The sequence below is a fragment of the Podarcis raffonei genome, chromosome 10, assembly GCF_027172205.1.
Source record: "Podarcis raffonei isolate rPodRaf1 chromosome 10, rPodRaf1.pri, whole genome shotgun sequence".
NCBI classification, from domain to species: Eukaryota; Metazoa; Chordata; class Lepidosauria; order Squamata; family Lacertidae; genus Podarcis; species Podarcis raffonei.
The window spans coordinates 42,394,200-42,900,948 of record NC_070611.1 but is presented as its reverse complement, the minus strand read 5'-3'; the positions used below and the strand labels follow the sequence as shown (position 1 = coordinate 42,900,948).

At 40.4% G+C, this 506,749-nt stretch overlaps 7 protein-coding genes and 1 long non-coding RNA gene across 40 annotated transcripts; 2 read left to right on the top strand and 6 right to left on the bottom strand.

Moving 5' to 3' along the window:
* Positions 1-14,495: 14,495 nt before the first annotated feature.
* GAS2L3 (growth arrest specific 2 like 3) lies at positions 14,496-36,756 on the bottom strand. Of its 3 annotated transcripts, XM_053405289.1 has the most exons (10): positions 36,616-36,756; positions 31,281-32,969; positions 30,039-30,071; positions 29,330-29,498; positions 27,323-27,441; positions 25,019-25,160; positions 20,564-20,627; positions 19,484-19,622; positions 18,778-18,885; positions 14,496-18,300 (listed from the first exon to the last, which is right to left on the bottom strand). In XM_053405289.1, the coding sequence occupies exons 3-10, from the start codon at positions 30,054-30,056 to the stop codon at positions 16,897-16,899; spliced, it is 2,163 nt and encodes a 720-aa protein (XP_053261264.1). In that variant the 5' UTR covers positions 30,057-30,071; positions 31,281-32,969; positions 36,616-36,756; the 3' UTR covers positions 14,496-16,896. The 3 variants fall into 3 exon arrangements, with proteins under 3 accessions (XP_053261264.1, XP_053261262.1, XP_053261263.1); XM_053405287.1 differs by lacking the exon at positions 31,281-32,969; XM_053405288.1 differs by lacking the exon at positions 31,281-32,969 and having other exon boundaries at positions 36,620-36,756.
* A 2,484-nt stretch (positions 36,757-39,240) lies between these two features.
* NR1H4 (nuclear receptor subfamily 1 group H member 4) lies at positions 39,241-71,522 on the bottom strand. Of its 10 annotated transcripts, none has more exons than XM_053406075.1 (11): positions 71,372-71,522; positions 67,651-67,793; positions 67,153-67,290; positions 61,542-61,904; positions 59,211-59,351; positions 53,032-53,165; positions 51,754-51,852; positions 50,809-50,908; positions 49,297-49,443; positions 40,618-40,731; positions 39,241-39,940 (listed from the first exon to the last, which is right to left on the bottom strand). In XM_053406075.1, the coding sequence occupies exons 3-11, from the start codon at positions 67,235-67,237 to the stop codon at positions 39,702-39,704; spliced, it is 1,422 nt and encodes a 473-aa protein (XP_053262050.1). In that variant the 5' UTR covers positions 67,238-67,290; positions 67,651-67,793; positions 71,372-71,522; the 3' UTR covers positions 39,241-39,701. The 10 variants fall into 10 exon arrangements, with proteins under 10 accessions (XP_053262050.1, XP_053262051.1, XP_053262048.1 ...); XM_053406076.1 differs by lacking the exons at positions 67,651-67,793; positions 71,372-71,522 and adding exons at positions 70,018-70,088; positions 70,975-71,294; XM_053406073.1 differs by lacking the exon at positions 71,372-71,522 and adding an exon at positions 70,975-71,294.
* Positions 71,523-79,549: 8,027 nt separating this feature from the next.
* Positions 79,550-101,909, bottom strand: SLC17A8 (solute carrier family 17 member 8). The gene is made up of 12 exons (XM_053405257.1): positions 101,653-101,909; positions 96,012-96,258; positions 94,534-94,652; positions 91,758-91,872; positions 89,629-89,716; positions 87,699-87,785; positions 87,085-87,221; positions 85,534-85,683; positions 84,546-84,678; positions 82,854-82,964; positions 82,633-82,760; positions 79,550-81,418 (listed from the first exon to the last, which is right to left on the bottom strand). The coding sequence occupies exons 1-12, from the start codon at positions 101,751-101,753 to the stop codon at positions 81,083-81,085; spliced, it is 1,752 nt and encodes a 583-aa protein (XP_053261232.1). The 5' UTR covers positions 101,754-101,909; the 3' UTR covers positions 79,550-81,082.
* Positions 101,910-106,098: 4,189 nt separating this feature from the next.
* SCYL2 (SCY1 like pseudokinase 2) lies at positions 106,099-132,519 on the bottom strand. Of its 5 annotated transcripts, none has more exons than XM_053404596.1 (19): positions 132,346-132,519; positions 129,824-130,028; positions 128,509-128,666; positions 126,602-126,746; positions 124,897-125,046; positions 124,007-124,228; positions 123,208-123,324; positions 122,518-122,643; positions 121,863-122,039; positions 120,890-121,012; positions 120,001-120,114; positions 117,813-117,945; positions 117,266-117,384; positions 116,077-116,177; positions 114,535-114,601; positions 114,348-114,437; positions 112,447-112,566; positions 107,367-111,477; positions 106,099-107,332 (listed from the first exon to the last, which is right to left on the bottom strand). In XM_053404596.1, exons 2-18 carry the CDS (start codon positions 129,998-130,000, stop codon positions 110,854-110,856), a joined length of 2,763 nt encoding a protein of 920 aa, XP_053260571.1. In that variant the 5' UTR covers positions 130,001-130,028; positions 132,346-132,519; the 3' UTR covers positions 106,099-107,332; positions 107,367-110,853. The 5 variants fall into 5 exon arrangements, with proteins under 5 accessions (XP_053260571.1, XP_053260568.1, XP_053260570.1 ...); XM_053404593.1 differs by lacking the exon at positions 132,346-132,519 and adding an exon at positions 132,064-132,310; XM_053404595.1 differs by lacking the exon at positions 132,346-132,519 and adding an exon at positions 132,064-132,310 and having other exon boundaries at positions 107,371-111,477.
* A 1,656-nt stretch (positions 132,520-134,175) lies between these two features.
* On the bottom strand, positions 134,176-142,749 carry ACTR6 (actin related protein 6). The gene is made up of 11 exons (XM_053404598.1): positions 142,576-142,749; positions 141,794-141,911; positions 141,202-141,270; positions 139,849-139,972; positions 139,347-139,482; positions 139,200-139,256; positions 137,968-138,066; positions 136,910-136,988; positions 136,036-136,207; positions 134,806-134,944; positions 134,176-134,625 (listed from the first exon to the last, which is right to left on the bottom strand). Exons 1-11 carry the CDS (start codon positions 142,641-142,643, stop codon positions 134,496-134,498), a joined length of 1,191 nt encoding a protein of 396 aa, XP_053260573.1. The 5' UTR covers positions 142,644-142,749; the 3' UTR covers positions 134,176-134,495.
* Positions 142,750-144,167: 1,418 nt separating this feature from the next.
* On the top strand, positions 144,168-177,828 carry BLTP3B (bridge-like lipid transfer protein family member 3B). Of its 3 annotated transcripts, none has more exons than XM_053405024.1 (21): positions 144,168-144,517; positions 152,614-152,776; positions 153,840-153,878; positions 154,385-154,476; positions 155,503-155,692; positions 156,860-157,000; positions 158,305-158,475; positions 159,211-159,391; positions 159,731-159,814; positions 160,796-160,978; positions 161,506-161,624; positions 162,521-162,662; positions 164,197-164,390; positions 165,832-167,294; positions 168,180-168,355; positions 169,480-169,610; positions 171,428-171,578; positions 172,481-172,737; positions 173,298-173,406; positions 175,926-176,107; positions 176,792-177,828. In XM_053405024.1, exons 1-21 carry the CDS (start codon positions 144,474-144,476, stop codon positions 176,915-176,917), a joined length of 4,338 nt encoding a protein of 1,445 aa, XP_053260999.1. In that variant the 5' UTR covers positions 144,168-144,473; the 3' UTR covers positions 176,918-177,828. The 3 variants fall into 3 exon arrangements, with proteins under 3 accessions (XP_053260999.1, XP_053260998.1, XP_053261000.1); XM_053405023.1 differs by lacking the exon at positions 144,168-144,517 and adding an exon at positions 146,209-146,314; XM_053405025.1 differs by lacking the exon at positions 144,168-144,517 and adding an exon at positions 149,651-149,800.
* Positions 177,829-185,002: 7,174 nt separating this feature from the next.
* On the top strand, positions 185,003-506,128 carry ANKS1B (ankyrin repeat and sterile alpha motif domain containing 1B). 16 transcript variants are annotated; one of them, XM_053406677.1, is made up of 26 exons: positions 185,004-185,828; positions 202,209-202,289; positions 206,812-206,968; positions 217,443-217,739; positions 225,570-225,645; positions 226,197-226,298; positions 230,835-230,951; positions 235,075-235,250; positions 251,841-251,981; positions 273,917-274,082; positions 283,405-283,541; positions 287,228-287,408; positions 319,025-319,593; positions 320,967-321,039; positions 335,773-335,879; positions 361,998-362,096; positions 373,882-374,034; positions 472,895-473,002; positions 477,351-477,530; positions 486,106-486,177; positions 490,847-490,975; positions 493,656-493,727; positions 496,321-496,407; positions 498,847-498,984; positions 501,857-502,024; positions 504,228-506,128. In XM_053406677.1, the coding sequence occupies exons 1-26, from the start codon at positions 185,695-185,697 to the stop codon at positions 504,336-504,338; spliced, it is 3,831 nt and encodes a 1,276-aa protein (XP_053262652.1). In that variant the 5' UTR covers positions 185,004-185,694; the 3' UTR covers positions 504,339-506,128. The 16 variants fall into 16 exon arrangements, with proteins under 16 accessions (XP_053262654.1, XP_053262652.1, XP_053262651.1 ...); XM_053406676.1 differs by having other exon boundaries at positions 486,103-486,177; XM_053406688.1 differs by having other exon boundaries at positions 185,006-185,828; positions 504,231-506,128.
* On the bottom strand, positions 363,683-378,487 carry LOC128422565 (uncharacterized). Its single transcript, XR_008332524.1, has 3 exons — positions 378,260-378,487; positions 374,137-374,261; positions 363,683-364,680 (listed from the first exon to the last, which is right to left on the bottom strand). It is a non-coding gene; the product is annotated as an uncharacterized LOC128422565 (long non-coding RNA).
* Positions 506,129-506,749: the final 621 nt, after the last annotated feature.

The window sequence follows — 506,749 nt, the reverse complement described above, 5'->3', positions numbered from 1 at the left end:
AATGAAAGCTTCTCTCTTGAAGCTTATAAAAAGCTTCAGTGGTCAGTTTTGGGGGAACCACAGCATGTAGGGGAAGGGTTATGCCCCTCTCCTTATGAACCCGATCCTGCTTTCTCCATCACCTTACAAATCTCCTTTGCAAAGGCCCATTGTGATTCCTCACATATATTCTGAATACATGCAACTCCCTAATGATGGAAACATTTTCATATCCCTTTCATATCAATTATTTCGACATATATTGTCAAGATCACATTCGACTTCTATTTTCCAGCCTCAGTCCAGCATAAGACATAAAAGCCCCCTGAAATCAAAAGAGAAAGAACCGTGCTTTCTGCATTAGCTTATATACCATGTCTCTGCCAACCCATCACTATGTTTGGTTTCCCATCCTCCAGGTCACAGGATTAAAGCCATCATTTTGGAAAACAGTGGCTTGTTTCCCCCTCACCCATGCAAGGCACACCTACTTTAAATGTGGGGAAAGAGAAAAAACTATGTGACACCATTTACATAATTGCAGGAATTGTTTTTAAAGGAAAATGATGAGGGGGCGGACAAGGATTGGGATTTCGATGGGCGAGGTGCAGCCCCATCTCACTCTCCCACCCTTTCTGCCCCAAAATGGCTACTGCTAACCAGCAAAGCAAAACAATTAAGGAAATAAGAAAGGCAGCTATTCAGATAAGCAAACCTCCAGAGCATATAGTGAGGTTTGGACAGAATACTTTAAGTGCAAATAAGTGAATTTTCAGAGAACGAGTGTGCGGATAGCAACAACTGGTTGTATTTGTAATGGGTTATAATGGGTATATTACCCTATGCCTTGTGGGACAACTTCAGGAGAAGAAAAGGCTAAAGAATAAACCCTATACAAATCCGGACAGTTGGATAGCGTCTTGTACGCCCCCTTCCAGCAACTCCTGCAACCAAGCTGTTGCCAAATGTATTGCTCTGCTTTCCCACATCAGCAAGGCTGTGAGGGGGATCTTGTTGTCCGGGCAGCCCAGGACCTTCATACGCACTGCTTCACAGGCTTGCACCTTGGAGAGGTTACCTCGATGCCACTAACACAGCATAAACAATGCAGAAGGCATAAATTACACATTTATTTAAGAGCTGTAACTCTGTGCCCCCTGTGCCCCAATTCGGATTATGTGGCAGGGGGGCACATCACTTGCTATCTATATAGATAGGAAAGCTCCCATTCATACCAATGGAAGTGCTGCAGCAATTTCTGCAATAATTCCAACTGCTGAAGAATGCTTTTTGTAGAAAGCCCTTAGATAAAAGGAAAGATTTTAAATTGTAAAGGAAAAAATCAAAGGCATCACTGTAATTAATAGCCATTATACCTATGTGCAGACTTGTTTCAGCTATTATCTCATGCCTAAGAAATATATCAATATACGTTACTCTTAATCCATCAAACTGTGCCCATGTTCGTGTGTCAGTGCGATGGGCAATAAATAATCTAAATTTGTTAACCAAACAATGCTGCCTGTCCCAAGTTGATTTATGCACGCACACCTTCTGTATGTTCAGGTTGCTGACTAGCAGAATATCTAGCATGGCTGCTTATAAGCGCTTGCCTGAAATAATTGTTGTTGCTTCTTCTTCTTTTGAAATAACAAAATATTCTCCGTTTTACAAAAGTGACTAGCTTCTTAAAAACAAAACAAAACCATGCTTTGTGCAGTCTCCATCTCTTAATATGCTGCAGAGTGATTTAAAGCTCTCTTTCCAACACACAATCAGCACCCCAGCAGATCTCCTTGCAGTTATGAATGTTCCTCAGTCTATATTCACTAATAAATTATTAACAATCAGAAATGCAAAATAATAGGGCAAGTAACCCTATCCTAAACCGTAGACAGCAAAGCAAAATACAATGACAAAGGTGAGTGATATACGTTGCACGTTTAAAAATTAACTTTTAACTATGCTGCCAGAGATGTAAAGAAAATAAGGAGTCCCCAGACATATATGTCCAGAGCAATTCTGCACATATTTACTCAGAAGCACTACTCTATTCAATGGGCTTACTCCTAGGTAAGTGCACAGAATGCTGCTCATTGTCACTATGAAATTCCCATGATTCTTGCATCTCACTGTATCCCTCTGAAACCCCCACATGTGGATGCAAAACTATAATTAATTCTTCCCACCTCAGTTAACTGAAGCGAGTCTATCTGTCATACCCATTCACAGAGACCCTCACGCTGAGGGGGTTTCAGAAAGGCACTCAATCAAGATGAGTTCCTACAAGTGGAGAGAGGTGGGGATCTTTCTTCCCACCGAAGCATGAAATACAACCTATCTAGCACAAAATTCCCCTAGGAAATATGTCCACAACGACCACACATCCACACAGGACTCATTTTCAGTAGCAAAGAGCTCCCTTTGCTTCTCCCAGTCGCAACGAGTAAAGTGAGCAGAGCACATTTCAAACGCAGTAAGCTTGTTTCTATTTGTTTGCTTGTTTGTTTACCATATTCAGCTAGCGAAGCCATTCTGCTGACTTTCTTGGCGGGGCTGTTGCCAGGGCTACAGAACATCGCCAGGTCTCTCTGAGATGTCTGCAGGTCATCCCCCTTTGCTGCCTTCCGGATAGGTCCCATTTTGCAGCACCTCTGGTCCCCTGGACATCTACCTGGTTGGAGTTTCCTTGGTAGGTTCCAGTCTCTTTCTCCAAGTGGCAAAGTACACAGGGGCCACATATTAAACAAAGAGCCTCTCCATTGAAAGTTCTTTTTTTCTCTCTCTCTCTTTCGCTCAGAACTGCTTGGAACAACTGGAGGTATTTTCCTCTTTCAGCAAGCAAGGTAACGTGTGCCCTGCTTTCCTTTCACGTGATGCACTTGACTGCTGTTGCTGCTGCTGCTTCTCTGAGTCAGATCTTTTACAGCTCTCGGTAAGGTGCTCTGTTCTGGATTGGAGGGGACAGGAAAGCAAGCGGCTTAAATTGACAGGTAGATAAATAGATACAGATATATCTTTAAAAAGAACAAGAATCCTCAAGCAAGATCCTCACTGCAAAATATCTTCCTCAGAACAAGGGACTTTAAGCAAACATGATCGTACTGACATGGGGTTCCTCCAGATGACATGTTTACTAACCATTCATCCTGATTTGCTTGTGCAAATTTTACATGGATTTGCTTGTCTGGAGATTGTAAAACAATCAGCGTTCAATTCTGATTATGTCCTTCTGATCTGTGCGGAGGTTATGCATTTTGCTGTCAATTGATTGCTACCCACACATTCCAGTACATTTCCCCCATAACTTTCCTAACTGCAAAAAGTGGAAGTTTTGCACCAGAATGTTTTAATCTACTTCAATTGCACAAACCTAAATTCCCAGTATGTAACTGAATCCTTCCTGGAAAATGGTGACAATCTAGATGTGACCCCCCTCCCACACCCCTACACCTAAAGAACAAATACAGAACACAGGCTTAACAATAAGCCATGCAAGCTGAATTTTTTTATAGATGCACAAGCTACATACACACTGTCGTTTACTTTGCATCTGTTCCACTCTTACCACTCTTTTGGGAAGTGGTATACACACGACGTCAGCTACAATCCATATCTGCCCTATTTTTATCCTGTCATTTCTTAGGAAACATTGTCTCTTTTCCCCAAAGCAATCATTTGCAGATGTGAAATAGCTTTCACAGCATCCATGCTTTCACATCAGACATTATCCCAAACAAAATGGTTTTCAATGGAAGAGCTTTATGTAGTCAAGTTAAGAGATATGGTAAGAGCAGAAAAGGAGCCAATGGCTGATCTAGGCCAGCATCCTGTTCTTACAGTGGCCAACCAGAAATTTGCAAGCAGGACCTGAGCACAAGAACACTCTCAACTCCAGCAGTTTCAGGTAACTGGTGGTATTCAGAAGCATACTGCCTATGACTGTAGAGGCAAAGCATAGCTTCTATCATGGCTAGTAGTCATTGACAGACATTATCCTCCATGAAGTTGTCTATCCATGTTTTAAAGCCATCCAAGTAGAATCACAGAGTTGAACCTTGTAGTCTAACCCTCTCTGCTCAATGCAAGGAATACAGAGCTAGCACATCCCCAACTGAAATTACCCTCTAGAGACTTGGTCCCATTGTTGAGTTATGCCAAGGAATCTGTGATGTAATGCAATGGAAATGTGAAAAGTGCATTTCCTTCGTCATACACCAAGCAAATTAAAAATTATCTTATATGGTTCTCATTTAAACTTTCCTTTCATTGCACACATAAACACTCATCACCAAGTACATAAATTTCCAAAGCAGTAAAGCTGTTATTCTATTACAGTTAGCAAAACACTGCATTCTCCATTTATATTGTTTGCTTCCATTTTTAAAAGATCTATTTTTGCAAAACATCTATTTGAAAGCTTCTGTTCTTTTATTGGCTAGGAAGCAGCTGCTAAGTGACCTGATTAGAGAAAACAATTGGGTTTTATGAGAATTTTTTCAAGCAAGTCAGTAAGATTAATTCTGTTTCTTCCCCGTATGACATTCCAACTGACTTTTTCTTACTGCTTTTAATGAATAAATAGTTTACAGGTGCACATCCATATACCTGATGAAACACATCTGCCATTGCATTCTATTATGAACATGGGAAGTTCTAGAAAATATCTCAAGACCTTATGGATACATACATTCAACACAGTAAGGTAACATATTTTCAGATCATTCCCCTACAAAATATAGCACAGTTCTACACATCCAGAATGCAGTTTCATTTCATCCAGGAATGTGAAACCTGCGGCTCTTTATATGTTATTAGATTACAACTCTCATCATCCCCAATCATTCACTGTGCTGCCTGGGGCTGACGCGAGTTACAGGCCAACTATGAAGGGAAGTAGGTCTGCTGCGAAGAGACTATTGGAAGACAGAGAAAGCAAAGAGAAAGCAATAAAAAGGGTCTGGTCCCCAACTCCAGAGATGAGTCAGTAAGAGGGAAAAGAAGAAAGGGCAAGTAGAAGCTGTTGCTCAGGTAGTAGGAAAAAAAAGAGTGAGAAACTGAACTGCCCCGAGATGCTAAGTAAAAACAAACAAGAAGTACAGTGGTACCACGGGTTAAGTACTTAATTCGTTCCGGAGGTCCGTTCTTAACCTGAAACTGTTCTTAACCTGAAGCACCACTTTAGCTAATGAGGCCTCCCGCTGCTGCCGCACCGCCAGGGCACGATTTCTGTTCTCATCCTGAAGCAAAGTTCTTAACCTGAAGCACTATTTCTGGGTTAGTGGAGTCTGTAACCTGAAGCGTATGTAACGTGAGGTACCACTGTACAAGCCTCCACACCAGCTGATTCTCTGAAGGTAAGAGACCACCAGAGGGCTCCAGGCAGTGCTTCTTTTCTTTAAAAAAATGATTAAGGGTACTCTCATTTTGACTCAAGAAAATCACCATTTTTTAGTTCAAATGGGGGAAAATAAATACAGTAAATGGACAAAAGTACAATGATTCACAAAATGTTTAGGGGTATGTGTACCCCTGTGTACCCCCAGAAAAAAAGCACTGGCTCCAGTTTCTGAGGACTCCAGGCACCTTAGGAGCTGGCAGCGATATTCACCAAAGCCAACAGGAGGAAGACTATAGTCAGAGGGCTCCATCATAAACAAAGATACCTTCGTGCCCTGCTTGTGACGTTGCCAGAGGCATCTGCCTGGCTACTGTCAGAAACAGAATGCTGATCTGGATAGATCGTGGATGGGTTTGGGTAAAAATGAGTGAGATTTACACTTGCAAGAAGGTTCCTTTTGACATTTAGTAGTATTGCTTCATTGGACTCCACACTTTTACATACAGTGTTTTCATTCCATCCAAAACAGTCTGAATACAAGTAATGGCAGGTGGTGGCACAGAAGTATCAGTGAATGGGAGACACTGGAAGGCTCTGGTTTTGACAAATCTTTTGAGGACAGGAGCTCTGCATCTGCCACAGCCACCAAGGATTCCCCGTGTAAGAGGCAAGGAATCTCAAACTGGAATGCTAGCAACAGGACCCGGACATCTCAGACTATGTACACATTAGTGGCTTGAAATTCAGCAAGGCCCTTTCCCCTCAATGCATTTCAAGTTGTATTTGCACCTTGCTAATACCGTATTGGCCTGAATATAAGCCTCACTTTTTTTTCCAAATTCTGACCGTGGAAAGGTAAAGTGCGGCTTAAATTCACCTTACAAAAATTTGCTTTTACTATATCGCTGCTGAAACAGACATATGGTAAAATGGAATTGGTGTGAGTGCCTGCAGAATTTTAAGGGAGCTGTTTATATACAGGCATTGTCTCCCCCCCCCCTTTGAATTTTAAAGGTGTGGCTTATATTTGGGTCCAGCTTATATTCGGGCCAATATGGTAGGTAAAAGGTAAAGGACCCCTGGACGGTTAAATCCAGTCAAAGGTGACTTGGAGTTGCAGCGCTCATCTCGTTTCAGGTTGAGGGAGCCAGCATTTGTCCACAGACAGTTTTCCAGGTCTTGTGGCCAGCATGACTAAACCGCTTCTGGTGCAACGGGACAGTGACGGAAGCCAGAGCGTACGGAAACACTGTTTACCTTCCCGCCACAGCGGTACCTATTTATCTACTTGCACTGGCGTGTTTTTGAACTGCTAGGTTGGCAAGACCAGAGAAATCGGAGCTCACCCCATTGCGGGGATTCGAACCACTGACCTTGTGATCGGCAAGCCCAAGAGGCTCAGTGGTTTAGACCACAGCGCCATCCACGTCCCATGGTGCACCTTGCTAACACCAGAGATAAGGCAGTGATGTCTTCTTCCAACATCTATTATCTGCTTGGTTTCCCTGTACCTGCCCCGCCACCCAAAAAACCCTCCTATTCATGAAGCTGTCATCTGCACATGCACAAGGCTGTCTCAAATGTACCTACCTCAGTTTAAGTGCAAAGTGAATGTGGATTGTGTTTTCAAATAAGAGGAAACTGGTTTAAGGGGAAACACATCAGACAGCAGAAACTACAGGATAGATATGGATTGTGGCTATCCTCATGTGAACATGGTTTCAAACACCAGCCATGAGGGCAGGGGAGCCAGAGTAAATGGTAATATGTGCACAGCAAAACTTCCCAAGACAATTTTCTGCTGTCTGCTATGCTGCAGCGACACCATTGCAGAGAGCCAGAAGGTGGTATTGCAACAGTCAGCTTATCAGAGGACAAGAAGAGACAGATATAGTTCCACTTTGACCTATAATGCTGCTGCCAGATCTAGAATGGCCCCGCAGGCTAAGCAACTATTATCATGACTGTTTATTATTATTTACTCTATTTATATAGGCAACTCAATTAACATAGGCTCTCTTGGCTGAAAGAAATATAAGATGCTGATATTAATGCAAGTCCCCAAAAATAAAGAGCAACATGAAAACTGCTATTGTTATGCCACAGAAAGGAAGAGGCAAAACCAGTTAAGAATCTGTATTTGAAGGTCACAATTTTTTTTCCAAAAGCCTAAATGGATAAAAAGCTGTTCATTCACCCAGCATAAAAAGACAGGGTGACTTTTCTGCTGGGGTGCTCATCTGACAGGCACAAAAAAACAAGCCCTTAGTATCATTGCCCGCTCATGTGGAATACTCTGCCAATACAGATTCAACAGGTGCCTTCTGTTTCAACTTTTAAATGCCTGCTGAAAACTATCCTATTCCCTCAGGCTTATTAAGGCAAATAAAAAAAACGCCTTTCCTTAATTTTTAACCAAATTCAGAGTTTAACCTTGAAATATGGATTTTATTGGATGGTTGTAAATTGCTCTGATTTTTGTAATGAATAAATATAAATAATAAATAAAGAACCTCTCTCTTGTCCCCTCTTCACCTCTTGTTGTTCAGGCAGAAGCGGAGCTGCAATCTCCCCAGCTTGACCACTTGTCTTTCTCCAGATCATAATTCCTGGCAGTGAGAACACACCAGTCTCTACCAAACTCACATCATGCTCTTGCGCATTTGAAAAGCAGTGGCTCTATTGCTAGCAGTGGCCAATTTGAGAAGAATTAAAAGGCTGGCCCCACATGCCTGATATCAGGTGCACTTAAAGCACAAAGGTCTACATCCTACCCAAATCAATGCAAAATCCCCACTTTCTTTAAGATTGCACCCAGGTCTCATATCAGGAGACAATGAGGAAGCCAAAACTGCTTAGCATGCTTTCTAAAAACTTGCTGCGCTCGTTGCTCAGTTTTGACAGCAGCAATAAATACTTTCAAGGTACTTCAAAGGCTCAGTTTCATAGTGCGTACACAAATACACATAATTTATTATGGTCCTGTTTCACGGGTTCTTGTAGAATGCTGGACTCAGCAGAACTGAGCTGCTATTAGACATACTATTCATCAGAATGACACTTCACAGTAATTAGGTTTTTGCAGCTGCAATCACGTTGGCCCATACAATGGACTTCACAGCATCTGTATTTTTGAAGGGTAAACAACAACGACCACAATTCTTGCAACCTACAATCCATAAATAGTTATTTAAAACCAAACACTTTATGCACAATGTAATATTGAATCAATACTTTTATTGGCATTTCTAAAGCAACTAGTGGCACCCGCCCTGTGGAACGCCCTCCCACCAGATGTCAAAGACAACAACAACTGCGAGACTTTTAGAAGACATCTGAAGGCAGCCCTGTTTAGGGAAGCTTTTAATGTTTGATGCATTACTGTATTTTAATGTTTTGTTGGAAGCTGCCCAGAGTGGCTGGGGAAGCCCAGCCAGATGGACAGGGTAAAAAAATATTATTATTATTATTATTATTATTATTATTATTATTATTATTAACCACTTTTAAAACTATGAAATCATAGAAGGGTCATCTAGTCCAACCCTCTGCAATGCAGGAGTTTCAGCACACAGTCACACATCCAATTTGAAACAATACTGGACCCTGCTTGGCTTTATAAATGTGCTATCCATTTTGTTGCAAATAACACAAAATGAATGCCTTGTATTGTACAAAAAAGCCAAATGAATATAAGGATCACAGCCCAAACAACAATGATTTGTTATTATTGGAGAAGCTCCAAAAACGCAGCACCTTCAACTGGGGTCAGGAACTAATGATCTGCATGGAGCTTGCCTCTCATTGGACATTCTGAGCTACAAATGGTGGCCTTCGCTGTGGAAAAACCTTCAGGTCCTGGACTGACTCCCGTACTTCATGAAGTGGGTGACAAACAAAACTAGGATTTCAAAGAGGATGTTAAAAATACACATTGTGGTTGTCAAGAGTGGATGTAATTAAGGTATGAACTGGTGTGCTAAGATTGCTAGCCCTTTTCTCTGGAATTGCCATCCTTTGTTCATATATGAAGTACCGTATTTTTTGCACCATAACACTCACTTTTTTCCTCCTAGAAAGTAAGGGGAAATGTCTGTGCGTGTTATGGAGGGAATGCCTATGGGTGGCATGCCTACGGATTTTCCTCCTCTAAAAACTACGTGCGTGTTATGGTCGGGTGCGTGTTATAGAGCGAAAAATACGGTACATCCAGATGATGCCATTGTCAAGTTGTTGCAGACTAATCTGCAACAATTGAACCGTTTAGCTGTCCCTTGTTTTTTTCAGACTTTGCATGGCAGGGTGAGCGGACTGGGGATTAGTTTTGCAAAATACCTGTATTGCAACATCAGCTTGCAGGGACACTGTTACTTTAACTAAAGCACTTCCTGACTACAGATTAAATTCATTTTATTGTTTCCAGTTGCTCTGCTATTTGCCCTTTAGACTGGCCTCTCTGAATTGCCCCCAAATTAGTTTCTGAGCGACTGGAGGGGGAGGGGCTTTAACTACCAACTATTACTCCTCCTACTAGCAAAACAGCTATTTGTATTTATAATAGTCAAGTTAAATAGGAAGTGTTTAATTACTAAGCCAGGATGAATTTTAACTTCCTATACTGTATTGTGAAAGGCAATCAGTCTCACAATCACAAATCTCTATTTCTCCATCTCCATACTTTGTGGTCTATACTTCAGATGAATAAAAGGATATAAAGCATATAGGAAAGAGGAAAGTAGGGTGTGCACTTTCATGTTGCAAAGGACTTAACATTGAAGCCAGTTATTTATTTATTTTCTCTACCAAACAAATTTCCTAAAATAGGAATATGACAATACAGTGGTACGTCAGGTTAAGAACTTAATTCGTTCTGGAGGTCTGTTCTTAACCTGAAACTGTTCTTAACCTGAAGCACCACTTTAGCTAATGGGGCCTCCCGCTGCCGCCGGAGCATGATTTCTGTTCTCATCCTGAAGCAAAGTTCTTAACCTGAGGTAATATTTCTGGGTTAGTGGAGTCTGTAACCTGAAGCGTATGTAACCTGAAGCATATGTAACCTGCAGTACCACTGTAATAGTTTAGCATAAAGGATATATTTAACCTGCAATCCAGCCACTTGGGCATAAGTACCATTGAAATCCAAAGGATTTCCTGCCAAGTAGACATGTATAGGATTGCAGTGTCCACACACTGATTTCTGAAGACAATAAAGATGTAGGAAAATCATATTACTTCAGTGACATATTTCTAAGTTTACCACTAGAGGTCCCCAAAGTACTGATCAACTTTCAAAAGGGAGAAGTAAAAGCGTAAGCTCATTGCACATACCAGTTCCTTACTTTAAGGTAAAGGTAAAGGTACCCCTGCCCGTACGGGCCAGTCGTGTCCGACTCTGAGGTTGCGCGCCCATCTCGCTTAAGAGGCCGGGGGCCAGCGCTGTCCGAAGACACTTCCGGGTCACGTGGCCAGCGTGACAAGCTGCATCTGGCGAGCCAGCACAGCACACGGAAACGCCGTTTACCTTCCCGCTAGTAAGCGGTCCCTATTTATCTACTTGCACCCGGGGGTGCTTTCGAACTGCTAGGTTGGCAGGAGTTCCTTACTTTACCTCATGCAAAAATCCACAGGCAGGGAGGCCTAAGTGCTGAAAAGCTTATGGTGCAAAGCAGGGCTGGGGAGAGGGGAGCATGACAAGGCAATAAGAGGACCCAGGTGACCACATTTAGCCCTAATGCTCCCCACACATAAAAGGTCCCGATTACTTCTCCCAGACTCCACCCCTTCCTTAAGGATTGGAAGACCTTAAAGTGGCAGTAGTTTTTCCTTGGCCAAGCATTCCGCCTCTTCTCAGATACAGCAGTACCTTGGTTCTCGAATTTAATCAATTCCAGGAGTCCGTTCGACTCCCGAAACCGTTTGAAAACCAAGATGCGGCTTCCGATTGGCTGCAGGGGCTTCCTGCACTCAATCGGAAGCCGCATCAGATGTTTGGTTTCCGAAAAACGTTTGCAGACCAGAACACTTACTTCCAGGTTTCGGCGTTTGGGAGCCAATTCGTTCGGCAACTAAGCCGTTTGAGAACCAAGGTACCACTGTACTTAAATAGAAAATAATAATAATCCAAATTAGGCTAAGGTCACAGACTAAATGCCCAGCACTAAACACAATATATGAAACAGCTGGTTTCCATGTATATCAGGGTATTTGTTGTAAACAAAAATTGCCCTTTTCCCTTATGGGGTATCCAAGAGCCCATATAGAGTCCTTACATAGGTTCCCTATTGGTAGGAGAGAATAACAGAGGCCAACCAGAGAATATTGAGAAGCAAAGCAGCTAGTAAGCTTGATCTTTATTGATCTGTTGCAACAGGGTGCTCCCCTCACCCGCAGGAAAGGAGGAGGAACCCAGAACAATGGCGCGCAAGGCCTTATAAAGACTTTTGAAATTGCCACCCTGTAGATCAAGACTACCCCCAGAAACATCATACATACATCACAGAAGGGGTGTAACCTAAGACCACCCCTCAGATACATCATACCTACATCACAGAAAAGGCGGTCTAAAACAGAAATTTGAATGTTGTTTTTCTCCTGTCGTTGTTTATCTCCTGTCTGGCAGGTTACTTGATTGGATTGCCTGGGGAGCCTGGCCAGTCTTTTGTAATGATAAATACTTAGTTCCTGGGCCAGGTCACAGGCTCACACCCTATTCATATCTTAAATGTGCCCTTAAGACAGGATTTGTGAGGAAAGAGACAATGGGGAGATTTCCCACTTTGACCTTGCAGAGAAAACATTTGCTCAGTTTAGGAATCAAAATGGTTCCAGGTTGGTCTTCCTGTGATCTATGTACGTGCTAGGTTGGTAACTTATGAACATTACCATATATCTAAGACCTCAAAATTCCTATCACAATTTAAGGTGGGAATACAAGGCTACTTCCAGATCAACTGTCTTGTAATATTTCAGAATCTCTTGACCGATTGTGATCTAATTCTGAAGGGTTTGGGTGGGTCTGGGGGAAAAATCAGGAGAAAAACTTCTGTTTTGGGGGGGGGGTCAGATGACATGGTATACATGTTTAGCCCATTTCAGTGGCTGGCATGGCTAAATATTCCATCCTAAAGTACTGGGGTTATTGGCATCCATTCTCTCCCCACCCCCATGGCCTTTCTTTTTCACCATGAAAAACATGATTTCTTTCATTGTTTCTTACATACTTTAATCATATTATACAAGTATACTGTAAAATTCAGCAGTTCCTTGAGTACAGCAAAACATAGGAAGCTTTTTAGTGTGTCCATGACCATATAATGAATTATTTGATTGGAAGCTGCCTTATATGTAGTCAGACCATCAGTTCACCTAGTTTGGTGACTGAATGGCAGAGACTCATCAGGATTTCGAACAGTGCTCTTTCCCAGCCTTACCTGGAGATGTCAGGATTTGAATCAGGGACCTTCTTCAAAGAAAGCAGATGCTCTGCTGAGCTAAAACCCTTCCCCTTAGCTATACAAGGAGATGTTCCCATTGTCTTTGGTAGTGGCAAAGCGTGTTCTCCTTCATGGAGAGCACGTGTTGCGGTGGGGGCCGCCAGGACACTCCAAAGTTGGGGGCGGGCTAATTGATCGTTGGCCACTGATGCGATTGGGGCTTCCCTTGTGGTTGGGAAGAAGTTAATGTTGCCATTTGTTGATTGACAGCCAGAAATGCTAAAACTCCTTGCACGAGGCTAGGGCTTCCTCTTTTCGCCCATGCATCGGATTGCCCGTCCCCCCCTCCCTAGAATTAGGGTTGTTCGCTTTGACCTTGCTATGCCTGTCATGCGGTCATCTGCTCTTGGGGCAGGGGCCCGGTAGGAATTTTGTCCATCTGGCTGATTGGCTGGGGCCATTTGGTTTTTGCCTTCTGCGTAGCAAATTGTCACAACTTGTAAGGTTGCGGTTAGGCATTGGTTTATGGTTTGGTTGGTTGAGGGGCATGGATTGGCTGTGCCTGCCCCTCTAATACTGCTGCTGCAAGGGATTCCGTTAAAGGAATCAGGGGCTAACTATTGCTTGTCCACTCTGTCAAGGGGCTCGGGCCATAGCAATGAGCTCCTGGTTGCATTTGGGGAGGGCTGAGGGCAGCTTCCCTGCTCCGTCACTACCCCCAAGTGTATTCCCCTTTTCTGACTTTCACATCCAATGCCTAAGCAACCACTCACATTTTTGTATTTTAATAAAGTTGTGGCCAAAATTATGCCAAAAACCTTAAACAAAAATTCTGTGTGATATGTGAGTTATTGGGGTGGCCCTGGGGACCTTGACACGCAAATATATCTACATACACAAAGGGATGAAGGTGACCCAACTAGGCAGCCAGTATGACATAGTGGCAAGTGTTAAACAGGGAGATCCAGGTTCAAATCCGCACTCAGCCATGACAGTCACCACATGATGATGGAACAGTCACCTCCTTTCAGCTTTATCTATCTTACGGGGCTGCGGTGAAGATAAAATGGGGTAGGCGACTTTGTAGCCAATGCGAATTCCTCAGGAGAAGGGAAAAATAAAAATGTAAAAAGACATTTGTTAAAGGCCATTTCTGGACGAGCCCCCCCCCCCCACACACACATTAGAACTCGCATGGATCGTGGAATTGTAGAGTTGGAAGGGACCACGAGGGTCATCTAGGTCAACCCTCCTTGAAATGCAGGAATCTTTCTGCCCAATGTGGGGCTTGAACCCATGACTGAAATTAAGAGTCTCATGTTCTGCCAGCTGAGCTGTCACATGAGCTTTCCATCTTTCCCAGACTTTCAGAGGCAGCTCCATAGAGCATACACAAGCCTCAAACACTGTTGCTCAGACTTAGTAGCCCCCAGTTGCCTATAGAGAGATGTTTCATGGACATACCATTTAAATACTAGTTGGGTAACTACAACACTCTTCAAATTACATATAATCCCATTCCATGCTACCTGGCACATACGCATCATTATAGCATCGAACAGGGGAAGGTTCACTTCATTATTATTTTTTAAAATCAGGCTATCAGGCTGATGTGCATACTATTCAGTAACAGAGACTTTTTTCTCTTTTTTTGGTGACTAAATAGCTGTAAAGACTTCCATACTTGAGCCTTAACTAAGCACCCAAAAGCAAAAAAAAAAAAACTTGACAACATTGCCACATTTCTCATAGATTGCAGCAGTTTATTGACTTACAAAAATCCATAAATAATAGAAACTGATAGTGCAGAAATGAATATTCATGTTATGGCCAGTAAAGATCGGACACTGACTTGTGTGAATACCTCTTCACTGCTGTTTTCCAATAAATAAAAAGTAGTTTTCAGGCACAACCGTTACTTTGTCTCCCAACCACTGCCGTATATGTAAGAGCTATATAGGTGCCATATATAACTAGTCACTCCAAAGCAGCTAAGGGGAATGGTGCGTATAGACACATTCCTGTGGAATTATCATGTACAGAATCAAGGAGGAGTGTAAACTGGCAGTGCACTATTAGAATGTAAAGCTAACTGTGGATATATTTTGTCTACACAGCATTGTTTTCAATGGGACATGCATTCTGCCTCATCTAGTCAGGCGTTTCTTTTTTAAGTGCAGCTACAGCAGATGTGAAGAGCCGGGGGGGGTGCATGGCTGCTTATTTCCACATCAGTCAATAATGGTTTACTAATTTGTGATTTTGGGCAGAATCCATTATCTCAAGATCAATTTCACCTGGGTTCGCAATGTACGTTGCAATTAAAGACATTATTTGATATTCAGTAGTGCAACATGCAGACAGTTTTGTGAGAAAGTGCTTTTCCTGACTTCTACATTTGAAGAAAAAAAAAGTCTACGGAGAAGGAACTGTGAAGTTTTTTTTTTGAAAAATGGTAAATTTCTAAAAAATACTGCTTTAGGAAGTACAGGTGTATACAAGCTGGTATACACATGCAGTTAATACTATCTTGCTTGAGAATGTACAGCTTTGTACTGAAGACACTTAGATGGAGCTACTTCCGCTCCAAAGTTTGCTGCATATGGCAGGTTATGCTGTATTAAATGCAACAAGGAATGAATTATGTAGCTAGCATGAAGTAATGTGCAATATAAATATTAAAAAACGACGTAGGCAGCTTATTTGAAAGGCATTTGAATTGTGCTTACAAATGTAAATCATATTATCTGAAGGTTGCTGGCCCACTTCTGCAGACACAAGCATATTTCCTAGAATTCTATGGGGTGTTCTCCCTCCCATAGGGAGGTTTGGCTAATGCATTTTAAGCATGCAATCCATTACGCACTGTGGCTGCACAAGCTCCACTCGCCTCAGAAAGACTGACACGCAGAAGAGTTACAAAGCACCAGCGTTCATTAAATTGTTCCTGTGCAATCAGACCCAGAGTTTCATTTGCTTAAGCCCTGCTGAGATCAGCACAGGCTTGAACTCAGCCCACATGAATAAACTAGGGCACACGTCTGAACCCAGATATTTAAAATATCTTGTGATACAACTGAGCGCATCATGTGCTAAGGCACTGAAGTTATGTTTTAAGGCAGAAATTTTTAGTGTTCTTAGGGATCTGTATTGAACGCTTAAATGGGACTTACATAAGAGCTTTTAAATTAGAATAAATACCCCTTAAAAATAAAGGGTTGTATCCAGTGCTTCACACGTGTAGTTCCACTGCCCCAGCAGAACTTCTGTTTCTTCTGTTCCTGCCATCCCCACCCCCAGAAAAATACCCCGCTGCTCTGGACACTCTCCCAACCCACCAGAGTAGATTTTGAGAGGGGAGCTGGAGGGGACAGGAGAGGAGGGAGAAAGTCTGTTGTGCGTATGGAAGTCCATCGCAGAACAGAGCTGTAGCGTGGGATATGCCCTAAAGCTAACCAACCATTTCTTTTCAGCATTCAAGATTAGCCAAACTACTACTAATAATAACTCTGATCTCTCCCCAATATAAAGCTACTCACACGTTGGCTACTTCTACCTTGTTTGTTTGGTTTTTTTAAAAAAACTTACATCTTATTCTTACTGAAATTAGTGTTTAGATACAAGGCTCAATTTCACAATGCCACTTTTGACAAAAAGCATCTTCAGACAAAGTTCTGAATCAATGCACAAGAGCGTCTCCTAAAAGGGCTAATGTCATCAGGAGATTGTACACATTCCTGATAAATGTACCTTCCTGTGCCCACTAATACAGGCGCCTATAAAGAATCCTGCTCCTTACTGTTTTTCCCTGGTAAGAAAAATACTAGGTGGCACATGGGATCCATTCAGAAATATCTGTCATGAGAAACGAACACTTTGTCACATCAAACATGAATGCCAGAATTCTACCAAAGATGCATAGAATACAGACTAAAGTAAGATGCCCTATAGAGATCAATGTATTAGAGAAGACTGGTATAAGTTCTGGTGAACACTCTTAGCTGATTAGCAGAGCTTATCAAACAACATCATTTATAGACAAGGGAGTTAATATCTTGATTACCATATTGTTATTTAAACATTTTACACTTGAATGAAGTAGCTACCGGAAAAGCAGGCAACATCAATAGTTAATATCCTTAGTTATTTTAACTTTTTGAGTTTCTTATTTCCACTCATAACAAAATAATTATCATCTTGCTTAGTCTTCAGTGTTGGGTCCTTTAAGCTTCCAGGTGTCCCCTTAGTAGTTACAGCGGTAGTCTTAACTTTTGAAAGAGGATTCTTAGTGGATGGATAAAGGTTTTTCTCATTCTGAGAAGATTTAACTGCTGATTGACCTCTGTTAGCACTTTGCATAGCCTTTTTCCTGGTTTCAACTTTGGTTGATTTTTGGGGAAGGCGCACCACGGACAGTGGGGTACGCTCTGGATGTTTTGACACACTGGATCCTACCAGAGTTCTCGCCGTGCTATTTTGGACCTGAACATTTTTGACAGATGTCTGGTTGTTAACAGATGAGGCTGCATTTTTACCCCTCGGTCCCAATGAAGACATCAGCTGTGTTGATTTACCATCTGTAACCAAAGCAGGGCTAACAGCAGGTTTGATGTTTTTGGCCTGGCTAATTTCTGGCATGCCTCTGGGTGACTGGGATTGTGCGGGTAATGTTTGGGTGGTGACTTTGGGAACTGGTTTTGCAGAAGGCTGTTGAGACAATGTTGGCTTCGGGACATGCGGATTTCTGTCAGCTGGCCTTGCAGGTCTTGCTAAGGTTTTTGAAAGAGGCTTAGCTTTGGCTGCAGCATCAAGTCGAGCTCTGCTGTTAGGAGAATCAAAATCTTGTTCTACAGCCACTCTTTTAGCTTTTGTTCCAGGTAGCTCAGAAAGCTTACTCGCTGAACAAAAAAGGGCAGGATCCGAAACAGCTGGAGAATTCTGGGAATGTGCGAGTTTGGCTGGTGACAAGACACGCTTCTGAAGCGAATTTGAAGTTACAGCAGTTCTCAACAAGGAAGAAGAGGAGGAACCTTTATTTACAGGTTGCCGAACTTTTGAAACCAAAGTTGATTTATGAGGAGGAGGTGCTGATTTTTTTGACGCAGCTGCTGAAGATTTGGAAGATGGCATATTGTTATTCACTACTAAGCCTTTTGACTTGGTGTGCCCTGGTCCAAGCTGGCTTGTAGGAGACGTACACGTTGTTACTTTGGGAGAAGAAAGACCACCTGATTGTGGAAACTTGGCTACTGCCTGTTTTCTGTTAGTTACATGTGGAGTTTTTGGATCTGAAACAGGAGTACAGGGCTTTGAATTCTGTTTCTGATACGTATCCACTGCAGATATGGGATTCATGAGTGGAGGCTGTGGCGCTCTAGCAGATGAATCGGGAACAGTCTCATTGGAAGCACCTTTTTGAAACGCCAAGATTTTCTGTTCCAACGTCGCAAACTGCAGCACCCGGCAAGGGTCGTACTTGAGTAGAAAACCTTGAAGAGTATCCCAACCTCCACCAACACGTACCATCACATGCTTGCCGTGTAACATCTAGCAGAAGAAGGGAGAAAGAGTAGAGAATAGGATATCTGCCCCTTTGTACTGCAGTATATTAGGCTTAGAAGGATATCTGAGGGGCCTTAATCCACCCTCTGGGACTCTATCATAGTTTCCCATTTACCAGCTTTCCTCATATATTACAGAATGATCTCCAGCTGTCCCTGAAGACCACTCCACAAATCCTAAAAACATTAAACAAGTGCAGACCAAGAGGACAGAGGAATGCAGGCTGCCAACAACCACAGCAGAGAGCAGAGGGACTTATTGATCAAGCATTCCCTAGCCTCACTCAGCCAGGCATTCAGGCTGAATATGAAAAATACTGCATGGAAGATGGAGCAAGCTTGTTTTCTGCTGCTCCAGAGTGCAGAACCCAAACCAATGGATTCAATTTACTAGAAAAGAGATTCCAACAAAGTCTGTGGAATAACTTTTTGATCAGAAACCATTTTGAGAAATTGAACTTACACGTATGAAGAGTATTTTGTCTCCCAACCTGTAGCGTCCTTCAGACAGGTACTCAATTGAAAACCTGTGGGAGCAGCTGCAAGGAGGATCTTCAGCAATGTGCTTAACCTATTTTGTACAAATATTTCTTGTTAATTTCTCCCTGTTATCTTTAAAAAATAATAATGTATGTGAACTTCCTGTTTTGCTACAAGAATGACATCACTGAAAGCCAATGCGAAGATCTCACCCTTCTTCCTCAAAACTGCCAAGCTGATAATAAGCTCACAAAATTTCAGAGGAAATAATGAGCACTTTTAGTTGTTGCAACAGATGGATTTTCTTCTTCCTGCATTGTGATCAAATTTCCTTTCCTACTTTGCTGGATGTTTATTATGAAGATTGCGGCCAGTCTTACCTGGAAAAGAGCTCCACTGAAGCTATGTGGGACTTACTTCTCAGCAAAGAATCACAGGATTGCACTTATCAGATGGCAATCCTGTGCAGAGTTAGGCTGCTTAAATCCTACTAGGTGGGGGACATCAAGCAAATTTTTATGGCTCTACTGAGTACGACTTAAATTAGATACAACTTGGTGAGATTACACAGATGAAGCTCATTTTCAAATGGAGCTCCTTTTAAATGCTCATTCAGAGGAGCACACAATACAAGGTAACTCACCGAAGCAAGCTAAAACTTCATTGGACAAAATGCAAGCGATACTTACCGCTTCGTGTAGTTCTCCATGTTGACAACACGACTTGGGAGTGACGGCAGGAGCAACAGGATCAGAGGACATTAATAAGGTCTCTTCCAATTCAATTTCCTTCTCCAGTTTTACTAATACAGGCGGTTCAACTCCATATCTAGAAAAAGGAAAGGAGGGGTGGGAGGAAAAGGTACTGCATTTAGGTTAAATAAAATTCTGAAACAAGGAAATGAAAAATAGTGTATAGCTATTACATGTCTCTAGCATGTCTAAGTGCATATACAGCAGGCTGTGAAGTATCTAAAATATAGGTTTGACTTCCTGAGAAATGTAGAAAGTGCTCTCCAAAGGTTCAATCATATAAGCTGCAGAGCCAGACTCTCAGAACATGTATTTGCCTGGAAACAATTTTCTACATCAGGCATAGGCAAACTCGAGCCTCCAGATGTTTTGGGACTACAACTCCCATTATCCCTAGCTAACAGGACCAGTGGTCAGGGATGATAGGAACTGTAGTCTCAAAACATCTGGAGGGCCAAGTTTGCCTATACCTGTTCCACATGAACACATCAGAGCTTGAAAGCAGGAGAACTGGAAGCTGGGAGAGTGGGACTGAGGAATCAAACTGGGATGTCAGTGTTATCCTTGATGGTGTGCCCCCTTTGCTGGGACTTGACAACAATGCCATCTTTGATTTCAAAACCAAAAAACCTTCTACTGCCTACAGTATCTAATTCTGCCATTTTGATTTATGCTGCCCAATCCAATGAGAGAACACTGCCCCTTCTAGCCATGACTTGCTGAACTACTCATACTGAATTAAAATTTGGTAGGCTTTCTTTCCCTGAGTGTCAAGGAGGCATAAAGAGGCTGTATCTCTGAAGAAAACCTTGAGAAACCATTTAAATGAAGGGTAAACAACATAGTTGTAGCTGGCCTACAATTCCTATCATCCATAACAAGTGGCCACACTGGATGGGGCTTATGGGAGTTGTAGTTCAACAACATCTGGAAAGCACCACATTGGCTACTCTTAAGGTTTCTCAAGGTTTGCTCTACGTTACATACTCTATCTAGAAAACTCCAATGAATACACACCTTGATACGATGCGTCCGATTTCCAGTAGACAAAGGTACACTTGTCTGGGATCCTTATGAAGAACTGTGAAGAGAATTTTGAAAACTTAATGTTTTGCCTTATTTCATCTTAAGTTAATTTTTATTTAAGGGTAAAAAATCAACTGCAGACTAGAAATAACTTGCATGCAAGACGAAAGAAGAATAAGTAACTCAGAGAACGACTTCTTTTTTGTGCAACAGAAGACAAGTTATAATATGAAAGGCACCCACCATTTGCACTTTCCAGAAACAATTGAATATATTTTTGTTTCAATAGGCTTTCTCAGCTGGATGAATAGGTCTCTGCCGTGGGCATCTATTTGGTATTGTTTTAAAACTAACTTGCTGTTATCTTCTGTGTTTTTAGCTGTTTCTATTGTATTTTGTAGGATGCGGGTGGCGCTGTGGTCTAAACCACAGAGCCTAGGGATTGCCGATCAGAAGGTCGGCGGTTCGAATACCCACGACGGGGTGAGCTCCCGTTGTTCGGTCCCTACTCCTGCCAACCTAGCAGTTCGAAAGCACATCAAAAGTGCAAGTAGATAAATAGGTACTGCTCTGGCGGGAAGGTAAACATCGTTTCCGTGCACTGCTCTGGTTCGCCAGAAGTGGCTTAGTCATGCTGGCCACATGACCCGGAATCTGTACACCGGCTCCCTCGGCCAATAAAGCGAAATGAGCGCCGCAACCCCAGAGTCGTCCACGACTGGACCTAACGGTCAGGGGTCCCTTTACCCTTTACCTTTATTGTATTTTGTACATAACCTTCAGACATGAATGTGGAAGGAGATGATGCTGATGATTAATCTAATATCCAAATTCTGAATTATTACTCCTATAAGCTTTGTTCTCCATGGCATCAATAACAGCTGTGCCAATATAACACTTTCTGGACTTACTTCTCAATGAAAATCCGCCCCCCCCGCCCCCCAAAAAGAAATTTGAACTGTAGGAATTTGTCAAGAGATTTGGAAAGATGCCAGATACAGATGTGTGAAGAAAAAAACAGACATCAACAAAAGACACACACCACAATTCAAGTTTCCTAGGGTTCTATATCAGATATAGACTCTCTTCTCATTTTGTATTTTCCTGTTGTGAACCATTCTGGGATCTTCAGATGAAGGGCAGTATACAAATTTAGTATCATTATCATCATGTTGTGATCCTTGGATGGAGTGGCAGTATAAAAATTATTAAGGTTCCTGCATTGTTCAAATGCAAAGGAAATTGGGTGGCAAGCCAGAGCTGTATGCTTGCGCAAGGGAATCCAGTGTCCAAACAAAACAGCCACTCCTTATTTCCAAATATGCTTGAATGTAAAAGGGCACAGCAGGCTAAGAGGAATTTCGCCCCTCCAAGGAGGCTCTTTGCCAAGAGCATACAAAGCACGCATTTATGCTGCGAAGCCAGCTACTGTGTTAACTAGTCAGCAGCCTCCCCAATACTCTGAGCTACATACACGATGCAATATGGTGTGACTGATTCCAATTATAAATGTTGCCAACTCCATTCTACCTAGATGAAAATGAAATTATTTTTTATTAGACATATTATTTCATTATTTATGAAGTCATCTTACCCAATACGATCTCTGATTTTGCTACTGAGAGATGCTTGACAGAGGAGGGGGGGGATTAAATGGTGACTCTGAAAGTATGGTTAACCACTGTGGTGCCCCCAAACTTCTATCAGGCCCAGACCAATGGTCAGGGATGATGGGCGCTTAGTCTAATAGTATCTGGAGGGCTCCACTTTGGCCACACCTGGAACAAAGATATACAGTTTCCTAGAAGTATGCTTCACCTAAAGTTGGTGGGATTCAAAAAACAGAACACTTGCCATTGTCAATTAAGTTGCCCGAAATGCAAAATCAGCATTTATAAACTAAAATTACTAAGCATATCGCAACCAGTCGGTCCTAGGTGGTGGTGAAGTTTGGTTTCTAAATGTATGCAGCAAACATATTTAAAGGTTGTGTTTCAACAAGCACAAGCAATTTCACAACAACTTAAGTAGCACTTCTTCTGCAGGGCTGGGACTCAGGCGGGTGTGCATCTATTTTAAAAGAACAATACCAAAACCTTAATTAACCAATTCTGTTTTGAGCTACTCTTCTTTATGAGCAGTCAGAGATTTTGCTCCATCAGGTTAAACCTGGTCTGGCAGCTGCTGGTTACAAAGTCTGGTCTGAAACTAGAGGCAGATAGTGTCATCCTCCAGGTACAAAACCAGCGCAAGATCTGATTTTAAGTTGGAAGTGTTTTGAAGGTGGCAATCCTGAACTTGCCTGAAAGTTTACATTTTCTTATCCATCTAGTTAGAATGAGGAGCGTAGGGCGGTAAAATCCAAAGCTCTTGCTTCTAATGCAAAATGTCAATTACTGACAAATTGTTGACGCTGCAGAGTCCTTAAACTGGCTGACGAATTTTAGCAGTCATGTACTTGAAGCACTTTATAAAGAAAACTGAAACAGAGACTGGCTCCTAGCTGGCATTTAGGGCATATCTGCCTTTGAGAGAGGAACTTAACTGCATCCAGTTATTTGCATCCAATTCCTGAAAAATCACATCTGCACTAATCACAGATCCATCAGTAAAATAGGTACAGTATGCATGGAAAGAGAAGAAGTAAAAAATCCTGGCATGGCAACATGCTACCTTCTTTTTCCCCAGATGTTAGAATCAGGAACATAGAAAGCTCCTAAACATGAAATTATATCACCCTGTACTACCTGCAGCATCCCCCTTAACTACCAATCTCCATTACTAAGAATAAAATTTGTTACCAGGAGGGAAAGCATAGATTCTTGAACTACAACTCACTGGCCATGCTAGCTTAGGCTAATGGGCGCTGAAGTCCAACAACAGCAGTATGACCACAGGTTCCTAAATCCTGGGTGAAGATCATTCATATTTATGATCATACTTACTTATGCACACCCAGAGAGCTGATGCATGTGACCCAGGGGCCAGAGTGGCTATGGGAAGCTTTGGGAAAGAGGAAGATTTTCCTTGGACAAACAGGTACTGCTAACTCCTGTTACAGCTGCCCCTTTCTCTGTAAGTCTCTTTGCATCAAAGGCCTGGGCCTGCATTCTGCACGACTTCCGAAGACATTAAGAAATGCTGGAGTTTGACAGTGGGAATCCCTGCCTTTTTAGAGAAAGTCTTTGCTCGGCACTAATAGGCAGCGGCGGCAGGGGGGAGTTATGGAAGCCTTGGACATCTTGACCAGTTGTGTCCATTCTTACTACCTCATGTCCCTGTCACTTTGTAACACCTTCTATAGCCATTCTGTGGAGTTTTTATAGAGCAATATCAGCCCCTCTGGGGACTTCTCCTACCACTGTTGTTAGAACACCAGCCTTCTATATCACCTTTTCTCTTTCTAGATGGGACTGGAGTCCAACAGAGCCCCCAAATCTCATGCATGCTCTGCTGGTACTTTGCATGTTGATGTTGATGTGGGGTGGGTAGGTTTGAGTGGTCAAGCCCCAGTGCAGGATTCCAAGGTAAAAACAAAAAAAAGCAAACTGAAAGAGAAAACCAACCTACCTACCAACCAACCAACCATTGAGCCTTATTGACTTAGAAAAAGCTAACTTCCCATTTCCAAGTATAGTTATCTTTAAAAACACCCCAAAATGCAAACAAAGCACACCCAGATTTCCACACACACCCAAAAAATGTTTCTTAGCACCATCCAATGTCACCAGTGATAGCAGAGTCACATGTAGTAGTTTATAAGAAGAGCTGCCACAGTTGCTGGCATGGTGAATGTGGCAAAAGACCTCAGCATCACAACTCACTGCTTGCTGACTCCACCCAGAATCTGAAAGTGTTCCAGGATATGGTGAACCACAATCAATGCATATCAGAGCATTAACAAGGCAAAGAAGTCCCCCGAACAAGTCAGAATATGGAGCAAAGGGGGAAGGAAATCCCAACATCTTGAGCAAATGAGTCCTGATTCCATTGAGGAGCATGATACAACACCCTCAGTAAATCTGTACAGCTTAGTTTTAAAACAATTAATAGATTTTTGTTCTGCAACTGGCTTGAAAGCTATTCTAGGATCCCCTCTGTTATCCCCAAAAGCAACAATCAAGAAAGTCCTCCTCTTTTTCTCCATGATATACTTGGTACCCTGGCTCTCTTTCCATCAGGTTATTTTGCTCTGTATTCAAGCCTGCATTGGTTACACCTTAACTCTGTCTTTTATAGAAGAATATGCACCACCTGTTTCATAATCAAGAAACTCTGGAACACACTCATAGGAACCAGTTCTTATGAACAGTTCTACCCCTTATGAACAGTTCTACCCCTTATGAACAGTTCTACCCCTTTTAACTAGTAGCCACAGCAACAACCTGCCTGAGAAATTAATGGCCATGTCATTTCATGGGACTGACCTCATTAGGCAATATTTACCTAAGCCTTCAGATTCGAAAAGGTAAGTCTCATCCACGCCAATGCAGCGACACCATTTGAGAAAGTTGGCAGTGTTATCTCTAGCAAAAAAGGATCCCGAAGGCGCATCTTTCTTACAGGGCACTTTTCTCAAAGGGAAATCCTGGAAAGAGGAAAACGGTTGTGTAAATCAGTTGTACACATCTTAATCTGTAACCATCAGAAGGCTTGGGGGGGGAAATATTTTTTATACTATCGCAAAATCCTTACATCTACATACACAGCGGGTTAGATCCAGATTAATTTTGGCAGCAAGGCTACAGGACGATTCACAGAGATGAGCAGGGTTAGGATCCAGCAGATCTCTGGCTTTGCTGACACATCCAGCTAAACCAGCTTAACCCCCTCATCCTCGGTTCAGCTGCAGATACACCAGCTTATCCCTCAGCTGGCTGAACCAAGTCTGGTGGTTCTTAAGCTGCTGTAAACCCAAAAAAGAGGATATTCTGGGGGAAGGACAAAATCTTGCACTACACAAGCTTCTGGTGTATAGGATTGCTCTTTTAGTCGCTCCTTTAGTCTAATTGAAATCAGTGCTACTGGATAGAAGCCCTGTTGATTTCAGTGAAATGAAAGCACAACTAAAGTAACCTGGATCCAACACAATGTATCACATCTGGGTGGTGGTCACAGGAAGAGAGGTTTTGTGAGCACATGGAAAGCACTTTTAGATTGCTTTCCAAGGAAGAGAACTGCAATGGAAACAAATCTTGTTGGGTACGTATTACCAGTGATGGAAATGGTTTTGACTGGCACTGTTGAGGACTTGGCTGAAACAGGATTAAATAGACCATGTATCAAGATTTGTGGAGGTTAGCCTTTAGTTGTCAGAAACACTTTCCTCACAAAAGTGGAGCCCACCCATACCTAACTGACTTGCTACTTGCTCTGCTGAAAATAGGATTTGAAAGATGGTTTAAAAATATCTTATCAGCAAAATGCAGAAGAATGGAGTATCACATGAAAAGAAATCAGGACAAAGCCCCAAGGGTATACAAAATAATGCTCCAGTAATCTAAATGTAGAAGAAGGTTGTCAGACGACTTAACATATGATTCACTAATATTTCTAAGGAATTCCAATGCATAAACAATTTCAGAGCACTATGATCGGAAAGGTTGTGGGTTGTTTTTTTTAATATTCAAAATTATCTTTTCCCTTTCACAGCAGAATAAAAATCGAACGAAGTCTCACCTTTTATCTGTTCCGAAGCATCATAAATAATCAAACCGATAACCAAATCGGGGGCTGATCATTTCCACCCCCTTATAATCTGGTGCCCCACTGGTGTGGCCACCTTCCAGCACTGCCCTGGGCTGCTCAGTACTGCCCTCATCTCACACCCATCCCTTCTCCTCCCACATACTTATGAGGAATCGCCTGCCTCTCCAGTTACAGGCGGCTTACATGCATTTTGGCATGTATCACCTGTAGCACTTTTGTTTCCAGAGCTTCTTGCCACTGTACTTCACCCTACAGCTTTTATGCCACACATCCCATAACTAAACCACCACCTGTCTTCCTACACTCCTGCATCTGCACCTTTGAACAGCCCATTGCACCTGTACTGCTCAAGAGGAAAGGAGGTGCACCTGAAATGTGTCAATATTTGTTTACTTATTTGTTAGATTTATATACCACCCTTCCCCCTGAAAGGAGCCCAAGGTGGGAAGTGATTCAAACTGTCTCTGTGTATCCTGTGCTTCATAAACAACCCCTCCCTTCCCCCCACTCCTCAGTGGACAAGGGTTCCTGCAATACCCTTGTCTTGTCTCCAGTGTCATTTTCTGTAAGGAGCTATGACATACATGCTTGCCATGACATGTTGCCAAGGCAACAACACGATGCTGATTCTCCTGGGCGGAGCATAAAAGACAGACTCCAGGGGCCCATGTCCCGAATGCATTACCTGAAAATGAGATCTCATCAGAAGTATAATAGCCTTAAACTTTGGATTCAAAGATGCAACCATGTTACCAAAGTTCCATACATGAGAACACTCTTGGGCTTGCACTTGCCCACATTCATGTGGAAAAAGCAACATCTGAACCAGGAGCACAAGCACATCTGGCTACATGCTATCATTGCTAATGCAAAAGAACCTTCTGGTGCTACCACAGCTGCATCTTAACAAGGTAAATGTATACTTTCAGTTTGCATGCTACATCCTTCATGTGAACCTGAGCAGAAATAATCCCAGTGAAATTAGTTTGTAGAAAATCTCACTTCTGTGTTTTTATAAGCTGTGATGAATGCTGTACTTACCCTTAAACTATTTGGGTCACAAATTTCCTTTACTGTGCTTTGAATGACTCCAACCAACAAGCATAGCAGCACACCGTTATCAAGATCTTCCAACAATTGGTCAGCTGTAAGTTCTACCCCTGTAAAAGAGCCACTTTTTCATTAGAGTAGTGAATAATAAACTTGAACGGACAACTCAGACATGCATAGCATAGACATAAACGCAGCCCATTTTCACAGGAGAATAATGTCCAAATGCTCCTTTTGTGTGTGTATTTCATCAGCTTTTGACCAATTCCAGCTGAACTTTCAAACCCACTTCAAACATTTCACGCCAGCCTTGCCCAGCAGCTGGGGATGATGGGAGTTGTAGTACAAAACATATGGAAGACACCAAGTTGAGGAAGTCGGATGCACACAGCTAGCCAGGAAGATGTTATATGTGGCAGAGCCAGCACAATAACAGAAGGAGCTGTGGAAGGTTGCAGAAGAACCATGTGGCATCCTAAACCGAGCGATAAATTACCTCATACTCAACACGTTAGAAATCACAGCATCGTAGACTTCATTCATATTCTTCATTTTATTGCATATGATTGTGTTCCTGCATTTTAAAGCAATCATTGCAGCCTATATTATGGGCTACAGGTTGCAAAATGGTAATTCACCGACTTGTTCAACTAGTCCGTGCTTTTTGAAACATGCGAACATTTAAAAAGATTGTGGCAAGGCATTATTATATGCTCTTAGCAAATGAAAGAGAAAAAGAGACCGGGGGGGGGGGGGAGTACCTTGAACAGGAAGAGGTGCCTGCAATTCCTTGGGTACGGTAATGGTTCTGACTTTTTTTGTGCTAAACTTTAGCCCAAAGCAGACATTCTTCTTCTCACACAAATCAAATCACATGAGAAGAGAGCAGGAATGTGCTTACTAAGATTGCTGCCTTCATTGCGTCCCCACTGCCTGCCAGGCATTGGAAGGCAATCATGTGCAGCAGGGGTTTTGCAGAGAGGCTCCAAGCATGCAGCAGGATCTGAAGTTCAGATGCTTGCCTTCCAGCATGTGGAAAGTGGGATGGGACTCAGGAGAGGGGGCTAGCACACCCGCACTCTCTTCTTCAACCCTCATTTACTTAGAGTCCATCTCTCACTGTGGCAGCGACTGTGCTCTGAAACTCCTGCCTATTTACATTAGGTAGGCACCCTCAATATACAGTGGTACCTCAGAAGTAAAATGGAATCCATTCTGGAAGTCCATTCGACTTCCAAAACGTCTGTAAACCAAGGCGTGGCTTCCAATTGGATGCAGGAAGCTCCTGCAGCCAGTCGGAAGCCGCGTCAGACATTCAGGTCCCAAAGAACGTTCGCAAACCGAAACACTCACTTTGGCATTCTGGAGCCAAAATGTTTGACTTGCAAGGTGTTTGGGATCCAAGGTACGACTGTATTTAGTTTTAGACTTCTGTTAAAAACATATTTTATTTCAGCAAGCCAACCCAGGCATTTGGTTACTTCTACAGTGGTACCTTGAGTTAAGAACTTAATTCGTTCTGGAGGTCCATTCTTAACCTGAAACTGTTCTTAACCTGAAGCACCATTTTAGCTAATGGGGCCTCCCGCTGCTGCCGCCACACGATTTCTGTTCTCATCCTGAAGCAAAGTTCTTAACCCGAGGTATTATTTCTGGGTTAGCAGAGTCTGTAACCTGAAGCGTCTGTAACCTGAAGTACCACTGTATTAGTTTTAAAATTTAGTTACCTTTATTAGTTTTATTTTAACTGTGTTTTAACGCTGATTATTTTACATATCTTTATACACAGAGAGGAGAGAGTTTTGAGCATTTTATCTGCAATTTTATTACATACAGCTCTTAATAGTTCTTAGGCAGAATAGGGAGCACTTTGATTAAGCAGTTTATACATATGCCTGAATGAATGAATGTAGGAGACAGATCCCTGAATGGGGTTCAAGGACAACAACAATTAGGGCAATGCCTCTTCCAAACAGACAAATATTCCCAGTACTGTACCCAACAAGCCAGAGAGCCAGATGGACAGGTCCTCCTGCATAGGAACCAGAGTTGCCTCATGTCGGACAGATATCCACTGGTCATAGAGCAAAACATCTGCCAAGCCTGGGCCATGCCTTGGAGTCAGCGGACTTCGTGGACTTAGAGGGGGATCCTCTCCAAACCACACCTAAGGGGAGACATCAACAGCTAAACAAGACACCTTGGCTACACTTTGAAATATACGGTAGGCTGCAACCTGCAGTACAGGTTGTGAGTTGCAACAGTTGAACATTATTGCTAAACATTATTAAGCCCTTTCCAAAAAAGAAGGTACAAAAGTAGTATTAAGTCAGTAATGACATTATCTAACCTATTGCCCAAACGCTTCACGTTTGTTTTAGAACAGCCTTACTGAACATCAGAGATGCTGGTTTTATGTATGTTCCACGACAGGCATGCAGCCTGGATTCTAAACTTTGAATTTTCATTTTAAAAGAACAGCGAGTAAAATAAACAGCGAGTTAGTACAACACATAAATTTGGCACATTTGGGTGGCAATTCTATTCCCAGTTTCCAGGAGCACTGAGCTCAATAGGACCTACTCCTGAGTAGGCATGCACAGGATTCTGCTGTAAATCGTCACAGGTCTTTCTTCAGAAGCATATTTTTTTACTTGGTTAAGGTAGGAAAATGATAATAAAGACGTCAGTAATTCACTGTGCCTACCTGAACTGCATGCTGCATGGCGATTGTACTTTCCTAGGAATGGAAAGAGGAGACACGTTAAATTGAAACTCATAGGCTATTTTATATTGGAGTCACACCTAGCACCTGCAAATGTAGTCCTATGAACGGCTATGAGAAAAGATGTTATGAGTCTCATATGATACATACATAGATCCTAAGATAAGTTAACCTAAAAATCCTTCATGGACAGAAAGTTTATCATCCATTCTCTCCCTGCAGCCAATTGCAATCCCTCACAGGCTCTCTGGGAGGTCAGAGATCCTCCAAGACATCGTCAGACAGAGTGCAAAAGAGGGGATAGGAAACTGGTTTGGAGCAATTCTCTCCTCCTACATGACTGCAAAAGTTTCAAAAGCCAATTGCAAAAATGGCAATAACTACAAACAAGGAAAACTAATAAAAAGACACAGAAACATTAATTATATTTATATAAGCCATCCAATTACATGCAATCGCTAGGCAGAAATAAATGAATAAGAAATTATATTAAACTACAGTCATAAAAAAACAAATTACAGTAACAGAAAATTGCAACAGAGGAAAAAATAAAATCAGTTTAGCAGCAAGGGTGTACATCAGCTTTGCTGAACCTGGCACTCTCCAGGCATTTTGGAGTCAAACTCCCATCAGCCCCAACAAGCATTGCTAATGGTAAGAGATGAAGGGAATTATAACCCAAGAACATCCGAAGGGTACCAGATTGGGGAAGGCTCGAGCACACATTCAAGGAATGCAGAAATGTTTTAAATGGCCCTGTCCGGTTTGGATGATCTTTCTAAATAATGGCTCAGGAACCCAGGAAAGATTGTCCAAACCAAGCCAGTAAGTCTCTTACAGGAAGTTGACAGAACTTTGCTCTTGAAACAGAGTTTAAGGCAACACGATTGAAATTACATGATTATTCAGCTTGCATAAAACTCTTGCACTGGGGGGCAAACCATAGTTCTTAGGATTGCCAATTGGATTATAATGTTTAGAACACAAACATGTTTCTATTCTAAATTTTCCTTCACATCAAGCTGCAGAATCATCATGTCATTTTATTTATTTCTCCTTCCTCAGAAGAGCCCGGGGGGATGTACATTAAGAATAAGAAAAGATAAAATAGTGCTAAAAACACATATACACTAAAAACCCTTGCTAGCAAATTCATTAAAACAAAAATCCATATACTATTGATGAGGAGTATCACCTCTTATTTTAATTCTTTGCAATACCAACCTTGCTTATACTCCAGATTTAGGACTAGGTCAGAGGTTGATTTGGGTTTCGAGCCATAGTCAGTCTGAGAGCACAGCTATATCCTGAACTAATCATATCTGTCAGTGCAGAAGTTCCACTACTTCTCTCCTGGATGTTAATAGCACATGCCCCTTTCCTGTTGATATTTCTCTTCTCTGCACCATACGAAAGAGGGCAGAATATAAAAAAGCAGAACATTACTAATGAATGTATTATGCTTCCCACAAGCTGGTCACAGGGAATAAATTTCATTCAGCATAAAAAGCCCTTTGTCCTAACTACAAGCCTGAGAGAGTTCATTGACTTTTTAGAAAGGGGAAAATATGGCAGGAGCAGCAAGCAAAGAGGCTTGCCCTCATTAAAATAAGGAGCCCCATACAATCAGACAAGGGCCTTAACATGCCAATCGCCAGAGTAAGAACAAAAGACAGCCTAATGTGGAGGGCACGCTCGGTGCCTGAATAAAATGAAATATTCACAAATGAACATTGGAAGAATGTCCAGAATCTTCATTTTTCAGGAATGCCTCACAAAACTAATCTTTGGAGGGGGGGCATGGGCATTTCAAAGAAAATGTCAAGTTCTTTCACAACAGTTCACTGGGTAACACCACGTCTGTCATAGAAGTCTATTAAAATGTCATCACTGAATTGGCCATATGTTGTCAACTAGAAGCAGGATTCCTGCTGCTCAGGCACTCTAGAGATATAATCAGAGCTTCTATTCAGACATCATATTCCTGATCCTCCAAACCATGGTTTAGCGGACTGGGAGCAAGCAATGAGCTTGCAGGCTACCTTCTGCCCTTCTGTCCTCCTCCCTTCTTCATATATATATATATCCTTGTTGCCTCAAATCACAGTTTGAATATGAATTGTGGCTTAAGGAAATGAGGAAACATTCTAATAAGGAACGAGAAAGAAAACACTGCCAGACGGAACCATCATCCTTCTCCATTCCCAGCGTGCTGTTGTGAGTTTTCTCTTGACACCCACGCACCACCCACAAATAGGGATCTTCACATCATAAATGGGACTGCAGATCTGAAAGGAAGCACATTCTGGCATCTCCCACCAGCAAGGGGACCAACAGCCATTGGGAGGTCAGACTGCCTTCCACCCCGGAAGAACATCATGGCAAAGGGAAGTGCAGCTTGGTCAAGTCCATTGGCCAAAGAAAGGCACTTGCTCTTCCCCTTTTTATTAGAAAGAACACACTCAACTCAAACTGCAGCTTGCCCTAGTACCAAAGAGAGGAAGAAAATTGCACACTGCCCTGGTCCACACTGTTAATACCTGTTTGTAATTCATCCCTTTCTTCTGGCGTCCTGAAGCTGATATTACTTCTCTACCTTTGTTGAGTATCTTTATACTCAACTATTTTTTTTTTTAAGTGTGCAAACTTAAGGACAAGCTTGGCCTCTCATTTTTGTTTAAAATGAATGTGAACCCATTTGGAAGAAAATCTTAAAAACTGAAATAAGGAGGTAAACAAAAAGAAAACAAAATTAACTAACTAAAGAAGTGGTCACTCCCAGGCCAGCTAAGTGCAATACGCCAGCCACAACTGCAGAATCCTAGCATGAACCATGATGCAATTGCATCAAGCCTATTGGAATTCTTTAAAGAAAGTGGGCAGGCTATGCTGAGCCCAGACATCTCCTCCTTCCTGTGTAAGAGAAGAAAAAATTCAAACAGTCATACTCTTCCTCAAAAGTGACCACAATTCAAGAAACTGGAGATTCAACTGATTTAGGCCTGAGGGAAGTATGTGGCCTGAGTCACTCACACAGGCCCATCTGACTCACATACATACTGCCACTACTACTTCAAATTCCTGCCTGAAGAAGTGATATGTGCAACTCAGAAGCTTGCTTCTCACCCACACATCTGGCCCAATGACAGGTATCAGCTGACCCACTTTGGATTATGTATGTCTTTCAAATGCTGACTCACCAAAAGCATTCAGTATCCATGTCCCTCATCCACTAGCACCATAAGTTATTAGCAGTTAAAGCCACCATTCGCTGCAGCTTATCATTCCAACACCACTTCTGAATTAGCAAGTAGCTCACAGTGAGTTTAGGCACTGGGTGTTAATTCAGTGGCTATTAGTTGGGCATTTTACCTCTGTTCTTAAGAGTGTTATGAAAGTTTCCAGAGAATACATAATCAAACAAATAAAATATTGTAAGCATTTTAATACCAGCCCAAAATTATATAGCAGGGAAGTTTAAAAAGGTAAAGGTAAAGGACCTCTGACAGTTAAGTCCAGTTGTGAATGACTCTGGGGTTGCGGCGCTCATCTCGCTTTACAGGCCGAGGGAACCGGCGTTTGTCCGCTTCTGCAGACAGTTTTTCCAGGTCATATGGACAGCATGACTAAGCTGCTTCTGGTGCAACGGAACACCAAAACCAGAGCAGCGCATGGAAACACCGTTTACCTTCCTGCCGGAGCGGTACCTATTTATCTACTTGCACTGGCGTGCTTTCAAACTGCTAAGTTGGCAGGAAGCAGGGCAGTTTACCAAATGAATAAAACAATTAAACACACACACACGCCACAAAAATCAAAAGCATGAAGCTGTTAGTAGGATTGAAACTGCATCCAAAAGACTCAGGAGAGGACAGGGAGGTAAGCACCAGGCAAAGCTCTTTGGAACATACCCCAATTGGAGCACAATCACTGAAAGAGTCTCTTCAGTGGTAGGCTGACAAGGGCTTCTGCTGGCAAGGGCATGAACAGGGCTTCAAATACCCACTAGGGGCTTTAAAGGTCAACACCAGCACTTCTTAATGTGCCCAGAAATGTACTACGGCCAATGCAGCTGGCATCATACAGATGTACTATGAGCTTAACATCTATTCCCAGTTAGCAATTCAGCTGCCATTTTCTGTATTAACTACAGTTTCCAAATGGCAGCCCCACAAACACAGTTCAACAGCAGATGGTCTGAATCCAGATACTCACTAGTTTCCTAACGCTAATAAATGCTGAGCTTTGATAAACTTCTGGAAATACATGCTCAGTTCTACTTAGCACATGGATGAAATATAACACAAAGCCCTCTGTTCTCAAATAACTGCAAAGACCACAATAGGAGATGGTACAAAAGCTTGTCTCTAACAGTGCAATACTATGCATGTTTACTCAGAAGTAAATTCCACTGTATCTAGCAGTAAGGAAGGATTGCAGCCTTAGATACTTAGAGTCCAAACCACTTCTGTTACTGAGCACAACTTGAGAGTCTTGTGTTACAACCCATGTAAGTAAACAATGCTTTGGACAAATCTGCAGTAGCAGCTTATCATGTTGCAATGATTTATCTTGTACAGTTTTACACAATACTTCAGATTCAAATGTGGAAGCCACCCATGCCTAAAGGTTAAATAGATATTTAGGGTATTTCATCACAGACAAAACTAGCAAAGTGTTTTTCCCTTCTCGTATACACCTAACCACCAGCATAACTCAGTCCAAATCCTATACACTTACCCCAACCAATTGCCAAGTGCTGCTCTTGATCCTCCTTATCATTTGCTGGTGTGAAAGTTTTCAGAAGTGCAAACGACACTTAAAACACACACTGTAGCCAGATATGCTGTAGTAATCCTTAGACCACATCAGATATCTTAACTGCAACATCAGATTGCCCATGGACAAGCCATGGAATATTAACTTTCCACAGTTTTTATGGAACGTCTCTGGATGCAAAATGTGTTTCCATTGGTTCCACTGGAATCTTACTTGGAAGTAAGCATGCTTATACATAGTTGCAAGGAGGAGGCAAGCTGGAGGAAGAGGAGAGGACATGGGTGAAGATAGAGCTGTGAGCTGAAGGGGGTCCTTTTCCTATCCTCTGGACTCCCTGGGAAACTTAACAAACCAGCTGTTTGAGGATAGGAATGGTACTTCCTCGGGCTGCCCACAAATGGGTGTGGAGAATGCAGCTGAATGGGACACAGTTGTGGGCAGCCTGAGGAAGTACTATCCACCTTAGGTCTGCCCTGCTATTTCCAGGAACCCTTCTCAATGTGAGACTTTTGTGGGTGAGCTGAGAGTTTGTTTTGACCTGATTCTGGGTGAGAACCCGGAGACTGAGAGGGAGGGTGCGTCAGAAGGAAAATGAATGGATATTGATATCAACCAATAGATTAGTAACTTTGTATAAATGTGCATTTTTGAAATATTTTGTTCAAATTGTGTATTATTGATTCCATTTTCTGTACACTGCTTAGAGATATTTTTAATATATTAAGCGGTATGGAAATTAATCAAATCAAACCTACACAGAATAACATGCTGTTTGGAAGGTATTACTCTGGAAATCAAACCTAACTCTACTGAACTCAAAACTGCTAATCGAGACTATTAAGGTCTGTTTTTCACGCTGGAAGACAAATGTTTGCAGCCATACAGCTGAAGAGCCCACTTTCAAAGATCCCTAAAGCTTCACTGGAAGGCTCATCATTCAAGTATTAGTATGCTTAGGAACTGTTCCATGTTGTGCAGATAGTTTGCTTTAAGACTCCCAAAGATATAGCCTTGATTTGAAAGACACCATTGGGTTTTGTGATCCTAAAAATCAGATTCATATTTTGGGAATTGCATGCGCTGCATACAATCACACATACAAAGCTACACATCAGCTACATACCTTGCAACTGTATGAACTTACTGCTACTTGAAGAAAAAAATTACACTTGGTCAAAAATCTTTAGTAAACTAACCTGCCACTAGGCCTGGCATTCTCCACTTAAAAACCTGAATGCTCCCAGGCCTGTTAGGACAGGAGGCAGGACAAAGGACAGACTGCCACAAACATTACTGAATTAAGAGGGCCTGTCCCACATGCATGCCAGTATTGTCTTCCAGCTCAGAGTTGGCCCTAAAACCTTTGGACTGCTCTGTATTACTCCCCCCCCCCATAATAACTATATTTCACGTTCTCCGTTCTACATTTTTGAAGACAAACTGCATCTGTAGGCACTGTAACGCCCATCCAAAGCGCTGGTGTTTTGTTTCCCTAACGCAATGTAAACAACCCAGCAGCCTTAGGTAGCCAGAGAAAGCAATCTTTTTTAAACCCTCGCTGTCTGAGGTGGAAAAGGGAAAGGCGCTCTCCTCAAGCTCATGCCTCAAAGGCAATGCCTGCGTGAGGAAGAGCAACCTAGTCACACAGCCTTGCCCGCAGCATGTGACCATTGCAACTGTCCACCGGCTGCTTGCGCACTCCCCGGGCAAAGGCTGAGCTTGCAGCCAGAAGGAAAGCACGAATCCCCTCGAAGGACAGGACACGGGGAAGGTTACTCACTCACACGGCAACAGCCCCCCGCGTCAAGCTCCCCCTACATCGTCTGCCAGGCACGCTGTGATTGCGGCGGCGGCGGCGACCCCTTCGCAGCTGCGGCGCGCGCTGATTCACTCGCCTCCGTCCGCCCGCACAGTTCGAAAGGCCCAATCAGGCGGCGCGAGGAGGAGCCGAGGGCCGCGATGAGGAAGCGCCGACGCCAGCCGGGCAGCTCCAGTCTGCGGCCTCCCGGGGGCGCCGCTGCGCGCTCTCCGGCCCAGCCCCGCAGCCGCCCCCTGCTCCTCCTCGGGCGGCGGTCGCGGCTGCCGAAGCCGCTGTGAAGCTTCCGCCGGGCCCAGCTGGGAGAGGAGAGTGGGGCGAGGAAAGACGCTTCGTCGCGAAGCTTTTCGCCTCCGGGTACGGGCCGCTCTGGACTCCGGAGCCAGAGAGGAGCTGCCTGGTGATGCCTTCTCTCCTAGGCTGCAGGCGAAACCAGGCAGGCGAAGCACATCGCAAGGAAGCGTGTGCGCAGGATTTTGCGCTGGAACTCGCTACCCTGATAGGAAACGAGCATCCGGACTGCCTACACGTGTAAGCGTTCTCCGCATAGTCCATTGGATGCTTTAGAATGCCAGTTGCATACCATCCAGGGCCATACCACCCACTGGGGTGGCAAGAACGCTAAATGATGATGATGATGTTGATATTGATATTACCGGTAATTTGTATCCCACCTTTTCCCCAGGCTGGGACTCGAGGCTGCTGACAGATAGAATAGAAAATGCTAAAAACATAGAAAAGATATCAATAGAAAGGAAACACTAATAGAATTAAAACAGTATATATCAAAAATCTATTAAAAGTACAGATAATAACAACATAGATGACCTGTATGGGCCAATATAAACGTGTCATGCAAGGAAATATGTTGCCCTCTTCACCCCGTTTACCTACAAGTAAGCCCCACTGAATTTAATAGAAGTTACTTCTAAGTACTGGGACGCGGGTGGCGCTGTGGGTTAAACCACAGAGCCTAGGATTTGCCAATCAGAAGGTTGGCGGTTCGAATCCCCGCAACAGGGTGAGCTCCCGTTGCTCAGTCCCTGCTCCTGCCCACCTAGCAGTTCGAAAGCATGTCAAAGTGCAAGTAGATAAATAGGTACTGCTCTGACGGGAAGGTAAACAGCATTTCTGTGCGCTGCTCTGGTTCGCCAGAAGCGGCTTAGTCATGCTGGCCACATGACCCGGAAGCTGTACGCCGGCTCCCTCGGCCAATAAAGCGAGATGAGCGCCGCAACCCCAGAGTCGGTCATGACTGGACCTAATGGTCAGGGGTCCCTTTACCTTTACCTTACTTCTGAGTACACATGGTTAGGATGTTTGTAGGCTGTTAACACCTATGCGACATGTTGCATGTCATGTGATAAATGTACATAGGTATGTTGTGCCACAGCTTCCCGATCTAGGAGGATGTGATCTGCCTCCATGTGTATCATCCAGGCAACAGGAGGTTTACCTGGTAGCTGTGCCACGTTAACCATACTTTGTGGTAAAGACTTGTTAAAGATAGAAAGTGTCTGTAACACTTTCCAGCCCTGCTCAGGATCAGGACTTAAGTTGACAACTATGGGAATTGGCTATTGGCACTCTGTGGCGTTTTGGGAATGCAATGCTTGCTTTCTGCTCAGACAACTTGGGTATTTGGGATATGTCCCAAACTTCAAGCTGGTTACATCTAGTGTTAGGGCTAAGATTTAGCCCAGCCAAATGATTCCTCATCTGCTTTGTAGGGTGTATTTCACCCTGAACCAATGTCACAGATGTCCTGGCTGGCCATTGTGCTAGGGTAGACTTTCTGTGATGGGCAGCTGGATTAGGACTCCATCTTTCAAGTCCACGATGTTGCACAAACATCAACAGCAGTCTTGGTCACCCGTTTTTCAGTCTTGCGAAGATCTGCCTCCCCAGTGTGTTCCCTGTGGGTAACATGCTGGCAAAGCAGAGCCAGATTGCACCATCCAGTCACCAGCTGGAAATAGCCCCTCACTGCTCTTTGCAGAGGTGCCATGCCTCTCTTCCCTCCTACTGCCCTGACCCCTAACAACTCCAGACTGCTGCAGGCAGCCCAAACCAGGCTGACCCAGGGCTGACTCCACCTCAATCAAAGCCCAGATCTGCTTGAATTGGCCCAACTTGGATATCGGGTGCAAAGTCCTATTAGTTTCCTGTCAAATTTGGTTAATATCATCAGTGCAGTTTTGAATGATTCAGTCTACCTTCTTGATTCAAAAACCACATCCAAAGTTATCCAAATATAGATCAAAACCTCTCCCTACATCTTAGCAACCAACACACCAAATTGTGCAGTGCTACCTTCATACATGTCCAAATCAGAAAAATTTGGAATGGTTTGGTCAGCTATCTTGATTCAACATGGCACCTGACAGTTTCAAATGTAGAGCAAAACACACTTTCAAAATCCTCTATCTCAGGATATGTCATACCAAATTGAGTGACAAAGAGGGGTCCAAATGCATAGAGAATGGACAGACAGACCGACAAACCACTTTCCAAAATATATAATAGATCACCACTTTTGTTAGAGTCATCCTCTGGAAAGGAGAAAAAAATAGCACTTAAAACCATAACTTAGTATTTTGACGTTTAAACCAAGACATGTTTGGGCAGAGTCATTTTTACTGAATTCTTACAACAGCTACAACATTGTATATTAATGAAACATTTAGAATAAGTATAATGTGATGAACAAGCTTGATAATCTTCTCAGGCATTTGAAATGAAGAAAGTGAGATACAATCAGTTTAATTTCGAAAGGTATAACAGGATGCCTGCTTCGGGCAGGAAGGAGTTCAGTTTTGTTCCAAGAGGTTTAGAGGCCAGGGCACTGAATCCATCTTCCCATGTGAAAGTCTTTTACATAATGCTTGGAAAATAACCTCTAACTCCCATAAGAAACACTTATTACATGTGCTTTTTTTGGTGCTTTAAAAAATGCAAAACAAGGAACTCTGTCCTGAACACATGTTTATGAAGTTCCATTGGTTCCAAGTAAATGTGTTTAGGATTACATTCAAACCCATTTTTCATTATCACTGTACATCCCATATTTCACAAAGAAGAGGTGTAAACTTGTGATCATTCACTCGCCAAGACATCAGCATATCTGCATGGTGGTGATTAAAAGTCCGCAGTTCTGTAAGACGACCCAGGAGACATGCAAAGTGCTGAGGACTATCTGTGTGATAAAGCTTGCAGAATTTTTGCAGAACTTCTAGCAGTGGCTCTTGAAGCTTTTCCACAGACTCTCTGTCCTGTATGTATTGCCGGTCTGGTTTCAAATTTACGGGGGGGCGGGATACATGGGAAAGGAGGGGGGAAACAATTATGAGGGTTAGTTCACATTTGTCAATTCATAAGATTACAGTGTTCATAACTGCAATTGAAATCCATGGGTTTTCTCTTTACAGGCTATGTTGTTCACATATAAACAATTGTGGTACCAGGTTGTGCACCAGTAAAAACTTGTCACAAGTTTCATTGACATTAATTCTGATTATGTATTTACAGGACCACTGATCAACAGCCCCCAGTGACTGCTGTTTAAAAACAAACAACTGTTGTAGTCAGTTAAGCTTCTGAAACATGAGGGACAACGTACATTGCTTCTCGGGATGAACTCAGTGATCAAGCTGGACTAAAAGGGCTCAGGCAATCCTTTGACCTTTGTATAATTCTAGACCTGGCATTATGAACCCATCTAAAATTGTAAGTTATAAAAATAAAAACTAAAGTGAAATCCTTGTAGCTCAATATTCTTACTCCTGCTCATGAGTAGCAAATGAAGTTCCCGTTCATTGTAATTATACCTTTTTATTATTAAACTGCATTAGCAAAATGGTTTTTCAATTACTTTTTAATATGAGACATCAAAATCACATCCTTCTGTCATTCACCTGAATTTTTATTCTTCTCACGTTGATCTAATAACAGAGAAACTGAAAGTACCTGGAGATAAGATAACTATTGCTGTGAGTAGAGCATATTCTTCTTGTCTCATCTTCAGTTCCCCAACACTTTTATAGAAATTGAACATGGGTATTATATATTCATCTGAGATGCCTATAATACAAAATATTGAGAAGTACTTAAACATCAATAAAAGATATAGTTACACCACTATGTAGTTGAGTAGCATGAAACTAGACAGAGTATCATGTATCATCTATTATGATATATTTAGCCCTTTTGGTATTTGAGGTACTTCATTTCATCTTTCACACAGTTATTCACATCTGGCTAATCAAGAAATGCAGCTAAGGCACATTGAAGCAGGGATGAGCACCTAAATCTCACCAGTGGGGGCACATCATTATCTCCCTGGCCCTCAAAGGTCTGGTGTGATAGATGGGCAGGGTTGTCAACCTGTCAGTCACCTATCACAATGATGTCAAGCAATCCATTTTCATTTGCCTACAATGGCAAATGTGTCAATGATCTTCTGATCAGTGAATGCTTGAAACTGTACAGGCAAACCTGCTTTCGACATCTGTCCACATGTATATTATATCAGGTGTAAGGCAGTAGGGGTGTGGCTTTGCCAAAGTAGCCCTGTGGGCCAAGATAGACCTGGGAAGCCTAATTAGGCCCATGGGCTAGAAATTTGCCACTGCAGAGAAGTCTCCCAAGGCTATCTTTGATTCCTTAGCTGAGAGAAATTTGCATTCACAATGGTCAGAGACAATGTAAACTGTATCCCAACAACACCCGGAGAGCCATACGTCCCTCACTCTGTTCTGATTTACTGGTGCTGGAGTTAGACCTTCTGGCAAGGCTATCAGTTGTGAGCTGATTCTTTCGCCTGCAGAGTTAAGCATCTTAGGGCCTCTGGCTGCAAAACATCAGATCATGAGTTCAGGTTCCAACACTTACATGCAGCTCCCCAGTAAATTTTGGTAAATTTTAAGAATGGAAAGAATCAGGCAGGAACATACAAATGCAATGAGCATCTATTTAAGAGCTTGGGAAAGGAAGACTTTAAAGTAGGGAGAAATTTGGTTTGGTTTGCAAAATGCAGCATTATTTTGAAGTTCACACTTCTTCAATTTTTGCAGCTGCGCTCCACCTTGCATCAAAATCAACTGACTTAGGTTCATGGTAGCTGCTACGGATTTCAATGTGACTGAAACTGACTTTATCTGTATTGGGGCCAAGATGGGGGGAATTTTGTTTCCGAAGCACATCAAGTTTCAAGTATGTGGTGATTTTCCAATTCATTTCAAGTCCAAAATAGATGCATTTTCTAATCATGAGTAATGTGCAGATATAGTCCTAAAACTGAAAGGCTTATAAGGAAGAGATCGTATTTCAGTTTAAGCGTCAATGAGGCCCATGACAATAAGGGGCCTCATAGGGCCTGTGTACGCCTTGGCAGTAACTATTAATCATTATCCTTATCAAGTGGAAAGGAGAATAAAGAGAGAAACAGAGTAAAGCACAAACAACATTAGAATTATGTTGCAATCCAACGTATGTAATAGAAACTCAGCATGATTCAACACCCAAATTGAGCAACAGCCTGAAACCTTAAGAAGAACAGGCAGTGGGAAAATTCATATGTATCAGGTGTACACACACAAACACACATACACATACAGAGAGAGAGAGAGAGTTCTATTCATCCTTATTAACAGACCTGTTCTGCTTTCATTGTACAGTACTCGTCTGCATAGCCTTTTTAAGCCACGAGAGGGGGCTATTATCCTTTGTAACCAGCTACTCCACTGCCTGTTCTGTGAGTCTCATAAATGGAGGGGAAATACGTTTGGATAATTTGGTTGTTTGAGAGTTCATTTTCCTCATCTCAGTGGACTCAGGTTGCAAAATTGAAAGCTCAAGCCACTATCTGTTAATATGTTTCTCCTGTTCCTGTCATTATAATATCATGCCCAGAAAACATCAGTTTATTATTGTAACAAGTTTATTTGAGTGTCTGATGATTGAGAGCTGTACTCTTACTGAAAGAGGGACTTTATTAGGGCCTCGTAAAAGGTCTGGGAACACCTGATGGCACAGCAGTTTTAAAGATAAGTGAGTGTGGATCACTTCCCTGACTGAGAGAACAAGGGAGGCCTCATGTACAAGCAGAGTCTAAGTACAGTAGGCCCACAACTTAATGCAGGGGTTGGTGTGCAAGGGCAAAATCACACAAAGTCAGGAAGACACACACACGCATGGAACCATTCCGTGTGATGATTTTGCCTTTGCACACCAGCTCCTACATTTGCAGAGCCTGGTAAGCGTGGTGGAGGGCTTAAAAACTCCCATTCACAGCAGGAAAACCCAGCACAGAAAGAACTTTTTAAGCCTTCCACCTTGCTTATTGGCCTCTGGGAAGGTCATCCGAGATCTTGTGGGGCCTTCAGGAGAGCTTGGATAACACTTTCTGACTTATACCCTGACCCTGCTGGCTCTCCATATTTCCCTGCCACTCATACAAAGCTGCCATTGCATAAGTAAATGAAAGGGAAGCTCTGGGCCTACTGTATAGAAAACGGCTATTTTTTTTTTTTTTAAAAAGGATGGCTTTTTCTTCTTTATTGTAGAAGAGAAATATACCACGTAAACAAATATTTCTGCTTCAGTTTGTTTCCAAAAGCATCGCACACAAACCACTTAAAACAATATACTAGGATTGAAGACCCGTTGGGACTTTCTCCCACTTCGTGAATGAATTACCGGTATATAGAATTCAAATGGTAGAGTTGGAAGGGACCCTAAGGGTCATCTAATTCAATCCCCCACAATGTGGGAATCTTTTGCCCAATGTGGGGCTCGAACCAACATCCCTGAGGTTAATTAGGCATATGGATATGCTCAAATCACTAGTCTGCACCATGAGCTTTGTGAATTTTCTCGCTTAGCTCATGCAGCATGCACAAGATGGCAGTTTGTCCTCCTGGTGGCCAGTTCACATGATGGTTGTGTTATGTGCACCCCTTCTGTCCATGAAGGGGAAAAGAGGAGAGTTGAAGGGTTGAAAACCTTGACCAAGGTGGGACTATAAGCTGAGTCTGAGTACTAGTCCACATGGTATCTGCCTCTCGATACCTGTCTCTTCTATGCCTCGCCAACATGCAGCACCACTGTCCACACGGCTTTGATACATTACTTGGAAAATTCCTGCACCAGAGCTGGAGCTGGTGAAGAAACTGTATCTCCCCATGTCAGGACTATTGTGGTGCTATGAGGTGGGAAGGTGAAACACTATACCCAGGCTGTTGCAGGTGATGTGTACACCCTTTAAAAAACTTGCTTCAACAGAAACAAGTGGCTGGAGTGGGGTGCACTGCCCGTTGTGCTACAGCAGCTTTAAAAAAAGCCACCCGGTATGTTATTGTGCTATTGTAAGCACTGGCAGAAATATTTTTAATCTGGGCTGGCAGCTGGCTTAAATCTGAATACTCTTGCCTTAATTCACTATATGCTGCCACTGTAAAATCAGTGCCTGTTTGTTCTGTTTCACAACTCTTCATATCTTTCTGATTATGAAGGACCATGTCCTGTTTTCTGCTCATTATTTTGTCTGGCTGCCTTTAGATGCATATTATCTAAAGAGACATTGTTTCTCACAGATCCATTCAATAATCGGATAAATAATCAAATACATGTATCGCTAAATGTATATAATTTTATTTCCTCTCCCAGACATTGTGAAGAGCCTATCAGCAGTAGGCTCTTGCTACTCATTTTGTATCTTTTGCTGTATTTTGAATGGACTTGGTCTTATGCTCCTTTGCCAAACAAGCCCTCGTCCTGTAGGATCTGTTCCCTTCCTATACAGCAGGGGTAGTAGACAGTCTGTTCCCTAGGGCCACCTATAACCCTCAGCCTGCTTTCACTTGGATGGGGAAACCTGGAAGGGAAAGAGAAAACAGGGGGCAGAAGCCAGATGGAAGGAGAAGCAGGGAAAAGCCCTCAGCAATGGGCTAGTTCAGGTCTCTGGTAAGAGCAATCTGTTCTTCCCCTGGTGACTCACTGGGCAGGCAGGGAGGGAAAGAGAGAATGAGGTGGCAGGGAGGGAAAGAAAAGAGTAGCAGAGAGAGGGTGTATCTCTACACACTTTGCTCTGGCCACTGCAAGCGCATTGCCAGCTGTGGACCTGCCCATTTCACTCCGCAGCCCTCAAAAGAAAACAAAAAAAAGGTTCTCCCCCATGCATAAAATAGTGCATGCAACGTAGTCAGGGAAATCTGTACTACTCCAAGTAATATATATTATTTCCATGATTATGCCCAATGAAAATACTGTCTCAGTGTTACTGTAGCGTCAGGTCTTAAATGAATGGTAGATTAAATTTTTATTTCTTCTATGGTACAAGTCAAATTTTATCTCCGCTTTCAGGCTTATGCTCTTTATTATACATGCTATTTTAATTTCCCTTCTTGGAGTAATAAGTTTTAGATTTATGTACTTGAAGACGGGGTGCTTATTACAGCTGGATGTTTAAATTAAAAGAAAAGAAGAAAAACAGCTGTGAGGAAGAATGTTTCACGCTAATTAATTATGACTAAGACTATTGTTAATATGGATGAAGAGATCTTTCATCTGGATAGGTTTGAAGCTGCCGGTGGATATTAAATCAAGGAATAAATGAGCTCTTGTTTTACTAGGAAATAAACATGTTAATTACTCATTATATTATAGTTTATTTCACAGTATTCATCTAACCAAAGTCGTTTCCCAATTCAAAGCCCTTCATTAGAAAATTTACTTCAGTTTTATTTAAATGTTATCGTGAGAAATATGTTTTTAAAAATCCTTATAAATCTTGCACAAAGCTCTGCCAAGCTTTCACTGACTGCTCAGGCAATGAGCCAAACTTTCCCCTTGGTCCTGATCAGCCCAGAAGCACATGTTTGACCCAGAGTCACATTCAGCATAAAACAAAATGATTCCTAAGCGACAGGTTCCAACACTTCTCAAGGCGACAGCTCTTCATCAGGAAACATTTGTTTTGAAATTTCTTTACAATCTACAAAGAGTAGCCTTATACAGTGGAACCTTGGTTTTCGAACGTAATCTGTTCTAGAAGACCGTTCGACTTCCGAAACGTTCAAAAACCGAAAACTGAAAGCTTAAACCTCAACACAATAGGGAAACTCAAAACGGAAGCTGCGTTTAAAAACCGGAGCAGTTATTTCAAGGTTTTCAGGAGCTGAAACATACGACAATGGAGGTGTTTGACGACTGAGGTTCCACTGTATCTGCTTCCAGGCCAATTCAAGATGCCAGTGCCTGCTTTGAAGACCTATGTGACTTGGGTTCCAAACTACTGAAGGCAGGTGCCCCCTCCCATATTCTCCTGCCAGTGCATGAAATGCTTCTCCAACTGAGACGCTTGATGACATGGGTTCTGTTTGTACAAAAGAGAAGGCCTTTTTGTGTGGCAGCGTCTCAACTTCGGCAGATCCTTTCAAGAGCAGCTCAACTAGAGCTGACATCATAATATTTTTGGTGCTGGGTTTTGAATGTTAAAGCCCACACTGCTTGAGACATGGGTATTTAACTGGCTGTTTGCTCCCATATGAAACTGTTGCTGGTTTGTCAGCATCATCTATTTACTCAGTCTCTCTGAGTATGCGCCCCCCCCCCCGCACCAGAGTTTCAGTAGGTGGTGATAAGAGAGAAGTCTTTTGTGTAAGAAACCATGTGCCCCACCAAAAAACCTCCATCAGGGCTGTCTACACAGGTGCCCCATTTGATTAGTTTTCAGTGCCAAACTAAGATTTTCATATTTACCCAGCCTTTTTGCAATCAAAACATTTTGGGTTTGATCCAGACCTAGTCATCCTTAGTGGACCCACTCAAATCCACAGGTTTACTTTTAAGTATGTCCTAGTCTGGATCCAATCCTATATACTGCCTCATCTGGAATGCATTTTTAAATTGCTATTTCTGGGTTTTTATGACTCTTGCTGCTATTTTGATATGCATTTTACTATCGTTTTTCTTTACTGAACTCATGTAATTTGTAATGGTAAGGCACAATGAAATATGTCATATATATAAAAAATGCAATCCCCTGCATGCGTGTTAGATTGTTTCCAGAATATATGCTTTGAAAAAGCTTTGATTTTTTAAAAAATTATTTGGTTTTTTTTCTTCTTGAATATATGCAAAGTGATAACATAGAGTTATTAAAAAATTAAAATTGGAATTAAACCACTGATATATTAAATATCACCCTCTCCCACACACAAAAAGATGATCTAGTCTGTTTTTCTAATTCTAGTGAAAATAGATACAAGCTTTTATTGGTGAAAATAAACACATGCTATAATTAGGTAACAAGAGTTGCTAGCGTAGGTGAGAGCCTTGATGTTAGATAGAAATATATTTTCTTAACAGTTTATGCAAAGGAACTCAGGGCTGTAGACAAGATAGAATTATATCTCACAAGCTATTAAGCCAGTAGCCTTGCATTAATAACAACACAAACAGAAGCAGCGTAGGCATAAATATGCAGAAAGGTTATCATTACTCTGCAACCATTCCAGTTTATCTATCACACACAAAATTGTCATGCAAAACAGTCACGACGGGAGGGAGAAGAGCTTTTGTAGCTGCATTTCTCAAAGCCTGACAATAAGACTGAGCCGACAGCTTGACACTCATATTCACATAAAAACCATCTTAACACAAACCAGTGAAGTATCCCTGTACATTTTTCCTTCAAAGTTTGGAAACAATTCATTTTAAATTGAAAGTAAATTCTACAGTTAAAGTATTTATGATTAGCATTAGCGCTTGCTAATAGATGGGGAACAGTCTGTTAAAGGTAAGGCATATTGAACCTCTAGTCATTCTTGGACATATATCTGTCATGAATTGCAACTGTTTTGTTTTGTTTGGGTATTTTTAATCCTAGAGACCAAGTTTCCCAGGTAGACAGTGCCTGCCACCTGTTGAACATCTATTATCACAAAAAGGCACATCACAAAAGGAATAGGGAGGGGGAGGGAAGAGGAAAACAGGCAAAATTAGGCCCCAATTGCTTATTTTTTAAAATATAAAAACCAGCTTGGGGTGGGGGTGGAACAGGTCGCTCACTCTTTAAAAACAGGCCACCAAATGAGAGCTGGTTCAAACATAAGATGCCTACATAATCACAGTTGCCCTGCAGAGTCTGCATGCTTCCTCTTGTTCAAAGATGGCCTGATAAGGACCAGAAAGGACCAGAGCCATTTAGCCAGAAAACAGCTGTCACACATTATATTCTGAAGAACATGAAAAAGCAAACAATCTAGAAATGTAAGCTACTGCGTACAGATTGAACTCATTGTATGTAGCTTGTACACTGTTACTTTTTACCTGCAAGCATCTCCCACTCCTCAAGAAGCACGATCCAATCAGTTATACCCCTGATCCAGTTAGAGGATTTAGGAGACATCTCCAGAAGCAAGAGATAGACCACAAAGAAGAGGTTATCAGATGTCCTTAAAGCTGTGCTTAGAAACGTTTTGGAGAGAAAATATCTCTATTTCTACAGATAAGCTATATAGGTCAGCCCAATGACAGGCAGCATGTCAATTCAGGCTGAGAAAATACAGCAGTCAAAATACATCAAAATAATTCTTTTTCAGTGTATTGGCTGTAACATGTTAGAAAGGGCAGCAGCTGAAAAACCCTCTAGAGATATAACAAAGTATGCAGTGCAATTCTCTGCATATTTACTCAGAAGTAGACCTCATTGTGTCCAAGGGGACCGACTTCTAGGTGGGTGTGCATAGGATTGCAGCATTAGAAGACACAGTTATGCCTGGTCCTGGTGGGGTTTGGTGGGATGGGAGACAGCAGCCAAGGAAGAGCAATTTTATCCTTGAAATCATGGCAGCAAAACAGGCAGCATATATGGCAGTGTGACTATCTGACCGACACACCTTAACACCTCATTACCCTCTCATTTATATATGAAAAGATGACGTCTTTTGCGTGTGTGTACCTAGTAATGATGCCATTACAGTGCAAGGGTTGGTGTGTTGAGGTTGGATATGAGTTCAGATCCCAACCCTGCTGTGACATTTACTGGGTGGCCTTGAGAAAATCAGTAACTCTGTGAGTTGAGTTGCTGCAGAACTGTTAGAATTAAAATGTATTTTGGGTACAGAAGCACACTGTAAAATAATAATAATCTGCACGCAGCATTAAACTCAAAATCTAACCATTCTTTCAGAGCCAAATATATAATGAATGTATTTACACATCCACTGTAATTCAGTGCAATTTATTCCAAATGAACCCTTTTACCTTACTAATCTAGGCTTCCCCTCCCAAAGGTACACATTAGCAATGGTAGACCTTGTACTATCTTTTTACATAGTAATAACTGAAATGGGTGAGATGGTTTTATTGGAATGAATGTGCAAGAAGTACATTTCATTGCCCTAATTTGTTTATGCATATCCTTGAACAAATATAGTTGGTTACAAAGAAACGGTTTTATTCTTGGGGCTTATATTTTTAGGATTAAACATTTACTTGATAACCTTTGGACTCCAAGCTGACTAAGTAAGCTTGCTACTCAACACTGAGATGTGTAACATTCGCAAAATGGGTGCTTTTTTTTTTTTTCCTGGCATTTCAAGGACTGGTGTAGTCCTTTTGCTATCCATTAGAGGCACCTACCACTGTTACGAATTCTTTCTTCCAGGAGGTCAGCATGTCCCACAGGAAGTTTCCTGTTGAAGATCTCAGCTGACCGAAGGAACATGGCTTCTACAGCTGAACCTTTCAGCAAAGCAATCTGATCCTCATGGTCCAGGGTCTGAAAACCTGGAATTAAAGTGCGTGACAATATCAAGCCAGTAGCCAGCATCTTTCTGCCAGCAAAGAATATTGTGCAGGGTGGCGGCACCTAAAGATGGTTGGCACATCTGCAGATTTGGCACAAGACCAGCTGACTATCTAATTACAGGCAGTTGTGTTTGAAGAGTGTATTCTGTTTTCTTTCTCAAGCCACCAGGCAAGAATCCATCCAAGTTTCTCACACGTGCACATGCTTGTAATCTTATTTAAGATTGCAAGGGTGATTACTTTCAACTTGATTAGCATATTATAAATTAAATTCTTGCTTCAGCTAAAGGAGAGCTGGTTGCATTATCCTCATTCAGGACTCAATTGAGTAGTTCTGAGCGCTTTCATTTGGCCACTGGCCTCGTTTCCCTCACTACCACCCTCACCCCCGGTTTTGTTTACATTACAAAAAGGAACTGGGGCTACAAAAAGGGATTTTAATATAACAATGAAAATATAAAGCAGCATGTAGATAAGAGAAACATGCACATTGCGATCAGTATATTTCTTTACTAATTATTTTGGAAGGAAGCATGATTGCCTTCAGCCAGCTGACATGGATCCCCAAAAGATAGAGGTCTGTGAATGTGTCCTAGCTTATCTATATATATTTTCCAAGCCAGGCAGAGGTATCAAAATAAAATAGAAGCATTTCAGCAGCAGACATTGAGCTGGGCTACCTAAAGCCAACTCATGTAAACATGGGTGATAACCAGTGTTCTTCAACCTTGGTCTTAGGTATCCAGATGTTGTCGGACTACCACTCCTATCATTCCCAGCCAACTTATCCAAAGGTCAGTGATGATGGAAGTTGTAGTCCAACAACATCTGGGGACTCAAGCCTGAAGAACACTGTGGCAAATGAGAGAGTACCAATACCTATCCAGTCCACTTGTACTGAGAGATCCATATGGAACCAAATGGTGGGAAATGGTCACTTAACAATAGGAATCTAGCAAAGCTGGCTTTTGAGGTTTATGGGCACAAACAAGTTGAAGGATATCACAAAACTATTTGTCAACAAGGGAGAAACAAAAAATAGACTGTACATTGCTGGGGCAAATACCTGTGCTCATGTACATTGCAAAGGAGTAGTGCAATGTATGTTGATGGTGAATTTATGGTAAAATGGAATTAATGTTGATAGGGCATTTGATCTTAAACTGCTCAAGTTTCTAAATTTTGAGGATAGTTTCCAGTTTTTGATTAAGTTTGGAGGTAGTTCCTTCCCCCCTTTTTTGGTGTGAATAAAACAAGTACACCAACACAGACATACAGCAGTGAAGCTGTCTAACCAAAACACAGAGAGGAAGTGTTAGGCCAAATGTATTTAACATATTATACCTGGTAATCTTTTGGTGAATTCCACAAGGACCTGTACGTGACTGGTGGCCATTTCCGTTAAGATAAGAAAATTTTCTTCAGCGCTGAATTCCTCTTGCAACTGAGCATTAAAATGGAATTGTGTTGTTATTAATAATAATACTAGTAATCATATCAATAGTAATAGTCAGCTTTATTTGTGATATGGTGCATAAAAAGACTTTAGAATTGGGTGGCTCCTTTCAACTGAATGACTCAAGATAATATGGGTTATGAAAGGTTGAGAAAACTGATTATGCTGGACTGACAGCATTTAACAAGTGTTTTTTTAAAGTTCTTTTTAAAGGAGCTGGAGGTCAAGTATTGCTGCGCAAGGTGAAGAAGAATAGCAGTCTTTCTTTCTGTGGGTGGAGTGTGGTGGCTCTTTCCACACCATACTACGTAGAGCAAATGCACCTCCTGTAAACTCATGTAACAACTCAGGGCCACGTAGGGAAAGAAGCAAAAGAGGCTGAACGTGGTAGAGCCCGAAACACCCTTGAATCCAGAGGAGAAGTGAAAACCATGAAGGGGGAGCTAGGGAAAAGAGCAGATTAGGTTGACCTATTCCTTTCTCCTCCCTACTTCTCCTGTATTTGCTGTTCAATGGCAGCGGCCTCTGTATGCTGCCATCACCATTAGGCTGCATTTGCTGAATGGGAGGTGAAAGGAAGTGGGGAAGTGAGAGAGATGAAGTGGCCCTTCTTTTCTTCTCCTACCTGCATGCATTTGTTTACCTGCATACAAAACTTCCACACTCGGCGCTCTGTATTTGGAAAGCAGGTTTGTGCCCAAAATCTATTAATCCTTACTATTTTACAAGGGGAGACGATTTCTAGAATTGCTAGAATTTAAACTGGAAATGCTTCAAGCAATTATTGGATTCGGAAACGCTTACGTATCTATTGTATTAAATGGGATACTTACAAGCTTTTTAGACACTTCGGGAGGGATTCGCTGTTTATTATATGAATCCATGATATAGTGAAGAAGATTCTGCTGTTCTGGGGTTAGTTCTACTTTCTCCTATACTGGCAATAAGAAACCATAAGCATCAGTAGCTGGATAAGATTCCCTGCCTCATATTTTAACTGTACTGTACAGATTTGAGCCGTTTGGTGCCAAGAACAGAAGCAGCTATTCCTAAATTATATATGCATGTAATTGCATTCTTAAATTATATATGCATGTAAACCTGAATATGATACAGATGCATTTTTCAGGGGATTCATACACTTGAAATGACAATTGTCTTTCCAAAACCAGCACTAGATATTCTATTCAATGATATAGGGGACGGGGATCCCATTATAGCCATAGTAAGACACCTTCCACCAATAAATGAATACTTCAGATGGACCACACCTACTGCTACATCACTGTCATGGCCCTCAAATGAGACCGGTGTCTCCAGCAGCAGAAGCTCAGAGAAGGAGTCAGACCCACTTCCCATCCTTCTAAAGCAGGACCCTCTACCTTGGACCCTGAATTCCTTGCACTAAAACTTCGAAAAGTACCACTGCCCACAAACTCTGAGAGGTTAAGCAGGAAGGCCCTGGAAAATGTTCCCCAATCAGGTAGGTCACTGAATTATACTCCTGAGAAGAAGTCAGGAACTGAAAAACTATATATGTTCCCTAAAGATACAGCACTAGAGCTTGCAGAAATATTCTCTTGGCCAGCTTATAAAACCCTGGTAGTTGCTGAGGTAGCCAACCTCTGACCAACAGATTTATGAGAACTGTAGAACTGTAGACTGAAACTTCCCTGATCCAGCTAACCAGCTGACTCGCTGTCCTCTTGCCTGAGCTGTCACCTCTCTGGGATGGCAGTGGTTTAGGACAATCACAAACCACAACATGAAACTGATGGAACATACTTAAAGAACATCTGACCATTAACAAGGCTTTTGGGGCACAATCACGCAAATTAAATGCAAGTAATGCACTTTACAAAGTATGAAAATAAGCCACAGCAGTACATCTTGCAATGCTTCTCCAGTGTGATCTTTAAGGCTGAACACAGAGACCAAACATCTTTAATGTCAAATAGCATATTTAACTATCTGCATGAATAATTAACAAACTCAGTGACTGATCTATAAAAAAATCAGGAAGTTACTAATAGGTAATTATTCTCATGCAATCTTCTATGCTTATTAGTTGTAGCCAACTACACAACAATATGTTACAATAATTTTATTACCTTGTAGAGTTTGGTTGTAGTTGACATTTGCTTCAGGTCAGGTCCCTCAGTATCTTCACCAGTTGTCTGATCTACTGGCTGTGATATATTCTTCCTAAGCCGTTTCGACTTGCACTGTATTTCTGTTAACAAACCTGAAACGTTGTGCATAAAGAATATATACACCAGACATTTCAGCATGTGTATGTGCCACATTACACATAAACATTGGTCCACATGTGTTTAATATATTCTTTGAGCATTCATTCATTTTACTAGCTCAGGCTTGCATTACAACTACATACAACCTCTCCTAGATAGTGATAGTCTAGCTATCCATGCTCTGGTCACCTCTTAGACAACTGAGATGTGTTGTTCACAGGACTGCCCTTCAAGACAGTTAAGACATCGCCACTAATACAAAAGACATACGGTATGCAAGGCTTTTAAATGAAACAACTTGCTGGGAACATACCTCGGTGGTATTAATATAACTTCATTTGCTGTCAGTTTAATTCTGAGACCAATTCAAGCTGCAAATGCTGACCTTTTAAAGCCCTAAACAGCTTAGATTCCAAGTACTGAAAGGAATGCCTATCAATTTGCCTGGAAGCTACATGCGTTTCTTCCCTGCTATTAGAAATAAGGCAGGAGATGATCAGGCAAATGGTACTTTTGATTGTTCTAGCTTGTGGGAGCCTATCTGGTGACACCTGTAACTAGCCTTCTAATGACATTTTTATTCTCCCTGCCCTTTGTATCTCAGTCTACTGTTTCAATCAGTGTTTTGTTCTTTTGTTCTAGTGTTGATTGCATTTTAGTTTTTTATTTTATGAGATTTTTTTAAAGGGTAATATTTAAAATTGCCTAAATAAATTAAAGCATTAAACTGTGTATGTATAGTGAACTGTCTTTCAACACTCCTAGGTACAGATTAAATATGAGGATGAGGAGCAATATCTGTAGGGGACCATTTTTGATTGGATTAAAAACGGGAACTATGGTTTAAGTTCTACATTTGCGAAGGTACCTCAGAGACTGCCTGAACTCTTAGATTCCAGCTCAGTCGCTGAGATCATTTGCAGAAGTGTTCTTAGTTGTTACCCAAGTTGGCGAGGCTCATTTGAAAACAACATGAAATCAAGCCTTTAGTGTAATTGGCCCATGTTCATACTCTACAAATTAGCAGGCGTCTTCTGCTTCAACTTTTAAAAGCCTTCTGAAAACTTTCCCATTCCATCTGGCTCTGCAGGAAATTAAGAATACATATTTTCATAATAGTTAGCTGATTTCTAATTTTAACTTTTTAATACGGTTTTTATTGTATTGTTTTTATGTACAATTGTTGTAAACTACTCTGATTGTTTATGAATAGCGGTATATGTGTATATGTGGTGTTTAATTCTCTCTATCTCTTTCGTATTAATAGAACACAAAAATTTGGTAGGAGTAGAAGGAGATAATCTGCATTTCACGTAGGGAACTAACACTGTTTACCAACCTTTCTTCTGGTTGGTAATTGTTTCAGCTGAAATAATCATTTCGTATCTACTCTACTTACTTTAAAATATTGGCATTCAGACTCAAAGAATAAAACACACAGCCTCTCAAATTGCCACAGAAGGTCTCCACAGTCTTTTGATCGGCTAAGGAGGTTGCAGAGCAAGTGATGATGCCCAGAAACTCCCTCCCTCCTCCCATTCCATTCATGGAAGATTCTTTTGTATGAAAGAGCCTTCCATAAAAATAACATTGGACACAACTCACTACTGTAGTGAAGCTGCATGAAAAGTATCTTTTTACTAGCACAACAGTAAGTCATCCATGCATTATATACCCAGATGATCATGTGAGTCAAGGTTGGCTATCCCCACAGACTGGATAAGGGAACATCCACAGACACAGTTAATATATGACAATATGTTTTTTACTGTTCAGAAATAATAAATGGTAAGAGAGGCTATGATTTCCTTAATATGGAATATTTCATCTTTTGCTACATTGTGTTAATAAGATCTACCTTAACTTCAGATGACATCCTACCACTACACAGAAGCAGGCAAATATTAATCCAAAGGCAGAATCATCATAACAATTTAAATTAAAGTAGTTTTTTTAAAAAACAGGGTCACCTTAGTTCCCTACTTTTGAGGCTAGAGAACAGGAAAATAGCCTCTTTCAGTGACTAGATATTGTTAAGGAAGATATCAATGAAAATACCTAATTCAGTGGTGAATGCTTTTAATATCCTGTATATTATAAAGTTATGCACCATAGAAAGCAAGCTTCCTCTATCACTGAAAGAAGAGGAAATTTAAAGGATTAAAATATCTTGAAGGAGCAAAACAGTATTTATGATAATGACGCAAGCGCTAGATTTGGCATTGACTTTCATCGTTTCACTACTGGCTGTGTGATGTGTGGAGTTTTTCACCATCTTTAACCGGTCCAAGCTGTTCCTATATGTCTATCACATGCCTCTGGAATGGTTTAGATAAAACATTGGAATGTTTTAGAAGCAAGTTATATCTCAAAACACATGCCACACACAAACACTGGAACCTCAGCACATTGTGTTTATGCGGGTTTGTTTGTTTGATGTGCATCTTCCTCCTTCCACATACTATAGTGACACATAGTAACACATGGTGAACAAACTCTTATTTGTTATATTAAAATGTGTATGCTACCATATAGGTGCCATTTAAGGCTGTTTAATAAAATATATAAAACAGTGGACAAAAATCATATGTAAATAACAACAACAATAATAATAATAGCAGTTAAGAAAACACCTAAGACAGAAGCAAACCCATTTTACCCACCAAAAGCCCAACAGATTTTGTGTAGTGCCTAAAGGATAGCAATAAAGTTGTCAAGAGGATCTCATTTCAAAACCATAATTGGGCTACAGGAGCAAGGGGAGTCTCTCCCAGAGCCACCTTCCTGGCCTCCACAGGTGAGGTTACTAAGAGAAGGCCTTCTAAGACAATCTTGTATTTTCTGTAATGCAAGGATAGAGAAACTGCAGCTCTCCAGATGGGAGTTGGAGTCCAACAATATATGGAGAGATGTAGGTTCCCCATTCCTTCTGTAGAGTGCAAAGTGGATCTGAGAGAAGATCGTTTTCAAATTCTGCTTCTTTGAATTAGGTATGCAGCTTTGGGTGAAAAACTGTATTTTACATAGATAGAATGACATTATTATACATTGAGTTGTCTGTGATACATGACTAATCAGGAGCACACAAGTAAAACCATAAACATTGCTAAGATTACTTCATCTCCCTCACTTTTTGCAATATAGCAAAATTGCGCAGGGATAACTGCAGGACTGTAGTCTGAGTCAATGAAGCAAAGTCCAAGGTGATGTGAATTTCAAATAAAACATTTCACTTGAAGTCAATTGACAAATAGGAATTTAAAGATTAAACACTCTGGCAGACCTTGAATTAAATATATATCTACTACCACTCCTTATTTCAGGGTTGTTAGGCAAGCGGTTTGCAAAATGTCCTCATTGCTGTACTTCACAAGAAGGTGCTTATGTTTAAGTTATGAGTTATATGAGCCTCGTCGTAACGAAGTACAGGTTTCCATTGCAGAGGATGATTCAGGTGGCAGCACCTATTGCTGGTCTTTGTTTCACACAAGACAATCTGAGAAAACGATCAGCTGCTTTAAAAGTTTCCATTTCCAGTATCCTTGGTCCGTATTGTTTACAATGGCCCATTTTCCCCAGTTTATTCTATTATTAGTCATCAGGACAATATGGTAGTCCTCCCTCCCAGCTCCATCTCTCTAAAACAGATAAAGCTGGTTCTGGATTCAGTACTGGGGGGGGGTTTATTTTTATGCAACACCTACAGATTCACTAAGTGTTCCTATCACATTGGCAGCACTTTTGTTTGTGTGTTTTATGCATTGGGTGGAAATAGGGCATCTCTCAAGATCTCTGTGGTTTGTTAAATTTGCAGAATGGAAGATTAATTATATTATAATTCTTGCATGAATTCCAAACGCTGACAGAGGCTGTTGTTTTCCACAAAGCCTAACAGTTAATATAGCATCTCACGATCAGATTGGAGGATAGAAGTATATTAAAAACTCAGAGTAGATTAATTTCCTGTAGGAACCTAAATTGGTTTGGCACTACAGTTGTGCCAAGATGATTGGAGCTATCAATAGGGAACACAAAATGCAGCCTTAATCCCATCCTTGCATTTTTACAAAAGGCAACATTGTGAAGTTTTAAGTGAAATATAGCTATAGCTCTCATGCCAAACTAATATGGAGGGTTTAAAGGACCAAACTACATATTATGTGGGAGATCTGCAACTGCACATCCAATTTCTTTCTCCTTTGCTGAGTTACAGCTAGAGGACTACTTGTCTCCATATTCCTCCTCCTCATCCCATCTACTCCACCAAGGAGCAAACAGCACTTGGGGGGGGCACCTATTTGGATCATGAAAATGCTTAAATGTCAGCATTTCTATATTGCAGAAACTTAACAAAGCCCAAAGCATTTATTAGAGCAGGTGCTGCCAACATTTTTGGACCAATGGGCACATTCAGAATTTTCAGAAAGTGCAATGGGCAGCCGTCAGAGAATGGCTGCTGTAGGAATGTGGCAGAATACAAAATGACTGCCGCATCTAGAAGAAAAGAAAAAGCCAGGAGCGCAGCATGGTGCTGCCATGCCCCACCCAATCAGAAAAAAATCCACCTACATCAGCCACCACCATGCTCACTCACAAAGAGACTCTTTGAACACCACTTCTGTTGAGAACAGATGGGAGGCTAGGTGTCCAATCTTGGCATTCAATAAAATGTTAGCATGTTGAACGGGACACAAGCAATGTAGGAAAGGCTCAGGGAGTGCAAATAGGAACTGATCAGGAAGAGAAAACAGTCTCTGGTGCATTGTTGAGTTTTGAAGAGATATTTACTGAGACCTGAGGATCCCTTTACTGGAGGCTTCCAGTGAGATTATCAAATTAGCCAGTCCTTAACAAACACTGAGGTCCAGCGTCGAGAGCCTTCTGGTGGTTCCCTCACTTCAAGAAGCAAAGTTACAGGGAACTAAGCACACGGCCTTCTAGGTAGTGGCTCCCGCCCTGTGGAATGCCCTCTCATCAGATGTCAAAGGAATAAACAACTATCTGATGTTTAGAAGACATCTGAAGGCAGCCCTGTTTAGGGAGGTTTTTTAATGACTGATGTTTTAATGTATTTTTAATCTCCTGTTGGAAGACGCCCAGAGTGGCTGGGGAAACTCAGCCAGATGGGCTGGGTATAAGTAATATATGATGGTGGTGGTGCAGATGTAAGTCCCCAAAACAGGGAAATAAAGACCAGGGTGCCCCTTTTGCTCCAAAAGCAATTGACTGCAACAAAACATGTCTCTCTCACATCAGTCTCTACAGCCACAGCAGGTGCTGCAACCTTCCAACAGTTTGACTTCACCCCTGAAGGCACACTCCTCCATTGTCCCCTGAGACAGACGGATGCCAAGAAGTTGACTACAGTTCAAGGTATTTCAGCCATTCCTGCTATTTCCCATTATATTATCCATTTTCCTTAAGTGCAGCTGTCAGTACCTATGTCCCTTTTCTGGCCTCATGATGTGCTATGCTCACTTAAGGAAGCTTCTGTGATATGCTCCTCAATAAATGCTGGCTTCTGTCACTGTTTTCTATATTATTTAAATATTGCTACCATATTACTCAGTTTTACTTCTCATATATGCAGTCCCCTTTGAAGAGAGACTGTAGCTCACCAGTAGAGTACCTGGCGTCTGCAGGTAGGGAAGTCTGAAATCCTGGAGCACTGCTGTCATCCAGGGTCAGCAGTGCTGAGTTAAAGGGGCCAATGATCTGACTTGGGCTTATGTTCAACTGTCCCATTTTTAGAAAAGACTGAATGGAATTGTTCACTTCACTAAATAAATCACATAGATTTTGCTTTCCCAGTTTGCCAAATTGTTTTTATTGCACTCTTTGAGGTCCCTGAGAGAGCACCTTGAGCACCTATGCAACCATAACCTGAAGACTATCTTGGGTTTTACCACCCTTTCCACAGCTCCTACAAAATGTGAATGCAAACTACACAGGGTGAGGCCCAGGCTTACTCACACTCAGAGGAGACACAATTGAATCAATGGACATTGATTATGCAATGCAAATATATTTATACATACACTCCGCCAGCATTCCTACTTCCTTGCACTTCTGAAGACGGCACTTCTGACACTTTCTCCTCATATACATGTCCATCTCACAGTTCCCTCCATTTTTGCACTTGTATGTAGCATTTTTGGTGATACTTCTTCTGAAGAAGCCTAGAGAAAGAACGAAACATGCAAAATAAGATCTCAAAATAATAATAATAATAATAATAATAATAATAATAATAATAATAATAATAATATTTATTTATATCCCACCCTCCCCAGCCGAAGCCGTGCTCAGGGCGGCTAACAACAATAAAATAATACAACATTCTAAAATCATTTCATTATAAAATTAATTCAAATCAAAAATATGAAACTAGTTTCTGTTTTGAAAGAATGAATTTATTAGTATCAACTCTTCAGTAACGCAAATACCTTTTAACCCAGTAGAACATATGTTCTGCTTAATGGATATTTATTTCTGTCCCTTATGATAAAGAGATGTAGCCGATCTTATATTCCCATTATCCAAGTACCTGGAGGCCTGGATCATGATGTGTGTGCAACAGAAATATATGTAAAAGCCTAGAAATCTGGAATGTGTTTATAAAAGGGATCAGTAAGTTCAGTGCTCTTTCTCCCAAGTAGGCAATTTGGTGCTTCCAAAAAGCAGGGCAGGATGAAGTCACTTGGCCCCAGCATCCTACTATTGGAAGTGCATTGTCTTCTGTGTGCACAAAAGGATTTCAGTTTCCTCTCCATCCTTTTCACACACACACACCATGTGTCCCCAATGGTTGGGGGACTTTCCAGAGCAGTTGGGTGGGGGGAAGTCCTGTTGCATAAGAAGCCCACTCATACAACACTGGATATCACTCCTTTGTAAAACAGAAATATACCACCTCTAAAGTGTATCTAGTTTATAATTCCCAGCTTAGACATGCCTCTCAGTAACCAGCCACCATTTTTATTGCAGAATAATAAAACTGCTTCTTTTATTTAAAAAGAAACAAAACAAAAACCTTGCACTTCACTGTCCATTTGACGTTGCATCTAAAATGTCTTGTGTACAGTCTCCATTGAAATATATTTGACTGACACTGACCACTTTTGAAATGCAAATTATGTGGTGCTTTCACTCAGAGCCACATAGTTGCTGTTTCATAATTCCCTAGAGTTTAGTACATTTCCATACGGAGATTAAGGAAGGGAAAGGTTAGATTTAAAGCTGAGTTCTTCGGTGCATGTTGAAAACATTTTCCTACTTTTAAAATAAATCATAATCTGCTTTTTTATCTTAAAGAGATTTTTAAAATCCATGTTTTATCAAAAATTCATCATCAATGCAAAAATGGTACCTGCAGACATTATTATTAGCAGCAAACAGGTTGATTTTATTAAGAGTTGATTGGATAAAGAGGTATCTTACATTCTATTGAAGTGAGAAATAAAATACAAAGCCCATAGAATATCTGTCTTACTGAAAACATTTGGTGATGCAAGTGCAATTAGCATTTATACACCAATTTATTTCAGATACGTAATGGTATCCCACTAGAAGTTTATAAGATATCCCACTGAAAAAAGTCCTGCTAACCAATATACTTTATCATCTGGTTTATTAAGCAAGGCTCCCATAAATCTCCTAGGAACCATGTGCAAATTTGTCTCTCAGTTAGGAATACTGTGTCACATGAAATTCCATTTTTAATAGATTACTAAGAGCTACCTCAAGCAGTGATGCTCTGCGCACACATAGATCTCTGTGAACAAAGGAATGGGCAGGCCAGTCCACTCACTTCACTGACATTATTGGGGCGGCCAATTCCAGGCAAAGAACTCCACCAACATTGGCAAGGGAATGCATTAGAAATCCAAGTAATTACAAGATCAAAATGTCTAACTTGCCATGGGGTGTATTCACTTCAATGTGCAGTCAGTCCTTGCCTCGCTTGCTAATCCTTTGCTAAATAACAAACGGCTCCACCACATAGTCCCTGCCTTCATTCACAAACTCTTCTTCTGATAAATACAGTGGTACCTCGGGTTAAGTACTTAATTCGTTCTGGAGGTCCGTTCTTTTTTTTCTTTTTTTATAGGAGGTCCGTTCTTAACCTGAAACTGTTCTTAACCTGAAACACCACTTTAGCTAATGGGGCCTCCCGCTGCCGCTGCGCCGCCAGAGCACGATTTCTGTAACCTGAAGCGTATGTAACCTGAAGTGTATGTAACCCGAGGTACCACTGTAAAAGCAAACAGAACTTCCTATTTAGACCAATTAAACTACTATTGGCCAATTACATGGTCACACAAAAATAACCTATATTGTTCTACTTGCAATAATTTTGTTCATCGCACCTTTGCATCCTTCACAAGTCAGGGCATTATAATGGTACCCAGAGGCCTTGTCGCCACAGACCACGCACAACTCCTCTCCTTTCGTTCTCCCCCCTGAAGGACCCATTCGAGTCTTCTTGGCTACAGGCATTCCCTCGAGGTCTGGCTCCTTTAGGGGAAAGTTATCAGAGGGTAGTTTTCTGAACTCATACATTACAGGCGAATACCATTCTTCAGGCTGTTGGGGATAGAAGCCAAAGCTGGAGTAATAAGGTGGCGAAGAAACAGGAGGCTGCACTGGAGAAAAGTGCACAGCGTTGTACTGTGAATAGGGTGACACATCGGAATCTTGCACTGGGGAAGTCATTGCCTCGGGAAGTAAACCTAGAAAACAACACAAAAGAACATTTTCTTTTATAAGGAACTTACTTCAACAGCTCTACAGTGGTACCTTGGGTTATGTACTTAATTTGTTCTGGAGGTCCATTCTTAACCTGAAACTGTTCTTAACCTGAAGCACCACTTTAGCTAATGGGGCCTCTTGCTGCCGCCGCGCCACTGGAGCATGATTTCTGTTCTCATCCTGAAGCAAAGTTCTTAACCCGAGGTACTATTTCTGGGTTAGCTGAATCTGTAACCTGAAGCGTATGTAACCCGAGGTACCACTGTATTCCCTAAAAGAAACCCATAAATCACATTATGTTCATTATAATTTATTTTTATTCTTTTGCTGCTTCCTCCTCAACCTGTATTTAATTTCAGTCAATGTGAATGAGATAAACTGCTTCCATGAATGGGTCCATGGCTGTGTACACACCACACATTTAAAGCACATCCCATCCCCAAAGGAATCCTGGAAACTGTAGCCTGTTAAGGGTGTAGTTAAGTAGGAGGAAACTACAATTCCCATTATTCTTTCTGTAGGAATGTGCTTTAAACGTATGGTGTCTGAGAGTATCTTTAAGCAATCCATTTCTTGTACTTCCTGGATGTCTCTCTCAATTAGCCAAGTTCTAAGCTATAATAAAGGTTTCTGTTCTGTTAAGACTTTGGCTTATCCACCTGATTCTTAAGATAGGCTGGATCTACACTGATCTGTAAAAACACTATTAAAGCCTATTAAAAACATTAGATAGTTCTCAGTGCGATTTCCTATTGCCGACAGATCGCTGCTCTGCAGCGCTGTCTGGTGTCACATTTTTATAATGAATTTTTAATGTTATAACCGACCAGTGTAGACACCAGGAGCCAAAGCTACAGCATTCTGACATATAAACAAAAAATATTATACTTTCAGTATCTTCCCCACCCTTTCCGCTCATGCATGCTTCTGTTCCTCCATGATTCCCCCATGAAAATGGCAGGAAAGATCTGTAGGCCACTATATGCCATTCCAAATTTTGTCATTTTACTCTCATGATTTTCTGGGCTAATGGGGCTGTAAACAGATTTTTTTCAGCAAGCAACTGACAAGGAAACGAACACTTCCACTAGATTTCCAGTACATAGTGGCTTGTACATCATGTGAAAGCTCAAATATAGTGCAGAAATCAACAGAATAAAATGCAATGTGAATGCAGCCAGAACTGGAAGGTACCTCAGATCACTTAGACCAACCCATGCTTACAGAAGTGCACACACACACACATAGATACAATTCTTTATAAAACACCCAGTAACAGTATCCTCAGGGCAACTTACAAAAAGAGTAAAAACAAAGTAAAAATGCATACAGTTTAATCTGATTTTATTGTTCTGAAAGCCACCTTGGGGTCCTTCTAGAATGTGGGATATAAATATTTTAAAATAAATACAAATTATGGAGCGGAAAATTGACAGGAAATAAATACATTCCACTTACACATCCTCTGTACACACAAGCAAAAAAAAAAAAAAAAAAGGTTCTATGGTAGGGTCAGGCAAAGGCAGAGTATGCTTTACAAATGATCCACAGGCCAAAATCTAGCTAGCAAATGCTGCTAGTTCCTGGTATTAATTAAAGGAATGCTGAACCAATCCTACAACAGACTTCTTGCATTCTTAAGCAAGGGTGCATATTCATAATAATTCAACACAGATTAGTTTTACCTAATTACAGGAGCTCTCTAGTATGTACTTTTGCTTTATAAGTTTTCCACACGGAGAACTGCTAGCATAGTCTATCAAACTGCTGGTAGTCTATCAAAAGAACAGAGCAAAAGAAACCAAAATAACCCATCTGAGGAAATAACATGCAGGGCAAGGAAAGTACGTAACAAACTAAAGCAAAATGCGCTGTGCAAGTGAGTTAGTTTCATTACATGACATAAAGATATCAGCTTCCTGAAAGCAACAGTGCAGGGAAACTTAGTTATACAGAGTCAGACTCTTGGTCTACCCACCTCAGTCTTATCTACAATGACTGACGGCTGCTCTCTAGGAAATCTGACAAGTGTCTCCCCTCCCCCCCCCATTCCTACCTGGAGATGACAGGGATTGAACCTGATATATTTCTAAGCAAAGCAGATGCTGTAGAATTTCTAAAATGTTGGGTGCTTCAGGTAACAAAGGTCAGTTTCTAGATACTGATTTATGTATAGCAAAAACAATGTTTTCTAGTACAGTATTTAGAACCACAAACTACAAGTCAGCTAGAAAAGCATCCTACCTTGAGGGACTGTTAATCTGACCATTTAAAAGACAAATCTAGTTCCTTCATCCAGTATGGCTTTCTCCCGCTTCCTTAACTTCCCAATACTTTACTCACAAGTGAAAATAAAAACTTCCTCTAAGACCAGCCAAGGAAACACTAGGCCAGAGGTTATATAGTTTACTGATTAACTTTATTATGAGGAGCCAGTTTGAAAAAGTCTGAGAAAATTGCTATATAACATTTCCAGCATAATTTGTTAAAATCTGGAAAAGTTGATCTCAGAACATCAAAAAGAGTGTGGATAATCCCATTAACTTGTACAACCATTCAGATTCACTTATTGGATTTTTTAAAAAAATTATGATATGTTCCATTACTTTATGCAACACCTATCTTACTGAAACAGCAGTCGGGTATTGTATAATTCACAATGGCAAGTCTTTGTCAGCTCTTTATCCCCACCACTGAGGCCAGGGCAGCTGAAACTGCCACTGACAGCAGGGGGGAAGGAGGGCAATGCCATCAGCTCCCCTGCCCTACACACACACACACACACACACACACTGCATACCTGTAAGGATTCTGCAAAAAATAACTAATGGATATATAACTAATGTTCTAGTCCTGTATTTAGTGTAGAGGGAATGTTGGGGGGTTGCTTCCAGATAGGGATTGCTCTTTATCTCATCGTCAGAACCAAAACATCCAGAATCAAAGAAGAAATCTTTGGGTGAGGAATTTGCCCCTTTTTTCTAGGGTGGAAGATCTACAGCTGGCAGCACATCCCTGTGGAGACTGGAAATAATGTTTCATTCAAACATGTTTGTAAACCATATTAAAGACCTAAAAATGGTGGGAAAGGAAGGAAATACATATCTCAGACAGATAATGTTTTAAGCACATTTCAAATTGCAAGTCAGATAATATGGAATGGTACTCTTCTCCCCTGCAGAAAGATTGTTGAGCCAGAGTATGAGCACTGGCATGTTAGGAGATCATGTCTAGGTAGCCTGCTGCTCCTGGCTACTTTGGAATTGGTGGGAATTCAACCCTTTTCTCACAAGTCATTTTATTTTCAATATTTAACTTTAATTTAATTGTTGATTTTTTTATGCCTTTGATCTTGCTGTCACTTTTGAGCCTGTTTATTATCTCTGCTATATAAAAAAGCAAAAGCCAGATGTTGAATTTTCTGCCAGAAGCAGCTTGATAAAAAAGCAGTTAGCTAACCCGCCTTATGATCTTCTTCTTGTTTAATCATTTTTGACCTTTGAGAAATTGCATTTCTTTCTCTCTCAACACAACGAACAAAAGGATTCAATCTTTCTCACCCCTCTCTGTAGAGCCAAGAATATTGTAGATTTTCAGGGGCTCTCCAAGTGTCAGCACAGTGTTCACACCGGTGGGAAGTAATATTACTTGCTAAATAGAAAACTTGCTAAACCTACAGTTCTGCTTCATTTCAGAGAAGACAGACAAGCATTGGCCTCAGTTTGTACCACATGTAAAGCCAGTCATTCGTAGAATGTGGCCATGGTGAGGCAATGCTTATCATGTCCTTGCTCCGGCCAGCCCAATATATATGGCAGGCATCGCCAAACTCGGCCCTCCAGCTGTTTTGGGACTACAACTCCCATCATCCCTGGCTAACAGGACCAGTGGTCAGGGATTATGGGAATTGTAGTCCCAAAACAGGTGGTGGGCCAAGTTTGGGGAAGCCTGATGTATGGAGTATAAAATTCTAATTGTCACCTCCCCCCATTCAAATATAGTAATAAAATTACAGAGCTTTCAGTTTCCTGCCTTTTAATGGCACCCAAGCTTGAAGCAGGCGGATTACTGTACTCTATCTGAGGCAGCTGTCTTACACTATCATCATTATCATCATCATCATCATCATCATTAAAGCGCTTTACTCATAGAAATGTTTCAAAGCCACTTTCACACACAACAGAAGTACAAAGGACCTGCAGGAAGTGGTGATGGTGAAGGAAACATTAAGTGTCTTAGGAGGCAGTGGGAGAAGAGCCTAAAATAATTTTAAAGTTAGTAGTACTGTTACATTTTGTTGCTCCTTTAAAAATTAAAAAGCCTTCTGTAATATTTGTGGCAGGGAGCAACAACGCTTCTGAAAGTAAAAACAAAACAGCAAAAGAATGCACAAATTTAGCAATATGTATTCTGATAAAATCCAGCAGCTGCTCATTAATATCCCAGGTTTGCCACAGGGTTTGTAGGGGAACACACTCATATTGCATATGGCTCTTAAATATAATGATGGGGAGGGAGGCATTGCAAGACCTTCATAGGAACACAAAACAAGTTATGATCAAGGTGGTGGAAAAAATCCAAAGCATTTAATGAAAATATATTTGATCATTGTCTTTCTCCTGTAGTAATGCAATGGAAATCTTGTAGCACCTTAATGACTAACACATTTAGTGTGGCACAAGTGTTTGTCACCTACAGTCCACTTGTCAAATGCATCCTGCTATAAGACATACAGTAATCATTGTTGCTGCAACAAATTAAACAGCTGCCCCTCTAGAAGTCTTATACAGTACTTATGAGTATAGGACTTTCTCTTTTGCTTTCAATTGTTAGATTTGCTTTATTAGCAACAACACCAACAGATATATCACAGCTGACCATCCAGTTCAGAACTCTGTATACTGAGCCTCTTCAGTGTTTGACAGGAGTGTTTCTTAGCCCTACCTTGAGATGCTGGGGAATCAACCTAGGAGCTTTTGCATGCAGATTATGCACTCTGTGGGTGATCTACAGACCTTTCTTTCCCATTATATTCTGATTTCATTATGCCATAATTTTTTCACAGTTGTGTTACAAATCATAACACAAAAATGTAAGAGATTAGCAAAACTGAGTACTTTGAACAAAAAAAATCACATGTAGCTCAAAGGAGTTTATCAGAAAATGTCAGCGTTACACCATTCTATGGACTGAATTAGCATTTTGCTTGTAATATATTTTTTTATTTACCAAATAAATGAGGAGCTTCGGAAAGAGAAAATCCATCTGCTGAAGGTAGGTGGGGATGCCCAATTAGGTTCATCTCTGATGCCATAGACTCTTGAATAGGCTGAGTTGCAGCAAATTAAGCTGAGTGTTGGAGGAAACCTTAAAAACATAAAGAAAACAAAATGCTACATTTGCTTGCAACAGCGGTCATTCTAAAGAGCCTGTCCAAATTTTCGGAAACATTCCATGTGGAGCATCTCCACGGATGCAGTTGTCTGGAGGGAGTAATGTGTGATTATTTCCATGTGGAGAGGCCTGTTTCTTAATTGTTATTCATGTGAGCAGAGCAGCCTTTTTTTTTTTTTTTTTGAGCTGGCACACCAAGAAAGGCCGCTATCAACTTGAAATGGTCACACATTCCCATGATGCATCTGAACTATTTTTACATATGTAAATCCATGGACGAGAGAGAGAGAGAGAGAGAGAGAAGGTGGGAATACTATGGGGCAGTATTCTAACCTAATAGTTGCTGTAGTGCATGAACCAGACCAGGATTGTCTATTTTCCCTTGCTCTGTTGTATGTTTCACAATATAATTATCGTGATAATTGTCAACATGTTGGGAATTCCAGCTGTTAATCGTAATCAGTGAGTTGTTTATGCTAGATAGGAGAAAAAGTAGAATGAGTCACTCGCTAGGATTAGGGGGGAGGTGCTCTTAATGAAACATCAGGCTCCCTAATTAAAATACAGTTGAGGTTATCCATGCATGGATAAAATAAACAATTTATTTTAAAAAAATCAAATGTGTTTGTTGAATGTCACATGTACTACATACCAATGGGACCTCTTATGGCTGGAAAACAAACTGTCAGATTAAATTTATGAGAAGCACCATCATACAATTCCCTTAGATGTCCCAGCACAACATACTAGCTTCCTGTCCAACACCTATGAAAATACTCTAGGATTCTACCCTGTGGAGTTATGTACTGGAATATGAGAGAAATCTTCTATTTTCCTACGGAAGGAGTAGGTCATGGCATGACACCTCACAGAAGAGAACAGGAACAACCATTTCATTATGAGCAGCTGGTTTCTGGCAGCTGGTTTTGGGCATCATTAAAGGGCTGCAAATTGTTATTTAATATATTATTATATTTTTACTGTCTGGAACGGAGGGGAGGGGCTTTTGAGATGTTTGCCAGGCCTTGGGTACTATGTACTACAATCTGGGGCACCACTACCTGCTCCACCTGAGGCAACAAAATATATTGGTCCAAACCCTGAAGAGAGGATAAGTTCTCAGTATGTATCAATAATGTTAACCAGAGGATAAAGCTGTAAAGAAGCGATTGGGTCTCTCAGACTATTTCTACACCCAGTTACACCTGTCCTTTTGCTGAATGTCAACTTATGTCAAGGTGCAAGTGGACTGGAGCTATCCAGCCAGCAGACCAGGGTAATTGCTGCTGGGATCAGTGATGGCCTAGAGATTTCTGCGTCTGAAATATTATGAATATTCAGAGGAAGTAAAAGGGTGCAATTAATTTAAACCTAAACTTAAAGCTTCTTATTAAAGAAAAAACAAAAGACAAAATAATTAGAATTCAATCAAGTCATTCAGTCCCCAATTCTATTAAAAGTTGGAGTCACTGATGTTTAGTGATTTATATTTTATTGAAGGATTATAGCAATAAGAACTCAATCCAGCTTTGCCAGTAACTGTAATGCTTGCTGAAATTCTTAATTAGCCAGTCACTTTAATGCTTATTTTGTATTGTTTTAAAGGTGTTTTATGTTTTATCATTGTACACTTCCCTGATGTTTTATGATACGACAGTATATAAATACTTTTATAAATAAATAAATAAATAAATAGAAACAGAATTTAATCGGGTGTGTATAGTGCATGTCAGTAACATCAGATTCTTGGCTGGGAAATTCAGATGCCACAGTAATATTAATAATACATTATTCCGCCATAGTTTTTAGGAAAAAATGGTACTTTGGTAAATCAGTACATTTTACTGACTGTTATAAAAGAGATAGGAAGCATGCACCGACATGCTTGTTATCTTTAACTGTAATTGAAAAAGTAATTATGATAAGTCAGTCAGAAAGTTTGGTATTTGTAAACTTTTAATTTCCATTGTAATACTTAATCAATATTTCTTCATGCTTTATTCTGACAATGGGGAAATAACAGTTGATCGCTACGACTGACATGGGCTGAAATGATAAAAGTGAAGTTCCAGGAAATGCTATGCTCACTCACCAGTGATTTCTTTTTCCTCACCTTGCTACATTCAATCCCACCAAAGTACTAACTTCTGAAGAGACTAATTATTATGAGACACCATATTATAGAAACTAACAGCACAATCCTAACAATGTTTAGTCAGAAGCGCTATTAAATTCAATGGCGCTTACTCCCTGTAAGGTGGGCTTAGGACTGCAGCCTAAGCTTCTTGATTATTTGTTTTTTAAGCTCTTTATGAAGCACACAAATTCCCGCACTTGTCAAAAAAAATATGATATGATGAATTTATTTAATTATAAAATTTCACGCTCAGTTTTAAATAGAAAATAATCCCCAAACAGGGTTCAAAACCAATAAAACAGAACAAAATTTACACACTTTTATAACAGTGTTTTCAAATGTTCCAAGCCAACTTGAATCCAACTTGGGAGAAAGGCAAGATATAAATAAAATAATAAATAATAGTAACAAAAACAAATTATTGATGAAAATCAATAAAGCAATAAAAACAGAGAAGAGTCACAAACAGTTGTATGTAACATATCAGAGAAATGATGCACTTATCACAGTATTATCCCCAAAACATTATCCACTAAACTTAACAACTAAAAGTAGTAGCTTACACTTGGTGTTTTCCTGAACTCTAGCAGTAGAGACACAGTCCACTCAGTAGTTCTGCATTCAGCTCAGAATCCTAATGATTTTCAAAGCAAGAACATTTTTGTGTTGCTTTTCTCACTTTTGCAGAAGGCTTCAACGATAACAGGCTGACTTTAGGTTTAGTCCTCTTTTCATTGGCTCAGCGCTGTCTTGGACAACGATTACTCATTAACAGTTCTTTCTTTGCTGAACTATCTAAACAGACTTGAAGTACTGGAACTTTATAAAAACTAGAGGGAGCAAATCCTGGGTAGGATATATGTCTTCTGGGATAGCAATTAAAAACCATATTGCTACGTTTGAACTTGCACGAGACAATTATTGTATGGATCCATTACAAAGTGGAGTTGCAGATACTGAAAGAAAGCAGAGACCTTTCAGATTTCACAGCTGCAGTCAGGAGTACCAGCTTGGCCCTATGACCGTGGGTGCCTGGGCAGCATGCATGGCACTGGCAATGAAATTTGTGGGTGCCCAGTCCCTGCATGGGGAATTTTGTGGGTGCTCAGGGAACTGGCACCTATGACTTCAGTGATGCATTTTTAACACTAGTCTTAACCTTCTGAAAACATAAATAAAGTCATCACAATATTGCTGAAAACAGACTGAACAGAGGTCAAATTACAACTAAAGATGATAATTGTCACTTCATATTTATATTTATATTTATATTTATATTTGTCTAACCAATATCCCCCACCCCCAAAGTGACAAATTGTGACTCTTGTCTTGGAAATCTCGCTTTCAAGTCCCACATCAGAGAGATAGGCAGTAAAAGACTACAGAATTAGGTTGCAATTCTAACCCCACTTCCTTGGGAGTAATAACCACGGAATTCAGTGGGAATTTCTTCTGAGTAAACTTGCCTAGGGGTGTGCAGCTTTGTAACCACCCTGTACGCCTGAGGCCTCCTGGCCTACCTGAATGCTTAAGCCTAGCAGCGAGGCTTGGACCTCTTCCTCCACCCAAGTGTTTTGTAGCTGGGAATTACCACTTCTTTGTCATGTCCTGCCCAATCCATGTTGTGCACCATCTTGATTCTTCAGCAGGTCAGCAGACTGGGACGCATGAGACTTCCATGGGTCACTTTTTGAGTCACACGACAGTCCTGTAGAAACAGCTCTCCGAATGACAGACAAAATGTCTTAAAATGCCAATAGGAAATGAGAATTTCTCCAGTTCAAGCCTGTTTACACATGGGGCATTTACTGAGGAGGAGCCTGGCTTTGCTTATTCACTTGTTTACAGGCAGAATCTAATACAGTACACAATATATTTTTCTCCTGTTCAGCTTCTGCTGTCTTGTTTTGTTCATACCTCAGAAACTGAACTTTTCCATTTAAGGGAACAAGAGTGCACTTCCTCCAGGTGTAAAGCAATCCATTTCCTGGCTAATTTGGTCAGATTATGGCCTGTCTAGGGCCATTTTTCCCCGACTGTGTCGAAACATTTCCTTCTCTATGGTTTGTCTGTCCTTTCTAGGAACTAATTGTATAACTTTAACCCTTCCTTTGCCCAAAGGCCCTGCCTTTATATCTCTTTTGCTCTTCTCTCCCTAAAAGGGAGCAGGGAGGGACTATTTAACCCTTTCCCCTCACAATAGCACTAGTGTAAATAAGTAATTCTGATAAAGGGGATACTTTGCTGTTTAATTATGATCACATTACATGGTGGCCATGCAGTTAAATTTTCTTTTAAAACGACCTTTCGGACATTCATCATGAAGCGCTGTGCTGTGCCTAGAGACATTGTGTATACTGCCTGTGTGAATACTAGCATAATGCCAAGATAGCAATGCTTATAGAGGGTACCCTGAGGATCATCTAGTTCAACCCCTACAATGCAGGAATATGCAGCTAGGGGATTGAACCTGCAACCTTTGCATTATCAGCACCGCGCTCTAACCAACTGAGCTGTCCAGCACATTAAATGTATAGTCATAGTCCAGTGAAATGAAGGTTATACTAGGCATGGGTAAAAATCAGTATGGGGATGGGGGTGGGCTGGATGGGGGTGAGATCACAGGTAGTTTAACCCTTCCATCCTGCTGTGGCTGCAAGATAAATCCCCTTTTCCAAATCCAATAATTGTATTGAGAGGGAAGCATCCATTGGATCAAAAGCCGAAACAAATATGCACACAAATGTGCAATACGTTTTTTCTTTGGCCCTGCTTCCCATTTCTAAGACACCCTGTGGGTCTTTTAACGCTGTACATAACAGTTTATATTATGCTCTGTCCTTCCCTTTCCCATAATATTGTTTGGGGCTCTATATTTTATTTCTTCATTGCTATGGATCCCATTATACTTTTCCTTTATTCATATTTTTACTTTGCCTGTTATATCTGCAACTGTTCAAGGTCTCTAGATAGTATTCAATGCTAGTCCTACTAAGGATAGATCCATTGAAGTTAATAAGTGTGACTAACTTAGGTTCATTAATTTCAGTGAGTCTGCTCAGAGTAGGACTTAGTTGAATACAGCTCTCTGAACTTCCCAATGCTATAAACATGACCAAATTGGAACCAAAAATTTATACAAAGAATTGTTAAGAGTTAATTAAATATGACAGTGGTAGCCTGGAAATATGCACTGAAATGTGTGTGCAGGGATAATTATGTTAAGTAGTAATTAGTGACTAGGTTGTTGTGGAGCAGAACATTTATGTGTTTTTAAAAAAGAGAATCAACAAAAAAATCTTTTAACGTCTTTACTGTATACCTGCTTATTTTATCAGTTTAATCATTGACTACATGTTGCTTCATCTCTCCGGTACTTAGGCTTTTAAAGTCAACAGATAATAATGTGAAAAATAAAACCTTTGTCACCCACTGCTGCATAAGATGTTACATAACTATCCTAAAAATGAGAAACCTTTGAACAGACTGCCAGTAATGCACACTGTATTAGAAAGAATTGAGTCAACTCTGATCTGGAAAGGTATTGCTAATTCCAGGAATTAATCACATATTAAACCTTCTACAAAGGACATGTTTCATGTCATGTCATGTCATGTCATGTCATGTCATGTTATTCTTCTCTGTTCTACCCAGGACCTTCCATGACTTCTTTCGATTTTGAAGGAAAATGCTGCTGTCTTTATTTCTTCCTATGTTGTTCTAACTAATTTCAGTTTTATACCTGTTGTATATTGCCTTGCTATCTCTGCTTGCATTTTACTTGGAGTACTCCAGTCCACTGCCTTGGTTGTATGTAATCCTTTCCTTCATGTGTTGCTTCGCAACGCATTTCTCCACACAACTGCTAATAAACTAATGGAATTCACTGCTGGAAGATGTAGTGATGACGACTAGGTTGGATAGCTTTCCAAAATGGTTGGGGTAGCCAGTATGGCAGAGCTTTCCAAACTGTGTGCCGCGACACATTAGTGTGTCAGCTGCAATATGTAGGTATGTCGTGCAAATGCTCCCAGCACTCCTTCCAGAGCTAGAAAGGGGTTAGTTTAACCTCCGGTTTGCTAGTAAAACTGAAATACTGTGTTGCGTGAAACGATGCACGTCTAAAAAGTGTGTCACCAACATAAAAAGTTTGGAAAGCTCTGCTGTATGGTGTATTGTTATTATTTATTAAAATTGTATACCGCCCTTCATGCGTAGATCACAGGGTGGTTTACAATATAAGAACACAAAAATATACACTATAATAACAGACAAAACCAGTACCCCCCCCCCTTTAAAAGGGCCTAGATGGTTTAATTAGCCAAAGGCCTAGGAGAAGAGGAATGTTTTTGCCTGGCACCTCAAGATATGTAACAAAGGCAACAGGCAAGCCTCCTGAGGCGATCATTCCACAAATGCGGAGCCACCACAGAAATGGCCCATTGTCATGTTGCCACCCTCCAGACTTCTCATGGAGGGGGCTCACGAAGCAGGGCGTCAGCTGATGATTGCAAGTGTAGTGGTTAGAAAGTCAGACCCAGGTTCAAATCCCCACTCAGTCATGAAGCTCACTAGGGTCACCTTGAGTCAGGTACTACGTACCTCTCCTTCTACCCTGCCTCACAGGGTTGTTGTTAGGAGAAAATGTGGAATATAAATGTAAGTATAAATTTTAAAAATCCTTCTTACAAAGACAGTATCCCTGTTACTTAGGAGCAAAGAACAGGACAGAATGCTCGCTTCCCAACTAGTGTGTCAGCTCCCAAAGGCTTCTGGGTGGCAATAACTGGAAACTGTATGCCTAACTACAATGCCTAACTGTTCTGAGGTTTTTTTTTTGTTGTTGTTCTTGTTCTTTTACAGTCAAGCTGTATATAAATTTTATGAAATAAATGGAATAACTAACTAACTAGATGGGCCTTGCTTTGATGCTGCTGGGTCATTTTTGCATTGTTTCATTCATAATTTTTATTGCCACCCAGAGCGGCTGGAGCAACCCAATCAGATGAGTGGGTTACATTTGTTGTTTGTTTGTTTGTTTGTTTGTTTGTTTCATCTTTCTTCCTGATACATTGATTTCATTCATCCAAGCTGTACAAATTTTCATATGATTTAAAATGATAGCATTGCAGAAAAAGGCCATCTTTCTTTCATCTTTAGATTATGCAAATGCTGTATATATTTCTATCCCAGCTGATTATTATAAGAATTTTGCAATGTTAGGGATTTGCTTACTGAGTTTGATTGTTTCCCTTTTCCCTCCTTTCCCTTTTTCCTTTTCTTTGGTTTCTGTAAGTCTGAGGGCAGGGATTGTGTCATTTTTATTTACACGTAAACTGCTTTGGGAGCCTTTTCAGGTGAAAAGCATCTCACTTCTCGCACCTTGGCTGCTCTGTTTTCTGCCTTACCACAAGACATGAGGTAGAAACACGTTCAGAAGTAAGTTAGAGGTCATCAGCAATGGTGGTTCAGGTGCCTTTAATAATATTCTGACTTTTCACTTACTGACTGATCACCAGGGCCAGTCCTGTCTTTTGGCATAGTGAGGCAGACACTGCAGGCAGCAGATTCTGTGCGTCATAAAAGGGGAGCAAAGTGTTAGTTACTCAATTCATTATTGCTGTATTTTTTTAACGAACAGAGAGGAAGAAAAGTGCTTGTGGGATTTACTACCTCAAATACCAAAATAACTTGGCTGGCCTTGCATACTACTTAATTTAACTTGGAGAAGAGGGTTGCTGCTTACTGTTCTGATTCAGGCAGCAAAACATCTTGAGCCAAGCTTGTTGATAAACCCTGATAAAATTTCCTAATCAAAGCATGTCTCACATTCACAGTGCAGCTTTATTAAGGCCCATATAACAATAAAGCCAAGATTGCTATCAGTCATTGTGCAGTGATAAGTGTCAGTACTTTAGATTGCCCAACTGATAAAAAGCATTCCTATTAGCTATTCCTATTAGCTATTCCTATTATGAGACTTGTCATTAAGCAATTGACCTTTTAAGATCAAATACATTTTGCACTCCTCACTCACTCTGGACATTTTAGTGGGATGATCAAATTTATTGCTCACATTTAAGGAGATCTGAGGGGCAATAACAGCCTAGCCTACCTCACAGAGCTGTTGTGACAGGGAATTTAGATTAACGTAGGTATGCCATTTTGGGCTCATTTGAGGGAGGGTGTAATATAATTACAAAATAAAAGTAATAGGGTCCCCACAAAAATAATAGTGGGGGGTGAATTCAGAGGGGATAGGAGAGTCCAGCTTCCCTTCCCCCAGAAACACCTGTTGGGTAGAAGGATTGCAGTTCCTTGTGTTGGTGGCACCTGCTTTTCTCAGCCATCACAACTCCTCATCCCTCCTCCTTTGTGCTGCCCTTCGCCCCCAGTGATGTTTCATAGCCAGTTTGAGGGGAAGGGGAAGTTATTCATGGCCAGAGCTAGTTTGAGAAGGAGAACTTAGAGGGTCATTTTGACTCCCAAATATTTCACCTGCTATTTACCTCCTATGCTTTCATGTCCCTCTTTTTGGTTCCTAGAACATCTGCATGGAGACTTGGATAGAAATAGATAACTGAGCTACTTTTGGATTGGTGCGCATCATCAGCCCAGTTCCATAGCTCTTGGCACTGGACTACCAGAACAATGGCAGCAGCCTAGCAAAGAGGCTCATAGGGTTGGGTCATAAATCTACCGTCAGCATCTGAAGCTAACAATCCATGTGACCTTGACTTTTCCCCAGTAAAGAAACAAACTCCTATGTGATCCATAAATGAAAGACAGAGCAAGTTTCAGAGTCCACTACTCATACAATAACAGGTAGTGTGTGCCTGATGCTGGATGCTTCTACCATTGTTGTAACTACCTGCTCTCTCAAAATCATTCCCATTTGCTGTTTCTCCCCTACCAAGATTGCCATTTCTCTTTCCTCTAGAACCTAGAAAAATCAGCCATGCCCCATTATCTTTTCCTCTCTTAACCCAATCAGCTACTGGCCCCCACTGAATTGGCCATTTAACTTTTCCCTTCACCAACACTTCCAACATTGGTGTTATTTCTTCTGGAAGTCTTACCTTCTTCTACACACCTTCTCCTGCAGGTGTTGATGCCCCATGGGTTTCTGGGTACAGTGGTACCTCGGGTTAAGAACTTAATTCGTTCTGGAGGTCCGTTCTTAACCTGAAACTGTTCTTAACCTGAGGTACCACTTTAGCTAATGGGGCCTCCTGCTGCCGCTGTGCGGCTGCCGTGCAATTTCATCCTGAGGTAAAGTTCTTAACCAGAGATACTATTTCCTGGTTAGCAGAGTCTGTAACCTGAAGCGTCTGTAACCCAAGGTACCACTGTATTAACCACGAACCACAGTTTGATGTATCAATTACTCAGTTGGGGGCGGTGCTGCAAAACGCAGGGGTTAGTGTGGGAAATCACTGCAAAACAACTGCAAAACTTTGGCACAGGTTTGGAGGGGATCCCAATTCTGGGGTTCATAGTTAATAACTGGAATTTACAATGGGGAATCTGTGGAGAATGAAAAGGTTAATTCCTCCTCTTCCTCCAGTCTTGATATAATTACCCATCCACCCCCACTGCACATGTGTGCACACACGCTGCTGCTTTTAAAATAAATTATAATAGAAAGCTAGAAATTTCCAACATCCTGGCTAGTTTGGTTCTTGGAGCAGCCAATCCCAGTCCAACAGGAAAATGGTGGTATGGAAGTATTTTCATATTAAAAAGGATTAATAAATCTGTATTACATTATCATTGGTGAAAACAAAGTATGTCATTTCAAAAGCATGCATGAATTCAAAAACTAGACAAAAAGTTATATTTATGTTTCTAATTATGCTGTTCCAATATTTTCTTGTGTTATCGGGAAGATAAGGAAAATTTCAGAACACCATATGCTGAATAATATAAACACTTCAAGGAAGAGGATGCAAAAATGTTATAAGTAATGAAGACCAGAGCATATTTCCTTGCCAGGATGAAGTCTTATCATAATCTAAAGCATGGAAAATATTTAGTTTTATTATATTATTCTAGTCTTTGTAAGAAAAGAGGAACATCAATTGAAACAAGTATTTATAAGACTCGCTGCACAGTCATTTTAAATATCTGAGGCGCACTCTGATCTCTTCTGTACTGGGCTAACTGCTATGCCATCTTTGTCTTGTTTAGCTTTGCAAAACTGGGCGGAGCTTACTCCAATTCTTATTTTACAGAAGACAAATTGAGGGTGAGCAATAGATACTTGCCAAAGACCACTCAAGATCAAGGCTAAAAGGATAGAGCAGGGACGTCCAACTTGCAAGAGACTGCGATCTACTCACACGATTAAAATCTGGCAGTGATCTACCTGGGGTTCAGGTCAAAGTTACTGAGCTTTTTTTAGTGAGGAACGTCCCTTGGGGGGGGGGTCAGGTCCAAGTTGTTGGGGGGGGTCCAGGTCTAATAAATGAAAAAAGGCGCTCAACAATAGGTCTCTAAGGAGACACTCAGCCTCACTGAGAAAACTCACATCTTCTGTTATAGCGATCTAGAGGAGGGGGGGCAGATGGAGGAGCCAGCGATCGACTGTGATCTACCAAAGCCTCCCAGGGATCGACCAGTAGATTCCAATTGACCTGTTGGACATCCCTGGGATAGATAACCTAAGTTCAAAAGCCAAGAGTCTGCTCACCTCAGGTGTGTTGTGCCATACCAATGTTGAAGTAAGACTCAACAATCAGTCCATTCAACTTCTGTATATGGAATAGGAAGCTCCATCTTGTTTCATTTTTTGCCTCAGGCAAAAGAATGCTTCTATATCTATCCGATATCCGCTAGTATCTTAAGCGTGGGTGGAAAATCCAGTTCAATAATGGCAACTGTAATATCAGACATATGTTGTGTACCACCCCCAATCTCTGCCAAGCAGGTAGCAAAGATTCCAGGGTGTTCTAGGTGGGAATCAAGACACAGCAGAGACTCCGTGTCTTTAAGAAATATGGTTTATTCTACACATATTTACACCAGAAGCTTTCGGTGGAGAGAGATTTCACAGCATTCACATCTCAGGAGAAGCCCTTCTTTCACAGCAGCCCAGTGCTGGATTCCCAGACATCCCAGTGCTTCTCTCCCTGCCTTCAGCCAGCCAGTTGTGATGTTTCTGCCCTGCATGGCCTCTGCCCAGCGTTCTGGCACCTCCTTTCTCCTCCCCAAAAATCTTTGCTGTGTGGCATCATGCCCTCCCCTAACCTTGGCACATGATTTATGTTTGCACAGACCCAAGGATTTCTCTCTGATGGGCCATCAACACCTTTTGTCATGTTAACAACCTCTATTCCAGGTGAGGCCCTGACTGGGAAAGGAAGCTTAGCCTGCATTTTTACATTGTCTTGGAATCTTCCCTTCAATACTCCAAATGTTATCTAAATTCTACCATTTTTATTAATTTCTAACTCTATATATGTAATGGGGAACGCGGGTGGCGCTGTGGGTTAAATCACAGAGCCTAGGACTTGCTGATCAGAAGGTAAGCGGTTCGAATCCCCACGACGGGGTGAGCTCCCGTTGCTCGGTCCCTGCTCCTGCCAACCTAGCAGTTCGAAAGCACTGCAAAGTGCAATTAGATAAATAGGTACTGCTCCAGCGGGAAGGTAAACGACGTTTCCGTGCGCTGCTCTGGTTCACCAGAAGCGGCTTAGTCATGCTGGACACATGACCCGGAAACTGTACGCTGGCTCCCTCGGCCAATAAAGCGAGATGAGCGCTGCAACCCCAAAGTCGGCCACGACTGGACCTAATGGTCAGGGGTCCCTTTACCTTTATATATGTAACAACATTTAAAGTTATAGGCAGATTTAATCACCCTTAATTTGACTATTTTCTGCCTCCCACTAAGAAGCTTGAAGGAATTATAGCAGCATTTCGATGGGATGGAAAGATTCGTCTTGCTTCCTGCTGTTACAAGTTTCTTGCAGATTAACTATTTCTGTTACAATGTCACAGCTGCACAACGTGACAGAGTCAATAAGAATCACAATGTGACAAAATGGTTTCACTTGAATTTTACTGAGAGAGTGATAACATGAAAACAAATGAATCCATCATTTACTGAAATTCTTCCATCAGAAAACACTGCGAGCCTTGGAAAAGCCAGTAGCGATTTGAGATACAGCATGCTTTCCATGTGGTTGTCAGAGTTGGTGGGAAAAGATTTAGGCCTTTCAGTAATATCAAACATACTACTTGGTGTAAAAATATTATTGTAAGAACTTTAATAACCAGCAGATCCCCTTTTAAATAATACATGTTTGCTTCCTCAAAATACATTGCATAACATACATAGGACCCAGCCTAAAGCGAACATCATGTATGCAAACTACACTGAAATAAATAAGAGTTAAAGAGGACAACTGTTCTCTTGCACAAAAGAATTGTACAAAAGGATTTCAGTGGGATCCCTGCCCCCACTCCAAGTTTCCATTAGCCTGGGCCTTTAGTTTACAAGCAAGTATATAACAGCAGATTTCAGAAGCAAAGAACTGCATTCGCCTCCCAAATTGCCTATCTCCTTTCCACCTTGTAGAGCCAATTGCTGGCCCTTCTGAACCTAAAGATAAGCTGGTCCCAGACTGTTAAGGACCTCCTCTGCCGATATGAAGACCTGATATATATTCATTCACCACCTGAAGTAGGGGGATGGGTACACAGCAGGACCTTTTCAGTCATGGCACCTGCCTGGCCCATCATTGCTCTCCTCTGAATTACACTATGTAGTAAAACCCTGACTTATTCTAGAGGGCTTTTGAATTGAACAGGGTTTTAGTATTGCTTGGAATGACTGTTACTGAAAAGATTGTTCTTGCTGTTGTATTGTTTCCTGTTTATTCTTTAGTTGCGTTTAAATATTGTTTTATCTGATTTCATATTTCCAGCTCTCTTGGAGACATTTTTTTAATAGAAAAACGGAGTATGACCATTTTAACAAGCAAGCAAACCTGTACATCCTTTGCTGTGGATCAATGACATAATACACATCAACATTTATAACACACATATACATTTTGGAGAGGCTAAAAAATAAATAAATCCCAGTCTTGGGGATCCATATGTTATCTCTGCCAGCAATTAAAAATTGAGAAGTAAAATAAGCTCTCCAGTGGGTTTCCCAAAACGGTCTCTAACAAATTGCCTTCGTTGTCAATGATTTAGTCTTTGGTTAAACATTTCATTTTCTCCTCTGCCATAATACATTCTCTGTTGCATACGGAAAGGGATGAACAGAGCAGGGCGGGGGGATCTGCTAAAGGACTGTGTAGTCATGGTGTTAAAAGCCAATAACATAATTATATTACTAAAGGGTGACATAGTACATCCAGAACTTTGTTGCCTTTAGTGAAAATTCATGTGATGTAAAGGACTGTGATCTTTACACAGAGATCTGAATCCATCAGTTTACCACAGGGACTTCTGGGAACCCAGTTTTGCTGTACTACAAGTTGAAAATGACAATATCTTACAGCTAGCCATTTGGCATGATTATCTACAAAAAGAACCCAACCAAATAAATATAGATACTGCTTTGTTTCGTACAGCGATTGTAACGATCACACAAATCATACACAGTTAGATTTATGATGAATCTTGATAAGTCCCATTTTCATACTGACACGAAGTCTCTTCTGCATCTTGCACCACTCCCTTTTGCTTTTGCAATGCTTTCCTTCGCCATTCATCATCTTGAACAGTAGCACCATATGTTTTCTTCGGGCTAACGAAGGTTTCATTGCTCAGATCAGTCTCTTCAGCCAGTTCATCTTGGTCAATTATTCCACATTTCTCTTCATTCAAGCTTTCTGGGTCAGCCCATTCCTGCTTCTCACCAGAAGCAAAGATGGCATAAAATATCACTCCACTATAGTGAACTAGGGCAGCTATTAGGAAGACATTTTGCCATTCTTCGCGGGTCTGGAGGAATGATATAGGACGTTACTTGCAACAGGTAGTAAGAATCCAAAATAAAGCCAGAAGTTAGAGAAATGAAGTGACTGTTATCCATTCTATTTTCTAACCTGAATTTTGAAAGAATGATTTTTTTCTGATACTATGGATTACCAAAATACACAGCAGAACTTGCTTTATTTCACAGAAATATGGATTGCTATAATGGCAGAGAAGCATTTGGTGCAGGTCCAGCATTCGAGTGGGGCTTTCAGCACAGGATTCGTGAGAAGTCCCCAGAGTGCTCGTATAGGCCTTCTTAGCATTGTGGCAGTTCTGTGGCCATGAGTGACTCACTCCTTCCCTGGACCAGAATTCCTGGTGTCCCTGGGACTGTTGGAATGTGAGCTGAGTGGTTGCTTGGGCAGTTATCATGTGATATGCTCCAATATTCAACCTCTGGTGTCCTTATTGGGAAATGCAGTGGTACCTCTGGTTACGAACTTAATTCGTTCCGGAGGTCCGTTCTTAATCTGAAACCGTTCTTAACCTGAGGTACTTTAGCTAATGGGGCCTCCCGCTGCCACCGTGCCACCACCATGCGATTTCTCTTCTCATCCTGAGGTAAAGTTCTTAACCCGAGGTACTACTTCTGCGTTAGCGGAGTCTGTAACCTGAAGTGTTTGTAACCCGAGGTGTTTGTAACCCGAGGTACCACTATATAACATGGCAACCACCAGGCCCATGCAGGGTGAGAAATGGGAGGCTGTGGCATGACCTGGGGCAGGGTTTGTGTTGGCAGGAAAACCTAGTTGGGGCAAGGGGCAGCAGCAATGCTGGCACAGGCTCCCAGAGCATAGATGTCAGTCCTTTGCTGGGGTGTGTGGACCTCAGTAGCTGGGCCTGGCCCCATGGAAGTCAAGTCTTTCTTGACATGTCCTGCTGTAACCTTTTATCACAGAGGCCTAACACAGGAAAGTTCATAGAATTTTCCATATTACTCTTGGGCTATTTTAACAGAACACATGAGTAAAAATCAGATAAAGGCATATTTCCTAATGTATTCACTAATGCTAAATTACACCTACTGAAGTGAAGGCTCAGCCCTTAAACATGTCAATAACATTTTTCAAAATGATTGGGGATGGTTTGGAGTAGGCAAGGGTATTGAACCTTTATGGTGATAATTGGCTGCAATGCATTTGAACATATTTCCAGGGAAAACAATCTAAACATCTTACCTTGTGTTTAGTCATTGCACCAACGATGAGGGGGCACACCATTCCTGACAGTGTCCCCACTCCATTAGAGATGCCCATGAGGATGCTGGCATACCGGGGCGCAATATCTAAATGGTTGACATTAAATCCTGTAACATAGAAAATTAGTCAACAATGCAGGGCTACTCTCTTCAGTCATAGAGAAAATGCCTTGAGCAGACCAAAAATATTTTTCATTTTACCTGAAATAGCAAATCCACTGAAGCCTACTGCTAAAACCAAGAAAGAGATTGCAACACCTCTTGTGTGAGAGAAGCCAACTACCAAAAGTAAAGTAGCTTCCATTCCAAAACCTGCAGAAAATAACAGAGGGGGGAAACAATTCACTGATAAATGCAATATATTACATTCTGTTCCCACAGTTATTTGTTCACTGTGATCCCTCTTCTCTGTTGCTAAACTCACAGTATACTATGTAAAAAGGTAAAGAGACCCCTGACCATTAGGTCCAGTCGTGACCGACTCTGGGGTTGCGGCGCTCATCTCGCTTTATTGGCCGAGGGAGCTCCCTCATGTGGCCAGCATGACTAAGCCGCTTCTGGTGAACCAGAGCAGCGCATGGAAACGCCGTTTACCTTCCCGCTGGAGTGGTACCCATTTATCTACTTGCACTTTGACGTGCTTTTGAACTGCTAGGTTGGCAGGAGCAGGGACCGAGCAATGGGAGCTCACTCCGTCACGGGGATTCGAACTGCCGACCTTCTGATCGGCAAGTCCTAGGCTCTGTGTTTTAACCCACAGTGCCACTCACGTCCCAGTATACTATGTAACTGTATGAATAATCACACCTTTTATTTGTACCGTTAGCACTTATCTATGTATTTATCAGCTCTTTCCCCCTCTTCACACAACTCCCATTTCCCATTCTTTTCTCCCATTTTGGTTTAGTTTTGATGCAATATATTCTTCAGCCAAACCTTCCCCCCCCATTCCATACTCTTTTAAAAAAGCATCTTAAGAAAGCTTTTATCTGAGTCTTCTCATTGATGTTTTCCATAGAAATGCCCCATATGTCTTTGCAAAGATGGTCCTGAAAAAGAGTAATATGCTGGGCAAGTATAGTTAACGATTTTGTATTTCACCCCAATAACATATCTTGACTGACACTGGTCAGTTTGCATGCAGCTCAAATGCTCCTCCACTGCTCCTGCTGCCACTGCAAAATTGCAGTCTGATTTGCTGTGTCATCTGAACGAGGGCTTGTAGTTTGTTTCCTTATAATAAACCATCAATGGTAATTAAAGATTGTTCAAACTATTTGCAGTAACCAAGCCTGGGCCCAGATGACTCTGACTTGTTGCATCTGTGGCATGGCAGGAATGAACGAGGTACACTTTTGCGCGTTGTGCACCAACACCCTGCTTGCTCATGTTAAACCACAATGCGTTTTAAACTTTTACTTATTGTGATGTATGAAGCAAGCCTCTGGAAGAGTGATGTGATCCTGTTTCACTATTGCAACAGTCCAATCAATTACTAAAAGGTGTAGGTAGCAAGATTGACATCTCACATATTCTGGGGCTCTGCATCAACCAGATCCAGATATATAAATCAAAGACAGTATTGGTGTTGCTTTATGCAACCCAGTTGTGCAGAAAGAAAGTTAATAGTGGTAAATTTGTTGGGTAAATGAGTCCCATTCTCCAATCCACTATCAGTAACCAAGAAAGCCGCTGAAAGGCTAGTGTTCTTTCACAGGAAATGCCCATCCATGTGGCACATTCAGTAATACCCAATTCATCTGTTCCAAGACACTGGCACTGGCAAGTGCCAAAGCTGATCTACAATTACACACAATAAGCTGCACACCATACATTTCTACATTAGGTAGTAACATATAATTAAAACATTTTATCTATAAAACGTAACCATACCTCCACAGTTCATTATTTTTCTTACTGCAGTTGTGCTTAAAATTCTTCTGCTGCGTAAAAGGTCAGCCAGCTGCCCTCCAATGGGCACAATAATGGTCATGACCATATGTGGAACAGCAGACAAAAGGCCAACCTGAAAGTAAATACACACAATTCTGTGGAAGTGTACTGTATGTATATGAATGCAATGGTGCCCATGTTTTGTCTGCTTTATCCAATCAAACCAGTGCAGTGAATGACCTGGGAGCACTTCATGCTAAAGCTGAGTTTGAATGGATGGATATAATCAGTACCTGGCTGGGACTCTACTGAGATACCCATATAAGTTACCAGATTATGAAACAATTATACAAATGGAGAAATCCAACATGGTTACTTCTGAGGATCCTCAACCTTACTGATTTTTTTTCTGGGAAATTGCAGTCAAACTAGCATGCATGAAGCGGTCAACCTAGCCCCATCTTCTCTGATGAAGTGAAGCTTTCTCTTCCTGATCTTTCTTTCTCGGCACCATGTAACTGAGCAAGAAAGATGTGTCTAAGCACTTAAAGCACATGCTTGAAGCTACATTTCTGTTTATTCTACTCAAGAGTATTCTGCCTGTGTTCTTCTTGCTGCTGCTTGGATAAATCCATAAATCTGACCTTTGAATCTGTAAGTAAAACATTTTTAACTTACTTAGCAGTGTGTGGCCTTAGCAGTTCATTGCAAGAAGAGTAGAAAGGAGCAACCGCTGTATGAAACTAAATGGGATAAAAGGGTCTAACTACCTATATTCCTAACACTACACTGCTGCTTGACTTTCGTTTGTTTAAACTCTGCTACTGGTGGCTCACTACTGTTGGAGAGTGTGTTATGCCCCATGTTTTGAATCCAGGCACCCAGCAGATTCTTTTGTTATTTACCCCACACATGTGGGTCACAGGGTCTCACATTTTTATCATCAGAGTCCTAAAAAAAACACCAGACCTTGGATTCATTCACATACCTTACTTATTGCAAATCCAAAGACCTCTTCAAAGTAAGCAGGCTGACTTATCAGCAGTAAGTAGAAAGTCCAGCTTCTGCAAAAGTTTGCCACAATGATTGCATAAACCGGCATTGAAGTGAAAAACTGTTTCCATGGCGTACTAAATCTCTAGAAGAGAGAATGTCCAATTTGAAGAATCATCTGCAGTGTGGCAGCAGTTACACCAGTTATATAACTATATTGATAAGAATGTCCCCTCTAATATCAATTGTACCACACAATCCTAATGTGTGTTTACTCAGTAAGAATGTTCCACTGTGCATTGTGGCTCAGTAGTAGTTCACCTTGTGGAGCACAGCCACAACAATAGTCTCCCAGTAGTAGCATCACTGCCACTTACTGGGGGGATGGGCAACGTGGGAGCTACACCAATGAACTGGCAGGAATGTAGTATTGGTTCCACTGGTGCATCCAGGCAACACAACCTTGCTGCCACTACAGGGAGATGACTGCTGTGGTTCTGCCCTACTGGGTGAGCCAATTCTGGTGGGGCTCATTTACTAGTATGTGTATTTAGGACTACATCTTTAACCATATTGAAAAACATCTGAATTCAGCAATAGAATGCAAACACTATGCAGTGGTTTTCCTAAGTAATGTAAGACTTACATACTCGTGTAATACTTAATACCGAGATATTCATTAAAAAAAAAAGTTTTCAGACCTTCATGTTCTGAGAAAAGTGAGGAATAGTCAGCCACTGTATGCTAAAAGCTTTGAAACTAAAATAGGGAGAAAGTTCTCCGGTCTATTACATTTACAAAACTTGTGTTATCCAAACCCACTTTTGATGTGTTTGCATTGCTGGAGCCCAGAAACTGGAAGGCTGACAATAAGTGATGCCACACTTCTAAGCATTCTCAGAGTTCCTTTGTACACACACCAGAAAACAGCAACATCATATATTATTGTAAAGTTTTTTTAATTTGTAGCACTATGGTTCTATAAGAAAACATAGCTTTAAAAATTTGAATTACCCATTTTGGGGCGGGGGAACCACTAAAAGCTTCAAGCTGGGTATATTATCAGCATAAAATATGACACAACATCAGTGATAAAGGGACATTACAATGATATCTGTGAAGACACATGGCCATAAAAGTTTAGGAGCGGGGTGTTAATCTGACATTAGAACTTGCAACCATGACCAGGGAAACCGTATACAAAATTATGAGGTAGGGTTGTAAAATGTTTGTACAGTAGTTTTGAAGAACGAACCATCTGCCAAGACTAAGCAGCTAAGAAATGACAAGGTGCACTACAGCCAGCATGGCATAGTGGTTAGAGTGATGGACTAGAACCCGGGTTCAGATCCCCAACTCAGCAATAAAACTCACAGAGTGACTTTAGGCCAGTCACAGTCTCTCAACCTAACCTACCTTACAGGATTGTTGAGAGGATAAAAATGGAGAGGAGGAGAACCAGGTACACAACCTTGAGCTCCTTGGAGGAAAGGTGGGATGAAAATGTAACAAAAAATAAAATGAATACTACAGTATTTTAACTTACACTGGCACTGACAAGATTGGCTCCTCCTATACTTGTTTCTATGTAAGTTCTTTCCTCGGTGGTTATTGTTGGGTGAACAGCTGGACTTTCATAGGCCTGCAACAGCCAGAACATGTACCAGATAATCCCAAACATTCCTGCAGAGGAATTCAAGGAAACATGAAATGGTCAACACTACTTCATGTTCAGCACAATATGTAAGAGTCAAGGCATCTAGCAATATTATTTCAATAATCATATTCTTCTTTGGCGATCACTCGTAGCCGAGTAAGATTGTCTTCCATAAACACAGTTTTAACAATGAGTCCATAAGTGATTGTGGAGGCCAATTCTGGATCCACACATCCTTCCACAGTGGGGACATTGGTTTCCAGGTGGGAGTTAATCACGGTGTGGATTTGCCACGCGTGCCTTCCTCTTAGCACGTTTCTCCCTTGCGTCCTGAGTTCGAGTGTCTTCAAAGTCCATGCAGCATAAAGCTAAACTAATAACCCCACCCCTTTAAAAAAAGAAAAAGGAGCCAAAAAAAGTCTGGAGTGCTGCTATATTTAAAATAGTTTAGAACTTTATTGTACAGTTTTAATTGCATTCATTTTTGCCACTAGACAACTTACCATATATATAAAAGACAGATGACCATCCTATGTACTGCACCAATACGCCAGCTAGTGGCATAGCAACCACAGCCCCCGCATAGGAGCCTGCAGATAAAAGGCATGTGTATATAGGTCAATAATTGTGTTCCAACACCTCCAACTCATTATCATTTATTAATTTAGGTAGCTCACAGCAGCAGGGTCTTCTGCTGAAAAACTGTACCATAGCCAGTTGACAAGAGGAGAGACTTACAATCGTCCTAAACAGTGCATGCCAGTGCATGTAATCACAGTGATGGCCAAACTTGGCCCTCCAGCTGTTTTTGGGACTACAACTCCCATCATGCCTAGCTAACAGGACCAGTGGTCAGAGATGATGGGAATTGTAGTCCCAAAACAGCTGGAGGGCCAAGTTTGGCCATGACTGACATAACAGAAACAAAAGATTCTGTCCCTTTAAGAAGGTTAGCAGCATTCAGCAGGTATAGCTCATTGCTGTAGCACTATGGGAAGAGAACTTAAACTTGTGGAATGTCATCCTGAGAGGACTTAAAAGGACAGAAGCCCTTTGGGGAGATGATTCTAAATGTACTGTAAAATGTAAGAAGTCAGGGGAAAAAACAATTCTAAGGAGTATGATTTAATAGACTTTGTTATTATAAGATGCCAGTGATGAATGGTTAAAAAAAATACATGTTATTTCAATCATATTGAGAACTCATATAGACAAGCCATGAAATTCTAGTTTGGCCTTTACTAGTGTTGCTAATGAATTATTCCAAGGGATGAACAGACTCAGGTGTTCTTCTTTTCCTCAATTGACATTGCTTCATACTTTGTTAATGAAGAGTTAACCTACATATGAACCACTGTTGGGCATGTTGAGAACACCTCACTAGGCACTGCCCTTGGAATAATTCATTACCAAACTCGTTTAACTTGTGATTATTCATGCTTGATGTGTGTAGTATAACCTAAAAGGTATTTTCCAACCACTTTTTTTCAAGCATTAACTAAATCAAACACAGCAAGTTGCCTAATGAAAGAAATAGATTTTAGCTTACTATATCTGCACACTCAGTCAAATATTCACACTGTATGCAAACAAACTGGAACTTAAAAGAGGGAAGCAGTTCAGACACTGAGGGAGAATGAATTATTCTAGCAGGATAATGCCAAAAGAGACAGAGAGAGGTATAAGTGAGAAGACCAGAGCTGAGAGACAGATTATTATCTATCAAATTTCTATACCACCCTTCATCTGAGGCTCACAGGGTGGTTTACAAAGTAAGAGCACAAAAACACATAACAACATAAATACACAGCAACAAACAAAGTAATAATAATACTGTTTAAAAGGCCATAGATTGTTTAATTAGCCTGAGGTCTGGAAGAAGAGGATTTATTTATTTATTTTGCCTAGCAGTTAAAGCTACGTAACGAAGTTGCCAGGTGACCCTCGCTGGGGAGAGCATTCCACAAACGGGGAGCCACTAGAAAAAGACAGGGCAGAAAAATAATGTCTGAAAATTAAGTATGTGGGTGAGTGGTAAACAGGCCAGCAAAAATCTGAATTAGCAAAGAAATGTGGAAAGGTAAAAAATTATAGGAATTTAAATGGAGAGAGAAGAACTAGGATATACTTCTATTTTTTTTTCACAATTGAAAGGGGGAATGGGAACAATTCCCCTTGAATGAGATATGGCAGATAAGACTTTTACCCTTGACTCCATTTTGAAAGAAACTGATGACAGGTTATGCATTCTTGGGATATTAAGAGATCTCCTCCAGGGAACTAGATTATGCCTTTCAACCCCTGAAATGGAAACAGTCAGAAGCCCTCAAATGAGGAGTGACCTGAGACCCTATTATTTATAATTAATGTTATGTTTTCTTTAAAGTCACGGTACACACAAACTTTTTCTCAAAAATTTATATGAAAACTTACCACAGAAAGATGTGGTTGCTAGCCTACTTCTTTCAAGTGGAGGTGCCCATTTACTCCACATTCCATGACACGCTGGGTAGGTCACTCCCTGGCAAACGTATCAGATAAAAAGCATTCAATTTCTATTTAATTCCATCACTTGTATACACAGTATTTATTCTCTTCAACTAACTATTTATTTTTTCTTTTATGGCAGTACAGTTGTACCTTGGAAGTCGACTGGAATCCGCTCTGGAAGTCTGTTCAACTTCCAAAACATTTGAAAACCAAATTGCGGCTTCTGATTGGTGCAAGAAGCTCCTGCAGCCAAGTGGAAGCTGCAGAAGCCCCGCTGAACGTTCGGCTTCCAAAAGAACGTTCGCAAACCGGAACAATCACTTCTGGGTTTGCGGTGTTCAGGAGCCAAAACGTCCGAGTTCCAGGGCGTTAGGGATCCAAGGTACGACTGTAATTCTATGCATACACAAGAAAATAAGCCTGACTTCACACAAAAGGACTTGCATCTTAGTAAGCAGGGGACTCCACACTACAATGAAGCAGAATCAAGAGGTTTGGCCAGGGCTGGATTACCATTAAGCAAAATAAGCACATGCTTAGGGCATCAAGGGAAAGGGGGCACCACATAAATTTTCCATTGCCAGATTTTTAACATTAACTATCACAAATTGCTCAGCTGAGTGTTCATTTACTCATTTGAAGTATATTAATAATCCCAACAGGACAACTATGCAACAAGGCAAGCTGGATGCCTTATCTCAACTAAGTATAGAAGCAGATGTGTTACATAACGTTAGTTTTGAGAATCTGGTTTGCCGTTAGAAAAGTAGCATAATTTTTTCAGGTATAAAGTGGAAGTATACAAAAATAAACATTTTCCATTTTACTGTAGGTTTTGTTTCATTTTGAAAAATAAAATGTTATTTTATGGTTTATTATTGTTTATATTTTGAATTATATATATATGGGGGGCACCAAAATCTTTTAAGTGTTTAGAACCTCTAAAGGTCTTAATCCAGCCCTGGGTTTGGTGGAGTGGGGAACATTCTCAGTTTAACCACCTAAAATTCGAAGAAGTGCAGGTTTCACTGGATAGCTATGTTTGAGCACTGTTAAAGTTTTGTGCATAGTGTGGCACTGAACATCAAATATAGTTTGGTTCTCACATAACCATTTTCACAAGGTACTGGTAGGTGCCACCACAAAATCAATCTTCCCTCAGTATTCCAGCAGCTAACAGGACTTTGAAATAGTGCCCACTTGTGGTAATGTTGAACGTCTGCTATATAATGATTACACCACATTGGTGTCAAGTACTAATTCAACCCAAAACACCCTTTGTAAGGAACAAGCTGCACTGTGCTCAACTGGGACTTACTTATAAGTAAACATGTAGAGGATTGCACAGTACAACCTACCATACAGAAACTTTAAAAACTATTGTGAACCATTCTAAATTAATCAACGTTCAGTGTGACCTCATACAAATCTCTGATGTGACTGTATTTGGAATGCTGCATCCAGTTCTGTTTGCTATACCTGAAAAGGGTAACCAAAATGATGCAGGGGCTGGGGCAACTCGCCTGTGAGAAAAGGTCACAAGATTGGGGGCTTCTTAATTGGGGGGGGGAGTGAGTGGGGCATGATGTACAAAATGGTGCATGACATGTAAGAGTGTTTAGAGAAAGGTTTTTCTCCCTCTCCTATACTAGAAGTTGGGACATCTAATGAAGTTGAGTATTGGAAGATTCAGGAAAGACAAAAGAAAGTACTTTTGTCATACGCTTCACAGAGAGCATGGTTACACTATGAAATTTTCTGCCATAGGATAGCGATGGCCACCGTTCTTAAAAGGGCTTCCAAGGGAGGGCTGGATAAGTTCATTGATAAGCCTATCAATGGCTACTAGTCATTACGGCTGTGTGCCATCTTCAGTATTGCAGACACTATGCCTCTGAGTACCAGTTGCTGGGAAACATGTGGGGCAAGGGTTGCTGCTGTAGGCTTCTCCTAGGCATTTGGTTGGCCACTGTGAGATTAAGATACTGAACGAGATGAACCTTTGGCCTGATCTATCTTGGCTCTTCATATGCCCTTAAGAAATATCTTAGACAAATATATTGGATACCTACCTCCACAAGACCTTGCAAAATTCTTACAAACATAACACAACCATAATGTACTCTGGCAGCTGCAGGAATGAACATATTTAGCATGGAAGTTAGGAAAATAGCTGCTCCAAATACCCTGTAAAGAAAGAACAATATTTTCCCCCTATTATCTTATAGAGAGATAATACTTCATCTTGTACATATATAACAATCTAAACAGCTGTTAATGCTATAAAGTCTTAAGAGGTGCATAGCTAAACCATGTCATCCATCAGAAACTAAAAGAAGGGGGATTACAGTCAGCCTTTTGTGATTTCTCTGTGTCTGGGTGAAGACCCTGCCCATAAATTATCACTTGATTTACCTTATATCAACACAATTATATAATATGTGAATTATGTTCATAAGCTTTCTGGGAAAATTCTCTTCTTTTAGACCTGATGTTCAGAAACAGTGACCCTGGATGACTTTGCCAATTTTTTACATGGACACATGTGCGTTACTTGACTTGCATTTGAATAAGACTTATCTTGCATTGATCCACATTCTTATGGTGGATAAAATGTTGTGATTAGTTCAATATATTAATCTGGCAAACTTCAGAATTAAGTAATCTTGTTCTAAAACCTGAACATGTCAAGCTCTTCAGAAGACTTTGTAGATGGCTCTTCACTGCGTCTCAGCAATAAAGTACATGGGGGCTGGTTTGCATGCTCAATATTCAAGTTTAAATCCCAGGAAATCTCAAGGATGGGTTAGCAGGTGACAGGAAAGGCGTATGTCTAAAGTACCAGAGACCCCACTGTCAGCCAGTCAGTAGAAGATGCTGGGATAAATGGACAAAGAGTCTGACCTAAGATGGCCGCTTCCTGTTTTCTTAAAATGAGTGCAAAAACCATAATCTCACAAAAAACGAACTATCTGCAAATCCACAGGAAACTGGGCATGTGCTTTAGTGATGTGAGGTGTCAGCAAGCCACACTGATGTTCTTTTCAAAAGCAATATTGCATAAAATGCAGTTAGAATTCTTAAGGAATAAGATTACAACAACTCATCGAAAAAGATGTTTCAACATCTATGATCTTTTTAACTATTACTCACTGAATATGGAGTTTTCAGCAGGATTAAATTAATTTATTTAGTTATGGCTTGTGAAAGGGTGTAGAAGGCAAGTTATTTTCTGTACAAAATTGTTAATGTTAAGTTTTGGAATATTAAATACAAAAAAAGGCTATTATTGCAATTATTTTTGCTTGGATTTTATTTGGCCATTGCTTCCTTGTACATGCAGAAGAACACACACTGAGTGACATTCAAGTTTTATTCAGAGTAGAAATTAATGGACCTAACTTAGTCATGATTAGCAATTTCAGTTGGCTCTACACTGAGCAAAATGTAGTTGAAAGCCACCCTTTGTACTTAACCATGTTCACACAGTTTACATATTAATTCCTACTTCAAAATGCCTTCCATGTAGGAATCAAATAGTGTGGGGAATCACCCTAAAAAAGCAACTTTTAATTTGTTCGTGAGGTGGCTTTCGACAATCCAGAAATGATGAGAAATTGCCAGCATGAAATCTGTTCTTAAATTATGTATGATGTTGATCCACAAGACTCTGTTCTTGAAAGACAATATTCACGTGTGTCACATTCCTTGTCCTTTTATTACCAAATACCAGACAATCAAAAGCCTTGTCAAATGTATACTAAACTACGATTTGAAATAGATTCTTAACCTTTTGCAATTGCCATAAGACAAAATAAGGTTTTTAACCTGAAGCCAAGTTGTTCTCAGAATATTATTTTTGAGTTGCAATACTTGGTGGCCAGCAGCGCTTGCCTGATCTCCTGTTGCTGAGGCTTACCAGGGGTATGGCTGGAGGATAAGGTTAGCACAGTGCGTAGGCACTGGCTGAATTGGCTCTGCTGGTGTGGTTGAACCATGACAACCTCACTGCCACCTCACCCTCCCAATAAGCTGCAAAGAAGCTGCCTATGAGAGACATTGACACCCTTGCTAACTGCTACTGTTAAGTTGTGCTTTGTTCAATGAGTACATGGGATAGATTAGCTTTTGCCAACCAACTGCCTTCCTAGTGTTTTGGATTACAACTCCCATTATCACCAGCCAGTGCAGGTAGATGGGGATTATAGTCCAAAACATCTGGAAGACAGCAGGTTGGCAAAGTGGCATAGGTGATTCAGTGCCAACTAGATATCTTGGTCACAAGATATTCCAACAGCCAGTATCTAGCCTTACTGGGTTCAGGATTCATCCTGAGCAATGGCCAAAATTGAGTGCTGGACAGTGGGAATCTGATTAGATATGTACAGTACAACTCTGCTCCACAAATGGCCATACATAAATACAGCCCCCAAGTCATTCTACCCCTCTGTGGATGAGTTTGTATCTTTTTATTTTGATAAGATTAACAGTAGGAAAATGTAGACCCTTTTATTTGTACAGATCACTGTGTATTTAGAATTATGTTCTCTAGTGAGATGAGCAACTGAAATGGCTTTCCTTTTATTAAGTTGACATCCAGGGCTTATTACACAAGGAGGAGAATACCTTCATCTTAAACACAATCATTAAAATTAAATAGAAACTAGTATACTTCTGCCTTTTAATGTCACAGATATTACACATTCATTGTGTAAGTTCACAAGCAGTTCCCAGTTGCTAAAACTACTGTGGAGTTCATGAAATATAACTTAGTTTTAAAAAATACGGCATTAGATAACATAGAAAATTGTAGTAATTACTTTATTACATCATATTATCTTATCATACCTGTTAGCTGCAAGTTTATTTGCAATGAAGCCTCCTGGAATTTGTGTTACAATGTAACCCCAGAAAAATGAGCCATGAATAAGTCCTACTGTTTCTGGATCCCAGTTGAATTGTGCTTTCTACAAATAAGACATATACATATGAAATTTGCACACCAATGTTTAGAAGATACATTTTGTCACATGATTGCCTGCACTCACTTTGGAGTTGCAATATCATGCAGAGCGCTGAACCAAAATTTGTGGAATTTTGTCTTGCCAAAAGCTATGAAAGTTACCTTGTCTGGTGAGAGTGTGACACTTTGCAACTGCCTTTTCATCAGTTAGTTGAGGTGCAGTTAAATTATCAAATATTATAAGGGCCATTATATAATTTCCCTTCTAAAGTTTTTTTTCATTTAGAAAGATATCATTAAATGCACAATACAAGTCCCATTTAACAAGAAGTGCTTTTGTTTATTTGAGGCATACCATGTGAAATACTTTTCACATGGGATGCGGGTGGCGCTGTGGGTAAAAGCCTCAGCGCCTAGGGCTTGCCGATCGAAAGGTCAGCGGTTCGAATCCCCGCGGCGGGGTGCGCTCCTGTTGCTCGGTCCCAGCGCCTGCCAACCTAGCAGTTCGAAAGCACCCCTGGGTGCAAGTAGATAAATAGGGACCGCTTACTGGCGGGAAGGTAAACGGCGTTTCTGTGTGCTGTGCTGGCTCGCCAGATGCAGCTTGTCACGCTGGCCACGTGACCCGGAAGTGTCTCCGGACAGCGCTGGCCCCCGGCCTCTTAAGTGAGATGGGTGCACAACCCTAGAGTCTGTCAAGACTGGCCCGTACGGGCAGGGGTACCTTTACCTTTATGTGAAATATTTTACTGACCATAACCATAGATTGGAGACAGAAGAGAAAAGCAAAATCTTAGCTATTTAAAAAGTTTTAACAAGGGTGGATCATCCACCTGAATAGGCAAGCTGGTTTAAAATGGGTTGCTTGTTCCACAACTCTGGCAAAGCACACACATCTCTGCCACCTAGAATTGTGGGCCCTATAATTATCATATTGATACATCAATCATATACTTCTTTACTTGGAAGTAGGTACCACTGTGTTCAGTGGTACTTACTTCTAGGTAAGTGTGCCAAGGATAGCAGCCTCACCTATTGGTAAACTCTTTGACGCTGAATTAAAACAATTGGTAATTGGGTATTTTCGCATATTGCATACTTGTTCCTATTTAGGACTAAAGTGTGGGTTTTCCAGTGGAAAGCCATGAGGCAAAGGCAAACCTTCTCCAACCCATGCTTTCTAGGTAGAAGACAAGCAGAAGCGTGGACGAGCCTTTATACTATCTGAATACCCATACAAAAATGAAAGCACTTAGCTATCATCTTTCAAACATCTGATCTGGCATAGGGACTTCTTACATAGTCTTCCCAGCTAAATGGGGATGTCATTTCTCTGTATCAAATAACATATGTCCCTACTCACCTCAATCTCTGGCTTTCCATTGACATAGATTGTGCTGTTGTTGACCATTTCCACTATGGCAACACCAAGATTGCATCGAATTCCAAAAGAAATGCAAAACCCCAAGCCACTCATGATGGCAATGATGTAACGTTTGGGAAGTCCACAGCAATAGCAGTCAAATAAAGGTTTCCTCACGGCCTGCACAGGCCTTCCTTCTTCATTCAGTTCAATGTTATCTTCTTCTTGGTTGGTTCCATCAATTTTTCTGAAGGTGTTAACAAAAGTAAAAGTAAAAAGATATTCTTAGGACAAGCTGTTGATGTGTAGTTGAAGTAATACGCTGATTAGCTGCTACAATTACATTCCCATGTTAGCTGTTCCCAATTAATTGTAACCGAAGCATGTGAAAGAAAGCAGCTGGGGTTTTTGCATAAGGCCTTGAAGATTTCAGAGAAATACTGGGGCAGCTGTCAGGTTTGTCTCAGGCCCATTCACACATCATGGTAACTATGGGTGGAAAACATCCAGCCCATAGGCCTAATTAAACTTCCCCATTTTGCCTGTGCAGCTGTTTTGGCCAAGCCATTCCCACTTGCTCTACACCTGATATCATTTGTGACATCACATGAGAGACAGGTAAAGGCAGGGCTTGGACCAAAGGCGGTGCTGATTCCCAGCATTTCCCAAGTGGATAGCAATCAGCTGATGGTTGGGAACTTGGGAAGTGTGTGTAAGAAACTTTGCAAACCTACTTTGGAAATAAAAAATGGTCTGCTTTTAAAAAGAATGGGTCCGTCCGTCCCCCCCGCTCCCAAAGGAGATTTTATGCCTCAGAAAAAGTCTGTATTAATTTATTTGAAACATTTCTTTCAAATAAAGAAACATGCATTCTTTCCTGCATTTCATTTAATAAATTCATGATGGCTAACAGCAATGTGTGTGTGTGTGTGTGTGTGTGTGTGTGTGTGTGCATAGGCAGCTATTAAAACAATGAGACACAATCCAGCAAGTTCTGTGCGTTTAGTTGTTTCTGTTATGAGACCTGCAATCTAACCTTCAAATATGCTAGTTTTGGATCTCACTACAGCCACTACCTTTTGGCCTGCTTTATTTCCAAAGGGATTTGATGAAATCCATTGTGTTGGTGCATAAACAGATAGACTTCAATTTGTGCAGTAGTTCCTCTTTCTCTTCTTTCCCTTGCAGTTCCTCCTTTCCCTGCCCCACTGACAAACCTGCTCCAGAGGTGTCCTCCAACCCTCCAAAGCAGCTTGCAAGTTGCACCAGAAGACCAGTTGCATGAGCAGAAGTCCATTTGTTTGTGCACCAACCCAACTGAATATTACCCATGGTTTCAAGAGAATGTTGGGGCCACCATTCTGACAGCATTATGCAGGTTCATAGACTTCTATTGCAAATGCACCTGGCATCAGAAATCAGATGAAAAAGTTTGCCTGGCATGGCAAACAGCTGAACATCTGTCACAAACCACAGTGCTCTTGGCCATAGAGGGTTTCTCCTAATTAGGTTCAAATCAGTTTATCTGTTCAGATACATTCTTCTTCATCTTGACTGGAGTAATTGCCTTCTCATAATTAATTCTGTAAGCAATAGCAGTTAGGTCAAGTGAGGAGAAGAACTGACAGGGATATTTAGATTGCCATCTGGGCTACCCTTGAGCTTTCTGGAACTCTCAAGTGATGTTTACCACCTCCTGTTTGCTCCTTTCCTGCAGTAATTCAGAACTTTTCTTATCTTGCTACACTGGTTTTGCATTTATTGAGCTAGACATGCCTTTGCCACCACAGCTGCAACTGGGAGGCATGTTTGGTGTGAGATGTCTCTGGGAAAAAGAACTGTGGACTTGCAGGGGCAATACCTTGTTGCCAAAGTGGTTTAACAATTCATGAAGCCCTTCTTCAAATAACCACTTACTCCTTTCCATGACCTCTTCCAGGAACAAGGTCACCAGTAGATAATACTTTGCTCACATGCTTTCAGTCTTATAATATGACATAATATAAATATGACACAATGCAAAAGGTAAAAAGGATGTGAAGAGAAGCAACATAACCTCCAAAGACAAGGCCAGATCTAATAACACCCCTAGATGGCAAACCTGAACATTTAGAAGGAGTGCAGTCCAGAAGGAACTGAAGATGGCTTCATTGACTTTGGAGGCCCTAATGGCTTCTGAGGGGGCTGAAACCCCCTCCCAGATCAAAAGAGCCACCCACTTACAATTTCCAGAGCAGCAAGTTGTGTTCTTATCAACAACTTTTTGAATGGCCACTGTAAATATCATAATTGTATTTGTGCATACTTTCTGCGTTATATTTCCCTCTTATCACACTGTATACAAACCACCCACCACGACCATGTGTATACATACCTTCTCAGGGTTGGCCCAAGATATTTTGTTCCTGAGGCAAAGGACAAGATGGTATCTAAACCATGTAAAATACCAACATTGCATTGTTTCTAGGCATAGCAGTTTGGGAAGCTATATACAGAACATAACCCATGTTTTCTAATGCCATTAAATGAGACTTTTCAGGAGGTAACCTGAATGTGATTTTCAGATTCAGGGACCAGTATTCAATCTAGCTGAAAACATGGTGATTTCTTGTCCATCAATTAGAAATGTGTAAAACATGTGCCCATCTGAGTTAACTCACAAAACCAAATTATAGTGCTAAAGTTGTCTTGCTCTAGGAAAGGGACAAGACATCTTAATCACCTTCCAATACACAACATGATGCTTCTCTCTTGTCTACCAGGGGCTCATGAGGAGGGTTCTTTTTAATTTATGCCTCCCCCCATGCATGATACTCAAATGGCAAGCGCTAAGCACCTATCTTCTCCAAAGATGCACTTCTGTCACACTTTTTTACTGTCTTGCGATGGGTTTTCTCCACCATGGATGGGTTTGAGTATACTTTGCCTTCATTTTTGGTTGCCTATGGAGACTCTGTTTGTTCCCTCCTGGGGTAGCCACCATGCTGCCTTCCAGATGTTGCTGGATGCTCATCAGTACTAACTAGCATTGCTAATGATCAGATATAATGGAAAGTGCAGTCAAAAACATCTGGAGGGCACCATGTTGGCTAATTCTGATTAGAGCTATAAGGATTTTAATGCAGTCATAAAATACAATACTTCTTTAAATAATTTTAAACTATTAAATGCACAATTGTCAACCAAAACAATCTGCCTCATTATTATTGAATTCAAATTAAACATTTTCTGCAGGGCCAGTCTTGCTCCCTGTTGATCCTAGGTGACTATCTAGAGCAGCACTTTATGGGACCAGTTTTGTTGCAGCATACGGGAGTGACTTTTCCTTTCTAGGTTGCTTTGATGCTTCTTGTTTGCTATGCAGAAATTAGAGCATTAAGGAAAATATATGGGTTTGATGCAATGTAGGGAGCAGTGCTTGAGGCAGAGACAATGAGAGGGCCTAAGCAGCAGAAATCTACTGGGACTTAAAAGTACACAGAATAGATGGGTTTATTGGTGCAAGGGTTATAGAAGAGAGACCCAACAACAGGTTTTCTGGCTGATTGGAAATGGAGCAGAAGTTTGAAAACCGTACAATGAGTTACTTTATACCTTCAAAGCAATGAATGAACCAATGCAGAGCTGAGTACCATTTAAATATTTTGCAAGGGTATCAAAATAGCCAAAGTATGACCTACTCATTCTATCTACTGGAGATACCTTTGTCAATAATTCATAGATATATATTAATTTACTGCCAGCTCACTTTTGACGTCAACATGTAATATGATAAAGCGGAAATCTGTAGGTGTATGAAGGTATATTGGTAGGTGTATGAAGGAAAACTGTAGGTGTATGAAGGTATATTGACCAAATGTCCTTGGCCAATGAAAAAATATCTTCCTCATAACATATCTTCCTAACAATATTTATGAAGAAAAACTGGGAAAGCTTCAAAATAATCCTAGGAACTCTAGCAGTTTTTACATTTAATAGCATATACTGTATTAATATATTTAACTGCTTATGATGTCTTTATAGTTTAACAGGTCTTATTTTAAAAGACAAACACCTTAACCAGATCAAAGCATGATTTTGAGTGATAAATGCTCCTTATTTCATCTTTCAATCTGAAATTTTCATCTACCTGTCCTAACATGTCACAGAAATATATTATCTGAGAAGAGGCATCTCTTAAAGATTTATTTGCTTAAAGCTTTGCATGTAATAAAATTCAAAAATGATATTGCAGTTTATTATATATCTACAGATGGTGGGTTGTTTGGCTCTTTTAAAATAGTTTACAAGAAAGTAAGATATGCGACAAGTTGGCTACCCAGGATGAAACAGAAAACTGCAAGTCCTATATCCGTACATTCAGAAAGTATGAATAAGTCATTATATATGAGCAGCATGAACCAATGCATGTTTCCTCAGAAGTACATCTGTTGTCTTTAGTGATGCTTCATCTCAGGTTTGCAACCTAGATAGCATTGCAAGCTACATAAATGATAATATAATAGTATATTATAATGTGTGTGTGTGTGTGTGTGTGTGTGTGTACACACACGCACGCACACACACACACACACACAAAGTGAGTCCTGTTAGTGGTTTTGTAAAATATTGGAAGCTGCCCAGAGACTTTATTGCTTGGGGATAGCATAGAAATGACATAAATAAATACATAAAGAAAATCTTTATTATTAACAAATAATTGTGCTGTTTTGCAAAAATGATATGCTCCCCATGACAATACAACAGTTGATTATTTGGCTGGTAAAATAAAAGTCTAACTGTCTGAATCTTTCAATTTTTTGGAAGATTAATGATAAACTTTTTAGTCTTTAAAGTGGCACAACACTCTGTTGTTTTTACTGTGACAAACTGAAACAGCCGCCCCTCAGGAAATTCATGTATTTGAAACAATGTGAATATTGTGAATTTCTGCACTTTCACCCCTATGGTTTTTCTCTTATAAACTTTTAAATGGCTGCCAATTTTTAACATATCCAAGCATATTATAAACAAACAGACAAAATGCAGTTAAGCTAAAAAGCTTGCATTTAAATTGATGCTGGTTACGATCCTAAGTACACCTGTACTGACAAAATCAAGTAAAGTTGGACTATCTAGCTGCATGCATCAGAAGATCAAAGAGTTTAATCAGATTCATGGTCACTTTTGCAATTTCAGTTTTACACAAGCTACAATTTTTGAATTGTGCTCTATGTTTCACCTCTATGTTTCTAAAACATGACATGGATATAAATTTAGATACATGGTATAGATATAAAATCGCATGAAATTTTCACATTTATTTTCAGTATATGTTTCTTTTATTTCAGTTCTTTTTATTGATATTTTATTTTCCTTTGGTTCTCTTTCTGGATATTATTTAGCATTAAATCAGCTTTGTCTAAGTTTTATCAACAATATTTAAAATGCTTAACACTAGGCCTATTTTGCAATTATTTCATATTTTAGCAGCTCATATTTTATAGTGGGGTTGTGTGTGTGTGTTTTATCCTATTACTTTGTTACTAAGGTACAGTTCCTTGCATATGCTGCTTATTCAATTATCCTTACAAATTTCCTTTCCAAATTTAAACCTAAACTTTATTTGCTTACATTTTTGAAGTTTACATTAAGTTTTTACCTTTGGAAGTGTCCCAGTGAATCACTCACAGTATTCTTCACCTCTTCTTTCCCAGGCTTTAAAAACCTCTCCCTTAATGAGTTAAACACTTCAAAAGGCATCTTGTCTTCCTTAAATAAATCCTTTAATGGAACATTTTGTTTGCTGTCATCGCCGTTTCCCCCAGACTTTAGTAGCCTGCCTCAGTGCTTTCCTCTATTATTTTTTTCTGTTATCCCTGGTACGACGACCGAATGATCCACACAATGTTAATACTCCAAAATATCCGTCAGAGTGAAAATTTCAGCAGAGTCTCCTCAGAACTGCCAATAGCTCAAGCAGAATTGTAGTGGCTCTGTTTTTCATCTATTGTTGTTCCGTGGCTGATCATCATTAAAGAACAAAGGGCTACACCTGGAGGTTAGAAACGCTGGACCTGGTGCTTCAAGCTGGTGCACCCGACTGAAACACACTATAACTTGCTCATCCTCTCTCCCAGCTTTCTTCCGCCGTCTCTCTCACACAGATCCTGTGCGAGGTGATGCTATAGTAACGAACACAATACCTGTCCCTCTGGCCACTCAAGCTTATTAATAGATCTCATCCACAGCAAACTTTATTAAACATTTATACATTCTCCCTGTCACAGGACATGGACTTGTAGTTCCATTTTACTCTCAAACTTCCTCTGCACCCCAACCCCCCAACAAACAGCTTTTGTTGGTCTCTTGGAAACGTAGCCACCCTAGGCATGTCATTTATGATTGACATCATTAGTAGCTCTGTCTTTAAAAAACCCACAGAAACAGAATTGCTTTAAAATGCTGCGTGAGTAGTCATTTGCATTAATCCAAACAAGAACACATGGGTCATTTATTTACTTATTTATCTGTTTATTATAATCATAAAAAATGGATCAGAAAGCGAGTTATATAAACAGAGATCTGCTTCTTTTTCTGAACTGGCCACATTGTGTGTTTACCTCTAATCTTATTATACTTATTATTGGAGTTACTACTCTTAACAAAAGTGCACCTTCTCTAGAATATACAGGGGTGGGTCAAAAGTTGAAGCACTAGCTCAACCAACTGTGCTCTCTTAAGGTCAGAGAAGGACCCATAGCTCTAGGTTCAATTAATTCAAGTTCTTAATATGCCAAACTCAACACTGGATTTAGGGCAGTGCTCCACTGCACAAAGCGCTGACCCAACGGGGCACAAAACAACAACAACAATAACAGCAACAGCAGCAACAACAAGAACAACAAGCCTATATTTATATGGAGGTCTGGAGGGGCACCAAATTTTGTCTTTACTCATGGTGCCATACAGTGGTACCTCTGGTTACAAACTTAATTCATTCTGGAGGTCCGTTCTTAACCTTTAAACTGTTCTTAACCTGAGGTACCACTTCAGCTAATGGGGCCTCCTGCTGCCGCTGCGCCACCAACACGCGATTTCTGTTCTCATCCCGAGGTAAAGTTCTTAACCTGAGGTACTACTTCCGGGTTAGCGGAGTCTGTAACCCAAAGTGTTTGTAACCCGAGGTACCACTGTATTACTAAAGTCCACCCCTAGGCCAAACTACAGCATGTTATTTATACAGCGCACAGCATATACTGTATTATAAAGCATATACAGTGGTACCTCGGGTTACAGACGCTTCAGGTTACAGACTCCACTAAACCAGAAATAATACCTCAGGTTAAGAACTTTGCTTCAGGATGAGAACAGAAATCGTGTGGCGGCGGCGCGGTGGCAGCAGGAGGCCCCATTAGCTAAAATAGTACCTCAGGTTAAGAACTGACCTCCGGAACGAATTAAGTTCTTAACCCGAGGTACCACTGTACAAGTAATTGGGGGTAGGAATCAAGAAATGGGGCCATAAGCAGGATAAACAAACTGACTGACAAGCTGCAGCTAAGAACAGCTGCTGCTGCTACATTACTGGCTGAGGGCAAGGAGGATTGAAGAGGTTCTTGCACTCTTACCTTATCATTATCATGGTGAGTCATGGCCCCTTCAAAGCACTTCAGGCCTACTTATATTCACTAGGGCTAAGCAATTTTCTTAACCAAGAAAAAGAAATGTTAAGGGAGTTGTAGTATTGGTAATATTGCATTACAATCTCTAAAATTAATTTGGGATTTGCTTCCACAAGAAACGGTGATGGGCATAAATTGAGAGTGATTTAAAAGGGAATTTGACAAATTCATGAGGGGGATAAGACATAGAATCAAAGAACTGTACAGGTGGAAGGTACACAAAGGCTCATCTAGTCCAATGCATGAATCTCAGCTAAAGCATCCATGATATGCTGGCCATACTGTCACCAGGATCAGAAGTAGCAAGCCACTGAATACTGGTTTCTGGGAAACAGTGGCAGAAGAGGGCTACTGCCCTCACTTCCTAGTTGTGGGCCAGTTTGGCTCTTATCCTTACTGACAATATGCTGACAGGGCGCCAGGTGTTCACAGAGAGGCCTTATAGGTGGCTTCTTCTGATCTGCTGTACATTCTGGGTATCCTCTTAAAACCTATCTAAGCCATCTTTATGAAGGTTGACTTTAAAGAAGAAGAGCGGGAGCGACAGACAGATGTGGTAATTTAATTTTCTTGTTGGAGAGTCAATGTGGGCTGGGGTACAGTATATATTGAATGAATAGGAAGTGTAGCATCCTGATGTTGACTTTTGCTCCTTCCCAACTTCAGTGATGTATGGTTTTTCAGCTTGGAAAGACATTATATAGCCATTCCTAGTTGTTCGCCTCATTCACCATGACATCAAGAGGATTATCTACCACAGCCTTTAAGATAGGACAGGTTCAGTAACAACATTTATGGTGTCTATATTGTTAGCATCTGTCTGTCTCGAGAGACAATGGCATGCGCCTCCAGGGGTGAAGTCAAACACTGCATTAGCAGCACTGAAGTGACCTTTCACGGTCCACAAGCCTGAGCAGTGTGTATGGAGGGCTGGCCAGACCACAAGACCCCCCTCTCGGCATCACTGATGTATTCCAAAGGAAAGCAGAGCAATACGTTTTGTACTAGCTTGGATTCAGGAGCTGCCAGAAGGAAGCGCACAGGCCCCATCCATCTCTGGATTTGTGTAGGGTTTACTCCTTAGCCTTGTCACATCCACTAGCACACCGTTGGAACTCATTAAGTCTTTACAGCCTGCTTCACTTCTCATTATAGGCACGATAGATCCATAATACAATCTTCTGGACCTACTCTAATTCGAAACCATTCGGCTCTGTTATACCAAATACTGCACCAAGAATTGTTCTTTCAGATGTATTGTATGAGGTACATGAAACTATATTTTGTATAATTCAATGCTTTTGCTATCACCCAGCACTTTTGCTCAGCTACCAGAGTATAAAAAGCTCCATCTTTAGAGCTCATGAGCATGAGACTTAATCTGAGGGTCATGGGCTCAAGTCCCTTGTCAGGCAAAAGATTCCTGCATTGTAGGGGGTTGGACTAGATGCCCCTCATGGTCCTTTCCAACTCTACAATTCTATGACAAAGACCAATAATATTAGATTCAGAAATACTGTAAGTTATCCTGGAGACTGAAAACTATGCAGTCTGTTAAGTACGTCAAACTCCTATATGGAATTAAAAACAAAACAGAACACACCCACACCAAGCCACATTGCTCTCAATTTTCCTACTTCCATACTTTTTGAAAATCCAACTCTGTATAGTTTCATAAGGTGAGCAATTAGCGGAACTGCTTGCTACTGAAAAAAATTAGGCTCACGGGACTAAACATTTGAAGGTTTTATAGTTATCCCTTTCAAAAATTCTTTAAAAAATTAAACATACACATGAATACATAGGTCTATGAGGATCACAAGTCACTGAAAACTTTCCTTCAAGTTGCTTTTGTCCAGCTCACATATATTTACTTAGAAGCAAGTTTAAACAATACGAAACTGAACATATATACCAAGCTCCTATGAAAGTGAATATGATGTTGTGACCCCAAGTATGCTTATTCATTCATTTAACTTGAGATTCATTTTTAATTGGGGGGGGGGCAAAAGTTCTTCAGTGGACTATGCTACACATAAATGAAGTTTGGCTGTTAATGTGACATGAAACTACATTTGACTTTTTAGAACCTCACACTTTTTATGCTATAGTGACATCTTATGGTCATTTTATTCCATTTAGTTTCCATGTATATTGGATGTGTGTTTTTTGGTTCATATGTTTTCTAAATTCATTGGACCTATGATGTACCGTATTCTTTGCTGTAGTTTCAGTTTAATACAAATATTACTGTATCATTTCAAGAGTGCTGAAATTTATGGTACTCAGAAATGCTGCAGTAACAATGTACATGCAGCGAAAACACCACCACAAGGATGAAATATTAGGTACATTTTTTAGTCCTTTAGATTGCTGTGGGAAACATTGAATTTTAACCATTTGGAAGGAATTACACTCTCACCTTAAAAGGTGAAAATATGAAAAGTTTATTATTTCAATAAAGCAACATCATTCAAGATTTGAAAACTACACAGTTATTCATTCACAGTACAAAGTTGTAGGAATTTCTTGTAACCATCACTGTACATTTTACATATTTTAAGTATTACCAGTTTTAAAAGTTGATATAAAGAATAGATTTATTTTGAAAAGCAGCAAAGTCCAATAAAACCAAAATAGAGTATCATGCTCCAACCATTCTGCTGATCACAAACCACAGCAACACTAGAGTAATATCATTACTTTACACACACAAAATTGAATGCCTTACAGTCTAAACATAAAATTTGCCACAACTAAGGAAGGACTGTACAATTAGACAGACATTGAATATTTTGAATCAGGCCTGAGTTCAATACATATAAAGCCATTTGAATATACAACTTCCAACTTGAGAGATATATACAACACTTAAAATTGCCTGAAATTTTAGTATTTCAAAGAGAACCTCTTTTTACAAATTTCTGTACAAAGGGAGCCATTGAAGATTTAGACTGGAAGCCAAAATTCAAAATCAGAACCTGCTTGGACTAATCCTAGCTTTCCCGTCAATTTCTATTTGAATGCAGATTGTCACAACAAATCTGGTGCATCCAAGTTCAGGTTAATTAAAATTGCAATCATATATTGTAACAGTCAGTATATATTACAATGCCAAAAAGGCAGACCCAGGTAAATTGTTCTTTTAAAAAATATATCTGGAACTGCACAAACCCGGCAAAATTCAGAAGATATCCACAAGACAATTTTGAAACATCATGTAACCAGGAACGAGAGAGCAGTTGTTTATTTAGAGTGAAATATCCATCTCATACCAATTAGGCTAGATCGATGAAACTATAGCATACAAAGATAGAAAAGTATTATTTGTATGTGAAACATACATGTGGAAAACTGCAGATCAATTCTCACAAGTTTACACTGAAATAATCCTCAACATTTTCTAATGTACAAACGACAATATTGCTTACTTGTTTTGTTTTATTGTTATGAGAGCCAAAAGCCTTGATATAGTTGAGGGGAAAGCAAGGCTACTGAAATATTAGCCTGCCTGTGAATTTCAGTGATTCGTGTTTTCCAAGAATTAAGACTTCTACCATAATATTGCTTTACAGACCCAGCTAAACTGATGTCAAGCTATAACTTTCATTCCTTCTGTTTATATGGGTGTATATTGGGTTATATCTAATTGGGGATCTGCTGACAATGACACACACACACACACACACACACACACACACACACACACACACACAAAAACACACACACACCATCTGCTCTGGAGTGTCCCCAACTCTCTGCAGCCAATTTTGAGACTGTGCAGGAAGCTGGAGGGGACAGGAGAGGAAGTTCCATTGTGCAAATGAAACCCTAGTTAGTAATTTTAATAAGGGACTATCATGAAAGTAACTGAATATAATAAGTGTTTTTTCATTAAATGAACTCCTAACTTCCTTTTGTTAGGAACTACTCCCATTTGAAAGAGGGAGGTTACTTCTAGTTACATCCCTTCCTTTCTATTTGTATAAATAGCACTATAGCAAAGGCGGTCCTCTTAACTGCCCAACTTGATGGCCCATTCAAACAAATTACATTTCAGCTCATGTTGAGTAAACAGGACTTGATCCCTATTAAATACAAACGGGGCATAAATAAGCAGGTTTATTATCTGCTGCATCTGCTTTCCAAATTACATTAAAAAAATTGTATTTCAAGTAATCTGAGAAGCTGAAACTAGGATTTACAGCTTGCTTGACTAATTAAGATCATACTTCAAGGTATTACAATTCATAAGGGTACAATAAATAAGAATAGCATTTGTCATCAAGCATTTACAATCATTGTGTCTTTCATACTCCTTCACCCTATATGTTTTTTCAACCATCACACTCTTGCTAGTGACACCTGTCAAGTGATCTAAAGGTGTTGACATATCATGTGTAGATTTCCCGTCATTATGAAAAGGTGAGAGTGCTGGTGTCACTAGCATTATCCAAACATCCTATTGAGCACATAGCAGCTCCTTTGTTTAGCTCACGGTAAAGGAAAAAGTCACCAGCTATAAAAGCATAAAAACAGGTCAGGGAGATTTTCATAAATGAACGCTACAAGGAATAGTCTATCTCCAAATTCACAACATCTTCCTGCGGAAATGGCAACTTCATGGAATTTGGAGAAGTTGAACAAACATCTCTGCTAGCAAATCAGTGAAAAAAATCCCTTCCTGACTCAAAAAATACATAAATTATCTTGAAAAAGAACTTTACTAGAGATTTATTTGATAATCACAGAAAGAACTATTCACATGTTATATTTAACAAGTGCCTTTCTCCTGTTGTCTTATGAAAGGTAATCACTATGCTTCTATAAGCAAAAACATAACATGCTGATTTTGTAAGAGACTTTAGTCATGTATCAAGGTGTTTCCTCATTACATGTTTTTTTCTGCTTGCAGCCTTAGCTCAAATATAATTGTCACTATTAAAAAAAAAAGTGGCCAACAAAATTGCCATTGATCCTTAGGCTCAAAGGTTTGTAAGGTAAAGTCTCCACAGTATTAGTACAAAATGATTTCCCTCCCCCTGCTCTCTCAAGCAGTCTCAATGGAATAATGAAATCTGAAAGGCTGAAAAATAAAAAGGTTAACAAGCAAGGCCAATCCCAAATGTAGGTATACATTATTATTATTTTTACAACAAATTGGGGCAGGGAGCTGTGGCTGGAATACAAAACTTTTAATGTTTCATCATGGGTCATGATGGGGAGTTGGAGTCCAGCAACATCAAGAGAGCCCAAATTTAGCCACCCCTGAAAGAAACCATCCCCAGCCTTGTGTCGTTAAAGAAACTTGTTTTCCACATATTATAGGGAAGCTTCATATTCTGTACTGTTTTGTTTTTTTAAAAGAAAAGCTTTACACAAAAATGTAAAGTTTGAGTCTTAAGAAACCTGGAGACCATACAAGGAACCTAACACATTTAATATTCATAAATTTACACACAGAGTTATGTAGCTAATTGAGCATATTCAGTGAGAGTATTAATATAACATAAATAACACAAGTGTTGTGTGTGTTTTTCTTTTTTAAAAACAACAACACAATTTTATCACTGGTCCCAGAGATACAAAAGTACTAAGGCAGCAGCTATAATACAAAGTTCTTAAGATACATTTAACAGTATTACAGCTTAAAATTGGAAATATAATTTAACAAAATACAGCTCACATTTACAGCATAAGGCCCTTTGGTTTCTTAAGCAGCAAATGAAAATGATTCAATCAGTGAAAGGCTTTGAAAAATAAAGTATGTAGGCTTTCTATAAAAACGGTAACTAATTCTTTCCTTCTCAAAATAGCCAGCTATAGTCCAAAGTATTATGTAAGAAAGATCTCAAAATTCCCAGGAAAGAAAGAGTTAAATGTACAGTAGAAATAGCAGACAGGGTAGAGACTGGTTCATCCCCCAACTAATTAACCACATAAACTGTTAATTAACCACATAAACTGTTGCTTCCATTTTGGGGGAAACTTGTATTTGAAAGAATCCTTTAAGGGAGATGCAAAATGGTTGTTCACTCCAAATCTGACTGCAGAAAATTTTATATTAGCCTTTCAAGTGAGACTGAACATTATGTATACAATGATTTGGCATACATTAAACAACCTGCCTTAGTCAACTGCTGCATCATCCAACTTTGTAATTTATTCAACTGAACTAAAACAATTCACTGAGGTCTCTTGAATGTGATCAAATTTAAATTCAAAAGAAGTATGTATCGGAGGGATGGCAACCTCTTACTTTTGTCTTAGAAGTAACCAGAAACTTGGAGTACAAATTGAAGCTCTTTTCCTACTAGCAAGCCAAATTTCAATGTGATCAAAGTGACTTCTAAATTCTGAGGTCATCCACCTTTGCTTCTAGGATGATCCAAAACAGATTAATTTGCACTTGTATTCCTTTAGTGCCTAGATTTTCAGTGTAGACATAAGCATGATTATTTACTTACTTTTTTAAAGACCTGACTTTAATATCACCATGCCAGCATAGCGGCTTCTATGGTAGGGACTGAAATTTTGGCATAATCAACTGGAGGCAGGTTATGTAGCATGGTTACCTAAGCAGCATTTTTCAGTGATAAGGAACACATCTCAACTGGGAAAATATCACTCCTACATACCTTATTTTCTGCTGGGAAGATTGTAAGTAGCAATCTAGTGTCTTCATGTTCAATCTTGTATGTTTATAGCAAGTTCCAGACTAATGTATGCACCCTACTATAAGGTATTATATTATACCAAGATGTATTTAGAACTCAGTATCATATCAAATTCAGAAAATACAAGATCAACAAGAGCCCAGGGTTTGAAGTCTTCCAACAGCTTATCAGCAATTACAACCTACTGCTAATTTTTATTGGTTAAGATGTTTATTTGTAAAATAACATGGTGGTCAGAAGACACATTTCTGAAGTTGTGAGGTATGTGGTTTTAATTTTTTTCTAACTCTGGGCACCTGGATTGACACAACCTGACCTCAAAACTTTGAAATTCGGGGCAAGAGAGATCACTTTGTGCCTAAGAAAATTAAATGCATAGGCAAATGAAAGTGTATTACTAAGTTGCATCCTGGAAATAGCTTTTCTCTTGTCCAGTTTGCTAGATGATGTTTCTTCAAATCAGGTTTTTACCATACATTAACTCGTTCACAATCAGAGCTATTACCCAAAGAGGTCTTTTAAGTCATTACTAGCTGAGCTGCTGCTTGTCATGCTGTTTGTTGGTTGTGTGAAGTTTTGAGGACTAAAGAAAGGATTTCCCTGCAAGCCAAAGCCAGATTGTCCCATCGCATTCATCTGTGTTCCTAAGGCAGTACTGTTGGAACCCTGAGGAGGTGCAAACTGATTAAGCCATGGGTTTGTTTTTTGTTGCGACAACTGATTCATACTAACTTTAGTTTTTTGAGCCCTAAATAGGCTATCTAAAGCTGACATATCTGGTGGTCTGCTTTGTTGTGCTGGTTGTGAAATTGCAGCTGTAGTGTTCATAGGACTATAGGGTGCCATGTTTGCTGCTGGCATCATATTCATGTTGGCCATTCCTGTGACACTAGCAGTACTGAAGTAATTCTGGCTTGTAGTACCAATTCCCATCCCAAATCCAGATGGCTGAAATCCCATATTAGCATTTAGTCCATTTCTCTTAGCGCTCTCAACAGGGGATGAAAACCCCATTCCAATACCCACTGAAGAAAAGCTATTTGAAGAGGGAACTTTAGGTTTGTTGATGGGCTGGCTGGTCAATGATGCCATGCTTTCTCTCAAAGTGTCAGTCAAGTCCTTGGTCTGAAAAAAAAAGCACCTATGGTTAAAATACTTTGCAATAGCACTCAACATAAGCAGCAGCTTTAAGGATGAAAATTAGATGGCAGCGCAGTAAGATCATTTTAGGAGGCTGGAATGCCATATTGTACAAGCAACTCAAAGATGAGTTTACAACAGGGGATGCTAACCTACGACCCACCAATAACCTTTTCACAGCTTTCCAAAATTTATCTTTCTTTTTTAAATTAACCATTCGGTTTGCTGCTGTGATGCTCAGTAGTTCTGTGGGCTTGGGGAGGATTCCAAAATGTCCTAACACCCGCCCTCAATCAGTACAGGTGATAGCAGAACTGTATCCAGTAAGTTGTCTCATGCTTCCTTAATTCACGGGTGCTTCTGCTTTACATAATTTCCTAGAGATTGTATCTCTTTGTTCAGCATCATTGAGGCCAGTGTGGTCAGTGCCAGCTGACAGAGAGTGAGTGACACCAGCAGTTAACAGCAAAAGAGAGACTGAGTACATACTGCTCCCTCCTTCCACTTACCAGATTATTCATTTGGAGAGAGTAAGCTGCAATCCATGTGTATGTTCCCTGGCATGTTTGTGAGACATACGTGCACACTCCGTTGTGTATGGGATGTGTGTACATGTGCATGCTTATTGTGGGGTGGACTTTTTATTGTGGGGGGGTCCCTTTTATGCCATGCCCACCATTGACATGTGCACCCATACAACAGGTTGGAAGGTGCCAGTGTAGCCCTCAAGTTGGAAAAGATTAACAACTCCTGGTTTACAAGTAAATGTATGTGGTTATGTTTTTGCCATTCACACATTTGCAGCCCAATCACTTTATTAAAACAATGACTTTGGATGCTTATATGCAATTGCAAATTGAGATTTGCAACTACTGCAAATTTTACAGGATAAAACTTATTTTTATTAGTTAGCTGCAATAGGACCAAAGATTACAACGAAGACTGAATACATACCTGCTTGACTGGGGCAGTAACTGTGTGAGGCTGAGGTTTAAGTGGCTGTTGGTTTTTCATTTTTTGTGCTTGTTCTTGCTCTTTTGCTAACTTTTGCTTCTCTTCAAGTGTAAGCGATCCCTTCAAAAGAATACATTGTTAGTGAGTGGCATGAACTTCAGAGACTTGGAATAGGCCCAACATCTATTCAGTATTAAAAATTATTCAGAAAGAGAAGAGCCTTGCTTATTTATGTTTGCAAAAGCATTTCTCAAGAACAAAAAAATAAATTCCTCAGTAGACACACATTATATTTCCTCCTAACAGGTGAGTTTATTATCAGTTTTAATAATAATAGTAATAATAAACTGACTTAGGTGGAATCTACACACATATAAAAACCGTTCTTAAAATGCTTATTTAAAGTGGTTTTTTTAAAAAATATACTGATTTTTCCGTAAGGCTCACCATCAACATCTAGTGTCACATTGTATATTGCACTTAAAACACACTAAAAACGTTTTATTTGCAGCTTTATAGCTGAGTCCGTGGTTGCATCCAGTTATAGTCCCCTCCACCTGCACTGTTTTTCCTTTCTTTTTCCTCACACCTTCCTCTATTCTGGCTTGTGCTGGAGAAGAACATATTTCCGGCTTCTCCCTTCCCAATGCACATCTTCTCAGTCCAGGCCTTCTTCAGCCTCCAACTGAGGATGGTGCTTGATCAAGATGAACAAGAAAACTGTCCATTTTAGCCTAGTACTGTCTACACACTGACTAACAGCAGCTCTCCTGGGTCTTAGGCTGAGGTTCTTTCCATCACCTTGCACCCGATACTTTTAGCTGAACGTATCAGGGATTGAATCTGAGACATGCAAAGCATGTTCGCTACTCACTGGGTTATGGTCATCTTCCTAAGGTGCAAGCTCTGATATTAGAGGTGGCTGAGAAACCCACAGGCACAACGAAAATCTGTTTGTACAATGGGACTTCTGGTTTCTCTTCTCCCCACTGCTTCCCCCATCCAAGCTTCCAGAGCTGATTTTAAGAACATAAGAAGAATCTGCTCGATCAGGCCAATGGCCTATCTAGTCCAGCATCCTGTTCTCACAGCAGCCAACCAGATGCCCGTGGGAAACCAGTAAGCTGAACATGAGCACAAGAGCATTCCCTTCCTGTGGTTTCCAGCAACTGGGATTCAGGATTGCTGCCTCCAACTGTGGAAGCAGAACACAATAACCATTGCTAGCAGCCATTAATAGCCCTCTCCTCCTTGTATTTCCCTTATCCTCTTTTATAGCCATCCAAGTTGGCGGCCATCACTGCATCCTGAGGAAGGGAGTTTCATGGTTTAACTGTGCTGGGTGAAGAAGTACTTTATCTGTCCTGAATCAGCTTCACTGGATGTCCATGGCTTCTATTTAACCCATTCTAGATTAAAAGTAATTCTAGCCAATATTTCAATCTGATTTAAAGATGCAAGAAATTCAACAAATAATTTGATCAGTCATTCTGATAAGTGCTTCAACTCTTTTGCTGTAAAAAAAACCAGTTTGGCAACAATCAGGACCACTATTTCATACAAGGCTCAGCATCATTTCATGAAGAAATGCTGATTATTTCTATCAGAAAAAACACAGGGGACACCATCTCTCTCCAGTGCCCCCTCTACATAAAGTTGAACAATTGAGTACTTCCTATTCCTGACCTCACAAATCTAGATTCTGAACTCATGAAACCCTGAACTAGCAACACCAAGAAGGAAGGAGTGCACATGGGTCAACCAGGATCCATTTAAACTGGGCTTATTGGGGAGCCTTGGTAGACCAAGATACATAGCTCAGGATATAGAACCCCTGATAAGCATACTGATGAAAAATTCCTTCTTATTTATACCTCGTACAATAATTTATAAAAGCTTACCTTTCTCTTATTTGTCAACATTCCATTCTCTTTACAATCAGGTCCACTAGTTAAGATATCTGTTCCTAGGCTGCTAAACACCTTGTCAATCTGTTCAAATTAAAAAAGATGGATGAAGATGCATTTATCTTTAAAACGAATTTGATTAAGCAAATACTGGAATGATCCAATAAAGACAGCTTCTTGCCTGATTGCCTGTATTATTGGCTTTTGTTTCTTCAGGTGGGCTCATTGGATTAGTTATATCGAAAGATCTACAATGCAAAAGTACAATTGTAACAAGGTGCTAGCAAATAGTTTCAGGATAAAACCAACCCCATAAAAATGCAAATTATATGTTCCATCTTTAACAAGACAAATGATAGACAATTTGCTGTAATGAACTTCTAATTCAGTGTAAGAGAATATGTGCTTTGATTCATCTATGGGTGAAGAATTTGCAAGCTACTTTACTTTGCATAAATCCAAAATGATTTCCAATATTAATTTGTATATGTACTTCATGAAGTAAAGCATATCAGATAATTAAAATATAAGCAACATTAACTACTATTTGATAGTTTAAAAAATCTCCTTAAAAAAAGATCTTCACCTCTTAGGCTTCACCTGTTAAATAGACAGCACCTTGCCCAAGAGTATCTATTTTACTTGATAATACCAAAAATGTCATTGCATACTTCTGAAAAATATATTTAGTTGTATCCAAACGTGTCATTCATTCCATGAATGGGACAGCTTCCCATGCTCCTCCTAAATCTGCTGCAGAGTGTTTCCCATTCCTCTGGAACAGACTTGGGGAGTTGCAGGGGCAGGATGAGAGCTGAAAAGTGCTGCCTTCTCTGTTTCACTCATGGAAGTCTTACGGTTTCATGTCATCCTTATTAAGAAAATCTATGTTGTAGGTGGGGAGTGTTTTTCAGCCTGAAAGCGGCATTCCCTTTTCGACAATGTTCCAATGTGGAGTGGTCTGGGAGCTGCATTTAGCTGGAGGGTTTCCATCCCTGCTGAAGAGCAATAACTTGTCTCCCAATTTTGTTTCCCTTTAATAATAGTTTATTTATGTGACAAAATAACAAAACCAATAAAAAGTATACTCAAAATATATATAGTATCGGCAGAGCTAGGACTGAAACAATTGTGCTAAGAAAGAGATTGCTATCTGATCTTAGATACTGCAATTTCATTTCTAAACAACATAGAAGGGTCATTTGGTTAGCATGGTTGATCTGCAACATAAAAATTAATATTTAAATTAGTGGGAGACATAGTGGTTTGATTCCTTGAACATGGAAAACTGGTGTTCCAAGTTCTGCTGTTGAAAATCATTGGTGACTAACCTACCTGACAGAGTTGTTGTGAAGCTAAAAACGTGCTCTGAACTTCTAGAAGAAAGATGAATACAAATAACTAACCAACCAAAGAGGGGTTCTTCAAAAATGGCATTTAAGGAAAGGTTGGTCCAATTTGTTAATTCCCAGTCTTTGCCAATACTGGGAACTGGATGGATATGCAAGAAATGCAGATACCAAGTTTAAAACTCATTTTTTATAAGGAAAACCACACTATACAGATTTGAACTAAAAATATAAAAAGGAAGCTTGAGTGGTATAACAAAGACACTTGAATCTTGAATGAACAGTAAAATTTTTCCAATTAGTTTGGAAACTATAAAAGAAGACTGTAAACTATCCTCTAATTCACTGTACGTACAAACAATATGCACACTTACTTTTGCTGTTCTTGCATAATATGGATCTGTTCAAGTTTGGTCTTATGCTCAGCTTCCAATTTACATAACATCTCTTTTATGACTGAAATGAAGGAATTAAACTAGAAAAGAAATACATGCATTTTTAATTATTATTTTAAAGGCTGTGTCACCATGAGCAGAATACAGTCACACCTCGGGTTGAAGTCGCTTCAGGTTGAGCGTTTTCAGGTTACGCTCTGCGGCGACCCGGAAGTAACGGAACACGTTACTTCTGGATTTCACCGCTTGTGCATGTGCAGACGCTCAAAATGACATGCGCAGAAGCGGCAAATCGCGACCTGTGCATGCGTGGATGTGGGTAGCGTTTGCATCCAGAGGTACCACTGTATGCAAACAATAAATATTCAAACTAGTTCCTAGATCTGTTTTCATTTATTAAATTCTTAAAAACTAAATGTTGCACAGCAACTATTGTGTCCCTCAGGTTTAAGTTGAGGTAAAAAGACAAAATTTTAAAAATATTTTAAAAGGCTTATGCTTTTATTTTTCTAAGAAAATAGATCAAAGTAGCTAACAATGGAATACAAACCCAGTAAAAAACATGAAACAAACAAGGCAGGGAAGTCAAAGATGATATAAAAAGCAGCCTATAAAATGAACGGTTATAAATATTTGTCCTCGTCCATGCATTTGATCCATATATCTTAATAGCTGACTTTAAGACAGAATATGAGACAGGAAACTAAATATTTATCCCTTGAACATTAGAACACCCACTAGCTAGAGAGGGGAGAAGTTCTGAGTACTGGGATCAGAGAGGGAAATACATTTCTATCAGCAAATGAAAGAGAGGGAAGAAACTGGGCAGTAGAATTAGCGTCCAAGTACATGTGAGAAGAAACGGTTTACCATGTTTATGTAGAACTGCAATGGATAGCAGTAGGATGTTTTCTGCTTTATAGTGGCGTACAAAATGAATAGCATTTTACAAAAGTGTTGCAATCTTATCTATAGCTGCCGTTTTCGGTAAAATATGATTCTCTCAGGGTGGTGGGTTCAAGCCCCACGTTGGGCAAAAGAATCCTGCATTGCAGAAGGTTGGACTAAATGACCCTTGCGGTTCCTTCCAACTCTTCAGTTCTATGATTCTAAGTCCCAATGAAATCAAGGATACTTACAAATAAACACAGGAGAAACATTATCCTACCTGATTTAGATTAAGATTGTTCTCAATGCTGAGAGGAATCAGATGGGGCAGAACCTTTCCTGCAAGTTGCTCTTTTGTAATTCCCAGTTTCTTATGACTAAACGTACATTTGTAGATACCTTTTATGAAACATTAAACACAATGATTTATCTAATAATCGTGCCTTCACAAAGTAACATCATTATATATTCCTTTGAACCAAAGGCTAGGTTAAATGTTTTTTTTTAAAAAAATATCACACACAAACTACAATTTACACCTTTCTTAAAAGGTGGTCTGCATTATTCCGAGGGCAAGGGAGTGGAGAAACGAAAAGATGCTATATTAATTATTTCTGTAACTGTGGGCATTAGTGTGAACTTTAGAAGTTAAACCAAGTCTTTACAGCATTTGACCAAATTAAAAGAAAACAAAAAATATGGGATATTATTTTTTAAAAGTTATAGACTTGCAATGCCTTGTGGTATTGTACATTTAACAGTACCACAAAGATTAATACCACAGACAGACTACTACAGACAGCACAAGAAACAAAATATCATGTTACCTAGAATTCCCATAAGGACTGCGGGTTCCTTGGAAGGAATTTGTTGCAAAAAAGGCAGAATATCATCAAGAACGAACCACTTATCCAAGTATTCCAAAATCTTTCCCAAACAGACTAAGGAATTTACACGTACCTAATGAATATAAAAACAAACCCTCTAAACTAAACTTTTATAAAAATAGAGAAAATGCTTGAAAATATCAATACAGGAGTTTTAAGATTTTTCAATAGCCATATGTTCACAGGATTTGAATTTTGAGTTAATTTCATATAAACAATTAATGCTTCAATCCTAAACTTACTTGCCTGAGGGGAAGCCCCATTGTAGTCAATGTGACTGACTTCTGAATAGACCTAATTTCCCAAAGTAAAGGATTTAGAAAGCAATGTGATTTATCTATTTTTACACACACAGGAGCATGCTGGTTGGGAACTACATGTTACAGTAAACATTCACTGCTGCCAGTAACAGTATCCATGTGCCAAGCTCTCCCACTCAAATGTGTACTATTGCTTAACCAGTGGTATAAGTCACAACACATTTTATTTAATATATCCCACCTTTCAACCCAATTTTGGTTGCCAACAGATAAAACACTATCCAACACATAATATATAATAGAAAAAGCACAACCCAATGTCCTTACTTCTTTGAATATTGTAAAACAACCAAACTATGGGTGACATCCAACAGTAGTCATACACAGAGTAGACCAAATGAACTTAATGATTTCACTGGGCCTATTCCAAGTAAGACTAACATTGGAAATTAACAAAATCTTAACTATGACTATGAACAACAAAAACAGAGAACGTATATAAATCTGGAAAGTACAATCCCTGACCATTGGGCAATGCTGCCCAGAAGTGATGGAAGTTGGAATTCAAGAACATCTGAGGGGAACCAAGTTGGGCGAAGGCTGGTGTATGAATGCGGAAGGGATGGAATGGAATGCTGGATGCCTCTAGGAAATAAAATCTCTCCAGTATCTACCCCACCTCAGTTCTGAAGATGGGGCATCTGGAATAAGGCTTCAATTGATTATTACATAATGTAAAGTACTACATAGTCATATGGAACTGTAAGTATCTCACTATATATCTGTTTCAATTATTTGTTTGTTTGTTTTCACACAAAATTCAATAATATTATCCAACTAATAAAACCTAAACATGTTAATAGATCGTTACTATCATCATAGTAGTGGTGTTTGATAAAAAAATCTCTTCATGGAAGGCTCCCAGACTCCAAGTAGATCTAAAGGTAACTCTGCATTCCACACCCTATTAAATTCTCTGCTACATTATTTTACTTTGGCACTGGCCTGTATAGTTCTCATTCTGCACAACCAGGGAAAACCAGATACATTCTAGTAACCAGTGATTTCAGCAGAGAAAAGTCTTTGGGTAAAGTAAGAACTCTTTTAATCACTGGAATGGTGCTGTTAATAATTCCTGCAAATCTAGCTGTTAGAAGTTGAAATGTAAAAATTGAGAGCAGCTTTTTTTAAAAAAAGACACATTTTGAGGGTCTTGAGGGTACCAAAACATATTTTGGCATCAGAGTAGGGAACCTGCAGGAGTAACCAGGTTTTTTTAAAAAAGTTCTTTTTAAAATAAACATGTTTTCAAGGGCTTGGGAGAGTTACAAAAAGTTTGGGCATTCATAGTATCATAGCAGGGACCCTCCCAGGAGAAATCTTTTGTTTAATAACAAATTAGGAGGGCTCTGACAGACCCCCTAAAACACTTCTGGGCACAATCTGTGGCCTACAGGTTAGTCTCCCCTACCTTAATCTGAAGAATGAAAATGCTCTATTATATAATTCTTGATTTGATGAATTCACCATATTCAGTACCACTTAGGAAAGGCAGGTCTATGGTCACACAATAGTGTAAGTCCAGTTTTTCACTATATGTATAAATCCTTCAAAACTGGAGTTCTCAATGGAATAGACAGCCTATGTGCATAGAGCTGTGTGTAAATAGGCCCCCACATCTGAAGTTGAATGCAGAGATGTTTGGAACTTCCCTCTCCATTTGTTCATGTGGGACGGAGGATTCATTTGAATCCCTTTATAATGAAGCATAACTTGCAATTGATCAGGATATTATTATTTTTTTAAAAGAAAATTAACAGCAAAAAAATTTCAATATGGTTTTAAAGACTTCTGAATTTTCAACTTACAGCAAGAGATGATGTTTGTAAACAGGCATTTTTAATTCTTGGTATCAGTGAATTTTTCATTGATGGATAGTCTATAAGGTTCGCAAACGTAGGAATTATGTTTAAGCAGAGTTCCTGAAAATAAAAGTATCACAATTAGTACATATGAACAATATGCAGTTTTTAAAAATAATACTAAGTCCACAGTTCTGTCTTTCTCTCTGTCTCTAAAACTAAATAAACCATAACATTTATTTATTTGAAACAAAATCTAGAATTCCATTTCCTTAAGAGTTCAGAGCCAATAATAATAATGAACAACAATGTTTGGCCCTCTTGCCACAGCAAGCACAGCCAATAGTTGGGGATAAAGGGAGTTGTAGTCCTACAACATCTGGAGGGCCACAACTTCCCCGTCACTGGTGTAGGAAAGCCTCCTTTATCAATATTATTAAAATATTCCTCTAGTAACAAAATGTCCAAAATAAGATGATTCAGCTTGAATGCTGCCTGTAAATGTTTTAGGAACTTTATACAATCACAGAGAGAGTGTAAACTTCCACGTGTTCCATGAATCATGACCAGAATTGTTTACTAGAGAAAATCCTTTTATCATTTCTAACTTTCCTAACTATTCTCTCAGAAAGGGCTTCTGATTTAGTGTTGGTACCACTGATGAAAGAGAAGTGATTTTTTGCCTATACTCCCTTCCCCCTGCTGTTCCCCCGCATCTATCTCCTAGAGCTTCTCTCAACTCCCTGGAACCATTTTCAGGGGTTACTGCAAGTGGAGTAAGCACAAATAGAAAAACAAATAAAAATGTGAGAAGAGGGAGTTCCTTTCAGTAAGCAAATCTCCAGCTAGATTTTCCAGCTAGAATGAAGCTGAACAAAAACTGAAATTACCAGACCTGAATCTGAATCGAAGGTGCTTCTAATGCTCGATAAACCATTGGAAGAACACTGTTCTTTATTTCTTCGGGAGGTGTTTTGGTTAGCAGCAAGTCCATTTTTTGAAGAAATATCAACAGAATCTGTTTTTAAGAAATGCAGTATTGACATGTGTCAAAGCTTTAATTTTTGTTAATCACTTCCAGGGTAACATTTGCTATTACCTTATATAATCAAATATTCATGTAAACATAGCAAATGCACACACTCACCATGTTGCTAGCCTGGAAGCATGGAAAATAAGAACATTCTGACATTATTCTCTATTTTAAAGATAGTAATCCAATAGCATACATTTGAACTTTCCAAGAGAATGAAGTACATATACAAAGTGCAATGTTTTAGATTGACAGACAATATATACCCGTTCACTAAAAGCCCAACTAGTACCTAACCATGCAACTAACCATTACACATACTGAAATATGTGGCTGCTTTGAAATATTACTGGCTGTTAAGCTTAACATCAACATCAACAACATCATCATCATTCCCTGCCTTTTCCCCTGACAGGAATTCAAGGTGACTTACAGATAAAATAAAAACATGGAAATAATAATGATTATAAATCAATTGAACATAAAAAGAATTAATATTAAAAACATACAAATAATTACAACAAAAACAGTATGACTCAAGCTCTTCCCTTGAAACAGTCAGTTCCCAAAAGCCTGTTGGAAAAAGAAGTTCTTCACTTGCCAGTAGAAGAACAAGGAGGGAGCCAGTCTAACTTCTCTAGGGTGGGAGTTAGTCTGGGAGCAGCCACTGAGAAGGCCCTCTCCCACATCCCTACCAAGTGTGTCTGCGAGGGTGGTGGGACCGAGAAAAGGGCCTCCCCCTAAGATTTAATAAACTGGTGTTCAAAACATAGCCCTAAACAACTGGGTAGATGGTTCATATGGGACCAGAATTATGTTTAAGACAGAAATGTACCTGAATTGGTTCCTGCTGTTTAAAGACAGGGTTGAGATCAGGTAGAATTAACTTTATATACTCTTCTTTGGAACATTCCTCTGCAATGAGCAGAACATTAGGCAGAACAAAAGGTACCATGTCTGGGTTCACAAATTCGGATGTCAAGGCAGGCAAAATCCTCTGCACTATAACACGCTGAAAGAAAACAGACATTATTTTGCAAGGAAATGAAGTTTCTTCAGAAACCTGCAAAAAGCATGCTATTCCTATGTATTGCAAGTAAAACAGAAATTTTGCAAAATTTTAACAATATTGGTATATATCAGTTTGCCTTATAGCACACTTTATAAAATGCCAATTTAAATGAGGAACTGTTAAGGCCTTTGCTTTGCTGTATTGTTTTTAACACTTGATTAGGAGCCACCCAGATGGGCGGGTTATAAATAATAAATTATTTATTATTATTATTATTATTATTATTATTATTATTATTATTATTATTATTATTATTTTATTATTATTATTATTATTATTATTATTATTATTATTATTATTATTATTATTTCTTACTCCAAGAACACTATAATAGAGCAGAAATGCATGCTTCAGCTACAAAAGACACAGAGTTCTGTGTCAGTACACATGTCTAGTAAAATAATCTGAGATTGCTGACCTTAGGCAATTTTGGTAGAACTTTTGGCAGCCCTTTAAAAAACTGTGACTTTTGAAGATTATCCCTTTGGAATAACGAATCGAAGTACTGTAGTGTCATTGCCCCAACATCATCAAAGAATGGTATCTAAAAATACAGATTTTTTTAAAAAAGAAAGTGATATTTGAGGTCATAAGCATGGTATATATTAAACTTTTTCAAAAGCAACATAACACTTGCAGCGCAATCTTTTATATGTCTACTTGGAAAAAAAGCCCCATTGAATTCACTGGGGTTTACTCCCCAGTAAGTAGGTATACAATTGCAGACTTAATACAGTTAAGTTAAACCTAAAAAAACATATATGAAAGAGAACAAATATAAAATCTCAACTAAATAACAAAGATGGGAATAACACTAAATGGAATTTTTTCTCTTTTTCATATATATAGAAAATACATATTTTCTAGTTTCGGCAAAACATCCTCCTCTAAAAGAAGAGAACATTTTGCAAAATAACAGTTCCAGTTAATCACTGAGTGCTTGTTATTGGGCAATAAAGTATAAGGTTTAATCTCCTGAATTGAAAATTTTGAACCAGAATGTTGTTTTTAAAAATGCTTCAAAATTTAGCAGTTAAATGCTGCTTATTAAAGCACTTTTAAAAAGGTTCTTCTTATATTCTACAGCTATTTTAAGTACTCTTTTTACCTTAGTCATTTGGTCAGCATCTGGTCTGACTGCAGGAGCTACGTTTAACAGTAGTTTTACATGCTCACGGACTTCTTCTGGAATGTCTTGAAGGTTATTGGCGCCCAAACGACTAAGCTGCATAAATAAAGCACATGCATTAGCATTAAAACAAAACCCTGCATACAACACTTGGAATGATCTAGTTCAGTTGAATGAATTCAATGATCTACTTTAAAAAATCATTAAAATACCCCTGAACTACATGGAAGGTAGTTCACTTAATTGCCAGATAAACGAAATATGTGTTAAGTTCATTTTTGGGGTAATATACCCCTGCTCAATTCATGAAAGACAAACAAAGAGCTTCCCCAGTGTGGCAAATATTCCCACTTCTGCACCCATTCTACATCCATTTTAGCTGGTTTCAGAGACACTAGAACAGGTCCTGTAGCTGATTTTCCTTATCTCAATGCAACACAACCAAACTTATAAAAATGGGAGTAAAACACATATTTCTACTTTGGTGATGTTCCTTATCAACAAGGATGAAAGAAACTTTAATGGGGTCTTCTCACACACAGGTGAACCCAGTACCCTGAAACTTGGTGATAACAGGCTCTAAAGCATGAGGCAAGAGTTTTATTTACCCCACATTATTGCTTTCCATGATGACAGACAAGCCACCTCCTTCAGTAAAGTTAAATGTTCTTTTCATTAACATAGAACCAAAATACTTACAACTTGTAGACATTTTAATACTTTTTATAAGTATTATTATTATTCAAAGGTGAATTTAACAAACAGACCCATAAAATACCTGATCCAGCTGTCTGCTGAAACTTTTATAAATATCCTGTTTGTTGACCTCAAAAATAGGTTTTCCATTATTAAACACAGCATACATAATTGCTCCTAGAGAGTACATGTCACTGGCTGTCTCACAGCTCACTGAGAGGATGTATTCAGGGGCCAAATACTCAGGATTTGGAAGACACAAAGATGGTAAGTTTGGGTCCCATTCTTTACAAGAGAACTTTGGCTGGGGGAAAAAAACAAAACAGCAAAGAGGTTACAGAAACATAATTTAAAGTGTAAGTTTAAAGAAACGTAGCTGGAGTGATTTTCTTTTACATTAATAATGACCTAAGGAGATCTAAATCACTCATGATACCTGAGAGACGTTATCCATTATATAAGGTAAGTAAATCCTGTGTTTGCTCTGAGTGCATCCATTTTTAAAGTTGAGTATATGAGGTCTTTACCATAACACATTAAGAAAATATAAACAGAACATACTTGTCTGTTTCACATTAGCTCTTGGCTAGGTAGCAAGATTATCTCCATTAGCAGTTAGGTAGCCTACCTTCAACATAAATTAAAAGCACTTAACTGGTATTGAAACACTCAATGGTGTTGTTGTTTTTTTTGCGTGAGGGAATTATTCTACTATAACAACTCATGACTTCACATATATTAATGGGCAATATGCTACTCCAAGAAAGACTGTATAATTTAGGAAGAGTAAGCTGCTTAATTCTTGACTGTGGTCGTATCCCTAAAGTTTAATCCTGAACTCAGCAGGCAAATGGGTTACATTATTAAATTTGTATATTGTTATGTAGCTAAACATTAAGAGCTTAATTAAGAGTCCCAATGTTTCCAGGTTATCCTTTACTGACAATGAAAAACAAATTGAAACCTTGTTACCTCTTGCTCAGATGGATTTAGAGATGAGATGCTGAAGTCAAATCCAGTAATTTTCCATGCTCCACTTTTATTCAAAATTATATTTTCAGGAGTAAGGTTGCCATGGACCATTTTCACACTGCTATGTAGAAATGACAAGCCTTCAGAAACCTGTTAGGAGGAAGATATTCTTGTCAGGGTGTTTGTTTTAGAGCATTTGAAATAAGCTTAGATATGATGGTATATGTTGTTTTCCTCTTTGAGAAACAAATAATCCACAGAAGTGAACTGGTCCTAGAAGTGCTGCGGCTGGGGTAAAAAAGAAAGGGGTAACAAAGTATGGAGATTCAAGTCCAAATCAATGACCAACACACTTTTACCTTCAATCCTTTGCCACAGCAGCAGCCATTAGGCACAGCTGTATCCATGGCAGCAGTGGTTTTGCAGCAGACCCGGATAACTTGCATAGCTGCTACCTAAATATTCCCACCTTTGTCTTGATAACACCACAGCGTACACCAGGATTTTTTTTTTTATAATTAATTTTTATTCAAATTTCCAATAACCAATCCAATTACAATTTAACATCCAATTTAACTTATACATTTTGTAGACTTCCTTCAGCCTATCTGACAATTTCCATAGTTTTCACAACTTTTCACATTTCTTAAATTTATGTTGCACTTTAACAAAAGGATTTGGCAGATCGTCATTTGGCATTTTACTTTTCCTCACTTGTGGTTAAGAAAGGGATCAGCCATGTGTTTTTATAGAATGGGGTGGAGAACCTTTTTGCATCCTAAGTGTCAGAGGGCATCAGTGGAACACTGTTGAGGACTGCATGTCAGTGTTTGGTCAGGGGAACATACAGGTCTTTTTAACCAGCCCCCTCCCCCCGTCCCATATCCAGCTTACCCATACAAAAATCGCTGCCCCCTACAGAATACACACACCCTTTACCTTCTGCTCAACCCCTCTCGCCAGCTAATCTTGGCAGATCAGCCTAGATTAGGGTCACTTGGAGGGTTATTTGAATCTTCATTGCAATGCTGGGATGGGGATGAAAATCACATTCTCCCTGTACATACCTTCTTCCTAATCTTCCCATCCTACACACTTGATCTCTTACTTTAGACAGAGGACATTCCTATCAGTGTCAACAATGTTTTCAGTGATTTACTGGAAACCACATTTCTGGGATCTCTGAATTTCTTGGGGAAGCTGCTGAGAGCTGTTGAGGACTTTTGAATGTTTCCATAACTATGTGCACAGATTCAAGCACTGCAGAGGATCCAAAAATTATGCAAGAGACAGTGACCACTAGAAAAAGGCTAAAACCACTGATAGAAAGGTGCTGCTCAGTCATATCTAAATAAATAACTGAAATAGGATGGGAATGTGGGAAAGTGGGCATGATATGGGGAGTGTAGGAGAGGTGAATCCAGCAGCCTAGAGGTTCCCCATTCCTATCCTAGAGCATATAAAGTGTGAGGAATAAAATATAAAGGTTTTCTGCTACAGCTAATTAGTTGCTGTGACTTTTTAACACTGCCTTCTAAACAGACAAGGGAAGAAAAAATGTTTCTGCGTTTTGTGAGAAAAGGCAGGTGGCTATAGTATAAATTTATTGCCTGGTTTATATAGGTTGATGGCTAGATATTGAGTGCATTATACCCACCCATGTGTAAGATTACCAGCACTACAGACCAGTCACCAATGTGCATACCTGAAGCAAGCCATATTTCATTTCTACATCAAAAAGTTTGTATTCTTTGATGTCAGATGGTAAAGGTGAGGGAAGATTGTCCCAGCTGCCAAGTATGTTAGCCAAACTTGCACAAACTGGTTCTGTACAAAATGCCAAACAGTCCCTAGAAGAAAACAAATATCCTTAGTAAACACCCCAAATATACTTCAGAATAAGAGATAAGTAGGTATATAGGTAGACTTTGACTTTGTGACACAGCAACAGTTAGGAAATAGACATTATGATGGTGCAGGATGTTCAAGACAAAGCACCAGGTGTTGGGCTTCTTAACAGCCTGAAAAATGAAACTCAATGACAGTGAAATCAGCATTCAACATACAGTGGTGCCTCGCAAGACGAAATTAATTCGTTCCGCGAGTCTTTTGGTCTTGCGATGTTTTTCGTCTTGCGAAGCACGGTCCGTCGCAGCTGCGCCTTTTTTTGTGTTTTCTTTTCTTTTTTTGGGGGGGGTTCACCGTCCGGGCGCTCGGCCCGGCCCGAGGCCCCGCCGGCGGGGAGCCTCGCGACCGCGGGGCACGGGGGGCTAAGGCGGAGCCCCCGCTTCCCCGGCCTCGTCCGCTGCGCGACAAGGCCGCTCGAGTCTTTGAACCGCCACCCCGGAGGGCGCCAGGTAGCTGGACCCTGGGCGGAGGGAAACATGGACTGCACGACCCCCCGACCACGGGGAGACGACGCGCGGCCGGCCGCAGCCGGCGGAAGGGACACGTCGAGGGAGACCCCCGCGCTTCCGCCGCCCTGCCCCCTGCGGGCCTCTGGGGTTTCCCTCCAGTCGGCCGGCACGCCCGAGGGGGTCTCGTACGGCGGACGGGCCCGCGTCTGGAGAGGTCCGAGGGGGCCGCCAGCGGCAGAGGCAGCGAGCGGAGCGCCTCGCGCGGCCGAGACGGGAGAGAGAGTGGTGGTGGCGGCGCCGCCGCGCGTTGGCCGAAGCCTTCCCCCCTGCCCGGCGCCCGTCTGCCCAGTGACGGGACGCCAGAGGAGAAAGACCTGACAGCGACGGCGCATCCCTCTTCCCGCTCGCTGGCCCAGACGCCCACTGCTGCCTGCCGGGCGGCCCCCGGCCAGCCACCCGCGCGCGCGCCCGGAGGGGCTCCCAGCGCGTCGATGGGCGGACACCGCCGCTGGCCGGAGGGGTCGCCCGCGCCCTGCCCTCCGCGGAGTTAGGGCCGGGCGTGGGTCCGCCGCGTGTACCCTGGCCGGCGCCCCTGTCGCGCCCGGCAGCGTCCCGCGTCGGCGGCCTGGGCTCGCTCGCTCGCGGCATCGGCATGACGTGGCGGGTCGGAGCCTCGCCTGGGCGCAACCGCCCGGGCCCTCGCGCTCTTGCGAAGCACGGTCCGTCGCAGCTGCGCCTCTTCAAGCGGCTTTAAGAAAAAAGTGCAAGACGTTTTCGTCTTGCGAAGCAAGCCCCTAGGGAAATTTGTCTAGCGAAGCAACGCAAAACCGAAAAACCCTTTCGTCTAGCGAGTTTTTCGTCTTGCGAGGCATTTGTCTTGCGGGGCACCACTGTAATATAAATTTCTACTGCACCAGAGCAGTGGAAGATTCACAAGGCCTTCAGGGAATCACGATGAGAGAGCGAAGAACAGGTATTCATTCAAATAAGGACTACGTGAACTTGGTGAGTTTTGCTCTGCCAAACAGCAGAAAGGAAAGCAGAATAAACCACATCAGCTGTATTTCTTAATCACTAAAATAATAACGAGGATGTGAATACTTGGCTACGGATACACATTAGACAATTACACAATTTCTTTTGGGAGAAGTGGATACAGTTTCCAGAAATTAGATTGTGTAGATTATTTAATTTTTGGAAACTTTTGAGCATGTATGAAAACTCAACCCTGTAATTGTTTTAGTAATAAACTTACCTGGATTCTTCCAATGGATGTTGCACAGTCAGCAGCCGAGGATGTCGCAGCCGTGTTAGCTGCTGAACTCCTCGTTTTAAGGAATCAATTATTTGATCCTTCTCAAATTTCTGATATTTGTCTATCAGTTTTTTATCAAAAACAAAAACCGCCACTTCCTAAAAATTAATCAAAAAATATTATTAGTGAACTATATGAGAAACTAAAATGCTACAAAATAAAAACATACTTTTCAATAATAATAAATAGCTTTTGTTGTCTTTCAATTTTAAAATAAATTGGCCACTGCTATCATAGTGTTTCCATCCTGTATTTACATTATTACAGTGGGCCACTTCAGAAGTTAGGTGTGTTTGTGTGTGTGTAAATACAGGGGGAACTCACAGGAACTCAATTCTGGCACCTCTCAGGTGGGTGCTATTGCCATTCTAAGAACTAAGGAAGTGTTAGTGGTGAGTTCCAGCACTTCTTTTTCTAGAAAAATAGCACTGTATTTTGTTTGGCGCTGGGCTCCTGAGGTTCGCGCAGAGCTGCACGGACCCCGGGAGGGCAGGCAGCTCTGCGCGACCCTCCGGAGGCCAGGGCGGCTTGGCGCCGGAGGGTCGCGCAGAGCTTGAGAGACAATGGAGTGTGCCTCTGGAGTGAATTCAAGAAGACACTGTGTTAGCAGTACTGAAGTGACCTCCCCAGGGTGCAAGCCTGGGCAGTGTGTCTGGAGGTCCTGGGTTGCCAAGGTGACAGAACCCCCCTCTTGGCCTCACTGATGTGGTCCAAAGGAAAGCAGAGCAATATGTTTGGCAACAGTTTGGCTGCAAGAGTTGCTGGAAGAGGCATAGAAGGCGACATCCAACTGGGACTCCACTCCAGATTTGTGTAGGGTTTACTCTTTAGCACGTTCTTCTCCCTATATATGTCCTATAAGTCAGATGAAGTCTGTCTTTGCATGCAGAGGAAGTCCCTAACTCACCGAGGGTTTGAAACCCAGCGGCTACCCTCACTTGGTTTAACTGTCCAGTCAAAGCCATTTCTGGCATGCTGACAGCTTCTAGGAGTTATGAGTGAGAGATGAGTGCTGAGTGGCAAGCAAAGGTGGACAAACTACGTCAGAAGGAGCATAATACATCCCCAGCAGACGTACTCCTCCTGCTTTAACACCCCATACAACTTATACAGTAGATAAATAAAAATGATAAGTTACACATACTGTGATTTCTTTTTCTACAGCTGTTAAACCATGTATTCTTAGGCAATTGTTCCTTAAAACATCATTGTAATGACATTAGAAGCAATATGTATTTCCCTCCCAAAACCTCACCTGTTTTGTTGATTTTTTAGTGCCATTAAAAATCTTCCAAGCAAGCCCATTGCCACCGCTAGCAATATGTCGTCCAACATCAAATTCCCTGGTAACTGGATTTCCCATGACTGCACTAGTGACATCTGCAGTCACTTTCGTAACCGTGCTCTTCAATTTGTTTAGCATGGACTCCATTGTTATGAATGTATGCTAGTACATTTACCTACAACAACAACAACAACAAAAAAGAAATCTCAGAATCCATCTTGGAAATTTTGCTAAGCAGAACATAGACTCTAAATGTTATTAAGTAAATGATATAAATATTTAAGTCTATGTTTTTCTAGCTGGCATTCAATCTCAGTACTTATATCAACTGAAATATGCTGTCCCAAATAAGAGCAAAAAGCAGCAGTTGAAAATCAGTTTCTATTCCTGTTTGAAACTGTCAGTATGAGAGATGAAAACTAAGTTGCTACATTTAACAAATTTTAACACAGTTAGCACTTTCTGTTATAATTTAGGTGTTAAAGATATCAGCTGTTTTTCTTTCACTTGCCCAAACTGTATCCAGAAAAGGATGAATCAACAGATCATGCACAGGAATAGGCAGACAAAGTTAATATGCCAGCTAGGTCCACCACAGAATTTATGAAAAAATAATTAACCACTAGAATTAACATCGCCTTGATTGCAAAACAATTGAAGAGAGTTCAGGGTGTGAATTAGTTTTCATATTTGACAAATACCTGGATGTTTAGAATGAGTTCATTTAAAAGATTAATTGCTGCAGTTGGATAGGCCAGCAAATATAACTTTTTAAGCTGAGCATTAAATGTCTGCTTAACAAATTTAGAAGTATGCCCAAGTGCCCTGAGACTACTTAAATAGTTTCTATCCATTACCTAACACAAACAAATCACTGGATCCAATACTCTTATCTTATCACCTATTGTAACTGTGTAGCAGAGTATACTTGTACAGCTTTTGGGGGTGAACAGGGGAGCTGCAGGGGTAGGTGAGAAATGCAACCCCCCCCCACTACACAAGTGAATTTCTGTCACACTTAGCAGGCTGACCTCATAATTGAATCTTACTCACATAAAACTGTTGGACGTCAGCTTTGCAATAAGCAGCAGATAAAATAGTACCAACATATCATTTAAACTGTAAAACATTCTTATTCCAATTGATTTCCTTATAAAAACCATGAATTACTTGCATAAGCAATTCAGAGCTTATAATGGATCATTTACTGCATTTTTTGTTTTCTTGTTTTTTCTTTAAATGTTGAGGATTTATGGTGAAATATCCCAGTATACATGTGCACACTTTGTCTTTCTCCCTCACACACAATATTATACTTTACAAAAGGTTAATGAATGCTACTTATCTATTAATATATAGTATCACCCATAAGACTGTAATGCCATCCTACTTTTAGCAGAAGGATAATTTTTAGTTTTCAAAGTTACTTATGATTTCGTCACAGTACGGGATCTACATTTTAAACTAGTAAGTCATTCAAGAAAACATACTCTGATGATATTGGGGCATTATTATAAGCATTACAGCACTGAATTTAGTGTTTCCTATGGGAATTCTTAGTAAAGAATTCAGACTACTGCCACTAGCAACTTTCCCCAGGTAGTGTTTTCAAAGGGTAAGTTTTCCATTTAACTGCTTACTGCTGCCAACATGCCTCCGAGGCTTGCTGACTATATTTAAACTGAATTGTCAGAAAAAAGTTTCAGAATGGACATTGAACACTCAGTGTAGGAGGCACCGGAAAGCAATTATTTCCTATACAGCAGTAGCCTAATGAAGGCGGTTCCATAAAATAAGAGGTGTGGCTTAGAAGAGACACCTGACAATCCTCACAAGGGCTTTGTCACATACAGTCCTGTAATAAGCCAGGGAAGTACACATAATATGCGCACAGATGCTCTCACGCCCCATTTGGAATCACAAAAGCTCCAATTAATGTTCTACATAAGTCACTCGTGTGTGCTTCTGTCAATACAAGCCTTCAAATATATTTTCACGGTAAAATCTACCGTTACTGGACACTTCAGCAATATTTGTGCGGGATACTTTGCATTTATCACAGCGAGACTGGTTTCATCTTATAATGAAGAAGATTTGTTGCTGAAATCAGAGCGACAGTGGAGTAAGAGCAGAAACCTTAAAGAGCAATTAGGGAATTTCAATACCTCGACCAGCCACCCTCAGCACGGCAGAGCAGCCCTCCCTCTTACCTGAGAAAGGGTTTGAGAGCTCCTGCCACACCGCAGGCAGATAGGCCCCTTGCCTTCCCTCTCCCCAAGCCGGCTGACAGCCACTCGGCAACTGCCTGCTCGTGGGCGGCGGCACAAAAGGGAAGCTCCCCCCACCCGCCAAGCCCTCTTGCCCCACTTTGTGAGCAGCCCAGGCCCAACCCTACGGTTCTGAGGAAGGAAGCGAGCAAGCCCTTCCCTTCTCCGCGGTCTCAAGGCCACGCTCGGCCCCCCGCCGCAGCAACAGCCCCGCGGGCTTCTCACCTCAACCTGAAGGGGGGAAAGCGCTGCCCCACCGCGGGGCGTGGTTGACCGTGCCGCGACCCCCGGCTCTGCTACGCCATGACGGCCACCTCAGCACAACCTAACCTGACCGGTTCGAACACAGTATATATATTTATTTCTCTCCCTCGCTTCCGCCTCCGCTGCTGTCACTGGGAGAGAAAACAGGGCACCGGAGCTGAGGCCGGAAGTCGAGCCCTAGGAAGCCCCGCCCCCTCCGCCTCGCGCCGCCAACGGTGGTTTCTGCGAGAGCGGCAAGTTTGATTGTCAGGGCGACGAAGCGCCGGCCTGGCCCTCCGTTGGGAAGCCCTCTGTGGAAGCAGCAATGCTGTTTTGTGTTTGTTTTGCCCCCCCCCTCACCGGGGTACTTTCGAGCCTCCGCGGTTGCCTTTCCGTTCTCTCACAGCGAAATAAAGCAGTGAAGTTGTGGGAAAAGAGGAAAAGGCGTAACAGATTTAATGCTGAGGAGGAGGAATATATACGGACTTGGTTCTCTCAGCGGAGTGGTCCATGCAAGCGGGGCAGGATAGCAGACCCATTGTTATTAAAATACATACTGAGTGAATGTACCACAAAAACGGCAAAAGGAATTCTGTGTAAGTATGTATGTGGACGGTGGTCAAACTTCACTGTTTGTTTGCTTTTTCTATGAGAGGACCAAGTATGCTGAGATATATTTTACTTCTAAGGCAAACATTCTCCCAAGGAGCTCCAAGGCATGATGTTGGCCCTCAGGCAATGTATGGTTTCCTGTGGAAATGTTAAGGCCTACAAACATGAAGGTTCTGTGGTAGGTCACCATAAGGAGTAATGAATACCCCAGACACCTTAGGGTTGTTTCATCCCATTTGTCAAGGTGTAGCTTTTTAGGAAGATGAATAGACAGGATTCATCCAAAGGGGTGGGATTCTTCCAATTTTCCCTGTTATTCTTTTATGCTGCAGCTATAGCTTGAATGAATCTTTATTTGCGTCAGCCATCGGCCATAGCAATAAAACAACAATATGATATACAAAGAATAGAAATAAAAAGTCAATTATATAAAATACATTTTAGGGTTTGGAATCAATAGTCATATATCTTCAAGGGCTCTGGGCTCTCTTCCAGCTTTAAGATTTAAAGTCTTTCAAGTCTTCCAACGAGCTGATGTTCCAAATAAAGGTCTTCCATAGAAAGCAATATCATAGGGTATATTTCATGATTAGTAACCTTTCCCACATCTTCTAATCCACTAGCATACGTCTTGAACAAGTTGGCGTTGTGGACAGGAGTTGCTTCCAAACTACTGTTTTGTGAGGTATAACTGTTTATGTGCACACACACAAATTGGATGCCTCTTCCTAAGTGTAGAACAGCTCAGGTAAACATAGCAATGGTGTCTGGTTGCTCTTCTCTGTCCAGATTGCACCACACCTATGAGCAATGGGTTGTCATTCTGCAATGGGGAAAACAAATTAGTCCTCGAACAAAATCCAAGGTGGGTTGAAGAGTTGCAGTTTTTTATTTAAAAAAGCAACACATGGCCTGTAGCTTATTTGAGCTGTTTCTCTAATAAAATACTTCATAATACTTTTTATTATAAAAATGTTTTAAATTGGTGACTTTTTGTTTGACTTGAGCATCTATTGTTGTTCTCTTTTTATTCCCTTTCACAGAAAATAAAAGCATTCCTGCTTAAATCCCTCTTTAATGTAATAGTAGATAGGAACTGGTTAAGCAGAGTGTTTGAAGAAATCTGGAACTAGCCTTCTAGATTTATGATCTAGTGTTCTTGTGTTCAGTTACAATACAACCACTATTTTCCAAATAAACTTTGGATTCAAATGTTTTATTTCATTTTCCTACTAGATATTCTAGCATATTGTTAATTGAAGAAATGTACTTTATGGATATATTTTCAGTTCAGCCATTTGCATCCAGATTTCAGTTTCTATCAGCATTTGAGTGGCAAAGAATATGAAGGAAAAACCCCAATAAGCTACATGTTTATAAAAATGAATAAAACCTTACAAATATATTAATTGACAGTACAGTTTCATTCTTTAAAAAAAAAACTACATCAGGGTTCCAATCTAAGAAAACTTCCCAGGTCTTTAACATATACAATATAATGTCCATATCTTGTGAACCATTTAAATATCAAATTTCTCTTCACATATACTATGTCCATTTTCTTCATAGTCTTCTCTGGTTACCACCATATCTTCAAAATCGTCATTTTCAGAAATCAGCTTTCCACCTTCCCAGGAATAAGTAATAGGGCTGGAAAGTAAATAAAATAATTGTGTAAACTGTAAAATACAGTTAGTTTACAAAGTTAGTTTAATATTGATTTTCAGTATCAGCTAGTACTACATTATATGACATTAGAATATGGAATATAAAAATAGAGTGGGTAAGTGTCAGTTGAGAATCCACATTTGTAACTGAAAGGTTACTTACTTCTCTGGCAGAACAACAGAAACATCGTAGTCAGTGGGAGTGAGGCATCGGACCTCAGAGTAAACACGTTCCCTGAAGCCGGGGAGATGTGTGTTTCCACCAGTTAAAACAATATTCTTAAAGAAATGTGGTTGCATTTCTATGAAGACCAGAAAGAAACAAGTTATAATTCTATAATAACTTGCTTGATTTTATATAAAGTCTGTAATGAAAAGCACTTGCATTGGAGGCAGTACCTCAGTCACATGCTTAAATATTCTTCTAATGCAAATTGCTTACTTCCAAGTTTATGAAGAGGGTGCTAAGTGTTCTGGCTCCCAATCAACTTTGGATGCATTAAACTACTTAATTTAGAAGTCTGGATATTGCCTAGGTAACTTCAGCAATTTTACAACAGTAACATGTCAAGAAATAGTGTTTATTACAATTTGTTACTGGAGAATTACTAGAACAGAGGTTTTCAGCCTTTTTGAGTCTGTGGCTCCCTTGACTAACTACAACAGTAACATGTCAAGAAATAGTGTTTATTACAATTTGTTACTGGAGAATTACTAGAACAGAGGTTTTCAGCCTTTTTGAGTCCGTGGCTCCCTTGACTAACTACATTCTTTCTGCAGCACCCCTGTGTGATTTAGGAGCCCAGCCTCTCACCATTTTTCAAACACTGCCTTGAGTGTTCCCTCAGCCTTCTCTCCTCTCCTCAGGGCAGCCACTACTGCCATCCCTGGTCTCTGAGCTGTCCCCCCCCCCGCCCACCTCAAAGAGATGTGCCTCCTCACATTGCCCCACAGGGACTGGAACTTGTCTGTCCATTCCCAACAGCAACGGCTGGTGGACTGGCGGGCTGGGCTCCCTCACCCGTTTGTTTGCTTACTCCAAGGGTGTCTCAGTTCCTGGCAACCAGCACCCCTTTACCAGCCCGAGGCACCATTCGCCTGCAGAGCTTGTAGCCATGACTGCTGCAACAAACAGCTGTACAAGCCTTTGGGAGGCAGAGATGCAAGAGGGCATCAGAGGAAGGAGGGAAGGAAAAAGGGACAGAAGTCAGTGTTGCCCATAATACTCCTGACCATCCTTCAAGGGTGCCATGGTACACTGGTTGAAAACCACTGTTCTAGACAACTGAGTTTTTGTCCTTGATATGGGAACTTTAGAAGCAAAACAAAAAGTCTAACTATGCAACATGTTCTACAGTTAATTTTGGTAGTTACATTGTTTAAATAAGAATACCTTCCGGCAAGTTCTGAATTGAATAAACAATGGCTTCAGGAATTCCCATTTCTTGAATACCAATATCTGAAGGATGGAAGAGTATCTCTGGAACAGCAAATCGCTCATTTGTAAGACGAAGTATTTGTTCACCAGTTTTGTATTTTCCACTTAACACCATTTCTTCCCTTGGCTAAATCAAACAGATGTGAATTAACACACATGTAATAATGAAACCAGCTTTTAATATCAACATTAATCAGTCACCTTATTTGCATGATTTTTCCCATGTAGTAGCTGGGATCCAAAACCTGTATGGGAATCTGAAACTTGTATATTTCTTCCATACAATTATACCTAGCTATATCAGCACATAATAACATAGAAATTGCAGCCAACATGCTATGACTGAACAGTAAGAGGATGAATCAACAAACGAAAAATGGCAATTCATTTCACCCCCCCTCAATAGAGACTTTATTTTTTTTCTAACTAGGTTGCATAAGTGTTGGAGAACCTTTCATCCTCCAGATGTGTTAATTACCTTGTTTTAAATTTGCATTTTACATCTGACTTCCTCTAATAATGTTTCCTTTTGAAACATTTAATATAATTTTTTATTATCTTTGCTGCATTAAATGTGCATTCTGTAGTTGACCTCCTTTGTAATGTTTTAGTTTCAAAATCTTAAAGGCAATATTTTAATTTCCTGTTAATTATGCTGCTTTGAATATATACTTTATATTGGACTTTCTTCTGTAATGTCTTCTTCTGGATTGTTTTATTTGATGTAGGTTGTAAATGCTTTGAGATCTTTTTCTTAAAAATACATGTAAGTATAGAAATGAAATGAAATGAAATGAAATGAAGAAGACGACTGATTTTATGCAATTACCTTACAAAACCCTTTTTTTATTGTGCTGAAGTCTGGTAAAACATAGTCCAACATTACTGTATTTTCTTCCCCCTTCAATCTGAAACAGGTTGGAATTCAGAATACATCCTAAGTTAATGATTCTTCAGAGCCACAAAAAAAAAGTATTTCATTGTAAATAAATAATTAACAATTTACCCTAATATGGGTCTAAGTCCAACTTTCTCCAATGTGGAGACCTCTCAAGAGGAGGCTTTGACGATAACTAAATAAGAAAGCTGCATAGGATAACCTCCTTTTGACTTTTAATCAGTAAGACAGCTCACCACCATGTAAAGCTATTTGGGGTATTCAGTGCATATAGATGTTGAACTTAATAGTGGGACAATCACACCTTGCATGGGGTTTATGTTCTGGGGATGGCAGGAATATGCAAAACTGTGTAAATTCAAACCACCCCCGCATAACTATCCTTGCCAAGCGAGCCTTACCATCATCCCCCACACCCCGGGAAGACAGCTGTTAAGCTCTGCCATGCCTACCGGGCAAGTCCCGCACACTGCATAGGCTTTGGGATGCTCTTGCAAGTTCCTGTGGGACTGTCTGAGTTCCTGTGAGATCTTGCAACAATATGCCAGAACTTGTGTGCGCTCTGCGTTGCATGCAATTTCAACCACATAAGTTAATTGCATATGTAGAGCTTGAGAATGATTTGGAACACTGCAGATGCTTCAGTAATGGAATCAAGACTATAAACCCAAGTCTGGCTGAAATGGGACCTCAAAGATCATTATCCCTGTTTCCAGATATGGGGACATGGGTCAGAACAGCACTCCCTACATGCTCAAAGGCAGTCTTCATAACAACATGTTTCAGAGCTAACCCTTAATGAACCCAAGCTTAAATTTAAGCCCCAGACACAAGATGCTTTCAGTAAAGGAATTTGATATTTAATGTATTCATAGACCACTGTCAACAGAATGGTGGTTTTTTTCACCACAAGGCAATACATAATAAATTCTTCAGGCCATAGACAAAATTACCATTAACTATATTTAGCAGTATAAAAAACCCCATACTTGGCAGTCTCCATATCCTTGAAAAAGTCTTGGGAAACATAACATACATCTTCTTTCACTTGGTTAATCACATGGGTTTCATCCATAACATGGAGTTGCCTATAATTTTTAAAGAAAATAATGCTACTTTATCTTGTTTTCATTGCTGGCCTGTTATGAGTATTCAATATGAGTATTTATTGAAGCTTAAATGTTATAGTAAAGCTGTTAGATTAATTGTGGAAAACTCACTTAAGCCTTTAATCCTCTGTGGAGTAGGGCATGCTATTAAACCAAAGAACAGTAAGAGGAGGATGAACGTTCTTAACACTGCACTTCTTTGAGTTCTCATTAAGTTGTGATTAGGAACTAATCTGTTAAACCCGATGAAGTTCATGGTTTTAAGTAGAAAAAGTTAATAATATTCTCATACCACCCTTTCTATACAAGAGGAACAAAATTACATATATAGGAAAGGTACTGTTTGATGGGGCTTTTTAAAAAAAGATTATACATATTGTAATCGTTCAGGAATCCCACCTTTACAGAAGACATTCAGAATTGGCACATGAGTAGTATCTAACACTAAACAGCCCTCTAAATAGAACCAGCAAGACCCAAGGATGCAGGGGGATCTTCAGAATAGAAAAGTTCTCACTACTGTTGAGATGGGGGATAGGGGATGGGAAACAAGTGGCCGTGAAATCTAGGTTGAGTAGCTTAACTCACTGTGAGGAAGCCAGCTGGTTTTGCCCATCTGTATATTCCCAATGAACTTTCTAGGGTGTAGCTTATGAAAGTTTGTGTATACAAAAAGAGGTAGCCCTCAAGTTCATGAACCTCGCCCCATTATAGTCTACTCATGTGGCCTAGCATACCCACAGATTCAGTCAGATTCTCCATGGAATCAGTGGCATTTGGAAACAACCAACAAGATATGCCAGTAAATTATGGTGCAGTTTCATTACCATACCTAAAACAATTCACATAATAATTTTACTGCTCATTTTCTGGAGTGTTCCATCTATTTTTCCGATTTAACTTCTGCAATTAATTTATTGCTGCAAAAAAACTAATTTTAAGTATCATTGCATACCTTGCACCATAATCTAGGCAAAGTAAGCCTTCACAGTCCTTCAGCAAACCATGATATCAAAATTTGGTTTCTCTTTTTGCCCTATAAAATAAAATAAACTATATTTTTATTACTGTGAACCAGATAAGATTGTAATAACTTCTAGTTAGTGCTTTACCTGTAAGAGATTATCTCCTTTAGATGATTGGTTAAGAGCTTTCCTCCCACGTTAATTCTAAGAACAAGAAAGATTTTCTTTAATATTTATATTTTAAAAACACGAATACATCTTTTTAAAAATATTTAAAAATATTGGTTTTTTTACCTTATAATGGCCTCCTTCTTCTTTTTACTCCTGCAGTAAGGTACAATGTGTGTAAAAGAATACCCACTGTCTACAATGATGCAACACAGTTCTGATGGGTTATCCCGGAAGTATCTATGGGCACTGAGAGCCCCAGCTGAAAAACAGAGCCATATCATAGTGTCAGATACATTTATTAACACGTGCTTCAGGCAGAGGGCCTTCTCAGCAGTGGCGCCGTCCTTGTAGAACACCCTCCCATCAGATGTTAAAGAGATAAAGAACTACACAACTTTTAGAAGACATCTGAAGGTAATCCTGTATTGGGAAGTTTTAAATGTTTGACATTATGTTTTTACATGTCTTGGAAGCTACCCAGAGTGGCTGGGAAACCCAGCCAGATGGGAAGTGTATAAATATTATTATTATTATTATTTTAAGCAAACAAAAAAAGTGTTGTAGCAATGCCAAACGAAAACATTTTCTCCCCCAAAAATAAACAGTAAGAGGACTTGCCATTCACCATTTACTCTGAGAACTGCTTGGAATTGGTATTCTTCAAACAATATTTCGTTCATGGACTCTTGTATTGAGCTGAAGTTGAAATAAGGTTCTGTGATGATGATATTGGTATCTACAAAATCTACCTATGTAGGAAAATATTTCAAGATTCAGAAGCAATCTTTTTTCTTAAAAAAACGAGTGTATGTAAAATTAGGGTCTGACTATTAATAAATATGTTCTTAATAATATGTACAGAGAATATTTCAAAACACTTCACATAAATTATCTTAATAGTATTTGGAACAGTCTTAGAAAGAAAGGCCAGTAATGCTCCTTTGCTGCACATGAGAGACTGGGTAAAAGTGGCTTGATGAAGGGTCATCAATGGCTAAGGTGAAATTTGAACTAGGGATTTTCTCCTAACTCACAGCTCACACTTCTTGCCACTGTAGTATAGTAGCTTTCTGTTGTGACAGCAGGAACGCCTACTTGAAAAAAAATTGTAGGTTATACAAAATTTAATAAACCCTACATATTCTTACAGAGGTAACTCTAGTGAGTAGGCAAGTGACCAATGGATGAAGTAATTCAAGCTACCCATACACCTGCAAGTAGGCTTCACTGAACTCAGAGGGACTTACTTTTGTGTATACAAGTACAGGAGGGATGTCCAACAGGTTGATCCCCGGGAGCTTTTGGTAGCTCATGGTCGATTGCTGGGTCCCTTTCCAGCCCCCTCTCACAGCCCTCCATTGTTGCAGGATGTGCATAATGTAAGACCTTAGTGTGAGCTTGAATTCTGGTTCAGCAATGTTTTTTTCCTTGTGTTCTATGGAATTCTTTAGAAAACTGAGTGGTAACTTGCAATAAAAAAACCCCCATCCTAAACTATATCCTGAACTCTATAAATGTACTTGCTAAAATGTATCATCCTGTATGCTAAAGACAGCAACCAATAAAAGTCTTGAGTAAACACTGGCTGAGATGGGTTTGCCATGATGCAGCTTGGGATGTAAAATCAGCAGGTGCATCGGGGTAGATCAAACTCCAATTCAGAAAAATACACAACACTGAGATAAAATACTCTTATGAAGGTTTGACAGATCCCACAAGCAGATATGGATTATTTTATCTGCTGATACATCATTCTTTAGAACACCTACACTGAACAAGCACATTTTTGTAAAAATAAAAACCCATGCTTTAAATGAAACAGTAAATGCCCTCATTTGTAGAAATCAAAACACTCACAGTTTAAATTAAAGCTGATGCACAAGCTTCAACTATTAGGTTATGCTGACTTCCTATAAGCAGCCTGCATTCTTATATTCTTCTGGTGCTACCTTCAAGATATAGGAAAGTGTTTAATTACCTGATACATTTCTTTTCCATAAAGATAGTCCCACACTTGTCTTTGAACATCCCAGTTTACCAAGTAGCCCTGTTATTTAAAAAGTAAAGTTACTGCTGTAACCATTTGATATTTGCATAATTTTATACTGTCCTTCAAACTTTCTTTAGCACCCTACTGGAAGAAACCTGATCTCTTGAAGGTGTTTGGATGATTTGACTCCAGTCCTAGAGTTGTATTTTACTCCATGTTATTTGTTTATGATCAGGTATAATAAATACATTATTTAAGACTTTATCCTGACCATTTCTATATATAAGTATATTCCTCTGAAGGCAGTGGGACTTACACCCAAATAAGTGTTAACAGATTTGCAAGTTTAATTTATTATTATTAAGATGCACAGCTAAATACAAACAATAATTTCCATCTAAGGCTTCGTTATATAGAAAGAAATGTTTCCCTCCTCTCTGATTTTAATTACATTAATATTCTTCATGACTATTGTTCAAAAACTACATCTACTCATGCATAAATCTGACTAAACCTTTACCTCTCTTACTGAACCTTAACTGATTCTTGTGTAAAAAGATTTCCATGCTATTTAAATTACCTTCTGGAACGGGAGTATATAAAAAAGTCCAGATGGATCTTTAATTTCATCCAGTTGGTTAGCTGTAAATGTTTTCAGACGAGCAGTCTTTGATCTGAACTGACAGTTCGGAATAACACTGTGGGGAGGGGAAAGAAACCCAGCAGCTTTATACACATTTTAAAAAGTCAATAATGTAAGTGACCAACTAATGCCTGTGGAAAACCCACAAGTGTGACCCAAGCACAAGAGCTCTCTCTCCTCCTGTGGTTTCCAGAAACTAATATTCAGAAACCTTACCTCCTCTCACTTCAGAGGCAGAGCATAGCCATCATAGCTAGAAGCCTTTGAAAACCCTCTCCATGAATTTTTCAAATCCTCCTTTAGGTTAGATTTCCTCCCACCATCTAGGTTGGTGGCCATCCTCCTGGGAGAGTGGGTTCCACAGTTAAACTACTTTAACATGTCAATTAGCTGGAAACACCTTTTGTAACCCAGATCTCTCAGAAGTTTGCACACTCCTACACTAGCTGTTTCCAAACAAAGCATACTGATTTCATTCTTTCGTTGGATTTAGTACCTGGATTATGTTTTCTGTAATAGCCACTTTTTCACTGGACGCTTGTTTGGACAATTCCTGCACATTTGGAATAATTCCTTAATTCATTCATAACTGTCAGTGAATTGATTACATTCTCACAGATGCCCGTATCAAAAAATGCGAGAAAACCCATAGAAGAACCGACTGCCTGTTCCAAAAGAATTTAACTCCATCCAGACCTCAAGCGAATGAGGCTTCTCACCTGACATGAGCGTGACTGTACCCGATCTTGGCATTGTAAGCGCCGTTATCTAACACGAGAGTCGCCATTTTTCTCCTTTGGTCCCTCAGCTCCGCCCCATCGGCAAGCCAGCGCTAAATAACCATGCGGCTGAAACGTCTTTAGTCACACCGGGCGGATCCTCTCTTTCTCGCCTTCTCATTGGTAAAAGGAACTTAGCCCCGTTGAATGATGGGATAGTGGAGGACTTTCCCGACTAAGAGAAAATACTGTAGGGGGAAAGTCATAGAGATAGGAAATAATAGCTCTAGATTCTTATGTTTGAATGTTAGGTGTAGACTTGTAATCTTAGACTAATAGAGTCAGTTTTAATATAAACTTAGACTGCTTCATCCCAGTTTCCAGTTTCAGTTAAGTCCATTCAGACAAGAAAGGGGGATGTCTGTTCTTTGAAAGTCGGCTCTTATGTGGTGTGAAAGGAACATTTTGTTTGGGAGATCTTTTAGGCATGTATCGGGTGAGATGCCCGGATAGCGTCAGCGTTCACTTACAATATCTGTATAGCCTTATATTTTCGCATCTATATAATATGCGAGTACTGTGTATAATTGTCGTGGAAACCTCTGTAAGGGAAAACTTCAGCCTCCAGCACTTCTGCAATGTAGGGAAAATTATGTCGCTCAGAGCCAGCTCTCGTCATCTGCAATATAGTCCAATATATAGATGTTTTATTTATTCGCTGATGATGAGCAGACTTTTCCCAGGACATTAAAAAAAAAGAAGCTTAAAGGAATGTGTGACGGTGTGTCTCATTTTTCACCCATACAAGGCAATCTGGAAAGATTACTCTGCTGCCAAATGTTGTGTCCTTTAAACACGTTTAAACATTTATTAAAGTGGAAGGTCAGAAATTGGATAGTCAAAACGCAGTATTTCACTTACACTAGTTATCCCACACTACATAAACAAAATCCTATCTTTTAGTTGAGGGGAGGTATTGTCTTCATACTTTTAAAAATTCTACTATGACTTTTCCCCTTCAGGCTTTTGGATAGTTTGCGGGCTTAAGGTGATTTTTATTTAGCTTCACACTTTGCAATTATTTCAGTAGTACTTATTATTCCCGAGTAATTGTAAACAGGATGTGTTCTTGGATTCTGATGGTAATTAGATGCTAAAATTGGTGAGGAGAAAAACAGTATAATGTGGGGAGGGGCAATAGGGAAGGAGTTCTAAATTGCTTTAAGGAGTCAGATCTTCTATGCGCATCACCATTCCCCTCATAGCGAATTTGGGTGACAGGGTTCATCGCGAAGAGAGAACTCAGGAAAATAAATCGTGTTTTTGTATTACGCTCCTGATAAACGTTGCAAGTGGACCTGGATAACAGGTAGTTAAGTGCTATTGTGTAAAAGCTGCCCCTCTTCGTTGCAACCCCCCCCCACCAACTCCTCGAGATATTTCTCTTTCCCAGTTTTGAAAACGGACTTTTGTGAGTGGGGCGGTGAGGCTTCCAGGCCGGCGTGCCCCGCTGCCGTGAAATTATTCAGCGGGCGTCATTCACCGGAGGCAAAAGGTGACATCGGCGTCAGGCAGCGGCGTCCCGGGGAGCCCTTGTGGCGGGATCCTCACCGACCTTGCCCGCCGAATCCCGGCCGAGAGCCGCCCGCTTCCCCCGTCCAGGTTCCAGGCGGGCGGCGCTCCTGGCGCTGGTGCCGCCCTTTCCCCGCCCGGCTCTGCTCAGCGAAAGCCTGTCAGCTGGCGATACTGCAATCAAGATGGCGGCGGAGCCGGAGAGCGGGTGAGCGGGGGCGCCTCCGCTCCCTGGCACAGGACGGCAGGAAGCGCCGGGATGGGTCGAGGAGCGCCGGCTTTCTTTCGGTTTCCCTGAAGCGGGCGGGGGGTGAGGCGCGCTGGCCATGGCGGGCATCATCAAGAAGCAGATCCTGAAGCACCTCTCCAGGTCAGTGAAGTGGGGCGTCGGAGGCGCCCTTGCCGGGGCCGCTCTCAACAGGCTTCTCTGAGGGAAGGGGGCGAAACTGAACCGCCTCGTAGTAGCGCCCCGTTTCCCTTTCGCCGTGGGGCTGTAGGCGAGGGGTGGGAAAGTCCCTGAGGTTGGGACCTGTTCGTCCCTCTTGTATATTTTGGAGGCGTTGGGCTACCAGAAGAAACGTATCCCTAACACGGAGGGTCACTGCGTGTCTGCACCTGAAACTGGGCAGGTGTGTGGGTGGGTGGAAACATTCGCCCTGCAGCAGCAAGAAAACTGAGGAGGGGGAGAGTCTTCCTTGGGGGAAAGGAGCGGGTTGGCCGCCCTATCTCACTCTCGCCCCATCCTGCTTCTTGCCGCAGTCGGGGAAGCCCGCACAGGAATCCCTTCCCCTCGCGGCGTTAGAGGAAAGCCGGGCAGAGCGTGGCGGCGCCTGAGCCCCTTCGCCCGTCCCCGCCGGTGCTAAGCGCGCGGCGGCGACAAGGCAACGGAGCCGTAGGTGTCTCGAGAAGGGAGCCGCGCAGGCAGGAGCCCGAGGCAGAAGTGGGTGGATTGTAAATTGTGTTTGACACGTTGCCTGTGGGAGGGGCGAGCGGCAGCTTGGCTGATGTCACCCTGCACATTGTCTGTTGCAGACGGGTCTGGAGACGCCAGATTTGTGTGGGAATGAATGACAAACCGGGGTTGGGGGAAGCTTGGCAAGTTGTGCATCACGCCGGGGCAAAAGAGATGTCTGTCCGGGGTTTTGATTCGGCAAGGCGCACAAAAACAATAAGAAGAAAAATGGTGATTGGAACTGGGTTATGCTGTTTTCGCTGGCCGCTTAAGCAAACCTTTTCATATATCTCTAATATTTGCTATGCATTTATAATCCATGATGATTTGATTGAGGGATGTGTATTCGCTGTTGCAGTCAAAGGTTGGCATGATAGGGTCACACACACAAATGAGGCATTGAGGAACACACACAAATGAGGGCATTGGCTTGTGGTGCCAAGAAATGAAGAACTGGGGAACAGTCAGAGCAGAATGTAAAACCAAAAGCCCTTCCTTACCACATTCAAGAGCATCTTATGGAATCTAAATATTGCATATTAAAGGCAACAGATCTGTGTCGTATGATTTGGTGTTTTTATTTTCTGCCATCGTCTTGAAGGATGCCCTGATTTTCTGGAAGAGTATTACTGAGCTTTGGTTTCCCAGAGTGTTTGCTGCATTCAGAAAACTCCAGTTTCAGTCCCTAGTATCTCTAGTTTAAAAAGGACTCAGTTGGTAAGTGATGGGAAAGAGACTTGGGAGGCTGCTGCCAATCAGAGCAAACAGTACTAGGCTAAATGTAGAACTAGTCTGATATAATGCAACCTGCTGTGTACTAACAAGGGATGTCAGCTTATTAAAAAAACTATGAAGTTGTCAAACTAATTAAACATATAATTACTTTAAAACCAAACCAAACCAAGCAGAGATATTTGGAAGTGCAATCCTGCACATGTCTACTCAGAAATAAGACAGACTGAACCAGGTAAATAATTAAATGATTGCAACCTAAAGAGGCCAAAATTTGATCAACTGGGATGGGGGTGGGAATGAGGTATTGTTTTTAAAATGTGTCACATATTCAAGCAAGTTTTGAGTGAGTTTTTTTAACCTTGGGCATTGTCTGAGGGCACATGATAAAGCAATGTTGTTGGACGCTAAGGAGGTGTACTTAGAGGAGAGACTGCCAGTGAGCACAGTGTATGCTGTTTTGAATTCTATAATGAAAACAAGGTGAAATATAGCTATCTTTCTGCTCCCTCATAGAACATAAGATGATAGTTCAACCTCTTCCTCCTGTGTGCAGTAACCTTTTTTGCTTTTGTGCGAGAGTATTAGGGGTAAGAATATAAACCACTGTTTATTCCTGTTGTAAGTAATAGGTAGACAAGTATCATCCTTGTAATGTGTAGCTTGGTTCCCTTGCTTTTTGGAGCTTCTGCAGACTCTATTCTGTAGTGCATCAATTGTCCTACTTTCATCTCTTCTCTGCACTCCCTAGTCTAGATTATAGGCTTGTGTCTGTATGATCTGGAGAGTTCTGCATGTTGACAAGGGATTGCAATTGATTGCCCCAGGCAGCTTTCACCTCTCCTTCTGTGAACCATGGTCTAAGATTCTTAAGTAATCAAGTGAACAGTGCACTAGAGCATTTTTGCCCTGATTTCATTTGATCTGCCTAAACAGGTGTTTGCTTGGACTGTTTATACAATACCATGTGCCCTATTTTTAGTTGGGATTAGTGTGCTTTTGTTTTTCATTTTTACTTGGGGATGAAGTAGTATAATATTTGTTATTAGTATATGCGAATGTCCTTTGAGATAACAGTGTGTTGCAGTCCCAGCAGTTTTTACATTGACTTCTCTCAGGGCATTCGCCATTTTCACAACCTACTTTGTTTCCTTCCCTACCTGTCAGCATGACACAGTCTGTACCTTTTCTATCTGGATGTTCTATGGACATTGGACTGTCACAAATAGGTGCATACTCAGATATAGTGAGAAATGTTTTTCAGATTCTGTGTGAAAATGTATACAGTGGTACCTCGGGTTACAGACGCTTCAGGTTACAGACTTCGCTAACCCAGAAATAGTACCTCGGGTTAAGAACTTTGCTTCAGGATGAGAACAGAAATCGCGCAGCAGTGGTGCGGCAGCAGCAGGAGGCCCCATTAGCTAAAGTGGTGCTTCAGGTTAAGAACAGTTTCAGGTTAAGAACGAACCTCCAGAATGAATTAAGTTCTTAACCCGAGGTACCACTGTACAGTGATGTGAATGTTAGTCCTAGTTCAAGGTGGGAACAAGTATGCTAACAACTGGTTGGGCATATCCTACCTGTTGTAGAATTCCTGATCAACTGCAAATGCAAGCCTTTCTATTTTTGTTGAACTCCTATAAATGGAGGGATGCAACAAGGAAATAAATGAGGAAGTGAAGGAGACTGGTGTAGAAAGAAGTTCTAATTGCTTTGGATTGAAAAACTGCAGTTAAGGATAGATCTACTCTGTGGCTGAGAATACACAATTACTTTCTTTTTAATTCTTTTGGTGTTCATTCATTTATTTAAAGCATTTTGGCCCAATCTTCAGCTCTCAGATCAGCTTACAGATCAATAAAAAGCCAAGACAAAATTGACTAGAATTATTCTTTTTGGTTTTTACTTTCATTAGATATTATGATCATATCTGAGGCAGGAAGTACTTTGACAAAGTACCTGCCAGAATTAATTTATTTCCTTTTGGTCAGCATAAAGGAAGCAAGACCAAATAATTCATGTTTTTTACTTCCTTTAGAATGTACTAATTCATATATATTTTATAGCATATGAGGTAAAAAACACGCTCAGTCTTATTTTCCCCTGTAACTCCTGAACTACATGGTAACAGCATAGCTGTTTGTTGGTGCTGTACTATTTATTTAAGCTTTATAGAATCTAAAATCAGGACTTGGCTTTATCTTCTCCCCACCCACAATTTGAAGGCTTCATTTTAAGCCATTGAGATGAAACTTCATTGTACATTATTACCCAGTGTTGCTTATTAATAATATTATTGTTAGTTATTAAATTTGTATATCGCCCTTCATCTGAAGACCTGCATATGATGAACGGAAAGGGCATTTTGACTGTGTTTACATGTCACTGTTGGAATCCATCCATCTTGGTAGTCAATGGAAAAGTGCACCTTTGGGGGGTCAAGTCAAACTGTTGGAAGGTTACAGTACCTGCTGTGGTTGTAGAGATTGATATGGGAGAGACATGTTTTGTTGCAGCTGGAGGTGTCCAGTTGCACTGCTGCAGATGCACCATGGCGTTTCTTCTCTCTGTGCTCCTCCCAGTGGTCGTTCCTCCTCTGGTCACGGCTATGGATGTACGACTTTACTGTCTGTTTCCAGGCACTGCAGTTGTCTGCAAGGGATTCCCACATAGCAGGGTTGATGTTGTCAGCCTTCATGCCACTTCTGCAGAAATCTTTGTAATGCAGAGTTGGTCTGCCAGTGGGCCTCGTGCCTGAAGCCAGCTACCCATAGAGCATGTCCTTGGGGATTCTCACATCTTCCATTCTGTGGACATGACCAAGCTAGCATGGACGTTGCTGAGACAGGAGTGTGAACATGTTGGGAATGTGGGCTTGGGAGAACACATCTTTGTTTGAGACTCTGACTTGCCCTGTGATGCCCTAAATCTTCCTGATGCAGCGCATGTGAAAGGCATTGTGGTGTTGCTGGTGGTGGTTGTAAGTTGCCCACAACTCACTTCCATAAACCAGTGTGCTCAACACGCAAGCCTGGTAGACCTTCATCTTGGTTTTGAACATTGGCATCATATTCTCCCATACCCTTTTGGAGAGATGAGCCATTGCTGTTGGTGCCTTGCCAATATGCTTGTCATTGTAATCCATTACTAAAAGTTTGCCATGAATGTGCAGATGGCTTCTGATTCGTCCCTCCATTAGGGAGAGCAGGAGCAACAAACCACGATCTCTGCCATATGACTATGGTAATCGGGGTTTGTAGATTGGGAAACTTGACAGTGGCGTGTTTGGAGGATTTAAATGAGTTCTCAGTAGAACAGAGTGTTGTTATCAGATTTGCTAGTGTGTCAGTGCACTCATGTACAAGAAACCATAAGGGAATTAGCAATACTATTCTTTGGATCTTTGCTGGAGATTGTACTCTACAGACTGGATTACATTGGTTGTGATCACTTTGCTTAGCTTGGGAAGTCTAGGATTGACCAATATTAGTGTAACTGCTCCAGAGAGTGAGCAATAAACAAAGTGAAGTTGCAGTTGTAAAACAATTATGATAATTCATGAAAGCACATTGAGTTTTACTAGAGGTTAATGGCTTTGCAGCTTGAAACACTAATACAGAGACTTAGAGTAGAAGGGGTTAATAATGTGGGAGTTTTGCAGTTAAACCTGTTAATGCATATCTATGCTGGTTAGTAAATGATCACAGAGCTGTAAATGTTTAGAGAAGGGACAGTTAATGCTCCCTCACCTTCATGGTGGGAGGTTGTGTTGTTTGTTTCTGTTCCTTTCTCTCTCTCTCTCCTCTTCCTTTTGAACCATGTAAACCCAGCAGACATCTGAGACTGGGATTTCAGATTCAGACCACATGTTTGAGACTAATTTATGTATTTTGAAACCAAGAATACCTTGCCTGTGTTGTTTCTGCTGTAGCATTGAAGGATGCATGAGTGAGTCCTGTGATTACTGTAAATAAAGCACTGAAACGTACTTAAGGTGGTATACTATTCACTCTGAGAGTGGTAGAGGCAGCCCCTCCCCCAATTTTAAGCACTTAATACTGGGACATTTAAAGGTCTAACAACTTATATTTCCTGTGCTTTGCAAATGCTGCATAGATCTGTGCTTTAAATTCTGCTGTGGGCTATTTTGGCTAAAGAGTAAGCCAATCCTCACATGCTTTTAAAATTCAGGCAGTCACTTTTTCTTTGTAGTTCCCCTCATGTGGGACTTCAGAATTAATTGGTATTCACCAGTTATTTATTTCCCAACAAATAATGCATTATACAGGCTAGCTAACCCCACCTTCTTGTTTAATTACTGTTGCACATGGGGCAGGGCAGAGGCCTACAGGTGGAAACTTGCCATAAACGTAAGTAGGAGGCTGAGCCTTTCAGACTTGGCTGCAAATGGAACTGGGAGGGACAATAAGGTTGCAACTTTCCCAAAGAGTAGCAAATTGGAAAAGAAAGAAAATAGGAAGAAGCAAAAGAATCAAGACATTAATATTTATCTGTCCCGTGCTTAAAGAAAACTGGAGAAATGAAAAACTTGAACTTCACTATAACTTAAGGGGAGAACTGTCAAATATAGGCTAGGAATCCATGTTTGATATCAGACATGGTTTATTTTGGGGCTATTGGGAGAGATCAGTATGTGGCTCTCTTTACATAAAGAATTTTAATAAGCAAGTCTTCTAGAATTATAGGATCCCCTAATCCACCACAGTTCTCAGCATGTTAGTGTACTTTACCCCCTTCATTAAGCTTTCCTCTGTTTAATTTTAATTTTGATTCCAGTTAAAATGTAGAAATCCTCTTCTAGGAAGATACTGGTGGATGCCTTTCCATTGAAGAATTTAGAGGCAAGGAAAGAACTGAGCTAATTTTTTTCTAGGAAAAGAGAGAAGGAAGACAGATGCTGTGGCCATCTACATGTGGGGGTGGTAGAGTGTCTGAAAAAGCACAGCATGGGGCAGCTTTCTAATGTAGCTCCCAAGGCCTGAAAAATGGGGGTGCAATGTGTACCCAGTTATAGGATAAACTTACTGGTGAACTGGCTGTGAATCTAAAAGGACTTAGTACAAAGATCCAGGCTTGGACATGAGTACTTGATGATGCAAAAGACACTTTTGCATGGACCATGTTTAGATAAATAAATGTGCTACCTCCATAAGATGTTGGCCATGTGATGAGACTTACATTCCAAGTTGACAGGATTACTGCATATCTGTACTTCCGGCAGGCTAATCAGCTTTTCTCCCATCTCCATTTGGTTCTTTGCATTCCTTCAATTTCTATTTGTGTGTTCTCCTTGTTTGCCTCTTATAATACTTAAGAGTTCAGGGCTGTGTTGCTTTTTTGGCTTTCCCTCATTCTAGTTTCAGAGCCATATCTTTACCCAAACATAGAATAGAGATGTTGTAGGTATGCCTTTGAACTACTGTTTTTTGAAGCTGTGTAGCATTCAAAAGGAAATTGTACTACTGAAAATTGGCACAGGATCCTTTTCAGTCAATGAATCTGTTTCCAATTCTCAATGCTTCATATTCCATCACTAGAATTCTGTCAGCCCTCTGTCTCTCTGCTTGTTCACTGTTTCTTCATTAATCAGGTGCTCATTGTTGGAACTTTTCTTTTGTTAGTCTACTTTCCCATTCCCCCCCCCCCCCCCGTTTCAGATCATTTCTTATTTCTGCTTTTGAGCTTCCTCTGTGAGGCAAACATTAATATTTTTCCTCCCCCCCCTTTCATTACCGCTCTGATTTATTTTGGGCTGTAGCTCTTTTCTCACTTGTGTTGGCATCAGCAGTCACTTGGGAGGGTAAAATCTCCTGGACCCCTATAGGTTCACTGGTACTTTCTGCTAATAGATTATCCTTCCATAAATAGCATCCTTGATATATCCTCTGTTAAAATCTATTCCTTCTCTCTTTTCAATTAGGGTAACTATTCCTGTAATCTTTCTTTTCCTTCCAAAGAAAACATCTCAGTGTTTGGCAGCACCTGAGGATGACAAAGCAGCCAGGCTTTAAATGAATTGCTATATACCTACTACAGTAATTGGAGATTGCTGGGAAAAGCTTTTTCAGAAAGGAGGAAAAGTCTGAGAGGAAGATGAATGATTTTTGGAGAGGTTGGCGAGGAAGAGAACTTAAGAGTTTTGAGAAGACAGGATGGAAAATTTATGTGAAAGTGTCAAATGTTGTAACTAAAAGTAATACACCCAGAGATCAGAATCTGACTAAAATTAGGTTTCAATAACAGAATTTAGATTTTGCTTTAGGGGTGGCATAGTAGTCAAATACTGTCAATAAGCTATTGAATATTTGACATAACTCCCATTTTTGCAGCAGTTGGAGGTAAATCTAACTGCCTAGGGGACATTCAGATATAGGCTACTTGCTATCACAGCAGACATCTCCAAGAGGAGCACAAGCCATTATCAGTGGCAAAGTCTTTGTCAGGCAAAGTCTGTTAATAGTCACTTAGCCTAGGTAAATGAACCATTTTAAACTGAAAGGGAAGAGCAGAGTTATATTCAAATATGAACTTCAGACTTGTTGTAGTCAAGAGACAAACCACGTTGGTGTCTTCTGATGTTTTGGTATTTAGTTGATTGTGCCCAAAGCTGCTTTGCACAAATAAAACCCCATTAGATATTGTTTTTTTTATTTTTTAATTTTGTATACTGTATGTTTAGATGTTTTATGTGTTCATCAATTGTAAGCTGAGTAATTGCTTTGTTCTGAAATAACTGCAGTGTTGATATTCTGTTTTAGGTTCACCAAAAACCTGTCACCTGACAAAATCAACTTGAGCACACTAAAAGGTGAAGGTCAGCTAACCAATTTAGAGCTTGATGAAGAAGTGCTTCAGAATATGCTGGATCTTCCCACTTGGCTTGCCATCAACAAAGTCTTTTGCAATAAAGCATCTATTAGGGTGAGTAAGTGATTTTCCTGGCACAGGAATAAAGACCAGTTTGCCACAGTTGATTGGAGGACATTTGGTTAATAGGACGACATCTCCCTCTGGATGGGATAGGCAGGGTCCTCAGAAGTCTTTTGCTTCCTCTTCCGGGGGCGGGGGGGGGAGCTGGATTGGTCCGGACTGAATCAGATCAGATCAGGATTTACAAATTGTTTTGTACAAATAAAAAATGGGATGGAGGGACTCGATAGCCCCAGTAGCTTCTTCTGCCCATATAGCTGTATGGTGTCTGTTTCCTCCCTTCTCTTTTGCAGGTGTTTATTCCGCCCCCCCTTGTTGCTTTTTTATTTGCTGTGTCCTTTTTCTAGAGCTATGGTGCTGGCAATGGACAGAATAGTACATAACATGGTCACCATCCATTAGAGGATGGAGGGTGCATGTGGGGATGTGAAAACCAAGATATATTATAATCTGTAGTAATTTGTGGATTAGGAAAATGTCTGTGTCAAAAAACGGAAGTGCATTCACTATCAAATATAGGTGAGATTATAAGCACCCTTGCTTCTAATAGTGGTGATTACTTGTTCTGTGAATTGAATTATAGGCATACAGCAGTTTTTTGTTTAGTTTGCATATCTCTGGATAAGATTAACACCATGTTAGCTTCAGAAGCTAGGTGAAGGGAATTCCTCCCCTCCACATGCATATATATTGCATACATGTATGTACACCTACATAGACACACAGTCTTTTGACATATGTAGTAAAGTGTATGGAACTGATCCTTACTGAATCAGATTTGTGTGTCCTTTTTGGTTTCCTTAATTTGAGTGTCACATTCATTTTGTTTTGACTTCATTTGGTAAGTTTGCAAACACTTCAGTCCTTATGAACAAGAAGAGGCAAGTTTGGTTTTAGGCTTGCAGAAAGGTATAAATGAGACATTTAATTTTTATGTGTAGTGTTATATGCAACATGAGATTTCACATTTGCTTTGAGCATTTTCAAAACAGATTGGTGATTGGTGATGATGCCATATTTTCTTTAATGATTTTGTTTTTATTTTATCTTGCAGATACCATGGACAAAATTGAAAACACATCCAATCTGTTTGGTGAGTATGGAATTCAGCTTCCCAAATTAACTATGTTAGAATGGTGATGCATTTGTAATTTCCTTGCAATCATACTGAAATCACTAAGCAATAGCTAGCGGAGAGAAGAACATTTTGCCATTACTGGCAATACAAATACAGGGTTGTATCCAATGAAGTTGTTCTGTTCAGCTGAGGACTTACTTCCTTGTCTTTTGTGCCAGGCCCCCCAAATCTTCCCCAGAGGGTTGAGGGAAAACCCAGAACAGATATAGGGAGCTTGTGGAAGGAGAAGAAATCCCATTGTGCACACCGAAGGCCTTGTACAAAGAGGACAATGTGATTGGATACAACCCATTGCATTTTACATGATTCTAAAGTGTTATAAAGCCAAATAGTTTCTGAAATGTTTTGTCATGTATTTTCATGTGCTCTCATTCTAAGTTTTAATTCTGCGAGATGGCTTTAAATTAGTCACTGAATGTAAAACATTTCAATTGTTCTAAATTTCTCTTGCATATCTAAAGTCACTGGATAAAGTAATAATGGAAATGAGTACATGTGAAGAACCACGCCCTCCTAATGGACCATCGCCTATAGCAACTGCATCAGGGCAAAGGTCAGTCATAATTTAAATGTTGCAATAGAATCAAGCATTACATATGTAGGCAGTGCTGAGGAAAACAAGCTGAATAGGCTTATATATAGTTGTTAATTAAAAGTGGGCTAAATGGCAGATCTGCTTGAGAAGGGCTGGGTTAGGTTAGCTAGATTTGTAGAATAAAGGTAATCAAAGCCCAGTTTATGCATGTGATCCTAGTGCTTGTCTTTTCCATGTGGTCCCCACTGTGTAAAGGATCACACGGAGAGCCCATGGTGTGAAGTGGGCTGCATGCAAGTATAGCCCACAGAGGCCAGTAGTGATTTCCATAACTGTGTTTGCATTTTTACAAGTCACTGTGATTACTGGAAAATGGCTGCTAGTCAGTAGTCCACATGTTATCTGTTTCATGCTCACATTTCTTGAAGCGACCCAAAGATTATATGTAGAAATAGGCACCTATTTCTCATGTGTGTCTTCTCTGTAAGTGATAAAAAGACCCGCCTCTTTCTTTATCAGCTCCACATTGCACTTACAAAGCTTTGGAGAGAATTAAATATAGCTTGTAACGTCATTTGTAGGAGGGGGAAACAGCCTTGCTATGACGCTACATACACAAAGGGGCCTTATTGGATCATAATAGTGTTTGGGGATTGTGGTGGTGAACAATAAAAGGCAAACCGGTATATGGCTCTTTCATATCTCTCCACCCACCCCTGCAAATGGCTCAGTGTGAAGGAATGTGGTTCATGGTGTTCTGTCCCAAATACTTAGGATGCATTGCAGTGTGGCAAAGAACATCATATCTATTATCACACCTACTTTTTCAAGGTGATCTTCCTGTAGTTCTAGTTTGGCACTCAATTGCAGAAGCTAAAACAGGGGTGTTGACTCTTGGTCTACATAGTCCCAGATTATGATCTGTTCTAAGTTTTTCTTTTATTGGTCTCTGAGCGATTTCAGTGCTAGTTTTATCTTCATTTGAAGTAGCTGTTAAATCTATGCTGAAATTCTGTTTTAAATGCTTGCATTTTATTTCACCAGCGGATATGGTTTTGCTGAAAAAGTTGTAGAAGGAATATCTGTTTCTGTAAACTCCATTATAATCCGAATTGGAGCAAAAGCATTCAATGCTTCATTTGAACTCTCCCAGTTGAGAATATATAGTGTAAATGCAAACTGGGAACATGGTGATCTAAGGTTTACTCGATTACAAGAATCTCAGCGTGGAGAGGTAAGGCTGACTTTAAATTTAGAACAAGCTATTTTATTCTCTTTTCTCTTTCTGTAACTAGTTTATTTTCTTTTATACAAAGAAAAAAACCACATTACAGAATCCACATTCCTATTGTAGCATTGTCTAATCAATAATATTAACCTGGCTATTTTGCTTTAATTTTACCATTAAACCTACATTATTTTAATAGCAACTTGCCATATTGAGACCCCTGTCACCATTATGGCATGGCCTTTAGCTGGCATAGTTGCTGCTGACTTTGTTTGCATACTTGGCATATGACACATTATTTCTGGCCCTTGCTAAACATGATAAGTGAAGTGTAAGTGGGGTGGAAGGCTTTTGTGGACCCTAGCCAGTCTATTGGGAACCATATCATGTCTAAAGAACAATTCCTATGCATGGTTTTAAAAGTTCATATACGTACAGTTGCAGGGATCATGGAGCAGGAAACAGCCAAGTATGAATGACAGTCCTTCAGCTATTAGTTATTTGCTACTGATGAACATAGATACCATAATATCTTCCTTTCTGCTTAACAAGGGCAACATGCTTATACAGTGAAAAAATGTGCTCAGGCGAGGATTTATCTATGAAACTAAAGAATAGTTACAATAGGCATGTCCCTGGCTTTGTGTCTGAAAGTGAAACCATGCCTTTGAATTAAATGTATATTTTGAAATGCATAATATGTGTTTAGTATAAACATTCAGAAATATACTGTGTTTCACCAAGCATAACTATAATGGTAAAAAGGGACTTTTTGGAACCAAAGGAAGCTGGTTCTGCCTGCCCTAGCTCCATTGACTTCAACAAGCCTTAGACATGATTAACTTGGCCCAACCTGCAAAATATAGGTTTAACTATTATATATCTGACCCATTTAAAGTTTATACAAACTTTTTCAAATAAAATAACGGAAGAAGTTTTGGATGCTTGATGTCAATTTCTTTTTCTTTGATTTATGAGATTATTCTTCCAGGTAAGTTGCAAATTTAAATAGAAACCTTTTTTTGTTCAACAATTAAAGTATGATGGGTAGAAAATTGAACCCAAGTTCAGATGTGACAAGTCAACAGGCCTGTGGGATCTAGGGAAGCAAGTCTGTCTTTTTACAGTTCTCAAATAGATATTTTAAATCAGGGTACGTGTGTTTTATTTTAGGTACTGACATTTAAAGAAATCAACTGGCAGATGATCAGAATAGAAGCAGATGCTATCCAAAGCTCTCAGCATGAAATCATGAGTGCTCCAGTTCGTCTGATTACTAACCAGTCCAAAATCCGGGTCACACTTAAAAGAAGGGTAATACTGCTTTGTGATGATTTTGTATATTCCTTAATGATGGCAAAGGTGATGGAGAGATTCTGCAAAAAATATGTATATTTATGTTCAGCATTAGATTTGTTTAACATTCTAATCCGTTTGACATGAAATGGGTAGAAATTTTAGTTAAAACATAGAAGATTATTGTACAAGCAGGATCCACAATTATGCTGACATGTTTGAGCTAGCACCATTTTCTTCTGGTGAGATATCCTGCCTTTCTCTGAGCTTGGAGAGGAAAAGAACCACCTCTAGATCGAGAGAGAGAGAGAGAGAGAGAGAGAGAGAGCGCACTTGCTGCTTTATGGATTTCCAAGGCTTATGTTGGAGGTTTTCCCCTAAGCACCTTGTTTGTAGTACCTCTCATACCCAACATGATTACAGGAATGAGGGGCAGGATTACTGATGAGCACAAGGTTTGATTAGCTAGTGGTCCAAGGCTTCCTAAAGCTTGTAGTCCTTTATTCACAGGTATACTCATTTGTGCTTGTTAAGTCATAGATAATGGAGGATGTTAATCTTCCATACTTGCAATAATTTTCTACTATCATGAGAAACAAAGTCTTGCAACAGGTGGGAGTCAGTTTGGCATCTTTGCTGCCAACATTGGATGTCATCAGAATGAGGAGGCTAGCTTTCAATTTTCAGATTATAATGTATCACAAGGTTTATTATATATATGTATTTTGTATTGTATTGTATGGTTCATTTTGTTAATTGCCTTGAGCATGCTAATGGTAGGCTTGTCATACGTAAATAAAATCTCTGACATGTCCTGGTTTTCGGCGTCGGAGGAATTTTGCCAGGAAACAGCTCTAAAAGCTTAAAAAGGGTTTGTTAAACAACTTTGCTGGTGTCAGGAATTTTACTTTTTAAATATGACAATCCTAGCTAATGGAAAGATGGGGTATAAATTTAATAATGAGAGGCATTGTTTTGCCTCTAACTCAAAAATATTTTTTCCTGAAATTTCTTGGGACAAATTGATTAGGTATATATTTGTTAAATTAAGCTCCTGAAAAATACTTGTATAAATTAATGATGCATATTCCAGCTTGCCTCTACTGTTACTTCACTGCTAATAAAAGGTTACTCTCAGCAGGAGTACGAAAGAACAAAAATAATTGAACAAAGATTCCTGCTCTGTGCTATGACTACTGTTAAGTCTTGCTTTGTGTTCTGCTTAAAAATCATTGACTGTAGTCCCAAATCTTGATATAAAATAGATTCTATCAAAATCAATGTTACCAATATTCCAATTTTACTTTTTCTCTTCACAACAGTTAAAGGATTGCAATGTGGTGTCATCTAAACTGATTCTAATACTAGATGACTTGCTGTGGGTTCTAACTGATTCCCAGTTGAAAGCTATGGTCCAATACGCTAAGTCTCTTAGTGAAGCTATTGAAAAATCAGCTGAGCAGAGACAAAGTCTAGCTTCTGAACCCACACAGGTAAGGAAAGCAAACATTATTGTGGCTTAATATTAGTAGGTATATTTTCAGGTAATGTTTGTCTTATCTAATGGGACTCAAACACATAATTTTAGCCTTAGAAATTTTGCCTGCATGGGGCTTCTGAGTGAATATGTACAGTACTGCACAGTTAAGATTGCGTTAGGATCTATTGGTAGCCCTAGGAGTAACAGTCTTGTATGTATTTGTAGTATTCTCTTTGCCTCTAAATTATATTATGCATAGAAAAGCTTTTATCCTGGGGGGAGGGATCAAATGCTGCTTTAAAAAATGATATTCCCTTTAATGAAATTTTGCACTTACAAATTACTCTCATGAAGTAATACAGTCATTACAAATGATTGGCCAGGCAAGTGAGGAAGGAGCTTCCGAAGAACAGGGTGATTGTGTGGGAGAAGTTTGGTGTGATGCATCAAGGTACAGTATTTTTGCAAAGCTATCCTCTGTCCCACATGTTTATCAGTATATGACTAAGAAACAAGTATGAAAAGAAATGCTTTTAGATTTGTTGAAAGCACCTAACTTTTTAGTTTGGATAGCAGTGAAATGTCATACACCCTTGATAATCAAAGGTGTGTTTCAGATGCTACATTTGAAAGCTTTCCTTAACATGAAAACATTAAGCATTTATGGGAATTCTTTTGACTCTGAGATTTTTCCCCCAGTGCTTTGTGGTGAGGCTCTTGCTAAAGTTATATATTTGAATGTTTCCAGAGTTCTGCTCCTGCATCCAGTTCTCAGCAGGTGAAAACACAGCAGTCCTCAGCCACTAGTGATCAAAATGATGCAATTGTGAAATTATTCAATGATTTTGATGTTAAGGAAACTTCTTATCATCTAGCAATTTCCCACTTGGACCTGCATATATGTGATGATATTCACGCTAAGGAAAAGGGTAAGTGTTTTGTGTGATTCCTTTATGCTGTTTAACATTGCTAGTCTTTTGTTATGGCTATCAGAAGATTGATTGCAGTATATTACTAGTCAATTGTGTTCATACACTTTCAGGTTTACGCAATATTTGTTGAATGCTAATTGGTCCTCAACAGCACATAGCATGAAATGTGCATTGATATAGCCACACTTCCCTATAGGTATTCATAGTAAAGCAGTTTGAGACTTCCCAAGAAGGGAAGCATGTTGTCTTAAAAGCTGCCATTAAAAGGCACTTCCTCACAGAACAAATAAGAAACACTACATGTGCAGTATTTTTAAGCTTTGTATTATTTTGCAGATGCAAACAGGCATGTTTCAGGAGGTGCTATGCAGCTTTCCTTTAGTCAACTAACTGTAGACTACTACCCTTTTCATAAAGCAGGTAAGAGTATATGCTGAGTGGTTGTTTTTATCAGTCATATTTGATCAAAATTAGTTCCCAGTATGATCCTGAAATAAATGTTTTTGTACTGTATACAACTTATTAAGCTACTTGCATGTAGTTTAATATAATAGGAAATGGAATGAGGATGCTGCAGGTTCAGTATCTTGTGCAAAAAGGTGTATTGCACTTTGCTTTCTGCCTGTTGAAAATATGCTTAGATATGTTTTAAAATTAGTGTTCTGAGCACTTCACTTGCATTCTCAGTAGTCTGTAAGATATATTATCTACTGGTTATTGACTGAAATTTTGTGTGTGTGTATGTGTGTAGTCTTAGCCCTGTAGGATTGCCAAGCAACACCATTGGGGTCTTTGATTCACAGCTCAAATTCTTACCTCTCAAAGCATATGTTAAAATTTGGGCTGCAGCATTAATCAGTTAATTGAACTGATCAAAGTGGCAGGTCTTGATTAAAATTATAGCATGATTAATGAAGCATTGCTCATACGTCATTTTAAGCCCTTTCAGCTCTCTTCTTGGTTGTGTGCTGCTTCTACCAGAAAATGGAAGATCACCCCAGAACCACCTGTGTTAGTGATGTGGAAGTCTCTGGGAGTGATCTTCCATTTCCACAGGGAGGAGCATCTGGAGGAAGGAGGTGGTAGTTTATGTGGCTTTGAAAAAGAGAGTTAGACAAATTAATGGAGAACACATTTACAGACCGAGAATATTTTTAAATGGCTTTAAACAGTGCTTCTTCTCTAGAAAAATAAGTGCCGGTATTCACCATGAAGTTGCTACAGTAGGTGCCACACTTTTTAACAACAAAAAAGAAGTGCCAGTACTGCATACCCCTGATTACTACCTGGGGAAAAAGCATATGCTTTAAATAAAAGAGTTAAAAGAGTTTTTAAAAATATACTTAATGGCATGTTTCTAAAATTATTTTTAATTATTGTCCAAATATGTCATACTTACAGATGAGAGCTGCAGCCATTGGATGCATTTTAGCGATGCTACCAAAGCCAGAAGTGGATGGGCAGAAGAATTATTACACGATTTCAAAGGCAATGTTGAATTGCTTAAGCAGGTTATGAAGGATCATAATATAGATTCTCCCAGTAAATCCCCACCCCAGGGGTCTCCACAGCTCATACAAACAGGTACCTTATGGCATACATTGTTAACTTATATGAGATGGTTTATATAAAGATATTTTACTGAAATCTTTACAATTGATTTCATGGGTATAGGCCCCAGTAGTTTCAGTACATCAGAAGGAATAGTGCACTTGCATTGTGATTAATTCCTTTGCGACTGTAAAATGATTTTTAGAAAGTGATGCTTAGACTCATTTGAGGAAAATAGCTGATTAGTTTCCAAAGCCTGCACAGATATGGCAAGTGTGCAACCCCCAAATTACAAGAATAATCATTTATATTTAGCAAATGAATGGGTTTTAATTTTGATACTGTTGATTTTTACTTAACATGCTTCTCTTTCATTTATCTTCCACTATTAGGTTATATTTTGACTCTCCAATAAAGGTTTTCTAGGCAGCTTACAAAGCAAAAATTACAACCAAAGGCAACAAATAATGCAGCAGTGAGATTTTATAAGTAGTGTTTTAGTACAAAGACAGAGAGAGAGTTAATGCTAAACTTGGTTTTATGCCTTCTGTTTCCTGCAGGCAAGGAACAGATACCTAAAGGAATCTCTAAGCCTTCCCCTGTGTCATCACAGCAACCAAAGGATAAACTGATGTCCAGCCCTGTGGTAGTTAGACTTGCAGATATTAATATTTATCAGGTATATTTCATTACTAATTGCTGATATCAGTTATTTTGTTTGTTGATATCTGCAACTATGTTGAAGTTTTCTTGATACAGAAGCTGACTTTAATGAAAGCTGACACAGGCTTTGCCAAGTGGGCATTAAAATGTTTATCTCTTGCAAATCTGGGCTTCCAGTTATGTTAATTTAGATGTTTCTCCTAACTCTGGTTCATCCTCACAATCGCAGGGTCTTTTAAATTATTTGGGTCCTGTAGAAATGTAGCCGGGAAACATAGCTGGATTTCACACTGAATTTTGTTTGTGAAATTGGCTGGGTATGGTACAAGTTTGTTAAAGGAACCCTTGCTCCTAGGTGTTAGGTTGTTCCTCTTCTATTTTAGAAAATATTTATATAGAAAATGTCAGTTCTTTTCTAAGTTTATTCTCCCTTATGTGACATAAATACCCTTTTTAAAAATGTACATATATTGATGAATGGGAATCTGAACCCAGGTCTTCCAGGCCCTAGTCTAGCATTATAATACTGGGTAATTTAGGCATTTGTTTGATCACTATAGTACATCAGTGAATTATCAAAACTATCACTGATCCCCCCCCAAAAAAAAGTCTATTGCCAAAATTGGGACAAAACAGGTTATAGTAGGGCAGCTGTAAGAAATCAGCACTCAGAATTTTAAGGCTGAGCATTTTAAGGCTGACAATGTCTGAACTGTTCTTGGTATAAATCCAGATATGTGGAAAAGTAGGATAGGTAACAAAACAATTTACAACCCTGCTCCCAAAGCAGTGAAAATACTTTCAAACGTTCGAATACCAGCACTATGATAAATAGAGAAGCAATTGTTCGTGTTTGGTACTTCACAAAATCTAAAATATTCTATTGCTAAATGCTGAACTTCCTAATTTCAGGTTTCTACAGCTGACCAGTGTCGTAGTTCTCCTAAAACGCTTATTTCATGCAATAAAAAGTCTTTGTACCTTCCATCAGAAATGCCAGCCATTCATATTGAATTCACTGAGTACTACTATCCGGATGGAAAAGATTTTCCTAGTAAGATGTTTTTAATTTCTTTTTCCTTCTTGTAAAGTGTTACAATTTTTTTATAATAGAACATTGGCCAAGGGCAGTTAGACTATTTTGCAAACTGTTACTCTCTTCATCCAAATGGGCTTCATTGTGAAAAATATGGGGGGAAATAGCCCAATGCTCAGAGTGCTCTTAACTTGGTGTGGTCCTTAAAGCCCCCCTGTTTTTCCATACCAGTGAAAGCCATGTGTAAGGATGTGAAATGTCCTCCAGATGTTGGACTCTCAAATCCTATCAGCCCTAGAGTGTTCAGGAATGAAGAGAGTGTTGTAGACCAACATCTGGAGAGCCACAGATTATTCATCCCTCACGTACAGAAGTGTGCTGTGTTCAGATTATGACAATTGGAGATGATACTGCACAGGGATTACTACCCATGCATTTTATTTCCAACATATTCTGTATCCAAAATGAGCTTTGCAATGTGTTGAATCAGTCTGTGAGTAAAATGTTATTTAAAAGTTGTATGTAAATAGAACAAAAATGTGTTGCTGAATTCAGCATAAGTTTTCTTCAGGCGTTCAGGTGACAACAATGGCAACAGGGGTGAGGCTAGTGCTTTCATCCTTATTGCCTCTCTTCACGTATTTACTTTAATACCTGAAGAGGTTACAGTTGTGATTATAGGAGGTTAACAAGTGAGAGGTGAAGCCTGTTACTTTATATGCAAGGGTTATCAGGTTACTGATGGTAGCCTGATAACTTTCAGTAAAGTTGGTACAGTTGCAAAGGAAGCTGTTGCAAGCCTAGTGATTCACAGTTAGTTCTGTCAGTTTATATACTGGACAGGAGAATAAAAAAGGTCAAGATTTTGATAGCTCAATTAGAGAACATTATATTGGTGTGTGATTGAGTTTATTCAGTCTTACTCTTCCATGGGACTTAGATGGGACTAGGAGAAGTAAGGTAACTTAGAATTACCTTACTTTTCCTGTGATAAGGCTGTGTCCCTCCATCATTCTCTCCTGCCCCCCCCCCATATATGGGATTGCCAACATGGTGCTATCTGAATTTTTTAGAGTACAGTTGCCATCATCCCTGACCATTGGCCATGATGGCTGGGGCTGATAAGAGTTGTAGTTCAAACATCTGGAGGGCACTACATTGGTTACCCACATTGACTATACACTTAGAATGGACTCGGGGACTAAGATATCACCACTGTGTGGCCAAATGAGGGAACTGGGGACAAGAGGGAGAAAGCATGTTCAGGAGAGCCCAGTTGTGGAAGTAGAAAAAATAAGTGGACAAAAAAAAATCTCAAAATAACCCATTAAGAACTTGGCATACTCAATAGCCACAGAATGCAGAGTTCAGAATGCAGTTGTTCAGAAATAGTACTCTGTATACAGCCAGAACATTGGTTTCCAAGATTGGCTTTTCCTGTGCCCGTAATAATGGATTTAGATTTCGTTAATGCTCTCAGCCAGTTGTTAGAGAGAATGATGCTACTTCTAAAAACGTTTTTAAGATAATAATTTTGTTTTTATTCCTTTAGTTCCAAGTCCAAACCTTTACATTCAGCTAAATGCTCTGCAATTCACACTGGATGAGAGGAGTGTTCTTTGGCTTAACCAGTTTGTGTTGGACTTGAAACAAAGTCTCAGCCAGTTCATGGCCATATACAAGTTAAATGACAATTCAAAGCCGGAAGAACATGTTGACGTTCGAGTTGATGGGTTAATGATAAAGGTAATGTTGTCAAAGATACAGCACAACATTGCTCAGTGTTGAATTCCTGCCATGAATGATGCATGGGAGCGGCCACTTTAGAGAGAAAATATGTATTGTCCAATAAAGGGCAACTTGTGAAATGCAAACCACACATGATATAAAAGGGGTAAGTTGTTGTTGGAGATTGAGGCTTCACTTACTTTAAAAGTTAATTTCTAGCTCATTTGGCTGAAAAAAATTATTTGGAGCAGGTTTTCAGAAGCACTTCCCAGTGTAACATTAGATACCACACAACTTTCCTAACTCTGTAATCATATAAGGGAAAGAGAGTATGGGGTAATACAGGTAGGTAGCCATGTTGGTCTGCTGCAGTTGAAACGAAATAAAAAAATTCCTTCCAGTAGCACCCTAGAGACCAAGTTTGTTATTGGTATGAGCTTTCTTGTGCATGCACACTTCTTCAGATACACTGAAACAGAAGTCACCAGACCCTTATATATAGTGAGAAGGTGGGGAGGGGTATTACCCTTCTGAGTAATAGTCTAGTAAACAAAGTTAAAGAGGAATAAACTCTGTGGAGTAGACAATTTAGACCTGAAAAGTATTTTAGTAACTTACAGTGTCCTAATTTAGCACATACGCAAGTGGAAAACGGCCCAGAATGGAATATATAATCCATTTAAATAATGGAATATATAACCTGCCAACTATAAGCAAAACCACTTGACATCTGATAAAGAAGATTCTAGTCCACAAAAGCCTTAACCACAATAAATCTGCTCATTTTTAAGGTGTCAGAAAACACCCTTTGTATTTTTATTTGCTATGCATATTTATCCTCCTATTTAGTTTTTATTAAGATAGCTTTTTATACTTTGTGGAATTATACCACTAAGGACATCAGCCTTTGTTCTACCCACATACAGCAATCCCACAATTTATGTGGGGGTTATGTTTCAGGGATTGTGTGTAAAGCCAAAATTGTGTTTGGTCAAAACCCCATGGGTTCTATGGTGGGTGGGATACCCCATGTCATTTTTAATGGAATCTGCCCCTTTCTGCCTCTTTTTAATTATTTTTAATTTTTTGCCACATGCGTAAAGCACAAGTTGAATGCGCTTAAGTTGTGGGCTTACTGTATTCCTTCACCCTACTTTTAGCTTATGTAGTCAGCCCAGTATCACTTCAGCTCCAGTGTGAAGTAGCCAAGAATGTAGCAGTCAGACACTCAACCTCACTCCAATTTCTCAGCAGTTCCAGTGGAATTGCAACCTGAATTTTGGGAAGCTATGATTCCTCAGAATTTTTATGTACTTTGATCAGTAGCGTAGGCACTCCCTACGGTAGATCACGTTTCTTTCTGGCATATATTCCTGTAGTTTGAGAAACACTTTTTCAAAAAATTCTGCACTTGAATCACTTCTGATTTTTAAATTAATATTTATGCTTTTTGTTGCAGTTCATCATACCTTCTGAAAGGAAACGAAACCATAAGGATGATCCACATGCAATTTCTATTCAGAGTTCTGAAATGATTTGTACAAACACAAGGCACTCACCAAACTGTAGGCACTCCGATTTGGAAGCAGTGTTCCAAAACTTCAAAGACTGTGAATTTTTCAGTAGAACATTCACAGGCTTTCCAAAATCCCCTGACTGTTTTAATCTTCTGCATCCAATTTTCCAGCGACATGCCCATGAACAAGATACTAAGATGCATGATGTCTATAAAGGTTTTATCACTCCCCAGCTGAATAAATCTGCACTTAAAACATCTGCTGCTTCTGATGTCTGGGCAATTCATTTTTCCCAATTTTGGATGGACTTTGAAGGAATGAAGAGTGGAAAAGGACGGCCAGTGAGCTTTGTGGAGTCATTTCCACTTACACTCTGGGTTTGTCAGCCCACAAGATTTGAGCAATTGCATAAAGAGCCCTCTTATCAGAAGCTCCACACCTCAAAACCTGACTCTAGTGACCTTGCAAACCGACTGCAGCGCAAAAAGCTTCTGAAAGAGTATTACAGCACTGAGACTGCAGCCTTGGCCAACGGTATTGAAAACCTGTGCACTATGAGATCCCAATCTACACATTTTATATCTGACGCTGATATTCATGTTCTTGTTCACGTCCAAAAACATGTGAGCATGCAAATCAATCATTACCAGTATCTTTTCTTACTCTCCCTCCAAGAATCTCTTGTGTTGCTCCTGGATAACTTAAGAAAAGATGTAGAGACTGTGACAGGCAAACCTGCAAAACAGGCAGATGTCTGCATTGGGATCTTACTGAAAAGTGCAGACATAGCTCTGTTGCTTCATCCACTGATGCAAGGAAGCATCTGTAAGTCTCCTGTTTTAAAAGGAGAAAGTCCAGTGGCATCAGACCTTTCACCCCTGGAGAACGGAGAAGCTTATGCATCGGAGAGCAAGCTAGTTCCTACTAATACTGCACAGATAAGCAGTTCAGATATGAATGCTGTAACTGACAGTAGGTCTGTGAATGCTGATTTTAGCAAAGCCATTCTGACAGACCCTCTTTTCAAATCAGATAGTGATTCGCGTAGGGGAAGTACGTTCTCTGATGATGCCTCAGAAAAACTCTGGGGGAAAATAAATGAAGAAAATAGTGGGCTTTTCAGTCGAAGTGATTCAGAAGAGATTTGTGAGTCACTCAGTGACAAGAGTAATACATATCCCAGGGATTTGGTTAATGTTTTGAATTGCAGAGAAGATTCTCTTGAGATGTTGATGGAGAAGGAGGATGACAAAAGTGTGTTTTCAAATAAGGAAAGTGGAGCAGGAGGTTCACCTCTTAAAGTCAGAGACTTCGAATCTGATGCTGCTTGGCAGTCTGAAGAGCTTGAAAGTGACAAAGAAAAGTTGGCTACAACCAAAACGCTTGCATTTCAGTCTTCATTAAGGTATAGAAAACTTCTAGAAAATTAACTTTGTTTAGATTCAGTAAAGTGGGGGGCCCATGCGGATAACCATATATTGAGACTTAAGGCTACTCTAACATGTTACCATCATTAGGAAGTTGGCAATGGGATTTCTATGGTAGCTTCTTCTGTGATAGCGGTACTGTGCAAGTGCCAGCTGCTGCCAGGAGAAATAAATGGGAGTCATGGCTTCAATGAATAAGATAGAGAACCAAGTAATGCATAGTATGGGAGGAGAGAAAACACAAACCATGAGGGAGGTGGAAAGGCAGGATGGAATCTGAAAGGGGTTCCTGGTATTTGAGAAAGGGTTAGACGTAAGCATATTTAGAAAAGGTTTAGAAGGCCTATACACCTAAGAAATATATGCCCTATAGCTGTGGCAGCAAAACATTTCGTAGATGCTGGTGGCCTTGCACATTATGCAGCCTTCCCAGAACAGTTGCTCTAGGAAACTTAGGAACATAGGAAGCTGCCTTTTACTGAGTCTCAGACCATTAGACCATCTAGCTCAGTATCAGTGGTTGTCCAGAGGTTCAGGCAGGAGTTGTTGCCCCCCCTGTCGCCGCCACCAACCTGCAAAGTAGGTGTTGTGCCATTGCCATAGCCCTGTGCCATCTTGGAACACTTTTCCTTTCTTGCTGCTCAATTGCCAGGTATTGTTTGTTTGTTTGTTTTTAGTTAAACAAATCTGTTTTGACAGAAGTAAGAGCAGGATAAATTTTTGTACTGGATTTAATTACTGACTTGTAGAAATACAAAATTCTCGCCAACATTTGCCTTAATTTAATGGTTTGGAACATTTTTATTTTCTTTGTTTTTTTGTTTTTTACCTTAATAATTTCCTAATATCTTTATATTAAAAAGTGGAAAGCCTAAGGAACGCTGCCAGTCCAATCTCCCTGCATTCTCTGTTTCTTATAAGAACATGAAGAAAAGTCCATCACAAGCCTCTTTGGATACCATGTCTATTGATAGCATGTTGTTGGAGGAACAGTATTTAGAGAGTGATGGAAGTGATAGCCACAGCTTTTTGGAGAAAGGTAAGTAAATGTCCAGTTTTTGGAGTTTAAAGTGACAGTGAATCAAATAATCTTCTGAGTTTTTCTCCTTGATTCCACTAGTGCTTAGTACTAGTTTTAGACTGTATGTAGAAAAAGAGAGAAAGATCTTATTTACATTTGTATATCTCAGTGGTATCGTTTTCAACCTCTTGTGAAACTGCCATTGTTGTGAAAATACTGTACATTACAGGCTGAGCCCATTGATTTGTAGGGTTGCTTTACCATATGGCTAATGAGTTTCCACTTGACATTAGTGCCAGCATATCTAATTCCAGCCAAGCAGACTGGATCCTTAGAGTATTCCTCATAGATAATTGTTAATTATGACTAAATGCTGTTGGTGATTGCATGACTAATTTTTCCTTATATAAATGAGGAATTTTATTATGAAGGACAGAGTTTGACTTGATCTTCAGTATATATTAGTTTTATTGAATTTACTTTGCCATGTATATGTTTAATTATTAGGAAAAATTCATTTGAGAGAAATGTATAAAGTGTAAGCAAGATTTCAAAAATTAGCTTTCTGAGTATTTTTCTGCTGGAGACAGTACCTTATTTCAATTTTATTGATTTCAGCAATTTGTATACTGCTTAATTAGACATTTCTAAATGGCATACAAGAGACTCAATACAATAAGATTAAAAATGAATTAAAACTATAAAATCAGAATTTAGTTTAAAAGCCTGTTGGATAAACAAATTCCTGGGTATTCCTTAGTGATGCACTTTGTGTGTTGTCTCATTGCATAACTAAGTTGGGTTCATTAATTTTAGTTCTACTCTGAGTAAAATTAGGTGGCTGCCACCCTGTGTTTGAGAGCTGCTTCCTGCAGTCTAAGATAAAAGACTATTCAAACGCTGGATGAATTGCTTAAGTTGTGCAGTATTTTTGGAAGAGGCTGTAGGTAGATAATGGTTAGATGAACTGAATTTGAGCTGGTCAGTATGCCACATCCATAAAAGCTAGATAACATACACAGCAGTATGTCTGTATCTGTAAATCCCCTTTTAAAATTTTGAAACCTAGTTACAATTGCATGAAGTAGCTTTATAAAAAAGTACAGCAAATGTAAACATCTGTCTTTTTATGAATATATAAGCTATCTTGTCAAATAAACCGTTGGAAAACACTCCTGATGAAAACACAGTGATGGAAAACTATGGTGGATCATCTCCGGATGTCCTCAGCGCAGCTTCAGAGAGTGCTCAAGATGCTAGCGAAGAAGAAATGGTAATGGTCTCCCAATAATGAGGATGTTTTCATAACGTTTCTACTGGATGGGGTTGTTTGAGCAGATCTTTGGTCATGAGAATTGAAGCGTTGCTGTTTTGAAAATAGTGGGATGGTGGGGAAAGTATGCAAATGAGGGTGGCACAGCCTGGACAAAAAAAATGGTCCTCGGTGAAATAGGGGAGAAGGCTACAGAGTTCACTCTGCTTTAGCAACTACATAAAAAGAAAGTACAGTCGTAACTTGGTAGTCGAACAGAATCCGTTCTGGAAGTCTGTTTGACTTCCAAAACGGAAGCTCCTGCAGCCAATCAGATGCTGCAGAAGCCCTGTTGGACATTTGGCTTCCAAAAATAGTTCACAAACTGGAACAGTCACTTCCGTGTTTGCGGTGTTCAGGAGCCAAAACGTTTGACAATGAAGCTGTTTGAAAACCAAGGTACAACTGTATATGTTGAATAATGTTTCCCCTAGCAATTTTGGAATTAGCAGACAGCCATGGAATCATACAAAAGGTTATGTAACTTTAACTTTTTGTGGCAGCCTCTTTAGTTTAACTACTCTATAGAGGGGCCAGTATTTCCTTAAAAAGTGAGAATGGGGCTTGTGGATTTAATTATCTACACCCCCCCCCAGAACAGTGCTTAGAGTTGGAAAATTCAATTGATATATTTATTTCTCATTATGCATAAATCATAAGCTTATGAACTAGCATAAGGTGAACAAATTGCTCCATATGTTTGAAAGCCAATAAATATATGAAGTCCTTCTTCTGCATGGATCTCATGAATGTGAATGGGCTTTTTGATGAGCTGCTGCCAAAATAGAGCTTCTGTGGGTTACATTCACAATTATTCTGTTCCAATTATTTATTTTAAAACTCATTCCCCTGCAAAATGCTCAGAGCCGCCCACAATAAAATGGCAATGATATTTCCTTTGAAAAGTGTTTAGAAACTCATTCTGGTTGAGAATACAGGTATCTGACTGGAGCCAGATAGTAGAGCAGGTGGTGCCCTTATTACAATTGCGCTGACATCCCATTAGAGTTCATGCCAGTTCAAAGTGCTGGTTATGACCTAAAATCCTAAAAGGATCAAGTTATTCGAAGGATTGTCTTATTCCAGTATAAACCAACCTGTACATTAAGATCTGTGTGAGACCCTTTCAGTGATCCACCATCTGAGAGAGAGCCTTCTTAGTACTGTGCCCATGCTCTAAAGCATTCTTCCTAAAGAAGGCTGTCTGTTCCCTTCTTGGGCCTTCCATTGCCATGCAAAGACCTTTTTGTTTCAGAGGCCTACTGAGTTGATTATGTTATTTGTCCTGCAAAATACATGTTTTATTAGCTCGTGGTTCTTTAGCTTCTCTTCTGTATTTTGACATGTGTGCTATTTCATTGTTTGATCTGTAATGTTGTGAGCTGCTTTGAGTATATCGTATGGAAAGGGAGGATATAAATTTCCCAAAATAACTAAAAATAATCAATCAGCCCAAATATTCAACCAGCATCCCCGAAATAAAACAACTGAAATTCATCCAAGCAACTATGACTAACAGATGTATCATATATCACTAACACACAATAGCTATGTTCAACTTGGAGCAGATGTAAGTAGTTTTATACTCAGTGCTATGAGTCAAAAGTTCCCAATGGGTTACAGAACCTACTCTAACTGAAATTGGTTTTTATTTCCCTTTTGTTACTTCGACTATGTGATTCTTTGAGTCTGCACATTTGTTGGGGTGGGGTGGGGAGGTCAACATAATATGAGCTTTCCCAGATGAGTTACTAATTGTATTTTCATTTTGTTGACAGATGTCTGTTGTGGTTTTTAAAATATTTGGTGTTAATGGTGAAATTGACATCAGAGGTAATGACACAGATGTATGCCTTCAGGTAAACCAGGTTGTACCAAATCAGTTGGGCAATATCAGTGTTCGACATTACCTTTGCAACCGAACAGCAGGTAAGAACTAATTTAATATAAAAAGGCATTTTTGGTGCTTTCACACTAGTGAAAATGTCTTAAGGATTCTGTTTTGTTGGTTTTAGTATGTTATGAAATAGCCTGCAGATTTGGACAACTAAAGACTTTAAAGGGGCTTGAAAATAGTTTACCTTTAGTGGATTTGTAGGTGTGTCTGTGTACTCTTCTGGAATTATCTGAAGAAAGGCCAGAACCTAGATTCCCCCCCCCCCCCACTCAGACTTCTCTAACCGCAATAAATGGTTATCTGTATTCAGTTAGGTACTAGCATACAGTGGAATCCCATGTGGCGCAGATGGGACTATCACCCATGCAATGGCACTTCAGCTTCCTGTACCTTCCCATCCTTCACATGCCCCCTAAATCTGCTTTGAAGTGTTCTGTACCTCTGCAGAGCAGATTTTGAAGGCATGCAGTGGGGCTGCAGGGGATAGAAAAAGTCTCGATCAGCAAGAATAAGTCTATTCCATTCATTCATGGACAACATTGGATACAGCCCATAGATTATACTGCAGGATTTATTTTATACTTTGTTGCTTATTCAGTACATCTGAAATATCATTAAAAGGAAGACATGCTATGAAGTTTGTGAAATTAATTTGTAAAATAGGCATTTGAGAGGAAATTATGAATACTTCCTTTATCTGATTACACTCCCTTTGACTGTAAAGATTATGGAAGCAGTTTCCATCCTTTTATAGATTTTTAAATCAAAATACCTAATACAAGTTAGCTGTCTAGTAGATGACATAGCCCCATTATATTTTGTGTTGTTTCAAAGTAGTCAGTGTTTACATCATGTTGGAGGATGGACTATAAAAAAGAGACATTTAATGTCATGTAAAACTGGTTTACCTGATTCTGTACTGGTTTTATAACAGGTTCAGATCCTAAGACTGTGACTGGGCCAGTTAAATCAACTCCTGAAATCAGACTGAGATGGGAAAGTGGACCCAGTGCTATAATACATTCATTGCTATCAGAAAAAAATGGGTTTCTACAATGTCATGTGGAAGGCTTGAGTGCTGATTTCCTAATGTCTTCACTTATGAACATTCAACGTTTTTTGGAAGATGAAATGGTTGCAGAAGTGATGCCTATGAATATAAAAATTTCTAATACAAGGATCAACTTAAAAGTATGTAATGTTTGGAGTCAGATTGATGTCAGTTCAGAGTAAATATTGATAATTCGGGATTGAGGGAAAGCATTGCTTAAAATAAATAAAGCTTAAATTAACAGCTCCTGTTAGGTACTAGTCAGTAGCTTTAAAGTTATTAAATGATGTGATGTTTTCAAACAAGCACTATTGAGTAAAATTTGGCTTCATAGAAAGCTATTCTAACATTAGTGCTCTATATTGTCTTCAGCTATACTGCCAGATTAGATGAAGTAAAATTCAACGTTCTGCCTTGTTTTAGAGATATTTAGTTGGATGTTTTGAAGCATATTCTCATGAACTCTTTGCAGTATAAAGAGTCTCAGAGTTCATCTGTCAGAAACTTGCTTGTGAAAGAGGAGAGTAGGGCATGCAGAAGCAGCCATTCCTCAGTGGTAAGCAAAGTCTCTCTGTCTGTCTCTGTTTGATGCTTTTGGGAGTTCCGACATTGACTCAAATATCACAGAGAACTTTACAGTCTGCTTGAATTTAATCTGATATATTTTAAAAAATATGCTCGTTTCACTTATATTTTCTAGGATGACAGCCCACGTGACAGTCTAACTGCTCCTGAACCAGCCCCCGTAACGCTGAATATTGACCTCCTTATGGTGGAGAGGAAAGATGATGGTTCATTTTGCATCAGAGGTCTGCCTGCCTGCCTTTATTTTACCAAATTATTATTCTTAGTGTTTTTACCCACCTTGGAAATATTTGTGTTGAAAGTGGGATAAAACTCATAAGAAAATAGAAATAAATACTATAGTCTAATATCGTCATGGGGAAAAATCATGTGTTGAGCAATCTAGTCCAAGCCTCTACCATTTTTGATGTTGGCATCTGTCTGTCTTGAGAGACAATGGAGCGCACCTCCAGGGGTGAAGTCAAACCATTGCATTAGCAACACTGAAGTGACCTCCCTGGGGCACAAGCCTCGGCAGTGTGTTTGGAGGTCCTGGGCTGCCCAGACAAGAAGACCCCCATCTCAGCTTCGCTGATGGTGGTCCAAAGGAAAGCAGAGCAATATGTTGGCACCAGCTTGGTTGCTGGAGTTGCTAGAAGGAGGCGTAAAAGGTGCCATCCAATCAACTTGGGGACTCCACTCTGGATTTGTGTAGGGTTTACTCCTTAGCCCTTTATTCTCCTGAAGGTATCTCGTAAGGCAGCGAAGGTTTAGATCAGAGTTTTCTTTCTCCTGGATGTGCCACCTTCCCAGGTTGACAAGGCCCATCTGCCCCTCCCATTTGGGCTATATAAGGGGGGCAGGAATGCAGGTAATTCAATAAAACATTTAAACTATAGAGAATGCTAAAATACTAAACTGTAAGTTCAACTGTTTAATGTTGAAGAACATCTGATTTTTCCAATTCATGGAATGAGGCAAGGATGATATTTATTCATAACAAAAATAAACATCATTTTTTATCATATAGATTGATATCATTGATGAATCATGACTAAGTTTTTACACTAATAGATTGAACCATATAGGTCAAAATCAGTCAAGCTTTACTAGTGGGTGAACAATCTTCAACAGTACAAGGAGGGTATTGAATTTTTTAAATTATTGTCCTGTTGTTGCTGCTTGCCTGATCATAAATATCAAATGCAGAATTTACTAGCTTTTGTAATTTTGGACACTGAAATAGCATTAAATCAAACAGAAAGAAACTTTTAAATTAAGATTTTGGAAAATGCAACATAGGTGTAGTTTTCACTATAGGTGATATTAGTAGCCTCATTTAAATTTATAAAGGATTTAAGATGAAGATGCAAAAAACGAGCTTGAAACTAACATATGAAAGGATAACTAGTTAAGCTTCCAAATATATCTCCAATGTCTGTTTGTAATGAGGGCCACAGATAATTTGGAAACTTATTCCTAGCCCCTATCTGGCTCAGAACTCGTAAGAAGTTGCTGATACTTAAGTGTCAAAGGATTAATTTAAATTCTGATATTTGATTTGGGAGTATGACATGTGAAGGAATAAATCTGTATTTAGCAAACTAACAGGAAGAAGTAAATGGTAAATCAAAGATGTGAACACTGACTCATTTCACTATCAATAATATTATGTGTTGGATGCAGTGAGATACTAAGGCAAAGGTTGTATTGAGTAGTAAGAGTTATACGTAATTTACTTCATAAACAATAGAACTCCCTCCAATCCAGATATTTTGGAAAGTAAAAAATGAATGCCCCAAAAGACTGATGGGGTAAAGTGGTTAGCTACATCTATTAACACTACTGTAATATCATAACAACCACTAGACCAGTCTAGCTTATCCTTTTAAGGGTATCTTGTGGCTACACACCTGCCATTAGAACCATAAAGTCTAGTATTATAATGGCATCTCAGTTTAAGATGTTTGCTGAGATATAGTTATGTGAAGGTGTGATTGTATAGGTATGCACATTTTGAAGGATTAGTTATTTACGAAAGCTCATGCTATACAGCTTTGTTTCATAGTACTTGATACTTTTTAGCTGTAGATCATTAACTATTCAATATTTTTTTATATTGACACTGTACAATTCAAGTTACTGAGATAAATTGCTGTTGAGGTACAATCATTGGATACTATCAAGTGATTTCAATGTTTCTACTCAGTATGACTGATATATATATATATATATATATTCTGCCTTTTTCCTGATTCAAGGCAGCTTACAGATAAGAATGAGAACTGCTAAAACACAGAGAAAACAATGATTAAATAACAATTAAACACTGATCGACTTAAAATTATATACATATATAAAATCTGTTGAAACCATATCAATAATTACAATAAAAACCAGCATGGCGCCATCCTTTTAATTAAGAGCAGCCAGTTCCCAAATGCCTGTTGGGGGGAAAAAAACCTCTTCACTAGCCAGTGGAAGAACGAGGGAGCCAGTCTAACTTTTCCAGGGAGGGAGTTTCAAATTCTGAGAGCAGCCACGGAGAAGGCTCCCTCCTGTGTTCCTACCAAGTGTCCCTCAGCAGGGGAAGGACGTCAAAACCTGGGCTGGAATGCAAGTCTTTCAGATAGCTTGGACTTAAGCTGTGTAGGACTTTATAGGTCATAACCAGCGCTTTGATTTGTGCCCCGAAATAGACTGGTAGTAGTGGAGCTGTTACTGTTGGGTATCACCCATTTTAATTATTATTTATTTTTAACAGATAACCGAACACCTTGCAGTGATGTTCCAAAGACTAAGACAAGTAATGATACAAGAGAACAAACTGCTGAAGTTGATGCGCACAAAAAACAGAATTGTCTGTCTCAAGCTACACAAACATCTCCAGAAATTAGCAGGTCTCTTAAACCTTTTAGGAATTTATCTCATTCGATCAAGGAACAGGTAACCATAAAACTACAGAACATTTCATTGTGCAGGTCTCTTGACAAAAATTGTATGTTTTAGCATGATTTTTTTCCTTCTGCTCAAGGCCATACCTTTTCAAACTATTCCCCCATCAAAATGAACTTTACAAAGCATTTTGAAAGAGGGACATGAAGTAATTCTAGATAACTAATACCTTTGGTTCAAACGCATGAAAATTTGTTCTTGTTTTTTGTTAAGAACGCATTATTTGGGGGGGAAATTGTTAAGAGGAGTCTAAAATTGTTAAGAGGAGGAGTTACACCTTAGATCAAATCTATGCTGCCAGGTGCCATAAGAAAGCCGCAGAGGTAGCGCAGGATAGTACGCACCCCGGAAATGATCTCTTTCAGCTTCTCCCTTCTGGAAGAAGGTATAGGGTTATAAAGGCCAGGACTAGCCGCCTGAGAAAGTTTCTACGCAAATGCAATTCTGGTTCTAAATGCAGCATAAGGGGTCTCTATAGTATAGTGTATTTTAAAATGGGGTTTCAGAGTTTTTAGGGGGTTTTGAATGTTTTATGTAGTTTTTCAATTTCATTGTTCTGCATGGGACAATGACAATAAAGATATCGTATAATATAGTATAGTATAGTATAGTATAGTATAGTATAGTATAGTATATAACACTATTAAATTCTTAATTTCTACTTTATTATTGCAGCTGATTGAAGAAAATGAATGTCTTAAACAAGAACTAGCCAAAGCTAAGACAGCTCTTGCTGAAGCTCACTTGGAAAAAGACACCCTGCTTCATCAAATGAAAATGATGAATACTGAAAATAAATGACAGAAGACTCTATAATGTTGCACTGGAACAAAAAGGGATACATTTTAGACTGTGTTTGGAACCTGAGCGCTGAACAAAATTTCTGCAGAATAATCAGTTCTGTCAACATCTTCAAAGAATTAGGATGTGCTTCTCTTTAGCCTGAATTTAAGATGCAGTGATGCAGGGAAAATCAATTTCTATTATATGTTACTAATTTGTTTAATAGGTGGTGGCATGAATAAAATGTACCATGTGTCATTGTTAGGCTATCTTCATTTGTGAAGATAAAGTTCTGTTATTGGTAGAAGAAAAGTACTATTCAAGGGAGATTAAATTTGCACTATTAACTGTAGGTGGGCACAACATGGTCCATCGTAGCTAACTAATACTGAAGTAATCATCCAGAGACTGGGCCTAACACCAACAGAACTTGCCTGGGACTGCGCACCCCCTTTATGCCTACATTATCAGCTGTGTTAATGTGTTGAAACCACTCTTGGAAAGGTGTGACCCAAGAAAATGAGGAAACACTCCCAACTGTGCTGGAACCATGCTAATGTTTGGTTTCTTTTTATCCAGTATTTGTGACCATTGTACAGTGAAGAATATTGGAGTGGTGCTTGGTCAGCTGATCTGTCACTAATTAATGATTAGACCATGGCTCTTCAGAGATGATCACTGGTCATTTGTAGGAACATTCCTTACTTAAACCTTTTAACAGATTGGGGGTTTTTTTTGTAAAAATGTAATCTAACTGTATATTAATGCACTTGGGAGGGAGAAAATCGAATAACTGCCCTCTTGGACTTGTGAAATTCCATTAAAAATGTAAAACTGCATTATAAACTATGGGCTACTTGTAAAAATTTAAATTCTAGTTTTCAGCTGAAAACTGCTGCAAATATATAAATAAAAAGCACAGACTTGTGCAGGAGGTTCTAAGTTTTTAAAATAATGAAGACTACACCCAATAGGAAAATTCACTTTGGGTAGACCTTTCTGAATCATTTTGTTGAAAACGTTGTCTGGTATGTTTTGTCTGAATTATACAATGTTTTACGGAATTGGGAAATACCTTGTTTTTAAAAGTGCAAACCAGAGTCCTAATATCTACAGTTCTGTGGTTGGAGTTTTATGTGTGTGGGAAAGTGAAGAACTGGCTTTGGTGGAAGTGTCTTTAATTAATTGTTTCTCCTGACAGCAAAAATGGGAGCGTGTATATATACTTTCCATTTTGCTGGTCCAGCTTCCAGCTTCCTCTCATAAGGTCAGCTGCAGTGATGATATTGTGGTTGAAATGAGATAACACTTTTCCAAAAAAGATCTTGTCATTTTTAATAATTTCTTATCTCTAACTTGAGGTGTCATATGTAGTATACTCTGGGATTGCATTTGTACTCAGTACACAACATCATCTCAGTCATCTGGTCAATTTTGAAGAACCCCAGCTCCCTTCTTGTGTCATTCCCAGTAGATGATTCTGCATTAAGTAGCAAAAGTCTTTAAACAGATGATCTTACAGTTTGTATTATTACATTTCATCCAGTTCCTGTAACTCCAGACAGTGAGATCATTTGGTCCATCCATGTTATCTTTCAGTATTTAATTTGTAAAAAAAAAAATTTATATTGACATCATCAGTGCATTATCTAAGTTCCAGTTAAACAAATTGATTTAGTTGAGGAGTTTCACTGCCTCCTAAATATGAAGCCTTGCTTTCTGGAAATACTTTGATGCCCTTCGAATTAGGCTTTAGCCATATGCTTTACTAAACATTTTTTTATAAAAAAGATTCCCAAGGAACATTCATTGTTGCTTCAATTACAGCAAGCTGAAGGACTTTGAGGGAGCACCAGCTCCATCTAGTGAGAACTCTGTGAACCTTCCTCTTGGGTTTGGAAATTGGAAATGCATTTTTAGTTTAGTTTCAAGGGTAAACTGTTATAGTTAGTATTTATGAGGGTTTTACGAATGTAAAACCTACATTGACCAGAATGTCAGCCTTATTACAAATTCTTTTTTATGTGAATAAGTGATCTGATATTAACATAAATAGCACAGGAGGCTCAAATGCAATTTAAATCTCACATATAAAAACAGTCCTTGGCTTTTGACCTATACAAAAACCATTCTGCTTCTCCCCTCACCCCAAATGAAATGTGAGATCAGCAGAGCCATTTTCGCAAGCAACTGTTAATGCTTCTTTTATTCCAGAATATAGAATACAGCCACTAGTCTTTCAGTTTATTTTGAAATGTAAAAACTGATTTCAATATCATTTGGAAAACGGCATGCATGTATTGTCTTTGTTAAGTACACATGTCAAAGATGGGAAGAGAGGCACCTTTGGCGAAAACTCCAAACCTAAACATAGTAACACTTTTTGAAAACCAGCTCCTCCTATTTAGCCAACCCAATCCTCAAAACACCTTCCCCCTTCCTTCTAAATCAACTTACCAGGCATGACAGAAGGAACAGCAGCATTGCAGCCAGGATTACAGAGGGAAGGACAAAAATCAGATTTCAGCCCTGCCCCCTCGTTTCAGCAATAGCAGTAACCCATGAAAACAGAACTCCCAAAGGTCATCTTGATCATGCTTGCAATGTGCCCGAGAGGAAGGAAAGGGAGATCAAGGGAAATGGAGGGTGCAAGAAGGTAAGGTAAGAATTGTGGGTCTTGTGTAGCATATGGTTTATTAGAGGTGAGCTTTACTAGTTCCCCAAAGGTCATATCACAGCCCAGCATGGTTCACTGGCAGCTTAACCTTTGTGCCTAGTATTTTACAATAGTCTTAATCTCTCATAGAATGTTGGAAAGGTTATGGTCATATAAAGTACCCATTATAGTACCTGCAAAAAACCCCAACTGATTTTATCTGAGCCACCTCGTTGGAAACACAAAACAAGCAAACAGAAAAATGTTGCTATCTTTGTGGACAGACAAGCCCTACAGGTGTACAACAAGAAGCTAAAAGTAGAGGAAGAGTCAGAGCATTGGTAGGTACTAATAACAGATTCAGCATCAAGAGTATGGTAATAGGCAGAAAGCAGGCTGCAAGGGAAGAATAGATAGCAAGGTCCAAAGAATGCTCTGCTAGACCATGGACAGCTCCAGGATAGCAGATGACACACTTTGCATTTTAAAGAAACAAACATGATACATGAAGTAGTGTTCATAATGTCACTTAAGCACTTAAGTCACACTTGTCTTTTCAGCTTGTTCACTCACGACTTCTCCTGGATGAAAAAACCTTGGAGATAAAATAGAAACAAAACCTTACCTAAGAAGAGTTAATAGAAAAGTCAGTGACAGATTTAATACAAGGTGCCACTGCTGTTGTTCTGTGAACTTGGAAACCAAAGAGTGTATTTGGAATGACCCCAAGGAATTCCTGATTCCAACTGATTGACAGAAATTGTAAACCTGTTGCCCAAATTATGTACAAGTTGTATTCTGGTTAACCTTTGGTTGAAGGAGATCAATCATACAGTCATCTAGGAAACTGTTCCCTAATAGTCTCTGAGGTGGGGAAAAGGAACTGGTATAATGAACCTAAAGACTCAGCTATACAGCTGCAAATATAAGGTTTTAAGTGTGTTTTAAGCGCATTATAGACACTAGACTGCATGTTGATAGTACACTTATGTCAAATTCAATGTATTTTTCAAAATGTTTGTTTAAAAAGCATTTTCACAGCGTTTTTTATATGTGTTGAGATTCTACCTAAGAGGGGCTATGGACAGAGGAAAATACACATCCTCAAGCAGGTTCTGAAACCTTGCTATTTGAAAAAACTTTCTTAGAAACTGCATGTAACCTATTTTTAGCATACCCTCACTGGGGGTCAGAGATTTAAAGTTAGAGGTCTAATGGTAGAATACACAGAAGTCATTCAAAGTTTCCCCAGTGAGTTGTAAAGCTTTTACACAAAATCTTTACAGAAAAATCTACTGGTTTATACCCAACTGTACAGAAATCATTCAAGGCACTATATTAAGACTGATAGTTTTCTATTCAATCTAAAGTTAGATCAAAATTCTGTTGAACCCTTATCAGTAATGTCTGATAAGTTTATCACCACAAATATAGAGAACTAAGTTGAATGTTTCCAAATACTTTTCACTGAAAACTCTAAAAGTAGTGGTAACCTATAGAATGAAGAGAGCTGCTTCAATTCTTCTTCTAGTTTTCAAATACATTTAAGCCTATTTGACATCAGAGGTTTTGCCAGTCATTACAGTGTTGAGATTTCTTGAGATGAAGCGTGAGAAAAGCTTTTTGCTGATGAAAAGGGAGGAACTTAAAGGGGCTCTTCATAAATTGCATATTACTGTTGTGGGATCATATATCAGTGGCTGAGTCACTACATTTTAAGTGCCAATCAGGAAGCAACATGGAAGGATTAAGGTACTTATATAACTCTCATGATTTTCTATGCCAGGAACTGCCAGCTGCTGCATGTTCAGCTGTTCTGAGAGGGAAGGAGGAGGTGCAATGAACCATGTTGTTTACAGTGGAAGAGTTTAAAAGGGTCATAGGCAAGAGTTGCCTTGACTTGTGGGACTTCTAATATGTCATTCTGCTGAGAAACAGAAAAAGAGCTTTCATATTTTAAACTTATTAATCTTTTTCTGGAATAGGTACGTTAGGGAAGTCATGGGGGTATAGATTTTGTTCTACGTGTATCTTTCATTTTACAAAAAGCAAGTGAATAGAACTTGGAAAATAATCTCAGAACATGTTACATCTTTTATGAATTGCCCTCTGAAACCTTAATATGCTCATTCTGCAATACTGTTTGGTAAACATGTAATTTAATTGGAGCTGATCCAGCATATTATGTAGACCATATTTCCAAGACAGCCTTGCTGTGCAAGGATAATTTCAAGGTTTTGACATGAGAATGGCAGCTCCTGAAAACCCAGATTTGAGGAGGCACATACTAATACTGGCATTGTGGTGTGTGTGTGTATAATCTGAGCAGATTCTAATAAAAACATGATGTGCCATTTCTGAGCAAAATAGATCAAAATAGAAGAGACCACTCATACATCCACGTCCTAAGCATTTTTTTAGTCTCAGTACAAGCTTGAAGCACAGTCCCCATTCCCCACACATAGTACTATCCCATCTCATACTTGCAATGCATGAGTCATGAAAGAAAATGTTCCAATTTCATTCTAAATTTACTTTTTCTACATTTTTAAAATTACACGGGACTTTTCTATCATCAGAGCTCAAGCATGGTATCTGCCCATCTCTGGGTCCTGGTACAATGCATCCTTCTCAGCCATCCACTTAGGTTGAGCATTGGAAACATCTAGCTGCAAAAACAACATATAGTAGAACGTTGGAAGTCTATTCACTCACAGCTCAGTTTATATCCTCTCCAGTATGTCATCTACTTCTGTAGAATGGGGGTACATTACCATTCACCTGCTTTCTGCACATCAGGCATAGCAGAAGAGACTTCAAATACTAGATAACCATCATATGCGCTCTCAGAAAGAAAAGGAGCTGCTGCTAGCCTACAGGTGAAACTCAAAAAATTAGAATATTGTGGAAAAGTTCGTTTATTTCAGTAATTCAACTTAAAAGGTAAAACTAATATATGAGATAGACTCATGACATGCAAAGCGAGATATGTCAAGCCTTTATTTGTTATAATTGTGATGTTTATGGCGTACAGCTGATGAAAACCCCAAATTAACAATCTCAGAAAATTAGAATGTTAAATGAAATCAGCAAAACGAGGACTGCAAATAGAGCAATATTGGACCTCTGAGAAGTAGAAGCATGCACATGTACTCAGTAGTTGGTTTGGGCCCCTTTTGCATCAATTAGTGCCTCAATGCGGCGTGGCATGTATGCTATCAGCCTGTGGCACTGCTGAGGTGTTATGGAAGACCAGGAAGCTTCAATAGCAGCCTTCAGCTCTTCTGCATTGCTTGGTCTCATGTCTGTATATATTGCTTGGTCTCATGTCTGTATATCAAGCTTAGCAGCTTAGCATCTTTTTGAGTAAGTCATTTGTCATTTGCTTCAGCAGCAACACCTTGTTTTACTATGGTATAATCAGTTATTGCTTTGGAAAACATTTTTAAGAAAGAAAAAGACATCTGCTAAACAGAGCAGGTTGATGTGGGATAGCAATACTTTTCGTTTGAGAAACCCTATGGTATGCCATTCCTTGATGTTCCTCATCCCTACTTTCTGTTCAGGTGCTGTTAGATGGTAATCCTGATTCCTTTTTAGAATTTAAAACTAGCAGAGGGCAACGCTCATCAATGCTGAACTAAACCTGAAAAAATGCAACAAATAGGGAACAGTACAATATTAAAGGCTGAGCTGAAAGTTCTGTACAGAATGCTTTATCTTGAGGTTTGTCAGGGCAGGGACAAAAGGCATATAAAAAACAAGGCTATTGGGGGAGAAATGAATACTTTCAAAGTGTTTTGTTGGGGGCTTACCATTGGTGGAATCTGAGACAGATATATTTTTTTAAAAAAAATCCTGCTAGAAACAGGAAGCTACATTACACTGAATCAGACTACAGATCTCCCTTACTCAATATTGTCTACTAGGGCTGTGCAACTGCTTCATCAGAATCCTGAGGTGACTGTGTTCAGACCCAAGTGGGGCCTGCTTAAAGTCATCCAAAATAAATACCCCCCACCAAAGCTCTTTGGAGATTGTTTTTTGTTTTTTTAAAGTCAGCCCATCTATAAAACGATAGGAAAAAATATGAACAACATAATGTTAGTGCCAGGATGGGCGAGAGGAAGGAAGGAAAGGAACTGGATCCTGATCATTGGGAGAATCTCACCCAACACACTCCAATCACAGTGCTTGGAGGGATGGATATAGCGTACTGGTAAGGTAAAGGCTCGTCTCTCCAAAAGGGTATGGAAGAATATGATGCTAATAACCAATACCAAGATGATGGTCTACCTACCAGGCTTGCATGATGGGCACGCTGCTTTAAGGTTGTGATACGTAGGCAACTTAAAAAATCTAGGAATGTTTTAGATGTTATTAACTAGGAAGGCTAAACCTTTACAGATTAAAACAAAAGAAAGATTAGGGGAAATTAAGAAGAATTTATAATAAATTTGATTTTAAAAGTTGTGTTAAATATTTAAAGATGTACTAAAATCTGACCCCATTGCAATAGCCTCAGATATACATAATGCAAGTTCCACTCTCCAGCATAATGACTCTACAGAGCGAAGCAAGAGATATAATTCAATTCAGACAATTAATTAAAAATATTAAGTTTCTTCCCTTTGAGGAGCCAATAAAAATGAAACGGAAGTACATAAGCTACCATACTACACAGATGTAGATAATTATTATATTATTACTGGCTGAGAAGAAACCACCTGCAGCAGGATAGCTAATTTTTTTTATTAAAATAACTCCTCCTCTAATACTCACCACGTTAGTGGACTTGGCTGTAGTAGTGGAAGTGCCCTGCGAACTTGCACCTCTTAAAAGGGACTGGGGAGGGGAACCAGGCAACCCGTATTTTAAGACTGGGAATCTCTGGATTCCATAATCCCACCGTGGATTCAAAGGTGCCATTTTCGTAACAGCCCTACCCAGTGGGTTTAGAGAGGCAAATCTGCTTTGATTAGCGGGTGAGGTGTGCGGTGTTTTAAAAAGTGTGGGCGCACCGACAGCAAACGGGAATACCGTGATTGCTGCTGCTGGAATGCTCTCTATGGGTCGCCTCCGCTCTGGAGAACCCCAAGTTCCCCTCCCTTTCCCAGCTCCCCTTCTCCCAATGGGCAATCCTGGCCTGCCTCGTCACTCCCGTCGCAATGTGGGGGGGGGGGAGAGGAAGCGGGCGGCCCAGCTTCCTCCTTCGAAATGTTGTTTTCCTACTTCTATTTCCCCACCCTGACGGGACTACACCGCGGTCTCACCCCACCACCTCACCCTCCCAGCTCCTCCCTTTTCCCCTCCCTCCGTCCCCTAACGCTATTCCTGCGTGAGGGTGGGTGAGCGCGCGCCACAGTCATGGCGCGCGCGCGCGCGCAGCTCCTAGTCCACCCTCCCTTTTCGGGCAGCCGTTATCGATCGAGTCGCGCGCGCGTATGTATATGTGTGCGCGCGCGACACCGCAGTGGAGCGCGAGACGAGCTCCTGTTACAGTTGCTGCCGCTATTTGGGCGGGCTGGACAGCTGAGGGAAGGGCAGCAGAATCCCTCAACGCAGCGGGAACCGGAGCAAGGGCACGCGACCGGGAGCCAGATAGGGGAGGGAGGGGGGAGACCCACATAGTCTGCCAGCCATTCAGAAGCGGAGAACTCTTGTCTCCTCAGCAACGGGCCTGGGTGGCCAAGACTGCGTCTCCCCTTATTTCGCGCCCTGCTGGTCGTTAAGATCTCCCTCACTCTTCACCCGCTTCAGCCTGGCACGAGAGCTCTGAGCACTCTCTTTCTCTCTTTCCCCGCTTCACCAAACTAGAATTTGGGCAGAGGGTGGGGGGAAGAGTCTTTCTTCCTCTGCGCCCCCCTCCTCCCTCTATTTTTCTTCCACACTCCACCCAGAAATGATCTGCTGAAAATAGGAGGTGGTTTTTCCCCTCCCAACCACTGCTCCTGCTGCTCCTTTTTCTGCTGAGTTCTCGTGAAGCCTTCAGGAATATCCCTAAATCGCTCAGTCTGACAGGCGAGCAGGGAAATTATTTTTTTGTGGAGAGTGTCCATTTTTGGGTGGGGAGGCGGGGATAACTTACACGGCGTTTTGGGGGTGGTCTCGTGTGAAGGTTCTCTGATGATTCCCGACCATGGGGAAGGACCAGGAACTGCTGGAAGCTGCTCGCACTGGGAATGTGGCTTTGGTGGAAAAACTCTTGGCTGGCAGGAAAGGAGGGCTCCTGGGCAGTGGATCTGGACCTATTCCTTTATCCAACTTGCTGAGGTAGGGATATGGTTTCCCAGCAGGTACTGGGGATAGTAACCACCTCCTCCTCCTCCTCCCCTTCATCATCATCATCACAACCACCGCCACCCTCATTCTTGCAGTATTATAGTAACTATAAAATGTGTCTTTCTTCTGAGTATGTACAGCTGAGGGAGAGGTGTGTGTCCTATATGAGTTTAAAAGCAACTGGCCATGATGTTATTGACATACAGTAGTAACATTTGCATTTATCTCCTTCAGTGAATCGGTAGGAACTTGCACTGGCTTCATTACTTGTACTGGGGCAGAACTTTGGAATATATTGGACAACTTGATGTGTACATGCACATTATTTCTCTCAGGTTTTCTTTTTTTCATCTGGATAATAAAAAATCAGTTCATTTGGTAATTAAAGGCATGCTTGCATATTTGTAACTATATAGCAAATAGGCTTCCTCCATTGCCTTATGCTTACTGCCCTAATTTGCAACAGAAATTAGCCATGTGTCTCATTAATAGGACTATACTGTTAAGAAATTTGAACTTCCTGGTGAGAGGTCAGCTACAAGCAATAGGTGCAAAATGTATGCAGCCAGTGATTAACATTTTCAGAACTATATGAGACTAGGTTATTAGGCATTTCCAGGTGGAAGGGGCCAATTTCTAATCCTGAAAGAGCTTATACAATGTGTGGGATAGCATTTAATGTAAAGCATGAATGGTACAGTATCAGTACAGTATCTGCAGGTGAGAAGAACATTTTTTTTTTACAGGTATTTGACTTTAGTCAAATAAAAGAAGGTCTGCAGCACACAGTTCTCTGTTACGGCAGACACAAGTGCAGCAAGGGAAAATGAATTGGCATGCTATTGACCTAAAACTTGAACTAATCATTAAATGTGTTCCACTGCAAGAACAGAAGCAGGCCTGAAGTAATGAAAATTGTTTCAGTGACAAGCAAAAAAAGGTCATGTAGTTTCCAGGATTCTCCATAGTAACAGGTTTAATATTTTGTCAGGCTGCCACATTATCTTTTTGCAAATGTAGTTGTTTTAAAGGTTATTAATTTTCACCCACTTATTTCTTATTTTTATATTTTGCAATGGTTCAATAAGAACAACATTTTTGTTAGTGTATTGGTTGGCATAGTGAATATATAGGATTGTTTTTAGTAGTATAATTATATAACTTGGGTCAAAAAGGAAATGTCAGTTAATTTGATGAATTTTAATGTAAGCATCATTAATTAAACATGATTTAAAAAACAACAACAATCCTACACGTACCAGAAATTCACTTTGATGCAATTAACATCCATCTCTTCTGTAATCAGTCTGTACAGTTCTTAAATGTTTACTTTCTTTGGATTCCTTTTAATAGAGCAGTGTATTCCTATACACATCTCTTTGAGAGAATTTGATGGCTCATTTTTAAAAATAGGGAATAGATTGAAGAGATGCATTTGTAATGTGGCTTGAAGGCTACAATGGTGGGTATTATAGAAAACTGTTGATTACTAAAAGTAGAAAGTTACATTAAGTGCTATCTGGCACTATTTTTAATAGAAAGCATATTAGTTTTGTAACGCATTACAGTTGCATATTGCTGCACTTTCCCACTCACTTAGCCCTGCTTTTGGAACCTATTTAAAACAAGACAAGACATATATGACAAGTGTCATTCAGGTTACTCAACAAAGCCAAAATTAAGGCCCTATCTTCAACAAGTACAAAATGTACATATTTATCAGTAAGGCTGGAAAAATATTTCTTTTTTTAAAAAGTCAGTTAACATCCAGGGTTGTATTCTACTAAGTTATAGAGCAGGCTCACTGAAATCAATTTGTCCATTGATTTCATTAGGTCTACCCTGACTTAATTAGATGCAGCACTAAACATTTGCATGGCAGTGTAGAAAACATAAATAAAGGCACCACCATCACATCAAGTACCTGTTGAGCTTCTTTTGATAACTTTGTTGATAACATAATAAATGATCAGATACATCATATTGCCCTGATACTGCATTAAATTGCTGTTGGATTTAATGGTTTCTTATGTTCCTAGACTTAACAGTATCACTGACATCATAGTCACTTATCTTGTCTGTTTTTCAAGATCAAATGCTGGTGGCAGTTGTGAATCCACTCACAGATGTAGTTTTCTCTGTACAATTCCAGTATTAATTAAAACTTCACTTGTGAAAACTGATGAACTTTCAAACTGGAATGCTTACTACAGTGAAATGAACAAAGTTTGCAGCTGTCTATTTGGATATTGGCATATGCAAGTGGGAATATTGTGGTATTATGACCCATTAGGAGAAGGATCATTCACAGGAACCCTGAACTTGTATGGTCCTGTACATATAAAGTTTGGAAGTGAAACAGGCCATTCAGAAATAAGCCAGAAGCTTTTGCATTCTAAGGTGGAATCTAGGTATACAAAATTAGTTTAGTTTGTATCTTAATAATTGTCAAAAATACCTACAAGCTTGTTGGGGCAGAGGTGGATTTAAGGGAGAGTGATTGGTTCTCCTGCACTGAGCCTTGAGCTGAGAAGGCACTGCAGCAATAACTTAGACCCTCTAAATAGAGATACTTGATCTCTATTTTCCAGGGATGTCCCTGATTTAGAGAAGCCATCCCAGCTTCTGATTTGATCCCAAAATGTCCTGCTTTTCCTTAGGACGTCCCTATTTTCATCGGTTAAATGTTAGAGGGTATGGAGTTATTCGACTCATGAGCTGTCTGAAAGCAATCCTGTATAGGGAAGTTTTATTTAATGTTTAATGTTTTAGAGTGGTACCTCGGGTTACATACGCTTCAGGTTACAGACTCCGCTAACCCAGAAATAGTGCTTCAGGTTAAGAACTTTGCTTCAGGATGAGAACAGAAATCATGCTCCAGCGGCGTGGCGGCAGCAGGAGGCCCCATTAGCTAAAGTGGTGCTTCAGGTTAAGAACAGTTTCAGGTTAAGAACGGACCTCTGTAACGAATTAAGTACTTGACCCGAGGCACCACTGTATTATGTTTTTATATATATTGGAAGCTGCCCAGCGGTGGCTGAGTCAACCCAGTAAGATGTGTGGGGTACAAATAGTAACATTATCATTATGGAATGAGATGTCCCTATTTCATCAGAGAAATGTTGGAGGGTATGGAATAGAAGGCAAGAGGCCAGGTTGAAATTACCAGAGCCTAGCAATCTAGAAGGGGTCCCAGGGCCTGACCATCTTGCATTTGTTTTATGTAATTTCTAATAAAATATATATTTCATATTCAGTGCACACACAATTCTAAATAACTAGCTTACAAACTTGTGCTGTAAACATTTGCGACTCTATCTGAACATTTGCTTCTGTGGTTTGACAGTATGACAGTGCAGTCTCATCTTATTACAAAGTCACATTTGTATGTTTTTTTAAGTGAATACTGCAAATACAACAAAGTTGTTGTGTTATACACATTGTGTTGTGTTACACATACAAGTGTAACATTTAAAGTACTGTATAGTTAGTTGAGCAATTATTATATGAGTGCTTATTGATATTAGTCATTAGGATCTTAACATTCTCAATAGGTACAAATATTATATTTATTATTAAAGTAAAAATGAGAACACACATTTATTTTAAATCCCATGTAAATATTTTTAGTTGGCCTGCCCTTGCTGGAGGGCACAATTTTTTTCCCCAGTGGGGCTCGAACCTGCTTTCAGTGGCTCTGGGAAGAGAAAGCTTTATAAAAAAGAGAGAGGTAGAGAGAGAGTGGCAGGAAGAGGAGGTCTCACCTTGTGATACTTTTAATCCCTATCATTGCAGTACTGAATTTTCAAATATGAAAAAGGGATATAGCTATAGCAAGGTTAGCTGTACACCTTTAAACTCTACAAGTCTGGATTAATGGGAAACCTGTGTTGTTGTTGTTGTTGCCGCCCACACCTCTCAGTTGGAGAAATCTTGATGTTTGCTCTACACTGCTTTGAGAGTTCAAGAATACAGCAAACCACTGATGTTTTAAAGCAGACTGTGGAAGTGGAGCAATGAACTGTCAATTCAGACATAAGCCCAGCCTGTGTATCTGACTCTCTATTTGGTCATCAGGTTGCAATTATAGCATTAGTTAGAAAGTCGTTTTATTAGCTAGGGAAGTGTAGTGTTAGGGAGGGAAGTGATACATAAAATCATTACATCTTTTTAAATGTAAGTGGGATTTCTTAGTGGTTTCTGTCTTCTGGTTCTACCACTATCAGTGATGATTCAGAATCATAGGGGACTATTCCTCTTCAGTCCTTACTGGATTGTTTTCAAAACATCATGCTTGGGATTAGTTTAAATACTTCCAGTGAAATGGCCTTCCTTTTCTTTTGTGGACATATTTGGAACAAGGCCACCTCCAGGTTTTGGAGGGTTTTTTGACAACATATTCTCACTGGGTCCAATTGCTTGCTGAACTCCCCACAATTTGCTCATGACAGCAAATTTGTGTCCAGCGTGGAGGTGCCAGGTGCCTCAGATTGACTGCAGTAATATACATTGTGAAGATGCTACAACTCCAGTTTCTCACCTTCTCCTCATTCTGTGCTAGGTTGTAAAAGCTACACAAGCTTAACAGAGAGGCTTGCCAATGATGTGTCTTTCCAACCATGGAGAGTTTGTTTCTTTTTCTTTTCTTTTTTAAAAAGAGTTCTGCAGAGATGGAGGAGAAGAAAATCAATTTCTTGTATCGCTGCTGAATTATGAAGTCCATTCCTTTCCTGGGAAGAATGAGCTCAAGATTCATGTCATTTATGAGCAACACAATGCCCTGGGGATAGCTAGGACTGACTCTGATTCTTCATGTGAGGAAATGACCTGTGCTGATGAGGAATTTTGAAGCTAGCAAGAATCTAGCTAAAGGAAGGAAGCATGTTTCTGATTCAAGAAGACTTCAGGGGAGAGCAGTGGTATCCCATTTGCAGAAGGAAGCTAATCAATAGGAAAGGACAGAAGAGAAATTATTATCTTTCATCTGCAAATGAGATACCATTGCTCTCCACTGAAGTCCTCTTGACTCAAGAGACATGCTTCCTTCTTACTGAATTGTTTGCTTGATTCATCCATTCATTTGCTACTGAAGGGGCAAAGATCAAACTATCCATATATTCTCCACCCATTGGGCAGAGGTTGTGAGTATGTCTAAAGTGCAATGAGCTCCTGGCTCTCTGTGAACAAGCTTGTTCCCTTAAGGAAAAGGTGGTAGACCTGGAAAAGGGAAGAGAGAGAAATAGTGGTAGATGCAGCTTTCAGGGGCATTGTAGCTGTTTCCTACTGCCACAATGACAGCTGATATGCTGTCAGGGAAAATGAGGGTCTCAAATAAGGAAAGTGAGGAAGACGGAAACGTTTCCTTAGAAGGGAAATGAGGGGGACATCTATCCTCTTCTGCTGAGAATACTTCTCCAGTGGGTGGAAGGATTGTGGTAGTAGGCGATTTGATCCTTAGATATATAATTGGGTGTGCAATGGACATACAGACCGCAGGGTGAATTGACTGCCTGGTGCTAAGGTTGAGGATGTTACCTGCCACCTAGATAGCCTGGTAGATGAGGAGGAGACAGTGGCTGTGATGCTTGTGGGCACCAACATCATCAGGAAATGCAGTCACGAGGTCCTGGAAGTCAAATTTGGGTTGTTAGGTAGGATGCTGAAAGCCAGGGCCTCCAAATGCTACTGGTCCCATGGAGGGTCAGCTAGCTAGGCACAGCTTTGTGGTCTCAATGCTTGGGTGAGACACTGGCTTTGGGAGGAGGAATTGGTTAAGTTGCAGGAAACAAAGAGTAGGAAGGAGTAGAAAGGGGTTTCTCCCAAGGACAGGTATTGGAACTTGTACTTTTTAAGATGTTCATAAACAATCTTGAATTAGGAGTAACTTGATGATGATACTAAATTGTTTAATGTGTGTGTGGGGGGGGGAGATTGTGAAGAGCTCTAAAAGGACCTCTTCAATTTGAGTGAATGGGTTGTAAAATGGCAAATGTAATTCACTGTAAAAAGTGTAAACTAAGTGATGAACGGGACGCAGGTGGCGCTGTGGGTTAAACCACAGAGCCTAGGGCTTGCCGATCAGAAGGTTGGCGGTTCGAATCCCCGCGACAGGGTGAGCTCCCATTGCTCGGTCCCTGCTCCTGCCAACCTAGCAGTTCAAAAGCACGTCAAAGTGCAAGTAGATAAATAGGTACCGCTCCGGCGGGAAGGTGAACAGCGTTTCCATGCGCTGCTCTGGTTCGCCAGAAGCGGCTTAGTCATGCTGGCCACATGACCCGGAAGCTGTATGCCAGCTCCTTCGGCCAATAAAGCGAGATGAGCACCGCAACTCCAGAGTTGGCCACGACAGAGACCAGCCTTGTACATACACCTGATTACATACTAGCCTACAAGTCCCCATAAGTTACTAGCCCATAAAGGCTGAATGAGATAGATGAATTTCTATAGTAAGCAGTGGAGGAAGCTCTCTCCTCTCCCATGTGCAACTGTGTGTGTGTGTATTGTACAGACTGGCACACTGTCTCTTGGATATCTTATATATTTGATTAAAGGATATCTGGCCCAGATATCTGGCCCAGTCAGCAATGTAAAAAGTTTGATTAATAAATTGCACATAATTTCAGCATTTGTATTATAAGCTGTGAAAGCTGCCCTCAGACAGGTTGCTATTACAGTCATGGTCATTGCAGCCAAGATCTATGAAGACACTTACATGTAGTAATTAAAGGCATAATAGCAATTAGACTTTTGAATAGGCATGTCTTTGCATTACACCTTGGAGCGATGTATGCAGTAATTATAAGCAGTTTGTAGTGCTGTTTATTCAGATGGATGCTGATTATTGCTGTGTAAATAAGATAATTTAACAATGAGTTTTTCTGAAGATACTAGTAGTTTGTTTTAATATGAAATATGAACTTAACGTCAGATATACACTGGTAGCAAACAATTCTTGGCTGTTATGCCTATATATGTTTTAAGAGCAGCTTAACTTTAGGCCAAAATGAATTTGAAGAAATTTGAAGAAAATTTTGAACATAAGCTCATGGTAAAACAGATTCTGATTGTTTCCATGTGGTGATTACAGTAGTGTTTTATTCGAGGGTTACGCAAAAACACATATACTTGAATCAGCCCCTTGGAACTGCCAGATTCACGAGTCTACATACACAGGAAGGGCATTAGCATCTAGTTGGTGGTTATCTATAACCTCTGGGTCCAGGTCTCTTAAGAAGGCTCTTTTTGGCCTACTCTTGAAGGGTCAAGAGAGCCTAAGTAGTTGGACAGACCTTTGTCCTTATATGTCCTCAAGCTGCAATAACTGGATCTCAAAAAAATCAACCTGACAGTGCTCTACACCAGGCATAGGCAAACTCGGTCCTCTAGATTTTTGGGACTACAACTCCCATCATCCCTAGCTAACAGGACCAGTGGTCAGGGATGATGGGAATTGTAGTCCCAAAACATCTGGAGGGCTGAGTTTGCCTATGCCTGCGCTACACACTTCTCCAAAATCTACATTAATGTGTTGTCAGTGTCAGCACAGATGTGATAGCTGTGTGGGACTGTCTTTCCTCATACAAACTGACCCAGACCCTGCAGTCATCATCTGTGGCTGTTCTTCATGTGCCTCCTCTATGAGAGGTCCCCAGAGGGTGGCAACACAAGAATGGTCCTTTTCTGTGGTAGCTCCCTGTTTGTAGAATGCTCACCCCATGGTGGCTCACCTGGTGCCTTCATTACATATATTTAGGTGTCAGGTAAAAACTTTTCTCTATAACAAGGCCTTAGGTTGATTAACTTTCTAAGGCCTTTAAAATGTCTTTGTGTGAGGGGAGTTATTGTTTAGTTTTTGTGTTCTCATTTTGTATTTTTATGTTGTGAATCACCCTGTGATCTTTGGGTGAAGGGTGATATACAAATTTAATTTTTTTAAAAAATGAAATAAAACATGAGCCAGTTTCATAGGGCCCCATCCCTTGGTTTAAAAATCTCTTTCAACTTTGGGGTTAAGGCAAGAGTGTTTTCTTATTCTATTTATGTTTGTCTTGCTTTAATGGTGTTACGTTTTATTTTCTATTTTCTATTGTCTTTATATTCATTTATTGTAGGCCACTCAGATAACTTTATGTTTTGTGGCAACATATAAATATCGTAAGTAAATAAAATTAGTTGATGCTAAGGGCCATGGTCCTATCTAATTTGCACAAATTCCTACACAAAATCTTGAATTACATAACTGGATTTTTAAATTATTAACCACTTGCAATGTACTGAGATCCAACCCGTGTAATGGCCACAGAGAAAGGAACAGAGAGTGAGAGCAGCCTTCCTGCTGTTAAATAAGGAGTTGGCTCTGTGTCACATGCAGCAGGTAGACTTCTGCTGAGACTGCTTGGCTGAATAGAATCTCTCTTGATTACTGCAAGTCCGCTCACGCCTTTTGGTGTGGCGGCGTTGCAGGACAGCCGAGGTTCCACAGGAGCCCCAACAATGGAGCCATGGCTTCAGTGTATTTCCTGGTAGGCAGCAGAGGCACAAATCCCTGTCACCTATCAGGAGCCAGATCCTAGCCTGCACCCTGCTTTGGAGAATGGGGATGCAGGCTGGGATCTGGACTGTGCCAGGGGCGGAGCTGACGGAGCAAGTAGGCTTCTCTCAGGTCCACCCCCTGGCCATTTAAGCAGCCTGCACCTGGGGCACTACCTGTTTGTTCTTTTGTCTGGTTTCCTTGCATACCCACCCTTGGTTTAGGCTGATAGTCAAGGACCTTGCTGTGGCTATGGTGGTTGCTGTTCTTTACGGGGCAGGGTAGGAATTTGTCCACTGGGCATATTGGCTCTGACTTGGTGGTTTTGCTTACCTCATAGCAATCATCACAACTGAGGTGGGGCATTGGGGCAATCCGTTGTTTTGGATGGAAGGGAGGTTGTAGTATCCACCTGCCCTTCCAGACACTTGGGTATCCCCTTAAAGGGATCTGGGGGGAATGGTCATGTCCACATGCCCAGGCAGGGCCAGGACCGAAGGCACTCCTCCAGATGGCGGTCCCTGCGGGGGTCACCCTATTTAATGTAAGTCCGCTGCCTGGATTGACCTACGTGTCATTTCCGGTGGGCAGGCTGGAAGTATTTTGATTGCCCCATGCCCAAGACAAACCTCTTTCATCTGTATTCAATAAAGTTGTGGCATGTTTTCATCCAAACAAATCTTACTGATCTCTTATTTATCTGGTTTGAGGATTGGGGAGCACAGCGCTTTGGCCTGCAAATGGGCCTATCAGGCAACTAATGGGTATTTGGGATCCAAGCAAAAAATATTAATATTCCTTGGCAACTGAGAATCTTGCTCCCCTTGCAAATGACACCTTTCATTAATGGGAAGAGTAGTTTTGAGGCAGAGAAAGTTGGAGAGCTAAGAGCTTGGATCTGTGAGTTTTAACTAGAATGGAAGTTATTTGGAGAACTGTAGGGGACCACACATATTTGTAGTTGGATTAATTGATTGTATGAACTACTCACATTTGCTTTTTTAGTTTTCTGAGTGTGTGGTCTTCAATACATTAATTATTTCATTTTATTTGCATTCTTATAAGGCTATATAAGATGACTGAATGTGGCAGGTTGATTTCTTTAGAATATAAATAATCCAATCCTTTAAAAATATACACACAAATATACAAATTCAGTGTAAGAGTTGCTATAGCAACTAACTGGTATTTTGATTGGGACATACTGATTGCTGTACAGGTTTCATTATAGAACAAAGAATATGCAAGCATTACAACTCTCAAATTCTGGGTTGAATTAAGATCCTCTCCTTTGTATCCTAAATTTCCAAAATGGCAGCTTTGCATAGCTGGAAAAAAACCTTTCAGAACATCTGACCATGGAAAGTCATAAAAGGTAACCAGGGCTTGAAGTGGCTTGTAAATCACCCATGATTCTGATTGACTATGGCAGCTTCACCTGGAAAAATACCTGGGAAGGAGAAGCCCAACTCTCACAGATGGAGAGAGGGTCCTCTGAGGAGAACGGACTACCTCTGCGAGGTGTTTATACAGGTTCAGCATAAGAATTTAAGAAGAGCCTGCTGGATCAGGCCAAAGGTCCATCTAGTCCAGCATCATGTTCTAACATTGGCCTACCAGATGCCTGTGGGAAACCCTGTTTTAATATCTTCATTCAATCTAATAGAGCTAAATTGCTCCCTTAGATTGGGCAGGGAGATTTAAGTAGTATTTACTTATGAAAAAGCTGGTGAACATTAGTTGCTTCTCCAAACTCAGAGAGCATCAGCTGAAGATGGGAAACAGAGTGGTAATGGTCTAATATTAAGGCATAGTAGAGATATTTTTAGCCAAGATGTTTCGCTACTGAACTTTGCTCATTGGTACCTGACTCCATTACTATTAGCAAAGATTATGGGCTATGTTCCCCATATTGTTGGAGAAAATGCAAAACTCTTGCATCCATAGGTAATAGGTATACCCATTGGTGCAGTTTTTTTGGCACTGTGTTCACGAGGAAATATATGCAATCTTCAGACAGAAGGTGCAGCTATTAACTCTGCTCAGCCTACTGCATATAGAGTTAATAGGGTTTTGCTTTGTTTTTTTATTAGTGGTTGCCAAAGTTGAAACACCAAAAATCTGGAAAAGTGCAGGAGAGTTATCAATCAAAAGGTATAGTTTTGTCTGAGGAGCTGACATGTACAGTTCATACTCTAGAGGAAATACTAACAATGTAATGTTACTAAAAATGTAATTCTACATTTCTTATGTAGAATTATTTATTTGAAATGTATACTACGTAATAAAATAAAAATTCCCATTTGGTTTATATAAAAATAATAACAGTACAAAAAGTCAATAAAATTTAATAACACTAAAATAAAATCACAACTATGGGACAGTTTTATAAAATATATAAGTCATCCAGATAGTCAAATGCACAGAGGTTTTTGGGAAAATGTATTGCAGCAAAATCAAAGACTGAAATATTATGAAAGTGAATGGAACTACATGTGTGTTGATTTATGTCATAACCTAAGTGGGATGTGATTTAAAGCACTTATTTTTGACTGTTGCTTAGTTTTTTTAAATGAAATTTTGGTTATTTCTTGATGGTATAATAGATTATTGCATAAGCACATTATTATTAGCTCATGATTAGAGAGGAATTTTATTCTTGTCCACTTTCACTTAAACTCATATATATTGTGGAATATTTCCCCAAATTAGCTTCCTGCCCTGGTATATTTTCCATACTTTCGAGTATACTGCATATTAATCCTGACAAACAGATTTTATTCTGTTGTTATAGATTTACAGCAGTGTTCAACTAACCCATCCATCAGTGCAATTATGCAGTGGGAATCATCCCTCTGTCCTTACCATGTACCCCATTCCCTCACCAAATCTGTTTCTAGAACAGGATTGTGTGCACATGGGGGAGGAGAGAGGTGGAAAGTACCATCGTGCAAGCAGAAATACTTGCAATGACTGAACATTCACTTAGTGATATGTTGGTTTCCACCCATATTATTTAACCCTAATTTTGGCTTAGAAATGTTTGTATCTGGTTGATACTTTGATTTTTGGGAATAGCATGATGATTGGACTCAGTTTGATAATTCTAAAATTGTTGCTCCATTTAAGGCAATTGATGTGTTTCTCAGTAATGTATTAGTGCTTTGTCTAACTAATGTAAACAAGGCCACCTGTGGATGAGTCTTCAGGTACTAACAGTTACAGCCTGGCTGAGCAATTATTTCACAATTTGCTTGTTTTGAACCTGAAGTGTTCTGACTACAATGAAAGAAGTATTCCTTCAAAAGTCTCTTTGGATGATGTAACTATGCACAAAGCTCAATAAGCTGCCTTGTGCTTCCTTTCAGAAGGAGGCTAATGAGAGAGATCCATTGTTGGACAACAGTTAACAAAGTTTTTATTCAGTGTAAGTTAGAAAGCTTTATTTTTTTGACGAATGGCAGAGTTTTTAAACTAACAACCTATAAAGTAATAGTAAGGCTGTAAATGTCATAAAAGTTTTCCCATATTTTATTGTAAATGTGGAATCATGTAAATGCAAACAATAGTAAACATAAGCAAATTAGGCGGCAGATACACAAACATTAATCCAAATCATTCTATTCTACTCATAGCTAAATATTATTTTCTAGAACTTGATTTCTGTTTTAATATGGGACACATTTCATTCACATTAGTATGCAGGACAGCTATTACATTATTATCCTACAGAGGTATTTGGCTTTTTCACTTAGGCCAAGTATGTTCCTTCAGCACTGGAAAATTAATTAATGTATTGTTTCTTCCTTAGAGATTAATTTTTTGGAGTTCTGTGGCATTTTTTTCAGCATGTTTAGACTATTCTCTTATCCCTGAAAAAAAAAAGTAACTTACACATTCTCATTTTAAAATGCTGTTTTAAAGCAAGAAATCCCTTCACAACACAACTATCTTTTTCAGAATGTAGCAGTACTACAAGTCGCTTTGAGTCCACATCAGGGAAAAAGCTGGGATATAAATATTGTGGACATCCATCTGTCTCAAGAGACAACGGAATGTGCCTCCAGGGGTGAAGTTAAACGGCCAGAGAATCACAGTGCCTGGTGTGGCTACAGAGACCAGTAACTCATAACTGCTGCCTTCCACTGTGCTGTTTTTGTTGTGTTAGCAGCACCAAATTATCTATCCAGGGTTCAAGACCCACTCCTCTCTCAGCCTCTCTGATGTGGTCCAAAGGAAATAATAGCAATACATTTGGTGCCAACTTGGCTGCAGGCGTTGCCAGAAGGGGGCGTACAAGACGTTGTCCAACCATCTTAGGGACTCGACTCTGGATTTGTGTAGGGTTTACTCCTTTGCATTTTCTTCTGAAGATACCGCAGGAGAGTGGGTCTAGATTTTTCCTTGGGATTTACTCCCAGAGCCTTTCTCATAAATGAGTATAGCTGCAAGGAATATAACAACAACAACAACAGGAGGAAGAAGACTATGAGTGGTGCTAAAAAGTAAACACCTTTTGTTATTAGTTTTGCTCATTTCTATCCATATCCTTGCTGCTGCCTAAGAATATAAAAGCAGTCTATTTGTTCATAGAATCATAGAACTGTAGCGTTGGAAGGGACTCTGAGGATCATCTAGTCTAAACCCTGCAACTTTGGTGTTATCAGCACCACGCTGTAACCAACTGAGTTATCCAGGAAAATTAATTCACTTCAGTACCCTATCCTGACAATGCAAAATCCAAATCCTTAGGGAGGCATTGGATGCACAGGAAAATAAAATTAAAAGCCAATCAAAGTGTTAAATTTCCCTAGGCGTATTTTGAAATTGCACACAGAAAAGTAGCAGAAAATGGTTTCTGCTTTGTCTCCTCAGCATATTCTTTGAATTTCAGCAACATCCTTGTATTTCATTTGCCAGGGTCATTTGAGAAAAGTTCCAATACTGATCCTTGGAGATTATTTCTAGTAATTTGTTCCTTGGTTAACAATATTGATTGAACCTGTTTTACAGTTCCTGTGATATTAGTCACCTTACTTAATAATTTATTGTGTGAAACTGTGTCCTTTAATGAAAGCCAAATACATTAAATCAGATGTGTTTTCCTTGCCCAGAAAATTTGTTACTATTGTCCAACTCCACCTTACCTCAAATGTATCTAATGCAGGGAAGCCAAGATTAACTTTTGATTATGTTGGTGTGTTGGTCACATTAAATTTCCTGACGGGGTAAATCCTTACAAAATCAGAAGGTCCATAAGCTAAATGGTTCACAAGAGCCTCATAGAGAACCAGCAGGAGAGGGGAAAGTGAGAAAGGAGGTTAAGGGCAAGAAAACAACAGCTGAGGCAAGAGGGAACTAAAGCCAGCATGAAGTCTTGGACAGCAAGGTTGTGCATGGAAACATGAAGCAAAGGGTGTGTAAAAGAAGAAGATTGGGAGTACATGCTGGAAAGTTCCAAGCAAAAATATAACACAAAGTCAGGTGGACTTATGCAGAGGCTAAGGCCTGTGTCTGGCTTTTATCCTCAGAAAGGTCACTTATGTACAGCTTATGGGTGGCAGTAGTGTGGCTTGACAGACAGATCTATAGAAAGAAAAACCCATCAAGCTGAACATTCTATTCTCTCAGTCTAGGAAGTTGTCATCTCATTGCATTAAAAAATGTTGGTTTACAACTTTGAGAACTAATAATCTGCTTGTTGAACCAGTCTTGAAAATTACATTGCTCTGATGTGTGTGGGTGGGTGGGGGGTACTTTTGTGGCCCCACACTTGTGGCAGAACACAGTCTGAATTAGATTAGACTAGTCTGGAAACCATCTGATGATTGCCTTATTGAAATACAGTGGTACCTCGGGTTAAGAACTTAATTCGTTCTGGAGGTGTGTTCTTAACCTGAAACTGTTCTTAACCTGAAGCACCACTTTAGCTAATGGGGCTTCCTGCTGCCGCCATGCTGCCGGAGCACGATTTCTGTTCTCATCCTGAAGCAAAGTTCTTAACCCGAGGTAATATTTCTGGGTTAGTGGAGTTGTAACCTGAAGCGTATGTAACCTGAAGCATATGTAACCCGAGGTACATAGCATGTCTGTATTTGCCAGCAGTTCCCACACAAGTGTCTCACAAATGTGTAGGGTGCAGGCAGGCCTGTGATCAGTCTGCACTCACCTTCATATATTGTTTGTAAGATGTGCTCATTTTTTTCCAGCTGCTGCAATTGTACATATCACTGGCCACAAGCTTGTCCCTCATTCTTCCAAGTTGCTGATATGGAGGTTGCTAGCAACTGTGAGGTAGCCCTTAGTTCAGCCTTTCTGTGCTCCTGTGAAGTTTTGGACCAGTGAAGCCATGTGGTGCAACCATCTCATTTTGAGCAGGATATCCTAGATTGACAGAAGCCACCCTAGTTTCTGATGCCAATCTTGGATGTCCTGTTTTGGCTCCCTCTGCCACCACCTCTACCGCAGCTGTTGACACACCTTTTTTGGTGCTGTGCTCCCCTAGTTCTCCAGTGCCACTTCTGGAAGTACTTGCATGTGTGGCATGTGTGTGAGTGCTGGCAGTGGGGGGTAAGGCTGGCTGGTGGCGAGATGGTGTGAATTGTGGGGAGGCAGTTGTGGTAGTGTATAAGGGTGGCCGGTAGTGGGATGATGCAGGGGGAGGCTGCGGCAGTGGTGCATAAGGGCGGCAAGGTGATGTTGAGGTGCATGGGGGAGGTTGTGTCCCAATTAGCCTCCCCCCCCCCCCAGGATTTTGGAGGGAATGCAGTTAGAATTTCTGCTCTTAGAGACTTGTGAAGCTTGCTGGATCCTAGAATTTTGGAGGGCTATACCTTGTAGCTTGAGTACTGTTCTGTTGATGGCCTGGTAAGTCTATGGCACATAAGGTTGATTTTGGCCACTTTTGATGGTTGGTTCCAGACATGTTTTCTCACAGTTTTGTTGGCATAAGTTTCCCTAGTTTATGAACAACCTGAAACTTATAAAATTGAAAGAGGGATTATTGAGAGAGCAGGTGGTGTTCAATTTATACCAAGCACAACAGGTTGCAGCATAGATCATTTTTATAAATTTCTCAGTAGAATGGGCAGTTGTAAAGAAATATTTTTATCAGTTGCAATTTTGCCTGAAAAGTCTCATTTGTTGAGCTCTTCCACCTAGTAAACTCAGATTGTTTCTACCATACTTTTCAAACAAGGACCCTGTGAATTGAAAAATGTAACATTATATGTACCTTTGTTATCCATGAAAATCTTTTAATAAAAACATTTTTATAAAAAAATTAATCACTTATATTTTGTTAAACTTGAACCAAAATTTTTAATGCAGCTCAAACACTGAGCTGTTGGAAGCTGGTTTACAGGAGAGTCCCAAGGGCCAGATGAAGAGACCCAGAGGGCTGCATTCAGCCCTAGACCTGAGGTTTCCCACATTGGCCCTAGTCATAAGAGGTGGGATGCATCACAGGCAGAATCAGTCTTTGAGCATCTGTACTTGAAAGAACAGCCCCACTTGTATGTTCTGCTGTGATACTTAAGATTGATTAAGAATGTGAAAGAAAATTATATTTTAGAGATAAGGCTTTTGGATATTGGTCATCTTTCTGAGGTAATAAACTTTTCACATTCAATTGCTTTAAAAGCTGACCAAAGTGGTATACTCCCCACCACAAGAATATTCTGCTTCTGATTTTCTTGCTTAAATTTACCTTTATTTGTTGGCCAGTGTTTACATTTCAGTGAGCCTCTGTCTGTATATAATGATTATGGCTAATGTATTTGAAATAAATAAACCTACCAAAGTATGTATTTATTATAATAGAGTTTGTGCTTTATTTTCAGCATCTGGCGAGGACCAAATATAAACTGCACAGATAGTTCGGGTTACACTGCTTTGCACCATGCAGCTTTAAACGGTCACAAGTAAGTGTCAAATGGCTATCAATATTATGCTGGTATTACTTTGTGTTAAAAATGTTGGTATTAACCTGCATTAAGTTTAGACATAGTCATATTTTTGTGTGCACCAAGCTTTAGTAAACTGCCCTACTTAAAACACCTGCTCCACTTCTGCTGTTGTAGCAGCCACCTCCATTTTCATGTGTACAAAATAATTTTGTTCTCCCTTTCTTTAGCGAGAAAATTCAATTTGGTTAACAGCAAGTATATTTAAAACACAGCTTAGAGCCCATTTTAGGTTCTAACCTGGGCAATGATAGTGGCGAAGAAATCACCACCATCATTGCATCCACTCAGTTTCAACCATGGAACTTTTCTACATAGGTAAAGGCCTTTTGCAATGTGACTAGGGTGAAGATGATTGGAATCCTCCTGCTCGCACCATAATAAAATGCAGCAAGGTAATTTTGTTGTTGCTGTGTTTCAAGTTGTCTGTATCAGTCTTAGAGTTTTCTTTCTTGAAGCTGCCTGTCAGCATGTAAGCAGATTTTCTGGCTGATTGCAGTGCCTGGTATTATTTGGTTGCTGGCTGAGTGGATACAGCTGGGGTGACAGTGTGGAGTCATATGCCACACTAGAGGAGTTCACTGCTTTGGGTTACCACTTCAGGGAGACACAGGGACAGGGGTGTCCCACAGTGTCAGCTGGGATATAGAATTGTAGGCCAGACACTGGAGGAGACAGGCCTGTGACCTTCACCCACGGTGACAGCCTGGTTGAGGGGAAGTTTTATTTGGTGGAGTTTCCCCCTGAGTGAGAGGCAGAGGGGACAGTTGTACCATCTTCCATCTGACATTGTAGGATGTCTTAGTTTACTGTCTGTAGGCCTAATCTCCCAGATGTTTATAGGGATGGAATAAAATAGTGATGAAATGTGTCTGGGTGGACAGCTAGCAGAAAGTGGCAAAGATGCTGCTCCAATTCCAGTGCAGGGGAAGGTAAAGTTGGAATGAAGGGACTGACTACCATCTGCAGTGGAGGCCTATATGTTTGGTTTCGGTTCCTTGTTCCAGCCATCCGACATCTCTGGAAGGTACTGGTAGCATTTCCGCTGAGCCCTCCAGTCTGCTGGTGCTGTTAGTGAATACCAAATCAGTCCTTAATAAGACCAAGGTCATCCTGGACTTGATTGTGAAATTTGGGTGAGTGAACTGGGTGGGCTTGACCTTATCCAGCTGTGCCCACCTGGGTACTCGGTTCAACACCAGCCTATACTAGTGCATTGAGAAGGAGGGTTTGCTGTTGTCCACAATAAATATACTTTATTACAATATCCTTGAACTTAAAACCTCTTGACCTTAATATAGATTTAGAGGGTCTGTACCTGGTGTTGGGCCAAAGAGACAGATTGGGGATGCCGCTGGTCTACTGACCACCCTGTTCCCCATCAGCACCCCTAATGGAGCTAGCTTTGGTAGTCTCTGGGGTATTGTTGAAGGACCCAGGGTGATAGTCCTGGGTGACTTCAATAGTCAGGTGGAGATTGTTACTGGGCTTGGGGCTTGATAGCCTCCATGACAACCATGGGTCTGTCTCAAATGATCATCTGTCCCACACATCAGGCAGGGCATGATGTAGTCTTTGCCCCAAGTGATATGAGGGATAGGTTGACAATAGGGGTAGTGAAATGCACTCAGTTGTCAGGGTTGGACCGTTAACTGTTATGTAGAGTGGTGGGCCCTTTTGCCCCAGAGACTGATGGAACCGGTGTGTTCCTGAATGCACTGGGGTATTTTTAAGTGGAGAAACTGTCAGTTCTATTGAAGCCCTGGTCTCACAATAGAACAGCAAGATGAAACAGGTGGTTGACATGATTGCTCCCGTGTCCTGTCTGGCATTGTGGAGCTCAAGTGTCCCCTTGATATTCTGGGAAACTTGGGGCTAGGAAGCAAGCTGGACAAAGATTTCAGTGCAAGTGACCCAAGTCTCACTCTGAAGCTGCCCAAACACTGGTTAAAGCATGTAATCATGGCTACTGTGTGGCTGTGAAGAAGGCTCATTTTGCAGCTTGCATTGCATCCTCTGGTAGCTAGCCGGTAGAATTATTTTGGATGGTCCAGAGGTCACTGACTCACACTGTATGTGAGGGACCTCTGAGTATACACAGAGTATAAAGTAACTTGACTTCAGAGTGATCTTGACTCTGCACTTATTGTAGCTCCAGCTGAAATACCCAGCGCCAGTAGTGTGTAGTGTGTATGGGGGCACTGTGGGGTGATTGCTCCAGGCATCTTTTTTTGGGGGGGGGGCTCCTCACACCACCTTCCCTGAGCCAGCCTTGCGGTGCTTTGCGAGGCTAGGATCTGATCAGATCCCAACCTTGCAGAGTGTGGTTGGCTCGGGAACGGCCAGTTTTGCCCTTGAGGAGCTGGGATCGAAGGGCACAGGGCGCCCTTCTCATGACGCCTTCCCCGAGCCACTTTGCAAGGCTGGGATCTGATCAGAAACATAACTAAGAACCTTAAAATTTGAATACCTTATTATTATATAGAAGAATAGTTCAGTTATGATTATAACATGGTTTTGAGTGATATATTTTATTATGACCACCAACCGATATAAGCTGATAAACAGAGAATAATTAGTTTACGTAATTAAGAAATAGATAATATTTATGGAAGAGCAAAAAGGAAGTTCTTTCTTCACCATCTGTTTATTGATGATAGAAAAATTTAACTACCTGTTTAAACAGTAATATAACAAGAATTTCAGTGAGTCTTCCTGGTAGAGTTCATAATAAAGGAAGAGTCAGCCTCTCTCTGGGCTTTCTATACAATGGTAGAATAAAAGAACATGACCCAAAGATGTTCATTAAATGGAATTGTCTTAAATTGGTCAGTTAACAGAGCAGAGGGCAGAACATTAAAGTGAGGGTGCATAAATTCTGACCTATATTTGTAAACAGTTAATGTCTGGAAGTATGAAGTTCTGGCAATTATAAAATATTACAATATGATCACATCATATATGCATTTAACTTGTACAATTTCAACTATATGTAATTGAAGGACACCAAGAAAACGCAACATGAAACCTGCTTTTAAGCTCTCTGCCTTGCTTAGGAAGCAAGGTCCTTGCCGTGTGAAGGCTCTAGAAACCCTGAGTGAGACTTTCTCAATGGAACAGCTTGACCATCTGGCAGTCCGTTGTGAAGAGAGTTTTTATTCAAAGTCTCTTATATTAGTTGACACAACTGGAGCTAAAATTGTGTCAAATGTTTTCACTCACCTTCCATTTTTCTTTCCCCCTTTTACAACCCTCTTTTCTCTCCTTATGCTAGAATATTCCATTACCTGCACTTGCAAAAATTGGCTAATGACCTCATGGTACTCTTGCATTATTTCTTCATCAGCTACCTGTGTGGTACAATACTATTATAACATATCTTTGGAAGTGTTTGGGTGAAAGAGGAAGTATCCACAAAAGATGGAACAAAGCCATGATTTTTACCCTACCATCCCAGTATCCATGACCATCCAGCTAGAATATCTCCCCATTGTTCAGTTGACCTAAAACTACACATGCTCAAAGTATTATTCTTTTTTTAATCTGGGTTGGTAAACTGGTTTTTGGTTGCCTCTGTACTGTACCAGGAATGTATAAGTACTTGTAAAGCACAGAATGGTGAAATAGGGGATGGAGGGGGTGGATAAGATAAGATAAATGCTAATAATAATAAGACTGTTAAGTCCAGCACCTAAATTACCTACCTGCACCACTGATTGTAGGGGAATTGAAATGTAAGCGTGGGATACAGAATAAAGGGGGAAAGAAGAGTTACGAGGGTTGATATTTAGTATTGTGGAGGAAAAGAGAAAGGACAGCCAAAGAGGTAGTAAAGCTGGTATCAGTGAACTGAAGGAAAAAACAGGAGACAAGATCAAAGAGCAAGCCAGAAGTCAAAACCAACCAAAGGATACAGAACCAACTAAAGGATAAAGCTCAGAAAGACTATGTTTCTCAGACAAGACTCAACTGTAACTAGAAACCTTCATATTCCTTCCTGTCCAGGAAGATGCAGTGGTCTTTCTGATGTCATTCAAGGAAACTTTGCAGCTAGTGGATTGCTGAGCAGAGTCAAGGCAAGTAAGGGACTGCTGATATTAAATTGTTAACCATCCAGAACTTTAGCTGCAAGCCTCGGGTATATCAAATGTTTATACTCCCTGTAATCTGTCTCTTAAAATATGGATATTATCTTTGCTCTTTTGATGTCATTATGAATATCTGTGGAATACCCAAGGAGAACAAACCTTCTGTGATTATGAAATATCTACTCTCTTATCCCGTGAGATATAATTCTTACAACCATTTGCAAATGTCTTAGCGATACTAGCTTCTTTGCTCTTGTGTTGCTGTCATTTGAGTAAAGACTGAATGCTGTGCTTGTTTGGTTCCAATATATCATGACAATATGTGCTCTGATAAACCAGCTTTACAAAGAAACCTTGTTGTCAATCCTTAGGCCATATTTTATGTTTTTCAGGGATGTAGTTATCAAATTACTTCAGTTTGAAGCATCAACTAATGTGGCAGATAATAAAGGGTATTTTCCTATACACTTGGCTGCTTGGAAAGGAGATGTAGAGATTGTGAAGATTCTTATCCATCATGGGCCATCACATTCCAGAGTGAATGAACAGGTGACGTTATTAAATATCTTTGTTTATGTCTTCAGAAAACACAAGTAAGTATAATTTTATTCTTACAGCTATATGGACGGATTCATGAAGCTTCTTCATGCTTAAAAAATTCTATGGTTGCGTATAAGGATCATTGTGTTTGTAGAGCTATATGGATAGGCCAGTTAATTTTAAAATAGCAGACATTAGCATTTAAACAGTTCTTATCATTATTATTACTATTGAATTGTATTCAGCATAGCCTTATTTGACAGCTCTCATGACTATTGAGGCATTGATACTGTTCAGCAGTGGATGGTGCAGGGGGGTAGTTCCTGGGAGTTTAGCATGGTGTATATGCACTAGCAGAGCCAATCTGGCACTCCTGCCAGTGTGTTCGCACAGCATCAACCTTCTCATCACCTTACCCTCCCTCTCTCCATCCCAATAAGCAGCAGCAACTCAACTGTTGGAAGGATAGGTGAACACTGCTGCCCTACCATGTCATCAACTACTGGTACTATTACTGTACTACTAAGCAGTAGTAGGGTCTGCTACTTTTGAATTCTTTACAGACAAGCAGTGTAGTCCCAAGGTTTTTTTAAAAAACAATTTTGTATTTCAGAATCACTGTGTGTTATAGGTTTTCAACCTAGGTGATGTGATGTTGTATGCCCATAATCTTTTTAAACCAAGAAATTAAAAATAAAGAATGCATCAGTGATTTCATACCATTTTTAAAGGCCTCTGAGCTCCGTTGTATATTGCAGACTTCTTCACATCCTAGCACTACACAACACTATACTGAATATCAAGGCTGCCTTTCTTAAAATGAGATAAGATGCCTCCCAAATCTTTATAATATTGTATATTTTTAGAAGATATTTCTTACCATGGCATGTGATACTCAAAACTGTTGCTATTGTCTATACTGTATGTACATGGATTCCTGATCAATATAATGAATCTACATGAATCTAATGGAAACGTACTGTACAGTGGTACCTCGCAGGACGAATGCCTCGGAAGACAAAAAACTCGCAAGAAGAAAGAGTTTTTCGTTTTTTGAGTTGCTTCACAAGACGATTTTCCCTATGGGCTTGCTTCGCAAGACGAAAACGTCTTGCGAGTTTGTTTCCTTTTTTAAAAAAACCACTTGAAGAGGTGCAGTTGCGACTGACCGTGCTTCACAAGATGAAAAACATCGCAAGACGAAAAGACTCGCGGAACGAATTAATTTCGTCTTGCGAGGCACCACTGTATATTGTATCCAATAAAATCCCACAATGTCTGAAAACAAAATTCGTACACCAGGAATTCTTATTAGCCTCTTCTTGTTCCATTACTTCCTCCTTAAAGAGGAATGCACAACATCAGCCATACTATTTTCAGATTTTTCAGAACAGCAGGAGTTGTGCTTTTAGGGAGAAGTTGCCAGACAGGATAGGATGGGGGAAATTAGGGTTCATTCACACACACACACACACACACACACACACACACACACACACCATAAGGAAGAGGGTAGTGTACACAGAAAACAGAAAGTGTCTGATGTAAGGTATTATTTTTATTATTATAATTATTTTAACACACTGATTTATAACTATGAGAGTTTTTTCTTTTACATTTGCATACTGTTACAGACAGTAAGTGTTTTGTTAAATCAACAAATATGAAAATGTTTTCAGTTTTGCTCAGAAGGGATATATATGAAAATAAAGAAGGAGTCTTAACTTCCCTCTCACATCAGGATCTATTCAGTAATAGCTGGTCAAAATGTAAAATAGATGAAAATGTGCTGAGTGCAGAGAGAAATAAAAATGGGCTGTATCCAGAGGTTTCTTCAATGATGGAAGGCACCTTAATCCAGCGAAGGCATCCACCAGTGGTACAGGGAGGGAGGTATCTTTTTTAGGTTCTCTTGTCCCTTTGGCTGAGAGGTAGCACAAATGGTTTCAACAAAGCAAGCAGAACTGGTAAAAATTGCCTCCCTATTCTGTCCTTAACTGAATCAAAGAGCTGTTCATCAGTGAAGGGCACCACTGAATACATCCCAATATGGTGAAATGAATACCCTTTTAAAAAAGGATTTTGCATATGGTTATGTCTTGTCCAGGTTTGTAGTTGATGAAAAGAACTTTACAAACAAAAAAGTGTGGAATGACATTGTTTTAAAACAATGAAATGGGTTATTTTAAATGAAAAAATAGTTGATATGGGAATTAATATTTTTAAAAATCTAGTCTTACCATATATTTCCTGAAATATTTATATTGGCTATATATTATCTTGGTGAACATGACTAAGAAACAGACTGAAAAATACTGACAGACAGTATTTTTAATTGAGTTCCCTCTTTAATTAAATGCTTAAAAATCACACATGGTTCTCTCTTACTCTTCTTGATTTAGAAGCATTTTCAAAACATAAGAACAAACTGATGATTTTAGACAAGCGAAACTGGGATTTGTTCATGGCTTTTGAAATCAGCTGTATGGAACTTAGATTTTAATAACATAAAAATCACAGTAAAATAGTTACATTAGCAGATAATTTTTATTTAGCTGAGACTGTTTGGAGTCTCTTAGCACATTGTTTTTAATGCTTCCTTTAGATGCTTTCTCCTATTGCTACATATTAAAAAATAAATAAAAGCGCAGTAATAAGATCATGATTTTCTGAGCTAGGAAAACCTAGGCAATAATTTCCTTTCCTTGGATTAAAAATAAGGAGAAATTTTGTGTGAATTGCTCCTGTAAGTGCTCATCTCTGAACAGTAGATTACTTTTGTCTTCTCATTCTTGTTACACCCTCTAGTGGTCCTTATTAGTCTCCTTCATAGTGATCTTAATGAGAAAGCTACAAGATTTTGGAGGCGTTTGACTCTTAAATCTGGAGTTTCAGAGTAATTAAAGCAGCTCCTATTCACAACAATGGCATGAGAACAATAAATCTGCTATCTTTGATTTTATGTAAATGACAATGGAGGCTTCTTCCCTTGCTGTTGAGCTTTTATCTGAGATTGCTGGATTGCAGATGCTAAGGTGCTACAATACGTAAACTAGGAGAGAGAGCAGAGGATAAACTGTGTAGAGGGGATGGTGTTTAATGATGGCTAGGAGTGTGAAACTAGGAAATAAATATAGAAATATGTTGAGGAGGAACAATCAGGGCAGTAACTGGGGAGGCGGAACCTTAGGCACGCTGTCGGAGTTATGATAAAAATAGTTAAGGGAAGAAATAGAGAAAATACAGAGCTGAAATACAGAGATGGCAGGTATTAGGAAGATTGTAACAGAAACAGAAACGTAATAGCTAATTGTATTGGTACTACCTTCATCCACTTTTAATAGGAAGGAAATGCCTTAATCATATATGTATAAGCCATGTGGGATGAACCTTCTGTCTAGCATATGTGATCATTATGTGTGTCATTACAGTGTATTTTGTTTCATCTTTTATTTCTTAAATTTAATTTAAGAAGTTGAGTAATTCTCTTCCTTATGCGATGACATCTTAAATATGTCTATTTGGTGACAGAGTTCAATAGTTTTAATTTATTGTGAGTTGCCTTGGAGGCCTGCTGTCAGGCAGAAAGGCTGGAAACAAATATTATGAGTAAATAATAAAATCGGGTTTTATTTTTTAAAATCTTGAAGTTATGTGACATCAGAATTAATGTAGCTAAAATATGTTTCATTAAAATCACCTGTCTGTTCTCTTAGTCTATATATTGATCAAGTGATCATTAATCTTAAGCAGAATACATTTTGCTTTGAAAAACTATCCAGTATTACATTAAAAGCAGTGTCACACTTTATAATTTATTTAGGCTCTTTTTTATTAGAGATAGTAAGATTTTAAAAAAATCAGAACATGTATATTTATTGTTCATTTTGGTACATTATATTTAACAAACAATATAAAACTCATTCAGGTTTTCCTTAAAGGAATTAATTCTTCCATTGGGGCTTCTATGGTTCACCTTTGGTCATTATATTTAATCAGTGCTTTTTTTCAGCTGGAGTGCATTGGAGCATAGTTCTGGCACCTCTCAAGTGGGCCCCATTGTGGACTGGCACTCCTCCGGCCTGCTTCTTGCCTTTACATACTTCTGAGAAGCCCAAAATGAAGATTTCAAGTCAAAACAGAAGCTGGCCAGTGTGTGCAAGTCTACACTTTTTTTTAGATCTATGACTTCACCTAGCTCCTAGCCACTCCTAGATGTGATTTGTCAAGCTATGGGGCAGTGCCAATTCATATAATCTTTAATTCAATCCATTTCCCATCTAGCGGTGGCAGGATTTAAGCTTTCCAGCCGGTCCTCAACCATTGCACATGCACCCGAGGGCATTTCTGAGCTGCCCTAGCCATCCATTTGAATCTAAGAGAACAAAGGAGTCGGGGTGCATTTATTTGGCCTTCACCAGAACCAGAGGTGACCCCAAACCAGCTAGGGAGAAAGGTTGCTGTAGTTCTTAGCACCTCTGTGGACAGCGAACACTGCTGTTGTCAAATTGGCATCAATTCAGGGCTGCCCTGAGTTGCCTGGCGACTTACTGGAACAACTTCATGGGGAGCTCCATCACCTGTTTTTCTTGAAAAAAAGCACTGTATTTAATATATTACAGAGTTAGTTTTTGTGGACATAACTCAGCACTTTAGTTAAAAAATCTTTATACAAGTTTAGGTTCTAACATGAAGGTGTATGCAGTCCCTATAGTATGCAAAGATGAAAGTGAACTGAATGCACACCACAGCAAACCTTTCTGAAATGATAACATATGTCTAGATTTTAAACTAGCTGATAAGAAAATGTAGAGGAGGTTTCAACAATTTCCCTGTTCTCCATCTTTTCTTATCCCTTGTGTGTCTTACTCTGTGCATCAGTTATTTCCTACCTTCCTTATTTCTCTCTCTCTCCCCCCCTCCTTGCTCTCTACTTTCCCTTCCTCTTTTTTTTTCTTTTTCTGTTTCTTAGGGTCAACTCAGCAGTTGCAGTAGAACTGCAACCAGAGGTGTTTTACCAATGACACTGACACTAGATTGAAATTGACTAGACATTCACAGTTTTAGTCAGTTTCAATCTGCATCTTGAGTCCCAGGTAATGTCCTTCACAATTTTCTTGCAACATGCTATTCCATTTCTTCTGCACTAGTTTTTTCATGTACATTGAATTGGGTAGAATATATTACCTAATCTCAATGTGTGCTTTTTCAAGTACATCTTTTGTCCCTCTAAATTACACACATCTTAGAACTCCCTGTATCAACACAAGGCCGTGGTATACCTCACTGCCTATTTGAAGCATATGGTTATGCATGCATGGCTTATGGTATACTCATTATGCTTGTGGCTGAAACTATGTTCCACTATGTTTTGGTTAGGTAGATAACGTGTTTGTTTGGTAAAGACCACTATGTTAAAAATATATTCATTTAAAATACAAATAACTTGAGAAATGTGGGGCCAAGTAAATTCCTGGTAATTCTTTTAGTGGTAATGCCTGTTTAGGTAAGTAACTGAGTAAGTTACAACCAGGTTGAAATGGCAAAACTGAAAAATAAGATTTGCTAGCATACAGTTTACTGGCATGTTTTTTGCCATAAATTTCCATTGACAAAGGAGAGCAAGGTAGGTTGGAATTTTTCTTCATAGAGCTGCTCCAAAGAACTAAAAAAAAAATGGCCCAAATATAGAACATGGCACAGGATTCAGCCATTCTCTGCAGCCATTAAGCTATTCTGTTCCTAGGAAGTAGTGACTGATTGCTTTGGCTGTCTATAACTCTATGTTCATTATTTCTCCCCCTGTTCAGTTTCACCATACTCTTCCTAGGCCACTGGTAGTATTGTCTTAGTGACAGACTTTATAGCAGGGAAAATTAAATCAACATATAAAGGGCATTGAATTTTCAATCCCACATACTTGCCACTGCCAATTCATGCCCATGTTCTTTTTTCAACAAAACTGATCAGCAAACAACAAAACATTTTATTGTACTTTGTCAGTTCATTCATCCAAATCTGTTTTAAAAATCTGATAATTTCCTCCTATTGTGTACTAAAAGGAAAGGGGCTACTGATTCCTCTTCTTTTGAAATTTTAGCCAAATTCACAATATGTACTTGATAAGATCAGCACTTACAATATTTTGTTTGAAACAAATATTATTTTATCCAAAAAAAACAACCAACAATTTTAAATAAATACTGTGAACAGTAACACAGTACTTGGAGAAAAAACATGCAGCTGCCAAACTTTATCATGCATGGCTAGTTCTTATAGCAGCTTTGTCTTAAATAAAAGTTACCTGTAGGTTAAATGTGCACATGTATGTTGGTACTATTTTGAATAAAACAAGTGTTTGGAACTTTCTTTTTCAACTTCTGGAAGGGGTTGTTTGTTGTTTAACTTGGTAATTCAAACTACAATAGCACTGTATAGAACATACCTGTTCAAATGTATTATGTCTACAGTATGCAGTGGTACCTCGGGTTAAGTACTTAATTCGTTCCAGAGCTCCGTTCTTAACCTGAAACTGTTCTTAACCTGAAGCACCACTTTAGCTAATGGGGCCTCCTGCTGCTGCCACGCTGCCAGAGCACGATTTCTGTTCTCATCCTGAAGCAAAGTTCTTAACCTGAGGTACAATTTCTGGGTTAGCGGAGTCTGTAACCTGAAGCGTATGTAACCTGAAGCATATGTAACCCGAGGTACCACTATATTTCCAATTTCTATGATATTTTACTATCAACATCAAATAAATATCTAGTGTTCCTTATTTCGAAACACATGCTTGCAGAGCAATACTGTTCCCCCCTCCCCCATATCCACAGTTCTGGAATGAGTTAGGATGAGGCAGAGGTGTCTCTTTATCATACCCTCCCAGCAGGGGTGCTATGCTGCTGCACAGGCCTTGCTGCAACCACCAAAAGCACAGTGGGTGCATATGGATGGTAATTCCTTTGGCACTAGCCTTTGGAAGACATAAAAATGAGATGCTAGGGGATGCTAGGTAGGGTCACTGGTGGATTGCATAGATCCAAAGATGGAGCAAAAAGTGAAAAATAGCCATCCACTAGGGATGTCATTTTGGGGGTGAAATTTTTTGCAAAATTCTTTAGTGAGATGACCTAAAAATATGATTTTGGGTGTAAGGAATTCAAATCTGTTATTATTTTTGTGACTGGACAACATTTAGCTTGGTAAATCTATGTTTGGTTACAAAACACATAAACTGCTCTTGAAAAAATCAAAGAATTTTAATTTTACCATCTGAAATGTCAGGTAATGCTATAAAAATAGAATTTTGGCATAAAACATATCCTACTTAACATACAGCATTACCTTGTAATCAAAAAAGAACATTAGAAAGTAATGTTAATAAGAAATTTAAGCAACAAGTTTCATCAAGTCTTGCATTGATTCGTTCTTGGACATCAGCTGCCATCTTGCTTCTTGGCCTCTGATGTAGCCCTCATGTTTCTTGTGTGTATACACCCTCCCTGCTGCCTCTGTGACTTGTTTCAAACACCTCTCTATAGACTGACCATAGCAGGGCCACTGTGGAACTTATTAAGTCCCCTTATTTTTGGAATTTGAAAGTTGAAAATTCAACATGCCCTAATCAACCACCTTTTGTTTTGACCATCAGGGCTTCAGATGCAGTGGTGGATCTGCCACACTGTTCTACCTTGCTGTCCAGGGCTTTGAACTGCTCCAGATACTCAATGAGGTTTACTTCTAAATAGACATGAATAAAGGGATACGGGTGGCACTGTGGTCTAAACCACATAGCCTAGGGCTTGCCGATCAAAAGGTTGGTGGTTCGAATCCCCGTGACGGGGTGAACTCCCATTGTTCGGTTGCAGCTCCTGCCAACCTAGTAGTTTGAAAGCACGTCAAGGTGCAAGTAGATAAATAGGTACTGCTCCGTCGGGAAGGTAAACGGCATTTCCATGCACTGCTCGGGTTCGCCAGAAGCGGCTTAGTCATGCTGGCCACATGACCCGGAAAAACTGTTTGTGGACAAACGTCGGCTCCCTCGGCCAGTAAAGCAAGATGAGTGCCGCAACCCCGGAGTCGTTCGCAACTGGACCTAATGGTCAGGGGTCCCTTTACCTTTACCTAGACATGAATAAACTTGTGTTGTCAAATGAGTATTTTATCACCATATGATATACTTAAAATATAAATGTGAATTGTAATAAATGTGTGTTATTACAAGTCTTTCAAACCTTTATATAAGCTACTGTGCCTAATTTTTAAACATATTTTTAAAATGATAACATTTCCTTATCTAATTGTGAAATATTTGTGTAGTGATTTTTTTTTTGCACTTGTGTATGCAAATAAATGTGAAGTTCTATTCTTATTTCTACATTCTATTAGGGTAATTATGTATATGAATTATGTGATGGTACAATACAAAATAGTTCTTATTACATAGAGAATTTTTAAATATATGAAGCCAAAATTCCACTGTGCAAGAGATGGAACTTGTATTTTTAAAAGTATTTGGAGCTACTCTTTTGGGCACAGCCCTTGCAAAGTAACCTACCATTTGAAGAACAAAAACCAATAATACAATTTTTAAAAACTTAAATCTATCACTCAGCAATGCTCCACTTTTTTTAAATGGAGCCAGGAATAAACTAATTCAGCCAGCACGTTGAATCTGGAAGAAAAATGAGGGATCTTTGGAGCTGTTGGAAAAGCCTCCAATTAAGAAATTTTATGCAATAGAAGGGAGTTCCATAGCAGTGGATCCATTATATAGAAGGGCCTCTCCTTCATGACCACCTATCTTACCGATCCAGGCAATGGGTTTCTAGACCATCTGAAGTTCTTAAAGAGTTTTTAAAGGCACCTCATTGTCTTTAAAGGCAGCCCCCTGTAGAGTGCATTATAGTAGTCCAATACAAATGTGACTCAAGCATTGATCACTATGGCAAAGTTAATCCTTTCTAGATAGTGGCACAGTTGGCATACTAGCTGAAACTGGTAAAAGGCACTCCTTGTCTCCAGTGCCACCTGGGCTTCCCCAGGCAGTGCTGAATCCAGGAGCATTCTCAGCCTGTGTACTTGGGAAGGGCTACCCCAAAGAGCTGGGGATCTCCCCATCCACAGCACCATATTACTTGATTCAACCTCAGTTTATTTGATTGCATCCATGTCAGTGCTGCCTCCAGTCAGCACTTTAGAATTTCCACAGTCTCCCTGAGTTCTGAGGATGGAAAGAAATGGTAGAGTTGTGTGTCCTCAGCATCCTGATGATATGCAACCCAAATTTTCACTTGACTTCTCCCAGCAGTTTCATGTAATGTTAAAATGTTAAAAAATGAGGAGGGGGCAAATTAGACCCCTGTGGAACCCCACTAGCCATTGGCCATGGGGCAGAGCAAAAATCCTTCAGCACTACCTTCTGAGTGGGACCATCCAAGAAGAACTAGAGTCACATTTCTGACCCTTAAGCAGCCTGACCCCAGACTAGAATGGACCTAAGTATTTACTAGATTCAGGTAGGTTGCCGTGTTGGTCTGAAGCAGTTGAAATATTAAATAATTGCCCAGTAGCACCTTATCTTCTTCAGGTATCTGAAGAAGTGTGCATGCACACAAAAGCTGGACAATTTTTTAAAAAAATTTCTAAGTATTTACTGTTATCCAAAACCACCTGGAGTTGATAGAGCAGGTGTCAGCCTATCACATTGCTCAAAAGGACAAATTGGTTGTCCATGGCCAAAGGATCTAAATTTGTTTTTATGTAAGAGAAGGGGTGTGATCAGTTTCCTCTTCATTTACCTGTCAAAGACTGGTGTCAAGGGGCTCGGTGATCCACCATAATGTCTTTTGGGGAATATATAGAAATTATTACCTTTTGCTCATACACTGAAATCCTAGGATCTCAGCTAAAGTTTTTGTAGTTTTAGGTAAATGCCATCAAAAACAGTGTAACCCAGGTTTTCATCAATTAGTAGGTCCTTAAGTCATATATACAAATAATTAACTCTGTATACAAAATTGAGTATTAGTTCCTATAGTTAAGACTAAAAGTATTTTGATTGTTCAAATATGTGCAAAATCCTACCCTCCTTTTAGCATTAAAACTGAGTTATTTGGCTGTGTTTCTGTACATTTTCATTTGTTGGCAGCTTTGGGAACTATTTAAAGAAAATGAGTTGGGCAAGAAAATGTTTGTGTCTGAATTAGCTTCAGTAAGCAATTAACATAATCTGCAGAGCTGCATTCAGATGAGACCACATATTTGCTGAGGTTTATGTTCCTCCTGTAGGGATGAGGCAGGCTTCCTGAACTGTAGTAGAGGGGGGAAACCAAGCCACCAGAACTTTCTGACTCAGACTATTGGCAAAATTGATTATGGAAATAGTATCTTGATCTATTTCAGTGTGCTCAAATCAGATACTTAGAAAGACTATGCCAAGCATCATACTGTTGTTGACAAGACTTTCCCCTTCCTCTTGTAACAGAACAATGAAAACGAAACAGCTTTACACTGTGCAGCCCAATATGGACACTCAGAAGTAGTAGCAGTTTTGCTTGAAGAACTTACAGACCCTACAATAAGAAACAGCAAGTTAGAGACTCCATTGGATTTGGCAGCCTTATATGGCCGTCTGCGAGTAGTGAAGATGATCATCAATGCATATCCAAACTTGATGAGCTGTAACACAAGAAAACACACGCCGTTGCACCTTGCTGCACGTAATGGTCACAAAGCAGTTGTACAGGTGCTGCTAGAAGCTGGAATGGATGTCAGCTGCCACGTTAGTATACAATTTCTAAAATTATTATTTAAACAAAGTTTTGTTTTGTTCCATTTAGATAAAGAGATGACATTGTTTTTCATTATGTTTCATTGTTACAAATACAAAGTACAACCTACACTTTGCAACTGGAGTGGCTCTGTACTTGACTGCCAGGAGCATATTATACCAGTGTTCAGTGTCTCCTTGGCATATTTCAAATATGTGTTTCTGACATATATATATCAGATGCTTCCTCCTTCTCTTCCATATTTTCTATGGTTTCAAAGCTCATTTGAAAACAGCTGTTTCAGTGCATCCAGCAATAGGTAAGAGCAAATAAACGTGTTCTGAGGGGGTGTTTCCCAGCTTTATGACTTCCTTCAAAGTTTTGCTCAGTTACTGATCCTCAGTAACTTTTGGAGACAACATGAAGTTAATTGGGGGGGGATTTATTTAGTGGCTATGAATAAATTGAGTTGTTTTCATTTATGGATTCGAAACGGGAAAATTTTGCTTCAGGTGATCATGTTCAATGCCACATCTTCTAATATCTGTGTAAAATTATTTGATGACAAGTAATAAATGACAAGTATACTTCTAAAGTGTTTAATTGTGGAATTTTGTTTACTTTTCTGGCAAATTAAAATAGGGAAAATGCTTCAGTGATGTTGCTTTGCAAAAGAAGCAGAATATTGAAAATTATCTGAATAATAGGTATATAGAGTGCTGCCTTATACTAAGTCAGGACATTGGTTCATCTAGCTCAGTATTGTCTGTTCTGACTGGCAGTGGCACTCCAGGGTTTAAGATTTCCCCCCAACTCACCTGGAGACCAGGGACTGAACCTGCAACATCTTGCATGCAAGGCAAATGCTCTACAAATTACTGTATTTTTCGCTCTATAGGACGCACTTTTCCCCCTCCAAAAATTAAGGGGAAAATGTGTGTGCGTCCTATGGAGCGAATGCAAGCTCCTTGGCTTCAGCAATAGCAACGCGAAGCCTCCAAAGCGCAGAGGGAGCACTCCCTCCACGCTCCGGAGACTTTGCGTTGCTTTTGCTGAAGACTGGAGAGCGAGATGGGTCCCCTGGAGAGCGAGAGCGACCCCTCTCGCTCTCCAGGCTTCAGGGATAGCCACCTGAAGGAGAGGGAGAGCTGCGCAGCGCCCCTTCAGCCAAGCAGGAGGAGAAATGGAAGGGGCTCTGTTTCTTATGCTGCTTCGCTGAAGGGGCGCTGAGCAGAGAGGGGGAGGTTTTTTTTTCTTGTTCTCCCCCTCTAAAACAAGGTGCGTCCTATGGTATTTCCCCCCACAAGCTATGGTTTGTTCATAGAAAGAACCATATCTCTCTCTATAAAGTACAAGAACTACAACTAGGAATGAATTCCATATTTCTACTCTGCCTGTAGAGCATATTGGGCATGCTTTACCTTATTGGGCGTGCTTGAGTGTCTCAAGCAGCAATATTAATAGTGTGGTACTAACATTTATTTAGAAGCTACAGTGTTCCAGACAGACAAAACACATCAAGTGTGAAAGGAAAAGGTCACATTTGACAAATTTGTAGGAGGGCTTTTTTTTAAAAATATAGCTCTGAAAGAGGATGAGTGAAGCAATAGCCGTAATATGACATTTACTGCTGTTGATGAATTGGTTTTCTATAAACATGTTGACATAAAGAATAAAAGCATTTTTTATTAAAGAGAAAGAAGTAAAAAGTAATATAATCATGTATCTACTAATAGTTATTGCACAGATGTTAATTTTTTAAGCCAAGTTACAATAATCACTCTTTTTATAATGCTTTATTTGTCAGTTACTCTTGATTATTAGTATTGCTTTAGCCATTAGTTTTCCCAGTTTTGTTTTCCCAGTTTTATGCTTTTCTTTTATTTTCTGTTTCAGGACAAGTTTTATTTCTACCATGTTCCCACAACACTTTATGGTGAAACATTTAACTTTATTTTCCAAGCAATATTCTGTTCTTCTATGTACATCATCACCTAGGCATTTCAGCCAGAACCACCATATATAGAGAACCCAGTCACTTGGCTTCAAGGTCATTTGCCGCTTCATTTTTGAAGCTCTCACAACCCAGGCTGAGCTCTATTTGTGGCCCTTCCTCTCCGGTAGGTCAAATATCAAACCTTCATTGTGGGCAGTAGTTAGTAATTTGTGCAGGATTATTTCTTTCATAGAAGAGCCAGCCGACGAAAAATTGAACCCAACTTGAGTTTCCAGGTGAGAACTCTCTCTGAATGATATGTAAGCACAGAGTTGTACTGCTGCATACCCCCCCAAACAAAGCCAGGATTGAAAACCTCACCCTTGATAGTAATAACATTTTCAGTTACCAAAACAGCTGAAGTTGACAAGTAGCCCAAGTCTACACTATGGTTTCTAGTATTTTCTCTCAGGCTCTGTACATTACCAGAGTGGTAATTTATTCCATCTAAGCTACTGCTCAGTCATTCTACCAGAATATGGCATACCTTCATTATTCAATAGAAAATGTTTTCCTTGTTGCAGAATAAGCATCATGAAATACATCCTCTGTTCACAAATGAACATAGGATATTGTTCAACATACAGTTGTTGATGTTAATTTTTAATATCTTTATTTTGAATCTTATGATTTATGTGGAAATTGTTAAATTTGGTTGTGTGCTTTTTGATGTTTTGTTTATTGTTTATGACTACTTTTGTTATGTTGGTAGTTATGTATTTTTATATGTTGTAAGTCACCTTTCACGTGGTTTTAACTTTGGGAAGGCAGCATACAAATAAAATGATTGATTGATAGATTGAAATTTCAAATGAATCTACTTTTAGTGACATGGCCATCCTAATAATTCCAAGAATTGTGACCTCAAAAATTAATTTATTACCTGATTGAACTACACAGACTGGGGCAATTCTGAACTTCCCTAAGAGTACACTAAGCTCCATTTACTAAGCATTTCACCCAAGGGTGGGGCTGTTTGTGAAGGAAAGCTTTGCCTCTGTCGGTTATTTCAACCCAACATGTTTGCTCTCATCTGACCAATGCATGGGGTGGATTGATAATGTTTATTTTATAATCCAAAACTTCATTCCACACCTGAATCCCTCCCTAATATTTTTGAAATCAAAGATCAAAGTGTTTGAGCCCATGGTCACCTTTTATTTAAGATGCATTTGATTAGCATTTTTTTTAGCTTACACAGAAAGTAGGTATAATTTCATCCAAATCTGAAGTTTTGCTGTAAGAAACTCTTTTCCTTTCACAAAAAATGACATGTTTCTACTTACTCATTTTCCTTGATCATAAATAGAAGTAAGTCCTGAATTTGCTTGATGTTCAGGATGCACTGTATTCTTATTTGCATAGAATGAAGCAATTCTGTCAACCGTAAAGGAAATACCATAATGGAAGCAGGCTTATGTATGTAGTATGTATGTAGTATGTATTTATTATTAATTTTCCATACCGCCTTTCATCCGAGGATAACAGGGCAGTTTACAATATAAAAACTCAAAAATACATAACATAGTAAGTTAACACACACACACACACACACACACACACACACACACAGTTTTAAAAAACCTGTAGATTATTTAATTAGCCAAACTGGGACAAGATGAATGTTTCTACCTGGCATCTAGAGATATGTAATGAAGACACCAGGTGAGCCAACCTGGGAAGAGCATTCCACAAGTGGGGAGCCACCGCAGAAAAGGCCTGTTCTCATGTTGCCACCCTCTGGACCTCTCACGGAGGAGGCACATGACTAAGGGCCTCGGATGATGATTGCAGTATCTGGGTTAGTTCATATGGGGAGATGTGGTCCTTGAGGTATTGCAGTTTGGAGCTGTTTAAGGCTTAATAGATCAAAACCAGCACTTTGAATTGGGCCCGGAAACTAATTGGCAACCAGTGCAGTCAAGCTAGGATGGACATTATATGCTCAAATCATCTTGCCCCAGTGAGCAACCTGGCTGCTTAATTCTGCACCAGCTGAAGTTTCCAAACTGTTTTCAGAGGCATCCCCTCATATAACACATATCAGTAATCTAATCCAGAGGTCACCAGAGCACAGATGACGGAAGTTAAGCAATCTAATCCAGAGGTCACCAGAGCACAGATGACAGAAGTTAAGCAATCTCTGTCCAGATAAGGGTGCAGTTGAACCACCAGCCAAAGCTCCATGCTACTAAGTCCACCTGAGCCTCAAGAGACAGCAGTGGACCTAGAAGTACCCCCCACTGTGTATCCACACCTTCAGAGGGAGTGTAACCCCCTCAGGAACAGCCAACCTCCCATCCATCTGGCCTAGGGAACCACTCACTTACAGTGCCTCAGTCTTATGTGGATTGAGCTTCAGTTTAATGGTTCTCATCCAGTCCATTACTGAGGTAAGACCATAGCCTTAGCAAAGACACCAGATGTTTGAAGGACAGTCTTATCTGTCTGTCTATCTGATCAACATATGTCCAAGAAGCTTACAATAAATCTAATAATAAACCACAGAATTCACTTTATGTATACAATTAAATATACAGGATCATGAACAACATGAAACAGCCTTTAAACAGCTGAGAAAAAATATTTTATTCAGGCCAGACTCCCAAATGCCTGCTGAAGTAAATCAAACTCGTCTAATGAATTTTCTGGGAAGAAATTTCTATTACTGAAGTGCCACCACTCCACCACTAAAAAGCTCTTGCTCTATGTCCCAGTCAGAGTATGGACACGTTGAACAAGATGCCTCTGAGAACTGTAGTCCAAGTTGCTGTCGTACATGACTGAATTTGTAGCAAATGTGGATACTGCTATTTTGTGACAGATTGCTGCCTGTCTAGCAAAAGAATGGGGGCAAATGGAAGACACCATTTTCTGGTTAACACAAGCCTGGAGGAGTGGAACAGAATGACAGAGGCAGATTTAGGGGAGTGCCCCTGGTTTACTCGCACTGGGCACCGAGCCAAGAGAGTGCCACAGGGGGTGCTGCAACAATGACAAACAATGGAAGGTGAGAGGCAGGGGTGTGCCGAATTTTGGTGTTGCACAGGGTGCCACTGAAATTTTAAAGCCCAAAGTCCGCCGCTGAAGAACAAGGAGATACATGGAATGGAGCAGAAGGTGAGTCTCTTATCACACAACAAATAGATTTAAAATGGGATATATGACCATGATTCCCTGTGGGATGGTTCCATGGGTTATGGCTGGGGTGATGGTTTGGGGGCTATATTGCTCGGCAGAGCATTTGAAAGCAGCTCTGATATGTTTTGTTTGCTGCTGTTTTTCTAAGTTGTGTGTGTGTTTGTTTGAAAGAACAAAGCCGTCAGAGTCATGAAGTGTGCTGGATCAGCAACCCAAAAGCATGAAGAATTTGTAGGTGGTTGGCTCTGTACCACATACAGTTCAGGCATACTACGTTTAAAGTGGGCAATATGGGGACCCCCCCCCATATACAATTATAGAGCTATATTAAGAGCTTTGCACCAGACTCATGACCAGATGTGTTGGGGATTTTAATTTTTTAAGCAGAACATGACCTGTGAATGGAATGGAACAAGCAACCCAGGCAAGTCCCAACCCTAACAGCACAGGAGTATCCCAACCCTAATAGGAAGATATTACAGACACCATTTCCGGAAGGAATAATACATCCACATACATGTGTTGAATGTATTTTGTGGTCACTGACTCTTAAATGGGTGTATGATTTCCATACTTCCCATTTATTGTGTTCTAAATGCTGTACTTTTCAAGATTGTAAGTGGACAGTGTCAGATTCATATGGAACTAAGGGGGACACATATGAAGATTTCTTTTAAGTCTGTTCATATATCACCATTGATTTGGGGAAAACAGTGAAATAATGTTGTTTCTTTGTTTTGGTGAATTGCAGAACATATGAAAGAAGTGATAGAAGTCATCAGGTGACAGATTGAAATGGACTTTCCTCCCACAATGCACAACTATGCTACTTGGGAGAGCATTTACAATGAGAAGATGTCTACTACCAAGCTCTGCATTAGCTTGGTTCTGCATTAGCTTTAGTTCATGAACTAAGCAACTGCCTGGATTTAATTTCTAATTCCTAAATGGAATTACTTCAGCCATGGAAACCATGGTACTACAGTACCAGAGAAGCATTCCTGACAGGAGTCATGGTTTTGTTTGCAGTTGTATTTGTTATCGTTTTGCTTCCCTTCTGATGTTAAAAAGCATGGGTACTATCCAATGTTAATCATACTGAAAGTTGACCCACAGAAAGCAAAGGACCTAAGTCCATTGTTTAATGTCTACTCTAAGTATGACTTAATTGCCTATTACACCATTCTTCTCACTTTTTATTTCAATTTTTTGTAAAAGTATTGTTATTGTTTAAATTATAGCGAAGTGTGTTTGTATTAATATTTATTTAATTAAATGTATATAATTACATTTTGCTACATTATTCTATATTATTATATGGAAATATTACAATATTTTCTGTTACACTATTCATATTTTAGGAAGCATTAATAAAAGGCGCATTTTTCTATCAAGTAAATTAAAAGCAACAATAATGCTCTGTTTTGGTTTCTCTTTGTGGGATGCTTTCACAAATGTGCATCTTAAAATCACAAGTTACCCTCGACATCATGGGTTGTTGTTTTTTTAATTCACACTACTTCCCTTTTTAAATCTCTCCTCCCCTAGTTACCAACTTCCCCCTTCAAATAATGACAACAAGCATTTACTACCAAACATTTATTGTACATGGTAATAGCAAGCTAATTCTGTAAATACCTATTTTGTCAAACAACCCACAAACGAGGAAGGTATCAGCAAAATCCTAAATTTTTCAGAATTCCTTTCACCAGTGGACACTGGAGGAGACCTTCTAGCATATATACTGGGATAAGGGATACTACTTAACACATTTGCAGAACAGTTAAAAACATGAGAATTCATCCCACTAGTACAACATCATGTTCCTTGGTGGGAGCTGCTAGCACATAAGTGGGCATAACAGCACTATTTGCATCTGGTTTGTGGAAGCAAATCAAAGAAGCCACAAATACACAAATATCCTAATACAGAAAGTACAGAAAATAATTGCTTGGCTAGGTGGTCCATCTACTAGTTAACAAGTTGCTTGCATGCACACTAATCTTCATTTTGAATTTGACTGACTCCCAATGCAGAACAATTAACTTGAAGTGAAACAGTCTTTAAGTTACAGGTTTTTAAAAGTATAAGCATGCAAAAAGTGATTAATTTATTTTAACCTGCCAAGATTGACCTTGTCCTTGAACCGCTTTGGATGTTTTTTTAAAAAATCATGTATACTTTTTCTTTTAGGATTTTCAACTGGGAATGGTGTACAAATGTGTGGTCATGAAAAACAGTCTTGTTTTATAAATCATGAGTTTCACAGCAGTAATTAAGAGTTTAAGGGGAGGGGGTTAAGAATAAACAGCTTCTTGCATGTGCCTAAAAAGCATCTCCTTTGGATGCTTAAACTACTAACATGACCATGCAGCACCTTGTTTACTATACTAAGTCAGAGGACCGTTTATGGAGAAATGGTGATCATATTCAGATATCAGTTAAGCATTACCAGCTGGCGCAGCTGGTATTTTGAACCATGTAATAATGATTGTTAGCATCATGTTTGTGTTCTGAGGACTGAGTCTCACTGAATTTATTGGAATGTACTCTTTGGTTAAGAAAAATGCATAATATTTTGTTATATTCACACACAATCAGTTTCCCGTTCTATACTTTATAGTGATAATTAATAAGTTAACAAGTTATGAGATAATTTCTAGTAAGTTAAACTATTTAATTATTGTATTTAATTTCTTTCCAGACAGAAAAAGGGAGTGCACTGCATGAAGCAGCTTTGTTTGGAAAAGTGGATGTGGTACGCATTCTGCTAGAAACAGGTAAATCATAATTATTCTCCAAATGAGTTGTAAATAATCTCACACTTTCCTAATTTCAAACCATGTTATTTAGTCTTATCTGGTTGCTATTTCTTGCTGAATACCAGTAGGGTTCTTGTGGAACAAACTGTGTTTCCAATTGCCATGTGTCCAGACAGACAATGTAGTTGAACTAAGAATGTTTAATGTCCTTGGAGTATGTCTACTGATGTTAAGGCAAATGAATAGCTACCTCTCCTCTCAGAGTAACCCATAAATGAAGCTGTTCTGCCAGGCATTCTGTAGCAAAGGCTATTTTGTTTTGTGGTGAAAAAATGAAAAAAAGAACAGTTTTCAGATTTCTGTAGCCATTTGACTTTTATGTAGTCCATAAACGTATATATGAGATTTAGGATACTAATTAGTACATTTTAACAGCTTGTATTGATATCCAACATGCCATCAAATAGCCTTACATTAAATTACTGGTCTTGATGTTTTGCATTTATGCTGAAAAATATTTTATCTAATAAGTTTAATCTTTAATTGTACATACACAATTTCTATTTTAGGAATTGATGCCAACATAAAAGACAGTTTAGGTAGAACTGTTTTAGATATTCTCAAAGAACACCCATCACAACAATCACTCCAAATCGCTGCATTACTTCAAGGTAAGTTCTGTATATATAATGTGTATAAGATATGATTAAATATATGCATTATATAGGAATGTATAAATATAAAATCTGTGTGTACAAAATATATGAGAATTTTTGCAAAGTCCTTTGGTGATATGTATTATAGTATATTCTAATATTTCATGTCTAATCATGCCTTTACCAAAATGTTCACTTACTGTAATATAAAAATGGGGTATCTTTATAGGCTTGGTTTCCAAAATTTGTACTTCCTATTTTAAGAGGCAATTCAATGGCACTTAATTTTTATCATTTTCAGATGCAATGCAGCACTCTTTGCACTCTTGTTTATCTTTGGGAGTGCTGATTGCTCATAGATGATACCAGTTGCGTGTTGAGATCCCGAAACCACCCCCTTGTCGATGAATGAGACACAAGGACACAGATATTAGGTTAATGTTATTGGGCAAATTTTGGCCACAACTTTATTGGTTACAGAATGTGAGCAGTATTGGCTTAGGCATTGGAATTGACCTGGCTATATCTGACTCCTGCCTGTCACACAGGGAGTCCGGTAAGGGTCAACCACTGATAGGAGGAGCCCCGTTGATGCAAACCAACTCGAGCTCCCCCAGGGTTCCCGACGGGGTCGTGGCATGCCCCTAGCCAAGCCCTGGACTTCGGACAAGATCTACACTCCCGGATTCCTTTAACGGAATACACTTAAGCTTGGAGGGGCAGGTGATGGCCATACCTCCCCTCCCCCATCATAAGATTAACCAATGCCTAAGATCAGTCTACATCCCAATCCCAAAGAAGGGCAGTGCCAAAGAATGCTCCAACTACCGCACAATTGCACTCATTTCACACGCTAGCAAGGTTATGCTTAAAATTCTACAAGGAAGGCTCAAACAGTATGTGGATCGAGAACTCCCAGAAGTGCAAGCTGGATTTAGAAGAGGCAGAGGAACCAGAGACCAAATTGCAAACATGCGCTGGATTATGGAGAAAGCTAGAGAGTTCCAGAAAGACATCTACTTCTGCTTCATTGACTATGCAAAAGCCTTTGACTGTGTCGACCACAGCAAACTATGGCAAGTTCTTAAAGAAATGGGAGTGCCTGATCACCTCATCTGTCTCCTGAGAAATCTCTATGTGGGACAAGAAGCTACAGTTAGATCTGGATATGGAACAACTGATTGGTTCAAAATTGGGAAAGGAGTACGACAAGGCTGTATTTTATCTCCCTGCTTATTTAATTTATATGCAGAATACATCATGCGAAAGGCTGGGCTGGATGAATCCCAAGCTGGAATTAAGATTGCCGGAAGAAATATCAACAACCTCAGATATGCAGATGACACAACCTTGATGGCAGAAAGTGAGGAGGAATTAAAGAACCTTTTAATGAGGGTGAAAGAGGAGAGCGCAAAATATGGTCTGAGGCTCAACATCAAAAAAACGAAGATCATGGCCACTGGTCCCATCACCTCCTGGCAAATAGAAGGGGAAGAAATGGAGGCAGTGAGAGATTTTACTTTCTTGGGCTCCATGATCACTGCAGATGGTGACAGCAGCCACGAAATTAAAAGACGCCTGCTTCTTGGGAGAAGGGCAATGACAGGCCTAGACAGCATCTTGAGAAGTAGAGACGTCACCTTGCCAACAAAGGTCCGTATAGTTAAAGCCATGGTTTTCCCAGTAGTGATGTATGGAAGTGAGAGCTGGACCATAAAGAAGGCTGATCGCCGAAGAATTGATGCTTTTGAATTATGGTGCTGGAGAAGACTCTTGAGAGTCCCATGGACTGCAAGAAGATCAAACGCATCCATTCTTAAGGAAATCAGCCCTGAGTGCTCACTGGAAGGACAGATCGTGAAGCTGAGGCTCCAGTACTTTGGCCACCTCATGAGAAGAGAAGACTCCCTGGAGAAGACACTGATGCTGGGAAAGATGGAGGGCACAAGGAGAAGGGGGCGACAGAGGACGAGATGGTTGGACAGTGTTCTCGAAGCTACAAACATGAGTCTGTCCAAACTGCGGGAGGCAGTGAAAGACAGAGGTGCCTGGCGTGCTCTGGTCCATGGGGTCACGAAGAGTCGGACACGACTAAACGACTAAACAACAACAACAACTGCCAAACCTTACAAAGTTGTGACGATTGCTACGAGGTAGGCGAAAACCAAATGGCCCATGCCAATCTGCCAAGTGGAAAAATTCCTACCAGGCCCCTCAGCGGCAACCAACCACGGTCCATAGCAAGGCCAAAGTAGAAACCTGCAAATTAGGGAGGGCAGGAGATTGAGGAAGCTCTCCGGCTCTTGCCTCTGTTTAAATGGGGCCCAGCCACGCCTCCCCAGCCAGTGGATTATCTGTGGGAGTGCTGATTGCCTGTAGATACTACCAGTTGATAAGCTGGTGTTGCATCGTATAATCAACTTTACATTTAAGAGATAATTTAACTGGATATATGTGTTACTGGGTATGATGAAATGTTTCTGTGTGACCATGCTCTTAAAAAGTGATATATATATAAGAAATGATGTAGATGATATTGTTGAAATGTGGCATCCTTTTATAAAATACTTCGCTGGTAACCCTGAAGAATGGATTTTGTTTTGTATCTTTTTACTTTTAAAAAATTGTTATATATTGAAAATTAATGAATATAGATATAATGAAGTATCTTACTGATATAATATTGGATTTAACAAAGTGAACCCAAATGCAGATGAGCATGGAACTTTCAAAATATAGAAGGACTTGGATGAGTAAGATTACATTGACATTTCTGCTCAGACTAAGAATGAGGCACAATATATTCTAAGTCTTTGGACTATGCTGCTGTAATCAGAACAGAAAATTGATGCTTTTGAATTTGCTTTGAAAGGGAGAAATAATTATTTATACAACTTTTGAATTATTGACTTTCAAATATTGAGCTGTTTTGCTCCACTGTTATGCTCCAATTAATTTGCCTTTCTTCTTTTTCCTTTGTATGTCATGATAGCAACTCATTCTTACCATTATTTATTTTAAAGCCTGGCACTCTGTCATATTCTTGCAAAATTTATAGAACTCCTAAGCTGATGTATTTACATATGTTGTATAAATGATTATATCATCTGCAACTATCCGTATAAGTTCCTTCTTCTGAATTACTATTCCTTTAATTCCATTTGGCTGTCAAATTGCTAGAAGGGTTTGAGTGATATTACAAATAGGCTGGCAGAGGACTCCCATGTCTTGTCCCTCTACTGAGTTGAAAATTCTTAGCTTTACTGTTAATGATCAGTGATGTGTTTTAACTCAAAATAAATTATATAAATCCATCTACCAAAATGCTTAGCTGGATGGGGGGCAGGGATTTATTATGCTGCTAAATTATTGACAACACTTAATTTTCAGAAAATGCATTATAAAAGTTTCCTTTTTTTACTAGATTTTTTACTGGTATTTTTATAGATGCTAAAACTGGCACGGGCCACATCATATTGGGCTCATTTTCTATCTTTTTATTTACATAGAGCTGCCACATATACAAAGCATCCACCCAATGCCAAATTAGATTTGAAGAACAGCTAAGTTAATATGTGAGAGATTTTCTAAAGCTGTCTCATTAGTCCCTTGAAATTCAGTAGCTCATTCCAGCTGAGCCTGCTTGTATGCCATCCATGGCTGCATTCCCTCGCATTTCCTGTCTTGAAAGGAGGCAGCTGTGTTTCACTAATCACAATGCCTGTGTTAAGTCTGCCCTTCATTTCTTGCATATTCTCTGATTGCCTTGTTTTACAGCTGAGTTTCTCACCATTTCAATGAACGTGTAATCTGGCAGATATACCACTCCTTCCAGAGCCTAATCTTTTAAATGAAGAGAAACTTATTAATTTGTGAAGAAAGAAGTGATTAAATGATCCTAGATAGTTTTAGTGGAAGCTCTATCCTACTCTCTGTACCTTGCTTCACACTGCTTGTGCTTAAATGCTATAACAAAGTCATGTATGTAGCACAGATAGTCACTTAGCTTTTTCTGTGTCTTGTGTGATACAAATTGTTAGGCCTTTGCCTAAGGATAAACATGAAAAAAATTATACAGTGTGACAAAAATGGGGCAAACTGGAACAGATACACCCACTCACACCACAGCTGTGTTTTCGCTGCCTAGGGCATTGCTGCCCATAACTTCCCCATAGGAAAACAAAGCCTCTTATTACCTTTTGGGAAAGGCCCTTTTTCTCTTTGGTGTGCCACCATTATTAGAAGGACTGAGACAGAAAACAGGAGACAGAAGGAATGCTTTTTTGTTTCCTGTGTCTCTTAAGATTTTCTAGTAACCGCACCATACTTCATTGGGAGTATGTTTCACTGATCTCAGTGGAATTTATACCTGAGTAAACATGCATAGGATTAGGTTGCATGTCTTAAGACATCCCATTTTAATATCCTATAATACTTCAAAACACACACACTCACGTGTTGCATTTGGATAAATGAGGGAAATTCAAAAATAAGTAAATTAGATTAATTTAAGTATGGTATATTTACTTACCTGTTTATTTTTTACTACAGAATACATAGAAACAGGAAATGCCACAGTTGCAGAGGAACCAATAGAGGAATGTCCAGTGACAAATCATCAATCCTGTGTTTTGTCTCCAGAGGTTTCTCCTACGCAAACAAATAAAAGTAAATACTCTCTAAGAATTATTCCATAATAAAGTATGTTACAGAACTACTGAGAAGCACAGTCATTGTGAAATTTTACTTCTCATCTAGATGAACAGTTCTGTAGTGTCAATGAAAGTCAAATATATTCTAACTAACTCGCTTACTTTGAATGTGTTAAAGCATGGAAATGTGATAATCAATATTTCTTTATGTCCTACCAGGAGCACTCCATATGTTGGAGGCTAGTGAAATAGCTGACTTGTACTGGTTGTTGTCTGGCAAGAATTCAGACCCATCTTTACTCTTTAGAAAGTCAGTCATCATTAGTGTGGTTATTTCCTTGGCTTCTTGCAGCCCTTTACCGTCAAACAATCCCATAACCTTTTGCTACAAGTTATCATTTGTAGCACTCAATTTCCCTTTCCACACCCTGCTTTACCTTAAACACCTCTTGCTGCCAATTGCCTTATTAGCGGGGGGAGGGCAGCTTGGTGAGGATCCAGGTTTGGTTTTGGTGTAGTGCATCAATCTCTTCCTGTGCAGCATCCTTCCACAGATGAGCACCAGTGGCTGGTATCTGCTCAGTCTCTTCCCAGGTGGAAGATTCTAGGGGTTGTATCTTGTGAGGAAGGACAGTCGTGGAGCTGGAATACCTTTGTTGGGTCTCATTGAGCACCTGACAATCTGGCTGTGAAACCTCATCCATCTCCTCATCACTCTTTAAGGCAGGGATCTTGTCATCAGTCTCCTCCCCTCTGGTTGCACTGCTTATTGGAATCTGCAGATGTGGACTACAGCCATAACTCTTGTTATGTCAGTCTCCAGTTACGTTTTTTCAGGATATGAACGCGGCAAACCCGGAAGTGTATACTTCCGGGATTTGCCGCACGCACATGCACAGAAGCACTCTGTGCACCTCGTGTGAGCGCAGAAGCACTCTATTGCGCTGCACCTGTGCGCAGAAGCGGCGCTCTAGTTGCGGACTTTTCGGGGTGCGAACGGCACTCCGGAACGGATCAAGTCCATAACTAGAGGTACCATACCATACAGAGGTATTATACATCAATTCATGGCTTGTTTTTCTTCCTCTGACTCATCTGAAAAGTCTGCCACCATTGCTTTCTTGTCAGCTTTCCTGTGTTCATCAAAATGAACCACATGTCTTGTGCTAACTTTCCCAGTACTCAATTCTATTACTTTGTATCCTTTGCTTCCTGGAGCATAGCCAATCTGGATGGTCTCTTTTGCTCTGGAATCTAACTTGTGGTACAGAGACATAGACAGTACTGCCAAATACACACATGTGTGTGACAGGTTAGGTACTCTTCAGTGCAAAAGTTCAAAAGGTGTATGTGTTGTTTCCTTGGTTGGCAGTTTGTTTTGGAGGTATGCTGCTGCATCTCCACATGTGCATTTGGTTTTGGTTTTTTTAATGATATTTATTGCTTTTAAAGATTACAGAAAAAGAAGAAAAGAGAAAATTTAAAGACAAACGAAGAAAGAGAAAAAAAAGTGAAAAAACACCACAATACAATACAGTATACAAATAATATAAACCCCAACCCAATCCCATTAAGCTAAACGCATAAATAAATCTAAACAAAACAGTTTAAAATACATCTCTCATTTTCCATATTCTATCCTTCATTTCCTTGTTTCCTCGACTTCCTCACATCTCCCGTTTTGTATTCCCATTCTTCTAATTATTTCAGCAAATCCTTTCCATCTTTCTCTGTTTTTTATCGTCTTGTAAATAACATATTTTTTAACCTTATTTCCCTTTAAAACTAAATTACTTATCTATTCTTAACTTCTTCTAACATTTCTACTAAATCCATATAATATCATTCCACGATTTTTCTAACAGTCATTAATTTTGCAAAATTTGTAAATAAAGCTTTAGCTTCCCAATCTTCCTCCACCCTCTCCTCTCCCTGGTTTCAGATTCTGCCAGTCCTTTCCGTCAAATCCATATATTCCATCAACCTGGAGATCTTATGTCCAAGGCTCTTAATTCTTTTCCAAGTCCCTTCTGCGGATCTTCTTCATATTCTTTGATGCTCAGGAGCAAATCTCGGGAAAACTCCAACCAAACAGAACTTTTGTTCCTTCTGAACAGTTCAGCCAAATTTCCACACTTGAAACTAAGGTCCATAGGGTATTTCAGAACGTATTTCAGGATTCCTCCAAGTCCATAGGCCCCCACAGCTTCAAGCTCCTCCAGGCCCCAACCCATGTCCCAGATGTCAGTTAATCCCTGGATGAAGGGGTCTTTCCAACTTTCGTTCTTCAGTCCAAGCCAGGGTCCCATCCTCAAGCTCTGGTTTTTGCTAAAATCAATCATGGAGGGGCTCCATTTGTAATCCTCGATTTGCCTCTGTAGAACTGAGGATCCTTCTTGAGTTACTTTAAGTTTCACAACGGCATCTTTCTCCTTTTCCTCCATCATTTGTCTTGCCAAGATATTTTCCTGTACCAAGTCCATGTTGTTGCTTGCTTTTTGATTCAAGTTAGTCACTTTCTGTTCCCGGCTGTCAAGTTTGAAGATCATGTCATCTACATTTCTGTGCAGCTGTTCAAGTGAATGATTTATTTTGAATAATGCAGTCACAATACCTTCTCCTATCAGCATTTTGAATAGTCCAAGGTCAATCTCTAATTCTCAGAAACTTTATCTTGCAGCCGGAGTTTACCCTGTTACACTCCTGTAACAGTTTCACATGCTCCCTCTAGAGGGAAGCAGTTTCAAATTGTATCAGTTCTTTCAGTCACAGAAACAGTTTCGATTTTCAGTTATTTTTCACCCTTTAATAAACTCAGAAGAGATCAATGGAAACAGTATCTTTCTAATTTTAAGTATCTGTCAAATCTGTTCTGTCAGTGAACCTTCCCCAAACGTCATCAGGCAGACCGTCCCCAGGTTCAGAGCAGTGGTAGTTTACTTTTCCCTCTCTCCTGCAGGTTCTCCCTAGGTCCACGGCTTCCCCCCTCTTCTCCTGCTTCCAAGGGGGGTTTGATATTTTTAACCAGTGGAATTTTAATCCTTTATCCAAAAACTTTCAGAGACTTTAGTTTGTAACGCCTTTGCTTCAATCTATTTACAAAAACGGGAGGCGGACTTCCTGTTTAGAGCCTTTCCGCTACTTTGCCAAATTAGAATATTTGAAGATCCAAGTTTTCCAGTCTACTCACGGGTAGTTGTTTAAAGTCCAATTGTCCACAGGAAAAAGTCAGCGCTCTCCGGCAACAGCAATGCGGCTTCACTCCGTGAAAGAAGCAGTCGATTCAAAGCACTGCGCCACTCACCCCACGTCGCTCTGGATCCCCAAAACAGGGTTTCCCCGCAAGTAGGGGAGGCGCAAGAGGTGCCAGCCGAATCCCAAGTTCACAGGCTTCTCCCGCCTGTGATTTCTGTGGGTCTCCGCCTTCGCCGTGGCGGTCAGACCCTGCTTTTCATGGAGCAAGTTCCTCCCGATCGGAGGAGCTCCGCCATTGCCGGAGGCGTCAACCCAGAAGTTCCACATGTGCATTTGGGAAGACCAGAGTCATTCAGCATGCACCTAGCAATTTCCAGATCTAAACTTTCTAACATGCCTCTCTTGTTTTATGCCTTCCTTACTCAGGAGAGTTTTAATGTGGTGCTAATTTCAAAAAAACAAAACTGAGTACATCTGAGTGATGGGAATGTACTTTTGATCTGGAGGTTATACTTGTGCTGGCTATGGAGTGAAAGTGTGGGAAGCAGAGTTCATCCACAGCTCAAAAACCTATTTCTGAAACCCAGTGAAAATCAATAAAAAGTATGGTGCTTCTGAACATGTGAAGTTTTCCAAAAGTGAAAATAACACAGCCAATCCTGTCTGAATGAGGGAAAGCGAGTCCTATGTTTAAATCAGGACAGAGAACAAATTTTCATGGTCTTTTGCTAAAGTCCTGACTTCTAGAAGAATGCCCAAGGAGAGTATTTAAATAAGAATTAACTTCTGAGCAGTTTACATGTTTACAGAGAGAGGCCATCAAGTTGCCAACTCTTAATCTATTTCTAAGGTTAGACCATGCTTAACACAACATATTTTATATTATATTTAGACTTGTTTTGCTTGGCTTACTACACTGACAGGTTGTTTTGCTTTCTGTAAAGGTGAAGCTGTGACTGGGGAGTTGTCAAAACTACTGGATGAAATCAAACTGTGCCAAGAAAAGGATTATTCTTTGGAAGAGCTTTGTCATACTGTATCTGACCACTATCTGGACAATGGTAGCAAAGTATCAGAAGAAGAACCAGTGATGAATGAAAGCCAATCCAAATCCAATATAGTAAGTAAGACAGAATATGGCTTAGTATCTGGCTATTAATAAATTGTCTAGTTTACACACACACATATGCACACACTTCAAATCCCACCACACTTGGCATAATCAAAAATTGTATACTAAATAAAGTAAATAAACTCGGCCCTACAGATGCTTTGAGACTACAATTCCCATCATCCCTGACCACTGGTCCTGTTAGCTAGGGATGATGGGAGTTGTATTCCAAAACATCTGGAGGGCTGAGTTTGCCTATGCCTGGGCTAGCCAATCTGTTAGGTGCCAAGTGCCTGTTGCCTTTCTTGAGATTCCTCAGTGCTTTCCAAGACTTTGAGCTTCAGAGATGATCCTGCCCTTTTCCATTTCAGGAGAAGAAAAGAGCTCTAGCAGTGGTGAACACATCTGTGGAAACAGGGGCTTGCTCACTGCTTTGTACAGTTTTCTGGATTGGAGCTAATATATATTAAAGGGGTATGTGGGTATGGATGTGGGTGAAGGCAAGTAGAGTTAAAGTTAGCTAATAGGTAATATTTTATATTATATTTCATTTTAAAAAATGTGTCCTAGTGCATGGCTCCTTAAAGACTTGGGGCAACTTACAATAAAACCTATAAACATTACCTAAATAGCAATGACACCAATTAAAACCACAATAAAACATATGAACTATGAATTAATAAAAACACTAGTAAATCTAAAACAGCAGCAGGTAACATAGCAACAGCATAGAAAATTGTCTGAAAAAGTAGCAAGTCATTTTAAATTCTGCTTATTGTCCAATGCCTGTTGAAAAAGGAAGATTTAAAAAAATAATTTTCCTAAAAGCAGAGATCCGCAGGAAAGTTCCACAGTACAGTTGCCACCATGGGAAAAACTACAGTGGTACCTCAGGTTACAGACATTTCAGGTTACAGACTCTGCTAAGCCAGAAATAGTACCTTGGGTTAAAAACTTTGCTTCAGGATGAGAACAAAAATTGCGCGGCGGCAGCGGGAGGCTCCATTAGCTAAAGTGGTACCTCAGGATAAGAACAGTTTCAGGTTAAGAATGGACCTCCAGAACAAATTAAGTTCTTGACCCGAGGTACCACTGTATTGCAGTAGAGGGGAATAGTGTTATCTAGTTCATTTTCTGGGATCTCTTCAGAATATCATTCTTGATTCCTGGAGTGTGGTGATCACACACAGGGCCCCCGGACGTTTGACGGTCTATTGACCCTGTGCCGCCACTGCGATTGCTTTTTCCGCTGCCACCATCCCGTATCTCACGGGGACACACGGAGCCCAGTCAGTTGTTAACATAAACAAATAATCAAGTTTATTTTTAAATGCAGGAACAAGCTTATAGTTTCAGTTATTTTTTCTCTTGTCAGTTTCTTATTCTTAGTTCCTAACAACTCCAAACTGATTATTCCAACTATCTATCTGACTCCACCTAACAATTCCTCTCACTCTCTCACAATACAACTCTATCAACCCACACCTAAACCTTCCTCTACCTTCTTCAACTCCCAAACCTCAACTCAACTCTACTGACTTTCAAAACCTCCCACTCTAACTTTTATTCCCCCCTTGCATTATCACTGGCCAATCACATCACACCCATTTTAACCCTTTCCTTATGAGCCATCCTAGGAGGCAAACGCCACATGGAGATAAGAGCAGAAGATCAGGGACTTCATGGGTACTTCACGGGTATTGTACTGTTTGGACATAGATCTACATATTTGTTCTTTTCAAAACCCAGGGTAGATGAAATGACAAAAGGAAGCACCTAGACAGAGCTTCAAAATTCACACAAACACACAAACCAGCAATACACACACACACACACACACACACACACACACACATACTTGGTTGTATCCAAGTGTATTCTACTCAGAGAAGACCCATAAAAAATAATAGAACCAAGTTAGTTGTGTCCATTAATTTTAGTGGGTCTACTCTGAATTGGATCCAACCTGTTTACTCCTCCTTTTTTATAAAAAGCACACAAAATAGAGATGTATATTTTTAGAACATCGTACTCGCCTTTGATATATTTTTAATCAAGTTTTGATCAAGATTGGATTTTCCCAGACTTCCGACTTCCATACACTATAAAGGGAAAGACATATTTCGAGTACAGTGGTACCTCGGGTTAAGAACTTAATTCGTTCTGGAGGTCCGTTCTTAACCTGAAACTGTTCTTAACCTGAGGTACCACTTTAGCTAATGGGGCCACCGTGCCACTGCCACACGATTTCTGTTCTCATCCTCAAGCAAAGTTCTTAACCCGAGGCACTATTTCTGGGTTAGTGGAGTCTGTAACCTGAAGCGTCTGTAACCCACTGTATCAGCACCATTTACTGTAGATTTTTTACTTCTTCTTAAGGAAGGTATAAGGTTAGTTTTCTTTTAAGGACATGTTTTAATTGGTTTCAGTTACCTTTCTGGCTGCCCTTATTCTTGTAAAAATATCTGTATCTACCCTTTGCTCCAGATTCTATGCTTTCTTCTTCCCTTCTGCTAAAATCTAGCAGGGTGGCTCTGGTACTGGCATCAGCATCATTGTAGCAGTCAAGAATGCAATGATTTTTGCTGCATGAGCCAACTGCAGCATTCTAACGGAGCTAGACATCTCTTTTCCATTACTGTAGTGTTCTATGCTCCCCAAGGAACCTGCAGTGCAGTATGTCCTGTATTGTCCACTATGACAAACACATTTATTTTAATTTCTCCTGGCACGTTCTACAACATTTTACAATTTTTAATTATTGTTTTTTTAGATCTTTACCCCACCTTTCAGCCCACAAGGGAACATCTAAATTAAAACATGGAATTACAATAAATATAACAATAATGCAAACAATGCAACAAAAACAAGACTAAAAAGCATACAATCACTTCTAAAGACAGCAATGTGAGAACATAAAACAGGTCCATTTCAAATGAGACAAAAACACAATAGGAGGTTAAAAATGCAAGGCATATTAAAAGCTTGACAAAATAAGAGATTATTTGTTACTCTTTTAAAACACAAAACAAAGGAAACAACTGAACCCAGCCGGATGGGTGAGGTATAAATAAATAAAATACTATAAAATATTATTAATTAATTAATTATTATTACTATCATCATCATCATTATGAGGTAGTTACATAATTAGTGCCTTGATTGAAAAGGGCACTCTCTTGTGCCCCAGCCATCCATACCTTAGAACAGAGCTTTCCAAATTTTTCATGTCGGTGACACACTTTTTAGGCAAACATCATTTTGCGACACAGTAATTCAGTTTTACAAGCAAGCCAGAGGTTAAACCCCTTTCAAGCCCCAGGAGTTTAGAAAGCTCTGCCTTAGAAAGTGATTCAGAGGAAGGCCTCAAATGAAGAGCAGAGACGGAAATTTATGCTTCAGTTTGAACAGAACACTAAGCCACAATATGCTTTAGGAAGAACATACAAGCATGTAGGCTTCTGGAGAGGACATTGTGGTCACTTTGCTTCTCTTCATGCTGATGTGAGCTGAGCAATGGGCTCATGGGTTGTCTGCTGCAAATCAAGAACAAATTACACCTCATGGTTTGTCTAGAGTGAGACAAATCGCAGGACTAGAGGAGGAGCTAAGTGGCTGAAATCTCCTCTCTGAGCCTGAGCATTCGTGCTAAGTCATGGTTTGACTTAGTGTTACTTGCAAACTGGATCTTTGTAGTTGGAAACAGTCCTTTAGGCAACTTGGTCCCAAGTTGATTAGGTACTCACCAGCACTTTGAATTTCATGTAAAAATAAACTGGAAGCCAGCACAGATGATAAACAATGCATGTTATAAAGTACAGATCTTCCAGGAAGTGTAGACAACTCTGGCTGTTGCATTTTGCACCAGCTGAAGTTTCCCAATTTTATTAAAAGGTAGTTATAAAATCTAAGTGTGACCAGGGCATGAGCATCAGTGACCAGATCTCCACGAACAAAGAGAAAATGCAGTAGACGTTTGCCACATGCTTATTGTACTGTGGCCTTGGTAAATCACTATGCATTCAGTGTGTGAAAATGTGGATCAAATTAAATAGAGCTATCTCATAACTAAACCTCTCTGTGTTTGCATATAATGTATCTTAATTAGAAAATTGGCCCGATGTGTTTTTTTTCTGTTTTTCTTGTAACATAGAAGGTCTAATAAATGCTATACTACTACTACTACTATTAAAATTTGTATACCACTCTTCATCCAAAGATCACAGGGTGGTTTGCAACATAAAAATACAAAATGAGAACAAAGTGCATAATAAAACAAAAACAAACCAACAAACCTCCCCCCTTCCCACAAATACATTTAAAAGGCCATAGAATGTTCATCTACCAATGGTCTGGTTATAGAGAAACATTTGCCTGCAATCTAAAGATCTGTAATGAAGGCCATTCTTGTGTTGCCACCCTCTGGACCTATTGCAGAGCAAGCACATAGTTGGTTGGTTCATATAGTAATAGATGGTCCTTGAGATATTGTGGGCTGTTTAAGTCTTTATAGGTCAAAACCAGCACTTTGAATTGGGCCTGGGAACTACTGTAATTGGCAGTCAGTGCATCTTGTCTCAGTGAGCAACCTGGTCAATGAATTCTGCACTAGCTAGAGTTTCTGAAGTGTCTTCAGACGTAGCCCTATGTATATACTGTGTTGCAATATTGTAACCTACGTAAAGGTTACAAGAGCATACACAGATGTTAGGCTCTCCCTTCCAGGTATAGGTGCAGCTGGGCCACCAGGCAAAGCTGATGAAAGGCACTCCGCGCCACTGAGGCCACTTGAGCCTCCATCGACCAAAATCCTAGCAGGAATCAATAGATTCTAACCTGTTCCTTTGTGTATGGAACTTTTCCATTCATAATCAAGGAACACTGTCAGAAGGTCACATGATACTGAAATACTTGTAGTTATAACCTTTATTCAGAAATATTTAATTAGGGGACAGTCCTACTAAATGTGCATAAAACTAGTGATGTGGAAAGAATAAAGCCCATGCCTACCTTTACAGTTCTTCCAAGTTCTATTAATATACTATTGATATATTATGTAGTATTGCTGTAGTATTTTATACTTGTTCTTGAGGTTAATGCAGGGTAAAAATACTGATCTTTTGTGAGAATATTTTTTTCTATGTCTGTGGATGATCAGTTGCTCTCTTAACATCGAATTTTGAAACTATAAATTTTATTTTCATCTGTCTAACACAGAAATCTAGTAAACCTGTTCTGTCTTTTTGCTCATAAATCATTCTCTCCAAAGTAGTTAGAGCTAAATTCAAAGCAATATTGTAAAATTTAATATTTATGAAAGAGCTTAATTGGTTTTCTTGCAACCAAAGTGGAGCCAGTTCTAACTTCTCATACAAACCTCATTTACTGGTTGAACTTGTAGACATTAAATGTGATCCAGTTTGAGATCTCACCAACTAATCCAAAAATGTTGTTAAGAAACAATAAAAGAAGGGCATTTGGAGAGAAAAAACATTCTTAAAATTGTCCCAAACTAACGTGGGATTGTAATTATGGATTGTAATTAGCTAATACCCACCCCTAAAGTGCTACCATTTTGAAACACGTGGCATAAATAATATGTCATCAACCTGGGTACTTTCAGTTCAAACTTCTCATAATATTTTCCCAAGGGGGTTGCTGCAGTCTTTGATCTCTTTCTGGTCCAGGATAGTTATATTTTACTGAAGCAGATTCCTAAAATCAATAAGGACTGATAACACCTGGAAGTAATAAACATGTACAAAAATAATAATATAGCATCAATAGAATGCTTAGCTAGTCAGATTATTTTTAAAGTATTTTCCAATAGGTGGCAGTCTGGTTCAATAATATAAAGAACAGCATCAGCCATTTTATAAAAGCCTTTAAAAATTATGTGGTTTTTTTGTTAGATTGTTATAGAATTAACAGCAAAATATTTTTAAAATAAATATTTGCTTTTTTAAAGAAGCAGCTATTCTGATAATACTAAACAAAATATAGACTAAAATGTTGGAAAGAAAATTACATGTTGTCAAGTTTTAAGATGAACCAAATGAGTTTAACGAAAGCTAAAAAGATACAAACCAGCACGACTAGTATGCCACAGGAAGAATTTTACAGGGAAATAGATTGCATGGCTTCTGTTGCAGTCTCTCTCAAGCCCTAAAAAAACAGATGGAACTCTGTTGTAGGTCCCTTTTCTTCTCTTTAATAGCAAAATGGGTGTATGTATTTGTCTAAATATTTTAGAAGTAGAGTGAGTTTTCTACAAACCTTTTTTAATTTGTCACATTTACATCCCAATTTCCTCTGTGGAGATAAGAGCACAAGCCCTACTGGATCAGGCCAAAGGTCCATCTAGTCCAGCATATTGTTATCCCAGTTGCCCACATGCATGCCCCCCAACATTTTGGGATGGTAGTTTGGGGCACCCCCACCACCCACTGACCCCGTCACTAGCTGTCTCCCTGCTGCTGCCCCTTCCTTGCCCACACACTCATACCCCTTCTCCCTCTTACCTTTGTCCAGTCCTCCTCCTCCTCTGCAGCCTCTGGGGGACATCAGGAGAAGCAGCATGGACTCGCATGGCTTGCCAGAAGGCTGCCCCAGTGCAGTGCAGACCCAAGCGGCCTGGGGAAGGCTGCCCAGCCTTCACCAAGTCTCACAGCGCTTAAATGCTAGGATATTGGGTTATTTGTGATATGAAGGGAGAATATAAGCTACAAGGGGATTCCTGGGCTGCCTTATGCAAACCAGTCTGGCTGACTGAGAGAAGAGCAGAGCTGTTAGCATTGCAATAGAGTACAGTTGAGGGTCAACAACTCCTTGTCCCAGGTGTGACAAGAGACTGGAGAGTTGGAAGGTTGCCAGGGTAACTGCTCTGGGGGAGGGCAAGGGCCTCTGGGAAGAAGAAAGTGGAAGAAAGGCAGAGATCCATCTTGGTGAGGGTGAAGAAAGGACTGCTTTCACTGCTGTGGACTATGCTGTAAGATCTGGGCCCCCTCCATGCAGATGGAAGGTGTAAATAGGCAAATAAACCCTATTTCTTAAAGCACGACGGCCTCTACTGTGTCTTCTATTCTCAAAAGGGACACAGACCCTGTGGGGGCACCTGAGATCCCATACACTCTTGCCACAGCTTGGCAGAGAGAATATTGAATATTGAAGGGAAAATACAAGCTGCAGAGGAATACCTGGGTTAGTCTAGGCCAGGGTTTCCCAAGCTTGGGTCTCCAGCTGCTTTTTGGACTGCAGTTCCCATCATTCCTGACCACTGGTCCTGCTAGCTAGGGATGATAGGAATTGTAGTCCAACAACAGCTGCAGACACAATTTTGGGAGTCCCCGGCCTAGGCAAACCAGCTGTCTAGCAAAGTGCAGAGACATTAAGAAACAATGGAGTTCCATTAAGGCCATTGTGAATGTAAAAGAACTATCCTTGCCCCTCTCTTCTGAGAGTGGACAGAGACAGGAGAAACAGAGCTGGGTGTAATCAGCTTGCTGCTGACAACATACTCCAAACCTCCAAAAAAACCCACCCAGCAGTTTCAGGTAGATGTCAAACAATGTAGCGGATAAGATTGAGCCCTGCAGAACCCCACACTGAAGGTTCCACAGGGCTGTAAAGCATTCCCCAAGCAACACCCTCAGGGAACGACCATCCAAGTAGGACTGGAACCAACATAAAGCGGTGCCACCTACCCCTAGCTAGAACAGTCGCTCCAGAAGGACACTATAGTCAATGATATCGAAAGCCATTGAGAGGTCAAGAAGAATTAACAGGGACATGTTTCACTTGTTTCTCTCTCCACAGAGGTCATCATACAGGGCGACCAAAGCAGTTTCTCTGTCAGAACCGGGCCTAAACCCCAATTGAAATGGATCCAGAAAATCAGTTTCTTCCAAAAGCGCTGGATCTGGTCTTTGACCACTTGCTCCAGAACCTTGCTCAGGAAAGGGAGATTAGCAACTCGCTGGTAGTTAGTTAGGTTTTCTGAATCCAGGAAAAGTCATATACAAACTGTTAATATACATAAATACAATACCTTAAGGTGCCCTTGCAAATATTTTAAAGTAGCTGTTGTACTGTATGAGTATTATTGTACTATTAATATCCTTTATTCCAGTAAGAGAAACAAGTGGATTAGAAAAGGACCAGTTGAGGGCAATGAAAATGATTATAGCCCATGTAGAGCTTATAAATGACAAAAGAGATTTTAAAAGCCAAAGATTATTCACTTTTGAAAGGGAAAGATTAAGAAGAGATAGGATAGAGGTGGATAATGTAATGAATCTAACATTGCTGCCAAAACAAATTGGTCACTTCTGTTCCTTCTGTTGTGTAATACCAGGGGTGCTGAATGAATTTATATGGCTACAGATGTAAAGTGCACAAAAGGAAAGCAATTCTTTCATTCATGTTATTCATCAAGCAGAAAATTTGCTTCAGTTTAATGTCATTGAATCAACAGGAAAAACTTGATCTTTCTGGTTTTTCTGTGCATTGCTCCAATTCAGCAGTAAATAGTGTGTTTTCACAGGAAAACACCAGTGGGGGGGGGGGGAGCACTCAGACAAGGACGTTTAAAGCACAGACCTGTGCCTGGTAACACAGCATAAAAGGAAGTCTGGATGAGCACTTAGTTTTTAGTATTTGTTCCAGTTATTTTCAGAGAGCAAGCAGGAGTGTAAGTATACTCTTTGTTTATCAACATACCAACAAATATGTATATTTAACACAAAGAATGGTATAGAGTCCTGTAAATAATGCAGAAATGTATTAAATTATTTTATTAATAATGATTACATTATTAAAGCTGATGACTCAAGGTAGCTGTTTTACTACAATAATTTTTTTTAAGTGGCTAGGGGTTTCCTTCTCCTCTCTGCCCCTTCTATTGTGAGTGGAGCCAAAGGCTCATCTGCCATGTTTTGATTGTACATTCAAGCTGTCACTGACAACCTGGAGGCAACAGCTGTGCCCGTGTATGCAACTGAAATATTTAGAGCCTTCTCCTCCTATGTCAAAATATACTAGATGGTGAGATGTGTATTGGCTCCAGTGTTACAAGGTTTTTGTTCGTGTCAGTTTCCTAAGAAGAGCGAGCAACTTGAATTATATGTTGGAAAAATGGTTCATGGGACCAGAATTGAGTTGTCAGGGTTAGGGCTGTAGAAATTAAGTTGGGATATTGGTAATGGTGGGCCAAGGGATCAGCTGGCAGGCAGCAATGCTAGTGAGGAGGCTCAGATAGCAGAGACATTGGGTCAGGAGCTGGAGGCAAGGCTAAGGGTAGCAAACCAGGCCTGCTCCAACACCAGTAAACCTTCTGAAGGCACATATGCTTTTGCAGGGACCTGTTTTTTGATCTGCTTCCTGAAGAACCAGCTTCCAATTAAAGAGGTGTTTTTCACTTTGGCAAAATTGGTAGATTGCCTGATAATCTCTAGGACTAGTGTGAGATTTCAGTAATTTTACAGTGTTTTCAGTATCTGTGTTTGGGGGCAAATTGGTAGTCTATCAGCTTTTAAGTAGCAACATAAGAGCCTTGCTAGACCAGACCAAAGGCCTGTCTACTAGCACAGCATCATATCTTCCACATCATATCTTCCAACCCAAAATTGGTGGGAGCTCATAAGCAGACATGATGGGGGGGAATGGCTGTCTTCACTGTTTTCCCACAGAATCCCATTTGCTGGTATTCCACTGAGTACCAGCAACTGATATTCAGAGGCATGTTTCTGCTGATCCTGGATAAAGTATACAGCTATCATGACTAGTTGACATTGATTATCCCCTGTGAATTTATGTAGTTATCTTGTTGTAAACCGCCCTGTGACTTCCAGGTATAGGGCGGTGTATAAGTTGAATTATTATCATTATCATTATTATTATTAAAGGTAAAGGACCCCTGACAGTTAAGTCCAGTTGCGAACGACTCTGGGGTTGTGGCTCTCATCTTTACTGGCCAAGGGAGCCGACGTTTGTCTGCAGACAGTTTTTCTGGGTCATGTGGCCAGCATGACTAAGCCGCTTCTGGTGAAACCAGAGTGGTGCACGGAAACGCCGTTTACCTTCCCGCCGGAGCGGTACCTATTTATCTACTTGCACTTTGACGTGCTTTCGAACTGTTAGGTTGGCTATCTTGGACTGAGCAATGGGAGCTCACCCGTCGCGGGGATTCGAACCGCCGACCTTCCGATTGGCAAGCCCTAGGCTCAGCGGTGTAGACCACAGCGCCACCCGCATCCCTACTATTTATTAATAGTTCCCTTTTAAAGCCATCTAGGTTGGTGGCTATCACAACATCTCGTGAAAGCAAATTCCACAGTTTAACTGTGCATTGTGCAAAAGAAGTATTTTATTTTGTCTGTCCTGATTCAAGTATTATGAGAGATGGGGAAAAACTTCTCTCTATCCACTTTTTTCATACCATGAATAATTTAATATACCTCTTAATCACCTTAAAGGCACATATTGAGACAATAATTTATCAGTAGCATATTTATCATATTTTAAAACTAATTTAAAATATGATACTTTGACAAAATAGCTCATTATCTGTTGTCTTAAAATCTCTTCTTCCCTGTCAGTTTCCATCCTGCCAACTGCCATATGTTGTCTATTGCAAAGTTCAACCTGTTCTCAAGGGACGATCAGAGGAAATAATGAAAAACAGCTGGTTGTTGTTCTCTTCAAAACTCTTTATCATTTTCTCTATTTCAATAGACTAACTTCCCACTCATGTGGCCCTTTCAGCATGCCAAGATATTGATTTAGAACTTTTTATTTGTTTCTTTAGTTAGTTAGTAAGTAGATAATAAAGTAGTGATGAATATATGATCCTGTATCTCTTTTATTCACAATTTAAATGGCGTTGAATCAAACAGTCTTGAACAGCTGGATATCTACTCCATTTGCAATTATCAATGTAGAGAAAGAATAGTGACACTGCTATAAAGTAGTCTTGCAGAGAATGTAATGTTTCTTGGGGAAAAATGATACAGTGAAAATAAATGTTCTTTATTTGTGATAACATCTTCAGCCTTTAACTCCAGATAATTAGATGATGGACATGTTGAGCATATTTTCAAAAAAATCAGTTTTTTATTTATTTATCTGAGCCATTTTGTAGGGCAAGGACATCTTCAGGAAGGAACTGACTGTACCCCCCCAATGCAAATTAGAAGAAAAAAGCTGGCAATAAGATAATAAAATTGTGACCATTGCCTACTCACTTGCCATGTTATTTCTCTCACTTGTTTAATTTATGTTTCCTGTTGCAGCATGAAGAATAATGCATTTTCTATACTCTACCACCCACTTATCCACCCTTACTTCCACAGTGGAAAGCAAAGAAGGGAAACTGTTTTTGAGCCAATTTGCTTTCATCTAGGTTGTATTTCAGATGTACTATTGTTTATATGAATAGAATTCCCACGGGGTCTGGCTGATAAAATGAGACAACAACTACATACTTACAAATAATTCAAAAAGAAGAGTTCTGAGGTTCTACTATAGGAATATTTTTGTTTGCTTTGAATTTATGCCTTTTAAAATCTCTGAAAGCCAAAAAGGCCTTTACGTGTACAATAATATAGAGCTGTTGTTGATGTTGTTGTTGTTGTCTTCCTCTGTTTCCCAGCTTCACAAGAAGACAGCACCTATGTAGAAGAAGCATATATCAGTAGATTAAAGGGAATCCTGAATTTTGCAGAAGTTGATGACAATTAAAAAGTTCTTCCCAATATGAGCAAAGATCCCCCAAATGAGTACCTGAAGTGTGGGAATGTGTGCAAAGAATGTATCCCTCACTCTGTTTGATAAACATTATTACTCATTCTGATCTTTACTCAGATGAGGAAGCTGTGAATAAGTTCTTTTTCCATTGAAGTACGGTTATAACAGCAGAGAGAAATAAAGATGCCGTTGCTGCTTACAGTTGAGGAAAGCCTGCCCCACCACACAGATTAATAAAAGAGGGGCTCACTTTTCACCTAGCCCTCCTCTCAGCCACAGGTGTGATGAAATAACCAGGACAAACAGTGCAGTGGCACTTGGGCAGGATGGTGAATGGGCATCTTGTCCTTGCTCAGCCAGAGGATGTGATACTGGGTTAGGCTATGGACTAGGCAGCTCCAGGTACTCCTGGAGGAAACTGATTTTCTAGCTCCATTTTAATCAGGATTTGGGCCCGGTTTTGGCACAGAAACCACTTTGGTTGCCCTGTGTGATGACCTGTTGGGAGAGAGACGGGAAAAGTGTCTCTGTTAATTCTCCTCGACCTCTCAGCGACTTTCAGTACCATTGACCATGGTTTACTTCTGGAGCGGCTGTCGGAGATAGGGGTGGGTGACACCGATTTGTGGTGGTTCTAGTCCTACTTTGATGGACATTTCCAGAGGGGGTTGCTTGGGGAGTGTTATTCAGCCCCCTGGAGGCTTCAGTGTGGGGTTCCTCAGGGTCTGATTTTATCCCCTATATTGTTTAACATCTACATGAAACCGCTGAGTGGACTGGTTAGCTGGGTAGTTGCCTACTCTAAGGACTGGATACATAGCTTGGGGGTACTTTTGGATCTTTTGCTGTCACTTGAGGCCCAGGTGGCCTTAGTGGTATGAAGTATTTATGTTCAAGGTAATCCACCAGAATTTGGGTCATGTTCCCAGCTTCCTGATTCTTCTTAGGCCTCTAATTGGTGTGGGTGTGGGTGTGGGTGTGTCCATTTCTGTCCAATTGTTCCTCAAGTTTCAGGGCAAGATCCTCTGTGGTAGTAGTGGCAAGACTTAGTGCTCTGTTTGCAGTTTGAGATATGTATTTTAGTTGATTAGAAAGGTTTTCAAATGGTGCCAAGAAGATGGTACAATCACCCATGAGGGCCTGGCGAAGTCTATCAATATAGGCACCCGAGTCTCTATCAGCCTCCATGACTGCTGCTGCTTTTGCACCTTTTGGAGGATGAGTGTTGCTTTTAGACATATTGGTATATGAGGCCTCACCTGAGTCCCCAGATAATGAGTCTTCAATTTGCTCTTGTATGTCAAGATGTGCGGACTTGCTTTTATAAGCCATAAAATCATCAAATCATTGCCAGTAAGGTTTTTGCTATTTCAAAACCCATGGTTGTCCCTCAGTATGATTTTAGCCCTGTTGTGATTATGCTGTGTTATGTTGCCATTTAGCTTTGCAGCTAGCCATGCCTCCTATGATTATTTTTAAAATTGTGAGCATTAAAGATCAGAACAACCCTAACTGCTTTACAGTGTAATTCTATACATGTATATTTAAAAGTAAGATTTTTAAAACTTATTTCCAGGTAAGTGTGCATCAAACTTCTATTTTAAATAAGGCCAAGCTAGAAATTCTCCATCCCCTGCCACACCAACTTTCAGAGAGAGGAAATTCACAGAATAGTTGGGTAGAAGTGGGATTTTTAAAAAATATCAAATGGCCACTTTTTGTTGTTGTAATCATACTGATACGAGAGAAAGATAACCTTTACCAATTTCATACATAATTCCCCCAATAATAATGCCACTGCTTTCATTAAATGAGTGTTTTGCATTCCTTTGGCATAGTATTTAAAATATCCTCTAAGATTAACTTTTTTAAAAGAAGAAAGATTGGATCTAATTATAAAAGTGTAGATAGATGGTGAATCTGACACACATCTCTAACTATCAGGGACATATAATCTTAATGTGCTTGTTTGTATGAACAATGTACTAAATCCTTCAAACTCCAGATCTGGCAAAGTTCACCCTGCCATTCTAATCATTTGTGCAAGAGTGCTTGTTTCTATGGCAACACATAATGTAGTACCATTTCACTGTCAAAATAATTTGATCAAGTAGCACATTAAGAAATACATTGAAATTTAATTTACAAATACATAGCAGATAAGCAAGTATTTTTAAAATGCAAAAATACAGTAAAATATATCCAGTGTATTTAAATGAGAAAGATAAATTGTACATTTAATCTTGTTCAGTCATATGGTATCGTATTTATTTAGTCACCTCAAGTTCCTAGGGGGAAAGGTAGGATAGTAATCTTTTCATTCATTCATTTATTTATTCATTCATTATCCATTTCTATTTCTGCCAAAACACTAAAGAGGGCTTAACAGTTTAAAATAATTGTGTGTAGCAAATTCAGATTCAAACTGTTACCTAATGAAGAGACCATTTTGGAAAGGAGAACCCAAAATGGCAGTTGATCCCAGCCAAACTGAAACTCATTGGCCTGGTTCAAAAGTAATGTTATACCTTGGTTTGTTTAGCTTAACTTGTTTGGGGACAACAAAACCATGGTCTAAAGTTGGTTGTGACTCTCAGTTTCTGTTAACTTGCTTGTTATATTTGAGCTCTGTATCCTGATTTATCCTAGTTTGTTGTGTCATTCCATTCTTGCCACTTTCCTGGCTACAGAGAGTCAGCTGAAACAAGTTCTGACTCTCATAAAAATGATTGCCCTAAACATGAAATTGTCTTAGGCATTTGTACATCTCGATATCACCATGGAGGAGATAGTGTCACAGTCTTCTATAAATAATTATTAATTAGGAATTAGGAGTGCTCAGAGGGCAGCCTAGGAAGCAGATCTGGGCAGATGAGTACAAGAAACAAAATGGGAGGTGATGTGGTCCAGGCAACCCATCAGGACCATGTTGGCTAGACTTTGTGGAACTAAACTCAAAATGTCATGGGAACAGTATTGAACTCGAACTAAATTAAACATAAGCACACATAAACAAACAAACAAACCCTCCCCATTGTAGTGGTTGAGCTGTCCCTGGCTTAGCATATTCTGGTCAGAGATCTTTGCTGAAATACCTGGAATTATACAACAATCAAAGGTGCCTGTGCTTGCTCTTGCCATTTTTTTTACTGTTTTCCCAGATATGCGTGGTAATCTAGTAGCATTTCACTAGGATTTGGAAATTGCCCATCAATGGAAGTCTCAGTTCTTGTTTACCAAGAGGGACTCATTAGTTAAAGTATCAGAAAAGTTGATGCAACAACATCGAGTTCTGTGGGGAGTGGTGCAGACTGACAATTTTGTTGACATCTGTTTTTGCAATATGTATAGATGAAGGTAAAGATGGTGGGAGACCACCTGAGTATCAGAGCTTTTTGGAAAAATCCTTTTCCACATTTATCCCAGGGCAACCCTTCATAGGAAGTAGAATATGCTTGCTGCATCTGGAAATTTTGCTGTAAGCAATTTGAATGGTTTGGAAATTATACACATGATTTCCTCTTCTTTTATCTGCCTTTTGGTGAAATAAAACTAAAGAAAAAAAGGAAAAAGGAGAGATGAAGGAAGATACTCTCCTTGGTGCTCTCAAATGTCTTCTTCCTCTGCTTGCAAGAGCCTCCTTTTTTCCACTTACCTTATTGCTGACAAACTCTCACACTCCACCCTGGTTGCCTAGATCCACAGCAGCCTTGCAGGGGGAGCAGGGAATTATAGGGACCGTGAGACTGCTGGCTATATCTAAGAAGGACATACTATATCAACTGATGCAATTACACATTTGACCTAAAAGCTTCCCCAACTGCCACCTTTTCACTTCCTGCTAAGCCCTTTCTGTGGCAATTCACCCAACTCCTTTTATATCCTTAAAACCCCAACTTACTGCTATTACATATCTCTCTGCTTATCAATAAAGCTGAAAAGTACTAGTATCCTTCTTGCGGCCACAGCAGGAATTACTTTCGTTTGGAATGGTTTGGAAGAAAGAGGACCAGCAAACCTTTATGGGGAGCATCTAAGAATGCGGGAAGGGAAGACAACTTAACACTGTTTTTTTCCTTAGGAATGTGCTGAGAGGATTTATCGTTAGCAATGACTTGACTTCTTTTTCTGAGTTATTTTTTATTACCCCTGCAAGCTAGAAAATGGTAACCTTGCTACTAATGTTGAGCTCCTTGAAAAGTGTTGGAGAATATTTATAAATTCCAGAATGGGTGGCAAATTGGGTGCCTGTAGACATTTTTGCTCAATTTATACAATGCTAATTTAGTTATGAAGTTATGTCACACAAGTGGCATCAAAATGTAGACGCAAAGTAAAAAAAATAAAGTTTCATCTCAGGCATTGTTTCAAGCTTTCTAAAGATAATGAAGGACACTGTTGCATAGTTTACTAATAAAATTAACAATAATCTACTGATAGTTTATTAACAAACACTTTGCTAACCATCAAGCACAGAACTAAGTGGCTTTAAGTCAATTACAATTGTTGATCAATTCTATGTTAGTCACATTTGAAGACTGAGTAAGAACTGTTGAATGCACTTTTCAACATGCCATTTGAAATTTAAGTAGACTGAACGTGAAAACAATTCCATACTTCACTCTGTGGAACAGGTTACAATATTTTAAAATCTGAATCATCAGAATGAATTCCAAATAATGTTTATGTCACAGTCATTTAAAGTATAACTTCCTGTAGTTCCATTTGAAGATTCATTCATGTTGGCACAGTATATACAAATTCAGCTGTTGTCTATTTCAGTAGATTTATTTATTTATTTATTTCATAAAATATACAATACACTTAATTTTTGAAATGCTACTCTTTCATCTTCAGAAATCACCCACAACAAACCTGTTACCAACAGAAGAGGATGAAGAAGATGGAGGTGAAAACAGTTGTGGGCCTACAGGTTTGTGGGAAGCACTGACACCTTGTAATGGATGCAGGAATCTTGGCTTTCCTAGTCTTACTCAGGTATTTCATTCAATTCTTTACTTCACAATAAAATAGTGGTTGAGTAATATTTTTTCTATTGTACTTTTTAGTGTTTATTTTTATACCTGAATTAAGAAAAAACAAAGGAGTACATTAAAGCACATTATGTCTTAAACATCAGAAGACTTGAACGTTCTGGGGGAAAAACATTCAGAACAAATTGATTCTGAAAGTTAACAAATTACAGCTTTTAAAAATACTTAAATACCTTCTTTGTTCCTGAAACAATACTTTAAAGGCAAAAGGAAATCCAGTCAGTGGAATCAGCGTCTTCTCATCCTTGCCAACTGTTTATTGGTTTACAGAATGACACTAATCCTAATCTGCAGAGGCAGACTTGGATCTACAGATGCAAGGCCTCTTTGTTCATTAGATGATTGAATAAGTGGCAAAGGGGTGTATATCTCTGACCTCATACTGTGCACCTTAGAGCTCACAAGCTGGGGGGGGGGCGAACTCTGGAAGTAGGAAACTATGGATGATATGAACTTTGCACACAAAGGGGAGACAAAACAAGTCATCTCCAGAACAGTTATAGGAATGTGAGCCCGTTGATAACACTCTTCTGCCTAGAACCTTACAGGTTCCTCATCTCAGGACTCCAGACACTGAACACCAAACTGCACCCCAACCACTGGAGAAGCATGGAGAAAGCACTCCACACAGGTAAGTAACAGAAGCGGAAACATGCTGTAATGTATAACTGCTTCAACTGTCTTCTTTCTCCCACCCACCACCTTTGCTACACATGAATATGGGGTCTTGTCTGAACTGCCATTCTCTCTCTGCTTCTCCCCCCACAACAGTAGCGAACGGTGTTTCCCACAAACAGGGAAACACTCAGTTAAGTTCTGCTTTGGCAGTGGTCTGGATCTCCAATCATAGCAATTGCTGGCCAAACACAAGCACTTTTACTTTGCAGAGTCACATCCCAAAGGCATGGAGGGAAACAAACAGCCACTAGTGTTTCCCAGTGCTATGGCAATGGCGCCCACCTAAGAGGTGCCAGAACTGAGTTCCTGTGAGTTCCAGTTGAAAAAGCCCTGGTGTTTCCCTGTAACCTCAAAGGGAGATGTATGCACTCAGTCACAGCAGTCTCCGTCAGTGGGTGAGAGGCTGAGAAATTAGCACTGTCAGAGTACTGAGGTAGCACCATGTCCAAACACTGGCATTACTACCTGGCCAGGGTCACAGCAAGGTTGGGGCTGTGTGGTTGCACCAGCAGAACCAGCCTTGTTCAGGTAAGCATCAGTGATGCCAGTGTCAGTAAGATGGCTCTTCTGAAGCCCCACCACATGCATTGTTATTGCCACTTCCTTGCTTCTCTCACTGCCTCACAAATATGGTATATTCAGTTTCAGGGACTTGGTGCTATAACCACTGACTTTTGCTTGTTACTTTATTTTTGTGTCTCTCCTTGCTCTCTACAGGTCACTTACTGGTACAGAATCCATCCCATACCCTGCTTCATTCTGGCCAGGAGGGAACTGCATCCCATGACCAGCAGCTGTGACAAGGATGTTTATGGCTATTCACCTGTGGGATTGTTAACATGCTAGGCTCCTGTACCATCACAGGAGGTGAACCACGGTGCTGGTGCCAAAAAGGACTCTGTACACACTACTTTGATGTATTTTGAGCTACTTTCCAAAGAGAAGGAGTCTTGCTGCAGTAACTGGTTGTCAACCCCACCCATGTACTTTTCCCTTTCTAGATCACCATCCCAGATGCTGTTCAGTAAATGCTATGTGGCTATAAAGGACACGTGTGTAGTTTCTATGCTGTTAGGGAGTAGTAGGTAAGGATTCCATGCACACACACAACTAGGATCTGGCCTCAGAATGAGACTGTGGGGGTGTGACATTTATTTGTTTTTATTTTATTGCCAGGCGTTCCAAAGGTAAATGGAGCCATATTCTTCCTGGAGGGATCTGAACTCCTATCTCCTGCTTCACAACTAGAGATGGTCAAATCTAATTCTTGGATCCAGCACAAATTCAATTCCTGGAATAGCCAGGCTACCTTCCTGATGAGGTAATGGCCCTCTGAATATGGGGCATTAAAGTAACAAAGGAAGTGGCTCTGTGCCAGAAAACAAATGGGTGGGCCTTTTTCCCTCAACTCCCTGATAGTTACAAAGTCGAGAGTTCTGTGTGTAAGCAAGAAACTGGAAGCAAGGCAGCAGGTTCGGAAGGCAGTCAGAGCCATGCCGGATTTCTGCAGGAATTGAAAGCTGTGGCTATGGAAGAAGCAAGACCCTCTTGGGGTATTAATGCTGTGAACCCCTCCATCATAAGCTCAGGTTGTGTATATGTATAAATAAACCATCTATCATAAAGATACCACTGTCTCTCTTGTCCAACATCATGAAGGAAACTGAATGCTGGGTAAGCGCCTGGAACCCCTGGAATCTCACACCACTCAGAGATTGGGGTGGTGTATGACACTGGTGTCAGTAGTAGGGTTCATGTTTCCTCAGAGAAGACCTGTGAGCAAGGTGTGCCCAAGTCATGATGGAGGGAGGAATAGCAACCCTCCTTGAACAGCTTGAGAGAATGGAGCAACAGTGGAGCAAGCGGCTTGACCAAATGAAGAAGTGACAAAGTCAGCAGCAGAGCCAGTGGCTTGATAAAATAGACCAGCTGCAAGCAGAGTGGGTGAGACGCCTCCTTGGAGGTGAGAGCCCTGGCTGATGTTCTCCACTACATGGGAGCCTGCTGTAGAAGAATGGGTGCAGGAGGAAAGGCCAGTGAAGGAGGAAAGTGCTCCACAGGAGAGTGAACTGCAAGATGGAGGTGAAGAGATGCTGCTTATGGATCTCTTCATTCCATGTGTGCCAGCAGTGATGCAGGAGGTGTGCATGCATGAGCAAGAAGAAAGAGTGCCTGAAGAGATGCCAGAAGAAGAAGTGCAACAGAAGGAATTGGGAGGTGTGTGTGAACAATGCAGAAGGCTCAGCAAGCGCCTGAGGAATGGCAGTAGAGAAAAATGTGTGGGAAAGTTGGAGACGTGTGTGCATGCACCAGAGTAGCATCTGGTGCCTACTGAATTGGACGAGATAAAACCGTCCAATGACATTGTCCCTTGGGTGCCCCAGAACCAGTCCTTATAATGGGTGCAGCCCTTACGTAGGCCCCAGCAGTGAGGGTCACCCAGGTTCCAATGAGTTTTGGGAGCAAGAGCCACTTGAAGGGTTGCCTGCCTTTGGGCCCATGAAGTGTTTGAGAGATGTTGGGAGTAAGCAGTGAGGGGAACTCCTGGCTGCCAACTTGACTGAACTGGGCCAACTGATTCTGAAGGTGGTGCTTCCAGATAAGGATTTGTGGCAGAACTTTGATTTGCAGTTTGGGACAGGGGATGAAGTGGACTTACCCAGAGGCAGCAAGAGGAAAAATAGATGGAGGGGACCCCCAGTGTGTCAGTGGGAAATCTGATCATGCAGTTGTGTCTTAAGGCCCAGTATGCAACCACAGAGACTGTTTTGGGACTGGAGTTTGAGTTTGGAGCCTCTGATCTACAACCAAGGGGAAGACCAAAGACAAATTGAAGAGTTCTACCTGTGATTTGAGCCCCAAAGCAGCTGTCAATCTACTTGAAATGAGAACTTTCTGAAACTCCAAGGCAAAGAACCATGCAAGCAACTGCAAGGGGTGGGGGCTTGTGATTTTTGGGACTGTTTGCTTATTTGCTGCAGGGATCCTTCCTGCAAGGTTTGGCATTATGTCTGTCTGTGTGTTTTGAAATGCTGTCAAGTTGTGCTTTTTACATGCTTGTGTTTGATAGGAACTTTTATATCATTTTAGGAATCATTCTGATAACTTTGTGAAAGCTGCTTTGTGCTGCAGTGGGACAAGGGAAAGCATGAGCAAGGCCCTTGGGTAATGTAGCTGTGGTACTGAGGCTTGCATCCTAGCTTAAACATGCTAGAAATTCATCATCTTTTAGCATGCCAAGGGTGGGGGACTGGGTAAGCTGCAGAACTGTTACTTGGAGCACCTCAGCTCTGCTTCCCTTTTATCACCTGAATCTTGATTGCAGCATCTGGGCTTAATGAGGCATGTGATCCTCATTTGTCCTGAGCCTACTCCAGCTGAGGAATCACACGCCCCCTCCCAGAGCTAACAAACCCCACCTGGCCAGCTAGAGTGCTGGGCTGTGGGCCCTTGATTGCTTCAGCCTCCTAGAGCATACCTTCCACAGGTCCCTACACCTCAGAGCCCACCGTGTTTGTGGAGATGGGGGGCCCTCTGGTGATGGGTCCTGCTCATTTGGTTCCTCTGCACTGACCCCCATCCCTTCGCCATCCTCTGTCACCCTGTGAGTACTTTATATGCCCCCATCCTTTCTTTCTCCATCCCCACCTTGCCCCGCTGTGTACTAGTTGTGGCTACATCCTCATCCCCATTGTCCTGCCGGGTCATGACAGGTAAGCACCTGGAACCCCTGGAATCCTGCAATGCTCAGAGATTGGGGTACCATGCAACAATATGTTTTTACCTTCTCTCCTGGGCTGAGAACACCTAGGATAGAGTGGCTGGTCTACCAGTATGGTGGCAGTGTATCCCTGGTCTAGGAGCAAGGTAAGTATTGCACTGCTCTCTTAAGCGTCTTGCCTTCATGCTATATTATGTTGTACAAGGACCACCTCTCTTCAAACGAACTAACCCAGACCCTGCAACCATCATCTGAGTGCTTCCTCCTAGAGTGCGGGTCTATTAGAATGGGCCTTTTCTGTGGTGTATCCCCATTTGTGGAATGCTCTCCCCAGGGAGGCTCGCTGGGCATCTTTGTTACTTATATTTAGGTACCAGGCAAAAATGTTTCTCTGTAACCAGGCCTTTGGCTAATTAACATTCTATGGCTTTTTTAATGTGCTTGTGGTAGGGGGGTGTTAATGATTTCTTTTTTCTTTTATTATATATTTTGTCTTTTCATTTTGTATTTTGCATTTTTATGTTGTGAACTGCTCTGTGATCTTCAGATGAAGGGCAGTATATAAATTCAGTTAATTATAATAATAATACAGTGGTAAAGGTAAAGGTAAAGGTACCCCTGACAGTTAAGTCCAGTCGCAAACAACTCTGGGGTTGCGGCGCTCACCTCGCTTTACTGGCTGAGGGAGCCGACATTTGTCTGCAGCCAGTTTTTCCAGGTCATGTGGCCAGCATGGCTAACCCACTTCTGGTGAAACCAGAGCGGCGCACAGAAACACCGTTTACCTTCCCGCCGGAACGGTACCTATTTATCTACTTGCACTTTGACGTGCTTTTGAACTGCTAGGTTGGCAAGAGCTGGGACCGAGCAATGGGAGCTTTTAGCAGATGACTAAAACGCTTCTTAAGGAGCACTTGACAATCCTTCCTCCAATCAATATTAATTAAAAAGGCACTTTTGGTTCATCGCCTTAGTGGATTTGTTGTTGATTGGTGGAGAAATAATAAATAAAACAAGCAAAGTATACAGTCTCTCTTATGACACCTTAGCCTACAGTAAGGGAGAGATTTTGGCTGGACTGTGAAATGCTAAAATAAAAGGCTAGGCAACAATGAGAAAGAGGATGGGGGAATCAAAATTATTCCTTGGTTGGATGCTTAGGTGATGGAGATGGTAAAAGGTATTTTTTCCTATGGATTGAAAGAAGATTTGAATTAAACTTAAGTTGTGCCTCACTGGGAAGTTTCCAGGCAGCAGATCTTCCAAAGCAAGAGGGTGGAATTCACTCAGCCTATACTAAAGCCAAGCCTTCACTTCCTTCCCCTAGACAATTTCCTAGAGAGAATGGCAAGAGTATCTGTTTGTCTAGTAGTCTAGTGCAAGAGAGCTGCTTGCATTAGAGCTAGATAATTCTGCCACACTTGTGTGGACTTGCTTTGGTGATGCTTGTGGTGGAGCAGCTATATTAGACAAAAACATAGGAGGAAGAGCTGTAGCTCAGTGGCAGAGCACTTGCCTTGCATGCAGAAGATTACAGGTTCAATCACCCTCATCTCCAGGTATGACTGGAGAGACTCATTTTTGTTACAAGACTTTAAAGAAAGAATCTACTAGTGAAAAGACACCATTTTATGTTGATTTTTTATTCTAGAGTTTTGTTCGACATCTCAGTTCACTGTAAATCTTCCTCTTATAATTTGTAACAAAGACACTTACAAAAATGTGCCTAGTGATTAAGTTAATGACCACATCAGGCATAAATGTCATAGCTTTATACCTTCTATACAAAACAGCACAGTTATTATTAAAATTATTATGCAATAACTTTTTGATTTCTGAAAAGTAAAGCCATAGGCAGTTGTCACAGTTGAGCCATGGGGAGTTGCCAAAGAGCATGCCAGAACCACTAAACAAACCAAGAACTAGAGGCAATGAAAAGAACACTAGCAACAATTGCCCTGGCAAAATCCAAGCCAGCACAGGAAGATTTTATAACCCTTCCTGGTGAGTAAAGCCAATGACCAGCTTGGATGTGTGGAGCCAATTCAGTATTCAGGAATATTTTATTGAATAGGAAAATAGTTTAGTGCATAGAACGATAGATTCTCAGTTCTATCTACAACAGTTCCTCACAGATATTTCATGCTCAAATTAATGCTAAAATCAAGTAAAATTAAATGCTGGGTTTATCCTACATCAGACTACAGCATTCAGTTCATTTCCTAATGTTAAGCACTGAGAGTTGTAGGAACAGTCCTGATCTAACAACTGAAGAGGACAGCAAAATATTTGGGTTGCAGGATTGGAACAAGTGAAGCTGTGTTCATTCTAATTGTCTTAAGCTGCTGGAACAGCAGCACCATACCTCTTTAAGATACATTTTTTGTGAACTGAACAAAATGCCTGTCTTCAAAAGAAGCAAATCTTCTGCACCTCCAGAATATATTTGGATTAGCATACGTATTTGAAAAGTATAGCACTGTATATGTTGCAAATTGTCCATTATGATGACAGTTCCATTTACATGGAATATAAGGAAACTAGGTCATTGACTGATATGTCTGCCATATGTCTGTCAAACTGGCAGGTGCAGATTATTTTTTACTCATAGGGAATACAGCCAAAGATAAATTTGTTGGTCATTGATTTGATTTAACAGCAGCACACATTTTTGATTGCGTTCTAACAACTGCCAAAAAGGCCAGGTTTGTGAGAATCAAGAGAACTAGATAGTGGATTCCTGGATGTTAACAAATACAAAATAGTGAATTTAATTATTTACTTTATAAGGTATCTTATTGCCTCAGAAACTGTCATTCACCTAATGATTACACATTCATTTTAATAGCAGAATCTTTAAACAAAATCTTTGAAATTGAAACAACCCTGCTTTATATCTTATATCTTCCAGTGAATGAACAGTTATCTGAAACACTTGTTAACTGGGAAATTTTTTGTAACTAAGGAAATAAAATGTTGGGCTCTGGGAGTTCTGTTGCTTTTTCACATACTATAATTAGGAATGCTCACAATATTGTACCAATTCAATTTTGTTCCTGGATTTGGGGTTTCAGCATTACCTGATCTTGTTAGAACAGCAATGATAAGTGAGATATCATCCATTCATCTGTTTCTTTATTTCTGGACTTTGTTCAGACAGTTGAGTATGCACTGGTTGGCATAGTTTGCCTCACCACTTACTGATGTGCATTGCTAAATAACAGCATAAAAAGGAATCGTAATGGGATTGTGTGATTGCATCATGATTCCTTTTTGCTCTGTGGTTTAATCAATGCATCTATGGGCTCCTGCACATCAGCATGGCGAAGGGCACATACACATGAACTGAAAACTACACCCAACCGCAGTTGTGCAATTAATTAAAAAAAAAATCCAAGTTAAACTAGAAGGCAACCAGGATGGAATGGAGGGCAGATTCGTACCAGAGAAAAATGGTTGCATATACAATGTACATTTAAAGCACATTGCTTCCACCAAAGAATCCTGGGAATTGTCATTTACTCCACACAGAGCTACAATTCCCAGAACTGTTTACAATTTAGAGTTCCCAGGATTATTTGGGGGTGGGTGAGAGTGGGCTTTAAATGTATGGTGTATATGCAGCCAACAATCCCTGGCAAGTCTTAGGGACATTGCCAGTATCTGCCAGATACACATTCTTATGCTTGCTGAATGAAACCTCAATTGCTTAGTATTAAAGAGTTGGGTCTCACTAACTTGCTCACTGTGGTACCAAATTGTCACAGTACTTCCCACATAACTTGGAAAGGTGTTGTTTTGCATGCATATATAGTACAAAACACAGCGATTCCAACAGAAATCTGAAAATAGCATATTTATAAACCCATTGAAATGGAAGATGTGAATATCCCCAAATGGATAAAAGTATTTCCATATGATTCAGAAAGCTGAAATTGCACTTGTAACCAAGAGAACCTGATTATTAGACGTTTCTGAAAGAATGCATTTGCATATGTCCCTACACAGATAGTTAATGCTAGCTAAGAAATGGAAATTTGGTACATGCACACACAAAACGAAACAAAACAACTTGATTACGTGAAAAGTCTGAAAAGGAGTCCCTCCCAATTGAACTCAAAGCCCAGCATGTAACTTATCATAGAAAGTAATGCTCCAGCACAGAACAAAAAAACACACATGAGACAAAATGTTGGGTTGTGGGATTGCTGGCAACAAACAGGAATGTGGAGCTGTGCCTGACTGCAGAAAATAGTGTTACACGTAGCCCCAATCTCTGAGCGGTGTGAGCTTCTAGAGGTTCTAGGCACTTACCCAGGGATTGGTTTCCTTGAAACAAGGGGCAGAGACTATGATGTCTTTATGATATAGGGTTTATTTACCATATATCCAACCTGAGCCTATGACGGAGCAACTGACAGTATTAACACCCCCAAGAAGATCTTGCTTCTCCCTTAGCCACAGCATTGGATTCTTGCAGAAATCAAGCATGTCTACCCCGCAGCCCACTTCTAGCCTTTAGCTCTCACAACCTCAGCTCTGGATTCTGTTTTTCTAATTACCAGCTAGTTGACAGAGGGGGCCCCACCCATTTGCCCTCTGGTGCAGAGCCACTTCATTTGTTACCTTAACTTAGGGCATAAGCAATAAGCTGGCCAACTATTCCAAGAATGAGATTCTCGCCAAGGTTTAATAGAAAGCCCCCCCCCCACTCTCACACACTATATTCCAAAAAAGCCCATACCAAATTTAGACTCACTAAGAAGTGGATTTTTCCACTGAAGATATGCATCTTCAGGATTCATAAGCTGTCAGGGGCTCAGTTAGATCATTTTTTCTGCCACCACCATGTCTACTGTTATTTACTTATTTGCAATTGTCCTCAACATTCCATGATTCCTGGAGAGTAAGGATCATATTCAATTCCTACCAAGCTTTCTTCTCTTTTTTGGGGGGGTGTGTGTGTGTGTGTGTGTGTGTGTGTCTTTTAAATTTAGAATTCTACAGAACAGATAGAAAATGCAACTTTATATGTGGTTTGCTTTGGGAACTTACAGTTGTACAAGAGTTCTGAGCTTTGGAACTCAGATGAGCAGAATCCTGCTTACCTGGCTCCACACCTTAGCTGTCTGGCACTGTAGAGCACTTGGTACATCCGAACTAGGAACTAGTTAGCAGGAAGCTGCTCAGCTAGCTCTGGCAATGAGTGGAAGCAGTATTTCAATGGAACTGGCTGGGGAATTGGGGTGAAGGAATATGTGCTTTACATCAGGAATGTCCAACTGTTAAATAAATCACAGACTGTACCAAATGAAAGAAAATGGTTGGCTTAATTTCTATGGAAAGTAACAATCAATATAAGGAAGCACTAAAATAAATTTCAGCTCTCTTTCACTATGCTGATTTTCCCTCAATCTTCAGCAGGGTATAATCATTGCCTGCTGATTCCTTCAGGGTAGAATACATAGTGCCCTTTTCAGTTGCTCAGTGGCTGCTTGAATGTGTGGGTGGTATACTCTTAAAGACTCCCAAACTTTCAGTTTACCTAGCAGTTAGAAATTCTACTGTAAAGTCAAGAATTCACAGTGTACACTTTGAAGTTTATATGGATATTATGGCTTGCCAATATAGTAGTCCATTTTAATCAATTTAAGGGAGAGTACCATGGCTTTCATTCTACTTCAGCATGTTTGCCAGATTTCAGACAAAGGATATGCTGGAAATAATGGAATCTGAAAACAGAGGTTACTTTTGTGCTTATCTCTCCTGCTGATTGGCTTCTGCATGAGGAGATGCTGCTGTTGGCAGAAACAGCAGATGAGCAAGTAATTCAACAAATGTAATTATCATAATAAATGCAGTAGCTAGCAATTTAACAGGGAAATAAGCTAGTAAGGGTTATCCTAAAATAAATGTAATTTTGTCTTGTATTTCTCTATGAAACAGGTAGCCCACGTTCTTTGCCTTGTAAAGTACATAAATTAGATCACGTACCACACAGAGAAAATTTCCTTAAAAATGCTTTAAAACTTTTATCATTGAGCAACATAAATGACAACCAATTTTCTCATTTATACCAACAAAAAAGATACTCCAACCAGTGATGTCTTATGACTGTTTTTCAGGATGGTTCACACAGTAAATTATTTAAGTCATGCAATATGATATTCATTTTAGAATCCCACCCCCCTAAACCCCCGCTACCGCTAGCATTCCATCTCCACTGTAGGATATTGTTGGACCAGTAAAGTGGTCTGTGTATTCTAGGTGAGTTCTAATCAGAGATGAAAAGTAATATATATATATATATATATATATATATATATATATATATATATATATAATTGATGCAGAAGTAGTACTGGGTTACTATGGTTGATCAGAGATAAAATTTTGCTTGCTAATTCATCTTGTGCTATGATTTTTTAAATACCTTCAAAATGCTGTCCAGGAATACTTTTAGTTGTGGGGGGGGGGGCAGGAATCCACTTAGCACACATAGCTCTTTGCTGTTCTTCAGGCTACTGGCTGTGCTTTGCTATATACCTGCTTTTGTTGTTCTGCTTGGCTATTATGTCATTTTATTACTTGGCTTTTGTTTATATTGATGGTTATAAAAAGGTTTATTGTGTGCCACCAGAGTCAATGAATTATTTAGAAAAATGGCTATTAAAGGTTTAAGTAAATAGTGAAACTAGTTTCCTACTAAATATAAAAAAAATGCTACAGCACTAGGGAGTTCAGCATTGTTTTTCTACCACATCATCTCCTGAGAGCCTTGTTTAAGCACATACGAGCCATGCTGATAAGGTGTGTCAAAGGTCCCATCAAATTCCAACTGTTGGCGATGTGAAAGTAGCTTGACTGTTTGGGGATACACTCAAATCATGCTTCTTCTTTTCAAGGGAGTATGTAAAAGCACTCAGTTGTCAGTACTTTTATAGGAAATGAGGTGTGCCCCTTTGGTTACTTAGAATGCAGTCTTAATCCCCCAATACTGATGGTAGGGCTGTGTGTTAGGGTGGTGAATGTTGGCACTGGTGGAGAGGTGTGCCTCTGGGTGAGGGGGCAGGCTCCACTGTGGTAGAAATCTCAAGTATCACATTCTTCCCCAAATGGTGGCCAACAGTCAGCACTGAAATCGGGTGTTTGGTGGTAGGTGTGTACTGCCATAGCCACATTAAATCCACTAGGGCAGCAGCACCAGACTGGAACTGATGTAGCAAAAAATAGGGGGGGGGGATCTCCCTATCCTGCCTGGCAGGAGCTGGCAAGGCTTCAAGTGTAGCAGTGAATCCACCTCTCTACATCTTCCTGGCCTTGGTTTGGATTGCTCTGCTTCCGAGCATCATTAATATGATTCAGCCATGGTTGAAACCCATTTTGCACAGAAAGGCTGCTGTGTGGAAGCCATTTAGAACTGTATCTGCATGGAGACTGCTCTATATGGCAAACTTGTTTTCTGCAGTACAGCCCTACAGATTGTTTCCATAGGATCACAAAACATTTTTATCATTTTGAAAAAACAGTGGTGGCAGCTGATCAATATGGTAAACCATATTATGGTATCATATTTCTGAAATACCAAAATTGAAGCTTTTGCCTTTTGCCTTATCTCTGTGTGTCTAATAATAGCAGATAATAAGCTTCAAAAAAAGTATCATGAAGTATAATCTTATTATCGACTCAAGGTTTATGATGCCCTAACATGATTATTTCTTTTTTCTTTTTTTAAACCTCTAATATGCTAATACTTTAACTGAATATTACTCTTTAATTATTTGCTAAGCTATGCACAGAGCTATTTATTATTTATGTTGCCATAGTAATAGAAATATTTTAATTACATTTTAAAGGAAGGAGACACATTTCTTTTTCTAAAAACATGCAGACTTTATAATGAATTTCATTTTAGTTTTTAGTTTTTTTAATTATGTCATTTTCTTAGAAGAAAAAATGATGCATTCCTTGCGATCATGAGAACACTGTTGTAAAAAGCGCACAAGGGAGATTCTCAGGCAAAGGGCAACCACAAATATCTGGTAGGAAAGCACCACAGCCAGGAAGCCTACCCTGCGTGGTAGCAAATATATGGAACTTCTTCCTTGCAATGGCTAAGCAAAGTAAATCCCTGCCTAGCAGTCTATGACACCACAATCCCCTCATGTTTTACAGTCACACATCAAGCTGCCTAGATATGCCTATCAAGCCTTCACATACATTCTATTCAGAGCTGGAAACTGAACGGAAAGGTTCTGCATGATCAACCGTCACCCCTCCTTAGTCAACACAAGGCAATGTTTGTTGGCAATGTTTCCATACCGTATAGTTGTGAGCATCACAGGGCTCATGCAATGGCTCCACGTCTCTGCTTCCTGCTATCCATGTGAGTGGGCAGTATCTTGGCTTAAAAAACAACAACCCACCTACACTATTCTGACATTACACGTTAATGCTGTTATCAGTTTAGTATTTCATTTGCTTTACTTTGTAATTATAAATAGGGATAGTTTTGCCAAAGTTGCTATCATCTAATGCAAGTTTACATGGATTTTGACCTGTGATGAGGAATGTATCTCACGAGGCATATCTGGATGTTTCCCAGCAGCTTGATAAACTTCCTGTGCTTTTTGCTTTCCTGAGACTGCAGACTGGTGTGCTGTGCATGACTGGTGGTCCACGTTCAGTCAGCATAATAGATCAGAAAACTTGCATAGCCCTGATACCTATTATTCATTCACAATTTAAATAAAGATTAAATCTTCTTATTACCCCTAAACTGAAAATCCAATAATAGGGAAATTGTTTTTCCCTAAAACAAATTAAGGCACAAATCCTTTCCTTCCAGATTGGAAAGTTGGTCCAGGTGGCTGCTGATATTGCAAAGGTTGTGGGTTCAATCCCCGTATGAGCCCGCTGCATATTCCTGCATTGCAGGGGGTTGGACTAGATGACCCTTGGAGTCCCTTCCAACTCTACAATTCTACAATTCTATGTGCATGAATAGTGCCTCAATTGGATGCACTCAAAATGGTCACCACCTGTATAGCATTTGACTACTAATGTGTCTATACTATATAACTCAAAGAAAAACAGAGGGTCAGAGTAGAGTTAGGTGGCCTTTGACTTTATGCAGCCATACATCACACATACTTCTGTGGAAAAGATGCATAATAGCCTATTGCATATAATAATTGGGCAGAGGGGAACTCAGCAGCCTGTCAGATGCAGTTATGTACAAACAGATGCAAGAGCAGATCACACACTTGCACCAGCATATGCAAAACACACTCTTATATTGCATCTCCCTCTCTCTTTTACACACATGCACAGATGTAGCAGCTCCCTCCCCCCATCTACTGTCTTCCACTACTAGAGCCTGGTGACGAAATTGCTATTTTTATTTTGGGGAGCGGGTTCCACCACAGAGGTTTCCGTCTGCCAAACAGACATGGGTGACAGTACTTGTCCTTAGCTAAATGACAGATTCAAATAGGAACTTAAAACCTTATAACAATTAATTTCCACTACGTCAACAGAAAGCATGCCCTGGCAATACCCTTGAATTTCTGCCATAATTTAAATTTCCCAAATGAAAAGGTGTAGATATGATTTGGTGCTGTAGAGATAGAGGGGGGATTGCAGATGTGGAATGACTGCTCTTCACCACCAAAAATTTAAACTGCTATGACTTTGCCAGTCTTTATTAGACTTTTTTGGAATGAAGTCAGAATATGCCAGCATTCATTAGGTTTTTTTTTGGAACTAGGTCCAAATATACCCCTTACTAGATAGATTCCTTGTTTCAAATATCATATTGATATGACAAATTGTCTTGATTTTATGAAGAACAGAATTCTCATGCATTAGGAAGATAAAATGCTGGAAAAGCCACCCTCCCTAACTTTAAAGCTCTTAGAGCCAGTGTGGTATAGTGGTTAAGAGCAGTAGATACGTAATCTGGGGAACCGGATTCGCGTCTCCGCTCCTCCACATGCAGCTGCTGGGTGACCTTGGGCTAGTCACATTTCTCTGAAGTCTCTCAGCCCCACTCACCTCACAGAGTGTTTGTTGTGGGGGAGGAAGGGAAAGGAGAATGTTAGCCGCTTTGAGACTCCTTCGGGTAGTGATAAAGCGGGATATCAAATCCAAATTCTTCCCCCCCCCTTCTTCTTATGGCTCGATAATTCAGCATCCCATTCTTCTCCAGCTCTGCTGCCCCCCCCCATTACATGCACAGGTTCTTTGCAGTAGAAGAAATGCTTATGCTGCTTATTCTTATTTTACTTCTAGCCATTTAATAATAGTTGTTTGTGTTTGTTGAGAAGCATAAAAGACTGATCAAAATATTCAGATGACTTGACTGAAAACTGCATTATGTTTCTCACACATATTTTTAAAATAAAAAAGCAGATGTGGAATGTATTCCCTAAATATGCACATAGAAATGATAGGATAACAAACCGAGCTGTAACATGCTGCTCATAACTATATGTAAGAGTTTAAGCAAATGTGCCTCTTCTTAATTTTAATAAGAACAAAATAGTGAGTGTTCCCCTTGTAGTTTTGTTTTCCTTTTCAGCCACCCATTTAAACTTGGCAATGTCAATATTCACTTTGCTTAGCAGAAAACTGATAAGAGCGAGAGAGCAGGGTGCAATCATGTCCCCAGTGCTGTTTGGTATCTATATTAAGCCATTGGGAGTGGTAATTAGGAGATTTGGAACATGGTGCTACAAGTATGCTATTGATACCCAGTTCTATTTCTCTGTTACATCTGAGTGTTGTGGATGAAGGTTATGTGGGAAGGTGGTTCAAGAACTGGGTAATTTGGTTGTTCTAGATGGGATTACAGTCCCCCAATGGAGCAGATACATATCTGTGATGCTTTTTTGTTCTCATTTGTTCCTGGAGGCTACAGTAGGTAAGAGTGTCTTTTACCATCTTCTGCTGATATGTCAACTATGACCATTTCTGGACAAGGCTTCTCCCTTCTCCCTTCTCCCTTCTCCCTTCTCCTTCTCCTCCTCCCCCTTACTTATGCGTGATTCTACATTCTTTATTGCATATAGTATACATGCAAAGGAGTTGGGAGTGGTGTTTAATTTCTAGGAAGAGCAGAGAATGTCAAAACTGGCAAGGGCAGCGATGGCACAAGGTCAGCAGGACTTCTGCAAGTACCTTATCCAAACCAGAACCAAGTCTCCGCAGCAATGTATTAATCCAAGTTTTTAGCCAGTAGAGAAAACAGCAAGTCATTCACATCAACAGGCTTCATCAGACATCCGTTGTTGCAATAGGACAGATTGAGCAGTAAAACAATAAAACAATAAACTAAAAGCAAAGAGAAGCGATGAGGTGATAAAGCAGCTGGTAAGACGTTAGAACTGTGAGTTTAAAACCAAGAAGTGGCTAAAAACTACTTAAAAGCTTAACTGAAAGCAGGAGAGTCTGACTAGGCTGCTGTCTCCATTGCCATCTTGGCTCCTCAAATTCATTCATTTTATTCATTCAAGTACCTTATCCACATTCTCAGGTCTCAAAAGCTGGAACCGATCCCACAAAACCAGACTAGATGGTGCAGTTTAATTTGCTGCCTCAGTGTGTCCTCAAATAGTTGTCCACTAGCATTATTTGGAGGGTTTAATCTCCTCACTGAATGAAGTTGCAGCAGCTTTCAGAAGCCTGCTGTGACAGGTTTGCTAGGCATTTTGATAATAAAATTGCTTGCCTCTGCAGTGACTTGGATGCCATTGACAGTCAGACACCAAATGTAACACTCTCTGCAATGAGGTTTGCTCAAAACGTCGAGAGGTACAGCTGAGAGGTACAAAATTATGTACCTCTTTATTCTGAAAGCAATAAAAGGCATGTGCTATGTCATTGTCCTCCCCAAAATGTGACAAACTGAAAAAGAGATTTGAAACGACAAGCATATCAGCACATATTACTTTACAAGCTGCATGACCCTCTCAGACTGGGAAGACCAACTGTTTATAACATACAATATTGCCTGGTTGTCACACTAGAATTGTATATTTTTGTTCCTAAATTCCCCACTTCCCTACCAGATACAGATAGCCGCTAGAACTGAATGGGAAACAAATAAATGAATGTAAGATCCCTAGTGATTTCTAGGCCACCTGCCAGAACACCAGCAGCCACATAAAAAGATTTTGAAGGCTAGACTTCCAGACACATTGTACTGGGCCTGTAGATCTGTTTCCACATTGAGTCAATCTTATCAGAAGAACACTGCTCCGAAATTTGGCAAGAAGGCAAGCCAGACCTTGAAGTCATCCTTTATGCCCTTGGTAACCCTAAAATGGTGGTGAGAAAATGTACAAATGATTCCTTCCAGGCCTTCATCTTCTTCTTTTGAAAATCTGGTTGTCTGCACTTGCACATGTATCTTGAAATGTGCTCTTTTTAAACAAAGTTTCATTTAGTATATATCTGGTTGTTTCAGCAACTTTAAAAATATGTTTCCAGAGGATTAAAAAGAACAATTGTCAAATGATAGAAACCTTGTACAGATTGTAGCCCAGCAGCCCCTCTTCTGTGGCATACGTAGCAATCCTGTGGATGTTTGTTCAATTAAACTTATGCCAGGAAAGTCTCTTCTGCCTTGTTCTTTGATGTCCTGGGGCTTGTAGCATTGCAGGCTCAAGGAACATTTTGCTATATTGGCGGTTTACCTGCTTATGTGAACAAAATGAGGTAACAACTATGAAGAAGTTTAGAAATTATATAACTTATAATGTTGTTGTTTTATTTTTACCCTGTCCATCTGACTGGGCTTCCCCAACCACTCTGGTGGCTTCCAACAAAAAATAAAAAAAACACAGTAAGACACCAAACATAAAAAACTTCCCTCAACAGGCCTGCCTTCAGATGTCTTCTAAAAGTCAGATAGTTGTTTATTTCCTTGACATCTGGGGGGAGGGCGTTCCATGGGGTGGGTGCCACCACCAAGAAGGCCCTCTGCCTGGTTCCCTGTAACCTCACTTCTCGCAGTGAGGTAACTGTCAGAAGGCCCTTGGAGCTGGATCTCAGTGTCTGGGTTGAATGATGGGGGTGGAGATGCTCCTTCAGATAATTTTTCACACAACCCTTTTATTATTACAAAACGGTATAAGTTTATTGTTCTAGCCAAACCTACAGCAACAGTACCAATAGAATAATAAAGATCACAAATCCATAATATGAACCAACATCCACGATGTGAGAGGTTTCAGGAGATACCAACAAACTTAAATCCAGCTTGATTTCAAATTAAACCTCTGAATTACCACAACAATTTATAGCACTTTAATTCCTTTTTCCTGAAATATTTTGTTGCAGTCAGTGCATAGAGGGCTGCTCTCTGTGTTACAAAGCTATTATTGTCACTCCCAAAAAACATACCTTCCCTGAACCTGCTTTTGGAAAATTGCCTTGGTGTCATAATCAGATTTATGCACATGACTTTACTTACTCCCAATTTTAATACCTAGCTATAGATAGCACTGTCAACCTGTCTGTTATCATGCAATCTTAAACTGCAAAATGTATTTATCATAAGAGCCTTCACAGGGGTATTGTGCAGACAAGTTAACTTTTCTGTCTCCCTCTCCTATATGTGTATTTGATGGTGGTGGGCTTGTATTTCTGTTCCATTATCTCAGAGTCGAAGTAGAGTGTCATGGTCACTTGGTGTTGCATAGGTGCTGGTGTGCACGGTTTTTCCTGCATTTTGTTCTAGAGATTATGAGACACTACAAAATAGATAAGAGAGCTCATCTTGTCCAGTTCTGATGGAAAAAAGAGTATGCAAATCTTTAAGCTGCAGAAAATACTTCCTTTGGGGAAAAGAATGATTTAAGTTGTCTTAAAGCTAGAATTCTCATAATAGCATGTTTATTTAAAAAAATAAAATAAAAGGCAAATTATGTTTAGTGGGCCTTACAAGCTAGTGTGTTTAGGACTGCAGCCTATGTTAACGAGCAGTGAAAATACTTTTGTCAATTTAGAAAATGTATATATATAAAGCAAGCTTTATTCTCTGAGTTTGCCACATTGCACTTCCAAATTTAGCTATTAAGTTACATTCCTTCACATTGGCTCATCTCTGCTTCCGGGTGAGTGCTTTCAGGAACCATATAGACTGAGTGCCCCAGGCCTTGGTGTAGCCTTAGTAATATGCTTGCTTATATCAACAGTCCAACAGGAATTCTTTTCAGGCATGGTTCAGTGATCCTCTGTAAAATAAAATCTGGGGGATGGCTAGCCAAAGAGTATGACTAATTCGGGCAGAGGGCAGACAGAGACAAAGGATCCCTTGCACACTTGAATATATTAGGTGTCAGCATACACGTTCTGGGTGATGTTTCTCATAAAAACTGAAAAGATGGGAAGATTCTTGAGTAGAAGCAGGAACTCATCCTGTTTGAGAGGTTGCTCTACGTCAGCAACCATATGAGCCCCCCATGTGCAGTTTTGTGATTAGTAATTGGCAAATCTCTTTCCGTTTCTTATTTTTCCAGTCTTTCAGTTCTCCACATTTCCTCATCAGTTTATGAATTTTTAAAAAATTCATCTCTCCTAATATACACATTTGTGGGCAATTTTGCCTTATATACATGTTTGCAACACAATTTCCCCCTAATATAATGCATATTTGTATGTTATTTTCACCAATATATGCATTTTTATGCACACTTCACCTGAGTGTAAGTATTTTTGTTCACTGGAGAACCGCATTGCAAAATTCAGAATGGTTTGTATTTTGAAGGATGGCAATGTTTCGATTTGCATATTGTTTCTGTTTGTTTGTTTGTTTGTTTGTTTGCATTTGACCATTCTAGCTGTAATACCATTTTACTTCACAGTGCCATTTTGGTAGCATTAGACAACTTTATTCTGAACCCAGAATAGGACTAGTTGTTTTTGCTAATTTCCCTTAGTAACTGAAATGTAGTGCCTCTTATCCATAGCGTGCTCTGACTCTGGGCAAATTTGTTTAAAGTATTATTGCTTTCCCAGAGCTTTGAGGTGTATTGTTTTTAAATAAGTTACTTCTAAACTTAGAGTTCCCTCCCAGTTTTGAAGGAGTTCTTCCTACTGTGCCTTGAATAGTGGGCTTGATCAGCAGCAATTAGCATGTGATCTTGCCTCTGCCTTGAAAAGCTTCACCCACTGATTTCTGTAGTAGGACGATTGCTATTTATCTGGAGTGGACGGCTGAGCAGTGAAGTGGTTGGGTTTGCAAATTAGAGCAAATTATTCAGAAAAGGGAAAACTGAAGCACACTGTAAAGAGCTCCAAAAGGATCTGTCAGAACAAGTGAATGGGCAAAAAATGGCAAATGCGTGTAAAGTGAAGTGATGCATATTTATTTTGAAAAATCTGCTTTGTATATATGTTGGAGTAATGTGTGTTGAGTGTCTGAAGTGCATAACCACAGACATGTACTGCAGAAAGGAGTCTGCAACACGTTTACTGAGAAATCTGCATATTGTGCATATTGCACACAGAATGTGCAAAAATAGTTGAGCATGCACATCCCTCAAGGCCCATTGGAAATTATCTAGAATGTCCCGAGAATGTATACAATCCTGTTGAGGTTTGCATATTCTTTAAGGCATGTTGGAACATATGTATATTGACTAAAAAATGTGCACAATTTCTTGCTCACGGACAGACCCTATGCACATTCTCTATGAAGTATGATGAATGTACACAGTGGTAGTTTTTTAAAAAAACACATTAGTTGCTCAATCACATCCATAACATATACATTGGATCTGAACTTATAACAGCTACGAAAGGTAGCTCAATGAAAATGTCAACCCAATATGTTGCAGCTATGAAAAATGCAAAGTCCATGCTAGAGATTATTTTTTTTGGGGGGGGATATGTTTGTATTGTAAAACACTTATATAAATCCATAATCTTGGAATACAATGTACAGTCCCAGGCATCTCAAAAAGAAAATAGAATTAGAAAAGCTATGAAAAGAACAACCACAATGATTGGGGTGTGGAGCACATTCCCCATGAAGGAAGTCTAAAGGTTTTTTTGGGATAGGCTATTTAAAAAAATGATGATTAATACTGTATGGTAATGATTGACACTTATGAATGGTGTGGAGAGACACTTTCTCTCCCTCCCTCCAACTAGAATGTGCATACCACAGTACTAGAACCCAATAAAACTGATCATCAGTAGGTTCAGAACAGAAAAAGGGACTAATTTTTCATACAATTCATAGTTATTTTAATACTTAGCATTTTTATGATTGTTGAGATCATATCCCATACATAATCTTTGCAACACTTCTGTAAGGCAAGCCAGTATCACTGTGCTCATATTGCAGATGGGGACTCAGAGAATGTTGTTTGGTTAAGGCCATCTAGTGATTTAAACATCTAGTGACCGGATTATACTAGGTCCATCCTAGTGGGGGACCCAAATTCTTACCCACTTCCCTAGAGCACTATTAATGGTAACACTTTCAATATTCAGGACACACTATACAGCTTTTTGCTATTGTTTCAACTGTTCAGTGCTAAGTAACTGATACAGTCATATGCACAGCTTTATTCTGCATGTAAACTTGGACAGCTCTGACATTTCAGATTAGTTTGTAGAGATTGAAGGCTGAATCATCTCTAATTGACTAAAATTAGACTCTAATGAAAGTCAGGATTTGATTTTAGGTATATTAATCATAAGACAACAGCTAACAGATTTCTTAAAAATGTGCTGTATCCACCCTGTTCTATCATTGTTGCCCAGAAGTCCTGTTTATATCAGCTGAGGAAATAACCTTTACAAACTGTCAATAATATTGGAAAAATATCACTTTTTACTTGGATGTAGGAATAACGAAACATGCTAAAAGATTTTAACATAGTTCCCCCCCCCTCCTCTCCCTCTGTTGTCTTCCATATGGTCAAAATCTACACTGCAAATTTAGCTTCTTGGGGGTAGGAACTTTTTGCATATGGAACTACATAAAGCATTGTGCACACTACTGTAAAAATAATATAGTATGATCTTTAATGTAATGTAGTATAATAATAATAATGTTCATGATAATGTTTGGATAGCTAGCTGGTTTTTCTATCCTTGTTATAAGAATTAACCATGAATTCCTTTTTGAGGGAAAATATTATTTTAACAATTGCTAGAAATTATTTCCAAAAGGAAAATAATATGCAGTATTTTTAAGCGGCAAACCTATGCACACTTATCTGAGAGTCAGAATTATCTCAATGAGACATACTTCTGGTTAGATATGCATAGGATTATATGAGATTAAGCCCTATTGAACTCAATGGGATTTACTTCTGACTTTGAATAGGCATGTATATAATTGCTTCCTTATCTGGTACTTTTAGAAGAACTTCCAATTATTAACATCACTCACTCACTCACTCACTCACTCACTCACTCATACACACACTCATTTACACACTTTTGCTGTCTTATTTCAGGAGTCCTTTCCAAAGAAGAGGAGTTATACACTGGAAGCAGTGCCATCTGCTGCTTCTGAGGCATTTCCTGTAGAAAATGAGAATGATCTCTGTGATTTTCTGGATACGACAGTTACAAAGAAGCCCTGTTCTTTAGAAATAGCAAGAGGACATTCCTCAAAGACAGGTAAATGCAGTAGTATTTTCTCTTACAATCAGTGCATTCTACCATTATGTGCTGCACACATTTTGATTAATAATGTGCTATGTACTTCTTTGACGGATGGATAGATACTATGTGCCCACAGTGGGAAGCAAATACAAATTCCCTTCTCTGCGCATGAGGAATCTTAGGGGATGCTGGCTTCATCTGATTGGTGGTTTCCTTTCCCCCCCGGCCAGCATTCCCCATTGAATGCCCAGAGTTAATGGAGTAAGTTTTCCACTGTTCGTGTTTATTGATTCCGTGATTCACTGGGGATGGCCCACACTATTTGCATGTCAGCTGGAAATAATCTGTAATTTGCTAAGACTACCTTTGTGAATATATGCTCTTCCCCCCACCAGCAATAGCTCAGTCTTAGAGCAACTGCTTTGCATGCAGAATGCCCCTGTTCCAATCCCCAGGCAGGCTAGAAAAGATTGACTTCCTGAAACCCCAGAGAACTGCTGCTAGTCAGTGTAGAAACTAGATGGACAATTGATCTGACTCGGTATGAGATAGCTTCCTGTTTTGTCCCCTCTCTTATCCTAATTAAGCCTCTCCTCCTTACAGAGGGGAGGTGTTGTGAGCAGGAGCCGCCGCATTGGCAGGGGGCGTTCCAGCCCCTGCCCAGCTGGCTTGGCTGTCGTGCCACGCCCCCTGGTAGCCAACCAATCAGGTGGAGGCTTGGGGTGGGGTTTAGCCGCTCAAATGTAGCCGCGGCAGCACTTCCCTTTCATTCCGCTGCTGGTTTTCATCGGATCATACATACTAATTATACTTACTTAAAGAAATCCCTTCTGTTGATTGAAATTCAGTAGTTGGTTAAATAGTTTCCTAGCCCCAGGCCATGGTCTTGCTTGCTTGCCTTGCCAGTTTGTCCCTGCTCTATACTTTCAAGGAGAGTTGGGGTAATGACAGATTGAACTCTAGCTTCCTGCAAGCAAAGCAGGAGCCTGAAAAATTTATCCAGCTCCCTTCAGACCACTATAAATACTGCAAGCCTGGCTCTCTTTCTCACCTGGACGTAGGTAGGCAAAAGGGAAAGTGATGGTGGCACTACCCAAGAGTAAATAACCAAAGATGCCACGGTGTCTTGGCCGGGGGTGGGTGGAGGCAGTGGTATTCTCCTGGTGGTGGTGCTGTGTTTGTGGGATGAGGATGGAATGAGGCAGCAGCAGCAAGTCTGGGACTGCTCTGGGGCAATCCTTTCTCATAGGATCAGTTTGAGTACCACCCTTTTTGTTACTGAGCTTGACATACAATGGTACCTCGGGTTACAGACGCTTCAGGTTACATACGCTTCAGGTTACAGAGTCCGCTAACCCAGAAATTGTACCTCGGGTTAAGAACTTTGCTTCAGGATGAGAACAGAAATCGCGCGGCGGCGGCAGTGGGAGGCCCCATTAGCTAAAGTGGTACCTCAGGTTAAGAACAGTTTCAGGTTAAGAACGGACCTCCAGAACAAATTAAGTTCTTAACCCGAGGTATCACTGTATTGGTATTTAATATGGTACTATATTTCAAAATGGTGGCTATCATTGCATTTACTGAGTTTCTTTCCAAGTTACCATGCCTGTTATATTACTGGAATTGCAAAATGTAATCTAGCCACAAATAGATGGAATGACTGTCCTCTGCTTCATAAGCCTTTTAATGGATTTAGATATGTATTACCTTATCACTGGATGCAGGCTTTATTTACCTGTGCTTCTGTTACTGGAGGTCTAAACACAAATGCCTCTTATTTCACAGAGATTAGTGTCATGGGGGTTGGGGTGCTTGACTTCCCTTGCATGTGCACGTGTGTTTTGGTCACAATTTAGGTAGAAGGTGATTGCATAGAGCAGTTACTTAGAAAATGAATTTTTGTTTTCACTTTTTTACTGTGTATTGAGGAGGCTTAAAGTAAGCCTTGCTTTTTTAAAAAACAAAGAACTCCTATTTTTCAGCAATTTGTCTCCCATACGACCCTTAAGTTAATAATTGAGTTGCCTTTCCTTCATGACAGATGTTGCCCTACTTACATTATTTTCCAGTTCCAGAGCAGCACCTGGAATAACCTCTTCTAGACACTTCTATTAGGCCTATTAATTTGCATGTTTTCACTTTGTGACAAATTAATTCTGGTAAATATATATATATATATATAACATAATGTATTCTTGCTTTGTGAGGTTGAGAAATCAATCATCCCTTGAAAAGTTACAGGATTTAATAAATCTGAGGTACCTTAGATGCAAAGTAATTGTATCACTAAAGTGATAAAGCGTGTTCTCCATAGCAGAGAGCATAACGTTGGGTGTCCTCTTGGCTGTTTTGCACCGGATCACCCGCCCACCCTCCCTTTAATAGGGTTTTTTTTTGTTCACTTGACCTTGCTGTGCCTGTCATGGGGTTGTCTGCCTTGGTGCAGGGGCCTGGTAGGAATTTTGCCATTTGGCTGATTGGCTGGTGCCATTTGGTTTTTGCCTACTGCGTAGCAAATTGTCACAACTTGTAAGGTTGGTGGTTAGGCATTGGTTAAAATTGGTTGGTGGAGGGGTAAGTGCCTACCCCTCCAATGGTGGTGCGGAAAGGGAATTTCGTTAAAGGAATCCAGGGGCTTGCCATTCTTTTCGTCCTTGTACCTGGCATCGGACTCGGGCCGTGCAAGCCCCACAGGAACATGAGGGTGAGAAGTGAGGGACTGATGCCCAGCTTCATTTCTCACCCAATAATTGTTTCCCACGCTGGCTTCCGCTGGAATACGGAAGTCAGTTCTGTTCCTGGGGCAAGGACAGATAGTCATAACCAATGCCTAAGCAACCACTCACATTTTTTGTATTTGAATAAAGTTGTGGCCAAAATTATGCCAAAAACCTAAACAAAAATTGTTGTGTGATGTGTGAATTTTTTGGGGGGTGGCATTGGGAGCCTCAACACGCAACTATCTGGCACCTGTAAAGAAGTAAAGCTTAATCATTTTGGGTGATGATAGGGAATAATTAGCTGGTGGATTTAGTGACTGAAAAGCAACCAAATATTTTGAAAACATACAAGATATGTGTGTGTTTGTTTTTTTAAACAAAATACAAGCCATAAAATGTTGCTTGATTTGCAGAAAATTTAGCTTGTGCATTAGTGCACACACACACATTCCTCGTCTAAGAAAAGCTATTTTCAATTTGTTCACACGTCAGTCTTTATTCCTGCCCACCAAAAGCACATACCTTTATTCTTTATATTACATAGAACAAAAGTTTGTAAAGAAATGGCCTCCTCTGCATTGACATTCTTCACTTGCCATGCATTTCTGGATTTTATAAATCCTTGCTGTGGGAAAGGGCCAAAGAATTTGGCAGTGACCACCGCAGACAAACTGGATGGCCTTCCATTGAGACATGCAGCAGACACAGCAGCAAACTTTACCATGGTCTGGTGCGCTAAGGAGTAAACCCTACACCAATCCAGAGTGGAGTCCCTAAGACAGTTGGATGGCCCCTTGCATGCCTCCTTCCAGCAGCTTCTGCAGCCAAGATGGTGCCAAATGTATTGCTCTGCTTTTCTTTGTACCATGTCAATGAGGCCAAGAGAGGGGTATTGTTGTCTGGGCAGCTTGGGACCTCAATGCAGCTTGCGCCCTGGGGAGGTCACTTCAGTCCTGCTAATGCAGCAGTTAGATTTCACCCCCAGAGGCATACTCATTGTCTCTCAAGACAGACAGATGCCAACAGATGAGCCATGTGCTCATGTGCTTCCTTAACACATTACGATTCAATGAGTTGCTTTCGCTTTGGCACAAACACACAAACTGAATTGCAAACCAGCTTCAAACCATGGTTTGCAATCTTGTTAGCTTGTTGTTACTGCTGAATTTGCAAGCTGAGTTTGGAGTCAGAGAGAAAGAATTAATTGAATCAGACTGAAAGAATGAAGGAAGAGCAGAAGAAGCACATGAGTACAAGTAATTGTACCAATGCTCCAGCTTTAAGATCTGCAAGGAAAACTCACTCAGGTCTTATGTGTGATCGTTCCTCTAACGCTCAAAGTAGGTCTTGTTTTATGGCTACAATAATTGAACACACTCAGTAATGGGGCCTACCAGATTGCCTTCTTGTATATTTTAGAAGCCATTAGGGAAGTTCTTTCTTCAGGCATTTTATTCCTTGGGTGCTTTATTAAATGTTTGTATGTGTTCTCTGCTGTTGTTCTTTAACCATATTTTAATATTGACGTTGTAGTGTCTGTTAAAGAGACATTTCTCCCCTTGCTTCTCTGGGTATGGTCCTCTCCTTATTTAAGTAGGAAAGTGAGAACCTTACTCTTTTCTGCAAGGCAAGTCCCATCTGCTATGCAGAATTGTTGATCATACACCCACCCACACCCACACAACCACTACTACTGTATTTTTCGAAGACAAAGTTTTTTGCTAAAAAATAAAAAGGCAAAAGTTGGGAGTCGTCTTGTACATGGATAGTGAATGCAGGGGGGGTTGGCTGCAGCAAGCAGGTGTGCGATTTGAGGCTGGAGTGAGGTTTGCGGGTGATCAGCAATGGGCGGGTGATTGGTGGTGGCAGCGACCTCCCCAATATATATGTTGATGTTATCCTGACTCCTACTGCTCCCTGGTATTAGGACAGACCTGTTGCAAGGTTTCCTTACACAGTGAGTACCCTTCCCAAACTCACGGAATACTTCGTTGTGTCAGAAGTGCAACTGCACCTTCCCAAACCCATTGAATGCTACAGATATTGTATTGTAGTCTTATTATTAATTGTATTTTAATCATTGTTGGGTGGTGTTTAACATCAACCATTCTTGGAGTAGACCTATTGAAAACAATGGTCCATTGGTTTCAGTTGGTCTCTATTCTGAGTATGATTAACAATCAACATCACCCATAGTTTCTACATGTATTCTACTTTGTGTTCCAAAGACTGTCTAGAATTTGAAATGAATATAGTGTAGCATTGTTTGGAATGCTCCACTGGGTATTTACAAATTACTCAGGAAATGAATTATTCCCCCTCATTAGTACGTAATGAGAATTGTTATTCCAGACAGTTGGCTGACATTACTAAGCAATTCCAGGATCTGTTTCTGCAGGTGAAAGATGAGGGGAAAGATGAGGTTGGTAATCCTCATGCTTATACTTTTTTATATGAGGAGAACAACAAACTGAGCAGACTCCCTCCTGCCGCCAGAATGCATTTCACTTGTAATTAATTCTAAGCACCACCCCAAATAACTTGCAGAGACAATATCAAGCTTGTTATAGCTATTCAGTTATGTATTTACATTCCTGTTCAGAACAACAGTAGGGATTCCATTTTGTACAGCACAACAAATAATTCAAAATAATAAATGCAATCTGTTTTCTATTTTCTGTTACCCTTTGGTTCCATCTTTGGATCTTCCATCTGCTCTTTCAGTTCTTTCTAGTAATATTTTTGCTGTCTGTCAGATCCAGAAATACCCATGTTTGCTACTCTGAATTGTGGCCATTGTAATTTTCTCCCCTTCAGCATATGAACTATGCAAAATTCTGCTCTACATTAAAGCTGCCAGCTTATTTCCCTTCCTCCCCCCTACTTTTTTATTTTTTACTTATAGACTAAAGCAGCACTGTGGTAGGAAGGCAGATCCTTGCTGCAACCAGCCCCTAGCACTTCTAGTCCTTGGCAACAGTCTGCAGTGTAGAATTTTAAAATGCACAGTCTATGTGCAAACCACCTTCCACCAACTCATCCTCCCTCTAGTATATAAGCAGCATGTGAAGGGAATCAAACATGTTTACAAAATGAACATAAATTATTTCATAGGGACAGGTTGATCAGGAGAGGAATGGACCTGCTCTTCAATAACAGGAAGATAAACTCTCTGTCTCTGTTTTTCTTTGGGAGAGGGGAGCGAGAGATGTGGTTGGTTCACTAGCCACTTCTGTGAAATGGATGGTGGAGGACCATTTTCACATTGGGGTTGGACTCTCTCAAGTTTCACACTGGAATTGGTCAGTTGACATTGCTCCCAGATTGACTGTGGTTTGGTTCAATATTAGTTTCGGAAATACCCACACAAATGGTTCAACAATTTGAAGACAGCTCATCAGCAGTGTACTGTATTGTCTGACAAGGAAGATAGAGAGAAGGAAATAGAAGAAAATGGCACCATAAAAAGAATTCAGTTTATGAGAGCTTAATATATTTTGAGTCCAACAACTCTTCCTCATGAGCACCTGAAATTGTTTTTTCAAGGGAACTGCTTGAGGTAATCAGGCACTTTTGAAATACGTTCCCCTTCTCTATTGTTTCTTGCCAGGTTATTGAAAACCTCCCACCTCTAGATTTTGCAGTTCCACAAAAACAGAAGCTTTATTGAGCTCCTGGTATGCCATTAAATATGGCTGGTGGGCTGTTTGACTTGTGGAGTCACAAGTTATGTGGTGTAATTTCTATCAATCCCAAATCATCAGGTACTGCCAACTACCGTTTTTAGACAGTGTGGTGTTTAGTGGGTTTTCTTAATCCTCAGTTATCACAATGACTGGTTTCTGTGACAGTAACCTGCTATATTGAAAAGATGGCAACCTTCTACCAACACTTTTGATTCTTTGATTGATGCCACAAAGGAAAAGTGTCAACAAAGAAGCTTGCATCTGCCTTGGTCCTCCCCACCCCTTTTCCCTACCATGCTGCATATCATCCAAACCAACATTCATGGTAACGTTGTCTGCTCACTAACCACAAGCTGTAGCCAGTGTGGGACTACTTCATCACAAGTCCCCATTCAGATGGCATGCTAAGCTAAGCATTGGCTTGGCTTAGCACAGTGCAGCAGTACATTCAGACATACATACATAACTTTATTTGCAGGCAACCTTTCCAGAGTTCAAACCATGCTCAAGCCAGCTTACAATGTGAAAAATACATAACTGCAACATGACAAAAGTAGTCATAAACAATAAATAAAACATAAAATATCTAAAATAAAGATACAAAAAGACTACCAGCAACAACCCCTCCACAACAAAACGGTCCCAACACCACCCGAGCTCAAGCAGTAAAAAGTACCAGGGAGGAAAAGTGGATTTGTGCTCCTTTTCAGGATCATCCATGCTCACATGGTTTTGCTAAGCCAGAGTTTGGCTTAGCATGTTGTAGAAACCAAGTCAGTTATCTGGCAACACTAATAATAATTCTGGGAGTCTATATGTTTACGCAGTTTCAATAAACCCAAGTTTGGCTTAGCATGTGTGTGAATCAGCTTAATATGTGGTTTACTTTTGGCACAACACTTTCACTTAGAAAGCTGTTTGCATATCCCTAATTGCATTGGCAGTCATTTTTTTTTAGTGCATGCCTTTGATCAAATTTAAACACCTATAATTATGCAGCATTTTCCCCTTTGATTTCTTCAAACCAATGTTCTGCTCTTTGGTTGAAATGTTGAAGTTTTTTATTCTTTTGAATTGCTTACAAAATTATAGAACATGTCAAGAAATGAAACCCTATCATGCTTGCAAAACATATTTTACTAATTTAATATTAGGGTCAACCTAGTCATATCATTTGTGATAAAAAAACAAACCAAGTGAGGTGTATATGAAAATTACTCCAGTTTGATATAAAATATGGAATTGTATTGAGGATGAATGTGTATTCTACAGAAGTACAACTATACAAGAAGCTTATCTGAGACCTTTAATGAACCTTGAAACTAATTTATATGAAGTCTCATAGCCCACCCATACCTTACTCATGCACTTTCCCCTTCAGTTAAAAACAGACATGAATGATTTTGTTGACATCTGTCTGTTTTGAGAGACAATGGAGTGTGCCTCCGGAGGTGAAGTCAAACCTCTGGAGAATCACATCACCTGCTATGGCTGCAGAGACGGGTAACTCATAACTGCTGCCTTCCACATTGTTTTTGTTGCATTAGCAGCAGCGAAGTGACCTCTCCAGGGTACATGCCTGGGCAGTGTGCATGGAAGTTCTGGGTTGCCCAGACTGCAGAACCCACCAGTCTTTTGACCTCATTGTTGTGGTCTAAAGGAAATACATTTGGCTGTAGCTTGACTACAGGCATTGCCAGAAGGAGGCATACAAGATGCCATCCAACAGTCTTAGGGACTCCAGGAATGGGTGTCTTTGTCCAGGAATCCAAGCGGGGACCGATGGGCCACAGCATCCTTCCCAGTGGTGGCCCTGCTGCAGTCATATCACCAGTCAGGGTCAACCCCCACCCTACTTATCCACCAGCAGTTGGGCTGTTTGATTCTAGATACATACCCAATGAGTTGGCCCAAACCTACCTAAATCTGTAATAAATAAAAGTTATTTATGGTTGGCCTCTCACTGGGCCATGGGCACAACGTGCCTGGATATGCAATGAAATATAAATGAGGAAACGTTTTTTATAGTTGCATTTATCAGAAGAAACAGATGTTCGCCAATGTATTTCCTATTGTATTGACCCAAACTTTTAGTGCCACTCAAATTTTTTAGGTCTGACCACTGAATAAGTATTCTTTTTGAGCTTAACATTGCCTTTCTGGATGTGAATAGAGCAATTTGGATGAAATAAATAAGAGATGTGCTAGCTATCTTATATAGTTACTGTGTATCTCTAGTCCATGCCATCTGTGTTTAGCTAGAGCTCTTCCTGCACAAATGTTTAATGTGCAGTATATTTTGAATATTGTGTAAGTAAAATTATCATTGCACACAATAGGAACAAACTGAGTACATTTTTATTGTTTGTGAAATCAATATTTCTAGAATCGGTATTGTAAATTGCACAGTTGCTGAATTAAGTATAGGAACCAAAGTAACTGACTTTTGACTGTGATCTGGAGATTGGTTTGCATAGCCACAAATTCTGCTCCCACCTAATAATGCTGTCAGTGATGATAGTACAGACCACCTACTGGAACTCAAAAGCTGTGTTTGAAATCAGCCTTTCCAAGCCAACTGGGGTGTCATGAATATATCCCTAGTGCCGAAATATATAGAATATAAATGAATATATCCCTAGTTACTATTTCGCAGCATTCTTTTGTATGCTTGAATAATGCCTTGAGGGATAATCTTCACACATAAGCTTGTTTCTGCAAGAGTTAGATTTGAATACTTGGCAAAACCTTTGATCAGTTCCATACTGCTCTTCAAAACCAGAAGTGAGCATATTTTAGTGAAAACAAACAATAATAATTTAGATGACAATAACTAACATATTCACATCCCCCCTTCAAATGCAATTTCCTGTTTCTAAATGTATTTTCCATAGAACATTGTATTCACTGTAATGCTATTTTTATTCACAGAGAATGCACCTCAAGTAGCAATTATTGCACCAGGTACCAGTAACCATAGAAACAGTTCAACAGGCCCAACACCTGACTGCTCTCCTCCGTCGCCAGATACTGCACTGAAAAATATAGTGAAAGTTATAAGACCTCAGGTGGGTGGTCGGAAATAATGTTCTTTGATTTTGTTAAAGATTTCAACGTTTTATCTTACATTCCTCTAATAATCTGCAGTGATATGAACTATTTTAAAATGTTGAAATGAAATCCCTCCACTGATAATGCTAAAATATCTTTATAAGCTTGATTTTAATTAGACCTGACCAGAAAGAGCATACCCAGATTTCTATTTGTGTTCTTTTTCAGCTGTTATGCTTGATTTTTGACATTTTATTGCAATCTTATATTGCATTGTTACACTAGTGTACTACACCTTCTCTTGCTTCTCAGCACCTGTTTTTTCCTCTAGGCTAGTTTTCTTCCTTTTGGACTTCACTGACCTCAGCCACATATGCCTTCACTGATGTTCATTCTGATTCAGTGTGGCAGCCCATGCAATTTTTTGTTGAAGAGGTCACAATGATGCATGAATGAGGATATTGGGAATGCCAGTCACAGCCAAACAGATTAAACAGCAGTGGGGGCACTGAGGGTAAAGAAGAAAAAGAAAAATGATGTTAAGATGAATGAGCAGCTAGCAAAACAAAAAGACACCAAATAGTATTGAAATGTCCAAGTTTTGGTGAGGTGACTTTTCTTGTGTGTAATTAGTTCAGCTCATTTAAACATGCCAATTTTGATGTAAATATAAAATTGGAGACTATGTGGTATAAACATAATTTTGATTGACTGTTATTGCTTGCAAACTCTCAGTTTCTATTTACCTCTTTTTAAAAATTTAATGTGTTTCATGAAATTTATTTTATTTCATCTAAAAGACTTTCCAAGCGTCAGAGCTGTTTTTACTTCATGCTGTCCACACATGCCTCTTTCCAGCTCTATAACTCCTTTTGAAGAGCACAGGGTTCTTCATTTCCTCTTTCTCCAGACACCGCTGTATTAGCCATTTATCACTTTCTGTCAAAGCTATTTTTTTCTGTTTGATGGCTTGCACACAAGAAAGCAGAGAGAAATTGGAATTATTGTTAGAACAAGCTGTTATGTGATAGTTAATTGGAAACAGCCTTTAAATGCTATTTTCATCATGAAATTGTCAACAGATGGACTCAGAACATTGAATAGCTGTGCTCTTGGATTAGTTCATTACTAATTCAATGTCGGGACTTAATTAAAGTCAGTGACTCGGTTCCCACTGAATTCAGTAGCATTGCATTCTTTGAGTGCAGAACACTCTATTCAATATTTTTGAATGAGTGAGTGAGTGAATGAATGAATGAAGTGGAGGCCATGCTTATCAACTTTGTAGATCAGGTAGGATTTAGAGTGGTAAAACATTTCATGCCTTTCTAAGCTTCCATACTGGTGATGTATTGAATGAAGTACCTCGGAGACTGTATCCTCCATAGGTATCCTCCCATATCCTCAGATTATCAGGAGTGCATTCCTCCATGTCCCATACACAGAGGAAAAGTAATGGTATCCAGGAGCCTGACTTCTCCACAATGGCATCCACTCTGTGGAATGCTCTGCTGGTAACATCCCTCTTGCATCCTATTTACAGCTGTCATTCTGACATCTGGAATATTTTGACACTGGTTAGTGGCCTGGGAGTTGGTTGCTGCTGCTTGGGTTTTCAGCAGTTGTTAATGCAGTTGTGTGTGATGTTGACTGTGATGGTGTCATATATTAATTTTATTATGATTTTAGAAGTACAGTTAAAATTATGGCTGTATATACATTTTAAATGCAGCATCTGCAGTTGAAATAAACATACATTTTGTTGGTACTATTCTTATTCAAAATGGCTTAGATACTGATATTCTGGAGCGTGAAAGAGCGTTGCAAAAAGGGATGAAATTATAGCCTTGTGCCAGAAACGGGAAGATTTGTTGCTAGACAGTGGCACTGCTAGAAAGAGCTAGAAATGATTGAGGATTTTAAAAACTGGAAATTGTTGTGAGTCTCCTGTTTGAGTGCTGTGAATGAGTCTGGGGAATGAGTCTGAGTCTTACTTATGGGTACCAATTGGCATATGGGTAGTCATTGTGGGATGAGCTTGCTGAATCAGATGGGCCTTTGGTCTGATCCAGTAGGGCTCTTATGTTCTTATTTTCTTTCAAGGTGTGGACATAAATGTATTTAATTGACCATCTCAGTGGTACAGAAGAGAATATAATACAACAATGAACCCTCTGGTTAAAAATAGGGGGCCTTCTTTTGTCTGTCCCTGATATCTCCCTTCATTACTATCATGCCTGTAGTGTACATTCAGGCAAAAGAAAAACCCTTTTTATATATTCTGTAATTGCCATCCACACACTTTTTGCTCAGTAATAAAAAGCAACCCATGATCTGCAAGCCTTAGGCAAAAGGTCTGGAGAAGTACTCTAAAGCACAGACTATATCAGGAAAGGCCAACTGATGTGAACCCAAGGCACTTCAAACCAAACTAACTCATTTTGTATTTTGAATGCGTCAAAAGCTTTGGATCAAATTACAGTGGATTTAAGACAAAGTTTAATTTTGGTCTAAAGCATATTATTGAGATTGTATCACAGAATATACTCACAATGTTTATTTTAATTTCTGTTCTATGCCTCATCTATCTAGATATTAATTTAATTTTGCCATTGAATCAACATTGAAATGCTGTCTCTCCAAACCCTCTTTGAAACCTACTGAAATGTCAATATTTTATTGGCATATAAGGTTTTCTATTGACCATATAATATGTTACCTCATACTGATATGTTTTTTGGTACTGTATCATAGCAGTTGGGATGTAGCGGCAGTAGATGATTGCTGTCAAATGCACATGGTACCCGCAGCATTGTGTGGACTGAACCATAGAAATAAACACAGGATATTTGTATTGGGTTGAAATAGGTCAGAATTTATTATTGATTACAGATGTAAGTAGGTTTTGCTAAGGCAATCTACTCACTTGCTGGTTGCGAAATGAGATGGGGTCAACCTGGAGCTGGGTAGTCGCCTCTGAGATGCACCAGGTGCTACGATCCTGCTTGGGCCGCCATTGAGGTGTCATGGCTTATTGGCCCGCCCATGTGGGTTCATGGACAGAGACACCTCTCCTTGAGCCCTTTAATCAGCTAAGGATCCATCCCAATGCCTTATCCACCAAAGTTGTGACTGTTGCTATGAGGTAGGCAAAAACCTGCAGACCAGCCAATTCGTCTGCAGGGGGAGGAATCCTCCCTGTCCCCAAATAGAGATCAACTAGCCATAGCAAGGTCTTCACGCTGGCCCACCTACTCAACTATCGGCAGGCCACTTACAGCCTGAGTGGGCAGGTGGTGAATCCCATTATGACCTCCCAAGAGGGTGAACTACACAATATCGCCCTCTTAAGTGCAGCGGGCACGGACTGGGCTCAGCCCCTTCCCCTGCAATCTGACTTTCCTGATCAATCAGGCCTTCCCTGTTGGGCTGCCACAGCTGGCAGGGGAGGTGCCAGGTGTCTCCCCCCACAATGGCCACATGGGAATAAGATGGCCTCCTGGATCGGGCTGTGGCCCTGCCAAGCGACAAACGAGAATGCAATAATTGTAGGAATTATGTATGGAAGATCAATCTACAGGGGGGAAATGCAATGGAATTTTTGAGCATCTGTTTTAACAAACCATTTTTTTTAAAAAGGTGATGAACCTTAGAGGCAGAAAATAAATTAAAATATTTACATTTCAATTCATTTTTTTTCCAGCCGAAGCAACGTACATCAATAGTATCAGCTTTTGAATTTCACCGATTAAATCACAGCCATGATTATTTTGAAATCAACTCTTCCCTTGGATATGCAAGCTTTACTTCCAGTCCTCCAATCAGTCCAGCTAATTATTCCATTGGATCCATTGAAGGGAGCATTGAAGATAATGACATTCCAGGTAAAATAAAAATAAGTTGCATATTAGCTATACATTTTGATGTTGCAATAAGCAACTGGCATCGCATCCTAGGCCACCTCTGCTCCCTCAGGGGGACATGGCTGCTTTCTCGGTGGCTTTCTTTCTGAATTCCATAATACTTTTTATTCATTTACATTCCCTTCTCTTCAGTTTTTCTAAAGGATTGTTTGAAGAATACCCTAAAGTGAAATACAGTCAAGGGGCGCTTGCATTTGGGCTTACTTTCACCCATGCATAAATGTGCAGTAGAAGCTAAGGTGTGGGATTAATATTTATCTTTTGCTCAGAGCAGACCTGGTATTTTTATCATGTCAGGTCACATCCTTGCTCTGAATAAATTGTATGATGTTTATATTTATTCAGTATTGCACACTCTGTAAAGTGTTTCTCCAACTCATGAATCAAACCACTTTAGAATTCGCTACCCAGGAAATCTAGCTTAATGAAATGAATAGAAGAGTTTTTCGTGCTTCGAAACAGAGTGCTCTGATAGCTGTTCTTGCCCTCGAAAGAAATAATAAAAAATATGAAGAAAAAAGTAGAAGGTGAAAAATTCATCATGCTAAAAAAATGAGTCTGTGAAAAACAGTGTAATACATATTGGCCCATCTAATCCAAACAACATTTTCAATTGCTTATATAGTTTGCAAAAAAAAGTCATATATTGCTAAATACCAATTTATCATATGCTTATGATAATGCAGCATTGCTTGTTGTGTTCTGTGGAAAGTAGGAAAGTAGGAAATCAGTGCTTGAACTGATACTCTACTTGTATAAGTCTCAGGTTCAGTATTTGCAATCTCCAGTTAAAGGATTGCTGGTATCAGAGCTGGTACAATGTATTTATTTATTAAATTTACATGCTGCCTGTACAGCATAGTTCTCTTAATGGACAAACCCACTTAAAGTACAATAATAAATAAAATGTTAGCAAAAACAATGCTAACACCATTATACATCACATAAACCCATTTTAGATGGGCCCCAAATCCCGTCACAGCTGAAAGTCTTATACAAGGTGACTCAGTAAAAAACCAGTTTCATTTATTTTTAAACAAGATAATTTACTTTGCTACTTTTGCATACATAATATTGCATAGCTACTACTCCAGATTTCTTCTTCCAGCTTCCTAGACTGGCTTGCCTTGCATGACAGCTAACTGAATGCATTTATTTTAACTTTAGGTCACCTTCATTATAAATTGCTTTATTTCCTGTTCACAGCTGCTAATTCTTCTATTTATACTTGTTCTTGTTGCTCATACTAACATCAGAGTTGTATCTACAGAATGTTTGCAGCCATAATAGTTCCTTAAGATTTGAAGAAATTGAATCATAAGCCATTTAATTTCTACAGAGAAACCAAGAGATTTGGCTAGAAATAATCTTTCAAATAATAGCCATAATAATCTCTAGCAAAACTTTAGCATGTTAGTCAGCTGGTTGTTGTTTATTATTTTTTCTAATATTGAACTTGGAAGGTTCCCATTCTATCAGTCTGGATGTGAGATGTGGCCAGCCAAAAATAAGGTGGTAGTTGCTGAATTCTCAAGAGACTTCCTAGGTGTGCAGATGTATATTTGTTCATAAATGTAAACAAATCCAGAAAATACTTACTGACGGCCAGTACAGGGGCCTACAAAATGCTGCAGGGAGTTGCGCTATGGAATGTTGAGGTATTGAGAGGGGGGAAGAAAATGGAGGAGTCAGAGGAAGAAACTGACTGGCTTGAACCTCGAACTACCTTTAGTATCCTGGAAGTGGTGATGAGAATCGGGCAATTGTGCATCGTGAAATTAAAAACCTCTTTCATGCTAAAGAGAAGGATCCACAGGGAAGCAAGATTGTACTTACTTTAGATCTGAAGTGATCAGCTGCACAGGGCTTTGGAATTAGGTCGAGTCACATGAAAAGGACTGCAGGTTGCCCCTCTCTGCTACAGAGGCAAAGGCAGATCTAGAAGAACATGACTGGTTTGGTTGCACTAAGTGCAGAGCTTCTAGGGTACCGCAGCAGGTGCCGCAGCAGTGACATCTCACAGAAGGCAAGAGGCTGGGGGGCTGCACCAGCTTTTGGTGTCACGCGGGATGCCACTGATATTTGAGACACCAAGGTTTGCCTTTGACAGAGGGAAGTCTCATAAGAGAATTGCCCAAAATCAAGTTGCGGCCCACCCAGTCTGGGGTCATTCTTTCCTCCCCAGGCCATTCTATGCCCCATCAGTTACTATAAACTGATGATTTTGAGAGTGAAAACAAAAAACAAAATTTCACAGTAGAAGTTTTTTAACCATTAACAAAACATAACTCCCAATTGCTCACTGTAATTACAATGCACATACTATTAAAGCCAGTGGCATAATTCCAATTAATTTTAATGGATGTGGATTGTCCCACCAGAATTAGTGACCAAGATATTTCTTCTTCTTCTTTCTAATGGATTTTTTTAATAAATAAAAAACCTTACTCTTGCTTGAAATATCTATGCAATTTACATTCAGTTTATGCTTTTTATTCTGCCTGTTTCATCTTTGGATCAGATAGATTTTCTTTTCATTTTTTCCTCTCAACAGATTGTTTATAACTTTGAAAATGCTTGCTGGTTATCAGATATATTTATATGACATATGGGCAGTAATTGGAGCTGAAGAAACTGGTTAAAAACCCGCTGCAGAGCCTGTAAAAATGAGAATTCTAACTATTGACCTCTTAAACAAACTGCTTCACACTGTAGACTATAAAGTGCACTTCATTTTATCATGTAGCTACAATCTCATATATCTACTCAGAAGCAAGTCCTATTGAGTTCAGTTGGACATTCTCCCAGATAAGGATTGCAGCCTTTGTTTATTCAGCTTTTGAAGAAGCAATAACATGCTTGTTTAATTTTCCAGTCTACATTCCCAAATTCTGGTTTGGTACTACTTAAAAATAGAATCTTACTTCCTTAGCTCGAGCTGGCACAAGACATTGTGGTGCCTAGGACTGTCCTAGCAGCATTTCTCCCACCATTCCTACAGTCTTCTCCTTCTCCCGCCCTCCTGACCCCACACTCCACTCTCCGCCGCCACCATATCTGCCTCACAGTCCTCTCCTCAGCCAGTCAGCTGTGGGTGCTCCCAGCTTTGCTCTGAGGAAAGGGTCCCTACTCAGAGTGAGGCATTGTGGATAAGGTCACCCAGAGAGCAACCAAACCAGCACTTAGTGACTGTTTGAAATACAGGTTAAAAATTTGGCATTCAATTTTATTTAAACTTTAGGAATTTTTAAACTGTGTTTTTAACCAGTATTTTAAAGTGTCACATATTAGTGGTGGTACAGGTGCTTTCTGGGCAACCTTGCCCACAGTGCCTCTCTCTCAGTGTGAGCAGGGAGGTGGGCAGGTAGAAAGGAAGGCCAGAAGCAGCAGGTGGGCAAGATGGAAGGAGTGGTGGCAGGCAGCAGTGTTGGCCGGTCAGCTTGTGGGGCAGGTGTTAAGCAACCTTGTGGGGCATGAATGGTGATAATTCACCGCCTGAGGCGAGTGCCTCTTTTCACCTCATGGAAGGCTGGGACTGTGCCCAGCCATTGTATTATGCTTTTGTGTGCTCATTGGCCTTGGTGGTTCTCAATTAATTTACTCATCCTTTGAGTCATTTATTGAAATTGTTGACAGGAGAGAAGACATTTCTTATACAATTTGGGGGAAGGGGGGGACAGCCACTGGCTTATCATATCTGCTTAAAGAAACAAACTCAGAATACTAAACATTTGCCTAAATAAAAAGATAATCCCTTACTTGCAAATGATAATGAGACTTGGGCTTTGCAAGAATCCTGGCAGGAGAAAAAAAATTCAAGCTACGGGGCATAACCTGCTAGTGCCTCAATGTTCCTTTTGCTGTTTATATCTGACACACATTAAGAGGCTGTTCTTGGCAGGCTACTTCCAGCCATAGGGAAAGTGACAATATGAATATATGAGAAATGGAACATCATGTTTTTAAAGGACGTTGAAGTAGTCTGAGCCTAATTTGAAGCCTTTTCTTTCAGCAGTTTGTGTGACAAGTCTTTGCATTCAGCTCTGCTTTGTGATTTTTACCTATTCTCCAATTGGACTTCTTTGTAGCTTAAAAGACAATCTAGGGCATGGGTTGTTCAAACCAGATCTCCCAGGTTATAATAGCCAAACATGCTATATTGGTCAGCAGCACCCAGGAAGAAAGTATACTCAGATCTTCCTCCAAGTTAATAGCTCTTGGACTGATGTCAAGCTAGCATTCTACTAATTTTTATGTCCAACAGAAATCTTACCTGTAGCCAAAGTGTTATATGTTTTCAGATATAGGCACTTAAAATGCTCTGTCTAAACTCTACACGTTTCTATATGGCAATTCTCTATCTCCAAACTACTAGCTAAATTTAGTATGGAATTATAAGCCTTCAAATCTCATCCTGTGCTCTCATTGACGTATAAACAGAACATAAAGCATTTGTTTCAACAAGCTGAAATAGGGAAAGCTGATTGCTTTTTTTTTTTTAAGTAACTGAAAATTGGAACAGAAATTTTTCCATGCTTTCAGTTTTGTTAGGAAATAATTTCATGGTAAAAAAATTGAAATGCACGTTTAACATTTTTACTTTTTGTAATTATTATTTTCCCCCGTTTGGACAATTACACAATTTTCTGTATTTCTTTCCCCACTCTGCCATAATCAGAGTTATGTAAAGTATACTTTTCTTTTCCAGTTTGTTCAGTGTAGCTTACAATGACTGCTCCCCACATCAAATTGGGGTCGTGCGCAGCCCCCTGGATCCCAGTACGGCTCCCGGTAGTTCGGGCTGGCTTCACCCTCCCCAGGCTGGATACCTGGAAGTCTCCGCCTACCTCAGCCAATTGCCCAATCCCGCCTGGGGAGGTGTTGCCAGGTGATCGGCCGGGTAAGGGGAGGGACCGTCCTGCCCAAACAACAGAAAGTGAATCTTACCTGTGAAGCTTCAGTTGGCTCCAGAGCTTCTCCCACCCTGCCCTCCCTCAATTAAGTCTTCTTTTGCAAGTTAACCTCTTCTCCACAGCTACGTCATGGTCGCTGTTGAAGGGCCGGAAAGGAATTTCCCTGCATTGGCAGGTTTTGCCTTTCCCGTAGCAAAACGTCACAACTTTGGTGGTTTCAGGCCTTGGGCGAAATCCTTTAGTCTATCTTCCTAAAGGGTGTGTGTGTGAAGCCCACGCCCCCCTTGCGGCGGTGATCCCAGGGTTCCCCTTTAAAGGGGTCTTGAGGGGAGGCATTGGCCATACGCCGAGAGGTTGTCATTGCTCTCCCCTCCAATGGTGGCGAAACGGGAGGCGGGCTCTCTGCTTGAAGATATGTTCTCCAGAGACAGCCCAATCCCCACACATTCTGGATAACCCTGATGTCTCCCAGATCCCCGGCTGGGGACTGGGAAGGATAAACGCCCAATGCCTGAGCCAAAGTCTCCCTACATTTGAAACTTAATAAAGTTGTGGCCAATTTTAATCCTATAGCACGTTGTCTTGAGTCATTATTCCGCTCGGGATGGAGGGGAGGCAGGCAAAGAAAACTACTACTGTTAGTATGGCTGGACTATTTCCTCTTTACCATCTATCACTTGCCCTTTGAGAAGGATTCCAGGTTAGAGAAGGAGGGAGGCAAATAAGGCACTGCTCTTTTTTGAGCTTTTGTTTTGTTTTATTTCAAGTATATGACTTTTAATGTATCACTTGTATTATACTTAATAATATGGGGACACTTTGAAGGTTTCAGCTGAAAACCAGCATACAGAGCCACTTACTTAAATAACAATTAAACATCCCAATCCAATCCTAATCAGCTGCCTTCACCTACCAATAAAATTAGGGCTGGTAGGAAACATACAGTCAGTTAAAACAAAACCCTGTAACCTGGGGAAGGTTCCAAGACTTAATAACATGAGCTAAGTATGGAGTGGGTAGTTACTATTAGTACACCTTGTCCTTCAGAAATCCAAGTAGATAGCAGAGGACGAAGAGGGAGGGTGACCTTCTCATACGGTCTCTTTGAATAGTCATTCCCAGAGGAAATAAAGCTGAGATCCCTCTTCTTCTTGGGTAGAATTAACTAAATGATCAAATTGCACATCTTCTTATAATAAAAGTGGTTACTTGAAAGGCAGGAGGAAATTTGATAGGAAATCTGATTATCTTGTGGTGAAGCATTTTGCACTATCATTATAGGAAATGCATTGTATGTGCTATCAAGGGGGAAACAGTACTAGGCTTTCTCAGCTATCATGGAGGTTCTTTCCCATAGCTGAACAAAGGGAATAATTTTCTATATTTCTTTTAGGTATTAGTCTTCAGCAGCTGCGCGTGTTTGCACATGCACAGTGCCTTGATGAGCAAGGGATTTAAAATGAGTCCCTGGTCCTCCAAAATGGAATATTTTGACAAATATTTTAGGGGTGCAGCTTGGGTTCTCAGTGGGGTGTTCAGTCCATTTCTACCTCATAAATACTCCTGTTAGATGAGTGCCTGTGCAGTTGCTGTTTGTCAAAACAAAGGCAAGCAAAAAAGGATGTGAGATGAACTGCAGCTGATGCAAAATGTAGTGGCCAAAATTGAAACTTACGTTACAGGACATATTACTCTGGTTCTGTTCAATTGGCACTGGCTTCTAGTTTGTTCCTGAACTCATTTCAAGGTTCTGGTTAACACCTATAAAATTTGCTTGGCCACTACATTTTTTATCAAGGGGTTGCCCTGTGTCCCACTGCCAGCAGATATATAGTTGACTAGGGTACAGCATTTTTGGTTGAGGTACTCAGGTCGTGAAACTCTTTCCTGGGAGAAGTTTGGTTAGGTTTCTTGTGATAATATCTAGGTGGATGGTAAATACTTTCTTGTTTTGCTATGCGTTCAAGTTGTCATAAATTCCTCCAAACTTAGTGGATTTTAATGGCTCTGTTTTAATGGCCTCTATGTTTTGTTTTTATGGTTCTGTGTTTTTTAATGGATCTTATCATAGAATCATGGGTGGGGAGGCATACCCAAGGGTCATCTAGTATAACCCCCTGCAGTGCAGGAATTTCTGACAGATGGCCATCCAACCTCTATTAAAAAACCTGCAATGATGGAGAATCCATTGCTTTCTCTTTTTTGAGAGAGAGAGTCCATTGCCTTCTGAGATAGTCTGTTCTACTGCTGAACAGCTCTTAGAGTCAGAAAGTTCTTCATAGTGTTTCATCAGAATATCCTTTCTTGTAATATGAAACCATTGGTTCGGGCCCTGTTCTCTGGAGCAGAAGAAAACAAGCTTCCTCTATCATCCTTCTGGCAGCTCTTCAATCTTCTCTTCTTCAGGCTAAACATACTTCGCTCCTTCAACCATTCCTCATAATGCTTAGTTTCCAGACCTTTTATCATATTGATTGCCCTCCTTTGCACACATTCCAACTTATCAATATCTTCCTTAAATTGTGGTGCCCAGAACTGGACACACACACAATTTTTTTTAATCTTTCTGATTGCTGTATATTGGTTTTATAGTCCTTTATTTTATGGTGTCTTCTTTCATTCTTATTCTTCTTATAAAGCTCATTGGGAATACAATTAAAGGGAATTATTGAGGCAACTAAAATTGTAGCCTTTCAGACCTTTCCCATGAGTAGGATGAGCGTTGCTCCCGGGAGGGAGGAAGGAGTCAATGGACACCGAGGGTTGGTACAGAGAAAGAGTTTATTTCTGCTTCCTAGGACAGCAGAAAGGTACTGCGTGATCAGTCACAGCAAGCACACTTAAAGAGCAGTTACATACAGCTTATATTCCCTTCAGGTCCCCTTTCCCCCCTCCCCAAGAATCCAGCCTCATGAGTTTGTACATGTAAGTTTACATCCTTGAGCATGAACAGACCTTCCTGTCTCTGTACTCTTATCTTGGGGGGAGAAAGGTCACCCAACTATTATGAGTACTCCTGGTGCCATCCCTGGGTGCGGGGGCTGACAGGCCTGTCTTGCAAGGTCTGTGTGTCAGCGTGGTCAGGATATTTACAACCGGTAAGATAAGACCCAGATCCGCCATCCCGTCTCCACTCGGAACTGACAAGGCCATCCATTAAGCTCATGGACTGATAAAGGAGAAGGCTTTGTTTATGCAGCTGGGTTAGTGTTATACAGCTCTAGCTAATGGATTTTAGCTAATGGATCCTCAAAGAAAGAATTTGGGAAGTTTGGGGCCTAGTGACTACACAGTCAGGTTTGGGTAACCTGTCCCTTCAAAATGAACAGAAATCTCCCTTTAACTCAAAACTGTGTTTTCTCCCTGAAGAGAAGCTGCTGCTACACTGACTGCTTGCTCATGAGTAGCCCAACCATACATACATAATTTTATTTGTATGCCGCCTTTCCACAGTCCAAACCATGGTCAAGGCAACTTACAACATGAAAAAATATAACTACAGCATAACAAAAGTAGTCATAACCAATAAATAAAACATTAGAAAACACACAACCAAACTGAACAATTTCCGCATAAGTCACAAAAAATCTAAAATAAAAATACAAAAACCCCAGCAACCCCTCCCAAACAATACCCCAGCCCAAGAATAATCAGCCAGAATGAGTTGTAGGCAGAGCATATTTAATAAGAGACCGCAAGTTTCCATCCTGCTGACAGTTTATAAACCCAGAAGTAGTCAGGGAAAGAGGCAGGAATACAGAGAACTTTGAGAACATTGAAGGTGGACTTTAGAGTAAGAGGTTGAGATTGATAGGTGGGGTTACCTACCTCTCCCTGCATCCCCATGAGCAGAACTTCTCTGTTCTGACAGAAAGACAGAGAAGGGAGTGAGTACAATCTGCTCTTGAAGAAAGCAGTTGCTTAAGCAGTGAAGAGCCTGGGGCTGCGGCACCCACGTTTTCCAGCAAGAGGTATACTATTAATCACCTTATTCTCCAACTGTCTTTAAGTCACGCTGTCTTAAAGAGCTGCACGTAAACAAAGATCTCTTTTGCGTCCCATTCCATTGTGTACAAGTAGGGACAGCAGTTTTTTAAAAACCCAAAGAGGAGACAATCAGGAGTATGCAGCTGCAGCTTCTCTAGCGGCAGTGATAGATGCTGTTTTTCTTTCCCTTGAGGAACAGAAGGCCTTTTCAAGTTTCCATGAAGGAGAAAATCAGCCTACGCAGCTGAAGTCTCTTTGGCAGCAATAGTAGGTGCCAGGCAAAATCATTCTCTTTCCCCAGGCCTTTGGCTAATAAAAAAACTATGGCCTTTTATTCGGGGGGGCGGGTTTAATATTTTTGTTTGCTACTATGTATTTTGTGTTTTTATATTGTAAACTGCCCTGTGATCCTTGAATGAAGGCTGGTTGAGAAATTTAATAAATAAATTTAATAAAAATAAAATAAATAGCAGGTGCTGCATTTTCCTTTAGACATTCTTAACATGTACAACGGGGGGAGAGGAGATAAAAATTATGTATCAGATTAATATATGTATATCTACAGGAAGGTCCACTGGCACTTAAAACAAGTTAACTAACCTTTAGCAGACTGCAATGGTGGCTGCTGGCCAGGGAAGAAATGCTATTGTTCTCTGAATGCTATTATTGCAACACTACAGGTAGGAGCCAGTAAGTTAAAAAAAGAGATACTTACTACCTGTATTTGGGGAGTTAGGGAATCAACTTTAATTTTCTTAGAAACTATTCCAGATTTCTTTTTTAAAAATACATCATGAATATGATTACACACAAAAGTATTACCCATTATTTTCCTTGGCATATAGGATTTTTCTAATCCAGAGAGATAGAGGGAGAGAAAAATATTGAAACGTTTTTTAAAAAAGATTTTCCCTATAATTATTCGGTGAGATACTGCTCTGTACAGCTTCTTTTTACAGCACTAAAACAACCAGACCTGAATTATAGGTATGTGATGTGCATGCTTTTGACAATGGAATTTAGCCCATGGGTGTTTTTCAGAGCTAATCATCATTCTTGCTATTGTAATGAAATGAATAGGCTTTTTGAAATTTCTTGGTGGTGCAGAATCAGAATTGGAAAGGTTTTGCAGGTTATCTAATCCAACTACTTGCCCCGAAGGAGAATGTGTGGCTTGTATCTAAAGCAGCTGTGACACTTTTTCGTGGTCCCCCCCCCCTTTTTTAATACTGTCTTTGTCAGATTCATCAGTTACTAGCTTGCTCCAATAATTTTTTTCTGTTCATTTTGAAAATTTAAAAAGTTTAAAACAGAACACTCCTATATATATTTCAGTCTCTCCTCATGGCTAACTTGACCCTGTTCCTTCAGCTAGCTAGCTAGCTAGCTAGCTAGCTAGCTAGCTAGCTAGCTAGCTATTTATTTATTTATTTATTTATTTATTTATTTATTTATTTACATACATACACCGTTTGATTGTAGTAAACCTCAAAGCAGTTTACAGAAGATAAAACAGTAAAATGAAGAAAAATTTACAACCTCACTTTAAAACATACAAAAGTTAAAATACTAAAACAAATTAAAATTACCTCAGGTTCTGGATAGCATCTGGGTAGGCTCGTCTAAACACGAATGTTTTTAGCAGATGCTAAAAAGAGTACCGGGAAGGTGCCTGCTTACTTTCAGTAGGCAAGGAGTTCCAAAGTGCAGGTGCACTATAAACGACTGAGTTCTTACAAATGCAGAACAGGCATTATGTGGCACCTGAAGTATTGCCAATTCCACCAATCAAAGCAGTCAAGTGGGTGCATGTGGGGTAAAGCAATCTCGTAGGTAAACTGGTCCCAGGTTATTAAGGGCTTTATAAGCTAATAGTAACACCTTGAACCTGGCCCTTGTGTGAAACACTCAACGTAAAGAAAAGTTCTAGGTATCTCTCAGGCTTATATGCTGCATATGGAAGATTAGTTGGTCTAAATCATGGATAGGGAAACTTAGACCTTCAGATGTTATTGAACTTCAACTCTCATCACCTTTCAGCATTGAACATGCTGGCTAGGACTGTTGGGAGTTGGACTCCGACAACAACTGGAGGGCCACATGTTCGCCATCTGTATTCTAAATAAAAATATATTACCTCACTTTTCATTTGTAATGGGATTGTCCAGAGTAACACACTGTGAATTTATTCCTGCGTACTTTGCTTTGGCATAAACGGTGTGCACCAAACATCTGTTTCAGGTTTTCTTTGTAACTAGGGAGAATGGCAAAAGCAGTTTCCTTTCAGGAAAGGTAATTACAAGAGCTGTGTTTGGGAGCTACAACCTTGAATAAACAAAACCTGTTTAATTTAGTCCCAGATGTAGTTCAAGGCAAGTATGGCTCTGCAAACAGAACCATAATTAGATAAGCATGCTGGGACTACACATTTGTGAAAGGGGGAAATGTGTTGGAAAACCTTTGCTATCCTTATCATATACATAGAGTCAAGGAAAATGGTTCTTAAATCTTAAGGCTTTCCAAGAGGATAAAATTGGACTCTTAAGTGCAATACCATGCTCGTGCTCTTTGGAGTAAGTCCCACAACAAAAGTAGGTCTTGCTTTTAATTAACATGTATAAGTTTTCATTTTAAGGATTTTAAATTGGCTCTCAGAACGTTATAGTACTCTTGAAAATTCTACAGCACCTGTATAATAGAAATGTGTTCGTTTTTCAAAAAGCATGTCTGCCCTACCTCTGCAAGACTTGAGGCAGATTCAAACAGAGCTTCATAGAAATAACGATAAAGCCAAATTTAATACACTAATAAACCAACACAACAGAATCACCAGCATTAACAACTCAAGGCCATAATGTCCATTCAGTAGCCATCTTGCTTTTTTGAAGAGATAGGTTTCGTATCCTCTCTCAAAAGCTGCAAAAAACAGAACAGCTTTATACTACAGTTGTGAGGGGTGGAGGAGGCGAGAACAGTAATTCTACTGCCTCAGACCAATGGTGAGTGGCAACGAAGGTCAGGATCTTCTCAGAAATAGCACCTAAATTGTTGGGAAACCTCCTTGAGAGAGCTTAGCAAGTGAGGTCAGTATGCAGTGATTATGGATGTTTTGGTCCAGCAACATTTGGAGGGCCAAATATTTCTCACCCTTGATTTATGCACTGTGTGCACACAGACCACAGGTCACCTGTGGAACGTAAAAAGTGGTTGGGTTCATGCAGATAGTGATAAATAATCTAGTTCAGCATTTGATCTGTACTTGAGAATAGGTAGAGTATCGTTTTGTTATTTATAAGCTGTTCACTAGCAACAAAAGACTTACAAGTACATGGTTGGGGAAAGACATGGTTGTATCTTGTTGGTTTTATTCTACTAATGGAAGTCTCATTGATCTAGCAGGCATCTGTCAGCAGAATGGAGACAGACATAATCTTATCTTCTCCCTTCCACACACCTCAAAATCTGCTCCTGAGCATTGGGGGACCCTTCAGAACAGTGTGGACCTTTGGCACGGGGCAGGGGGGGGCCTTTGGGGAATGAGGAATTTCCAAAAATGGTCTCTGCCTTAATTCTGCTGATGGAAGCCTCCATTGGATCAAATAGCTTTATGCCAGCAGAGTAACTCAACTGGATACTACAACCCAAAGCATTTGATGCACCAGGAGCAGTATACGGTCTTCAAGCAAAGTTACCGGTAATAGTTCAAATAACCTAGCTGACTTCTATTAATGTTTGCATAGCCATGAAAAATACATTTCCATCTCAAAAGCTAAGCTTTGAAAATTAAAGCCAAATGCATAAAATACACTGGTGGTGTTCTGTTCTTAAAAAGTGTTTGTGGTGTGCTTTATCTGAAAGTACAGAATAACAACTTCACGTTTGGGAGGGAAATAATGGCTGGCTCATTGCTTGCCTCCTAGGACAAAAGAAAAACCAGTCTATGGCAATTTTCAGTTTTTCTCTTTTGTTAGGCCATCTTTTCAAGCAGTAACAGAAGTGTCAGAAAAACAGATAGAAACTTCTAAGCCCCTCTCATGCAGACTTTAAAAATATGCTTATAATGGTGTGATTATAGTTTGTCTATGCCATGTTAGCCAAAGAGATGCTAAGAAATAGTTTGGTAGTGAAATGCTTTAACCCAGCTTATTCAGTTACTGGAGCACTTAACACAATTGAGTAATTGGTGTGGCCCCTGAAGAAAGGATTTTACCCAATATGCATTGGGCTTCTGATAAACTCTGTCAGTCTGTTTATTGATCCAGTCCACAAAACACACAATAAAACTTGCACATTTTAGGACTTTTTAGCTGTTTTTGTCTACTACCTTAGAATGATCTCTCTCTCAGATTTGCTATTAAGCCTTTAATGCTGATGTCTGTTTCTAGAGAGAGTTGAATTGCGATGACAGACAAAAATATTTTTGAATATGTCCTATAAGCATCTTGCTGTTTAAATTAAAAGTGTGCATGAAGGGCAGTGGCTATGATTAATTTGCTTATTATATTACCCATTGTTTCTTGGTAGCAGTGATGCTTTGTATGCAAATAGCTTAGGTTCTAGATAGATGTGGCATATTAACTTCTTCCTGAAATAAAAGAAGGTGAGTGGTATCGGTGTTATTCTTTGATGAAAATGGGAAAGAGAATAAAGAGGAAAGGGACTTTAAGTCATGTTTGTTTATTAAAGGGCTAGAATACACACCAATAAAATGAAATATATTGATATCAAACAGACATACAGTACATGCATACATAATCTTCATATACTGTCTATTGGCCCAGAAAGGTTATCTTCTATACGGTCTGTGAAGATAGCTCTTTTTCACGCAGATGTGAACATTGCATATTTTGTATCTGTAGAAGTGCACTAAAACAGATATGTATTGTTTTTACTATGGAAGTTGCAAATGGTATACATAAATTTTAAATATTCCTAATTATAGCCCTGTTGATTTTGATTGTGTGGTGTCATGGCTAGAGTACTGGACTAGGACTGGAGAGTTCTGGGATCAAATTCCATTAGGTCCTGAAATGCACTTGGTGGCCTAGAGCCAGTGTGACTGTCAGCTTAACCTACCTCACATGGTTGTTGTAAGCATAAAATGGGAGGGAAACCATGCACATTGCCTTGAGCTCCTTGGTGGATAGGTGACATATAAATGTAGTAAGTAAAGAAATACATAAATATTCATTATTCAGGAATTGTTTTAGATAGAAAATGCAGCATAGCAAAGCAGTTACTCTGTTCTGATGCAGAGTTGTTTGAGAAAATAAAAACAGAACCTGCAAATGCCGATTAATCAACAGTTGTCACTTTGGCTAATATAAGGACAGAATACTGAACTAGATGGGCCTTTGGTGTGAACCAGTAGGGCTCTTTATTTTTGTAAGTAAAACAAATTCATTTACTCCAATGACTGCTTTCCAATATGTTTACTTTTGGTTTCCACTGTCTTATGTTGTTCCTGCATTGCGGGGGTTGGACTTGACCTTGGCTTACCTTCCAACTACAGTGGTACCTCGAGTTAAGTACTTAATTCATTCCGGAGGTCTGTTCTTAACCTGAAACTATTCTTAACCTGAAGCACCACTTTAGCTAATGGGGCCTCCTGCTGCCGCCGCCCTGTCGGACCACGATTTCTGTTCTTATCCTGAAGCAAAGTTCTTAACCTGAAGCACTATTTCTGGGTTATCGGAGTCTGTAACCTGAAGCGTATGTAACCTGAGGTACCACTGTATACAATTCTATGATTCCCTTGGCACTCAAATTTATTAATTTATATGACTCCCCTAGGCTAAGTCTGAAAGGCAGAAGCAGGCAATGTGGTCCAAGAAAGGCCAATGGGCAGGCAGGCAAAGGGGTCTAGAGGCAGTTAATGTTGTTCAGGACAGAAATGGTGTGAACTGAGTTGCCGGAAACAAGCCAAGGACACTTCTTATATAAGGCCAGCAGATTCCCAGGTTGCCTGATAACTTTGGCTTACCAGTGTCTCTTCTGCCCATGGTAACAACATAGAGCAGCAATGATCAGGCCAGTAATTCCCTCTACATACAAACTATCACAGTGCTACATAAAGCAAGCTGCCTGGACTCTGCTTATGTGGTTTGTGCCATGCATAGGCAGAGCAATTCTGTGCAGTTGCCTGTCTTCCTGGGATGCAAATTATCTCCCTGGTATATACATTCCAAAAGCTAGCATAGTTGCTTTATTATATTGCTTAAATTAATAAACTAATTTCATTTGGGAAAATAATTTACCTGAGAATTTGGATTCCCACGCTTTGAATATGAGCTTCAGGAGCTAACTGAGGCCATTTTCAATATAATAGTATATTTTTAGAATCGTGCTGATTAAAACTAAATTGATCCATTATTTCTCCCCAACAATTTAATGTAATCTAAAGATTAACACCAGCTAATATTTCTTCTATTTAGTACAAGTGACGTAGACTATACCTCATGTGAGATGAATGAGCAGTTCTACTGACTTCTTTGGTAAATGAAACTACCCACAAACTGGACCCTTTTAAATCTGAATGACTTTCCATTCAAGAAGATTACCTTTTTGAGTTTTTTATTCTCAGTTTCATAACAGTGGTACTGGGTTGCCTAAGCAACCAGAAAAAACACCAAGATACTGGATGTCTGATGGCTTATATATTCCTAAGTATACTTAAAGCATTCTGTAGTGACTCCAGGCATAGTACCGTGCAAATCCCTAACTGTGATAAAAAAGAAAGAGAAAAAACATTTGCTGATAGATTTTGCCAAGAGAAAGAATGTATTGGTATTGTGCCTTAATTATGATGATGACTTTGCAGGATGCACAAATGTAAGAGCATATTCGAATTTATCCTGGAGATGACACAACTTGATTTAAGCTGGCATGTATTAAACCTGAATTGGGCACATAAACATTTTACAATATGATAATAATTTGTCTTTCATGTTTTTATCCCTGAAACAACAATACTGTCTAATGCTAGTGTTCAAAAATGTCTAGAAATGCAAATTTTACACTTTATCCTTTCCAGCAGGAAAAATGATTGCCAATTTCCAAGTCTTCTGCTTCTTGCTATCCATAGCCAGTTAACAACTGAAACAGTGAGTGAGTAGTGAAGTGATTTGCTGAAGGTCAAACTGCAGATCAGAATTTCCAGTTCATGATACTAATTTGTCTATTAGGACAACTATCCTTTTAAAGTTATTTATATAGCTGATAAGCCTGAGGAAGAAAAGGACATTTTATGCATGTGTAGTTTATATATGTTTGACTTTTACATGGGGGAAACGCTGGTTCTTATACTTCTATATCACTCTGCAGTCTGTGAAACTTGAAAAGCAGTTTCCTGCGCCTGCCATGAATACCCCACTTCCTCTTTCATAGAAGATATGATTCCATGAAAGTACTGAAAAGAGTAGCTAAAATAATTGGAGTACTGATGGTGGTGAATTTCCCCTACAAAGAGCGGCTTAGTCAATTGGAGCCATAAAAAACCCCCACACTGTTCCGCATTGATCATGGATAATAATTAATAAACAATATCATGGGACAGCTCATTAACACCGATTGGCAGTTGGTTCACTATGGCATCTTCTATACTTGACTTGGGCTGCAATCCTGTGCTCCCTCAACTGGAAGTTTTATTCCCATAGGACACACTAGGACTTACATCTGAATAAACATGCAAAGGATTGCACTGCATGTCTTTCCTTACAACTTGCGAGTTTTCAACCTGTAGCTTGAAACGCATTTCATCTCACAACCATTTTGCTACGTATTTTCTATACTTTCCTTTCATTTTTCTTTTCCTCATTCTGTTCGGATGGATCTTTTTTACAGCATGTGGTCATTGTTTCCTATATGTTCAACAGCACATAGCATCTCACACCAGGTTCTTGGTACCACATAGGAATAAGGGCAGGGTCACATGCCCTCTTGTTGGTTCCATAACCAAATGTTTTTGGGGCACAGGTTTTCAGGACATCTGAAAATTTTGTCACTTTCTCAGTTCCAGGATATGCCTTTATAAATTATCCAGTTTATGTGAGGATAATTGAAGGCACCCATTACTATAATGCAGGGGTAGCCTATGTGGTCCCTCCAGATGTTGTTGAACTCGTAACTCCCATTGGCCACTGGAATGGCCAGTATTCACAATTGTTGGGATGACACCATGTTGTGATTCGAGGACCCGATCCCCACTTGGGGAATAAAGACACGTGGACACAGAATGTAAGGTTAATGGGTAAGGTAAAGGCCACAACTTTATTGATTACAGCATGTGAGAAGGTATTGGCTTAGGCATTGGACCACGGAACATTAGACTCCACCCACTCGTAGAGGGGTGAGTCTGAGGAGGGGTTAACCACCAGTAGGAGAAGCCTGTTGATGCTAATCCAACTATAGGCTCTCTTCCTGATGTCACCGAGGGTCGTGCCATGCCCCCCGCCACACGGGCATCAGACAGGATCCACGACCGCCGGATTCCTTTAGCGGAATACCCAAAATTGTCGGGGAAGGCGATAGCCACACCTTGCCCCCCGAAACACCAACAACACATTCCAATGCCTAACCGCCAAATACCATGAAAGTTGTGACGGTTGCTATGAGGTAGGTGGAAAAAACCAAGAGACCGGGCCAATTTAGCCAATTGGAAAAAACTCCTACCAGGACCCCTGGTTAAACAGGGCGACCAACCAGAGGTCCATAGCAAAGTCTCAGGAACAGCTAATCTAAAGGGAGTGGAGGGTGGGTGACTCGAAGAAAATGTGTGTGCAATGGTGGGGATGGCTGGCGCGGCTGCGTTTCAGCAGCAAGCCACGCCCCTGTCGAGCTTCCCTATTGGGTGCCCAACTGGGGAGGGGCGTGGCGCCAGCCCTGGAGTTGAAGCAGAGGGCGGAGCGCCCCCTGCATGACGCAGGAATCGTCTCCCGCTCACAACCCCTTCCCTCCTGGGAGTAGGAAAGGCTTTGGCTACCTATGCAACATGTCCTTCATTGGATGCCTTCCTGGTTTCATTTTCTATCTCAAGATCACCTGAAACATTTTAGCCAGGGGGGCAATGGTATGACCCCAGTGATGATATTATTTAGGAGCTGGTATTGTCGGTTCCATTAAGGGACGTGGGTGGCGCTGTGGTCTAAACCACAGAGCCTAGTGCTTGCTGATCAGAAGGTTGGTTGTTTGAATCCCCACGACGGGGTGAGCTCCCGTTGCTCAGTCCTGGCTCCTGCCAACCTAGCAGTTCGAAAGCACGTCAAAGTGCAAGTAGATAAATAGGTACTGCTCCAGCAGGAAACTAAACGGCATTTCCGTGCACTGCTCTGGTTCGCCAGAAGTGGCTTAGTCATGCTGGCCACATGACCCAGAAGCTATACGCCGGCTCCCTCGGCCAGTAAAGTGAGGATGAGCACCGCAACCCCAGAGTCATCCACAACTGGACCTAAAGGTCAGGGATCCCTTTACCTTTACCTTTATTGTCAGTTATTTTACAGTATATGACCCTTTTGTGACTTGTGTGATTTTGTGCCCTCTTTGATTCTAATGCAGTGAGGGCAGCTGTTAATGGCTTTCACTCTTGAGAGATACCACTTACCTTTCATTTCATGATTTCTGATCACTCATATTTTAGAAAACCTTTTCCCCTGTCCTCACATTTCATGGAAAGCTTCACTGGTTTCCCTTCTCCCCTACCTCACTTCCATTATGTTCTTGTAACCACATTCCCATGACAGGGTCCTATAGCTGCACAGGAGACAGCAGCATATATAGTAGAGGTAAGGAACATGTGGTCCTCCAGATGTTATTGGACACCAACCTCCATCAGCCCCAGCTAGCAGGACCAGTAGTCAGAGAATATGGGAGTTTTAGTCCAGCAACATCTGACGGGCTACACAGTCCTTCATCTCTTGTCATGAATTATTTTGTGTATGTGGATTCAGCTCCTATTTAAGAAATATGTCTCAACATATACAATTTTTAGTTAATTCTGGAAACTAATTTTAAAAAATCATTTGGATGTAGCTGATATTACCATAATAAAAAGCGCTGCCTGTGTAAGAGGTAATTACAAGGCTATGGAATTGACAATGAAATTAATGCTCTTGGTGTTTATCATACTATTAGCACTTTTTACATACACATTGAATAAATCAGTTTTGTACAGCTGGCTATTAAATAGGAGTCCATTGATTGTATAGAAAATTAGAGAGAGAAAGTTCTCTAAAGGGAAATGGTTCTGCATGCAAATCAGAAAGAATGATAAACTGGTGTCTGATGCCATCAAAGGAATGGATGGGGGGCTAACACGCTTAAACTTAATCCAGACCTCAGATTGATGTGCTGTTGATGAAAAGTACTGCAGATGTAGGTGAGGTAGTTCAGTCTGCTCTTGATTGGGTTGCCTTCCTTTTGAAACAGCACTGGGGATGCTCCTGGATACATCACTTTCCCATGCTGCCCAGGTGGGATGACCATAAGCACCTTTCATCAGCTTGATATTGTTGACCAGCTACAGGCTCTCCTGTAGAAGACAGAATTGGCCTCAGTTATCCAAACTTTGGCTACTTTCTGGCTAGACTGTTTCAATGTACTCTAACTGAGACTAATTTGCGAAAATGGTCTAGACACTTCCGCAGGTTCAAAATGTAGCTGCCGGACATTAGACTGGTATCTGTAAACAGGAACATATAATCCAATCCTTTGTCGGCTCCATTGTCTACCTATTTGCTTTGAATTCAAAATGATACAGTTTGCAGAACAGCACCACCGCAGCAACATATATTTGGATCTAGTCCATTATATTTTATGATCTCTGTTTTATTTATTTAACCTATGCAATGAGTTGCTCTGAGTACATCAGTGGAAGAGCAGGGTAGTCACTGGCGGGGGAAGGTGGGTGCGGTCCGCCCCAGGTGTCATCCCTGGGGGGTGACATTGCCGCTTCACCCCCCTGAGACGCTCGCCCTGGCCCTACAGGTGGCTCACCCTGCCTCCATGGGCAGCTTGCCGCTCCCCTGGGTGCACAGCATGTGTGCCACTCTGGGTGCCGGAGCAGCTAGCTCCGCCTCTGAGGGTAGTATTCAGTTTCCAGGAGCACCAGTGGCACTGGCTGGTGGTCTGTTTGCAGGATGGCTAGATTCACTAGTGGAATGCTCTTCCTGCAGTATTAGTTTGATTATTAGGTATCATAGACTGTAGCATTTCCTGAAACTTTAGTGTCTAAATCTTCTGATTTTTTACAATATCCTTAAAAGCCTGCCAGAGCTGCTTCTGGACCATAATATATATGGGAGGTAATTAGTGCATAGATATCTGCAGCCAGGATGTCTTGATTCAGGAATGGCAAACCAGCCATAGCTGTGCATCATGGACTAAGTAAAACCAAAAGGAGGTGCACCTCAAAAGAACTTTATGAAAGTGTATTTGCAGCAGTGTTACCCTTTTCACATGATGCTGTGATGTCCCTTTGGAGAATATCCACAGATATTTTTTAACACATAAGTAAGAAAACAAATAGCACATTCATGCCTACTCAGTAGTAAGTCCCACTGAGTTCAGCCTCCTAAGGCTGAAGATTTCAGTTCTTCAACCACTTACCCCAAAGTAATCCCCATTGAATTCATCCCCGTTGAATTCATCAGGACTTACTTCTGAGTAGATGTACAAATGGTTGCATTGCAAGTACCGTCCCTCCCATTTTCTCTTTGCTGTTGAGGGCATCAGGATAGGTTTACTTTTATTGTCCACTCATCCTCCATCTCTGTCAGCTTTATACCTCTTTAATTTGAGTAAAAAAACATGTATTGTATTCAATTGTATTAAATCAAAGAATTGCAGTTAACTTGGTTTGTAGTACAGAATTTTCATGTCTTCCAGTTCTTTTTGTTCTAATATTTGTTTACAACCTTAGTGCTGCTGTTTTATATATGAACAGTAGGGTTATTCTTTTCCATGAGAAGAATCAAGTTCCAGGCCATAAGAAGCTTCCCTGGTGTGTCGGTGTTGATGCCGGCATGTAGTTACAAACAATATGCCTTTATAGCTTGTTTGGTGAGGCGGACACTTGTTTTCCCTTGAGAAATAAGCTCTGTAGAGCACTTGCTCACTCAAGAAGCCAGAAATATTCACAACTTCTCAAATGCAGTAGTACCATTTCTAGCTTTAGCAGATTGCTACTGTCACACATGCTGTCTTGCTTACTTTGCTTGGTTAGCATCATGTAGGCTGCAGAAGCTGTAAAGAATTCAATTCTAGACCAGAAATGTGGGGTTGGATAAGACCTACCTATGCTTTGAATAGAACCACTGAAATGTATATGACAAATTAGTATTGAATCATTTAAGTCCCATTGTTTTCAGATTGGCATGAATTCCATCTGGAATTCTTTGTAAAATGCAGCTTTTCTTTGTAAAATACAGTCTAATGATTGCTCATTAGATTTTGTTTGCTTATTTTAACTTTACCTATTGCAAATATAGCAGTGGGGATGTAAATAAACATTGTCAGCTGACATTAATAAAAGTATTCCATGAATCCTGACTTTAAACATATAAATTAATATCAGCAGTCCATATGTCCAAATAGTTATCCCAACAAGATTGATGAACATAAGCTATATAGGAAGGGGAGAATGATTTTCAGATCACTGAGTAGCAGATGGTGGGTGTTTATCGTTCCATTAAGTTGCACAGTGTACAATGGAGTCTGTTCACAGGTAAGAGGGCAGAGGATTACAACCTAAGATTTTCTGAATTTTGTATTCCATGTCCAGTACTAAGTTCAGCACAGACAGTCAAGTTGTAAGGTATTGATGCAGGCCAATATACAGAAGTGCCCATTTGTAAATGGGCAAACTTACATTCCTAAGAGAAAACAGAGAAGAAGTGTTTTTTTGGTGATGTGAAGTTGCCTTATCCCATTGGTCCATCCAGCCCAATACTGTCTATTCTGCCTTGCAGCTGATCACCAAGGTCCCAGGTAGAGTTCTTTCTCCATTCTAATACCCCAGATCAGTGCTATTTTTCTAGAAAAAGAGGTGCCAGAACTCACCACGAATGCCCCCCCTTTCTCTTATAATGGCAACGGCACCCACCTAATTGGTGCTGGAACTGAGTTCCGGCGAGTTCCGGCTGAAAAATGCCCTGCCCCAGATCCTTTTAACTTGAGATAGTGAAAACTGAATCTGGGACCTTCTGTTTGTAAACGTGTACCTTGCCACAGTACAGTGGTACCTCGGGTTACATATGCTTCAGGTTACACACTCCGCTAACCCAGAAATAGTGCTTCAGGTTAAGAACTTTGCTTCAGGATGAGAACAGGAATCATGCTCCAGCGGCGCGGTGGCAGCGGGAGGCCCCATTAGCTAAAGTGGTGCTTCAGGTTAAGAACAGTTTCAGGTTAAGAACGGACCTCTGGAACGAACTAAGTACTTAACCTGAGGTACCACTGTATAACTCTTTCCCTAATTACTGCATGACTGCCCTTGATATTAAAGTTTATTAATTGCTTTAATATAGTCTCAAAATCTCATGGGTAGGTATTGTCTGCCAAGTAGTTACATACATGTTCAATGCAAAATCTGTTAGCAAAATAACATAAGTTCTGAAGACTTAAGTTGTTTGAAGGAAAGAAAGAAAAAACCTTAATTATGTAATAATGATGAAATGATTTGTTCTCCATGTTTTCCTTGGTACTTGAACATCATTTTCATTCTTGTCAATTAAAAGGAACTAATTGCATATTGTTCAAGTTACTGGTTTCTGGGATTAGCACACAATCTTCCACTCTCTCCTTACCCAGTTTTTCTAGTGATGCAACTAAGAAAGTGGGGAGTTTGGTTAGACAAGCTTTGGCAGCTTGTGCCATATAAGCACTCTGTTATAATCCTAATTGGGAGTTCTTAAAAAAAAAGATACTTAAAAGTATGTTAATGGAACCAATTCACTAATTTTCAAATAAATTTAATTCCATATTATTCTTGGGGCTCCTTCATTTTCTCTCTCTCTCTTTCTCTCTCTCTTGAATGTTCACATTTAGAAAAATTTGTTTTTAGATAAATTATCTCAGGAAAAAGCATTAGGATGTGGAACAGTGTGGTAGGAGTTGGGCTCCTATCTCATTGCACTAATTAGCAAACTCATTGAGATAGAAATGGCTTATGCACATCTAGAGACTTTTAGCTGTTTTCTTCAAACAGTAATTCCATGCTACATCCTTTTAAAGTCATCTTCCATTTACAATCTAGTTTGTCATGGAACATGAGAGTAGGGTGCCCTACTTTAAGAATACTATCCCCTATTTCAAGACGTCCTTCTGGATGCCATACAACTCCAGCTCCCATCGTCCCTGCCAGCAGCATCTGTAGTAGCCAAAGGCTCCTCATTCCTGCTCTATTTCAAGGGCTATATCACACCCAAGTTCAGTTTTAAAGATGATAAACTCTAAGAAGGAAGAGCCTTGAAGTTGCCTATTAGCAGTTATTATCTGGACAGTGGACTGGGCAAGCCTGGAGGTCACCTGGTCACAGTTTTCCCCATTATGCTGAGATTTATTTTTCTATTTATAGTCTTTCTAAATTTGCATTTATGGATATATGTTAGTATATGCAAGCTGTTATGCAAATTATCTTTTATCCTCCTATGGTGATGTGTAAATAGCCACCCTACATAGGAAGCTGCTAATCTAGAAACAGAAGCCCAAGCCTAAGTTGCATATGCAGACCTAGTCATGAAATTCTTAGGCTGCTGGGCATTTTTTTTTTAGACAGCCTCATACATTTGGCATAGGATATTAAAATATGTATTAGATGTATATAATGCAATGTGCTAGATTCAAAATTTGCATTAAAAAGAGCAAACTCTCAGTAGCTTTTTAATATCTTCTGCTGTTGCAAAAAAAGGTAAGCAGGAACCCTTTCCATAAGTTTTAATCAGTATCAGCATGCTTCCTGTGACCTATTGTACTGACACTTATTTTATCATGATTCATTTTCAAAATTATCCCTGTGAAATTTGGAACTGTATTTATGGCAGGTGAAATTAAATGAACTGCTGAAACTAAGGTCACTATTGTTGACGAGTAGGTTGAATACAGCCATAATTAAATGCAGATAGACTGTACAATGAAACGAATGACCTAGTGTATTGTACCCACTGACAAAGAAACAGTCAACGGTCTGTCATCTTAGTACGAACATGAAAGAAGCTTTCTAAAGCTTTGAACAGTGAATTTATAGAGCTATTAAAGATGATAGAAAAAAGTCAGTTGTGTTAGTTATGAAATGGATTTATTTCTGATTATTCAGAAATGGGCACCAAAAAATCTCAGTAAAATAAAACATGGCATTTGACAAATATTAATTTCCATTTTTGAAAGATCTGCTCTCTATTTGTCTTATTATGCTCTTATTTCTTGCTTTCCTTTTTCGTAATGTCAAAAAAAGTGCAGTGGGGAGATCAGGAATCAAGAAAAAGAATTTTTTATCTCTTTTATTAGACAAAATGCATTTTCATCACATATACAGAAAATCAGATTAGATTTTTTTGAGGCAAGTAGCATTTGAGAAATTTTAAGCAGGTGTAATTTCCTTCTGAGTCCTATTGTTGTTGCACTGGAGTAGTTTGCCATATTCTTGAGGGAGGGAAATGGTTTTCAAACCTAAATATTTCAAGAGACTGGAGGTTAAAACTTAATTGCGTGCCAGAGTCCTGTGACCCTTAATAAACACATGTACACAAATATTTTGGTTTATGGGCTCAAATAGGTCACAACTTTATTGGTTACAGATGTCAGCAGTTTGGCTTAGGCATTGGGTGAAGCAGGAAGTTCAACTAAGGGTAAACCACCAATAGGGGGAGCCCTATGACTTATGTCAAATAGGGGCACCCCGAGGGGTCCCTGCTAGGCTCGTGGCATGGCCCTAGAAGGGGTGAACGAAGGCGTTGTGACACCCGGGGCAGGGTGTCACTGTGTAGGGCGCATGTGCAGCATTGCTACGTACGACGCATGCGCGTCAAATAGGGGCACCCCGAGGGGTCCCTGCTAGGCTCGTGGCATGGCCCTAGAAGGGGTGAACGAAGGTGTTGTGACACCCGGGGCAGGGTGTCGCTATGTAGGGCGCATGTGCAGCATTGCTACGTACGACGCATGCGCCGTGCGTAGCGACGCTGCACATACACTGTACATAGCGGTTTGCCGCGATCCTGAGCTTGCGGCTGCAGCCACGAATGGAGGATCCTCTACATGCGGCTGTAGCGGTGATGGAGGGATCCCACCGCCATTTGTACAGCGCTTGAGTGGCGCAGGCGGCAAACCGCTGTATACAGCGCATGTGCGACAGCGTTACATACAGTGCATGCATGCGACGCTACACACGCGCTGTACATAGCAGTTTGCCACCAGCACTGGGATCCTCTGCTCACGGCTGCAGCCGCGAACAGAGGATCCTCCACATGCAGCTGTGGTGGTGCGATGGCTGCTTGCGCCGTCGTCGTGGGGCAAGCCCCCATGGAGTGCCTTCTTGTCACTGCCCCAGACATGGCACCCAGGGCGCACCGCCCCCCCGACCCCCATTGCGATGCCACTGGGCCCTAGTTCACGTTTGGGCATTGGACAGAATCCACACCCGGCAAAAGCTGACGAGAGAGGGAGGGCCCCAGCTGCGCCACAGTTAGATATCCCACAGACTAGTAGTGGGGTAGGGATGACTGTAGAATTTGGGGCCCTGAAAAGTATGAATATGCACAGGCTGCAATCATAACCCTTCTTACATGAGAGTAAGCACCACTGAATTCAATAATACTTACTTCTGCACAGACATGGTTAAGATTGTGTTGTTAGCTCCTAATTTAGCAGCAGCTGGAAATAGGGAGAGTGAGTAAGTAGCAGAATAGGCAAAGCCAGAAGCCTGGGAGTTTAAGCAGGTATTTATGTGCCAGAGATAAATTGCTTACCAATTTGTTTCAAGCAAAGCATTTGCTTTTTGAAGTATTAACAATATTGTTTTTGAAACATTTATTCATCATAATTAATTCAGTCAAATTTTACTCTATTCACTCCATTCACTTTTGCTGGCAAATCATATTTGCTTCACACAGGAAATAAATGGAGTATTCAGGGTTCTTTCAAAGTTGGAAACTCTGAAACAATACAAAGATAACTGAAGAGGCTAATACATTTTAAGAGCTACAACAAAGCATTGCTTAATGTAGTTCTTTTTGAACAAAAATGGATAGTTGTTTGTTGGTTTACGCAAAGTAGTTCAGTACTAAAGTAAGCAGTACGAAACCAAATACCGGTAAAAGTGGTTTTGCCTTTCTTGTTCCTACTAGAAATAGGATCATACTTTTTTATAGACTGCGCCACTTCAGCAAAAGCCAATCCATGGAATAAGACCATCGGACACAGCAAACAGATAATAATACATATTGAAATTGCCTAAATCAAAAATTGAAGGAAATTTGAGCATTCTGCCTCCAGCCAAACATCTGTGAAATATCGAGGAAACCCAAAACTAGTTTTGATATAACTTGGGAAATGAAAGCCTGCACATCCCTACTTTAACTAGGCAAAGTCCACTGGCAAATCTGAAGGGCATTTGGCAGGGATGAAAGAATTTCACCCATTATGTTCCTTTCTTGTTCTTCTGGTTCACTTGCCTGAGTTCATCCTAATATTTTGTATCTTAACTGTCTAGAACATCTTGTCTCACTACTGTCAATACTCACAGTTCCGTATTAGTCTGCTGGGGGGGGGGGTGAGGGTTGTTTGTTTATTCCCTGCCCCTCTTTCAGGTAGAAATAACTACCTTATTTTTTTAGTAGTCTTGGGTCTTCTTTTGCTTCAAAATTCACAAGCACTCTACTATCCAAGTTCGCTGTTAGAAGGAATAAGGCATGTTTTTCTGCTCTTTTGTGTGCTTTTCATATGTTATGATACAGATTGGTGTCAGGGTTCAAATCCCCACTTAGCCATAAAGCGCAGTGGATGTCCTTGGGCCAGTCATGATCTCTCAACCTAACCTACCTCAGAGGGTTGTTATTGGTGGTGCAATGAAAAATAGATATTTAGAAAGGAGATAGCCTGGATGCCAGGATCCAAGTTTGGGGCAAGTACTCTTTAGTGAGAGAACCCCAGCAGAGATTTAAAATTACAAAATATGCAGCAAAGCAAAATGTGCCCTTTCAAGTGAATTCCAAAGCTTTCCTCTTCCCTTAGCATAGGAAAAAGACCACATGATTGGGAAGTTAAAAATGGTTTACTTACAAACTCTTTAAAGGTTAGGTTCATGTGCATCAGGAAAGGTTGCACAGGCAGTAAGACTTGGCTTAGTTACAAAGTGTTGCAACTTGGCTTAGTTACAAGGTGTTGCAAGTTCCTATATTATCGATATAGGAACTCAAGAGTGGTTATATGAGGCTAGTTACACCACAGTTGTGAGGATAAAATGAGGAAGGGGAGAACTACCTGTGCTACCTTCAGCTCCTTAGAGGAAAGGTGAGATATAAATATAATAAATAAAATTTTAAAAAGCATGATTTCATTCATCCCATTTTAATATAGCAGTGCTTTAAAAACACAAAGTAACTAGCTGTCATTTGCCTTGCAGTATTCTTAAACAAGCACCTCCATTTTCTGCAAACATATACAGAGAAAGCATAAGGGGGGGTTTGCAAAAATGTTCTGCAGTTCTTGCCATCATTGGCTGCCAATCATTCCAGTGATTATGCAGCAATCATTGCTGATGTTACATTTATAGATAGGTGATCCAGATTTGTATCACCAAAATTTCTTTCTGGATCAAGCATGGAAAGAATTTAAATAGATTAGTAGCACAGGTGTCATAATGTGCTTGTTACCATAGCTATGGCACACATTTCAAGCAGTATTCCACACTAGAATCTCTTGCTATGGCAACTGCAGTGCTGCTTATTGATATAATGTGGTAGATATAATTGATTCACTGCATGTTAAGGCATTTTTCTACAAACATTTACTCATCCAATGAATATATTCATGTTTTGAAATACACATATTTATTCTATAGGTGTGAATAATTCAGTTAACATCACATTGACAATTACAAAAATTGCAATTTTATTATTTTTAGTATATTGTTCAATTCTGCCATGTATGGATCATAACTGGAAGTAGGGGTTTTAGACTGATGCAGCGTGTACACTGTGGAAAAACTGAATGCAAAAGAAACATATGCTTGAGGGGGAAATGTGGGCACATCCATGGGAAGGGTAGGGCTGTTTCAGCATATAAATTAGCCTTGATTTGCAATTTACTGTGTTGTAAACCATTTTGTTTTCATATGTGATATTTGCAAAAGAGTAATTCAGGGATGTGAGGAAAAAGCAAAACCAAAGTGGTTGCTTTTTGACTGTTAGAATGTATCATTGAACACACACACACACACACACACACACACACACACACACACAGAATGTGGAATATGTATTCACAATCAGAAACTTCTTCACTGCTATAACTCCAAAGAGGAAGAGAGTCAGTTAGTAGACAGGGTCTGAAAACAGCAATAATATTAGAAATGCTTTAGAAGTGAAATGATGTGTATGGGTTTTCATTACAGAATTATATAAAGAAATGAAATTGGGCAGGAGCTCAAACATATTATCTTGGCCTTACCCCCCTCCTTCCACCCTGTTGAAAAACATGTCTTCCCTGAGGGGTTTATTCAAATTCAGTGCTTAAATATATTAACAGTTTACCCTGAATCAGAACCAAGGTGAAGCTGATTCAAAATGCCATCAGATATACTAAAACGGAATATTTAAAAGAAGAGTTCTTTAACTCTTATCGTATAATTTAAAAAACCAAAACCCTTAAGCTAAAACAGCTTTGTATTTTTAGATACTTACAAATAACAAAGTTCCAGTATGCCTAGATGGTTTCAAATTTTCTACATAAATACAAATTGCACATCCTTATTCTGGGAAATGCATTTAGAATCAATATCAAATCAATAGAATAACAGCAACTAATCCCGTGGCAACTATTCTTTTGCCTGCTGGCCCTTCTTCTGATTCAGTGCTGTATGTCTGAGAGGTTGTGTGTCCATTTCTTTGACATGTCTATGCTTGGGGTGAAAGCAGATTGGTAGACCATAGGCAGAGAAAATGTTTGGCAAACCAGTAAGGTGCGCTGCCAAAGCGGGATGGGGCACTTCAGACTTGAGGGCGAGGTACAGCCCTCCTAAGTGCTCTACCTGCTGCTTGGGACTTGCCCACACCACACACCCTGTGCCATGGTCCTTTACTGGCCATGCTTTTCACCCTCCTTGAGTTTTTTGTCTGGCTGGAATGTGCTCTTGAATTCTCCTTGCCCAGTTTTGCCTCCACTGGCATGTGACTCCCTCAGAGGTTGTCCGGAAGGGAAGGTTTCCCACCTCTTGCCTAAAGTTTTGGGATGTGGGAAGCAAGATTGAAATCCTATCCAGCCAAGAAGCTTCCCATCCTCACCTAGTATAAGAAGCATTTTGAATTGTGTTGGGCAATCCTCTTTCTCTTAGGTCACCTTTCCTTATGGGGACTGTGACGGGCAGCAAAGCCAGACCAGAGTCTGGGGACGCAGTACCTCAGAAACTCCACTAGAGTGCTGGAGCCTCTCTCTGATTGGCTACCAAGATGGGAGCCAGAAGTGGGTGGAGCAGCACTCTGGCAGAGAGAATAAAAGGAGCAGTTTCTGAGGGAGAGAGTTAGATAGGGACAGACAGTACTTTTTCAGGGGGTACTCAAGGGTACGCAGACCCGCACCTCTTTTGCTGTTGTGAAAAAGTGTGGCATTTACTTCATGATGAGTACAGACACTTATTTTTCTAGGGGGGAAAGCACTGGAGACAGAGAGAAGGCTTGATTTGAGATGGGAGATAGGCATTCGGATAGGGTTTGTCTGAGGGAGAACTGGTTCTGATTTGAGTTAGGAAAACCAGGTTGAGTGTCTGGGGAAGGAATACAGACAGGAGTTAACTGGAGGGCTGAGTAGAGCCAGGAGAGGTAGAACCTGGGTCTCATTCTAGCCAGGAGGGGAGAGTACTTCTGGATAAAGAAGTCTCCCAAACCAGTAACAAGGGCTGAGGTGATCCCCTGGGTCTGTTAAACTGATTAGAATACCTCAGGAGTGGGATTGCTAAAAAAAAAAAGTGGGTAACTGATGAAAAGTGCCCCTTTGCTTGTGAACCAAACTACAGTGGTACCTCGGGTTAAGAACTTAATTTGTTCTGGAGGTCTGTTCTTAACCTGAAACTGTTCTTAACCTGAGGTACCACTTTAACTAATGGGGCCTCCCGCTGCCGCCGTGCAATTTCTGTTCTCATCCTGAAGCCAAGTTCTTAACCTGAGGTACTATTTCTGGGTTAGCGGCGTCTGTAACCTGAAGCATCTGTAACCCGAAGCACCACTGTAATAAACACTGACCTAAGTGTAAGGACCTAGGAAACAGTAACAGAAACTGAAGTGTAACAACTGATTTTGAGCAAAGGGAGTTTAAGAGAAGCTGTGCCTGTACTACTGTGTTTAAGCCTGTGACACCCTTATGTTTAGTTTTAGTAGTAACTTCTACCTGACCCAACTTTGTTTCACCAACTTCCTTTTTTTTTGTAAAAAAAGCTTTCCTTGTTTGATTAACTGCTGCCTGAGACTCCCTGAACCACAGTTTCCCTTAAACAAGGCCCTTATCCAGGTAGCCTGTGGTAAATTGTAGACATTCATTAAATTGGTAACGTGAGGTAGGTCCACTATATTTAATTGGGGACAGTTAGCAGGGTAAATCCGCTACAGGGACCAATTTCAGAGGGATGTCTGTGTTAATCTGTTAGATTTCTGTAGCACCAGAAAGACCAGCACATGTATTGCAGCACAAGCATTTGTAGACCAGGATCCACTAAAATATTTTGGTGTGGAGTGAGGGAGGACATTGTAAATAAAGTCATTGACTTCACCCCTTGTATTTCATGGACTATATTTCATGGTATTTCCACAGGACTCAGCTATACAGCTGCAAATAAAACGTTTTAAGTGTGTTTTAAGTGCAGTGTGACACGAGATGGCGATAGTGAGCCTGATGGAAAATTCAATGTGTTTTCAAAAACACTTCAAAAAAACATTTTCAGAACGGTTTTTATATGTGTGTGGATTCCACCTATTTGTCCAGCTGCTGACTATTTGTTTTCTCTGTACCAATGTGTATAGTTAAAGATCTGCCAATGAGGCTGATAATTCTTCATATGATGAAGTGGGTTCTAGTTCCCAAAATTATGCAACAATAAAATTGTTCAAAGTCTTCAAAGTGTTATAAGACTTTGTTTTGTGTCCTCTTCATTAGGTTTTTTTAAAATAAAGCTAAAAACACTTCATGAGCTGCTAAAGAAAGGTAACTAAGTCAGTGCCTATAGAAATGTAGCAAAGCAAGTAAATAAATATTTCCCCTTCTCTTCTATTGTGCCAAGGTATATTTACAATTAGTCCTAGTCAGTATAGTCAAGGAAACGATATGCAAATACATTTTTCTTTGGCAAGTGGCATCAGGTATTTTTAAATGTACACAATAAACATCATGCTAAAATTACTATTTTGTTGAAGGAGAGGTTTGTTTTCATTTTGAAGAATATTTGATAAAAATAATAATTGAAATAAACATTTTATATTGCAGGAACTCAACAAACCTCCATTGAAAGTGAGCAACTTGAAGCACACTCTGCTGAACAGTTTGCTGGCCTACTTCATGGATCATCACCTGCTTGTGACCCACCTGAAAACCCACTTCAGCTATATAGAACAGGGAGCCCAGCTGATGAATTCTACCACAAAAATTCAATCCAAAGTATTTTGAATTCAGCACAGCTGCAACAAGAAAACAGCACCGATATTTCAGTTAAAAAGAAAAAGCCACCCATTTTAAGCAGAACTATATTTCCTTCTAAAGGTAATCTAGGAGAAACTAACACACTGGCTGGCATGACAAGAACTGGGGATCAGTGGGTTGTTAATGCTGCAGGGTTTGTGGAACGTGCTTGCACACTTGGGAGGATACGATCTTTGCCAAAGACTCTCCTTGACATGCATTTATCCAAATATGTTTCAAAATCAGACTCTAATCTGATTTCCTACCCATCTAATGAGCAAAAAGCAAGAAGAAATTGGAATGAATCTACAGTAGATCCGGAAAGCTCTAGAAGAAATTCTGAAAGAACACCATCCTTTACTTCAGAATGGGAAGAAGTAAGCCTCTGATTTTTTATACCATACATACATACATACATACATACATGAAAGATAAGTAGAATGTGATGGAGAGCCCTGAATCAAAATTCAGAGAGATGAATGTCAATAGCATTGAGGACCTTGAGTGCAAAAAATATGTCTAAAATGTAGGATAAATAAATAATATAACTCCCAAAGCTGTGATGGTTGGGGCTGAAGGGAGTTGTAGTCCAAAACACCTGGAAGGCATGAGGCTGGTGAAGACTGGATTAGATAATACTCATTGAGTTGGACAAATAATCTGCCCTATTATAAGGCAGACATGTTCCTGTGCACTGTAAGATCTCTGAGCACAGTGGAACTTTTGGTATTTGTATGTGTGTTTCAATTTGTAGCCCTCCAGGTCACTTGAGAAGACCTGTTGAACATTTGGAGATTAAAACACACACACACATTCTAAATCAATTGGTGAACCTTGAGTTGTAAGTGTTTTTTTAAAAAAATTGGTAGAAAAATTGATAGCCGTGCTGCATATATACAATCCTTTGCACAAGATCAAAAGTGTGCTTGGTTTTTTGATGAAAACAAAAAAATGTACTATATCTAATGAAAAAATTCTCAGGGAATATATATTGTGATAGCCCCAGAGCAGTTAGATATCTGGCACAAATTTCAGAGGTTTTTGTTGCAGTGCCATAAGCTTAATGGAGGTTATTATCTCCACAGAGAATTCAGTCACCTAGATGTAATCTGTGGCCTTTGGTTGCAAACCAATTAATGGTTCTGTAAACTGCAGTTTCCAAACCCAAGGGAATCTCTTGTTAATTCAACCAGTCTCCCTATAACAAGGGACAACAGAAGAAGTGTATAATGAAAAATTGACAAGCACTATGGGTATGTGGAACAAAGCTAATTGAAGAAATTACCACCAGCCCTTTAGTGTAAAAGCACATATACCTTATGCTTGGTAATTGAATGAAAAGGGATGGGTCCTGTTGAAATATGGACATGTCTGCATCTATTTTTTATGGACAGTCTTTGACTAGAGTCCCTCACCAAACCTTAGGTTTTCAATTTTTAAAAAAATCGTAGCTCCATTTCTCTTTTTTGCTGTGTGCTATGATACCAAACATTTTAAGATACTGAGTTAGGTGATCTTCACCCGACATTAAGTAGGGTGGCCCCCATGCTGTTGGAACTGCATAGACTGAGCTTCTCTGATAATTTTTGAAACTACTGAGATTGGAGAGGGGTCAGTCACATGTTTTTGTGTACTGTTCTCAAGTCTCTTATTGCCCCTTAAATAATACAAGCAATTTTTGTTTCTTTACTTGTAAATGTATCATGAGGCATAATCATAGCATTTAATACTCCCCCCTTTTTTCTTTCAGATTGATAAAATAATGAGTTCCATAGATGCTGGTATTACTACTGGACTAGAAGTGATTAATGATGGTATTGCAAGTAAGAAATAAATACTTTTTCTTTTAATATGATAACCTTAATCACTACTGTGATAGCTAGGAAAATGGTAAAATATAGCCATGTTTTGTGATTGTATCATATTTTAGTAGCACTAGCCAGGGTTAAATTGCATTCAGCATTTTTGATGCAGTACAGCAGTTTTGGGGCACTTTTCACCCTTTAATCAGTACTAAAAATAAAAACACATCCTGCTATTTGACTTTGAATAACCATGATGTTCAAAGCATATGCTTAAATTCAGTGCCTCTCTTTATCATTTTTAATTCATTTGTGGACAGATATGTCAATAGGATACTATTAGCAATGTCACATTGCTCATCTATTTCTGTGCTGGGAAAAGCAAGTGTCATTGTCAAAAATTGTAACTAAAGAGAGCTGTATCTAAGCCAGAAATGTTTTCCTATTGACTACTGAAAAAGATCAGTGTGATTGATATAAATTATGATTGATAGAATGGTTTGAGTAAGTGAAACACAGAGGAGATGAACAGGAGAAATTGTGGCAGGAAATGTTGGTATATATTAACTGATTTGAGTATGGATTGAATTTGCTGATGAGATATGGATGGGTAATATAACTGGTATTTATTTCCTTTTTCCTTTTTAACTTTTCTAAAGAAAAAAAAATACTGACCATGCTAGTGGTCATATCTGCCAGTGTGGCAAACTAAAGCTGTGGTGCAGACATGACTTAAATGCTTGTTATTTTCCACATATGACTGCGTCATGTGTTTCCAGTTGCTTATTTTTAACCACCAGCATTAGCATTAGGTGCTCTGGTTACAAAGGGACACTGGGGCCAGGTTACTAACCAGCCCTCATCATTACATGCCGGTATTGCTCTGCTATCCGTGTGATAAGTGTATACCTGTGCAGATGTAAAGCCTACACACATGGATTCCAGGCCTGTCTGTTTAGAATTCCCCTATGCAGACATCCATGCTCAATTTGCAGGGTCAAGGAGCTGCATACCTTAGAACTTTTTTAAATGCAATCTGAAGGCAAAACAATATGAGAATGGTTGCCATGCAACCTCCTTTGGGGGTGGCAGTCCAAAGCAGGGACTCTATCACTGAAAAGGGTGCCTCCCTGTAATCATTTACTATACTTGTCTGCTGAGGATGTAAAATTATGGGCAGGCACATATCAGCAGCGTTGCTAGCCGCTCAGGCGCCTGGAGCGTCACATGCACCCTTGGTTTGGGGGCAGGGCAAGTTGGGGCAGGGCACGCTGCACCGGGCCTCATCACACCCCCCCTCAGCTGTAGGGTGGCTGAGGGAGAGGTGGCAGGTGGATGCAAGCCACAAGCTGCCATTTTGGGCAGTGTGAAGCCTGCAGGTGCCCGAGCTACCATGCCACTCCCAAGAAAGATGTGTGGCTCGGGCACGCTGCAGGCCCTGCAGTAAGTGCTGCCCCCCGTGGTGTGGCACCCAGTGTCCCGCCCCTGCCCCCTAGCTATGCCTTTGTTCTTGATTGATTCCAGCAATATAGTTTGTTGTTCTGTTAGGCATTCATTTTGGGTTAATTGCTTCTCTAAATTAACCTGACAGTTAAAAATGCCACAGACTTATATAGCCCATAGCCATTTTGTCACCCCCCTCAGTGATGACACCTGGGTCGGACCGTACCCACCGCACCCCCCTTCCTATGCCACTGGCACATATGGAGATGGGCCATCCTTGCCTCAGATATGTTCAGCTTCTCCATAGAAATCTCATGGACCTAGTGTCATCCTTTATATTTCATAGCTTTTTGGTCACACTGCTTACATTTTTTCTGTCTCCAAACACACTAACCAACGATAACTTTTTGTATATCTGCAAGTGAGTTCTAGTCCATGAAAGCTTATACCACACGAGTAGTCTCTAGACTGCTATGATATTCTCGAATGTTCTTGGAAAGAAAGTAGTTAGTTGCAATATTGTTTGAGAAACAGTAGATTGCTCAGTAGCATATTGCTCGATTTTTTTACTGTAAAGGTATATGGCACGGCCATGTTTTCCCTCTCAAACTGAGATCTCTTGAAATCAGAATACACATTTTAGAACAGGAAACAGTAAATGTATTTTTCTGAACACTAACTCTGTCAAACTGCACCAATTGTCTTTTGTATGATCAGTAATAGAGCACTCATAAAGTGATGATTGAGAAAGAAGAAACTAGTGTAAGTATGTATTTAGCCTTTACTGCGAGTTCTTTAAACTCCCTTTTTCCTACATTCTGTGATATTGGTTTCAAGAGGTATATGTTAGTAGCTCCTCAGTATAGTTGAGAGTGTAGTTACTACCTGTAATCTTAGTGTAACAGTCAAAGTTTCATCTCCTCCTGGATGAAAATAAGAGAGAAAAGAATAGAATAGAGTCCAAAAAACCCTTAATGTTTTTAAAGGAAGAAGCACTGCTATATTGGCCATTCTCTGTATTTGTTACCATATGGTTGTAACTTTGGCAAGCTTATTTTCCTTCAAAGCTGTTAATATCCTCCCTCTATAAGGGCAGAAATGAGATAAAATATAAGTATTTAATTAGAACAGAATTTTAATTGGAAATGTGTAGGCATTTTGATATAAACCATTTCCCCACAATTTTTTCTTATATATTTAGGAGAATATAGGTTGATATATAGGGTTAGTCATAAACAGAACCATTAAAATCAGTGGATTTCAGCCAACTTAATTGCTGTCTGCTGATCTTCACTAGCTACAGTAGTCTCATACATGTACTCTTCAATGAGAAGTTATCTTTATTAATCTAATATGTGACACTGGCTTTGATATTGACCGTATTTTAATATGGATGCATGTTATGCATGTTGCCAGTGGCTATGGGTGGTAAAGAATACAATCTCCAGATTTCTGCCAGAGTGATTCAAGACTCTGAGAGTTGCAGATACTTTATTTATATCACCATTAAACATTGTCTTTCTTAATGACAGCCATTAACAAATGCGGTTATTAAAATTGTGTGGGCTGAGCTTGAGAATAAATGACCACTCAGTCAGTAGTTATTGAGGACACCTACAGCATGATTCTATGTATGTTTACCTGAAAGTGAGTCCAGTTTTGTTCAGTGGAGTTTGCTGTCAGGCAAGTGTGCATAAATAGTATCATAGCCTTTGCCACACAATCCTTTTTCTGCATTGTAACAAGATTTTCTATACTTAATAAATTGCTCAGGCATAAACTTATTCATCTCTTATTATAATCTGAACTGTAAACAAAGAATAGGAACAATGTGTGTTCTGTGCCAAGGAATGCTAGAGAAAGGAGCAGGGAGATATTAGAAAATAAAGACAAAAATATTGCAAGTATTCAGCTCTTTTAAACTGTTTTTTCAGGTATATAAGCTATTCAAAATATTTAGGATCAGGAAACCTTTGCGATTTTGTTTAAGAAAGCAAATCTTAACATCTTGGTCTGATGGCATTATGCAATTATTTATTTAGAATACTTAAAATAGCTTTATAGCTTTATTCTCAAAATAAAACCGCACTCAAATATGATACAGGTTGTAATCCAAGGACTGCATTCTATTCTGGGCAACTTTTGGGGGCCACATGCCAGTGGTGGGTGAGGCTAGATGTAAAAGTGGGCAGAGTAATAAGCACATTTTTACCTTTGCACTGTAGGCGAGTTTCTACACACCCACTGTGTGTGCCAGATAAGCAGGCAAGAGGCATTATCAGAGTTCAACGACACATTCCAGTCAGGCAAAACACTCAGGGAGGGTGTGAAGCAGGGCAGTTGAGGGGTTTGGCCAGGAAAGGGAGTGTGGCCTGGGAACTCTTATCCTCCTTTCAGGATTTTCAAAGGTTGATGGATAAATGTGTTTTAGTGGTGAACTTGATATACAGTCATACCTCGAGTTGAATGTGCTTCAGGTTGAGCGCGTTCGAGTTGCGCTCTGTGGCAACCCGGAAGTAATGGAGCGCATTACTTCCGGGTTTCACTGCTCGCGCATGCGCAGATACTCAAAATGATGTCACACGCATGCACGGAAGCGGCAAAACACAATCCGCGCAGGCGCAGACACATCATCGCGTCTTGCGTTCCGTTCGGGATGCGAACGGGGTTCCGGAACGGATCATGTTCGCATCACAAGGTACCACTGTATTAGCACCCATGGGGGTTGATGGTCTAGACTCTAAAGCAGAGCCTTCCAAAGTGTGTGTCGCGACATGCTAGTGTATCAGCTGCAGTGTGTAGGTGTGGCGCACGAATGCTCCCCACGCTCTCTCCAGGGGTGGAAAGGGATTAGTTTAACCTCCAGTTTGCTAGTAAAACTGAATTACTGTGTCACAAAATTATGTAAAACTGAATTACTGTGTTGCGAAATTATGTAAAACTGAATTACTGTACTGTGTCGCGAAATGATGCATGTCTAAAAAGTGTGTCACCAACATGAAAAGTTTGGAAAGCTCTGCTCTAAAGTGATGATTCTGAATCCTCTTTGCAGTACTGGGAGTCTGTGTGCTGTGTTACACATTGAGAAGGGGAAATTAATTGTTCATCTGCTTCTCGGAAATATCATTGCAGATTTCTCATCCTTAGGCCTTAAATAGAAATCTTTTGAAGCACAGAAAATCTGAAGTGAGATTATTTCCTAGAGGCTGTATCTAAGCAATAATGTAAATGTGCACAGATAAGTTTGGAACTGTTGGCCTTGTTGCACACCACCCCAGTCTCTGAGCCATGTGAGATTCCAGGGGTTCATGTTTCCTTTGGAGTGAGGAACAGTGGAGACTGCAGTGTCTTCATGACATAATGATTATTTCCAGGTATTTACATCCTGAGCCTACAGTGCAGTGGTTCACAGCATTAACAACCCAAGAGGGTCTTGCTTCCCCCATAGCCTCAGCCTTGGATTCAAACAGAAATCAAACATCACTCTGTCTCTCTCAGTTGCCAGTTTGCTGTTTTTCTTCTAGTTTACATCACTCCACACTCTATTCTCAGCTTTGGATTTGTCCTTCTATCTGTGAGTTGGAGGAGAGGCCCCACCCATTTGTCATTTCACACAGAGCCCCTTCTCTTTGTTCATCACCTAGGCTATCACTTTAGCAGGAAACTAGCCTGGCTGTTCCAAGAATTAGAAGGGGGCCTAGGCATTAGAAGGGTCTTGGCATACACCCTATTCCCCCTACTCACAAACTCACAACACTATCCTTGTTCAGACCAGAAAAGCATTAGCATCTAATAAGTCAGCAAGGTCCCAGCAAGAAAACAAAAAAAGTAGTAATACATCTCTTCTCTGATTGTCCTCTCAGTACTATAGCCTAGTGAACTGCAGAGGATTTAGGGCAGACTTTCTATTAGTACTAGATTCTGACTGAACGTTTAGTGATGACATTAGAGAGAAAAGAATGCCAGACTACTGCAAGAAATGTTGAAGAGAAACTACAATTGAATTAGATTTCCAACATTCCTTGGGGGCTGACTTGGAAAAGAAACAAATCTGGTAAGTTGATTGTGTGAAGTAGACTGATGACGGGGGGCCTTAAGCTCAGAGACTCTGACAAGTTGCTGGGAGTCTGTAGACTGGAAGAGTCTTCTTGTAGCTGAAAGAAACACTGTCTTTGGAGGAGGAGAGGCAGGTGAGAGGATACAAGCACAAAGAGAACTAGGACTAATTTATGATGCTTTATACACTGTCTAAATTTATTTTGGTTGTAAGATTACTTGATTATTATTTCATGGTATCCTAATGGTGAGCTTATTGTCCAAGTGTGGATCCTTACATAGCTGCCCATCTACTACTGAGCCAGGTTCAAGTTTCTTGTTTAACTTTACAAAGCCCTGAATAACTTAGGTCCAGGGTCCCTCAGGGATCATCTGAACCCTTATATCCTAGCTTGATCACTGAGATCATCTGCAGGAGTGTTATTGGTCATTCTTCCAGTTGGTGAGGCTCTTTTGACAAACCCTCTCCTTCTACCAGAGGGGAGGAGTTGTGAGCGGAAGCCAGTTCCCACATTGGCAGGGGGGTGTATTCGGCCCCCTGCGTCAGTTATTCCGGCTGGCTTGGGGACGGGGTTTAGTCACATTTCAATGGCCGCGGCAGTGCTGTGCCCTCATTCTGCTTCCTGAATTCGTTGGAATTCATTGGAATATGTGTGGTGTGTTGGAGGGCAGGTTGTGGCCATCACCTACCCCTCCCCTTGTTGGGTATTCCGTTAAAGGAATCCGGCGGTCGTGGATCCTGTCCAATGCCCTGCTGATGGCTAGGGCCATGGCATGACCTCCGGTGACATCAGGGGAAGCTTCCAGTTGTATTTGCATCAACAAGCTCCTCCCACTGGTTGTTAAGCCTCAAATGACTCCCCGCTGTGTAGGGTGGAGTCATGTATAGATTGTTTGATCCAGTGCCTAAGCCAATACCACTCACATGCTGTAACCAATAAAGTTGTGGCCTTCTTTAGCCCATTAACCTAAAATACTTGTGTCCTTGTGTCTTATTTATATCTAAGTGGGTGGCGGGTCCTTGACTCACAACAAAAAGAAACTGAGCACATAGAAACAATTGAACATGTTTTTCTCCACTGCCAGTATTACACAAACATATGTGCTAGGTTTAACCTGCCAATAATACACAAATTTCCAGGACACACAGGGCAACTATGTATCTCCTTACTGCCAATGGAGATTTAGCAGGCATCTTCTGTGCCAACTTTTAAATGCCTGCTGAAAACTTTTTTATTTCACCAGGTCTATGCAGGCAATTGATAAAGCATCTTTCCACTATGGTTAATTGAGGTCTGTTTTTAACTTTTTAAATATAGTTTTTATTGTATGGTTTTAGGGTTTTTTCTGCTGTAAATGGCTTTGGGTTTTTTATGGTGTAGCAGTATATAAATATTTTTTTTAAAGGTCCCATCCATGCACAAGAGGGAGAAAAAAAGTGTTGATGGTTGGAATCCTGAACAGAAGCACCATTTTATTTTTATATGTAGTGGGGGTTCAGGATTGCTCGCACTCTCCTCCCTGGCATGTTTTCCTAATCTTGCCTAATGTACGTGAATTGGGTGTCACATTTGATTAGAAGTTTGTGTACAAGAGTCTAACTGATATAAACCTGATGTCTATGTAATCCTTTTCAAATATGGGGGAGGGGGGACTGACCACACAGATTGTGTCTACATGCAGTCCCCTACTCCAACATGACTTCAAATAGTTGTCAGTCTGGCATGCCAGCAAGTGGGCAAACATGGTCCTATGGCCTACTTCATCACCATTAATTCACAGTTGGGGAATATCTTTATTAGGACCAACCAAAATGTCACAAAAGAATACCTAAATAATTCTACAGAATTCTAAATCAGGCAACAAGTTGCACAAAGCAGGAGATTGGGGACGGGGGAGTTTTTATAAAGGACGGGGAGAGGAAGACTGGATTTGTACTGTATATACTTGAGTCTAATGCGCAATTGAATCCAATGCACACCTTAATTTTTGTAATGTAATTTGGCAAAAAAAGATGAGCATTAGATTCAAGTAAATACCGTATTTACATTCCGTCTGAAGAAGGAGATTGCAAACTCAAGTAATCTCTTGTATTTGCAGGTATCAGATTACGTGTAGAATTCTGGGATGAAGAATCAATGGCCTAGTTTTTGAAAACATCAAATCTTTCTATTATTCAGCTCTTTTTCAGGTCTTAAGCAAAACACCAAGCTTCCTGCTTAAGCAGAAAGCAGATGCACAGCAAAACATGGCAGTCTTTATATCATCAAAGCCTGAGAAAAATCTTGTGTGGTATAATAAGTAAAAGAGTTGATTCAAGCCAACTTGTGGAGTATTGCCTAGTGATAGGAGGAAATGTGATTCTCAATATGGAAAATCCCTTTCCAGCTTGTAAAAAAATAATTATCCTTGTGTTGCAGATACCACCCTGAATGGCTAGATACAGTATTCTCCAAGGTACATAAAAAAGGCAGTTGTGTTGGTCTGTAAGGAAAAATCCTAGAAGTCCGTAGCTGGACAATACTTATATCAAGTAAAATATCGCAAAATAGTGTGCAGGCTTTCAAGTTCTTTAGAATAATTAATTGGGCAAGATGTCTTATACAAAGCAGGAGTTGTAGGTGGAATGAGGATGGATCTTGAAACCTTGTAGTCAGCATTTAGACCCAATCTAAAAATCTTCTATTCTTTTGTTTAAAAAAGTGTTTCATGTGTAATAGAAAAGTTTTAATCTTCTGCTAGAGACCACATAAAATTTGATATTTTGCTACACTTTTTTGCCACTAGTTCAGCCAATGTCTAAGCAAGCAACCAAATTATTTTTAGCTATATAGGCTTGTCTAAAAGGTTCACGCTGTTTCTCACAATTCATTGATTTGGCTTGAACAACATACCTTTAGGCTATTTCTCTGCTCTTTCCATGCAGCTTGAAAGTGGGAGGTTTTAGGTTTTCCCTAAGTTTAGCTGTATGGTTTATTATTACCACAGCATTTGCTTGCAAAACAAAAGTTCTGAAGTATCCATTTGTGAACCTGGGGGACGGAAAGGGCTGACATGGCAACAGGTAAAGAATCGCCACAACAACATTCTGGAATTGAAAATTGCCATAACTTTATTGACTACAGATGTAGGTAGGCTTAGGCATTGGGTGTGGGTGTGTTTCCTGAATCAGCCTCTTGCCTGAAGGCTGAAGTTAAAATTCTCAGATTTAAAAGTAGCTTCAGTGTACATAATTAGTATTGATCTTTGTTTCTCAGGTGCATATCTCTTATCGGATCTTAATTAAGCCTATTCCCAGTTTATTACACACACACACACACACACACACACACACACACACACACTATTATTCATAAAAAGCAGTAGAAACAAAAGAGACTTCCACAAGACTGGGCCAATGGCACTAAAGGATTGGTTTCTTGTTGCTGTGAAACAAGTCTCAATGTTATTCCTGCAGATGATCTTGAAATCAAACTGGGATGTAAGTTCAAGCGGTCCCTAAGTTACCCTGGACTGAAGTTGTTCAGGGCTTTCTAACTTAAACCTGGCTTGGTAGTAGATGAGCAACACATAGACCCTTATCCAGTCCACCACTGCATTGAGACAGCTACCCAGCGCTTTCACAGCCTTTCCTGATTCCCAAGGTATAGAGGAGTAGAGCTATGTGTAAACAGCATACTAGTGGCACCTTGCTTTAAAACTCCCAATGACTGCTCCCAATGGCTTCACATAAATGTTAACTAGCACTGGGGAGGGGATAAATTCTGCAGAACTCCATCACACAGATGCTAGAGGGCCAAGGAGCACTAATAATAATAATAATAATAATAATAATAATAATAATATAATTTATTATTTATATCCTGCCCATCTGGCTGGGTTTCCCCAGCCACTCTGGGCGGCTTCCAACTGAATATTAAAAACAATACAGCATCAGACATTAAAAACTTCTCCAGGTCTGCCCTCCTGGTTAACCAACCTCTGGTCCACATGGAACAACTCTTCAGGATGGGTTCTTGGGGATGCAATGGAGGCAGCAAAGTAGGAACTCTTTGCTGCCCACGCTGCCATGTAGTAGGCTTGATTATGAGCTTGAACACATGCTCAGTTGGCTGCAAGAACTACACCACTTATGCTATAACCCCCACCCAGTCCATTTCATCAATCACAGCTACCCATAATACCAAGTGAAGCATCAGGGAGACCTCAGGAGCAATCATATCAATGACCTATGAGTCTCAACATTCCATAATGAAGCTAGGACTTCAACAGGATCACCTGCTCAATCCACTCAGAAAACTCAGTAAGTGTTCATGAATCTATCACATTCCGTCCTAACCGGTCCATCCCTCCCTTTGCAGGGGAAAATTGTTGCTGCAAGTTCAAACCTCCCTAGTTTGAAGGTATCAAAAACATTTCTGAAGGAGGGGAATGAGACAAATGCCTAATTTTCTTATACATGGATTGCAGCTGCAGTGCACAGAACAGGATTTCCTCCATTCTGCCCTGCAAGCATGCAGAGAATTGGGGCATGCAGAGAATTGGGGCATGGAGAGCACCATATGGAAAGCCTTGTGTGTGTTAAATAAGCCTGACTAAGACGTGCCCTTATTACAGCTTTTCTCTTTATCTGCTATACCTCCTCCTGTTCTGATTCAGTGTGTTTCCGTATGTTTCACAGCAATTGTAGGGGGGAAATCAGTGCCAGGCAGCTTGCACAAACAAAACCTCATTGATGTTTGAGGGACCATATAGATGTGAGGGTCACTAAATCACTTATCATATTGATCACGTTTGGTCTGTCCTTTATGCCACATGCAGCATTGCCCCATAGATGACATTTCTTTTACCATTTAAGATGCAGCTGTTGGTACCATATATTAGAAGCTACACTGCACCGGGCTCTGATTCTCCCCCGCCATTTCTGGTTACAGACAAGAAACATGTAGCAGAATACATTCTCCAGACTCTTCTTCTCATGTTCTACTACATCTATATTTTCTTCCCTGTATTTTACTTTTTAAAAAAAAGAAAAGAAAAAAATGTAATGTAAATGTAGGGACATATCACAAAACATCAACCTCATAGATGGTCAGTCAGCAAAGCCACAGCATACTACTTGCCTATTTAAGTAAGATCTACTGCAACATCTACTGTAACAATTATCTCCAAAAGAAGACACCCTTTCTTCTGAGTTGAAATATATACTGTATCACATTTTAAAAAGATAAGTGTAAAAGGGAATCCTATCTCCAGCATCAATGGCCATCTAATATTTTTATGTAGAAGATTTTTTCCTATATTAAATATGTTGCTTTAGAAACAATTGGCAGGTTGCACTATTGTTTTTGACTTCTTAAAAAAAGTGTTGATATATTTGACATGAAACACAAAGCTGTGAAAATTGCATCATGCTGTATATAAGATGACAAATCTGGGCCAATACAAATGTCTGGAAAGAATAGTTTTGAAGAAATGTAGAACAACTATTGTGTTAGACGGGAACACAAAGGGAATGACACCAGCCTTTCAAAGTTGAAAACTAAATTTGAACAACTAAAAAGTCAAGTTTCAACACGACTGAACATTACAAACTTTACATTTGATGGTGTGAAGCCATGAGTATTATTGGATGGACTGCATAACTTAGTGGTAGAGCACATACTTTGAATGATAAAGGTCATAGGTTCGCTCTCCCGTATCTCTAGGTAGGACTGGAGGTGAATCCTATATGAAATCCTGGAAACTACTAGTCGTGGTAGACTTGCCTTCCCCAATCAGATGCCATCCTAGTGTTTTGACTACAACTCCCAGCTGTGCTGACTGGGGCTGATAGGAGCTGTAGTTCAAAATATTTGAATATTTTTGATAATTTTTTTTTTGCAACTTGGGGGTGTTTTTGTGTAGTAAAATGAAAGGAGTGCATTTGCCAAGCTTAGGTTAATTGCCAACTATGCATGTCTTAGTTAGGGCTGCCACATGTCTGGAATTTCCCAGACATAGCCAGAATATAGCAGTTGGAAACAGTGTCTGGGCGAAAAATTTCTGAAATTTGGATGCATGGCAACTCATGTCGGAAGTTCAGATTCTGGCAAATTTCCATAAGATTTGGCAACCCTATTCTTAGTGAAGAGAGAACTTGCCATGATAACTCATGCAGTTAGTTGTCTTAAATGGCTGGGAGTTTCAAAGTTACATCAAAGCAAAGACTTTACATGGAACTGCCTTTGCAAAGTATTTCATGTAGCCCATAATGCAGCAGTTAGAATTTTAGCAGGAACCAGCTTTATGGAAATATGCCTCTGTTGCTATTACAGTGGTACCTTGGGTTACAGACGCTTCAGGTTACAGATGCTTCAGGTTACAGACTCTGCTAACCCAAAAATAGTACCTCAGGTTAAGAACTTTGCTTCAGGATGCAAACAGAAATCGTGCTCTGGCGGTGCGGCAGCAGCAGGAGGCCCTCTTAGCTAAAGTGGTACCTCAGGTTAAGAACAGTTTCAGGTTAAGAACAGACCTCCAGAATGAATTAAGTTCTTAACCCAAGGTACCACTGTACACCTATATGAGGTTCTGGTTCATTTCTAAGCTCAATTGAAGGTGCAGCTTGAAGAATCTATTTGTTTAATTACCAATCAGTCATGGTACTATTCCTTTAATCTCAGTGTCCCTGGTTAGTCTCCTTCTGTGCTCTTGGCCCTATTGGTATTGAATGCCAGAGCTACCAAGCCAAACAAAGCACACCTGCCATGTATGGCAGCCCTAGGCACTTGGTAAATCTCCAGGTTTTGCTTTCTCCTTGGGTCTGCAAACAAAGGTCATGTTGAGCACTTCTGGCCACTATACTTAACTTAATGGACTGCATATGGCTTGATGTCTTACAAATTGCACACCTTTGCGTTAATTGCTTCCCTATAAGTTCCTTGAATTCTTTTTTCTGCATGTGACACTCTACAGCCTCGTTTAGTTGCACTGTCTGTTTATTCAGAGCATAGACACATACATATTACCCATCTTATGAATGTAGGGGAACCCTGCCTGCCATTTTGATAAAGTGTGCATGTTCGTGTTTAAGCTGGATGCATTTCAGAATTGTGTATGGTCTTACAATTCCATGTTTCTATATCTGTGACATTGAACAAATTGAATTTTATCCTCTATTTCTAGTCGCAGGAGGGCATGGTACCAAAACATAAAATAATAATTAAAAATAATCAAAATCTGTAAGTCAATGAAATGCTAATTCCCTTTTTAAAGAGATTGTGGCAGGTAATTAAAACTGGAAGGAAAATCATACCCAAGAGCTTTTTCTTTAACGTGTGTTGCAGTTTACATTAAATATTACATTAAACATTTATTTCCAATGATGAGGCCCCACAATCCTTTGCAGAGCTGATTGAAATCCATGGACTTGGGTGAATCTAACTCTGCATACATTCAGGCTCTTACTAGGAGGTAAATCCTGTTTTATTTGCTAGACCTACTTTTGAATAAGTGTGCATAAGATTGGCTGAAAATCTTTAATCTGCTTCCTCAATTCTCAAAATACTGTGAAACTGTTTCTTAGATTCCTGGTGGCTCTGAATGGATGAATTTACCTTCATAAATATCAGCAACAAAACAGAGTACTATTTGTTTGAAGTCTTCAGTAAATATTTTCCAGTTCAGTAATGCTTCGTTGCCCATTCAGTAGTACATAAGTTATAAGAGCTGAATAAGATATTTTGAAGTCACCTAGATACTTCCCTCTGACTTCAGTTGCACTAGAAGTGAGTCATAATGTGTTGTGCTTTCTGATTCACTCATGTGCTGGGTGTGTAATGTTTTGGTTATGAACAATAAAGGGATTGTTTATGTAGGCACTAATTTGCAGCAGTACACACCTGGAAATAATGTATTTGTAAAAGCTTCTAACAAATATATTTTTGAGCAGATGTGAATTCCTTACCCACCATATTTCATGTATATTTAGAAAGTTCCTATAAATAAACTGTTATCCCTGTGGTTAAACATGGCATTTAAGGTGGAAAAACAAAGTTTATGAATGAATTATTGTTATAGTTCCCAGAGTATCAGCTATATTGGTAAATTTAGAAATATTGAACATTCAGTCTTCTTAAAATTTATCATGTTTATATATTCTTTTCTCATTCAGACAGTTCCTCTTTTGAAAAGGAATATGATATTTTACATAGTAAAAAAAATCATTTAAGTGTTAACATGAATTGATTACCTTTTTCAGACTGAATTTTAAACAGATTATAATGAAGCTTTGCTGACAAGTCTGGTAGTATTTTATGCTTGAAAAATTTAGAAGATGAAGAAATAATTATTTTGACTGAAATGGTGGTGTTCAATTTATGTTACTCGGTTTTAACAAGCAACACTTCATTCATTATGAGCTGATTGAAAAGAATTAATAGGAGCAGTGGTTTAGAGCACACTGTGAGCAGAGCAAAGCTCAGTGCAGTCTAAAAAAAAAGGAAGCAAGTAGTAAAGCATGCAATAGGCTACAGCTAATGCTTTGCGTCTCCTGATGTCTTCTGAAACGTAAAAAATCTACAACAGGCAGATCTCTGTAACGCATCACTGGTAGAAAGGTTCTATTCAGATTTTAGCGTTTTAGCTTGCCTCTGATGACCTGCTATTTTCTGCATTTGTTTTGACTGCTCTCATCATTCAAGATTGATGCTTGGATGGGTGTGTAGGTGGAAGCAGCAGTAGCAAGCTTACAGCTTACAGACAAAAAATCTGCCTTATCTGATGGCTATTATTGAAAATGCGAGGTGTAGCCTAGGCTGTGTAATGAAGGGGAGCGAGCGAGGGGGAGCAAGGAGCATGGAGCTGCATACTGATGAATGTAGGAGTATTTGATAAAAGATTTCTTGCTGCTAGCAGTGCATTGCTCATGGTGGAGTATTCCGACAATCACATATAACAGAAAACAGCTCAGCTGACAGCTTGATATGCCTTTTCCCCTCCACTGCATGACGTACTGGTCTGTAGTAGAGATTAATACCTACGAAATGTTGAGGTAGGAGCAGATCTTACTCTATAGCTTGCCCTGGAAACTATGTGCTACTTCTGACTTTCTTTCTTGCTGGAAGCATTCATTTGACAAGCTGGCGGGCTCCTTTGATACCAATTTCTCTCGGAACACGATGTGGCAATGCCACCTCTCAGCCCAGGACCATCGTTATTATCCTTTGGATGGATATTCCCTGCTTAAACGCCTCCCTTCTCAAACTCTTTCAGCACCCAGATGCCCTGTCCAGACTGTGGGACAATGGTTGGAAAATATTGGGCTACCTCAGTATGAGAACCACTTGCTGGCTAATGGATTTGACAATGTACAGTTTATGGTAAGTGATTTTCTCTGTGTAATATTGTGTACTGATGTCTGGTTCTTTGCCTCATGAAATCTTATACAGCATAGAAGGGAATCTGTTTTGTGTTTTGCAGTGTGCTTTAGGATAAAAATGCATTTGCATAATCCTATCTGCCTACCAGTACGAGCAACGGATTTGGGAGCCACAGTTCTGCTTGGTTCATATTTCATTCCAAAGCATTTTTAGAGAAAGTAAAAGCGTGATACATCTGGACTACCCCTGAGGGGGTGTGGAATCAGTTTTTCTTTCTATGAGGACAAGTGTATCGGTAGGGAACAGATTACCCTAGTTAATATTGAAATTATGTAAAAAATAATCTCCATATTCAATTCTAAATGTTCAAAAGGACTACTGTATGTTGAGCTTTAAAAAAGAACTATATCCCTAGTGCATAGAAATGAATGGCTGTTCCTTTAAATGTAAACCTAAAACCCACCTACATTTAACTATTAAAGAGTTAACAGAGATGGATGTGTAGTGCTTTAAGCTATGGAAGCTTTCGACAAATATGACCATGGACAGGAAGAAAGGTAACTTAGTTGATAAGGCAATAGCTTACCCTTTTGTATACACCTTCCAGTTCCTAGATGTAGTAACACTCACCACACCTGTTGTTCACAAGCTGTTCTTATAACACATTTCACTATATTTTCTGTGAAGTCAGATTTTTATGTGCTGCAGTGTTATTGCCATAATAGAAAACTTGCATACGCTATATGAAATGCATAGTTTTGTGTCAATGCACAATGGTGATTTTCTTAAACATGTGAAAAACCTTTATGTGAAACTAAGATGTTAGAAAATATTTAAATTAGATTACAAGGTGGCTCTAAAGCAGTTGAAAAATATATCTATGTGAAATATTACCAACTCCTAACTTCTAGGCTCTATTAATCCAATTTCTTCATACGATAAGATTTTGCACACTGGATTGAATATAAGAATCTAATTTTAAGCAGATCAACCATCAATGGCTCTAGATCAGGCCCAGTGATATACCTATGCAGATATTCCCATTTATGATTTAAGCATTAAATGTCCAAGGTAATTCAAGGATTACATGGGTTCTTTCCCCACCTTTGTATTGTAAGATCAATATACAATTGTTGCAGTAGTGTATAGCTGCTTGTACAACAAGGGATTAAATTAGCACAAATTTGGATGAAATGTTAGGTTCTTATAATCAGTTAAATTATTATACAACCAGTAAGGAAGAAAGTAAAAGTAATCATAAGTGATAAAATATGCCCTGTTATTCATAGCCATGTTATACTGCTGTTACATTATTATCTTGGATACTTTGAAAAGATTAACCAATATCCCATCTTCAAATCTAACAATTTTAAGTGACGTATATACCCTGCAGTTGCATATAAGTTCCTAGCATACTAAAAAATGCACAGTGTAACCAATGATTATTAATGCTAGAGAGACTAAATAGCATTTACATTCAAAATACTGAAAAGGTGCTAGTCTGCTGAGAAAGAATAAACTTGGTTAAGGTAAAACATATATATTTTGTTATTTTCTGGCATTAAATAATTGCTTATCCACTGACCATTTTGTATAGTTCAGACTTGTACATGTCTACCAAGAAGAAGGCTCCATTTAGTTCAGTGGGACATATTAGAAAGGAAGTGGGTTATAGGACTGCTGCCTGATTCTGTTTTATGAATGCTTATTTCATCAATGGAATATTCAACCCCATTATCAATTTTAATTCCCAGTTTGAATTGTTATATCAGGACAGGCACTATTAATTTGACATTTTTGTTCCTCCTTTATCATACTTCCCATTTTGATTTTCTAGAAATACACTTTGATGCTTATTTGTTTTCCTGTTGCCTAAGCAACACCATCACACACCTTTTTAGAATTAAGTAGTAATGTATGTCTTACTAGAAATTTCATGGAGGAATACGTGTAGTTAATGGTGATAGAATTTTCAGTATATGAGGAAATATGTTAAGGCAGCTCTCAACAACAGTGCTATATTCATTAAAATCACATAAAGTCTAATGTTTTTTCTCAAATAAAAAGCAAACTTGATAAAGCATTCATTAGAATAGTAGAATAGTCCTTGGGTTTATACTCCTTTGGCAAGAAAAGTAAGCATTTAAATACCATATAAATTCATTAGAGATATTGTTAGCAGCTTATGTACATAGAATGAAGAAAAACAGCCTCTATTTGTTTTACCTACATTTTTCAATTTATTTTAATTATTTTTCTGCCATTGTTTACAAATGCAGTATGCAAGCTATGTCTTGCTTCCAAACATGTTATATTTTTAGAATATTTTTGCCTATAGTGAGTGAAATTCTGTAATCCTAAAATGTTGATGCACAAAGCATCATAGGCAACCTGTTGATGGCTCTACCTAAGTTGAATTTCAGAATGTAGAAAACAAGTCACTAGATGAGATGGCTATGCTTCAGTAGATCCATTTATAGTACCACCAGTAATCTGTCACAGAGTGAGTTGTATCCTTTGAAAGTAAAAGTTGGATAATGGAATAGTGTGCACTTGCTGAAAGGACAATGATGACATCAAAGACAATGCAAAGCAATGATTAGTGTGCTATTTAACTGACTGCTAAGACAGTGGAAGAGTTATATCCTTGCAATTAGGGTTCTTCAGCTAATTGCAAATTATAGCATCCTGTCTGGCCTAAGCACTTAGGAAACCTAATGAGCTAATGGGCATAATTCTTTTTAACTCTTCTATTCCCATTATAGGCTTTATGCACACTCAGGAAAGTACTGTAAGAGGTCTGATCAGAGCAAACCTGAATTAAAAAACAGGATGATTGATATTTAAATATATTTGATTACAGCTTTGGAATTGGGATAACATTTGGTTTCAGTAGAAAAACAGCTAAGCAAAAATTTAGAATGAGCCAACACATGATGGATTTGGAAAACCACATTAACAGACTTGATGTCATCTTAAGGTAAAGGTAAAGGTACCCCTGCCCGTACGGGCCAGTCTTGACAGACTCTAGGGTTGTGCGCCCATCTCACTCAAGAGGCCAGGGGCCAGCGCTGTCCAGAGACACTTCCGGGTCACGTGGCCAGCGTGACATCGCTGCTCTGGCGAGCCAGAGCCACACACGGAAACGCCGTTTACCTTCCCGCTAGTAAGCGCTCCCTATTTATCTACTTGCACCCGGGAGTGCTTTCGAACTGCTAGGTTGGCAGGCGCTGGGACCGAACAACGGGAGCGCACCCCGCCGCGGGGATTCGAACCGCCAACCTTTTGATCGGCAAGAACCAACAGTCATAGTCAGTCTATCAGACTTAAATAAAAAAAAACCGAATTCTGAAATAAGCTTAGAAAAGGCAGGCTGAAACTTATAAAGGTCTGTTTCTTTGCCCCGTTAGTCAATATTTGTGGGAGTGTCTTAAAAGAAGCCCAGTCTCTCCCTACAGTGGTTATTTGGGGTATGAAGGGAAGGCTGTATGCCCATGTATAGAATAAAATGTTTTGTTGGCATCCGTCTGTCTTGAGAGACAATCGAGTTCACCTCTGGAGATGAAGTCAAACCGCTGGACAAACACAGTGCCTGCAGTGCCTGCAGTGACTGGTAACTCATAACTGCTGCCTCTCGCATTGTTTTTGCAGCATTAGCAGCACCGAAGTGACCTCTCCGGGGCGCAAACCTGGGCAGTGTATATGGAGGTCCTCAGCTGCCCAGACAACATGACCCCCCTCTTGGTCTCACTGATGTGGTCCAAAGGAAAGCAGAGCAATACATTGGGCACTAGCTTGGCTGCAGGAGTTGCTGGAAGGAGGCGTGCAAGGTGCCATAAAACTGTCTTAGGGACTCCTCTCCAGATTTGTGTAGGGTTTACTCTTTAGCCTTTTCTTCTCTCAAAGATGTCCCACAAGGCAGCAGGCATGGATTATTCTTCAGGGTTTGTTCCGAGAGCCTTTCTCATGGATGAGTATAGCCACAAGGCAATGGAGGTTTAGGATTAGAGTTTGATTCCTTCTTCTAGATGTGCTATCTTGCCATGTTGGACAGCCACACCTTCCCCTATAGAATAAAAAATAGAATAAAAACCCTTCAGGTATCTGATGGAATAGGTCCTAGTCCACAAATATTTATGTTCAGTGCTGTTTTTTCTAGAAAAAGAGGTGCTGGAACTGACCATTAAAACCTCCCTTGCTCTTATAATGGCAATGGCGCCCAGCTGAGAGGTGCCAGAACTGAGTTCCTGTGAGCTCCAGCTGAAAAAAGACCTGCTTATGTTATATAGTGGTACCTTGGGTTACAAACACTTCAGGTTACAGACTCCGCTAACCTAGAAGTAGTATCTCGGGTTAAGAACTTTACCTCAGGATGAGAAAAGAAATCGTGCGGCGGCAGCAGGCCCCATTAGCTAAAGTGGTACCTCAGGTTAAGAACGGTTTCAGGTTAAGAACGGACCTCCAGAATGAATTAAGTTCGTAACCAGAGGTACCACTGTAATAATATATAGGCTTTAAGATATTAGACATCATATGTTGTTTTGTTGCAGAAGAGAACTAGATGTAAGGAATGAGCCCAATGGGGTCAATTCTTACCCCCACTTTAGATAGTCACTACTACAGCATTGGAAAGCTAAGTGCAGAACATGGAAGGAGAATTGGGCTCTCAGCTGCAAAATAAGGTGAGGGCCCCTTAACAGCCATCCAGGTTTCACTGCCAAGACAACAGCTCACAGAGCTACCATAGTAGTAACCTGGGAGCTCTGCAAAGTCCTGCAGATGATTTTGGGGGCTTGAATTCCTACCTTGAATACTTTAGGGGGCACTACTGGGCTTCTTCTGTGAGTCTTGAGCTCATAGAACAGGATACTCTGTTACTTATCTGCATGTTGAAATGCTCTCTGATTGTAATCTCCCCTTCCCATTAAGTCTAGGTTTATTCATTTGATCAGACTAACCAGTCCCATCTTTGTTTTCTTCTAACACTCAGAATTCCAATATCTTCTTGAGTGCCTTTCCCAATATAAATCTGCCCAGACCCTTGGATCTTTGTCTGAGGCCCTTTTCCAGCTCCCCTTTTAAAGGAGGCTTGGAGGATGGAGACAAGGGAAGAGGGCATTTTTATTTGTGGCTCCCCAACTGTGGAATGTACTCCCCAGCAAGGTTTGCCTGGTGCCGTCGTTAGCATTTTTTCAGTGCCAGGTAATTATTGATCCCCCCCCCCGTGCTTTTGATAGACTAAGGTGACATAGATTGTTATTACTGTGCAGCTGGAGTTGTTTCTTCTTCTTTGTTTTGTTTTATGGTATAATCTATTTGTGTTTTTAACAATATTGTAAGCCATTTGGGTAACAAGTGACTAACAGACGAAATCATAATATTAATACCCAACATGTTCATGTAGACTACAGTTTCTCATACAAAATAGCCTATTATTAAAATAATGCCCAGACATAAGTATCACTGGAATTTTCTGAAAATCAGTAGTAATACAAGGGTCTTTCAGCATAGCCAGTGCAATAAATGCACAGGTGTTGGTTATTGTTCTTCAAAATATTGTTCTGAATATTGTTCTTCAAAAGTGAAGTTATGTTGTGAGTATATATTTATTTTCCAGCAGTATGCTGAATTTGGATCTGGAAAAATTCCCTTCCTCCTTCAGCACATTGATTGTTATGTGAACTATGAATGCCCAAATAGTTTCCTGTGGTATGAAAAATGAGGATGTACCATTTCATGCATTCCATTACTGTTTGTGGAACTTTGAGTTTATTTATGTATACAGATTAAAACCTTGAGACCTGTGCTTTTTCTACACTTTGTCAGTATTTGTCCAACACAAGACTGAGGAGCAGAAAGCTCTCATGACTGAATGCACACAAACACATTTATATAAAAATGTTTCATTTTAAAATTTGTTGTTTATGTTTTCGGTTGTTGTTGTTGTTTTGCTTGCTGGCCACACATTTTCCTGCACCATATTAAACTAGCCCCAGGACACTCATCTAGCCCCATTTTACAAACATGAGTTGCAAAATGCAGTCTGGTTATTTGTGCCTATAGATGAGGGCTGTTATCACATTGCTGGTGCTGAGTTGGGGCTTGTGGAATTATTGTGTCAAAAATAAATCAAGTCAGGGCATGTTTTTTGGCTAATGAAGAAGTTGCACAGGAAAGCTCAGTCTAAGATATCACATTTCTCAAGACAGCAAGAGAATTTGAAACAGGATGTCTAATGCAATTTGTCAGGAAGACTAATACAATTTGTCAGTTGCTGGTTAATGGTTGTCTAATTGGCATATATTCATCAGTATGCCTGGTCTGATGTGGGTCAGTTTGTTTATGGTGGTGGTGGGAATATTTTTCAACCTAGAGGGTGGCATGCCAATGGTGGGTGGGACCAGAGACAAGAGTGGGCAGAGCAACAGATGGGCAAAGCAACAAAGCAACACATCCACACAAATGTCACGGGTGTATACACACACACACACTTCCAACCTCTATCCAGCAAGAACGAGGCACTATCACTGTTCAAGGATGCATTTCAGCCAGCCAGAATAATCAAATATGCTATGGTGCAGGGAGGCAAGGCCATTTGGTCTGGAGAGTATCCTGTGGGTCTTCATTCATCACCTGATCCTGAGATTCCTGAACCCCTTGTTTAAAGAATAAAAAGCATGTGTCAAAGTTATATGATTGATAGTTCAAGATCAGTCTTGAAGGTGAATAAGGAACATTTTTGTTTTGGTCCAAATAGGTATATATTCCCCTAGGTCATGTGCTCACCACATAGGTCTGCTGTGTAACATTCCTGTTCCTGTGCCTTCTTGTATTGCTGCTTCTGGGTATAGCACTGCTGTGCTGAGAGTGCTGCCATGCACTGGGCATTCACAGAAAGCTAGGGCTCTGTTGTAAAGTATATATTGGCCATATCACAGTAAGCCAAATCACAGTTTGGTTTAGATGAAATAAGCACATGGCCATGTATTCGAATTGGATCATTGTAAAATAATGTCTGAAACATCTAGGGAAAACATGACATGTGCTAAACCATTCCTCCAAAGGGAGGGATAAAAGAAATATCTGGAGTGACATTTATGTAGGAGTTTATCTCACACTCTGCTTGCTTTTCCCTTATGACACAAATCCTGAAAATGTTAACTGGTGTTCTGAAAGACAAAACAGTGGTAGGGCCAACATCTTCTTCTGCTTGTGATGTGGCATTCTGATGCTTCCTTTTCCTTGGTATCTATATAGCTTCAGTCATTGTTCTTAATTTTTCTTTCATTCATTAATCACTCATTTATCATAGATGAGGAGATAATCAGATAGTACTAATTTATCTAAAATTGTATTTCCAAAAATTCCATTTCTTAAACCAAGAGGTATATTAGTATATTGTATTAATTTACCATTCATATGCTGAGGTTCATCAGAACTAGATTAGATTTATCCAAACATTCTTAAGAAACTAGAATATGAACTGCAGACCTGCTGATAAATATATATAACTTGTCATTGAAATGAGCCTCATACCATATGACTGGTCAATGTAACTGTAAGATCAGTGTTTTTAAAAACTGTTACCAGCAAACCAGGAAACTACCGGTACTGCCCTTTTATCTTATTTATTTATTTTTCTATTTACTTATCAAATGTACCCCTCTCTCCATCATTGTAGAATTATCTGGGGGGGGGTGTCTCACACCATATCATACAAATACATGAAATCACAGAAACAATTATACACACACACTGTACAGTTCAACAAAACCGGTCCCATAACTGTTCCAATTCAGTAAACATTCCCATGGATGTTCAGAAAGAGGCAGAAGAGGAATATTTTCAGCTAGTGCTGAAAACCGGCTAGCGTTGGTAGTAGCCTAATACTGGGCAGGAGGGTATTCCACAGCTGAGGTGTCACCACTGAGAAGGCCCTATTATAAGCCCCAGTTCCCCAGAATGTTAGATGATGTGATCTTAATTTCTATTCTAAGATGGGCAAAATATTATTCATATTTAACCAATGCACGTAGGAAAAGTTAGACTGGCTTTCCCGAAGGGAAATCAGGCCTAAGCAATTTTAAATATTTAACACCACCAAGAAGCATGCAGATGGAGTGAGAGTATGGTCTTGCATTTTCAAACTCTTTTTACAATAGAGAAAAGTAAAGTCAAGCAACAGAGAGCCCCATGGCACCCTCAATACTCACCAATGTATTGTAATATAAGCTTTCATGTTCTACAGCTTACTTCATCAAATGTATGACAACTGGCATTTGTCACTAAACAAGCCTAGCAATCTTGGCACAAGTGGACAGAGTTGGGAAACTGGAAACAGAAAACAAATGATCAGTATAAATGGAAAATTTTCACAAAGGAGAGGTAAACAGTGGCCCCACAAGTCTTCCGAACCAATAGATTAACAATGTACAGTTCTTGCAGATGTTGAAGAGTGTTGGATTTTTTTCCCATGCTGAGTGGCTAGGTAAGATCATTTTATTTTATTTATTTATTTATTTATTTATTTGGAAATTATATCCTGTCCTTTCAGTGCATTTGCATCTTTCAGGATGATTAAAAATATATGAACCAATAAAATCAGCATATTGAAAAAAATGTAGCAGGCAAAATGAAGACAAGAGCAGGAAAACTAAATGAAATAAGTGTTTGCTGCAGTACAAAAAGCACATTACCAAAGTGAAGTGCTTGTCAGAATAAAAAAGTGTTAGCTGTGTGGTGAAAAGAGACAGCCAAATGAATTGCAATATTTGGAGTTTCAATAGACTAGGGGCACAGTCACAGTGAAGGCTGTCCGTGAATCAGCTCTCAGAGATGTTTGACAGTGCCTGTGATATTGAAAGACTTTTCTTACAATAATAAGAGGAGGTGATAAAGAATTCTTGCAACTTAAGACAACCTCAGGTCAAATAATGGAAAATTGATTATCTGAGTACAATTAGGCTGAAACTATCAGGGGGACCTGATTATGGGTAATTATGTGTTGTAAATAATATAATAATGTGTACAGATTAATAACAAGTGTGTAAAAATAAGTTTATGAAACTAAGGCAAAGTTATAGCACTGGGCTATATCTTGATAGAATTGCAAGTGCTTTGATTCAAATTGTTTATTTAGCAACATCCATCGACTTGGACATGCCTAGAGGGATTTTTTACTTGTTTATTTGAACAGAAAACATTCTAACAATAGATCTGCTTTTGAAAGTTATCTTACTTCAGTTTCAAAATCATTTGCTATATGCTGTGGTGGTGAGTGGTGGGTGTTGGTGTTGAAGAAACTCTTTGAGAATGCAGAACTGAGTGGTTATGGTACATATGAGATAACCTAGATGATTATAATGGGAATTAAAGCTGAACTGAAAGTTTTATGACTTGTTGTAACTGGGACAGGAGACTTTGGGGACAGCAATAATGTTCAAAAAGTGTTGGGAGCAGCACTTGCCACTGGTAGAAAGCAAGGAGTTTCTTTCTGCTCACTCTTCCATGCCATCACTTATTATTGCTGCTGCCTTGTAGTTGTGGTGATGGAGTTCCCCTCAGTGGCAGGAATTCATCCTCCCCAAATGCCCCTGAAATAATACTACATCACGACTCATGACACAATATCATTCCAGGGACATTTGGGGATGGTGTTTGCTGACCGCTGAGAGGAGTTATGCCACTGCTGACTCATGTGGTGGAAAAAGTAAACGTCATGGTGAAACATAAAGGAGAAACTGCTGCTGCTTGCCCCACCCATTGCAAGTACATTACACAGCGGGTGGTGCTGTCAGAAGGTTGGTGGTTTGAATCCCCACAACGGGCTGAGCTCCTGTTGTTCTGTCCCAGTGCCTGCCAGCCTAGCAGTTCAAAAGCACGCCAGTGTAAGTAGATAAATAAATACTGCTGCGGCAGAAAGGTAAACAGCGTTTCTGTGTGCTCTGGTTTCTGTTACGGTGTTCTGTTGCACCAGAAACGGTTTAGTCATGCTGGCCACATGACCCACAAAGCTGTCTGTAGACAAACGGAGGCTTCCTTGGCCTGAAAGTGAGATGAGTGCCACAACCCCATAACTGCCTTTGACTGGACTTAACCGTCCAGGGGTCCTTTACCTTTTACCCCTGAAAGCTTTCAAAATGGTCCCCCACTAGTGACCAAATGTCCCTCAATTTCACCACCTGTGAATTTTGAAGGGGAGAAGGCAGTTCATTTTAGGCCTAGCTGAAAATTATTTGAAGAGGTGGAAGTGAAAAATAAATTAAATTGGGGAGGAGGACTGACTGTACAGCATGAAAGGGAACAAAAAATAGTGTAAGAACATCAAGAAGCATGAGAGAATAAAAATGCAAAAAGTATAATAAAATGTGTTGATATAAAAGGAAATGGGAAAAGTTCTTAAATGTATTTCAAGGTTAAAAGGAATAGAAAGAGAAGTATGCCATCTGGCAGAGTTCAAACAAAAAAAAATGGACAAGGGGGTTGTTCTGAAATGCCATAGGATCCTTTCAACTACCAGTGGCAATGGCTGTACATAGAACTTTCTCCATGTTCTCTTCAGTGGATCTATGGGTTCTATTTTGAGTTTTCATCACAAAGAATGAAGTAGGAAGATCAAAAAATGCTGTAAATGTTAATGAAGACTATTGGGATCTCAGGGACAAAGAATTTATATGAGGCAGATAAAAATGTATTTTGATAATTACAAAGTGAATCTTCAGGGTCAGATTTGTCAAAGGTGTTTTAAGGAAAGGATACGTGGATAAATTTAGGACTGTTTGCACGCATATCTACTGTAAATCACTGCATGAGAAGAAGAGCAGTATTAATGTAAGCCTTACCATTTACCATACATTTCCATGTATAAGACAAGGTTTTTTTATTTTAAAATTGTGTTTAAAATTGGGGGTCATCTTATACACGGATAGTGTATAGGCGGGACGTGGGATTGGTTGCTGCCACGAGCTGGAGATTGTCAGCAGTGATTGGGCGTGTTATTGGTTGCTGCCGCAAGAGCTGGTGTTGATTTGCTGTTGTTGCGGCAATTGGGCGGGCGATTGGCAGTTTCTGCAGGGTTGGGGACAGACAATAGGTGGCTTTGGGGCCGTGTGCTAGTAGCAGCGTAGGCTAGGTGGGTGGGTGATTATCAGCCATCCCCCCTCAAAACATGCTCAATAACTCTGGGCAATCTCCCCCCCCCCCAAAATCTCCCCTCAATCTCCCAAAAATACACAGGGACATGTTATACACAGAAAAATACGGTGCTCACTTTCACTATATTTTCTTCAGGTGGCCATATGATGCTGCATTGCTGCAGAGGGGCAACCATTTTTCTCCTAAAAAATGCCCCTGGGAGGATGCTATATATCGACCAAATAAAGATCCATTGTGGGGGCATAGGAGAGCTGCCACTATTTGCTGTAGTATCTGCTTGACATACAACCCAGCTAACTGGCTTTCCTTTGCACACCACACAATACTGGGATGGCTGTTTGAACAAACCAGTGCTCTGCTCAGCACCAATGGCAGTTGCAGAATGAGGGCAGCAGAAGGCTGAACTGCATGGTGCTGGTGAGAAAGAGAAGGAGCCGAGGACCACATGGGTTCTCTGTAGCCCTGAACTAAAGCAATCCCTATTTGCCCCCTCCCCTGCATATACTTTGCTGTCAGAGGATCACACCCATCCCATACCACTCCATCCCTCAAAGCCTCAAGGGTTTTTGTGTGTGGTACAAAGGTGCTTCTCAATGAGTGACAATGTAGAATAAGGTGTTTGTGTGAGGAGGCAACATATCCAGCCTCTTAAAAACCAACATGTTTAACTCTAATTAATGCATGAAGGGGTTAAGACCATAGAGTAAGCTGTCCTGCCAGGCTTAGCTAGGTCACACACCCTCACCTTGAGAGGAAGGGCTACCAAACTCTTTGTTCTCTCCTTCTCCTTCTACCATGTGGACCCAACCAGTAAGGCTATCTAAGCCAGATGCTCCAAGATTGGACCACATTGCTTTCGCAAGCCATCTTTGTGTTTCTATACAAATAATTTAGAAGCATTTACCACTTTGAAATGAATCTAGGTTTTGCTGCCTGTCTTTTTTTTGCTGTTTTATGGGAAAGGACATAAATCTGACCTTTGAAGAGTTTATAAGTAAACCATTTTAACCTACTAGTCTCTCTCTGTGCTAAGGAACGAGGGGAGCTTCGGAAGAAGCTTAGAAGGGGGTATTTTAAAGTTTTAACAGCCTATTTTTCCATGTTTGCATTGTTGCATATTTTGTGATTTTAAATCTCTGCTGGGGCTCTTTCACCAAAGAGAGACTAAAGGGCAGGGAGGGAAATTAACAAAGTGACATGACTCCACCAACTAATAACGTTCTCGGTTTCTGCCTTTTTTTTGAGTATTAGACTTAATTAAATCACTTTTGAAACCCCCTAATACATTTTCCAGAATAATTAACAAGTATGAACAAACTTAATTAGTCTGTAATAACATGAGGGACAGAGATTAATAACATGTGGGACACAAATTAATCATCTGCTTTGGACGGACGTGTTAAGGAATAGATTCTTCCTTTGACATGTGAGATCCTTAAGAGCATAAGAACATAAGAAGAAATTAGGGTCTCACAAGTCCCACAGAAGCTAAACAGGAAAACTATAAGCAGAGAATAAGGGCAATAAATATATTATAATTAAATAAATATATTATAATTAATTAATTAGTTAATTTCTATCCACCTTTTATCCAAGGAGTTCAAGGTGACATACATGGCTCTCCTCCTCCTCCTCCTCGTTGAACCCATACAGCAAGCCTGCGAGGCAGGTTAGGTAGATATTCCGCAGAAATATTTCCCAGAGAATGGCAAATGCATAAATAAGCATAACTAGCAACACTGGGTGATTTTACAGGGCTGGTGTAACCCACACACTCGCAGTCACAGTCCTGCCCTCTGCAATATACTTAAAATAATGATTGACTTTATTTGTATTGTCATTTACAGTGTTTTTTAAGAAAAATATTTACAAATTCGGAAGGAAATAACATTTTTTTGTATGAGATATTATGAGTTCTTGTCTTTGCTTCCATCTTTTGTTTTTGAGTTGATACACTACTCCCTAATCGCAGGTACACTCAAATTATGGGTGCCTAGTTGTTGTTTTGCTATGGGGCAGCAATTTCTTCACCCAGGGAGACAGCAGGAAAGGACTTAAAAGCAACCCAAGAATCTAGATAATAGGTGCTTTACTCTAACCTTCTCTTTGTCTAACTGACTACATTGGATTTCCTAAATGTCAGTCATTGCGATGACTTCATTCCTTGGCTGAAATACTGAAAGGTGAGAGCAGGCTAGTTTTTCACAGAACAAATGAGAAAAATAGTGCTTGTACATTTTGCCTCATATCTCAGATTCGACAAATGCTAGAAATTTGCTAATTTTGAAAATGAAATATATAAATCAGGAGTTTATGGTTCAACTGGGGTGGGGGCAACAGCCCCTGCTGCAGGTGTGCATGTGATATTAAAGGTAAAGGGACCCCTGATCATTAGGTCCAGTTGTGACCGACTCTGGGGTTGCAGCGCTCATCTCGCTTTATTGGCCGAGGGAGCCGGCGTACAGCTTCCGGGTCATGTGGCCAGCATGACTAAGCCACTTCTGGCGAACCAGAGCAGCTCACGGAAACGCCGTTTACCTTCCCGCTGGAGCGGTACCTATTTATCTACTTGCACTTTGATGTGCTTTCGAACTGCTAGGTTGGCAGGAGCAGGGACCGAGCAACGGGAGCTCACCCCGTCGCGGGGATTCAAACTGCCAACCTTCTGATCGGCAAATCCTAGGCTCTGTGGTTTAACCCACAGCGCCACTCGCGTCCCACATGTGATATTACAATTTCTTAAATAGCAGCTTAAGCAGGAAAATATTTTCAGCATGTATTATTCAACTTATTTTGTGATAAGCTAGCAGAGATCAAAATAATTCAAGTGATCTCTTATAATTAAATAGCTAGGCTGTAAAACTGGATTACCATATCTCCCGCATATCAGATAGACCTCTGTACCAAAAAGACCAATCTTAAGATCGCTAGTGAGTTATGTCTCCTCCTTAACCATCACAGATATGTGGAAGTTATATATTCATCCCTGATCTCAAGACCTTAAATGTAGAGTATGTGGACAGCCACAACCTCATGGTAGTGGAAAAAATGAACCATGTGATGCTCTTAACCAACACTTTTCCTTGCATTGGGCTTCATCAGGACAACTCTCCAATGAATCATTCTGATAATAAATGGCAGTCTTGGAACTAGTAAATGTTTTAATTTTTAGTAATACATTGTCTCTTGTGAGAACTTTGATGCCCGATATATCACACTTTGAGGGAGCCTTTCTTTAGGGTTTTACTAGTTTGTAATCTTACAGCACCAATGAAGATGTGTCCAGTAGCTACCTAGAGATATAGTGGTGGTTAGATTTACCGTATTTTTCGCTCTATAAGACGCACCAGACCACAAGACGCACCTAATTTTTGGAGGAGGAAAACAAGAAAAGAAATATTCTGAATCTCAGAAGCCAGAACAGCAAGAGGGATCGCTGCACAGTGAAAGCAGCAATCCCTCTTGCTGTTCTGGCTTCTGGGATAGCTGCGCAGCCTGCATTCACTCCATAAGATGCACACACATTTCCCCTTACTTTTTAGGAGGGAAAAAGTGAGTCTTGTAGAGCAAAAAATACGGTACTTTCTTCCTCCCATAATATTTTGTGTTATTTATTGTGAGGTCAGCAGTAAATAAAACATCAGTTATTCGCATTTATTTCTTAATGAGATTTTCATGCCAGTCCTAGGCATATCACACTGAAATCTTATTGTGGTTGCACAGATGGTTCAAGGGCACTGTCAAATGAGGATTGTGATATTCGTGGCAACACTGGCATGGAAACATTGGGCAAGGATGGCTAGTTGCTAAGTCCAAGTTTCCTAACATTTTAAGCAGCCTTTCATTTTTTGCTTGGAACAATAACTTGATCTAAAGTCATTGACTAGTGATAATGCTTTTCTCTATGCTAAGTTTCTCCTGACAATTTCTGCAGATAAAGCTGCTGTTAGAGGAACAAAAGAACGCCAAGCCATATTTTCTTGTCAGTTGGCAACTCTTCATCTGACTCAGAATACAAATTCCTCGTAGATGTAAGACCTGGGGAGGCCTGCTGTGTCTCTAGCTAGGCTTTTCATGCTGATTTTGAAGTTGGTGCTGTGGTACAATGCTCTCAGGGATTTCAGCATTAATGCCAAGGCTGACTGTTCCAAGCACTGTTGACTGTAACCCAGATAATTGCTGGCAGAAAATGTAATATGTGGTAGAAAATGTGTTCCCCTAGAGAGGCAAGCATTTCCTTGTTTGGGATTTCAGTATGGTATCTTTGTCATTATTATATCATTACCTTCTGTAGGAATTCCTTCCTCTGATTCTTGTGAGATGGAAGTTAATCAGTTAAAATAGTCTGCCAACCAAAATTAATGGAGTCCACTGAATTTCAAAATTATTTGCAGAATTCTTTTATACTGGGGGATTTTTCTGCCAGCTCTGATAGTTGCTATGATGATGACCTTGTTTTACTTTGCCTGTGCTGTACAGTTCTGATTTTAAAAGCATGACCCTTAATACTGATAAGTTTGTTACCATTGGTGGTATGTTTTAAACTGGCTTATTAAATGCAATCTCTGTGTTACTATTATTTACTGATGAATATATTATGCAGACCTTTTTTAAAATTTTCAAGTACCATATATTATTATTGTGTAGCTGTTTGTCCTTCTTGCCCTTCAAAATTCTTTTTAGGGTTATTATGTGGAGTAACATTTTATTTTTTGGCAGTTTCATACTGTGTTATTTTTATCTTATGCAATTATTTCATGTATTTGTCAAGAGTTTTATAGATTCCCCTGAATCAGTGAAATGCATCTGGGGGAGGGGATTATAACCATAGCATCTTATTATTTTTGCCGGCAACATTCAGCCTGGTTTTTTGGTGCATCTCCCTTTTTCTGGTTGCTGTTCTGATGTTAGTCTTGTTGACTTGTGGAACATGATTCTAGGCACCCTTTCTCACAGCTTTGCTGCTATATATCCCCCAGTTTCTGAACAGTCTAATTTACTAGTTGCCCTGAGTCCTCAGCATGAGTCATGCTATCTAAACAAATAAAATCATTGACCTTGATGGCAGCTTGTTTCATTGATAATTTAGTTGAATTGTGGAATAGCAGGTCAAGATGTCTAGCAGCAGAAGTGTCTTATTCCATTTTCTCAACAGTTCAGGTCCTGGATTAAATTAGGATGGTACATAATTAGAAAGAACAGGCTTGATTTATTTTTAAAGACTTATGTCATACCAAGCCATGGGAGAAATCTTTAATTTCTACTACTGTAAATTTCCCACCCAGTGGAGCTGTTCCAGATGATATATGGCCTGGTGCACTTTGCTTGCTTATCGTTGGAGGCGAATAATCTTGAACCTGCTGTGATGAGTACGCCGCCTACAATGAGTCCCAAAACATTAAACCACACATCATGCTAGTAGATCTGTGAATGATCTTACCTTTTTAAAAACTAAATGCTACTGGTGGAATGCATGTGCTAATCTGATTAAAAAGTGGTGGGGGAAGGAAGGGAATGGGGAAGTTTAGTTCTTTCTAGGCACACCATCTTCTTGCTCTAAACTGTTATTCCACATGTATCATACCTGCATTTCCTCAATCCATGGAGTAAATGTGTGTGTTTACATGATTAAGCTTGGCAAAATAGTGCAGAGGAAAGGGTAAACAACAACATCTCTGCATCATATTCCTAGTCAAATTAGCTGTCCCCACCCAGTGGCTGTGTTTAGTAAAAAGGAAAATAGTCAGGAAATCAGTGATGATGCTCCCAGTATATAGCATGCAGTTTAGCCCTAAAGAAATAGGTAACAAATTCATATGTTGACCTATTTTAGAAACTGGGTGTGTGTTTTAAATGAACTTGGAACATATGTGAATGAGTTTGTGTGGTGGCTACTTTATATATTCTGTACTAATACATTTCTTAGTACTGTAAGATAAAATACTGTATTTTAATATTTGTAATCAATTATTTTTTAAAAAACAAAAAGCCCTATTGCTTTAGGGATCCTTGCTGTGACAAAGGTTGAGAACCTCTTACGCATGAAGCACATGAGATCGCATCACAGCAGTCGTCTTGTTACCACAGTAACAGGAGTGAGCCAGCTAAGTGAGCCCCCCAGCTGCTGAATAGGAAAGGAGAAACAAAACACAGCCCTCTTCCTGTGTGAAATAAATTGCTGGAACATTTTTTTTAAAAAGAAAAGAAAAATGGCAACCTTTAATCAATTGCTCCTATATTTTTTTAAGGGTGGGAGAAGAATCAGGCAGTTGAAATTGTTTCCAGTAAGCATTGGGGATCCCAGGAATGTAACATTTCTACATAGATTATTAAAATAAGTATTAGGGAACACTTTAATTGACATTTCCTGCAGTCTGTTTTTTAAGATTCAAGTATCTGGCTGGTATCCTGATATAACTAAAGAATGAATGGAATAAACTAACTGCCTATAGACAAATAGTGGGATATATCTCAGAGCACACAAGACTTCCATTCTGTAGTCATCTTCTTTAGCATAATTTGTGCTGTTATGTTCTGATAAGAAAATGTGATGTCTTCCATGCAGTTCTATAATGCCTGGCATTTTAATATCTCTAATCTTTTTAATACTGTTAATAGGGATGGAAATATATTTCAATTTCAGTTATCTTGGTTTCTCTTTTTTCCAATCTTCAATTCAGTTCCCATTTCTGCAGCAATTTGCAAATTTTGTATTTAAAAAAATCCTCATGAAAAAATTCCAGCATTTCAGTGTGAATTTATCCATAATCTTGCTGGGTTCAGGCACCAGTGTAGTGGCACAGATTGCATCATCTTGTTAGTGTAACAAAATTTCATAATTAATTCAAGGTTTTGCACCTTTGGACCAAGGTGTCTTGTTGGGTTTGAAGGGCTTGAAGGAGAAAGTGACATAGAACAGTTTGGTCCAATGGGTTATAACACTAGATTGAGCCAAATGGGAGGAATTAGATAAATGAAGTCATTTTCAAAGTAAGAAAAATGACAAGCAAGAAACCAGTTTTTAATATTTTACTGAACTATATACACTGGATTAATGAGCTGTCATTCCTGGATAGCACATCCCAAATACTATAATGAGGGCACAACATGTCACATAGAAAATGGTTTTAATAAATCAGCTTATTTGTTTATTTAAAGCATTTTACCCCATGTATTTTTGTCCGCCTCCTGCCACTAACTCCTGCAGTCAAACTGGTGCCAAAACTATATTGCTCTGCTTTCCTTTGGACCACACCAGCAACGCTGAGAGGAGAGACTCATTGTCTGGGCAGCCCAGGACCTCTATACACACTGCCCAGGCTGGCACCCCATAGAGGTCATTTTGGTGCTGCTAACACAGCAAAAACAATGTGGGAGGCAGCAGTGACAAGTCACTGGTCTTTGCAGGCTCAGCAGGTGCTGTGATTCTCCATCCCTGGAGGCACACTCCATTGTCTCTCAAGACAGACAGAAACAAAGACAGCCCCTGCTTTCAGGTACGATGCAAAAGAATAGCTGGTGAGTTGCGGGGGGGGGGAGAAAACCCTCAGGTGCTAGTTATTAAAGTTACTTTTTTATCATAGCTAGCTGTGATAGAAACATTTTATATTGGTCATGGTTGGTGACTGACTTATTGACAATGGAAACAGGGATGTTGGCACTGCATGGGCATACTGGCAGGAGTGCCAGCAGAGGCGGATTTAAGGTAGCGTGAGTGGGGCCATCACACTGGGTACACAGCTGAGAAGGTACATCCATGCATCTGGTCAAATAATTTCTTCTACACTAACATTAGGGTTTAGATCAGGCATAGGCAAACTCAGCCCTCCAGATATTTTGGGACAACAACTCCCATGATCCCTAGCTAAGAGGACCAGTGGTCAGGGATGATGGGAATTGTAGTCCCAAAACATCTGGAGGGGCGACTTTGCATATGCCTGGTTTAGAGAAATCATCCAAATGTTAAAGCAAAGCACAAGGTTTTCATTTAATAATAACATTAATAGAAAAGCATTAGAGCAGTGCTCTTGCAGTCACAGTGAAACATGAACATTTCTGGCCATTTGCTAATTTTAATGTACAATAGATGTATTTGATATATTGCCTGACTAATCTACATTAAAAAGAGTCAATTGAAAGAAGAGCTGAAAAACACATTTTCCTTTCCTTTTCTTAATAATCTAGTAAATATTTTTTTTCTTTTTTGCCTTTATGAACAAAATTACAAGGACCTTATTCCAGGCCTAGAATGGATACTCTGCATAGTGTAGGATCTCCTTTTCACTTTTTTTGGGGGGGGGCACCATTTGAAAAGAAGGCCTCCATTTTGGAGATCTTTCAGCAGGCATGTGAACATACCTTCCAACATTTCTCTGATGAAAATAGGGACATCCCATTCCATAATGATAATTTTACTATTTATACCCCACACATCTTATTGGGTTGCCCCAGCCGCTCTGGGCAGCTTCCAACATGTATAAAAACACAATTAAACATTAAACATTTAAAAAAACTTCCCTATACGGGATTGCCTTCAGATGGCTCAGGTGTTAGACAACTCCATACCCTTGAATATTTATCCATTGAAAATAGAGACATCCTAAGGAAAAGCGAGACATTTGGAATCAAATCAGAAACTGGGATGGCCGTATGGATGATGACAATCTGCAGTGCTTTCCAAAAGAGGGGAGGGATTATGCTGTGTGTTGCATGCAGATCACCTCCAAGGATTGAATTGCTCTGGGTTGCCTCCTTTAAAGAAGGTGGGCCATAGTGGTGTGATACATAGCATGGTACCTCAACCGCACTTAGTAAAATATTTGCCCAAAGATGTTCACACTGCAAATTGCTTCTTTCAGAGTGATAATGGCCACTTTAAAGGAGATGATGTGCAGTGCAGTACCTCCCTCTTCACTTGGGGTGAAAGAGAGGTGAGACAAAGGTCACAATATTGCAGTAAAATGGTTTTTTTCTCTCCCTAGCGAAGTGCTACTTTTCAGAGAAACAGCATCTTTCATTGTGAAAAACAGAACCTATAAAGATTCAGGGCCGGAACAGCCCTACATGGCTTAACACACTGATAAAGAAATACGTTTTCTATTACTGAATAAGATATGTTGCTAATTTACTTTACAGTGTGATCATAAATAATACACAGTTTTCCAACCATTAAACATATCGTGCTATTTCATGACTTAATATGTCAAGCGGGGTGAGTTGGCTTTTAAACATTTTACTAGCACATAAGAGCTGCTTTTTCCTGGTTTTGTCCTACAGTGCTGCTGTACTGTTTAAAGACCAGCAAATGGTCAGTCTGTGAGCCAGAGATGGAGGAAGGGGGGGTGGGGGCGGGTTGCCCCGGGTGTCACCACTGAGGGGTGACAAAATGCCAGTCGGAACTCATTGTGGGGCCTGCCCCAAACGGTCTGCCCCCCACCTCCCCCTCAGCTGTAGGGCGGCTGAATGAGAGGAGGCAGGCAGACTCCTTGGAGGCCCCACGGAGCGTCCTGCCCTGGCTCACCCTGGCCCGCGGGCAGCTGGCCCCGCCCCTGGGCGCAGGGCACACGTGCCACCCCAGGCTCCCATTTGGCTTCCTCCGCTGCTGCTGTGAGCACTTAGAAAACGATGTTGTGATTACTAAGACCCAGCATGGGTTTCTCAAAAACAAGTCATGCCAGACAAATTTCATTTCTTTTTTTATATATACTGTTTCAAGCTTGGGGGATCAGGGGAATGCTGTGGACATAGGGTTTTTTGTTATCAGTAAGGCTTTTGACAAATTCCTCCATGATCTTCTTGTGGAGAAGCTGGTAGAATGTGGGCTGATGAGGTAACTGTTGTGTGGATTATTAGATGGTTGACTGACTGAACCCAAAGAGTGCTCACTAATGGCTCCTCATTACCCTAGAAAAAAGGGACAAGTGGAGTGTCACAGGGTTCTGTTCTGGGCCCATTGTTATTAAATGTCTTTATAAACAACTTGAATAAAGGAATTGAGGGGGAGTTCATCAAATTTGCAGATGACACCAAACTGTGAGGGATAGCTAATGCTGCAGAAGACAGAATCAGGAATCAAGATGACCTTGCCAGATTTGAGAACAAACAAAATGGGAACAAATGTAAGGTTCTATACTTAGGCATGAATAACGAGCTGTGCAAATATAAGGTGAGAGACGCCTGGATTGCGAGTAGCATGTGAAAAGGAACTGGGGGTCTTAGTAAACCACAAGCTTAACATGAATCAACCGTGTAATACATTAGCAAAAAAAAAAAAGGGTGGGGTAATGCTATTCAAGGCTGCATCAACAGAAGTATAGTGTCCTGATCAAGGGAATTGATAGTACCAATCTATTCTGCCTTGATCATACCCCACCTGGAGTACTGTATCTAGTTATGGACACCACTAAGAAAGATATTGATAAGCTGGAACATGTGCAGAGGAGCATGGCCACAGTGATCAAGGGTCTGGAAACCATGCCTTATGAGGACTGGTTGAAGGAGTTGGGTTTAGCCTGGATAAGATGAGGCTGTGAGTACATATGATACCCATCTTCAAATATCTGAAGGGCTTTTCCCTAGCCCTATGTTCCTTTTGTTATTCCACCCTTTTATTTAGCTTTAGATTTCTACCCTTAGTTCCTTTCCCCCACCCATACTTTTTGCCTTTTTAAAACTATATTTACAAAAATATGAATTAAATATTTCTTTAAATGAAATCTTGGAAAACCAAAATAAATTTACATTATATCCTTGTGCTTCCTTTGCAAGGACATGAATGAAAAGTGTCATTCTGAGTTGGCTCTGATGTGTAGCCATTTCTATTTTTACAGACATTGTAGCCCTGTAGCCTTGCTGCTACTTCTGGTTCAAATGAGAAAGTAGGGACTCCTTGGGATAGCTCAGCATGAGACTCTTAATTTCAGGATCATGGGTTCGAGCCCCACAATGGGCAGAAAGATTCCTGCATTGCAGGGGTTTCCCTAGATGACCCTTGTGGTCCCTTTCAAACTCTGCATTTCTATGAGATCAACAAAACCAGAATTTCCCAATCAATAGAAAGTACCTTCATTTCTTCCTATTTCCCATCCCACCCTAGCTCTGTGCTGACAATGCAGCTCCAAGGGTTTTAATACAGCTATAATCGAAGTCATGCTCTTTTTTAAATGCATAACGGTATTTGGAGTTTTCTGCTGAGCACTGCACATTATTCTCTAACGTTCTTTTTTGGGGGTGGGGATGGGGTGGGGAGACTGTTGTCTTTCTCTGAGGCCCATGAGATGCTGCAGATTTCACACAGAGAGATCAGGCTTTAACTTGCATTTGCACTCTCACTTATTGCTCATCAAATCTTTGCTCATTTTCAGAAAGTGATGCCTATGCACTATTTAATTGCTTCAGGCTTCCTGTTCTAGATCCTTAATTACAATGGGTATCTTTTCTGGGAGTAATGTTATTGGCAAAATTAAGGAGCAATGATTATGCCAAATATCAAAAGTAGTCTACTTCTTATGGGCCTTCAGTTTCATAAGCAATTCAGATGTCTCATTTCTGTCTTCAGCCTTTGGAGTTACTTTGCTTACCCCCCACCAAACAATCTGCTTTGGGGGGAAATATGCAGATATTCACATGGCCACATAATGGGTAGTTGCTGATGAGCAGTGTTCTGCGAGGGCAAGGACTAAATGACAGATTGTCCCAGTAGGTTAATGGAATAGCTTTAACTTTCTCTCCACCTCCTCACAAATTTGTTTGCTTGCTCAACTTTCAGCCCACTTTCCTGCATATTGAAGGTTACACAAAGAATAGATAGAAAATAAGAAAAAAATGCTTTACATAAAGCATGGAAAGTTGCTGTAAGAGCCCCAAATGTAAAATGGGATTATGTTTTTTCTTTAGTATGTTTTAATCTATGACTATTAGCTTGCAGCCATGTATGTATCACCCGTACATAAGCTAATAATAGCAGGGCTCTTCATTTAGTGAATGGTGGTACTGTGCTACAATTCAGGTAACTGGTGAATGATTCACACATGTACGTATGTAAATCTCTTTGTGTTTCATCTAGAGCTGCATAAAGGTTGCCTCCATTCAGAGAGTGGAGAAAAGATCAGATGACATTTGGGTCAATGGTGGCAGTACTACTTTAAAGTGCCAAGTTTAAATTACAAGGTGGCTTCTTCCATTAACACTTTTTTCTGCCTCTTTAAAGCAATGCCATGGACTGGCTGGATGCAGAGGAGTGGTGGGAGGCGCCAACTGAAGAACCCCCAAGGGAGGGGGAGATGTAGAATGGGCAGAGGGAGAGGACTAGGGAGAGGAGCAGGGGAGTATGAAGGGGGGTACAGGGCGTGCAACTCACCCCGGGTGTCACCCTGACGGGGGGTAACAAAATGGCAGGCAGCACTTGTCACCGCGGGGCCTGCAGTGTGAATGAGCCATGCTTCTCGCCGTCTGCAGGCTCCACACTGTCTGCCCGCTGCTCCCCCCCCCCCAGCTGTAAGGCAGCTGAGGCCCTATGGGCGCCATGTGCCTCGTCTTGTCCCGTATGGGCGCCCTGTGCTGTCCCTATGGGTGCCGGGCACCCTGTGGTGCGTGGCACCCATAGGGACAGGACAGCATGGGGCGGGGCATGCAGTGTCCATAAGGACAGGGTGCACCGCAGCGCCCATAGGGACGGCACGGGGCATGCGACCTCCATAGGGATGGGGCATGCCGTGGCACCCATAGGGATGGCACGGGATGCTGCGCACCCTGTGCCATCCCTATGGGCCCTGTGCCCCTATGGGCACCGCGCCCCACTCCTGTGGGCTGTTTGCCCCGCCCCTGGGCACGCCACCCAAGGTGCCCGAGACCCTTCCTCCACTGCTGGAAAGGAGGTGTAAGAAGCTGAAGAGGGAACAGGGTTTAGTGAGCAGGAAGAGGCTGTGGCAGAGAGTTGTCCAGACTCAGAGGCGGGGGGCAGGATACAGAGATGAGGCAGGCTGTTGAAGAATCCAGGGAGTTTCCCACTCCTGCTGCATCCAGCTCCTCCCCAAGCCCAGTATCCCATAACATGCAGATAAATGAAAAGAACTGAGCAGAGATTGGTTGTGTGCAAAAAACAGTTTGTGACTGCTTGGGAAAAACCCTGGAGAAGAGGAGCCTTAGAGGGAGGTGGGAATACAGGGACCTTCAGTGCCTCATTGGGGCAAGACCTACTAGAGTTGCTAGGATCACTAGACATGCGCTGTTTTGGTGTCAACTTTACTGACACTGGTTTTTATTTATTCATTTATTGCTGAGATACTCCTAACCCTGGTTCCTGACAAGCACTGCAATGGCTCGGCTCAGCCCCTGCCAGCACCACTGTTCTCGCACACTTTGGAGATTGGGTGTCATTCCCAGGACATTATATTTGGAGAAGGAATAGTACTGCTGTCACCTCACCCAGCCAAATATGTGCTCTCCCTGATCTTTGTGAGAGCTTCCCCTCTAAACCCTTAAATGCTGAGAAATTTGGTGGGTTGGAACATTTGGATCAGTCTTAGTTTCATCAGTGTCTCACTCATAGTAGAATGCATGAACTACCCTTTGAAAAAGAGCTGCATTTGAGGTGAGAGAAAAGCTCTGCCTGGGGTACATGATTTGAGTGTTTGGCACCCATGAGTCATCACTTGATATTGCCAGTTGAATGATGAACAAGCCGGTATTCACCTTACTTCAGATCCACCTGCTTGCCATTCTGTCTGACTCTGTTTCTATCTGCTTCTGAAATAGAGTTGTTTTAGCTACTGTGGCAGTAGTGGAGTGTGCTCTAAGTTATGTTTATTTTTACAAAGTATTAACAATTAAATCACATGGGTTGCATCCAACTTAGTTTTTCCAATTGAAAGTGATAGACATGACTAACTTAGATACATTCATTTTAATGGCTCTGCTCTAAGTTAGTCATGTCTATCAATTTCAGTGGGTCTACTCTGAGTAGGACTAGCTTTGCCTACAACCCATCTATATGGTTCCTCCCACTTAGACCCTTTCCCAAAATCTTGCAATAAAATCCAGCAAATAAAATTTTTGAAAGCAGGAAAAGAAACAGGAAGGGGGAAATCAACACAAAGGAGAACCAACACTGGATTCCTTGAAGAGTACACAGATGCATTCTTTTTAAAGGAGCACTTCTAAACAGCAGTTTAGTGTGGACTCCGTGCTGCTCATGCATGCATCTCTTTGTGCAACAGCCACACAATGTCATCTTCATACAGTGATAATGATGGGAACATGCCCATGCAGTGCTTTTTGGTGTTGATTGGTACTCACTGGTGCAGAGTACTGTCACCTCTAACTGCCTGATCCTGTAACTTAAAATATGAACCAGACTAGCTTCCTGATGACGTGATTGCCTGGGTAATGGGTCATTAAGGGGAGCAAAGGAAAGGGGCTCTGTGTGAGACAGTTAGTTAGAAGGATATAGCCAGAGTTTAGAGTTGAATGTTGCAATAATATGGGCCACAGGAAAAAGCAGCAAGCTGGAGAGAGAGTCAAAGCAATGTTTGATTTCTGTTTGAATACAAGGCTGCGGTTATACCAGAAACAAGACCCTTTTGGGGTATTAATGCTGTGCACCCCTCTATTGTAGGCTCAGGTTGTATTAGTCTGTAAATGAAACATATATAATAAAAACACCACAATTTCTGCTGTGCCTCATTCAAAAAGGAAACATGAATCCTGGGAAAGCACATGGTCCCCCTGGAATCTTGCACCTCTTGGAGATTGGGGTGGCATGGAACAATATATTTAATTAATTGCTAGTAGTACAGATGGAGTACCTGTAGTGATACTGTAACTTTTACATTTTCTGAACCTGAAAAGAAGTATGATCATGATTCATGATTTGTTGTTAACAATGTACTTGTTAAAATCCAGTTTTAAACTATCCAAAATATTTGCCAATATATACCTGTCACTATATTTTCTTGTTTGTTTTAGGGAAGCAACGTGATGGAGGATCAGGACCTTTTAGAAATTGGAATACTTAATTCTGGACACAGACAAAGAATTTTACAGGCAATTCAGCTCCTTCCAAAGGTACCCTTTTGTTTTCCTGTCCACATTCCAATGTCATAACCAAGAGGCTATTATTATTATTATTATTATTATTATTATTATTAATATTAATATTAATATTAATATTATTACTATTATTATTATAGCATCATTCTAAAGTAAAAAATGTTGTCCTTCCAGGCCTCGCTATCTGCCAACATAATTTTTAGTCCTTGTCACCTGTGCTATGTCTGATTCATATCGGTGCCCTTTTTAAAATAACATTCTATATAACTGGAGAAACAGCAGTAACATATTCAAGTAGGTTCATTGATAGCCTTATGATCCATGAGTTATTCTAATCATCTTTTAAAGTCATCCAAGTTGGTGGGCATCACTGCTTCTTGTAAATTCCATGGTTTTCCCTCCTTGAGAAGGGAGGAAACCAATCCACATGCACATCAGAATATTAAAACAGAAAGATGACTGTTTTCAGACAACAGAGTCTGCGTTCTGGCACTGGGGATGAGTGACAACAACCAGTTTATCCACAAAAGTGCTGGGTCTTGTTGCTTCTCATTGACTATATAGTGGCTGGAGGTGGGGAAGAGAGAGAGGGATCCAGCAGAGAGGCAGCCTGTAAGTCATCTTTCACAGTAGCTTCCACTTTTGCCTAGAACTCCCCCACCTCACTGTCTGTGCATATGTGTGCTCAGTACCTCTGGAGCTCAGAAATCGCCACCATCTCCACCCAACTTGCAGTGCCCAGCAAAAGTTAGAATAACTTCCCATAGTGTCAGGTGTGGGTGATTCTATCCTCCCCTGGCAGCATCAAAGATCAAGGCAGAAACAAGAAAGTTTGTATTTATGGTTCTTGTGGTGTAAGGCAAAGAATTCAGTCCTTAACTCCATAGTGATGTTGCTCACTCTAAGCCCCTTCCCTTCCTTCCCCAGCAACAGCCTGTGGCCCTAAGGGTGGCCTCAGGAGTCAAATGTCTTTGAGCAGGTACGGTGGCTCTTCTGTGCTCTCCAAGGACATCTCTGCTGGCAATTCTCCCACTCTTCCTCCTTCTCCCAACACCTCATAACTTGGCAGCTCTGAGTTCTGCTGCAATTCAACCCTGTCCCCCTCTTCTCTTGAAACTACTGGAGAAGGGGGGGGAATCAACCCACTCCCCCCTCCTCCTCCGAGGGAAGCAAAGGAGGAGGAGGGGGTAGTTCCCAGCCTTCCCCTTCAGTCTAGTCCCTGACACTTAGGCAGCTCAAAGCAGCCAGGCAGTGCTCCAATACATTAATGATTTTTGAGATCCTTTCCAAGGAGACCTGCAATTCTTTCAAGAAACTTTCACTCTATCTATGTTTATTTGTTTTAAAAGTTTGTAAGATGCTCTGAAAAATGCAAACATACTAGAAGGGGCATATATACTTCTAATAAAACTACATACACATCATGTTGGTTAAAGTTGCTCTGCCTTTGATACTTCCTGCTGGATGCAAATATGGAATCCATTCTGTTAATAATTTCCCCAAATATGAGAAAAAATTAATTATAATCTCTCAATGTGGAGTTATGACACATTGCAGACCCAAGCCCAGCGGGCCAGAGGTTACTGTGTGGAGGGGTTTTGAAGTGTAGAAGCAGCAAAAAATGGTGAGACACCAGCTTGGGATCAAAATGGCCACAACTTTATTGATTACAGATGTAGGTCGGTTTCAGCATAGGCATTGGGTATGTATCCTGAATCAGCCAACCCAACTGCTGGCTGATAACTCCATCAGGGTCGATCCTGTGGTTAAGGATCCTCTATGATGTAAATCTGTAGGATGATCCTGCCAATATGACATCTGGGGTGTTCTGTGGCCTGTTGGCCCATGTCTGGGCTTTCAGTCTGAACCCAACCACTGGACCCCGTTACTGAGGTTCCCTGAATTTTGATCCTGGATCGGTGGGTTGGGCACCTACCTACCCCATACCTTTAGACTAAGGATCCAACCAAGTGCCTTTTTCTGCCACATGAGTTGGCCCCTCCATGCCAGCTTGCTGCCCAACCGCTCACATCTGCAACCAGTCCCAGAGGCTCCAGTAGATGTTCATCAGCCTGGCCTCATTGCTTGTTGGTGATAGGTACAAGCCATTTCATCAATACAAGTCCATTTTGTCATAAGTGATAGCAGGATGCCAAACAATGCACTCATCTAACCAGGATACCAAGCAGGACATTGCGATGTTCACCTTCTTCCAGGCAAGATTGATAGCAACAGTTCTGATGCTCCGTGCCACTGCCACCACTCCAAGTACCTGGACTCCAAAATAGACAAGCTTGGGTGTGCCATATGAAGGCCTTGAGATCTGCAGCTGTTGCCCAGATGAGGTCTATGTATTTCTTCTTTACCAGATCATTTTCAATAAGCTGAATAATGAGGGCATCAGGCAGCTCCAGTGCTGTCACCCATGCTGTGAACCATGGCATTAGATCATCCCAGTGCATGCCCGTTTGGCTCATCCAGGTGTTATGTGCTCTGTCTTCTAAACCAAGGTGCTGGCCCCATTAAGTTGATAAAACATGTGCCTGAGCTCAGTGCACTATACATAGACTACAGATCTATGCCTGTTTGTGGCTTGTACCTGCAAGAAATCATCAACAAGAGGCAGTGAGGCCATGGATCCCAATGCACACATAGTGCCTATAAGCAAATGATTGGCAATGGCCCAGAGCTTTAATGCGAGCCAGGGAAAGGCCCCAGCAGAAAGCCATGGCCTATACAAAAGGAATGTGCAGAAAATACTCTGAAGTCCAACCCACACTCAAGGATGGCTTTTCTAAGGAGTGCTGTGAACTGGCATCTGGATAAGTGAACACTATCTGTGTGCAATAGCAGTGGGATGCCTACGTCAGGCCTCACCTTCAGGAATTTCCTTGTGTGAATCATTGGGCTGAAGTTGGGACATGTCACCATCTAAAGACGCCTTACTACGCGTACAGTTACCTAATTGCGCTGCTGCACCACACAATGTTAAAAATAAGAATAAAAAGAAATGCAAAAACTGCCAATGAGAAAAAGATGGTATTGTTGTAACACATGATATATTATGCATATCATTTTCACATGATGCACATTTGAGATGCACATGCACAAAATCCTTAGATACTTCAAAATCTTGAAATAATGGAGAACATTTCCACCAAGCACATAATACTGAATTCATAACTAGGCGAGCTAAGTATGATTTTTGAATTATCACCCATCGTTAGTTCCAAGACATATTGAACTGCATTAGAAATCTGAAACACAGTTGTGCAAAACCCAGTTGGTTTGAACAGAATTTGACATTTAAAAGTTATAATATTATATAATGAAGCAGCGAGGCCATCAATGCAGTTGAAAAATATTTGGTTTTGGTGTCAAGAATCCTTTCTTTTCTATAGAGGTAGCAGGTAAGAGAATTCTGCTTAAGAAACAAGCAGCCATGGAGTCACCAAAAGGCCTAAAGGAAGAAGCCATCAGCCTGGGAAGCAAGTGACAGCAATGCAGGTCATGAAGCTAAGATGTGCTTATGAAAAAGAAGTGCTGAATATAAAGTTATGAGCTAAAGAGTGGGGAGGATGACAGCTGGAAAGGCGGCTAAGAATTGTGAGGAAGCTGATAATTTTGGGGGGCAAGGTGCAGAGACACATTGTGAAAAGGCACCAAGCGAAAGTGTCAGTGAATCACGACCCCAAGCCTTCTTCACCCCACACAGACATCATAAAACTCCTAGCACACCAGAAAAGCAACTATGTCCTAACTTTTAAAAGGATCATGCTGTGATTTCTGGATTTTTTATGAGCATTCGGTTGACTTCTGCTCTCAGATTTGTGAGTGTATAACTGAACTGCATAGAATGCTGAGGGTTTTGACAAAATCAGAAACTATGAAAAGAACAAGACTTAGATGAGGAAGATGACCATTAGCACAACTGGTTTTTTTTTAATGTTATCAAAAAAGTATGACGTGGCTTTTGCTATTTGGACCATATTTTAAACTACTGGATGGATGAATCAAAAGCTAGAATTCAAGAAGCAATCCTTTCACTATTGAGCCGATAAAATGTAATTATTTGCCAGAGTGTTGCAAGAGGATGATACAATATAAGGAAAAGTACATTCAGCACCAAAGAAATCCCTGTAGGCATCTCAAGCTTGAAAATTAGTGTTTTAATAATGTTTTTGGGTGGCATGCATATTTGTGGTACGACAAGGTTAAAGCACATAAAGCATTTAAAAACCATATTGTCAGAAAAGCATTGTTTAATGTCTGGATAAGATATAAAGACTTACTTGAAAATAAAACCCCAAGGTGGTTGTCACCGATGGAAGCAAAGGCTCAGAAAAAACTCAATATGGAGGCCAAATGGCCGAAATATTGGGAAATTTTGGAGCAAGAAGGAGACAAATTGAAATTGCAGAGTTTTGAGAAATTAAAAGACAAAGTGCGAGACTGGCTTCACTATTATCAAATAAGGGAGGCTTATAATTTGGACAAAAAAATTGGCTTCCAGGTGGAAAAATCAAAATTGGAAACAGAGCTGTTAGATCCCAAAACTAAGATACTTTCAAGAATGTATAACTTGCTGTTGAAATGGAATACGCAGGATGAAATGGTTAAATCTGCTATGATTAAATGGGCACAAGATGTTGGACATAACATTATGTTTGCTGATTGGGAACAGTTGTGGACCACAGGTATGAAATTTATGGCATGTAATGCCCTAAGAGAGAATATTATGAAAATGATATACAGGTGGTACATGACACCAGTCAAGCTTGCAAAAATCTATCATTTGCCCGATAATAAATGTTGGAAATGTAAACAAAATGAAGGTACATTCTTTCACCTTTGGTGGACGTGCCCAAAGATTAAGGCTTTCTGGGAGATGATCTATAATGAAATGAAAAAGGTATTTAAATATACCTTTCTGAAGAAACCAGAGGCCTTTCTCCTGGGCATAGTCGGCCAATTGGTGCCAAAGAAGGATAGAACTTTCTTTATGTATGCTACAACAGCAGCAAGAATACTCATTGCAAAGTATTGGAAGACACAAGATTTACCCACCCTGGAAGAGTGGCAGATGAAGGTGATGGACTATATGGAATTGGCGAAAATGACTGGCAGAATCCGAGACCAGGGAGAAGAGTTGGTGGAAGAAGATTGGAAGAAATTTAAAGACTATTTGCAGAAATATTGTAAAATTAATGAATGTTAAAATGATGTTGGATTGAAATTAAGTGGCATTAGCAAAAAGGTTAATATGAATATGTAAAAATGTATTGATAATGGCTGAAAATATATAGTTATAATATGTTAAGATAGAGTTAAGATAAATGAAAGAGGGTAAGGATTTGCTGAACTGACTATGTGAACGGGAATACAAAAAAGGGAGGTGTGAGGAGGTCATGGAAACAAGCAAATGAGCTTAAAGATATGGAGAAAAAAGGTTTTGTTTTTTTTTACTTAATTTTTTCTCTTGTTTTTGTATTTTCTTTTTTTCTATGCATTTTTGTATTTTTTGTATTTTTCTTCTTTTTTCTTTTTTTCTCTTTTTTTCTTTTTACTTTGTAAATTCCTGCTTTTTGTAAAACTCTAATAAATATTTTATATATATAAAAAAAATTAGTGCTCCAGTAGAGTCCCGAGGAACAGGAGGGCAGGGATATCAGTAACCTCAGAGCTGTAAACCTTCAAAGCATCTTCCTGAGTTCCAGCAGGAGCAACATACTGAAGGATGTGTGAAAGAGACTCAGAAATCTGTTTTAGGAGGAAGCCTTTGCCTCGTTATATAAATGTAGGTCCAGATTTGTATGCAACAGGGAACCGTGTAATAAGAGCTCCTTTCCAAGGGGGTATGGGGCCAACTGGGAATTGCAATGCCAGTTAGTGGTTATCGGAAAAGTACTGACTTGCACTTCTCAGCCTAACTGCTAAACCTCCTGACATCAAGAAGTTTTGCAAATAATAAAAGAGAAACTTCCACTGAACTTCCACTAGCTGCTGTTAGGAAAAAATATTAAAGCACTACGTCAAATCTTTTATACCTGTCAGAAAGCAAGGAGGTCTATGCATGGTAGAAGTACCCTTCCAGAGGATGTCCATTGATACTGTGGAACCATTGCCTTGATCCATTCACAATGCGTGTGGCAGCGGCAGCAGCAGGTGTATGCATGTATGTACTGTATGTAGGATGCTTCTGAAATCATTGCCTGCTGAATTTCTCCTTGGTTTTTCAGGTTCTGAATTACCAGAATATTTTTCCAACTAATGTTGGAATCTTTAGGCATTCTGCAGTTTTGTTTTGTTTTGTTTTGTTTTGTTTCTGGCTTTTGGGCATCCTCTGAAAGCACTTTGCCAAATAACTTAAAAGCTGAGTAAACCAAAAAGAAATAAAGGGCAGATGCCTAACACTTGTCTTCTCAGAAACCTTACAGGTACCCTGCCTCAGATTCCATCCACAAACAGCCACCATGAACCTCAATCCCACTGCTGGAAGAACAAGATGCCCCACCTAGGTAAGCAAAGTCACCAGGGAACCATGCTTTCCAGTATGGCATCTGAAATTACTCTATCCTTCACTTCTAAGCCACCCAAGAAATGTCAATGGCCACAGAATGTTTCCCATTCTTCCACTGTAATTTGTGGACACTGCACTGGCTTAACAATTCTCCCCTACTTAGCAGGGTCTACAAGTTTTTCTTTCCCTAACCATGGAACACAGAGTAGAGATGCTCTGTACAGAAAGGAGTGTTTTGATGGCTATAAACCCCCAAATGCAGGCAAATATCTACCACAGGCAGACTGATGAATGCAATAAAGAGCAGAGATACCTACGAGGGTGAACTTTAGGTACCCCAGTACCTTAATTGCAACTACTGGCAAATGCCCATTAGTCATTTTTCCTTGTGTGGCCTGTTTTCCAAGCATTAGTTACCCCTTCCAACAGTAGGCACACTCCTTCATTGTCTTCCAAGGCAGACAAATGCTGAGTTGCTGTCAGAATGGACTACAGCAATGCTCTCTATGTGAGTCTGCCTCTTAAAGATAATGTGTAAATTTCAGCTGGTTCAAGATGCAGTGGCCTGCCAATTACTCAAACATCTGAGCATATTTCTCTGGTCTTTCATAACAGGGAATGTTTCCAGGCTCAGTTTATATTGTTGATTTCAGCCTTTAAAGCCCTAAATGGTTTGTGGCCCAGTCACCTCAGTGCCTATCTTCTCCCATAAATTAGATCAGATTGGCATCTGAGTTCTGTTCATGATCCCACCCTTATACAAGATCAGATGGACAGAGCCTTTTTGTGGTGGCACCAAAATTGTGGAATACCATCATTGTGAAGTCCCATTTGTACTTTTCTCCTTTAGCGTTCAGAAACATTTTGAAGATCTCTCCCCTCATTCAAAAAACAAAACAAACTCAACTCCTCATGCTTTTGGTTTGTCAGTTTCTGTTCTCATGCTGTGCTTGGCTTTTATTATGTTGTTTTGGATTTGGTTTTCTCTGCTGATGTTTCCAGTTGCTTTGTTTTCAATTCTTTTCTTTTAGGGCAAGCCCTCACAAGGAGACACATTTTAAAAAGTCTGAAGCAGTATAGCATGGAAAAGAAAAATTGTAACAAAACCAACATCATATAAAATTATATATATGGAGCCAGTAATATCAAAGGCGTAGATGAGGAGTTTTTAAAAAATGTCTTTAAGGTCTGCATTAAAGCTACAAGGGGGAGGGGCAAGAAGAGCTGTTGGAAGAGGAAGTCCACAAGTGTGGGGCTACCATTGAAAATGCCCTGTCCATGATCCCTGTTGGTCTTAGTGTGGAGCTAGTCCTAGACTTAGGGTCTAGACAGGTTCATATTGGTGTAGGCATTACTTCCAATAACCTGGTCCCAAATTGTCCAGACTTACCTCCTATGCTTTTATAGATCTACTTTTGGGTTGGGGAACTTTAAAGTTTATTTCTTGCACTTCAGATTGTTTATATTAATTTATTGAACTTTTAAAGTCCAGCTACTTTATGTGTCCATAGTACAGAAATAAAACTAAAGATAATCTAAAGAGCACCTACTCTGTTGAGTACGCTGTGTTACTCATTCTTCATTACCATCCCCATGTTTCTCTTGTGTCTCCACAGGCAACCAGGCAACCATTCAGAATGCATCTCCAGTGCCATGCAGACCTCAAGCAAGGCCTACAGCAGTAGAAAATGGGAAGCCAATTGTGCCTCTGTGGGGTTGCCTTCCTCCTTTGTTTTCTCTTGTGTCTGGAGATGTTAAAAGAGTACATGACAGACTGCAGTTTAACAGATGCAGCTGTATGCAGCTGGAAATGGGGAAAACTGCCTTTGTTGCTCACTGTCATGCAGATTACAAAGGCACACAACAACTGTTTTTTGAATTATTTATTAATCATACCATAATGAGAAATAAATGTATGTATGTAAAAGTGATTTTATGCCTATATTCTAGTGTATTTGACATTAATTACTACAGATCCCCCCCAAAAAAAGGTTTGTTCAACTTGCCTTTAAAAAATTATGGCTTTCTTTGTACATTTAAAAAAATGTTTGGTTGGGTTTAGGCCACGGGAGCCAGCTCCTAGGGGCTGAACCCTTTTGTCCCCCTCTATATTTTTGTGGTAGGGACTGGGGGTCCCCCTATGCCTCAAAACCACAGAACAGAAGAGCAGAGCTGAGTGTGCTGTGCCTCCAGTGACCAGCTGCTGCTCCTCCTGCTCCTCCTGCCATGGAAGGGAAGGAGGGTCAAAGCAGCCTCTTGCGAGTGGCGCTGCCAAGAGGAGGCGGAGTATGAGCTGCCGGTCATTGAGCTGTGTGGCCACCACATTGGCTCCTCCCTTGGCTCCTCCTAATGCCCTGATGTCACATGCACAACGTCGGGATGTCATGTGTGCAACATTGTCCTCCCCAATCACCTTTAAAAGCTGGCGCCTCTGGTTTAGGCATTCCTTTTTGGTTAATAAGTGTTACTGAAATGTTGTTAAACATTGTAAAGCTTGATTCAAAGAAGCTCATGCTTTGACTAAGAATAAACTTCATAAGAGGAAATCCTCAAAAGAGGACTTTCAGCTCAAATTTGGAGGACATAGGGAATGAAAAGGTCACCTACTTCCATCAGTTTTGCGGACATGGGGGGGGGGGAATGTACCACCACTGCCAGAATTTTGGCCAACAACTGGCACCACCATTGCCTTCTCCCCCACCCACAAAGCTGCCAGGAAAAGGTCACATAATGACCTTGCTCTTACAGGATTTCTAGAGGGGTGTTAGCCATGAATGGCAGCTATCATTTTATTTTCCTCGGAAGCTCTCATCCGAGTGACCCTATGTCATGTGGAGTTATTCTGGGATTTTTGGAGGAATAATGTGATGACTGTCAGGAGCAGCAGTAGTGAGTTTCACCCCCACTGACTCCATTCCCCCAAACCTCCCAGACATCCATCCAACTTTGCAGCTGTGAATTGGAGCACAAAATTGTGGAATCTTGGGTTAGCCCTAGTGTCCACTCTCAAAAGTATCACTGTCATCTGTTGGGGTTTTAAAGACTACCGTTAAGAGAAATTGGCAAACCTTTTATACAGTTTTTAAACACCGAGAAAACATTTCAGAATGCTTTCCTTTCAGCACTTTTTTCTGTAACATCCAAAAGCAGTGAAAATGCTGTGATGGAAATAAAAAAACCTTTCCCATCTAATAGCTTCTGCATCCTTTTCAAGTAACAAGAGTTCTGTTTTTATATACACTGACAGGTTTTTGATACATGAAAAAACAACAGCTGCTATATATATAATATTGAAACAGATTCTAATAAAGAGCTTCTAATATGTTCTTGTTATATAGGTGAGCTTTCCATAGCTGCATTTAATTACCTCTGAAATTATCCAAGTTCTTCTTTTTTAGTGGGTGGGTAGCTGGGGAGAAAACATCAGTCCAAGCGGGGAGGGAGTCCAACACTAGACAGCTTATTTTGTCCCTGTCTGGTGACAACATCATAATAAGAAGCTGCTTTATCTCAAAGGAGAGGTAAGCCTATCTGGAGATGCAAGGGATTGAAACTGACTGTACACATGTGAAGCACATGAGCTACTACTGAGCTATGCCCTCCCCCACCCCCAAAACAATATGCTTATATATATTTGAAACAATAATTCACTTCATTACAGACATTATGGATTATCATTTACCTTAGACATTTAAAAATTCTTTTCTGTGATCTGAAAAGGAAAGCCAAAATATGTGATATGGAATTGATTACTGTTATCCTATGTGTTGACAAACCAGACGAGCTAAGTACGTTAATAAGTGTATTTGACGGGACATTATATGTTCATTTTTGGAATGAAATAAATTAACTTAGTTATTTGTCTTGTTCTTTTAAAAAATAATGTATTTATCTATCTTCTCATGTTCAATCCACATGTACTCATTTGTTTATACCATTTTCATACAATTTACAGTTTTACCTTTTTCCTGTAACATTATGACTGACTAAGCTAAGGAAATTATTAAAACCATTTTCAAAGAGGAAGGAAGAAACCACCTTCTTTTAAAAGCAGCACTGATTCCTTCTGCAAAAATATATCTCTGCAAAATATTTATTCATAGCATGCATCAATGTGTAACTCTTGTAGTTCTCTGAATCTTCATCTTCATAAAATAACATCACACATTTCTTCTTTCCTATATTACACTTTTCTCTTTTCTCCCCGTTACATCATTGAAAATAATTGAATTATGCCAGTTTAAATACTGTTCCTGATCCTAATCTTTTTGTGTATTCCACTTGCCCAGCCCTGTTATTCCCGATACTTACTTCAGAAAATTTCTGAGTCCTGACACTGGGGAAAAAAAGTTGTTTTCCTGTTTCCATCCATTTCACTGTGTACCCTTTCTACCTATTTAACCTAGAGATGTCTATAGAGATCTTCCTTCAGGTGATCCAACTACATGTATTTGAAGTGACGCAGATGGCAGCTGTGGGGAGGGCATGAACAGGCTCTCTTATCATATTTATATTAAAACACAGTTCAAACTGTGAGAACCATATTTTCCAACAGTCTGAAGCTTATCAATAGGGCAATTTCAGTGAGTTTCTAGAAAATACCCGTTTTCTCAACCAGTTGATTTATACCAACAACCCAGGAGAATAGTTTATGGAAGCCATAATATAATTTCTCTTTTAAAAATTTATTTCCAACTTAAAATAAGTTTTCCTCAATTAATTGCTTTTCTTAAAGATGATTAAGATTAATCTGAATGGCCAGAATCCCTGTCTTTATGGTTTTCTGCATGTGTTTCTCTTTATAAATAAGGGCCCTGGAGATGAAAACTGGCAGTTTAAGTCCTCTTGACTCTGAGAATATGTCATTTCTTCTCACAGAACTCACAAAAGGGGGGGTATCCTGTTCTAGGCTATCCCCTTTGGTTGTGTGTGTGAGAGAAATTGGCAGACAGCTCAAGGCTACATTGGTCATCCATTTTTTTATTGCACTGTTTTACCACAGACGTTCTCCAATACTGTGGAAATCGTTAAAACAAGAAACCATTCATAAAAGTACAGTACTGTGAATCTACACTCTGCACTGCCAGATGTCAATAAAGAAGTTTAAAAGCTCAAATGGTCTGACCTAAGAATTTAATCCAGAGAACTATAGTGTTTTCATTATGCAGAAATTAGTCTGTGGAAAGGTCCTTTGGTATCCCTTATTTCTTCTCCTACTCACACACGTCCATACATAATAACAAAAACTGAACTTTTTTGTGGGGCGTTTTTATGTTTCAGATGAAACAAATAGGCAACGATGGCTACAGCCCCACCTCTGTAGCAGAGTGGCTAGATTCCCTGGAACTGGGTGATTACATCAAACCCTTTCTGATAAATGGCTATACGTCGATGGACCTTGTGAAAAAAATCTGGGATATTGAATTAATTAATGTAAGTCAATATATTTTTACCTTTAAAAAAACCACGAGTTTTAATCCTTAAAAAATGGTCAAATGAAAATAAATTGTAAAAAAGCATAAAGCACCTACTAACGTGTTTGTTTGGGGTGATCAGTATTGATATCTGATGTTTAGACCTGCTTCTTCTGACACGCTCAAGATTCTTCTGTGGTGTAGTTCTTGTATGCAACATATTGTTGGCCTCCGGCAAGCACATTACTGTAGAGAAATTTTGGAGCCTATTTATCTAAGAGTTTCTTGCTGCCAATTTCAGAAAGAAAAAGAAAGCTATAATAATATTTTTTTATTTGTACCCCGCCCATCTGACTGGGTTGCCCCAGCCTCTCTGGGCGGCTTCCAGCATATATAAAAACATAGTAAAACATTAAACCTTAAAAAGCCTTCAGATGTTTCCCAAATGTTAAATAATTACTCATCTTCTTAATATCTGGTGGGAGGGCATTCCATAGAGTGGGCACCACTACCAAGAAAGGCCTTTGCCTGGTTCCCTGTAGCTTCGCTTCTCGCAGTGTGGGAATCGCCAGAAGGCCCTCAGTGCTGGATCTCAGGGTCCAGGCTGAACAATGGGGGTGGAGACACTTCTAAAGGGATAATGGGCCGAGGCTGTTTAGAGCTTTAAAGGTAAGCACCAACACTTTGAATTGTGCTTGGAAATGTACTGGGAGCCAATGTAGATCTTTCAGGACCGGTGTTATATGGTGTTGGCAGCTGCTCCCAGTCACCAGTCCAGCTGCCACAGTATGGATTAGTTGTATTTTCCGGGTCACCTTCAAAGGTAGCCCCACATAGAGCGCATTGCAGTAGTCCAAGTGGGAGATAACCAGCACATGTACCACTCTGGTAAAACAGTTCAGGCAGGTAGGGTCTCAGGTGGCATGCCAGATGGAGCTCGTAGACAGCCACCCTGGACACAGAATTAACCTGTGATTCCATGGACAGCTGTGAGTCCAAAATGACTCCCAGGCTGTGCACCTGGTCCTTCAGGTGCAAAGTTATTGCATAATCTTAATCATAAACCAGATCTTCCACTAGTCTGAATAGTTGACTGTGCTGTCTTGAACAGTGTGTCTACTTATCCCCCCCCCATGCCTCATAAATTTCAGAATGTTCATAAAGTATTGTTCTCAACATGTGATCCTATCTTTCCCTTTATAGTTTTTTAAAATTATAAAATCACTAATTTCACAACCACACAGACACTATTTAAGGTCACAAATCTCAGTATTCATATTGTGTAAAAATAACTGTTCCTACTCTCTGGGTTCGTTAATAAAGGTCATATTTTGCTTTGTGGTTCATATAAAATCTGTACAAAGTTTAGTTTGTAAAAATATTTTGTCTATAACATTCATTTCTGTATCCAACACTTTTCCTTTGCTGTTGGTCAGTAACTGTAGGGTCAAATGTCAGCCTGGGGTTTGAAAGGGAGTTTGGAAAGTAGTATCAGTGAGACTGAAGCAGAAATGTGCTAGCATAACAAATGCCTTCCCTCAAGGCCAGCAGAAAAAATTCATAGTGACAAAATGTTTATTTGAACATCTTCACAGGCTGACATGCATTTTGTCTTGTTAGTGGTAAGGTAAAGCGACCCCTAACCGTTAGGTCCAGTCGTGGACAACTCTGGGGTTGCGGCGCTCATCTTGTTTTATTGGCCGAGGGAGCCGGCGTACAGCTTCCATCTGCTAAGTTTATGTTCACTTGATTCCTCTCCCGTTACTGAAGTGCTGACTGTTGCATTTTGTGTCACAAGGTCCTGAGAGAGATGACACCTTTTCAAATCAGAGGACTAGGAAAAAGCTGTCACAGATCTGTTTTTGTTATCCCACCCCCCAAACTGCTCCTAACAACATGGTTTCTCCAACACTATGAGTAAAAGAAAGAAGCCTGAGAGAAAAACAAAAGCTTCAGCTGCTATTGTTCAATTCTACATTAATGTATTGTTTTGCAGTCCCTTTTCAATTGCTTCCTGTGTAAATTTATGCAGGGTAGCATTGAGAGTTATTTTTAGATTAATACATCTAAAACATTGATTCAAAATCAGCCGTTCACATTTAATCCAATGTAGTTGTCCATATAATTATTTGTGCAAGAAGCTGGGGTTGATCCAATTCATGGGATATTCTTCAAGAGAGTTGTGTGAGAATCATGCTAAGTGCTTTAAGGCACTGATTAGCAAATACCGTGATTGTGTGCATTGCAGGGTGCTGTAGCACCCTCACATTTTTGAAACCATTGCTTTCTGACCTTTGTTGTATTTTATCAAAATATGTATCTGTGGAAGTTTGGCCTGGGGTTGCCAGTCAGTTCAGAATTGTCCCAGCGTCAAAGCTCTGGGGTGGATATATTTTTATGGTTGTAAGTTGTTTTTAATTGTTTTTAATCCTGTAACCCACCCTGGGACCTTTGGGTGAAGGGTAGGAAATGAAGAATGAATGAATGCCATTGGGAATTTAATAAATAGAATGGAAAACAATGGGACTAGCTGGTGTAAGTGGGTGAGCAATATAAGGTCCCCCCCTTTATTTGAAAATTTAGTTTTTCCATAATATTACATATTTCTTTTTTTCCCCTTCTTTTTAAATTACATATTTCAGTGTTATGTTACAATCTAGAACTATCCCTGTGTACTTTTTCACCACTTCCTCTTCCTCTAATTATTTTAGGCGTTTGAATCTTGTATGTTTAATCATCTGATATTCAGAACATGAGAAGGGCTGGCTGCATCAGACCAGCTGCATTTAGTCCAGCATCCTGTTCTCACAGTGGCTAACCAGATACCTGTGGGAAACCCACATGCAGGACATGAGCGCAGCACTACTCTGCCCACCTGCGATTCCCAGCAAATGGTAATCATAGGCATAATAACTATGGCAGTGGAGGTGGAACATAGTCATTGGGGCTACTAGCCATTGATAGCCTTCTCCTCCATGAATTTGTCTAATCCTCTTTTTAAGCCATCCAGTTTGGTGGTCATCACTGGCATATGTTCTGTGTGAAGAAGCACCTTCTTAATATTACTTGGCTTATCATATATGCCAGTCAGAATCATACTGTACAGTATATTTTATTTACTTCAAGTCTAGATTACTGCAGTGTATTCTATGTGGGGCTTCCCTTGCCCTTCATTCAAAAGCTACAGTTAGTGCAGAATGCTACAGCACAATTACTGACAGAAGTGAGGCCCTGCCAACATATAACGACTGCACTCAGTTGCTGATTGCTACTGGGCTAAGTTCAGGGTATCAATATTAGTATATAAAGCTCTTCACAACTTGGGACGAGTTACCTGTGAGATCACCTTCCCCCATATATGTCCATTCAACCACTTTGATCTATGGAAGCAGCAGTGTTACAGGTGTCACATAATACCCATTCTGCATTTGAAGGAAATGTTTATACCTCCACAGACGGTATAATTTTTCCTTGCTCATCCATTTGAGAAATGAGGATAGGGAGAGGCCTGAACTCTCAGTTTTTCTGTTGATCAGTAACAGCAATACTGATTATTATTCAGTATCAGCCAGTGAGCAAGCAAAAGAGATTTTGGGGACCCATTTACTCTGTCCATTACCCTGCTTTCAGTCTCCATGAGCAACTTGACTGGCAGCTGGCGTAGAGCAAGTTTCCTTCTCCATTTTTGCCTAGAGCAGAAGAGGGGAAAGAGTGCTAGAGCAGAGAGAGGGGAAAGGAAATTACTAGATGGCTGGATGAGAAATGGATGCTTTCTGTGGCTCAAGTGCCAAACGAAGCTAAATACATATCAGCCCTCCAGTGCTTCAAAATAGACAAAGGAGAAGGGGCGTGTTACCTGTTCGTACCTAGAGGAATTATGCTTGTGCACTGGATCCTTGACTTAGATTTTGGAGCACAACGGAAGCTATGCTTAGGGTAGGAACAGACTTTTGCTTTCACCATGTGAAATTTGTTAAAAACTTTCAACAGCAATTCCTTCATACACCAAAGTAATAATTAAGCCAAAGTCACAGCAGCATGGTGTCAAACAGGCTATATATTTTCTTCCCCCTTGCCCATTAATCCCTTTTAAAAACATTAAAGACTCTTCCAAGCCCTGAACTTTTGTTGCTCTTTTTATTTAAAAGTTTAATTTGTTTCATTCAGCTATTCTATTTTGGTGCTATAGAGCCTCTTGAAACAACAGTATCATAACTTAAAGGAAGAGCCATTGAATTGTTTACATTGCAGCCAGAGAGTGATGAACACTTGTCAGCAGGAGGGTGATATTTTCTATCTGTCTGTCATCCATGGATTTATAGGCCTTCTTTTTTCTTCCCTTTCATTCTCAGTTAATCTCCTTCTGCTGTCCCCTTCAACTGTATTTATTTGCGAGAAAATTTGATATTGGTAGTTGCTGGAGAAGTGAGCACCACCAATGAGCAGTCCTTGGTTGTAGTAGAGAGTATTCAACCATGTGGGTGTGGCTGTGGGCACACTCACTTATATGGGGATAATTTGCAACATTCTATAATGGACTTTAGAGCTTATATTATTTCCATTATCATGCATATAATAAGCAGAATCAAAATGCTGCAATGCAACTGACTGTTGTGGATGATAGAGGGCAAGTTGATTGTTCAAACACATATGCAGAGCGCTTGAAATTACATTTCATTATGTTGCTAAGGAACTAAGTGTGCTATCTCTATTTTCTTGAAGAAGCTGAGCTTCAATTATATGGATTTTCTTTATAGTTTCTAGAATAGATAAATGGTGCATTATATGAAATTCATTTTGATAAAGGTGTTATAGACATATTTGAAAAGACAAATCCTAAATGTCTAGTTTTGCTTTCCCTCACCAGCTGATACAAACTGAATGACATATAGTAATTTCCCCTATCTTTCCCCTCATCTCCGTAATGCTTTGTCAGTGCCTGTGTGATCGTATTAATCTGCAGTAATCTAAAGAATTGATAACTGATTTCACAAAGATCACATTTGTCCATGTTCTGTGTCTTTTCATACTGGGTGGAAAAGTGCAAAGGTTTAGGATCAGAGTTTTCCTTCTAGATGGGCTACCTTCCCATGTTGACGAACCCCATCTGCAGTGAGTATACCATGAGTATAACATGCTTTAGCGTGTGCCATTCCGTATATGGAGTGAGGCATATTTTCAAAGGCTACTGCAGAGAGAAGAAACCCTATAAAAAGGATAGAATGAACAATATCATTGACTGAATAGGTAATTCAAACAATGACATGTTAATTTAACATATCCCCATTTGGACACAGCATACTGACAATTGGAGGTTAAAAAAGGAAAACGGAGGTAGTAGAATGGAATGGAGAGTCCGGAATCCTTAAATGTTACAGTGTACAGTGCTTCTTTTCAGGATTCCAGACACTACATTCCATTCCACCAGTACCCTAGTTTTCCTTTTTTTAGTGTCTCACTTGTATCTTTTTATCCTAAGTGGCACCATAGACATTCAAGAGATAGGCACCAACATGCTTAGGAAAACCTGAAATTGACAAGAACATCAACAACAACCCTAAACAGCTCAATGAGGACTGAGCATGCTCTGTAGCCATGGGATGCTGACTAGCCATTTTGGGAAATGGAAAATCGGGTGGGCAGGGGTATTGAATGGTGTGTTGTGGAGGAGGGCACGGCTGACTTAACTGGAACAGTGAACAGGAGCAGCTCCACACTGCAATATTTTTTATATTTTTTGTAGTTGCCATTTGTTTCTTCTGCTGTTGTTTCCTGTCCACATTTGCAGCATGGAACTTTCCATTCATCAATCCTTGCGTATTCTTAGTTGATGTGTATGGAGTAGGTATTATTTTGGGTTATTATTGCTGTTGCCTCCCAGATGTACTGTGTAAAACTAATCATGTTTGCTGTTGCAAGAATGTGTCAAATTAATGAAATGTGGAAATTTAGTACATTTTTGGACTGGCATCTTAGACCATGCTTAACTCTTGAGCTTTCAATACACATTATTATCTTGTGGTTTGTGATAGTCCATTTGTTACATTTTCCTTTATTCCTAGTTCTTTCCAAAACAGACTGCACTGTTTCTAACTGAAGGCAGGAATTCAGTGTAAGCTGTGGTAGTTTTTCCAAATCTTCTGCACTGTCATTTCCTCCCACTTCATCTTAGGTTTCAGCAGGACTCAGAGTCAAAGGAAAGTGGGTGGGGAAAGTTTCTTCAGTAAAAAATGAATGCTGTTCACTATACCGTAAGGCTAGGGAAAAGTTGAACGGAAGCAAAGCGTGTACCTTGCAGAAAAGCTTTGCTGGTGCACACTCAAAAATAAAAATCAGTCATTTATTTTTTTGAGCCTTGCTTCAGCAGCTAAGCTGCTGAGACATGATGATCTGTGAAAGATTCTGATGGATGCCAATATTTCTGCCAAGCTGCAATCTTGTGCACGCTGATTTGGAAATAAGCTTGTCTGGAGACTTACTTCCAAGTTAACCTTCATAAGAACAAGGAACTTTGGGACAAACTGCATTAGTGGGAGCTCATCCACACTTTGCTTTGTCGCATAATTTTGTTCCATTTGTTCCGTGACTTTTTTGGTTTCTATTTTATTCGTTTACCACTGAATGAGAACAAACGTCAATTTGCAGAAAGACCAGTTGACATTTGTTCCAATTCAGCAGGTTTTCCCAGGGAAAGCAGCAGGAGAAAAGGAAAACCTCTCGGACCCGTGCCTAGAAGTCACAGACCAAATACAAGTGTGGGTGAGCCCTTAGCATAGGAGCCAACTCCTAGGGGCTGTGTGGGCTTTGGCGTCACAATCAAATATTTGATGGGCCAGGCACCCACAAAGTTGATGGGCATTACCATTCAAATAGTGTGCATGCACCATGTCCTGTGATCAATTATGCAGGGAGGGGCTTACCTGATCCCCCACAATATTTCATTCAAGTTGGCACCCCTGCCCTTAGCTGGTTCCTCCTAAGCTGCAAATACAGGGTGAGTCTTTTAAAAGAGGCCCCATGGATACAGAGTACACATCTTCCACGGGGCCTCTTTTAAAAGACTCGCCCTGTATAAGGAAATAATCAACAGTGAAATATGCGTATTTCAAGTGACCCAGTCTCAGGGCATGGAAAAGAAGGCAAATGGGAGAGAATGAAATTATACAGAACTAAATTAGCACAGATAATTGCAGTGACTCAGACAATTATGAGGTATCAGGTGTAAAAACAATATATAATCAGTGATTTGTAAAGCAGGATCCTTCAAGCAACTGAAAGAACTGGCTCAGTCATTCAAGCATGGATCTTTTAGGTTTACTCAGTGCTGAATGCACCTTTAAAAAAAATTCAAGCTCAAAACAGGAGACAATGGATCATAGGGACCCATGTAACCAGGCAAATTGTAATTTGCAGTTCTGTACTACCTGTGAAATACATTACCATGGGATGATGTTAAAAAGCAAGGAGTGGTTTAAGATGAAGAGTTAAAGTCATGAAAATCCAGCATAAACTCATAGCCATGGTCAGGGGATGCAAGCCGTCCTCAATGTATCTAAAGCTCTTGTACCAGAGGAAATGAATCTCTATTAATCTCTTTATCCATAAATTGTCCTTTGGTCTCACACTTCCTCTGAAGCATCTGACTACTTGAACAGATGGACCATGCAAACATTTGGCATGGCTCCTTTTTCTGCTTTAAGTGTGTGTGCTAAATCTTCCTATTCTTTTTTCTTGAAGAAGATGCAGGTATTTTTTTTATAACTGTGCAACCTACTTTCATGTGGATATTCCACCCCCTCTGTTTTTTTAAGCAAGTAATTTCCCCCTCTCCTTCCTGAACACCATTACATTCTGAAAAATTGCACTTGGTTGCTGAACCTGCTGATTGGCAGCAATTGTAAGCTGTGACAATCAAAGTTGAGTATTTTGGGTGCCTATTGTGTTCCACTTGAAGAATGCTGCCCTTATTCTATCATGCTGTGGCTATGGCAATAGAAATTATGCACCTATTAAGTGAGGTATGTATCTTGTTACACAAACTGTCCCAATTATCCCAAACAGATAATACTTTCCTGGAAATGTCCTGATGGAATGTTCCATTGTTCGACAACAAATTGACCTGACATACTGCCTAATTCATTATCATAAATCTTGCTATTTAGAGAGCAAGCTCCCTTCAAGGGTTCAGCATGGGGTGTTCCTATGGGGGAAATACAGAATCAGACTCAGGGCGAATGTAGAGTTTCTACTGCCTCTACATAAGCTAAAAAAAAGCCTCCCTTTACAGCCTACAATCCATCATACAATAAACTGATAAAATAAATAGTCTCTAAATGGTTTGTTGCCCTAGGCAACCACTGCCTACAGTATATTTGAGCAGCTCTGAATAAAGTATCTGCGCTTTATCTTTTTAACCCTTTACCGTTAAAGAACAATGGGGGGATATAATGTGAAGATTTTCTTCCAGACCTAAATAACAAACATTTTCGCATAATTTTAGTTCACCTTTCATGTTCTTGTTGATTGACATAACCTGAAATGAGATATATTTCATACATTTAGGCTCTGACTTTCTTCCTATATACATAAGAATGCAAAATGTCACAATGCTCTAAGTTTGCATGACCACCAATAGGTGACCTTGCCAATTGCAGTGTGAGGATTGCCAGGCCAGCCCAAGCAAGCTGCTTAAAGGATGTGGGGAGGTGCACAGTAGCATGAAGGTGGAAGGAACTGTGGGGAGATAGTAAGGGGGTGGAAAAAGCCACAGTAGGTGGGTGAGGTAGAGAACTGGCAAAGGAGACAGGGGGTTAGCAAGGAAGTCAAGCAGAATAAGCAGGGTCAGAGTGTTTAGTTAAGAAAAAAACAAATAAATTGGCAGACACTAAGAGCCTGCAGTTGCAATGTTGCAGCCCAGCCCTATACTGCAAATAACACAATCTGACAATTCAGATTTGAATACACTGATATACCTATAACTACACCTTTTTTAACAATATTTTCCCACCCCTCTCTCCTCCCCCTACTTTCCACCACTATCTGCCTTATCACTTAAATATTCATTCCAGATTTCTTCATATTTATCCATTCTTATTTTGCATCAACATGCAATTCGTTCATATGTAGCTAATCTGTCCATATTATCAATCCATGTGCTCAATGGAATCTTTTTGCGGCTCTTCCAATTCATCAAAACAAGTTTTGTTGCTTCTAATATAGCACGGTACATCCTTTGTTTTTTGACCCCTTGAAATCTCCCACGTTTCCAGAATATAATTTAGAATTAAATTCAATTCCCCTAAATAACAATTTCTTTTTATTACTCAAGCGATGAAAGCAGGCAGGCGGTGGCACAAGTGGGAAAGCAGCTGGCCCAGGCAGGCTTTCCTATGCTCCTCATGTTGCCACTGCCACCTGCCTGTCTGTCTGCCTGCCTGCCTGATTGCACACACACACAACAGGCCAAGGGAAAGCTGGGATCTGAATGAGTGGGTGGTCCAGATGCGTGGGCAGGAAGTCCTAACCAATGTTGATGACCTGGTTAGTGGGGTAGAAGTGGAAGGATCATTAGGCGCGAGTGATCATGCTCTTCTGAAGTTTACTATACAGCGGAAAGGAGCAGCCAAGCATACTAGGACTCAATTTCTCGACTTTAAGAAAGCCGACTTCATAAAACTTAGGGAAGTGCTGGGTGAGATCCCATGGACAGTAATACTAAAAGGAAAGGGAGTTCATGATGGCTGGGAGTTTGTTAAGAGGGAGATAGTAAAAGCACAACTTCAGGCAATACCAATGAGACGGAAACATGGAAGGTGCCTAAAGAAGCCAGGGTGGCTATCTAAAGAACTTTTAACTGAGTTAAGATTAAAAAAGGATGTGTACAAAAAATGGAAAAGGGGGGAAACCACCAAAGAGGAATTCAAACAAATAGCAAGCACGTGTAGACACAAAGTCAGAAAAGCTAAAGCACAGAATAAACTCAGGCTTGCTAGAGAGGTTAAAAGCAACAAAAAAGGCTTTTATGGGTATGTTCGTAGCAAAAGGAAGAACAAAGAAACAGTGGGGTCACTCAGAGGAGAAGATGGTGAAATGCAAACAGGGGACACAGAAAGGGCTGAACTCCTCAATGCCTTCTTTGCCTCAGTCTTCTCCGATAAAGAAAACAATGCCCGACCTGAAGAATTTGGAGCAAATGATTCAGCAGAGGAAACACAGCCCAGAATAACTAAGGAGATAGTACAAGAATACTTGGCTAGTCTAGATGTATTCAAGTCTCCAGGGCCAGATGAACTGCATCCAAGAGTATTAAAAGAACTGGCAGATGTGATTTCAGAACCACTGGCAGTCATCTTTGAGAATTCCTGGAGAACAGGCGAAGTCCCGGCAGACTGGAGGAGGGCAAATGTTGTCCCTATTTTCAAAAAGGGGGAAAGAGAGGACCCAAATAATTACCGCCCAGTCAGTCTGACATCAATACCAGGGAAGATTCTGGAGCAGATCATTAAGCAAACAGTCTGTGAGCACCTAGAAAGGAATGCTGTGATCACCAATAGTCAGCATGGATTTCTGAAAAATAAGTCATGTCAGACTAACCTGATCTCATTTTTTGACAGAATTACAAGCCTGGTAGATGAAGGGAATGCAGTGGATGTAGCCTACCTTGATTTCAGCAAGGCATTTGACAAGGTGCCCCATGATATTCTTGTAAAGAAGCTGGTAAAATGCGGTCTTGACTATGCTACCACTCAGTGGATTTGTAACTGGCTGACTGACCGAACCCAAAGGGTGCTCATCAATGGTTCCTCTTCATCCTGGAGAAGAGTGACTAGTGGGGTGCCACAGGGTTCTGTCTTGGGCCCGGTCTTATTCAACATCTTTATCAACGACTTGGATGACGGACTCAAGGGCATCCTGATCAAATTTGCAGATGACACCAAACTGGGAGGGGTGGCTAACACCCCAGAGGACAGGATCACATTTCAAAACGACCTTGACAGATTAGAGAACTGGGCCAAAACAAACAAGATGAATTTTAACAGGGAGAAATGTAAAGTATTGCACTTGGGCAAAAAAAATTGAGAGGCGCAAATACAAGATGGGTGACACCTGGCTTGAGAGCACTACATGTGAAAAGGATCTAGGAGTCTTGGTTGACCACAAACTTGACATGAGCCAACAGTGTGACGCGGCAGCTAAAAAAGCCAATGCAATTCTGGGCTGCATCAATAGGAGTATAGCATCTAGATCAAGGGAAGTAATAGTGCCACTGTATTCTGCTCTGGTCAGACCTCACCTGGAGTACTGTGTCCAGTTCTGGGCACCACAGTTCAAGAAGGACACTGACAAACTGGAACGTGTCCAGAGGAGGGCAACCAAAATGGTCAAAGGCCTGGAAATGATGCCTTATGAGGAACGGCTAAGGGAGCTGGGCATGTTTAGCCTGGAGAAGAGGAGGCTAAGGGGTGATATGATAGCCATGTTCAAATATATAAAAGGATGTCACATAGAGGAGGGAGAAAGGTTGTTTTCTGCTGCTCCAGAGAAGCGGACACGGAGCAATGGATCCAAACTACAAGAAAGAAGATTCCACCTAAACATTAGGAAGAACTTCCTGACAGTAAGAGCTGTTCGACAGTGGAATTTGCTGCCAAGGAGTGTGGTGGAGTCTCCTTCTTTGGAGGTCTTTAAGCAGTGGCTTGACAACCATATGTCAGGAGTGCTCTGATGGTGTTTCCTGCTTGGCAGGGGGTTGGACTCGATGGCCCTTGTGGTCTCTTCCAACTCTATGCTTCTATTCTATGATTCTATGAAGTCAGGTGAATGATCCAGGCCGGCCGGCAAGCCTTCACGTGCTTTCCTTTGCTGCTGCCACCCACACATTCTCCCAAATTTCCCCATCTTCATCCCCCCCCCAAAAAAAAATTCACCCCGGTCTCAAGATCCTGCTGCCATTGCTAGAGGAAAGCAGGATGAAGAGGTTCTTCTCATCACCCTGCACTACGGCCACTTCCTTCTGTTGGCAGCGCAGAGTGAAGGAAAGGGAAGATAGACTCACCCCTTTTTATTACACTGATATAGGAAGCGGTACTATTAGGGCTGAGTTGAATAAAACATAAAAGGTATCCAATAATTTCTGAACAATCCCTCAGTGGACATGCCATCAATAACTCACTGACCTATTATGCCATTCTCCTTGACCCCCATACTATCAGAGCCTGCGTCTATATTTTATTACTTTATTTATAAGATTTCATACCCACCATTCACCATAAAGTCCCAGGGTCACAGCAATATGATATAGAATTATACAAATGGATGGAAAAGTTACAAGGGTTAAAAGAAATAAAACTGTTCCAGCCCCAACAGAGCAGTATAATTTCAGCAAAAGAGGTGGATCCCACAAAACAAAATACAGTCAAGGGCCTTGGTAAAGAGGTGCTTCTTCAGCATCCTCCCAAAACTGTACAACAAAGCTTCTAGATGCTTGTCTGTGGGGAGGGAGTGGCACAATTCAGGAAAAGCCTCAGAAAAAACCCTGTCCTGGGCTGCCGTTCACCACATTGCTGAGGGTAGTGGAACTACCAAAAGAGCCTTCTCTGCCAATCTTAACACCCCAGGGTCAGCAGTGAAGGAGGCGGTCTTTCAGATATTTGAAAGATACTTCTTTTCTCTTGCAGTCCCCTGTCTCATGGTGCAAACACAGCGAAACTATTACACTCTGCTCCGTTGACAATCCAGGAAGCCTCCCCACCTTACATGCAGCCTGTCTATCAGGAAATTCACATTTTTTTATTATAAATAGCTACATGTTGGCTGCTTTTTAGGTCAAAGCCTGGAAAGGAGGGGTTCCACTTCAACACAAATTTAATCTTCTTAGATTGGCAGAACTCTTTAACTTTGGGAGAGAAAGTGTAATGCACAAAAACCATCCTCTTTTTAGGTCCCTATGCTATTTTTCTTTACTGCTTCCCAGTCCTTGAAGAAGGCAGAGTACTGACGCTTCGACAAACCTGTGTTGAAATCCTCTTAGAAGTTGGTTTATGTACTCTATTTGTTCTAGTTGGGGCCATTGCATGTACACACCTCTGTGTATGTATTAATATTTATATACCACTGAAATATATTTAGCTGATTTGGGCTACAGTGCAAGAGTACCTAAACGGGTCTGAAGTAAGAGTTGATCCCCTCCCCCTTTCATCAGAAACATTTTTGTCAACCTAATTGGAGTCAGACTGGTGGATGAGAGATGAGTCACATTTCTCTTCTCTCTTTGAGTTGTCAGAAATGCAGAATCAGACTTAAGAGCCCCAGTAAGTGGAAAAAGTTACACCTGTGCTTCTATGTATTCCCATTTTTGATAGGTAAGCTTGGCAACTTCAGCCATGTCCATGACGGTTCCTCAGTTTGAAAAGTTCCTGCTTTGGTGGGGGAAGTTTTCATTATTATTTACAGTCAGTTGCTGTAATTTATTCTCATTAATTCTAGTTAATATATCTCATTCTCCAGTAGTCTTAAATAATGTATGTTTATTCCCTTCAGTTTTTGCAGAGTTGAGGAGGTCTCCCCCCTTGGCAATAAGATAGATAAGCTATGCCTTTATTCAGTTCTTTGATCTCCCCCACTCCCTTTAGCCCCTAGGTTTTTCATGTATTAAGCTTTATATAAATTACATAAAATACAGCATTTTTCTGAAGCAAAATATGAATTAAAATATTCCTAAAAGTTTCACAAGGGAGGAATTGTGCCTTGCAACAAAAATGACAGAGTAAGAAATCTGTGTTGCCTGAAAGATCTCAGAAACTGTCATTGGTGTCTTATTTGCAAAACCACACCAACACAAATCCACATTACTGAAATAAAAACATGTTAAGTTATGGCTTCACGACTTTGCACTCTACCTGGGAGTAAGCCTCATTTAATACAGGGCTGGGGTAGACAGGGCCCAGTGACCTAATGGGGGTGCAAATTGCTGTTTCTCTGGATATCAGGTTGATCATTTGATGGGTGGAAAGTGACAGATAACCCTCCCTCTTCAGCTAATCAGTACAGATCAGCTAAGGGGAGAGGTGTGTGCATGGCCCTATCTGTACCATACATTCAAAGAGGTATGATACCACATAAAAAAATAATAGCCTTTCCCTAAGAATCCTGGGAACTGTGGTTTGTTAAGGGTCCTGAGAGTTGTTAGGAGACTCCTATTCCCTTACAGAGCTACAATTCCCAGAGTTCCCTTTGAAGAGGGATTGATTGTTAAACCACTTTGAGAAATGTGACTCTGAGAGGAATAGGAGTCTCCGAATCTTTCATGAACTCCGATTTCCAAAATTCTTTGGGGGAAGGCCATGGTTGTTTAAAGTGGTTATCATTGTTCTTTAAATATATACTGAAGATGAGGCAAGTATCGACCTTTGTTTGAGAGTGTAGTAGCCACACCCACTTTTGCCTCACCTAATACTTTCATGTGGCCCCTGGAGGGTTGGCCAAGGGTGAACATGGCCCTCAGGCCCCCAAAAAGGCTTAGCCATATCTGCATTATGTTCAGAAGGTTAGGCACAGCAAATATACTGAATTAGCAACCTCTTCCCCACTGAATATTAAATGCTCACTATGGAAGTCTGGAACCAACGGCTTGCTCACAATAATAACTGAAAGACAGTAGTCCACAGTGTCATTTGTGCCAGCGACTGGCTAAGCACTGGGACACTGAGCAATCATCAGAAATAATTTTAGTAGCTAGATCACTCTAGAAACCAACTATAGTCTTGTCAGTGTTCCAGTGTGTTAGCTCACTGCTCTAGTAGGCATTATTTGACACCAATCTATGCAGTTAGCTTAACCTTCTCTACCAGCTGGAGTGCTGTTAAAAGAGCAAATAACAACCCTCAGAAGTGCCCCAGATATCATTCCAAAACACTGAATTAGAAGGGAAACTATTGCTTGGGAATCTAGTATGGTCACTTTCACCAACCTTGTGCTTTCCAGATGATGTTAAACTGCATCTCTCATCATCCATGGCCATTGGCCCGTTGGCTAAGGCCAATGGAAGTTGTAGTCCAAAACAGAGCACCAGGCTACAGTCTGTGCATATACAACTGTTAATGTACAACTCCCAACACAGATATTCGCACTCAAGCATATAAAAGAGAATAGATGACAGCTTCCAGCTGATTCAACAATATTAAAGTAATGTTTAGTTTGGAAGACAACTTTCTTTTTCATTATGATAGCTGTTGTTTTGAAGTAAATTTTATCCTCAACCCTTTCAAAAATAAAATAAGTTACCTTCTACCTATAGGTAGAAGTTACCTTCTACCTATAGTGTACTGGCATTGCAGTACACTAATGGAAAGCACTTATACTCTGGCAAAGTGAGGCACACAGTGTTTTCTGATCCCCCCATACTACTGCAGCCCTTTGCACCATCTTCCGTACTATTCCAGAAAGTCCCCTGGTCTTCCAGGCAGGAACTGCTTTCTAGGGTGTAGGGGGTTTACACAGCACCTGCATAGCTCATAGCAGGGGGGCTGAACAGAGCACACACAGTCCTCCTTGAGGCAAGGAAGGGGAATATGTTGTTGCCAAGGGGGGTGGAAGGGCACACAAGGAGGGCAGCCACAGGAATACACTGAGTGCAGCAGCCTCCAGTGACTTGTTCTATAGAGTACCTGTGGGTCCTAGTAGCAGGCCCCCTCAAAAGTCCAGGGAACCTGAGTGATTAGGAAGTGGCAGAGCCAGTGCCCCAGCAACATCAAACTCCCTTCCCCACTACTGAGTCAGGTAAAGACAGACAGCCCCCATCTACCATTCCCTTGCATTAAACAACAACAACAAAATGGCCATGTCAGAGCCTTTACTGATCAGCATCCCAGATGAAATAGATCTTGAAAGGAAAAGACAGGTGTATGGAGTTGCCAACCAGTCACCTCAGCTGAGCTCCTGTTCCTGGGCTAGGCAGAAGGTATGTAGATTTAGATTTCCTGGTAGATCTCTGAGCAATTTGCAGTATGTCTGCAAAAGTTTCTGACTCTCGGTTGTTTTATAACAGCCACAAAAAATGGCTCCCCATGCTGTTGAAATGGAGAAAAGCTTGGGAGTCAAGCTTACTAGAATCTATTCGGTATTAAACCATAAGCATTGTCCCTGAGGTAATTAGAGCTGTGATATCAGCTTGAGGTGGACTGGTGTTGAAATCTTTATCTTAGAAGACAAATCTTGACAAAGGATTTCTTTTCTTAGCTAAATTAACCCATTGTTACGTTTGGTTCTGAAATGAGTTTCCATTAGATTGTATGGGGAAATGATTTGAACAGCCAGTGTCTCTTTGGGGGGAAGGCAAGAACTTGCCTTTTCATTTATAGCTAAACCCATTTATCTAAACCATGTATGTTTATCTTCCTAAATGTAACTGCTTTTCTGCTTTGTGGTGCTCCTTGCTTTCTCTTTTTCTATGATTGAGGCATAATATAATCTGGATTGTATTATCTAATCTATTAAGAATGCCTTAGTGTAATTGTGTAGAACAGATTACTAATTATTCAGGCTTCACCCAGGTACAGTAGAGCACAGCGATAAGTATTACTATCTAAAACCAACTTTATTTTGTAATCAGTGTTTACAAATTGGCATAAAATCAGTGCAGTAAAGGAACATTCCACTAGGTGGATCTGGTGTTCTTCTAACAAAGTATCAAACATTCTAGCATCATGTAACTGGCATTTTATTTTACCATTGTGCTTATATGTATAAACAGGGTACATATCATAACCTCAGTCTGACTATTTGCTAAATTGCTTAACTCGTAAGATGTTATTGACAAGTTAAAGTGGGTATTTAATTCACTGACTAATAACTTTATTTCTTTAACCTTTGCCCGAAATCTTGAGTGTTTCTTGAAGGAGCTGCATGTAGAAATTGCATCAGTGGATGTTACTGTTTTAATTAATAGAAGTTTTGAATAACAAGTACAAAATTCTATAAGAGTTAAGAACATTCATTTTCTTTCAAACATTGTATAGCTTTTTTGTAGCACAAAATTGAACTTTAACCTTTAAAACCAGCTTGTTCAGTGCTAAATACTTTTTTATTTTGACTTTAGTGCAAATTTAAATCCTGTTGAAATTTACTGAAATGCAGCGATTACTCTTTTCAAAAGGAGAACAAACTCTAGTTGTGGTTGTTTCGCCAAGTATTCTGCACAATAAAACTATCAATTTGGACATAAACAAGAAAAAAAAATGTTAAGCAGATTAGATAATGTTTCTAGAACACTGATAGGAGAAGACATAAAACAAAAATTGTTCTTGACAGATGTGCCCATACATTTAGGCATCAAAAGCAAGTTGACAAATATTTCCAATGAAAATAAATAAATTCTGCTTCCATGTTTGATTAAGTATTAGGTGTCTGATTTCTGAACTCCAATGTTAATCTTGCATTTTACCCTTCTAGAAAATGTGAAGTATCTCAGTAGTAATGGGTTGGACTAGAGATTACCTGCTTCATTTGTTCCTACTTTTCAATCTGGGCTACAGTTAACACCAGCCAGCTATTGGTCCTGTGCCTGATAAAGTATTACATACTTCTTTGTAAAAGTAGTGATAATAACTATTGTGGTAGTGCTGCTGTTTCTCTATAAATAATATCCTGGACCTCGTAACAATGGGAAACATTTGCATGACCAACTTTTGAGAAACTAGCAGGCATTTATGCAATTTTACTTAAAATGTCCTTTTTTGCTATCCAATTCTGCATTAGCTGAGCAAACTTGAAAACTGAAGTTGAAAAGCATATACCTTTAAGACATTTCCCTCTAACAAAGGAACCTTGCATCTTTCTCTGTTCAACCTTCTGTCTTATTTAAAAGTTTTCAGTGCAATGTTTTGTTTGTTGTCTCTGTTCCAGTTATTGCAGCAGTTGGTTGCAGGCCTGTGACTGTTGTAGATATTCAAGCAGGGGTGGGGAACTGATTTTGGCCAGAAGGCCAGAGCTGAAAGTGGCTAACCCATTGCAGGCTACCTTGACAGGTAGCCAGGGCTGTAAAGGAGAGGTAGGGTATGCACTTCTGATTTTTTATTTTTTTATTTTTTGCAGCCATGGCTTCACTTTGGCACCTTTCCCTGTTCTACTTTCAGCAGGAAATAGAATCACTAGGAGCTTCTGAGTATATCTGATCCCTGCCCCAAACAAAGCTCCTGACTCTAACATACTCTCCAACATTTCTCCGATGAAAATAGGGATGTCCCATTCCATAATGATAATTTTACTATTTATACCCCACACATCTTACTGGGTTGCCCAACTCACTCTGGGCAGCTTTCAGCATATATAAAAACATAATAAAGCATTAAACATTAAACAAAACTTCCCTTTACCGGATTGCCTTCAGACGGCTCTGGAGTCAGATAACTTCATATCCTTCAACATTTCTCCAATGAAAATAGGGGCATCCTAAGCAAAAGTGGGACATTCTGGGATCAAATCAGAAACCAGGACAGCTTCTGTAAATCAGGGATGTCCTTGGAAAATAGGGACACATGACTTTGGGAGGTCTGTAATCTGGTTAAATGAAATAGATCAACTTCTGGGAGAGGGGTTAAGTTAAGCAGCAGCACTAGACAATTGGGGGCTAACCCTCCTTCCTGCTTTCCCAGTTTTGATTTTCTGATTAATTTTTTTCTCCATACTGCTATATGCAACTCTGGAGGACATCTTACATCTAGAAAAGAGCACGGTGAGGGAATTTCCTTCCCCAATACCACGACCATAATTCAGGGTATGGAGTTGCTTTTACTTTTTAAAAACAGCATCTCAGAAGTTCTGATCATTTCTAGTTTGGCCTCAAGACCATGAGATTTTGATCAGAATCAATGGCATGTGGTCAGTGGACCAGGGGGACCAGGATGGTCTTCCCAAAGCCCGGGAAGCTTGTGCCTGGCTTAGGGAGGGAGGTGCAATACTCCAAAGGGTCCAAGAGCCCTCCCACTACCTTCCCAAAGCCCACCTGGCTTTAGGAAGGAGGAAGGAGGACTCCAGCATGCTTTCAGAGCCCTGGTGCTTCCTTCTCAAAGCCCAGGAAGCTTCTGCCCAGCTTAGGGAGGGAGGCACAAGGGTTACCCACACAACATCCCCCCATTGGCCTCCCAAGCTGGTGCCTCTGGCCCTAACTGTTCCCCTACAAAAAAATTCACCACATGCCTCTGATCAGAATGACTTGAGGAGGATGAGGAAATACCATTCAAAATCTCTGGATTGTTCACTCAACCTGAAAAATAACCATTGTTTAGAATACACATGATTTACTGACATATATTTTCTCCTTTGTTGTCATCACAAAGTGCCACAGACTTTGCGTCCAATGGAATTAACTCATATAATCCCCAATTAAGTATTATTATTATTAGGGGAAGAAATAAAAGATTACACTGTGAGAATAATTGTCTTACTAATAGTGACATATGTACGTGGGCCCTTATTTTAAAAACACTCCCTCCTTTACCTTTTTTTTAAGAAATCCATATCAAATGTGTTACTACAGTGTGAAAATAGAGGATATCTGCAGGGATCCATTCTACATTAATAGAGGATCAAAAAAACCAACATTTTGTAGCATATGCTTTAAAATAACATTATGGCTTATGCAGCTTTGGAATTAATAGTATCATTTAGAATACCGGGAATATAATATAAATGGCATAAGCAGAAAGATTTGTTTTCCAATAACCTGTTTTTGTGAGGTGTAATTATCACAATAACAAAAAAATTGAATGTTTTTGCATTTGTGAAAGCTTTGGGTGGAATAGCAGGGAAGATGTACAAACGTCTTTTTGGAAACTGAATTATGTTAAATGTTGAAAACAGTGTTTAGATCCTGAAAGCAATACATTATATAACACCACAGATGAGAGTTTTGGATTAGCATTGGAAGAACAAGTGGAAAAATCCCTTTTTCAGAAATTATGTTTTTAAAGATGTCATGGCAAGTGAAAGAAAAATAGAGATTCTTTATTCCTAGACTTAGCTAGCTCATCATTATCTGTATGAATCAGAAAGGAACAGTCTAGCCTTTCAGACCTTGGGGTAAAACCTCTGTGGATTAATTTTAATTGCAAGTAGAATCATTTTTTTCCCTTCAAAATACTGAACCCCCATGGCCATGATGTCATTTATATGGGCCAGCTGGCAAATGGAATGGATAGAGATGATAATATTAATTAAAATGATAGTATTAATTAAAATAGGGAAATGTTGGGTTTTTATAGAAATTTGAATACATACATTTTGCTTCCAAAGTCTCTCCAGTCTGTGCTTATTTTTGACTAGAGGTCCAGTGAGAAAGGTATGCTCAGACCACACATATGTCACCATTTTGATTGCTGAAGACACATGGCAACCACCATCCTGGAAGTAACTAGACATGCACAAAGGACAGCTAATGCAGCTTAGATCTGCAGCTGAATTTTGCCTAAGGAAACTCCAACTCCCTTAAAGAATTGTCACTTGGGACAAAACTAGATCTGATGTAGGACATGCATGATCAGGATCTCCAGCATTTTTGTGAAATATTGGGGTGGGGGAATCAAAGTAGCCCTTGGAAGGAGGGAGAAATCAAGACCACAGTGCTGCGGTTAGCCTATTTCCTCATGTGCCATTTTACTGATCTATATTGCGTCACTGAGTTACTATTTCCCCTGGGAGGGGAAAAAACCATGTGCATCCTTGCAGATATCTATTTTATCTATATCAAATAGCTGCTTCAGATGGGAGTTATTTAAACCAGTTAAATCAGTTTGCAGGGCATCCTAATCACAGAACTTTTGTATGTCACCTATTTGCAGCTCTTAGAGCCTGTAGTTTCACACCTTCATCAGAGACAGGTGAGAAGAAGGGATAAACTGTATAGTACATCCTGCAGATGGAGGGAACCTCCTGCTTTTCCAAAATAAAATTGTGACACATGAGAGCAGTTGATTTCTCTGGTGACTACCCAATACTGTAGAAGCTTATCAGCTCTACAGAAGGTTAAGTAATCTGTCCTTTGAACACTTCAACTTTAGAGAATTGTACTTAGCTGGCTGAGCATCTCTTCAGCCTCTTAGGTTATGAATTAAAACTTTCTTCGCAAAATGAAGAGGCACCAATTTGATGTTGTTTTTCTGTGTATTAAATTTTTTAAAGGCACATCTTTTCTTTCTAAAAACTTTGTAAACTGGAATCTTTCTGCTGCATTGGGGATCTGTTCTGTCTGATCTAGCCAGACCTCCAGAAGGTTATCGATGTGGAGGGGAGGGTGGTTGACAAGGTAAGCCTGTCAGAATTATTTTATTTATTTACAATTATTTATATCTTGCCTATTTGCTCAAGTGTGCCATGATTGCAAATAGGATTAAAATATTCAGTTCTTCAATTTCAAGGTCAGAATTCTTCATGCCTTGTGACAGAAATGAACTCCAAATAACTTTCTTCCTACTGTGGAGTTCTGCCAGCACTTGTGCAAAAGCATCACTTCTTACTCAGAAGAATACCCCAGCTTTCCAGAAAGGGGGCACCATATCCCTGAGAATAATTCACTCAGTGTTCTCTTTCTATTTCAGTTTGGCAGGTGGTGGTGGTTTCTCTGCCTTTAGTTGCTGAGAGCAGGCAGAGCTGTGAACACCCTGCTGATGAATGCCTGAGAGGGAGAGATGTGCTGGGGATACTCAAGGAATCATAGAATCATAAAATTGTAGAGTTGGAAGGGATCTTGAGGGTCATCTAGTCCAACCCCCTGCTATGCAAGAATCTCAACTAAAGCAGCCCATGACAGATGGCCATCGAACCACTGCTTAGTCTTAATCTTCAATGAAACAAGTTTGGATTTAGGTATATTTCTTAATCCTCAATGTTTCTCCTTTCCCCCAATTATTTTTTGTAAGCCACCAGGTAAATTTTGAGGGTTCCATCTGTGAAAACTGATCTTCCTTTTCAGACTTCCTAATAATAATAAGTAAAATGAACAGAAAGGGTTGGCTGGAAGACTTCATGCTTGGTGAATGGTTGTTAAGGCTTTACTTACTTCTATTGCAATCATTGCAGCAATTTGATTAATAATGAGCCTAACAGTTAATGTCACGGTTAAAAAGTTCACAGTTAATATCACAGAAAATGTTGTAGATAAAATTGTACTGCTATCTTTAAAAAGCAGAGGTTTTTAAGAAGAAAATTTTTCCAGTAATTTTGTTTAAGGTTTATGATATTAGGCTGTAGATAAATAATATATTACTATATTAGATCGTAGATAGGTTGCTTGTTGGTTTTTTAAGGTGAATAAATGTCTGCATTTGAAAGTATTGGGGTAGGGTGGATATATATATATATATCCAGTGGGTCTCACCAGTCCCCCCCAAAATTGAGAAATACTGGTCTAGTCTGCAAAAAGTTACCATGAAAGTAACCTAAAATCAATTTAAGTGGTTGCACTGGAAATCAGAGCAGATTTTCTGACTACTGTAAAAAAGAAACTCTTGGTGTCTCTCCATAAAATGAATCTGAAATTGGACTGGTCTTGATAAATATTTACATTCCTTGGCCCTATAAATGATTCCTCTTCTTTATTGGCTTTCCAGAGAAGGTGTCAAATGTATCTCTTGCAATTGACCCTTGGCTCCTCTGAGTAGTTTTTTCTTTGTTTTTATAGTGTTGTTTTTCTGTTTCGATTGACTGCTAAGTTTGTGTTATTTTTTATTTATTTCTCTTTGGACAGTGCCTTGAGTGCTGTAAAGGCAGCTAATAAATTCTTTCAATGAATACAGTTTGATTTGGATTAAAGGGCCTAATCTCAGAAATGTTTGAGGCATATCATGGCCTGTAGGTCTGCTGCTATCTACATTCTATTCTCATTAGCACTCTAGACCAGGGGTCAGCAACCTTTTTCAGCCGTGGCCAGTCCACTGTCCCTCAGACCATGTGGTGGGCTGGACTATATTGGGGGGGGGGAGGAATGAACGAATTCCTATGCCCCACAAATAACCCAGAGATGCATTTTAAATAAAAGGACACATTCCACTCATGTAAAAACACGCTGATTCCTGGACCATCCGTGGGCTGGATTGAGAAAGCAATTGGGCCGCATCCGGTCCACAGGCCTTAGGTTGCCTACCCCTGCTCTAGACCATTTGCTTAATATGTAAATGCTCTTTCTATATAGGAACATCTTCTATATCAAGCACTTTCTATTTGTACAGATACTTTCTGCCTGGCTTAGTTGTGAATCTGCCCCATGCAGCATCTCTAAGTTAGTGTATCTATACAGGAGAAAGGTGTGATTACTTGTGCAAATGTGCTCCTAATTCCTGCTTACTTGCAGTGTGTTGGCATTAAGCTATTACTGCTTTACAAAATACAAGGTGGCTTGGTTACAGCCAAGGATCTAAAATCAACTCAGCATAATCAGACTTTGCAACATGGACTTCTGTGCAATATTGGTATGTCATAATTAGCTACCCAACTTGAAACTGTATACAAACATATCTAGCTCTTTTAGAAAACTGTGCTTTTGCCCTAATAAACAGAGCACACAACGCACTTGTGAAACTTTGAGCTGAATGTTGGCAAAAGCCTTAGATGTGATTAAGCAATTGATTTCAATTAGTTCTGTAACTTTAGTGCAGATATATTTAATTTGCAAACTACCAATGACACACTTCAGGTAGAAGCTGTTTACATATAAGAGTTTGCAAAACCTCAAGGATACACAACCAGATAAAGCACATGAGTGTACATAGCATTGTATCTTGATAGTGAAAGATCTCTTGGAGACTATCGTTTGAGTATGTTTGGTGGTCTGAAGGCAGGAGGTGTTCATTTACTATTGTTAAACATTCCACTTCAAAAGTTCTTCTCAACTGTATATGATCATCTCCACAAGCTTGGATTTGGAGACATGAACATGAACATCATCTAAATGATTAGAAAAGACAACTCATTGCATTCATTTTAAGCCTTCATGGAGATTAAGTAGTTGTTATTTAGAGTTCTTACCCACCCTTCACCATGAAGTCCCAAGGCAGGTTACAAAGTTTTAAAATAATTGACTGAGAGGTTATGCTTATCGAAGGAGATATCCAAAAAGCCCTGCAATGTATGGTGCCTGTGAAAATAACACTATTAGTGATGAGATCTGTATAGTCTATGCCATGAGGAGCATTAGGGAAGAAATGTTTAAAGAATATCACAAGTTTGAGTTCCATCTCACTATGTCTATGTGAGAGTGTCTCTTCGTGGATTTTGCAAACTTCTATGCATATATTTAGACCCTACTTGGCACTAAGCTCTTCCACTAAATGAGAGATTAAGCATACCTGCCCCTGTTCTATGTTGTGGCTTATCATGTGTCTTGGGGATCAAGTTCAGAAAGAAGATGCTAGTTTCCCCTACAATTGTATGTTATGAAAAATAAAGCAAAGCAATAACACTCTACACCCCACCCCTTATGTTTTATGAAGGCTTGTTCTTCTGCCTTTTTTTCAGGCAGCTGGACAACCATATCTAACATAGCGCCCCAGCAGGAAATGCTCTAAAAATCCCTGGAAGCAGTGCCATCCAAGGAGTTAATGAACCATCACTTCTCCAGCACTTTCTCTAAAGAATAGAAGATACATAGAGTCCTCCATTTGCATTTTGGGTAAGCTGCTTTATCACAGATTTATTCAAGCATAATTTTGGCTTACCTGATGCCTTTTGAAACTCCATGCCACCATGGGTTCTGCTTTGTTACAAAAGCAGTATATATAATATGCTACAAATAAACAAACCCCATTGTACAACAATTATTTAAAAGGCAATGGAAATCAGCTCTCTTTTAGATATACAGATTTCTCACTACATTTTTACACAACATTTTATCCCTTAAAAAACAGCCACATCCTGACAAGAAAGTCTAAATTGACAGACCTCAGGATATACTTAACCTATATTTTCATTTTTAAACTGCTTTCCACTAAATGATTTTCTGGAGGACTGGCGAAAGGTTAGCTAAGGGTGTTTTAATGATTGCATTTCAATAAAATATTATAAAATTAGTCATAAAGAAGTGACTGAGTCAACGTAGGGAAAATTAAATTACCTGAATACATTCATTCTCCAACAGATTTTTGCAGGTACTAGAAAAGTAGTACCTTTAAAAAAAATAATTCAACCTTTTATTAGTTCCATAGTGATTGATTACACCCATTGGATCAAGACTTAGTCATCCTTAGAACAGACTCACTAAAATCAATTGGACTTAAGAACTAAGCCCCATTGATTTCAGTATGTCTGTTCTGAGCATGTCTAGGGTAGAGCTTGGTTCTAGTCCATATTGATTAAGACTTTCCAGGGGGTAACTGTGTTATTATCTTGCAGCAAACAGAAGAGAGTTTTGTAGCAACTTAGAGACTAACAACTTTATTTTGCATTTGGATAAGAAAATTTAGGAAATCACCTTTAAAATCCTTGTAATGTGTTAAAAAGTCATATCTCTTCTTGTGGAAATTGGCTGCCTGTCAAACCTATTTAAATGCCATGGAACTGAAACATATACAAAAAAGAAAGTGGCTTGCTTTTTTACTAATGTAACAAACAGATAAGATAATGCTGTGAAGTCATAAGTCAAAGAAAGGGCAGTAGGTTGTGAGCAACATCCCAAAAGTTGCATGAATTGCATTTTCAAATTGCATACTTCGGACTGGTCATATCTCTTTTGTAACAAGCAGCGGTAGTGGAGATTACTATTCTAATTGGGGGATAGCGGTGTCAACCACCGCTGAAAACTTGCCCTCCTGTGAAACTACTACTGTACTTGCTTTTTCAGGTGCTATTTGTTTCAAGTAACAGTTTCAGGGGCAAACACACAAGGGTGAAAGGATTAATGCCCCTCACCTTATGCTGTTGGCTCAGTCTAGATTGCTCCCTCTTCTCACTGTTTCACTCAGCTTCTCTGCCAGCAGTATCTATCAATGCATCCTTCATTTGAGAATCACTACAAATTGCAAATAACAGCTTGGTGGGCAATTTTCAGCAGGGAAATGATGTTGTGGGGGGAGGGTTAACCACTCCTGCCATACTGCAGTCCTTGTGAAGGCCATGGGCCCCCACAGCTATCTTTTGTTAAGAAAGAGGCATGGTCAATAGTCAGCACACTATTTTAAATGCAACTGATGTAACGTGCAGTATGGTTCTCATTCACTGCTGTTTTATGTATTCACAAAAACCTTCACTAAGGATGGCTGCCAGCTAGCTACTGGACTAAATTAAAGGGGGTCGTTTTGGTATATAAAGCTTGGGATTAGGATATCTGAAAGATCGCCTTATATACCCAATTGATCGCTGCTCTCTGCAGGTGAGGGCCTCCTGAATATACTATCTATCTTGTTAGGAGGTCCTAATAAGAATTGGCTACCTGTCTGTGAGGACACTCAGGAGGAGAGGAAATTTAGGGAAACATTTGATTGGATCAGGGTGTCCAGGAAAGGGTGAAGCTCCAACTTCTAAGTCAGGCATAGGCAAACTCATGCCTCCAGATGTTTTGGGACTACAACTCCCATGATCCCTAGCTAACAGGACCAGTGGTCAGGGATGATGGGAATTCTGGTCCCAAAACATTTGGAGGGCCGAGTTTGCCTATGCCTGCTCAAAATCTTGAGTTGGTTCACTGCTAAAGCAACGACTCAAACCCAAAATTTCACCTTTTCTGATCTGGGAAAATAACAAGCTGTCATCTGCTCTTCACTGAACTGCTGATGGTTGGGATGGGACCTAGAGAGAAGAATACTGCACATATTTATCTGAGAGTAAATCGCATCAAACTCAGTGGGGCATACTTCTGCATAGACATGTATAGAATTGCACTGTACAAAGCTCTTCATATTTCACATCCATTTGCAAGCACTTCCTTATTTCTAAGGACAGGAGGAACTATTTTTTGTAAAGTTGTTTTTATTATTTCATTTTATAATGTATATAAAACAGAGAGAACAACTATAACAACAGGTGAAAATTAAAAGATGAAAAACAAAATATCCTATAATGTCAGAATAAAAAAGGACAAAATAGTTTTGATTCATCCAGGACACCAGCTTTTCCACATATGGTGCAAGTAATATTACTTGCTTCATTGTTTTATTTGCTCCGTGCTTGTAAAGGGGGAAATCTGCATTAGGGCTTGGAGAAATGACTCATTCTTCAAAAATAATTTTCTTCGGGCTCTTTGTGATAGTTCAGCGTTTCTATGGGTAATTCTGGTAGTATCATTAAGAAGATTGGAATGGCACATTTCCTGAATAAAATGATGAAAATGAAAAGTTTAATCATTTTTTTTATAACTTCTAGAAAATTGCTTTCAGATAATCCATTGACATCTATATGTGAGGCAATGAACTTTCATGTTCAAGGCCCAGTGTCATCCTGATGCTATGCCACGTAGCTATACCTGTTCTTGAATGAGCAATAGTTATGCCTTCTCAGCTAATAAAAAAGGTGGTGGTAACCTTGTGCCTACCATTAATTCTTTTAAAATAGTTGAAAATCATTCCCTATTATTTTCCTCCCACTATTGTGATCAAATTTTCACATTTGATCATAGAGGATCATAGACAATCTTTTAGTCCTTAAACTTAATAGGCTGAACAAGACTTTAAAAATAACTGAGCTAATGTAGAATGGTTCCAGAAAGAAAATGGGATCTCTTGAGATTGTTGGGTCTCAGGTTGTTTTGTATGTTTTTAAAGAAGAATACTTGGTTTCTTTGTATTTGGTCTCTATATATCTTTCGAACACTTTACCTTTGTCACCGGTTTGCAAAATCTTGTGTGATAACGTCCCACATTTCTGCAAGTCTGTTGTCTGTCTATGTGGCCATTGAGGTGAGAAAATACTGGCCTGACTGATATGTCATGATAAGATAGAATATGGCTTACCATGACTGCTTACATATGCTGCCTCCTAGAGAGGCACTCACAGCCACTTTGCTTCTCCCTGGACTTTAGGTCAGTATGAGATGGCAGCTTAAGGCCAGGGAGGAGTGAAGTGGTTTCTATCTCCTCAGGAGCCAGTACTGTATGTTCACCCAAAGTCATGTTTCAGCTGAATGTGATGTGCAAATACGGCCAATGTGTAAAAGATGAAAAAAGGAAGATAATATGTTTTGTCTGAAGAACCAGTGATCTTCCTCTTGGGAAAGAAACAATAACCCTTTGTTTTATGAACTGCACAAGGAAATCACAATACTTTCCTCTGCTTCCAAGAAACATTGGTGCCTTGGTAATGTTAACCACAATTGCACCAGTTCCACACCTCAACCATGTTTATCTAAGTGTATTCTAACAACTATTGTACCTTATAGGACCAAACTAGAGATGAAGTTAATTGTGTGACTCTAATTAAGGTGCACATTTCCTGTTTTATAAATAACAGCTGCAGGGAAGCCTGAGAAGCCTTGGGACCATGAGGGAAGATGGACTTCACCTCTTTTTCTCCCTGCCATGGTCCCAACAAAAAATAACCTATCTGAAGCCAGTGCTATTGATATACAAATAACAGTTTCAAACAGGGAAGGTAAGTTAGCATTCACACACCCTGTTACTTACAGCCATTGGTAAAATGGAATTTCCCTTTGATCAGGCCATTCCTCTCTTTGCTTACTAGAGTTTAGAAAAGAGATGTAGAATATAGACATAGGCGCCAACTCCTAGGGGCCGAGGCAGTTTCGGCCTCCCCAAGTGTGTCTTTAGGGCCCCCCTCAATGTTCAGAGGGTGTTCAGCTCCACCCGCTGGCTCCTTGCAACATCACATTGGGCCCTCTCAATCATTTGGAGAAGCTATCCCCTTTGAATATAGAGATTCCTTCCCTGCACATCTCCTCAAATGTCTTACCACTGGTAGATAATAGATAGTAACTGAGTAGATCTAGCCGGTATCTTATAATAAGAAGTACATCTTAGCACATACTATTCCATGCTGAAAGTTAGAGAAAGGGGGGAAATCGGCAATTGATTCCTCTGTGCTATTCTCTTAATGTGTCCAGTACAGGGCTAAGAACCAGGAGTGCATGTTCTGAACATCTCAGTTTGGCTCTTCAAATTACCTTCTGTCATCCTTTATCTATGCTATATATTTTTCTTGCTTTTTAACATTTCTTTAAACAAGAGCCCTTCATATATGCTTGAATAAGAGCTAGGATGCTGATGAAGTTCTTCTATTTGGAGTGGGGCTACTCCAGATAGGAGAATCCCATCAGAGTTGTAAGTCTTGCTCTAGTATATGAAGGGCTCTTGATTAAAGTCATGTTAAAAGGAAGGGGGAGACCATAGAAAAAGTGACAGAATAATACCTCTTGAGGAGGGGAGAACAGAATATCATGCGGATCTACAGTTTGAGAAATAGCACATTATCATTACAACTAACACAAGTCCTTTTGCTTGATTGCCTGCTTGCTGAGGTGAGGAGAAGTACATCCTTAAAAGGAGCAGAGCTTGGATAGCTCTGTTAAAAAAGAACAGTTTTTTGTTGCACCTGAAAGTAAGGTCTGGGACAGGGTCATCTGAGAAATATAAGAAAATGTGAGAAGAAACTATGAAGAGAGATGGGGAGGGAGACGAACAGAGGCGTAAACTAATGAATTTTAACAGGTTTTAATTGAAGGGAACATGATTCTTACAGCAAATGGCTATTTATTTCTGTGTTTTTTCACTGAAACATGTAGATGTTGTTGTTGGAAAAAACCAGAAAATAACAAAAGCAAACAAAGTGTAAATAGCTTACTGGTATATGGCTTTTTACCTCCAGTTACCTTTTTCTTTTTTTGCTCAAAATGTGTGCATATTTGATCTGCATTTTATGATAAAGATTTTTACACTTTTTTGATATATCCCTAATGTAACTGTACTGTAACTGAGGGTGTTCCATCCTCTTATTTGTGGGTGGAAATAAAGCACAGTATGAAAATATATAATCAAATATTTAGTAACCATTCTGACACAATGCCAACATATAGTTGCACATCACTCCAATCCCCAAGCAGTGAGAGGTTCCAGGATTTCCTTGTGCTTACCCAGGGGGCAGTTTCCTTGGAGTGTGGATACTATGAATACTGAACACTCTTCCACATATTAAAAACACACACAAATAAAAATGGAGGCGTAGGGCTTGATTTGTTTGATCAGAAATTCATGCTTTGGGGGCAATTGGAAAGCACACAAAACTTACACTACTTACAATAAAATAATTCCGCCGTTATCTTTGCTTTTCCTTTGTTATTTTTCAGGAAATTGCTTTTGTTTGTTTTAGCAGAAATTGTACATTGTGAAAATGTCCCTAGATGCATTAGGAATCATTCAACAATCTTATGGCAAAGTGACAACTGTTCTTGTTGCAAACCTAGCAGCCCTGCATGCAGCCTTGGCATTAGCTCTGGCTCATTCTCTCACCAGCCTACTCAACAGCTGATCCCTGGGCAGGATTGCCAGAGAAACAAAATCAGAGCAGCATTATATATAGGATTAGGAGAAGAAAAAGTAGTAGCAAGGAAGGCAGTCCAGCAGCAAGTGCTGCTCGTATGATTTGTTGCAGAAGCAAGCACCTCATCCAGTAATAAGGATGACCAGACATGGTGTCGTTTACTAACAGCTCATTAGGAAAAGCTTGTAAGAGTTTGTTATTTAGCAAGAGAACCAAAGTGGTGAGACCTTTCAGTTTGCAGGAGCTATCAAAGAAAACTAGTGAATGGTGGCATCATTGCCTATAGAGCTATAAACCACAGCATTAAGAATCAATCAAACAAATCACTTTGGGGGATAGTTCCGGCCATAAAAACTCTTATTTGATTCTGCTACATTTGATACCCTACCAGTATTAGGCTCTGTCAGAACTTTCTAAACATTTTGGAAGGTTCTCTGAAAGTGCAGCTATAGTAGGCATTAGAGTTCCTTTGTGATTTCTCCCCAAACTGCACCATTTAAGGGAAATAAAAGTGACATTGTGCAGTTGGGAAAACACACTACTGCCATCTTGTAATAATGTCATTGTAGTCAGCAAAACCTTCTGACTACAGGCTTCTGCTTAAAAAAACCTTTGGCAGTTTGTAAACCATCCAGCTCCTCTGGAGTTGAACTGTTTAAATTCCAGCAATAGGTGACTATAAACCGCAGTTTTCATTTGAGAATCATTAGGAATTTCTCCAATTATTTTAAATTATTTAAAAATGTATACCCCATTTTTATTTACAAACTAATTATATATATATATATATATATATATATATATATATATATATATATATATATATATCTCCGTCATAATAGCTTAAAAAAAAAAGCTTCAAAATCTGAACTGAATTGGTACTAGAATGAAACAAGAAGTTAACGTATAGCTGGTACACAGGGGACCTTCATGTTCTGTAATAAATAATTATCTCTTTCTTACATTGGCTATGCTACACCATTGCCCAAAAGGAAATGGTATAGTTTTCTACATTAGCATTTAATCAAGAGGGTATGTAAAATCATCACGTAGTGTGAAAAATTGAATACTATTTAGTCTGAACCTGACCCAAAGTCTAGAAACAAATAAATTATAAGTGCTGCTAATTCTATTTTGTTTATTTAATAATAATCTACAGGAGTCTCTCTAGAACAGGGGTTGACTAACCCTTCAATATGTGTGTTATAAATAGATTATTAGTTGGCTTTCTATAAATAATTTTCATTTTTTAAAATTTGTGTATATAAAATCAGCAGAATTCACAAGCATATTCTATTACATAGTAATAAGTCACATATGATAGATAAATACCTTTAGACTACAATGCCCAAACACCCTGCTAGACTAGCAGGGAAAATTGTAAGAAATTGTAAGAAAATTACCAGCAATAAGTGGACGTTTCTGTTTACACTCTAAAGAACTATTCCTCAAAAAACAACACATACTAACAAAGGAATGTCAGTTTCAACAATTCAAATTTATTTGGGGAAATATGACAAATCCCTTCCCTGAAGAACAGCTTTGAAATTATCCAGAATGACTTGATACTCATTTTAAATCTTTCTTTCCCCCTTCAGAATCTTAGAAACTGTGAGGTCTGATTGAATAAGTAGTATTGTTCATTATATTTGTTTCTCATATTTTAGCACATATTGCTATCATGTCAAGGGTATGTGTCATAGATGCTTTAGTTGAGATTCCTGGATTGCAGGGGGTTGGACTATATGATCCTTGGGGTCCCTTCCAGCTCTATGATTCTGTGTTCTCAGACTGATTAACAAAGGCCCACAGTACAGACAGAAGGGACTCTGTCTGCATCTGTGTCACATGCAGGCCACTTACTTCATACCAGGGACGTAGGAAGGGGTGTGCAGTCCGCCCCGGGTGTCATCCTAGAGGGGGGTTTCAAAATGGCACAAAGCGGGTGGGGCAGCACTTACCGCGGCACCTGGCCTGCAGTGCGCCCGAGCCACGTGTCTCTCCTGGGAGTGATGCGGTGGCCCGCGGCCCCGCACTACCCGAAACAGACTCCATGGGCAGCTCGCCGCCCCCTAGATGGATTGCCAAATCGCCCCTGTGCGCAGATCACCGCAGCGCCCCCGTGTGCGGATTGCTGCAGCGCCCCATGTGGCGCCCCCGTGAACGGATCGCTCCGCCCTCGTGGGCAGCTCACCCTGCCCCCGCCTCTCCGGGTGCCAGAACACCTAGCTATGCCCCTGCTTCATACATTGGGTGGAGAAAACCTTCTTAGTCAATTTGTAAACAAGCAGAAACCCTACATCATGCATTAATGATGTTAACATTCTCCCCCACATAAAATACTTCCTGCACGTTCAAAACGTTTGTGTCAGAGAGAAGATTCTAGGCTAGTATTTTCACTGGCAGGCACGTTCTGAATGTACAGAGGCTCTTTATGTGGGAGAACAGTCAAATGCTATACCCCACTCAGCCAACAGTATGAGGTGGTACAGCCTAGCAACAGCCAATCTGTTTTAGCTCTATGAATGAGTCTCTTTGAGTTGATTTAAGATTGTTATCTTAATACTATCGGGGAAGTAACTGTCATAGATGATCCACTCTACATGCCTTTGTTTTCTACTTGTTTGGTTAGCTGAATAAGTCTGTAAATATTTTTCTTCATATTACTCACTCTTTACAATAAATCTGAGCAAGTTCAGCATGATGCTCAATGTGCAGTTAGTGTATTGCTATTGATTAGTCAGAAAAGATGATCATTTGCACAGCTCACACACCTCGGCTCCGGGTAAACTCACATTTAAATGTCTTATAGTTTGAGGACTGAATCAACTGATAACTTGTTGTGTGAAAGAACCACCATAGACCAAACATAACACAGTCAAGTATTTTCATTTTTATCACCTCAAAACACAATATTTTCAGTCCACAATGCTTCTCTATCAACCATCAAGTCATGTTTTAAAATAAGTTGCGTACATGTGGGATGAGCCCTTAGACAAACCACATATAAACATTACTGATACATTATTAATTCCAAAATAACAACTATTAATTCCAAAATAGTAACTATTAAGGATATCAGAACAGCCACACCAAACAAATTAAACAATTTGGATGAAGTTAAATAATTTTGTTTTAATAATTTTTTTATTTTTATTTTTTAGGTTTTTGTTTTCCTGCTCTGGACAGCTATTCCCTCACCTTCCTCTCCCAAACCTCCCCTTTCCTGAACACTTAACTTATTTGCCAGTCCAAGGCTAACTATGCATAAAGTTAAGATCCAGGGCCTCAGAACTGCTCTCCTGGATCACTGAGAATCACTTTGGTTCAGCCCAGGATTACTGAGTGGCTAGGAGATGCATTTTAAGATTCACATTTTCAGACATTATTTTGTCTGTTCCCAGGAGTGCTGTGTTGCTCAAGACTTCAGTTGAGATATGAGAATTTCCCCTCTTTCCTCTTGACTTTTGCGGGTTAGCAACTTTGGGAAATTGTTTTGGGGCAAGTCTGCAAAATGTAAAGTGCTACCCTTAGGCTGCACTCCCATGCTCAAGGTAAAGGTAAAGGGACCCCTGACCATTAGGTCCAGTCGTGACCGACTCTGGGGTTGCGGTGCTCATCCTCGCTTTATTGGCCGAGGGAGCCGGTGTACAGCTTCCGGGTCATGTGGCCGTCATGACCAAGCCACTTCTGGCGAACCAGAGCAGCGCACGGAAATGCCGTTTACCTTCCTGCCAGAGTGGTATCTATTTATGTACTTGCACTTTGATGTGCTTTCGAACTGCTAGGTTGGCAGGAGCAGGGACCAAGCAACAGGAGCTCACCCCGTCGCGGGGATTCGATACACCAACCTTCTGATCAGCAAGTCCTAGGCTCAGTGGTTTAACCCACAGCGCCACCGTAATTTGGAGGAATCCTCATTGAACTTAATGGGCTTTATTCCTAAACTGCATGACTCTAAAATGTCTGACAAAATCAGGAATAATTGGGGACAAAGGTACTATTTGGGAGAGTTAGAATCATAGAATTGTAGAGTTGGAAGGGACCCTATCATGTAGTCCAACCCCCTGCAATGCAGGAATCTCAACTAAAGCACCCATGACAGATGGACAACCAACCTCTGCTTAAAAACCTCCAATTAAGCGAGTCCACTACCTTCTGAGGGGGTCCATTTCACTGTCAAACAGCTCTTACTGTTAGAAAGTTCTTCCTGATATTTAGTCAGGATCTTCTTTTTTGTAACTTGAAGCCATTAGTTTGAGTCCTACCTTCTGGAGCAGGAGAAAACAAGCTTGCTCCATCTTCCATGCGACAGTCATTTAGATATTTATAGATGGCTTTCATGTCTCCTCTCAGCCTCCTCTTATCCAGCCTAAATATACCCTACTCCCTCAACTGTTCCTCATCAGGCTTGGTTTCCAGACTCTTTTCTAACTTGGTCACTCTCCTCTGCACACGTTCCAGCTTGTCAATATTCTTCTTAAATTGTGGTGCTCAGAACTGGACACAGTGCTCCAGATGTGGTCTGATGAAGGCAGAATAGAGCAGGACTATTACTTCCCTTGATCAGGACACTATACTTCTGTTGAGGCAGCCTAGAATAGCATTAGGGGTTTTTTTTGCTGCTCCATCTCACTGTTGACTCATATGAAGTTTTTGGTCTACCAAGAATCTTATTTGTGCAGCTAGTTCTTCCTGCCTACTTTTTACTTTTTCCCAGAATGATGAGAAACCATTAGTGAGCACTCTTTGGGTTTGGTCAGGTGAAGCAAGGTAAAAATATAAGGTCTTTCCTACTGTCAGCAATAGGCATATTTATTTTTAGCTTTACTTTCCTCCCCACCCCACCACCATTCTGCTTCTACTTATTGGATCTGCATATGGAATGCAGCTGATGAAAGACCTATTCATTGCTATTTTTGTTTTCACTACATTGTTATCCAGTATACACAAAACATCTACTAATTCAGAAGAAATGTGGTAATTTCAAGGACACTTTATGAGAATCAAACGCTCTCCAAATTAATCAGGGAGAGAGGGGCAAATTTTTAAAAGAGGCTCAAATCAAGGGCACTTGAGAACCCTAACCATCACACATGTGAGGTCCTGAACATGATTCATCCACTATTTAACAGCTTCAAAATACACAGTGTGCTGATTTGGATCATGTCTGAAGCAGTGCTTTTCTTTGGTTAAAAAAATGAGGTGTTGGTACTCATAGCTTGATAAAAGTGCTTTGGATGCTTGCATGATATGGTTGACATGGGCCGCAAAAAATAGAGGTGACAGTACTCCATACCTCTGTTTAGCATCACACAAAAAACACTGATCTGAAGCTACCAAAAAGAAAGATGTTCAGAAGTTTCTCCTCTAATTACTAAAATAGTTGACCAATCCCTTCCCCCACCCCTGAAATCCCCATTTTTTTATTTCTGTAACTTGTGGTTGACTCCGTGTAAACTGTCCTTCAAAAGGAAAAGAAATGTGAGGTGTCCAACTTTTTTTAAAAAAAATATTTATTCAATTTATATCCCACCCTTTCTCCCTATGGAGCCCAGGGCGGCAAACATACCAATAATAATAAAAAAATTAAAATCATTCTAAGAACAGATTAAAAGCACCATAAAAGCAGATTACAGGTCAGTGTCAACCAACCAGAGCCAGTGGCAGCACCAACAGAAGGGATTCACCTGCCTATCATAGGCTCCAAGATAGCTGATAGCAGGGAAAGTTTTTAGCATACCCTCCAACATTTCTCCAATGAAAATAGTGATGTCCTATTCAACAACAATAATATTTATATCCCGCCTATCTGATTGGGATGTCCCAGCCACTCTGGGCAGCTTCTAACATATATAAAAACATAATAAAGCATTAAACATTAAAAAGCTTCCCTATAAAGGGCTGCCTTCAGATATCTTCTAATGGTTATATAGTTACTTATCTCCTTGGCTCACATACCATATCCTCCAACATTTCTCTGATGAAAATAGGGGTGTCCTAAGGAAAAGTGGGACATTCCAGGATCAAATCAGAAATGGGGATGGCTTCTGTAAATTCAGGATTGTTCCTGGAAAATAGGGACATTTGGAAGGTCTGTTTTAGGTGCCTGGGTCCCAAGCCTTTTAGGGCTTTATATCTAGTACTAACACGTTGAATTTAGCATGATATGTACGGGCAACCAGTGTAGTGCTTTCAAGACCAGTGATCTTGATACTTGGTCCCATATGGCTGTTAACAGCCTAGCAAGCTGCATTCTGCGCTAGTTGCAAGCTCCAGAATCCCTGCAAGGGTACAACACATGTACAACACATTACGTAATCCAGGTTATGTACAACACTACCTAAAGGACTGGGCATGCTGTGCATGCAGCTCTTCTATCGTAAAGCAGACTGAGGGTGTTATCTCACACTTTCCAGTGCATTTCCTGTCACCTATCACAAAAAAAGTTCAATCTTTTGAGGAAATGGGCTTGTTTCACAGCCCTTCCAATCAACTATTAATTCTGCAATCTGAATTTGCCAGCATGTGATTGAATACCAGTCAAAAATACCAACAGCCTGGAAGTGGCCCCAGTATTTCAGTTTGATCGACAAGAAATTATGCAGGAAATAATAACAAATACTAACATTTCAGTTTTTACTTAAAAGCAGCTGCAGAGGAAGGGGTGTTTGATTCTGCCCCCTTGCCCTCTTCCTGATCTTAGTCACAAGCTCCATACTGCTATTAGTCCTGCTGGGGGGGGGGATGCTTTCTGCCCAATGATGCTAATAGCAGGTTTGGAGGGGTAGTTTAGATCAGGAAAATGGCATGAGGGGAAGGGATTAAACACCATCTCCCCAGGGCCACTATTCCCGCCAAACTTCTATCTAAAGCTACTTTTAAGTTGTTGTCTTTTATAAGTTAGGGAATCAGACCACAAATTTCCTGCATAACACATAGATTGGCCCTTAGTGTCTCATAATAAATGCAATTGGAATTAGCTTAGATAACTAATAGATTTAAACATTGTTTTCATTCCGAAGTGTTATCAGTCTTGGATTATCTCTCCTTTTTCCAGAGGCCTTTCCCTCAATTTCAACCCTTATTGCAACTGCATTGTTCGCCATACATCCAGCCAATTATTATTCAGGATCATTAAAAAAGAGCTCAGCTGTTAATTAAATTTTGCATCTAAAGAGATTATCGCTTGCTGAACATTGCTTTTATTAAGTTCTTCCAGTAATGAACTTATTTAACCCTGCTAGTTATAGGCATGAAGGAAGGAATCCAGCACTGTAAACAAAAGGTAGGATATTTAAGACAATGTAAAGGGGATTTGACCTACTAGAGAAATAGTAAGTGCATAATCCATATTTGAGAGGTTTTTTTAATATCACTCTTTTTAATGATCATCATTTATATATTCAAAAACTACTAACATGTCCCAGATTTCTGCCCTGTTTCTTCATGTGGTAGCAGGGTGTGAATCAAATAAGAAACCTGAAGAAAGCTGTGTGAGTTAGAGACATGGCACTTAAGAATAGATTCTAATGTTGGCATTAGAAAATTAACAAAGGCCAGTACTGTAGCAGATTTCTTAAAAAGGCCATACATGCAAGTTTAGCAAGCAGCAGTACAGAGGCTGCATCACACATGGAACTGAAAAGGTTGGTCGAGCCAAGGCAAGGTTTATTAATAGAATGACTTCCAAATATCCCAGAACATTTTCAACAGGAATGTTCTTTGATTTACACACACGCACCCCTATCCAAATCAGCCGCTTTCTCCTATCCAACACACCTTAAAATAGCTTTTCACCTCCCTCTTCTAAAGTGTCAGTAGCAAAAGAAGCTTTTGACAGAGCTCTCCCCTAACTCTGCACTTCAGATGATCCTGTATTGCTTATGCAAATACACTTTTCATACAGGGGAATTGGGGTTGAAGTGAAATTTGTAGGCCAGACTGGATGTGGGAGATCTAGGAATTTTGTTATTGCTTTATTTTTATTTTATTTTATTGCTACCTAGCAGCTCTATATAGCTGATTTGAAGCTCAGAGAAGTGACACTTTGAGAGAGGATGTTTGAAATCCCTGCTTTGAATCATGGAGGCCTCCCCTCCCCGTCATTGGGGAAAGAGCAAGGTAAGATAGTATTAAATGCTCTCTCCCAGAGTGCCACTTCTAATCTACAAAATCAGCCATGTGATGCAGGTAACTCTTTAAAAACCACATTTAATATACAGCCGGTCCTAGTCACAGATCTTCTACATCAAGTCTGCTTTGGCCTTCAGTTCACACAGGAATTCCTAACTACATAGAATGCTAATTGCATTAATTGCAATTATGCCATTGTTGTTGTTTTTTAATACCGCCATAGGGGGGAAATGCTTATGGGGAACAGAGTACATGGGGGGTGGAAGTTTAACACTTTCCATCTTACAACAATAAAAATCACACCCACACTCATGCTAGAGTTAGCCATGAAGTGTGTGTGTATCCCTGAAATATACTCAGAGTCGCGAAGTGATTTCATGCTCTTTATTCAGCTCATAGTGGTGAGGAGGAATGAATGAATGTCCCCTCAAAGTATCTGCTTTATATACATTATTTACACAATGGGCTGCACATGATTGGCTAATTCCGGAATTCTACTGTAAGCCAATCAGGTTGTGGATTCACTTCTATCTGGAGCATGATTGGGTAGTTCCTGCCAACCAATCATACTGCTGCATTGTTCTAGGACCAATCAGACTGCTGCATTCTGAATCCTATTGTTCTAGGACCAATCAGACTGCTGCAGTTTGGATCCTATTCAACTCAGTACATAACACCCCTCCCCTCTAAGTTCCAGTCCTGCCCGGGAGGTCGCATTCATAGTCCTCGAGGTACGCTGGCAGCCTACGTGTGCGTTGCGGCCTGGGGTGTTCCCTGGTCCGGGGTTCAGGTTCTGGCTCGTGTTCCAAGGATGCTGGCTGTGATGGGGCTATTTGGTCTGGCGCAACCGGCTCGCTCAGTCGTGGTTCTGGTTCCGGTGTCCTTTCGGCCTCGCAGGTCCTCTCTGTATTTACTGATTCTGCCTCTCCTGCTGGCCCCTCGTGCTCTATGGGCCTCACTGCCCCTCTGTTCCCTTGGGACTCCTCTGACCTTTCCTCCTCCTGGTTTTCTCCTGGGAATCGTCGCCGTATCTGGTCGCAGTGGCGGCGCCAGCATTGCCCCCCATCTGTTAGCACCTCGTACGACACGGGGCCAGTGACCCTGGTGACTGTGGCGGGTACCCATGCTGGGCCTGCCCCAAAATTCTTTGCGTACACTGGGTCCTGGGCCTCGAAGGTCCGGGGGTTCCTGCCTTCCCCCACCACTACCTCATCCTGAGCTCTATCGGGGTGAATGCGGTCCAATCTGATTGCAAGGCGCCGACCCATTAGTAGTTCAGCGGGGCTCCGGCCAGTTGTTGAGCTGGGGGTGCTGTGCTGTGCTAGAAGGAATGTGGCAAGGCGGTACTCCCAATCCCCTTGCGTCATGCGGCGAAGGGTGTCCTTGGTGGTCCGCACCATGCGTTCTGCTTGGCCATTGGTGGCAGGATGGAATGGCGCCGAACGGATGTGGCGGATGGCGTTCCGCGCTGTGAAGGTTTGGAATTCTCCTGACGTAAATGCAGTCCCATTGTCTGAGACGAGAGTGTCAGGGAGCCCGTGGGTTGCAAACAGCCTGCGTAGTACCCGGATGGCTGCGGACGTAGAAGTGGACGGTACCAGTGCAACTTCCAGCCATTTGGTGTAGGAGTCCACCACTATGAAGAATGTTTTCCCCTGAAAGGGGCCAGCGAAGTCCACATGCAGGCGTGACCATGGTGCTCGGGCGGACTCCCAGGACTGGACTGGGGCCCTTGGGGGATCTGGGCGGGATTCTTGGCAGGCCTGGCAGTGTTTGACACAGGCCTCTATCTCTCCGTCGATCCCCGGCCACCACACATAACTCCTGGCAAGGGCCTTCATTCTTACTACCCCTGGGTGTGTCTCGTGTAGGGCTGTGAGGACCCTTTTGCGGAGGGGCTGGGGAACAACGACCCTGCTTCCCCATAACAGGCACCCCTTGTGGGCCGACAGTTCATGTTTGCGGGTTGTGTAGCCGGCGAATTCTGGCCCGGGGCTGCTGCTGGGCCATCCCCTCCACACCCAGTCCAGGACCCGGGAGATGACCCTATCTTTCTTGGAATGGTGTGCAACTTCTTGTGCCTGAATGGGGCGGTCGGGAAGCAGCTCCAGGCTCATAACCTCTTGTGCAGGTGCTGGGTCGGGGCCTGTTTCCGGTAGTGGTAGCCTGCTGAGGGCATCCGCATGGCCCATCGCCTTCCCCGGACGGTGAATCAGTGCATACTGGTAGCTGGCAAGGAAAATTGACCACCTGAGGACGCGAGGAGACAGCACTTGGGGGGTCTGCTTTTCAGGGGCAAATAAGCCAAGCAACGGCTTGTGGTCAGTCACCACGGTGAAGGGCCGCCCGTACAAGAAATCATGGAATTTTTTTACTCCCTTCACGATTGCCAGACCCTCCTTGTCGATTTGCGAGTAGTTCCGCTCGGTTGCGTTGAGTGTCTGGGAAAAGTATGCCACCGGTACCTCTCTTCCATCCGGGAGTTGGTGTCCCAGGACAGCGCCAATTCCATAGGGCGAGGCATCGCATGCTAGCACCACCGGCAGCCTCTCGTCGAAGTGTGCCAAGACCGAGTTTGAGACAAGCAACTCCTTGACTGCCTGGAATGCGGCCTCCTGGCGCTGGCCCCACACCCAAGGGGCCCGCTTGTCCAGGAGTCTGTGTAGGGGCTCTGCTACCGCCGCCTTGTGGGGAAGGAAGGAATGGTAAAAGTTCAATAGTCCCAAGAAGGCCTGAAGTTCAGTCTTGTTCTTGGGCGCTGGGGCATCACAAATGGCCCGTACCTTGTCCCCAGTCGGGTGGACCCCTTCTGCGTCCACCATAAATCCCAGAAAGTCCACCTGAGGCACTCCTAGTAGACATTTTTCCCGCTTCACCTTGAGACCCGCCGTCTGGAAACGGTGCAGAACGGTGCGGAGGCGGTCCTCAAACTCCTCTGGTGTGGGCCCGGCAATCAACACATCATCGAAGAAGGGGGTGACGCCAGGAATCCCTTTAAGTAGAGAGTCCATTAGATTCTGGAATATGCCTGGTGCCACGCTGACACCGAATTGCAGCCGCTTTACCCTGAATGCTCCTCTGTGCGTCACAATCGTCTGTGCCTCTGCTGTGGCCTCATCTACTGGCAGCTGTTGATATGCTTGGGCCAAGTCCAGCTTGCCAAAAACTTTCGACCCAGCCAGGGTGGCAAGAACATGGCTGACCACTGGCACTGGGTATGCATGGGCCGTGAGGGCCTTGTTTATGGTACATTTGTAGTCTGCGCAGATGCGGACTGAACCATTAGGCTTGACGGGCGTGACGATTGGGGTTTCCCAGGGGGCATTAGGCACCGGCTCCAGCACTCCTTGCTCCACGAGCCGGTCCAATTCCTCGTCTATACGGGGTTTCAGGGCGAACGGGACCCAGCGGGCCTTGAGCCTGACCGGTCGTACTGCGGGGTCAAGCTGTAGAGCAATGGGGGGGGCCCGTATACTGTCCCAATTTCTCATTGAAAACCCCCAGAAATTCCTTGCATATGGCGTCCACGTCCACTTGTAAGCTAGTGTGGTTCACCCCGGTGACGGCTAGCCCCAGTGGTCCAAACCATGCCAATCCCAGTAAGCTAATGTAGGGGCCCTTGACCACAAGCAAGTCCAGTTGCCGCGTCCGCCCTCGGTATTGCACCCTGAAGGTCCCCACCCCCATTGTGGGGACCTTACGTTTTTGGAAGTCCCGGAGGGTGAATGGGGCCGGCCTGAGTTTGGGACCCCCAGTAGGACACAGTTTCCTTAAGGTCCTTGCCGAGATTATGGATAGAGTTGAACCCGTGTCAAGCTCCATGCGGCATGGGGCCCCCTCTATCTGTACGTCAACATAAATTTTCTCTACGTTGGGGTGGGGCAACTGGTATACCTGGAAGTCCGTGAGCTCTGTCGAGTTGCCTTGGTGCGTTGGGCCCCGGGACCTGGGGCTCTTGGATTGGTCATCTGATGCCTGGCGTCGGGTGGGCCGAGCCCGACACACCCGGGCGATGTGTCCCAATTTTCTGCACTGCCTGCACTCTGCGTTGCGGAAACGGCAGGTCCTCCTCTCGTGACTTTCTCCACAGCTTGCGCAGTTCCCTCCTTCTCGTCGAGGCAGCTGTGGTATGTGGGCTGCTTGAGTGCGCTGCTGTACTCGGTGCACCTCCTCCCTGTCGGATCCTGAGTCGTCGGTGAGGTCTTCGTGGTGGACCCTCGGTTGGGACAGCTGGCTCGGCCGTGCCTTTTGCGTCGACCTCTCGGCAGCTTCCGTTGCCAGGGCCTCCTCCAGAGCGACCTGGAACGTTAGGTCCTTCTTAGCGTAGAGGCGTCGTTGCAGCTTCTCATCCTTCAGGCCACCGACGAGGCGGTCACGAAGCATGTTCTCCAGCTCTGAGAAGTTGCAGAACCGGGCGGCTTGGCGGAGAGAGGTCACAAACCCAGTTATGGTTTCCCCAGGGGCTTGCCGCTTTGCGTAGAAGGCATTTCGACGAGCCACCACTGAGGGCTGCGGCGAAAAGTGCCCCTTCAGCTGTTCCATTATTGTTTTGTATGGAACAGTAGCGACGACTTCAGGCGCAAGGAGGGCCCGGGCGATTTCAAACGTCTCCTCTCCGCAGACGCTGAAGAATATCGCCCTCTTCTTGGCGTCTTCTTTGTCGGTGACCCCTTTGGCTTCTAGGAGGAAGGTGAAATGGGAGGCGTACGCTTCCCAGTCTCCAGATGCTGGGTTGAATGGCGAGAAGCTGTTGTCGGTTGCCATTCTGAGTTCCTTGTGTCCCGGAGCTGAAGCCTGGATACACGGTGCGAGGCAGCGGTGCGGCAGGTGGCGGTGCTGCGGTGCTGTGTGTGGCAGTCAGCTCAGCGGGATCCCATCCTCGTCGCCAGTGAAATATACTCAGAGTCGTGAAGTGATTTCATGCTCTTTATTCAGCTCATAGTGGTGAGGAGGAATGAATGAATGTCCCCTCAAAGTATCTGCTTTATATACATTATTTACACAATGGGCTGCACATGATTGGCTAATTCCGGAATTCTACTGTAAGCCAATCAGGTTGTGGATTCACTTCTATCTGGAGCATGATTGGGTAGTTCCTGCCAACCAATCATACTGCTGCATTGTTCTAGGACCAATCAGACTGCTGCATTCTGAATCCTATTGTTCTAGGACCAATCAGACTGCTGCCTTTTGGATCCTATTGTTCTAGGACCAATCAGACTGCTGCAGTTTGGATCCTATTCAACTCAGTACATAACAATCCCATTGGGACATTTTCCCTAAACCTAAGTGCCAAGAGGCAAGGGATTTCATTGTGATTGTAGTAGGTAAAAAACAACAAAAGCCAGGGTCGGCTGCATTAAATGCTGTGGTCTACCTAATTTTCTAGAATTATAATTTTTATGATGTATATGTATTTGCATTGTTTTCATGTTGTGTATGTACCTAGTATAGAAAGGGATAAAATATTGTTTCCCTTGGTCTTTTAAAACAAGGTTTATTTTTTTCATTCATGCATATGGTGTTATAAATCATTCTATATGCTAAGCTAGTCAGATGATTAATGTGGGCCATAGTTGACAAATTCATGCTGTTACAGTCCATTGGTTCTCATTAATCAGCAACTAGTTAAGCACATTTATTTGAAGCATTTTTTTTGTTTCACTATAATGTGTCCAAATTGTTTTCTCTGGTACACAGCTCTTATTGATGTGTGAGAACATCTTCCAAGCTTGGTATACACCAGAGCTTAGGGCAATGAAACAAGCTGGGGTATGGCTTGAACACAAGTGGAGGAAAACTCCAGATGAATGCAGTTAAACACTCATAATTATTGAGCCTATCCAGTGACAGTGAAGGTTGCAAAGAAGTAGTACTTTGTCACATCCATTGTATCCATGGTATGCTGGCCAGCAGAGCTTTTCCACATAGTGTGGGGCCTATTGCGGTCTGGCCCAAAGGAGATGGTAGAACCAAGTCATTCACTGTTGGCACTACTGTTAAACCAGATGAGTCTCAAGAAGTGTCCAGAACCCTGATTAGTCCTGTTGTATTGGATGAGTTTCAGTTAGTAAGGCTTAGAGATATGAACAATGTGTTTGGCTTGATCCAGATGACCACTTGTGCTCTTGACCCTCATGGCTAATAAAAACATGCAAGGAGGGGCCATCCTGCTGGGCCAGGGTGGTGACCAGTGCCTTCTTACAGGACAGGAAGTAAAACTACTCCTTAAGAAACTCTCCTTGGAATAAGAAAACCTAATTAATTATTGACCTGTTGCTCAGCTCCCCTTCTTGGGCAAGATCATTGAGTAGTTAATCACAGGCCAGATCCAGGCTCTCTTAGATGAAACTGATTTTCTAGATCCACTTCCGTTGGGGTTTAGGCCTGGTTCTTGCACAGAAACTGCCTTGGTTGCCTTGTATGATGTCCTATGTCAGGAGAGAAATAGGTTTTCCTGTTATTCCTTCTTGATCTCTCAGAGGTTTTCAGCACCACTGGCCATGGGATTCTTTGGAGCAGCTGAGCTGGGACTGAGCAGCACCTTCTACAATGGTTCCAGCTCTGCTTTGATTTTGATTTTCAAAACATGGTACTTAGGGAATATTGTTCAGCCCCATGGAGCCTTGAGTTTGGGGTTCTGCAGGGTTCAGTTTTATCCCCTCCCCCCAAGCTGTTTTACATCTACATGAAACTGCTGAGTGGGGTCATCTGGAGTTTGGAGGACTTTGTCAGCAATATGCTGGTGACACACAGCTCTGCCTATCATTTACATCTGCAAACAAGGCAGTGGATGTACTATATCAAAGTCTTTCCTCTGTAATGGACTGGATGAGAGCCAATAAACTGAAGCTTAATCCAGGAAAAAACTGAGGCTTTATTAGTGGGTGGTTCCCTGGACCAGATGTATTAATTGTGGCCTGATCTATACTCACTCTGAAATAACATGTACTTAGCTTTGGGGCACATCTTGATCCATTGCTGTAGTGATAGACTCAAGTGACCTCAGTGGCACGGCATGGAATACCTAGCGTCCCAGCTACACTCCTATCTGGACAAGAATGACTTAACTTCTGCTGTCTATGCTTTAGAAAGCTCTAGGTTGAATTACTGCAATGTATTATGCATAGGAACAGTTCAAAGGTGGTTCAGAAACTGCAGCTGGTGCAGAATTTGACAGCCAAATAGCTGAATAGGGCAGAATGGTCTGAACATATAACACCAATTCTGGCATTACTACATTGACTACAAATTATTTCAAAGTGCAGGATTTGACCCAGGGCCAGCCCATCTATGAGGCAGGGCTGGGGCAGCTGCCTCAGGTGGTGAAAGCTCAAGAGGTAACCTTGGTAGGGGCACTGTGCCTACCCTACTATCTCCAATAGAGGCAGAAAACAAGTGGCAGTGGCAGCTTCCAGTGAGATCTTGCCAGAACCCACCATTGTTGTTGCTGCACAACCCAGGTAAAGGAGGCTGGGGGTGGCAGTGGGGCCGCGATTGCAGGGTGGTACCTTCGTGTTTCACCTCAGGCACTGAAACAGGATGTGCCATCCCTAGTTTGAGCTATAAAGTCTTATATGGCTCAGGACCCCAAGACTCCCAAGGATGGTCTCTCCCCACATGAACCAAGTTGGATCCTGCAATCATAATCTGAGGTTCTTCTCAAAGTGCACCCTTCACAGGAGGTCTGGAGGGTGGTAAATGAGAATAGGCCTTTTCATTGGTGACCCCTGGAATGCTTCCCCAAGGAGGCATGCCTGGCACCATCTTTATTTTTAGGTACCAGGAAAATACTTTTCTCTTTACCCAGGCTTTTGGTTCTTTATTTGAAGGGGATCATGCACTTGTGGCCTCTTTTAGGGGGGTAGAATCTGTGTTTATTTTAATTGGTTTTAATGAAAGACATTTTTGGTCACTTTTGTGAAGAATGTGACTAACAGTTAATAATAATAATTTTGTTCACCAACATTTAATTTTCCTTTTTAGGAATATTAATTCGTCTCTAATCTTGAAATAATTCCCATTGGTAAAGTGGGAAATTATTAAATTTCATTGCCTCCTTTATGGCTGTTAAGAAACTCTTTAAAATGTGAATTGACTGTGAGCTGATACTGCAATGTCATATACACTAAATAGCTTAGGGAGTTGAGAATTGCTGTACTAATCTGAGTTCAAATGCCTACATATCTAAAATACTAGAGACGGGAATCTGAACTTATTTTTAATTTCATTTTGAAACATAGGAATGGCACAATTTAGATTGATCATGACTAAGTAGCAACTTTCAAAACCCAAGCCCAATATTAAAATATGCATTGTTTCTCATAGGAGACGGTAAGAAGGGGAACTCCCTTATGAAAACCTACACAGTTTTATCCTATTAATGCCAGATTTTTCAATTGATAATGCCTTGGATCCACTGGGAAATCCATATTAAGCTAGTTCATCTAGAGGGGTCCAATACACAACTGCAGTTGTGTCCAATGCACAACTACCACTGCAGTTAGGGCAGCAAAAATAATTAGACAATGAGAATGTATGGTGGTCACAAATTCCAATGGTCTTTGTAATATATCAGTTGCCCCGCTTCTATAGAGATGTCCCATCACAGCATGGAAAACAAAATCCTAACTACTTCAAATGTGTCCCTGTGTTGAGATACAACAGCCAAAAAAAGGGAAGAAAAATGGAGTTCATGTGATAAACTGTTTTGAATACTGAAAGCGTTATAGAAACTGTTGCATGGTTATGTATGGCTATGCATAATTTATGCTGTGTAGGCATTATCTGGGAGAATACCATTACTACCTTTTTAAAAATGATGCCTGTAGAAATCAGTGAAGATACCGCTTCTTGTATAATTCCCTCCATAGCATTTCACTCAGAACACTGGCTATGCTCACTGTAAAATAAAGAACTAAATGGAAAAAAATGGTCCTGGATTAAGGGATATGCATAATTAGTCATTAAACTGTGAAATTTAATAGGTTCTTAGCTAGGGCACCTCTGAAATGTATTGTGGCATTGAATCTTAATAAGAGTTCCTTGTGAAACAATTCTGTGACTCTACTCTCTCTGCTGGTTACTTAGCCCCAATTCCTCCAAAGAAATAGTTGCATGCCTGCCATTTGAAATACAATGGTGTGGAAACTAGCTCACCTCTTTATGTGAAGCTGCTTACCAAGAAAATCCAGCAAGTTTCACTCTATTAATTACCCCCCTCCCAAAACCCCCCCACATTAATGCATACTAAAAATACTTTCTTTCACATGGCAGTCTGCTGCACATAAGTGGTTGGCCATGTGGAACACTTTCCAAATTCCCAGCTGCTGCCATGTTTGACTTGGGTCTGAGCCACAGCAGTAATGGAGTCGTGTAAGCACCCTACCTCTTTCCAGTCTATAACCAAAGTGGGAGAGTACTAGCTGTTTCCATGTCCAGGATTGGAAAAACTGTTTCCCTTTGCTTTTCTAAACTATTAAAGAGCCAGAGATAAACTGAAGAAGGGTCTGCTTCTATGTTTTCTTTTTCTCTTCAGGAACTGAGGGAAATCCTGGCGCAAGTTTCAGAGGGAAATGCCTTGAGACCCTTAAGTGATAATTTTGTACCTTGAGTCAAGGTTATCCAGGGGGTAGCAGTTTCAACCTCATACTTGCACACAACCAAATATTAGCAACATAGAGCAGCCCACAATATATACTGGAAGCATGTTGGTTATGAATTGGAAGAAGCAATTCAGTCCTGCTTTGTAGAGACATGAAAGAGGAAGGAATCAACGCTTCTGAATTCAGGCTAGATCAGAGTGAGGAAAGCTTTATCCCCCATGCTGAACACTGAGAAGTGACAAGGCACTTGAAAAAATATGGCAGCTTTTCCTACAGTACCTCAGCTGGGTTTTTGTGTTTGTTTGCAAATATAGTAATATGCCGTTACCTAAAAGTAATCATTTAGTAGGGTGGACACTGGACATAGCACTGAATAGATGCAAGTTGTTGTTGTTGTTTAGTCGTTTAGTCGTGTCCGACTCTTCATGATCCCATGGACCAGAGCACACCAGGCACTCCTGTCTTCCACTGCCTCCTGCAGTTTGGTCAAACTCATGTTTGCAGCTTCGAGAACACTGTCCAACCATCTCGTCCTCTGTCGTCCCCTTCTCCTTGTGCCCTCCATCTTTCCCAACATCAGGGTCTTTTCCAGGGAGTCTTCTCTTCTCATGAGGTGGCCAAAGTATTGGAGCCTCAGGTTCAGGATCTGTCCTTCCAGTGAGCACTCAGGGCTGGTTTCCTTAAGAATGGATAGGTTTGATCTTCTTGCAGTCCATTGGACTCTCAAGAGTCTCCTCCAGCAGCATAATTCAAAAGTATCAATTCTTTAGCGATCAGCCTTCTTTATGGTCCAGCTCTCACTTCCATACATCACTACTGGGAAAACAATAGCTTTAACTATACGGCCCTTTGTCGGCAAGGTGATGTCTCTGCTTTTCAATTTCAGAAGCTTCTGAGGCAGAAATTTGTGACCTTTAAGCAGTAATCATTTATCTTTGATATTTTTCCTTTGCTTCCAAGCATAACTCCCAAAGCAGTTTATGAAAGATGCAATCACACAATTTTATTGTATATTTTATCCAAATTTTATTGTTTATTTTATATAGACTATAAAACATAGCAAACAAATATGTAGCAGAGAATTGTAAAAGAACAGTGCTGTAACAAGATATTTTTTCCAGCTCCATATCACTGTACTGGTTGTTGTGTTTATCTTGCTCATTGTTGCAAATAATTTAAAGTTTATCTCAGATATTTGTGTATTACTTCATGTGTAACTTACTTACATATAGAAATTCTAGGACTAGAATAAATATACTGCTTCACCATAGTACTGTGTAATTTTCATATGTTGTATCAAACAACATTTTGAAAGCGGCATAATTAATGGTTGATGCTGAATAACCTTTTACTCACGCAGTTTAGTTTTATCACATAAATGCCAAGATAATGAATTTATACGCAAGTGCAGTTTGGAAAATGGCTTGGACTAAGATACTGCTTTTCTTGTTCATACCAAGTACTATTATTAATCAGAAACAATATAATTGGAATTGATTGGCTTGTTCATATATTAATCTTTTGCTTGACATGAATCAGGTCCTAATTCAATTTTACAAAAGAAGTAGGATATCCAGTGTGAATAGGTTGCCATGATGAAGTTAAGGGTTTTCCCCCCATTATATAAACCCAGGTTGTAGACTTTAGATGTTTAGTAACTTTTTTCTATTAACATTTCTGATAGCCATTTCAGTTTCGAAAGACTGTTCTCCCCTCAACAGCTCTTGAATTGTTAATGATCTAAAAAAATATTGATAGTGTCTCTTTCAGCTTGTTAGTTGTTCAGCTTGTTTCAGCTCCTTTGATGGCCTAGAATAAGGCCTAGTTGATGAAAATAACAATGATTCAATTATTTTTCAAAACATAAAGGGGGCCGTTGCTCTTGCAATAGAGTGTTGATAGATTTCTGGCCGTCATGTGTAATTATTTTTGTTACTATGTCAATGAATCCAAGGTAACACAGCCTTGGGTATTTACAATTGTAAATGATTGTAAATGGGTTCAGTGGGCTTGCTCCCAACTAAGGTGGAAGATTCTGAGACTAAACATTTGTCCTACTTATGTTGATGTAGTTTTTTGTGTGGATTTCTTCTGAACTGGATATCATTTTTTCTGGATTAGCATAAGGACTGGAAGAAAAGGTTATTCTCACAGGCCACATTCATGTGTAGTCAAGTTCAGTGTAATACTGAGACCTGTTTTGGAAATACACTGACAGACTGGAAGGAAAAGAGAGGTGACAGGTGAAGACAAATGCAATTGGAATAGTAACATGTACAGTTTAGTGCCAATCTTGGTGTTCTAAATCTAATTTTGGAACCTATTTCAAGGTCTCAGGGCGGTTCACGATACAAAATTACAATATAAAAAAATACATAATAATACATAATAAAAATAAGAACAGAAACAAAACAATAATACCCCCTTCCACAGCACATTTTAAAGGGCCCCAGACATAACATGCACACAAATATGTACACCAAACACAGCAAGTAGTTTGGAAAACACATATTTCCCAAACCTGTGCCTTGAATCTGCAGTCAACACAGGGCAACAGTCTATTCTGACTAGTTGTGTGTTTGGCAAGGTTTTCCAAACAGTTGGTAGGCAGATCTTCCTTTCCCCAGCCTTTAGTCACAGAGGGAAATGCTGGTAATCTTTAGTTTGGAGGCACCAGGAAAAATGAAGCTGAATACATTCTTCTCTACAGTTCAAAACTGTGAGCAGGCTTTTGATACTTTGGGGAACATGAACCATGATTAAAATCTTCAAGTCTCCTCTGCACATACCATTCTGAGGTTATCTAATAAGCAGTCATCCCACGAGGCTGGCAAAAACTGGTAAATTTGATGTTGCTGCAAACCTAGAAGGCTGGTGTAAATAACTAGAAAACACTCAGCTACCACCCCGCCAGGCTGAATGGTTGAGACAAATGTTCTGGGTTATGGAAGTGGAAAGTGTAGTTAAGAGAGAAAAAGACAGACTCCTACAGCATCTGGTACCCGCTTCTTAACTGCTGTTAGATAGATATGGTTCTTAAACAGATCTGACATTATTACTTTACAGATTCTCTGCAGATGTTCTCTATAATGGGTGTCTTATATCCCAAATAGTTTTAGCCTGTTGAAATATTGCCTAAGTTTCTGGTTAATTCTATATAATATGAATCAGAAAAGATAGAAAATGTGTTCTTCTGAATCCTATATACTTCTGTGTTCTTGATAGAAAAAGCATTTATATCAGATTGGGGGGCATGCACACCTCTTTTGTTATTGTAAAAACAGGTGTTAAAAAGTTTACAACAGGTAACAGAGCAAATAGCATCAGGTGACTGGAAAAAAACCAAACCAAGCCAAACATTAGGGAAATAAACCAATGGGTGAGAGAGAAGAGTACACAATGTCATAATTTACCATAAAGCCATCTGCCTCAAACCATTTAGTAGGGGTATTTCCAATTAAAATAGGATTAAAATCCACTTTATTTAGTTAATGGACTAATTGATTTTCCAGATTAATACTCAAAGAATTAAAATTGTTAGAGTTAAGCACAAAGCATTTGAATTTAAATAGCATAATTAAATATTTTGATACTGAAGTGGGAAATGAAACAATTCTGAATATGTACAACCAGCAGCAGTGAGAAGAAAGCACTGTAGTTACAAATGTCAAGAGGGAGGATGTCTATGTTGCTCATCTATTAGTTGGACTGATCAGATGTTAAATAGCCTATCTATACCAGTCCTCACTGTAAACAAGTAACTAACATGCACATGTTACTAATGGGTAAGGAATAACGTGAAAAGTTGAGGTTCAGTAGTGCCTTGCAACAGTTTGAACAAAATAGCTATTATTATTACTACTATTGTTGTTGCTGTTGTTGTTGTTGTTTCAATTTATATCCCACCCTTCCTCCCAGAGGAGCTCAGGGTGGCAAATATTTTGCAGATCTTCTACCTTAGTTAATGGGTTACCCCTTCTTACTTTGCATTTCAATTATTACATTTCTTTGCTGTACCTGAACCAAGTTCCTTGTAGTCTCTTGGGTTTGGCATCATGTTCTGCATTTGACCCCCTTCTGTGATTTTGTATTGGCGAGGTTTATGTTAGTAAAGCATTTTAATTACATTCCTACTGTCGCTTCAGTGGTATTGAAACTTAATAAACTGTAACTAGGTCACCTAATGGGGGTATACGTTTGTTCTCATAACATTGATCTTAAGTAGGATCTGGTGTGCAGATCTAACATAAAATGTTAAAACCCATCCAGAAATTGCAAAGAGGTAGCCTAGTGTGCAAGAACTGTGTGAAGGGCTCATTAAATGAGTGTTAAGGGACAAAAAAGGGCAAAAATGTAGGTGCAAAACTGTTATCAGGTAGATATTTTTAAATAGTCCAAATCTAATTAGCTGAATTCAATAAAATAGCTATCAACAAGCTTTTGCTGAAGTTAATAATATCCTTCCATAGTCTTCTCCTCTCAGGCTAAAGAGCAGTAGTCATTAAATAATCATGATATTGTCAGATAGGGAAGGGATAGAATTCTAAAAATCCCATAATATGAGGAACATAGCACATTTGCGCACTATAAAGGCAGAGCTACATCTGATTCCAGTGTAATTAGGTCTCAACCCCAGAATCATACTGTTCATGAGAGCCAGTGTGGTGTAGTGGTTAAGAGCGGTAGTCTCGTAATCTGGGGAACCGGGTTCGCGTCTCCGCTCCTCCACATGCAGCTGCTGGGTGACCTTGGGCTAGTCACACTTCTTTGAAGTCTCTCAGCCCCACTCACCTCACAGAGTGTTTGTTGTGGGGGAGGAGGGGAAAGGAGAATGTTAGCCGCTTTGAGACTCCTGAAGGGGAGTGAAAGGCGGGATATCAAATCCAAACTCTTCTTCTTCTTCTTCTTCATTAGCCAAGGTCCCCCACTCCTCCATATGGGTTGTCTGGAAAGGATAGCATTTTTGAATATACGGTAGATTGACTCCAAGTACAGGAGACAGGACTGCTGTGTCAAAAGGCATCATCCTAGGAAGGGTTGGACTCATTTACTGCTATTGCGTAAACGACTGTGTAAAGACTGTAGCGACACTTTCCACAGCCCCACCTTCCTTGAATTCTGACTGAATTACTTTGAATGCAAAGACTCATTTAACTGATTATTTTTATAGTATGGCAACTTTAGCAAAACTCAGGGGTAGAGCACTTTGAATGCAAATGGTCCCAGATTCAATCTCTGGCACCTCCAGGTAGCATTGGGGAAGAATCCTGCCTGAAATCCTGGCCAGTCACTGCCAGTCAGTGTAGACAATACTGAATTTGATGAACTAGTGGTCTAACTTGGTATTATGGTAGTTTCCTGTGTATTGGGAACTTGTAAATATTTTGCCTCACACAGGTTGTCTAGGTTATATGGATAGTTCTCCAACTTAGCTTTCTACGTCCATTAGGTCCACTGACTCTGTTGTGGCAAACTATGGCAAATATGATAGAGCCAACCCACACAATGTGAAAATTTTGCACGTTGTTGTTGAGACATGAGAGGTGACAATAGATAAACAGTTTTACATAAAATATTTCTAGCACTAGAAAAGCTTAGTTGTTGGATTCATTTTCAGCAGATGGTGGGTTTTCACAATTGAAAGAAAAGAACAGGCGTCTGTAGAAGTCGTACTACCATGAAAATTCCAAAGTCCTTTTAAAAGTATGGGAGAAATGTTTAATATTTCCTATTCCGAAAGTCCATCTTCTACTAGTAATTATGTCAGAATGCTGACAGTTTGGGGACAGTTTGGGAGGATGCCATTTTAAAAAATATAATATTCAATGTAGTAGGTGGTTCATATTCAAAGCCCAACAGCAATGGCTAGTCGCATGAGATATCCAGGGTCATATCAGGACCTGACCTCTGTTGGCTTTATTTTGCAAATTTTAAGAACTGATGTTTTACCCTGTCAGTCAGTGTCACTTTCTTGAAGGACATTCTTCAAGAAGTAAAAGGGGGAATAGTAATATATGCTACTGCCATTCATTTTCCTTACAAAAATATTTTCTAGCTTATTTTTTCAGAATTTCAGCACTTTGGTTTGATGTTTTTAGATTGACCTGTTTCAAACATTCAACCTGTAGGTAACTAGGTAAAAGTATGTGCTATTATTATTATTTATTTGCAGAATGAAAGTTGAGCTTATATGTCAATGTTTGTTGGAATGAGCCCAAGGTGTAGGAGAGGCACACACTGCAGCAAGGGGAGGGAGGGATGCAATTTTTGCTGATTTCTTCCATCCCACCCTATTCCAGTGGCTCCTCCAACTCTCCATAGCAGCTTTCCAGATGGCAGCAAAGGGAAGGAGGAATCAGCAGAAATAGCTCCCCCCCCCCTGCCCCACTTTTCAGATGAGAGCCTCCTACATGTGCAATTCTGTCCATCAGAACTTTGGATTCAACTTATAGCGGTGCTGTCAACGTTTCCCTTTTTTTAAGGGAAATTCCCTTATTCTGAATAGGATTCCTCGCAAGAAAAGGGAAAAGTTGACAGCTATGACTTATAGTGCAGAAATGCTTCCCAAGTTAGAAGAAAGATAACATAAGCAGGGTGAGGAGATTTGATTGTTGAAATTCTGTGCATATAAAACAAACAGCTGGATTATACAAATAGTGTGGTTTTACAATACAGTTTGAGAGTGTTTTAAAATGGGGATACTGTTGCACACCACCTCAATCTCTGAGCAGTGTGAGATTCCAGGGGTTCCACCTGTTTACCCAGGACTCATGTTTCCTTTTGGAAATGAAGCACAGTGGAGACTGTTGTGTCTTTTAGATATAGGGTTTATTTACACATATACACAACCAGCTCCTATGCTGAAGGGGTTCACAGCATCAATATCTCAAAAGGGCCTTCCTTCTCTCATAACCACAGCCTTGAATTCCAGCAGAAATCAAACATTGCTCTCTGACCCTCTCCTTGCTGCTTTTTCTCCCCTTCCTAGGTTACTTAGCAGCCAACTCTGCTCTTCAACCCAGGCTTAATCCTTATAACCATCTAAGCATTGAAGGAGGGGGCCATCTGTTGTAGCTTTAAGAACTATGATCTATCCACATACAGCTGAATTTAGATGGAGGGGTTCCAGATCTATCATGGTCATCTCAGTAGGGTTTGTTCCCCGCAGCACTGGAGGCATCTCTCCCATCCTGCCTTCAGCAAGCCAGCCCAGATCGTTCTGCCCTTTTTTCTCAGCTATTTCAAGCCTCCTGCTAAAGGCCCCAAACCCTTCCTATGATGGCTTGCCCAGTTACCCTGACAACCTTCCAAATCCCCTGTCTCTCTTCACTCCTCAGGGCAGGGGGGAAGGACAGTTCTCTTGCATTGCCAATGTCCCTCAGTGGCCCTGTGTTGCTTCTTAATGGCCCTAGCTTGGCCAGGTCATTTTCTTTGCATAGGCTAGCCCAGGAATTCCTCTGCAGCTGTTATTTCCCCTTCATATCCCAAATATTCAAAATCTTACCATTTATTCATTTCTAGGATTTTGAGGGTCCCTTCCTCAAACCTACAACAATATAATAATAAACTGCTGGGTCTCTTCCTGTACAAAATGCCAAGAGAAATATAAGCATCAAAATAATTTAGTGATTTCCAAACCTTTTATATAAAGAAGTCTAAACTAATTACTTCTCAACCTGACAGCAGCTTAAGAACACTGCCAAAATTTACCTGTTTTGCTTGCAAGTACAGATTACATTTTTTCTTCTCGATAATTATGTGCCAAAAATAGCATAGGAGTAACAAAATGTTAGCAGAAAGCATTTTGTTTAATTTATCCAGGGATGCGCTGTATAGATATACCACCCAGTTGCAATCATGTTATTTGGTTTAATCCTATTTTACTGAAGTAGAAGGAGCTCATATGATGTGCACAATATGAAAAACAGCATTGTTATTTCAGCCCTGAATGGGAATCAAGATCACTTGGTGTCCTGCCATTTGCTTTAATTGCATAATAGGCAGATGAGAAATTACGTCCCAGTACAATGAGCAGAACTTCCAACATAGACTTCAATAGCTTTAAAGAAACTCTTTATGCTATGTATTATGACACCTGGTTGCACTGCACTGATTTACAATACAGTACATACAGAATGTAAAAGGCAGTGGTAAAGCAGGTAAAAGAATAAAATGAAAAATATTTAAAGTTATTTTTAAATAATTTAAATTTTTTTGCTCCTAGAGCATTTAACAGGTTAGTTCATGGGTAGGCAAACTAAGGCCCAATCGCCTTCTAAATCCGGCCCACGGATGGTCTGGGAATCAGCGTGTTTTGACATGAGGAGAATGTGTACTTTTATTTAAAATGCATCTCTGGGTTATTTGTGGGACCTGCCTGGTGTTTTTACATGAGTAGAATGCATTCTTTTATTTAAAATGCATCTCTGGGTTATTTGAGGGACCCGCCTGGTGTTTTTACATGAGTAGAATGCATGCTTTTATTTAAAATGCATCTCTGGGTTATTTGTGGGGCATAGGAATTCGTTCTCCCCCCCCAAAAAAAATATATAGTCCGGCCCCCCACAAGGTCTGAGGGACAGTGGACCAGCCCCCTGCTGAAAACGTTTGCCCACCCCTGGATCTGATTCTCTTACACTGTCCTATTTGAAGTGTGTTGCATTTACCTGTCTCAGGGGACAATGGAAGCGTATACCTTCAGGGGTGAAGTAAAACCCTTGGAGAGTTACAGTCCCTGCTGTGGCTGCAGAGACTGATACAGGAGAGACAGGTTTCATTGCAGATAGGGCAAAAAAAGGCATTTGGTTTTGCTGCTACAGGTGCACCATGGTGTTTCTTCTGTCTGTGCTGCTCCCAATAGTAACAAGATAAGGATTTATGGTACAGCCTTTATCCATGAAAATTAACGAGAGATTTGACATTGCCTTTAAAGGCATGTGGATTGCACCCCCTAGGCTATGTGTATACACATACAGCAGGATGAAGGAAGAGATACTATGAAGTACTTCATACCTATAAGTGCAGCAAGTTATGCACTTCAGGAAAATCCACATTGAAAGCCCTCCCAGATTTGTGCAGGTTCCCCTAGCACAACACCTATACTTTCCTACCATAGTACCCCACTTTAGATAAAGAAACTGCTGTACTGACAAGAAATTCTCATACAGCTGCCACATGTGCATTCAGTAATTCCATACACTTTTTAAATTGGCAAATAAACAGGGCAATATAATGTAATGAAGAGATTATGTAGATTATGCTGGACACATCTGGAGCAAAGCTATCAATATCAATGACAGGCAGAATCAGGCCAATTTCATATTCTAGTCAGCAAAAACAACTTCAAACTGCTGATTATTCTGAAGCTCCTCTCTTTTTTATACTTTAAATGCAGTTGTTAAATTTTCATTTTCTGTCAATGCTGAGACACATTTTCACTGAATTATGCAAATTCTGAATCTCTGTGCTTTAACAAAGAAAATATTTATCTCCAACTTCCAAACTATAATAGAACAAGGTTACTGAATGTTATGGGCTATGTTTTGTGCAGTGTGAGAGACCATTCTAAGAAAGAAAGACAATACTCAAGGGAGCAGATAATGCAATCTAGTTTAACATAAATCTGGCATAGACTTGTATTCCTTTGAGTTTGCTATTTTGCTGGTCACAAGCCAAATACAGTCCACCAGTCATGAATGAAGGGTTATTTTTTCTATTTGCAGTGGACTAAAAAACAGGCATAGTCAAAATCCTTGAAGGATGTAATATAAGGCTAGTAGATTGTGGAGGGGGGGTTGGGGGGTGTCATAGGTTATACACATAAGCTCTAAAAAAAAGAGACCCCACCTGCCAGTCACCTGACATAACTATGAAGTCAGCTGATTGTGCACTTTGAAGCCTCAGTTTTTGGGACTTTTAAGCACAGCACAAGCTATTTGAGCCCTTTTGCAAACAGAACCATACTACTCTTTAAATTTCCAGAAATCAGGGGTTCAAAGAGGAGGGTGGGATTGTTTATGAAAGAACTTTAAACAGCCCTGCACAGCTGTTTGAACATCTGGTTTTCAGAGGTCCAGTGTTCTTTCTCTTTCTAAAGTGAATAAGGTGGTGGTGATAGTGTTGCTTTGTGATTGCTGGTGGAAGATGAGATTGGATTACTGGGCTCTAAGCCCTCTTCATTGGGAATTGTGCACATGGAGTCATTTTCCCACAGGACTAGGACTACAGGACCTAACATCCCTAGTTTGAAACTTTGCACATGAGGCCTGCTAAGGATAAGAGGCTTGTTGATGGGAGGAATAGTTTGCAGGGCATCATTTTCCCACTAAGCAAAGATGCTCTCTGCCTTCCTGCCTCCCATAAAGGATGTTTCTGGGGAGCAATTTGGGCAGAGGCCAGTGGCTTATTGGATTGGAGAGAGAAGAAGATGCGACCAGGGCTATGTTAGCTTTGAGCCTGTTACCAAGCATTTGTTCAGAGGTGCTTTCAGAGGAAGATTTTTCCTCAGAACCATAGCAGGGTGAGAGAGGGTTAAATCCCCATCCATATCTGCTGAGACCCTGATAACTGTCAGGGAAGCATGTAATAATGCATTTTTTTTAAAAAAAAAAGCTTGCACATTAAATGCAAAGTTGCATTTAACTTCACGGCTAGTTGGCCCTCATTTTTCTTCTCAGCATATAAAGCGCTCTAGGTCAAACTTGTTTTTATTAGTCAAGCTAGTGCTGTCTTACCCAATTACTAGATGACCTCTCTATAAATAACTTCTACATTTTTTCAAGGACTAGGGGAACAGACACAGATCACAACCAGAAAAGGATCTGTGAACTTTCTAGTCCTTGGCACTTGTGTTGCTGCTGTAACACTGGGATATTTACATTTCTCTGTAGTATTGTATCATGTTTTTTCTAGGATGATATTCTGGACTGAATCATCATCTGTCCTAGCTTTTCTAGTTAGCCTTTGGTACTTACATTTTAATTTCTCTTGGGTACAGCTCAATGGTTGTGTGACTTTATGAAGAAGTTTGTTCTGTCATTGAAACCTGTGTGCTGTCTATTCTGTAATTGTTTCATTCCATGGGGAAGACTGCTCTACTCTGCCATATCAGGTGTGTCCAGACAAACCTTTTATACTGTTTTCTCTATGGTTTATCCATACATTTGTATCATAATCATTTTAAATGGGGTATATGCATGACATCCTTCTTTTTTTGCAATAACCACATGCTTTTTTCCCTTAATCTATTTTTCCATTAATGCAGAAAAAATCTTACTTAAAAAAAAAAAAGATTCAGAACAGCAGTGCAAAAAAACGTTTTAGTGTGAATGTTTTTAGCACTTCTTTGTACTTCTACCCTTCAGGTTTAGGTGGGTTTGATTTTAACATGGACAGTGATTTATTGTGCTATCTACTAACTGTACTTCCTGCCTTCCAGTTGCTCTCACTTTGTTCGCACCTGAGCCATTTTATTTTGGTCCACCATTACTGCCAGACATGTTTTTACTTCCATTTGTACCAATAGTGGTTCTGAAAAGAACTCCAAGGGTCTCCAGACAGTGAGTGGGAACAAGTTTCTTGTTTAAAATTATTGTTTAAAATAAATGAATTGGACATTAATTGAGAAATCTGTTATCTCTTTATCTCCTTTGCCATCCTGATTCCCTCCAGATGTTTTGGACAGATGGGAGATGTAGCCCAAAACATCTGGAAAGCAGCAGATGGGCAAATGTTTCCTTAGAGACTGAGTGAAGGGCTAAGTCATAGTTCAAAAACAAAACAAAACCACAGCAACAGCGGCATAGCGTGGGTTGTCAGCACCCGGGGCAAGGCAAGTAATTTGCGCCCCCTAACCCAGGGCAAAAATGAAGGGACGCAGGTGGCGCTGTGGGTAAAACCTCAGTGCCTAGGACTTGCCGATCATCAGGTCGGCGGTTCGAATCCCCGCAGCGGGGTGCTCTCCCGTTGCTCGGTCCCAGCGCCTGCCAACCTAGCAGTTCGAAAGCACCCCCGGGTGCAAGTAGATAAATAGGGACCGCTTACTAGCGGGAAGGTAAACGGTGTTTCCGTGTGCTGCGCTGGCTCGCCAGATGCAGCTTGTCACGCTGGCCACGTGACCCGGAGGTGTCTGCGGACAGCGCTGGCTCCCGGCCTATAGAGTGGGATGAGCGCACTACCAAGACTGGCCCGTACGGGCAGGGGTACCTTTACCTTTTTTAACCCGGGGCAAGGCAAGTAATTTGCGCCCCCTAACCTGCCGCCGCTGCCAGCTTCTTCTTGCTGCTGCCTGGGCTGGGGTATTTACGGTAAGGTAGCCACGGCGGTGGCGGGTCCGTGTCAGGTGATCTGAGGCGAGTTGCCGCTGGCGCTGCCGCCCAACCGACGCCGCTTGCCCGGAGGAGGAGGAGGGCAGAGAGGCGAGGAAAATGCAACATGGCCCAGCAGCTGCAGCGGCGGCGGCAGGGCTGTGAGGAGGGGCTGCCTGGCGCGCCCTCCACGGCCCTGACGCGCGGGGACCGCAGCGAGCGCTGAGAGCCGCTGCCTGCCGGACGCCTTCAGCCCGGACGCGCACACAGCTCGTCGGTTCCGCGAGACATGGGGCTCTGCTACAGCCTGCGCCCGAGGCTCTTCGGCGACTCCGGAGGCGGCGAGCGCCCCCCCAGATGTTGCGCCCAGTGTGGCCGGCCCCCCCTGCACCCCCCACGCTACGCCACTGCACAGCAGCATGGTCTCCTTTGGGACAGACTGCCTTAATGAATGGTGCTGCATCATGATCTACACTCTCCCACCCTGGAATGCCCCTGGGAATCAGGATTGCTTACACACTCTCATCCATCCAAAAACTGCTTCGAACACTGGTTCAACAGTTTCACAACCTCCCTGGGAATAAGGAGCTGGAAAAGAAAGGTAGAGCTTAGTGTGATCTACATACTGATAACACTTCAGCCCTAATCTCCAGATGACTCCCCACCTACCCAGCAGTTTCATCTGGATGTTGAAAAGCATGAGACAAGACAGTAGCATATGCCAGTCTGGTGCCCAGATGTCATGCATTACAATTCCCATCAGCCCAAGGAAACAGTGCTATCTCTGAGAACAGGAATTCTGCAGAAATTGCCTCCTGAACCCAACCCAGACCTGCTCTAGAAGGGACCTAAGTTCATTATATTCAAAGCCACAGAGAGGTCCAGTGTAACCAATCCAGTTGCACTCCCCAAATTCCTTGGCATTAGTCATCCACCAGGATGACTAAGGTTCTATCTTGAAAAAGCAACACATAAAGCTGAAGTGAGCATAACATGAGGAAAACAAATTATATCCGAGCCTTTGAGAAGAACAAGTAGAGGAAAGAAAAAATACCAGACCCACAGGGGTTAGCGCAAGTGGGGAAGTAGAGAAGATCATGGAACTGAGAAATTATGTACTTTTATCAAAATGTAGCAACATTTCATTTCATTTCCACCAGTAATCTGCTTACCTTTAATACCCAAAGTACTCGTTAAGAGGAAATATTAAACTGGAAGAGACCAGTGCAGGCCCTTGCACTCATTTCCATACAAGCCAAATTACCAGGCAATTAACTCCCTTGCTACATTTTTCCTTATTAGAGATGTTTTTATTGCTAAATGGAATACATTTACTAAAGTAAATAATCCTTTGGGAATCTTACTTGTAGCTGTTTTGTTTAATTATTGCATTTTAGATTTATTTAAACATCGATGTAGAAAAAAGTTGCTTGACTGAAGGAAATGAAACTGAAGCTGTTGAAGAGAGTATATAGGTTTTATTTGCCCCTCTGCATCTTTGGGTGCCTGTTACTGTGAGTGACCATTATTCCTCTCCCATTTTGTTCACTATTTATCCTTTTTTCATGGCAAGCAAGAGTCTGAAAGGGTTGCATTTTTGCAGCAATCACATTGCACATAGTCCAGCCAAACACATTTGAGTTCCTGTGGTTTCATAAGGAGTTAAGCGAGTGCTTAATAACCATGGCTACTTGCAATTTTGTGCACTTGCAAAAGTGAAAGCCTTGGTTGAAGAACCTGGATACTGCTACCCCTTGATTGCTCTGCATTCATAGAAATTTGCTACTTTAGGATCCTCCACCACCATTTCCCCTGCATGTTACAACCTCTGTAATGCAGCTTCTACACTATATGTTGTTTGCTGTAGGGACTGAAGGAAGTAAAGGATCTTATTTGTATGAAGTCATTTGTATGAAGTCAGAGATGTGGGGTTGGTAAGTTTAGATACTAGGCAGTAGGCGTCCCCTCTCCTTTAGTGTACTTGTCCTGCTTGTCTTATATTCTGGTCTTCCGAATCTCTGTACTTTGCCCTTCCTTTTTCCCTAGCAAGTATGATGTTGTTGTTGATGATGATGATACCCCACCCACCTGGCTGGATTTCCCCAGCCACTCCGGGTCGCTCCCAACAGAGGACTAAAAATAGATTAAAACTTCAAACATTAAAAACTTCCCTAAACAGATGCATCTTTCCTCTTGTGGGTTCATTTGAGATCATAGAATTGTAGAGTTGGAAGGACCCTAAGGACCATGTAGTCCAACCCCCTGCAATGCAGAAATATACATCTCCCCAAACCTGCAACCTTGGCATTATCAGTGTTGATGAGATAGGAAGCTACTTTCTGCAAATACTTCAATAAGGGATAAATATTGCCCTGGGGGAGAAGTGCCTTTGACACTCCCCTCCCCCATGGTCAGCTTTCCAAGGCTACCTTTTTATGGTGCCTGGTGCAGGTGTGATGTTGGGGGCCCTGCCGCTGCCCTCTACAAGGGTCCATCCATGTGTATTCAAAGCTGGTGACTGCATGTGGGAATTATTGCATGTACAGACTCCTCTCTCTTGCAGTTGCCCTGGCATTCAGCACGATCCAGGCTTGCTTTTTCTGAGAGTACCAACAAGGTTTCTTTTTACTGTTGGTTCAAAACATTTTCAGGTGGTGGCTTTCACAGTGCCAGTTCTTCACTAGGGAGTACCAGGACCAATAACTAGAAACACTTAAGGGACATTCTGAAACAGCAAGAAAAATCACCCAGTGATTTCACTACATACTGCAAGTGGGTTGAAAGAGAATCTAGGCTTAGATTAAAGAAGCAATGCAAAACATAAACCAAGAAGTTCAGCATTGGAGGAGCATGCTCTAATGCTTAATGGCTATTACACTCTTCCTAGCGGCACACAACTTGGCATTCCATAACTTTTAGCAATATCAAAAAACAGAACAGGAAAACAGGGACAAAAAAAGGGAGAAGACCTGTTCTTTATGTTTTAAGTAGTCTTAATATTCAGTATGGCAAGTACCAGGGGAAAAGTGATAGAGGAAAGAAATGCAACTTTGGACACACCACTTACTGTTGGTATTCTTCAGCAGATATTTGCTGAACAAATAGAATATTTCAGATGAAAGATGAATTAAACAAGGATTGAAATTAAACCAGAGATGAATGAAATGCAAAAAGGGATCAGAAATAACATAGAGGTGTAGATGACTAAGTACTGACAGGACTGAGAGATGAAACTATGGCAAAACTTGAAGGAACAACTGGTGAAATGAAAGAACCTGCTATAAAAGTGAATGGAGAAATGAAGCGACTAAATGATAAAGCTGAGATTTTGGAAAACAAAAATGAAGTTATAAATGCAGAGACTGAGAAAGATCTGGATAATCTGACATAGATGGAATTGAGAGAGGAAGAGTTCTACCTATGACATGACATGATCCCAGGCTATAAAGCTATTAAATCTCTGTCATTCTTTTTGGAAAAAGAGTGGAAGAAACACCAATGAAAGAGTCAATATTAAGGCTGGAAAAACATGGCAAATGCACAGGAAGTAGAAACTGGAATATACAGAGCTGGGTGTGGACCAGTAATAAGAAAGGGATTGTGCAGTATGATCTTAAGATACGATCACAGCAGAGCAACTCTTATATGCTCAATATGTATGATTGGCAGGATTGCTTGCTGAAATTGTTGCAGATAAAGCTGAAACTATTGCTGACATTTATCAATATTATTAATTGGGATCCCCTTTTGGACTTATTGTGTGAAATGGAAAGTGAACGTGATATTTGAGTGGAAAAAATAGAAAAAATGCTCGTTTGTAGAAAGTAGAATAGTTGAATGTTATCATAGAGCAAATGTTTTGAATAATTCTTTTTATGTACCGGTAACTGACAGCTGGAGAATCCGGATCCCTTTCTTTTTATTTCACCCCCTTTTTCTTTCTTTGTCTCTTTTCGTTTCTTTTCTTTTTCTTCTTTTTTCCTCCCCTTTTTCTTGTTCTATACATGCTCATTTACTTTTTCTGCTTTTGTTTTTCTATAGACTAGGTGTTTTTTTAAATCTTGCTGTATTATAAAAAGCTTATATATATATATATATATATATATATATATATATATATATATATATATATATATATATATATGTATGTATATGAATGAGAGAAAAGAATAGGAAGAGCACGCAGCACCAATCACAAGGTGTTTTCCCCATCCCTGGATCCCAGAAAGGGACTAGCAATTTAGACCCAACCTTTTTGTTTTAACAACGTGTGAGCTACCACAGTAGAAATGCACCTCCTCCGTGCAGAGGTGTGTGTGTGTGTTGTGTGTGTAGGAGTGCTTAAATGTTACTGGAGGAAACCGTGGTGGTGGGATGGGACACACAGAAGCAGAGACTGCCTCACTTTGGCAGCACAACATCAGAATTGCCCCTTGATTCGTGTAGCCAGCAGCTACGCGCGTCAGTCTCCCCGCCTGGTTACAGGTGCGGCGCAGTTCGCTTTTAAATGGCTACTGCGTTACTCCCGGCCCTTTGAATCCACTCTACTACTGAATTGTGTCTGCCTGTGTGGCGGTGGATGCTCTGCGCGTCACGCTCCGCGCCGGAGTGGTGGCATTTGCCTCAGCTGTGTAGGCGCCCTGAGGGTGATCCTCTCTCCCCAAGGCTGCAGCGCGGAGGCGCGTGAGGGCCTCTCTCCCTCCCTCCCTCTGCGTCTCCCTGCCTCAGCAGGGTGTAATCAGCATTTTCATGAACCTCCCTTAGCTCCTCAAGCCGAAGGAGCGGGGAGAGTCCGGCCCTGGCGGAATAGTGACAGGTAGACCTCTGGCGGCTGAGGCGAGGGCGGCGAAGCGACAGTCGCTGCAGCGGGGAGGGTCGCTTTGGGTGGCGGTATGTGGGCGCCCGTCGAGCAGCCCGGCAGCCACTTCCCTCTCCGTGTGCAGGCGGGAGCGGAGGAGACACACGGTGAATATCCATAGTAACAGGGGATGCGGGGGGGGGGGGGAGGCGCAGCGGTAGATCGGCAATCTGCCCGGCCGGAACCAGCGCGGCGTACGGCCCGGACCTCTCCGCTGCGCACGGGAGAGCCCGGTGAGTGACGACGAGCGGCCGCGGCCCTCCTTTGGCGGGACGAAATAACGGGGTGGGGTGCGCAGGGAGCCGAGCTGCGGCGGCAGCCGCTTTTCCACCCCGGCACGAGCACGCGGCCGGGAGCGCGGGAAAAGGGGGAGAGGCGGCGGCGGCACCGGCGGGGGATGGGAGGCGGGGGGCGCGCGCTCCCCTCCCTCGCTCCCTCTCGCCCTCTGTCCCTCCCTCGCTCGGCGGTGCCGGCGGCTGGATGGATGGGGGGGGGGGGGAGGCAGGCAGGCAAGGGAGGGAAGCGCTCAGCTGCGCTGCGCTCGGCTCGGTTCCGCTGCGGCGTCCCTGCCTCGTTCGCCACACGGCGGGGAAGGAAGATGCACAAAGGAGAGGGATAAACGCTGCAGAATATAAATATCCCCGGCTTGGCAGCCCCCGCCTGCCCGCTGCCGCCGCGTTAGCTTCGCCTCGCCACCGTCGCGGCCGCCGCTTCGCTGCGCCTAGGTGAGACCGACCGACCGCCCGGCCGGGGAACTGATGAGTAAGCGAGTCGCTGTGTGAGGGGATGGCTCGGGAGGAGGAGGGTCCGGGCTCAGCCAAGGACGGTCCCTGCCTCGGGCAGCCGAGGGGGGCTTCCGCTCTTAGGCTGCAGGTTGGACGAAAGGGTAAGGAGGTGCCGAGCGAGAAGGAGCCTTCGTCGCTCGGGTCCGTCTGGCCGCCCCTGCCTCGCTTCGCTCTTCAGGCTCTGCGCTGTGCCACAGTGGAGTGGACATCACCTCAGAAGGGCAGCTTCCCTCCGTCCCTCATTCCCCCCCCCTCCAGAAAACAAGCAGTCTTTAGGAATGTCGCCGGTGCCTAAAAATAGCCTTTTTAAACGGAAAGAAAAAAAAATTGCAGAGAGACAAAGAGGGAGCAGGAGAGAGATGTGCCTCGCCTGCCATGTAGTTCTAAGGAGCGCCTGATGGAAGTGGTCCTGTCGTGTGGCGGGCGGCGAGTTTTCCTCGCCTCTGAGTGCTGCTGGGGGAGGGGGACCGGGAACGCTTCATCTCCAGTGCGCTCACTCCATGTATTTTTAAGCAGTGATTAAAAGTGGGCATGTACTTTCCAGCGATACACCCTGGAGAGCAATAACGCAGCGTGCGAAGCCTGCAACTGCTTTTTTTTTGTTTGGTTTGGAGGTTGTGTCAGCGTTTATATTGCACAGGGGGGCTTGATAACATTCGCTGTGGTCTCAAACTTGTCAAGGAGTGGAGGGCGATAGGGTCTCGGGTTTGCAGAGAGGCTCTTTTCGTCCTTTCTGTTCAGATATTCTCAAAGAAAGGGGCTTGACTGCCTCTTCTCAGGTTTGGCACACCTGCTGATTGAAAGCATCCTTTCGTCTATAACATAAAAAAAATGACATTTTAAATGCCATCCATTAAATATTTTGTATTTTGGCCCGCCTTTTGAATGAACTGGACACAGAGGAGATGGAAACAACGTGCAAACCTTTATTCCTGCCATATCTGACTGGAATGCTACCGTGTGACAACATACTTATACAGGTAGCATTCTCTTAGGCCTTAAAAACAATTGCTTGACAGTGGTGCAGTTTCATTTATTTCAATGAGATTCTGTTAGGATAAGTAGTTATTGAGCTGGTTGGCTACTCAGTATCTTACTACTGCATGACTGTAGGTATATACGTACATATATATTTCCTAGGGGAAAATGTACGTCATCATCTGTGAAGTGTGCAGCAGTTGTTATTTTATTGCAAGCTGTACTCCCAACAAATACTCATGCTGCGCTTCAGACATGCTTTTCTCACACAAAAGTCTGTAACATAGTGGGAGTAATACAATGAACAAAACAGTCTTAGATGTTTTATACAAACCTAACTGTAGACCACATAGCTCCGAGAATTTTAGCATATAGGTTTATGTGTATTTACACCTGAATGCTGAAACAAATTGCCACCTTTGCCCATGTCTGGGGAAGTGGGTGATTTTAGAAAGCTGGTGATAAGGTGTTTCAGTGTGCATGAAGTCATGATTTATCTAGTAGCAATGTGGCCAGTATCTAAACCTTCTAAACCTTAATATTTAGCTTTGGCAACATAATACTAAATTGATGCCATTGTTCCTTGGAAAGATTTTCTACTATTATTTGCCAAGAAGCCATTAATCAACCTTGAAGTTATCCTTTGGACACAGTGGGCAACACCTATTTTGGATCTATGATTATAATCCTTATTGGCCTAATCTGCATTATCAGGTGTGCTGAGGGAACAAGACTTTGTCACAAGAGTAGTTCTTTGGTTTTCTGTTGGTTTCTATATAAGTCCAAGGGTTTTTAAAGAGCAAAAGGGCTTTTCTTTTCAGAGCAGGAGATCTTGATCCTGCAATGTTTAATTATCTCCATGTAGTAAAACTCCATTCTAATGGCAACATAAAGATTTTAATGAAGCTATAAAATGGAGACTTAGTTATTTTAGTGGATGCTATTTGGTGCAGCTTGTCAGGGAGAAGTTTAGCTCTCTCTCCCCTTAGATATATGTAAATACACACAGGCTGTGATCTTGCAGACCAGTGTTTTAACTGTTCACATGTGAGTATTTTTATTAGGCTTATTATTCAAACCTGTTGCATGAATAAAGATAAGCTTTGCTAAGTTGTTGCTGAATGAGAGCCCTGAAGTAATTAATGCAAATGACATGTCTGACTCATTTTGATTGGTAAAAAGGAAGGGCATGTACTTTTGCTATTTAAATAGGCCAGTTTAGTCACAAGAGGAGTTTTTAAATGAACTGTTATATTAGTTAATGCATTATATATTCATTAGGGTTCAGAAGGTATATAAGAGAAATGCTTTAAAAAACCAGTTATAATTTCATCTCCCCAACTTTTTTTTTAAAAAAACCAGGATAAAATGAAGTGGTAGATAAGGGGTTGCAGTCTGACTATTAAAACAACCAGGGCAAGAGAGGAAGTCTAATATCTAGAATACTTTATCAGCATAATATCCTCAGAAATGGATGTGATTTTCACTAGTAGAGATTGCTGAACTTTGTAAAGTTGCAGCTCACAAATCGTACCTTCAACAAGCCCATTCACTGTCCTTACATTGGCATAAATCAAGGCTCTGGAATACGTAGAATCATTCAGTCAGTGAGATTTTTTTTTTAAGCAGTAACATCACAGCTATTAACAGTAAAGTCTTAAACCTTGAAACTGAGAACTCTCAGAAAATAAAATAAGATGTTAGCAGATTTAAACACCATAAGACATTTCTGACAGACTAAATGAGAAACTGATTTTATGAAAAGTATCGTACAGGCAACATGGAAATGGAAAAAGTCCACCCTGTGTATGAACTTTGAAGATATTTTGTACAAATTGTTAAAACCGAAAAGGAGTCAAATGCATATGCAAGTGAAAGACAAATGCTGGTGATGCAATTTTAGCAGATCTCATAGGTTTTGTATCTTTTGGACCTACCTCTAGATCAAAAAGTATCATAATGAAATTTTAGGTTATGACTTACCAGTTTACCCATTGTTTATCCTATTAAAGCTACTCTCAGAGGCAGTATGCTTCGGAATGCCAGTTGCTAGAAATCACAAGCAAGTAGAGTGATATTTATTGCACTCTGGTCCTGCATTTGGGCTTCCCATGGGCATCTTGGCTGCTGTGAGAACTGGATTCTGGACTAAATGGGCCATTGGCCTGATTCAGCAAGTCTAAAGTAATTCTTAATCACAGTTATCCAAAGCTTTGGGGTTATTATTTAAAAATCTCAGTCCCCTAAAAAGCCATTGTGGTGCAATCATATTTGGAACAGTCAAACCTGTGGTGCAATCATATTTGGAACAGTCATCGTATTATGTATATTTGTGGTCATCTCACCTGAAAAAGTGTATTGTGGAGCTGAAAAGTTCAGAAAATTGGAAACAAAATGATCAAGGCATTGGAGTAATTCCCCTATGAGGAAAGGATTAAAACATTTGCTGCCTTTTAGTTCAGAAAAAAAAAGTTTAGTAAGAGCGGACATGTTAGAGGTGTATAAGTGGTGTGAGGAAGTGGATGGAAGGGAGTTTTTCTCCCTTTCTCATAATAGTGATGCTGAATATTGGAAGATTCTGGAAGGACAAAAGGAGGAACTTCTTCACATAGCATATAGTTAAATTATGGAATTCACTCCCAGAAGATGTAGAGGTCCCCACCAATCTGGATGGATCAGTTCATTTCCAAATGATTAGACAAATTCATGGATTCAAAAAATTCATGGAAGATAAGGCTATCAAAACTACTGGTCATAATGGTTGGATCTCCAGTCCCCAAAGTCTCTGAATATCAGGCCCTAAAGGTGGGGCACCTGGAAAAGGACCCCCAATGCATATCTTAAATTTCAGGCAGATCCCTTACTTAAAATATTTCTCTTCCATCTTTCAAAACTGCTTGTGGCAGCTCAGTCAGAACATCTCTTCAAAGTAATTTAAAATAATATAACAAAATTAACACTTAAATTCTAAACAGTAAAACCTACAACTTCTAACCAAAGGCTTTCTTGAACTGTTGGGACTTGCAACCAAGCAGGCTCAACACTGAGGGGAAGTCATTACACGAAACTAGGCTTGCCCTCTATGCTCCACAAATATCCTGAAAGGTGAAACAGTTCATACAGAGACAGAAGCTTTCTAAAAGATTTCAGTCTGGGGCCATGAAGGGTTTACAGGTAAGAACATACACCTTAAATAGGGTCTGGAAGCTCATTGGCAGCAAGTGCAGTTGACACAATGTGCTTCATTTGCCAGTTCCCACCAGTGGGCAGCCTTTGGGATTCTGCACTAGCTGTAGATTCTAAACTATTTTCAAGGGCAGCTCTTCACACAGAATACTACAGTAGTCACTCCTTGAAATTTCAAAGACATAGGTAACTGGCATGGATAACTTTTATAAGGCCTGGCTTTTAGCAAAGGGACACAGCTGAAGAATCAGATAAATGTATTTAAACAACACTGCATACTGCTGCTTATTCAACAGCAGCGGTGGGTTTTGAAGGAAATCTAAATGGTTGAGCTGCTCCAGTAGAGCAACAAATATACCACCAATAGCAGATTGCATAGTCCTGAAGCACTTGGCCCTTCACCAAGCATAATTTCATGTCATCTTGATTCAGTTTTAGTTTGTAAACCCATATCCACCTTCCAGACATTGAATCAGTTTAACAACAGCTCCTGTTTGCTTACTTAAAGTACAGAGCTAGGTAACAACAACAACAACAACAACAACAACAAGGTATAATCAACCCCAAAGTATCTTGTTACATAGCTACATATTAAATAACATTATGAGCTACATATTAAATAACAGCAATTAGGGCCATCCCTGTCATAAGGAAGTGCAAGGCATCTTTGGCTACTTAAGGTATTATTATATTTTTCCCTAGATAAGCCTTAGTACTATTAGGTTTTGCACCTCAGGCCCCAAAATGCCTTGGGGAAAACCTGTCTTTGTATTTTTGGAAAGGGAGAGAAGAACTAGGTCAATGTTAGTGAAATGGTTACAAGTGATTTTGCACTTCCTTGTTGTTGTAATTCAGGCTGCAAATGCACCCGGGAACTTGTTGGCATCTGATTGCTCCACTGCGTTAACATATTCGGCTCAGAAAGCAAAAGTGAAATAATAATATGAATTTGGGAAAATTCTATCTAATAATGCCATATGAACTTCCTTGACCACAGCTCACAGCATAGGTATACTTGACCCATTCTCCTACCATGTATGTTTAGTTATATGGATTGTGTATTGCAAGTAATGAAGACAGAAAGCACTGTGACAGAGCCATCCACTGGGATTGGGGAGGAATGGGGCAGCAGGTCCATTGCCACATAGGCATGCCCTGCTGGTGGTAGTTGGTGTTTTCTTCCTCTTCCTTTTTCACCATGTCAGCTTCAGGCTGGCAGGGTTAAGGGTCCTGAGAATCAGGCACTTTGTGTGATATTTAAGGTTTTGGATCTAGTCGATCCAAAACAGCTGGTGTTCTGCTCTCAAAACTCCCTGTTGTGGGACTTTCTACCTGTTACTGTGGGTAGGAGAACTGTAAACTCCCCTGCCCACTGTACCATTTCATCAACATGAGGGCTTAGGATTGCAGTTACTGTTAATGAATTAAGACCATTAAGGCTGCAAAGCTGAAGATACTTACTAGGGAATAAGCCCCATTGACCTCAAATAATCTTATAAGAAAACACCATTAGGATTACTCTGTAAGATGATAGGACAGTTTTGAGTTCTAATTCATTTTAAAAACCAGTGACATTAATAATTAACGATAAAACAGTTATAACAGACATATTGTTTATCTGATATGAACTGAACTCTTGGTCCTTTGATTAGCTATTTCGTATGAATTTTTATTTCAGTTATATTTGATTTGGCATTTTGTTAGTTTGGTTTCTGGAAATATGAACAGAATTAATCAAGATTGGTCCTTGAGCATTCATCATATTCGTGTTCCCATTTGAGAAGTGTATGCCCTTGGACTGTGAGCTATTAGCCCTTTAGAAAATGCCTGTAGGGTCTGTATGTACATTTAACTAACTGCTTCAGCTTTCTCAAATATTGCTATAGGAAACTAAAAAGGCTGCTTGCGTACTGCTGTATGATTTCCCTATTTACTGCCTAGGCAATGGATGCTTACTAATTATCTACAATAAGAACATAAGAATAGCCGGCTGAATCAGGGCAATGGCCCATCTAGTCCAGCATCCTGTTCCCAAAATGCTCGACCAGATTCCTGTGGGAAACCTGTAAGCAGGGCTCGAGCACAAGAGCACTCCCTACTCCTGTGGTTGCCAGTAATTGTATTAAGAAGCATTGTTGCTTCTATGGTGGAGCCATGGCTAGTAGCCATTGATAGCCTTATCCTCCATGTTGCCCCATCCTCTTTTAAAGCCATCCAAACTGGTGCCCATCACTGCCTCCTGTGGGAGCAAGTTCCATAGTTTAACTAGGTGCTGCATGACAAAGTAGCTTCTTTTATCTGTCTTGAGTCTTCCAAGATTCAGCTAATAATGATAATAACTTGTACGCCACCCATCTGACTGGGTTGCCCCAGCCACTTTGGACGGCATCATTGGGTGCCCATGAGTTCTAGCATCATGAGAGAGGGAGAAAACCTTTTTTAAAATCCATTTTCTCCATGCCATGCATAATTTTACAAACGTTTGTCATGCCACCACTTACTCGCCTTTACTCTAAACTAAAAAGTCCCAAATTGGCCGCTATTTACTATACCAGTTGCCTACCCCCTTGGAGAGCTTTGTGGGAGAATATTAAATGTACATTGGGTGAGCTGAATTTTTATTTATTTGGAATATGTACCACTTTTTAGCAAAGACTTCTCAAAGTATTTTACATAATAAAATTGGGCAGCAAGTTAAGTCTCAAACTTTCTTAGGCAGATAGGGTCAACAGCTCTTAGTTCTTGGAAGTCTTGATGATAATGACTGGGGGAATCATACTGGCATTTTCTGGTGATCTAGTTGTTGTTGGCACCTCTGGGAGTGAAGTCAACCCGCTGGAGAATCACAGCGCCTGCTGTGGCTGCAGAGACAGGTAACTTGTAACTGCTGCCTCCCATTTTCTTTTGCTGCATTGTTGTTGTTGTTTAGTCGTTTAGTCGTGTCTGACTCTTTGTGAGCCCATGGACCACAGCACGCCAGGCACTCCTGTCTTCCACTGCCTCCCGCAGTTTGGTCAAACTCATGTTGGTAGCTTCAAGAACACTGTCCAACCATCTCGTCCTCTGTCGTCCCCTTCTCCTTGTGCCCTCTATCTTTCCCAGCATCAGGGTCTTTTCCAGGGAGTCTTCTCTTCTCATGAGGTGGCCAAAATATTGGAGCCTCAGCTTCAGGATCTGTCCTTCCAGTGAGCACTCAGGGCTGATTTCCTTCAGAATGGATAGGTTTGATCTTCTTGCAGTCCACGGGACTCTCAAGAGTCTCCTCCAGCACCATAATTCAAAGGCATCAATTCTTCGGTGATCAGCCTTCTTTATGGTCCAGCTCTCACTTCCATTAATCACTACTGCGAAAACCATAGCTTTAACTATACATACCTTTGTCAGCAAGGTAATGTCTCTTCTTTTTAAGATGCTGTCTAGGTTTGTTATTGCTTTTCTCCCAAGAAGCAGGTGTCTTTTAATTTCGTGACTGCTGTCACCATTTGCAGTGATCATGGAGCCCAAGAAAGTAAAATCTCTCACTGCTTCCATCTCTTCCCCTTCTATTTGCCAGGAGGTGATGGGCCCAGTCGTCGTGATCTTAGTTTTTTTGATGTTGAGCTTCAGACCATATTTTGCGCTCTCCTCTTTCACCCGCATTAAGAGGTTCTTTAATTCCTCCTCACTTTCTGCCAGCAAAGTTGTGTCATCTGCATATCTGAGGTTGTTGATATTTCTTCCGGCAATCTTAATTCTGGCTTGGGATTCATCCTGTCCAGGCTTTCGCATGATGAATTCTGCATATAAGTTAAATAAGCAGGGAGACAATATACAGCCTTGTCGTACTCCTTTCCCAGTTTTGAACCAATCAGTTGTTCCATATCCAGTTCTAACTGTAGCTTCTTGTCTCACATAGAGATTTCTTAGGAGACAGATGAGGTGATCAGGCACTCCCATTTCTTTAAGAACTTGCCATAGTGTGTTGTGGTTGACGCAGTCAAATGCTTTTGCGCAGTCAATGAAGCAGAAGTAGATGTTTTTCTGGAACTCTCTAGCTTTCTCCATAATCCAGCGCATGTTTGCAATTTGGTCTCTGGTTCCTCTGCCCATTTGAAATCCAGCTTGCACTTCTGGGAGTTCTCAGTCCACATATTGCTTAAGCCTTCTTTGTAGAATTTTAAGCATAACTTTGCTAGCGTGTGAAATGAGTGCAATTGTGCGGTAGTTGGAGCATTCTTTGGCACTGCCCTTCTTTGGGATTGGGATGTAGACTGATCTTCTCCAATCTTCTGGCCACTGCTGAGTTTTCCAAATTTGCTGGCATATTGAGTGTAGCACCTTAACAGCATCATCTTTTAAAATTTTAAATAGTTCAGCTGGAATGTTTTGCTGCGTTAGTAGCACCAAAGTGACATCTCTGGGGCACAAGCCTCTAGTGTGTATGGAGGTTCTGGGCTTCCCAGATGACAAGACTTCCCTCTTGGCCTTGCTAATATGTTCCAAAGGAAAGCAGAGCAATGCATTTGGCACCAACTTGGCTGCAGTAGTTGCTGGAAGGAGGTTTACAACACATCATCCAACCATCTTAGGGACTCAACTCTGGATTTGTGTAGGGTTTACTCCTTAGCTTTTTTCTCTTCTGAAGATGTCCTGGAAGGCAGTGGGTAATGGTGATCTAGTAACATGTCTGCATCACTTGGTGCTCGACTCAGGCTGTCTTGTTCTGTCGGGTCCTTTAGAATGGTCCTTGTAAAATCTTATTCCAGCAGGATTGTTATGCTGAGTTTCATTTTGGACCCCCGGTGTGGGCTGTACAATTGCTCGTGACTGTAGTTGTGTGGATAGTGTCATTATATAGTATAGTGACTAGGTGACATTGGACTTAAGTCGTATGTGGGTGGCATCAGGAGTTACCATCTACTACCTGTTCTTGATGGAGAGAGACAATAAAGTTCTTTTTGAAGAGCTCCTGGACCAATGTGCCCTCTAAACTTTCAGTGTTGCATTTCTGAGGACTTCTGTGTATATTGTAGTTATTGAACTGCTAAAGATTCTTACATGAATCGCCTTGAGGGCCTCAGTGGGCTGAAAACATAATTGTAAATATAACAAATTATCAAGCCTCAGCCTAGATCTATTCAGTCCACATCTTGTCTCCATGTGGGCATGTGAATCAAGCCTATATCATAAACACTGTGCTTCTTATTTGGCAGGCATGGTCAACTTTGTTTTCAGAGCTCAAAAAACAGAGGCATATCTAGAATGCTTTCACAGGCATTGGATTCCTAAAGTGTACAGTTATTTGGAGTTATTTACATAAGCTCCCAAGAGTGTACCATTTACCTGGTTTCAAGAATCATTATGGACTCAGCATAGTAGATAGAATGAGGGCATTCTACTAGTACTTTTTAAAGATGATTTTGAGTTTTGTCTCTCATCTGAAGCAGTGCCATAGCTACAGGGGAGCTAGACTTCTTCCCCCAGGTGAAGCCTCCAGAGGGTGCCATTGAAGCTCCCAGCCTGCATGTGTGTACACAAATGCTTGGGGTATGGGTGTGTGCCAGACTGGGTCTTTGGCCCAGGTGAAATAAAGCCTAGTTTCTCCCTAGTTTACTTGCAGGGAAGGAAATGTAGATGTACCTCTATGTATGCTATGCCTGCCATCCAAATTAATATATTCCAGATCTGACCTTCACAGTTCTTTGTATTGCTTCTACTTAAAACTTTAGTTAAAGAAAGGAAGCCTTAGAGAGCGTGTGAAACTTTGTGATGCCTGATACATATTTTATGTTGTTCCATACAGATGAACTGGACCTAAGATCTATATTTCAATTGATGCTCAAAGTAATGTCTCGTTTCCCCTTTAGCCAGTCCGCAAGGCTATTTTTATTTCCCTGGGATCAGTATAGCAGGAGGTCAGGATACCGTACGTTGTGCAGATAGTCTCAAAGGTATTAAATAAACCTATAAAATCCTTATATTATTTATGACACATGGTAACAATAAAGCGGTCATATGTGCATTCAGAAATGGTTAATCTTCATACTATTGCTATTAAATAATGGCTTTTCCAATAGTAACAGATCTTAAAGCAGGCGGTTGGTAAAGTGAATTAAACACAAAGTTGGTTTGGGAAAGTAATGGCAACTTTTGGTTTAGAGTCTGGGGCATGGGCAGCCATTTTAAAGCACCCTTCCACTCATTTAAATAACTCTCTTGTGAGCTGGCTTGGATTGTTCATTATCACAAGTTCCAGAATATCTTTGCTATATGTCTCTGACGTATTTCCACCCTAATGGCTGCTAATGAAATTCTGCCAGAAAGTTGACTTTATTCTTTGACTTTATTGTACATGATTGCAGATCTGCTTGACAGAACAGTTCTAGAGTCACTTACACTGTGTCTCTCTTTGGTTAAGAACTGCTTATTAATTCATTGTGCAGGAAGAACAAAAAGGTCATCCCCACTCCTTAAAGATGATTAACTGCCTGAATGAGCTCTTGTAGCTGCTCTGGATATTTGTGATAGGATTTAGTTTTTAGGAATTAAGTATCTCTAGAGATCACAAAGCATTTTATAATCCCTTTTCTTGGGAGGGGGTGCATAATATGTTTATCCACAGGCTTGTTGGCTGGTTTGCTTGACTAAGTTGTGGAGGTCCCCAAAGTGTGTAGTCATAACACTAATGCAATATTAAAAATGGGGATGAAGCACAGTGCAGGAAACATTTAAGCACAATTTCATTTTCCACATCTGATGGGCTTCTGAAAGTTGTCACAGAGAATTTTAATTAAGCATAGGGCTGAGAGAACTGTAGACCTCCAGATTTTGCTGAACTAAAAGTCCCATCATCCCTGGCTATTGGGCATACTGACTAGGGCTGGAATCCAGCAACATCTAAAGGGCCCAAGCTTTCTTCCTCTGGGCTAGCATACTGTAAAGCAGCTATTTAAAATATGCAATCAACAGCACACATTTTGTTTAGAGTTGATAATATGAATAATGTTTGTGCTGACTCTTGTATTGACTCCTTTAAAATACACATTATCCTAAAATGGTTCCAAGAAGCATATATGTTAAAATGAGGTTCAGATTTGGACCTTGTTGCTTAGTGTCTTTTATGAATCACATCTTTTAAGATGTTTCAAACATGCAAATTATCAAAACTATTTTCATTTTAAAAATAAATTTCTGAACATTTGAATGGAGTGTTCTTTATGAATGCTCTCTTGACACAAAACCAAGTTGTTGTTTTTCCAGAGTAGCAGTGACATGTTATGTTGCTCGGTAACAAGGCAGAGCTGTATTGCTTTATTTGCAGGAAGAAGAGATGGGTTGCTGTTAGCAGCAGTCACATATAAAATATATAAGTTATTACTGGGGCAGTTAATTCCACCCCCACCCCCCAGTTTCTGCAATAAAATGTAATTATTTTCTATGGCATGTTGAACCATTGCTTGCTAAGCTGATGGATACAATTGTGTTATTCTTACATTAATAACTTGCATATTTCAGGATGTTCATAAACATAAGATAAACTTTATTTATAGCTCCATTCATAGAGTGTGGGACTCTTAATCTCAGGACCATGCGTTCTAGCTCCATGAAGAGCAAAAGAAGGGGGTTGGACTAGGTGACCCTCGTGGTCCCTTCCAACTCCACAATTCTATGAAATCAAATCAAAATAGTTAGCATTTCAGCTTCTGCTTTCCTTTGGTTACTTCTGTCCCCATCTGCTGCCTGATAACTTTGATCACCAGCAAGCTCTTCTGATATTGCTGAGTCTGCAGCCAACTCTATTTCTCGCCCCTGATTAAGAATCAATTGAAGATCTCTTCTGTTTCTCGTATGTTTCTCCTTCTTCTGTCATCACCTTATAAGATTGAGGAGTTATTTCTCAAGTGACTACAGCCTTTTGTCCCCACTTCTGCTTTCTTGAGCATTCTTTTGATGACCTTGACACCATGTTCCACCAGCCCATTAGACTGTGGCTATCTAAGACTTCAAGCTGGTTGGTTGGCAGCCATCTGACTTGGGAGACCATGGAGGTAATGTGCCTGAAACCATATTGTTGTGCAAATGCTTTGAAGTCAAGCAATCAAACTGGGGAGCAATATCAGACATGACTAGAGGAAGTATGCTATGTCTTGAAAAAATAGATTTGAGATGCAAAATGACATGGGCAGTTGTGTTGTGTAACAATCCATTTTATGGAAAATGGGAACAGTAGTCCAGAACCAGTATGTAGTTTTATCCAGCATGGAAAAACAAATCTTTCAGGGAGAAGGAAAAAGCTAGTGTGTTCCTTGCAAAGAACAAGAAGTTCAGCCTTCTCCTGTTGCACACAATCACCTACATTTCCTGAGCTTTTCTGGACAATCCAGAGTGATCCTAGTTTGGTTAAAGCACTTGAGCTTTGACCTTGTTGGTATCTGCCTGTGGCAGAAGACAATGAGGGAATGTGCCTTTGGGGTGAAGTCAAACTGTTGGAAGGTTGCAGTGCCTGCTGTAACTGTAGAGACCAATGTGGGAGAGACATGTTTTGTTGCAGCTGGGGCAGATGAAGGCCTCTTGAATGGCTGCTGAACTGAAAGCTTTGTGTCACAACCGGTAAATCAGTAAAATAGCAGTTCCATCTATACCAATAGTGCATGCATGATTCTTCCCCTTTATTGTAAACTTTTCCACTGAGCCCTTCCCCACTTAATCTCTGGGTCAGTTTACCAAGATGATTTGTTTAGCACAGGGGATTAATTAGGTCCATGTCTGTTTCTTCCTGTGGTGTGTTACCTTTTAGTATTCATGATGATTCAACCCATAGCAACCAGTTTCAGTGAATGAGATGCACATGTTCAGAGCGGGGGGAAATATAGCACTATTTTGCACTCGAGAGAGAAGGACTTTTCATTGGGTTTATTTCAAACATTACTTCTAATTTGCTATGTAAGGAAGAGGAAAGTTTAAAAGTATTACCTGCCCGAAGGTAGGATTTTATGCCATGTAAATAGAGTATGTAAATTCCCTTCATTCTCCCTCTGCTGGATCAGCAGCATGCAGTGCCAAGAACTAAACAGAAAAGGTACTTTAGTGTCTACTACCCTGGTAATACATTGAGATCAATAGGCAATGGAGAGGAAAAAAATAAGTATGTTCTATAGCCAGCAGGATTTCAGCCTTAATATCTAAGTTATTCAAATATCTAAACTAGTGAATTACTTTTCTAGTCATTAGCACCACTAATGCATGAGAAACATAATACCACAGACATGGCAAAATTATTTGTTGCTTCATTCAGCGCATAATGAACTGGAGTAAATGAATCCCTTTTTGAATTTACTGCTCATAAATTTATCTATAGAACTTTTTGAATAAGGAGTAACATTGAAATAACAGTACTGACCCAATTAATGGTAACTTTTATTTCTAAATATGTATCTTGCATCTTCTGTTCCATTGTATGCTAGTCCTTTGTGGAGCAGAGCACCATGGATGTAGCTGGTCAGCTGTGTTTTGCCTCGCACCACCTTGCTGTAGGGCTGGCGGATGAACTGGTGTCCTTATGCTCCAGTGATTCTAAGTCATTGAAACAGCTGCCAGAGAAGAGCACTACAGCTGCTGTCATTTGCTCTGGGGCTTCCAGTTGGCAAAGATACAGAACCACCTTTAAAAAAAAATCTTGATCTTGTACTCGGCACATCTGTTTGTGTTCTGACAAAGCATGTAGAACAATTACATATCTTGTAAGTTTAAGACATTATCTGAAATGTGAATTTTCACTTCAGTGTTGTAAGAAAAACAATAATTTCGTATGACAACTTTGTATTTAACTTATTTCTATACGTGCAACCTGAGGGTTTTTTAAAATGTAATGCTATGTACTGTACATATGATTTGATGGTTGCTATAGAAACTTGGAAGTTATTTTATTTATTGCCAGTGAAGCTTTTAAAAATAGGTCTATCCTAATTCTCAGTAAAGTAAACCTGAACCGTTCCCTATAAAATTAATAATGAATTGCCACTATAGGAGCCACAAAATCTAAGCATATGTTGGCATTGAGAACATTCTGTGTTTGAAAGGAAATCTTTAAAATATATAAATCCTTTGTTCTTGCCAGTGAAGCACACTATGTGCTTTTTGAACTGGTCCCTATAAATAGAAGAGATATTTGTCTACACCAGAACAAAATGTAAACTCACACCGACCTGTCTCCCCATTAATGAAGGGACATCCCCTTCCCAGTATTTGGTGTCATAGTACTCCAATAGTAATCTATTCCACTCCAGTTCATAATCATATAGTAGGCAAAAGTATCTTAGGTATGTCACCTATTCAGGGAGCTGAATTATCTTCCTCTGCTTGAGCAACATCAAGGCTGTAGCTCTTGGGATGGGATAGTGAGGAATTCCTTATGGAGGTGGTCTCCTCAGCTGGAGAAGTGGAGGAGACGGAGGAGGTGGCAGGCAACAAGTGCAGAAGACGGTGAGTGGTGTGATCCCCAGGGCCTGGATCTGCCACCCTTCTCAGTTGTCTTCAGCCTGCCTCTTGGGACAATCGCCTCACTATGCCTCATGGGCAGGCCAGCCCTGAGTTGGCAGTAATATGGAATGCTGTTAATGCATTTTTTTAAATGTTAGATTTTTATTAATAATTATGACAGCTGCAGAGTTATCTTTTTAAATTTATTTTTTACAGGGTGCACATAATTTACATGAAGAGATTTGGATGGCATTCATAACTTCAAGAAATTGACATATTCAACCTTTAGAAATTACCACATTCTAAAGGTGTTAATTCCTTATTTATTCCTTACTGTATACACCTTTTGACTTTCCATCCAGCAAAATACCATCCTTATTACTGTATACTCAAGAGATATAACAAAATATAATTGACCACTTTATATTTAATATACCGTATTGGCCCAAATATAAGCCGCATCTGAATATAAGCCACACCTTTAAAATTCAAGGGGAGAAAATAAAAAAAGACAATACCCGAATATAAGCCACTCCCTTAAAATTCTGCAGGTGCTCACACCCATTCCGCTTTACTGTATGTCTGTTTCAGCAGCAATATCATAAAAGCCAATTTTTGTCACGTTGCAAATTTAAGCCGCACTTTAACTTTTCATGGTCAGAATTTTTTGGGGGGGGAAGGTGAGGCTTATATTCAGGGCAATATGATATTTGTTTTAAGTGCATTAGAAACTTCATATTGTGAGAAATCTAGGAAACTTCTTTGGAGAGAAATAGGGGAATTTTTACCATTTCCTTCTACTTTTTCACTACACCTTTTGGAGTAGTATTGGTGAAAAGTTCATGAAAATTCCTGGTTATTTGCAAGCTGAACTAACTGAGCCTAACCACTGTACATTATAATCTATACAGTAAAGTGACACATTCATATGTTAATCTGCAGTAAAAAAAAGAGCACTAGCTCCTTTTGATAATGTTTCACAGTGGATCATCTCACAATTTCTACTGTCTTTTCTATCCCTTGAAGCATTTCAGTTTCATTCTTTCCTCTCTTCTCATTTTCTTCCCACCCGTAAGCTGGCTACAGAGCAGAATGAGCAGCAAATTCAGATTAAATTGCTGAGCCAGGTGGGAGGGAGTAAAGCAGAAAATGGACGGAACAAAGCAGTTACGTGAAAAGGAATTTGGGTGGGTTGTTAAACTGAGTAGGAGAGAGGAAATTATGGAGAAAAGGTTATCAAACTTGAAATAGGAATTCAGAATTTAAGTAAATGAGCGAAAGTAAAGGATGGGGGGAGAATTGAGTAGGAAAGAATTTGAAAATGCATATATATGGCAGTATTCTGAATACAGTGGTACCTCAGGTTACATACGCTTCAGGTTACATACGCTTCAGGTTACAGACTCCGCTAACCCAGAAATAGTACCTCGGGTTAAGAACTTTGCTTCAGGATGAGAACAGAAATCGTGCTGCGGCGGCGTGGCGGCAGCAGGAGGCCCCATTAGCTAAAGTGGTGCTTCAGGTTAAGAACAGTTTCAGGTTAAGAACAGACCTCCGGAACGAATTAAGTACTTAACCCGAAGTACCACTGTACTGACAATAAGCAAACACAAATCATTACTTTCCCTGGCCTATAATACATGTATTGTGGATTTTGCTTTTCTAGCAATTCACACATAAACATATTGATCAATCACTGTCTTGTAGAGTTGAGATATTAGAAAGCTACCTAATTCATCCTTTTTTCCTGTGGCAGGATTAACTACACCCAAGGTATCCATGACAGGTGTTTATCCAATCTGTTTTTGTTTTCTGTCCTAGAATGCAGCCCCATCTTTGGGCAATTTCTTTCATGGTTCTTGTGATGGATAGACATTATCTCCAGACATCAACAAAAACCACTTGCCCTATTTCTTAACCCATTTTCTTATCTCTTGTTCTTAGAGAACTTGCCCTCCATACCATTTATCATCTTTAAACATTTTCAGTCTCTTCTGAAGCTGGGCAGCATCCCTCTTAACATAAAGTAGTAAAAAATGTTGGCTGCCTAACCACACAATTCTATACTTGTATCCTCAGAAGTAAATCCCATTGAGTTCAGTAGGGATACTCTCATGTGAGCAGTTATAGGATTGCAGTTTAATAGCGCTATATTCATGTTGGGGGGGGGGGAGAACAACAGCACCAGCAATCTAAGAAAGTGCAGCAAATCTCAAAAGGTGCAGAGAACTCTATATTGAAGTACTCCAGAATACTCCTGATTCATTTCAAGCATGAGCCAAAACTTTCACCAGGAGAAATTATCTCATGCAGGAGACATAAAATGACCAACAATTGCCTGCGATAAACAGTTGCATCATATATGAAATTTGTCAGACATAACAAAATGTTCCAGATTGATTCAATAAATCCATTTCTTAGCATTTTTGAAGGTTTGCCTTACCTTCGTGGATTTCTGTAATTCTCTTTATAATTTACACATGAGCTGAGTCTTTCCTTTGGTATCCCTGTGGAAAGCTCTATGGGAATAGATGTGTCACCACTCTCACCAAGCGCCGCTCCTCACGGCCTGCATTGGCATGGGACTTCAGGATGGCCCGAGGTGCCTGCCTCAGGCACTCCCTCCAGCAGCCTCCAAAAGGCCTCCTGGCCAGCCCAAGCCTGGCCACCCTGTCGAGGATGCAGAAGAAGAAAATGTACAGCTGGCACTTGATGCTGCCCTACTCTTGGCCATGATCACCCTGGTCATCCAGCACACCCCAGAGAAGAGGCTGCCTTTGCAGCAGATCATTGCAGATATCTAGGCCCTCTTCGCCATTTCCAGCAACAGCTGCCAGAGCTGGAAGGATTCAATTTGCCAAAACCCTTGCTTCAGTTTGAAGCTCAAGGACCCATTGAAACCTAACAGCAACTGGAACTATTGGATGGTGGACATGGCCCGAACCCCTCCAACGCCCTCAAGCTGCAGAACATCCCCATCTCCCATCGCAGCAAAGTGGCTTTCACCCAAGTCTTGACCCCTAACATGCTGCATTCCTCTCCTTACCCAGCACCTCTAGACCTCCCCGGCAAGCCCCACCTGGGAGGCGCATTTATGCTGGACAAACTCCACCTTGGACTCCAAACCCTGGAGTATAAGCCTCAGATTTTGCTGTGAGACCTGGAAGACCCACTCCCTTTCTTGCAAGCCTTTTCCCACCTTGTCTTGGGAGGGCAAAGCCCTGATTGCAGCTACAAAAGCTGAGGCTACTGAAGAGGCCCAGAGACCACCTTGGCTGTCTCTTAGTGTAGACCCAAGTCATTGGGAGAGAAACTGGGAAGGGGCGTCCTTAGGGGAGGAAAAGTTGCCCCCATTTCCTGTTTTGGCTACATTGAGCTGGTTGGGTATAGAAAATTGCAGTAGTTGTGTAATGGATTTTCCTAATGCACACCCTGTTGCCATAGGATTGCTCTGTAAGTGCATCTTGACCAAAAACATGTATGAGACACTGCACTAAAATTCTGTAAATTGGATGTGTGCTGTGTAGTTGAATAATTGTCCCATAATTCACAGTGCTTAGAATTAATTTACTTTTAAAACAAAGCAGTCAGTTAGTTTAATGTTGCAGTTCATGCAAGAAATATGGATACATAAAAAGAATCCCAAGAGGTTATGTAAAAATACTGCAATACATTTTAAATAATAGTTTTCTGGTAGTTTACTCCACATGTACTCTTCTGATTCATTATTAAAAATAATTCCAATTATTTCCATGTTGTGGCAAATAAATGATGTCAGTATCCTGTTTTATGCACAAGAAAAGATAGTGTGGAAAGTTGCTTAGATATTGTAGATTAATATACCTGCCGCTTGCTTTTTATCATATAAATTATTAGTCTTTTATTTCTTCCAGATAAAAACTGTCCATATCCAGCAGTGATTCAAGAGTTGTTGCCTTCTTTCAAAATACATTGTTACAGGCATTATTTCTAATTAGAACACTTTTTTAAAATTTGCATGTTCTACAAACTACTGCTTTGGCAAAGCTGTGTGTGCGTGTGCCTTTTCAAAACACTTTTGCTCCCTGTTAAAATATGTGTCTCCTATTGATTTTGTCTTTTGCACTGATATATGAAGGGTTTGGAACGGTTCAAAAAGGGGCAGGTTCATGGGGGAAAGTAAATCATAACCCAACTGCTGAGGCAAATATACCCAAAGTTACTTCCAAGTTCACGCTAATCCAATAGAATGGCAGAATGGGCTAAAATAAATAAAGTTCCAGTTTTCCATCTTGAAAGATGGGACCACTTTGTGTGCCACTGTGCACACAAATGGGGAGAACCCCCATCGCTTCCTTTCCCTAGCTTCTGACTTCATTATAGCTTGACATGGGGTTCAGTGGGAACCCATCAGGGGCTATGTTGGATCCTGGGGTGTGGGAACAGGCAGAGCTGACCAAACAGGAAATTTACAGTCTGGTCCGTGCCTAGCTTTTAAAGGCAGATGGTTTGTTTCACTACGTCTGGACATTTCCACCTTCCTTCAATTCTCATTCCTTGCTTTGGATGTTCATTAGCCACCAGTTGAAGGGGGCTGGGAAGGAATTTTCCCTATATCCATTACTAGCCTTAGGAATGTGGGGCTTTCACCTTCCCTGGAGCAAGGACCTTGTATTCATATTGTGTCATTTACAATTCCCAATCTTCTGTTGTTACAACAATGATGGCAGGTAGGCATTGAGCAGGATCTCCAAGAAGGAAATGGGGAACATCCCTAAAGGTCTTGGGAGGTGTTGCACTATGGTACCAGCCCCATCTCTGGGCACTGCTGCCACTACACACCCAAGTTGACAGTAGCGACCACTGGGATGGCCAACACTGATGTGTCCCTGAATTGCTGGTCATCTCCCTGATGGTTGGCACCTAGCAGGTGGGCTGGGTGTGGACACTGGGCCTGCAGGCCACTGTGACCAGTAATGGGAGTCTTTCCTGTGCCATGCCAGACTTTGGGATTGTTGTTTCCAATGAGGTTGTGGCCATTTTTAAGCCACACTCAGACTCTGTTTGTTATTCCAAGTAGGGGAGGGGTTTCCAAAAACAATACAGTACAGAACACAAATGAGCCTGAATAGAAATAAAAATTTAAAATACTTAACAAGAATAATGATATTTAGGGGTGGGAGTATTGGTAATATGCTGTGAGTGGGGCATGGAGGGCGTTATCTTATCTCTTATATTATCAATGGTGTCAGTTTACCCTCCTTTGGCACAGAGGTACTGCTGGTGCAAAGTGTAGAATTTGAAAGGAGGACATGATTCTGAGGCATATAGAGCCTCCCTCTTATGACCAGTCAACATGCAGATGGGTTAAATCTAGCACTGGATCCTTGTTGAGACACACAGTATTTGTGGGAGGTTTCTCCTTCTCTTGGTTCACCATCCCAACCTGACTGGGAATGAGCTTTAATTATTTAATTATTTTTCTCTTTGGTGGAAGTATGTCATGTTCTCTTCATCTTCTAATGTCAATATTGGATTAGTGTCCTAAACCACAGCTGTTTAGTACCCTGACCTATAGTTCCCTGATGAATACAACTGTTACAGTAATGTTTGTATACTCTGCTACAGTTGGTATTTAAAACTGAAATGAATAGAGTTGGAACAACTTGATGAACTGCAACTGAAATTCCTTTGTTAAAGTACAGCTGCCTTAAGTTTAGTGGTATAGTGTCCCATTAGATTGAAATGTTTTCCTTCTGCTTTATCAATATTGCCATTTCTTATGTCAGATTAGTTTCCATTGGCAAAAAGCAGGATATGTGACATTGGAAGATGAGCAGGTGATTGAACCATTTATGTTGTGTGCTAATATTTATAAGGTTCTTTACTTATGTTGCGAAAGAACTGATGACTAGTTTGTTGCAAGTTCTGGTTCCTCGGTTATGTATCTCTGTTATGTGGCCTATTATCACTGGTGAATAGCTGTTTTAGATTAGGCTGTTGGTAAGCAAGATCAGGCCTATGTCCCAAAGCCATAATTTTCAGGATGGGTTGCAGATTCTTGATAATAAGTTGCATTGGTTGTGACTGGAAGCTGCAGATGGCAACAAGTTGCCTTCTGTCACTTTCTCTTCTGGGTCTACCCTGTAATAGTCTACCCCAGGGTAAGTCTGGCCTTGTTGATCTACTTACAATATCCACCCAATGAAAGGAATAATATGAGAAATGTCTGTTGTAAATCCTTAAATCCTGAATAGCTGTCTGACAGGTTTGCATTTAGATAAAGGGTGGTGGTATCTGATGAACTCATGCTAGCAGAAGACTCATTTAAATCAATGGACCCCGCTTAGTGATGGCTAATTTAAGTCCATTGATTTGAATTGGTCTTCTCTATGACTTAGCCAGATACTACCCCCAAAATATAGATATTTATTTATTTTATAGAATTTATACAGCACTCGATTGTAAAAACCTCAAAGTGGTTTACAAAAAGATAAAGCAAAAAAATTGAGCATTATCCACAACCATACATTAAAACATACAAAAATTAAAATATTAAAACAGATTAAAATTGCTTCAGCTTTCTAAGCATCTGGGTGGGCTTGTCTAAACAGGACTGTTTTTAGCAGGCCCCAAAAAGAGTACAGTGAGTTTCAAAGTGCAGGTGTTGCCATACTAAACTATTGAGTTATTATAGGTGTGGAAAAGGTATTATGTGGCACCTGCAGTAATGCCAATTATAAGTTAAAATGGAGCCAGCAAAGAAGTATTAAACCAAAAAACCAAGTTAAGAATAATACTGTTAAAACAGATTTTAAGTGGAAGATAAAAAAAACTTGAAAATAATTGTGAGAGAGTTGTGAATGACAAAGGAGAGGAAAATGTGATAGCAAAGGCCAAATTTCTTCACTGAAAGAATCATATAATGAAATATATGTGACAATCACAAGACAATGTGGGTATATGGCTTAAAAGGTTCTCAGTGTTTTCCTATCACATGTATGTCAGACAACCTCTTATTTCCTGTTTAATTTATATTCTGTAAGCTTCAACACACAGTGCTCTTACAGAGGCTAAATATAGATGATAAAAAACTATAATCAGAACACTAAAACTACAGTAACCAGCGTATAAATTATAATAAAGGAGAAGACCATATGCAACAGTGTTTGCCTCATCAAAAGATCACAATGATTAACAGGGAGAGACAATTTGCATCTCTACCAGGATACTGGACTCTGCCTAGCACAGGACTGTGTCTATTTTGGTGTTTTTCTTAAACACCAACTCTTGCTAAAATCAGTTGGATCTTTCAGGACAGGGAGAGGAAATTTGCTTGGAGGGCCAAACCAGCCTTCTTAATTTGGGGTTAGCTAGACAAGATTTTAAAAACTCCGCAAAGATTTGACAATTCAAGAAAATACTATAACATTGGGCATCTACTCATAGTGGTTTGTGTAGCTCTTTCTTCTTGGTTTTCATCTACACAAAAACTTGGTCCAAGCATGCTGGCACTGAACATTTGATAAAGGGATCTGCATGAGAAGATATGCATGCTCTAACAGGAGTGATTATTTGAATTTATCGCAAATAGTGCAGGCTATAAGCTGTCTGACTGGAATTTTTCATGATACTTTGAGTTAGTGAGGAGAATTTACTTAGCTTGGTATAGATGACTACGACTTTTTTTAAATGCTGTTTGATTTGCAGGCTTTTGTCACCCTTCTTCTTTGATAATAGTCTTTCCTTTCTCACCTTAAGGCATTAAGGGAAAAGATATTTTGAGAAATGCTGTTGATGTCCCCTCCTTGCCCCTGGCAGAGTTAATCCAACTGTCCTGCTGTGCTCAGAGAGCCTGTTCTCTCCCACCCACAGTGTTTTTTCTTCACAGATTAAGAGCCAGAGAGCAGCAGGATGCCAGGCTATGGTGTGCTGTGCTAACTGGCATTGACTATCATTGTCTTTCAAGATAAGAACTGTATCCAGTTTAGATGGGATTCCTGGGAATGCGTTTTGTGATTCTTCAGGCTATGTTTGAGGAAGCTTGCCCACACAATTCCTGCAGTATGCATAACTGTTGATGATATCCTTCATTTCCAGCTTCACAAAGACATATTAATATTTTAATTTTGAGTATTTTTTCTTTATAGTATAATTGCACTGCAACTAAACTATTCTCATTTCTATGTTGTTTGGGAGTCATAGTTCAGCTCCCAGAAAGTCTGTCCTCTTCATCAGAAATCAGGCAGATACAGTGTGCCTTGCCTCCAACTACAAAACAGCCTAGAAGTTATTTGAGAGCAACACCCCCAGAGAGAGTCAGGAGAATTGAACAGCTAGTGGGTTTCTTAAATATACATTCACATATATTACAGGATCCATGGGGAGGACCAACCAACCCTTTAACCTACTTCCTTAGAGATTGTTAGCTGTTCCTCCCTATATCTGCTACTTCTGTAATGTAGATAGAAAAATTGTGTCTTAGAATGGATGTCCAGTCAGAAACAGAAGCAGCAGACAATTAACAAGGAGTCAGTTTTGGTAGAGGAAGAATCAGAGACTTACGGCAGGTGTCAGTGCTGACAGTGGCCCGTCTTGAAGCAGAGGAAATCAAAGCTACTCATTGCCACCATTATCATCACAAAGAGATGAAGAACTAACTACATTTGGGGAAATTACCTTTTCCAAACAAATCTCCTAAGAATCAAGAGATAGTTAATATTTGCATTGATTCAAATTATATTTGTAAAGGTATAATAAAAGCAAAAAAACCCAAAACCCATTCAACTCCCCCTCCCCCCCCAAAACCACCTGAAGTATTTCATAGTGTTCTGCTTTATGAATACTGTGACTACAAGACTGGATATTAATTCATCTCTGTGTACAGTGGTACCTCGGGTTAAGCACTTACCGTATTTTTCGCTCTATAACACGCACCCGACCATAACACACACATAGTTTTTAGAGGAGGAAAACAAGGAAAAAAATATTCTAAACGAAACTGGGTGTATGATTTTTGTGGTTCATGCTGTGGCCACAGACATGTGATCTGACGGTGAGTTTGGGGTAGCCCAATGCAAAAATCCTGAGGATCCATGTGGATCCATGCTTTGTAACCACGTTTTAAGTGGGGAGGTAAGGAAAAGCACTCAAGGGACAAGGAGCACGCGTGGGGTGTGTGGAGAAGGATGCTGCTAATAATGCAGAAGAGGGGTATAAGGGGAGAAGGCTCCTCTCCTCTCCCACTTTGCTCCTTTAAAGAAAGCAGGCTCTGCTTCTCTTCCTCCTCCCCGGCTCGCTGAAAAACTTTGCTGCTATTTAGCCAGCTAAGTGGGGAGGAGAGAGGGACAGACAGCCTGCTTGCTTTAAAGGAGCCAACCGGACACTCGTGTAAGCGGCTCCTCTCCTCTCCCGCTTTGCTCCTTTAAAGCAAGCAGGCTCTCTGTCCCTCTCTCCTCCCCACTCAGCGGCTCTTCTCCCACTTTGCTGTTTCAAAGCGAGCCACGGAGGAGGGAAGGAAGGGGAACCATGGATCCTCTGCTCACGACTGCAGCAGATCCCCCCGCCATCCGTAGGCATTCGCTCCATAACACGCACAGACATTTCCCCTTACTTTCTAGGAGGAAAAAAGTGAGTGTTATGGAGCAAAAAATACGGTAATTCGTTCTGGAGGTCTGTTCTTAACCTGAAACTGTTCTTAACCTGAAGCACCACTATATCTAATGGGGCCTCCTGCTGCCGCAGCACGATTTCTGTTCTCATCCTGAAGCAAAGTTCTTAACCCAAGGTAATATTTCTGGGTTAGCGGAGTCTGTAACCTGAAGCGTATGTAACCTGAAGCATATGTAACCAGAGGTACCACTGTATTTTAATTTGGGCTTTTTCTGATTAAAGATGTTGCTAATTTTGAATTATTGATTAACCTGAGAAATAGCTTTGCTCAGATATAATGAACATGCAATTGTAAAGTTGTTTTACAACTGAGCACATCTCAGGTTATTTTGGCCAACTTGCAACAAGCTGTAAAGTTTGCAGGGGAGCTCTTGCTGTATTGTTGTTGCTTTGATCAAGCAAGCACAGCTCGGTGCTGCAATTTTTACTTATATTTATAATACAGGCAGCAACTATTTTGCATGGCGGTTCCATTCCTGGCCCCTGTGCACATTGGTGGACTGTCCATAAGCCCATTCTGCCCCCGTTCTGCAGTCTTCCAGGTACAAAAGGACCCATGCATTGGCGCTTGCATGTTATTTTGATGCACACAAAATGGTTGCAGCCTATATCACTTACAAATAAAGTTGAAACTGACAAAGAACGGTGGAATACATTTTTAAAGTTGAACAGAGGGATATCAGTTATAGCATGCAGTATTTTACTACAGAGGAAAGGGGCAGCTGCAATCAAATTTTCCCAGAAAGTATACTGAAATTTCAAAGCACTAATGGAGAGCTACATGTGAGAGAAAGGCTTGTCTGGAATCAACAGAAATAAGTTTTACATTGCTTTCCATGTCAATTATTTTGGCTCAAGACTAGCACTTCTGCATCTAAGTCTGCCCTGGTATCTGCTGAAGGCTAAGATGCTAATGGGAATTGGTGGAAACTTTTCTACAGGATTCCAAAACATGAAAAAGGCAATAGTCATAGAGAATGTTACCTAGCTTGGCGAGAACTTGAAAGGCACCTGCTGCCTGGGACAGGAGTTGACATCATCCCAGAAGCGTCAATTAAAACATGAAGCTGTGAAATGGTACTACCTTTTAAAGTGCATCACTGATGTACTTTTCTTGGGAGAGCATGGTCTAGCATTTACTGGTTTATCCCTCTGAATTAGTGATTCAAACAATGGAAACGTTTAAGGACTCATTGAACTGCTCTCCAGGTGGGACTTCAGGAATGTGTGCTAAGTGTAGAGGAGTCACAGAAAAGGAGTGAGTGGCTTCAAGTGCATTATGTCCCCCGACTCACAAAATGAATTTATTGCAGAATGTTCAAATCTTGTGAAACAACACATTTTGCTTGAGAGGCAATCTGCAAAGTATTGTGTAGTAAGAGTAGATTCAACACCAGATTCTTCCCACACTGAACACACATTTCTTTTGAGATACGTACTTTTGAAAGAAATGCAGTATGAGATTCAAGAAATATTTCTCAAGTTTGCAGATTGTAGCAACTAAAAAGGGAGGGGGGATGATCAGTTGATAACTGGTACACTGAAAGAGCATGCTATTCCTCTCAGTGATTGGAGAGCTCAAGCCTACAGTAATGGGGCAAATATGCCCCAGCTGCTCTCCAGGCTCCACTTCTGCCTCTTATTCTGGATTACTCTCTGCTACAGACTCTTCCCGCACACTAAAACCTGTTACCTTTTCAACTTCCAACACCTCCTCCTTCCGGTCTGCTACCTCTTCTCCCTCTGACCACTCGTTGTAGTCCCACCACTAATCCCCTGGCTCTGAGCCTTCTTCCCTTGGGGGTTTCCCAGCTGGTGCCTCTCAGCGCTCCTCTGCATCCAGCCAGTCCATGATAGTCCGTATTGGCATTTGGGACAGTAGACTTGGCAGTGAGGCCTTTGGAGATGTGATAGCTGCATCCCACTTCCAGGGTGACAGCTCCCCTGCTGTCATGGAGAATGAAGGCCTTGGAGAAGGAGATAGTCAAACTGAGGAAGTGGGAAATGATCCTTTAGAAGGAACCCATTCCTTGGGGTATGAGCAGGGGGATTCTGGTAGAGGGTAATTTGATAATTAGGGACATTGATGATTGGGTATGTGGTGGACATGCGGCCTGTTTGCCTGGCGCACAGACTGTGAATATCACACATCATCTAGATGCTGGGGAGGAGTCTGGAGGTAGTGCATGATGGCACCAGTGGTATAGCGAAATGTAGTTGTGCAATCCAGGAACTGAAATTTAGATTGATAGGTAGGAAGTGCAGGTCCTGTAAGCCAAGACTTCCAAGGTAGCTTTCTTTGAAATGCTACTAGTTCCATGAGCAGGACCAGCAGGACAGGCAGAGTTGTGTAGTCTCAGTGCTTGGATGTGATGGTGGTGTTGAGAGGAAGGTTTTAGATTTGTTTCTAACACATTCTAGCTGTTTTCCCAGCAGTGAAACTTGTACTGCAGTGCCTTAGATTTCTATTCAGCAGCAAGTCTAACTAATTCCCAGGTGAATGGACATGGGAGTATAGCTTCAGTGTTCCTTCATCTTCTCTGCAGTGTGCATGCTGCATGCATTTACTTTTGCTTAACGGCTCAGCCACATTTATTTTTCAAAATAATGACAGCAATTACACTGTGTAATAGATGCCAGGTTTCAGCCTAGGGCAAATGTTTATGCATGAAATATAGGTTTAGGAAAATAAATGTATATACACAAAGTACAGGTGTAATTTTGTTTTTTACATCTCTCTCTTTAGCAAGGGTTGGACTATGCTATTGCTGCAGGCTTCCATTCTGTCAGACCTTGCTGTGACTTGAATTCCCAGTGTTTTATATTGTTCTGCCTATATGACTGTAAATAATTTTTATGTTAAGGTAGTAAAGATGAATTTTATGTTCTCAATACTATAACATCAGGAGGCGATAGCAATAAGTAGCTATATTTTCATTTGTTGATGGAGGTGATTCTAGTCTACTAGAGTCAAATGGAAAGATGGTCTTCAACCTTTTCAGATCCAGGACACAAATTCAACTCAAACATGCATTTGGGGACCCACTTCTTAATTTTGTACCATATATTTGTAGGGTGGTGGTAGTGCTGCTGTTGTGACCGACCATGGATTAGGCCATGACCCAAAAGTGGCTCCCAACTTACAATTTGAAGACTGATGAATACTATAGCATTGTATCTTCTGAAGCCTGAAATACTGTCTGAAAGGTTGCTTGGTACAACCAATAGGCTGATTTGCACATAGCTTGGAAGTCATGAAATACCTCTTGAGCCGATCAATGTGTTTATGTGTTATCTTGCCAGATAAGAGATACCAAAGGGTTGTGAAGATTGTGTAGTGGTGGCAAGATGTATCTGACTTCGTTCCTTAGAAGGGATGGGAAACCAGAGGAGGCATATATCCTGGCAGGTCAGGGTTGTGTCACACAAGCTGATTATAATATACTAAAATCCATATTTAAATGTTATATCTAAACACATCAAGCGAAATGTATTTATTAAAGGAATTTTGTCTCCAACTATTGAACTAGAAAGGGATATGATATCCCCTTGTGATTGGCCCTTTTGTGTGATATTCATAGAAACTAGCAAATGCTATTTAGGTAAAGAGATTAAGGGATTCATGATAGGACAACTGGAGGTCAAAATTATCCTTTTTGCAGATGACATTGGGCACAACTCGGCTAACCCAATAAGATTGTTGCAAAGGTTAACACGATTACCCATCCATGTGAACATACATTCATGCAAAATTATAGCAAAACTGAGTTTATAATTTATTATTTAGGTTTTGAACGTAACTTCCTTTTGGCTAAATGAAGGAATAAAGTATCCAAGTCATACTTAGAGTAGACCCACTGGAATTAATTGGCTTACTTAATCATTACTGAGGGTTGTGGCCTCTGCCTTAACTGAATGCCACTATCTAAAACGTTTTTAGACCAATCTTAGTCTTGAGCATAGACTACATTAGCCTAAGTCTTACCATGAATAAAATAAAAGTCTCCCTAGATTCATAGCTGAGAATCTTCTGCAGAGCACAGAAGGCTGTCCATGTGAGAAAGCTACCCAACATGTTTGTAAGAGCTAGGAATCACAGAGTAGTGGGTATATTATAGTAATGTTTTAGATGCATAGAAAGCCTTTAATAAATCATAACGTATTCTTTGAATTAAGAGTATTCAGATGTTTGGGTTAAGTAATTCTTTCAGACTTGGTGTCTCTTGTCTGTTAGATGGCACCTGGCTCTCTGTCTCTATCTCGACTTCTCTGTTCCATCTGAATCAAGAGAGGCAGCTGAGGTGTTAGGCCAGTGCATGGAGGCAGTGATGGGTTGTATGTGGGCCAATAAACTGAAGCTGAATCCTGAAAAAGAAGTGTTATGTGTCCCAGGTTCTCGCTTCCAGGAAGCGGGGAGGTGACCAATCCTGGATGGAGTTGAACTCCCCTGGAAGGAGCAGATTTGCTCCTGGATTTGACACTGTCACTGGAGGCTCAAGTGGTCTCGGTGGTTTGGAGTGCCTTTTTTCAGCTCCAGCTGGTTCACCAGCTACAACCCCTTTTGGACCAAGATTACCATTGTACTCCATGCTCTGGTAACTTCCAGACTGAATTATTACAATGCACTTGTATGTGGGACTACCTTTGAAGACGACTTGGAAAATGCAGTTGTTCCAAATTTCAGTGGCCATTTGACTAAGGTTTATTTAAATCTCATACAGCCCATTTTAAAACAGTTGCTCTGGTTGCCAGTTCATTCCTGAGCCCAACTTAAGGTGCTCACATTAGTGTTTAAAGCCTTAAATGCCTCAGGCCCAAAATATCTGAAAGACCACCTCCTTCCCTACAGGCTCTCTTCAGTGCTGAGATTGGCATGGGAGACTGTCTTGGTAGTTCCTTCACCTTCAGACGCTTGCTCGGGTGGTGGGGGGTGGCCCGGGAGAAGGAATTTTCTGTGGTGGCCCCTCTGCACAGAGGTGTGTCTGGCGCCTTCATTATACAGCTTCCAGAGAATGCTGAAGGCGTACCTCATTACCCTGACTTTTGACACATGATGTGCTTATTTTTTAGGAGCCACCTTATTTTTATTTTTATGATATTGTTTTAAACTGTTTTTAGTACTGTGTTCTAATGTTCTAACCCACACTGAGACCTTAGGGTGAAGGGTGGGTCAATTAATCATCATCCTCATCATTAACTTTGAAACTAGATTAACTTTGAAACTAGATTATCCAACAAAATACCGTATTTTTCGCTCTATAACACGCACCCGACCATAACACGCACGTAGTTTTTAGAAGAGGAAAATCCGTAGGCATGCCACCCGTAGGCATTTCCTCCATAACACGCACAGACATTTCCCCTTACTTTCTAGGAGGAAAAAAGTGAGTGTTATGGTGCAAAAAATATGGTAACTTTTAAAAGAGGTAATAAGTACGGATGCCCCTTATTACCAGCAGTGTTTATTCTAGCTATAGAATTATTAGGAATTATACTTACAAAGGACAACCAGATGAAAGGCATGTCTACAAATCTTAAGCAGAACAAATCAGCTATTTATGCAGATGCCATTGTCCTAATGGTTATTAAGCCAATTAATTACCTAAATAAATTCCTGTAAGTTTTTTTTTTAAAGTGTAGATCTTTGTCAGACTACACATTAAACAAAGAAAAATCTGAGTGATTAGGATTAAATATTGAACTCACGTTTCAATGTCTGTTGTATAATTGCAGTGATAAAGGAAACAAAATAAATGAATGAGGAATTGTGCTGACTACAAAGATTAAACAAAGTGGCACTGATTATGCAAACAGTTATGCAAATTGTTGTTTTCATCAAAACTGAGTAAATGGATTAAACTGAGTTCATTCCAGAAAAAAATGGTAGCTACTGTGGAAGCACCCCGAGTCAGTTATTAAAATACGAGCCCCTTATAATATACATACAAGAGAACTATTTCATGCCACTGGGACAATTAATGTTGGTATTTAGTTCTAAACTTTTGCAGTGGTTGCATGTTTGCTTTCCCCCCAAGTAAATGCTGTGTTGTTGAAATCCTTAAAGTGGTAGAACTGGAACATGCCAATTTAGGTTTTAAAGATACATTGAACCAGTCGTATGATTGCTTTACGATGTAGCATTGCTTGCTGTGTGTGTGTGTGTGTGTGTGTGTGTGTGTGTGTGTAAAAGTGTCATGGGTGCCAGCACGAAATGGCTGCTATAGGCAACAACAGCAGCAGCAACAACAAGGTGACAGTGCACTGACTATGGGCCACTGCAGCATGGCTCTTATCCATGCTATTTCTTTAATATCATAATCTTTGGACTGCATGGGATGAGTTCACTAAGTAGCTTCCCATATCAGCATTGCAGCTGTTTCTGAGGAGGACAACAGACTGGTGAGAGAAGGAACCACATCAGTTCTCCCATGTGATCCAGGACTTTTGGCATGACTCAAATGACACAGAAAGGAACTATTGCACAACAGCTCTTAGACTGGACTGTGATTCAGCCTTCCAGAATTAGCTCTAGCTCTTTTCTCTGTAGAAAGAGACAACTGCCACAATTTCCTTAGATAGCCAATGGGTTGCCCTCCAGATGTTATTGGACTACAGCTCCCATCAGCCCCAGTCAGCATGGCCAATCATCAGGAATGATGGGAGTTATAGTCCAATGCCACATTGGTTACACCTTGTCTAACTTGTCAGGTTGTATGCATGGGTTGGTGGATGTTTGTTTTATTTATTTTTAATGTGTGGCTCTTGTTATCCAGGGAATGCACAAAGTAGTGAAGCCAGGATTATGATGAAAGGACAGTCTGTTTTAAAGTGTATTTTTGTTTTCTATATAATTTAGAGGAAAAAATTCCAGACAGAAAAATAGTCTAACTTAATGCCAGTCTAACTAGAACAATGCGTGCTTTTCAGTATCAGCAATAATCAACAGACTTGTCAGACTATGTGTGCTCCATAACCCACCATACACACATCTGTCAACTTTAAGGAACTTTCAACAGAGTATCATTATTGCATTGTATCAATTTATAACACTATCTACTGAAGTTAAACACTGTAAAACAATTACTTAGTCTAATGCATAGTAGCCTACATATATATTTACAGATAGAATTTTTGCACACATGCCATTTTTGAAAATATTGTAACTGTCTTATACCAAGTTGTAATTGAAAAGCAGAGATAGAATTGTAGTATTTAGTAGTGCATGTCACATTCGTTAGTGAAATTGGACACAATTTATTGATGCACTATACTAAAATTTAACCTGTGCAATGGGTTTTTCTTTAGTAACAAAGAAGTGGTGTAATGCAGATCATTTATCACAGCACAGCTGCAAAAAAATTGTTTTAGGAATAAGCACCAAAAATTGACAGCACAGTGTAATTCATAGTTGCCTTGCTGGGGCGGGTGTGAATGTGTCAGATATTTTCTCTATAGAATGATCTGCCTTCATAATTAAAGTGGTTTAGTGTTCTGGATAATAATATGTATATCAGATGAGCATTGGCAATAAAAACATACCAAATACGCAACAAATGATGTCGATTAAAATTCCGCCAGATGTTTAGATACCATATGCCACCATCAGACTCTTCTACAATACACTTCCAGCAGTGACTTGCACTGTGTCAGCTCTGTCTCACAGTTTAGAGTAGTGGCAATATATATTTAGCCCATCCAAATTGTTCCTATTGAAGAAAGGGGCCTGGATAACTGGTTTTTTACCCCGCTGCCACTATTCATTCTAGAGCTAGATGAGATTTGTTGGTGCAGAAACAACACTGCAAGAGCATGTATCTGCACAAATAATTTTGCATCTATTGGATGCACATGCAATGCACACTGGCCCCTACTTTCCACAGCAAGTCCATGTTTAGTCTCTTTCCTCTAGCCTGAAGTTCTTAAAGGATGCTATGACTAGAGGGCCACAGCAGCAAATAGTGTGTATGTCAAAAGGAGTGTACTTTGCAAGGAACATTTCTTGCCTTCCTGCTTCAACCCTAACAAGACAAACCAGGAGTTTGGGTTATTTTTTATTCTCTATGTATTTTATTACATTCCATTTGAGGTGGTTTTTTTTGTTTTGTTTTTGTTTTTACTCTCTGTCTTCCCTGTTTGCTGCTCTCTCCTCCCTGCTCCTCTGCCCTTCTGACATGGCACATCTCTCTACTGCTGGCCTTTTGGCTTGTTCTGTAGCATTACCTCTCACTACTTTGGATTCTTTCTGGCATTCCTTCCAGCCTACTTTCCAACCAAACTCTCTATTATTAATAGTATCATTATATGCCTCTCCACACATTATTTTTCTGCACCTCAGCATCATGGACAATATTCTGATGAATAGTTACATAGCTGCATTTTCTTGGCAGGTTCTTCAGTCATTCATTATTTTAAAAATTTCTTTGTTTATCAGCTTCCTTTTACTTTTCAGGTTTTAAAAATCAGTTTGCTTGGCCATCGAAAACGCATTTTGGCCTCACTGGGAGACAGGCTTCACGAAGATCCACCTCAGAAACCACCAAGATCTATAACCCTCAGGGTAAGTTCCAGAAAATATGTCTTGTATTCCCTCAAACACATATTGTAAAAGGCCTATAAAATCTTCAAACACAAAGACTACCCATACAAACTGAGATTTATAGCTCTCTCCTTTGTTCGTATTTTTATAAGGCTCTCTAATTTGTTTGACCAGCATGGTTTACTTGAGGGATTTTTATTTTATTTTTGTGATTTTGCTTGAGAAAAACACACACTGTGTATTTAACAGAATCAACAGATATTCTTGTTCAACTACTTAATGTAATTAATGTTCATATCTTACTGAATTAGTGTGTCTGTCTGAATTTTCTGCACAAAATAGTCTATAAATCATTGGATTTTCTAGGCTTTTTAATTTCCACATTTTTTCTTGGCATATGATGTTAGGGGGGCAGTATCTCTGATGGGGGACACATCGTGCTCCTTCTCGAGTAGTTTGTCCACCTTTGCTCCCCACCCTGCAACTCAGCTCTCACCTGTGGCTCCTAGAAGCTGGCAGTGGCCACACTCCAGGAAACTTTGGCTGGCTAAACCAGGTGAGAGTAGTCTATGGGTCTTAAACCCTCAGTGAGTCAGGTGAGTTAGGCACTTGTCTATCCACTGCATGTAAAGACAGACTCCGGCAGTTTGAGTGGACAAGACCAATAGCGGGTCCAATGCTCAAGAAGGCAGTTTCAGCATGTGCTGTTGAGGGAAATGAGGGGCAAATGGAACTCAGCAACCTGGGAAGGTAGCCCATCTAGGAGAAGGAAAACTGATCCTAAACTTCTGATGCCTTGGGACTATACACATTCCTGAGAAAGGTTTTGGAAGTAAACCCTGAGGAATAATCCATACTCACTGAACAAACTCTACTGAATTGCCCCAGAGACAGCATTGAAGCAAGGTGGAACTACATCAAAGAGGCATCCTACTACTACTACTACTACTACTACTAATAATAATAATAATTTATTATTTATACCATGCCCATCTGGCCGGGTCCCCCCAACCACTCTGGGTGGCCTCCAACAAAATACCAAAACACAGTAATCCATCAAACATTAAAGTCTTCCCTAAACAGGGCTGCCTTCAGATGTCTTCTAAAAGTCTGGTAGTTGTTCTCTTTGACATCTGATGGGAGGGTGTTCCACAGGGCGGGTGCTACTACCGAGAAGGCCCTCTGCCTGGTCCCCTGTAACTTGGCTTCTCTCAGTGAAGGAACCACCAGAAGGCCCTCGGCGCTGGACCTCAGTGTCCAAGTAGAACGATGAGGGTGGAAACGCTCCTTCAGGTATACTGGACCAAGGCCATTTAGGGCTTTAAAGGTCAGCACCAACACTTTGAATTGTGCTCAGAAACATACTGGGAACCAATGTAGGTCTTTCAAGACTGGTGTTATGTGGTCTCGGCAGCCGCTCCCAGTCACCAGTCTAGCTGCCGCAATCTGGATTAGTTGTAGTTTCCGGGTCACCTTCAAAGGTAGCCCCACATAGAGTGCATTGCAGTAGTCCAAGCGAGCGATAACCAGAGCATGCACCACTCTGGTGAGACAGTCCATGGGCAGATAGGGTCTCAGCCTGTGTACCAGATGGAGCTGGTAAGCAGCTGCCCTGGACACAGAATTGACCTGTGCCTCCATGGACAGCTGCGAGTCCAAAATGACTCCCAGGCTGCACACCTGGTCCTTCAGAGGCACAGTTACCCCATTCAGGACCAGGGAGTCCTCCACACCTGCCCACCTCCTGTTCCCCAAAAACAGTACTTCTGTCTTGTCAGGATTCAAGCTCAATCTGTTAGCTGCCATCCACCCTCCAACCACCTCCAGACACTCACACAGGACCTTCACCTCCTTCACTGGTTCTGGTTTGAAAGAGAGGTAGAGCTGGGTATCATCCGCATACTGATGAACACCCAGCCCAAACCCCTTGATGATCTCTCCCAGCGGCTGCATATAGATGTTGAAAAGCATGGGGGAGAGGACAGAACCATGAGGTACCCCACAAGTGAGAGCCCAGGGGTCTGAACACTCATCCCCCATCATCACTTTCTGAACACAGCCCAGGAGGAAGGAGAGGAACCACTGTATGACAGTGCCCCCAGCTCCCAGCCCCTCTTGCACTGTAGATTGCTTACTATATTGCTAGGAACTGTCTATTTTTTAATGGAAATTTGGAGGAATGCAGATGTAATTTTCATTACTGTCCCTTTTGAGATAGACAAAGGGAGGAGTGCATTGTAAATTGTAAGCAACTATCTTTTTCTCTCACACAGACACCTTACTCAATTCCACTTATGAAAACATTCATATGGACACTCTCACTCTCATTGCTGGCATATCACACCTGGCTTCTGGGAGAGAAACTATAGCTGCTTGAAAGACTGTGTTACTGAAAGTGTCACTGAGCTCATGGTATTTTCCCTTTGGAGAATTGCTCAAATATAGGGCGTTTTTAGCTGCTGTTTCCTGGCACAGTGTACTTCAAGAATGCTAAAATATAAATAGGGATCATGAAGTGGTTGTAGGCTATGATCCAAGCAAAAGACAAGATATTTTAACAGAGGTGTCAGTTTTTAGGAATGAAGCTTATAGCTGTTATTTAAGTGGACTTCAGAAGATAAACTTGAGAACAGAAAAGGGAAATGGGTAAAAACAAGTGAGCTGTTCAGTAAAATGTGGCAATGTGGAGTGCTCCAGGGTTCAAGCCAGCCATGTTCTTTTTCAAGAGACTCCATGTTTTCCAGCTTTCCATGTTTTCTTGCCTTCTCAATAGTAGGTCAGCATTCTGTACCCACTGAACAGCCCAACTCATTGGGCTATTTTAGGGGAATTATTTTTCCTAAAGGGTTGGTTGGTTTTTTGTGGGTTTTTTTGTACTTCAGCAAGCATTTTCCTCCCTCCAAGCCTGCTGATACTATTCTCTTGTGTGTCAATCAGGGGTGGGAGACTGGACCTGGCTGATGGGTTGTATCTTTCATTCCTCCACCCCCAGTTCCATGGGCTAACTTTTAAAAGTTGGGTGAGGCTGCCCACTTGTCAATCGCCTGTTGTCATTATTATGTCAGGTGACAACTTGAAAGGGGCTTGCCTTTGAAGTCCATGTACAAGCATTTTGTATTGATACTGCTTCAAAGAGACTTCAAATTAAAGGCAGGCACACCTTTACCTGCCTGACACCTGACATCACATATTATTAATAATAATTTATTAATCACCCTTTACACAACAGTCGTGTGTGTGTGTGTGTGTGTGTGTACGTCCAGGGGTCCTTTACCTTACACACACACACTGTTTAAAAAAAAATCAGTTAAAAACTCAAAAACAGCAGGCACATTTAAAACAATAAAAATAGATACTTGTGGCAAAACCCATTTATCAGAGTCAACCAAGGTGAGACAACAGAAGGCCAGAGAGTATAAGACTGTCATAATCAAGGCGTCAGGGGACGCGGGTGGCGCTGTGGGTAAAACCTCAGTGCCTAGGACTTGCTGATTGTAAGGTCGGCGGTTCAAATCCCCGCAGCGGGGTGAGCTCCCGTCGTTCGGTCCCAGCTCCTGCCCACCTAGCAGTTCGAAAGCACCCTTAAGTGCAAGTAGATAAAGGTACCGCTTTATAGCGGGAAGGTAATAGCGTTTCCGTATGCGGCGCTGGTGCTGGCTCGCCAGCTGCAGCTTTGTCATGCTGGCCACGTGACCCGGAAGTGTCTTCGGACGGCACCGGCTCCCGGCCTCTTAAGCGAGATGAGCACGCAACCCTAGAGTCGGACACAACTGGCCCGTACGGGCAGGGGTACCTTTACCTTTACCTAATCAAGGCAAGATATGGGGATGAACAAGAGTTTTCTTGCCCCTCCTTATCTCTCCATGCTTATGTCCTGCCACACTCCTTCCTGTCACTTGTCCAGCTCTTCTACCCTCAGCTGTCCAAAGGTCTCCTGCCATCTGAAATAATTCCAGCCACTTCCCCTTCCTGCCCCTCATGCCTGGAACTGCCTCCCCAAATGGTTCTGTGTGACTACCTTCCTTAAAGCCTGTAAGTCCCTCCTCAAAATTCAGCATTTCCAGGATCATATCACTAAGTACTAACTATGCCTTAGCGTAACGAAACCAAATATTTATATTCTTCCATTGCCCCCACTGTCCCAACTTTGTTCTTTCCCTCTATTTTAGAGTGTGATCTATTGATGTAGGAACCTGTCATACCTTATACCCGTAAAGCACCATATACATAGATGGTATATACATTATATATATGTCCAGCACTTGAAACACTGTGTTACTAGCTCTTGTAGTTGCAGTTCATACACTTTTAGCTTCAGTGCAGGAAAGTCTGTTTATTTCATGCTGTTACTTTCTCTAATTATGTGCAGGAACCCAGCGGTAACCACACTCCTCCTCAGTTGTCTCCCTCACTCAGCCAAAGCACTTACACTACTGGTGGCTCCCTGGACGTTCCACACATTATCATGCAGGGGGATGCAAGGAGGAGAAGAAATGACAGCTATTTTGATGATATTCCTCGGTCAAAACTGGAGAGACAGATGGCACAGGTAATGTTGGGAAACCTTTCCTGTTAAAATTTAATATCATTAGGGTTGTATGTTCACTTCTTTAAAATTTGAGAAGGTGTACCTTTAAAAATAAGAGTATATCTTTTTGTGAATGTTAGTATGTTTTGGAAGCATCAACTAAATTGGTTTGCATTTATTTTGTAACTCTTTTATCCTGCTCTATAAACACACATTTTAAAATCTATGCTCTAGAGAGACTTTATATTCTGTAAACTAGTTTATTTGTATGCTAACAGGCCTGGGAGATGTGAATAGCATTGAGATGTGAAATCGAAATATTCTGTTTGTGTTTGAAGACGATAAGATTTTAATGACTGGGTTTTTTTGTCTCCTAAGAGTGAATGATACCAGCAAGATGCGTTATTGCTAGGATTTGGTTGTAGAAACAATGTTGAACACATTACTTTTTTAAATGAAAGGCAGCTAAAGTCAAATTCCTTAGCAGCAACATTTCTTATAGATCTTCCAGGGTATATTCTCACAATTATTTCCCTGCATTTAGTGTTAAGTAGAATCATACTGCTATATTCAAAATAGTTTTGTCTGACTGTAGAATGAGTTCGTTTTGCTCTGTGTAACTGTGAAGTGAGTTGTGGAATCATGAATTGATGCCACGGTACATTCCGCACATACATAGGGCAGCCTAGGAGTGTTCTGTTTGAGCATCCTTTGATACCAAGTATATGGCAATATCTCTGTCCCCTTGCTGAGGCAGAGACCTTCACGCATGGGAAGTATGAGCGTAGAGCTGGGAACAACCTGGGATGCTCTAGGTACACTTCTTATGTATTTTTTGAAAAAATCTGGAACCTACCAAAAAGCAGCAGATCCAGTCTGGAAATATTTCCCTGCAACTGAAAGCTATTGGGTGTATTCATTTATTGCAGATTCTAACCCATCCTTAGGATTCTTTAAATTAAGGTTTCTTGATGGAAACCTGACTGGGAATCTTGTTCAGTAAATGGTTTAAGTAAGGCATTCAGAGTTTAATAGTTCAACACAAATTTAGCAAGCTTCAAAGTCAGGCCTATGTAACTGATGCCTCAGCATCCATCATAAACCAAGGGCAAAAGCCACCTCGTAGTTGAGTGGCTGCTAATGTACTTATGATACCTAGTTTTAGTAGTTAGTATTGCCCTTCAGTAATTTTATTCCATGCTTATTAAGGAATTTCTGAAAGTTGCTTGTTTATCATCTCTGAAAATCACTCTCATCAATAATGACCTATTTCTTATTTTTGGCCCCACAAGGGATAATTCTATATAAGCTGCAAATGAAGCCACTTTGTGTCCCCATCTAATTATGGATATTCTTTCTTATTCAGATTTTGACAGAAATACATTTCATAGCTTTTTGACAGAAATTGGATGGTGTGTGCTCACATTTGGTTTTGATTTTTGCTGACATTATAGCAATTCAAGGGGTTTGCTGAAACTGTTATTTTTACAATTAGATTTCAATCATTCTTAAAAGGGCTTTTGAGTACAGTGGTACCTCGGGTTACAAACACCTCGGGTTACAAACACTTCAGGTTACAAACTCCACTAACCTGGAAGTAGTACCTTGGGTTAAGAACTTTGCCCCAGGTTGAGAACAGAAATCGTGCAGCGGCGGCATGGCGGCAGCAGGAGGCCCCATTAGCTAAAGTGGTACCATAAGTTAAGAACAGTTTCAGGTTAAGAACGGACCCCTGGAACAAATTGAGTTCGTAACCCGAGGTACCACTGTATTGTATATTTAGGTATTTTGTGTTGGGGCTGTTGAAATATTTCCTGTCTTTACTTAATGAACACCATAATAATGCTGTGGACATTACACTAAACCAGAAGTGACTAACCTATGGCCTTTAGTGTATATCTCCCATCACCGTGACCATGGAGCATGCTGGTTGGGGCTGATGGAAACTGGAGTCCAATAGAATCTGAAGGCCACAATTATGTTCCACCACCACAACCACATTCAGCACCCTTTAAAAATGGAATGCCACTTACCCTCAATACATTCTACCACAAATGAATAATCCACTGTCTACCTTAAATATAGCATATGCTTGACCAAAAAGATATGCCATATTTCATTCTAAAGGTCAGCGTAGTTGAACTTCTGTCAGTGAAAGTGCTGTGGGTGATATGTGCTGTTCTTTGATGGTGCACAGGACTTAAGGCCAGATCATAAACCATGTTGTAATGCATCACTGTACGCATCAGAGACCAAACTCTGAATTGCACCCAAAACAGATGGAAGGCCAGTTGAGTTCATGAAGCATGTTAGTGACATGAAAGTTTCACTCCACTGAGCAGGCATTCTGCCCTGATAGAGGCACCCAAGTGCCTGGCATAGCCATAAGTACGGATTGATTATTTCAGCAGTTCAACCTGGATGAGGGGGGGATGTTTAATGCCCATATTGCAATCTTTTAAAAATCTAACAGCAACATAAAAAGGAAACGTGTGGTTCCCTCTTGAGAAATCCAAGGGCAGCTGATAAGTTCTATTTGCTCAGTTGAACATTTAAATACAAATGTTAATATGTAGTTTTAAACAGCTGAATTATGGTAGGTTTTCTGCTAACCTATTATTGGAAGGAATTGGGGAGTCCTCCTTGGTATGCAAGATAGCTTTGATAAAGAAGAGCAGAGTAACAAAACACCACTTACTATAAAATAACTTCTCTAGTGCTCGCTTCGGCAGCACATATACTATAAAATAACTTCTCTGCAGGTCGCAAAAATTGATTGTCGGAATAGGCAATGCCAGATTTATTGTCACTGAGTAGCTTGATGTATGCACATCGTGTCACTGAGTATCATCCTTCACAGTTGCCGCTTCTAGTCCCTTCTACCCTCTTCAAGCCCTTCTCTCATTTCTGCATATTTGAAAATATAATACTCCCCAAAGGTATATAATATTTCTTTTCTAGAAGTTGTCTCAATTTCATTCTTGAATTATCTCTCTCATACATGATATGATAAACATGCAAGGATGAAACTGAGGTTATAATTCCATAATATACTCAGCCTATTTCCTTCAAAGCAGTTCCACTGATTTTGTCCATAAAATGCATGTCACAGCCCATTAACATTTCTTTAGAAGTCTGGTGGGCTTCCATTTACATTTGTATTTAATATGTGATCTCTTTATAATTATGCAAATTCACTTCCTCTGTTCTGACCCTTCCTGTAGGCATGCCTATTGACCCAGGCTGTGTACACACTCCTGTTTAATCTGCATCCAGTGTATTCCCATTGCTGGCGTGGGAAGTAGTGTACACATCTTAGCCACAATCCATATCTATCCTTACGTTTCTTAGGAGATACTGTATTTTGATATGTCCCCCCCCCAAAAAAAAGTAGCTTTGATCCCTGTTGAAAAAAAGAATGACCTAGCTGTGATTTAAGTCAGTAATGTGTACACAGCCCCAAACTCTGGTAACATTTTCATGCCCACTGACTTCTAAGTGGGAAAATCTGGACAAATTTGATGTGTCTAACTCTGCTTGGAGTATTTTTTGAGCTGATTTCCTACTCTATACAATCTGGAGACTTATTTTCAACCTCTGATTGTGAAATTGTTTGTACTCTTTTTTCATACCTGCTTTTCCAAGGGAGGGTACTTGACCAAAGACGTTTGACATATCAGCCACCTGTTCTAGATTCATTCCGAAGATGAAAGGCTGTTAAGGTTGAGAAGGTTATAGTGACATTATTAGCAAAAAAGGAAGTGGTTAGTCAGCAGAAGTTTTCATTTCACTGTGCATGTTTGGCACATTAGAACTGAAATCGCTAGGATAAATCCTGCTTTGAGAAATGAGCACCAAGACTGACTTTTTTAAAAGATTAGACAGGGCTGAAAAACCCCCACAGTAACTGACAGCAAGAACCTGAAGCAATTGCCCCTGAAAAAAGCACAACTTTTGTTCAGCTAGATGGAAATTAATTTGAAAGCAGTTTGCAATAGTTTTAGGGCTGTCTGCATGTACCAGCTCATCTCAACCTTAGGGCAAACTTGTTCAAATAGAGAATTCCATCTTGGTGAATGAAGTGTGAGGAAGAAACTAGATTCAGGCAAATGTAGCCATCTTTCTGTTCTTTTTTCATCACATACAATGATGTGTTGTGAGTCTTGAAATGACTGGAGCAGCCACAGGCCTTTCATATCATGGATGTGAACATTTGGGCCCAAGAAAGACGTAGTCTAGTATCGTTAAAAGACACTTTTTATAACCAGAGTGCATCTTCCAGGAGTGAGTTTTACTCAGAGTGGACCCACTGAAATGAATGGGCCTAACATGGTTATGTTCATTAATTTCATTGGGTCTAAATTTGGTTAAATACTACACTATGTCTTTGCCTCTTGAAGGTGTCAGGGTGTAGGCATGGGTGTTATACACTATACTACAATGCACAAGAATAATGATGTGATTTTTCCCTCCATTGCTTTAGCAGTCTAGAAAGGAAGGCTTCTTTGTAATTTACAGGATCCTTTATTTTAATGGCTATCTAAGTTGTCAGTTTGAACCTCAGAAGATCACATCCTTCCATAAAAACAAACTGAAGCAGCAGCTGATAGTGGAGAAAATTTTCTTAAAGTTTATTTGTTTGGGCTTTCCTCTCTATCGCATGGGGATGGAACATAACTGACACAATCTGACAATAACCTCATTATTGTTTGGCATGGAATGCTACTCTTTTTAAATACTTGCTGATACTTGCTGGGATAGTTCCATAACATCTATATACCATTTCCTCACATAAATGGATTCTTCAGACTTCTGTAAAACACTGAGATTCACCAGGATAGGTTTGATGATCTGTCATACTATAGTGTTCAAAGACCTCTAGAAGCCTCAGCACCCAGCTCCAGTTCATCAGATTCTCACAGCTCTGTTGCACTCAGGTTGCAAGTGAAATGGAGCTGGAAAGCAAAATAGATTCCCAGATGGCAAGAGTTATTATTAGTATTAGTATTATTATTACAGTGGTACCTCGTGTTGCGTACTTAATCCGTTCTCGAGGTCCGTTCATAACAGGAAACTGCTCGTTACATGAGGTGCACTTTTGTTAATGGCGCCTCGGCTGCTGCTGCGTCACTGGAGCGCGACTTCCACTTGCATCCCTGGGCAAAGGTCTACTTCCAGGTTAGCGTAACACGTAACCCGCAACATTCGTAAGGGAGACGGTACGTAACATGAGGTACCACTGTATTAGTAATATTTGGTCTACTTTTCTCTGTGATAGATTTTCAGCATAATGAACCATTTACTTCAATTATTTATATGTGTTTTCAGGATGAATAACACCCAATTATCACTTCATCTTTTAAGAACCGCAGCAGGTTAACTCTAGGTGTCTGCTGCTTCCCAGATGAAGAAGTGCTACTTTTCCTTATGCCTTCATGGGAGCTTGCAAAGAGAAACTGACCATCTCCCCTGTGGGGAAATGCAGGAGTTGTCACTATATATAAAGTTTGTGCCTCACGCTGCAGAGGAGTTGTGAGGGCCATAACAGAATGTTAATGAATTTGTCAATATATTAAACATACCAATTTTCCCTTGAGTATCAAAATAACAGCTGTAGAGTGCCTAACCTGGATAAGGACCTGGGAACATGGGGAGGGAGTTAATTCTTTCTCCCACACCACAATCTCAATGAAAAAAGCACATACAGCTATTTGTCTGTGAGGCAAAAGCTCCATTGGCTCCAAATGAAGTTTTCCTCCCAGGCAAATTGCTGCAGGGGAGGAGGCACATTTTCACTGGGATAACAGCAAAAGGGCTAAACAGCACTCCCTGCCTGGCACAGCTCCAATCCTGCTTTCCTGCCATATTTTGACAGGAAAAACAAGCAAAATACAAATGTATTCATGTATTTAACATCACATATGTTCTGGCCCTTTCTCATCTCACCCTGGAAACACAAAAGAGAATGCACAGGTCATCTTATGGAACTGCTATGTAAGGCTGCCTCAACACATGTTCATTTAAACTTCCCCAAGTTGCGGAAAGGACAGGCGACCTTTATATTAAAACCATTTTCATTCATACAGTTTGCATTTTCTGCCATGCCATTTCTCTGTTTCCTGTCCACTGAAACATTAACAGACATGGAGCTAGTTAATGAGTAAAATAAGCCTTAGGCATTAATGTAGTCAGAATAAATTATCTTCAGAACTCTGCTAGGTCTTTAGGAATGCTTCAAATATATTCATTTGTTTTTTTAAAGAGATAACTACTGACTTCTGTAGGTAACGTTTTGAAAGGCAGATGAATCCTTTGGCAGGAGGATACTCTGAGGCATGCAAAGTCCATTTTCTTTGTGCCAGCACAGCTGCCTGGGCTCCATTCTCTGTGCATGTGTTGCATAAGCACATCTGGACTGATAGAAGAAGAGAGCATGGCCCATTAGGTAGAGAATAGTAGTGGCAAGAAAGCACAGTTCCATTCCTTTATGTGTGTTCCTTAGTACCTTGGCTCAGATGATTTCCATTTTGTTTTGCCCATAAATGACAGCTAAGCAGAGGCCTAGGCACAGTAAGCTGCTGTGTATAAGGGCTGTTCTCCATTACCATGGATGAACAAGACAATGATTCCCATCCTGTATACAGTAAGCATGGGACCTCTGGAATGTGCTAACATGCTACCTTCACCCAATTCCAATCTACAATTTACAAGCACTTTTGCTTAGTTCTTCAGCACTCCTTCTAGTCCAGGCTGAAGCTATTCTGCATAGCTTTGACACCCAACTCATCCCACAACCATTCCTTTCTCCCTTCATGAAGTCACATAGCTATCCAGTTAATCAGCTTTAGTACCTCACAAGAGTGTTCCTCTACCCAGACCAAAGGAACTCAACATTAGCTATGCTGGACTTCTTTACATTCTGGCCAGTGTGCTAGCAGGACCACCCTCCAGTAGACTGATATCAGGCTGTCCTCCAGTGGAATGGGGTCAGATTGCATTGGAAACAGTTTGCCTCTAGCACACCATCTAGATAATTCTTCAAAGTATGTACATACTCCAAAGTATGTCTGCAGTAGTCTATTTTTAACCTTTGTCCAATTTGCAGTTCAGGTAATTCTTGACATTGTTGCTAATACTTTGTGCAAAACATACTGAGGAAGCAACCACCACATGGTCTGACATCCTTCAAATGGGTTAACACATACATGATTTCAGTTTCAGTAGCCGAAGTACTAATATTCAATTACTATTGATCTGATTTAGACAGGAAGCGCAATGCAACTGGTTGTGACAGTGTGCTGCCACAGTGGTTACCATGCCCCGTCATAATCACTTATTTGCTATAGTGTGGGTTTCTAGGATTGAATTGTAGGAACACTTTCTGGTAAGTTTAGAGAAAGGCAGCCTCTACTACCAGTCCTTTGAATTTCAGCAGTGACACAGCTTGTCAGTCAGTGTGAGGCATCCATATTTCACTAAGGGAAACATGAGCGCAATCGTGATTTTCTTGCAGGAAGCTGTTTCTGTTTGAATGCAGGCTTTATTTAGACACTGATATTAAATTCCTGCTGCTTGTCTTAACTGCTGGCTATGCTCTGCATACTGTGGTTAAGCTATTGATGTATTAATTGCTAGCTACTCCAGAGATTGTAGTTGCATTTCTCAGCTGTTTAAAGCCTTTCATTGTTGCATTCTCAGGAGACTCTGGGTAGCTACTCTATTTGGTGCTTATTTTAGTTGCTTGGCTACTATGAGCTATTATATTGGATTTGCTTGTGGTGTCCAAATAAGGAAATATATACGACATTCTGCTGTCAGATGATATGAATCTGATTTTCTTTTCCTTTTTCTGTATTGTTGTAATGTGCATCTTGCTTTCTCTCCAAACACAACATGTATTTAGCATCCTGCTTTCCATATGACGGTTGGAATGAGATAGTGTGTTGTTACTCCATTTTACAGCTATGAATTTGGTCTTTTCTAATTGCATTTTAAAGGTATTGGTCCAATCTACTGAGCTCTGCTATCTCTCTTTCTGGCTTACCGCATTGAAATGTTTGGAGACTGTGCATCATGCAGTCTTGGTTGACTGTAGCTAGTATCTTTCAAATAATTACGGCCTTTCAAATACCTTTCCAATGTTATCCACAAATACCACTGACGTTAGTTGTTATTGCTCAGCAGCAGCACATTTGATTATGCTCAGTATTTGTTTTAGCATTTTCTCCCCAAAGTAAATCTCCATTGAAAAACCCTTTACAGCTGTAGAATGCAAATCAAAGGCTAAGATATGATTGAACAGTACACACTTTCCCCCTTTCTGCTATTAAGTTCTATTTCATAATCATATAATTGTTTTATTATCCTGAATAGGTCCAAAACTCAATCTGAAATCCTTGAGCTGTGTTTTCTTTCTATAAGCCCAAAATATGTTTTGTCAGCAAATATGTTAGAGGGCTTTAACATCTGCTGCCAATTTGAAACGCTCTCTTCTTTTATACAAAATCTTGCAATACTTTTTCTTCCTGGGCTTGGGGGTGTTGGTGGTGCTTTACTATTTACAAGATGAGATGTAGTTTTCTGTTTATATTAGCAGTCTTCTGTCTGTGAAATTTGGACCAGCCAGAATGCAGGATATCCTTACACAGCAGTCCATCAGGTTCATAATGTAAGATACTTCGATAAATTGTCACTGTATTGGTGTTCATTGTGTTGCCTTGGTGTTGTTAATACTTTATAGAGGTGCCATGCTTTTCAGACTTCAAAAAGCAATGTGTAGCATCCAATTATTTCCAGGATTGTACGTATGTGTTTTTACATTTTGTTTTCATAGTGTGCAATAAACTTGTTGGCTTTTGTGTAGCAGGATACAATTTTTTCAGCTCCAAAGGTCAGTTTTTTAAAAAAAGAAGTGACCTCATCTATAGTTTAACTTCTGCTCTGGGTGCTTTGTCTTTGTTAGCCTTCAAAGACAAGGATGGGAGTAAATTGCATACATTCTGCAATTTTACTCGGTTTTGTGCCTTCTGTTTTCAGTGACCAGGAAGGATCCTTCTAGTTTCTTGGGGCTGCTTCTCCCTTTTTTAAAGATGTACTAGCTCATCATTTCAATGTGTTCTTGATGAATGGTATCTTGTAGCATGTCTAAACAATCTGCACTTCTTTTAGATACAGGAAGTCCCTTGAAGCAATGTGCTCATATCATAAACTGTATCTTGAATATCAGCCTTATGACTGTCTTAATGTGCTACTTCAGTGCATGTTATACATGCTATTCCTTCCTAGCGCATGTGCAAAGCAGACAATTTCTCCATCATTTATATTGTGTCACAATTAAAAAAACTTTAGTCAGAGTTCACCTTTGCTGCAAAAGGGAGAAAAATGCCTAGAACCAGGGGACCAGAAATGCTGTAAGAATTGCAACAGTATCTGCACCTTCCACCCACCTATGTGCTGTCAGTTCTGACAGTTCTATTATTACTAATAGTATAATACATGTTATATAATATTTAATAGTATGTGCAACTAAGAGCATTTTGATATTTTGTTACTTAGTTGTGAGGCATGAGGAATGCCATCTGAACTGATTCCTATGCCTGCATCTTCCCAGCTATTAGAGGGAGGCAGAAGAAGGTCACAGGTCCTTTAAGGAACCCAGCAGAAATACTTAAATATGTTGATAACAACAGATTAATTTGAATTATGAGTTTTTTCACAAACCAATAAAACAAATAAAGGAACAACTTGAATCTTAAATGACCCATTGTGAAACAAATGGCAATTGCACATATACATACATGTGAGAACGTGTATGCAATCAGTGGTTCTTTTTAAAATTAATGATACATTAAAATGCATTTTCAACAATGGCAGAATGGTGCAATAACAGGAGCTTCACCTGTTTAATTTCTATGTGCCACTATTAATATTTACAGTGAGAATGATCCACCAAACGTAAGCACTTCTGCAGCTCACTAATTTTAATTTTAAAGTTTGTACAGTCGTACCTTGGTTTTCGAACAGAATGCGTTTCGGGAGTCCATTTGACTCTCGGAACCATTCAAAAACCAAAGTGTGGCTTACTGATTGGCTGCAGGAGCATCCTGTGGCCGATGAGAAGCCGCAGATGTTGCGCCGGACATTCAGCTTCTGAAAATTGTTCCAAAACTCACTTTTTTCCAACACTCACTTCCAGGTTTCAATCGTTTGGGAGCCAAGGAATTCGGCTTCCAAGGTACTTAAATACCCCCAATTAAATAACTGGGACATAAGAGTTCTCCCATTTAGCTGGATCATAACATAGATTTGGAAGACAATACTTATGTGGTAGACATATGTTTGACTGCAATTAGCTTTCTGTACTTACTTATACTTACGTCTCAGTTTTATTTTGTTTAGATTCCATACTTGCAGCCTCTGCCACCAAAATCATAAATTTCCCTTTTTAAAGGCACTATGGTTTTTGTAGGACCTTGATCCAGATTGCTGAACATTTTCTCATTTCAGCTATAGGTTCCACTTTTTAGCTATTGGACTGAGAACAGCTAGTCTGGACATTTTTTGTAAATTCTGAAAAGTATAAAATCTGTAAAACTGCGAAATTAAAGGGTTCCATGTTCATTTGGAACAATGTATCCTAGAGTGCAGAAGTATGAATTTACATTGGGAACAAGAACACAAAGGGCTCTGGATCATGGACATTGTTTGACAGTGGGGTATATATAGGAAGATTCTATGCCACCTCTGTTTTTGGCATTTGTTACTGTTCTACATCCTAAAGTTTTTATACTCAGAACAAATCTTCATACAAAAGCAAATACTTATTTTGCTAAAACATACTGTTCAGAGCTTTAAAACAAGCAGATACCAAGCATTCTGTCATCTTAACAATAGTCTTGACAAGTTGAGCGTTCGGATGGAATAAAGTGTAATCTCAGAGCGTAATCACATTTCTTTGAGTGATATTAATAAGATTACTTAAATAAATGGAAAATAAAACTGCAAGCCTTTAACATTTTTTTGTCCACTACACTGAATTGCCATATCCAGTGATAATTCCACAAGGTCACAATGTAGTCAAAATGACTTGTTAGTGCAACACATTAAGTGATAGAGCTAAATATATTCCTAAAAGATGTTTCGCAGGATTATGCCAGCATTTGAGGATGGTAAAATCAAAGGCTGACTCTTATTTTTGCAGCACACGTTTGCTATATATAACTGATATCTGTGATATTGAATACTGTAAAGTGTGAAGAAGAAAACTGCAGTAAAAATGCAGTGAGCATAGGCAAGAAAATTGTGGCCAATGTCAGCGCCTGAATACATATCCACTGTATGCCCTTGGGTGTTTGAAAAGCCCTTCCATATTTCACCAACGGAATACATGTGGCAAAGAGGCACCGCATAAATTTTGAATGGGCTCAAAGACAGATAATTAACCTTATAGAGGCTCCATGTTTAACAACTATGAATGTCTAATGTTGATATTGGCAACTGCAAAATGATAATCCATGTGACATGGTTTAAACATTCTAAAGTGCTATATAAAGCTAAGTATTAACTATTATTGTCTACACAACAGACATTTCACAGTTTCAGCATTTTCCAGCATCAAGAAATAGTGATTAGATAAAGCGCTACTTGCTGGAAATGTAGTGTATCTGCCAAGTCTACCCAGACACCTCCTCCCTCCCACCAAAAATATATATTCAGAAAAGCACAGGAGTTAATAGTTAATTGCAAGATGCCAATTTATATATCTCTGAAGCACTTTTAAAGGAAAGTACCACATCTGCAATTGCATTACTATTAGTTTTCAATGAGGCAGTAATATTGGCACAAAGTTGTTTCTGCTTGTTTTGTCTTCTGCTCTCCTGCTTCAGTTTTCACGTTGGAAGGTTACTATTAATTTTGATGTCTTCCAGTTTACCTTGTGCTTGTCCCTGTAGATCTGTACAAACCAACCTCTGTCTTGTCATGATTGTGTGGCCATGAAAATGGATGTATAATGCTTGTTTTGTTTGCTCTGTCCTGGTTTACGAAATGAAACGACATTTTCTTTCATTGGAATTTTCTCATTTGCTTTCAACAGCAATTACGTGTTTCAGTTGCTTTGATTTAATCTTGGGATGGAGCCAGAGAAAAGGCTACAGAAGGGAGCTGGCAGAAGCTGGTTTTTTCTGCCCTCTACCCTGCCCAAGCAGTCTCCTGAGTAACAGGGATCCTGCCAAATGGGATGGCACAGAGGACGAAGGAGGAATCCCCATAAGTTTTCAGAGCATATTCTGTGAGCAGAGCTCCCACTCACAGAAGGCAACTTGCCTACTTTTTACAGATCCACCGCACTCACTCCCCTGATCCTCATGAGAAGCTGGGCGGGGTTGCCAGGGGGAGGAGGAGGAGCAGAAAACCAGATTCTGCTTCCTTCCTTCTGCAGGCCTTTTTCTGGATCCAACCTCTTATTTCTCAAGTTTGTTTAAAATTGTTAGTAAGCTTTTAACAAATAGTTGCTGATTTGATCTCAACGGAGTTGAAAAACAGTGAGTAGAAAGAGTATATTAAACTGGGACAAAAAGGCTCAGAAGTCGGAGATAAGCAAATTGTAAGATTTGTTGTAATACATATAGATTTAGAAAGTACTTTCCAAATGCAACCATTTTGTTAAATCAGTTTAAATATTTGCTTTTTTACGTGTAAGAAAATTAATTAAATTCAAGCATCCTTGGTTGTAGTTAAGAGACATAGTCAGATCCTCATCAACGTTTCCTCAAAATAAGGCTGCAGTCCTATATACACTTAAATGGGAGGAAGTCTCATTGAATTCAGTGGGACTTGCTTCTAAGGAGGCTTTCATAGGATTACAGAACAAGTCCCAATGATTACAGTTGGGCTTCCTCAATAAGCAAATGGGCACAGGCACAGGTTGCAATCCTGTGCAAACTGTGCAAAACTGGACAAAGTGGATTTGAGTATGGGTCTCGTTGCATTACAATCCTAAAGGTGCTTGAAATCATTAGGCTTACTTCCAAACACTCGTAGATACCGGCAAGCTGTTAGTTTCTTATGCACAAGGATAACAATGGTGTATAAGTAGCAGCAGCATTTAAATAATGTCTGCCTATTTTTGACATTGCTCCTTGCTAGAAAACTCAGATTGGAGGCTGTAGTGAAGTAATAAATGCTGACTATATGGGCATTCATAAGTTATTTTTATTCTTCAGAATGGCACGTTCTGTAAATAATAATATGTAGCCAAAATGCCATGGTTGCAACCACAGTGAAATATGCTAATTGCCTTCAGTTTACATTGCTTTTTGAATACATCTGATTTTCAGACTGGAGACTGGGGTGAACCATCAATTACCTTACGACCTCCTAATGAGGCAACAGCATCAACACCGGTACAATACTGGCAGCATCATCCAGAGAAACTAATCTTCCAGTCATGCGATTACAAAGCATTTGTAAGTTTGCCAGACTCAATGTTTTCTTTGAGAACAGTTGGAAATTGTCCAGTTTAAGGAGTGACCATAAACATTTTGGTAGTCTTTTTCTCTACCTAACACAACTATAACGTCTTTCTTACAGAAACAAAAATGATACAAATAAAAATTTTCACATTATTGTGAACAGAATACAGATGGAAATTGTAGCTTTATCTTTAAATCTGTGTTTCAGTCCCTTCTCTTTATTAAAGAAACATCCAAATTTTTATGCCATTGACACCCAAAGTCTCATAAATATATAAAAAGGTAGTGGTAGGGAGAGAACTTAAGGGGAACCCAGATGCATTGTTTTCAAGGTTTTTGAGTATGACCATGAAGACAACCATAGCTTTCCACTCATGCTTGTCCCCAGAATCAGGTACTCAGAGCTGCACCACAGCCTATGTACATGGATATTGAATTTAGCTCCCATATTGATAGTCTAATCCTCCATTAATTTGCCCGATTCCTTTTAAAATCTCTCTAAGCTAGTGGCCATTACCACATCTTGTGGTACTACTGCCTTCTATAAAATTCTTGCTGTGTGAAGTACTTCATTTTGTTCACATGCTGATTCCAGCACATTGGAAGCAAACACTTCAATCGCTGTTTTAAAAGTGGTGCTATTAAAAATTACCAGTCCTTGGTTTTATCAAAAGCCTTGAAGAATCTGTCAAATCTACTACTCACTTAATAGAAAGAAATTAGGCTCTAATAAGACTTAATCTTTTTTTAAAAAAACCCCAAAAAACCACCCTTTTACATCTTGAGCAGCAGTGTGCTACACACGTTCTTTTTTAAAAAAGGAAAAAAGCTTCACAGCTTTAATTCAACTGTACTGAGATGATTTAGGGTTTTTTTTTTTGCAGAATTATAATACTGGACTTTATGATTCTGGACAGAATTTCCTGGTAACACAAAATAGTGAACTAAATAAAATGTTATATACCAAGATGAATGTATACCACTGAGCAATAATGTGGTGGTGGAAATTTCATGAAAGGATCCACCGTTTCTTTGGCACCACTAGCCTGCTCCAGCCACGGTAGAAGGTAGCAGTAGTGGCATCTTTCTCATTTTTCTGTATGTGTCCATCCCCATTTTATCCCATTGACATCAGTGAAGGAAGAATGACTACACCTGCTCTAGGACTAGTATAGATTTTTTGTGCTTTTCAGGGGAATGAGAGAATACAAGGTCTCCTGCAGTCTACATCCAATATGCGCCCTTCATGTCCTGCCACTGGCACTGCATCTACACCCACTGAACATGCCAGGGGCTCCTTCAGGGTCATAAAAGTGCCCCAGAGGCAGAACTCCTCCACTGGTGGATTGGCACATGTGCCCCTCAGCTGCCCTTTGGCCAACATTAGAATTGCAACCTAAGTAACTTTACATGACATGTGTACCCTGCATGGTCCTGTAACTGCACAGTAGTGTAACTTTTTATTTTCTATTTGTATATGGACAGCTGGTATAGACATAGATTTTAAGAGTAAATCCATGGTTTTGTTTTTGATGACTTCTCCCCATGAATATGACATCTGTAGGTGTTCCTCTATTTTAAAGGTGAAAAATGCAGAAGCTCAGGGCAGCTGCGGAGGAAGCCACTTGGGCGCCTGGGGCGGCATGCCCAGGGGCGGGGCGATCCTTCCATAGGGGCGGAGTGAGGATGGGGCGAGCTGCCCATAGGGCAGGGTGCACCGTAGGGCCTCCGGAGTCTACCTGCCTCCTCCCACTCAGCCGCCCTACAGCTGGGGGGGAGGCAGTGGGCGGACAGTTTGGGCAGCGTGGAGCCTGCACGCGCCCAAGCCACCACGTCTCTCCCAGGAGAAACATGTGGCTCGGGTGCGCTGCAGGCTCCTGCGGTGAGTGCCGCCCCATTTTGTCACCCGGTCAACCCGCACCCACTGCACTTCCCTTCCTCTACTCCTGGCTCAGGGGTTCATGTTGCCAGACAGGGCATTCCCTTTAGCAGCCCCTAGGTTGTGGAGGTTCCTCCCCACAGATGTGTGTCTGGCAAGTTCACTATACAGTTGAATGATGAACGTGCACTTCTTTATTCTGGCCTTTGACAACTAAGTTGTTTTAAACTGTTTTTAATGTATTTTAAATTGTTGTAACTCAACTTGGGATCTTAGGGTGAAGGGTGAGTAATTAATAATAACATCAGCAACAACAACAACACCTGCTAGTACTGCTAATAAATTAACTTAGACAAAGAGCATGAAATAACACTTTGTAAATTTACTATGTAAAATCTAACATTATGAAAGGGATTATAGATTTGATTTAATTAAGAGGATTTAGCTCAATAGATTCCAGGCTGGAGAGCAAAATTCTTAAAAGCACATAAAACACAATCATAAATCTTAAAACCCTTTTAAACAACAAGAGCAGCTAAAACCACCAATCAATACATTCAAACACTGAAAATGCCTGGCACAAACAGATAGGGCTTTACTTGGTGCCAAAGTGTCAGCACCAAGTGTACTTCTGAGAAGAGCGAATTCAAGAAGCAAGGCACCACTACAGAGTACGCTGTATCTCACATTATCTACTCTCCCTAGAATGTTTTAGGTCAGCAAATAAGCTTTCTTTGAAATTTTGCTTACTCTGTTTCATAACTTCAGAAAACAGTGCCTTGTTTCTTTCATAAGTATTTAGGTTCTATGCTGGTAAAAGAGCTAAGAGGCACAGAATCAACGCAGGATGCCTGTGCAAAAATGAGGGTGAGTGAAACTTACTTTTTCAAAACGGCTGTAATAGGCCGGACTTTTACTTGTAACTGCCTAACTTCATCTATGTTGTACATTAAATAAAATAACTCTGGGTTTCTTTGCAATGTTCTTTATACTTTAGTTATACGTATGTTACATAGTTTTTCATGTTATCACTAAAACCTCCATCTGCATGCACGTTGTACGTTTCCTACCTCTTGATAAGTAGATTTCCCCCCCTTGCACCTTTTTATTTCTGTAGAGAATATAATAAGATTTAGCAGGCCAAGCATTTCCTTAACGGAGAACTTGACTAGTAAACTCCCATAGGACTGGATACTCAAGCCCCTTTTTGGTGGAACTTGGGAACTCCCTTGGGGAAAGCGTAAGCCATTTTAAATCCCTTGGAATATGATGAGGGGGCGCGGAGAGAGAATTTCCACCTTTACTGCTGGGAGGCAGTGATTCAGATAGAAGTTGCTGAATGGTGCTTACTGGGTGGATGGTTTTTCCAGCACAGACACAGCTGCTGCAGGGACTCAACAACCATGCCTGTGCAGTGTCATTCCCACCTCTGCTGCTTCCTCCTGGCACCTAAAGGGTAAATATGGGAATTCCAATCCTGCGTCAATTGTTATGCATGGTCCACTGGCAGCTATTTGTAGCAAACTAAATCGCTGGCCACCATTGGCCAAGGGAGTACTGAAGGAATATGGTGTCTTTTTGTAATGCCTGCCCATTTGCAAAAATACAAGCAGAACATTTAAAACAGAGAGCAAAACCACTAGCCCTGTTTCAGTTTCCCAAGGAGAACAACTGAAACCCCCAAAGTACTTTTCCTTTAACAAACTCAGACTCCTTTCTCTGCTCAAATTAAAAGCGGGCGGGGGGGATCCTTCCCCCAGACATTGATGGATGCTACGTTCCAAAAGCTAGTACCATCAGGGAATATTGGTTAATTCCTTTGGTTAATTCTCTGATAATCCTTCAAGTATTTCAGGCAAAACAGCAATAAGCCTGTTCATGCTAATCAAGGCAGAAAACCCATAATAGTATAGTATTAAAAACAACTGCTGAGAGCAGGGACAGGAGAGATCAGTGTGGAGTCACACTTAGGAGGGATAATGCCCAATCATAACATATTTTTCACTTAAGACATTATAAGAATATCCTACAATTGTGTCACTGGCGGTTGTCCAACAAAATCTATTTAGATAAGAATAAAGTCTTAACAGCTCATTGGCATCATTGTTTTCATGTGTAATTGCAAATTTATGAAATGAAATATATACCATTGAAAATACAAATTATTTCATTTTGTTAATTTGTTTCTATCTGCAGCAAAGTGTAAATAAGAGGCTGATATTTAGTTTTGGGGAGATAAAGGCTGACACTTTTGAAAGGCGTTCCAAGGATGTCAATTAAATACGCATAAACCATAACCTCAATCTTTCTCATTATACATTCTGTATGTTCTTTTCTGGTGCTCAAATATATTATTTGTATGAAGAAGAGGAAAACTGTTGGCATCTTAACTCAACACTTACGAAGCATAATTAATATCTATATTTATCCCATCTAAATGTAGAACTATACAAATAAAAAGTTTTATAATCTTTCTTTATAATTCAAAAATCTTTCTTTATAATTGGGAGCTAACTAATCATTTTAATATGTTTTCCTTCTCCTGATATTTATTGTCTGTTGGATATTTTCTTTTTCAGTGTTTCAGTTGGTAACTGCTTTGTGTTATCTTTACTAAAAAGGGACACAGATTATATTAAACATAGATAAAATAAACATGGCCCTTTTACAAATTTTTTTTGAGTTTTTCAGGAAGTAACAGAATCTCTAAAACCCTTAAAATGTCAAAGGAAACCTCAGTACTGCTACACAAGTGCATGCAGTTGGGATAATCAGTCAGGCTACTTTAGCATTAAAAATTGTAGTGTATCGAAGAATAAGGATGTCATCCTGAGAGGCGTTAGAAAGCAGTTTAAGTACTGTCCCACTGGTGGAGAGGGAGGCCAAAATGCCTCAAATGGCCCCCCAAAATCTCCTATATAGCTAAAGTTGGGTTTACTGAGGTCATGTTAGTATGGCCATGGATTTATTTTATTAGTTAGGAAACATTTTAATCCTCATCTTTTTTCACCAAGCTTTTGCTTTTCTACCGTGAAGCTCATAGTTTTCCTTTGACAAGTTTTTTCAGTATACTGTCTAGCTTTCAGTGTATCTTTCGGCTAGAGAAAACTTACTTAAAGTACTTTATTTTGCACTTGTTTGCAATATGGCACTATTACCACTAGTTGTTTGCTGTCCTGAGCTCCTTTGAGAGGAAGGGTGGGATGTAAATTTAAGAAATAAATAGTTTATATTGTTGGGTAGGGAATAATTTTGTTTGTTTGACCACAGGCCACAACAAACTACAAATCAGACAAGTTATTACGCATTTTCAGAGATGGGCTATTAAAATATATAATAAGGTATATCCTCTATTTCCCATTCCCTACAGTTGAGTGTAGTATATTGTTGTCTTGGGAAAGGAAATCAGATGTACATTGTTCAATACACCACATTCTTTCATGTTTGTTTTTAATTTCAGAAGTCTACAGAACAAATGAAGAAAGTTCCTACTATTGTTTTATCAGTCTCTTATAAAGGGGTAAAATTTATTGATGCAACAAATAAGGTAGGCATCATTTGGTTACTCATACATTTTATAATAAAATGTTCTTCCACATGTATGGCCACCCGTTTTCAAAGTGCACGTTAGTTCTGTTGTATCTTTTGACCTTCCTGGACAACAGTTTACTTGCCCAGGATAATGGTGGGATGACTCCTAGCATAAGTTTCTGTCCCTTTCCAGCATTGTTTTCTCCGTCCCCATCTGGAAGCAACAGGGCATTTAAACTCAGGCAAACAAAACACACAGGCTATTCCCTTGATATTTTTAAAACATATTCAATAAGTCAAGAAAATATAGGCACAGCTGAGATCCCTTAGCAGTAAAATGCAAAAGTAAGTCCCATTGTTTTCCATTGTTGTGTGTATAAGCTTGCGGCCTAAAAGTACAAAGTTAGCACTTGATCCACTAATTGTAGTAAAATGTAATATTGTTTCCCACTAGGTTGTTTGTACCCACTGAGTAGTTTACACAGTAGGTCTTGGGCAGTCACTACATTTCTATCAGGAGCACAGGGACTTCCTTAAAGTGGCAAAGCACCCTTCCCCCTCCTGCAAATGTGGGGAAGCTGCTCTACTTCTGCTGTAAGCAGGTGGGTGGCAGCGTTTCCCATCTGCATGCCACCCCCTGGCTGATTAAGGGAAAAGGAAAGGGCTTTAATGTCTGATGAGTAGAGTTTAAATTCTGCTGCCTATGCAGCATGATCTTGTTCCCTGCTGGAAACAGGGTGGCACAGCCAACATGGGATTAAACCCTATTCTCTCACCCATCAGCCAAAGTCACCAGTGACGTCTGCTGATGGGTAAGTGGTTGTGGCTTGGAGGAAATGGCCTGGAGAGCCAAGATTGTCTTGCAGGCTGGAAATTCCCCACCTCTGCTGTAAATACATGCCATATTCACTTAAGAGAGTTCAAATTCCAGCACACCTTTCAGTGGACCAGAGCGGAGTTTGAAATGAACATTAAAAACTATGAAGTCCACAGAACTTTATAGAGCTTCTTCTTTTAACATAAGCATTCTTTCCAGTTCTAATTCGTTCTGAAAACTAATCTTGTGCTATCAACCATCAACAGCCTATGGCAATCTTTTTTTAATTCTCATTCATAGGAAACCGAACCCCTGCTTTTTAGTATCACTGCAATCTATTCTGAAACTAAGAACAAGGAAGTAAAATTAAGACGTATTATTGGTTTTACCCAAAATAGTGTAAAATTAAATGAGTATTAAACCTCACTGAGTCTAAAGATCTTTACATAATTATTGCTCATTAAGGCATAATCATTAATTTGATTGTGGTCCTTTATGTAGAAATAACAGTTTTAAAAATGCTCCAACAATTTGAGATAAGAGGATTTAATAGTTTTGATTCTCTTCTAAAACACAAGCCCATAGATTCAAATAACCAGTTTTCAGTATACATTATTAAAATAGATTGCTAAATTAATATTTCAATGAGCTCTCTTGAGCGTTCATAGTTGCCTGAAAATACACTTTTTCAGAGTAAATTTGTCACAGGGAAAAACAGATTAAGGATGGCACATGAGCATGGCAGATTAACCATCATCCAAATTCAGAAGATAATTTATTCTAATTCTTAAGTATGTGATTAAAGATGAAACATATATGACCAAATCCCACAGCACCAGTTCACAAACAGGGTTTTGGATTGTGGTGACAGTATTGCATCTGAAGTTCTTAGCTTAAACTAAACAAACTCATCCTGGTGGTTTTTATGTGAAATAACATTTGGAAAAATTGAATGCAATGAAGGTATAAATATCATTTTGCTATACCAAGTGTTAATGTATCTGGACAGTACCCTTCATTTTGCTTGGCTCATTTAACTACTTCACATCCATGTTTCACTGAGCAATGAGCCTTTGCTGGGTTCTGGCTGCCCTTTGATTGCAGAGGAACAAGTCTGGATCCAAACCATTATAATGTTCTTGTTCTCTGTGTGGCTAGTGGTAGAATAACGACCACGATCTATTGTCAGAATCACTAGTACAGGTATATCCAAAGCCCTACTGGCCAAGTGACAGGAGGACACAGTGGTGGGCATGTTTTTACATTCCCTCTTTTTCCTCCCACTAGAAACAATTGGGAGGAAATATATTTATGCCAATTCTGTTTTGGGGAGGGAGGGGTGTTGGGAGAATGGGAAGGTTATGTAGTCTTCAGATCTATGTCGTCTTCCTATCTGCCCGATACACACATTTTTTTTACCTCTGCTGACAAAGGAAAGGCTGCCCAAGTGTATTATTTATTGAGCTGTTATTAATGAGGCTTACTTGGGGAAACCAGGCTGCTATGGTTGCTATGGAACGTTACCCCCATCTCCCACTGCCCCAGATGTTCATAGTCTCACTTTGCAGCTGAATGATTGAAGGGCTGTATGATGTTAATTAAATCCACTGAGTTGCCATTTCTTTTTCTTTCATTTAGAATATTATTGCTGAACACGAGATTCGTAACATTTCTTGTGCTGCACAAGACCCTGAAGACCTCTCTACATTTGCTTATATCACAAAAGACTTGAAGACAAATCACCATTACTGCCATGTGTTCACAGCCTTTGATGTGGTTGGTCTATAAATATATTTCTACTTGGTCACATTTTAAAATCAAAAATATTTATAAATGGGTGTCATAGAATGCAATTTTGCTGAGACAGATGCAAATACTTTAGGCTGCAATCCTAGCCCCACATTGCTGGGAGTAAGCGGGGGGTGGGGTGAACCAAGCCTTATGAGGAGCAATTGAGGGAGTTGGTATGTTTAGCCTAGAAAAGAGGATTCTTGTAGCATTACGGGGGGTGGGGGTGGACTAGATGACCCTCTGGGACTCTTCCAAATCCACAATTCTGTGAATCGATAAGTTCCATTGAATTTAAAAACCTTGCCTCTAAGTAGGGATGCTGAGGATCACAGAAATAGAAGTATAACTAGCCAGATCATCAAGTTCTCGGTTGCGGTTTATCTATGATGGATTGTTCAGGACAAACCGTGGTACAATATAATTTTTTTGCTCAGCTCTTCTGAAATAGGTGGGACATTTTTAAAAATACTCACTTTTTAAAAGTGTGGCAATACTTTTATTTACAAATTTAGTATGCTGCTTCATATCAATATCGTGTTGTAGCTTATTTCTAATTCAGTAATAGAAAGCCATGATTCGCAGTAGCTTCCCAGGGGATAGGGGATATAGGCAGGTTGAATGATTATTGCCTATGATTACTGCTTTGCACACATAAACGTGTCACACCTTTTCCTACTCATAAAGCAGAGCTTCTTAGACATCAGACTAGGGCCCACAAGTGAGTTTGGGGCCACTTTCAGGTGGGCATCACTAGCACAGCCTGCCCAGTGCAAACTTGCTTGCTGGCCATGCCCTCTTCATTAGACCAATGCAGCATCAGCCACTCCTTGAATACTGCTTGAATACATGGGCAGGAGCCAGAAAAATGAGGGTGGGGAGAAAGGTCGGTCTTCCTCTTCTGATGTAAAAGGGCCAGTGAAGGTGTTGAAGAAAATTAGAGACAGGTAACAGGTTAACATTTATGATCATTAATCAGATGGTAATAGGAAGGGGTAAGAAAAGACAAGTATTATATGAGGAAAAATGAATGTGCAAGGACCAGGAAAGAGGGATGAAAGAAACTGGCAGGCTTTTTTGGTTGGGTGGAAATAAGGTACAAGTTGAGGGCAAAAGGGGAATGGCAGAAGAAATTACAGGAGATGGCTATAAAGACTTTGAGAGGCACGTAATGATGGGATAGGATAGATATACAAGTAAAACTCCTCTTTACAAAGATGAGTAACAATAACTCCAGAGCAGACCTGAGGAAAGCTTAGCTTTGAAACACCTTGTCATCAGGAGAACACTGTGGGAAAGAATTTAGCAATTTGGAAAGATGGATTAGATATCCGCTGATTATGCCAAACTGCTTTCATCTCACACTATTTTGGAACTGGCTGTTCCCTTGTACCACTTGTTGGTCTTGGTGTTTTTCAGCTCTCTTAAGTAGACAGAAAGGTTGAAAACCCCCAAGTTAAAGCAATCTTGAATAGTTTGTTATACTTTCAGGAATCTATGTTAAGTGATAGCACAATTTTGTTTTTTGGCTAGGAAAAGATGCCTGGATTTAAATAAGGCAATATGATTTTATAGTAATACTCTTATACATTTCAATGCTCTAATAGGCTCTGAAAACAATGACAGAAACTCTTTATAAGGAATGAAAATTTGACTTTTGAAAAATAAATTTATGTACAGCTGATAAATGATAAAGCAGGGGTTGGGAATCTTTGGCCCAGCAGATGTTGTGGGGTGCCAACTGCCATCAGCTTCAGATAGCTCTGCCAATTGTTAGGGATGATGGAGTCGGAATCCAACAACATCTGGAAGATAAGTGTTCAAGGTAACCTCTTGTCTATTTTTAATTTTAACAAAATAGTAATAGATAGGTATGCTGGAAGCGTCTGTTTTATTAATTTAAATTTGTGCCATGAAACTTTAAAATATTAAATCTTCACATAACTGTAGTGCTTTTAGCTTTCATACTTAGAAAAATAATAATGTGTGCATTATAAAATACTGCATTAGAGTTCTCTTGTTGAGTTATGGCTGGTAAGTAAGAATGAATGAATGAATGTATGCAGATAGTTAAATTGCATGGAGAGTGGCTGTGAATTGGTTCCCCCACCCTCCAAAATACATTTTCTCATACAAATTGAGTAGAAGAGAAAAAATTTCATAGGGCTTCTGTTATTAACGGTCATCTGAACTGAAAATTAATGAATGTTTTGTCTGTGTTCTGAGGATACAAAAGGTACAGAAAATTAACTAACGAAGCATCTATATAGCAGAACAGCTCCTTGCTATGGTCTTTTTACAGATGTGCTGAGAATACTTGCTTTAATGCCTCAAGCCCATATTCTTGGTCACAGTTCCACAATTTTCTTCCCCTTAAGAGCGAAGTGTTCTTCAAAAATGGGGTAAAGAGGCAGAAAAGGGCATGACAGGAGTGGAAAATCAATGGATATGAAGAAAGCAGCAATAAAGAGGGGAAGGCACTCAGAACAATATTTGGTGTAACACCATAACCACATCCATTACATTAACATATGATTTTTAATTCTATGTTTATTGATTCTCTTATTTCTTATTGTAGTAAAATTTGAATTCTATATAATAATAAAAAAATACTTTAGGATCTAGTACACCGAATTACAATTGCTAAGCAGGCAGAAAAATCCATTAAGTGGTGTACCAAGACCCTTGGCTATTTTTCAAGTGGTCCAGGAGGAAAAGTTTGGGAATCACAGTTCTGCAGTATTCCACAGTGTGTGAAAATTAAGCTCTGTCTGATACGTGACAATGTTATAGTTTAGATTTCTAAAAGAAATGTGTTTAAACTAACTTGTTTTCATGATGCTGTTTGTTGCTGTTCCAGAATTTAGCCTATGAAATAATTCTCACATTGGGACAGGCATTTGAAGTAGCCTACCAACTAGCACTTCAGGCTCGAAAAGGAGGTCATTCTTCAACCCTTCCTGAAAGCTTCGATAATAAACCTACAAAACCAATTCCAAAACCTCGTGTCAGCATTCGAAAATCTGTGGTGAGTAAAATATGTACAACACATGAAAGAAGCCTGCTGGTGCTGGTGCTTAGGCTGAACTCATTTCCCCATTTCTGCAATGAAAGGTTCAGCAGATTGGGTCTTGGCTCTCTGCCCACAGGGGAAAGGCAGGCAGCAACGTTGGGCTCTCAGGATTCTCCACTAACACTCCTTTACTAGAAATATGCAGGGCTGCTGCCGGGGCCTCCCCCAGCACCTTTACAGGACACTAGTGCATAGATGCCTTCACTTCAACGGAAGCCACCCTCAGTTGGAAGGTCCCAAACTACTGACCTTTCATTGCAGAAATTGGAAAAAGTACTCTAATCATACTTTTCAATTGCCAATGAAAGGGCAGCTGGGCCCACCCTTAAGACCGGCTGCAGTACAGCTGCTCTTCACTTCATTTTTTCCTTATTCTATATATGTCTGGGGTGTAGGACTGGGTTTTTCTTTCTATAAGTCCTGATCTTTCTTGAGCTTGGTGAGTTCACAAACTGAATCCTGGGAGCCCTACGCCCCAAATGTTGCTGCCTGCCTCCAACCTGTGGGCAGAGAGCCAAGACCCAATCTGCTGACCTTTCATTGGGAATGGAAAACTACAATTCAGGTAGGTACAATCATACTTTCTCTTTATAATCAGCATGCTAGTGGCATGAGCAGTATTCCATTCGCTCATCTTTCTAAAGGCAGCTGTAGAAATTCAGTATAGTTACTAGCTCTTGGGCACACAAAATTCATTATGTAAAACAGTACTGGAGGGATTCCTAGGCATGCTAAGGAAGCCACCTGTAATTAAACATCAATTTCACCTTATGTATCTGTAGTTCAGTTTTTCCTCTGTGGCCCATTCTCTGCTTAATAGCAACACTAATACTGTAGATCAAACATAGCTTCTTGTGATCTTCTTTAGTATATATTTACCGTATTTTTCGTCCCATAGGACGCTCCGTCCCATAGGACGCACCTAATTTGGGGGGGGGGAAATAAAGGAAAAGTTTTTTCCCTTTATTCCCCCCCACAAAACCAGGTTGGGGAACAGCGGGATGGCGGCGCTGCACCTCACCGCTGTTCCCCAAGCTTGTGGGGCTGGTCGATATCTGCCCGAAGCGCAGGGCGCTCTGCTTCAGCGCGCCCGCGCTCCGTGCAGCAGGCTGCTATCCGCAGCGTGGGGAGCCATGCGGGAACTCCTGCGGGCTCCCCAGGCTTGCTGATAGCTTCCTGAAGTCTGGAGAACGAGGGGGGTCGGTGCGCACTGACCCCTCTCGCTCTCCAAGCTTCAGCGAAAGCCTGTATTCGCCCCATAGGACGCACACAGATTTCCCCTTCATTTTTGGAGGGGAAAAAGTGCGTCCTATAGGGCGAAAAATACGGTACATTATAAAGGCAATACTTTTCTAGAACCTCTTACCAGCAGTTCTCACCTTCAACTACCAGACCAGAACATAGTCAGGTAGTTGTCCAGAGACAGACAGCTTTTTAAAGAAAATGTAAATATGTATTGGACAGAAAAGGCAGAAGCTAATTGGCATTATCATATGCTAATAAATCCATCAATTCTTAACACTGTTAAACAACTTAGGTAGGGTATACAATTTCTATGTGCACCTCTAGCCAAATGAAGAATTACATAAACAAATCAGTGCTGTGTACTCAGTTTCTCCTCCAAGTTGTCCAGGATGTGCATGGTTAGCGGTTAGGAAAATCAGTGACAATGTAGATTGGCTGGGTTTAGTCCTACCCAGCTAAGCAGCCAATTGGTGTGTTTGCTGATTGTTTTACAAGCTGCACACACACATACTTGGAGCAGCGTTATTAGCAAGAGAGAGAGAGAAAAGCAATTTTGGCAACCTGATCTTCAAGGCAAGTTGTTGAGCATGAGTTCCTTGTGCTACTGAGAACAAAACAGCATACATATAGTTGATAAAGTTATAGTTATATACCTATAACGTCAGATTTTATGTAGATACATCTCTTGTTGCACTGGACTCGTTCTGTGAGAGCAGTGAAACTAATGAATCAATATCCTCTTGGATTATCATGATAAAATAGAATATAGACTGTAGCCTCCGGAAAGCAATCCATGGTGCATGCCGTGTGGATAATGATGTGCTACTGTGTGACCCAGTTTGAGCACTGTTTTAATGCTCAGCAATTAGAGTAGATAAAGCATCATTGTGTTTCTTTTGTATTTGTTTCAAAGCAGATAGATCCCACTGAACAAAAGACTCTTGCCAACCTACCATGGATTGTAGAACCAGGACAAGAAGCTAAAAGAGGAATTAATACCAAGTATGAAACCACAATTTTCTGATAGTGAACTGTCCTCTGTTTCTTGTTGTGCCTTGCACTCAAAGCAGTCATAGCACAGCCTTTCCTTGACGGCAACTCTTCAGTCTAGTAGAGGGGAAGACTGCACTATATGAGTGGCCTTGAAACTAGCAAAAACATACAAACAAAAACAAAAGGCTGCTGGTCATTTCTGGTGATTGTTCTTCCTGCAGCACTGATAGAAGAATGACATGGGATGAAGACTTTTCAATTACAGCCCACAAGAGGAGTGGGAGATTGTTTCACGCACGCTCTTCTCTTAGGACTTTGCCACAGTGCTTTCTTTTGATTTCGTATTTTAACGTTCTACTTTTACAAAGGTCTCTAACGGTAATGCTGCTTAGTAATACAACGTTCAGTTGTGGTTGGGTTTTTATTTTCACACATGGCAGTTTTTAAATTGAAACAAACCCAGATTAGTTAATAAAATATTTGAGATATGTTTGTGAAAACATGGGGATCTATATAAGTTAATTCTACTGTTTAATATGTTTTTCAAAATTAGTAATGGCAAGACATTAGCTTCCTTGACTTCTGTATTTGCTGGTCTATGTATTCTTCATGCCATTTAATCCTCTAGAGAAATGAGGTTATATATGTCAGTGTGAAACAGAATCCGAGTTTTATTATTGGCTTAAAAAAAAAGAGGAATTAATAATGCATGAAAATGCACCTTGTATTAAATATTTTTGTGGGAGAGAAGAAAACTATAAGAGCAAGTATGATATTTATGTTAAAGGAGGTTATTAATTATGAAGAGAGTCTGGCTTTATTTTAAAGTTAAATAAACTGCTACTGTACTATCTAACAGTAGTAACAGTGGGGCCATCAGTATGCTGGATGCTTCACTTCATGGGGTAAAACGGAAGCTGCCCAGCAATTGCACTACAGGCACACGCAACTATACACAGTTTTTCAAGTTATTATAGCTATGAGTTTCGGTTTTTAAAAATCTGAAAGATGGTTTTAAACAAAACTAGGAATTTTATCAAATTTTCTGTCTCAGAAAGCTGGTTTTAATGAAAAAGTTCAACTCAAAAGGTTTTTTCCTAAATGAAGCAAACCATTCCAAAGTAATAATTCTTTCCACAAATCAGTTGAGCATTGGCTTGACAGTTGACTTAATGAAATTTGCTTACCATTTTCTTTGAAGTATTTTAATTTTTTAATGTCTTTGTGGAGTATTTGTATAATAACATTATGTATTTCAGTGAAACTGAATGAATTATAACAGTAAAAATATCAATCATAGGCAAAAAATGACATTTTAATGTATGTTCTATCCAGTCAAATTGTGAATCATTTTGAACTTCATTATAGAGATATTGATGAATAGTGTGGTTGACTTAAATGTTTTTTATTATTCTTTCATATTTAACTGAAAGGTTTCAGTTACATTCAACAACTGAATTTTTAACAAAATTGATAATTGAACTTGCTTTAAAATTCAAAATTGTATATGGTTTAGTTGAACCTAATCATAGCGCTGAATGACAAAAAACCTTTTAATACAGTATTCAATTTACTTGAACCAATCAGCTCCTTGTACATATTATGCCTATTCATTGTTGATATGTATGTAGTAGGCTGACAGTAAACACTGAAAAATATAGTACCAAAAGGAATATTGTATAGGAGAGAAGTAAATAGTAGCCTCACTGCAACAAATACTACTATGTAAATATGCTTGGGCTTCCAGTTATAAATTTTGTAATTTTTGTCATTATTTATATCCTATAAAAGCACACAAAATAAATTGAAGTTGTACAGTCAGCATTAGTTTCTGGAAAATTTAGTATGGATAATATTGAACATTAAGCTGTTGTTAAGTGATGGATCAGTCTTAAGTGTCAAAGAGACAATGGTATGAACCACTTCACTTACTCAACAGCTTTCAATATCTCACAAGAGACTAGTGCGGCAAAAAGGGAACTCCTCCATGCTTCAGGCCAATGCTAGAACTTGGTGGATGTGTAGTGTCTCTGTGCTATAGAACACAGACTTCAAATCTAACCTAATTGTCAACTTATCTCTAATAGCACCTTCAGCCTCCCCAGCAAGATCTTGACCTTGCCTCACGTCAGTATTCCTGACATCCTCGATATGTTATGAAACTATTCTTCTTCTTATGGAGTATGTTTAGCTCTCACGCTAGTTTTTCCTTTCTGACCTTTTTGTTATCTCTTAGCTAATACTTCTATATAGAACTCAGCCACCAAAATAATTTGCTCTCATGTCACTCAGAATATGCAGTACCTTCAGTCCCTACACTGGCTGCAACACAAATTTCTTGTTCTTGCCTTTGAAGTTCTTTCTCTTCCCTCACCTCCTAATATAGCTCCGCCCGTGACACTTCCTTCAGTTCATCCACTCTAAGCTATCTAAAGAATATCT

What these genes read in the sequence shown, in the direction of transcription:
- GAS2L3 (XM_053405289.1), bottom strand. An exon ending in GTGACCCAAATAGTTTAAGG is followed by an intron (nt 25,161 to 27,322) that starts GTAAGTACAGCA and finishes TCCTCTTTCCAG; the next exon opens with GATTTCCCTTTGAGAAAAGT. An exon ending in TTTCGAATCTGAAGGCTTAG is followed by an intron (nt 20,628 to 25,018) that starts GTAAATATTGCC and finishes TTCTCTTCACAG; the next exon opens with TTCTTCATAAGGATCCCAGA.
- NR1H4 (XM_053406075.1), bottom strand. Translation starts at nt 67,237, where the DNA reads ATGGCATCAGAGATGAACCTAATTGGGCATCCCCACCTACCTTCAGCA. An exon ending in GACTTGTGAAGGATGCAAAG is followed by an intron (nt 59,352 to 61,541) that starts GTGCGATGAACA and finishes TTCTTTCTCTAG; the next exon opens with GCTTCTTCAGAAGAAGTATC. An exon ending in CCGAAGTGTCTAAAAAGCTT is followed by an intron (nt 50,909 to 51,753) that starts GTAAGTATCCCA and finishes TTTAATGCTCAG; the next exon opens with TTGCAAGAGGAATTCAGCGC.
- SLC17A8 (XM_053405257.1), bottom strand. Translation starts at nt 101,753, where the DNA reads ATGCCTTTTGAAGTGTTTAACTCATTAAGGGAGAGGTTTTTAAAGCCT. An exon ending in TCACTGGGACACTTCCAAAG is followed by an intron (nt 96,259 to 101,652) that starts GTAAAAACTTAA and finishes TAACACCTTCAG; the next exon opens with AAAAATTGATGGAACCAACC. An exon ending in CAGTGGATTTGCTATTTCAG is followed by an intron (nt 82,761 to 82,853) that starts GTAAAATGAAAA and finishes TCTATGTTACAG; the next exon opens with GATTTAATGTCAACCATTTA.
- SCYL2 (XM_053404596.1), bottom strand. Translation starts at nt 130,000, where the DNA reads ATGGAGTCCATGCTAAACAAATTGAAGAGCACGGTTACGAAAGTGACT. An exon ending in CTAAAAAATCAACAAAACAG is followed by an intron (nt 128,667 to 129,823) that starts GTGAGGTTTTGG and finishes ATTAATTTTTAG; the next exon opens with GAAGTGGCGGTTTTTGTTTT. An exon ending in AACAGCAGGAACCAATTCAG is followed by an intron (nt 121,013 to 121,862) that starts GTACATTTCTGT and finishes TCTTAAAAACAG; the next exon opens with ATTCTGTTGATATTTCTTCA.
- ACTR6 (XM_053404598.1), bottom strand. Translation starts at nt 142,643, where the DNA reads ATGGCGACTCTCGTGTTAGATAACGGCGCTTACAATGCCAAGATCGGG. An exon ending in AGCAGTTCTCAGAGTAAATG is followed by an intron (nt 139,483 to 139,848) that starts GTGAATGGCAAG and finishes TCTGTTTTTCAG; the next exon opens with CTGGGGCTCTCAGTGCCCAT. An exon ending in AATTCAGAACTTGCCGGAAG is followed by an intron (nt 134,945 to 136,035) that starts GTATTCTTATTT and finishes TGGTCTTCATAG; the next exon opens with AAATGCAACCACATTTCTTT.
- BLTP3B (XM_053405023.1), top strand. Translation starts at nt 146,226, where the DNA reads ATGTTGTTGGACGCTAAGGAGGTGTACTTAGAGGAGAGACTGCCAGTG. An exon ending in GGATGGAAAAGATTTTCCTA is followed by an intron (nt 162,663 to 164,196) that starts GTAAGATGTTTT and finishes TTATTCCTTTAG; the next exon opens with TTCCAAGTCCAAACCTTTAC. An exon ending in CCTTTGCAACCGAACAGCAG is followed by an intron (nt 171,579 to 172,480) that starts GTAAGAACTAAT and finishes GTTTTATAACAG; the next exon opens with GTTCAGATCCTAAGACTGTG.
- ANKS1B (XM_053406676.1), top strand. Translation starts at nt 185,695, where the DNA reads ATGGGGAAGGACCAGGAACTGCTGGAAGCTGCTCGCACTGGGAATGTG. An exon ending in ACGCATTCTGCTAGAAACAG is followed by an intron (nt 225,646 to 226,196) that starts GTAAATCATAAT and finishes TTTCTATTTTAG; the next exon opens with GAATTGATGCCAACATAAAA. An exon ending in CAATTCAGCTCCTTCCAAAG is followed by an intron (nt 362,097 to 373,881) that starts GTACCCTTTTGT and finishes TTTATGTTTCAG; the next exon opens with ATGAAACAAATAGGCAACGA.